Source organism: Bos mutus, chromosome 9 (genome assembly GCF_027580195.1).
Source record: "Bos mutus isolate GX-2022 chromosome 9, NWIPB_WYAK_1.1, whole genome shotgun sequence".
NCBI classification, from domain to species: Eukaryota; Metazoa; Chordata; class Mammalia; order Artiodactyla; family Bovidae; genus Bos; species Bos mutus.
In genome coordinates, this window is record NC_091625.1 from 73,765,407 (window position 1) to 74,304,782 (window position 539,376).

Genomic DNA, 539,376 nt, shown 5'->3' on the forward strand with positions numbered 1-539,376 from the left:
TTTTCCATATAGTGCCTTTTAGTTTCCTTTATTATGAACTCTTTAATTTCATTTGTTCTGACCAAGACAGACCATGGTCCTGCTGCTGCTGCTAAGTCGCTCCTATGCCTTGGCAAAAAAAGCATTTCAGATGCCATGTCTTGAAATCCTCACATTCACTGAGCCATCAGTTTTTCACTTCCTACCTCATTAATGATTATGAACATTTTTTTTATGTTTATGCTTTGATATTTGTTAACACTCTCTTACAAGTGATTTTCAAATAAGCAAAAACACCTTCAAGGAAAAGTTTGGTTCATTTGCAAGGCAGAGTCTGTGGATTTCCTTTTGCTGGTCCTCTTTGCACTTTCAGTGGAACAAACAGTGCAATTTTTATCCTTTCCGTTTTTAGAGCTGCAGCTGTAAAAGTAATTAATGGCTAAAGAAACTCTAACACATCCTGCAGAAGGCCATTCTGCATTCAGCATAAGCTGTGGAACCAGGGCCTCTGCATGCTAGTAGCCCTCGAGAGCATATCCTGGTGAATGCTGAAGGACTCCTATCTTAACCTTGGAATCTGCAAAGCACCCCAATTTATTTTGGCCACTGATACCCAAGGAAAAACTTGTATTAACAGGTGTTTTCATTGCAGTTTCAGTTGATGATTTTGCTGCATGTAAAAATATTTTTTAATCTCTGAAAGTAGATAGTGATGACCTCAGACTTTCTTTGCATTATTAGCTAAGAAATGAGGATAGTCACACATTTTATAAAAGGATATGCATTTCCTTCCCCGTGATTATTTTTCTTCTCCTTTTTTGTCTCCACTTTTTTCTTTTTGTCTACCTTCCTTCCAAATGCACTTGTGCCAAACATGCCTGCGGTTAAGTAATTTCAGACATAATGAGGAAACGGATCATGTGTGCCACCTGCATAGTCAATGGACCTGAGGTGGGATTGCAACCAGATGAGCTGGCTTCCTGGCCTGGCAAGGCTCTTATACCTGTGACTTTGAGTAAATTGCTTCACCCTCTAGATTCTCAATTTTCTGATTCCTAAAAAAAGATTAACAATACCTGCCTGGTTTTCTTCTCAGTGTCCTTGACAAATAATGAATGTGAAAGTGCTTTATAAACTGTGTCTTTACAAACACAGGGAATAATGGTGTTGTTTTGGGGGGCTGTGTCATGAGGCATGTGCATGTGGGATCTTAGTTCCCTGAAATGAAAGTGAAAGTTGCTCATTTGTGTCTGACTCTTTGCCACCCCATGGACTATACGGTCCATGGAATTCTCTAGGCCAGAATACTGGAGTGGGTAGCCTTTCCCTTCTCCAGAGGACTTACCCAACCCAGGGATCAAACCCAGGTCTCCCGCATTGCAGGCAAATTCTTCACCAGCTGACCCACCAGGGAAGCCCTTAGTTCCCTGACTAGGAATCAAAACACGTGTCCCTTGCAGTAGAAACGGGGAGTCTTAACAACTGTATTTTGACAGAACAAGACTCTCCACAAACTGGTGAGAGAGAGGTGTCAGTCTGGGATTCCTTTCTTCCATCTTATTGACTCATCTAATAACACTGAGGCAAGAATCGCCTGCTAAGCAGGAGACACAGGTTTGATCCCTGTGTCGAGAAGAACCCCTGGAGAAGGAAATGGCAACCCACTCCAGTATTCTTGCCAGGAAATTCCCATGGATAGAAGAGCCTGATCAGCTATAGTCCATGGGGTCGCAAAGAGTCAGTCAGGACTTAGCAACTAACAAAAGATTTTATGCCCCATTTTCCCTGGTGATGGGAGAGCTCACATTTACCAAGTACAGAGGAGGAAGATGAGCTTCTGAACTCCTTATTTCTACCCCTGAGCTAAGACAAGCTGCATCTCCAGAAGAGGGGGTTACTGATCTAAGAACCTTCTGCCTCAGCTTTGCTGCTACTCCTCTGAATTGCTCAGTGAAGCGATGTGAATTTGTTAGGACTGTCGCTCCACCCTTGGGAGAACGCCCAGGGGATGTGGACTGCCCCCAGGCAGCCCACAGGAAGCTGGACCAGAAACTGCAGAGTCACTGTGCACCCAAACGCCAGCACGCAGACCTCTTCTCCACTAGGCACATCTGCAGTGGGCTCTCTTGCAAATGTCCAACTGCTCGACATTTGAGAAAGATGGGGATATGTTTTGTTCGTCTTTAATTCACCATTGTAAGAAGATAAGCTAACATTTACCCAATGAGAATTAGATAAAATTGGAAGAATTATGACTAAACTATAGACCCAGGGCCTAAAATTATTCTGACCGTGGCCAAATAAAAACATTAAAAACTGAAAATAGCATTGAAGCTATTTGCAAAGATCCATTTGAAAGGCTTATTTTCCCCCTCTCTTACTCAGATTTGACTGTGAAGTATTGAAGAACCCTTTTAAAATGCATCTGCTAAACTGTAAGTAACAATATTCTCTTCACAGAAGTGTCTTTATCGATATCTACTATATTGATAGTAGCTCAGCTGGTAAAGAATACACCTACAATGCAGGAGACCCTGATTCAATTCCTGGGTCAGGAAGTTCCTCTGGAGAAGGGATAGGTTACCCATTCCAGTATTCATGGGCTTCCCTGGTGGCTCAGTCAGTAAAGAATCTGCCTGCAATGCAGGGGACCTGGGTTCAGTCCTTGGATTGGGAAGATTCCCTGGAGGAGGGCAAGGCAACTCACTCCAATATTCTTGCCTGGAGAATCCCCAGGGACAGAAGAGCCTGGCAGGCTACAGTCCATGAGGTCACAAAGAGTCAGACACGACTGAGCAACTGAGCACATATTAAAAGTTAAACTTGAGAAGTTTCAAAAATATTTATTTACTCAAAATTAACAAAAATAAGTGCACTACTCATTACCATCAGAGCACTGATACTATCATATGTCACATAGCTACTGAAAATCTCAATTGTACATTCATGAGGAAATGAAAGTGAGAAAGGAAAATGATTTCTTTGTATTTGCTTTCTGATAACTGCTTTGAGTACTTACATGTTGGTTTTCCTAAAAAAAAATCAAAAACAAATAAGGAACTACAATGTATTCTTTTGTTTTTAAAGAAACAAAATAATTTTTACAAATTCTATTGAAGTATAGTTGATTTGTAATATTATATTAGTTTTAAGTGTACAACATAGTGATACAATGTTTTTATAGATTACACTCCACTTAAAGTTACTACAAAATAATGGCTATATTTCCCTGTGGTATACAATATATCCTTGTTATTCATATATTTTATAAATTGTTACTGTTGTTCAGTAACTCTTTGAGACTCTATGAACTGCAACATGCCAAACTTCCCTATGCTTCATTGTCTCCCAGAGTTTGCTCAGACTCATGTCCATTGTGTGATGATGCCATCCAACCATCTCATCCTCTGTCACCAGTACTGTGTATTTCTTAATCTCATACCCCTTTCTTGTCCCTCCTTCCCTCTCTCCACTGGTAACCACTAGTTTGTTCTCAATATCTGTCTGTTTCTGTTTTGATACATAGATTCGTTCTACTTTTATATTCCACACATAGGGTATTTTTTTATCTAACTTATTTTACTAAGTGTAGTATACTCTAGGTTCATCCACATTGTTGCAAATGGCAGAAGTTCACTCTTTTTTATGACTGAGTAATCATTATATATATATTGTATATCACATCTTCTTTATCCATTTATCTGTCAATGAACATCTAGGTTGCTTCCAACTCTCGGCTATTGTAAATATTACTGCAGTGAACACTGGGGTGCGTGTATCTCTTTGAACTGTTTTCATTTTCTTTGGAAATATACTCAGTGGTGGAATTGCTGGTATGGTAGTTTGATTCTTAGTGTTTTGAGGGACCTCCACACTGTTTTCCATAGTGGCTGCACAAATTTACATTTGTGCCAGTAGAGTACCGAGTTTCCCTTTTATCCATCCTCACCAGCATTTCTTATTTGTAGACTTTTTGATGATAGACAGCCATTTTAACAGGTGTGAGGTGATATCTCATTGTGGTTTTGATTTGCATTACTCTGATGATTAGCAACATTGAACATCTTTTCATGTGTTTGTTGGCCTTCTGTTTGTCTTCTCTAGAATAATGTCTATCCAGATATTCTGCCCATTTCTAAACTGGATTGTTTGGAGTGTTTTTATATTGACTATGTGAGATGTTTAAGGGCTTCCCAGGTGGCACTAGTGGTAAAGAACCCACTTGCCAATATAGGTAGATGTAAGATACGTGGGTTCAATCCCTAGGTTGGGAATATCCCCTGGAGTAGGAAATGGCAACCCACTCCAGTATTCTTGCCTGGAGAATCCCATGGATGGAGGAGCCTGGTGGGCTGCTGTCCCTAGGGTCACAAAGAGTCAGACATGACTGAAGTGCCTTAGCGTGCATGAGATGTTTATGTATTTTGTTCTTTCTTTTCTGTTTTTAAAATTATGTAAATATGATAACACATTTACAGGAGACTTGGACAATACAAAACAAAGTTGCATATAGTTCCACTATATATTGCAATCTTTTTTTTAAGTAGATAAATTAAGATTTTTATTTGAAGTTTCAAAAATTAATGGAATGAATGGACAGAAAAGTAGAAGGATGTGATAAACCTGAAAAGCACCATGAACCAATTCAGCATAACTAAGATTTATAAAATTTTCATACAACAGCAGGACGCAACTTCTTCTATTCAAGTTCCCATAGACTATAAACTAGGAGACACTGGAGCATATCCAGTGACATAAAATAAGGTGTAAAATTTTCATGGTCTACATATATTGAAAATCATACAGAGTCTATTCTCTTATCACTGTGGAATTATGTTAGAAATCAATATCAAAAGATATTTGAAAATAACCTACATATTTTCAAGTACAATGTGACATTTACTAAGAAAATCTTTGCCTTAGTCATTGAAAGCCTCAATAAAGTGAAAAGACTGAAAAAAACACAGAGGGTGATTGCAGAGAAGAAAGCATTTAAGTGAGAAATTAATATCAAAATGAGAAATTAATATGAAAGATACTTTCAAAATCCCATGTATTTGGAAATTAAATGTTCACTTTTAAATGATGGGTGTATCTAAGGAGCCATAGCAAGGAAATTTAGAAAATATTTGTAACAGAATAAAAATGAAAAGAGAATTTTTCAGAATTTGTTGCATGCAGCTGAAGCTGATCAGTGCAACTAAATACAGTATGGAATCTTGAATAAGGTATGAAAAGAGATGTTTATGTATTTTGAATACTGACCCCCTATTAGTCAATATCATTTGCAAATATTTTCTCCCATTCAGTATGTTGTCTTCTCATTTTGTTAATGATTTTTTTTTGCTGTGCAAAAGCTTTTAACTTTACTAGATCCTATTTATTTACTTTTGCTTTTTTTTGCCTTAGTAGACATATCCCCCAAAATAATGCTATGATGTATGTCAAAGAATGTTCCACTTTTGAAACAACTTTGGTTTCTTCTGGAAGATTTATGGTATCTGGTCTTACATTTAGGTTTTTAGTCCATTTTGAGTTTATTTTTGTATATGCTGTGAGAAAATGTTCTAATTTCATTCATTCACATGTTGCTGTCCAGTTTTCCCAGGAGAACCTACTGAAGAAAGTGTCTTTTCTCCATTGTATATATTTTTTCTTTTTTTGTCATAGATTAATTGACCGTAGGTTCATGGGTTTGTTTCTGGGCTTTCTCCTGTTCCATTGATCTATAGTTTGTTTTTGTGCCAATGTAATACTGTTTTGATTACTGTAGCTTTGTAGTATAGTCTGAGTCAGGAAGCATGATACCTCTACCTTTGTTCTTTTTTCTCAAGAAAGAAATAGAATAATTTTTAAACTTAGTTTCATTGACCTTAAAAAGTATTTTGCATTGTTAAGACTGTTGTCAATGAGTTTGAAGCTCTATTCTGCCACAAACTGACTGAGTGATGTTGGACAGGCTATTTAAGCTTCCCAGACACAGTGTTCTTATTTGTCAAATGAAAATGGTAAAAATATATCTACCTGTTGGGGTTTGTGGTAATGAAAAAATGACTTTTTCTTTCTCTTTCTCTCTCTCTCTCTCTCTCTATATATATATATATATATGTATGTATGTATATTCATTACAATTCTCCAGACAGACAGAAAGAGAGAGAGGGATAATATATATTTTACTTTAAAGAACTGGCTCCTGTGATTATAGAGGCTGTCAAGTCCCTGCAGGGTGGACCATACGGTTAGATATTCAGGGAAAAATCAATGTCACAAAACTGTCCAAAAATGATCAGACTGCATGCAGACCCAAGAAAGAATCAGTGTTACAGTTCAGGTCCAAAGGCCACCTGCTGACTGATTTCCCTTTTGCTCAGGGAGGTCAGTCTTTTGTTATAATTAGGACTTCAACTGGTTGGATGAGACCCACTCACACTGATGGAGGGAAATCTGCTCAAAGTCCACAAATTTAAGCACTAACCTCATTCTAACAACCCCTAGCAGAAATATCCAGAATGTCTGATGACATATGTAGGCACTGTGGCCCAGTCAAGTTGACACATAAAATTAACCATTAAAATATATAAGGAACTCAAACCATTTCTAGTATATGCAAGCTTTCAAGAAATGTTAATTATTATATATTGTTAGTATTGGATTGAATACTATATTGGATTGAACAAGGGTTGGGAAGAGTCCCTGGAGGAGTCCCTGGGTTGGGAAGAGTCCCTGGAGGAGGGCATGGCAATCCACTCCAGTATTCTTGCCTAGAGAATCCCATGGACAGAGGAGCCTGATGGGCTACAGTCCATAGGGTCACAAAGAGCCAGACACAACTGAAGTGACTTAGCACGCATGCAGTATAGGTCAACTTGGTTTTTCATACATAAAATAGTTCTTATTTTTGTGTCAGCTTACAAGAGCATTCAGACAAATCAATGTAAAAAAATAAATGTAGCTCGAAAGTAGATCTTAATATATATAGTGATATGATGTGGTTAAAAATCACAAATGATTGTGGAAGTTGAGTCAATTATTCAGTAGATGGCATTAATAAAAGTTGCTTAATTATTCGTCTAAAAATCACTTTATATCACCCAAATTCAAAATTAATTCCAATAGGATTTAAGAATGAAATGCTAAAAAAGTTACACAAAAATTCAAGAGATAATCTATAGATTTATTTATGAAGTGAAGTGAAAGTTGCTCAGTTTTGTCAGACTCTTTGCGACCCCATGGACTGTATAGTCCATGGAATTCTCCAGGCCAGAATACTGGAGTGGGTAGCCTTTCCCTTCTCCAGGGGATCTTCCCAACCCAGGGATAAAACCCGGTCTCCTGCATTGCAGGTGGATTCTTTAGCAACTGAGCCACAAGGGAAGCTCAGATTTATTTATAAAAGTCTTGGGCTGCCATCTGTGGGGTCGCACAGAGTCAGACACAACTGAAGCAACTTAGCAGCAGCAGCAGCATGGTTTTTCCTGTGGTCATGTATGGATGTGAGAGTTGGACTGTGAAGAAGGCTGAGTGCCGAAGAATTGATGCTTTTGAACTGTGGTGTTGGAGAAGACTCTTGAGAGTCCCTTGGACTGCAAGGAGATCCAACCAGTCCATTCTGAAGGAGATCAGCCCTGGGATTTCTTTGGAGGGAATGATGCTAAAGCTGAAACTCCAGTACTTTGGCCACCTCATGCGAAGGGTGACTCATTGGAAAAGACTCTGATGCTGGGAGGGATTGGGGGCAGGAGGAGAAGGGGACGACAGAGGATGAGATGGCTGGATGGCATCACTGACTCGATGGACGTGAGTCTAAGTGAACTCCGGGAGTTGGTGATGGACAGGGAGGCCTGGCGTGCTGTGATTCACGGGGTCGCAAAGAGTTGGACACGACTGAGCGACTGATCTGATCCGATCTGATCTGATAAATAAATGGGCTTCCCTAGTGGCTCAGTTGGTAAAGAATCTGTCTGCAACATAGGAGAACCAGGTTCGATTCCTGGGTTGGGAAGATCCTCTGGAGAAGGAAATAGCAACCCACTCCAGTACTCTTGACTGGAGAATTCCACGGACAGAGGAATCATGGAATCCCAAAAAGTAGGAAATAAATAAAAACTAAATAAATAAATATTTAGTTTATCTCTGGGTAGGAAGGAATTTCTTAGCTTAGAAATTATTAGAAAAGTTACAAAACATCAATATATTGATTACATTAAAATTACTATTGTTAAAATAGCGAATCCTCACAAATATGAATATAACAAACAACATATGTACAACACAGTGAGCTTTTACAAATTGCTAAGAGTGCTCTAAGACCCCAGTAGAAAACATGCCAAAAGTATCATACAGATCTCTCAGCTTCCTTTCATTCCAGAAGGATGAAAGCACTACATGTTATTTATTATACTGAAAATGTATGTAGTATTCACACGAATGTGAAGTTAAAGAAAAAAATTACAGTCAGCTTGGATCTCCCAATCACCTGAACTTCAATAGAGGGTTGATTTCACAGACAGTTATGAAAATTGTTCAGTTGGAGAAGAAAACCTCTTTGTTTACCCTGCATTTGTACCTTATAAAAATCAAACTTGATTAGATGGTTCAGTAACACTGGCTGGATGAAAGAAATTGATTTATAGGTGTGCATTTTGGAGAATATTTGTAACATTGATAAATAAAAAGGAGATGTTTTCCTAGACTTTGTATTGTTCTAACTCACAGGAAATAAGTGGTTTAATTTAATTCTCTTTCCCCCTGCTTTTGGTGAGATTTTATAGTCCCATCAGCTGTGGTTCTTTTGAGGACAGTGATCCCATGACTGATGATGACTTACTGTCTATGCCGTGCCTCTCACAAGTTCAACACACACCCCTATGTCTCAACACCACATATAAGAACAATTGTCTTGGAGGGATTCATTGGTAGTTTTTCAAAGGTATTTGAAGAGAAAGCCAAATTCTTGTTGCTCCCTTCCCCTACCATTTCCAGAAGTGTCATCACACAGGTTGACTCTTACCTCTGGTTGCCCCAGACCAGGATAAAAGGTCTGGCTTGACTCATGGAGACTGGCTTTGGCTACACGGCGAAAGAGCCAAGCTCTAATCCTGATGATTTCATAAGAGCCTTCTGGGTGGTCTCATGGAAGGAATACTCAGCCAGGAGTCGGGAAATCGGAGATCTGCTCCTGGTTCAGTTTTGAGGGCAAGTAGCTGGGCCAGCTTTGCTGGACTCTAGTGGGGCTTGTGGGCCTCCTGCCTTCCCATTTCAGTGCTCCTTAAAAAAGCAAAGCCTTTGAATTCACACATCACTTGGCTTCAATCTCTATCACTCATGAAATGCAATCATTAGATTTACCTCTCTGTATCTCACTCTTCTCATTTATAAAGTGGAGAAGCTAACTACATCATGTGACTTAAGTGAAAACCAAATGAATTAATATACATAGGATTGTACCATATAGATAGAGCATTATGCTTGGCATACAACAATCTCAATAAGTGAACTCCACTGCTTTTCCTCTTAGAGCTGATCTCACCATCTTGTTTCCTAACAAACCCACTTTTGATTAATTTTCAGAGAAGAAAAGATCATATGAGCTTCTATATTATCGACTAATATGGAAAGAAGTAACTGTTCCTTCTCAAATATATTGGCATTTTAACAAGAAAACATTAGAAATTATAGCTATAGGATCATATTGAAGCAGCAAGGAGAAGCCAATAGGGACTGTGTCTGAAGATATAGGAGAAATTACCTAGAAATTCTTTGCATTAGAGCATTTTTGATTCAGTCGTTTGAGTTAAACATTCTAAACATTAAGTGGTCAATATTTTGAAATAGGTAGGACATCAAGATCATTATCAGATACACCTCAGTGTGGCATAGCTTTTCAGATCCCTTTTCAGAAGGGAAATTTTAATCTATGTGTGTTGAGTAAGTAGGATGCAGTTCATACAACCTAGATATTTGATAGGTTAGGGACAACAGGAAGATGGAAAATATGAAAAATAACTTGCACATAACTACACTTGAACCCAGAATTGTAAGAACATAATAAAATTACTGGCATAAATGATTTTGCATGAAATGATTTAAAATATTAATGCATAGTATTTTTATTTATCTTTATAAATTATTAAAAATAATTATGAAATTTTCTTCTCAAAAACACATTTCAAAGAATCATAATAATCATTACACTTCCCCACTTAACCACAGATGCCCAAAGAAAGTCACACATTTCCTTCCTGTTGAACTATGGCTCTACAAATCATTGTATTTTCCTAGGGTTTTACTGTTTAAAGTTTCATTGCAGTATTTGTGGTAAACTCTATTGTGTATGGTATTACAGGACAACAACGATGCATAATGCCTAAAAGCTATAATGACCGGCTATTCTGTGGTCAGTAAAAGGAAATTATGTAACATTAGTTGCCAATGTGCTCTTAGGGGAAAAGTCTTCACATTGCTCCAGCCCACCCCCTGCCCCTGTCACTTGCCACTAATAGCAGGTTTTACAAATAGGTTGAGGGTAAGTGGACCCTGGAGTACTATTCTCTGTGCCCCAGAACCATGCCCAACCCTTCCGCTTGGTTATTTCAAATCAGTGGTGGGAAAGTTTTGGTGTATTTAACTCCCACACAACGTTACTCTGTCTTTTCTATCACTGTGTGAGTCTAGTTTCAATCTAGGCACTATCATTATTATTGTATTCACATAAGACATTTTTAAAAAGAATAATTTGACCCAAGATACAGGTCATCTTGAACTTTCCCATCATGTTCGTTCTGCTGGTGATGATTTTTGTTTGTTTTTCACTTTTTGAAGCATTTACTATTTAAATTTATAGCTTCCCAGGTGGCTCCAGTGGTAAAAAAAAAAAAAAAAAAAAAAAAATCTGCTTGCCAATGCAGGAAACGCAAGAGACATGGGTTTGATCTCTGGTTCGGAAAGATCCCCTGGAGTAGGAAATGGTAACCTGCTCTGGTATTCTTGCCTGGAAAATTCCACGGGCAGAGCCTGACGGGCTACAGTCCATGGGGCTCACAAACAGTCAGACTGAGTTTGAGCATGCACATACACACTAATTTAAATTAAGAGGAATGAGAGCAATGGTTACTATTTCCATGTCCCTTTGAGATTTGCCCTTCACATACACTTCTCTTTCATAAGGAATTGGCTTTTCAATAAAATCTCTGCCACTCTCCATTGTAGAAGGAACCACTTCTCCAGGAAGACAAGGCCCAGCCCTCATCAGCCAGCACTGGCCACGTGCTCACCCTGACCCCATGTCTGGCTTGTGATGCCCATGATTATGGTTCTTGCTGGCAGTTCAGTGGCTCAAGTCTCAGAAAGCAGAAAAGGAATTTTGAATTACAGGGAAAAATGATGCTTAAAAAGGCAACAGTTTACTGATGTCTATTTTTTTTCTCTCTCTAAGGTATTTTCATACAGTTTATCCTTCAATTCAATCAAGTATGATTGGTCACACTTCTTAAGGAAATTTATTTCATTCCATAGTAAGTCTTGGTGAAATAATCCAAGAAGACTATATGAAAAAAAATATTATATATCCACAACTCTCTTTAAAGAACATGTGACAGAATAGATACTGAGGATGTTAATTTTAAAACCTTTTTTTAAACATAGGGAAGAATATTTTTTGCTCAGTTAAAATGTACTGAGTATATTATGCTATACCTTTAGTTCATATTAATCAGTCATTTATGTCCATTTTTATGTCCTCCTCTATGCAGTGAATCTCTTTACACATTTGACTCAGTGCTTGAAAGGATATAGATATCTTTAAAAGAAAGTTAATATGATTAAATGATTACCTCCATTATTTTTATCATGACTTGATTTTTTGAAAACTGCTAATAATTTCTTGGATTATAGAATGCTAACTGTAATTATTGGACCAATATTTCCAGTGATAAAAACTTTAACACAGAAATTCATTTACATTCCTCAAAATTAATGCTTTATTATCTTCCTTCTCCTCAGATGTTGTTTTATCAGTAGTGATGCATTTCCTTGTATGTTTTTTACCCTACCAGGTTTGAACCAATCAGATTCACGTGCCTGAGATGAACCCCTGCTCCCTGGCAGCACAGAAATCATTCAGCAATGCAGACTTATAAGTAAAAAATTAAAGCAGGCTCTGAGCTCTGTAAGGCATGTAGCATTCATACCAGGCAACAGGTGATTTATTTTCCATCACTTCTTCCCTTTGTCCCAACTATCCTCTCTCAAAATAGATAATGTTTTATTCTATCATATATATATATATATATATATATATATATATATATATATACCTTATCCTTCCTAGACAGTTTAATGGAAATAGGCAGAGAATAAACACTAACTAAAAAAGAAGTCATGATTACTCATTATATTAATAATTCATCACTAATTGTGTGATTTTGTCATATAATTCCTATTGGGGCTCCTGATGACTTCGGATCTTGTGTTTTTCATGTCCTTTTTCCTTTTAGATTTCAAGTGGACTATTTTCTCTATTGTCTTTTTTCTGAGATTGTTGAACTATTTCTCAAAGGCACATCAAAGCTACTTGTGTGCTTGCCCAAAATGTTTCTAGTCCCTGCTTCTCACCAACTGCCAGCAGAAACAGATTCTCTGGAAGAGGAACCTGAGAATACACATTTCCAACAAATACCTATCTCCTCCCCAGGTGGTTCTTATGTAGGTGCAAGATACAAAACCACTGAGGAAAATAGACCTGCTAATATCACCTGCACCACAGTTATCCTTCCAGTTATATCCTTTTTCTGCATTTTCTCATTTGTGTATCAATTTCTCCATTTTCAAGGGGATTTGTGAGCCACTGCAAAACAGTGTTGCTTGGTCCTGCCCACCAAGTCTACATCCAAGCTTATAATTATCAATATCAGCAATCATCTAACAGAAGGATCCAGACCCAATCTTAGTCATTTAACACAATCCTAGAGACAGCCTCTGCTTTCAATACAGAAGATCTGGGTTTGATCCCTGGGTCAGGAAATCCCCTGGAGAAGGGAATGGAAACCCACTCCAGTATTCTTACCTGGAGAATTCCAAGGACAGAGGAGCCTGGTGGGCTACATTCCATACGGTCGCAAAGGTTGGACATGACTAAGTGACTAACACTTTCACTTTCACTTTAGAGACAGCCTCAGGATTCCATGGCTAGCATCACACCATTGAGTAGATCACCACTTAGTATCACAACAGTGAAATTGTGCTGTGAGACTGAGTTGAACACACCTGAACTAAGAAAAACAAATGAACAACGAAATTTCATACTTGCTGAGTCTTTTCATATCTATTTCCAAAACTCCAGATCCTGCAGGTTCTGTCCTATGCCACCTTCCCACTGAAGCTCTCTCACACCAGCTTTCTTCTCATATTATTTATATGTGGGAATCACTTAGAACTGGATTTCTCACATGTGACTGTCATCTATAAATTTTAGTTGTTACAATTATTAATATTTTTCAAAACTACACTGAAGTAACATGCTGGTTTGACTGATTTCTCAACAGGCTGGTCCCACTTCCTGAAGCATTCTGGATTAACAACAGCTATTCGCAGTCATCACAGTTTTAGGAGGATTCATTCCCCTGACCTTGGTCCAACCTCTTTACCCAAACCCAAAGAGCCCCTTAAGAGTGGACCAAACATCATTTGTCCTTGTGAGTGTTTTCAGTCTAGTGTTCTAACCTTCTTGAGATCATGAAAACACATTTTTCCCTTTGATTTATTTTATCTAAGTGTCTTGGGTAGCTCCATAAATGGGTTTGTTGATAATAACTATGAACATGTTTTCATTCAAACTATCTCTCTGATGAGTATTTGGTGGCTGTAGAAAGAGAAGCTTTTGCCTATTAGCATAGGGTATTAAAACCTGAAGGTTAAATGTATGAGAATGACTTTGAACGACCTCGCTGAAGCAACACTGTGTAGAAAAAGAGTCTTAAAGTTTAAATGTCTTATATTTGATAGGGCTACAGAAAGGCTTTTCCACCCAAGGCAAGCTTTTGGGATGATGCAAGCGTATGTTTTCATATTGTCAATCCGAAGTCAGTAAAGTCTCCAGATTTCCAAAGGGATAGATCTGTAGTTTAGGCTTGTTGGGTAGGGGAAGTAGAAGGGTCAGGTTTATCATTTGACTGGGTGATAAATCTGTTTTGCATCTGGCTGGACTAAAAATATTTTTTGAAGGGGCCTTCTCTTTGCCTTGTTGTTTCTCAAATTGTCTGTAAAGACTGTACTTTGTTGGCATCAAGGTGGGCTCCCAGTGAGGAGACCCTAGGCTTTAAGCATACTTTTTGACAGAAGACCCCACCAGAAGATCACAATGAGCCCTTGATCTGAAAGAATTGATGGAAGAATCTAAGGTGACAAGAAGAGCTACTTCCGTCCAGGAGGGCTGGCCAGAGTGCAGTAAGTAGGCCCTCCCAGAACTCATCCGTGAGCACAGGGTGAAGAACTTGGTATACATTCAGTGCTTTTTTTTTTTTTTTAATTAATTTTATTTTTAAACTTTACATAATTGTATTAGTTTTGCCAAATATCAAAATGAATCTACCACACGTTCAGTGCTTTTAAAAGACTAACTCAAAGACTGAACGAGCAATTTCGTTTATATTCTTCTCTGATCAGGATATAGGGCTCCATTCCTGGCCAGACCTGGATATGAAATTCTGAATCTAACAGTCAGCAATCTCACACTGTTCAGAGTCTTCAAATATCTCCTAGCTATGTGTGCTAAGAAACTTCAGTCTTGTCTGACTTTGTGCAACCCTATGGACTGTAGCCCACAAGGTTCCTCTGTCCATGGGATTCTCCAGGCAAGAACACTGGAGTGGGTTGCCATTTCCTTCTCCAGGGGAACTTACCGATTCAGGGATCAAACCCATGTCTGTTATGTCTCCTGCATTGGCAGGTGGGTTCTTTACCACTAGTGCCACCTGGGAAGCTCAAATGCCTCCTTGAGTTAGCCCAATAATTCCAGGAAGTGACAACAAAGTTCCCTTTACCTGGCACATTAACCACACCAAGGCCAGTTTTGTGAGTTCAAAAAGTTCAAAGTGAACTCTCTCAGTCATGTCTGACTATTTGTGACTCCATGGACTGTAGCCCACCAAGATCCTCTGTACATGGGATTTTCTAGGCAAGAATACTGGAGTGGGTATAACCCTTAATTGCAGGTAGGCAGTGAAGATGTCTTTCCTGCGTAGTTGCTATAGATTTGCAAGATTTGTTTGTGCTAATGAGGAACGACCTGCCTCAGCTGTGTGTAAACAGAGGCCTTGCATGATCTCAAAGCTTCTAAGACTCAATTTTACTGAAGATAGGCAAAGGAAATTAGGGAGCAAGACCTATAGGCCCCAACTCCATCCTTAAAGTGAATTTATTCCTCTTAGGCCAGGGACTAAAACATTTACATTGTGTAGTCCAGCGACTAAAACATTTACATTGTGTAGTCCAGCAGCTCAGAGTCAACCTTCTAAATAGTTTGGGACATTCAGCAGACTTTCGTTTTAATGTTCCTCTCCTTCTAGTCTATTCTTCCAGGCTTACATATCAATGAATGGATTTACTGTTTAAGATTTTAGTTGGAGGCAGGAAGGTAGGAATGTAAACTTGTGAGGGTGAGGGAAGAGCAGTTGGCAACTCTAAGATGTCCTGGGGGTTGGTGGGAGCTGGACCACAGAGTGGAATAAGAAACTGAATGAAGCTCTGTCCATATCAGTTACTCTGAAGAGGGAGCCAAGAAGTAGGCAGCTGACACATGGGTGTCAAGAGTATCTAGGCTGCTGGGAGACATGTTTAAGGAAGAGCTATTGCTTTACCAGAAGCACTGACCAGAAATGGCTCCTGAAATAGAACGAACCCAGGGAAGCATTTGTTTGTATGTGAAATCACTAGGGAACCTGTGGAGAGGTCAGAATGAAAGAGTTGATGTTGGGAAGTTCCTTTGAGAGCTGGGAGTGGGAAAGGTCGATTGCTATGGGGAGTCCACAAGACTGACAGTTTTTAAAACAGCTACAATCCTTTTTAAGAGTGACCAACAACTATTGTAGAGAGGCGATGTTTGTGAACCAGGCTATTTGGTGTTGTTTAGTCACTAAGTCATGTCTGACTCTTTGCAACCCCATGGACTATAGCCCGCCAAGTTCCTTTGTCATTGAGACTTCCCAGGCAAGAATACTGGATTGGTTTGCCATTTCCTCTTCCAGGAGATTTTCCTGACCCAGGGATCAAACCTTTGTCTCCTTCTCAGTAGACAGATTCTTCACCAGTGAGCCACCTGGGAATCAGGCCATAGCAAGAGCTGAAGAAAGGGCCTGCCCAAAAGTCAAATGTTTGAAATAAATATAATTTTATAAAGAAAGTGCATAGTATATGTGTATTTTTAAAGAAAGTATAAAGAATGTGGTGTGTGTTTCTTTGAAAACTTTTATTTTGCAGCTAACATTCATAGACTTTTCACCTTCAACTGACTCATTGTATTTGACTAGTTAAAAATAAAAAATAAATAGGTATATTGATATAACAGGCCAATACTTTGGCCACCTATGCGAAGAACTGACTCATTGGAAAAGACCCTGATGCTGGGAAAGATTGAAGGCAGAAAGAGAAGGGGATGACAGGTGGTTGGATGGCATTAGCAACTCGATGGATGTGAGTTTGAGCAAGCTCTGGGAGTTGGTGATGGACAGGGAAGTCTGGTGTGCTGCAGTCCATGGGATCGCAAAGAGTTGGACATGACTGAGTGAACTGAACTGACTGATATTGGTGTGTGTTCAACTTCCTAATGTTGCATATCTAAGTATTTCTGTATACCCTGACCCCAGTCCATACACACACACTCAACTGATAGCGGAATTGTTGTCTTGTATGAGTCTGATGGTTTTTACTTCTTGGAAGTTGCTCTTCTGGGAAATGCAGTCTACCTGTCATAAATGAAAAAACTGCCAAAGTGTTTCCTACCTTGCTAAAAAGTCAAAGAGGAGGAATTGTGTTTTATAATTGACAAAAGATTAGAACCAGTTCTTATATCCTTGCTTGGAGGTTCAAATCCAGACTTACAACATGTCCACTGACCATGCTATTCTAAATAGAATATATTAACATTAGTGCCAACTGTGACTATGGTAATCCATACAAATGAGGTTCATCAAAAGAAAGTGTGGATTCCACATAAATTTTTTTCTGTCTACACAGCATACGGGACCTTAGTTCCCTGACTAGGGATTGAACTCTTGCCCTTTGCATTGGAAATGTGGAAGCTTAACCACTGGACCACCAGGGAAAGCCACACATAAATGTTTGTCACTATTTGTTTTCTGTCACTATTTTGATTTTAAATGAGATATGAAGAATATGCATGAAAATAAAATCTATCCTACTTTCAATATTAATACTTATCAATATCAGTACTTTTTCTAAAGACCCTTTAAAGGGCTCTTGCGTTTATCTCTCCATCAGTCTCCCCACTAGTCCCAGCCCGCTCCTCCAGGGTTCCCTCTTTTTTCAAGCTGACCATTCATTTCTCTATGGCCACCTTGTAGTAACGGCAGGAGCTGCCATGTTACAGGATCCTGCCCCTCCTTTGGTTCTACCTAGGTTCTTCTTTGGTGTAAAGAACTTGGAATCAAATAGGGTATGAGGAAGACCCTCTCCCATGGCAGAAGCTATGGAATGTAAAATTTAAAAGGTGTAGATAGCCATTGTTCCTGCCATGTGTGGAAAACTGCTCTAAAGTGAGAAAGATTGACACTCCAAGAAGAATAAAGACAGGATCTAGAGGAGTAATCCTGTTGATATTCAAGCTCCTGGTTCCACTTATTTCCCTGGATCACTGCCTATCCTGGTATTTGGTTAGTTCAACACTTCCTTGGGTTGCCCGAGCCAATAAATGCCCACTTGTCCTAAGTGGGCATTGCTTGGGTTATTAGTCATTTAAATAAAGAGTTCCATTCAGAGGATTTGGCAAAGTCCTAGGTGTGAAAATGGAAAGAAATCCTGGGACAGATTATTTCAAGGAACCATAATCAGAAATATTAATCCATAGCCAGACCTATCCATGGCATGAAGTATAAATAGGATATGCGTCATTGGCCCCAACCCACATAGGATAATTTTAAAATATGTTGCAAATTCTTTAGTGTTCTATACCCCTTCAGATGGGATATAATTTTCCCTTCACTTGACTAGGGACCTAATTTAGTGACTAGCTTTTAACAATAACAAAAAATATGGCAGAAATGACTATGTGACTTCTGACATTAGGTCTTAAAATAGATACCTTCTACCTAGTTTTCTCTCTCACAAGCCACTTTATCTAGGAGAATCTAGCCTCTGTGTCTTGCAAGCACTTAAGCGGTCCTGGGAGAGGCCCCATGGAGAGCAACTGAGTTCTGACAACAGCCAGCACCAATTTAGCAGCCCTGTTAAGTGAGCTATCTTGAAAGCAGACTCTCCGGTTCCATAACTGAGCTCTGGTCAATATCTTGACTGCAACCTCATGAGACACCCAGAGCCAGAACCATTTAACCAAACCATTCCTGAATTTCTGACCAACAGAAAAAAAATAAAATGTTTGTATTATTTTAACTCACTACAATTACATTTATTATACAAAAGAGCTGATTCATTGGAAAAGACCCTGATGCTGACAAAGATTGAAGGCAAAAGGAGAAGAGGATGAGATGGTTAGATGGCATCACTGACTCAATGGACACAAATCTAAGCAAACGTGGGAGATAGTGAAGGACAGAGGAGAACTGGTGTGCTGCCATCCATGGGGTCACAAAGAGTCGGACAGGACTTAGCAACTAAATAACAACAATAACAACAAAGAAATAATACTATATCCAAGACTGAATGGGGGTCATTTTGAAGAGGTTAGTAAGTCAATTTCAGTAGTAAGTGATGGCAGGAATTCCTCCAAATAGGCCACCCAGTCATAGAAAGGACTGAAGCTCATGATTTAGAAGTTTGATCCTCCCTAGCTAAGGTTGAGGAGAATGCAATGGCACCCTACTCCAGTACTCTTGCCTGGAAAATCCCATGGACAGAGGAGCCTGGTGGGCTGCAGTCCATGAGGTCGCTAAGAGTTGGATATGACTGAGCGACTTCACTTTCACTTTTCACTTTCAGGCATTGGAGAAGGAAATGGCAACCCACTCCAGTGTTTTTGCCTGGAGAATCCCAGGGACAAGGGAGCCTTGTGGGAGGCCGTCTATGGGGTCGAATAAAGTCAGACACGACTGAAGCGACTTAGCAGCAGGAGCAGCAGCAGCTAAGGTTAAAGGTCCTAAACACAGTTACTGCAGAACATGTAAGAATAGAATCATCTAGTATAACAAAAGGAAAATAGAATAACAAGTGGTCAATATGCAGTGTTTTGTGGTCAAATATATTTAGATTCAAAGCTTTGCTGTGCTAATTTCTGTTTGAACTTGTTACTTATTCATATTTTTTAAAGTTTCATTTTAGGGTAATCATACATTAGGACTTCCCTGGTGGCTCAGATGGTAAAGTATCTGCCTACAATGTGGGAGGCCCAGGTTTGATCCCTGGATCAGGAAGATCCTCTGGAGAAGGAAATGGCAACCCACTCCAGTACTCTTGCTTGGAAAATCTCATGGACGGAGGAGTGTGGTAGGCTACAATCCATGGGGTCGCAAAGAGTCGGACACAAATGAGCGACTTCACTTCACTCACTAATCATACATTTATAAAAATGTTGTAAAAATTCAAATTGAAAGATTTTTGGAGCATCTTTAATACAGCTTCCTCAAATGTTAACATTTTAGCAGTAGAAAATACAGCATAATAAAACAAGGAAAAACAAACAAAAAGTGAGTTCTAATAGCATTTCTTTGAATAATTTTTCTCATGAATGACTGTAATCTCAATTTATATTCATAAAAAGTATATTATGTTAACTAACCCTGTCCCCTCTTTCTCTTTTCCTTGATCCTGTTTTTCCCAAGGCACTTGGGTTGTTATTTTCTCCCTGCTGTTTCAAATTGTTCTTTTCCAGTGAAAATTTATGGGTCCAAGCTTATTTCTCTCTTCAAAAGATGCAGCCATGAGCTAAGAAGCCATCCTAAAGTTTCTCAATCTTAGTTTCTCAATATGTTAGCAAACACAATTTCCATAATGAATGATCCTTCCCTACCATGCCCCACACAAAGAAAATTTGAGAAATTGATCATAAACTTCTCAGCAAAATAGTTCTAGAAATGTGCAAAATATAATAAATTTTCAATATGTGTATCTTTCAAAGAACATTCTTTTTTATCTCATGACATGAAGGAATTTGTTTTCAAAACTTGAACTTAAGAACTATGCAAGCAGAGAAATGAACAAATCAGAGTTAAATCATAGATGACACCAGGTACGTATATGTGTCATCTGTTCATCTGTCACCCCACCCTGAAAATCAGCTCCTTGAAGGCAAGAACCACACATTATTTTGGGTCCTTTGTATCTAACACAATACCTGGCACATAAAGTATGTTCTGACTGACCTCAATATGATAGAGAAGTTTTCTCTTAAATATTCCATTTTTCAACAATTGATTCAAAACTTGAATATGCATCCTCTAAAACATCTAGATCAAAAGGAGAAAAATTCCTTATAAAGGGTCATTTCAGATATTTATAAATAAAGCTCAGCTGTCAGATACAGGAATGGACCTTTCCACCAATGTGCCTGCAGGACCAATTCATGGTCCACACGAGCCCTGCAGAAGCTCCACTCATGGGTGTTCCAGGCCTCTTCTCAGAGCCCCCTCTACAGAGTCTATGCCTTGCTAGCTTGTCATCACATCTGGCTATAGAGTAGAACTTAGTCCAGAGGGCATGTCAATGGCTCTCTTTTTACTTTTTTTTTTTAAACTTTATTATTGAGGACAAATAAAAAACAACTGAAATACAAACATAGTGAAATGATAGTTTCAGTCCACAGGCAGTTTTCGTAATTTGTGGCCAAGAAGGAGCTCCCTGTGCTTGACCAGGCCTCTCTTCCTACGTGCACCATGCTCTGCCCATTTCTTAAGTCTATGAGACATCAAAGTGCCTTCCTGCAGGGCAGGGCCTTATTTTCAGTGGACATAGCATGAGGCAGTAGCCACAAGCAGTAATGGCCCAATAAATAGCTGTTACATGAGCAAAGGAATGAACCATGTGGCTAATTTTTCATCTATCTGACTGCATTAAAGGGATGGAAGTGCTGGGAGAAGAAATGTTGGGAGAAGGAGAGACACAAGGCCAATCACTGACATTATAAATGCAAAATATTCACTGCGGGAGCTTGACTTCCCCACATAGCAATTATGTGTCATATTGTGTACATACTCTATAGCTTACTTCTCAAAACATATTTGTGGGTACATTTTTGCCAATGCTACTTTCGTAACACATGTTCCACGCAAATAACACAGAGCAGCCAGAAGCAAAACCCACCGTGTCCTGTTTTGTTTTATTTCTCTCTGTTAATGTAGATAAGACTCAGGATAACTGAGCTAATATTTTTCCCACCTCAAATAGAATTCTTGTATAAATTAAATTGTAAGTTACCTTCATGTCTACGGAGTAAAAGTCCAGTAGAACAGTTCTATTTTGTACGTGTGTGGTTACCACTTTCTTGGCACCCAGTAAGGATATTTTTGACTCTCTGCTGACATGAGCTATCGAGCCCAGTTGAGAAAACCCTCTGAGTGAAAACAAAAACTCACCAGAACAAATTAGGGATAGGGTACTTGGACGCAGTGTAAGCGTTGTGAAACCATCAGAACATGAGGATTTAGGATGTTCCTTTAAAGCCCCTTAGAATTTCTGAGAACACTCCTTGGGAAGTGTTTTGTTTTCATGGAAAAAGTTGTTCCATGCCTGACAGCATGAAGAAGCACATGAAGACTGGAGGCTGTGAGAACATTTTTGGCAAAAGCCAAGCTGGTAGCAAAAGTCTAAAAATTGTGCTTTCACGGGTCTGTCATAGTGTGCAAACATTTCTAGTCTTTATTTTATGAAATTAAGAATGATATAAAGCAATTGACACCTCTGTTGCCTCCAAGGGAAAGCTAGATTTTGCAGAGTTCTGGCATGTATCAGTGTGTGATTTGTTCAGATCAGCTACTCAGCTGTAATACACTGCCACTGCAGAGTTCACCTGATATGCTTTGGTTCATCCATTTAGCATTCTTCGTTAAACTCTTATGAGAGAGGATAGCCATGGCCAATTTAATAAAGAGGTAGATTTTAATTTTTTTAATTGATTGATTTTAAATTGATTGACATTTATATATCAGAAAAACCAGCATTCCAAATCCTGAAAGATGATGCTGTAAAAGTGCTACACTCAATATGCCAGCAAATTTGGAAAACTCAGCAGTGGCCACAGGACTGGAAAAGGTCAGTTTTCATTCCAATCCCAAAGAAAGGCAATGCCAAAGAATGCTCAAACTACTGCACAATTGCACTCATCTCACACGCTAGTAAAGTAATGCTCAAAATTCTCCAAGCCAGGCTTCAGCAATACGTGAACCGTGAACTTCCTGACGTTCAAGCTGGTTTTAGAAAAGGCAGAGGAACCAGGGATCAAATTGCCAACATCCGCTGGATCATGGAAAAAGCAAGAGAGTTCCAGAAAAATATCTATTTCTGCTTTATTGACTATGCCAAATCCTTTGACTGTGTGGATCACAATAAACTATGGAAAATTCTGAAAGAGATGGGAATACCAGACCACCTGAGCTGCCTCTTGAGAAATTTGTATGCAGGTCTGGAAGCAACAGATAGAACTGTACATGGAACAACAGACTGGTTCCAAATAGGAAAAGAATATGTCAAGGCTGTATATTGTCACCCTGTTTATTTAACTTCATGCAGAGTACATCATGAGAAACGCTGGGCTGGAAGAAACACAAGCTGGAATCAAGATTGCTGGGAGAAATATCAATAACCTCAGATATGCAGATGACACCACCCTTATGGCAGAAAGTGAAGAGGAACTCAAAAGCCTCTTGATGAAGGTGAAAGTGGAGAGTGAAAAAGTTGGCTTAAAGCTCAACATTCAGAAAACGAAGATCATGGCATCTGGTCCCATCACTTCATGGCAAATAGATGGGGAAACAGTGGAAACAGTGTCAGACTTTATTTTTGGGGGCTCCAAAATCACTGCAGATGGTGACTGCAGCCATAAAATTAAAAGACGCTTGCTCCTTGGAAGGAAAGTTATGACCAACCTAGATAGCATATTCAAAAGCAGAGACATTACTTTGCCAGCAAAGGTTCGTCTAGTCAAGGCTATGGTTTTTCCTGTGGTCATGTATGGATGTGAGAGTTGGACTGTGAAGAAGGCTGAGCGCTGAAGAATTAATGCTTTTGAACTGTGGTGTTGGAGAAGACTCTTGAGAATCCCTTGGACTGCAAGGAGATCCAACCAGTCCATTCTGAAGGAGATCAGCCCTGGGATTTCTTTGGAAGGAATGATGCTAAAGCTGAAACTCCAGTACTTTGGCCACCTCATGCAAAGAGTTGACTCATTGGAAGAGACTCTGATGCTGGGAGGGATTGGGGGCAGGAGGAGAAGGGGACGACAGAGGATGAGATGGCTGGATGGCATCACTGACTCGATGGACGTGAGTCTAAGTGAACTCTAGGAGTTGGTGATGGACAGGGAGGCCTGGCGTGCTGTGATTCATGGGGTTGCAAAGAGTCGGACATGACTGAGCGACTGATCTGATCTAATCTGAAAACCAGCACATTGGCTTTATTGATACAACATAATAGGTTTCAGGTGTACAACATCATAATTGGATGTGTGTGTCTCCTTGGAAGTGGTTATAAGTGTAGTGAACATCCATCACCACACAGTTACAGTTTTTTTGTGTGTGATGAAAACTTTTTAAGATCTACTTTCTTAGCAACTTTCAAATACACAATACATACCATTAATTGTAGTCACCATATGAACATTACTTGCCCGGATTTAAATTGTTAGCAAGTCACCATAGTGTAGAAGCATAATGAAACCTGTGTGTGTTAGTTGCTCAGTCATGTCTGACTCTTAGCTACCCCACGGACTGTAGCTCGCCAAGCTGCTCTGTCTATGGAATAGACACATAGTGCAAGAATATTGGAGTGGGTAGCCATTCCCTTCTCCAGGGGATCTTCCCAACCCAAGAATTGAACCTGGGTCTCCTGCATTGCAGGCAGATCTTTGTTGTCTGAGCCACCAGAAAAGCCCACAATGAAGCCTATTCAATTCTAACTCTATCTTTAATTTGTATCTGAAAGAACAGGCAGGGCAGGGTACATTTTAGTATGTCAACTAGATAAGCTGGATATTAGCATTCAGGATATGAAACAGAACAGAGAAGATTACAAAGATTTTGAAATTTTGTAGTCGTTTAGTCGCTAAGTTGTGTCCAACTCTTTTGCAACCCCATGGACTTGTAGCCCTCCAGGCTCCTCTGCTCATGGAATTTTCCAAGCAAGAATACTAGAGTGGGTTGCCATTTCCTTATCCAGGGGATCTTTCTGACCCAGGGATTGAACGTGCGTTTCCTATATTGGCAGGCAGATTCTTTACCACTGAGCCACCAAGGAAGCCTTGAAATTACAGATGGAAATAATCAGATATGGGATTAGCAGCATTTTGATGCAGGTGAAGGGAAACTAACTTAGAGAAGAGGAAAAAATGAGAATTTCAGCAATCAGGTTACATGAAGAGCAGGTTACAGCAGAACTGAGCAGAGCCAGGGTGGGCCAAAATGTCCTTAGATAATCAAGTGTGGCCTTACTGGCACAGATATTATCCCAGAGGGGATCTGCTTGAAAAAGCCCATTTCTGCTGTTGTACAGTGTGACCTTTGGTCCTTTCATTTTCCCTTCCCTCCTTGAAGAGGCAAGAGCCACAGCATAATGGGAAAGGGCACCTGCTTTGCAGCCAGCCCTCCCTGGATTTGAGTCCTGCTCTGACACTTAACCAGCCAGCTGTGTGATTTGTGTGAGTTTCCTAGCCTTTATGCCTCCAACTTTGCTTCATAAAATGAGCCTGGTGATGCTCACTTCACAGACTGGAATATACTTGACTCCTACTAGGTAATATTTCTTACAGAGACATCAAGGCCATTTCTTATTAGCCAAAGTGAATCAACTGGCATCATAAGTCAGAAATCCCTCAGTAACTGTTTAGTACTAATTATAAGCAATCTTAAAATTAAGAATACCAACATTGTAAATCAACTATACCTTCATAAAAAATAAATTTAAAAAAGATAGTACTATCAGCATATAGTTAGGCAGTTACTAGCCACTAATTCTTTCACATTTAAACATTTTATAGTGGTGGTTTGCTTAGAGTTTGAAAAGCAAAAAGAACTTTAGATTTTGAAAAGAAATGATAGGTTGCTTTATTTCAGAAAACACAGCTATCTGAGTAGTGTTCTAAGAAAAACAGACAGTTTTTGAAAGTACTTTACATGGACTGAATAGTGAAAGGGCTAAAGCACAGGGGGAAAGTGGATTACTATTTTAAAGTATGTTCAAATAATATTAAAAACCTTACTGTAAGTATTGTGTTGGTTTTGCCACTGAGTGCCAGGGCTTGTCTTCCTTTTTAACCCGCAAAGATCCCAGCACCTGCAGTTTGGATAGTAACAGATCAAATCTTTTGTAATCTGAAGCAACTCAATGGAAGTTTGGGATGAACGTAAAACTCGAGGTCCCCATCTTCCCTGTTTCCCTCAGGCTATAAACAGACCAAACTGAGCCGAACCTAAAGTAACTTGATTACGACCTGGCAGCCCCCCTCAAGCTGTGGCTGCCCTCACTCTCTTTGGCAGCCAAGAGAATTTAGTCTTCCCTGACTGTATCCGTCTCCTCTGCTCCCATTCACAGCTCAGCCTTCCATGTTTTCTGCCAGCCTCTTGAAATTGCTTTCGGCATGGAGCTCACTGTAGACTTAAGAGGAAGCAGCTCCCCCGTGGTTCCTGTAGGGCTCCACATAGTCCTGGGCTGATATTCCAGCAACAGCCCTCTGCGAGCCCTGCCGGTGGACACAGCCTCATCCTGTCACTGACCTCTGCCCTCTGAGGTTGAAAGCAGTGTGCACTGGGCTGAGGGATGGGGCAGGAGCAGGCATCCTTGGAAAGACAAAGGACACACGCTTGGGAGTCACACACATAGGCGTGGAAGGAAACGGGGATCTTTTGTCATCAAAGCCTGTGTTCATTCTCTGAGAATTCATTTGTATTTTGAATAATCAGAATTTCAAATTATGTGAGTGCCTTAAAGTCACCACGATCCTATTCGTTTAATTTCAGTGAATAGATTAATGTGTTTGTTTTACAGTGGTGCCTGGGTTTTCATTTGAAAAAATTTACAGGAAGAGCCTCTCTGTCTTTAGTCGACTTCCTAATTACACTAATTTTATGGGATTGATATATTAGGCTCTGGGGAAAGGGAAAACAGGGGCAGGGAGGCCACAATACAATCCCTTATTCTCAGCTCCAGACAGCACAGGAAATCCTCAATTAAACTGTACCACTTCCCTCAGCACTCAATAAAACTCACGCATTATATTTAATATCTTTAAACTCATTTGTAATAATGATTTTATGTGAAGTGAGTGAAGTAAATTCATTCCTTCTAGACCTTCTTTTTTTTTTGGTCTTGTTACAAAGGAATGTGTGTTTCCGGTGAAACATCAAAATTCGAGAAGAATAAATCATGAAAAATTCAAGTTTCCTTCTGTTTCCCTTAGGTTTTCATTTAGAAAACTTTCTGAAATGTTTTCTCTCAGTTCAGGAAGGTAGACAAGAGGGCATCTCCCCACTCACAGCCAAAAAACTGTGCACTTAATATTGTGCTGGGACTTTTTTCTTGACAGGACCAAGAGGGATATGAGGGTCCCCAGACCCAGAGAGGACGCAAATGCCGCAGGGCAGCATCTCAGAGAGCGAGAGACTCTGGGCCTGGTTATGCTGTCGCCTTTTTTCCTGTGGTGCGAGGTCTGACTGAGAACAATGTTTGCCTTGTGCCTGCTCTGTCAGGAAGGATGGCTGGACCCTGACAATGAGCAACTTGGCATGCAACCTTCTGAGTCAGTGGCCCAGTTAGGGTCTGGAATGATTTTCCTCACACCTCTGCTCCCCAGCCTGACCTGTGCCACCACCCAGGTGAACGGTAGCTGAAGAAGAGCTGTTCGTTCCCGGAAGTGATCCTTTCACCTGTCATCCATGGCTGAGCAGCACAGGACCTGGGGGCCTGGGTGGATCACAGGTGTGAGAGCACATTCACTTTATGGTGAGCATCTGAGAAGGGCCAGCCCCACCCATAGGATCAGCTCATCCTACTGAGGAGGATGGACTAATCCCGTCCAGTTCCACTGTTCTCTACCCTGACCTGTCCCTGGGTGTTCCTTCCTCCAGAACTGTGTGTGTGTGACCCTCTGTGTGCTCCTTACCTCACTGAGGTGAGTATTCAGGACTCTGTCCTGACATCAACTGGCTTGCAGGCTTAGCATTAAGTGCTGTTCCCATCCTGGTAAAGAAAGGAGAACTTTAGGTTAGACTAAAGACAAGAAAAATAAAAGATTCAGAGCAAAGTTCTTTCCAAAAGTACTATTTATTTAGATGAGTATTTTTTATAATTTTTTAAATTAGAGGATAAATACTTTACAATAGTGTGATGGTTTTTGCTATACATCAACATGATGAGTATTTTCTGTCTCAGAGGAGCACTGAGTTTATTTAGGAAGGCTAGAACCCCTGACAAACATATCCCTTTCCTACGTCGTCAAAATGTTCTCGGAGACTCTAAGAAATCATCCTGATTCTGTAAGTCTCCAAATGTCCAGAGCTTCTCTGTGGTAGAAGAGGAACAAATGGCTAAGAGGATATGATTTCTCAAAATCCTGTAATCCTGACTGTCTCCTATGTGATTCTGAGGAAGGAGGAAGGAAAGGGCTTAACCATTCGGATCCGGGTACCTCTAGGGGTCCAGCAAGACTTCTGGACGTCCAGAATACTCATTAAAAATCTTCTCCAAAAAGCTCATCAATTTTAACAGCATTTTTAGCCTCAAAAGATTATTTGGTTACAAAATTAGCCTAATGATTATTGCACATATGAAGATAATATTTTAGTACTAAATTTAATTTATACTAATGAGAGAAAATTGCTGTTAGTCTCAAGATAGATTATTTTTGACTAAAACATGTTTTGAAGTTCCTTAATCATCTTGATAGCATCTCGTATACTCAGAATGTTGTATTACCCAAACCATTGACATCAGGCCTTAGCTGCCCATAGGACAAAAGGGGTAGATTTTTATCTTCTGGCACCCTTTGCATTGAAAACGCACTCTGCACAAAATGAGTGCTTAATAAATAATGAATTCATTGGCAGGGACCATTTAAGGTGCCAAGAGCTTTAACCTAATATATTAGTGATTTAATATTTAAGTTTTGCTTTTGTGTTTAGAAGGGAAATAGAGGGAAATGTGGGCTATTTGAAAGGAGCACTCAAGTTTTAAATCCTATCTCCCAGCCATAGATTTGGACAGGTTAGCAATCTCTCTAGGATCCTATCTGAAACTTAGCTATAAAAGGCAGATAATGATACTTTCTCACAGGGTCACTACAGGGATTGGCTATGATCACCTGTGAAATCACCAGTACAGGACACGTTCTGAGTATAGCAAATGACTTTCCTTTTCTTCCATCTCTACATGGTCCAGTTGATCCATCCTCTACAAGGTTAACAGAAGAGTTGTAATAAACATTCAGGCAACATGCTTTTTCCTTTAAGTTATAGTAGAAGGATAAAATAAATATATTTACCCACTCATGCATTGCTCAGCCCATTCATTCAACCTTTAACCAACACTCTGTGAGTACCTAAATCTGTCAGGCATGGTACGAAGCAATGGAGTTTACAAAGAAATTTAAGACACAGTCCCTCCTTTGAAGAACGTATCCATTTTTCTCTTCACTGTAGTTCATCTACCTTCCAACTGTGGAGATAAAGGAGAAATAGACCAAAGAGTTGAGGGAGGGGAAATGTAAAAACAAAAAAAATTTTAACAGAAGTTCTTAAAATTTTATTGATATAAAAATGAAGAAATTATTAAAAAAATAATAGAGCAAGTTATGCTGTATATAATACACCAGAGAAAATTGTGGCATATCTCATTTAGTTACGGCAAAATTAGCTTTTGGTTTCTGGCATGTACTCTGAAGTTTCCAATGAAGTAAATAATATTTTGTTGTTTACCCCACTCTATTTTCCTAATGTTTCTTTGAATTGATCTTGTCTGAGTTAACAGACATTTTCTGGAATATAATTAGTTGATATCATCCAATTCATCACTCTTTCTTTTCAAAAACTGTTCCCATCATTGTGATGAATAGCATTATGTTCCTTTAAACTCACCAGGTGTGTTGATATTGAAGTTAGGATGTGCCCAGAGTGACAGCTTCTGAAGTTCCCTTCACACATTTTTGCTGTCTTTTGAGACTATCTTTTCCCAGCTTTAAGTTTTAGATCAGGAACGAAGCCTGACTCTCTCCCAGGCATATCTGTTAGTGATCTGCTGCTGCTGCTGCTGAAAAAGAAATACCTGGACTTCAGTATTTGCCTGATTTAGGAAAAGAAGAGAAGAGATACTCATTAGATTTGCTTCAAAATGTTGAAAGAATGGCATAGGCGAAAGTGTTTTCGCAAACTCCTTTTTGCTGTCTTTGCCATCCCCGCAGTGTGGGAGGGACCTTGACTCTGACAGCTGTATGCAGTGAGGAATTTTTACCATTCTCACCTGTAGTTATCTGTCAGTGTTGGTAGCATGATTTTTTAATATGGAGATGGATTCTTTTTAATGGGGAAAAACTCTTTATACCTCAAACTTAGCATATATTTTTGTGTGGGGAAAATAAAACAATCTGATAATTAAAGCTATTGCTGGTATGGACCCTGTTCTTGACCCCTGCATAATCCAAACTGATCCCTAAAGAACATTTGTTCCCTGGCAGGTTGCCTTTCCTTCCTCCCATTAGCGTCTTGCCAGGAAGTCCCAACTGGCTGTACTTGAGAGCCATGAAGACTGAGGAATAGATGGCTCCATGCTCCAAGTCACAGCTGCCAGCAGTTCCAGTGGCCTCTGTGGGGCATTCATCTCCTTCTCTCTTCTGCTTTAGTCTCTTAGGTGCCTATGCTCAAGCCCTGCAGTGTCTTGCCACAGGGCCTTTGAGTGAGGCCCATCATATCTGATTCCTCACCTAACAGTCTGAGATTTTTGTCCTCTTCTTCCATTCAAAATAAACAAATAGCCCAGATAATAATATGTCAGACATTACCTTTAGTGTCTCTGCTGCTCTTAAGCAAGTTAGGCATTAAAATAGAACATACAGACCAACAAACAATAAGCAAGTAATTAGGTAAAAACAGTTACTTTAAAAAAATATTCTGATCACCACAGGCCATTTTCTTTTTTGTTAACAGGCACTGCAATTTTGAAAGATTGCATCGATAAAGAAAACTGCACACTATCTTAACTAAAATTGACATCCTCCTTAGTTTTCTCTTTATATCACACAAATATATCCACTTTCACTACAGTAATAGACATGTTTTCTATTTTTATTATTTAAGGACAGAAGTAATCATCAATCACAACTTTAAGAAATACAAGATTGTAAATGGGGATTTGCTAACTAAGTTAATACTGTTCCTACCAAATATGAAGAACTTTTGACAATTTGGGGGGGCTGTGAAGACTTATCATTTCAATTTAGCTTTTTAAAGATATAAAAACTGCAAGATTCCTCTCCCTCTCTGCAATTACTGTTTTTACTAAACTCCAGGTTTCCAAGCTCCTCAGATTGGGGATCCCTGGTTAGAGTTTGTCAAAAATAAACTTAGATTTTTTTACTGCCTCATTTCTTGCAGCAGCTTGTTTCCATGGGTTGATGCTCACAGAGCAGCCAAAAAGATACAAACATGATTTCCTGTGATCCTAGTACACGGGTTGTCTATTACATGAAGTGTGCCAGGAGATCCTTGCCCTACATAGCCTGGGATGGAAAATGTAGGAGGAAAAAAAGGGTCAGGATAACAAGGACCTGAATTGAAAGAATGAGCAAAATTCAGCTTCTCCTCTATAGATTTTTTTCACTCTAAGTGCCATTCACAGAAATTTGGTATCCATGGAGACGAATGCAGTACATGCTAAGGTTACGTATTCGCTGCAGATACAGCAGGCTGGCTATCCAATCTGACGCTACATTTAGGAATAGCAGAGGGAAAATGTTTGAGAGAAGTGTTGAATAATTAATTGAGTACCTATCACATGCAGGGAACCAGGATTTGCACAATGAAGGATACAAAATACACAACAAACGATCATAAATATGGAGCATTTGTGTCCAGGTAGGAGTCTCAACTACCTTTAGCATTCTAGCTTTTCTTAAAGCTGTAATACTATCTACGGAAATATGAGAAAATGTTCCTATCATAAATTTGCATTTTAACCCCTGCTTTGGGAGAAAACAAAATGTTGTCAAACATAAGATGGAATTTTCCTGAGACATATTTATAATTGAATGATAAACAAGAAAGCAAGAATTCCCAGAAATTGAATATCATAACAGCCTTGCAGGCTGGTAACCAGAAATGAGGCAAAACTGGGGAGAAATGGAAATAACTGAGAGAAGTAAGTGTTCTATAGCCTGATGCTTTAATCAGGGTGAGAGAGCTGTCATGGCAAGAAGAAAGGAGTGCGTTCAGAGGAAGAGAGGGGAAGGAAACAAGTAGTCTGGAAACAAGAACCCTGATGTAGGTTATGACCAGGAATGGGAAATCCACGGTGATTTTGGTGGGAGTCAGGGGAGAAGACCCCTTGGGGGTTAAGGAATTCCCTGGGCTGCAATTCAGTCTGAACTCAATGTTAAATGTAGAGATGCCAGCTAGAAAAATTCCATGAATTCTCAGTGGAACTGGGTGAGAGTTCTGGCATAGTCTCAGGGAATAATCCTGGGAAAGAATTAAAAGCTTTCCATTGTTCTAATTGTTTGCTCAGGTCCTGGCTCAGTAGGTAAAGAATCTGCCTGCCAATGTAGGAGATGTAAGAGACTTGGTGTTCGATCCCTGGGTGGGGATGATCCCCTGAAGTAGGAAATGCAACCCACTCTAGTATTCTTGCCTGGAAATTCCATGGACAGAGGAGCCTGGTGGGCTCCAGGCCACTGGGTTGTAAACAGTTGGACACGACTGAGCACACACTACTACTATTGTTCTATTAGACTCAGGGAATGATATATTTGGATCAATTTTATAGCTTCTTAAGAAAAAGTTAAAAGTTAAAATCACCCTGCTGCTGATTCATTGGTCAGCCAGGTGTATGATTTGGAGAAGGTGGGAAAGTCTGTATTGATTTAAGATCATGTCACATAGAATATGTGGTAATGAAATTGTGTCATGGCATAGGAGATAACAGGGGAAAACAATTGACCACTCTAGAGAAAAATGCATCCTTATTTTCAATCTCTTGTTAAAACATGTCCCAGGCTACTCTTTAACCTCAGAATCAAGAATATTTTCCTGTTGACAGATGTCTACCTCAATAAGTAAGCTGAGTCATCCTAGTCATATAAAATGTTGTATGTATGTGTCTTTATGTTCACATACTAAACACTGGAAATAGTTTTCATGCCGCTAATTAATTTTGAATGTGATTTATTTTACTTAAACATTTTTTTAAAATTTCACGTAACACATGAATTATGGCCAACATGGCAGATCCACACTGTACCTAAGCATCTCCACTTGCCCCTCTCTTCAGATAAATGTTCAAAGTCACCATAGTGTGATTGTAAATCTGAAGAAGAAAGTCATCATATGCCCCTGGGTTTTTTTTTTTAACAGAGAGATTCTGAAGTTTATGTGGTATGGACTTAGCCATAACTAGGTAGATCTGATAATATTAAAAGTTCCTCATCTCCTTGAGCATGAAGCTGCAAGATGCACACCCTTGTTCTATTTCTTAAGTGACTGGTTAAAGCCAGTTAGTGACACTGAGATAAGAGACCTGAGATGAATAAATTGGCCCCTCCCTTAATACAAGGATCTGTTTCTCAGGAAATATCTGGTTTGCTATCATTAGAAGTATCTACTTCTCCTTTTACTGCATACACCCACATTATGCCAGTTCTGCATGTATTCTCATTGTTCTTCTGAGGTCCCCCAAATAAATGTAAAGGTGGAGTTTCCGGCTGCTAGCAAGCCTCCCTGAGACGTAATTTCTTACAGCTTTATTTTAATGCTAGGTGGAATATTTGTTCCACTGCCCCTGCCCATCAAAACCTTTGTCTTCTTGCAAAATAAGAGACCCATGCATTGGTCACTCATTAAAGTATCCAATTTCTGTCCCCTGGGTTCACATAATCTGGATTCCCAGCACAATTTAACTGCTCCTGGGTTAGTGGCTATGCAGCTGTAAGGACCTCCTTTCAGTCTTTTTGAATTATATCCTTTGACTTACACGTAAATTCTCTACCCACTCTCGCTTGTTTGCAAATTCAGTCATTAAAGAGAGCCATGTATTGATGGCATCAGGTTCTGTATTAGGTGCTGGGAACATATATCTAGTTAGACTTGGTCCAACGACATCATAAAGCTTACTGCCTAATGGAGGTATATTGTTGTTTTTCAGTTGCTAAGTCGTGTCTGACTCTGCAACTCCATGGACTGCAGCACACTAGGCTCCTCTGTCCTTCACTATCTCCTGGGGTTTGCTCAAATTCATGTCCATTGAGTCGGTGATGCTATCTAACCATCTCATTCTCTGCCACCTCCTGCTCCTTTTGCCTTCAGTCTTTCCCAGCATCAAAAAGTCTTTTTCTAGTGAGTTGGTTCTTCACATCAGGTGGCCAAAGTATTAGAGTTTCAGCTTCAGCATCAGTCCTTCCGGTGAGTATTCAGGGTTGACTTTCCCTTAGGTTTGATCTCCTTGCAGTCTAAGGGACTCTCAAGAGTGTTCTCCAGGACCACAATTTAAAAGCATTAATTCCTTGGTGCTCAGCCATCTTTATGGTCAACTCTCACATCTGTTCATGACTACTAGAAAATCCATAATTTTGATTATATGGACCTTTGTAGTGGTTTCTGCTTTACTGAAAAGTCTCTGCAAAGTGTTCTCTGCTTTACTGAATACTTAAGAAAGCTGTGTATGTGCTTTCCTAAAATAAAATGCTTTCCTACTTACTAGAAGACTACCAAAAAATAATATGTGAGTTGAACTTTCCTTAAATGGAATTCAGGTTTTAAATGCCCTTATACAGCTTGCTATTTTAGGGATTCCTGTAAGGTTAATCAAATTTTAGTTTTAAAATTTTTATTATGAATCTGAACTTTTGCAATGAGAAATTTTGTTTAATGTTGGAAACTTTCATAAATAGCTCAAAAAAGTCCAGGATTTCAAAAAATGCATAAAAGTAAACCTTTATTAATATAAATGGAATCTCTATTTTAAATGCTGTCAGGGAAATTGTGATTCAAAGCAATCCTGATATAACAACACAAAGAACATAATTAACCATTAACTTATTTTTAATAAGTTAGGACTTTCAAGTTATAATTTCTGTGTTACAAATGCAAAAAATTTATCAATATAAAAATTTAAACAATAGGAAAAGCAAAATGAAAATTATGGGAAAATATATGTTGATTCAATGAAAAGAAACACACTAGCAGTTCATTACACAAGACCTTTTTACCTCTTGTGTTTGAGGAAGCAAATTCCCTCGAAGTCTTTGCCTTGGAATCTCTGTTTGTCCATGTATTATTTTGTTAGGGTTACCATAACAAAATACCATGAACTGATGGCTTGAACAACAGAAACACTCACAGTTCTACAGGCCAGAAATTCAAAACCAAGATGTCAGCAGGGCTGGTTTTATTCTGAGGCATCTCTTTTGGATGTTAAACAGATGTCTTCCCCTCTGCTAACTATAAGTGTTCTAATCTCTTCTAATAAAGACACCTGATTTGGGATTAAGATCCCATTCTTACAAGTTCATTTTAACTTATTGCCTCTTTAAAGGCTCTAGCTCCAAATGTAGTCACATTCTGAGGTTCTGGGGTTAGGGCTTCAGTCTATGGACTTGGGGGCACAACACAGCCCATAACACATCTCTAGATTAGAAAATTCCATTTTACAAATAAATAGCAATGCAAGCTTTTTTTCCTCCTATAAAAACTTCAGTGTAGAGTAGGTTATCAGATAACTGCTATATTCACAGTAGACTTTCTGAAAATCAGTTGAGATGGTAACAGTGCCTACGTTGGATAGCAGAGAGCAGAAGAATGAAAAATGGGCCCCCAAAATGAATGGAAAATGAGTGGAGAACTGGGTTAGAAAATGCTGCCAAGGAGCTACCTACAGGAAGGTATGCTCACAGATAGCTGGATGAAGGTGGGGAGGGCAGAGCTGCAGAAAGATCTCCTGATGCCTGCAGGCTGAGAAGGAGTCCAATTACACAGGAGGAAGTGTGTAACTGAAGCTAAATTGTGATTTACAAATTCGCCCTGGTGGGGAATGGTTAATGTTAAACATTAAATGCAAGAGTTTAGAAGTTCTTTACTTCTTGCTTTCCAGTTATTCTTTCTGTTTGATGTTTTTGCCATGGTTTCAAGCTGAATTAGCACTTTGGAGGAACGATCTCGAAAAGCTGATTTAGGAAATAGTTTTGCTGAAAGAACAGCAGTGGTACGAGGAAAAGAGAAAATGATCTTAAATGCATAGGAGGAAATCTGGTAGTGGGGCAATACTTCTCTTCTGCCAAATTTAAGTAATTCATTCTTAATGTATTTTTTGCTGATGATATAAGCCCTGGCTCATGGTAGGCACTCAGCAAATATTTGTAAATATTATTAATATTTACTTTATACTTACCAACAGCTTTCCTGCAAAGAAGTAAAAATTCCATTTTCAAAGGTATTAAGATGTGCTTTCATTGCCCTCACTATTCTCTCGCCCACAAGGAGAAGGATTCAGATGGGCAGAGAGGGTTACAATGAAGCAGAAAGGAGAAGCTGGTATAGAAAAGAGCATCAGTTGTCAGGAAGAGGGAGCTGTAATTTGGAAGAGTGGCGTGTGCCAGAAGGCTCAGATCAGATTGAGCATGAGGATTAGAACCCTAGGGGCTTTGAACCAGGACAGATAGGCTCAGAGGCTGATGAGCTGGTCAGCGCCCCCTGAGGATGTTAGAGGTTATACCTCTTTTTCTAAAGTCTTAAAACTTCTGAATTTTGAAACCGTGGGTGTTTTCCCTTTCTCAAAACACAATTTTGAGGGGTCCTATGATACAGGTTATTTTTTAGGTTCTTTTCTATCTAAATTGCTACTTTTTCCCCATATTTTTGCAGGCTTCTCTTCCTTTGCCTACCTCTTAAATATTGGTGCTCCTTTTTCCCCCCAGATCTTCTTTTTAAAAATATATCATATCATATATGTTTAATGCATATCATGTATGTTTTATATAGGTTGAAAATATCTTTAAAACTATCCCTTGGCCTTAAACTTTATTTCAGTGGCTTGTATCGTGCAGAGGACTTTAATTTTGGTGTAAGATACCTTATCAACTTTCTTTGTGGCCTTTGCTGTTTTGTCTTTTTGAAGAAGTTCTTCGCTACTTTGAGATCACATGTATCCATCCAATCATATATTTTCCAACAATTTTAACATTTTGATTGGTCACGTTTTAGTGATTAACTATAGTTTCTATTTGTAAATGTTTTTTAGAATGAGTCTAAGTTTAAATTGTTTGGATGTTGTATGTTGCAAATGAGTGGCCTTGTCTCAACATCATTTATTAAGTAAATTCTTTCTTCACTCATTTAAAATACCATCTTTATCATGTACTAAGTTCTTGTACAAGTCGATTCTCTTTTAGACTTCATTATGTTCCATTGGTTTATTTTTCTATTTATTTAGGCTTCCCTGGTGGCTCAGCGGTAAGGAATCCTCCTGCAATGCAGAAGATGCAAGTTTGATCCCTAGGTCAGGAAGATCCCCTGGAGAAGGAAATGACAACCACTCCAGTATTCTTGCCTGGGAAATCCCATGCTCCAAGAGGAGCATGGTGGGCTACAATCCTTGAGGTCCTGAAAGAGTCGGACACAACTGAGCAACTAAACAACAACAACAACATATCAATTCCACAATGTTATAATGTTTATAGCTAATTGTGCTTAGTTGCTCAGTCATGTCCAACTCTTTGGGACCCCTTGGACTATAGCTTGCCAGGGTCTTCTGTCCATGGGGATTCCCCAGGCAAGAATACTGGAGTGGGTTGCCATGCCCTCCTCCAGGGCATCTTCCCAACCCAGGTCCCTGGCATTACAGGTAGATTCTCTACTGTTTGGGCCACGAGGGAAGCTCCTTATAGCTAATTGTTAGGTATGAAAGGTGTTCTGTTTCCCTCTCAGCAGATTAACATGTTCCATCCCGAGACATATTTTTCCTTAGATTCCATAACACCAATAGTTCAGTTCAGTTCAATTGCTCAGTAGTGTCCGACTCTTTGCAACTCTGTGGACTGTAGCACACCAGGCTCCCTGTCCATCATCAACTCCTGAAGCTTGGTGAAACTCAAGTCCATTGAGTCGGTGATGCCATCCAACCATCTCATCCTCTGTCATCCCCTTCTCCTCCTGCCTTCAATCTTTCCCAGCATCAGGGTCTTTTCAAATGAGTCAGTTCTTCACATCAGGTGGCCAAAGTATTGGAGCTTCAGCTTCAGCATCAGTCCTTCAGTGAATATTCAGAACTGATTTCCTTTAGGATGGACTGGTTGTATCTCCTTGCAGTCCAAGGGACTCTCAAGAGTCTTCTCCAACACCACAGTTCAAAAGCATCAATTCTTCAGCACTCAGCTTTCTTTATAGTCCAACTCTCATATCCGTACGTGACTACTGGAAAAACCATAGCTAAAAACCGAAACACCATATTCTCTTTTTTTCTCATGTTGCCACTTTGCCCATATTTTTATAGGCTTCTCTTTGTCTACCCCTTAAATATTAGGGTTCCTTTTGGTTTTTCCCCAGATTCTCTCCTATCATCATGCAAGACACACTTTCTGGATGATCCCATTGGCTTATATGACTTTTTCACCAATATCATGGTATCAAAACCTCTAAACCTAGGTTTTCTGCCGAGTTTTATAAAAAGGTATCCATCTTCACTTTAATGTTGAGTTCGAAACTGAATGTACATCTTCCCTGCCAGACCTAACTCAACAAGTGGCACCATTTGTCATGCCTGAAACTTGAGTGCCTTCTTTGACAGTCTCATTCCTTAGCCTCATCCCACAGTAAATCTCTCATCTCTTACCTTCAATCCATCACCAAATTATATTGATGACATTTCCTAACCAACTGTTAAATCTGCTCATATCCCCTTTCCACATCACCACCACCCTATTCCAAACCACCATACTTTCTTTTCTGGTCAAGCCACCAGACTTCCTTTTTCTGGTCTCCATACAACTGTCAAACTAATATTTCAATAAACTAACATTTCAGTACAGATCTGGTCATGTTGTTTATTGTACGAAACGTTTCACTATGTCCCCATTTTTCTTGGATGAAAGTCCAAATTTCTGAATATGATTAAAAATCCGCATACTGTCTTCACTTTTTTCACCATAGCCACACTGAGCTCACTTTGGTCCCAAGAATGAACCATGCTCATCTTCACTTATCTTTGTGTTATCATCTCAGCATGCAGTATACATGCATCCCTGGTACCCCCTATTTCTATTGGCATTTCTCCTTACTCATCTCAAGTATTCTTCTTTTTACCAGAATATCTTTTACTTATCTTTAGACTTCAGATGTGGCTTTGTTCAGGGAGAAGCCTTTTGGGTTTGAAAATCTGGTGTTCATTTCTTCCCTAAATACTCTGAAACTATCCTGAACTTCCTCTCTCATATTATATATTTCACCATAGTATAATCACCAGTTTAGTTGTCTGTATCCAGCATGAGACCCTTCAGCTAATAGTAATTCAGTAGTGTTATTTTAATTCCCTAGTCACAAGCCTTTAATAATCCCTCATTCCTTAATCAGTAAAGGTCAGATTCCAGATTTAACTTTCTACAGTTTTTCACTAATCTACTATGTTGGGGTTGCAACATATTATTCCTGTCCCATATCTCATATTCCCATTATACTTAAACTAACAGGTCAATCCTTCACCCTAACATGTGTTTTCCTGGTCCAGGATAAATGAACGCTCCATCATTATGCATTCTTCCCAAATTCCCCCATGTAGAAGTAATCTCCCCTTTCTCTGAATTTCCATTGTGTCTTTTTACTTTCAGAGCCTTTGTTGCATCTTTCCTCTCATTACTATTATAAAACATAGTCTTATTTTTGAAGCCAAGTATATAACTTTTAAAGTTAGAGACCACATCCTCTTGATCTCTGTCATTCCCCAGTAGTATGTTGAACATTAACCACTGGTTTCTGCCTATGATATATACTCAGTATTTCTTGAACAAATTTAACATCTGTAAGGGCACTGAGAAATTTATCTTTCTAGAGATGCAGTAGGAGAAAAATCATATTTTCTATCTATTAGTAGAGAAAATAGAGAGTTGAATTATAAAGGAGAGAAAATGACAAAGAGTGGTCATTTTTATGAGTCATGGGCTATTTAAGAGGATTTGGGAAGAAAATGAAAGGACTAGAATAAGGTGACTCCTTTAAGATTATTTTTATAACTAATAAATTTCAGAAAATGTGGTCACTTCAAATATCATGTTTCAAAGAACATTCCAAAATATGTATTAAATAATTATGCCTCAGAATACCAGCTAGTATTTTAAACACGTAGTCTCAGATGGATATTACCATGCTTGGTAGAGATGATTAGACAGGTATATATATAATCCTTAAAGTTTTCTCAAGCTGCAAGTGGTGAAGTATTTATAGCAGGGAGAAAAGTGTCCCCTCTAGGAAACACTAACACTATAGTGAATTTGTTAGGACTCCCTGTTAAAAGTAACAAAAATCCAACCTAAATGGCTGCAGGCAAAAACAAGATTTCATTGGCTCACATAATTGACAGGATTACTCCACTCATGATATAACAAAATATCTGTAGTCTGGGTATTTAACAATAGAAATTTGTTCCCTCATACTTCTGAAAACTGGAAGTCCAAGATCACAGTGCCAGCAGAGTTGATATCTGATGAAGGCTCTCTTCCTGGCTTGTAGATGGTTGCCTTTTGATTATATCCTCACATGGTGGAACGAGAGGATGGTCTGGTGTCTCCTCCTTTTCTTACAAGGTACCACACCTACTGGCTTGAGGGTCTACCCTTAAGACCTCATATAACCTTAAGTACCTCCTTATGGGGAGAAGGCAATGGCACCCCACTTCAGTACTCTTGCCTGGCAAATCCCATGGACGGAGGAGCCTGGTAGGCTGCAGTCCATGGAGTTGCTAGGAGTTGGACACAACTGAGCGACTTCACTTTCACTTTTCACTTTCATGCATTGGAGAAGGAAATGGCAACCCACTCCAGTGTTCTTGCCTGGAGAATCCCAGGGACGGGGGAGCCTGGTGGACTGCCGTCTATCGGGTCGCACAGAGTCGGAGATGACTGAAGCGACTTAGCAGGAGCAGCAACCTCTTTATGGACCCCTAACTCCAAATACGGTCACATTGGAGATTAGGGCATACATATGTTTGGGGGGGAGTGGGTGCAGGGGAGATGCAATTCAATCCATAACACTCACTGTTGAAACTTGACTTCTGAGAGACCACAATATCTTTCTTATGCATCTACCTCTGTGGATACTCCTTTCTGGTCTCTTTTGCTGGATCATTTTCAATTTCCCAATATCTAAACATTGGGAGCTCCCAGTGTTTAGATCTTGAGTCTATTCTCATTCCCTAAGTGATTTTGTGCACACCCATGACATTCAATACCAATTCGCCTTTGGTTCTGGACATCTCATAGATATTGTAAAGGTAACATGCTGTGTGGTATCATTTTAAGTCATGACAACTAAACCCAAATATGCCCTCAGTGCTCCTGACCAAAGAACACTGCTCTTTACTCTCCAGATGACTAGTTCACATATTCTCTTTTCAAACCTCCACCTCTCTTAGTCAATACTCCTAATGCCTATTCCACTGAGAAATTAGAAGTTACAAAGAATTTTCATTCACAATCGTGCAACATGACCACAACCCACCTAGCCCTACTTCTATTATTCACTCTGCCTTCTCTCCTGCTTCTATGGATGAATCATCCATGCTACTTTCTAAAGCCAATCACCCTTATTTAGTGTTCCATCACTGCTATAATAAGTTAACCCAGACTTTCATGGATCTGGAGGTGGATCTTGCTAGGTACTCTGCTTAGAGTCTCACAAGACTAGAAACAAGGGGTCAGCTGGTCTGTGTTCCTTTCTCAAGGTTCTGCAGGAAAATCCATTTCCAAGTTCATTCAGGTTTTCAGAAGAATCCAATTCCTTGCAGCTGTAGGATTAAGGTGATTTTCCTTGCTGGCTGTCACCTGGGGGTAGCCCTTGGCTTCTAGAGGCCTCTCTCTGGTCCCTGCACATAGGTCCTACATCTCAGAAACAGTTGTGGTGTGCTGAATACTTGTGACATTTGGGATTTATCTAACTTCTTATTCTGCTTCATCTCTCCTCTCTTTCCAGTCAGAGAAAGTTCTCTGCTTTTAAGGATCCATGTGATTAGATTGAGCACACCCAGATAATCCAGGACAATCTCTCTCTTTTAAAATCCATAACCTTCATTGTATCTTCAAAGTCCCTTTCACCATGTCATAGAATATATTCAACTGATTCCAGGGACTAGAGTGTGGACATCTTTGGCAGGTTATTCCGCTTATCACATACTCCATTTTTACTCCAATAATTTCTCCCTCTGTCCTTGCAACACTAATTATTTCTTCCAACTGGATCTTTTTTGACAGCATACAAAATACTGATATTTCTCCCATGTTAAAAACGCTTCCTTGATTTCACTTTCTTTCCAATTACTGTCCCATTTCTCTGTTCTCTTTGGATGAAACCACCTTCAAAGGATTGCTGTCTACCCCCAATTGTCCTTCCATTCTCTCTTGATCTTTCACCCTTTCTACCATACTAAACCTGATTTTGTCAAGGGCACAAAGGATTACACATTTTAAATTCAAGGGTCAATTTTCAACCTTCATCTAAATTTCGTTTTACAAAGCTTACCATTGAAAATTTCATTTGGCTTCCAGGATATCCCAGTCTTAGCTTATTTCTTACCTCTCGGGAGCTCCTTCTGAGTCTCCTTTGCTGGGTCTTCCTCATTTCCTGACTACTTAATCTCGGGCTACCTGAGGCTTTTCCATCTGCACTCATTTCCCTGGTAATTATATCCAGCTTCATGGCTTCAAATACCATGAATGGTGTTTGAATACCATGTGGTGACTTCCGAAGTTATATCTATAGCCTGAGACTGTCCCCTGAACTCTAAGCTTATATATTCAGCTACCCTTTCCATATTTCCATGTAGACATCCTATAGGCAAAGGTAACACATTCACTGTCAAACTCCTTATCTTCCCTCCAAAGGCCGTTCCCACTCTTGGTCAATGCCAGAGCAATTCTTCCATTTAATGGAACCCAACATATTGGAAATGTTAGTGGCTCCTCTCACTAATCTACCTCCTTTATCCCTAGTGTCCAATCCATTTAAAAATCCTATTATTTCCAAAACCAAAATATAATCAGAAGCCAACCACTTCTAGCCATCAAAGCCATCCATTGACACCACTGTGATGTCGGGCTTGTTTTATTTCAATATTTAATACCCTCTATCAGTTCCCTTTCATCCAGTCTGACCTCCACACAACTACCACAGTGAGCCTGTTAAAAAAGGCTAGTCTGCTTAGAACCCTACTTCTTTCAGAGTAAAAGCCAAAGTCTTTCCAATGATCAAGAATGCCCTACCTGATCTGCATCCTGTAGGCCCACTGCCATCTCCTGCTGCTCACCATGCCTCTACCTCAGAGTCCTTGCACTTGCTCTGTGCCTCTTCTTTCCTCATCTTGTTCAAGTATCACCTTTGAAATGAGACCCTCCCTAGATATTCAGTTTAAAATTGCTAGCCTCCATCTGACCAATAATGCTTCCTGGTCATATTTTTTCCTCCATAGTATTATCACTATTCGGAGAAGGCAATGGCACCCCACTCCAGTACTCTTGCCTGGAAAATCCCATGGATGGAGGAGCCTGGTAGGCTGCAATCCATGGGGTCGCTAAGAGTCAGACACGACTGAGCGACTTCCCTTTCGCTTTTCACTTTCATGCATTGGAGAAGGAAATGCCAACCCATTCCAGTGTTCTTGCCTGGAGAATCCCAGGGATGGGGGAACCTGGTGGGCTTCTGTCTATGGGGTCGCACAGAGTCGGACATGACTGAAGTGACTTAGCAGCAGGAGCAGCAGCATTATCACTATTAAGTACCCTATTATAAACTGTCTCCCTTCAGAAGAATCTAAATTTTATGAGGGTAAGGGCTTCTGGGTTAATCTGTTTGTGCTTTTCACTGCTGCATCTCCAGCACTTACAACAGTGCCTGGTACAGAGTAGGCAATCGGTCACTATTTGTTGCTATTGAATGAAGGTCCGGAACCACTCTTCCGTTTATCTCAAAACCAGGTTCTTCTCTTGGTCTTCCCCAAGTCAGTGTGTGGCAACTCTATTTGTTTGCTCAAGCCAGGATCCTGGAAAGTATCCTTGGTTCCTCTCTCTTATACCCCTTATCTTGAAATCCTGCCAATTCCACACACACACACACACACACACCCTCCAAAATTTGGCCGTCTCATTCTGTCCACTGCTTACACACAAATTCAAGCTGTTATTGCAATGCCCTCATTATTGGTCTCCCTGCCTCAACTCTGGCTCCCCTAGAGCCTATTTTCTGCACAGAAGATAAAGGAAATCATAGGCTTTCTTTAGTTCAAAACAGTCTGTTAGGTTTTCTACCTGGGGATGAATTCTAATCTTCTACAGGGCCTGTGAGATGCTTCCAGATCTTGTCCCAGACATATCTCCCTGAACCCATTTCTTCCTGTTATCTGTTGTCTTCCAGCCACTCTATTTCCCTTTCTGTGTCAACATGCCAAGTATTCACCTGCCTCAGGCCTTCACACTGTTCCTCTGCCTGGCAGCAGAGCCACAGGTGACCGCTTTTTACTTCATTCAGAACTTTGCTCCCATTTGCTTTAAAAGCATGCATCCCTAATCATTTCTTAAACAACACACACCTGTGCATATGTGCACACACACAGATACACCTCTGTGCCCTTATTTTCCTTTATTTCAAAGCCCTTATTATCAACTGACATTATATATTAACCTATTTTTATTGCCTATCTTCCCTCTTCTCCAAAAGCTAAACTACATTAAAGCAGATACCACCTGTTTTGTTCCCACTTCTGTATCTTGAACATCAAACACGAACCCCAACAACTACAGTCTCACTTAACTCTAGTATGTAGAATCTCAGACAGCTATCAATATCTTCTTTCTCAAAGAATCTGTATTCATATTTGAAAAAGGACTCACCTTTCTTGAAAGTTGCGCTTACCCCTAAAACATTGTCTAAGGCAATGGAGAAATCAGATTGGTCAGTCTGGGTCACGTGCCCCTTATAGTTCTTTTGGAGGGGAGGGTCTTAAGGGAAAGGCTATGCAGTCTCTAGATAGAGGAAGGAAAGTCTCCAAAGGGGGAAAAAAAGAGAGGTTCTGTTAGAAGAATGGGGCGGGGGGGGGGAAGAAGGGAGAGGATATGGGGGAGGCAGGAACAACAGATGGCCACCACCGAGATTTTCCAGAGTGGGAAGAGAAATACAGGGATGAGCTGGGGGCCCTGGTAGAGGAAGTCTCCCTAAATAACTGTACCTTCACACAGTTTGGGCGAGAACGTGCTGAAGCCCCCGGCATGCTTGTGTGGCATCCCTGTGCCCTGCTTCTTGAATGAGTCCCCGTAGGGAGTTGCAGGAGGGATCTCCATGGCATGAATAATCCTGACGCTTCACCACAGAAGCTGGAGGAAAGAGAGAAAAGCAGGGACCAGCAGCATAAACATAATTTCTGTTCTTCACTACACAGAATATCATTCACCAGCACATACATTGGCGCAAGTCTGCCTCCACGGCGATCAAGATTAACAACTCTTTGAGGGAAGGGTAAAAACGAATGAGTTCAAAAACAAGCAACAGCTGGCTAGCGGGCAAAGGTACATACACACGCATTGGGGGAAAATAGAAATCTTTGCCGCTCTCATCAAGCTCAGTGTTTCTCGTCTTGTTTTGTTTTCAGATACACCTCGCTGCAAGGTATTTTAAATTGTTAAAATTTATTCCTGAAAATAGAAAATGTGTCTTGGGTGCTCCTGAGAGTGGGGTGCCCGGGCTCACCACAGGCACACACACACACACACACACACACACACGCATTCTTCCCATAGCACAGCACTTTAAAATTAATAGCACATGCAGAGGAAAAACTAAACCCTTTGACGTCACTCTTGAAATGAGGAAACATAAACAGAAAAGGCTCCACTCCAGTAAGCTGCCAGAGTTGAAGCCGATTGGTCTCTGCTTTTCCTTGCCTGTGGCAACTGACAGCACCTCCCAGCCCAGCAGGCCGGCTGCCTGCTCCCCCAGCCAGTCGGTGGGTCTGGGCGCTGCAGCAGCCTCAGCTCCATCCCAGCGCTTGCTGGGAGAAACGTGGTGTTCTCACCCACAGAGAATCTCTTTCTACCTTCCTTCCTTCCTTCCCGATCTCTCTGTGTGCTTTTGTTTTTCTTTCTTTCTTTCTTTCTTTTTTCCTTATTTTTTCTTAATTATATTTGTAATCCTGGATGAAGTTGCTGGATTCCGCAGCACAAGTCTTCATGAACAAGCGGCAGCGCTCAGAGATTTCACGGCATTCAGAGGTCACAGAACTGCCACTATGGTTAAATGTCTTGTTTAATGGTTGAGGTAGGTACGACAGATTTCAGCAGCAACTCATTTTTCTTGAGAGAATCCCAGGAGAGAGATGGCAGGAGTTTTATTTTAAATGAACCTGTATGTATATATTTTTTGGTCTGTGATTGTTACTACAGCAACCAGCTTTTGAATTTCCTTCCTTTTTCTAGGCGAACTGACTAAACATTATCACTTACCCTGAATTAACTGTTTCATTCCAAGCAGCCTAATGAGACACTCTGGCCTTTTCACTGCTCTTTGAGCCCCTCCTGAGAGGGTTGTTTTTTCCCCTTTGGTTTTTTTTTTTTTTTTTGAATGCAATATTTCTTCTCCAATGTAAATCTTAGAGTTGAGTCAGTTTTTCTTTTTGGTGGGACAGGACAGGAAAATACTGGTAAAGAGATTGGTGAGAGTTGTGGAACAGGGAAAAAGAAATTCCGTTTTTCTTTTGAGTTTGTTATGTTGGTTGATAGAAGATGAAGAAATTAGTAGGAAGGGAGAAAGAAGCTAATAATGAGACCGAAGGTAAAAAAAAAAACCTATGGAAGATGTGTCCGAAATATGAACTCTTGGGGAAAATGCAATTTATCAATTTGTTGCATTTTTAAAAATGTTCTGGATTTGGAAGTCAACAGAGGAGATCCAGGCACTGAGTTATATGATCAAATGACTTAGATCTCCTTATTTTTAAAGGAGAATAAAACTTCTTTCTTAGCACTGCAAATTTGCTAATTGTCTTCTCCTACAATAGTTGAAAGCAGAGTGAGATATTTAATTATGGACTTGAGTGAGTGATCCTGGGAACTAATTAACCATCTATAGGTTCTGTTCTTCATGTGTTTGGCTAGAATAACTATTAAAATGTTAGACTAAACCTCTTTGCCCCTGAAAGCAGGCATATGTATTTATATACATAAACCACTAAATGTTGCAGGAAGCAGGGCAATTAAACCCAGGGTAATGTTGTTTTCAATGGCAGAATATTATTGTAGGTTGAAGAGAACCTCTGCTAAAAATCATTCCTATCTAGAGTCAATTATTGTAAGAGCAATTCAAATAATATACGGTTAATATGGATTTCCTTATTACCCTTCTCAAAGTTATGCAATAACAAGTAAGACAGGATTGTTTGAAACCATTACTCTGTTTCCAAAATTTCTTGATATTTTTCAAAGGTTTCTATTCTCAACATTAAGAGAAATTTCTAAAACTGGGTCATGTTAGCAGTAAGATTAAGCAAGGTGTGAAACATTGTGCATTTCAAAGAATTATGAAATTAACTAAGAGTGTAATGTACCAAGTTAAGAACTGCAAAAATATTAGCCCTGAAATGCAGAGGATGTGATGTGAATGGACAATTGCTTTTCTGCAGTGCCTAGTGGGAAAACAAGGACTTTGTGTGTTGCAAATGCCTAACTGCCGCTCCTCCATTTCCTCTGCTTTATCTTTTATTACTGGCTGGTGAAACAAAGACGAGTGTCAGTAGTTACGTTTTGATTGACATTTTCTCTAATACAGTGAAGTCGCTTTATGTATGAAGTAGAAGCCCAAAGTTAACAAGTTGCAACTCCAGAGTCTGTATCCTCTTTATAAGGTTTTTCACCTGACACTGTAAGCTGTCTGGTTTCAGAGTGTACTCTGTTGAACATGAGACAAAATCAGTGGTGACTATATATATGTCAGCCAGTTAACTGGGAGAAACTCTTATGAATCAAGTGACTTAGGGCAAAGATGGAAAACTCCAAGATGTGTCAGGAGCAGACATCAACTTAGAAAAAATAACTGCCCCAGTACATTTTGTAATGCCTTACATGATGTTCAGCATAAAGTTCCCCATTGTCAGTTCTCAATTAATACCTATTTAAAATGTTTGCTGAGAATTTACTACCCTTCATATATTATAATTTAAATAAATTTCAAATATGGTATTTTCAACTGTTTTTGAAAAAAGTTTTTGATGTTAAAGTCCAACCTGACATATAATCTAGTTAGGAGGGCATTTTGAACATTGACTGCTGTTCTTTTCAGTCAAAGGAACCTGTTACCCCAAAACAGATGCAAAAGTAAGTTTCCTCAAAGTGAGATGGTACCGCCTGGGAAATGCCTCTGACTAGGAATTAATCTTCCAAAGTTGACTTTGTTAACAAGGTTCCAATCATAGGGGAAGCTGCATGTTGACTCACAGAACATGGTATTGGAAGGAATACTTTAAGCAGTAAACTAATCCCAAGCAAGACCAAAAGATCTTCATTATATTAAATAGAAGTATCAAAAGTGAGAATCAGAATAGACTTCAGAACATCTAAATGTAAAACCTATTAGGTGTTCTAAGTGGTCTAACTCGCATTGACTGGTAGCAGGTAATTTATCGAAGGAGGTAGGTAACTTACTGAAGAATCCTCAGTGTTCAAAAATTTTTACCCAAAGACTCCACCATCCCATGGATTCAAGTTATCTGTCCCAGAGAAGTTCACAGACAAGCAGGGAGCTCTCTTCTAGGAGGTGCATCTAGCTGGGGAGAAAGAGGTTTGGCATTTGGAAATGCAGTGAGAACCTCTGTATCAGTGCCTTCCCATGGTGGCATCTCCATTTCTCCTCAGAGCTTCCCCAGGGGCATCCTCTCGTTTCCTAAGAATGAGCCTTGGGGAGCATATCTATTGCTCATGTCAGAGCCATGGGTGTCAGGACCATTGACTTTACAGTCCCCAGGTGTCAGGACCATTGACTTTACAAGCATCCTAGATGACTTTGTGAACATGCTAACTTTGATTCCTGAGGTGATGCACACTTGGTGTATTGTGTGTGTGTTATGCCTGACTATTTGCAACTCCATGGACTGTAGCCCGCCAGGTTCTTCTGTCCATGCCAGTTTCCAGACAAGAATACTGGAATGTGTTGCCGTTTACTACTCCAGGGGATCTTCCCAACCCAGAGATCAAACCTGTGTCTTTTGCATCTCCTGCATTGGCAGGCAGATTCTTTACTATCGTGCCACCTGGTAAATAAACAATGAGTCACTTGGTATATTAACAATCTTTAAAGTGATGATACAGAAGTTTGGGGGAGAAATGGGGAAAAAAGGATGTAGAATGGACTTCTCCAGGTCAGAATACTAGAGTGGGTAGCCTTTCCCTTCTCCAGGGGATTTTCCTAACCCAGAGATCGAACCCAGGTCTCCTGCATTGCAGCCAGAGATTCTTTACCAGCTGAGCCACAAGGGAAGCCCAAGAATACCGGAGTGGGTAGCCTATCCCTTCTCTAGCAGATCTTCCTGACCCAGGAATCAAACCAGGGTCTCCTGCAGGCAGATTCTTTACCAAGTGAGCTATCAGGGAAGCCCAAGTATAACCCAAAGTGACAATATCTACTATATTCCAGGCATGTTAGAGATTTGAATGGAGTGCAATGAAATGTGTCAACATTCTAGTGTATAATCAAGGCAGTTATACATTCCCAAGAATCGCTTAGGTATCCAGATGATTTAATTTGTACCCAGAAAGAGATTGCATGGTGCACACTAGAAAGAGGAACAGATAGAGACGGGACCAGTGGGCACCCTTATTCAGGCTCTAACTAGTTGGGAAACACTTGCTTACTCTTGATCCCAGTTTCATCGCCTATAAATGAAACTGGTTGTATTGGATTATTTCTTACAGTCTTTTTTTGATCAAACTTTTTATAGCATTCTTATCTGGAAATTTAAAAAATTCTATTTGTGTATAAAAATGTGAGTGTCAGACTTTTATTTTAAAAATTACTATATGTTTTCCACATGTCAAGATGTGGATAATATATATGTAGTGATATCCATAAAAAATATAATGTTTAAGGGAGCCAAAGTTTTTCCATTGGTTGATTAAGCTATTGTACAGGTTTGAGATGGTGAATTAAATTAACGCATTGGTAGTTTCTCTATCATCACTTGAATTTGGAACCATAAGAGTTCCAAAAAGCAAGAGTCCTTCAAGAACTTTGACAGCAACCCCAGATGCCAGTAGCCAGTTGGTACAAGCAAGAATGTTTCCTAAACTGTGATGGGCTTGACCACTGATGCGGTGTCATATGGCAGGAATGTCCTTTGTGTCAAGAAACCAATATCCCAAAGTGGCTCAGAAGAACTGTGTGAGTTAAGGCAAATTTCTTCAACTTTGGAGGCCTCAATTTCCTCTGCTTTAAGATGAAGATCTTGGAATACTTCTAGGGTGACTTTTTCCTTTCCAGATTCTGTGCTTCACCATGATAGGTTAATAGTGACTCGTTAGCATTAAACTCTTCTTATTCTTCCACCTCTCCCATCCTTCATTTCTTCTACTTCCCTTGAAAGTTTGCCTGTATTCAATTATCCAAATTTATATAATTTCACCTCCAAAATACCCTCATTGTCAAGGGAAAACAGAAACAAGTCCCTGGGTTTTGGGCAATTTCTCTACAGGCTGACTATGGCTCCCCAGGGAAGACCGTGTGTCCTCCCCCCATTTCTGTCCTCTGAGGCTGACATGCACGTGCCCATGGCTGTAGCACCCCTTCAGACAGTAAAGGGACATGCTTTGAGTTCATTGTATCTGGAGACTTTAATGTGACAAGTGTCTTTTTCCTAAGTGCCAATCATTGTCTTAGGCTTTCTGTATTATTTCACTTTAATATCTCCTCTGCTCCAATTCTGGTTTCTTTAGAGAATAACTGAACGTGTGTTAATAACTAAGTTGGAGGAATCCTCAGAAGAATGTTTTTGGTGAATTGATTGTCCATTGAGAATCTGCTGGTAGGATCCTCCTTGGGTCAGAGCATTCTTGCTGGCATCTCCTTGGGTGTTGATTTACAGTTAGCATCTCAAGTGTGGAGAATAGGGAGCAAGGTTTGTAGCTTCAGATAAACCTAAAAATAACATGACACAAAACACACATAAGCCTATTAAGCAATATATAATTCTTAATATACTAGTGTGTAAATAAATACCCCAGTATTTTCAAAATTAAAATCCTTTCTTGGATGCTTTGTACATTTATTTACATACAGTAAAGAAGCATGAAAATAACAGCCTTAGTCAATATATTAGTAAATAAAGCTTGTTTTATTCATACCCCTCCATCCTTTCCTGTCCATCCACACTTCCTTTCTTCCCTCCTGCCTGTTTCCTTTTCTTCTCTTTCTTGCATTTGTAAGGAGAAGATGGAAAAATTAAGATTGATAATGAGACTTTGATGGCATTTCCTCTTATAAAATTTGAAGTTTTTTTGTTTTAGTTTTCCTTTCTAGTGGCTGGTGAATTTGCATAAAATTTTTCATTAAAATTCCTGCTCAGATTCTTTTCTTATTATTAGCTTTTATGTTTTAGATTCATAATTAACATATAAATAAATATAACAGACATCCTTTCTACATGATGAAAATCATCATTACCTACTTACTGCTTCAAACACACAGAAAAAGATTTTGTTCAAAACAGAAGTTTATACATGATTTAAATATACTAAAGGATCTTTGAGAGTTTTAAGAATATTCTTCTTTTCCTTTGAGATGGCAAGTGGAGTCCAGGGTCAGTTTGGTGTGAGGAGGTATTTCCGTGGTTTCAGATAAAGACATAGGAGGTTAGTATATACCTGTGCTTGTGTGCTAAGTCACTTCAATCCTGTCCAGCTCTTTGTGACCCTGTGGACTGTAGCCCACCAGGCTTCTCTGCCTGTGGAATTTTCCAGGCAGGAGTACTGGAGTGGGTTGCCATGCCCTTCTTCAGGGGATCTTCCCTAAACTGGTCAAAATTTGATATCTAAAATAGAGATACTTAACATTCAATATTTTACATATTTGACTCTAGTAAATCTTAGTCTAAGAACATATCAAATAATGTTTATTTTTGCCTTCTTTGTAATATAAAAACTCAGAACTATCTAATAATAAGTGAGTTGTTGAGTTCATTATTTTAAATCCATAGACTAGAATATCATATTGCTATTTAAAAGAATAAGCGAGATCTACCTGAACAATCTGGAATGATTTTCAAGATGTGACAAGTGGGAAAAAGCTACATTAGCATTTGTATAGCTACATATACATATTCACACACACTGATTGAAAATGTCTACAAATTCAAATAAAAACAACAATGGAAGCCTCTAGAATGTAAATACTGTAGAATTGCTCAACTTTTCTCACCGCAAGTTTATTATGTATGCAATGGAAAAATTATGGGTATCTATTTATTTTCACATGATATTTAAGTTAAAGGTGAGACAAAAACTAGGAAATAAAAGAGAACGAGTTCCGTTTTTTAATTGCTTCATTAGATTCTTCCTTCAATCCTATTGCGTTTCCCTCCCTTGCCTTTGACACAGCTGAGGAGACCAGCTTGTCCCTGAAGTCAAGAGAGAGATAGCCCAGCTTTCCTGCTTGAGTAACTGTGGACCAATCATTTCGCAGGGCACCCAGTGTCCTCACGTACAAAACGAGACTCTTAGTCGAGCTCAGAATTCCTTCCAGCTTTCATATGTGTTTCAGAGTTTTCATAAGAAAACTTGCTGGCCTGCTGCCTGACAACTATTTGAGACTTTTTTCTATAAACTAAATGTACATATTTTACTCAATATATTTTATTGGTTTGAGCGCTTTAAACTGTTTTAGAATTAGTTTGGTTTAATTTTTCAAATTAAATATGTGCATATTTAACACTATAGTAACACTATATTTACTCAAATAGTGTTTAAGGAAACCACCCATCATAGACTTTTTAAATTAAAATATGCTATAATATCATTTATGCATAAAACATTAGAAAACACTGTGTGTATTAAGATGTGTATTTTGCGCAGTAATACAAGCAACAAATGCTTCAGTTTCAATATGATTTATACATTTCTTGGTTTTTCAGGAGGGAAAAAAAAAAACTTTCATTTCCCTTTCCCATTATGCCACTTGCCAGCTGTGTCCAGCCAGATGAAAGAACTCAGTCATTTACAAAAGTGTAGATGCATTCTTGTAAAAGGAGATGCTGCAGTAATACAGAAGTCTAAAGAATGCCTCGATTTAGAAAAGATCATTAAATTTAAGGAAAAAGTGGTTTTCCCTGGGATAAAAATACAGTATATTTCCATGTCCTTCAGACTAGTGTTCTTGTTTTTCAATGAAATAAAAATAATTTCAATTTGGTTGTAGTTTGATTTGGAAAATGTATTGGTCATTTAAATTATTTAGTAATTTTTATTTTCTGTTTTTCTAGACCTTTTTTTATTGTGCTTGGAGTGAAGAACAATCTTTAAGTTAAAACAAAAGGGACAGACACAAAACAGAAATTTGTATGATAGGAGACTTGAATGACATTCTAGATTTTTCTGTATACATTTCTCTTAATTTTTTTTTAAGAAAAAAAAATTGTTGATCATTTAAAAATAACCCAATGGCTAATAATAAAGTAGCTGAGAATTACTATCTTCTATCTTCTTTTTCATTAATTTGTTGCCTCTAAGTGTCTGTGTGAGTGCATGAGAGAGAGAGAGGGCAAACCCTTCTTAAACGTGAAAACAAATGTACATAAAAACTTTTAAAATGGTATTCATGTCAGAAACAGTGAATTGGAGAACATAGCTATTTAAAATATGTCTCCTTTAATGTAAGTCTTTTAAAAAATAGGTCAAATATATTTATTGAATTAAATGGTAATAGTATATTATTTTTTAAAAATTTAGTTTTCATATATTATGTGGAGAGAGAAGGGAAAACAGGAAGAAAACAATAAGGATCAAACTTTTTTCAAGAAAAACTAGCCTTGTAACCTAAATTTCTGCATTCAAGTTCCAAATGCTGGCCTTAAGTTATTTAGCATTTTTGACTTTTAAGCCGCTTAAATGTGAGTTTAAAATGAGGTACATTTATGTTGTAAAATTTCTAACACACTCTCTACGCACACAGTTGGATTGGCTTTCATATTAGTCGCCTAGTTCAGAGCACAAATGTCAAATCAGTTCTTTCTCAGAATCTTCCTATTAGGAAAGGATTCATTTTGCCCATTTTAATGACCAGGTAATCGAGGTTCACAGAAGTTAAAACTAATAGAGTTGAAATTGAATCCCAGCTTTTTAAATGACAGGTTTTTTTTTTTTGGTTTTCAGTGTTTCAAAAGCATTATGTTAAAATCCATCTTTGATCATTCTAAGCATAGAAAAAGTTTTAAAATTTTTACAAAATATAAAAATATCTATGTCAAAATGTTAATCTACTTGAAATATTTTTAGGAGTTTCCAGTGTATCGAGGAAACATTATTTCATTTCAAATTCATTCACAGTGACTAAATCTGACACTTTCAACTTCGGAAGTTTTGTTCTGGAAGGCAGTGTCGTGTAGTGGTAAACAGTGCGGAATCTGGCACAGTTCACTGTGGCTTGCTGATTAGCTCTGTGATCCTGAGCCAGTTAGTCTCTGAGCAGCACTCTACTTATTTATAAGATGAAGGTGTTTATAATATCTGCCTCATATGGTTGTTGAGAAGATCAAATGCACTTTATTTGTAAAGTGCTGAAAGTAATGCATGAAAAGTAGTAAGCATCATGTGTGTATGGAGTGGTATTGTTTGCTTACATTTATAAAAACTATTTCATGGAGAGTTATAAGTATTTTGGACATAGAATTGTGGGGTGCTTTAAACACTTAAGAGAAATAGAGTTTTAATTTTATTTTTAAACTAAAGCACATATGCAGAGAAATACTCAAAAGATATAAATGCACAGAATAGTCCACTAGTTACAAGTGAAGCACTGTGTAACCACTACACTGCCCAAGCCAAGAAAGAGAACATTATTACATAATTGTCACTTCAAAAATCCATCAAGCCTCCTCCACTCTTCACTCATCATTATACAGTGAGATTTAGCAGATTGCTGAGTATAGCTGTATTTTATTTCATTATTGCATAGTATCTAGTTATCTGATACTATGCAACAATTTATTCATCCATTTTACTAGGGAAAAATGTTTCAATTGTATCTAGTTTTTAATATGAATAGTACTGGTCTGAGCATTCTTATGCCTGTCTTTTGATACACCAGTACATGTATTTCTGCTGACCATATGCCTAGGAATTAGTTGCTGGGCCACAGAGAATGTTTATGTTTTACTTCAGTAGAAAATTCAAAACTGCTCAAAATGGTTAAAACAATTTACACTCCCACCAACAATGTATGGTTGATACAAATGCTAATTTATAAGGTTCCTCACTAACCTTATAAATTAGCATTTAGGGGAGGTATGTAGTGATTAGTATATGGTGGTTTTAATTTGCATTTTCCTGGCTATTGATGAGTTTGAACACTTTTGCACATGTATATTAGCCATGTAAATATCTTCTTTGTGAATTGTCTAAATAAGTCATTTATATATTAATTTATAGGAATTTTAAAAATGTATTTTGATACTTTTGATTGCTATTTATTGTACAAATATTTTTCTCCCATTGGTAAAATCTCCTGTTTCTCTTCTTGGTTCTCTACATTTCCATATAAATTTTTAAATTAACTTAAGATTCTTCCCTATAAAAAAGAAAAAATAACACTTTTGGGATATTGATGGATTTAGGAAGATTTGACATCTTTCCTTGAGTCTTTCAATTCATGAAGGTAGTATATTTCTTCCTTTTATTTAGGTCTTTGGTAATTTTTCTTAATAATAGCTTGCTTTGTGGTCATTTTGCATATTCCATGCTAGATATATTACTAAGCAGCTAGTATTTCGATGTTATTCTAAATAGTATCTCTTCAATTTTAATTTTTAATTTTTGTTACCATTATATAGTTGTTTGTTGTTATTTAGTTGCTATGGAAAACCAATTAAATGTTGGTATATCAATTTGTTGTCAGCAGACTTGCTGAACTCACTTGGAAATTCTAGTAATTTATCTGTCAATTCTTTTGATTTTCTATGTAGTCAGTCATACTATCCAAGAATGTTGGTAGGCATGTATATATTCTTCTTAAATATTGACATTTTTTTCTTATTGTAATGGCTAGGATTTTCAGTAAATTGTTAAGATAACAGTGGGTAGTACATTGTTTTCAATATTAGAAGGAAATTTTTCAGCATTCTACCATTAAGTATGATATTGTCTATAATTTGGAAGTTTCCTTCTATTTCTAGTTTGTAAGTTACCATGAATAAATATTTGATTTATCAAATATTTTTTCTGATATCTACCATATGATTTTCTCTATTATTCTTTTGAGGTGGTGATTAATTTTACAATGTCAAATCCAACTTGAAATCCTGGAGTAACTCCAATTTCGTCATGATGTGTTCTGATATTTTTTAATCCATTTTTACCTTGTTTCTGGATTGCTAATAACTTTTAGGATTTTGCAGCTATGTTCATTAAGAAAAATAAGTCTAAGTTATCCTTTCTGGGATCAACCAGGTTCCATTGACCTCATAAAAATAGTTAGAAAATATTACCTTTTTAAAATTTGAAGGAGGGAGATTTATATAGATTCATGCCATTTATTCCTTAAATATTTGTTAGACATTGTAATCAAGTCCATCTAGTCCTGGAATATTTTGTGGCCAAGATTTTAGTTACAATTTTAATTTTACTAATTTTTATGGGTTATTCAGATTCTCTACTTTTATTTTCAGTTTTGGTACATTGTGTATTTCTAGGTCAGAATTTAGTAATTTCATCAAAATTTAGTAGTTGGCATAAGTTGCTCATAATTCTCTGCTTTTTAGGCTAACTTTTTATTCTTACTCTTAGTTTATTATGCCATTTCAGTTTTTCTTGTTTTTCTCCAATGGTTTTGCCAAGATCAATTTTAGATATTTCAAGTAAAAACTTTTCACTTTTTAAATTCTCTTTATTTATGTGTATTTATTGTCTGTTTATTCATTTTAGTCCTTTATTATTTCCTTTTTTCTTCTTTCTTTAGATTTATTTTCCTAAGTTTTTTTCTATTTTCTCAGGGGTTTTTTTTTCCCCTTGGCTCATAGCATTTCATTTTTTCTTCCTTTTCAATATATACATTTAAACCAATAAACTTTTCTCTAATTTGCATCCCCAAATTTAGTATTTCCATGATCAGATAGCTCAAAAAAAATTTCAATTGTAACTTCTTTTTGGACACTTAGATTATTTAGATGTGCATTTATTAATTTTCAAACATATTGGGATTTTATAGTTATATTTTTGTGACTGTTTCCTAGTATAATCTGCTGTGGTCATGATTCATAATTGATAATTCATGATTTAGATCATTGAGATTTGGTGTAGCTTATATGTATGATCCAACATATATCAACTTTTACACATGTTTCACATACATTTGAAATGAATTTGGACTCTGGCTATTAGGTACTGCACTCTATGCAAGTCAATTGGTGGTGGTTGTCTCTAAGCTGTGTCGGACTTTTGCCAACCCATGGACTTCCAGGCTCCTCTGTCCATGAGATTTTTCCAGGCAAGAAGACTGGAGTGATTGCCATTTCCTTCTCCAGGGGATCTTCCCGACCCAAGGATCACACCAGAGTCTCCTGCATTGCAGGTGGAACTTTACCACTGAGCCACCATACGGGTCAGTTCAGTTCAGCAGCTCAGTTGTGTCCAACTCTTTGCGACTCCATGGACTGCAGCACACCGGGCTTCCCTCTCCATCACCAACTCCTGGAGCTTGGTCAAACTCATGTCCATTGAGTCGGTGATGCCATCCAACCTTTCTCATCCTCTGTCATCCCATTCTCCTCCTTCCTTCAATCTTTCCCAGAATCAGGGAGTTTTGCAGTGAGTCAGTTCTTTGCATCAGGTGGCCAAAGTATTGGAGCTTCAGCTTCAGCTTCAGCATCAGTCTTTCCAATGAATATTCAGGACTGATTTCCTTTAGGATTGACTGGTTTGATCTTGCAGTCTAAGGAACTCTCAAGAGTCTTCTCCAGCACCACAGTTCAGAAGCATCGATTCTTCGGCAATCAACTTTCTTTATGGTCCAATTCTCACATCCATACATGACTACTGGAAAAACCATAGGTTTGACTAGACAGACGTTTGTCAGCAAAGTAATGTCTCTGCTTTTTAATATGTTGTCTAGGTTGTTCATAGCTTTGCTTTCAAGGAGCAAGAGTCTTTTAATTTCATGGCTGCAGTCACCATCTGCAGTGATTTCGGAGCCCAAGAAGATAAAGTCTATCACTGTTTCCATTTTTTCCCCATCTATTTGCCATGAAGTGATGGGACCAGATGCCATGAGCTTAAATTTTTTAAATGTTGAGCTTTAAGCCAGCTTTTTCACTTCTCTTTCACTTTCATCAAGAGGCTCTTTAGTACCTCTTCACTCTCTGCCATAAGGGTGGTGTCATCTGCATATCTGAGGTTATTGATATTTCTCCCTGCAAACTTGATTCCAGCTTGTGCTTCATCCAGCCTGGCATTTTAAATGATGTACTCTGCATATAAGTTAAATAAGCAGGGTGACAATATACAAGTCAATTAGGAAATTGTTAATCACATGAAAGTGAAATTTGCTCAGTCATGTCCAACTCTTTGCAACCCCATGGACTATACAGTTCATGGAATTCTCCAGGCCAGAATACTAGAGTGGGTAGCTGTTCCCTTCTCCAGAGGATCTTCCTCACCCAGGAATTGAACTGTGGTCTCCTGCATTGTAGGCAGTTTATTTACCAGCTGAGCTACCAGGGAAGCCCCTAATTCAGATCTAATAATTGGTTCTTAGGAAGCAAAAAAAAAATCAGTATGTATTACAGTGGTCTATGGCCCTCCAGAGAGACTCAGTGCATCAACAGATGTATAGTGTATATGGTATTAAACTCTTTTGGAAGGAAGTGATTAGAATAAACAAATCTAAAAAGTCTCCTTAAGGAAATAGGATGGTAATGGAAAAAAAGGATGACAGATGCTTAGTTAGAAACAAATTTAGAACTATTATATCATCATGGTGAATTGAAACCTGTCTCGTAATGAGACCCAGTTTTTTTTTTTTTTCTATTAACGATTTTGCCTTCAAGTCAACTTTAAAATCTATACAACTAGCTTTCTGTTAGCTAGTGTCTGTGTGACTTCTCTCTCATTCTCTAAATTTAAAATTTTCTATATGTTTGTGGTTTAGATATCTCTCTTTACAAGCATCGATAAGTAAATATTGTTTTATTATACAGTCTGGTATTTTTCTTTTCAGTGGAGTATTTAGTCATTTTATATTTAATGTCATAATAATATATTTGAATTTAAATATGCTGACTTACTATGCTATTTGCCTTTCCTGTTCTGTATTTCTTTTTGTCTCTTTGCTGTCTTTTGGATTGAATATATTTGTAATTTCATTGCCCTTTTCCTATTAGCTTGTAATTTTTAAATACTTTTACATTATCTTACTGGTTACCATGGACGTTACAAGAGGTGTCTTCGCCCTAATCAAAGTACAATGCAAATTAGGACTTTTATCACTTTGTGGGAAACTTGAAAACCTTAGAATGAATGCCTTAACTACTTATGCGCTTCTTCTGAATTATATGTTATTTTTAGGTATTTAATTTTATATAATTTAAATTCCACAATAATTATTGTTATTATGGTTTCATATAGTCTTATATACTTTTCATTTCTTCCTGCATCTTTGAGATTACATATAGGATTTTCTTTAGTATAGTAATAATTTGGTCCAGTTTTGTTTTGTTTTTTTGACTGAAATGTATTGACTCTTTTTCTAATATGTATTTTTCCTGGGAAGAAAATTCTAAACTGGTAATTCTCTTCCCCCACTTTATGATGTTATTGTCTTATAACTCACTGTTTCTGTTGATGCCAGAAAATAGTCTATTTTAAAATTTATTTTTAATTGATGGATAATTGCTTTACAAAGTTGTGTTGGCTTCTGCTGCATAACAATGTGAATCAGCTTTAAGTGTACATGTATTTCCTTCCTCTTGAGTCTCCCCACCACCTCCTCATTCCATCCATCTAGGATGTCACAGAGCACCGAGCTGAGCTCCCTGTTGCACAGCAGCTTCCCACTAGCTATCTGCTTTACACATGGTAGGGTATATGTGTCATTGCTACTCATCTTTTAAAAGTAAACTGTCCTTTTTTTAAAAAACTATCTGTAATTCTTTCTTTATAGCTTTGATTTCCAGTAGTTTTACTATGATTGCTTAGGTGAGGTTTTCTTTGTATTTATCATTATATTTTCATATAATATATGTTTTCATTATATGATGATGATGGTATTATTAGCTTCTAGATCTCTGACAAAATTCTCAGTTTTGTCTATCATATCCTTGTATATATTATATGTATTATTGAAGTCTTCATTTTATTTATATCATGTCTGTATCTATTGTCCTTTAGTGCCCCTGATGGGTTCACATTTCTTGCCTTTCATATGCTTGGTTATTTTTGATTAGGTACTGGACATTACATATAAAAACTATGGAGATAACTTGAGGCCTAATGTGATACTCTCTTTTACCATATAGTATTTACATTTGCTTCTAGTTACTGGTGGTATTGATAGTCCTGATTGTCTTAACCTGATTTTGTGTTGAATGAATATATATGATGTGCTTCGAACAGTAGCTGGCATATACTAAGTAAGTACTATGTAGCTATCTTTTTTTTCCTTTCATTGCTTTCTTAAAAAGATATAGAAAGATGCATTAAAAGACCCCAGTATGCACCAGAAGTAAATTCTTAATTTGTTACAATTTAATTGTCTTTTATATCTGATATAAATTTAAAAATGAGAAGTTGTAATCAAATCATAAGCTAAATAGATAAAGATAAGTATGTGTTTACCTCCCATATTTCACTATAAGCAGTACTATAACCCTTGCATAGATGTTTACAACAAAGAATTACAATTGCATCAGTGCAATTACCTTATTTTATAACTATTATTTGCCAGTAGTACTTTGACAAATATTATCATTTTGGAGGTTGCTAATATCCTAAAGAGAACTTGGGTTAAATAACTATTTTTAATAGACAATTTTTCATCTGTACTGCATATTTCCAATCAAGGATATCTACCAAAATGTATTATTTAAGTCTTGATTTATGGCTTTTATGCATGGAAACTGTTATCTTATATAGTTGTTGTTCAGTCGCTAAGTTGTATGCAACTGTTGGCGATCCCTTGGACTGTGGCACAGCAGACTTCCCAGTCCTTCACTGTCTCTAAGAGTTATCTTATTTAGTAGTTGATATGAATTAGCTATCATGAGCTATTAGCAACTTTCATTACCCAAATTGTTTCACAACTCCTAGTTCCACTCAAGGAAATCTAATATCTCTGAATGAGACATTGTGTGTTAGTCCATATGTGTTGTAAACACTTAAAATATTTTATTTTCAGTACAATAGCTATGTCCTGTGGAATGAGCAAAATATTACTCAAATCAGTTCAGTTCAGTAGCTCAGTTGTGTCCAACTCTTTGCGACTCCATGGACTGCAGCACACCAGGCTTCCCTCTCCATCACCAACTCCTAGAGCTTGCTCAAACTCATGTCCATTGAGTCAGAGATACCATCCAACCTTCTCATCCTCTGTCATCCCATTATCCTTTCTTCAATCTTCCCCAGCATCAGGGACTTTTGCAGTGAGTCAGTTCTTTGCATCAGGTGGCCAAAGTATTGGAGCTTCAGCTTCAGCATCAGTCTTTCCAAAGAATATTCAGGACTGATTTCCTTTAGGATTGACTGGTTTGATCTCCTTGCAGTCCAAGGGACCCTCTAGGGTCTTCTCCAGCACCATAGTTCAGAAGCATCGATTCTTCGGCAATCAGCTTTCTTTATGGTCCAACTCTCACATCTATATATGACTACTGGAAAAACCATAGCTTTGACTAGACAGACTTTTGTCAGTGAAGTAATGTCTCTGCTCTCTAATATGCTGTCTAAGTTGTAGCTTTTCTTCCAAGGAGCAAGAGTTTTTTAATTTCATGGCTGCAGTGATTTCGGAGCCCAAGAAAATAAAGTCTGCCATTGTTTCCATTTTTTCCCCATCTATTTGCCATGAAGTGATGGGACCAGATGCCATAATCTTAGTTTTCTGAATATTGAGTTTTAAGCCAACTTTTTCACTATTCTCTTTCACTTTTATCAGGAGGCTCTTTAGTTCTTCACTTTCTGCCATAAGGGTGGTGTCACCTGCATTTCTGAGATTACTGATATTTCTCCCTGCAATCTTGATTCCAGCTTGTTCTTCATCCAGCCTGGCATCTCTCTTCTCTGCATGTAAGTTAAATAAGCAGGGTGACAATATACAGCCTTGACGTACTCCTTTCCCGATTGGGAACCAGTCCGTTGTTCCATGTCTGGTTTTAACTGTTGCTTCTTGATTTGCACACAGATTTCTCAGGAGTTGGGTAAGGTGGTCTGGTATTCCCATCTCTTTAAGAATTTTCCACAGTTTTTTGCGATTTACGCAAAGACTAGCATAGTCAATAAAGTAAAAGTAGATGTTTTACTGGAATTCTCTTGCTTTTTCTATGATCTACTGGATGTTGGCAATTTGATCTCTTGTTTCTTTGCCTTTTCTAAATCCAGCTTGAGCATCTGGAAGTTCTTGGTTTGCATACTGCTGAAGCCTAGCTTGGAGAATTTTGAGCATTACTTTACTAGAGTGTGAGATGAGTGCAATTGTTCTAATTATTATTCAAATAGTTGCAAACAAAATACTATAACCAGGATTAAATTTAGCTAAGCTAGAGACAATGTCTGGTCTAGTTATGGAAAACCAGGTTTTTGGTGTTTTGTATTTATCTGTGGCTTCTGGCAGTTTGTTGGCTTTTCTTGGGCATTTGTGTTTTTCTAGGACTGCTTTATGCAGATTTTCCAGTGCTGGGTTATCTTTGGAGCCCAGGTGAGCTTGAAGATATAGCTAATAAATGCAAAGTGTGCCAAGTCCTTAACCTAGAGTCCAATCATTAAATTATTTACAAGCAATTTTAAAATAGCTTGAAAAAATATATTTTAGAGAAAGAAACCATAAAGAGTTAAGAAAAATATGCTTGAAATATCCTGCTTTGTTGATTTGCTTTTAAATGTATATTTCTAGTTTTCATAGTCATTTTTTTCAAAATAGAAATTTTAAAAATTGAAATTTAAAAAGAATCGATGTTTAATGATTTTCAAGTATATCATGAATGTGTGCTAAAACATATTAAACTAAAACATATTAATAAGTGGTATGTTTTCTAAAATGTGCTGTTTTGAATTGATACCATCATTCATTACAGGTAATAGAAAAGAAAGAAAATTGACTTAATATTTAGGCCAAAAGACTAAGCTTTATGTGTTACTCCATGAATTTTTAAACTGAGAAGACATTTTTAGCTTTAGCACATTATAGAGTAATAAGGACTTATTACAAACTTGTGTAACTAGCAGTTTTGCACAATTTTTAATTGCAAATTCTTGTTAAAAGGTACATGAGTAAGTTGTTCTGTTTCTAGCACAAATATTTAGTTTTTTCCTTAAAGAAATCAAAGAAGAATTTATAAATAAATTTTAATCTAATTTAATGCATTGAATTTAAATTTTTTAAAAATTTATAAACCTGTTAATTTTGACCTGCATTTAGGTTATTCATGCAATCTTGAGTAAGCAAGATGACTTCCATTATTTTCTAACTGTGAAACAGGCTGAAAATTTTGTCACCATTTCCAAACCAGAGTCTTATATCAGAGCTTTAAAATAAAAAAATTAGAATTCCAGGCTAGGAGAGGTTTTTTGTGTATGGCTGCATTTAGTGCAACATTCTCTGCATCCTTGCTCTTGTCCTGAGCCAGTGTTCTTCTGCTTGATGCCAAGATGGTCATACACATCTTTTGCCTCTGGTCAAGCTAGTGTTTAAATACGTTAACTATCAAGGGTTTCTGTAGTAGCTCAGATGGTAAAGAATCTCCCTGCAATGCATAAAACCTGAGTTTGATCCCTGGGTTGGGAAGGTCCCTTGGAGAAGCAGATGGCTACCCATTCTAGAATTTTTGCCTGGAGAATTCCATGAACAGAGAAGCCTCTTGGGCTACACAGTCCATGGGGTCGCAAAGATTTGGACAAGACTGAGTGATTAACATTACTACTATTATGTTGACTATCATCCCTATTAATGCCTATATTTTATCAAGAAGCAGGCCTGATGAATTGGTAGGTGGAGACAATTTAAAAGGAATATTGGTTAGGGGGCTTCCATGAACACCCAAAACTGTAATATGGTGAACCTTTGACTTCCGCATCATGCATAAGCAGCATGAGATCCGTGCCCAGTATTCAATCATAAATTAATTCTTACATGAACTTAACTGAGATTTAATTTTAGGCCAAATATTTTAAATTTTCTCTTGTTTAGTTTGGCCTAGATGCCTTAAGTGTGTTGGCTCAATTATTATTATTTTATTTTCAATAATGAATAATTATTATTTATTTTAAAAATAAAATAATTTATTATTATTATAAGAGCATCAGATAAAAAATCAGATATACAAGTTCATGTACATATGTGTGTGTCCATGTGACTATAGATAGATAGTTATAGATATATAAATACAGGTACAGATATAGCTAAAGTATTTGTGTGTGTATATACAAGTACACATATGCAAGTATATATCCAGGTGCTGACTGGCACATAATATTATTGCTTTAATTAAGATAATCTATGCTTACAAGGAATTGTATTGGATATTAGAACTGAGATTGGTCTAGACTTCGATTGATGGGAAATATAGGATGTGCATATGTAACAAACTGTTAATTGGTCCAAAACTTTAGTATCTTATATTCAGGAGCACTATGGTCTTGAGAAAAATTCTAATTTCTGCTTAAATCTCTAAATATCCTCAGAAGATCTCTAATACATGGGTGTAATTGTCCCCTTTTGACTGCACACTGTGACTCCCGTTAATTAAATAACTAACCTACGGTCACTGTTTCTAAATGACAGAACCAGGATTCATTGATTCAACCATCAGGTATTTGGAGCCTAATGTGGTATAGGGAGTGGGGATGTAAAAGTAGAAGAGAGGAAGTCTGCATTTTCATGAAGCTTGCATTCTAGTGAGAGAAGCCTGAGAGTTAACACATAAGCAAGGACATAAAACAGATCATTTTCAGATATTGCTAAATGCTATGAAGAAATAAAGCAGGGTATTGAGACGTCTTGTTGCTGGCAGTAGAGATGTAGGTGTGTAACTGGGAGGTCGATGGAGTCTTATCTGTAACTGAGATAATAAAATGGATGCAGCCATGCAAAGACCTGAAAGAAGAGTGATCCAGACGAAGGAAAGAGCAAGAGCAAAACTCCAAGAACAAAATAAAATTTCACTGTTTGAAAGACAGAAAGGTCAGGGCTGCTCGAGCAAGATGAGATTCTAGGATGAAAGGAGAAATGTGGGTTGAGCTAAGCAAGCCCCAGACCATGTGAACCTCCACAGGCATGGTCTGAATTGCACCCTTCTCACAGTGAATGGGAAGCCCACCAAAATGAAGGAGACAGGAAAGAGATCCAACTGATTAGTGCTTTAAAATGATGACGCTGGCTCCTGTACAGAGAATGGACTGTTCAGGCTGGGGTATAGAAGCCATCATGGGTGGCTGTCACTTACTTACTGCAGGTGATGAGAGGTAAAGGTAACTTGGCTTGAGTCAGAGAGTATGGTTGGTGTTGACATGTGAGTAATCTGACAGTGTAATGGATAGGAATGGATAGTAGATTGGCTCTGAAGTAGAGGTAGCGGGGCACAGTGCTTATGATACCAAATTCTGGAGCCAGGCTCCCTAGGTTTACATTCTGGCTCATTCTTATACCAGCTTTGTAACCTTGTACACGTAACCTTGGATAAATAACCTGTTCTCCAATTTGTAAAGTTGGAGGAAGAAGCTAACTGTGCCTTCCTTACAGGATTGCTGTACAGACTTACTGTGTGTTTGTATGTGTCTCTATGTGTGTGCACACTTAGAACCGGGTTCAGTAGTCAGTACTATGTATATTGGGTACATATCAATTAAATAAAGAACAATTGATAAAGTCTAGATTCTTGGCTTGCGTCACTGCAGTTACTATTGATGAGATGTGGAAGACTGGGGGCGGATGAAGATGGAGAAGGGAGGTGAAGGAGGAAGGTATGAATGCTGTTTAGGACATATTAAGTTTGAGATGCAGGGCTGAGGGAGAGCTCAGAACTGAACTTAGATCTGTCAGTACAGATGCTATTTAAAGCCTTAGCACCAGATGAGATCACCGAGGAGGACAATGTAAATAGGAAGAGGGTGGTGGACTAAGCCTTCCACCAGCATCCAGATGTCGGGAAGGGAGAGGAACTGGGAAAGGGTTCAAATGCATATACTTCTGGGTTTTACATGGTGCTGCCTATATTGCTGGAGCCTTGCCAGAGCTTGTGCTCCAGAAGACTCTGTAGGCATGAAAGCCTCTTTATACATTCCTAGTAGGAAGGGACTAAGGCTCCCACCTTGAACCCCCAACATACAAATTTTCCATACATACTTGAGTGGAACACAGAGAAACTGTGGTATAAATACACTGCTCCATGTTTACTCTTAGATGTTTTTAGCACAATCATAGTTATATACGGCCCCTAATGAGAGCTCAGTTGCTTTAAACTGTGCCATTATTGTATATTTTCCTTCATATGAAAGGGTATTGTTGTTGTTCAGTTGCTAAGTCGTGTCCAACTCTTTGAGACCCCATGGTCTGCAGCACTCCAGGCTTCCCTGTGCTTCACTGTTTTCCAGAGTTTTCTCAAACTCACGTCCATTGAGTCGGTGATGCCATCCAACCATCTCACCCTCTGTTGCCCTGTTCTCCTCCTTCCCACAATCTTTCCCAGGATCAGGGTCTTTTCCATTGAGTTGACTCTTTGCATCAGGAGGTCAAAGTATTGGAGCTTGAGCTTGAGCATCAGTCCTTCCACTGAATAGTCAGGGTTGATTTCCTTTAGGATTGATTGATTTGAAATCCTTGCAGTCGAAGGGACTCTCAAGAGTCTTCTCCAACACCACAATTTGAAAGCATCAGTTCTTCGACACTCAGCCTTCTTTATGAAAGGATGGCACCTCCAATTTACAAAGGCATGATTTACGAATGTTTTTGTTTTGTTTTTTTTAATTTTATTTTATTTTTAAACTTTACATAATTGTATTAGTTTTGCCAAATATCAAAATGAATCCACCACAGGTATATATGTGTTCCCCATCCTGAACCCTCCTCCCTCCTCCCTCCCCATGTTTTTGTTTTGATACAGAAGTCTAGAACTGGCAAAAATCATTCCCTAGGCACTATATTATATACTTATGACACTTTGATTTCCAATCAACCCGAAAAGCCTATGTAAGTCACAAGGTTGTGAAACCACTGTGCCAAGAACACGTAGGCACTGAACAACACAATGAACAGAGTTTATGAAAATACTTGTTTCAGTTTCTTAAGACACCAGGCACACATTTTCTTCTCCTTCAAGTAAGGATAGAGGGTTGCCTATTGGTAGAGATGGCAGTGGCAGGGAAAAGCACTCCCATGACCATGGTAACTTACATAAAAGATATATCAGTGGTTGTAGAAAACATAGGTGTATGAGTTAAGAATGCTGAGGAAAGGTAGGAAAATCAAAGTCTAGCCTTAGCTTTGACATTCACCGGTGCTGTGATCCCAAGGAAGTAACTAACTGTTGACTCAGTTTCCATTTGTTTTTGAACTCATAGTGTTATTGGAAGAATAGACTGATATATACATGTGTATATATATGTAAAATATGTATTCATGAGTGGCAATGTGGAGTAGAAAAATCCAAATAACTCAAGTATTTTGTATCATTGTTTTTGTCTTATAGTCTCATACCATCTCTTTGTTTATTTTTTCCAAGCTTATTTATTTTTAATTGAAGGAAAATTGCTTCATAATATTGTGTTGGCCTCTGTCATACATCAACATGAGTCAGCTATAGGCTCTTTGTTTATTTTGATTCATGATCTTTAGGGAAATATGAATGGCTGGATTTTAATATTGTGGAATAATAATACAAAAAATGAATTTGAAAGAAAACAACTAATTCCAACAATTCATAATAAGTTCTATTCATAATAACATTGTGATTAGGTCATCTCATTAGCTTTTCCAATTTTTCATAACAGATGCCTCAGTGAGCTGTCAAAAAATGACCTAATTCCAGCTTTCTTAAGGGCTTGAGTGCTTGCATAGAAGAGCAGTTGCCTTAGAAAGTTTTTTCTTATGTAAATATAATCAGTAACATCCTTATAATTTACCTCTGGAAAGCAATCTAGAATTTCATTACAAATAAATATTTAGCATTTCACTGCTGTTCCATATGCTAAGCCAGGAAGAATTCCTGTTTAAGATTTCATAATTTTATCAGTGACTTTCCAGTGACACTGCTTGAACTTTTCTCGTACAGTAACATCCACACCATAACCCTGCTGTTGTCTTTTAAAGGATACTTTCGATTTCATGTAAGATACCAGCAGACAAAAAGCATACAGATAAAAATATTTGTGCCATACAATATGTATAGCTTAATGATGAATACAGTCATCAAAGACAGGTGTGCATAGAATATTTTAAAAAGGTTAGAAATCAGAGGTTTCCTTTTTTTTTCTGTCTGATTAGTGCCCTTTGCTTCAAGACAACAGAAGGAAATCCAACTTTATGGATGCTCGTACTTAAAGAAGTCTCACAGGACAAATCCATTCCATCTTGAAGTGGGGCCTCTTAGATAAAGACTATCAAGAACTGTCCAAATGCATTAATTGAAGTCTACTCCACTAGTTTCACCTGGAATCTCACTTCTCCATCCACTTACTTGGCTTTTTGGTCAGTTCATACATAACACATTGCACTCTGTTTAATTGCACACTCAATAATAAGTGTGCATGTGAACTTTGGAAAACATAACCTGAGTTAATACTACTATTTACATATCACTATGGAATGAATGTGCTACATTTTTCATTTCATCACAGCCAGATATTTCACTTAAATTCTGTTTTTGAAAACCTCACAATCAGATTACAATTATCTTGGACTAAGGATTTTTCTCAGATAATTTTATTCTATGAATAAAAAAAGGGTTATGTGTAACAGCACCATTTTTGTGTTTGGGTGTATTGTCTCATGTACTAGTATTTTGACCATCTGATTTAAATTAATTTTCTGTAATTCTTCTTGCATTAATGAATATATTTTGCAAGCCCTGAAAAATTCACTCTGGTTCATGTACAAATTGCTCACTACAAAAAAGCTGTCAGATTATTGTACTTACCCTGAAGATAGAAGGACAGATCAGAGAGCAAAACAGATCCAGTGATCTAGCAGTAAATGGCAACAATTATTTCATCTCCTTTACCCTTCTCTACCACAAGCTTGTAAACTTCCTCCTCAGAACACATATCTGAATTTCTGAACCATCAACAAAAACAAAATGACATAATAGATGCAAATATTAAGAATGTGACCCTGAGTTTCTAGAAATTTTGGAGTCAACATTTGAGACCAAAGATAATCTCAGAATTTTTTTCACTGAAATAATATAGTGTCCTGTGACTATTTTGATTATGGACAGTTTTTTTTTTCCTAAATTGTTTTTGAAGGATTCTTCAATGTTCTTTTACTGAGATCTTTAATAAAGTATGATATAGTTCTGAGAATTTCACTAATTCTGGAGAACAGGTCCTTTAAAACAGTAGTGGAATTTATTGGATATATGAACTAGGCACATATGATTTATTTTGGTGGACATTATTTTGTTGTGATCATAGAAGCAATATAAACATGTAACTGGAAAAATATGAAAATGTAAATACTGATAATCATTTTAACACTTCATAGACCTAGATATTTTTCTTTACTAAAAAAGCTTCTTTTTTTTTAATTGCAAAGATTTTAAATGTATAGAAAAGTATAGAGGATGATGTGACAGACATCTGTATACCCACCACCTAACTCAGCTATAAGATCTTTATTTAACAAATATTTATTGAAAACTGCTTAGCTAGACATTGTTCTAGACACTTGTAGATTCAGCAGGGAGCTAACTAGATGGTGGGGGAACACAGACAATAAAAAAAAATGCATAAATAAATAAAATAAAACAAAATTTAAATAGGGTACTTGAAAGATCCCACTGAATTAGTGACTTTACAAAAGACATGAGACGAGCTGGGAGATATCTGGGGAAACAATGTTCTAGGCAGAGGGCACAGCAAGGCCAGTGCCCAGAGGTGGGGGCATACCTGAGATGTGGAGCTTCTATTATTTCTTTCTTTTCTTCCTGATTAATTTCTGTCTTTATTCCAATGGTTTTCTTTCTTCTTCTGACTTTTGGTTATTCTGTTGCAAGTTTTAACCTTTCTTCCTAATTTATACAATTCAAACTAGAAATTCCCCTCCAAGTACCTTTTTAGCTGGACTCCGTAATCTTTGAACTCTGATATGTTCATTGTGGTTTCTAAGTATTTTGTAAATTCTATGATTTGCATTCTATTCATTAATGATTTAGAAGTGGTTATTTTAAATTTCTAAGTGTGGAAGCTGAAAAAGAGATGGTTCTCTTTTATTGTTGTCTAAAATCAATGCACTGTGTTCAGGGAATGCTGCTTATGTAAAATGATTCTTAGATATTGTTTGATTTTTTGAGTTTTGAGACTTACTTTGCGGCTTAAGTTGCTAATTTTTGTGGGAAAAAAATCAACATGAGAAAGAAAAGAATATATTTTCTGTACTTGTTAGAACGGTGTTTATATAAAGTCATCAGCTGGAGCCTGTTAACTGTGTTGTCAAAATGGTCTATTCCCTTAACTAGTTTTCTGACTATGAATCAATGACAGCAGCAAGTATGTTACCATCTCCTGCTGTAATTATGGATTTGTGAATTTCTCCTTGTATTTCTGTCAATTTTTGCTTTGTATACTTAGAGGTTTGCCTGGTAAGTGGATGAATGTTCAAAATATTCCTGGTGATTGTTACTTTTCTGTCATGTCATCTATCCCATATAATATTATAATATTAATAATATTCTAATAATATTCTAATATTAAAACCTGCTATTCTGTTTCTCTTTGGGTTTCTATTTTCCTGAAATATCTTTTTTTTATCCTCTTACTTTCAGCATTTCTGTAAGTGCATATTTTTGGTGTTTCTCTTTAGATAACATAGCTGAATTTTTTTAACTACGTTTCAGATTCTTTGTCTTTTGTCAAGTTAAATCCATATATACATTACATTTTATTTATTCAGTTTTAACTTTGGTTTTCATTCATTATAGTTGTTTGTTATTTCTTACTCTTCTGCTTTCTACTGGATGGATTTGAGGTTTTTTTTAATTAAAATATAGTTGATTTACAATGTTGTATTAGTTTCAGGCATACAGCAAAATGATTTAATTTTTTTAAGATTATTTCCATTATAGGTTATTACAAGATGTTGAATATAGTTGCCTGTGCCATACAGTTAAATCCTTGTTGCTTATCTATTTTATATATAGTAATTTGTATCTGTAAATCCCATATTCCTAATTTATCCCAATGCTCCTCTCCCCCTTCCCCCCTCTTCCACCAGATTTTAGTGTTTTTAATTCATTTTCCCTCTACTAGTCTGGAGATTAGACTTTTAGTTTTTTATGATTTCAGTGATTACCCTTAATTTTTTTAACATTCACACTAAAGATAAAATCAAAGTGAATTAATATTTATTCAATATCCCCATCACATCCCAGAATAATGTAAGGAATTTACTTAAATCATCTTAACTCAAATTATGTCCATATACATTCCAATTGTGTTATTTTATCTATCATTTGAACTCTGCTGCTGCTGCTGCTAAGTCGCTTCAGTCGTGTCTGACTCTGTGTGAGCCTCCTAAGTCATTATTTTTTAAAAAAATTTTATAGTAAATGCTTATTTAAATTTACCTGTGGTTTTCAACATTTCGCAACACTGTTTCCTACAGCTCATTCCTTCTTTTCAAGTTCACATTCTTTCTTTGAGGATCAGTAAGTGGTAAATACTTTGAATGTTTAGACTGAAAATATTCTTTTTAATCCTCACTCTTGCGTGATGATTTAATAGGATATAGAATTCTCTCAGTATGAGTCATTTTCTCTCAACACTCTGAAGATAATATCCTGTTGCATTCTAGTTGATAGTGTTGCTGATAATTTTTTCTGTGAGTCTAATTGTAGTTTCTTTGTGGTACACTGTCTTTTTTGGTTGCTTTTAAGGTTTTCTCTCCTGTCTGTCCAGGTCCTGTGCAAAGCACATTCCAAGACAGAATTAGAAATACAAAGAATTTCTTGGGAAAAATTGATAAAGGGCCACAGTAGCAGGAGTAGATGGTGAAAGCTTTCAAACCATAATACAGATCTGATGCTGCAAAAGACATTTGGTGTAGGAACAGGTAGCCTGCAGGGCAACTCTGAGAGCCTTGGTCAAGCTTGTAGGGGTCTCTTAAATTGGAGGAGTTTGGCATTGGACCAGAAAGGTTCAAGTGTGGTACCCGCATCGTGCCCCACACTGGCTAAGAGCCAGCTGGGGAGAGCATGGCCTCCCAGTGACCACTGCTGTAGAGCCCGAAGGTGCAGCCACTGCTGGCTGTCAGCGTGTGCCCTGCTGGTGGCAGGTTCTCTCTCTCGGGACCAGAATTGAGGGCTGCCGCACTCCGTCTTTCGTATTCTGCAGGCTCACTAAAACATCTAGATTTACTTCTACCTTTCTTCAGACTCTTATTTCTCCTAGCCTACCTTTCACGTATGTCATCAAATCTGTTTCAATTTCAGCCACACTTTCTTTGAAAATTGTTGTCTACTACCCTGTCTCAGTTTCTTGAACATCTGTGACATATATATGTTCCACATTCCTGTTCCATTATCCATTTTTCTCAAACACTCTTTCATATTTACCATATCTTTGTGCACTAGACTTTATTGTAAACAGGGGCTTCCCTGATAGCTCAGTTGGTAAAGAATCCGCCTGCAATGCAGGAGATCCTGGTTTGATTCCTGAGTTGGGAAGATCCCTGGAGAAGGGAAAGGCTACCCACTCCGGTATTCTGGGCTAGAGAATTCCATGGATTGTATAGTCCATGGGGTCACAGAGTCGGACACGACTGAGCGACTTTCACTTCGGTTTATTGTGAACACCGTCCTTAAATTTCTCTTCCAGTTCCATAATCTTTTGCTGCTGCTGCTGCTAAGTCGCTTCAGTTGTGTCCGACTCTATGCGACCCCATAGACAGCAGCCCACCAGGCTCCACCCGTCCCTGGGATTCTCCAGGCAAGAACACTGGAGTGGGTTGCCATTTCCTTCTCCAATGCATAAAAGTGAAAAGTGAAAGTGAGGTCTCTCAGTCGTGTCCGACTCTTCACGACCCCGTGGACTGCAGCCTACCAGGCTCCTCCGTCCATGGGATTTTCCAGGCAAGAGTACTGGAGTGGGGTGCCATTGAGCCAGATTTAAAAGCCATATTTGAGCTTTCATCTTTAATTATCTTATTTCCCATCTTATTTTGAAAAATTTATCCATTCTTGTGTCAGTGTCCTGTTGCTTCTCTTATTATTTTGCTCCTTTCATTTATCTCTAGTAATGTTTAGTCTACTTGTTTTATGGATTCCTTCAAAATGTTCCAATTCTCCTGTCTGCTGACTTTCTTGATTAATTTGCTTTCATTTTTATTGTACTTTTAATTGCTTAGCTTATATTCACCAGAGATTTATTTTTTCATATTTTACATGTTATGTGTTTTCTTCCAAACAGTGTCCTAGTAATTTTACCATTCTAGAGCCAGTCTGCACATTCATGTTTTACATGTTACAATCCTATACCGTTCAATACTAGGCTCAGGTCTTGTTTTTCCGTTGCTCATGTGAGTGTTCCTATATTCCCTTTATAACAAAAAGAAAAATTGGCTTGTTATTTCCCTGAAATGATGAGCCAAGACCCTTATTTCTCTTTTCCCTGAGGGACAGCCCAGGGTCATGCTGGCATAAGATTCTCGGTTCTGGTTTTCTTCTGAATAGATACTAAAACCCCAGTCCTATGCTCTAGCTCTTACAAGTCAATAACTTCTTTCTTAGTTTTGGTTGCCCCCAAAGCAGGTCCTGAGACAAGGGCTCAAGGGCATATAGACCCTTTGGTGGGAGTATACAGAACCTCAGTAAGACAGAGACAAAGTGAGTGGAAGGAAGGTGAAGGAAACCAACAGAATGTGTTTTTAAGCCAGCTATGTCAGTGAGTGATTAAAGTGGCAAGCTCAAGGAAATGGTTCAAAACACATGCCCAGGGACATCCCTGGTGGTTCAGTGGTGAGGACTCTGTGCTCCCAGTGCAGGGGGCCCAGGTTCGACCCCTGGTTGGGAAACCAAATACCCACATACCACAACTAGGACCTGGCACAGCCAAAAAAATAAATATTTTTTAAAAACCCACATGCCTACAATTAACCCACCACAGAGGGTGAGGGAGGCAGTATATTTATATGTCATATCTGGGAAATCATTGAGTGAGGCTTACTAGGGCTGGGGGAGAAGGAGATACTATTCTCTGACATTTCCAACATGCCAAGGGCAATTAATCACAGCAGCTTCCAGACTTCTGGAGGAAGAAAGCTCAGAGTCAGAGATGTGGATCCTGGCCATCGAAGGCAGCAGGAGCACCCTAAGAGACCTGAGAGATATGGCCTGGGAGCTCACAGCATTTGCTGCAGCCTTCCGCTCCTTGCCACAGTTCTCCCGTGACTGGAACACCTGGGGTTGGCTTTCCTCTTCGCGCTGATGCTTAGGGACTTCCTTTTTTCTTTATTCTTATGTTTCATAAGATATTTGCAACTTTTGTTTATTTTATCAAACTTTTATTTTTCACATGTGTTTATGGTTGGAAAGAGGACCTAGGTCAGCTTTCCTGTTGTTGAAACAGTACTCTAATATATTTAAATATACTCTTTAATTTTATAAAATAGAATTATACTAAATATATCATGACTTGCTCTCTTACTTAAAATAACTTTGACACTTTTTCCATAACCAGTTATATAGGTAGGTTTGCCTCATTCTTTTACATTTATTTCTCCAAATTCTTTCAGTTAGATAATTTTTATAGGATGTCACTATTACAAAGTATGCAATAAACATTATTCTGCCTATATTCTTACATATTTATTGATAGTATGTCTCTGAATGAATTCATGGTACTTGAATTTATGAGTCAAACTTTTAGCACAGTTAAATTTTAAAAGATACTACTAAATCCACCTTGATTTTTTCTTTACCATTTTTTAAATTCTCACCCATAGCAAATGAGGCTTTTTCCCTTATCCTTACCAAAAATGTGTAATATCAATCATTTGACTCTTTGATGATCATATTAGTGAAAGTAATAGGTTACTTAATTTGTTTGATTTTCATTGTTAGTGAAGACAATTTTATATACTTCTGGTCATTGGTGTTCACTTGTATGACTTTTGCTCATATTTTTATAGGCCTTCTCATTTTTAAATTTGATTCATAGGAACTTTTTTATATTATGAACACTAGCTCTTTGTTCTATATCTTGAATATAGTTTTTGAAGTTTGTGTTTCATTTTTTGAATTTGTTTATTGTGTTTTATTACCCATGTAAAATTTTCAGTAACCAGTTTTATCCATTTTGATTTTGTGGTTTCTCATTTCATATCATGCTTAAAGAAAAAAAAAACCTTCTATAATTATTAATTATAAAAAAATCTAAGCAGTTATTGAACACTCACTATGAACTGTATACACCATGGCATGAAGGAAAAGGACAAAGATGAATGAGAAGCCTTTTATTGCTTCAAAAAGTATCATATTAAATATAAAATATTTTGTTCTGTAGAAGGAATGAAGTAAATAGACCTTTTCCCCCTCTGCAAACAAACAAGGGAACAGATAACAACTCTCCAAACTTGTGTATCTTTTTTTAAAGACAATCTTAAGCCAGTCAAAACATCAACACATATAGTAAATAATAATATTTAGAAGTGATCAGCAAGAAAACCCAGTCCTAGAACTCAAGGTCTGTTTATATGCTGATACTCTAAAACTGTCAAACAGTGCCACTTCTTTATTAGCTGAGGCAAATTTGGCAGGACTTAAAAAAAGAGTTTTTTAATGCCCCCTCCCCCTTTTTGTTTTTGGTTTGTTTAATCAAGACTCATCTCAGTAGCATTTTTACACATTTACTATAATGACCAGGACTTCCCTGGTGGCTCTGAGGTAAACAAATCCGCTTTGCAATGCAGGAGACGTAGGTTCAATCCCTGGGTCAAGAAGATCCCTGGAGAAGAAAATGGCTACCACTCCAGTATTCTGGCCTGGAAAATTCCCAAGGACAGAAGAGCCTGGCAGGCTGTAGTCCACTGGGTCTAAAGAATTGGACACAACTTAGCAACCTGACAACAGCAAACAACAGCTTTAATGACCAGATTGCGCTGTTGATGCCAAGGGATACTGTCTAAGACATAATCCCTCCCCTTAAGGAAAATATCTATATGGAGAGGCAAAATATTCATAAGTGACACAAAGAATAATTTGAAGAAAATAGTGTGGGACAGACCCTGTGTATATACACATACTGACGGCTTAGGAAAATGGTACTCAGTGGCCCTGTAGCAACGGACATATACTCAGATGACAAATAGTTTTGTCAACTAAATTGACAAAATAGTTCAATACAGAGATTCCTTTTGTTGTAATTTGTAGACCATATTGACATTTTCAGACATAAATAGCTTTTGGACAGTGGGAAAGATATTAATATACGTAAGTTTTATATGTATAAAGTTATGTAAAATATCTCCAAAAAAATGAAAGAAATAAGGATAACTCCAAAGTCTTGATTTTTTTATTAAAATGGGGAGCAGAACAGTGAGTAAGCTATGGAGGCAGATACCCTAGAAAAATCACTTATCTTTGTTTTTGTATGTGTACTAAAACTCCATCCCACAAATCACATTCAGACGTTGCTGACACTCACCCCTCTACTCTTGCCCAGACTGCCCCTCTTTGGCTTGAGTTGCCTGTCAACAAAACGGGATTCAGAGGGAAGATCTAAAGGAGAAAACAGTGGACTATAGATATTCCACCAAAGAGAAAATCTACTTGGAGAAGTCTCTGCTCTGGGCCACATACTTTGGAAGCAGAAATGCTGGTGTGCAGTTGAGGGGCTCATGGGTGTATTCATCTAATAAACACTTACCAAACACATACTATGAGCCAAGCACCATAGGTGTAGATGGGTGGAATCAAGAGTCACTTTGTAACCAGTTAGGAAGTGAAATGTCAGGCAAGAGTGGGCTAAACTGGAATGGTAAATTGGATGTGTGGAACTAAGAAAAACACCACAGACAGAATCTGATGGCGGGGAGAAGGTTTAAGATTGACAGTGGGAAAACTGAAAATAAAACAGGATTAAAAGTAATGCTTGGAAGCTCCATCCACGAAGGAGTGAATTTGTCTTTATTTTTCTGTCCTGGAACTTAAGAAAAAGAGAATTTGGAGCTGAGCTTCCACTGGGCCCTAAAGTTGAAGAAGACAGAGGAAGTTAATGCCAAGTTTCCGACATAAAAGAAATCCTTCAGCAAACGGGATTTCAAAGAACTTGGCTGAATAATTTCCATTTGGGGCTGGTAAGGAGAGGGAAATTGCATTCAGGGGGTAAAACAAGCAAGAAGAAGGCAGTCGTTGGGATATTTTCTTTGCAATTTAGGTAATACTAAAGCTCAGCAAATGAATAAACAAAATTGTAAGTTTGCTAATAGTTACAGTCCCAGAGATAATGAGGAGAAATTTTTTTCTTTTCCAAGCAAAAGTCATCTCAGGGTAAATCTTAGACCAGGTTTGGTTTTTGCACATTTTCCTCAATGTATTTAAGAGCTTGGGAGATACAGAGGTTCCACAGAGAAGGGTATCCATTGTTTCGTTTTATGACATTTCAATTTTGAAACTTGCAGGTGGCCTGTGCTGTTTTATCAGGCTACCTGGGGAGGAGGGCATATCTTTGAGAGAGTTTGTTTTAGAATCAGAATGTTGAATAAAAGAAATAAAAAGTCCAGTGCTAGCATCTACATGCTAATATCCAGGTCCTGCAATATGTTTTTAATAGCAAATACCTTTTGCAGTGTTCTAGCCTGGAGAATTCCATGAACATTGGAGCCTGGTAGGCTCCATGGGGTTACAAAGAGTTGGACAAGACTGAGCGACTATCATGCACACACACACACACACATATTGCAGTGACCTATAAATCTAGAGTGGCCATTGGCCTGAAGACCAGAGGGGTTATAGGCTAATAAAGTCAACTTTTAATATAAATAAAGCATCATGCAGACCCCAGGATTCAATCTGTTAGCAAACCATTAGCATCTCTGGACTTTTCCCTTCTTTTTCTTTGTGCAATATGGGATTTTAGTTTGAGGAACTCAAAATATTCTAGAAAAATGTAGTTGAAATAGCTGTGTAATTGAAATAATTGCACAATTCTTTGGTACACGATGTTTAAAAGCATTTGGAAATTTCTTTAAAATGAAGTTGAGGAAGACTTGCTTACTTTAACCTCCTTCATCCTCCTGCTGGCTTTAATTTGTAAAACAGGGTTAGAATAAGTGTACATTTGGCCTGCCATACCCACAGGTTCCACATTGCCGGATTCAGGCAACTGCAGATCAAAAATATTCCCCCCCAAAAATATCAGAAAGTTTCAAAAAAGCAAAACTTCAATTTGCCTCTGGCAACTATTTACATAACATCTACATTATATTTGCAACTATTTACATAGTATTTACATTGTATTAGACATTGTAAGTAATCTAGAGATGATTTAAATTGTATGGGAGGATGTTCACAGGTTATATGCAAATACTATGACATATTATATAAGGGACTTGGGAATTCATGAATTTTGGTATTCCCCAGGGGGGTGGGGTTGGTTAGGAGGATCTGGGGACAAATTCCCTGCAGATAGCAAGATATGGCTGTACTCTTTATTATGTTTAGCTAAAATTCTTTTACTGTATTTTGAACAATATGCTTTGGAACCATTCCTTAAACCAGATTGAAATTTGCAAGTGATTAGATTTGGAATGGAAAGTAAGGCCGGCAGGAGCAGCCGGCCTGATTCATCTAGGGGAATCTCTCAAAGCCTGTTAAGTGAAAGATTTGTGGCTAATTCTCATATTGGATAACCACAGCACACCAAGTTCTTGTTTATTAGCATGCAGTGTGACCACCTGGGAACAAAGACTTTTGTTAAATTGTCTCCTTCTTCCCTGAGTTCCTCACAGTGCTGACTAAAGTCTTCTTACTAATTCATGTTTAAAAAAAAAATAATAATAAGTCTCCTGGGTTTTGACACCAGAAAAAAAAAGTCTTCAACTGAGAAAACCTTGTTTTCAACTTTCTTTCCCTCTGTGTTTCTTCTGTTTCCTGCCCCTTTGTTTGTTTCCCTTCAATATCAAATCAGATTCCAGTTTCTTTCAGTATGAACATTCTCAATTTCCCCCTTGCCATTCATCAATTTTTCTGCCACTTTCCCTTAAGAATTTTCTCAATTTAAACCTTATTCGATAATAAATATACTTCATAAACTGAACAGATGGATTGCAGAACTTTTTCCCTTAAGAGTCCCATGTACAGCAATTTTCACTTCTCAAACAAAACAGTGGTGATGATGATAAAGTATTCAGTTCTTGCAGTGTCCAGGCAGGTTTTAAAGCAATTTCTGTACTTACATACCATGCAGCTTCAGAAAGTAAGCTCTTTACCACCCTTGATTCGTCATTTTTATTTTGTTATCTAGATCTTTTCTCTACTGAGAATGAAGATTGTCACCTTTCCCTATTGGAAACTTTCAATGACTGATGGAGACCTCGATATTTCACTAGGTGGTCAGTAGTTTGACATTTCCAGTTACTATTAAGTATCCATTAGACTGAGCTGAAATCCATGTCTGTCTTTCTCTTTATTGTTACAACAGAGAACAAATGTCCTCTCCCTTTCATAAGACAGACTGGAAGACAAATCTCCACTCTTCAGACTAAACATCCTCAATGACTCCAGGCATTTCCTCAAATGTCAAGGGATCCAGGTCCCTCTTGAGCATGGTTTCCTTTTACCGACACACTGAAATTTGTCAAGTTTCCTATTTAAATTTTGTCATTGATTTAGGAGAATAGATTGGTCATAAACAACTTATGACCACTATTAAAATATTATTTAATACATATTCTAAAAGTGGGACATTCTTCCCAAAGATCTGTTAAACACATGGCCTAAGTACATGGGTCACTATCAGCTAAAGAAGCTACTGCCTCAGCTGCATCAACATATACTAGGTGTTCTAACAGCTCTGCTGAAGCTTCAGTTCAGTTCATTTCAGTTTGGTCGCTCAGTCATGTCCGACTCTTTGCACCACCATGAACTGCAGCATGCCAGGGCTTCCTGTCCATCACCAACTCCCAGAGTTCACTCAAACCCGTGTCCATCGAGTTGGTACTGCCATCCAGCCATCTCATCCTCTGGCGTCCCCTTCTCCTCCTGCCCCCAATCCCTCCCAGCATCAGAGTCTTTTCCAATGAGTCAACTCTTCTCATGAGGTGGCCAAAGTATTGGAGTTTCAGCTTTAGCATCATTCCTTCCAAAGAAATCCCAGGGCCGATCTCCTTCAGAATGGACTGGTTGGATTTCCTTGCAGTCCAAGGGACTCTCAAGAGTCTTCTCCAACACCACAGTTCAAAAGCATCAATTCTTCGGCACTCAGCTTTCTTCACAGTCCAACTCTCACATCCATACATGACCACTGGAAAAACCATAGCCTTGACTAGACGAACCTTTGTTGGCTAAGTAATGTCTCTGCTTTTGAATATGCTATCTAGGTTGGTCATAACTTTCCTTCCAAGGAGTAAGCGTCTTTTAATTTCATGGCTGCAATCACCATCTGCAGTGATTTTGGAGCCCCCAAAAATTAAGTCTGACACTGTTTCCACTGTTTCCCCATCTATTTCCCATGAAGTGATGGGACCAGATGCCATGATCTTCGTTTTCTGAATGTTGAGCTTTAAGCCAACTTTTTCACTCTCCACTTTCACTTTCATCATGAGGCTTTTTAGTTCCTCTTCACTTTCTGCCATAAGGGTGGTGTCATCTGCATATCTGAGGTTATTGATATTTCTCCTGGCAATCTTAATTCCAGCTTGTGCTTTTTCCAGCCCAGCGTTTCTCATGATGTACTCTGCATAGGAGTTAAATAAGCAGGGTGACAATATACAGCCTTGACATACTCCTTTTCCTATTTGGAACCAGTCTGTTGTTCCAAGTCCAGTTCTAACTGTTGCTTCCTGACCTGCATATAGGTTTCTCAGGAGGCACGTCGGGTGGTCTGGTATTCCCATTTCTTTCAGAATTTTCCACAGTTTATTGTGATCCACACAGTCAAAGGCTTTGGCATAGTCAATAAATCAGAAATAGATGTTTTTCTGGAACTCTTGTTTTTTTGATGATCCAGGAGGGGATGTTAGCAATTTGATCTCTGGTTCCTCTGCCTTTTCTAAAACCAGCTTGAACATCTGGAAGTTCACAGTTCACATATTGCTGAAGCCTGGCGTGGAGAATTTTGATCATTACTCTACTAGAGTGTGAGATGAGTGCAATTCTGAATCTTAGCAGCCCATATTCCACACATTCATAGAGTTTGGGTGCCAAAATTCTCTCGTAGCTGAGTCAGTATAGAATCAGCCTTCAATGCAGGAGACCCAAGTTCAATGATTGGCTTGGGAAGAGCCCCTGGAGAAGGAAATGGCAACCCACTCTAGTTTCTTGCCTGGAGAATCCCATGGACAGAGGAGGCTGGCAGGCTACAGCCCATGGGGTCAGAAGAGTTGGACATGACTTAACAACTAAACCACTACCACCACTGTCCACGTGGAATAAGTCATAGGAATAGTTCTCAGTCACTCAATCATGTCCGACTCTTTGCAGCCCCATTAACTGTAGCCCACCAGGCTCCTCTGTCCATGGAATTTTCCAGGCAAGAATGGAGTGGGTTGCTATTTTCTACTCCAGGGGATCTTCCTGACCCAGGGATCCAACCCGTGTCTCTTGCATCTCCTGCATTGACAGGCAGATTCTTTACCACTAGCACCTCTGTTTTGTAGGGATTCACACTAGGCTTATATTTTCTCTAAACAATAGATGTGATTCACACTGGATAAGTTGGATCCACCTAGTAACCACTTAGTATGTACTGATTTTTAATAATTTTCAGAATTTTTCTGATTCTACGGCATAGAAATGCTCCCTGAGATGCTCAGGCCCTCCATACTCAAACTGGACCCTTCTTGTACCCTTCCTTAGCCATGGCTCTTGGATCTCATGTCAAGGCCTGTATGCTGGTCTCAATACTTTTTTAAGGTCACTGGCATGCTACACCTCAAATCCCAGAGCTCTCATTGGGTTTTATTTTCTTTTACTGGCTGTGGCATTTCACGTTGTTGGCAACTAGCAGTATTTCTGGAGCCCTCTCTTCCCTTGTTCCTGGGGACATTCTCTGTTTCTAAATCTTACGGATTAGTCAACAGGCACTTGCTGAACCCTAAGGTCCTACTCGTGTATGTCTTTCTTATTGTCTTCTCCACTATTCTTTTCATGATCTCTGAACTCAGATCCAGTGTTCCTCACATTCTTCCTCTGAGCTATCTTCCTAAGAATCAAGTTAGTAAAATTACAGAAGCTTTGAGTAGGAAGAAATTGTAGTCTCAGGTAATGTGAGTAGCATTCTACAGAAGAGGAGATTATACCCAGTAAATTAGGTGTCATCCCCGAGATCTTGGAGCTAGTCAGTGGCAGAGCTCACATCAACTCATGCAAAAGCCAGAGAGTTTACACCATCACCCCTACTTGTGTGCAGTCTCATTCAGGGTCTGCTGAAGTCTCAGACCCAGCTCACCTCTTGATTTTCTAGTTCTGTCATCATATTTCTATTCTGTATTTTCAAGTCTAGGTTTTAGTCACACTCAACATCTCCCAGTTTCTTTCATCCTCCACCCTGGAAGCCAAATATTTAGTGTCCAAGAGAGTCTTTCTTCATGATGCCTTGAGAATCTGTTTTTTTTTTTTTTTTTTTTCCTTCACTGCCACTCCCTTCATCTGGAGCTGCATCTTAATAAACCTGTGCATATAATGGTTAACATTTTTGCAATGATCGTCCAGGGTTTGGTTTCTCCATTACGTGTCCATTCTATGCTTTAGTATTTGAAATATCAGTTTCCTACATCAGCCTGTCAGAAAACCAGTGCTTATCTCCATTTGTAAACAGTTCTCTTTAAATGTTTGTAAATGTTCAAGAAAATAAAAGACAGCCCTTTGGGGAGGCAGCATCTGTGACAAATAGATCTCTAGGCAAGAGGAACAATATTTTAAGGGATATTTCCTGCCCTTTTTTTCTTCTTTCCTTCCTTTCTGTCATCTGTCCCTTGACAAATATTTGCATGTATTTGCTGAGTATTTGTACTAAACAAGGTTGTGTGCTGGGGGCTATTTATACAACAAAAGTCTTGCTTTTGAGTATTTTATAATTTCTCTGTAGATTGACTGCATAGACTAAAGAGAAAAGAATTATTCACTAAACTCTAATCCTACCAGGAAAAGTAAGAGATCTTGAAAAGATGTTTAGTGCATATTATACACTGACATGTTGGTATTTATTTAAATATTTGTACTATATTCTTCTTTCAGAATTTTTCAATGAAAGCTTCTACTCAGTAATTAACCAGTATTTATGAAGGACATTTTAATTAAGGGCTTTCTTTTCTTGAAAAAACTGAATTCGTTATGTTAATCTGTACCCTTTCATTATTTTCAGAAAAGTGTAGTTATTTACTCTAAATAAGAATAACTTATGGCAGTTTATTGTCTAAATCTATAAACTAAAATATCCCACATATTCCTCTCAATGGATTTTAATTTTTTAGCACTAAGTTCAGTCTTTCAGTCTTTTGATGCCTGTATAATCTGGTCCCATTCTACCTTCTGATAATTTATCTCCCACCACTCTCTAATTCTTTATTCCACTATGCTTATGATTTCCATGGATATATCATTTTGTTTACTTACATCAATTCTTCTTTTGGAATGTAATCTCTTATCTCTATCTATAGTACTATTAACCCTATTTAGTTCTTACTGTATGTCAACAACTGCATTGCATACTTTTACCTGTATTATCTCATGTGAATATTATGGTAGCCTATGATCCCAATGAACCTTACTATAAAGGTTAAAAATACTACGGCTTAGGGGAACTAAGTAATCTGCCCAAGGCCACACAATTAGTAAATGATGAAACTTAGATCCGTCTAACTGCAAAGTTTTGTGCCTAACCATTATATTCTGCTGCATCCAAGGTCTTAGAATTCTGGGTAAATTTGTGATCTGAGAAAAATTATCCAACATACCTAAGCCCCAGTAAACCTTTAAAATAGTTTCTTATTATTTCATTTATGGTTATTATACATATAAAATAAAAATCACTATCATGGGTTATTTAGAAACAAAGATCAAAGATGTTAGTAAAACTAGCATCCACAGTGAAGTATGGTAGCTTTGTTTTTGTTTTTAGTGTTTGTAAATCTGTTTCCATGTATGTAATTCTGGGTACCCAGAAGATAAAAGTGAGTAATATGATCTACCCCTAAGAATATATACTTTAAAGAAAGCAAACATGGATTCCATAAATATATCTAAAGTTGTATGATTACTGAAAGTTAGAAGTGAATTTTTAAAAATACCCAACCAGATGATTTTTCAAAAATTTCAAAAATTTTTTCAATTTTTCATCTTTCTTGGTTCAGTTCAGTTCAGTTCAGTTGCTCAGTCATGTCCGACTCTTAGAGAAAATATTTCTGAGAATACTGTTGGTATTCTTGAACAGAACTTAAAAGCTTTAATTCACTTATAACTTCATATAGCTGAAAAATATTGATTATCACCTATTTTGAGCTAATTTTTGGGCTAGGCTCAGGAGACAGTGATGAAAAGACAGAGTTCTTGTTTTCATGCAGTTGAGGATCTGAAGAATAAGTATTATATCAGTAATCATGCAAATAACTATGAGCTTACAACTGTGTTAAGTGTTTTAAAGAGATGTGTATGTTATAACTGGAGTGTGTAGGTAGAGGAATAAATAGTGGGTAAATCAAGAAGTTTTTCTTGATGAGGAGACTTTTACTTAAGGAAAGAGGCAAGAGATGTGTAGGGGATGATGAGTTGAAGCGAGCTGGGGAGACAGGGCTGACAGAGGGAATAGTATATACTCAATTTCAGAAAAGAAAGAGAAGGATTTCTGAAGAGAGAAGGGCGAGGGTTCTAAAGTGGCTCTAGAAAAGACAAGTGATAGCCTTCTAGGTTATATGTTTTATTTTCCAGATTTTAGTCTAAGAGAAATGGGAGGCAGTTAGAGGATTTTAAGAGTGTGTGTGTGTAAAAGGAGGCAAGGTGGTCGTATTTTAAAATACATGTATCTTTCTCTGTTGTGTAGAGAATGATTTTGAGGGAGATTCTTGCAGTCCCTCTTGGAAATGCTGGTGGTACTAGGATGAGGGGGAAGGAAATGGGAAATAACTGACAGATTGATACATACCTGGAAGATAGAGTTAGCAGGAATTGGTGAAGCTTGAATGTGGAATGTGACAAAGACCAGGTATCAAGTAGGACTCCCAGGTTTCTGGCTGGATCAGCTGAACATATGGTATCATTTACTTTAATGGAGATGACTAGTGGAGAATAAGGAGGTGGAGGCATGAAGAAAGGGAGGCAGGGAAGAGACAGAGGGTGGGAGGGAAGAGGGAAGGAAAGGAGAATGGGGAAGGAAAGGGAGCGAGAAGGTTTTCAGAGAAGATTAATGTTCATTTCATTTGGAGCATGTTTTGGAATTTAAGATTTCTATGAGCTATCCAAGTGAAGGTTTTCATGGAGGCAGTCACTATACTGAGTATAACTGAAGAGAAGACAAGGTTACAGATATGAATTTGGAAATTAACATCATGACTATGGCCCTTGAAGTAAAATAACATGAATGAGAAAACAATAAAGTCAGAAGTGAAGAGAATTTAAAAACTAAGTCCTGAGAAATGCTAACTTTTAAAAGTCACATGGAGGAAAAGGTGTGACCAAAGAATGACAAGTGGGCAGAGAGACAGGATGAAATATATAAGCACATGGTGCCCCACAGTGCAGAGAGGGAACATTTCAAGAAGCAGGAATTGAGTGAGACTTCTGGCTAAAGTGACATGATGAGCTTGGTAAATCTCTCTCTCCAAAATGTAAAATATTCAAATAGCTAAGAGGCATGTTGAAAAGGTGTTCAACATCATTAGTCATTAGAGAACTGAAAAGTAAAATCACAGTGAGATACCATTGGTGGTGGTTTAGTTGTTAAGTCATGTCCCACTCTTGTGACCCCATGGACTGTACCCTGCCAGGCTCCTTTGTCCATGGGATTTCCCAGGCAGGAATACAGGAGTGGGTTGCCATTTCTTTCTCCAGGGGATCTACCCAACCCAGGGATTGAAACTGTCTCTTGTATCTTCTGTATTGCAGGTGGGTTCTTTACTGACTGTGCCACCAGAGAAGCCCTAAAGTGTTAGTTACTCAGTCATGTCAGACTCTTTGTGACCCCTTGGATTGTAGCCAGGCTCTTCTGTCCATGGAATTCTCCAGGCAAGAATACTGGAGTGAGTAGCCATTGTTTGCTCCAGGGGACCTTCCTGACCCAGGGATCTAACCCGAGTGTCTGCCTTGCAGGCAGATTCTTTACCATCTGAGCCACAAGGGAATCCCAAGATACCATTACACACCCACTAGAAAGGGTTACATTCCTAAAAACCTAACAATACCAAATGTGGGTAAAGATATAGAGAAACCGGAAGTCTCATAGCTTTCTGATGGGAATGTAAAACGGTGCAACTGCTTTAGAAAACCAGTTTGACAGTTTCTTAAACGTATCGATTATGTTTGTTTACCATATGGTAAGCATGTTTGCCAGAAACTCCATTCTTTGTTAACCACACAAGGAAAATTCAAACAGATATCTATACAAAGACTTGTACGTGAATTTTCATACAGGCTTTATTGTAATCACCAATAACTAGAAAAAATACAAATGTTTATTAACTGATAAGTGTATAAAATGTGGAATATCAGTAAAACAGAATATTATTTATCATTTGTATAACTTCCAAAACATTGTGCTAAGTGAAATAAACCAGACAGAAGACAACATATTGACCACTTTTATATAAAATACCTTTTAAAAGGCAAGTGTATAAGACAGAGAGCAGATGAGTAATGAGTAACTGCTGAAGCTGGAGGTAGGGACTCATGGCAAACTGGACAATAGGAAATTTAGAGGATAATAGAAAGGTTCTAAAACTAGATTATGCAACTTCCCTGGTGGTCTAATGGTTAAGACATTGCCTTTCAATGTAGAGAGTGTGAGTTTGATCCCTGGTCAGAGAGTGAAGATCCCACTTGCTTTGCAGCCAAAAAAAAAAAAAAAAAAACATAAAACTGAAGCAATATTGTAACAAATTCAATAAAGGTTTTTAAAATGGTCCACATCAAAAAATAAAAAATCTTTAAAAGAATAAGTGTTAAAAAGCTGGATCATGGAGAAATTTGAACAACTGGATAAACTATGACAGAATTTTAGACTTACAGTGGATGAATTTTATGGTGAATAAATTATACCTCAATAAAGCTTTAAAAAAGAGAGATGATTAACCTATAGTGACTGAGCTACAGGAAGGAGTCCCTGTATCTCATGCCTTTCTCCCACCCCACTTAATCCTACTCTTTGTCTCTAATCTTCCTTTACTATGGTGGCAACACACTCTACTTGTTTTCAGCTTAACTTGTTTGGAGCAGAATGAACTTTCTAGTTTGCCTGAGAATGTAAATAGAATCTCTTCACTCAGCAGTCTGATCTTCCAGGGTCAAGCCAAATTGCATATTCTCAAGAACCTCTTTAAGTTCTCTTCAGGAAACTGGCTCATTCTAGAGAAGGCCTGAGATTTGAATAATATGATCCACCAACAGAGGCCCCAAGCCTACATCAGTGTAGGTCTAAACACATTCAGGCTCTTGCTGAACCATTGCCAACCTGACCTGGGAGGACCCTGGCTCAGCTCCTCCTGTCCAGCTTGCTCCAGCTGGGAAGTCTCATTTCTTTTTCGTACCAGCCTCCCAGTGTGGATAGATCAGGGACATGAGGGTACCAGTTATATTCCTTTTTTCACCTTGTATTGCACACTAGTCACAAGAATTTATAAACTTCTGATAATGACACTTTCAAAAAAGAAGTTCTATTATCTGAGATTTCTGAAGAAGCCTAATGTTGGGATGTAGTAGACAAGTCGAGAGTTCCCTGAAAAATTGTTTACTCTCTGATTTATTAACATAATAATCTTATTAGACAGATTCTAGGCATTCCTTGTGGTGTTTGGAGCTGTGGGTCTTTTGTGCATTCAGACAGGCCAAAGAAGCAGATCAGAGACTGCTATTGATTTGTTTCACTCTGGTGAATGTAAATGATTCATGTTCCACAGGCTATGTCCTACTAGAGATAAAACAGAAGGACGAAAATGTGCACAGCTTCAAAGGCGCAGCTTGATTCCACTGGTAACCTAGCACGGCAGTTAGTACACCTGGCGTTTTTAAGTATGCATCATAAACTCACCAAGGAATCAGCACCGTCTTCCCTGAAATTGCTATAGATTGACAAAAATGAGTAGAAGGAGGAGAACACAGAGAAGGATCAAACGAAGAAGCAGCAACTACAGCCTACCCCTTTTAGTTAGTGTTAGACAAGCTGCACCAAGTCCAAGAAAGCAAATATGCACCTCTTTATTGGTTTATTTCAACTTTAGGTTCACAGTAAAATTGAGAGGAAAGTACAGAGATGTCCCATACACTCCTGACCTCTACTTAATTTTGTGTTTTTTTTGTGTGTTTTTATTGGAGTATAATTGCTTCACCATATTGTGTTAGTTTCTGCTGAATAATGAAGTGAATCAGCTATATGTATACTTATATCCCCTCCCTCTTGAACATCACTCACATCCTCCATCCTGTCCTTCTAGGTCATCACAGAGCATTGAGCTAAGCTCCCAGTGCTATGCAGCAATCTACTTTGCACATAGTAGTGTATATATGATGATCCTACTCCCCCAATTTATCTCACCCTCTCCTCCCCCTGCCCCTGTGTCCACACATCCCTTCTCTACATCTGCATCTCTATTCTTGCCCTGCACTTTTTAAGGTCTGTGGAGGAACATGAAAATTGCTAACATGAACATGTCTCTGGTCAACTTAGTACTCTGAGAATTTGGGTGCCCTTACTATACTTGGACTTCCCTGGTGGCTCAGACGGTAAAGCATCTGTATATAATGTGGGAGACCTGGGTTCCATCCCTGGGTCGGGAAGATCTGCTGGAGAAGGAAGTGGCAACCCACTCCAGTACTTTTGCCTGGAAAATCCCATGGACAGAGGAGTCTGGTAGGCTACAGTCCATGGGGTCGCAAAGAGTCGGACATGACTGAGTGACTTCACTTACTTACTATACTTGTGCTTCTCTATGCATGAGCAACACATTGTCTCTCTTTTTTTTAAACACAGTCTTTAAGAAACTAAAATGTTGAAATGTTTATTCACATATTATTGTTAAAAGTCAATAGTATAAAAGAAAGGCATATTTTCTTTTTCTGCAACTGTAAGTCACATGCCAGAAAAGCTATCTTACCTGCTCCCAGGACTCAGGATTTCTATTGCAAATAGGCTTGGGATGTATATCCTCCCAGAGTACCATGTGCTTTGACTTTGCTGGGACACATTCACAGATAATGATTCATTTACAGGCACACTAGATCTCCCAGCCCAAGCCAAAGAGCAGAAACAATCTTAATATTTCTGATTAACTTAACTCTAATCTTGTGCCAAGTTAGGAAAACTAGATTTCAAAGTGGAAGCAATCATTATCAAGAATAATAAAAATGATGGATAAAGAGAGTCTGATAGAGTGACACTCATTAAAATGAAAATCTATGTGGAGATGAGTGAACAGAAAGTCATAGGTCATTAGAACCAAAGGAAGAATATATGTGCCAGATGTTGAAATAGCTGGTTTTATCTTTTCTTACTGTGGATTAAGAATTCCATCCACATGGCTCAATAATGGTGGGAAAACAGGGCAACCTTCTGAACATTATGAACGCTTTGTAATAAAGTCAGCAAAACCATGGCAAGCAATTCAAAGGACTTCTAGGCTAGGACTTCTTAACCAGAGGTCCATGCCAGAAACATCTGGAGATAGCCTTTAAAAATGTTCAGTCCAGGCTTCCACTGCCAGTCATTTTCATTCACCTAGATCTGGAATGAATCTCAGGCATATGAATTTTGAGAAATTTCCCCAAATTATTTTTATGGCAACCCTACTACAGGAAAGAAACCATTTTCTACTTCGTAGTTGCATATCTGCCATCTTCTCCACTGGATCACAAACTCCTCTGAAAGGAGCCTGCCATATTTGTGACTTTGCTATGATTAGCCCTGGAAGTCTTATGAGCTCCAGAAAGAAAGAGCATGTGCTAAATTTATTCATTATTCTAATTTTCCCTGCTCTCCCCCGTGGCTCCTAGACAGGAGGGCATGAAGTCTGTGGTTGGTGCCCAAAGAATTTTGGATTTTAAAAGTGAATACTAGAAATTTAATTATTTATGTATGGACTTGAATTGATTTTTTTCTTTTCTGTTGTTACTATAGGTTCTCAAATGTTTGTTGACTGAACATACTGAGTTTTGAAAATTAAACAGAATTTAAGGAGTTTTGAGTGGTATTTAGAGATATCAACCTTATTACTATGACCTTGCCCCTCCTTGAACTCACATATGTTGATTCTGTAGCTCACTTATGCACTTAGCTTGTTCCATCTCCTTTTAACTTTTTACCAAATGACAAACACCTGTAGAAAAAGGAATCATTCTTTTTCATCCTGTGTCTCCTGCTATGACAAGCACATAGCAGGTATGCAATTATAGAATCTTTGACTTGATAGTCTGTTATCCAGAAATTAATAATGACAATATGTACTTAATCCCAAGAATAATTATACCATTGTCATTGAAGTAAAAAGAGAACATTTAACTTCAAATTTTGAAGTCTTTTAAAAATAGATGTTATAAGCTGACTTAAAGTGGCTCTTTTAAGCTGTCACCAAAGGCATTTATTCTAGTTAAAAACCTGATCCATTTATATATTCATGCATAATTTATATCCCACCTACTTCTAAAAATTAATTGAAGGAGCCATTAAGATGATGCCAGTTATGAAAACTTGAATCACAGTAACAAAACCAATCACAAAAAGTTTTCTTCTCAAACTTACTTTGACATTTTAAAAATATTTTAGGTCAAAACATTGACCATACCTATGGGCATTATCTCTACATCAAATAGTTTGGGGCGATGTATTTGTTAACTGTTATAAGCTAGCTATTATAATTCTATTTCAAATATAGCATTTTATACTATTTTTAGTCTATACCATTAACTTACACTAATTTAAATGTTATAAGGGCTACCAGTGGCTCAGTGGTAAAGAATCCACCTGCCAATGCAGGAGATGTAAGAGATGCAGGTTCGATACCTGGATCAGGAAGATCCCCTGAATGAGGGCATGGTAACCCACTTCAGTATTCTTGCTTGGAGAATTCCATGGACAGAGGAAACTGGTGGGCTACAGTTCATTGCTTCACAACGAGTCAGACATGCCTGAAGTGACTTAGCACGCACACGTGTGAATGTTATGAACTAATGTAAGAGGTGAAAAATACCTTGACTCTTGGCTTCACATGAGTTTAAGTATGGAGAATTCCAATGAGCTGGGAAATCAAACAGTTCAAGGTCTCAGTAAAGCCACATAACAGGAATTATAAGTTGTTCCCATTTTTCTTGAAAGGTGATTTAAGGTGAGCACTCCAAAGAAACAAGGGAATTCTATTCTAAGAAAGAAACATGATGCAAATGGAAACACAGGGAGAGAGGAGGCCCCAACAAAAGCCACCTTCTCTCCATCCAAAGTGCACTTAAGTTGCATGATTCCAATGAGCTCCACACAATTAACCTATCCAAAGGGGTTGTATGCTGCTGCTGCTGCTGCTAAGTCGCTTCAGTCGTGTCTGACTCTGTGCGGCCCCATAGATGGCAGCCCACCAGGCTTCCCTGTCCCTGGGATTCTCCAGGCAAGAACACTGGAGTGGGTTGCCATTTCCTTCTCCAATGCATGAAAGTGAAGAGTGAAAGTGAAGTCGCTCAGTTGTGTCCGACTCTAGCGACCCCATGGACTGCAGCCTACCAGGCTCCTCCGTCCATGGGATTTTCTAGGCAAAAGTACTGGAGTGGGGTGCCATCGCCTTCTCCGAAGGGGTTGTATGGCAGATACTTAACTTTCCATGCAGCTGTGTTTAAGTGGACATTACACTTTGAACACGTATTTCAAATCAAAAATGAAACATTTGGACCCCTCAGTACAAAATGAATCCTGCTAAATACGGGAACATTTTTACCTAGGTGGGTTCAGTCTTAGTTTCTGCTGTCTGAAATATGATTCCAGTCTAGCCTGAAAAACTACAGATTTGAATTTAGATTTTTTAAGGAAAATTTTCTCAGAAAAATATATATAGTTTACCTTTAAATATTGGCTCGTTTAATGTAATGCCTTTTAATGTGAGATGGTATTATAATAAAATATTATTGATGAATTCTCATTAAAAATACAGTTAAGCAGTCAGATAAGGTAAAGCAGACAATCCTGTTTTTTCAATAAAGACAGTCCTGTAATTAAATAAAAATTAAGTAATTAGATGAATTGTTTTGAGATTTAGTCTCTGAATTGACAGTAACATGAAGGTTGCCCCTCAGCTTTAAGAAGGTCCACATACAATAAAAAAGCTTTGTATCATCCAGAAAGAAATCAATCAATGATTAGAAATCTACTCATAATGATAATGAACAGTAAAAGCTAAGGATTTGGGACTTCCCTGCTTGTCCAGTGGTTAAGACTCCACATTCCCAATACAGGGCACACGGATTCGATCCCTGGTTGGGGAATTAAGATCCCACTTGTTGCACAGCATGGCCAAAATAAGTAAATACATTTAAAAAGAGTTTGTGAAATGAATTAAAAAAAAAAAGCAAGACCCAAATATATGTTGTCTGCATGAGGTACATGAATTAAAAAAAATCCAGCTAAGGAGTTCATCTTCAAAATCAATGCTGTCTAATCAAATCCTGGAAAACAAACTCAGGTTTACGTTTAACACACAGGATGAAGTTGCTGCCAAATGTGAGTTGCCATGATAACTAGATTAGGGAGAGAAGGATCTGCCTTCGGACTAGAAAGAGACCCAGCATCCCAAGACCTCTCTTTGAGAGCTGCCATCATTGCCAGGCCGGTGTGGGATTCAGTTACACTAATATGCCCATTCCTGATCCAGAAAGAAGTCCTTTATCCAGTGTTCTTTAAGTTCAGTGCTAGCCTTGCTAATAAGTGTTCTAAGAAAGATCAGAATGAAATGTGGTTGTAAGTCTCTGCAGGGTTGCTCTGGGCAAGAACAGTTTGGGCATATTGGCTAAAAAGTACTCTCATTGTAGCCAGGCAGAGCTTTCTACCTGTAAACAAAGGCTTCTCTTGCTTACTGACAGGGCTTGCTAAGTCATCAGCTTTGGTGATCTTGGAGGGGCCAAGGGAAGAAGGTAGAAAGCGAAAAGAGCACAGGGGGATTTCAGCAGAAAAGGCATAGCTTTCTATTTCATGCTTCTCCTTCAGCTGCTCTCCTCTACTGGCCTGTGCTTCATCACCTTTCATGTCTCTGCCCCACGTGTTTCTTTCTGTTCAGCTGTACCAACCTTCTTATTTCCTGTGAAACAGACATCTTGAGAATGTCTCACCCTTTTCCACACATCTTTCTCTGCGTCTGATATATTTCTTTGAAACAAGATTTAAAACTTAGTGCCTCTTATCACTACAATATTGTAAAGTAATTAGCCTCCGAATTAAAACAAAAACAAAAACAACTTAGCACCTCTTATGAGAAGTTGAACTTTTGAGCAAATGAGGACAATTTCTAGAGAGGTTGGACCTAGAACGTGCCAAGGGACGGGTATGTGAGCGTGTGGGGAGAGGACAACTTTTCCTTGCATTGGTGATTTCATGATCATGGTGCATTAGAGCTGGAGGTAGAGCTAACATATGTAAGCCTTAGTTCACAGGAACTGATTCCTAAAAAATAGGTTGACTCAGTCCTCTGGGTCACTGCCAGAAACATCTCCCTTTGGTCCCAAGATAACTACTCTGAGCCACTGCCTCCTAGAATTGGCCCAACCAATGCCATGGTCTGCACTTTGTTAGTTCTTGTGACTTTAGCACTCACATTTACAGCCTAAATTCTTATTGTACCCTTGTTCCTATCTGACCAAGGCAATTTTCTACATTAAACCCTTCAGTTATAATCATCACTACCACTTATTGAGTATCTACTATGAGTCTGGTATTGTGTTAGATGTTTTACATATAGCTACTGTAATGCTTGCAACATATCTACTAAGACTGTTGCTACTATAAAGTCTGTATTACTATCATTATTTTATAGATGAAGAAAAGGAGACATGCATGGAGAGATGAAAGAATTTGCCTAAGAGTGCCAAAATTGTGATATAGCTGAGAATTAAGCCAAAATAAGTCTGGCTTCCTAGTCAAGGCTCTACCCTGAAGCTCATACCACTTAACAGTTCCTTAGCATGCTTCCCTAAGTCCCCCTCAACTCTGCTGCTGCCTGCATTCCAGCTCCATCTCTGGCCCTCCTTTAACTGTTTAACAGCAATAGTTAAACACTTATAATCTATCAACTCCCTCTTTTTCAGCATGTATCCATGCTCTTTCCTCTGCTTGAAATACTGTCTCCAATGTACTTAGCACCCCTCATCTTTCTAGATGGACTTCCCATCTAGAAAGTCCTAGAAAAGTCCTAGTCCTTTCAAGAAGGACTTCCCAGTACATCCCTTATACACAGCAGCCTACCCCCACTCCCACCAGAGCATTTACAACAGCATGGCATCAACAGTGCTCATAATTAGGTACATTTTCACCTACTCAGTGAGCCTCAGGAGGTAAGAAGGTCTTTCTCACCTTCACATTCCCAAAACCCAGCACAGGTCTTGGCACAGGCAGAGACTGAGAGTGCTTGTTGAATGCAACTTTTATTTCAAACTTCAGAAGTGTTTTTCCATTGAGAGGTGTGTGTGGTGTCTGTAACAGAGACAAAGAGACAGACACAGAGGCCGAAAGTCTGTGTTTGAATCCTCCCAACCTAATTTCGTGTCTTGTAAGAAAAGGAATAGTGTCTTCCACTTTTATATTGTTTTCTTTCAAAGCCCCTTGCCTGCTGAAAGCACCAGAATGAATGGCCCTGTTTTCAAGTCAGTGTGGAATACACCCATGAGCATGAACTCTCCAGAAGAGAAAGGTTATGAGAGGCCAGTTGACGACAGAGAAAGTACACATTTATTTAGTGTGTGGATCTCACCAATTTGCTAAAGGATTTGAGGTTCTAACACAAACAATATAAGCTAGGCAATTAAGAATAAATATTGGACTGAGACAACATAAAGGAGAAGTGACACTTGAACTACTTACTTCAATCTGGGCATTTGGTTTAGCAATCCTTCCTAGCAACTAAAACAAAATCAGAAACCACTCAGTACCATGGCTTATCAGTATTCATTTGCCTACAAACAATAGAAAACCTGGCTCACAGTGTCTTAAACATATAAGAGTTTATTCCTCTCACGGAGGTCTGAAGTGGCTGCCAACCTTGACTCAATAGCTGGATTGTGTCAGGGCCAGCATCTCTGCAAGACTCCTGGTCTTTTCCTCAGGCTTCTCACCTATAATGGTTGCAGGATTGCTGCTGGTGTTCCAGACATCACATCCGGATTAAAGGCATGAAGAACAGAGAGAAACTTTAAAAACCATTTTTGCTGATTATATGAGGATAAGCAAAAGCCTTTAATCAATAAAAGAGGAAACTCCTTCCCATGTCTTATGGATTAGAACTATGACAAATAGTCACTTCTAGCTGGAAGACAGTTTTAAAAGCATATGTCTTCTAAAAGTTTAGTTTGTTGTACACATGAAACTTATATAATGTTATAAACCAACGTTACCACAGTGAAAAAATAATATATTTTTTAAAAGCATTTCTGTCTGACTGTGGCAGGATACATGCTATCCAGGTCAAAGCTAGCATTCGTTTTACAAGGAAGAAAAAAGCGAAGTGTATTGGACAGGAAACTCACACTCTTAGTTTATAGTTGTCATTGTTGGCCAATAAATACTATAAACTCCAGCAGAGATTTGTCATGTGCATGCATGGTTGCTCAGTCATGTCTGACTCTTTGCAGCCCCATGGACTGTAGCCCACTGGGCTTCTCTGTCCATGGGATTTTTCCAGGCAAGAATACTGGAGTGGATTGCCATTTCCTACTTCAGGGGATCTTCCCAACCTAGGGATGGAACCCTGTGTGATCCCTGTGCATCTCCTGCATTCCAGGCAGATTCTTTATCCACTGAACCATTGGGGGAATTTGATGAATTAATACACACATATTTGGCCCCCTAATTAAACTCTTTGAAAAAAGACACAAACTTCATTTCTCTGCTTATAAAAGTACCTGTGAAATTTTTGGAAAATAAAGTTATAACATATATGACAATAGGTGACCAGTAGTCGTGCCCTCTAGTGATATAGTATTTTATTTAAAATGCTATATTCCTGATCTTAAAGAATGCAGTGACATAATTATAGAACACTTAGATTTTACTCAGCACATAGCACACAATTCACATATCTTACAATTCTACTATCCATAAAACATAGATGAATTTTATCCATTTTAATGAGAGAGAAAAACGTTTCTAAAAAATTGAGATCATACTTTAAAAAAAAAGAAAAAAAAAAGCTTAGGCATTTATTTTGACTAGAAATTCCTACAAACCATCATTTGTTATGGTCAAAAATTTATGTACAGAATTTATTTAACCTCCTATTATTGGACATTTAGTTTGTTTATGTTCCATTATAAAGAATCCAAGGACTAATATTATTATAGTTACATTTGGGAATAAATTATTATGATTTTGTAGGGAAAAAATCCTAGAAGTAAAATTGTGATGACAAATGTTATAAACATTTTCAAGATTTTTGACACATACTGCCAAATTTATGCTTCAGAAGAGTTATGCAATTCAGTAAATAAGAATCTCATTTTCCCTGAACCCTTGCCAGCATCTTATGTAAATCTACCATGCAATTAAGTTAAAACTAATAAATTTAATAGTTTTTCTTTTATTAGTTTTGCTTGTATGTTCTTGATATACTGGTATGACTTAACATATTCTAAAATGGCTTATTAAAATTGTATTTTGTCCATATTGCCTGTTTATATCCTTTACCTATTTTCTACTAACATATTTATATTTTTGTATTGATTTCTAAAAGCTCTTTCTGTGTTATGAACAGTGATTCTTATTTATGAAAGAAGAATATTCTCATGAAATAAGACCAAGGATATAACTATTTGTTTTGGGACTCAATTTTGCTTATAGCGGTCTTTGATTCCTCCCTTTTTCACTTGCAATAAAAGCCTTTTGCAAACTTTTAAAGAAATGTCTATGGACAGTAGATTCTCCAAACCATTGCGCATACCACCAAGTCCTTCCATCGTTTTCGTATTTGTCCATCGATGACAACTATCTGGGTCTGTGGTTCTTCATTAACAGTCATTTCATCTCAAAACTCTTGGTTATTTCCTTACATGATTTCTGGAATTTAATGTTCTCTACAACTCTTTGTTAAAACCCTTTTAAACTTCCAATTCTAGCTGTTTTCTATTTGACTTCAAGAATTTGATGTTGTCCGCAAGTAATCCAAAGCTAATCTGATCGTTTCTCTGTTACTAATTTTTCCCTCTTGTCTCCTGTTCTTTATACAAAACATTTTCTTTATCTTCTAATAAATGAAAAACCTCAGCCAGGTTGTTTGTTAGCATGAACCGTCTCTCTTTTATGTTTTTATTTTAACTTCTTAGGGCATAGTGAGTATGTTCAATCTGAGTATATAAATCTTTCTAGCACACACACAAAAATATTTCTTTAACTGGGTCTTCATTACTCCATTTTATTTCTTCTTTAGGAGCATCAGCTGTTCTCTTAAGAACAACTTTGGATTGATTTTTTATTATATTGTCCTCCATATCTATTATATTTACCATCATTACTTTCAACACTTTTTATTAACTACCTTCTCAGTTCCTGTTTATCCTATCTCTGATTCCATTTTCTACAGTATTAATTTGGATCTTTTTTCTTCCCAGTGAGAATTCAGACATTTCTATTGCACTTACAGTTTTCCTTCAGTTCTCCTCTATTTCACACAATTATCTTTAATTCAGTTTGCTGTCTTTGGTTTTGATCTTGATTTTTTTTTTTTTTTTTTGCTTTTCTGTATCCTCATGTCTTTCTGCTCTTATTTCATGGAAGGTATATCTACTTGCTGCCTGTTTTAGGAATTCAAATCTTAAATATTTTTTCTCAGCTATAACAGTAATTATTTTTTCTATGTATCTGTAGATAATTTCCTTAGTCTATGATTTTTTTAAAAAAATCTGCACTTATAAAATAGCTTTCCATACTCAAAATTTCCAATTGATAGAATATTTGATCGACCTTGGACTTTCTCAGAGTTATTTCAGTGTTGATGATCAGTGAGAGATCCTCTTAGCTCCATTTCTAGTGTCTAGGTAATATTCAATTGGATTACTTCTGTTAGGTTGATACAGTATCTTCTATTCTCAACATCTGGCTCTTTGGCACCATGACTCTGAATGCCCTAGGAACTTGTAAAGCCTTATCAAACCTTTTTTCCAAAGATTTTTGGGTATCACAGTGTATGCAGCACGAGTGGCTGGAGTGAGGAGAATAAGACATTGAACCACCCCTTTAGGACTGCTATGAACTTGACCATCACAGATATTTATCAAAGAAACTAAAGTGGCAATCCCCACTAGGGTCTTCAACCAGAGGGCCACAGAGGAGGTGACCTATGGCCAATGACAGATGCTTCTCTTTAGGAAGAAGCAGAATGAAACTAAGCAGCAGTGTGTTCTGCCTATGGATTTAAATTTACAAGGCTAGTTAAATAATACATAGTAATCTATACTCAGGAGAAAAATAAATTGATATATTCTCTTATTATGTATGTGAGATAAAGATTGTTGAAATTGACTGTGGTTAATAGGGGATCTTTGGTGGGAGAAATAGTAATTATACATTTTCATTACGTGATTCTCTAAACTTTGAATATGTTCACGGTTACTGGAAGTTCATAGCCTGGTTCATAGTGGATGTTTGATAAATATTTTTCAATGAATGCACAACTGATTAGTGATCATAACTTTGGGAGAATAATCCTAAAAGGGGGTGCGGAGCTGAGCTGAAGTTGGGTTTACTCCCTTCTTCTTGTCCCTTTGAGGTAGCCTTTCTGAGCTTTGGGAAGTAGGACACGTGGAACTGAGAAGGGCCTAGGTGAAAAGCTCAAGCACCATGCTGATCTCCAGCAACATCTCCAGGAAGCAGCTGTAACCAGCAGCCTCCAGTTGTCTCCACAATCTCTTCAGTTCATACTCACCATGTTCCATTATTTGTATGTCAGCAACTGATAACTTTTGTAGTACACAAAGCCCCTAGTTTCCAAGGACAGTCATTTCAGTGCCTAGGTTTATATAATGAGAGATAAGTATGGAGAAACAGATTACTGTATGCCCAGTAGTCCCAAACTATGCAAGGAACTAGAAAGCAGAATGTCTGGGTTCTTATTCTTCCTTGGACTCTGCCTGACATTCAAAATATTTCTGAATCTTTCTGAGTTTCGGTTTCCATATCTGAAAAATGGAGAAATTGAACAAAGTCATCTCTTAAGATGCTTCAGCTGTAACACCCTCAATTCTCTTTTCAGAAAACACACTGTGTCCTTTACTGGACACGGAGACGGTTTATTCTGTGAATGTGTCTCTCAGAGCTTTATAGGTGTTTGTTTAGATATAAACAGGAAAATTGCCTGCGATGCTCCTCTCCCCACTCTAGTTTGAGATTAAAAGAGCGCATTTTTTTTCAATATGTTCAGTTTTCAAAAGACACGCTGGAGGAAGTCAGCCAATTTCTGCCCACACAACCTCCAAGTGACGTCAATGGAAGCAGAGCACACAGATCTCTAGGCAAGTTTTGGCTCATTATGTGAGGGTTTTGTTTTGTTTTTTTTTTTTTCCTTTTTAAAGAACAACTGCAAAAATGATTTCTCTCAACTCAAATTACACAATTTGTTCTTCTTTGTGCCCTGACTCAGCAGTAGACATAATGTGGAAAATAAAGCAAGATCTCCTTTTTACACAAGTAAAACAGGACTTAGTTATGTGAAATACAGGGTTTTTGAGATTCTCAAACACTATTTAAGTAGTACTCCTTTTGCCATAGCCTCCTTCTAATTTCAATAAAGATGGCTGATAAACAATCATTAGATGGACAACTGGAAAAACATAGCTTATTATCCTAATTTTAATCTGAGATTTGATCTCCCATCCTGCTATTGATTTTATTACACATCTTGGGTTTATGTCTTAGCTTAGCTCTTAAAAATATTTTAAAGGATTTTCCTGGCAAGAAAATAGAATTTGTATTTTGTCCTCAGCTCTGCTTCACATAATAAAGTCAAATAGACCTGGTAATTGCATTCTATATAATACAGTATGACTGTATAAGAAGAAGAGTAGTTAACAATCATATAGCTTTTATATGTGATAGATATAGCATGGCTCAATTTTCACAGTAACCCTGCGAGGCTGTTGTTATTTTCCTGATTTTAGATTTCCTGATTAAGAAACTGAGGATCTGAGAAGTTAGGTAATTTGCCCAAAGTCACACAGCTGAACAAGTGGCATTCGGATTCCAAATCTGGCTTCAAAATCTAACCACTGTGCTATCCAGACAATAATCTGTTTACTCTTCCATTCAAAAAGCATTTAATGGTACCTGACCATTCTAGACTCTGAGAATAGTCAGTTTACTAGGTGATGTGGAACCCACTCCAGTGTTCTTGCCTGGAGAATCCCAGGGACTGGTGGGCTGCCGTCTATGGGGTCGCACAGAGTCGGACACGACTGACGCGACTTAGCAGCAAAAGCAGGTAATATGGAATAGAGACATAGAAACAAAATGAATAGATATGGAAGGGAATTCAGATTTTGTTTGTACCTGCACTGGCCCAGACCCTGTGCTAGACAACCCACATCTCTTGATTTATATAAAATCTGAATGAGCAAAGCTGTATCAGTGACATTTGATTGACAAAGAAACTGAGTTTTAGGGATATTGTCATGTGCCAAAGATCACACAGCTGATAAAGGTTTGGATTTTAATCCAAGCCAGTCTGTTTCCTCCACCTGCACTTTCTTCTCTATACACACTACCTTCATGCGTGGTTGCTTCAGTTGTGTCCGACTCTCTGCAACCCTGAGGACTGCAGCTCACCAGGCTCCTCTGTCCATGGGATTTCCCAAAGTACACTGGAGTGGATGGCCATTTCCTTCTCCAAGGGATTTCCCTGACACAGGGATTGAATCGTGTCTCCTGTATTGGCAGACAGGTTCTTTACCACTATCACCATCTGGGAAGCCCACCGCCTCAATGAGCATGAATAAACAAAATACAGTTTACTGTCTTGGCTAGAGCAGGAGGCATGCACAAGTGCCCCAATATTTGGAAAGGTCTTAGAAATTTTTTAGAGGTGATGGCACCAAAAGGAATTTCTGTACTTGAGAATGTCTATCATTATACTCCACTGTAGTCTGCATGGCCCAGTGTTGAGAAGATTGCAGACAAGTCTAGGTCCAAAGTGGTCCATGGATAAATTTTCACATAATTTTGATTAATAGTATACATTAGATCTAAGGGGCTTCCTTTGTGGCCCAGAAAGTAAAAAATCCACCTGTAGTGCGGGAGACCTGGGTTCTATCCCTGGGTTGGGAAGATCCCCTGGAGGAGGGCACGGCAACCCACTCCAGTATGCTTGCCTGGAGAATCACCATGGACAAAGGAGCCTGGTGGGCTACAGTCCATGGGGTTGCAGAGTCCGACATGACTGAGTGATTAAGCACAGCACATTTGATCTAAATAGCATCAAAACATCTAATTCCTTTTTTAAAGCAATTGTGAATGAATTTAATGTTTTATATATAAGCTCTGATATTTTTAGATGAATTAATAGAAATTTTGAGTGAAATTGCAGTTTTCCATGAGTCTGTGCAGAAATTAAAATCGGCATCCAGTATGTGATATCCTAGAAGAACCAATCTGTAAATATTAAAAGGTAAAATATATGAAAAATATGTAAGTACTTAAAGTTTTTCAAAATAATAAAAATATGGTATAAATTTAGTCTATTTTTCCCCTCTTTATTTGAATAGAACACTTTTCCTCAAAAATATTACCAACTGAATAAAAGGCAGTTTGGGTTTAAATTGTCCTCCTTTCAGAGTTGGTTCGCATCACACCAAATGTCTTATTTATATTTAAATACCACAGGGAATGGGCAAGAAATTGTATGTTTAAACTGGACTTTTTCAAGACATTTAAGGCCAGAACTTTTGCTTTGCCAAAGACCAAATTGTTGCAAAGTAGAGCTAGCACCTGATCTTGTGGTGAGTTAGTATAAGTAAATATCTCCACCTGGAAATGGAAACAAATGTTCCCGAGACCCTGGATACCATCTCTTAGCCTGGGGACAGCAGTTTGCTTGTTGCTGAGGCTGGAATACACATCTTGAGAGTGAGGATCTCCAAGAGAACCTTTCTCCCTAACACATAGCCCACACTGCTTGTGCACTTGCAGATTTCGTCACCTTCTGGGCCACCACAAGTTCTTAAAAACCCAGAAATGCTTATAGACGCCAAGTCACTTTTGTCGATATTTTCCCCATGTTTGAATGGACATTCCAATAAGAAATAACATTTCTAAACATGTTTCACCCAAAATAGTCTTAAAAACAGTCTTCCCAATCATGTCAGAGTCTTCCAACAGTATATTAGGTGTATTGTAATATTACATCAAATGTTATGATGTAAAATACTTTTGACCTGTGTAGAAACATAGTATTACTTTTAATCACAGCATCAATACCACTTGAATGCAGTTTTTAACTTCTCAGTCCCTCCTGGGATATACAGAGATCTCTGAACAGGTCTGTATCCACCCAATAGTGGAGATCAGCTGCCCATTCATCCGGCACGGGTAATGCTACATATCACACAACACCGTTCATTAACCTCACAGAGTTCATCTATCTTCTATGGATGCAAAGTTTATTTATCCTTTGTAAATCTGGGTTCTAGAGCTTTCAGCTTCCTGCAAGTCCCATTCAGGGCTGAATTATGGGCACTGGGCCTGTGTAGTTGCATATGCCCCATACATGGTTCAACACTCAGAAGGGTTTAGTGCTCAGAAGGGTCCTTACTTGGTTTAACAGTCTCTTGTAGGATCTTGAAATCCTTAATCCTTGAAGCCCCTTAATGAACAAGGGGCTTTGCATTTTCATTTTGCTGTGTGATCTGCAAATTATGTAGCCTGTCCTGATCACATTGTAATGTTAATGTAGCAAGTACAAAAATTGATTTAAAGTGGAAGAACTAAAATGGGACTTCCCTGGCTGTCCAGTGGTTAAGACTCTGTGCTTCCAATACAGGGTGTACAGGTTCAGTCCCTGGTCAGGGAACTAAGATCCTGCATGCCGAAAGGCATGGCCAAAAAAATAAATAGTATAAGAACTAAAATGAAAATCTGACCAAAGTGCCCCTAACAAATATGAGAGATTTTCCGAAGTAGAATGTCCCATTTAGTAATTATATTTGGATTTATTTTTCTGGTTAAAGAATTCTATTCTTTTAAACTGACTAATTCTATAACAAATAATGTGATACATGCACACATGTATGTATGTATGTATATATATACACATACATACATATAATACCCCTGATTCAGCTATGACCAATTAATGCATATATGTAAAAAAAAATAGTTGATAAGTATGAGCAGAAGGAATGTGAGAAAAGAGAAAGACCAACCAGATTCCAAAATCTTTAAACTTAGTGGCTCAGAAAGTAAAGAATCTGCCTGCAATGCAGGAGACCTGAGTTCGATCCTTGGGTCAAGAAGATCCCCTGGAGAAGGGAATGGCAACCCACTCCAGTATTCTTGCCTGGAGAATTCCATGGACAGAGGAGACTGGCAGGCTACAGTCCATAGTGTTGCAAAGAGTCGGATATGACTGAGTGACTGACACACACAAAAAAACTTAAAAACATTCAATACTTTCTTTTCAGGATAAGCATTACATGGACTTCTCTTTCAGAGAATTCATTATCCTCTCTTATTTATTTTTGGATTATCATTGTTTTATAAAAAATATTGCAAATATGCAAATATCACCAAAGTTGAAATTGCACGTGGTCAGACAAACGGGGGTCTGAAGGCTTTTGTAACCATCAGCGAGAGCAGTCTTACCATGTTTCTCCTTCTTTCCCTGTGTGGGTGCAAGGGCGTGGGGAGTGGGCCAACATGACGCGCAATGCACTGTGCAAAAGCCAGCATGAATCTCAGGCCTTTTTGTGCACAGAAAGGACTGATTGTGTGGCGAGCAGCTGGAATGCACGCTGGTCACTTTGTGGAGCAGTGTTAGCAGACATCATTTTGCTGGATTGTTGGAGGAGCGGCAGAACAAGGACAGAAAGCAAAGCTCCTTCTCTGTACTTCTGCAGCCCCGTAATTCTCCTCCTCCTCTTTGTTCACATTATAAACAGGAATCCTATACATTCAGAATTCTTCAGCTCTGTTTTCTCAATTGAGTGCTGCTATTTCAAGAGTGCAGTCCTCCCTTTCTGGCTGCTTGGAAATAGACGATTCAGTTCGTGTGCTCAGAATGACATGATAAGGGGCCCTGGTGGCGACTCAGAGGACATTTCAGTCTTGTCCTGTGATGGGGCACTAAAAGCTTTTAACAAAGAGCATTTTAGAGAACTTCTCACATATAATGCCAAGAGAAAAAAATCAGTATTTTTTTCAAGGTATCTTAAATTTTATTTTTAAGAAATCTCAATATAAAATTCTTTACAAAACAGTAATCAAAAATTGTACCCATGGGTCTGCTTATGGTTACAGTGTTACAGTGTTGGAGAAGTGCCAAGCTCTGCTCTTGTCATGTTGCTTGATATTTGGCCAACACTTGGTCAATCTGGGTCTCAGTCCTCTAAACATTCAGCATGCTACACTCCCCCACTCCCCACCAAAACTCACAGCTCCTGCCAACCCAGTCTCCTCTGCTGAGAATTGACCTTATATGTAAAACCTTCCATGAGGAAGAAGTTCCAAATGTCTTTCCTATTTTGCTAGTTTTTGTTGGATTTTAAATTTTGGAATATGTATCATTTTTTCTGTAAGCTATACTGGAAAAAACAGTATGAACATACTCACACAGTGTCCTCACAAAATGTAATCACACAAATATTTTCAATGATGTGAATATTTACATTTGTTATTTTGACTTGGATTTTAATGAGGCTTTCTTTTTAATCCTCTAGGCTTTTCTCAGGGCGTCATTTTGCCAATGTGGTTAATGAGATGTCTCTTGAGCCCACGTGCATTTTTAACTTCCTCATTACAGTTGATAGGGTAACCCAACTGAACCAGTTAAAATGATTCTTAATTGCCTATCCCACTTTCTCTTGCCAGCTCAGAAAAAGCTTGGTAAGAGAAGAATGACTTGGTAAGTCAAGAGGAAAATAACTGATGTAGCCCCATACTTGGTGAACTTCTCACACCAGGAAATCTCTGCGAGTTCTGATTTAACTCCTGCCTTTGGCTTTGTGCTGCTTCCCTAGAATTCTTGAAGACCCTTCCTGTTCACACACAATTTAAGAGTCAGCCAACAACTTAAGAAGAATTTGTACACAGATTTTAGGGTTTCTCCCATATGGTTTTTTCTCTTTTGGAGTTCTATTAGTATTTTTATTTCTTCTTGCAGCCCTGAACTCTGACCACTTGTTTCCTTAAGCCAGTAAAATTGTGCTGCTTTTCCACACTTCTTCCTTGGCACCCCAAAGAAATATGGAGCCCCCCTTCTTTCAAGGATAATTATCATTCCATTTTCCACTTGTTTTTATTGTTGTATAGTGCTTTCAGTCAACCAAGCTGATCTAGTTACTATCAGAAAAGGAAGTTTTGTCCAATAAAAGCTACTCTACCATGCTCAGTCTGGAATTCCTGAACTACTATAATTAATAAGAGAATATTCACAATATGCTACTAAAAATTGAATATACAAAATCAATTCCATTTCTATACACATGGAAAAAAGCAGACAATGTAATTTTAATTTAATTTACATTTATAATTTAATGGAAAAGTATAAAGCGCTTAACAATACTACAAAACATATACAAGATTTTAAAGAGAAAATGATGAAATTTATTGAATAAATAGTTTCGGAAGGTTTTAACTATAACCTTAATAAAAAGATACATATCATGTTCTTCAGTTCAGTTCAGTTCAGTTGCTCAGTCGTGTCCGACTCTTTGCGACCCCATGAATTGCAGCACACCAGGCCTGCCTATCCATCACCAACTTCCAGAGTTCACTCAAACTCAAGTCCATCGAGTTGGTGATGCCATCCAGCTATCTCATCCTCTGTCGTCCCCTTCTCCTCCTGCCCTCAATCCCTCCCAGCATCGAAGTCTTTTCCAATGAGTCAACTCTTCGCATGAGGTGGCCAAAGTACTGGAGTTTCAGCTTTAGTATCATTTCTTCCAAAGAACACCCAGGACTGATCTCCTTCAGAATGGACTGGTTGGATTTCCTTGCAGTCCAAGGGACTCTCAAGAGTCTTCTCTAACACCACAGTTCAAAAGCATCAATTCTTCGGCACTCAGCTTTCTTCACAGTCCAACTTTCACATCCATACGTGACTATTGGAAAAACCATAGCCTTGACTAGACGGACCTTTGTTGGCAAAGTAATGTCTCTGCTTTTGAATATGCTATCTAGGTTGGTCATAACTTTCTTAGAAAGACTCAATATGAAAAAGAACTAATTCCCCCATAGAGGAAACATGGGCAAAAGATCAAAAAGACATGTCACAGCAGAGAAAATAGAAAACGGCCCACAAACATTTGAAAAGATGCTCCACTGCACCAGAAATCAGGAAATGCAAAGTTAAGTTTGTAGGAGATATTATTTTACACTTACCAAATTGGCAAAAACTTAAAAATCTAACAATTTCAAGTATTACAGAGAAACAAAAAGGCTCATCTACTGCTCATTGGAACATGAATTAGTTCAATTTCCTTAGAAAATTATAAATCATATCTATTTTACAACCCAGCTATTTTACTCCTATGTATTTACCTGGAGAAACTATTACACATATGTGGGTAAATGTTCATAAGACTATCATTGCTAATAGTTTAAAAAAAAAATGGAAGCAACCCAAGTGTCTTATCAACAGCAGAAAAGATAAACCTATTGTAGTATGTTCACACATTAGAGTACCATACCACAGTAAAAATGAAAAGAATACAGCTACATCCATGGAGAAAGCTTAGAAATATATAAGTTTGGAAGAAGGAAGCAGAAGTATCCAAACTATTTCTATTAAAGTTCAAGACCAAACAACATGAAATAACAGGTTGTTTGAGGAATATCTATATGGATGGGTCTAGTGAAGAAGAAAAAGGAAGTTAATGATAATACTACTTTCATGATGGATGTTTCCTCTGGATAGATGGAGGGGGGATGTGAGTGTGGAGAAAAAACAGAAGGAATATCAAAGACGTGGTGCTGTAATGTTCTCTTCCTGTGCTTATGGAGGGTAACTGGGTCCTCTATTAACAGTCTTTAAATTGTACATAAGTATTTATACCGTCTTCTCTGTGTATGATATTTCACAATAATACATGTTATTTTTCCATCTTTGTATTTTTTGTAATGTCTGTATAATTTTTAACTGCTCTCTGCAGTTGCTATGGAAAATGAGATATCTGGGCAACAGGGACCAGTGGTCAGGCAAGATGCGGAGCCCAGGGCTGGTAGGGATAAGAATGGAAGAGTCAGCGTCTACAAGTCTGCAGCTGCACCACTGGGGTCCTCAACAAATAAGCAGATGTGATCACAGGAGTGGGTCTAGGATGAGTAGAGCGCATCTAGCCCTTCATCCTGCTTATATATAGCAGAAGCTACCAAGTATCCCTCTGAACACCCTTAACTGCTGACATAAGCCAGAGCATGTTTCTGTTGCTTGCAACCCAGATCCCTGATTGGTGTATTGCTTTTGAGGTGTCTATGGGAACAGGTGAGAAGGCTTAATATTGCCATTAGAAATACAGCTTGAAATTTAGGAAGGACGTCTGAGCCTGACACACAATATTCAGTCAAAAGTGTGACTACATATGAGTTCACACCAGGGAGGGTGTGAAGCATAAATCCCAAAGAAGACTCACTACAACACCTACCAGGCATCCAACTTCACATCTGCCAGTGTCTTGTGCTGAGATGATATCGGCACAGTCTTGATACCCATGAGTCCCACTTCTCTACAAACCAGGGTCACAGTCACTGCTTTAGGAACATAGGTACAGCCTATGGATACATCCGAATACTCACTGACTGTATTTTTAAACTTTATTTCATTACATGACTTCTACACCGCCAAGAATATTACTTCACGATCTAAAGAAAGTTTCTCTAAGAATGATCCCATACTTTTAAAACATATCAGAGTATTCCTCTGTATAATTAACCTACATTCTTGTATCAGAAGCATAAATAAGCAAGAGTTAAAAAATAAGTTATTAACTAATAAGTTAGCATATAGTTACATACTAGTAATTATATAGTTGATAGCACAAAGCTCTACCAGGCCAGTATATATAAATCTTTACACTGGACAAAAAATATTTAAAACATTAGAATAAAAGGAAAAAGCAAAAACATTTGATTGTGAAAAAGGATTCAGTAATTGCAGTGAACATCTCATTAAACACAGTTTTTATTTGCAAGAAGATTGGAGAGCTCTAATTAAGTCATAAGCTGTCCCTCTGAGTAATTAACTGTGGCAGGAAAATTCTAGGTGGCCTGTTAAATCTCCATACCCACAGCTGTTCAGGGGAAAAGTATAAGCAAGCCCAGCATGTGCTTGATTTTAGTGGTGAATTTTTCTCCAACTGGATGGTCTTGTCCACCATAGGTCATACATACCAAGAACTGGGATTTAAAAAAGGAAAACATTTCATGAATAATTTTATATGAGTTCTATGTTGGAGTGATCATCTTTTTAACTACTAGAAATACTTGGCTACTAGAAATTTTAAAATTTCATGCATCTCGTATTTGTGGTTTGCATGTATTTATATTTAATGACCCTTTGGATTTGTGGGCTGAAAGCATATGTGGAAATATTTTTAAAAAGAAGTCAGAGTATTTGCGCTATAGAATTTCAAACTAGAAGAAACTTTTAAAAGTGAATGATGTAAAAGTGCTTATATGTTCTCAACTGAGCCCCTACTTTCTACCACACACACTCACACAAGTTTCTGTGCATCTCAAACTAGGACCAGTCTAAGTAGAGAGCTGATAGAAAAGAGTTTGACATTATTGGGAAGAATCTCCTACCTAGTGTTTCTAAATATTCTATTAGACATAAATTGCAGAATTAGAAAAAGAGCAAAACTGAAAGAAAAAATTGAGAGAACAGACAAGAGAGGTCATCAGTGGAAAACAGAGGGAAAGTCAAAGGGCATTCTGGATAAGAAAAATAAATTGAGCAAAAGCTGAAAGAGAAAAATAATTTGGGGTCTTTAGAAGAAGATAACAACAATTAATATTTTAAAATATCTTTTAGATTACAAAGATATCTTCTCAGGTATATTTTCATCATTGTATAAATCTGTTTTTATCATTTCCGTTTTACAGATAAGATCCAAATTTAAGAAATATGGACAAGATCATAGTCAGTCAGTGGTGGATCTAGAACTTGAGATACCACTGGTCCAACTCGCCCAGAGCAGGGCCAGGACTGGGGTTTCCTGGGGCACCAGAGTTTTGGTGCTAGAAGAAGGAAATGTCTCAGGCAGACCAGGGGAGCCTATCAGCCTACACTTGAACCTATGTCTTCTGACTCTTGATCCCATTCTCTTTGCATTAATAATAATTACAACTATTTATTGAATACTTTTGATGTGCCAAGATAATTAGGACCTCACATAATTAAATTTTAAATTTGCAAAACAAGCTCATGTTTAGTTAATTCTTCTCTCCAAATAACCTGGACAAAGAAATTGAGTTGACTCAGCAGGTAAAGAATCTGCCCAATAGTGCAGGAGACGCAGGTGTGATCCCTGGGTCAGTAAGATCCCCTGGAGGAGGAAATGGCAACCCACTGCAGTATTCTTGCCTGAAAAAATCCCATGAACTGAGGAGCCTGATAGGCTACAGTCCATGGGGTCACAAAGAGTTGGGCACTACTGAGCAAGATTCACACCAGGTCGTTGGTAACTTACCCAAAGTCACACAGCTGGTAAGAACCTGGATTCAAACTGGATTCAAACTCAGGCCATCTTCGAGCAGAGCCAGCACTGCTAGTCACAGTGCCAACTGCCCATTGCCCAGCTGCCATCTCACACACTTGCTCAGGGCCACAGGCCCCACGGGGCCTTCTGCCTCATTCATTTATCGTTCTGTCATCAGTATGAAGGCACAGCTTAACCGGAATTCATAGGTTTCATCTTCAGCGCCCAGCTTCTACTGCAGCCACTCTACTGAATGAAACGTTCCTCCTTACTTTTATCCTGACAGTCTCCATTTGAAATAACCTCTCTTACTGAAATCCTGCTGTTGCCTGTCCTACCTTTGAATCAGGTGTTCTGATTCAAAAAGAGTTCTTTGAAGGTATCAAAAAATTGCCCTTTCTCATTTGATGTGTACCAGGAAGAGCTGCCATACAACTTGTTTTTCAAATTATAAGCAATAGGCTTGCTTTAGTAAAATCCTACTTTTTGTTATCCTTTCTGATACAGTTTGCATAAAAAAAAATGCTCCTTGGAAGAATATGCCTTATTTACACAGAACAGAGCTTCTAGGCTCCATTTAAGGCATGAAGAGAGACATGTAAGCTTATTCATGATCCTATTCTCATTATGTGAATGATAAGCTTGTCAGTTTCTTAAAATTATAAATTCCTGGGTGACAGTGATTGTGTCACTTTCTTTACTCTGTAACCCACTCATCACTGGCACAGTGATTGACAGAAAACTTTTCCGTAATGTAGACTTGAGTGGAATATGGTGTTAACCAGAGATTTTACTGGCCCAAAACTGAGGCCATGAGATTTATTTGATTCTCTTATGACCTACGGCTTTAAGCCCTGTCACTTTTTTCTCCTCCTACCTAAGTCTTCACAGTTGCTGACCCTAAGCAGTATACGGATATAGTCACCACTTCAGAAGTAAAAATCTTACATTGAATATTCAAATTACTTGCCTTTTTATTGAGATATAACCAAATCCACTAACATTTACTCTTTTAAGTTGAGTTTGAAAACTGTATACAACTGTATACTGGACACAATAAAAATATATATTTTCATCATGCCAAAAAATGTCCCCTGCTCCCTTGCTGTCAACTCCATCACTCTCGAGCCCCTGGTACCAGGAATCTGCTTTCTGTCTCTTTCAATCTGTCTTTCTGAGACATGGAATCAAGCAGCAGGTAGCCTTTTAGACTGGTTTCTTTCACTCTGTATGATGGTTTTAAGATTCATCCCAGTTGACCCTCTCAGCATTTACTTCTTTTTACTGCTAATTATTATTCCAATGTATGGCTATACAAAAATTTAATTATCCATTCCCCAGTGATGCACATTTGGGGTTTTGTCTGTTATAGTAAAGCTGCAGTGAACAGGTCATGGCATGGATGTGTTTTCACTACTCTTGAATAAATACCTAGGAATGGTCATAGGGTTAGTGTATGTTTACCTTTATAAGAAAACTGCCAAACCATTTGCCAAAGTCACTATAACACTTTGCATTCCCATCAGCAATATGTGCGAATTCCAGATGCTCTACTTTCTTGCCAGTACTTGGCATTATCTGTCTCCTTAATTTTAAACATTCTTGTAGGTGTGTCTAGTAGGTGTATTTCACTGTGGAAATATAGTGAATTTAATTTGCATTTCCTTGGAAATGTCACTAATAGATCTCTTTGGAGGGCATAATTTGTATATAGTACAATGTCATTACATGATAGATGAGTTGACAAATGTACTCTCTTTATGTAACCCACACTAGATCAAGGTATGGACAAAAGCCAATTAGCTAGGAATTCCCTTTGTACGCTTGTACCTTTGTACTATCAATCTCCTTCCACCACATAAACCACTGTTGAGTTTTTTTCACTGCAGATTACTTTTCCTGTAGTAGAACTTCATATGTATGGAATTATGCAAACTATACTTTATTTATGGTCAGCTTCTTTCACCTAGCCTGATATGTTTGGAAGGTCATCCAAGTTGCAATGGGCATTTCCTTTAATTTCTGAGTAACGTTCCTTTGTTCAGAAAATCCTCAATTTGTTTATCCATTCTCTTGTTGGTTAACATTTTAGTTGTTCCCAGGTTTTGTCTACTATGACTAAAACTCCTGCAGATATTTTTGTTCAAGCAGTTTTGTGAAAACATATTTTTATTTCTCTTGAATAAAGAGCTAGGAGTGGAATTGCTCAGTCAGATAGTAGGTATATGTTTACCTTTAGAAGAACTTGCCAAGCTGTTTTCCAAAGTGGCTTTCCCACTTTGCATTTCTACCCACAAAGTATGAGTTTCAGTTGTTCCACATCCTTGTCAGATTTTTTTCAGCTTTTTGCTGTGTTTTTTTTAAGTTTAGCCTTCTAATGGGTGTGTGGTGATACTTCACTGTGGTACTGAATTTCACTGATGAGTAATCATGTACTATTTGTTCATTTGTAGTTTTCCCTTGATGAAGTGTCTGCTCAAGTATTTTTTCTTTTTTACTGGATTATCTGTTTATTGCTGAACGCTAATGAATTGACTAATCTGTAGTGTTTTTTTTCACATATTTTTGCATACAATTCCTTGTTTCTCTCTGTGTGTGGCTTGGAAGAAGCATAATAAAACACAAGTAAATATATATTACTTGTATATCTTTATAATATATTAATATAATTTATAATACACATTAATGAATATATTTTATAAAATACAAATACATGTTTGGTGAGCAAATGTTTTCATTAGATGAAGTTAATTTATTAAAAATATTTTTATAGTCATTCTTTTCAATATCCTGTGTAAGAAATCTTTGCCTACCCCAAGGTTGCAAAGATATTCTATGTTTTCTTCTGAAAACTTTGTAGTCTTCACTTTTACACTAGGTCTGAGACATAAAATTATTTTGTGTGTGTTTTTGATATGGTAATAGTACATTATCGTGATTTTTGAAGGTTTATAACAAAACTTAAATAATCCCCCCAAATTGTTCTTTTTTAAGAGTTTTTTGGCTATTCTAGATCCTTCACATTTTCACTTATGTTTCAGAATTAACTTGTAAATTTTTACAGAAGTCTGCAGGGAATATTTAAATGTTTTTTCTTTGTGTGTGTCAATTTTGTATAGTTTTTATTTTCCAGTTTTCATTGTCACATAATTTTTTCTTTTGCCATGTCAAATCTATTGCCAAACTCCACCAAGTAAGTTTTTAATTTAGGATATTGGAAATTTCAGTTCTAAAAGCTTCATTTGGTTGTCTTTTTCAGTTCCAATTTTCTACTGAAATTTGTCATCTACTTAGTCATTATATTGATCTTTTTCCTTTGACTCCTTTGATAATAGATATTTTATTCTTTTTTTTTTTTTAACTTGGTAAGCTCTTCTACTGTATTCTTAATGACTTGCGCTAGAAACAGATTGGCTTCTCTGCTAGAGGCAATTATGGCTCCTGCCTTAAAAAACTTACTGTTCATTTAAGTAAATAAAACTATTGTTTCCAAGGCCAGAGCCTTCAAGGTTGAGTAGGACTTAAGTATACAAAAGAGGTGTTTTGGAGTATTAGCTTGTCTGCTATTCCAACACCTTTTGTTATTTCAGATCTGCCTCTATCAACCTTTTTTCTAGTTCAAGTTAAATTTTTCTAATTCTTTGCACATTTGATGTGTGTGTGTGTGTGTGTGTGTGTGTGTTTGGTGTGCTAGATTTTGTGAATTCTATCTTGCTGAGAATCTGAATTTTGTTGTCTTCCTTTAATAAATATTGAATTTTGTTCTGTAGGAAGTTAAAGGTACTTATAAAGCAATTGATTCTTTCAAGGCTTGTCATTAAGATTTGTAAGAGCAAGTTTTGTGTACCCGTTACTCTAGGATAAGAATGGCCTTAATCCTGAAGTGTGGTGATTTTCATATCTCAACGGCAAGCCCAGAGCTCAGTGTCTACTCTGGCTGGTCAGAACTCCTACAACTCCCAGCCCTGTTTCCCCCTGTTGTCTTCATTCCAGGCCCAGCTCCTACTAGCTCCACTCTGCTATACCTCACAGATCTTGCCCTAAGCATGAATGCATGCTCAGTTGCTTCAGTCATGTCCAACTCTTGGTGACCCTGTGGACCGTAGCCCAGTAGACTCCTCTGTGCATGGGATTCTCCAGCAAGAATACTGGAGTAGGTTGCCATGTTCTCCACCAGGGAATCTTCCCAGCCCAAGGATCGAACCCACATTTCCTACATCTCTTGCATTGCAGGAGGATTCTGTACTGCTGAGCCACTGCGGAAGTTCTAAGGCATGAATATGTTAGTATTTATCAGAAGTATTAAAGGGATCTTCCTGCAGATTTCTGTTGTTTCTTCTTTATGCAGGTTCCAGTTCTCTTCTGTTGAGGAGCATCCTTCAAAATTCTAGCCACTCCATCAGCCCCAAAGAGTATCTTCCTCCTTAGCTTGGCAAGACCACTGTGTGCTGCTTTGGCTTCACTTCCCTGTGTGTGTGCAGAGATGTGGGATAATCAGGGAGCTCTCATCAAGAGATTCCTCCCTCTCAGAGACCAGGATTCTGTGCTTAGTGTCTTGCAATATCTAAGAGCAATTGCTTCAAATATTTTGCCATCTTTCCATTGTTGCAGCCAGATGAGTTCATCACTACCAGTGTCTTCATTGTGGCTGGGAAGGGAAGCTACCTATCACAGTTTTTGTGAATATGAAAGAAAAGTATATTAAGCCTTAGGCTTCAGATGTTTTCTTCATCTTTCACATTTGGTGTCATCTCTGAAACCAGAATTCCAGTTTTGTTTCTTTCCTGCTACTTATATATGTGCAGCTATAAAGCAGAGTGAAAGTATTCGTAATGGTAACATATGTCTTGCGAAAGTTTATATTCCTGTAGGATGCTATTCTATGTTAGAATGTATTTTATAAAGGAAATTTGAAAAATATTTAAAATGTCAATTTTATTTGAAGCAAATTTACTTTTTTATCATAGACAGTTCTTGTGTGTGATGCTACAAAGATGTTTGTTTAAGATAGAAATACAATATCTGTGGCTTTTAAGGCATTCTGCTTCTGCTTGGGCAGAAAGTACAGAGTCCTATCTTGTTTGAAATATGGCATCTAACATTTTATAATGAATGAAACGTTCCCGGATTATCACTGTAAATCTGCTGCTATGTCTTAACATGGGGATTATTTGGTGCTCTGTTTATTTCCTCTATGGTCTTATGGTGACTTTTGCAAGATAACTGCATTGTGTACTAATTTAAAACACTCCCCAAATTATTATTCCTCATAGTGGGAAATATGAAAGCATCAAGATATCATATCACTTTCTCAGGTCAATGGCATGTGGGAGTCATTCTCCAGGATAAATCTGTGTTCAGCTTATGGAAAGAATCACAAATGTCTTCTCAAAATAAAAAGGAAAGGGAAAAAAAAAAAAAAAAACTCCTCTGGCTATAATATGAGAGGATAGCAATCCAAGCCAATCTTTCCACTTGTGCTACTGCAAGCCTCCTTGTTTTGAAAGTCTCGTAGGTTAATTTCAATTGAAAATGAAGGGCAGCAGATAATGAATATTTTGTTCCTTTTCTCCTAACAAGGAACCTTTTAGGAGGCTCAGCTAAGGATCCAGTCTTCCGGATGTTATATCTGTAACTTTGGCTATTTATGACTTCCTGAATCTTGCTAAGAGAAAAAAGGCTAAGACACAAACATGTAATAAAATGTTATTAAATATTATGTAAATTAGACACTTAAGTAATCTTGTCCATGCTGTGAACGGCTTTATCACTCCCTGCAGCCACTCATAGACTTATTCTTTTCTCAACATGACAATAGTACTTCCCCACTGTGATTGTTTAAGCCCCAGTAGGGTACTTATGTTTACCACATAGGTGGTCTTTAGGCAAAACACACTGTATTTTGTTTTTCCTAATATTTCAATATGCACTTTACAGTGGGAAGTAGCTCTGGAAACCAAAGTCCCAAGTTTAAATTTAAACTCTTCCACTTAATAGCTAAACAACCTTGAGCAAACTATTTAACCTTTCCTTGATTCAAAATTCTCCAAGCCAGGCTTCAGCAATACGTGAACCGTGAACTTCCCAATGTTCAAGCTGGTTTTAAAAAAGGCAGAGGAACCAGAGATCAAATTGCCAACATCCGCTGGATCATCGAAAAGCAAGAGTTCCAGAAAAACATCTATTTCTGCTTTATTGACTATGCCAAAGCCTTTGACTGTGTGGATCACAATAAACTGTGGGAAATTCTGAAAGAGATGGGAATACCAGACCACCTGACCTGCCTCTTGAGAAATCTGTATGCAGGTCAGGAAGCAACAATTAGAGCTGGACATGGAACAACAGATTGGTTCCAAATAGGAAAAGGAGTACATCAAGGAGTACGTATATTGTCACCCTGCTTATTTAACCTATATGCAGAGTACATCATGAGAAATGCTGGACTGGAAGAAACACAAGCTGGAATCAAGATTGCTAGGAGAAATATCAATAACCTCACATATGCAGATGACATCATCTTTATGACAGAAAGTGAAGAGGAACTAAAAAGCCTTTTGATGAAAGAGGAGAGTGAAAAAGTTGGCTTGAAGCTCAACATTCAGAAAACGAAGATCATGGCATCTGGTCCCATCACTTCATGGCAAATAGATGGGGAAACAGTGTCAGACTTTCTTTTTCTGGGCTCCAAAATCACTGCAGATGGTGACTGCAGCCAGGAAATTAAAAGACGCTTACTCCTTGGAAGGAAAGTTATGACCAACCTAGATAGCATATTCAAAAGCAGAGACATTACTTTGCCAACAAAGGTCCATCTAGTCAAGGCTATGGTTTTTCCTGTGGTCATGTATGGATGTGAGAGTTGGACTGTGAAGAAGGCTGAGCACCAAAGAATTGATGCTTTTGAACTGTGGTGTTGGAGAAGACTCTTGAGAGTCCCTTGGACTGCAAGGAGATCCAACCGGTCCATTCTGAAGGAGATCAGCCCTGGGATTTTTTTGGAAGGAATGATGCTAAAGCTGAAACTCCAGTACTTTGGCCACCTCATGCAAAGAGTTGACTCATTGGAAGAGACTCTGATGCTGGGAGGGATTGGGGGCAAGAGGAGAAGGGGATGACAGAGGATGAGATGGCTAGATGGCATCACTGACTCGATGGACGTGAGTCTGAGTGAACTCCGGGAGTTGGTGATGGACAGAGAGGCCTGGCGTGCTGTGATTCACGGGGTTGCAAAGAATCGGACACGACTGAGCAACTGAACTGAACTGACTCGCTTTATATGTTAAACGGTTATTAGGCTAGTACTTCTTTTACAAGAGAGTTGTAAAAATTAAAGGAACTAGTTCAGGTGACAGTAGTGCCTGGCATATTGCAAGCACTCAGTCATCATCATCATTATTATCATTTACGAAGATCTTTAAAGTTAGTTTGTCATTAAAATAGATTTTTCAAGTAAATAGTTATCCTTATTTTATAAGAAAACCAAACTTAGCTATAGGTCTTCTAACTCTTAAAGGCTGTATTTCTGTCTCAGTTTCCCTAAGTAGCATTAAAATATTCAAACATTTTTCATGTTGGTAATGAGTCTTCGCTAAATTTAGCTTGGTCATCTATTTAAATTAAATAATAATTTCAAAAGGATATGTTTAGTATCAACCAACAATTTCCTTGATAGAAGAGAGATCAAGATTATGATGTATTTTTTAATATGTAATTTTATGTATTTATTTAGGCTGTGTGGGTCTTCATTGCTACGCAGGCTCTTTGTTGGTGAGCCGCCGCCGCAGTCTAGCTGAGGTGCGTGGGCTTTTCATTGTGGTGGCTTCTCTTGTTGCAAAGCACAGGCTCGAAATTCTTGGACTTCAGTAGTTGTGGCACATGGGCTTAGTTGCCCGATGGCTGCAGGATCTTCCCAGACCAGGGACCAAACCTGTGTCCCTTGCATTGGTAGGCAGATTCTTTACCACTGAGTCACTCAGGAAGCCTTAATGTATTTCTGCTAATAGAAAAGTGGCTATATCTCTGTGTCTGGTTAGTCCCCTATAGCACTGTTTACAATTAGAATATAGCAGCCTTTACCATAATAGATTAAAAAAAAAAAACAAGTAAAAGTGTAGTACCTTGGGTGGCATAAACCATGTTACTTCCTCTCCAGGTAACTTTTTCCTTCTAAATAACTGTTTCTAAATGTTTAATCTTTTGAAAAGTTATTTCTTTGATCCTAGTTTTCAGCTCCCAGCTGCACATGATGCGCTCTATCAATATGGATGATTTCCTTCCAAACCATTTGTGGCTTGACCTCCAGCAAAACTAGTCTCTCTCCAGGACTATTTTTGTGTGTTATCCATGTATTAGTCTCCTTAAGCATTTTTATATTCCCATAGCATGACTGTCCTAGTTTAACAATTTTTCAAAAGGAGATTCACCTAAATATCAGTAATTATAGTTAACTAATCAACCCATAGAAAATTAATCCCAGCACATGAAGTTCTTTTGGAATCCTTTCAGTACCAATTTAGACTGAGTCTATGATTTAGGTTACTTTCCACTTCTTTTATGAGCTAAACACAACCTAGCAAAGGAAAGGCCTTTGATGTGAGAGCTGGTTGACCATTTCCTGCCAAAGAGTGCCCAATCCAGTTGAAAATGTCTTGGAAACATCTCCAGCTTCATCAGCAAGTGCTGGGGGATGACGTCACTGTGGGATTTCTACCGAACTTTATGTTCTGGTAAACAATGTGGTGCTGGTAGTTGCTGCTGGTGGATTCTTTTTCTCTTGGGAGGAACCAGCAGAGTTCCTAATTCATTTTAAAGCTTTGTATAAAGAGCAACAGAGAGTAAGACAGAAAGAGCTTGGGAGTGATCAGGCGCCTGGGAGGACCACCTATTAAAATCAGGGCATGCTGGGGACAATATTTTGGTCTGGTTTCACGTCTCTTCGAGTGCAACATAAGTAAGGAAATGGAGTTCCTTGGAAAATAAGCTATTTCTAACTCACCACCACTTGTCTCTTGTTTCAGTCTCCGTCCTAACACTCTGTGGTAGAATCCAGATGGCAAAGGTTATCTTGGAATTAACGCTTTTCTTAGATGAATGGGTGTATTCAGGGGGTTGATGGGGTGATACAGTGGTGGTGAAAGCTCATCCAGCGGCAACAATAGCAATGAAAGAAACCAACAGGCGGTTTTGCAAGCTTTACCCCTGAACAAAAGCCAAGAGAACATATTGCTTGTCACCAAACCAGGAATAAAAATAATACTAGAGTTTTTACGGAAATAAGCACAGGAAAATTCCTTGCTTATTAAGCTGTTTGCCTTATGATATATTCCCTTATAAATTTTTCACAAAAGAATGCATACGAAATACTCTGTTTGTTTGGTTTTTTTTTTTTTTTTTTTTTAGGAAAACTACATAAGGAATTGATTGCAGGAAAGGATTTTCATTTTCTTCGAGAAACAAGGCTGATATGCCAATAAAAGTGAATAGAATATAACTCACAATTTTATTCAGTGCCTTCAGAGAATGTTAACTAGGTTCCAAAAGCCATACTTATTTGTAGTTTGTGAGGGCTTCAGAATTTGGAAGAATATTTTCAAACCCCAAATAACAAAAGCTAGAGTCTCTTTATAACCTGTTCTCCATATCGCCTCCTACTATAAAAAAAAAAAAAAGCTTCAACTCCCCCCTATATTCTTATCCCAACCTCTAATTTTGATATTCATTCCCTCTCCTATCCTTCCCAAAAGCATCCCCAAAATAATGAAAAATAAAATATACTGAGTCAGACTCGGCAGAACAGCCAGTTGATTGACTTCTGCCTCCTACAGTTCAACATCCATGAAACAAACATTAGCATTAGAGCTCAGTTCATGAGGGTTATTGTCACCATACAAGGTCAGTTTTTTCACCGTATAGGATAAAGCTTGAATCCAAGTTCTTACTGGCTAACATTGTTCATTCTAATTCTTATTTTCATTTCCTCTTCTACAGACTGTCATTCTCAAGACCTCTTACATCAAAGTCTTTATTTCTTCATATACAACTCTGGATAACGTAAGAAAAAATACAAGTCCAGAGTGGTGTTTTCTGAGTTGGTGAGGTGCTCCTACATCCCAAATGGCATGGGAACCAGGGAAGCATTTTGAGCTGCAAGGTTTGATAGTGAAACTCTATAGCTTTCTTGGCCCTTACAAAAGCAGGTCACAGCTGCCTGGCTTCCTAATTTGGTTTGATGTGCTATGAATTCCCAAGGGGATAAGTCACTCTCTTCTTCATATGTAAGCATGGGAACTATTCCAAAAAAAAAAAAAATCAGTCAAGAGTTCATCTATGATTTTCTATTCTCTCTACCACCCCACTAAACAGACCATCTAGAATTGACTCTCAGTAATTATTTATCATATTGGAGAAGTATATGGCATATTCATCTTTTGAGATATACAACTTCATTACTGTGAATATTCACTAAGATGATATCCCCAGAAAACTTCTTATGCTTTAGGAAAGTTTTACTGAAAATGGGTTATCTATTATAAAATTCCAAATATGAAACTGATCATATAGATAGAGAAAATTAAAGTAGAAAAATTAATTACAAGACATCATAACAATCAGTCTTATGCCAAGTGTACAAAATAGCATTATTATATATTGCTTTTGTTACCTACTAGGCTCACAAGGACATCATAAATCACCTTGTTTTATAACATTTGATGAGACAGAAAGATCTTTCCTCTTGGTCATCAAATTAAGATGAAGTGTGATTTTACATGTTGTTCCATCTCAGAACTTGGCCGGGTTCTTTCGCTGTGATTTCCCAGAGCCAGCCACTTCAGGTTGTTTGGGTTTCTGCCAGTGGCTGTGACACAGATGCTTTTAATGAAGGGATGCAACCACCTTCTGGAAAATCTCCTTTGCTTTACTAGAACTTTCAAGAGATATCAATCCTGTTTTATTAGTGTTTATTTGAAAAAGAAAGAAGGAAAAGAAACTAATGTAGCCAACACAGGCTGTGTAACCCGCTTTGCAGTCCTTCTTTTGTTGCACAGAATAGAACATTTCTCATGAAAGAAGTTCATGCAATTCCACAACCATATGTTCAGTGCTTGCTGTGTGCCAAACTCTACACTAGGCACAACAGACACCAGGAAAATGTGTGACCTGTTTGGGAGGAGCTGCACAGATAAAATACTACTGTATAAAAAATGAAATCAAATAATCAAAATTAATCTATGAAATGTGTGGAGATACCTGTGTGTGTGTATGTGTGTGTGTGTGTGTGTGTGTGTGTATTAGGTCACTTCAGTCATGTCCAACTCTTTGTGACAATATGGACCGTAGCCCGCCAGGCTCCTCTGTCCATGGGATTCTCCAGGCAAGAATACTGGAGTGAGTTGCAATGCCCTCCTCCAGGGGATCTTCCCAATTCAGCAATCCAGGGATCGAACCCATTTGTTTTTTTTTTAATTTATTTAAATTTATGTATTTTAATTGAAAGCTAATTACTTTATAATATTGTATTGGTTTTGCTATACATCAACATGAATCCACGGGTGTAGAGGGTGGAATGATTTGGGAGAATGGCATTATAACATGTATAATATCATATAAGAAACAAACCCATTTCTTATGTCTCCTGCATTGGCAGGCAGGTTCTTTAGCACTAACACCACCTAGGAAGCCCAGAGATATTTGTATAATGTCATACATGGTATAAAATTTAAAGGTATGTAAAACTGAGGCTGACTCTATTATATGTGAAATAACATAATATGTGGTAAGCAAAGCTTCACAAGCAATGACAAAGTGGTGGATCATTCAATAAATGGTATAAGAAAAACTGACTATTTAGAAAAAAGTATAAATTATACTAACCTCAAGCAGAACACCAAGAAAAGTAGTAGCTGATGGTACATATTAAAAACCATATAAAGTAGAAGAAAGTATTTTTGTACATATGAAATGGTTTTAGAATAGGGAAGGAGTTTCTAGATATAAAAGTCATGAAAGAGAGACCAAATGTCAAATTTGACAATATAAAAATGTAGAAGTTATATGTAGAAATTCTATAAAATTAAAACACAAGTGGCAAACTTGATAAAATGCTTGTAAAATATGACAGCAAATTAATATCCTTAATAATTGAAGATTTGATATGAATCTAATCATGCAGTAGAAACACACAGTGAAAGAAATTCAAAGAAGTGATGGATAGGAGCATACATTAAACTTCATTAGTAACCAAAGAAATCCAATTAAGACAACAGTAATAAATTTTTGCTTTTCAAATTGACAGTTTTTTACTATACATAGCAGTTAATGCTCCAAACGTGCACAAGCATCCTCATTCAGTTCTGATTCAATTTCTAGAATACACTTTCTGGAAATTTCTTTGACAGTAAATATTAAATTTTTTAAAATTATAATATTATTTGATCCCATAATGCCAATTCTAGAAAAGTGTGTTGAACAAATCACAAGACATTTATGTGAAACTACATTCATCACAGAGCTCTTTATTATTTAAAAAACTGGAAACAACTTAATTGTTCATTTATAAAGAAATGACGATATTAAAGTCTATCCAAAGGGTGAAATTTCTTTAACAATGATAAGAGGGAAAGTTCTTGAAACATGTAAGTGCAAAAATCTTAGATACATCTAAATAATTTTTAAATGCATATATTCATTCAATAAGCAAAATTAATTAAACATTTACTAAATGCCAGACAAATTTTCTAAGTGCTGGACTTTATCTTTTTCTTCACTTTTTTTCTAAATAAATAAACAAATTATTATTTTTTTAAGGTATAGTTGATTTACAATATTATATTAGTTTCAGGTGTATAACACAGTAATTCAATATTTTATAAGTACACTCCATTTAAAGTTGTTAAAAAATATTAGCTAAGTCTCTGTGTTGTACAATATATTCTTGTGTCTTATTTATTTTACACATACTCATTTGTACCTCTTGGGGCTTCTTAGGTGGTTCAATGGAAAAGAATCCAGCTGCTAAACAGGAGACATGGGTTCGATCCCTGGGTTGAAAGATCTTCTGGAGAAGGATATGGCAACCCACTCCAGTATTCTTGCCTGGGAAACACTATGGACAGAAGAGCCTGGGGGCCCACAGTCCATGGGGGTCACAAAAGAGTCAGACACGACTTTGTGACTAAACACACACAGAGCTTGTGTCTCTTATTCCCTACCCCTATCTTGCCTCTCTTATTCCCTACCCCTATCTTGCCTCTCCTCCTTTTGCATGGTAGCTGCACCTATTTGCATTCCCACCAACACAACTTCAACACCTGTTATTTCTTGTCTTTAGATAATAGTTACATTATACTTTTTAAAAAATATATAAATATAAAGGTTGATTCAAGAGTATTTGAAACTTGTAATAAGATTTTAGAAAGTACTAATTAAGACCAAAAAGCATCTAGAAGTGAATGTGGCTGCTGAGCACTTGCAGTGTTGCTGGTCTGAATTGAGATTTGCTATAAGTCTAAAGGAGATCAGGCCTGGGTGTTCTTTGGAAGGACTGATGCTAAAGCTGAAACTCCAGTACTTAGGCCACCTCATGCGAAGAGTTGACTCATTGGAAAAGACTCTGATGCTGGGAGGGATTGGGGGCAGGAGGAAAAGGGGATGACAGAGGATGAGATGGCTGGATGGCATCACCAACTTGACGGACGTAAGTTTGAGTGAACTCTGGGAGTTGGTGATGGACAGGGAGGCCTGGCATGTTGCGATTCATGGGGTCGCAAAGAATCGGACACGACTGAGCGACTGAACTGAACTGAACTGATAAGTGTAAAATACACACTGAATTTTAAAGACTTGATACAAAAGTATAAAATATTTCATCATTAAATAAATGCTAAAACAATACTTTAGAAATCTTGGGTTAAAACATATTAATAGAAAAACGTCACAATTTCCTTTTTCTTTTTAGACCTTGTTTTTTTCCTATTTCCTGTTTTATAAAGTGGCTACTAGAAAATGCAAAATTGCACATGCGGCTTGAACTGTACTTCTAATGGACAACTCTGTATCTGATGTATCATTGAGCAAACATGCCTGAATTCACTTGGCATTTAACTGAATGATGGATACGGAATCTGTAGTAATGTACCTACTTGGTTCATTTCATATGAGCATATAAAATGCTCATATGAGATACAGGCTTGCAGAACTATACTTGTTCTACAGTTACAGACAGTGACATACTCTTGAAAAATCCAAATACAGGGCCAGAGATGGCAGAAGACACTCCATTCCTGACTTCACAAGTAACTCTACCATGATCCCTGTTTAATCAAAATTGTTTAGTTGATTAAGTACTATTTAGTTGTACATGTTATTTTGATTATATTTTAGGTACATAAAAATATTTTTAATAATGTTGTTGTCAAACGTTTGATACCCTTTCTGAAAATACATCTGAAAATGGCTCCACAAAGTCTGTTTGAAAATGACTGCTTCTAAAAGAATTATTACACATGGTTCAGTGTGATTAATCAAACATCAAATGTCAATCTGACTTTAGTTCTGTTCCCTCTCTTTGACTTAGATGAGTAGGTGTCAAATTCGCGTGCTTGACATTGATTTTAGAACTTCATTCCAACTCAGAGATTGACTCAGTAGGTCTATGGGAAGGTGGAGTGGGGATGATGTTGGGACTCGAAATGTTAATAAGTTCCCTCCGTGACCTATGAACCTGTACCTATTGAGGTCCAATGTTGCCAGCCATCACTGAAGTCAGGTGCTCGGGCTTCAGGAGTTGCAGCATCCAGGCTCAGTAATTGTGGCACATGGGCTTCGTTGCTCTATGACATGTGAGATTTTCCTGGACCAGGGAGATCAAACCCTTATCCTCTCTATTGGCAGGTGGATTCTTATCCCCTGAGCCACCAGGGAGGTCTTTGAGCTGGATTCTGAAATAAACTCCAGGTCTTTAAAATGATAGCCAATAATTCTTACAAAAATAACAACTGATATTCCATTTGTTGCTGTATGGAGTAAATTATTTAGATTTTTTAATTTGCTTGTGAATTTTGGAATTGAGCATACAAATCTTAAATCCTAGTGCATGTGTCAATTTTCAGTGATGGTGAGATAATGCACGAAAGGTACAGGACAGTGTCTGTCATGGAGGAAGTACTACCTTCTCTCTTTGTCCCTGTATCTGGGGGATATATGTGTATATGTGAGTGAGTGTGTGTGTGGCCCACAAGAGGGATTCTTTGTCATTAATGCTGTTCTACCAACTAAGAAGTTGTTTTATCATGCAAACAGGTTATGGTTATTTAAATATGACTATCAAAACAGCCTTTTCGTCCTTCTGGGGTTCCTAAATCCTGTTGCTATGTGCCATTTAACTTCTGTCAATGACTAAAGACCAAATTACCAAAAGAAGCAAATTTCTATTTGCAAGAAGCAAGCTATTAGTAAGATGTTTTTTGAAATAGTGAATTGAATGTCAACACTGGGTATTTCTTAATAGACTAACAGAAGAGTCCCCATAAGGCAGTGAAATATTACATAAAACACACAAAAAATATAAACCAAAACCAATATTTTGTTATCATTTCACTGGATTATATTATATCCAGATGGAAAAACTGGCCTTACTTAGATTTTTCTTGTCTTCAGCGGTTTGTGTGTGTCCATCAATTTTAAATGGAGTATATTTTTAATAGTTCCTATCTTGCTAAGGTAAAATGAAATTTTAGTTCTAGACTATTTCTCTAGGCTGCAACTTATAATACAGTGTGCTACAGAGTCTCATTATATTTTTAAACAATTCTTTTCAGTACATTTATAAAAGTACAGTAATTCCTGTGGTTCATAAGGTTGGTTAAGTTTGTTTATACTGATTTTGGGAGGAAAAAATTTAGTTGATAGTCTATTTTGAATATTTTTCTCAACTGTGAAAGTTGGCAAGATGAGTGGTGTTTTACAGAGTTACTGGGAATTTCCCTTTTTGTTAAAAAATATATGAACTCTGCCAATTATAAATCTTGTCATTGCAATATAATATTCAAATTCACTTTCCTAGATAATTTCAATCATTTTCCTTGAATTAAAAATTATTCTTTTGGGAAAACTGGGGAAAAAAATCAGAATATTGTAGTCACTAAAGGGCTAACTCCTTACAGAACAGTATCCTTCTATGCTTTTCTGTGTACTTGATTTACCTTGCTTGAGGCCAAGTTTATAAAATGAGGCACACAGGAAATACTGGAATAAAATCAGATACTTTTCAATATTGAAGTGGCAGCAATGGCCAAGCGGTTAAGGTGTTGGACTTGAAATCCAGCGTGGTTTCCTCGTGCAGATTCGTACCTGGCTCGCTGCCAGTCTGTCAATGCAGGAGATGTGGGTTCAATCCCTAGGTCAGGAAGATCCCCTGGAAAAGGGAGTGGCAACCCACTCCAGTATTCTTGCCGGGGAAATCCCATGAACAGAGGAGCTTGGCGGGCTACAGTCCATGGGGTCACAAGAAACAACAGCAAGTAGTGAGAAACCTGCCTAAGATCATAGAGCTGGACCTGGGACTCAGGATTTCTGTATTCCAGGGACTTGGGGCAGTTTGAAGATCTGCTCCTTGCTTATCATTAGACTATGTTTGGAAGAAAATCCAAAAGAAAAAAAAAACAACCATATGATCAAAGGGGATTGAGAAACATCTGGTCCAACTCTTCTGCTTCCCCAGTGAGGAAGCTAAGGTTCACAAAACCACAGAATTTGCATAGAATCAGAGCTGGCTCTAGAACCCAGATCTCCTCACTCTTAGAAATGTGCTCTGCTTTGCCAGGATTTCCCAAGGTAACAGCAAAGGACACCATCATCAGTATCACCAGGGGGTACTCTTAGATGTTTAGATTTCTGAGTCCTGTTCTTTTTCTCTCTCATGACAGAGCCCAGGACTACTCATTTTTGCAAACACATCAGATAACTTTTATGTCAATTAGAGTCTGAGAATCAATGAATCTTATATATCACATTTTTAAAGAAAAATGCAGAATATTTTCCTTACATACTAAAAGGATATAAAATATATTTTGAAATAAACTGTTAGTCACTCAGTCATGTCCAAGTCTTTGCAATGCCAATGACTGTAGCCTACCAGGCTCTGTTCATGGGATTTTCCAGGCAAGAATACTGGAGTAGGTTGCCATTCCCTTCTTGGGGATCTTCTTGACCCAGGGATTAAACCAAGGTCTCCTGCATTGCAGGCAGATTCTTTACCATCTGAGCCACCCTTTGAAAAACTGACCCAAATTAAGAGAGATTAATTATGAGAGCCTTCTTCGAGGAAAGTACATGAGCCAGTGAATTGTGCCATTATTGTTGCTGTTGGGAGAAGGCAATGGCACCCCACTCCAGTACTCTTGCCTGGAAAATCCCATGGACGGAGGAGCCTGGTAGGCTGCAGTCCATGGGGTCACTAAGAGTCGGACACGACTGAGTGACTTCACTTTCACTTTTCACTTTCATGCATGGGAGGAGGAAATGGCAACCCATTCCAGTGTTCTTGCCTGGAGAATCCCAGGGACGGCGGGGCCTGGTGGGCTGCCGTCTATGGGGTCGCACAGAGTCGGACACGACTGAAGCAACTTAGCAGCAGCAGCAGTTGCTAAAATGTATCTGACTCTTTTTTGACTCCATGGACTATATCCCACCAGGCTCCTCTGAACATGGGATTTCTCAGGCAAGAGTAGTGAAGTGGGTAGCCATTTCCTTCTCCAGGGGGTCTTCCCAACCCAGGGATTCAACTCACCAGGGATTCAACTCATGTGTCCTGCTCGGTAGGCAGGTTCTTTACTGCTGAGCCATCTGGGAAACCACCTGGATGATGGCACAGGAGTGGTTATGAATGAGTCATACATATACACATACGTATGAAGAATATTATACCAGTGGGATCTAGGAATCATTCTGGGAAATGAGAAAAAAATAAGTATATAGAAAGGGATCTTCAAGAGATTAATGTAACTGTATAACTGCTGAGTTTTCATGCTGCTGAAAGCCATGGAATTTTACTAGTGTCATTAGTAATGCAATGAAAAACACAATGGCAAAAACAAATACATTGTGTTATTTTTATTTGTCAGAGATTTAATTCAACAATTGATTGTGTTATCTAGGTCCTGTTGAGGATCCAAAGAGAAGAAATATTTCTACTCTTTAATGAGTTTAAGATCGAAATAGGAGTAATGAATCCTAACATAAAGATTAAAAGACACTTGCTCCTTGAAAGAAAAGCTATGACAAACCTAGAGAGAATATTAAAAAGCAGAGACATCACTTTGCCAACAAAGGTCCATATAGTCAAAGCTATGTTTTTTTCTAGTAGTTATGTATAGATGTGAGAGTTGGACCATAAAGAAGACTGAGCACCAAAAAATTGATGCTTTCGAACTGTGGGGCTGAAGACTGCTGAGAATCCCTTGGACAGCAAGGAGATCAAGCCAATGAATTCTAAAGGAAATTAACCCTGAATATTCATTGGAAAGACTGATGCTGAAGCTGAAGCTCCAATACTTTGGCCACCTGATGTGAAGAGCCAACTCTTTGGAAAAGACCCTCTTGCTGGGAAAGATTGAAGGCAGGAGGAGAAGGGGACGACAGAGGATGAGATGATTGGATAGCATCACCAACTCAATGGACATGAGTGTGAGCAAACCCTGGGAGATAGTGGACAGGGAAGCCTGGCATGCTACAGTCCATGGGGTCGCAAAGAGTCAGACACAACTTAGCGAATGAACAACAAACAATATAAAGATATTGCTTATAAGGCAAACAACGTTGAGTATTAAAAGATAAAAATTATCATGAAGATTTGGAGAAGCGGGAAATCACATATGACTAACACAGCAGTGTGACATGAGGAGGAGAGGAATAGATTGGGAAGGTGGTCTTTAAGTTGGATCCAGTAGGCAGGTAAAATTTATTCAGAGGCAATGATATACTGATTTTGGTCACCTAAAAAGGCCACTGTAACTGTTTAAAATTGAATTTGTTTTAAATTTCAGCCATTTTAAGTGAAGTTGCTTCAAATAGAAAGTGTCTTTCTCTTAATTGAATTTATTTTTTCCAAAACAGATAAAATTTTCTTATCTCTTTTGGATTGAGGATAAGGAAAAAAAAAAACAGTCTAGTTCAAAAATTAAGGATGGTAAAACCATAAAATTTACATGATAATTATAAGTGTTTTAAAACTTACAAATGATTAAATCCTTGCCTTTCATAGGAATTTTTCACTGCTTGTATAATTTTTTAGCTGTATGCTTAGTCATACATAACACAGGTCCCAAATATGTTAATGTGTGCTGATATGGAGAAAGAAATTAGTCTTAAAATTTCTGATCATGAGGATTTTTCTTTAATTAATCTAAACTTTAAAATGCCAACATTTTAAACATATGTCTATATTTATGCAATAAGCAGAGGTCCAAAACTAAAATCTATCCCACTACATTGTACTGCACTTTTGTAGTGATATTTTGGGTGCTATTAACAAATAATAAGGATGTGATGCATCTAGCCTACATTATTCTCAGCTCTGAATGTCTGTTTTTCAGCAAGACAGAAACTCTGGTGTCAAAGAAAGTATCAAGGGTTTTTATTGTTTATTTGACTGTTGCTTTGAATACAAATTTTCTCATAGTCTGGACATACTCTTGGATTACTAGTAGATTTTGTATTGTATTCCATTTTGTTCTAATAGTATCATTTATCCTTCTACCCCTGCTTCCTTCCTTCCTTCTTTCTTTCTTTTAACAAACATTTAAGTAGGAGGCACTGAATAAGGCACCAAGAAATAACTGGAAAAAAACCTAGGGGCCTTACTTGACTCACTCCAGGAAATGACATCAATGTGATTAATAGGTCCATAGATGTCTTTCCTGGGTACCACCAGGACCTAGGAAGAGGCACTCGGCATCACCTTGGGGTTAAAGAAGGCCTCCAGGAGGAGCAGGTGATGTCAAAACTGTGACCTGAAATATAGATAAGGAGGACCTTCTTGGTGAAGGTGCAGAGGTCTCCAGGTGAGGCCAGTGAGGTTTTGGAAAGGTGGCTCACTGAGCCTAGGGCAAGAGTGCAACTGGGGAACAAGAGCCTGTGGACAAAGCCTTGACGGCCAGCTGAGAATTCGAGATGATGATGATGGAAAAGTAGCCAGGGAGACTTTTAAGCGGAGAAGTGATGGACTCAGATTCATAGACCATTCTAGCTGCTATGTGACGATTAGAATGGAGGGAGGTAACACTGAAAAAAAGATTTACGAGGCAGCTTTGCAAATCTAAAGCACAGGATGAGAGCCCTTTGGGAACTGAGTACTGGCAGTGGGTTAGGGAAAGTAGATGAATTTGAGAAGGATAAGCAAATGGACTTAAAAATTCATTAAATTGTTTTGAGGCTGAGGGAGCTAAGGTGTGAGGCAGCGAGAAAAAGGGAGAAATCAAGTCAGACACCTAGGATTCTGGCTTATGCAACTGAGTTAGAAAATAAGGAAGAAATAAAAATAGTCATAAAATTATTTCCAAGATGTTCATATTCCAAATATTTTAGTGGTGCATACATGACAAAGGCTTTAATATACATTTATTATTCACCATAAGATTTCTGGGCTATTGGAATTACATGTGCAATTGAAAGTTTGTGTTATATTTCATTTTTTAAAAGTATCATGTGCCAGAGCTCTTTGGCTTTATTATTCTGACCATCAAAATAGTTTCCTTATGAGGAATCATCCTTGCCAACTCACCTAACCACTTATTTGAAACATCAGTTGTTAATATGTTGGCTGATATTTTATCTTCCTTAAAATTTGCCTTACATTAAAGGTTTTACACAAAAGGTCAGAAAAGATGCTAATTTTCCTTTTTAGAGAATAGAAACCACATAAAGGTGTAAAATTTGAAAATAAAGACTAGTAATTATTTCATGAAACTGATGAGTAGTTAACATAAAGGTACTTAAAATCAGATCTTGACTTTAGAACTTTATTTTTAACCAAATTTCATAATTTTATTCCTTTGTTCATCAATTTTAACTAATATTCTTTATATGATATGGATGATAGCATATGAAGTACTGGTGACCCATTTGTAGTGATAACATTGAGAGTGTTATCCAACATGAAGATTGTTCATTTTGAATATAAAAAAGAATTACTCTTGGGGTTGAGATGAAGAAATGTTTCGGGAACAAAGGGCTCTAAAAGAATGTTGGCAGTGGTAAAAGTGAAAGGTATGAATGGTGGCGGGCCAAGAAAGCAACTGAATATTACTTCCTTGATTCCAAAAGTTTAGTATTTTCATTTGTAATAAATGAGTAACAGTGATCAAAAATTTTTCCTGGAATAATAACAAAATATATTACAGGAAGTGTTACAAGAGACTGTGTCCTCTCTTAATCACTTCAAAATAAATAGGAGATTTCAACATGAAGAACAGAATTCCACAATGAGTTTAGCACTGTGTGCTACATATTATTTTTCAGAACAGTTTAAGATTCTAACTGCAGACTTTTGAAATATGTTTGTGTGTAGGTGTGGGGTGAGGGGTGATGATCTGTGTAAAAACATGCACACATATCCCGAAGAGAGACATACATGTACTTCAAAAGATTTATAGACTAATTTTGTAACAAGATTTTTAAAACAGATTCTTGTTAAATATTTTTCATTACCATATATGTAAGTGTGAGTACACACATACACGCACACACAGATAAATACATATACTATTCCAGAGGCTGAATGGGAAATAAATGGAATAAGTAAATAAAGTAGATCTGCATTTAGCACTTAATCCAGATGGTCTAATAGACAAAGTAATGAAAATGTCAAGCAAAAGTGGAAGGTGGCTACAGGAATTATAGAAAATTCAGGAAAGAAAAAGGTTAATTCAGACTCCAGAAAAATCAAGAAAGCTTTGTAAAGGATCACCATTTTATCTGGACCATGAAGAATAGGGATAATTTGAACATCTGGAGAAGGGAGGATAGATACTGAAGTTAAAACACTAGAGGAGAGTTAGATAATTACATAGATGTGTACATACCTATCATAATACAGCAGAGCCAAGAACTTTACTGATAAAACATCGAATGCTCATGACAACCCTGTGAGGTAGATTTTATCCCATTAATTTAGACAGGATAAAGCAAGTGTAAAGGGCATCTTGAGATCACCCACGAGCTGCTGGACTCCAAAGCCCCAGCTCTCTGTCACCACTTCTTTACGCTTCCTAAAAGATTTGCAAGACGAACAGAGGAAACAGCAAATATTCACTTTGATTGGAGGACAAGCTGAATTTCACAATATCCAGAGTGAAAAGGAAGGCTTTTCTTTCTTTGTTTATTTGACTTGATGGCCAGAGGGTAAGGGTTAGTCATAGATGGCATGTGTTGTCAGCTTCCTGTGCACTGAGCACCACTCTAAGAAACTTATGTATGTTACCTCACTTAATTTCTTAACAATTCTGTGTTGTCTTAGTTTTTTAGGTAAGGAAACAGGCTTAGAGAGAAAGAGTAAGACAATTTTCAAGGTCAATGTGCTAGGAAATGGTGGATCTGATATTCAAACTCACTGTCATGAGAGTACAGACAGAGCCTGGACTCTTTACCACTAAACTACAGTGCCCTAGAAAGCAGAGTGATGTTATGTACATTGTATGTGTATGGATATGATATATATGTGTGTATCAATATGTAAATATATTGTATATGCATGCATGCATGCTAAGTCACTTCAGTCATGTCCGACTCTTGTGACCCTGTGGACTGTAGCCCTTCAAGCTCCTCTGTCCATAGGATTCTACAGGCAAGAATACTATGGTGGGTTGCTGAGCCCTCCTCCAGGGGACCTTCCTGACCTACGGATTAAACCCATGTATCATGATGTCTCCTGAATTGCTGGCAGGTTCTTTATCACTAGCACCACCTGGGAAGCCCATATAGGCATATACATATGTACATGTGTGTGCAGATGTGTGCACACACACGTATTTCATACCTAACAGTGATATCCACAAATGCTTGGGTTGACATGACTGAGTTAAGTAGAATTTGTTTAACTGATGATCACTTACCTTGGTTTGTTTTATTTTCTTTCTATAATAAGAGCATTTACTGGACATTTACTTTAGGCCAAACATTCTGCTGGATGTGAGAATTCAAAGCTAAGGTCAACTTATATCCTTAATTATGATCAGTTCAGTTCAATTGCTCAGTCTTGCGTGACTCTTTGCAACCCCATGGACTGCGGTACACCAGGCTTCCATGTCCATCACCAACTCCCAGAGCTTACTCAAATTCATGTCCATTGAGTCTGTGATGCCATCCAACCATCTTATCCTCTGTTGTCCCCTTCTCCTCCCATCTTCAATCTTTCACAGCATCAGGGTCTTTTCAGATGAGTCAGTTCTTCACATCAGGTGGCCAAGTAACGGAGTTTCACCTTCAGCATCAATCCTTCCAATGAATATTCAGGACTGATTTCCTCTAGGATGGACCAGTTGGATCTCCTTGCATTCCAAGGGACTCTCTAGAGTCTCCTCCAACACCACAGTTCAAAAGCATCAATTTCTCGGCACTCAGCTTTCTTTATAGTCCAATTCTCGCATCCATACACGACTACTGGAAAAACCATAGTTTTGACTAGACTGACCTTTTTTGGCAAAGTAATGTCTTTGCTTTTTAATATGCTGTCTAGGTTGGTCATAAGTTTTCTTCCAAGGATCAAGCATCTTTTAATTTCATGGCTGTAATCACCATCTGCAGTGATTTTGGAGCCCAAAGAAAAAGTCTGTCACTGTTTCCAATGTTTCCCCATCTATTTGCCATTAAGTGATGGGACCAGATGCCATGATCTTAGTTTTCTGAATGTTGAGTTTTAAACCAACTTTTTCACACTCTTCTTTCACTTACATCAGGAGGCTCTTTAGTTCCTCTTCACTTTCTGCCATAAGGGTGGTGTCATCCACATATCTGAGGTTATTCATATTTCTCCTGGCAATCTTGATTCCAGTTTGTGCTTCATACAGTCCAGCATTTCTCATGATGTACTCTACATATAAGTTAAATAAGGAGAGTGACAATATGCAGCCTTGACAAGCTCCTTTCCCAATTTGGAACCAGCCTGTTGTTCCATGTCCAGTTCTAACTGTTGCTTCTTGACCTGCATACAGATTTCTCAGGAGGCAGGTCAGGTGGTCTGGTAGTCCCATCTCTTTCAGAATTTTCCACAGTTTGTTGTGATCCACAGTCAAAGGCTTTGGCATAGTCAATAAAGCAGAAGTAGATGTTTTTCTGGAACTCTCTTGCTTTTTTGATGATCCAATGGATGTTTGGCAATTTAATCTCTGGTTCCTCTGCCTTTTCTAAATCCAGTTTGAACATCTGGAAGTTCATGGTTTATGTACTGTTGAAGCCTGACTTGGAGAATTTTGAGCATTACTTTGCTAACATGTGAGATGAGGGCAATCGTGATGTAGTTTGAGCAATCTTTGACATTGTCTTTCTTTGGGATTGGAATGAAAACTGACCTTTTCCAGTCCTGTGGCCATGTTGAGTTTTCCAAATTTGCTGGCATATCGAGGGCAGACTTTCACAGCATCATCTTTTAGGATTTGAAATAGCTCAATTGGAATTCTATCACCTCCACTAGCTTTGTTTGTGGTGATGCTTCCAAGGCCAATTTGACTTCGCATTCCAGGATGTCTGGCTCTAGGTGAGTGATCACACCATCGTGGTTATCTGGGTCATGAAAATCTTTTTCATGTAGTTCTTTTGTGTTTTCTTGCCATCTCTTCTTAATATCTTCTGCTTCTGTTAGGTCCATACCATTTCTGTCCTTTATTGTGCTCATCTTGGCATGAAATGTTCCCATGGTATCTCTAATTTTCTTGAAGAGATTTCTAGTCTCTCCCTTTTGTAATTCAAGGCTGCTCAAGGAATACAGTGGGTCTATAAGCATTTCTTTATTTCTAAGATTATTTGCTATTATTGTTTCATGTTCTTTCTTGCTTTGCAAAAAATACATAGAGAAAACAGTTTTATGTCATTAGGTTAAAAAGATTCAATATAAGCAGGAGCCTGCTAGTTTGCCAAGCACTAATTACTTAGTGAGCATTGTTAGTTGATGAATATATGTCATACTGCGTGTCGGTTTCACAGGTGGATTTGCAGGGATGAAAACAAAGGGTGATCTTCAGGATTAGTTGAGTTTACTGACACCATTAAAAATTAAATGTTAAATCAATGATCATCTCTAACTTGTAAAAAGGCTGCTGAAGATCTTGAGGCAATAAAGTGACTAAAATGAGAATCATCAACTATCAACAATACTGCCCTTCTTACTCCACATAATCCCCAAGTGACTTTTATACAAGTTTTCTTCTCAAATATTGGAAGCACTTTGCTGGTTTAATCCTTCAGTTCAGTTCAGTTCATTTCAGTCGCTCAAGTCATGTCCGATTCTTTGCGACCCCATGAATTGCAGCACGCCAGACCTCCCTGTCCATCACCAACTCCCGGAGTTCACTCAAACTCATGTCCATCAAGTCGGTGATGCCATCCAGCCATCTCATCCTCCGTCGTCCCCTTCTCCTCCTGCCCCCAATCCCTCCCAGCATCAGAGTCTTTTCCAATGAGTCAACTCTTCGCATGAGGTGGCCAAAGTATTGGAGTCTCAGCTTCAGCATCAGTCCTTCCAATGAACACCCAGGACTGCTCTCCTTTAACCCTTAAGCATATACTAAGGCAATAGAATATAGATATTACCTCTGTTTTCCTGATCTGAACTCTGACAAGGATATTTAAGACAAATTTTGTTTCAATGTTTAATTCTAGTAGTATTTGTCAGTGGAAAGATCTGCTGGTTGAAAATAAAGAATGTTTATTATTCTTGCTTTCCCCAGGGAAAATTATCTTTCAAAAATATAGTACTTGGAGAAATCTTTGCCTTTGGGTTGGATCCACTTACAGGAATTCATAGTAGATCCACAGCACAACCCCAGTTACCAATTTCTTAACAGGGTAATGGCATCAAAACTTGCAGTTGAGCTTATTTTAAGTATAACTTGACTTCCTTTATTCTCCTCTTTCAATTTAAATTGACACCATCTCACAAATTTCTAACTTGACTGAGATATAGTAATGCAGGGATTGGATATATTTTTGTCTCAACTCATTTGTTCATTCTTTTTTCAAGCAATATTTGTAGAGAGCCTAGGATGTGACAGACATTGATCTAGGTGCTGGTGGACAGTGAACCAGACCACAAGTCTCAGCCCCTGAGAGAGACCCAAGAGGAGATAACTCTTTAAATATTGCTTTTTTCAAAGTAGGTTTTGGGATTGAATAAATGATACCAAGGCAGAATATAACTGTTAGCAAAATAAACACATTTTCACAGATTTTCATATTCCTTTGCAGCTTATAAAACCTGTCAGTTATTTCTCCAAGATAGCAGATTTTTCCAACTCTAGCCTGGGGTTGCCATTGATTGCTAGTAGAATTTACAGAAATCTCCTTTCTGAGGCCAGATCCATGTCTCAGAGCTGTTCATATGGAGATAGTCAATACAATTTGACCAGTAATAGTTTTTTGATTGTCTACGGGAACATCTGGATCTTTGACCTCACAAGTAGTTATACAACAGGCCCTTATCCCTGTGGAAAAGTGTTTGTTCCTTTGTGGCTCAGAGACCCTGTGTTTGCCTGTCAGGCTTGATGTTCTGGAAGTCATTTTCTCTAGCACTGGGGTTATTTAATTCCAAGGACTGGTTTGAATTTCTTTTAAAACTATAAGTGTATAGGATTACATTTAATTGTTGGTTTATGTACAGGAGCATTACTGCCCTGAGTTGCAGGGAGCACATTATAAGTACTCCTTTGTCCTGGGTAAATACTCATTCAGTTACGGGCTGGATGAGGTCCCATGAATCTCTGAATCGTGACGTCTGTGCAAGCATTTGGAGATACTGCTGATATTATCTATTAAGCTTGTGTTGTCTATAGGGTCATATAAAGTAGCTTGCAAATTGCAATGTAAATCAAGAAAAGCAATGTCTAAAGCTTGGACGCTTTGACCAGATGGCTGGAGCTGAGCCATTGTGAGTACATATTGTTGGCAGCACACCGGTCAGACAAAAAGGCGGTTGTTCCAAGCACTCAGCATCAGCCTTCCAGGGGCAGGGGGAGGACAGGGTGGGGCTGCTGCACGTTGTGTCGGCTTGAAGTGCAGGGACGTGGAGTCCTGTTCTGGTTCAAATTCACTCTGAAGGTGACAGTCAAATAAAGGAATAATTTTCTTGAAGTAGAGCATGCTTTCCCAGTTGTCTCTGAGAAGATGCCTTTTCAAGTGTTAGGGAAGGACTTTTGTTCCAGGAGCCTCATTCTTCTATCTCCTGGCATCAGGGATCTTGAGTGCTAATCGTCCCTTTCTGTGCATTCCCAACCCTCACTCTATGCATGATTTGAAAGGCCTGGTCTCCATAATATATTAATATTACATTCATGCCAGACTAGCAAGTCAGAGTCTCATTCCCTGATTCGCCCTCCATCAAGGCTATATGGATTTACACTAAATCAGAAGAAATCTGATTGTGAACACCCTGTGTGAGGTAATACTGGATAGCGAGAATGAGTGAGCAGTTCTGTGGAATTTCCTAATGTCGCTGGTTGCCAGAAGTCTTAGGGATAGTAAAGTAATGTCATTAATTATAAGATGATTATAAACTCACAATTATAAGATGATGCTTCACTCTCGTAGCAGAACCCTCTTCCCACCAAAGGCTACTGCCAAGAGTTGTGAAGAGCAACATCGGTCAGCAAATGTGGCTGCTGTACAGTATTCCTGTTACAAAAGCTTTCTAAACACTGTTGGGATTTCTCTACTGCCTTGAACAGATGGCTTGTGACCTACAGTGACTTTGTTCAGATCCAGGGTCTACAGAATCCAGGCTGCTGTCCAATCACTAAATGGAGTCCCACAGGGCCGTGCAAGGTCTGCTCCCTGCCAACTTCCTCAGCCTCCTGTCTCCTCACTCCCCAATTCTCCTGATTATCTGAACCTCATCTCCTTCTAGCCATTCTTAACTTCCTTCAAGTTTTCAACCGCCTTTAAGCTTTTGTACCTATGGTTTATGGCACCTAAAACAGACACCCTTCCAGCTTATCTCATGACTTTCAATGCCTCCCTTTATCCACTGAGGACTTAATAAAAAGTTTCTCTCTCCTCTATCCAATTAGAATATCCTATTCAGAAACTCTTCTACACCCATCAGGATGTGGTTAGTGTACCTGATCAACATGAGAAATCTCTACGTTCTCAAACCTCTTTGGATTCTTCCTTCTTCCTTGATGCCAGGGATAAGAGTGCATCAGGCAGAGCTAGATGGTCCTTGGGCATCAGTCCAGTAACCAAGTAATCTACAAGGACTTCCTACAGTCAGCATCTCTACTACACAGACACAGAAAGTCTGCTTAATCCTCCTTAATTAGGACTTCAGACATAAGAATTATTTGAAAATAATGTAATCAAAATAGAGATAGGTTCTACTGAATTTCCCAGGTGGTGCTAGTGGTAAAGAACCTGCCTGCCTACCAATGCAGGAGACCCAGAGATGCAGGTTTGATCCCCGGGTCAGGAAGATCCAGTGGAGGAGGGCATGGCAACCCACTCCAATATTCTTGCCTGGAGAACCCCATGGACAGAGGAGTCTGGTGGGCTACAGTCCACAAGGTCACAAAGACTCGGACACGACTGAAGCAACTGAACACACACACAGCATAAGCCCGCTGACGACAGATATGTGAATATCTTTACTGAATGGGAAAGCTGCCAATGAAGGTTTTCTGAATGAAATATTCTGTTTTAAAAAATGAGACTTGACGTTAGACCCTCAAGCTCCTCCCTTGCAGAAACTGGAGATAGTTGTCTAGGAAGGATTGGTCCAGTTTTCAATCTGCCCTTTGCCTTCAGATTGCCCATTCATTAAGTAAATATTTTGGGGCACTCTCATCTAACAGGTACTGCCAGCTTCTGTCTTTTTATGCATGCTTTGGAGGACTTGAGGCTCCCGGGGCAATAGCTCAATGTCAAAAACAAGAAGGTAACTTGGAGTAACACTGAATGACAGTCGAAAAAGACATGATTTTCTTGGCTTCTCTGATTCTGAATAATTGTATACCATTAAAAATAATAATTCATTGGATACTCACTTCTTCCAGACACTATTTTAGGTGCTTTATATTAATCCTCACTTGATCCCATGATGAACTCACGATGTAGGCAGTAGTGTTATCTCCATCTTATGTATGAGGAAATTGAGGCAGAGGATTACTGAGTCACTTGCCCAAGGCTATACAGCTCGTAAATACTGAAGTCTTGATGTGAACTCCAGAGCCCATACTCTGCTCATCATAAGACCTTAGAATGGAAAGTCACCTCACCCAACAGGGACTTGTCTATCTGCTAAATCTATAAAGTGACTTGGTTGGCCACAATGCTCTCCCCGATCCCTCCCAGATTAATGGTATTTGTTTCTGGTACTGGAGCTGCCCTGTCCAAACTGCAAATCCTCACACAGCCCTCTTCCTTTGCCTGCATTTTTTCGGCTCTGCACCTCACACTGGACTTTGCTTCCTCTGTTTTTCTCAAATACTTTGTCAAAGGCTGCTATTCCTACCCAACCCAAGCTTCCTGCCTCTTTTCTGCCCTGTGGACCTCTGTTCTCTCGATGTCTGGTTTTGCAAGTTACCCTTGGGGGACCAGTGCTCTCCATTAGGCAAAGAGCAAAAATTTTCCCCTCGTAAAATCCATGCCTTACACAGTAGAACTGTGTTCTCTATCTTGTCCACTGTACCACCAAGTGGCCCTCTCCTACTTCCACCTCTTTTCTTCCACGAGACAACATTCACACCAGGCCCCGTTATGGGCTTCAGGGTACACAGATGCTTTCACACATGTGACATTATTACAGTAGAATGCTGAGCATTGTTGCTCTCTCTGTTCTACGAGGAGGTTCAAAAAGGTAAGATATGCCCCAAATCACACAGCTAGTGAGGGCTAGGATTGGGATTTCAATCCAGATACTCTAAGTTCCTTCCTCTATATGTACCAATCTATCCTCTTTCTGTACTGCTCTCTCTTTTCTCTAACACAAAGTGTCTGTGGACTTTACCTTTCAGAAGTCCCTATGTGTAGGGAAATGGTTATGGCGTTAGCTGTTTGCTTTCATGGAAGTATCTATCTTTTTCATGGAAAACTAGCTGCAGCTTATTATCAACACTTGGAGCTTGGAAAGGATAGAAGATAAAATTCTGACATATTTTTCACTCTGGTTGTCAAGATTTATGGCATTGTTATTTGTATCTAATGGAGAATTCTCTGAGTTCATACCAGAATTATTCCCAAAGTGCCTTGGACCAAGATCCCCATTCAGTTGCTATCACTGGGTACATTTAGAGAGATACCTCAGTTATAGTCCACATGCCGTCAGCCCTCACAGGTACAGATTCTGCTAAAACTGGGCTTGGCCTGAGGCTATTGTCATGGCTTTACATGATGAAAAATGTGGTTTTCAATGTGCATTTTGATGTGTGCAGAGGAATTCAAGACTAAAAGTAGTACATGGAGAAAGTCTGCAGGAACAGAAGGGTATAAGATAACCTAAGACAGTAACTCTGAACCTGTGAGTTATCTAACCCCAGGATCTCCCTGAGGGGGTCCAAGTGGACCGTTAGCAAGTACAGCCTTGCTAGTGCCCTCTACTGTTCAGGGCCAAAATAACAGGAAACACAGTTCATTCTGGATGTTTGTTTAATAACTTAAAAAATTACCCTTGGGCTGAAACCAAGTTTTCCAAGTTTGGGTTCATAATAAGTAGTTTTTAAACATTTAAAAATAGGGATGTGTAATAAAATGCTGAGAGACTCTCTGGAGATCACTGCTCCTGGCACCTCTCTAATAGAAAGCATACGCATTGAGCGAACATTTGACTGAAGAAGAAAACAAAGCTGTTAAAAGCTGGTAGGCTCATTTTCCAATAGCAATAGCATTAATATGTTTCAAGTCACTGCTAACCATAGCTAATTAGAGGTTTATGAGGGATGGCCCTTCCCGACAGGTCACCTCAGGTTAGGCAGCCCACAGATTTGCTGTTGGCTGTTGGCAACAATGGATTTATGAAGAATTTCTGCTCAGCTCAAGGTGATTATCTTTCTTTTTCTTTTCTGCTGCTGGTGTGTCTCTTATTTTGACTGGCTGAGGTTGGGTTGGACGATGAGGCCCTGATTCCAAGACAGAGCCAGGTTGTTGCTGGAGATCTGCACTGACAGATTGTTGAAAACTTATTAGTCTGACGTTTTAACAGCCTGCAATGAGATGGAAATCTGCTCTTTCACTGGAAAAACTTAGAAAGGAAAACATGAGCTTGAGCCGAAATCAGCCCCAGGTCCAAATCTGCCATCCTCTGGCACAAAGGGCTGCACAGTGTTGAGAGATGAAGGCCTGGCTATGCCACCCACAGGGTAGGAGGGACTCGGCCACTGTGAGATTGGAGCCTCTGAAAAGGCACCTCTGGGCGCCAGGGAAATGATAATGGGCTCAATTCTAGGTGCTAATGGCTCCAGCAGTAGCAGAAGTCGGCCTCACAGGAGGTTTCAGCTGGGTGGTTAGGGGTTGTTCCTTTGGCCATCACCATCTTGTGTGATGATCCAAGAAAAAGGAATAAGAAACACCTCGGGCTTGGTTCCTTGTCTGAGGTAGAAATGGACAGAAAGATTGCAGCCAATACCATTAGAGAGAGATTTGGTACCACTGTATTGTAATTATTTGTCACACTGTTAAAAGAATTCACTGAGCATCCTAGACTTGCTATCCCAGTCCATTAAAAAAAAAAAAAAAATGGCCATGCAATGTGGCATGTAGGATTCAAGACTTTAGTTCCCCAACCAGGGATCAAACCCATGCCTCCTGCAGTAGAAACACAGAGTCTTAACCACTGGACTTCCAGGAAATTCTTGAAATGTGTTTGTGTGTGTGTGTGTGCATATAAACTCTGCCACTTTGATTAAACCCTCTACCCTGACGCACCACAACATTGCTCCCATCCTGGGCAGCTGCCAAAGAATTCTAACAGGATTTCTGGACTTTGCACAGGCAGCTGTCTCTACCAGGAGAGGTCCTCTCTTTTGCCAGCCAACTCTTTCCTGTGGTCATCTCGTTTTGGAAGCCTTCTGGTAGCCCCAAACAGTGTTGGGTGTCCACCTTTGAGGATGCTCATAGCATTTTATGTTCTAACTTCAAACCAGACTTTAAAATTCCTGGGGATAGGATCTAGCCTAAACCTCATTTGATTTTTTCAGCCACCTTCAATACAGTGCTTGCATAGAGCAGGCACTTGATAATGGTGTCTTTTTGAATATTCACTCATTCATTCACTCATTTGATAGACCGTATAAGGGAGTCTCAAGCTTCCAGGCCATGTTAGAGTTTAAGGAATGCAGTCCCTTAACAGAACCCATGTTTTTATGATCTGCAGATCTAAGCCATATTCTCTCCAGGCTGATTTTCTAGGAGTCTGGCTTTAATTAGTGTCATTCAGTTCTTTGTTAGGGGAAAATGTGAGATGGGAAATGACCCAGATGTTTCAAGATGTCTTTTCAGTGTCAAGTTGCCCCTTCATCACCCCCTTTGCAGCTCCACATCAGATGGCTGTGTCTAATCACAGCACTTACTGGTGAGTATATATAAGTATCCAGAAAAAAAATCCCCCACCCCATGCTACCCCCAGATAATCCCAAATCTCAAGTATATCCCGCAGAATTGCAGTAAAGAATTATTTCTTCATTTGATTACCATCAGGAGTGCCATGATGCATTAGTCATCGTGCAAGATGTGCAAGGGATGATCAAAGAGAGCAAATGCATCAGCATACAGGCATTTGCCTTATTTACTAGAAACCTCACTAGAGAAATTCTTGTATTGGATGGCCAACTTGCAGAATCCAAGAGCTTAAAGATGCGGCGAGGGTAGAATGAAGGCAGCGTGTGCTAAGGATGCGCCTCCTCCAGGTTGCCTCTGCTGCCTCTGGGAACGAATGAGATGGACTTCCCTTTCCACCATGCTTAGCTCTTCTTCAGATCAAGAAATTTAGCTTCTTTTTTATTATATTTTTTTCTTAAAATAGATCTAATCATATGTCAGAGGTTCTTTTCGCTTTGTTTTGTTGAGTGATTTATCAAGTACAGTCGTGGAGATGTTGGGTTTTTTTGCATCTGCAGTAGCATCCAATATCCAGTCACTAGCTCCATAGGTGTCAAGAGGCAGTTGTGCCCAGAGCTGTCTAATCCCTGGATCGCTGCCAAGGTGATGTGACCTTGGACCAGAAATTCCAGTGATGCCCTCTGTTTCTCCAGTTTCCCAGTTGTGGCCCACCATTAGTTCCTCTCATGAGTCAATTTCACATTTTTCTCTGAGTCATTCCCGGAGGACCAGCCTGTAGCCTGCTCCTCCAATGATTTTATATGCACCTAGAACTGAACTGAACTGAATTCCCTTTAATAATTTCTTTTCTGCTTAAGAAAAGTTATAATGGTGGAAGGAAATAATCAAATAATCACAACTATTAATTATTTGCTGATAACAGTTACCATTACCTGCTTGTGGAAAACAGCTACTGCCTCAGCTAATACAGGGGAAAACCAATAAGCAAAAAAATTTCTGTCTTGGGTTTTATTTGTTTGCTAATGTTTCCACCTATCCAAAAATATCAATATACCTGACCTGAAAAGACTAGTTGCTGCAAGCCTGCTGAGAGACTAAACACAGGCAGACCTCAGAGATATTGTAGGTTCGGTTCCAGACTACCGCAATAAACTGAATATTACCATAAAGCAAGTCAAATGATTTTTTTGGTTTCCCAGTGCAAATGAAAGTTATGTTTGCACTATAATATCACTTATTGTGTGCAATAACATTATGTCTTTAGAAGCAATGTACACGCCTTAATTTTAAAATGCTTTATTGTAAAAAATGCTAACCGTCATCTAAACCTTCAGTGAGTTGTAATCTTTATGCTGGTGGAGGGTTTGAAATATTTTGAGAATTACTGTCATGTGACTCAGAGACACAAAGGGAGCAAACACTGTTGGGAGATGGCATCAGTAGACTTGCTTGACACAGGGTTAACACAAATCTTCAATTTGTGAAAAACAAATGAAGCAGTACACAGTAAAATGAGTTATGCCTGCACGGTCAAGTGCTAGCAAATATTCAGAAAAAAACAGGATGAAATTTTATGTGAAGCAAAAAAAAAAGTATTTACTGGTTTAAGAAAGTTCGAAGTGCTGCCAATTGAACAATGTGTAAACTTTTCACTGTCTTTAATTTTCTTACTTCCTCTGAGTATAACATGCTACTATTCTGGAGAAAGAAATGGCAACTCACTCCAATATTCTTGTCTGGAAAACCCCGTGGACAGAGGAGCTTGGTGGGCTACAGTCCATGGGATCGCAAAGAGTTGGGCATGACTTAGCAACTGAACAACATGTTACTATTATAAATATTTGAATATTATTTTCACTTCAGATATAACATCCCCTTAAGAAAACAGGATTGCTGAGTATTTAAATGTGATTTTTAAAAATTGTACTTAATATTCATTTTTTTCACAACTAACTTTATGATAAAAGTAATGAAAAAATACAGTCCACTTAAGAGAAATATACTTTATTGTACATTTTACTAGAACACATAATTAAGCTAATGAAAATTAAATATTTTTAATATAAATTTTTACTGTAATAGAATAGATGCCATACTTTATAACATCCATCTTGCTCTTCCTAAGCAAAAGGTAAATTTTAGATTTAATGTGGAAGATTCTTAGTAAATAAAATTAGCAACTAACTTGTAAACTATTCTGACTTTTGAAATTAGAAGTATTTCTTTGTTTTTAATCTTAAATAATAACAGGGGCATTATACTAGAATTTAATGGGTGAGTTCAATTTATTAAGTCCTATTTTCATATTATAATCTCATATACAGTAATTTAAATTGGTACATTCTGGTTCATAATAAATTAAAAGCTAAACTTGTAATGATATGATGTAGATAATACCACCCTATTTTACAGATGAGAGAGCAAGTTTAGCTTTCTTTAGCAAGTTTAGAACGAAATAATCCATTATGGTATAGTAAGTACGTGCATGCAACAACAGGATTTGAACTCGGGTCTGTCTAATCCAAGGCCTATATAGGTGGCAACTGTTGCAAACATCAGTGGCTAACGAATGAGAGAAGGACGCGTAAACAGACCTGGCATCTTGGCCAAGACAATAAGGAAGCCTGTAGCAGCCTGTATTTGGGAATCTGGTCAAGCATTAGGGAAGCCATCAGCTTTCATTCTCTCACTCATGGAGGGGGGAATATTCTGTAGTGAGTGGTACTCTCTGTGCCTCTATTTTCTCCACTCTTGAAAGAGTATAATCAGAGTACAAGATGGTAGATGTATAGATAGCACTTAGAACAATGCTTAGCCCACAGTATGGGCTAAAGAAATTTTAGCTAGTTTACAAATATTTGTTAAGGGTCTGGTATGTATAAGGCATCAGGATTATAATAATGAGGCATGTTAAAAACCCTGACAATGAAACTGGTTTGATTCTTTGCAGTCTATGAAGACAACAGGCATTACACACCTGAGTTCATGTGTAGCATAGACTTTGTGCTGTGGAGGAGAGCATGTGACAAGAGACTCTCTCTGTTGCTAGAAGGGCTCCAGATGGGGACTTAGTAACTATGCCCTGTTATTTAGCAGGGCTTGCTGGGAGTGATGGACACAAGCAAGGCAAGCTGGTCTCATTATTTTAGGCACAGGAGACAAAACAAAGATGGAGATCTTTTGGAGAGATGAGATTCTGAGAATAAGGTAGAAGCTTGGGGATCAGAAGTGGATTAAAGTCAGGGTCATTCAGCAGCAAGGAGCTGAGCTGGGGAGTCCCCGAATGCATGACCAGGTAGAGCAGCAAGAGGGGAGGGCTGCAGCCCAGAGACTCCAAGAAGGCACGGAACCTTCCCTCAGAGCAGATCCTGTGCCTTAGCCCAATTAATCTCTTAAACTAGGCCTCACCCTGGTTGCACAGCAAGCAGGAACTTGGCAGCAAAGGCCCTGCAAACAGTGGCATCAATAAGAAAAATTGCTGGAAAAAATCTGGTTTCTTTCAAATCCTGAGAACTGAGAGCAGTCAGATTCCCTTTGGTGCATTGCTTTAAAATCGGGTGCCAACACTGGGTAACTTTACAAAGCAGGGCAATTAAAACACTAGTTAGAGGTGCCTCAGCCATCTCCCAGATAGCCAGGGAGATAATGACAATGAAGAGGACTGCCTTGGGGTCACTGGACTGGCTGCCATGCCAATTCTTGCTGCTTGGTCATTAGCTTATGTGGTCAGTGAACCCAGGCAGGCCATGGCTTTTAAGGAATGCAGGTTTCATGGGAGTTTCAGAAACTTCTCTTGGATTTGTTCATGTCCAAGAAAGGAAGCAAGTCCTCCACCCACACGCACACCAACCTGCAACTTGAGGGGTAGACCTATGGCTGCCCTTGGACTTGGGTACCCACCATCTTCTGCAAACCCCTGCAGTTAAGGAAGGAAAACTCTTCCATCCTAGCACATGTGTGGGCTTCGTTCTTAACAAAATGTAAGGGATCACTCCAGTGTTACTTCCCTGTAAGATCTAGAATATGGATTGATAGAACTTCCTAGCACTTTGTTTCACCAAGGAGCTGAAAACAGTTTAGAAACCTCTGATCTTTCAATTAAAAATAATCATTAACTCTTTCAGGGCATAAAAAATACCCGTTTGAAAAGCAAGTAACGCAAGAAGTGGATCCTAGCAGTTTGAAAGGATATAACCTCTGCCAAAACACAAACCAAACAGCAACAGACAGTTGGGTCAGACTCCACGGATCGTTAACCCTCACATTTGCTCTTTGATCAGACTTTGTGGCATGTATTAGCATCCCCATGTTATTTACAGAGAAATGAAGCCTGAAGAGATTGCATAGTATGATAAATATTACATGACATTTAGTTCAGCAGAGTAAAGCAGGGGAAAAGCCACATACTTTCCGTTCAGTATTCAGTGCCCTCTGCGAACCTTCACATGTGCCGGGTCTTCCTCTTTCCGCAGTCCACCCAAACTAGCCAGCAGCTTGCTTCCTTTTCACGGTCTTGAGCCAACTGTCCATCTCTGTGCACGATGTAGGTCATCTCAGAAAATGGGTTGATTTGAATGTAACTGGGTCATGCTATTCCTCTCAACCTGTGCCTCTGTGTACCAGGAGGTTTTGTCATTAGATGTAAAGGTAAATTCTCAGATCTGGGAGTTGTTTTCTTCAGAAATTACTTTGCCTTATGATGTTTTAAGTGTAGGTACAATAAATATTGACGGGAGTGGAATTAACCAAATTGTGAACAGTGAAAGAGAGAGGAAAATAGACTAAAGTAAATGTTCTCAGTCTTCCTAAGGACAATGAAATAAATGGTGAAAACAAGTATAGTCTGGTACTAAATGACCTCCATAAGCCCATGGGAGACAGCAGAGAAGCAGTACGTGAAGGGCCATTTTTATAATCAGAGTGTTGCAAATGGGGGAAATTCTTACTTATTTTGAAATATTTCAAGCGTAGGAAACAGAATAATTTCAGAAACAAATCATTATAGAAAAAGTTGATAACCCCTGTATGCCCTCCAATATTTCATAACTCTGTGTATTTATCCCCTACCCTAAATCTGATATTTTTTTTCTTTGCCTGTTTTTATGCTTCTTCTGTAAATTAATATATTCATAAACAATGTGTTATTTTTAGATATTTTCAACTTCATAAAAAATGGAGATAGTGTTTTACCTAACATACTTTTACATGGTTTAAACATTATATATATTTATATGATTTAAAACTTACATATATTCTATATGATTTGAACATTATATATTATATAATTTAAATATATTATACAATTTGTATATTATGTATTCATAGGTATATATTATATATTTAATATGTTTTTACAGTAATGTAACCCTAATTCATTTTCATTTTTAACTGCCATGTAGCATTCCAATATATGAATAACATTTATCTGTTTTGTAGCTGAATATTAAAGTTTCACTAGTTATCAATTTAGAAGATGACTTGCTGTATCATAGTCTATACACATTTTAAGTCAGTAAGAATGAAATCCAGTCATTAATAAGTAGAAATTTAGTAAAGATTTTGCCAATTTTTCTCCAAAATGATTCCATCATTTTATACTAAAACTCACAGTATATGAGAATATCCATTTTTCTACATTTTTTTACAATTGTTTCTGCCAAATTTCTAAGTCTTCCCATATCTTTGCATTCAAAATAGGCATCTTTATTTTTATCTTTAATTTGCTGGTTCCTGATTATTATTGTGGTGGAATATATTTTCTCTATTTAATGACCATTCAGATTTCCTCTTCCATGAATTGGCTATTTCCTCTACTACACAGGCTAACAGGCTCTTTTATCCTTTTTCCATTTTCCTTTGGATTATTTGTTATTTTCTTATTGATTTGGAGGATTTATTTACATGTTTGGGTGCCAACTATTAGCCAACCACATTCATAAATGTGGTCTAAAGTAACTGACTGCATCTCTGGAGTTTGTCTTGCACAAAAATTTTAACAAGCATGTTGGAACTGAGATGTAGATAAGAAAGTTGATATTTCTATGGGTTGATGCTTCTAGAAAAGCATTATGAATGCCACTTTTTCATCATTTCTTTATTTGAACAGAGAGTTCAGAGTCTGCAAGTTCAGAGAGCTAAGTGTATACCACTGAGGTTTGTGTTTGAAAATATCTGCTTGATTGCAGAGTAGGTAGCTTAGAATAATTTCAGTGCTGAAGAAGGACCAATTTTGAGAGTGAATGATTAACCTCAGATTATTAGATTGAATAAACTGTGTATCTTCTATTGAAATAGAAACTGTTGGACACTGAGTGCTCTGGCTGTGACCCCTCAGAGGAGCACACAGAGTCAGCTCCAGGCAGGGGCATGAGGCACGCAGGAAAAGACTATTCCCAATTTACCTCTGAAGCATTTTACTACCAGGAAAGTCTCTGCTCATGACAAGTGCCTGGATTCAGGTATCTAAAGAAAACATGAAGAATAGAATAATGTTATGTGTTTGTTAGCCATCTGTATGTCTTCTTTGGAGAAATGTCTATTTAGTTCTTTGGCCCATTTTTGATTGGGTCATTTATTTTTCTGGAGTTGAGCTGTAGGAGTTGCTTGTATATTTTTGAGATTAGTTGTTTGTCAGTTGCTTCATTTGCAATTATTTTCTCCCATTCTGAAGGCTGTCTTTTCACCTTGCTAATAGTTTCCTTTGATGTGCAGAAGCTTTTAAGGTTAATTAGGTCCCATTTGTTTATTTTTGCTTTTATTTCCAATATACTGGGAGGTGGGTCATAGAGGATCCTGCTGTGATGTATGTCAGAGAGTGTTTTGCCTATGTTCTCCTCTAGGAGTTTTATAGTTTCTGGTCTTACGTTTAGATCTTTAATCCATTTTGAGTTTATTTTTGTGTATGGTGTTAGAAAGTGGTCTAGTTTCATTCTTTTTACAAGTGGTTGACCAGATTTCCCAGCACCACTTGTTAAAGAGATTGTCTTTAATCCATTGTATATTCTTGCCTCCTTTGTCAAAGATAAGGTGTCCATATGTGCATGGATTTATCTCTGGGCTTTCTATTTTGTTCCATTGATCTATATTTCTGTCTTTGTGCCAGTACCATACTGTCTTGATAACTGTGGCTTTGTAGTAGAGCCTGAAGTCAGGTAGGTTGATTCCTCCAGTTCCATTCTTCTTTCTCAAGATCGCTTTGGCTATTCGAGGTTTTTTGTTTTTCCATACAAATTGTGAAATTATTTGTTCTAGCTCTGTGAAGAATATTGTTGGTAGCTTGATAGGGATTGCGTTGAATCTATAAATTGCTTTGGGTTGTATACTCATTTTCACTATATTGATTCTTCCAATCCATGAACATGGTATATTTCTCCATCTATTAGTGTCCTCTTTGATTTCTTTCACCAGTGTTTTATAGTTTTCTATATATAGGTCTTTAGTTTCTTTAGGTAGATATATTCCTAAGTATTTTATTCTTTCCGTTGCAATGGTGAATGGAATTGTTTCCTTAATTTCTCTCTCTGTTTTCTCATTATTAGTGTATAGGAACATAAGGGATTTCTGTGTGTTGATTTTATATCCTGCAACTTTACTATAGTCATTGATTATTTCTAGTAATTTTCTGGTGGAATCTTTAGGGTTTTCTATGTAGAGGATCATGTCATCTGCAAATAGTGAGAGTTTTACTTCTTCTTTTCCAATTTGGATTCCTTTTATTTCTTTTTCTGCTCTGATTGCTGTGGCCAAAACTTCCAAAACTATGTTGAATAGTAATGGCGAAAGTGGGCACCCTTGTCTTGTTCCTGACTTTAGAAGAAATGCTTCCAATTTTTCACCATTGAGGATAATGTTTGAAAAGATGCTCAACATCGCTCATTATCAGAGAAATGCAAATCAAAACCACTCTGAGGTACCATTTCACACCAGTCAGAATGGCTGCGATCCAAAAGTCTACAAATAATAAATGCTGGAGAGGGTGTGGAGAAAAGGGAACCCTCTTACACTGTTGGTGGGAATGCAAACTAGTACAGCCACTATGGAGAACAGTGTGGAGATTCCTTAAAAAACTGGAAATAGAACTGCCTTATGATCCAGCAATCCCACTGCTGGGCATACACACCAAGGAAACCAGAAGGAAAAGAGACACGTGTACCCCAATGTTCATCGCAGCACTGTTTATAATAGCCAGGACATGGAAGCAACCTAGATGCCCATCAGCAGATGAATGGATAAGAAAGCAGTAGTACATATACACAATGGAGTATTACTCAGCCATTAAAAAGAATACATTTGAATCAGTTCTAATGAGGTGGATGAAACTGGAGCCTATTATACAGAGTGAAGTAAGCCAGAAGGAAAAACATAAATAAAGTATACTAACGCATATATATGGAATTTAGAAAGATGGTAACAATAACCTGGTGTACGAGATAGCAAAAGAGACACTGATGTATAGAACAGTCTTGTGGACTCTGTGGGAGAGGGAGAGGGTGGGAAGATTTGGGAGAGTGACATTGAAACATGTAGAATATCATGTAAGAAACGAGTTGCCAGTCCAGGTTCTATGCGCGATACTGGATGCTTGGGGCTGGTCCACTGGGACGACCCAGAGGGATGGTGTGGGGAGGGAGGAGGGAGGAGGGTTCAGGATGGGGAACACATGTATGCCTGTGGCGGATTCATTTTGATATTTGGCAAAACTAATACAATTATGTAAAGTTTAAAAATAAAATTTAAAAGAAAAAAAAAATAATGTTATGGTGATGTCAGGTGACATGGACACGTTGCCTTGGGAATCCTAAAAGGAAATCTTAAAATAATGATGGCTTTCTTTCTATTTCAGAGGTGTGGTGAAATCTTGTTTGAAAACCCTGATCAGAATGTCAAATGTGTTTGCATGCTAGGTAAGAAGCTTTCTCATTTTAAATCTGTTAAGCATGTTGATGTCATGTGGGTTTACTGTTGTTCTGTTGCCTTACTGATTGTCTCTTGTTCATATTGCAGAGGGTAATTGGCTCTTTTATAGGTTTATAGACTACTATAACACATTTATATGTGGAACACTTGATGATAAAGAAAGAGTTTGATTGTAATAACTCAGTAATTCAGGAACCATGCTTTTGAGCCTTTCAAAATTTTTCTTGGATCATCAGCATAATATCGGGTGCCTTGTATTCAGGCAACTGGAATGTAAATGTAAGAAGAATCACATTGTAAATCCTAGACTAGAGATGGTATACTAGATAAGTAAACTGTTTACACCACAGCACAAAGTCCTTACTTACAATGCCTGAGAGAAATATACATTTGAACTAAAATGAAGTCAGCACAACAGTTAGTCATATTGCATTAGTAATAAAAATCACAGCCTCATAATGAATAATTTGTTTTTGTGGGATGATATATCATCAATACCTTTCACAAACTCTTTAATATACTATATTCTGTTAAAAATGAAGTTGATATTATTTTCCTCATTTTATAGATTAGAAAACTAGGTCAGAGAATATAAGTGATGCACTTAATCTCAAAGTGAGAAATCTAAATCATGATATAAAAATTTTTTAATTGTAAAATTTTAGGTCTAGTATTTAGATCTTATTTGAGCCTCTAAACTATGTCACTGGGGTAGAAAATGGCAACTCACTCCAGTATTCCTGCCTGGGAAATTCCATGGACAGAGGAGTCTGGTGGGCTACAGTCCGTGGGGTCACGAAAGAGTCAGACACAACAACAAAACAAGAACAACATGGCCATAGAGTAACATATCCACTGGAAAATGAACATTTTACTGGAAGTAGCACAGCTCCATAAATCCATGTCAAATATCCAGTAGTCCTTTTTCTTAACCACAAAAATGCTTCACAATGCTAATAATGGGTACAAATGAGAGAGAGATGGAAGTAGAAAAAATTCCTTTGTCCAGCTATATGTCCCAACTTTGGATTTTGAGGAAATCATTTTATCACCATATCATATTTATTTATCAACTAACTCACTTAATTTTCACAATAACAGGATGAATTATTCCTGTTATAATCCTCATTTTACTGAAAGAAAATTGAAGCAGATCATAACTAAAATGTTGATTATAGCTTCTACATGACCTACTAACTTGAATCAGTTTGAACTCATGATAACTTTAAATGCATGAGTCCACCACTTATTTTGATTGAATTTCTCCTTGTACTTCCTCCCCTGTGCGTTGTTTGACTAGTTTATAGCTATGAAAAGGACAAAATAGACTATCCACTACTGCCTATAGATTAATTTCAATTAAAGCCAATCATCTTTCCATCTCTTCTAGATAATATGGTATGATTTATATCCCTAACAAGAAGATATTCTTGGCCACCAAATGCATTCCCCCAAGGAATGTGCCAAATTCCACAAAATCCCAAGATCAGAAGAATATTTACATAAATCAGCTCTATATTGCTGCCACTGTCATAAGAATTTTAATTGAGTACTTAAATATGTGACAGGTAAAGTCCATCCTAAGCATCTTATTTAATTACATCATTTATTTAAGTAAATTAGGCCATGGCTTCTCTTTCAAAACATAGATATCTTTGACAATGGCAGTGTATTATTAAGCTTTTAGGTTTCATTAGTTAATTATATTTCTATTAACTAAATAATATAAAGGAACTATGATATTGGAAGTTTTTATTAGTTTAAGGACATGGAATAATTAAAGATGGAATAGGAAGAACAATTATACATTTTGCCTTTAAAGTAGATGGTAAATATTTATTGAATTTTGAAGATATTACTATGTCTTACTCTGATAATTAAAATTATGCCCTCCAAAAGATTACCTCTCAAAAGACTTAGACTTTTTTCCTGCTTATCTTTTTAAGAGGATAGCTGCAAAATTTAATTAAAACATTTAAAAAATCCTTTGAAATCTTAGATGAAAGAGAATATCAAAATTAAATTATTATGGATATCAATACAGGTGGATCAACCCTCCAATGGTGTGTTCACCTGAAGCAGAAGGGCTATCATTTCACAGCAATACCATGCAAGATAATGAAAAAAGAAGTTGAATAATTTATTCCTTTAAAAGAAACAAGAGAAACTCACAGTGTGAACATGTAACTCACCAAAACTGAGGCCACATCTTGTATATTATCGAGAAAGGGCATCTATATAACTCAACAATAACAAGAAAGCTCCACTTTTCCACCGTCTGAGGTCTTAATTCATTTGTTGCTTCCTTTGAGAGGAATCTGTGACCAGCCCTTATGGTTTCTTGAAGCATTTCTTGAGAAAACTTTTTATCCTCAACAATAAAGGATAGAAGTTTCTGCTATTTAAAGGGACTATTAAGTTTTGTGTTTCTAAGTCATGAATGCGGTTTCTGTTTTTGCAAGTCATGTTATAACCTTTTTATGAACAAATTAAAATTTTGAAACAAGAAAATCAAATCAGTAAAGCTTGTATTTTCAAAACTTCACCCCTGATCATCATACCTCCCTAGTATTGAGATTCCTAATGGAGGCCAACCTGAGACATTCACAGCTTTAAATTGTCAGGTTCTTGGCTCACCCACTCTAAGGTCCCTGCTATGCCCACTCACACAGCAGGTTTGGAGCTCCTGCCTGGACCCCAGCTGTGCTCTGGTTTCAGCACGTTTGAGATGGAATAGGGAAGGATGTCACTAGTCAGGCACACCGTTTGCAGTTTTCTTCTGTCCCACTGCTACGTCCCCAGATCATTTAGAAAATACCATTTTTATGCTTTCTGTTGTTTACCTCACAAGCCAACCTCATCAAGCTCACACTTTGGGGTCATTAAGTTCAATGAGGTATAAGTGTAAAATTCACTTGAAGTTACTGAAATTCTGAGTTCAAAACAATTTTAAATGAAAGCAAATCCATATTGTCATGTATGGGTCTTAGGTTTCTATGTTCAGGGGAATAGTTTGTGCTGGATATGAAGGTAAATAGTAAAGATGTACTGCAGAGGTGGCTATAGAGTACTTACTATATACTCCTTTTTACCAGTATTTGCACTTTTATTACAAATAGTAGCAAATTATTACTGCAAATAATTTGGTTTTCCCAAAAGATTGTATCAATTAACCCTTTTCCAGTTTTATATAGGTTCTCTTTAACTTTTTTGTTCTGAAAATCTTGGCTTTTATTTTCAAGTACATAATAGCCAATTTTATTTTTTAATTAATTTTTATTGGAGTATAGTTGTGTTAGTATATCTTGTGTTATTTTCTACTGTATAGTAAAATGATTCTGTCACGGGGACAAGTGTGGACCCTGTTAAGCACCAAATGGTTATAAATGTTGCTTTCTTCTTTCCTTCACCCTTAAGGAGTTTGAAATTTCAAACTCCCATCCCCCTCCTTCTTAAAAAATTTAGTCATAAGATTTCTCTCAAGTTCAGATAGACCTCAAAGTTTATACAACTATATCAAAGAATATACACTATATCAGTCGTGTCCGACTCTTTGCAACCCCATGGACTGTAGCCTATCAGGCTCCTCCATCCATGGGATTTTCCAGGCAAGAGTGCTGGAGTAGATTACCATTTCCTTCTCCGGTGGATCTTCACGACCCAGGAATCGAACCTGGGTCTCCCGCATTGCAGGCAGATGCTTTACCGTTTGAGCCACCAGTGAAGCTATGTATTACACTAAGCTATACTTACAGTATATAGTAAGTACTTTAAATATGGGTAATGAACTGATGTTAAAGGCAGAAGGAAGTGGGAGAGAAATGATCTCTCATTGCACAATTAATGCATGAAGTATGGCCAGTTCCGCAAAAGATTTTATTTTTCAAAGTATAATGAAAACATTAGTTACAAAGAACCAAGAAGAAACTACATAAAATGATCAATGTTGATTCACTTCTTAGTTCATTTGCTAACTTCTTTCTGGGAAATGCTAAATGCTGGAGGGGGAAAGTTTCTCAAAAGAGTTCCCAATCAGACTTGGTGCCTCTTCTTTCCCTTATAATTTTACAATTTGAATTTTCAGTGGCTCTGCTTTTGTTTCATGTGTGATTCCTTTCATGTTAATTGGTGTCATATCATTTTCATAGAAGTATGTATTTTCTTACCTGCCATGGCTTAGAAAGGGATGTTCATATTGTCATGTTTCTGGTTGAAATCTTTTATTAAATTGTTTCAAGTGATCATCAGTTTTCAAAGCAACAGAATACCATAAAATCAATATTTTGCTAACATTCAACATGAGCACAGGGAGACTTGCTTTCTGGTCCTACTTCTGAAAAATTACCTGGGTACTCTCAGAACTTGCTTCATCTTTTAGACTATAATTTATAGTTTTTCTGCCAAGTAGCAATAAAAATATCTGTTCCTTCCAGCCCAGAGGTTGTCCTGGTGATGCAGAATGTGATGTTCTGTGAGGAGACATTGCCTGCTATAATGCTCTAGTTATGGCATATGCATTAATAAATTAACAAATAAATAATAAACAACTGAAAATAAGCAAGTTGATGATGAACAATAATATAGTAATAAATAGTAAATTATTTATTGATGACATGAACAGTGTTTAGAAAAGCAATTGAAAAGATAAACCATTATGTGAGGGCAATTTTTTAAAATATTAAATACAGTCTTCAAAATTGTGTTGTGCCTCAAAGGCATCATCTACTATTTATTCAGCAGATATTTACTGAGCATCTGCTATATGCGAGGACTGTGCTAGGCACTGGGGATGCAAAGGCCAGTGAAGCACAGAGGGTTTCCAGTCCAGGCAGAGACTCAAGTCCCAAACCACAAAATATGCAATGCTAGCTTGAGAGTGACAAGTGATACAAAAGGAATTTCAGAAGATGAAGAGAGTGCATGCAACTGGCATATGATGACACATAGACTGAGCTATGCAAAGGCCAAGAAAGAGGCAGCGTTCTAGGTGGATACATGACCATATTTAAAAGCCTAGATACAGGAAAGTTGAGGAGTGAAGAAGGAAGGACGTGTTTCAGGCCACAAGGAGTGTGAAAGGATAAATTAGGAAGGAATTTGAGGCTTTACTGTAGACAGTTTGACTGTTAGCATCCACTCTAAAAAGGACAGAAATACCAAATGATAGAGCATCATGGTCTCTTTTGTTTAGTTGGTTAGAGAGTATTTTTTAACTTTGATAGAGAGTATTATAGAATATTCTATATCTAGCTTCTATTGGGCAGTATTGATAGAGCTTTTCACCAAATACTTGTGAAATTAAATCATTTTAACCTTATGTGATGAAAGTGAAAGAGGAGAGTGAAAAAGTTGGCTTAAAATCAACATTCAGAAAACTTAAGATCATGGCATCCGGTTCCATCACTTCATGGCAAATAGATGGGGAAACAACAGAAACAGTGCAGAATTTACTTTGGGGGCCTCCAAAATCACTGCAAATGGTGACTGCACGAAATTAAAAGACGCTTGCTCCTTGGAAGAAAAGCTATGACCAACTTAGACAACATACTAAAAAACAGAGACATTACTTTACCAACAGGCTTCCCTTGTGGCTCAGCTGGTAAAGAGTCCATGGGGTTGCAAAGAGTCGGATGCAACTGAGTGACTTCACTTTCACTTTAGCAACAAAGGTCTATCTAGTCAAAGCTATGATTTTTCCAGTAGTCAAGTATGGAACGGTAAGTAATAATAACAACATTATAATGTACCATATTAGGTTTGTTAAGGATCAAATAGCATAATAAATATTAAAGCATTCAGTAAACTGTTAGAGGTTCTAGAAATATAAATGTTATTTATTAGTACCAATAGCTAAAATGTTCTAAGTGCTTTCATTTCATTTAATATTAGTAGTGTTCTTTATGCAGACCGACAGCTTTGGCATGTTTTCTGTTTCAGTTTGCTTCAAGTAAATAGATATTTTCAAGAACATGTTTGTAATCTAGAAATAAGTGCATCATCTTCATAGGTTATTAAAGAAAGATTAGTGTAAAGACTATTTTATTTGTACTTAACTTTGTAAAACTGAAGATCTATATTCAAAGACAGAAGTTTTCAAGTTATTTAACTGTGATTTACCAAGATTAAAAACTTTGGGAATTTGAATTAATTTTTACTTATACTTATGAAGCAGTTCATTCTTATTGTGGGAGCACATCATCTCACTCCTCTTATATGCATATGCTTCCCTGGTGGCTCAGTTGGTAAAAATCTGCCTGTAGTACAGGAGACGCAGGTTCGATCCCTGGGTAGGGAAACACCCCTGGAAAAGAAAATGGCAACCCACTCTAGTAGTTTTGCCTAGGAAATCTCATGGACAGAAGAGCCTGGTGGGTTACAGTCATGGGGTCACAAAAATTGGGCACAACTTAGCAGCTAAACCACTACCATGTCCAAGGATGATAGTTTCTAACTCTTAGAAGATAAAAAATTGAAACTTGGACATTCCCAAGGAATGGTAAAGAAGGCATTCTCCTCATCACTCACCCAGGGCCCTGGTTTGCTTTATTTTTCAATGTGCCTGTCATCAAATGACATGTTTTATGTTTCTTTGTTTATCATTCTCTCCCAGCCTCATGGTACCACCCATCCTTATAAACAGAATGTAAATGCAAATATCATGAAAGCAAGGAATTAGTTTATCTACTGCTAAGTGTCCAGCATCTGGAACAGTGTCCAGCCACCTAGCCCCTCATTAGAGCTTAATATTTGCTGAATGGATACCTGCCGATGCATTTGTCGAAATAACATAATCATCTATAAAGTGTAGGCCAGATGTGTCAAATGCTGATGGGTATGGCATTTAAAACCATGTGCTAACTCAGCCAAAGAATGGGTCAGCTCTTAAGCAAACTAAGTGGCAGTTCCCCAAGCATATTGCTCTGGGTTAGAGGATGTAAAGTGCATAGTTCTCCACAAATAGGCAATTAGAACCTACCTATAAGAATAGGTAATTATCAGATATTTCTTGAGCATTACGCTATGCCCAGTCCTCTGCTAGGATTCCTGTGAAAGCTGATGTAATAATGCATCTCTAGGTAGAATCCCTGTCACCACCATTTGTCCAGAGACAATGTCATTTCTGTCTTGACCCAAAAATAATGTTGGGCTTTTTATTGGAAGAAATACAGCTTTTAATAGTATTCCACTCTAAATATTTTTTTATAGATTATATACTTTTTTAGAGATTTTTTTTTTTGGCTGTACTGGGTCTTCATTGCTATGCAGGCTTTTCTCTAGTTGTGATGAATAGGAGCTTCTCTTCCTTGTGGTGGTAAGTATATGTCTACTAATGTGTATCAATTATAAACATTCACAAATATGGAAGTTATCAAAGAATGAGACAAACTAATTTATATTATAAAAAAATAATTTTAGATAAAATAAATATTTGCTCCAATTATATCTTTGAGCTATAACATTTTGTCATATCTAAATGCCAAAAGATATTTTTATCAACTTCCCAAAAGATTAGTCCCGATGAGATAGCTAACTGCAGGTAAAAAAAGCACAGTTTCCATAAGCCCAAAGCTTGCACACTGACAGATCAATGCAAGTTTTCAACTTTTGTGAGGCTAACTTGGACACTATCAAAAAGTAATTACGGATTTTTTTGCTCCAAAAATCTTAAAGGCATCTAAACGTAGGTTATATACAGTAATAAGCAAATGCAAAGAATTTGTTTTTGCCGACTTTTGGGTAGTCAATCATGTATGAGTTTAATACTTTTGGTTTGCAGCCAAAATTTAAAACTTTTTATGACTTGCAACTTAATGAGATAGTTAACATTACGATATCTTATATATCATCATTTTTATCTTTAACTAAATTCTGGACTCTGAAGTTTCTAATTCTATGTAACACAGTAGAAAATTTATTTCTGAAAGAGGTTGTCACATTTCTAAGTATAAGAAAATAATACCAGAAACGCTAACAGAGTGTAGAACTTGATAAGATTGGGGAACATCAGTATTTTCATATTTCAGTGATCAGATCAGATCAGATCAGATCAGTCGCTCAGTCATGTCCGACTCTTTGCAACCCCATGAATCGCAGCACGCCAGGCCTCCCTGTCCATCACCAACTCCCAGAGTTCACTCAGACTCACGTCCATCGAGTCAGTGATGCCATCCTCATAAACTAAAAATCTGAAGGTTTTTGCATTATGTGTAGTAAGAGTATGAAAAATTTCCCATACCAAGCTTCCTCCTAAAATTATATTGCAGAAATTCAAGAAGTACTTGAATTGTATTCTGCCGGACTACAAAATGCAGAGTGGGTTATAAAGACAAAACCGATGAAACTACGTAAGTCATTTGCCAAATATTAGGATTGAAGCTGGCAAGAAGTAAGGGTGCTTACTGGGGCTTCCTAGGAGGTGCAGTGGTGAAGAATCCACCTGCCAATGCAAGAGATGCAAGAGACATAGGTTTAATCTCTGGGTCAGGATAGGAAATGGCAACCCACTCCAGTATTCTTACCTGGAGAATCCTATGGACAGATGAACCTGGAAGGCTATATATAGTCCATGGAGTCACAGAGAGTTGGACACAACTGAGCACATGTTCAGGCAGTAAAGTGCATATTAAGCAAAATTTGTTGGGGTCTGAAAAGGTAGCACAGTTTCAAGGGTAGACCTTGAGACCATAAGGCTGCAGCTGGCATTTGCTAGCAAATATAGTTTTGAGAACAGCTAGTAAGGCAATGGCACCCCACTCCAGTACTCTTGCCTGGAAAATCCCATGGACGGAGGAGCCTGGTAGGCTGCAGTCCATGGGGTCGCTAAGAGTCAGACACGACTGAGCGACTTCGCTTTCCCTTTTCACTTTCATGCATTGGAGGAGGAAATGGCAACCCACTCCAGTGTTCTTGCCTGGAGAATCCCAGGGACGGGGGAGCCTGGTGGGCTGCCGTCTATGGGGTCGCACAGAGTCGGACACGACTGAAGTGACTTAGCATAGCATAGTAATGTCCTTGAGTGTGATACAGTTCAGAATATTCAGCTCTCAGTGATACAAGAATGTGTCTGAAACCACACCCACCGTGGCCACCTACTTCCATTTTGGATGCCTGAATCACAGTTACTCCATTTCGATTTTTAAATGCTTTCTTTTCTTTAATGGTTCAAACAAATAGGCCACAAACAAGCTGTTTTGGTTAGCTCAAAGTTCAAGGTGAATTATGTATAAGCCAGAATGACTTCCTCATACCTCAATATGTGAAAATTTCTTCCATCAATACAAACTTCCAGTTATGAGATTAATAAGTCACAGTGTTCTATCGTTTAGCATAGTGAGTATGGTTAATAAAGCTACTATATATACTTGAAATTTCCTAAGACAGGAGATCTTGTATTCTTACCACAAAACAAAAACGGTAACTTTGTCAGGTGATGGATGTGCTAATTAATGTCACTGTAGTAACCATTTCACACAGACTCAGACAAAACTGAACACACACACATATATTAAAACATCAGGTTGCAAACCTTTTAAAGATTATATTGTGCAACCTAAATGCATACATTTTAAAGCCTTACCTCAGTAGAGCTGGAAAATGTTTTAAAAACCATAAAATTATATTGCAGTGTCAAGAAAATGCATTTGAATATTTTGTCTTCTTTTAGAAAATCTAATACTTGGAAAACAGAGTTGAACATTTTGGAAGTACATATTGAATTCAAAAGTACATTTTCCACATTTCTCAGGAAAAGTTTAACATCTTATTTCCAAATTACTACTTTCTTTATAGAACAGGTTTGTTAATAATTAGTTCCACCAGGCAGTCATCAGGAAAAGTACCTTACTTTATCTGTTATTTTACTTTTTGTATGAGACTTCTTTCATGGATCATGTTTACAAGATGATCGATAATGAAATGCGAGGATGGTTTTGGGCAACAGTATATGAATGAATATGATCATGTTGTGGGTAGTCTAGGAGACATTCCTAGACATTTGGAACTTGGTCATCCCAGAGCCTAAAGCAAATCTGTATTTGAAGATTACTTTTTTTGTATATTGCTTTCATAGTAATTTAAGGCTGAAAGTAGCTTTGAGAGTCAAGTAGGAGAAGGAGCCAGTAATTTCTCTCAACCTAGTCCTCCGTCTGGACTCCTGAAGTTCAGGGTCAGGTCTCAAACTTGTAACTACACAGAGTTGTATGAAATTTTAAGCCATTACAATAAGTAAAGGATTTTTCCCTGTAGCAATTATACTGTTAGAAATGGAGCAGTATCTGATTTACTTTTTTTTGAAAAGAAACAGTTTGAGTGTCAATTTTCTTTGCATTCTTATAGGAAAAACTTATTGGAAGATTCATTTCAAATGTGAGCGTCTTTAAAAAAGCAACTTTTCAATTAATTTAGCATTGGTAAATGGAAACTAATCTGTGTACATGTGTCCAAGCTTATATATATCAATAGCTTGCTATTCCTCAACAGTTGAAATATGTAGTTAGTATATTGACTAGCACTTCTAGTTCCTCTGCTATTAGTTTATTTAGCTATTGATTTATTTAGGTAGAAAGTTCTTTTCTTACATTTTTATTGAAGGTTAGCTTAAATTCTGATAAATATCCAGTTCTTAGATGTACACTTCATTCTTACAAAGTTAACACATCCATGTAAAACCACACAGATCAATGTAGACAGCTTCCCTGGTACCACCTCCCGGATATTACCTCCCAGAGATCCAGACTCACTGACTTCCATCACCATCCCCTAACTTTGAAATTTTTAAAAATAGAATCAGATAGTGTATTCTTTTTTTCATCAGCTTCTTTAATTCAGCACTGTCTGTAAGATTCATCCATTCTGCTGCATAGCTGTAGTTCATTCCTTTTCTGTTTCTTTTGCTATAGAGTAGAGGTCAGCAAATAACAACCTATGGGCTAAGATTGGCCCGTCACTTGTTTGTATATAAAGTTTTAGTAGAATACGGCCATGCCCTTTCATTTATATATTGTCTAAGGCCATTTCTACACTGCCTTGGTAGAGTTGAATAGTTGTGTTAGCCAGCATATGATTTCCAAAGCCTAACATATTACAGAAAAAGATTTCTGAGCACTGCTATAGAATGTTCCAGAGCATGTGTATGTGCATGTGAATATTAATTCTAGAGGTAATGAACACTTGGCTATCCCTAGTTTTAGACTATTATAAATATTAATAATACAGCTGTGAATATTCTTGTGCACAAAATTACACATTTTCTGTTGAGTACTTACCCTGGAATTGCAACTGGTGGGTCATAAGGTGTGTATATGTTCAACTTTAACTGATTTTGTCAAATAGTTTTCCATAGTGACTGTACCAATTTACTTCCCACCAGCTGTGTATGAAAGTCCCAGAAATAATTTAACACGTGATAATTATCATTAAGTACAAGTTGGAATGCATAATTCATCATTCAACTCAATACAAACAACATTTCATGTAACAGACTTTAATGACGATCACAATACATTTATGTAAATAAATCATCCAATTCATAATAGTAGTAATAAAGCAGGTATATTTTATTTTTTCATTTTCAATAAACATACATGAGTTGATGGAGTTTGTTGCATAAAACAAATTTATAGTTATTCTTTGTTGAACACTTAGAATTAAATGTCCCACAAGTGATCCTAGGAAATGCCTCCCCACCCACAGTGGAACCATAAACAAAACCCCAGTTCATAAATTCTCTTTTCTGTTGAGATAATTAATTTCCATTTCTTATTTTACTAAAATAATACACATCTATCTTTTTTATAGATCTGAAGTTATATTAAGTTATAAAATAAAAGTTATGATATGAAAATTATAGTTAAGGCTTCTAATTGTGAAAAATCAACAGGCTAGCCCCTCACTATGAAATCATACAGCATAGTGATTCTAAACTTAACCCTCATATGTTGTTTCTGTGGGTTTGCTCACACTTGCTTTAGGAATGAAGCAAAAAGCATTTTCATTTTGCTCTTTTTAGCAGTTTCCTTCAGTATGAAGCATGTCCAGGTGATGATAGGAAGGTCACCATTGCTCAATATCAGAACTGAGTCAAATGAAAGAATTATAATTTCCCTATACTCAAGAAACACTTTTGGCTGCCTGGATAATGGGATCATAGATGATTTTTATTTCCTTCCTTTTGTCTCTTTATGTTTTCCAAGTGTTCAACAAAGACTACACACTCATTTTGCAATCAAAGAGACTTTAGGTAGTTTTCTGGTTTCTGAGGATACAAAGATTTTTGTAGTTGTTTGCTCTACTAAACCCTACACCTGACAAGTGTCAAAATTTGAACACTTACTCTGGTGGTAAACTAGTTGTAAATGGAGGGGTATTTTCAACAGAAGCTGTGCCTTGGGATAACCAACTGCTACACTACTCTGATTGCTACTTCTTGGAGATAAGTTGGGTTTTTGTTGAACTCTCTCACAGAGTCACCTTCCCTCAAATGAATGGACTTTCTGAGATCGGCCATTCCCTTTGCAGAATACATGTTACATCTGTGCCTTGTGTCATAGGTAAAAAGTGCCACCCATTGACACACAGCCCATGAAACAGCACTGACGTTGCAAAACGATAGGAAAGTCAAGTAACTGAGGCTTGTGGTTCCATGGCAAATGAAGCTTTCCAGAACAAGCGCTAAGAGCCTGTCGCACCAGGGATGGGAGAGGGCTTGTTAACAATGTAGAACAAAACGCTGTGGAACTTCCTTGGGTTCTCAGAATTGTTAGATGTAGTACACACACAGACACGCATGCGTGCATGAACACACATACACACTCAACCTGCCTCCTCCCCAGAGACCCCATCAAGGTGGTACAAGAGGTTTTTCAATTATTTCAAGAGACTGCAGCTTTCATTAGACTAAAAGACAACTGCTCATTTCCAAGTTCAAGATCTCTATTTTGTTCCTTTCTTCTCAACTGGGACCCAAAAAGCACAAGGTTTTAATCTAAGAGAATAAAGGTATATAAGCAGTTGTTTTGCACAACCAGTTAGTTTACTTTCAGTATTTGGAGAAAAGAAAAGGATAAATGTTTAATAGCTCTAAGTGTCCTAAAGTGTCTCAAATAAAGGAAGATTCTGCTAATGTAAAACCATATAAAGAGCTACACATATACTGTGTTTTGCCAAATATAAAAGATTGCATATGTGTGTGTAGGGGAAAATTTAGCAGTAGGAAAAAAATTTAACTTTACTTGATTCATCATATTTTCCTGCATTTTACAGCTCTCCTACCATCTACATACATTACTTTTATTAATATTTTTAATCTTTTGCAAACTTCCCTGGTGTTTCAGGGGTTAAGATTCCATGCTTCCGCTGCATGGGGTGCAAGTCCAATCCCTGGTTGGAAGTGTATGTATGTCTGTGTGTCTGTGATGCATGTATTACTCTTATAATAGAAAAACCATAAACATGAAAAAGGACCTTAGGCAGTGAAGCTACGTTGTGTGATCCTATAATGGTAGATACATGTCATTACAAATTTGTCCAAACCCAGAATGTGCATCACCAAGAGTGAATGTAATGTAAAATTGGAACTTTGGGTGATAATGATGTGTCAGTGTAGGTTCATTGATTGTAACAAATGTACCCCTCCAGTAGGGGATATCGATTATGGTGGGAGCTATGTATATCTGGGTCAGGGGGTGATTCTGGTAACTATAAACAGCTAAAAAAGGATAAAAAGGTGTGGGGGGAAGGCTGAAAGCAGTGTGTTATTGTGCTTTGGTGAGCTCTGCAGAGGTTCTGAGAGGCTGTCCAGGGGGACTTTGGTATCAAACTTCCCTGAGAACTTAGAGACAAGTGAGCATTTGTTCAGGCTCTATCATTTAGTTTATTGTTTTATCACAGGAAAATTAAAAATGTGTTGTGACCCCTTTAGCAATGTCTTTGTTTTTTAAATAACAAGATTATTTTCTGGGTTCATTTTTAAAGTAAACCATCCACTGGAAGGAAATTCAGTGACTTCCCTAAAAATCCACAGCTTCTGAATCTTATCCATACCCATTGTCCTTACATAGAGCAGAGTTAAATAGTACTACTATACTAAGATTTCTAATGTCTGCTTATACACTAATGATTAGAGAAAGAGAAATTGTGTGGCATTTTGCTTGTAATATGAGCCTGGTTAATCCAGAATTTATAACGCATAATATTCTATAACTACATGATTTGCTAATGTGATTTGCCCAATAAAAATGGATATTGAGTCTTATAAGTCTGTATACGCTTCTACACATTAGAAAAACAGCAGAGAATAAAACAAACAAAATTCCTACCCTAACAGAACTTAGATTCTAGTGGGATATGACGGTGGGGGGAAGGAGTGGTAATTAATACAAATCTTATACTTTTAATTTTATATTTTAATTTTGTACATCTTCATTGTAAAGATCTTGTACATCTTCATTTTAAAGAGGACAATGGAAGAAATTCTACTGAGGAAGAAATCAGGCAGGGTGCCTACAAGGATGGGGCAAAGATGGAGGAGGTAGAGGCAGTGGTACAGATTTTAACCAGAACTGCCAAAGCTTTCCCTGAGAAGTGGGCATTGCCAGGCCCTGCAGAAGAGTACCCTGAAGCAGCCCAAGGAGCAGAGGGAGAAGAGTGTGCAGAGGCCCAGGGATGTGGAGGAGGAGCTGAGAGGTCCTGGAGACAGATCCTATGTGTCATTGTGAGGCCTCTGGATTTGCTGAAGATGAGGAACCAACAGAAATGTTTGTGCACTGGTGTCACATGAGTGGACTTCCATTTTAAAATACTGGATTTTTTTTTTTTATAACATGTTAAAAAAGATAACAAAGTAAGGAAAGAGTGCTTGCATCATAGTTTTAGAGAAGTATATTCTCACTGGACTGAAATAGGTACTTGTAAGAATGTATTTAGGAAAATAACAGTGAACAGATTTAACACTACATGTTCCAAATAATTGAAAGGATTCATGTTTATCTAACTTATCAGTAGAAAACTCAACTAGAGGAAGTATCACTTTAAAGTGGTTAGGATTTAGAAAGAAAAGGTGATTGGCAATCTCATCTCTAGAAAATTTTCCCTTCTTAGGGGAATTCTTTATTTGAGTTGTCTTTAGAGTGGCTTTTTTAATGGAAGGGGCTATCTCTGTGTTTCCTTCTTAGACTCTTTACTTTCCAAAATAGTAGGTTGGAATCACAGCTAATGGTCTGCTCAGGAAACCAGTTTTACTAAAAACTAAAGGAAACGGAAACCTCTCCTTTTTCAATTATCTTTAAAAGTAAGTGCTTGCAAGTATGAACAGAGTTAAGCATGACCTGAGAGTCATGGCAAAGAACGGACACACTGGATTCTTGGAAAGTGATGCACCCACCAGCCGCATCGTGCCATTGACCTAGACTAGTATGTGAACGGCGCCCCCTGGAGTTGCAACGTGGGCCCTGAGAAGGATGAAATAAGTTGTTAAAGTCTTGTTGGCTCCTCTGAAGCCCACTTTGTCTGAAAGCCATGGACTGACGCCAGTGTTTTCTTTGACTTATTCAGTTAGAAATGAATATACCAGTATTTCTCTGCTCCCATTCACTTTAATTTTACCTCAAAAGAAAAAATGTGTGAGAATTTCTTTAGAAAAAACAGTATAGAATTTATAACATAACTCAGAGAAAGAGTCCCAAAACATATACAATTTCCCATGCCATTTACAGTGATAACTGAGCATCTACTGTAATCCTAGAACTAAGCTTGGTAGTAGAGATAGGAAGAAATAGTAGGTCCCCATCCCCTAACCTTCTTATTTTCTAACATTATACCATCCTACTCTTCAGCTTTATAAGCGAAAGGCTATAGTAGCAGAGAATGGGACATGATTGGTCCCTTCTCTGTAGTGGTATTTTTCTTTAAAATGTGTGTACACATACACACATTAGTCCAAGATCTCATCCCCTTAGAGTTGTTTCATTCTAATCCTGGTGAAGCACTGATGGGCCCAGAAAACTCTAATAAATACGTTTGATTGAGAGTCCAGAGACTTAATTCCATGTCCTTCCTCTTCCTCTAATACTATGTCACAATCTCTTTCGATCTCAAATTCTTTGTCCTTCAAATGTTCCCAACAAAGTCCCCTAACTAATGCCTACTTTACATTGTTTATGAGTTTGCAGATAAAGTGGTAGGCAGTAAAGCACATGGGAAAAACACTGTCTAGACCAACGTAAGGTCACTTTTTAAAAACTATTCTTTGGGAGTTCAGAGGCTAAGACTCCATGCTCCCTGTGCAGGGAGCCCAAATTCCATCCCTGGTCAGAGAACTAGATCCCACATTCTGCAACTAAGAGTTTGCAAGTAAAAGATCCCACATGCCACAACTAAGACCCAGTTGCAGCCAAATAAATAATAAAGTAAATAAATATTTTTAAAAAAAAACTGTGGTAGTCAAGCAAACCAGCCTTTGCTTTAACTTGCCTTCAGTGAAAGATAACTAATTGAACAGACTTGCCATCACCAATATTTCAACTGTTGAAAAAGCTGAGACAATGATCTGAAGGAAACAGTATTGAAACCTGTGACCTGGGATCAGAAGTAACAACTTTTCTACTATCAGGCACCACTAGCAGACTTGGCCAGCGAATATCCCTGGAGTAAATTTCCTGATGAGCTTTATAGGGTTTATGTCCACATTTGTCCGTTTTAAAAACCACCAATACTGAATGTGTATTAAATTAGATGGTTTGGCTTATCTTTATTTCCAAAAATACATACTGACCATGTAGGAAAGTTTTTGGCAGAATGAACAGTGGGATAAAGAGGTGGCAATAAGACGTCAGGGGAGGAAGGCCATAAATGATAGCAAAAGGAAGCCGAGGCACGGAGGTTGGACCTGAAGACCCACTGAGACTGCAAATCTCCAAGCTAAAGTAGCTGCGAAAAAAAGAAAGTCAGTGACTCTTGAGGAAATACTCTGTTCAGAAGACTTGGCAAGAATACTGTGGCTTTTGAAGAAAGGCCTGCTTTCGACCACACTGAAGCAGATTTAAATTCATTTTGAGACAAATGACTCAAGAACTTCAATTTAAAATGGACTTTTCATACACATCATATACACATATTAAAATATATATTTTTTCTAGGGACAGCTATAAAGAGAAGCTTCTAACCAGAAGCTAGGAAGTTCTAGGAAGAACTAACCAGAGCTCACTGGTACTTAACTGTATTTCAGGATCTTCCTTGGCTCATTAAGAGCAAAGAGGTCTCATAGATAAAAAGATAAGGTCACTAGTTTATAAGCAAAGCTTGAAATGTTGCTCCATCTGTACTGAGTATACTGCCAATATTTTATAGTAAGATCAGAGTTTTAAAAGTTTCTTAGATTTCAAAAACTTCAAGTTCAGAAGTTCTAGCCAGTAACAGCTATACAATAAAATAACTATAAAGCCTATATTATTTCATGTTTTGGAAAGTTTAGTGAAGCTGCCAGTTGTATCACTCTCAGCCATTCTTAATGTACTATATAATGGAAAATAACCCATGGCTATTCCAGTGAGAAAGGAGGGGAGATGGGATGAAAGGGAAGAAAAATAACCCAAGTGGGAAAATTATGAAAAGTGAATTTATAAAATACTATGCTATAGTCAACAGTAGCCTGAGTGTTTACTAGAGAAAATAATTAACTCAGTAACAAAAAATGACCTATCTTGTACCAAAAGTCCAGATATTTATTGTTTTAGCAAATGTTTATTTACTACCTACTATGCACCAACTGTTCTCTGCACAGGAGGAAATAGCCATGAGTAAAGTAAACCTAAACAGCACATTAAAAAGCAGAGACATCACTTTGCCAACAAAGTTCCATATAGTCAAAGCTATGGTTTTCCCAGTAGACATGTATGGATCTAAGAGCTGGACCATAAAGAAGGCTGAGTGCCGAAGAATTGATGCTTTCTAATTGTGGTGCTGGGGAAGACTCTTGAGAGTCCCTTGGACTACAAGGAGATCAAACCAGTCAATCCTAAAGGCACCGTTGTCTTTAGATGGGGTTGTCTCTAAGAAGGCATTCCAGGTAGAGAGGGGGAGCCAGAAAAGCCTGGGGATAGCAAGGCCAGGTCTGGAACGGGATGAACAAGAGTAAGAGTGGCGGGAAGGAGAAGAGTTGGAAGACACACATGGGAGATCCTGAAGGCTTCTCCAGGCCTGTGCTTGTCAAACTTCAAAATGCACATAAATTGCCTGGGGAATATTGCAAAAATGCTGATTTTGTGTCAGTAAAGGGTCCGAGATTCCATATATCTAACAAACTCCCAAGTGATGCTGAGAGTGCTGATCACAGGAACACACTTTAAATATCAAGTCTTTCATCCAGGATAAAAAGTTCAGATTTTGTTCTAAATGCAGTGTTTTGAACAGGGAGTGGCATGACAGAACCTATGTTTTAAAGAGCTCACACTTGCTTCTGTCTGGAAAACAGACTCCTGGTGGCCATTAGAAACTACGGTGATGTTAGTTTGAGCAGATTAGTAGTTTGGGCCAGGAAAGCTGTAGTAGAATAATGAGAAGATTGGACTCAGGCAATAACCTGAAGGTTGGGCTGATGAAACATAGCTGATGAATACGATGTCATGAACAGAGGAAATGAGAGAACCATGAAGAGTTGTCTGAAACAACTGCATAAACAGTCATGCCATTGACCAAGATGGGGAGCAGGAGGATGGTAGAAAGAGACACGCATTGAGGCAAGTGTTCAGGACTGAATTGTGCCCCTCCAGTTTTTTTTTGGAGAGGGGTATAGTTGCTTTTGGGAGCTTCCCTGGTGACTTAACAATAAAGAATCTACCTGTCAATGCAGGAAACATCGGTTTAATCCCTGGATTGGAAAGATCCCCTGGAGAAGGAAATGGCAACCCACTCTAGTATTATTGTCTATGAAATCCCATGGACAGAGAAGCCTGGTGGGCTATAGTTCATGTGGTTGCAAAGAGTCAGACATGATTTAGCAACTAAACAACAATAAATTACAATAGTGTGTTAGTTTCTGCTGTACAACAAGGTGAATCAGATATAGGTGTGCGTGTGTGTACATATAAATATATATATGATCATATATATATATATATCTCCCCTCCCTCTTGAACCTCCCTCCCATCCACCCCCATCCCACCCATCTAAGTTAGCACAGAGAATGGACCTGAGTTCCCTGTAATATACTCAGATTCCCACTAGGTTCTCACTGTTTTACTCATGGTAATGTATATATGTCAATCCCAATCTCCCAGTTTATCCCACCTTCTTCTCCTCTCCTCCCCAATATCCACACATCCATTCTCTGTATCTGCATTTTTATCCTACCTTGAAAATAGGTATATCTGTACCACTTTTGGAAGAAAAGTTATGACCAACCTAGATAGCATATTGAAAAGCAGAGACATTACTTTTCCAACAAAGGTCCATCTAGTCAAGGCTATGGTTTTTCCAGTGGTCATGTATGGATCTGAGAGTTGGACTGTGAAGAAAGCTGAGCACTGAAGAATTGATGCTTTTGAACTGTGGTGTTGGAGAAGACTCTTGAGAGTCCCTTGGACTGCAAGGAGATCCAACCAGTCCATTCTGAAGGAGATCAGCCCTGGGATTTCTTTGGAAGGAATGATGCCAAAGCTGAAACTCCAGTACTTTGGCCACCTCATGTGAAGAGTTGACTCATTGGAAAAGACTCTGATGCTGGGAGGGATTGAGGGCAGGAGGAGAAGGGGACGACAGAGGATGAGATGGCTGGATGGCATCACTGACTCGATGGACGTGAGTCTGAGTGAACTCCAGGAGTTGGTGATGGACAGGGAGGCCTGGTGTGCTGCAATTCATGGGGTCACGAAGAGTTGGACACGACTGAGTGACTGAACTGAACTGTACCACTTTTCTACATTCCCCTTATATGCATTAATACATGATATTTGTTTTTCTCGGGCTGACTTACTTCACTCTGTATAACAGTTTTTTAAAGGGATAATTAAGGTAAAATGAAATTATTAGGGTGGACCCAAATCCAATATCACTGGTGTCTTTATACAAAAAAGAAATTTGGACACAGAGATATGTGTCTACAGGGAGAATGTCATGAGAACGTCATGAAGATGGCCATCTACAAATCAAAGAGAGAGGCCTAAAACAGGTCCTTCCCTATAGCCTGCAAGGGAATCAACCATACCAACGCTTTGACTTTGGATTTTCAGCCTCCAGAACTGTGAGACAACAAATCTCTGTTTAAGTCACCTAGTTAGTGGCATATTGTCATCAGTTCAGTTCAGTCGCTCAGTCATGTCTGACTCTTTGCAACCCCATGAACCACAACATGCCAGGCCTCCCTGTCCATCACCAGCTCCCAGAGTCCACCCAAATCCATGTCCATTGAGTCGATGATGCTATCCAACCATCTCATACTCTGTCGTCCCCTTCTCCTCCTGCCGTCAGTCTTTCCCAGCATCAGGGTCTTTTCAAATGAGTCAGCTCTTTGCATGAGGTGGCCAAAGTATTGGAGTTTCAGCTTCAACACCAGTCCTTCCAATGAACATCCAGGACTGATCTTTAGAATGGACTGGTTGGATCTCCTTGCAGTCCAAGGGACTCTCAAGAGTCTTCTTCAACACCACAGTTGTCATAGCAGCAAACTAAAACAGTAGAGGAGGGGCTGTTTGAGGTCGACCATTTCTCAGGAGGAGTTGATTAGGGAAGGAGACACACGTTTGAGCATGTGTGAAAGCCCTGATATGGGAATGGGTGGTGTTGAAAGGAAATTTTATTTTAAACCCCACAAAAGTAGTGATATGGCTAAGTTGGATTGTTGGAGTAAAAAGATCCTTGGATCAGAATTCAAAGGATATGGTAAGCTCTAACTGTGCCACTTATTTTTTGCACGAGTCCCTTGAGTTGAGCAAATCCCTTCAGCTTTCTGAGCTTTAGTTTTCTCATCAGAAATGCAGATAACAGTACCCATGGCACCTACCCCATCAGACTGCTTAGAGGTCCAAATAAAATAAAAATACAAGTGAAAGTAGTTCTCAAAGTACAAAAACTTATATGAGTTGTGCTGATTGGTTGTTACTGCTGCTGTGGTTATGGTTTCCACCCTAATAGAGGCTGTGCTCTAGTGCCGTAGTAAATGGACAATACGCACACACCAGGCGTGCAATTCAAGGGCCATGTGCCTTGATGTTACGAGGATACTCCAGAGTCTCTCTTGGCAATCATCAAGTCATCCATCTTATTTTTTAGAAGCTAAAAATTTCATGTTCATGTGATTTTAATTATAACCATATTTTTATTTAAAGTGGGGAGCAACGGAAGATTGTGGTAGCATAAATCACTAGTCATCTAATCTCATTTAGGTTATATGAAAACAAGATGGAAATCTTTGAAGTTAGTGTGTTTATTTGCTAAATCACTCCCATCAAAAAAAAAAAAAAAAGACAAAAAAATCACATTATGTTTCTCAGAACTATGTGGACAGGAAGTATTATTTTTTGCAGGAACTTTTATTTAAAAAATAAGTTTGGTGTCTATGCTGCAAATCAGCACTCTGTTGGTTGAAAGGGAACCATTTTAGCTACCACTGTTGCATTAAATTATGCAGCTCATTGAAACAAACCATGAGGTTTTCCTGAACTTAGGTGATGGACTGACTAGATGACAGCTGTGGTGTTTTTGGCGCAGTTAAGGTGGAGTGGGGGAGGGTATGGGGAGAGGAAGGCACAGAAACTGTCATTAAAACAAGTATCCTCTCCCTGGCCCCAGGACTTGGGGCTTATTTATATCCCTTTAATATTGTTTTTCATTTTCTGTAATAAATCATGTTTTGTTGGAAATGCCCATTAGAACTGTGACAGTTTAGCCGCCTCGTGGAGAACAATGACCAAACCAAGGCACCACAGCTACTTCAGCTGCCGGGCTCTTTGAGCCCCACTCATAGGACAAGGAAGACAATTCAGTCTCCATGTCCAAGGGGTCCTCAGCCCCTGTGCTGAGACTTTGACATCACAAACTGAAGGGTGACACTAATCAATGACCATGACTAAATCACCCCCACCATCTTAACAATATGGTGCTCAAAATAGGTTCTTTTCAGATACTCAGAGCCAGGCTAATTACTTGCTATAAACTAATAATAGCTAACAATTCTGGATACTTTTAGTTGCCAGACTGTGCGATGTGCTTTCCATGCATTATTTCATCAATCCTCAAAATAAACCTGCAACATTTTAAATGCTACCCATTTCTTCTCATTCAAATTGAACCAAATGGATATGTATTTTATCTCATCCTCTTTATCTTCCAAATACTAGATTTTCTTATTTTCATTCTACGGATGTTCACTTTGTCTCCTAAGACACTAACCCTGAGTATCAGACAATTATAGCTGAAGATTTTTAGTGATTTATATTCAAAGATGTAGCAGGTTAAGGTGCAAGAAGTGAAAGTAGACTATTTCTCCCCAGTGACTTAGACGGAACAAACCAGGAAATAGTCAGCATTGTATATACAGTGGTCTGGCTCTCTTTTATAGGCTGGGTAATTGTGAAATGTGTATCATTTCTTAACAAGATGCCTGATAAAATAACCAGGCACTTAAATGCCAGAAAGTGTATTCTCAATATGTCAGGAGTATGTGACAGGCATTTCTTGTACTTGAACAAAATCAAGGTCTACAGTTCTTTAACTACAGCTATACAATCATTGTTATCATTCAAGTTTAGAGTCCTCCTAAATGTCACCTTTTCTGGCCCAAAGATTCAAAATCCCATCAATTCAATAAGCATGTGTCAAGTTCTTTTTGTTTCTAAAATATGGTGCTGCTGATTCTGTGAATGGATCTGCAAACCTCCAAATGTCCCTCTCCGGGGTTTCTCCCAGAGATCATATACTTACATGCCTCTGGGAGCCAGGGAGGTGATGTATAAGAGTGAAACTGACTGAGTTCAACACAAGACACAGTGGTGGCACTGAGGCCACCTACAACTGCTGCCCAGCTCCTGACACATGACGTCTTGAGGGAATGCCAGCTTCACATGGCCAAGTTCACTATTTTTCCAAGACAGTCTGGAAATTCAGATATCTGTGCAAATATCCTGTTTTGAAAATGTTGGCAGCTTATGTCATTTTCCTTTCTTTTAAATACAATGCAGCCAAGTTCACTAGGCCACCATTTTGTAATGTCCACTTTAGGGATTCTCAGGGAGGAAGTGAGATGTGCCACCATATGTTTCTACCCCTCTCCCCTCAGGAACGTCACCTCTCTGCTCTCTCACACTCAGGGGGTTGTCTCAAGAAACACCACCCTTCCACTGGGAAGGGCATGAGTTTGGGGAAAGTGAAAAGCAGGTCCTTTAAAGACCCAGATCCAGCCCCCTCCCTCGTGCCTTTGGACAGAGCCATAAATAATGTAACACCATCACAGACAAGAATGAGTGCAGGTTTGGATTTATCCAAGGAAGGAGAGACTTGCAGTATTCACATGCCCTTACAGATCACTGTAGGGCTTTTGACAGATTCAAGAAAGCTGGGAGAATTGAGACAAGATCTCTATTTTCAATGCATTGGGCTCAAGGGAAAAGTAAACCTTCCAAATTAAGTTTGAGAATTTTAGGGTAGATTTTAAATGAAACACAAGTCTAAAAATTTTAGATTTAGGGGCTAGGAAAATACAGAAAATAATTAAATCAAGAGAACTGATATAATTCCCATAAAAATATGGCATCATGGCCAGGACTAGGAGGGTAAAGAAATGGACTTGAACTAGACTCACCTACAATGGTGAGATATTACAGTAACCTACAAAGGATGTCTTCAACCAAGCAAAGGAGTGAATGGCAACAGAAGGCAGAATTTGGTAATATTCCAGTTCCAGTTCAGTCGCTCAGTTGTGTCCAACTCTTTGCAACCCCATTAATCGCGGCACGCCAGGCCGCCCTGTCCGTCACTAACTCCCGGAGTTTACTCAAACTCACGTCCATCAAGTCTGTGGTGCCATCCAGCCATCTCATCCTCTGTAGTCCCCTTCTCCTCCTGCCCCCAATCCCTCCCAGCATCAGGGTTTCCAATGAGTCAACTCTTCACATGAGGTGCCCAAAGTACTGGAGTTTCAGCTTTAGCATCAGTCTTTCCAATGAACACCCAGGACTGATCTCCTTCAGAATGGACTGGTTGGATCTCCTTGCAGTCCAAGGGACTCTCAAGAGTCTTCCCCAACACCACAGTTCAAAAGCATCAATTCTTCAGTGCTCAGCTTTCTTCACAGTCCAACTCTGTGAAGTTGGACAGTCCAACATCCATACATGACCACTGGAAAAACCATAGCCTTGACTAGGTGGACTTTTGTTAGCAAAGTAACATCTCTGCTTTTGAATATGCTATCTAGGTTGGTCATAACTTTTCTTCCAAGAAGTAAGCATCTTTTAATTTCATGGCTGTAACCACCATCTGCAGTGATTTTGGAGCCCCCCAAAATAAAGTCTGACACTGTTTCCACTGTTTCCCCTATCTATTTCCCGTGAAGTGATGGGACCAGATGCCATGATCCTAGTTTTTTGAATGTTGAGCTTTAAGCCAACTTTTTCACTCTCCACTTTCACTTTCATCAAGAGGGTCTTTAGTTCCTCTTCATTTTCTGCCATAAGGGTGGTGTCATCTGCATACCTGAGGTTATTGATATTTCTACCGGCAATCTTGATTCCGGCTTGTGCTTCTTCCAGCCCAGCGTTTCTCATGATGTACTCTGCATAGACGTTAAATAAGCAGGGTGACAATATATAGCCTTGACGTACTCCTTTTCCTATTTTTGGAACCAGTCTGTTGTTCCATGTCCAGTTCTAACTGTTGCTTCCTGACCTGCATACAGATTGTCAAGAGGCAGGTCAGGTGGTCTGGTATTCCCATCTCTTTCAGAATTTTCCACAGTTTATTGTGATCCACACAGTCAAAGGCTTTGGCATAGTCAATAAAGCAGAAATAGATGTTTTTCTGGAACTCTCTTGCTTTTCCAGTGATCCAGTGGATGTTGGCAATTTGATCTCTGGTTCCTCTGCATTTCCTAAAACCAGCTTGAACATCTGGAAGTTCACGATTCACATACTGCTGAAGCCTAGCTTGGAGAATTTTGAGCATTACTTTACTAGCATGTGAGATGAGTGCAATTGTGTGGTAGTTTGAGCATTCTTTGGCGTTGCCTTTCTTTGGGATTGGAATGAAAACTGACCTTTTCCAGTCCTATGGCCACTGCTGAGTTTTTCAAATTTGCTGGCATATTGAGTGCAGCACTTTCACAGCATCATCTTTCAGGATTTGAAAGAGCTCAACTGGAATTCCAACACCTCCACTAGCTTTGTTCATAGTGATGGTTTCTAAGGCCCACTTGATTTCACATTCCAGGATGTCTGGGTTTAGATGAGTGATCACACCATTGTGATCAACTGGGTCATGAAGCTCTTTTTTGTACAGTTCTTCTGTGTATTCTTGCCACTTCTTCTTAATATCTTCCGCTTCTGTTAGGTCCATACCATTTCTGTCCTTTATCAAGCCCGTCTTTGCATGAAATGTTCCCTTGGTATCTCTAATTTTCTTGAAGAGATCTCTAGTCTTTCCCATTCTGTTGTTTTCCTCTATTTCTTTGCATTGATCCCTGAGGAAGGCTTTCTTATCTCTCCTTGCTATTCTTTGGAACTCTGCATTCAGATACTTATATCTTTCCTTTTCTCCTTTGCTTTTCACTTCTCTTCTTTTCACAGCTATTTGTAAGGCCTCCTTAGACAGCCATTTTGCTTTTTTGCATTTCTTTTTCTTGCAGATGGTCTTGATCCCTGTCTCCTGTTGGTAATGTTGGGAATTTCAATATGAAGATTTGTATTCAAAAGCAAGGCTGAGGGAAGTCAGAAATTATCGGGTTCTAACATCCTGACCGCAGTAGGCATCAGAGGAATCTATTTATAGGGAGCTCTGAAAACAGTCCATTTATTAAATCACAGATAATCAAATCACAGATTTTCTTCAACTTTCAATGGAGTTATGTCCCAGTAAATGTACCCTAAGTTGGAAATGTTCTAAATCAGGTGCATTTTACTTTTATTTTATTGAAGGATAATTGCTTTACAGAATTTTGTTGTTTTCTGTCAAACTTCAACATGCATCAGACATAGACATAGACATATATATATATATATCCCTTCCCTTTTGAAACTCTCTCCCATTTCCCTCCTCATCCCACCCCTCTAGGTTGATACAGAGCCCCTGTTTGAGTTTCCTGAGCCATACAGCAGATTCCTGTTGGCTATCTATTTTACATATGGTAGTGTAAGTTTCCATGTTACTCTTTCCATACATCTCACCCTCTTTCCCCTCTCCCCATGTCTGTAAGTCTATTCTCTATGTCCTTTTCTCCATTGCTGCCCTGTAAATAAATTCTTCAGTACCATTTTTCTAGATTCCATATATGTGCATTAGAATATGATATTTATCTTTCTTTCTGACTCACTTCACTCTGTATAATAGGTTCTAGGTTCATCCACCTCATCAGAACTGACTCAGATGTGTTGCTTTTTATGGCTGAGTAATATTCCATTGTGTATATGTACCACAACTTCTTTGTCCATTCATCTGTTGACAGACATCTAGGTTGCTTCCATGTTCTAGCTATTGTAAGTAGTGCTGCAATGAACAACAGGATACATGTGTCTGTTTCAATTTTGGTTTCCTGAGGGTATATACCTAGGAGTGGGATTGCTGGGTCATATGGTGGTTTTATTCCTAGTTTTTTAAGGAATCTCCATACCACCTTCCATAGTGGCTGTATCAATTTACATTCCCACCAACAATGAAAGAACATTCCCTTTTCTCCACACCCTCTGCAGCATTTATTGTTTGTAGACTTTTTGATGATGCTCATTTTGACCAGTGATATCTCATTGTGGTTTTGATTTGTATTTCTCTAATAATAAGCAATGTTGAGCATCTTTTCATGTGTTTGTTAACCATCTGTATGTCTTCTTTGGATAAATGTCTGTTTAGGTCTTTTTCCCACTTTTTGATTGGATTGTTTGCCTTTCTAGCACTGAGTTGTGTGAACTGCTTGTATATTTTGGAAATGAATCCTTTGTCAGTTGTTTCATTTGCTATTATTTTCTCTCATTCTGAGGGTTGTCATTTCATGTTGCTTATAGTTTCCTTTGCTGTGCAAAAGCTCTTGAGTTTAATCAGGTCCCACTTGTTTACTTTTGTTTTTATCTCCATTACTCTAGGAGGTGGGTCATAGAGAATCTTGCTTTATGTCATCAAGTATTCTGCCTATGTTTTCCTCTAAGAGTTTTATAGTTTCTGGTCTTACATTTAGGTCTTTAATCAATTTTGAGTTTATCTTTGTGTATGGTATTAGGAAGTGTTCTAATTTCATTCTTTTATATGTAGTTGTCCACTTTTCCCAGCACCATTTATTTGAAGAGCCTTCTTTGCCCCATTGTATATTCTTGCCTCCTTTTTAAAAAATAAGGTACCCGTAGGTGCATGGGTTTATTTCTGGGCTTTCTATCTTGTTCCATTGGTCTATATTTCTGTTTTTGTGCCAGTACCATACTGTCTTGATGACTGTAGCTTTGTAGTATAATCTGAAGTCAGGAAGGTTGATTCCTTGAGCTCCATTCTTCTTTCTCAATACTGCTTTGTCTATTTGGTATCTTTTGTGTTTCCATATGAATTGTTAAATTTTTTGTTCTAGTTCTGTGAAAAATGCCATTGGTATTTTGATAGGGATTGTATTGAATCTGTAGATTGTGTTTGGTAGTATAGTCATTTTCACAATATTGATTCTTCCTACCCAGGAACATGGAATATATCTCTATCTGTTTATGTCATCTTTGATTTCTTTCATTAGTGTTTTATAATTTTCTGTGTACAGTTCTTTTATCTCCTTGGGTAAGTTTATTCCTAGGTTTTTGATCATCTTTACTATCATTATTCTGAATTCCTTTTCGGGTAATTTTCCTATTTCCTCTTCATTTATTTGGACTTCTGTGTTTCTAGTTTGTTCCTTCATTTGTATAGTATTTCTCTGCCTTTTCATTATTTTTGTTTAACGTATTGTGTTTGAGGTCTCCTTTTCTCAGACTTCAAGGTTGAATTCTTTCTTCCTTTTGGTTGCTGCCCTCTGCCCTCCTAAGATTTGTCCATTGGTTTGTGTAAGCTTCCTATAGGATGAGATTTGTACTGAGTTTTTATTTGCTTGTTTGCTTCTTTTTCCTTTGATGGACAAGGCTGATGAGGTGGTACTCCTGTCTGCTGATGATTGGATTTGTATTTTTGTTTTGTTTGTTGTTTAGATGAGGTGTCCTGCACAGGGTGCTACTGGTGGTTGGGTGATGCCAGGTCTTATATTCCAGTGGTTTCCTTTGTGTGACTTCTCACTATTTGATACTCCCTAAGGTTACTTCTTTGGAAGGAATGATGCTAAAGTTGAAACTCCAGTACTTTGGCCACCTCATGCGAAGAGTTGACTCATTGGAAAAGACTCTGATGCTGGGAGGGATTGGGGGCAGGAGGAGAAGGGGACGACAGAGGATGAGATGGCTGGATGGCATCACTGACTCGATGGACGTGAGTCTCAGTGAAGTCCGGGAGTTGGTGATGGACAGGGAGGCCTGGCGTGCTGTGATTCATGGGGTCGCAAAGAGTCAGACACGACTGAGTGACTGAACTGAACTGAACTTCAGGTGAAACCAGGTGTCATTATGGCACACAGTATTTTAAGAGAAATCTCCTTTTAAATTTGTATAGAGAAGAAAAAAATATCGCTAGTTTGTTTCCCCCTGCCACTTAAGAGAGGTAAAAATGTCTGACACTTGCAAGCTATTTCCTCTGTTTGGAGACCCCTGGCCTTCCTGCCTGTTACCCTCTCAGCTTCTACTAAATACATAATGCTTTTACACCATCAAAAAGTCAAAAAAATGGCTAGCCAAATCATCCTCTTTCAGGGACCATCGGTAGTTTACAGTGAGTTTGGCATAGTCATAGAAGGCAGGGAACTATGTTATCCCTTAGAACAATTTTTATCAAGAATGATTAAACTTAAAACAAATTATTCCTGAACTTTGACTCTATTCCTTAACTAGTGTTCTCCACAGTTCAGCTTTTGCTTTCCTAGATCACTTGGGGGAGAAGAGCGAGCAGAGGGAGCTTTGAGAGTCCTCTGGTCGTCACTGAGGGTTCTTAGCTCTCATAATGGTCATTAGGGGCCAATTTCACTGTTTCCCAGATGACTGCTTCTAGAAGCTCTGTTCTGCACCCACTTAGAGGGGAGACTGTGCAGTGATAAGACACCTGTTAGCAGGGCAAGGAGAAAGCAGGTACAATGGAGCTCCAGGAAGGTGCAGGATTCTTTTTCTTTTCTAAGGTATCTGGAATTTATTTGTTATACATTTCTCTGGAACTGCAAAAAAAAAAAAAAAAATCCAGAATCATAATTAGTGAAATGGGGAAGGTTTCTTCACTTTTCTTTAAAACAGCAGCAAATGTCAAGAAATGTTTCAGAGATCCCGTGTGATTTCCTCACCTAGAGTGTTTCTTGGGCTATTTTCCCCTAATTTGTTTTGGTTTGGTTTTGCTTTGGCAATCAAATTCCTTCTGATTCTCAAATAGTCTATGATATCCAAGTAATACAGTAGCAGCTTTGGAGACAGCAGCATTAATAACCCCTTGATTTGGGCTTCTTGATGGTTAACCCAGGCTGTATTAGGTCCTGAAATCACATACTTTCTACCCATTCATTATCTAGAATTCCTTACATATAAGTATTGCATAATGGGCATTGGTGGATTCCCCTAGCATTAGACTCCTATACAAAAAAAGATCTTAATGACCCAGATAATCACAATGGTGTGATCACTTACCTAAGGCCAGACATCTTGGAGTTCGAAGTCAAGTGGGCCTTAGGAAGCATCGCTATGAACAAAACTAGTGGAGGTGATGGACTTCCAGCTGAGCTATTTCAAATCTTAAAAGATGATGCTGTGAAAATGCTGCACTCAATATGCTAGCAAACTTGGAAGACTCAACAGTGGCCACAGGACTGAAAAAAGTCAATTTTCATTCCAATCCCAAAGAAAGACAATGCCAAAGATTGCTCAGACTACACCATGATTGCACTCATCTCACATGCTAGCAAAGTAATGCTCAGAATTCTACAAGCTAGGCTTCAACAGTATGTGAACCATGAAATTCCAGATGTTCAAGCTGGTTTTAGAAAAGGCAGAGGAACCAGAGATCAAATTGCCAACATCCGCTGGATCACTGAAAAAGCAAGAAAATTCCAGAAAAACATCTACTTTTGCTTTATTGACTATGCCAAAGCCTTTGACTGTGTGGATCACAATAAACTGTGGAAAATTCTGAAAGAGATGGGAATACCAGACACCTGACCTTCCTCCTGAGAAACCTGTATGCAGGTCAAGAAGCGACAGTTAGAACCAGACATGGAACAACCGACTGGTTCAAAACTGGGGAAGGGGTACATCAAGGCTATATATTGTCACCCTGCTTATTTAACTTATATTCAGAGTGTATCATGTGAAGTGCCAGGCTGGATGAAGCACAAGCTGGAATCAAGATTGCTGGGAGTAATATCAGTAACCTCAGCTATGCAGATGACACCACCCTTATGGCAGAAGGTGAAGAGGAACTAATGAGCCTCTTGATGAAGGTGAAAGAGGAGAGTGAGAAAGCTGGCTTAAAACTCAACATTCAAAAAACGAAGATCGTGGCATCTGGTCCCATCACTTCATGGCAAATAGGTGGGGAGACAATGGAAACAGTGACAAACTTTATCTTTTTGGGCTCCAAAATCACTGCAGATGGTGACTGCAGCCATGAAATTAAAAGACATTTGCTCCTTGGAAGAAAAGCTATGACAAACCCGAAGGTGAAAGTCACTCAGTCGTGTCTGACTCTTTGCGACCCCATGGACTATACAGTCTATGGAATTTTCCAGGCCAGAGTACTTGAGTGGGTAGCCTTTCCCTTCTCCAGTGGATCTTCCCAACCCAGGGATCAAACCCAGGCACATTGTAGGCAGATTCTTTACCAGCCAAGCTACCAGGGAAGCCCTAGACAGCCGATTAAAAAGCAGAGATGTTACTCTGCCAACAAAGGTCCATCTAGTCAAAGCTATGGTTTTTCCAGTAGTCATGTATGAAGGTGAGAGTTGGACCATAAAGAAGGCTGAGCGATGAAGGATTGATGCTTTTGAACTGTGGTGTTGGAGAAGACTCTTGGGAGGCCCTTGGACTGCAAGGAGATGAAACCAGTCAACCCTAAAGGAAATAAATCCTGAATATTCATTGGAAGGACTAATGCTGAAGCTGGAGTTCCAATACTTTGGCCACCTCTTTAAAAAAGACCCTGATGCTGGGAAAGATTGAAGGCAGGAGAAGGGGATGACAGAGAACAAGATGGTTGGATGTGTTAGGTAGGTAGAATAGGGAAAAAGAGTCCAAAATGGCGGTGGCTAAAAGACAAAGAAGCCCGCAAAAATAAAACAAAAGAAGGTCCGAGGACCAGAGTGGGGACCTCAGGTAAAACAAACAACACTCCCAACTGGCCCAATTTACATAGGACAGGCCCAGGGAGAGATAAACATATAAAAAGAGGAGCCAAAGCTAGCTCTCTCTCTCTCCCCTGTGCTGGGGTGCTCTTCTCCTCATGTCTTTGGATCGACGCGCCCTCGTGCCTCAAAGATAGATTTTCCTACTCTCTTCTAAATAAAATAGAGCTGTAACACTGATTTGTCTAAGAGCTATAACATGGTCCATTTGAGACCTGAGAGCTAAAACACGGTCTATTCAAGACCTGAGAGCTGTGACACGCTGAGGGGGCTTTAATGTCCGTCACTCCAAATCTTTGTTGTGATGAGACAAAGAACCGAGGAACATACACTCGCGTGACAGATGGCTTCACCAACCCAGTGGACATGAGTTTGAGCAAGCTACCAGAGATGGTGAAGGAAGGGAAGCCTGGTATGCTGCAGTCCATGGGGTTGCAGAGTCCAACATGACTGAGCAACTGAACAACAAAAAAAAATCATGCCAGCGTTATTGATTAGGACTCTTGTTCCCAAGTATCAAATGTAATGCCAAGCTAGCTTAAGCATAAAGTGAGGAAGGGTTATTGTAAGGTGGTGGCAGGGGAGGCTTCGTGGAACTCAGGTTTAGTAAATCTTTTGGCCAGACTTGGGAAGGAACTGGAAGTAGAAATTAGAGAACTTATGTCTCCTTCTCTGAACATCTCTTTCACTTTTTTTCTCTTTCTGCACTGGCTTTCTCTGACTCTGAAGTCCACAGGGAGGCCTCTCTCTTTCTCGCTCTTATCTTCTCAATTTATTTTGTCTTAATATATAAATACAGAGTGAGAATCTGATTGTCTCAACTTGGATTCGGCCTACACCTCTTGTCCAATCAGAAACCCCTAGGAGGCAGTTTGTGCATGACGCCATAACTCAGTGGAATTCAGTCTTATAGACCAGTGCTTCTCAAACTACAGTGTGCATACAAATCATATGGTTATCTTGTTTAAGTGTAAATTCTGATTAAGTCTTGCATAAGGTAGGAGATTCTGCATTTTTAAAAAGCCTCTAGGTAATACTGCTGCTATGATTCACGTATAGCAAGTATAGAAGACAGTTTGGACCTATTCCCAATACAATGACTCCATCTTTTCCCCCCCGCAAAGTGCAACACATTCCTTCACGGCCGCCTTCTGTCCCCTAGGGTCTCATCTCCCCTCGTCATAGAGTGGAGTTTATTCAGGTGTGCTTGTCCTCTCTGAGAAAATCCGTATGTTCTCTAAATATATTTTTCTCACAATCCTCTAACAATTAACCTCATCAAAACTCCTGATCCTTAAGTGTTTGTTCTCATCTGGTTTTCATGGAGAAAAGAAATGAGAGCAAATCTACATGATTAATGGGAACCTAATTGGTGAGCATTGATTATATCAAAATATGTAAGAAATATTTGGATATTTGTTTTTTCCTTTGAGAAAATATGCTATATGCCCAAGGACTGAATGTCTAATGGAGCCATTTCAGTCACTGTGACAAGTAGATAAAGAAAAATCTGAAGACAACATATGCATAAGGCTACACATTGTCTCAAATATGGCAAAACCAATACAATATTGTAAAGTTAAAAAAAGAAAAATATTCCAGGTAGAAGTGCACAAGTCTAGAGAAGTTCAGCTGGAGTCTAGAGAAGCCGTGGATTCTGGCTGGCTCAGCAGTACTTAGGCGGTTCTGAACTGGCTTCAGAACCATGGATGGTATTCAAAGAGAGTTGGCTATGTCCCAGCTAAAATTATCCAGGTAATTTGTGCAGAATCTGTCCCCTGTGTTCAAAATTACGTTGTGTTGTGCATAATATCAATTAAGCATTTTCATGAGGAAAACTAGCCCACAGTATATAAACACTCAACCAGTGGAAGAGAAAGAAGGGGCAAGGCTGCACATCTGAATTCTCAGTCAATGAAAGGTTTAGGGAATGTCCTAAATAACTGAATTTGTGTTAAACCCTCTTAAAAAAAAATGTAAGCCAATTTAAGTACTTTGGTTATGGCATTAAACTTTTCTAAATAAGAACTGTTTTCTTTTTCCTGTCTCTTATTGGGCCATTTTAATGAAAATTAAACTTTTCTAAATAAGAACTGCTCTCTCATATTGGAACACTTTAATGAAAATAGTTTCAAATATCCTATAGGCATTTCTCTAAGGCTTCCCAAGCAACAGATCCTCTGCAGACTCTATAAGATTTCATCGATTCTTAAAGATAAAAAGATATCGATCTTCATTGTAAAATCCATTGTAAAATGCTCCAGGAGTTTGTTGCCTCTTGCACCGCAGGGGACCTGGAAATCTTGGAAGATATTAGTTGCTGCCAGCAAGACTTAGTATTTGCTTGAGTTTCTTCATTTCCCATACGTATGTGCTTGCACGCCAAGCCAGGAGCATTTACTCCCATTGTTAGTAACCTCTTGCAAAACAGACTTCCTCAATATAGTACAAATTCTGAAGGAACAGAATCAAGGAAAATAAGCTTGGTGTGTTTTTCTTGAGAACCAGATGCTTCTGCGGTGTGTTTTTGGCAATTCTTTTATCCACCTATTAGACCAGCTGGAATGGGGGAAAGAGGCATGCTTTGAATAAGAATAAAACAATTGCAGGAAAATTTTTCATCAGCCAGTGTTGTTGATAAAACAGTCAGCTTGAGGTAAGGAGTGACGCATATTGGAGTCCCTGCCTAAGACATCAAGGTCATTTATCAGGAGACCTGGAAGTAGATTGCAGTCTCCCAGTTTTTTTAAAAAAGGTTAATGTCATTGAGATGCTAGCACACATTCAGAAATGACAGCTCCTGCCTACTGCTAACTTAGGACTACCCAGACCATGTTTCAATTCTCTTTCAAAATATCTTCATCTAATCTGAGAGATGTAGACATTTTCAGTTTAAACAGTTAATTTCCCCTAATTACAGAAATTGGTTGACAAATGCTTATTTTAATTTGCATTTAAAGAGGCCCATTGGATGACTGACCAGTGGTGTGTCACATGGCACTTGGTGGCATTTGTATGAAAGATCCAATCCAGGGTTATTCTGGGTCAAAGTATATATATATTGAATTTTCATATAGAAAGTAAGATTTAGACTGGGGTTTAATGTAAGAAAAATGAAAAGAGCAAAGATTTCTATTGCAATAGTTACAAACCTGAGCTCTGGAGTCAATTGGATTCTGATAAGAAAAGTTCCTTGCTTGTAACATGCTGGCTTCTTCACCTGTAATTATGGAAACAGTTGCTGCGAGAATTGGCTGAGATCATACGGGTGATGTATACAGAGTGGGCACGTGGGGAGAGCTCAAAGCACTAAGACTGGTACTACACAGCTCTGAGCCCACTTGCCCAGCTCCACCCAATGCTAATCCTAAGAAAAGAGATTTCTGTTACATGGAAGGGAGGATAGGAGGAGCTTTGGAGAACTTTCTAGAACCACTGTCATCCCTTTAGAAGTCATGGAATGAAATGAAAGTCTTCCATTTGCAAACTGGACATGACCACCCCCTTTCACCTGCCCTTTTGCTACCAGGCTCACCTTGTTTAAACACCAGATTTTACTTTGGATTATTTGCATTCCTCTCTCCACAACTGTTCTTGAAAGGAAAGAGAGTGTTGTGTTACTGTATTTGTCACAAATTCAAAGGGAAACCCACTGGGAAATTAACAAAACCCTCCAAATAGTTTGGTTTCCCCTATTCAGCCACAACTGCCTTGCGGTGCCATCTGCCCTCCTGGTTGAGCTGAGCCGAACTATTGGAAGCCCCCACAGCCCCCAGGCTGTAGCTTTCTGCAGTTGGAAATGAGAAAACTACAGAAGTCTTCAGACTATTCCAGAAATGTCACTACTCTGGGGATACAGAGTATTCTACCATTTTTTTCTAGATTGGTAGAGAAATGAAGATGGATGTGGAAGGAACAGAAAGATTAGTAAAGATTATCTTGCACATCTCAAAAGGGAATGATTTTTTTGGACATAGACTCCACTTTGGCAAAGATGCTGCATCAAAACCAAACTTGCTGTGGACAATTTTAGTTCATCTAACTATATTTCTTGCATCACACAAAAGATAAGACAGATAAACATAGCTTGGAGTACCCAAAAGTATTTCTATCCCCTGGAATGATTTAGAAAGTAGGAAAATAGAACCAATGATCTTTCAGCTAGCTCAAGTCAAGCCAGCCTAATTCCAAACATTTCAAATTCAGAGCAACAGGAACCTTCCTTGAAGCACTGGCAAGTTTATAGGTTAGAGAAGTGCCAGCACTGATAGTCCTGACCAGGGTGGCAGCACAGGGACCACTGCGCCCTGGAGAACAGCTTTTCTGTCTCCAGATCCCGTAGAGTGCGGTGTTTGCAAGACTTGTTGCTCAGGCACCCAGGTGATGCTCTCAACTGCCTTCCCCTCTCATGGCTACTAAAACCCCTGGGATCTAATTACAGTGCAGTTAACTTACTCTAACAGAGATTTCAGCCTTGCATGTTGTAGAAGGTACCCATACTGCTCACCAGAGACCTTGGAATCAGTGTTCTGTTCAGTGTCTGCTCCTTGCATTCACTTTACTGAACCTGTAGAGAACACAAACCTAGCCTGTTGTGAATACGTGTGGGGAAGTCTGGCTGATGGCGGTGTGAGCTGCCTCGACTTGTTTACCAAAGTGTCTCTAAAATGAGAGTAATTTCAGAAACTAAGGTGATATCTTCCTTTTAGCTGTCTCCTCTGAGTACATGGTGTGAAAATGTCTAAACAGACCAAAATTTTCTTTCTGAATATTGCAAAATGGTGGCCTTTAGATCTATTTATTAATATTGTTTATTTCAGGGAGAACATTTAGTAAAGTGTGAAAGCCATATAGTTTAGCAAGCATTTTATAAGCTGGATACTAAAGAAATTTAATTAAGCTTTTCTTATAGAACAAGACCAAACTAATAGTTAGGAAGTTAAAACACACAGGTTTGGTGTCAACGTTCTCATTGATGACTCCAAGAAAGATGACACAGGTACTTAATTCATATTTTGATGCTAAATATGTCCTGGACAGCTCCATCTGTCAGGTCTGAAGAACACAGAAGTGAGAAAAGAGAACAATACAGTTACAGTTCTTTACCTGCTTATTTTTCCCTGATCTCCTTTATGTGATGAACCTGTATTCATGTCTGTTTCTTCAGAAAGGGATATTAGGGAAGAAATTCTGAATGTTGATATATTTCCAATAAAATACATTTTATGTTATTCATCCAACTTCTAATCATTAGGATAGTCCTTTTTTCCTCTCCCAAAGGAATCCAGTCTACCCCAGACCAAGAATTTGATGAGGTTGGTCACACTGTTTGGGGGAGGGGAGGAGGAAATATCCCATTTTATGATCTGCCTCATCTTAGGGACAAGAAGGAGCCAGAAGAGGAGGTAAGTTTGTTGTGGGTACATTTACCTCCAAATACTGTAGAAACTTCTAGAAGGGAGCTATGATAATGCTATAAACTTGCAACTCTACCTTATTAAGGGAGGGTGTGTGTAGGCCTCATATCTTTGAAGTAATATTTTGTACAGAGTAGATTACCTTTAGAAGTAACTGAAACTTTCCCCAAATAACAAAAGTGATCCTTAACCTTGTAATGGATCTATAATGGATGACACATCTAGAGGAATAGGCAATCATGGATAGAATTTAGCCCTTTTTTAAAGACTCCGGATCAGTTCAGATGAATGTTGATCAGAATCGCAGGAAGTGCCTCTCGGTTGATGGCAAGGATAGGAGATGCCAGTTCATAGGAATTTGGGGCATGATCCCTCTAGAGTCTGTATTGAGTACAAGTCCCAGGCCTCAGACCTGTTGGGTGAATGGTGTGGCTCCTGAATTAGATAATTGCGGAATTCTCTGTATGGTTACTATTAGACTCAAATACTACATATACAGGCATGGTGTCTGTGACTGTGGTGTGTAGAATAGAGGCTATCAGACCTGAGCTTTCTTTTTTGGTTGCTCTGCATAGAGTGGTAGTTAAATTAACTTGCATATGACAGAGCCCACTTGTTCCTGGAGATACACATCTGCTCCAAAGATAGAGCATGTTGGTGATCACACTGATGAGAACTAGTAATCTGGTTGCAAAAACTCCCAATTCTTTCCTCCAGAGGAGAAAGAATAAGACCACTTTATCTTAACAAGGTGCATTTCTCCACAAAGTTTGGTTTATCTTTTTGCCTTGATTTGCTAATATTGGCATAAGAAGGTGAATATTTGTTATGCAAGAAACGAACTATAAAGACGTGTATGCACATATATGTATGTATAAATACACATTTATTATACAAGTAATAAAAGGGAAGGAAACACTATATACCAAAACTGCCTATTTTCACAGTCTTAGAACTTCAAAGTGAAAATCATAAAGCAAGATTTTGAGAGTATTTGTGTATTTTTAAAATTCAAATAATCTGTTGAATAAATCATAGTAATTTCACCAAGCATTCAAAATTATTTTTCTTTAACTGCCTTAGTCTGCGTGGGCTGCCATAACATGGACTGGGTAGCTTAAACCACAGAAATTTATTTTCCTGCAGTTCTGGAGGCTAGAAGTCTGAGATCATGGTGCCAGCATGGTCAGCTCCTGGTGAGAGTCTGTCTGCAGAAGAGCCCCTCTTGCTATGGCAGAAGCGGAGAAAGAGCAAGCTCTGTGGGCTCTTTTCATACTATGAGGGTCTCACCCCCATGACCTCATCTAATCCAATTACCTCCCAAAGCCCCTATCTTCACAGACCATCACACTTGGGGTTAGGGTTTCAATATACGAATTTGGAGATCAGTGGAAAAGGAGGGCATCAAATGAATCAATCAGTAACATATGGTATCACATTTGCAAATTACACAGTCTTGAGAGGTACTATTCTCTGTAATATTATGCCTGGCCTAAGCACTGTAGTTGGGCTTCTCTGGTAGCTCAGATGGTAAAGAATCTGCCTGCAGTGCAGGAGACCGGGGTTGGATCCCTGGGTTGGGAAGATCCCTTGGAGAAGGGAATGACTACCCACTCCAGTATTCTTGCCTGGAGAATTCTATGGATGGAGGAGCCTGGAGGGCTACAGTCCATTGGATCCCAAAGACTCAGACACTACTGAGCGACTAACACTTCCAAGTACAATGGATCATGTGGATTAATGATAAGGAGAACTGTACCGAGAGAAAAGAAATTAACCAAAGTAATAGAAATCATAAGAAGTATTGATGTTGAAGGAACCACAGCTCTTTGAAGCTAAAATGGAGAAATCTAAGAGAGGACACAGCTCACAAATATTTTTTGAAGATATTTGAAGACTTGAATATTAAAGAAGGATTTGGCTTCTTTATAGTTTCAGAGTAGAATAAGTGGAAATTAGAAGGAGGTAGACTTTGGAAATGTGTAAGACAGAACCTCCTAATAAAAGTTATTATTAAACCCCTAAATTATAAAGTAAGGTCTTCAGCATGGAACTCCTTCAGACTGACAATCCTCTTCCAGAGAAATTCTAGCAGCAGTGTTTGTGTTAGGCAGAATTTGAGACTGGATCGCTCTATAGTCTATTCTGATTCTAAGATGCTATGTTTTAAGAGCTCAGTTTCTAATGGTAGTTAGTCTTTAAATGATTCAAATGTGAGTGGGAGAAAGAATTTAAGGGCCAAATATACAGTATTATTTTGGGTTATATGAAGGGGGATCCAAAATGTGTTCTTTCTTTTAGGGATATTCAAAGAAAATGTAATTTCAGACCAAATGGGCAAAAAAAAATTATAAAATAAAGAATTGGTTGATAATTAGGAAAAATCTCATCTCGAATGATGAGATAAGAGTTTTTTCTCATTGTTGTTTTATTTTGTTTTAAGGGCATACATTCTTGTTTATTTTGTGAACTGTATATTTTCTATGAAAAGGACAGACTGATGGATATTCATGACCTAAAAAAATAGTACTAAACATGTTGTAAGAAAAATCATTCTCGGCGTTTCTTTAGGGAGGACGCCCAGAGCAAGGGGCTTGGCTTCTGGGAAGGAAGCCAGCAGGATATCAGTAAAAAAAAAAGAAAAATCATTCTCAGTCTAAACTAAGGTTGATTGATCTTGTCGGTTATCTGCCAGTACTAAGGAAATGTATCCATTACCTAATCTTGCCTACTCTTAAATAATCAAAGTTCTAGAATAAAGTACTCTGTCTCTTTTTTTTATGTCAGAAATGTGTAAGAATTCAGTTTCTTCTAATAAAGATACATGCTTCAAATTAATTTGCTCCCTCATCTGAAAAATTCAGTCCTGTTTAATTAAACTAACTGGAAATCCAACCAACCTAATGAGTATCAACTAGAAGAACTTGATAAAATGTGTGTAATTCCAATGACTGACTAAACCTTCTAGAATCTGAGATCGGAAGATGGACAGTGTCTGTTTTGTCCATCGCTGTATTCCTTCTTGGCTTTCATGGTGCCTGCCAGGAGGAGGTCCTCAATAAAAATGTATCAAGTTAATGGAAAATTATTTTCAGAAAGCTAATGATTCAACTGATGAGATATACAAAAACATATCAATCAAATTCCACTAGAGAGTTGCTTCAATTACTGTTGTCTATGTTGGTTTCTCAAGAACTACCCACCAAATGCGTCATCCAGGGCCTTTGGTTTCTTTCTGTTTTCCTTCTCCTGTTGCAGTATTGTTATTGCATGAGCAACAAATGTATACGAAGATGTGAAATTCAACTTAGATTTGAATACTGGTTATGTCTCTTTGAAAAAGTACATTTAGTAAGGTTTTAGATTTGGAGGAAAATTTACTAACAAATTCTGTTATCCTTCACTGAAACCCTTGTGGGTCAGAAACAAAGATTATATAAAGGAAAAGCATGGGTAATATAGATTTATAGGGAGTACATTTTTGCAGACTATGGTTGCAATATGAAAAAAGTTGAAACCAAAATTTATGCATTTGAGTGCCTTCAGGCAAGAAAATAGAACACATATTCTTATTATATGAAGGTAGAGAACTCAGTGAGAAAAGACCACTGGCCTGTGAATAGGAAGCCTAGATTTTTATCATAGTATTGGGTATCATTTAGCGTCCTAGACTCAAAGCAGCTCATCCATAAAACAGAAGATAAAGCTTGGTCACAGAAGGTCTGTCTAAATCAATGGTTCTCAAAGTGTTTTCATTCAAGCATCACTTGAGATTTTGCTAGACATGCAAATTTTCTGTCTCAGCACAGGCTCCATTAAGTCAGAAACTCTGGAATTCGGGCTCAGTAACCTGTTTAGGCTTTGCTTCTTGTGACTCTGGAGCACATCCACTTTTGAAAACCATGAATTTTGGATTCTCTTGGAAACCTATGGTGAGGACTTTAGAGGCTCCGTTCTCCTACAGCTCTGAGAAAAGGTCTCTACAGTGTGGGTGGAAGCATCCAACCTGCCAGGAATTGAGGTCAGACAGAAAGAAATTGGGGGTCATTCTTTTGCTCTTCTCTGCTCCCCTCCTCTACTCCCCTGCTCCATAAACTCACACCCACCAATATAAACAAATTGTCCTCAAATGACTACTCACTTCCAGCCTGCTGATACCTGAAATCCCTTAAAGGGAGAAAGGCCTTCCAATCAACAATTAGATTAATACTGTTAGTATTAATATATGAACATATTTACATAATGACAATAAACCCAATAATATTATGTATTGTAATAATAGATTAAAATAACTCGTGGTGGAGGTAGTGTTTTCTATGAACACTTTTCAGTCATGCATAAGAAATCATTTTCTAAGTGTGATAACAAACAAGAGAATATTAGCTAAAGGCAGAAAGAGAGAGGTTCCAGTAATAGGGATGAACAGGGAGCTATTAAGAAAAAAAGATTGTGAACTTTCCATACTTTGCAGCCATTCCTTGAATTACCTTCAACAAGCATATTCAGTTGAAGACCTTCATGAAAATAGATTTTCCCCCTAAAGCTACAAAGTCAAACTGTTCCATTTCATGTGATTCTTGAGGATTTTGACTTTGTTTTGATTATTGTTGTTGTTGTTTAATCCACAAAAGAACTTCCTTGTTAAAGAATTTGTCAATTTAAATTGTCATTATAATTCATAGTGACATAGTTCATTCATAGTTTATAAGCCATAGTTTATTCATCTTCATCATTACGATGATAAATCAAAGCAAAGATTGAAGGTGGCTGCCCCTTCATTTCATTCCACATATGTTAGTCTGGACATTTTCACCAAAGAAATCTCTTTGAAAAATTCCACTTCATAAGCAGTCTGTTTTAGGTGACAACTCTCATTTACTTGCCTGCAATGTGGGAGACTCAGGTTCTATCCCTGGGTTGGGAAGAATTCCCTGGAGAAGGAAATGGCAATGCTTTCCAATATTCCTGTCTGGAGAATTCCATAGAAAGGGAAGCCTGGCAGGCTACATTCAATGGGGTCACAAAGAATTGGACACAACTGAGCAACTAACACTTTCACTAGTTTGTTTTAGTTTTCAAACATGTATTATTTATTTGTGCTTCATATTATTTTTAGTTCATAATATCTTTAAGTTCAAATTAAGTCTGCATTGTACAGTGCCTAACAGATAATCATGGGCAGTAAATATTCAGTAGCATTTGTGATAACATAATATTTTAGGTTTTCTCTGTTCTTGCTTTGAAATACCAGAATAAACAGAGAAACTTTCCTTTTTACTTGTTTCCTGTAGCTAGACTTGGGATATGGTTTAACATCAGGATAAAGGATAACAAATGAAGGAAAATATGATGCAACATATGAACTATATACCTGTTCATGTTTCATTTACAGATCTTAAAATATTATTTTTCAGTGTTTGGTCCTTGGAAAGAACACACAAGACACTTCAAAATAACTCCCTTACACAAGTGGGAATAACAACCTTGATGAAGTATGAGACTTTAGAGTTTATAAAATAGTTTCAAGAACACAATTTCATGTGATTCTCCTAACAACCTGTGAAGTAGGCATGGGGTTGTTACCTCTTATTTACTCTGCTGGAAAAAAGTGCCTAGGAAGATTTAGTGATTTACCCAACATCACAAAATGAGTTCTAAAACCAGTTATTTGTCCAGATGCTTGTGTCATCCATGTTCAGCTACCTCTTCTATTGTGACCATGAGCTCCTCCCAGCCCCACTGTCCCGAGTCTGGTCAACCTCCACTACTCTTGGCCAGGTCACATTTCAGTAGGTGACAAAAGGAAAGGAGAGAGTTCTTTGATTGGTGGACTTTTGACTGGAAGGAGATAGACACCATCCAGTATCTAAATCTAAAAGCAGACATGGAAATTCTAGTCTTCGCCAACATCTCAGCCCGCCACAATAACACTGAAAATATCACCTGTGTCCTCTTTCAGAGAAGTGTATCTTCTTGGTCCTAAACTCCATGATTTTTCAATCCTGGCCAACCCTTAGAATGACCTGAGAAAATTCTTCTTTAATTCAGATGCTCTGGCCTCACTCCCTGTGCATCTAAGATGGGGCGCAAACACTGATATTTTTGAAAGCTCCCCAGGTGACAAATGTGCAGCCAGGATTGAGATCCACTGATACAGCTGAAATGGAAGCAAAGACTGTTATATACTGGCACAGAAGCCGCCTTTTTTCTCCACAAACTAGGTAAAAAGAGCATGTCTGTTGACAGTCCCAACCATTTCTATGTGGAGGCCTTGTATAATTTCCAAACAAGTCAGAAAGTTGTGTCTACCAGGGAATTCCTGTGGGCTATTATTAAAGGGCTTATGGTTAACTGATGGGCTGAATTAATGGTGAGCATTAAGGCAGATGGAACCTCAAAATTCGGGCAGATTAACAAAGTGACCAATGTGAAGGTACAGATTTCAAGTTTAACTTTGAATTTCCTATCTCTCACAAGACAAGCACTGGTGGTAATAAAAAGGATGCTTTCTTTCCTTTACCAGTCAAGTGTGCATGGACCAGCCCTTATAAAAACTTGGGTCTATCCAGATAGACATAGGAGGAGAGCTATAATTAACTTGAGTAAGCAAAGTAATAAACAGCAGCCTGAAAAACAACTTCTAGAAATCTAAGAGGGACCAAGGGTCTGTCCTTAAACTACCCTCCTGCACAAGGAAACCCCTAGAAATTACATCAAGAGTTGTTTGCTCTCCTTATATTGGACTCGATTACATGTACATGGGTATGAGAGAGTCCCATTGAGGAAGCACCTAAGGACAAATAAGCTTATTAAAGTGGATGAGTAGTAAGAAATAATTCATTTCATATAAAAATGAGGAAATGAATGTATCATACGAAGTTACAGTACTAGAGGAAAAATATTATATTGTACTCCTTAACAAGGTTAAATATACAAATTGCATCTGAAGTTTCTCTTTCACCAAAGGTATATTTGACCCTACACTACCTGGAGTAAGGAGATATCTAATTATTAATTAACGTTTGCTAAGCAATTATAAATAAATAGATTCATAATCAGAAAACCATTGAATCACTCAAAATCATCTAAAATGTCTCCATGATTTATGGAAGACAAACCCACAATACACCAAAAGCAGGCAGATGGAGTAGATTTTTATTTATTTTTTACTTGGAGGATAGTTGTTTTACAATGTTGTGTTGGTTTCTGCTGTACAACTCAAATGAATCATAACTATATATATAGATACATACATATATATATATATATATATAAATATCCTGTCTTTGGGGCCTGCCTCCCACTCACCCCCTGTGGAGTATACTTTCTAAAGTCAAGAATTTGCTTTTATCACATTAGAAGGGGAAAGAAGTTTATGTATGTAATTTTGTTCAACAAATACTTCTTGAGGATCAATCACGGGTTTGACATTTTTGAGAGTAAAAAATAACATGGGACCTCCTCAGAATAACTATAAAACAAGTATTAAATCAGCAGAGAATGCTAGTCAATATCATAGATGTATTAAATTTAAGACAGCAGATATTGAAGTTCTCATTTAAATATACACGACTACTGAGAAAGAAGCGTGGATTAGAAACATGAGTACTGTCAGCAGTCGGAAGGACATAATACAAGTTGGTGAAGAGCCCTAGGGCCCAGTTTCACTCTTTCCTCATTTTAGCAAACTTTTATAAAACAGCACTTTCATTGGTAGTAAATATTGGCCATCTGCTGCCAACAACAGACAATCAGGTCCAGCTCCCTCAGACCAGAGTCAAAGCTCATTCAGAACTAAAGCCATTCATTGTGCGTTGTCGGGTGTTCCCTTGCCCCTACCCTGTAGTCCGAAGTCAATCAGACTACAGCCCCTCACAGCCCCCTCAGCCCTGGCCTTTACCATGCTGATCCTTCAGGCCCCAAGATCCTCTGGACCCCCCACCCCTCCCAAACGTTAACCCCCACCCACCCACACACTTACACCTACTCAGTTCCTGCTTGTCCATCAAAATCCAACCCCAGACCTGAAACTTACTCTGTCAGGTGCAAGTTAAGGAGGCAGTTTGTGTCCATAGTAATTTGCCTGAATCCCGGTATCTTGAAAACATTATAATAACACATATATATGGAATTTAGAAGGATGGTAATGATGGCCCTGTATGCGAGACAGCAAAAGAGACACAGAGGTATAGAACAGTCTTTTGGACTGTGGGAGAGGGCGAGGGTGGGATGATTCGGGAGAATGGCACTGAAACATGTATAATATCATATGTGAAACAAATCGTCAGTCCAGGTTCAATGCATGATACAGGATGCTCAGGGCTGGTGCACTGGGATGACCCAGACGGATGGGATAGGGAGGGAGGTGGGAGGGGGGTTCAGGATGGGGAACACGTGTGCACCCGTGGCGGATTCATGTCAATGTATGGCGAGACCGATATAATATTGTGAAGTAATTAGCCTCCAATTAAAAGAAATAAATTTATATTTAAAAAATAAAAGCAACTCTACAAGCAGTTTCCATGAAAAAAAAAAAAAAACATTAAAGGTTCTAAAAGAGATATTTTGTTAAAGGTCTGCTTCTGAAAGAGACGCAAATATTGGTTTTTGTTGGCACTGTAGCCAGTAGGAATCATGGTTGTGAGCTAGTTCGGGGTGACAGGAGGAAAGGAAAGCCATGTGTACAAGTGGAAATTTGGTCTTTTCTGAGGAGAATAGGAAAGTATTCCCTGCTGTTAGAAAATGATAGCATGATAAAATTCTTAAAGCTAACATATCAACAATCTTTGCCAATCTTGCCAGAATAAGTTACCTTCTGTACTGAATGGCTGATTGGCCTGAAAGACAATCTTTCTGGCTGAGAGACACCAATTGAAGGCCTTTGCCATTATCTAATAAATGTAAGGCTTCTTGCTATAACATAATTTTAATGAGTTAAAAAGACACATTCTATTTAACACATTTGTCAGGGGAATAATTGGATCTACATAAAGATAAAAATGAGTGGAAAATGAATTAAAATAGACTTCAAAGTTTATTTTCTTCATAAGTCTGTTATATAGTAATTATTTTTAATTTTATTGCTGCTGCTGCTAAGTTGCTTCAGTCATGTCTGACTCTGTGCAACCCCGTAAACTGCAGCCCACTAGGCTCCTCTGTCCCTGGGATTCTCCAGGCAAGAATACTGAAGTGGGTTGCCATTAACACAATTTCCTAGCTTTCTTTAAATAAAGAGATATACTCACACAGAGAAAGTGAGAGATTGATTTCAAAAATTATTCTTCCAACTTAATTAAATCTCCTTTAAAGTTCACCCTGAACTGAGGAAAATATCTTTATGGGTCGTTGATACACATTTAGATTTAGGAAGCTTTCCCAGAAAACATAGATTCCTTAGTGGCAAATATGCAAATCTTAATAAATACATTGAGAATAATAGCAGAGCATTTTCTAATTTTCAAAATCATAACTACATTTTGACACTATCATTGGCTCATTTATAAACAAGCTTGTCTTTCAAGTTTCTTTTTCTACAGTTCCAGATTTATTTATTTTTTCAAATAAATCAAGCAGTGATGCTCACTCTTATTTAGGTCATAAATATTTTTGAGCAAAGAATTAACCTCACTCAGAAACCCATTGATTTCCCAAGTGATCCAGCAACCAACTATATTATTTGATATATTTAGATTTCCTTTAAATTATATATTATATAGACTCCCGAATGCTAAGACAGAAAGTAATATTTTCATTTTCTACCATTACAAAGGACAGGAAAATGACAGAAACAAAAGTGCAGATTTTTATCAATGTAGGACAAGAAGGAGTGTTTTGTGACTTTGTTCTCTGTCAATTTAAACCATTTAAACAATCTAGCTCTGCTGCAGAGAAGAGAAGTGTCCTCTCCTCTTTTAAACTCATTCTCTCTCCCATTGTGGAATGTTAAACAGCAGAAATACGCCCATTTGACCCCAAATGTGGTCTTTTATCTTGGCCTGGTTGTTTTTGATCCAAGACAGAGAAACATGCAGCTAGTTACCCTGATTCCTTTCCAGTGTGCACTGCACTTGTGTGAGTGCCTCTGAAAGGCCCAGGGCAGAGTACAGTGGACATATTGTTTGGTGTTCTTCCCTCCCTGAGAAATAACAACCCCACTTAGAGCACAGAGGTGCTGTGAGGCTTAGACACAATAAATTCCAATTACAGTTCTTTGGAAATACAGCACTGTGGCCAAATATTAGGGCTGATAAGAAACACTCAGGGCCCATCATCCCTGAACTGGCACTTTTAACAGCCCCGTTCAGAAGGAAGCTGGAAACAGTTGTTCCCTTAAAGCCCGTGCCTGTATTTCTGAACTAGTGCGTTATTGTTATTATTGTTTACCGACTGTGTGATAATTTCAAGAATCAGAGGAAGTAGCTCATTTGGGAAAGATAACATGCATATTTTTTCTTTTACTGTAATTCCATTACTAAGAATCTATCCTCAGAAAATCTAAATTACATAAATGGTTTTTATATAGAGATGTTCCGGCAGTGTTATAAGAACCAAAAATTTAATGACAGTCCACATGTTTAAGAATAGGAAAGAGATGAATTTCATTATCATCAAGGCATATGTTGAAACATTATATAGCCATTAAACACTACATTTGTGAAAAGTTTTAATGACAAAGAGAACTGTTTTTCTTATAGTTTTAAGTGAAAAAGAACCCAAAATGGTATGAGTGACATAGTGCCAGCTATTATATATGCATAATATAAAATATGTGTTATATATGTATCTAGATAAGACTGCAAAGAAAATAGGAAATGTTAGCAATAGCTGGTGGGTGGGGGATCATACCCAACACTTCCCTTCTTTATATTGTCCTTTTCATTCCCCACTTATTACAAGAAGAATTTCTCACGTTTTACAAAACAAACAAATACACATATACAGGCATCCAACCACTGGAAAAGAACTCAGAACACTTACTTTCCAATCTGTCTTACCATTGTAAATTGCATGATGTTGGGAAAAATCTCTAAATCAATGCTTCTTTCATAGACTGTGGTAATTTTATCTCCTAAGAGTATGCTAGAATTAACTGATATATTGTATTTGAAATAATGTTTTGATAAGAAAAATCCCTGTTATGATACATACTGTTGTGACTACATAACAGTATTTCTTGGAGGTAGAGAAAGTGGGCCTCTCATAGTTCTTCCAGGTCACCCTGTATAATGAAGATGGTTTGACCACCATTCTTTTCGCCGCTGCTTGGAATTCTGACCACCATGAAGGAAACAGAAGACGGTGGTGAAGCCTGGTTCCTGTAGACTAAGTAAAAAACTAATGCAAATTTGTTATATGTTTCCTTCTTTTATATAATGTGATATGCATTTTGCATTATTTTCAACCTTTCTTTAAAATTGACAGCCATAATTTGAAAACTCCAAAAAGTGATACTAGAACATTACAATTCTCATTCCTTTTCTATCAGTGATTCAAATAGTGGCAAGAAAGTAGGAAGAAGGGAAAGAAGGAAGAAAGGAAAAGAGGAAGGGAGAGAAGGAGAGAGGGAAGAGAGAAAAAAGAAAGAAAGAAATAGAAGGAACTCAGAAATATGGATCCAAAGTTTACTACAAGGAAGGTTGGGAAATTTAATTCTCCTATATGTTGAGAAAGAGGAAACAGAATGACAAGCAGACACCTTTTCTTTCCCACAGATTAGAAAAAAAATCAAAGGATTTTGGCAACTAAGATCCCTGGGGTTCAGTCTAGTTTGGGAAGGTTGTAGATTGTATGTATCTTGAGAGATATTTCTGGAAACTTTCACCAACCACTAGGTGACATTAAAAAAAAATCAGAGTTCATAAACAAATCTTTGTTTGCCTTTTGAGGTCAACACTTCAACAGTCTATACCAGGATTTAGGAATTTCTAACCCACAGGGGCATGGGTAGTCATTGGACCTAATTTTGTTCTTAGACCCTGCCCTTCTTTCAATTCACATTCTAGATTTTTTTTTTTTAATCACCTAGAAGAATTTTAGCCTTAGCCAATACTTTGACAAAGTTAATAAGATTTGACATCAGCTTCTGGTTCGTAGAGCAGGAAGGTGTAAGTGGAAAGTAAGATCAGAAATACGGCAATGAGAAGTGCATTCCCTAACTGGGATCATAGTAACACAGGCGATCAGGGTCAAGAGGTGAGGGGGAAACCATTCATAGTCCAAGTTCTAGGGCTAGAATGAGGTCAAGTCTGAGAGGCTTGTCCCTGAAGTGAATTTGCACATGGCACGTCCAGATTTCATTCACCCAGAATTCTAGTCCATGTCATGAGCTAAACAGACCACTTTCTGGTTGAATTTATGTTTTACTCACATCTCAGAACTAATTGCAAACTGAGATTTGTTTTGATACTTTTGCAGATGGTTGATGGAGAAATACATCCTAAAAGTGATTTTTCACTTCTAATAGAAAAAAAAAAAAAGTTTTTACTTTCCCTTTTCTTCTTTACAGCAGAAGTATGTGTAGAATTTGTCCTGAATTTCCAGGCTGCTCTGTTACAGGGATGGCTATACTCAGTGGCTCTCAATATTCAGTCATCTGCCTTCTTGAGTGAATCTTAAATATGGAGCATCTTTCTTCTCAGAGTAAGACTCACTTTAGGTCACCAAAGGCCCATTTATCACTACTTATTTAAACTATTACAGGATCTGAATCATATACCCAAAATCATGGAAAATATAATAATCATTTCATAATACATCCTTTATTATTAATAGTGGCTGCACTGCCTGACCTTGGAATCACTCCTCTACATGACTGCACTATCCCTGTGTCCAAATGTGGATCTTGGCCTTTTGAATAATATTCTCCTTTTTTACCCAAACTTGTCTATCTTGGCTAACCAGAGGCTTACTGTGGATGGATCAGAGTAGGCAAGCATTAGGGTGTGTGTATATTTCTAAGTGCCTGAACTAACATGGGACAAGCTGTATGGATAGTGGGTAACTTGATGAAACAACCTCAATTAGGTCTTCATCTCTCACATTATCCAGGGTGGCTGGGCTTGGATTCATAGGCTGTGTAGGCATTTGTTGTTAGATTCTTGTCTTAAAAAGAAGAAGAAGAAGAGGAAGAAGTGTGAGAGTGTAGCTTTTTTTCGATTGGAGAAATAAATTTCTAGGAAATGATAATGGTTTAGAATACGGTTTATGTGTATCCCTCAGATAAGAGTTTGTGGTCTTTGTTTTGCGTGTGCCTCTCTCATGGGGTGGCAAACCTAATTCCAAGACAATAACATATTTGTGACAATTGAATAAAAGAAAAATTAACCAAGAAAAGCATTTGAGTAACCCCTTTAATTCCCAGATTTACCAACCTCTCCCTCAACTCGGTACACCCACAGGGGGCCCATCACTTCCAGTCCTCTGCTCAGAATCACCCTCTCAACTTCTCTTTTCTCAGGAAGAGTCACTGTCAGCAAAAGGAGTCATTTTTCCTGGAACTGTCTTTTCAATCTTCTGATCTGGTTTTGGCCCCCACCCCAGTTCCAACTCATTATTAGCAATGTACAGAGAATGGGAAAAAATCAAGATTCCTTTAGAGATAGACACACAGACTGATAGAGATGGAAACAGACTGGCTTAAGTAACCGCTTACTTTGTCCTAATGTACTCATTTTATGAATATGTCTGTTCACAAGTGGTTTCAGAGTTGTGATATGGAAAAGTTAGGGAGTGAGGAATGTGTATTTAATGTCTTTTTCCTCTTCTTGTGGGTGGTTAAGGAGCCACCTTTCAATCATATGGTTTTTCAGCAGTTCTCTCATTTTAGCTAGGAACAGAAGAAGGAAAGTGTGAAAGTCTATATGTAGAAAGAGCTAGTTGAACATATAAGAAAAAGAAGGCTATAATTCCTTTGTTAAAAAGAGTACTCTGACAAAAGACTCTAATGTGAATGTAATTTTCTCCATTTTAATTAATAGCCAACTAACGTCTGTATTCCAGTATGAATTTTTTTTTCTAATATTATCTTCACTATGGAGAGTAAATTTAGGCCCATTCTACAGTTAGAAAAATGGAGACACAGCACATTCAAGGATTTCATCCAATATAACAAGAGAGCCAGACAAAAGCTAATGACTTACAGATGTAGGATATTTTTCAAAGAAGACACACAAATCATGTTATCTTTGATATTACATGTGTAGAATGAACAAAATGCCTGCTTTTGAGACTTAACAATAATAAGAGGGGGAAAAAAACTTTTCTTTTTTTTTTATTTTAAAATTCCTCTGTGTATGTAGTCATTTCTCTAAGACCAAGCCAGGGTATTTTTTTTATGAATAACAAATCCAACTAAATAAATATTGCAACAAGTTAAATTAAAATTTCCATATAATAAAGCTTAAAATTTCTACCCCTCTTTACCAGTTCTTTTATGGGAGAAAAACACAGGCATGATGACAACGACAAAAAAGAAGTCTTTCTCTCTCTTCCCAAATCCAGTAGACAGGAATAGCTGTGGAACTTACTGTGTAAGCCAGGTACAGAGGTCCCTGCCTTCAAGTGGCTTTCATACCAGAGACCATAGGTGAGACAAGAGTGCTCTTTGGAGTGAACATGGAGAGCCATCCATGTTGGGGAGCAGATGAGAAGCCATCAAACTTGGTCTAAAGATCAGGATACAATTTGTGGAAGAGGTGAGAACCAAACGAATACCTAACATATTTGTAGGAATGAGCCTGATGAAAGAGTGTGAGTGACATTCCAGAAAGGTGAGGCAGCATGTGAGAAGACCTGGAGATAAAAGAGCTGGCAGCATATTAGTGAGGGCTTCCCTGGTGGCTCACATGGTTAAAAGTCTGCCTTGAATGCAGGAGACCTGGGTTTGATCCATGGGCTGGGAAGATCCCCTGGAGAAGAGAATGGCTACCCACTCCAGTATTCTTTCCAGGAGGATTCCATAGACAGAGGAGCCTGGCGGGCTACAGTCCATGGAGTTGCAAAAAGTCAGACATGACTGAGTGACTAACATACACAAGCATATTAGTAGAATCCAAAGAAATCCTGTGTGACAGGCGTGATGGGGAGTAGGGATAACTTACCTATCAGAATCGCCCTTTTGCACTTTTTGAACATATTAAATTTATGAACATTCAATAGTGTGCTAGTTAAATAGATAAGACTAGGTTTAACTGCTGACACTCCATACAAACTTGTGGATAAAAAAAAAAACTGGATGTACACACGAACAAAGCCTTTGAATATTTTCCTTAAATGATAGGGTTTTTTCTGAGCTTCCCATTATAAGCTGGGTTAAAACCCAAATCCTATAGGACTAGCATTTATGTCATTAATGTCCAACCCAAACTCACTGTTTAAGAAGTTAAAGGAATATTTTTCTTAAAAGCTCTGGTATTTGCATTCTATCTTGTCCAGTTATTCTTAACAAAGATATTTGAGATTATTTTCTTGATTTTGGACAAACTATATATTCATTTTAGGGCTTCCCTGGTGGCTCAGATGGTGAAGACTCTGCCTGCAATGCAGTAGACCCAGCTTCAATCTCTGGGTTAGGAAGATGCTCTGGAGAAGGGAATGGCTACCCACTCCAGTATTCTTGCCTGGAGAATTCTATGAACAGAGGAGCCTGGCAGGCTAGAGCCTATAGGTCACAAAGAGTCAGACATGACTGCACAACTAACACTTTCACTCCATTTTTAGGAAACTTGGAATATAGAAGAAACCTATATAGAAGAAAATAAAATTGCCCACGATACCACAATGCTAATAGCCATCGTCAATATTAATTTGCATAGAATATTCATTATATTATTTTCTAAGCTTTTCTATAGAAATATATCATTATAAGTTTTTTAGCAATTTGGGTGTATTCCTTTTTGCGTACATGTATTCATGTGATATATATTATTGATTTTTAAACCAATTATATAATTTACAATTTTTTGTAGAACTATATCTAGTGTGTAACTTTCAGCCTAGTTGAAAATAATTTGTAAGCTATAAAGCTGTTGTATTTCAAAGAGTTTGGGCTCACGCAGACCTCTATTCATTAGTTTTAAGACACCACTGTGAAATGACGTAGGTGGCAAGTATTATTATCATTGTATTGCAGATGGGGCATCCAAAGCAGACAGCAGTTGCATAACCAAGGCAGAGCTAGAAATATACTGGGGTTATTTTGAAAGTAGGTGGAATGTAAATTACAGGTGAAATTAAACGTTGGCACTTAATACTTCTAATCAAAAGCCTCATCTCTTTGAAATGATAATGCATAAAATGTACCAGCCCTCTCTTACTTCTCCACGAATTAAGAACGAAATATGACCTTGGGGAGTCCACATGGGTATGAGTGGAAAGTTAAACCAGTTGCATATGCCAAGTTGTTGCCAGATTCTTGCCTGAAGGTTTAAATGGTGTGTTAAAGCTACAAGGAAATCTAAAAGATTGCATTGAATTTGGATGATGAAGTCAAAATACCCATAGGTGTGTGCATGAGCAAACATACAGAGATACACAAGAATTTTAAGACCAAAAGTAACACTGGAGCCCAATTCCATGGTATTTTTATTATTAATCTTTACTTGGGCACAATTTCACTTGAAGGTAGTGGGATTCTTTTTCCTGAGTCAAGCCTGCGGACTCAAGTCTGTTGGGAGCCAGCAGACCACAGCAGACGTCATCAGATCCTGGTGCTTCAGGATATACATACTGATCACTGCAGGGGTCGGGAAAGACTTTATTTTTTAACTTGCTCAGGCCTGCACAATTGTCAGCGGATATAACCCTTGCCTTTCTTTGAAGTGTGAACTATCAAAAACTAAATAAACCAGATGGAGTTATTTTCTGACTCAAGGTGACAGCGCAGAGCAATGCCTGAATGTTATTTCTTTTTAAAGATGGAAAGAGAATTACAGATTTACTACATTAATTTGCATCTTCCTTTGAAAAGGTGTATCCCCCAAAAGAAATTTTTCTCAAGTGCCTTTTGTCCTGATTGTAAGTAATAAAATTGAAAATAAGAGAAAGGGCGGATGATTGACCACTTAGCAAGAGAATAAAGGGGAAATTGTCAGCTATGACAGTGACAAACACTGAGTTGGAGGCATTCAGATAACCTCTGTTCTCCTTGTGACCAGATAAATATACACTCTTGGTTCCCAGATTCCTTCCATACTTGGTGCAATGCTTGAAAAAAATATTTTTTGACCAGGTTTTTGGCATTTTCATCTTTTCTGGGAATACTTCTAAATGACCTAGGGGAAATTTTCTAAACCAGAGAACAGTTTTGGCAGCAAAAGCAAGCCTCAATATGTATTATGACTGAAACAAAGTAATTTAGCCTTTTACTCATGCAAGGACCTATGAGAACATCTATGTTAAGCAAAATAAAATGAATTTGATATCTCTATTTTAGATATGTGAACAAATGTTTTACATTCTTATTATTTTAACTCTGTAAAAGAAAGTTTGGTTGATCACTTGCTAATAAATGAGAAGAAATTAACTAGATTATTAATGTCAGATTTGTAATTTACTCTTATAGAATTAAGTTCTCAATTGTATTATATTTGTTCTACTTATATGGCTGCTTTCTCTGTTATCATGTAAAAAGTGTATAAAACAGCCTCTCTGGACCTTTATTTTTCTCATCTCTACAATGGATATAATAGGTCCTATTTCAAAGGGCTACTGAGATGATTAGATGATACAATATAAGTAAAATTTCTCACCCCATGACTGTACACAGTAGAGTCTTTCTGATACATTCCTTTCTACCTTCTTGTTATTTTCTATGGCATTTGAAAAAAGTAGTGTGAGGATTTCAGTGGATTAATTGTGTAAAGTCCAACTGGTAAGGGCACAAAGCCAGGTATGTGTGGAGGAGCTACCATTTATGAGTGCTAACTGCGTACCTGGCACATAATAAATGCTCTATAAATATTAGCTATTATCATACCACACACCTCGTTTTATCCTCACAATAACTCAGGAGAGTGTTTCTTTTCATTCTCATTTTCCAGTTGATGAAACTAAGGCTTGGGAGGTCAAGTAACTTGCCCAGTGTCACACAGCAGGATTATGACAGCCAGAATTTCAACTGAGATCCTCTCCAGAACCCCTGGCCTCACCCCTGCATATGCCACACCTACTGAAGTATATGAAGTATTGGGCAGGCAGGCCTGGGGCGAAGTCCATCATCTGGAACAGGACAGGGAAACCAGAAGTAAAATAAAATAAAAAACAAGGTAGCTGGCCCTCTCACCTGTGAGAGGAATTCCTAGTAGCAATCTCTAAGCCTACTTATTCACAAGCATAATGCAAGTACACAAGCATAATGCATAAGTACTACTTATTCAAGTATATTTAATCAGCCTTGTTATCTGGTCTCACATCCTCTAGAAGATCTGAAGCAATAGAATTGAAGGTAGGGACAAGTTTCTAAAGCCAATTGCCTTGAGAACAAGAAAAATGAATTCTGAAAACCTGCCAAATGCTGACCCAAAACTTTTTTAAAATGTAGTAGCCTGGAGCCCTTACCATACAAGTCCTTGAAGTAATAGATAGTCATAATAAAGTCATTTAAATTGTTAGATCAGAAATGTGTTACGCATTTTATATAAAAAATAAATTTCATCCAAATATTACTGTGTTTAGGTCAGGGACTTAAATAGGAAGTATCAGCAGGGAAAACAATCATTTAAATACATTTCCTCTGTTGACAGTTTTAGCTAACTATCAATATTATCAAAACTATTGGGTTTTGACAATATTAATTTTTCATTATTAATCCTGAAAATTTAACCACATTAACTTTTAGTTTTTTACTTGCTGGACTTTACTCCATTGTACATAATTTTTTGAATTGAGTGATCAAAATTGTGCCAAAGGCAAATTTTATATCAGGCAGTATTCAAACATCACTGAAATAGGAAACGGCTTCTTGCACTATTTTAAGAAGGAGTTGGCAACTTTTAATGTTACCACTAATATTTTAACATAAAGGATGATCAGGAAGAAAATGAACTCATTTTCTATAAACATGCAAACTTTTAAGAATTTCTACCCTAAGCATTTTTGACCGAACAGGTTATGTTTCAACATACATTGACAACATTGGTTGACAGCCCTGGGAAGTTAGGAACTATGACGGCAGTGGATGGGATAGCCAGGGAAATTTTCAAAAATATTAAATAGTGACTTAGGATTTTCAAAGGCATCGTTGTCTTCTGACTTTTATCTGTAGATTTTCTTGAATTTGGGGGCAAATCATTTGATCCCCAGAAGAATCCCAATCTCATTATGATTGACAGGACCCCAGAATGCAGATAACTGAATCCAGAATAAATCAGGAAGACATACCTCCACCAGAGTCCCTTCAACCCAAGTCCTGCAAACCAGAGTCCTTGAGAAGCTCATGAATAAGGACCAGACAAAACTTCACCTAAGAGATGGACTGATTTTTCTTTCATCCGTTTCTTTGTTTAGAGCATTACTCCAATGCATTCCCCATTTAGTATCAGACTCCTCTTATACATCCCAATTTCCTGGTAGCTCCATGCAGATTAGATCAATAGATGATCACTCTGGGACTATATTCTTCCCCTGAAGATTTTTGGTCTTTGTCCTCCATGGCCTCAGACAGACATGGAAAAATCATACAGTGGATATAGCACCTAAGCATTATGTCCAACCTGACTAAATGTGATCAACTCCTCAGCATTACGAACAACCCTGATCCCAACCCAGTCAAGAAAAAGGAGGCCAACCCGTGGCATGTAATCTGGATCATCATGCCATTTAGAGTCAAATGAAAACCTCTGAGGGCTTCCCAGGTGGCTCAGTGGTAAAGAATCCATCTGCCAATGCAGGAGACGGGTTCAATACATGGGTAGGGAAGATCCACTCCAGTATTTTTGCCTGGATAATTCCATAGGCAGAGGAGCCTGGTGGGCTACAGTCCAGGGGGTCACAAAGGATCAGACATGACTGAGCATACACATATGAAAAACTTTGAACACTCTAAGTAACAACTCTAAGTGCTTCCTCATCTAAGTAACTCAAAACAAAACAATAAAGGAATCTTCATCACTTAAAGAAGTCTAACAAAGTTCTAATGGTTCTTAAGATATTTATTTCCATACTTTAAAAATGTATGTATCAAAAAATCCAAGTATCTATTATAAGAAAATTTGGGTGTCCATGCTTTGTTAATCCCCTAAATATGGACTTAGTCTATGCATTAGCTATCTTTGTGCCCAAGTATCTCTCACCTTGAGTGATAGATGCATGGGTTCCCCCTCCCCACAAAAGGCCCAGAATTGTCTCATGGTCACCCATCTCTATTTTTACAAAAATGTAGTCTCTGCTTATATCCACTTGATGGAGTCAGTATCAGTTCAGTCGCTCAGTCGTGTCAGACTCTTTGCGACCCCATGAATCACAGCACGCCAGGCCTCCCTGTCCATCACCAACTCCCGGAGTTCACTCAGACTCACATCCATTGAGTCAGTGATGCCATCCGGCCATCTCTTCCTATGTTGTCCCCTTCTCCTCCTGCCCCCAATCCCTCCCAGCATCAGAGTCTTTTCCAATGAGTCAACTCTTCGCATGAGGTGGCCAAAGTACTGGAGTTTCAGCTTTAGCATCATTCCTTCCAAAGAAATCCCAAGGCTGATCTTCTTCAGAATGGCCTGGTTGGATCTCCTTGCAGTCCAAGGGACTCTCAAGAGTCTTCTCCAACACCACAGTTCAAAAGTATCAATTATTCGGCTCTCAGCTTTCTTCACAGTCCAGCTCTCACATCCATACATGACCACTGGAAAAACCATAGCCTTGACTAGATGGGCCTTTGTTGACAAAGTAACATCTCTGCTTTTCAATATGCTACCTAGGTTGGTCATAACTTTCCTTCCAAGAAGTAAGCGTCTTTTAATTTCATGGCTGCAGTCACCATCTGCAGTGATTTTGGAGCCCCCCCAAAAAAAGTCTGACACTGTTTTCACTGTTTCCCCATCTATTTCCCATGAAGTGATGGGACCAGATGCCATGATCTTTGTTTTCTGAATGTTGAGCTTTAAGCAAACTTTTTCACTCTCCACTTTCACCTTCATCAAGAGGCTTTTGAGTTCCTCTTCACTTTCTGCCATAAGGGTGGTGTCATATGCATATCTGAGGTGATTGATATTTCTCCCGGCAAACTTGATTCCAGCTTGTGCTTCTTCCAGCCCAGCGTTTCTCAGGATGTACTCTGCATAGAAGTTAAATAAACAGGGTGACAATATACAGCCTTGACGTACTCCTTTTCCTATTTGGAACCAGTCTGTTGTTCCATGTCCAGTTCTAACTGTTGCTTCCTGACCTGCATACAAGTTTCTCAAGAGGCAGGTCAGGTGATCTGGTATTCCCATCTCTTGAAGAATTTTCCACACTTTATTGTGATCCACATAGTCAAAGGCTTTGGCATAGTCAATAAAGCAGAAATAGATGTTTTTCTGGAACTCTCTTTTTTCGATGAGTATGCATACTACTAAATAGATTTTTGAAAATACAATCCTGGAAATAAATACTATCAGAAATGCAAAGTATTGTTCTTAAAATTGATCTGCTTCTGAGGTTAATAAATGACTGGAATAAATTGTTCAATCCTGTAAGATGAATAAAATGAAGGACATTCCAGGACTCTTAGCCAAAGTTATTCTGGTAAATTACAGGGTGCCTTGAGAGAAGTTGCATTGTTTCATACGATGAAGAAATTAATTCCCAGAAAACAAATTTTTTTTTAATTTCACAAAGACTCAAACAAGTGACAGAGACGTCAAATATCTAGTATAGCTTTAAAGGAAGAAGAAAAGGAAAATCTCTCAAATTGTAAAACTACACCTATCAAATATGCTTTTTTCTCATTGTCCCCCCAGTGTACTCATGGTTTAAAATATTTTGTCTATGAAACTGTATTAATTTGGCAATAATTATTTTGTTTTTCTTTTTCCCTCTTTTTTAACAATTAGACCTTGTGCTTATTAAGGTGTTAACATTTTTATGTCAACTAAGAACTTGAAATTTTTGACAATTGGCATAAGGCAATTTACTTATAAATATATCAATTTATCAAAGCTAAATATTTTGTTTTTACTAAAAACATACATATAGTATTTTTATGTGTGTATATATATATATTAAGCCATTTACTGTATTGAAATATGTATGGTAATATAATATAACTTTTAAATATATAGCAAAAAATAACTTGCTGACCATAATTCCCTATCTTATCATCTCCCCAAGGCATAAAACTTCACTGAGCTCAATCTTCTCTTTTTACAGAGGAAAATAAGTCCTAGAGTGATTAATGCCTTCTCCAAGATCAAACAACCATTAAAAATGGAATTTTCTTTTGTCCATAACACTTCTGGAACAAATCCCATCTACTTTCTATGTTCTCTGAAAAAGCTCTTATTTTAAAAGAAGAGACTCACAAGAAAATTGTTTCTATCAAATGACTGTCCCTCAAATCACCTCTTCTCTCCACTGTCCATGACCATTCCAGGAATAACTATTGGCTCCATAATATAGCTTCCCTTGTATCTGTACCTTCCTCCATTTTACCATTGCATTATAACAATCATGCCTACTTTGGTCTGCCACCCCCTCTGGGGTTACAGGCTTTTTGATCTCTTTATCTTCAGCACTTACTGTACTTAGTTCCATGTTGATTTGGGATGGAAGCAGTTGGACTGAACAGGACACAATGTTTTGTTTTGTTTCCTTTAAAACAAAACAAATATGCCAATACTTCCCAAATTAACATGTAAGGACTGATTTTTTTCCCCTAGACTCTATACTCAAACTATCTACTTGCCATCTACTAGGGTATCTGAAAGGCATCCCAAACTCCCAATATCCAACTAAGTGCTTGATCAGCATCACATCTAAATATGTTTCTTCCCATCCCAGCCGTTTACTAGGATACTAGAACTCAGCTGCCCTCTTTCCCTCACATGCCAATCCAGAGGTATATTCTAGAGACGTACTTCCAAAATCTTTCCTAAAACTGTTTATTTTTCCTTTGGTCTCACCCTAGTCAAGCCACTGTTCTTTCTTTCTTGAATTTTATTAGCCTGCTTGCTAATTTCTGCTTCTACTCTTGCTCCTATAAAATCCCTTCTCAGCAGAACTACCACTGTGATCTTATTAAAACTACATTAGATCACATCACTCTTCTGAAAAACTTCTGCTAGTTTATCATCACACTTGGAATGACATCCGAGATCATCTCTAGTCAGTTACACAGCCTAACATGGTCTGCTCAGAATCTCATCACACACAACCCTCTCCTTCGCTCACTGAATCCCTGCCATCTGCTCTTCGTTTCTCAGACACAGCCAGCTAGTTCTTGCTTCAGGGTTTTTCTCTCAGTTGTTCCTCTACCTTAAATCTTCTTCCCTAGATCTTTGACTGGCGGGCTTTTCCTTGCCATTAGAGGCCTCTCCCAATCATACAATGAAAATCCCTTTTCAGCCACTATTAATCAATTAATTTTGTTTATAATATCTCTGATAATGACCGAGGACTGTCTTGGTAATGTATTTGTGTGTGTGTTTCTGGCTTTCACTGGAATGTAAAGTCTGACTTGTTCGAAGCTTTGCTTCCTGCCTGGCTCGTAAAAGGTGCTTGATGAATGTTTGTTGCTCAGTGCTGTTCATTTCATCTTCCTGCCTTGGCTATTGACAAGGTGAATAAAGTCCTGTGCTTCAGAGTCTCCCTGAAAAAGATTTGTCATCTAGGGTCAAGAGATCTCTTCTCTTTTCCATCCTTGAGCGCCTACTCAATGTTTCTGTAATGACTGGTTGTTAATGTGTAGAAAACTTTTGTCCCCAGGAGTTGCATCCTTTGGGCCCTGATGTTGATTTTCCTCATCTTGGCGCCTGAGGAGCCAGAGTGATCTCTTTTGTCCCATTGCCCTGGCCATGTGCAGTGATACCCGCAGTGCAGGAGGTGGAAGGCACCACTCTTCAGGTATCAGAGGGGTGACCTCCCTGCCTGGCCCCAGCAGCGTGGTGGGGGCTGAGTGCCAAGCCTGTGTGTGTGGCACACGCAACATCCTGACCCTTCCCCAGCGTTGGCCTGGGGCTTTGGATGGGTAGTGACTGAGCTCCTGGGATCAGATTTACTTGTCCCACTAGGGAGCACTGGTAGAGAGGGTGGGAGAGACTGCAAAGTACTATGTCTGTTAAGTCTCAGAGATCACAAATGGAAATCAAAAAGAGAAAGAAAGGGACAGAGAGAAACAGGATGGTTTCAGGGAAAAAAAAAAAAAAAAATCAGCTCACTCACCCATTTTACCCCACTGCCCCATGAAACTGGCTATTCGCTAATACGGTCCTACACTGGCTGAGTTTCCATGAGGCCACTATGACACTCCAGCTTTTTTCTCAAATTATAGAGCTGCTTTTAAATATCTATGAGGCCATTCAGGGGTGCATGGTCACTCATTCATTGAACAGATATCTGCTGCACCCGATGAACAGTCTGCTCGGATCCGTGGTATGGTAGTGACATCAGTCTTGGTCCAGGTTAATCTCTCAGTGCAGAAGATCCCAGAACGGCAGAGTGTTGCCGGGTCTGACAAACTCAGAGGTGGTCTAAAAGCCCCAACAAGAGTTGAGCAAGCAGAACCCTAAAGAAAGGTTTATGCTTAGAACTTGTCTAAACCTTTGATGTAAGACTGAAGCCCAAATCTTCTGTTCCCTGGTCCCATACCACACTACTCTCGCCAACAGTCCTTCTCCGGTCTTCAATGGAGGGGCTGAGGAATGGACAGTTAAGAGTGGTTCTATAATTACAGCTCCCCAAAGTTCCTTGAACAGAGCACCTTTCCTTCACCATCCTAATCCCCTGATGGTGAAGAAAGCCATTCTCTTACTTTCTTTTGACACGGTCAATTTCTGCAATCTTCTCCAAGAACTGCAAAAGTCATTTCACACTCTCATAAGAAACCTTTGATTTCTCTAATTATAGGAACCATCTCATGGCAAAAGTAAATAAACAAGTCTTTTTGCAGGAGACCGGGGTTCAATTACTGAATCCAGATGATCCCCCGGAGAAGGAAATGGCAACCCACTCCAGTATTCTTGCCTGGAGAATCACAGGAACAGAGGAGCCTGGAGGCTACAGTCCATGGGGTTGTAAGAGTCAGACACGACTTAGCAACTAAACCACCAATGTGCTCCTTGCAAGATCCTGAGGGACTGATTTGTAGATGACAGTGCCTTACCAAGAAAGATTTGATACTTCAGCAACTTATATCCTTTGATGAAAAGTGAGGAAATAAAGACTTTTAAGACAATTATTCTCTAGGAATAATTATGTTGCAATGGGTTTCTAGAGAGTTAAAGAGAAACTAGTTCAGTACTCAGTGTCTATGCCTGTTTATTTAGATCACACTAGTACTCAGTGTCAATGGCTATCTATTTAGAACACACTGCTGCTGCTGCTAAGTCGCTTCAATCGTGTCTGACTCTGTGTGACCCCATAGACGGCAGCCCACAAGGCTCCCCTGTCCCTGGGATTCTCCAGGCAAGAACAATGGAGTGGGTTGCCATTTCCTTCTCCAATGCATGAAAGTGAAAAAATAAAGTGAAGTTGCTCAGTCGTGTCCGACTCCTAGTGACCCCATAGACTGCAGCCCACCAGGCCCCTCTGTCCATGGGATTTTCCAGACAAGAGTACTGGAATGGGTTGCCATTGCCTTCTGCATTAGAACACACTAGAAAAACTTAATTTTCTGTTTTGTACAACTGGATCTGGAGAATCTTTCAGATCATCTGAAACTCATGTTAGAAGTTAGAACAGGAAGAAGAGATGGGAACAGCCCAGTATTGAACAGAAGGGCCCAGCAACTGATGTTCTCCAGGTTCCTGGAGTAACCTTTATGATTATTGACAGTGAAAAGCCATATTTTTTCTTCTTTTCTCTGTAGTTTCTTTTTTATCTTTGTCTTCTTTTCCACCACTTCCTTGACCACTCCATACCCTTTGTTTTTGCTTACTTTTACCTCTTTTTTGAAAACATTTTTATGAAGTATATAATTTACAATTTGTGTTAGTTTCAGATGTGCAGCAAAATTATTCAGTTTTATATATATATATATATATATATTCTTCTTTAAATTCCTTTCCATTATAGGTTATTACAAGATATTGAATATAGTACCCTGTGCTATACAATAGGTCCTGTCGTCTGTTTGACATGTAGCAGTGTGTGTCTGTTAATCCCAAACTCCTAATTTATCCCCCCTACACTTTTACCTCTCCTATCTTTTACCTTCTGTATATTACTTTCTGGCTCTACTGATGGCACACAGGGCTAAGTGGGCTATTGATGCCAGCTCCATGCAAAAGAGAGCAGGTGATTTGGAAAAGATGGTCATCACTGGCTTTTACTGAATGCCTGCTTTGCACCTGGACTTGTTCTACAGACTTTGGACAAATGCTCTCATTTAATCCTCAGTTGTCCCAAGAGTTCAGTCTAATTTTTCCAACACTTTGGTTCTACTGGAGGATAAAAGCTCTTTCAGTTTTTGTTTTGTTTCTGAAAACTCTCTTTCCAAAGATCCTAAAAGAAAAGCTCCCAAGACATGCCAACTTGAAGAAAATAGATGTCAGAGGTACATTTGACCCATAGGTTAGAGCTAAGAAACAACTGTGTAGGTCCTCTCAGGAATTTCAAGTAGATTTCTATAACCAGTCTTTTGTTTGCACATTTGTGCTCTTATGGGGAAATGTGACTTTACCCAGCATGTTAGCGGGGGAAAGTTCTAACCCTGCAATAATTTCAAGAAAGCCAGCATATGGTTTAGGTCAAAAAGAGTACTTGGATTTTGCAACACCAAGTATCCCTTCTGAGGTTTCCCAAAATTCTGTGGCTATCCCCCTCCGAACTTTCTTCTTATTTTTACCACAGAAATAATAGTGCTATTTCATCATTCATTGTGATCTTGACCACTTGAGAGGTTCTCTAAGGAAGCTATCAAAGAAATGAGTACCTGCACTCTTAATGTAATATTGCAAAAATGAAATACAGAATTTACATGCATGATGGACATAAAGAAAATCTTTAAATAAAACAAGGCATCAATTATAATTGATGTAAGGACAAATGTATAGAGGGACAAATGGAATGGTTGGGATTAATTGGGTTTGGTCAGGCAAAGATTTAGAGTATTTAATGTTATTTCAAATAAGTGAATTAATTTATTAATAAATTATTACTGGGGACAGGACTTGGGGAATATCCACAGAAGTTGAGCATCTGAAAGTCAGAATGATTTGCCCCAGGCTTTGAACTTTTCTCTCCTTAGGGACATTTCTGAAGAGCCAAGCCCTTCTGTCACTTTGTAACACCTTATAAAGAAGGTGTTATATAAAGGTGTTGTGAAATTTATAGGTTTACATTTCCCTAGTAGAAGGACTGTGAATATAAATGACGAGGTAACCAAATTTACCATGTGGAAGTAAAGCCAAGAAAAGGAGGTAAGGCAGAAAACAGAAAATGCCTGGCCCACTGGAAACGTAGCTATCATCAACTTCATCTCCAATCTATTACCCCAGGTCAGAAATCAGCTGAAGACCAGATTTGGATTCCCCTACATGTATTGTACATACAAAAACTGACTCAAGTCATTTCCTTAACACTCGGAAACACTTAAGAATCTCTTTTTCCCATTTCTGGCCAAGCTGTTTAGAAAACCCAGATGCAGCTGACACTGTGATACTGTAAGCAGCCTTGCTAAATGGCTCCAAAAGGAAAATATCCCTCTAATGTCTTGGGGAAATCGACTCATCTCCACTCACCAATTCTACGTCATTGTTCCCTGGTTTTTCAGATCCAAGATTTAGGTCAGAGACAGTAGAGTTGCTGCTGCAATTATGATTAAATCACACAGAAACTACTCTGATCATCTTTCATCACTACCCTGAAGGGTTCCAGTGCATGGCAATGACCGTGACACAGACGTACAGGTCACTCAAGCCAGTTTTCATAAGGAATGAAGTTATTTTTGGAGTGTAGTGTCTGGCTTGAGGAAACCATCCATTAATGAAGGGAGATCAGATGTTCACCTAATTTTTTAAAAAATGTCTATGTGTGCCATTTTCTTTCTCTGCAATCATACTGAGAAAGGAAGACCTTCAGCACTTTCTGGATGAAGGTTGTGGCAAAAATCTCAAGTCCAACCTGGTGGCTACAGTCATGACCACAGTGGGATAGAATATGCCTTAAAGGACACAGGATATAATCCTACCATGAAGAAAAAATATAGAAACAGGTGCTGGAAGTATCATAATTATTCTTTCCTTCTGAGTTGCCTCACGTAAATGTTCATGATACAGCCATGGATACAGCCATGTATGGTTGCAATGTGTTGATCAAACCAAGTTCTTATTGCTTTATAATATACCCAACCGCACAGGAAGTGTAGCACAGTGTTAAGACAGCCTGCTCTAGAGCCAACCTGCCTTGGTTCAAATCACTCTTCTAAAGCTTGGTAGTATCTGAATCTTGGGCAAATAATTTCATAGGGAATCATGATTGTACCTACCTTATCTGGGTTCTTGTAAGGATAATATAAGGCATTTCGTATAAAATGTGTAGTGCTGTACTGAGTACATAAGCAGTGAAAAGAACAGGCTTCAGCTCAGGTCTGTGAGAATCCAGGGCTTATGCTGTCATTATCGGTATAATTAGAAAATTACCTGCTGTGGATTGAATGTTTGTGTCCTTCCAAAAATCTTATGTTGAAACCCTAATCCCAGTGTGATGAGTAACTGGGTCACGAGAGTGGGGTCCTCATAAATGAGATTATAAGAAAGACTTGAGAGACATGATCTCTCCACCACCTGAAGAAGTAGTAAGAAGGCAGTGTTGGGATAAGGAGCCTCACCTGACCCTAACTATGCTGACACCCTGGTGATTTCAGGCTTCCACACTTCAGAACTGTGAGAAATAAATTTCTGTTGTTTCAGCTATCCAGTCTGTCTTCAGCTTAAGCTAAGATGGGATCTAATTGAAATGATTAATTTACCTCTAAAGTCCCTTAAAACTCTGGCATTGCATCATTTGCCTTTCTTGGCTATCTAGGAATAAGAACTTTTCCTAAGCTGCCAAGTCACTAGCAACATGATATCAAGTCACCTGAGAAAAGTGGTGAGAAGATTCTTAAAGTTTTAAAATCATTACAGCTAAACTTAAAAAAAAAATCCTATCAGCAAATAAAAAATAATCAACAAAATACAATTAATCATCCACATTATTTTGACAACATACAAACTCTAATATAGTTCATAAATTTTTGTTTTAAATAGATTTCTAGACATTGTCTAAATTGTCAAGGTACAAGAAAAATTTAAGAAAAAAAGTTGGTTTTCATCATTATTAACCACAGACACTAACTGAGACCTGTTCGGTCTACAGTTATATTTTAATCCTACAATGCATCATGCTTTATGACTAGTTGTATATGTGTCTGTTTCTCCACTAAATTTGTAAATAACTTTAAGGACAGGGACTATGGTTTTGTATATAAAGCACTTAGCGTGAGACACTCAATAAATTATTAGCCACTCAGTAAATGCAGAAGGAAGGGAGAAAGGAAGAAAGAAAGGAAGGAAGGGTACATCCCAAGATTTTATGTTATTATACAAACTATGAAACAATGCTCCCTGCATTCTAAATTGAAAGACAAGCTGGAGCATTAAAGGCAAATAGTGACACAAGTTATCTTAAAAACAAATAAAATGGATAAGAAGTTCTGCTTTATTTAAATCAAAGAGGCAGTTGAAGTGGGACACAAAGACTTCATGAAGAAAATGGGAGTTTTTTGGATGAGATAAGTGGAAAAATCTTTCCCAATAAAGAGAAGAAAAATGTGAGCAATAAATATTAGCTTTCTGATGCTGCTGTAACAAATTACCACAAACTTAACGCTTAAAACAAACACAAATGTTTTATCTTACAGTTTTGGAGTTTAGAAGTCTAAAACGAGTCCCATTAGGCCAAAATCAAAGTGTCTGCATTCTTTTCTGATGGCTCTAAAGAGAATGCAGTTTTTCCCTTTTCTTTGAAAGGTTGCCCTCATTCTTTGGCTTGAGGGTTCTTTCTGTCTTCAAAGCTAACATTGGCTAGTTGAATCTTTATCACATCTTATTAGTCTGACACTGACTCTCCTGCCTCCCTTGTCCATAGGTAAGAACCCCTTGTGATTACACTGCATCCATGTAGACAATCCGGAAGAGTCTCCCTATCTTAACATCAGATGATTAGCAATTTTAATTCCTTCTGCTACAGTAATTCCTCTTTGCCATGTAAACTAACTTATTCACAGGTTCTAGGGATTAGGGTGTAGACATCTTTGGGAGGTCATTATTCTGCCTACCACACAGATCATTGTGCATCTAGCACATATGGGAAACAATATGATTCCACAGGAATTTTGAGTGCTAAATGTACGCTTGAGTGAGTTTACAAGGCTCGGTTAGTGCGAGCATGGTTTTGAAATGTTGAATGCCCAACAAAGGGATTTAGACTATTTCTTTAGGTAATAATTCTGTGTTGTGTTACTACTAATATCTCCCATCACTTTTTTTTTTTTTTTTGATGTTCAAGCTGGGTTTTTTTTTTTTCTTTTTAAACTTTACAATATTGTATTAGTTTTGCCAAATATCGAAATGAATCCGCCACAGGTATACATGTGTTCCCCATCCTGAACCCTCCTCCTTCCTCCCTCCCCATACCATCCCTCTGGGTCGTCCCAGTGCACCAGCCCCAAGCATCCAGTATCGTGCATTGAACCTGGACTGGCGACTCGTTTCATACATGATATTATACATGTTTCAATGCCGTTCTCCCAAATCTTCCCATCCTTTCCCTCTCCCACAGAGTCCATAAGACTGATTATTTGTTGCACATTAAAAAATGATATGCACATTAGGAAATATCCTAACTTTTAAAGATAATTAAGACTGCACTGAATTTTTTTGAATGAGTCTGAGTGAACTCCAGGAGTTGGTGAGGGACAGGGAGGCCTGGCGTGCTGCGATTCATGGGGTTGCAAAGAGTCGGACATGACTGAGTGACTGATCTGATCTGATCTGATCTGAATGAGAAACTAAAAAATACATTTTAGAAGTAGCTCAATCAATTTACTCCTCAAACTTTGAAAGCTAAGAAGTAATAAACATAAAAAAGTATTTTTAAAAGTCTAGTTGCAGATGGTTCTGGAGTTGACTCCTTATATTCTAATCCAGACACACAATACAAAAGCAGCAAGATATGTGAACACATGCAAGTCAAAGGTAGGTATTTTTGCCTTGCACTCAAAATAGGCAACAGAACATGAATGTCCCAAGCAAAAATGTGTAAGAGGACAAAGAATGCAAGAAGTCTCATGATCAGATTGTTGAATGGATTCAGGGAGAAGATCATGGAGGACAGAAAGTAGCAGGTCCCAGTGGCCCAGAGAAGAAAATAGAGCAGAACCCATGGTAACCACCTCTTAGAGACAGAGACATGTGCAATCATTTTAGATACTTTATGAAATAGAGCAAATTTTAGTTAGAATTTAAATGTGGGATGGATAAGAAGGTTACAAAGAAACTCTTAGAGAGTCTTTGGAGATTCCATAGGTGCATCAGTGTTGCCAACTTGTGTTAGGCTTTCTTTCCTTGATGATACTGCTGTTATCTTCTAGCAACACTACATACCACAAAAGGGGGTGAGGGGTTCAGGTGGATTTCCCGTACCATACTACACAGAGAGTGTGTTGTATATTGTTTATATACATTAAATAGTCTCACCTTTACTTATTTTTTTATGACTACTTCCTGTCAAGCCATTTCCCTGAGTACTTTTCTAATTCCTTTTTATTTTTTCTTATTAAAAAAAATGGTTTTGTTTGTTTGTTTTGGTTGCACTGCACGGCAACCCTTGCCCCATTCAGTGGAAGTGTGGAGTCTTCACCACCAGGCCTCCAGGGAAGCCGCACCTCACCTTTCCTTTTTCCCCTTGATTCTCCATAGGAGAAGAGGTTCTAAAATTACCTTTAAAATGACCATGATATATATTCACTTTTAATCCATTATCTGCCAGCTTTCCCTTTCTTGTTTCTTAGTTACTTCTGTATATGATAGGAAATATAGGCGTTCATCAAGGTAGAAAGCACTTAGCATTAGAAAGAATCAGGAAAGACAAAGGGAAGAAAATACAACCACCTGTGTTTCCAGTTACCAGCAGATGCTTCCATTTATTCTAAGCATTTCCTTTTCAGTTAACTGTACAAATTCTTAATCATATAAATGTGATAGTGTTCCAACCTCATGCTCTTGATTACCCTTGTCTTCCAGTTGATTTCACATGCCTCTTGCTTCTGGTATCACTTTCCCATGAATGCTATGTCTGGAGCTGCCTGAACTCCAGGTGATACCTGATAAAGAATACAGCCTGTTGCAGAGCTTATCTTTTTTGTTTTGTTTTATATTTCACTGTGACATTGTAGTACATTTCTCTGAGTCAGCAGCACCGTGGGCTACTCGCTGGTTATAGCTCCATGAATGCTTACTTTCTTTCCATCTTTGCTTTGTGGAGTCATCTGGTCACCATTCATTCATGCCCGGAGTATTACAGTGAGAAAGATTACCAGGCTTCATCTGAAGTCTGCTTTACATAGACCTTTAATAAATCAAATGAAGGAGTACATCTTGGTGAGAATATCCATAATGATGGAGATCAAAGACTCAGAGCCTTGCCTGTATTTCAATCGTTCTGAAAATAACAATAGTCCTTAGTAAAGAATCTGCCTGCCAATGCAGGTAACTCAGGAGACACAAGTTCAGTCCCTGGGTCAGGAAGATCCCCAGGAGAAGAAAACAGCAACCTATTTCAGTATTCTTGCCTGGGAAATTCCATGGCCAGAGGAAGCTGGTAGTCTACAGTCCACGGGGTCACAAAGAATCAGATACAACTGAGACCAAGCACACACACACAGAACAACAAAATGCTGGAAAGCGGGAAGGGTGGCAAAATTAGGCTTAAGTAAATTTTGCTTGAAATTTCAAAATCAGCGATTTGTCTTTGAAGTTGACTCCATTGTATATATATTCTTTCTCACAGTGGCCCATACTGTTTAGTCAACCTTATTTTTTAAAGTTAATTCATAAGGGAAAAGAAATGAATGAAACAAAATTTAAAAGCCAAGTAGGGATTCAATATCATGAATGCCCCTGGACATAGCCCTTGCTCTTATACTGCAGCTCTGGTTGCTTATTTCTAGTTGAGAGTAGTTATCCTGAGCCACTACTGATTGTTTCCAAAAGTCTTAATACATGTTCCTGTAAAGAAGGGTACTTTTGCTTCATTTTCTTTCATAACTAACATAGAAGAGGCAGAAAATATCTGCCACTTAGTAGGCCTCTCACCTTGCATCCCAGTGTGGACTGCAGACCAGCAGCCTTGTCATTCCCATGGAACTTCCTAGAAATGCAGGGTCTCAGGCCCCGCCCAGACCTGCCCAAACCAAATCTTCATTTTAATAGAATCTCCAAGTGATCTGTGTGCACACTAACATCTGAGAAGAATTGCTGTAGAACAGCATCTGAGAGACAACTTTTGGCATAGATATTTAATGTAATTCATAATCACCAGGAGGTAATATGTGAAAGAGGGAAAAATAAACAATAATTTGAGGAGGCAGTAGGATTACACTTCATACACAGATAGTCGAAACTTCCTTCTTCCAAATTGACTTTGAACTCCATAAACAAAAACATAACTGAATGCCAAAGGGAAAAAAAATAAATGCTCTTAGAAGGTTTTATTCCTTACCATTTTCTCACTTTCCTTTTATGTTGTTTATACTAATAATACTTCTATATCTTATTAGTGATCTAGTTTATTTCGATTATATTAAGAGGGAAAAAAATCTCACTCAGGCATTTCCCAGCAGGTCTTTGAGGATGTCTGGACAATCTCCCCTCCAGCCTTCTTGAGGTCTTCTTAGTTCTTGAGCGTTCTTAGTCTTAGTTGAGAGTTCTTAGTTCTTAGTCTTCCCCGTTCTTGAGAGCTTCCAGAATCCATGTATCTCACTTGCAAAAAAGAAGTAAAGCATATTTCAGACTTTGTTTAAACCACTTTTGAAACCTTCTACTTGGTTTTATGTACTATACTACCTTGAAAAACATTTGTGAATTCAATGGAGATGAGCTAGGAGCTATCAAAATTATTAAAATATTTGAGGATTATAGACTCCCAAGAAAAAGATTGGAAGCCCATGTGGTTTGTTTAGAGAAACAAAGCCAGGGGGAGGCCTGAGACACGTGTTCATCACCACAGCCTACAGCACAAAGCTTTACAGCTCATGAACATCAAACACAACCATTAGTCACTGTGGCCGGAAATTGAAATTCTAATCACAGAAACGGATACAGTATTAACCAGAACACTAAATAACCCTTGGTAAAGATGGCACAGGCTTACACTCTAGACATGATTCATAACTGTTATCACACCTCTCAAATGCAGTTACAATGAATATTTATCCTACTGAGTTTCTTTTAATACATATTTTGTCATTCATCTATGCTCTTTCACATATCAATCATTTTTCCCACCTCTCCCCACCTTTGTATCATTAAATCCCTGGATGGCATCACTGACTCAATGAACATGAGTTTGAATGAACTCCAGGAGTTGGTGATGGACAGGGAGGCCTGGTGTGCTGTGATTCATGGGGTCGCAAAGAGTAGGACACGACTGAGCAACTGAACTGAATTGATCTCTCCCCTGGGGCCAGTCTCCAATACTCTCTCCAATACCCTGTCTCTGACTTCCTCTATTCCTGCATCCTCATAAAAAGCATGAATTTCCAGAGTGGGACCTAATTTAAGGATGGGGAGTTTGACTTTTCAGTTTTTCTTATAGATCTCAGGAAACTAGAACCAAAATTTCAGTTTAGATAAATTATCAATTATGATTTCTTATAGCTTAAAAATATTTAAAAATTTTCAGCACATTATTGCTTATTTAATCTTTATTTTATCCTTACAAATAAGATAAAAAGCATGTGGATAAGGTTGTTATTGGTACCATACCCTTTTGTAAATGGGCTTGCCTGGTGGCTCAGATGGTAAAGAATATGCCTGCAATGCGGAAGACCTGGGTTCTGTTCCTGGGTTGGGAAGATCCCCTGGAGGAGGACATGGCAACCCACTCCAGTATTCTTGCCTGGAGAATCCACATGGACAGAGGAGCCTAGCAAGCTACAGTCCATAGGGTCACAAAGAGTTGGACATGATTGAGTGACTAAGCACTCACCATTTGTAGATAAATCTCTAAGTTTGAGGCAAAGCTCAGTAGTGAGACTTAAATACAGTTTTTGTAACCCTAAGGCATTAATAGCAGTCTTGAAGAACTTCTTGATTATTTCATCATTATAGTTATTTTTGAAGAAGATAACACACCTGCGAACATGAAATTATGAAAAGTGTACCACCACTTATAATCTTTGAAATCAGAAAAGAGTGTCCCTGGTAGTCCAGTGGTTAAGACTCTGCACTCCAAATGCAGGAGGCATGGATTTGAGCCCTGTTTGGGGAGCTAAGATCCTGCACGTGGCATTCAGTTCAGTTCAGTTCAGTCACTCAGTCGTGTCCGACTCTTTGTGACCCCATGAACCGCAGCACACCAGGCCTCCCTGTCCATCACCAACTCCTGGAGTTCACTCAGACTCACGTCCATAGAGTCAGTGATGCCATCCAGCCATCTCATCCTCTTTCCTCCCCTTCTCCTCCCGCCCCCAATCCCTCCCAGCATCAGAGTCTTTTCCAATGAGTCAACTCTTCGCATGAGGTGGTCAAAGTACTGGAGTTTCAGCTTCAGCATCATTCCGTCCAAAGAAATCCCAGGGCTGATCTCCTTCAGAATGGACTGGTTGGATCTCCTTGCAGTCCAAGGGACTCTCAAGAGTCTTCTCCAACACCACAGTTCAAAAGCATCAATTCTTCGGCACTCAGCCTTCTTCACAGTCCAACTCTCACATCCATACATGACCACAGGAAAAACCATAGCCTTGACTAGATGGACCCGTGTTGGCAAAATAATGTCTCTGCTTTTGAATATGCTATCTAGATTGGACATAACTTTCCTTCCAAGGAGTAAGCGTCTTTTAATTTCCTGGCTGCAGTCACCATCTGCAGTGATTTTGGAGCCCCGAAAAATAAAGTCTGACTCTGTTTCCACTGTCTCCCCATCTATTTGCCATGAAGTGATGGGACCAGGTGCCATGATCTTCGTTTTCTGAATGTTGAGCTTTAAGCCAACTTTTTCACTCTCCACTTTCACTTTCATCAAGAGGCTTTTTAGTTCCTCTTCACTTTCTGCCATAAGAGTGGTGTCATCTGCATATCTGAGGCTATTGATATTTCTCCCGGCAATCTTGATTCCAGCTTGTGTTTCTTCCAGTCCAGCGTTTCTCATGATGTACTCTGCATATAAGTTAAATAAGCAGGGTGACAATATACAACCTTGACGTATTCCTTTTCCTATTTGGGACCAGTCTGTTGTTCCATGTCCAGTTCTAACTGTTGCTTCCTGACCTGCATACAGATTGTCAAGAGGCAGATCAGGTGGTCTGGTATTCCCATCTCTTTCAGAATTTTCCACAGTTTATTGTGATCCACACAGTCAAAGGCTTTGGCATAGTCAATAAAGCACAAATAGATGTTTTTCTGGAACTCTCTTGCTTTTTCCATGATCCAGCGGATATTGGCAATTTGATCTCTGGTTCCTCTGCCTTTTCTAAAACCAGCTTGAACATCAGGAAGTTCACGGTTCACGTATTGCTGAAGCCTGGCTTTGAGAATTTTGAGCATTACTTTACTAGCATGTGAGATGAGTGCAATTATGTAGTAGTTTGAGCATTCTTTGGCATTGCCTTTCTTTGGGATTGGAATGAAAACTGACCTTTTCCAGTCCTGTGGCCACTGCTGAGTTTTCCAAATTTGCTGGCATATTGAGTGCAGCACTTTCACAGCATCATCTTTCAGGATTTGGAATAGCTCAACTGGAATTCCATCACCTCCACTAGCTTTGTTCGTAGTGATGCTTTCTAAGGCCCACTTCACTTCACATTCCAGGATGTCTGGCTCTAGGTGAGTGATCACACCATCGTGATTATCTGGGTCGTGAAGATCTTTTTTGTACAGTTCTTCTGTGTATTCTTGCCACCTCTTCTTAATGTCTTCTGCTTCTGTTAGGTCCATACCATTTCTGTCCTTTATCGAGCCCATCTTTGCATGAAACGTTCCCTTGGTATCTCTAATTTTCTTGAAGAGATTGCTAGTCTTTCCCATTCTGTTGTTTTCCTCTATTTCTTTGCATTGATCGCTGAGGAAGGCTTTCTTATCTCTTCTTGCTAGTCTTTGGAACTCTGCATTCAGATGCTTGTATCTTTCCTTTTCTCCTTTGCTTTTTGCTTCTCTTCTTTTCACAGCTATTTGTAAGGCCTCCCCAGACAGCCATTTTGCTTTTTTGTATTTCTTTTCCATGGGGATGGTCTTGATCCCTGTCTCCTGTACAATGCCACGAACCTCATTCCATAGTTCATCAGGCACTCTATCTATCAGATCTAGGCCCTTAAATCTATTTCTCATTTCCACTGTATAATCATAAGGGATTTGATTTAGGTCATACCTGAATGGTCTAGTGGTTTTCCCTACTTTCTTCAATTTCAGTCTGAATTTGGCAATAAGGAGTTGATTATCTGAGCCACAGTCAGCTCCTGGTCTTGTTTTTGTTGACTGTATAGAGCTTCTCCATCTTTGGCTGCAAAGAATATAATCAATCTGATTTCGGTGTTGACCATCTGGTGATGTCCATGTGTAGAGTCTTCTCTTGTGTTGTTGGAAGAGGGTGTTTGCTATGATCAGTGCATTTTCTTGGCAAAACTCTATTAGTCTTTGCCCTGCTTCATTGTGGCATAGAGTGACCAAAAAAAAAAAAAAAAGAAAGAAGGAAGTTCTGAAATCCCAGAAGGTTTCAGCCAGAGGATGCCATGGTCACATAGCAAAACATCAGGTCATGGAGAGAGCAGGGAGGGGAAGCCAGGTGGAGAAAATCAAATCTTCCAGTCATTTTGTTCTCAACTCCTGTGTTATTGGACTCTTTTTATTTTATTTCATTTTATTTTTTTGCAGGTTAACTGTCAGCGACAAGAAACTTAGCATTAGCTAGATATCTGAGAACCAGGATAGCGGTCTGATGATGCCAGCTAAAATCCTGGTTTCTCTCTTTAAATGTCCAAACAAAAGTAAAAGAAGATATTGTAATGCACAGTGAAAACTCGAAACGAGGTGGGGAAGGCCAGACAGGTTCCAGTGCCTGAGAAAGGACCCAGGGGCTGGTAAAGAGATTCTCTCCTCTGCTCTTGCTCTGGCTGCTAATACATATTTGCAGAGTGAATAAGGGAATGATTGGTTGTAGTTTAGAAACCTGTTGTGAAATCACACTATGAATCTGTCAGCTCAGCCTCCTTCTACCTCCCCCCACCTCGCCTCTCCTCATCTTGCCCCGCCCCTCTCCTCCCTTCCCACGTGATGGTGGAAATATGTGCTGCCTTCTATGGTAGGTCTGTAGACCAAGTCCTTTTCCCTACTTGCTGGCATGATTCCTCAAGATTAGTTAAGGCCAAAGTTATTACATTTCTATGTCTCCTGAAGGACACTGTAAATTGTTAGAGCTTCTTCTACTTAGACTACCTTAAACAAAGTTGAAAGACCTGTTTTGCCTCCTTTGCTCACTGTGAATCGCATTTGAATTGCATTTGTGAAACCCTGGGTGGTTGTGTGTGTGTGTGTGTGTGTGTGTGTTTATACATCCTATATCCGTATTTGAACTGATGGAGAGAAAAGCCCAGGACAAAATGAATAAATTCCCTCAACAGTCTCAAATTTTTCTTCAAATATAGAAACAGAGTTAATAAGTATTTAAAGTACTTGCAAAATACCTTAGTGAGAAGACTTTGATTAATTAAAATGAAGTTTTATGAGAATCTAATCTAAAATCGAAATGAATGTGTATTTCTGTTTCTATTTTTTAATGTACGTTCTCTAGAATGACTAGAAATATTTAATATTGTTAATATTTTTTAAGTCATGTATAATAAAGGCTTAGAAGCCTATCAACTAGAACAGCCATAAATCCACAAGATTTTTACAGAGCCCCCAGAACACTAGAAATTCTTCAAGATGATCCAGGTTCTAAGACATTATGTTTCCAAATCTTTTTTCTTGGTCATATACTTCAGCATTGTGGTTATCAGTTCTTTTCTTTATAGCTGCAAACACACAACAAAGTTTGATATTTTAGGAATCCATTGGAACAAGCTGTTTTGATTTTGTTAATTCTCATGACATTTCTTTTGTATAAGAAGAGAACTGTGCTACTTTCCTCTTCATGGGAAGTTAGGTTGACTCACATGCTTGAAAAAAAAAAAGAGCTTATTTTGTAAGTCTATCTTATAATTTCCTGTTTGTAGCATATTAAGTACTGATATTAAGACTTAGAAGAATCTTTACAAGTCACATAGGTGAGACCTCTTTGCTCTATGAGTCCTCTGGGCAGAGATCCTCCCCTTCTCCCCTTCCCCGGTATAGTAATCGGTGAATGATGTAAGGGGAAAATCATAGGTTTAAAGACATGCTCTTCTAAAGTAACTATCTGAAAGATAAAAGAGATGCTAGCCTACAAAATGGAACATAGCCACATTTTAGAAGATTTGTGAGGGATAGTAGTTTTAGTCCAAGTGCTAGCATCTCATCAGTTTGTCCCAATCTCTTGAACCTGTAGTTGAGCCAAAACTCTCCTGAGCCAAGCTTTCTCGCAAGATTTCCTGTACTTCCTGTTTCTATGTGAGCCAGAAATACCATGAGAATGACCTTCCTTGTGGTATTTCTGCACTTCTACCGTGGAATGAAGATAATCCCATATTGGGGAGAATTTTTGTTTTTACAGTACAGTATTTTTAATTTCCAAATATTCTAATGAAGAAGATTCCTCTTCGAAAATGAAAACTTGAGATGACATTTTCCTGGCCTTAATTTATTTTGACTATGAAGCATTCATGTTCAATGATTCAACATTTTGTAACTTCTCTAAGGTATTTTTACATGGAAATATGTAAAATTATATAAAGAATAGAGTGGAAACTTACATCCTAGGATTTTTTTTAAAAAGTCATTCTGAAAGGAACATGCAATAAAGAGTTATATTCTTAATACATTAGTGTATGTAACATATTATATCATATATTTGTTTTCTTTGTTCTTAACCCCTTTGTTCCAAGGGTCAGGATATCCTGATGCTAAGTACTATTACAAAATAACTGAACAAAAATAAAAATAGTCAAACACTTAGGAAACTCTTCGGTTGTTATGTCAAGGAAGTTTGTGACTGAGGAGTGAGTATAAGACACTATTCAGGAAATATGCTAATAGAGGACAGCAGCCTACATGTGCTTATTAAATAAAATTGTCTCAATTCTAGAGAGCTTGAATGCCCCCAACCTGATGGAAGGGTAAGATAAGAACTGGGAGGGCTGTCAAAAATGGTAGAACTGTCAAACTGAGGCTTAAATCCCTTCATCTCTTAACAAAGAGAGAAGTTAAAAAAGGCACATCTTTCTCATAAGTAGGTCATTGATTCCTAATTGGGTTGTATGAATATCTGGTTGAAACAGGAAGAGCTGCTTGATCAATATTTTAATCATGAAACTCACAAGCAGCAGTGTCCTAAATGTGTTTTATTGTTGTTTCTTCTTTAGATGTTGACCCTTCTTTACCCATTACGAAAGGTTTGCCAGCGTACTTTTCCATCCAGAAGAAAGAAAAGCCACTTAATTCAGTGTAGAAAACTAAGCTTCTCACCCATGGGTTTAGAGGAATAATCATTATAACAATAACAACATGACAGTAGCTTTTGCTAGTTTCAACTTTTAAAACACGAGGTGAGGGAGATGAAAATAATACACACCCTACAATGATCCTTATCCTCTCCCCTAAAGAAACAGCAAATGATCGTGGGATAAAACAGCCCCAAAAGGAAAGCAGAACAGGAGCAACAGATTGTACATCAACAAAATAAAGTGCCAAGCAAAATAAAGCCCTTTGCAATGCTGAGACATGAAAAGGAAAGATGGGATTGTTACAATGACCTCCCCAAGAAAATAGGAGTTAGCCACGTGAATGTCCAAGTTCAAATTGCTCCTACCAACCCCATTTGCTGGCAAAATACCACCTCACTTTCATTTGTGTCAGGGCTTTTCACACTAGCTCCAGGGGACAACCCCTCTGCTGTGCGAGTTCTCACTTCTAGGCTGAACGCCTCAATCTCTGAACCTCGGGATCCAAGACAGGCGGCCCCAGATTGTCCTCAACTCAACCACTGTCAGGTGGGGGGTGCCGTTTGTGGCCCAAATGTCATGTCCCCAGCGTTCTATCTCTGGAAAGTGAATCTTCAACACCTTCTTTTTGCTGTCATGTATGTCCCCAGTGGATCTGCTTTAAAATTATTATTCCATCCCAAGCGATGTGTCCAGGCTTTGCAACCTCACCGCACGTTTGCATGAGGATCTGGATACTTCCCCAAGTCACTTCTTTCAAAGTTAGCTCTGGAATGTGATTCACTGTTATTTCCCTTCCAGCCAAAGGGCAGCTGAGGTTACAAAGGGATTGGACTAATAGTCCAAAATTCAGTTAAGTTTGCTGAGAACCAAGTGACAGCGGAGAGGGAGAGTTATGGGGGAGGGGAGTGTGTGAACTGTGGTCCTGGGGAGCAACCCAAGACCTTTCGAATAACCCCAACTCAGTGCAGACTGTGGTGGACCGGCAAGGTGGCCCCCGGCCAGACCTTCCAGAAAGGAGCAGCTGCAAACCGGTCCTGCCAGTGCTCAGCCTCCCCTGTTTTCTCCTTGAGGGCTGGAGCTGGGGAAACTTCTAGGTTTCCTGCACCACGAGGGTGACTCCTTACCTGACACCTTCAGGTAACTGGCCTCTGGAGTACCCCTCTGAGAGGCTGGCAAAGGGGAGTCCCCCACCTCTTGGCCTGAAGTCCTTAAGGGCTAAACAAGCCACTTGACAAACTTTGACAAGCACCAAAAGAGAACTGAGAACAAATAAATCGGAAGAAGATAAAAAGCAAAGGCTAAAACCTCAATGGCTTTTTTTTTCCCCCTCTGCTGTCGTTCCAGCTGTAGCCTGGGATTAATTAAGTGCTGCGAAGTCAGTGCCTGAGAGAGAAGGGGGGAAAATGCTTTCTCTCTCTAAGGAAGGAGGACAGGAACCATTCTCACCAGTGAGAAACCTTGGGAAGTGAGTCGCTCTCGTCGTCAGTGTTTGTGGAGGGACTGGAAGGACAGGGGGGCTGTGCCAGGCTGGAGGAGGCTTGCCTTTCCGAAGCTGGAGAGGATTTTCCGGGGCTTCGCCTTCCCCTGCCTGGGAAGAATTTCCCCTCTGGTAGCAGCAGCCGCCGCCGCGGCGGCAGCAGCAGCAGCAGCAGCCCGACCTCCTCTTCTGGGGACCAGGGCAGAATGCCTGTGCTCGAGCGCTATTTCCACTCGGCAGAGCTGGGCAGAAGGTGGACGGCCCCAGAAGGTGAGCTGCCCGCCCCCCTGGGCAGCCGGCCGGGGTGCCAGCAGGGGCCGCTGCCCTGGGACTTGCCAGAGATGATCAGGATGGTAAAGCTGGTCTGGAAATCCAAAAGTGAGCTGCAGGCGACCAAACAGAGAGGCATTCTGGAGAATGAAGATGCTCTCCACAGCATTCCAGGTAAATGGACTGGGAGGTGTGAGAGGTACCAGGGCCAAGTCTGAGGACTTTCAAGTCCTTCCTTGGAGAGCCCAAGATATAAAAATGGGAAAAGGAAGGAAGGCAAACTGTACAGCGTAGGGCCCGAGGGCTGTGATTAATGAATGTTTGTTCTTTTATTGAAATGCATCTTAAAATTAAGAGTGATGTGGCAGGAGGAGCACGAATAGTGGAAAATCAAGAAATCTGGGATCTGGGCTTAAGCTGTCATTTGATTGTCCCGTGGCTTAAGTGAAATTTCCTAAGCTGCAGTCCTGATAAGGAAGGGAAGAAATTGGGCACTTTTTAATGTCTATCGTGTCTCTGCAATTGCTTGTTGATAAGCCAGTTGTCTCTGAGAGAATATTCTTCTTAGGTTGCTTTTTTGTAATGCTTTATGCAAAGTAAAATATATTTTCTCATTTTCTCATGGTTTACATGCTGTAAACCATGTATTCATGTTTCCAGGAATGAGTTTGAGCTGAAAATTTTTTATGTCGTGAGAAACTTGATAAACTGCCTTGCCTCAATTTCCCCTTTTGACAAATGACGATAATACAAATTTCCCCATTGATATTAGGAAAATTCAGCTCACAAATGTGGAAATGATGATTCATAGGAGCTTTGTCATGTTATAAGAATGTGCTGTGTTTGGGACAGTTGAGAAGAACTTTGCTATATTTTTAACAGTGGGGACCACACCACAAACACATCTAGGATCCCTTTGGAGGATCCCAAGGGACTCTGATAAACCGTCAACTAAAAATGCCGGGTGTGCTTTTCCTTAGGGAATATGTTGGTAGATATTTGGAAAGTGGTGGTTCACTTTAGAAGAACGAATATGAGCATGTGTTTATGCATTTGAAGTCTTGGCTAGCCTGATGAGTGGAATCCTGACATGCCATTGGTGGTGAGAGATGGGGAACTAGATGGAAAAGCTATACCAAAAATTACCTCTTCTTCTCATGGAAAGAGACTAGAAAATCAAAGCTCAGCTAATTTTGTTTTTAATCACTTATGCAGAAACTTTTTAAAGTTGCCTAATAATCTAAAGAGAACATTATTAAAAAATAATGCTCTGGGCAAGAGGAAAACAGATTTGAAAGGAATTAAAAACAAAAAGTGTTGGTCTCTAGTAAACAATGAATACTTAGGAAAGAGAAGGAAACCCATGAGACTGAGGTTTATGTGGCATTTGGGAGATGGATGCCCAAGGAAATGGGTCTTGGTCAGAAAAAATGAGGTAATGCTAAAGCCATCCCATATTTCATGTGAATTCAAGAAAAATGGAAAAACCCACCTGGGCAGAAAACTTAACTATGACACTTCAACTTTAACCACTCTTGGTTTGTTTCAGTCTAGTGAATGATTAAAATGCATATTTCAGATTACAACTTTGGTAAACTACTTAATCTAACAGATGTTAGTTTGTCTGTAGAGATATGTGTATATTATTATTTATATTATGTGCTAGTGGGCATCTAATTCCTGAAAAAGCAATACTATAGAGAGAAAACAAAAGCCCTACAACGTTTTATCACTTAAAGTTACATTTTTCTGGATGTTGTGAAGTTGAGCTAAATGAGTCTCAGTGTGCCCGCGGGCCCCTAACCTCTCACTCAGTGCAATATAGATCAGTGCCCATGCCGGTTCCCAGGGAGGCTGCTCCCTCCTCTGCTGGTACCCTCGTCCTGCCTGCCAGGAAGCAAGATATATTTCAGCACCTCCCCAAAAGCTGCCTGTTTGCCTTCTCTTCTTCCTTCCCTGCCTCCCCAGCCTCATAGAGACGATGGACTCACAGTTTCTGACATGGACAGAAAGCCATTTTTCATCCGTATACGCAGCATGAGTCCATATGATGAAGCCCTAAAGGCGAGTTGCTTCACTTTCCAAATTGTCTTAGTCGTTCTCTCATCTTGTTTCTGAGGCTGTGTTTCCTTCTCTCATCAAGTGCTCTGTACCATTCTCACCCTACCAGCATGGTGGTGAGGGACTCAGGAGCATGTGTAGATTATTTCCAAAAGCCTGGCATCTTTCTCTTTTTACAAGGACTTGGTTTAAACTGGCTTCAGGTTGTGTACGGCGTTCAAGTAGAAGGTTCTTCAAAAAACACCAAGCCAACCTCATGCTCTCTTGCTGTCCCTCTCTGTCTTTCTCAGATCTGACCCTAGCCTCAGAATCTTCAGACAATTTAGAAATACTTTGACAAAATGGAATAATCTCTGTTCCTCCACAGAAATTGCCCCTGAGACTTACCTTATGCTTGGAATGTCTTTTTGACATAGGCAATTGAAAATTTTCATTAAACCTACAAAATCCAGCTCACACATCCCTTTCTTTGCAATGGCTTTTCTGCTCTCCACCCCCACCCCTAAATAGTCCCCCACAGGCATCTATTCCCTCTCTTTCACTCTCTTTACCTGTAAGAACTTCACATATTGCATTTCTAGTACACAATGTTGGCCATGCTAGTAACAAAAAACAGGAAAATTAAATACCATAACATTCTATGTGTATTTCAACTGTGTGATAACAGATAAATAAGTTTACATTTCTAAAAACCATGAAACTGCAGGAATTCTGAAGAGAATCAACAGTCTAGAGAACTTTAGAGACTGAAGTCACCGTTTCTTAGTAAACTGAATTTAACAGTAAAAGTTCTGGCTTTTCTTTTCCTTAATGAAGGACATTATTATTTGTACTCGTACTTCTTAGTCCAGACTGGAACTTTGTTTCATAAGTGAAATAGAAAAGTGCTCGGAGATTTTGCTTAGGTAATAAAGGGAGAAAACAAAAGGATTTGTGGAAAGATAAATGCATACATAAGTTTTCATGAGAAATATTTAAGATGAAGTACACTGAACTGTGAGTGATGGAAGACAGAGAGGAACAAGGTCTCCTGAAGACAGCAAGCAAGTTCTACAGAGGAGGTCATACATGGGAATATCTTTGCTAGAGACTAATGCAACTTTTACAGCAATGGGTTGGATTTTGTTTGTTTTTTAAGTCTTTATTTAACAGGAAAGGACCAAAGGGTAAATAGCACAGAAGTACTAATTTTTACTCTTTGGAGTATAATTGCTTTGCTAATGTTTCTGCTATACATCAGCCTGAGTCAACTACACGTGTACATTTATCCCCTCCCTCTTAAGCCTCCCTCCCACCTCCCTCTATGTCATCACAGAGCACTAAGCTGAGCTCTTTGTGCTATACAGCAGCTTCCACTAGCTATCTGTTCTACACATGGTCATGTGTATGAATCAATGCTACTCTCTCATTTGGTCCCACCCTCTCCTTCCCACCCACTCCCCTCCACCCTCCAACCCTCATCCCCGTGTCCAGAAGACTGGTCTTAAAAAAAAAAAAGGTTGGGGGAGGGAATGGGGGTTGATAGGAGAAAGAGAGAGTCTGAGCTTCACACATCTCAGGGTGTGCTTCTAGGCATGGCCCCAGGAGCTGGACGATTGGCAGAGGCGCTGCTTGCCCCAGAGAGGGACTCCGGAATGTATCGGCATGCTCAGATTTGGAGTTTTATCTCAGTTCCTTAACTTGTACCCAAGTATTTAATCTTATTAACACTCATCATTTCCCCTTTATGAAGCAAATGAAGGATGCCCTAATTGTCTAGTTAACACAAATGGGACAAATAGTAATTTAGAGACTAAACAACTTGTCCAGATTTTCACATTGTGTCAGAATCAGACCATCTCAATCTTCCTAACGCTAGTCCATAAAACTAAGGTGATCAGGACACAAGCTGGGTAATTTAAATTTAAGCCAAGACGTTGTTTTATGGATTATATATTGATGAGCAAACATGGGGATTCGGGAGGCAAGATGAACCTTGGTCCAAGCAGAAAAAATAAAATTACCATGCAAAATAAGTCAAAGAATTGTGCTTCCTTTACATTTTTAAACTCATTTGTGGGCTTCAGGTTTAAGTCAAGTTTCCATTGCTGGGAAGATTCCCAGGGGGAGATGCCCCATCTATTATCAGTAGAAAATAAGCTTTCAAGCATGGTGGTGAGAGCATGCCCAGAAGAGGGGAGAGGCGAGTGGAGAGAAGTAAGGACAGAGAATAAATAAACGGTTTCTTAAATGCTGTTGAGTGCAAATATTATTCTAATTGTGATTCTAGTCAGCAGCTTAAGACTAGACATCCCGTAGCAGGACTTGGTCTTAGTTGAATAAATAATTTGATTTCAGAATTCAACCAAATAACTGCAAGCTCTGCAGCTTGTAACTTACCTTTCATTTTGATATCTATGGTCTAAATTTTACATTATGTTTTACTTATTCATTAAGCTTGTTTCCATTTCAATAACCTTTGGTTACAGAAATATATAAAACATACACCTCCCTCAAGAAGAAAAAAGCATTAATTTTCCCCATAGCCATTATAACTTGTCCTGTCTTCAAGGAGAATAAAAATATCAGAAATTTGCTTTATACTGAGCCCTGAAAATCGAATGACTTCAGAAGAGAAAATATCTAAAAACAATTCACTGATTCCAGAAAGTAAAATTCAAATTGACAAAGGGGCTAGTTTTGAATATCTCAAGTATCAATCATGATATACATTAAATATGTTGAAGATTGAAATTTTTATTATTATACAACAAGGAGCATTTATTAGACTGTAATATATACCAGGGGCTGTGGTAAGTGCCAGAGATTCACAGAACAATCAAACTTAATAGAAGAACAATTATGAATTTATGAATCAGAATTCCATCTAGAGCTTCTCTTTGAAAACAAGCATTTGTTAACTTAAACCTCTATGTCAACTCAAAGTATTGGCTATAAAAACTGGCCAGTAAAATTCAAAAACTCTAGTAAAAAATTCAAGCATACTTTCAAATACTCCTCATTATTAATGATTTCATTCAAAGCAGGACAAATTGCTTTGATCGAAGAATCAATTAGTCTTAATGGTAGATAACTTGACATTAATCCATAGCATTTTTCTGTGTTCTTGTAGACATTAGCCTCCTCTCAATCTGCTGTTGTTGTTTAGTCGCTAAGTCATGTCCGACTCCTTTGTGACCCCAGGGATGGTAGCCCACCAGGCTCCTCTGTCCATGGGATTTACCAGGCAAGAATACTGGAGAGGGCTGCCATTTTCTTCTCCAGGGAATCTTCGCAACCCAGAGATCAAATCCACATCTCCTGAATTGGCAGGCAGATTCTTTACCACTGAGCCACTAGGGAAGGCCACTCAATCTGTAGCTACTGGATAATAATCATTGACAAGTCAATCCAGTCTTTAAATGTGAATGCAAAATTGAATGAAAACTGAGACACATCATCTCACTTTGAACTAAACCTGTTCTTCATCTGACTTCCTAGTTTTCATAAGTGGCATCATGCCCGCAGAAACCCAGATTCAAAACTTCTCCCTTCAGCTCTCCACATCCAGTTGTCTCCAAGTCCATAAAATAAGTTAAGAGTACTTAAACTTTTTAAAAGTTTAAGACCTGCCTCTCTGTTGTGAACTGTGTAAACTGTACAAATTACTTCACTTTTCTGCACCCCCATTTCCCCTCCTTTACAAAAGAGAGTTAAAACAGCAACCTCTGCAAAAGGTGAGGATTAAATGAGACGGTATAAAAAAGTACCTAAAAAAGAGCCTGTATCCTACCCCATGCTCAATATGTGTTCACTGTCATAATTGTTGATATTGCTGCTGTTTCCTCAACAACTTACATCCATTGCTTTCTTTCTATTCCATTACATGACCCTGAGCTAAACCTCAGGTTGTTTGGTCTCTTATCTTCCAATAGCCTCCAACGCCAGTACTCTCTTTGCGCCCCTTCTTTGTCCTCCGTCATTTAGATAAATAACATCAAAAGAAAAATCAGAATACACCCCCCTTTCAAAATCATTCAGTGATTTTCCATTGCCTATGAAGATAATCCAAATTCTATTATTCTGCATCCAAAGCTCTCCATACTCTGAAACTAGCTCACTTTCCCCACCTTATTTGTCATTATTGCCCTCTAAGCCCTTGTATCGGAGAAGGCAATGGCACCCCACTCCAGTACTTTTGCCTAGAAAATCCCATGGGTGGAGGAGCCTGGTAGGCTGCAGTCCATGGGGTCGCTAGAGTCAGACACAACTGAGCGACTTCCCTTTCACTTTTCACTTTCATGCATTGGAGAAGGAAATGGCAACCCACTCCAGTGTTCTTGCCTGGAGAATCCCAGGGACAGGAAGCCTGGTGGGCTGCCGTCTCTGGGGTCGCACAGAGTCGGACACGACTGAAGCGACCTAGCAGCAGCAGCAGCAGCAGCAGCAAGCCCTTGTATTCCACTGTGACAAGACAAGCATCCCACAGCCTCCAACTTGCTTTCTGCTTTCACTGCAAATGCCTAAGATTACTTTACTTGCCTCCATATCCCCAATTCCTGTTATCAATGAAGACCACACTCATGTGCCATACCCCCCACACAGCCTCTCTTGAGGTCACCAAGGAAGTATGCCTTTCTCTTCTGAAGTCTTACTGAACTTTCTTGGTATTTATTTCACAGGCAAATCACTTTTTTATTTTATTATAATTAATGTGTATTTTCTTCCTCCCCTCCTAGATTTTCAGGTTTTTGAGAAGCTAGAGAACATTCTATTTTCTTTGTGTTCTCCCTAGCATCTTTCACATGTCAGCTGCTCAATACACTTTGATAAGTGAAAAAAAGGAAAATTATCAGAAGGAATAAAATAGCTTACAAGTTGCCATTAAATGCATGAATGAACTTTTTTTCTAGGCACAGATTACTTAAGAAATATGAATTCTAGCTCTTCCTTTTAATGGAATTATTTTTAAACTTATGTTCTGGCAGAAGATCAGGATTAGTCTTTACAGCTTTTAAAGGAAAAGAAAAGAATACACAAGAGTGAATTTCAAAACCATTAAAAAGGTATAAAGTATGTGCAGAACTCATATGAGACAGTTCTCTTTCATATAGAGGAGTTGTCATGTACTGATAATTATCAAATTTTAGAGTAAATGCATGTAAATTATGCCTGCTTTTATATACTTTTAGAATAATTACTCTGTTCATGAATCTTGGAACATTTTACATCAACTAAAGTTTCAAAAGTTGCTTCTTTTACAGATAACACTCTGTATATTCCTCAACGTAATTTCAAAAATAGAATGCAGAACGTGTGTGTTTACCTGGTTCTACAAATGAGCTTTTGAGGGGATGAAGCTGAATGAAGGATGTTATTCCCACGTCCTCTGCTCTTTGCCTAGAAACAGCTTCTTTTTTCTTTTTTTCTCTCTCTTTTTTAAAACAAGGCTGGTTTCACTGGACAGCAAAACTTTGACTTTTGTATCTAATTTCTAGAAGGAAAACATTAGAAACTTTATTGTTAAAAGACCGAAAGCTCCAGGTTATTTATTAACTCACAGAAGTAGCTGAAAGTGTGTGCTCTCTTCTATTACGGGATTATTTTCTCTCTTTGATTATCAGTACACTTCAAAGTACATGGTAGGTACATATCACCATATCAAAAATATGATACAGAGCAAAGCTCAAAGTACTTGTGACTTAACACAGTGCACTGGCCTGGATGTACTCACAATGGAGACCTTGTTCTTTGTTTTTCTGTTTATGACTCTCTGCCTTTCCATGTATTTGTATTTAGAATTGACTTTCATCTGTGTGTGTGTGCTCAGTTGCACTGGATTCTTTGCATTGTGACCCCATGGACTGTAGCCTACCAGGCTCCTCTGATGGGATTTCCCAGGTGAGACTACTGGAGAGGGTTGCCATTTCCTCATCCATGGGATCGTCCTGACTCAGGGATCAAACCTGTGTCTCCTGCATTTCAGGCAGATTTTTTTACTGCTGAGCCACTGGGGAAGCCCTAAAATATTAAGAGGTCACTTCAAGAGTTTGGATTTGTATCTGTATACTTGTCTCAAATTTCCTCAAACTACAAACTTATCAGAGACCCTTGCTTCAGAGTACTTCTCACCTAAAACAATACACATGGCATGGTATTTTATAAATTATAAAGTGAGCCCCTGTCCTGAGCATTTTGTTATTACTATGTGTGCTTAGTCACTCAGTCATGTCTGACTCTTGCAACCCCATGGCCTGTACCCTGCCAGGCTCCTCTGTCCATGGTATTCTCCAGGCAAGAATACTGGAATGGGTTGCCATTTCCTTCTCCAGGGACCTACGTCTCCTGCATTGGAGTCAGACTCTACTGACTGAACTATGAGAGAAGCCTTCTATTACTATAGAAGAAACTATAGGTTACCATCTTCATCAGTAGTAATAAGATAAAACCTAAAAGTCAGCCTTGTGTGCAACTGAAAAGCATAATTGACAAGGCAAAGCAGGGTTTAGTTGTATATGGTCTTAAAAGTGAGTCCAAGGGGCCACGCCTACTCCAGAAAACAAAATCCCTGGAGATAAAATGATAAATTTTGAAAGATATTGAGTAGCATGCTATTGCATGTACCTGGTAGTAGAAATTGGAAGGTGGAAAAGCCAAAAAATTGTAAAATAAAATCAGATGAGAGATATAATAGGAATGAATACAGATCTTTGTTTAACGTATTGAAAAAGAAAATTAAATAGTCAAGGGTAATAAGACATATAATGTAATCATTAGAAGTTTCCCATTGAATCCCCAAATGTTCCTCAACCTCTGGAATTAAAGCCAAAGCACAAGATTCTCTTTCTTGCTTCCTTCTCCATCTTTTTTTTTTTGGCATGGCACACAAATATTAATATCTCACAGAAATCTATAGACTTGATGAACACTTCATAAAATCCCAAAACATACTCATTTAGAGGATCTCTGACAAAAATTTCATTCAAAAATTAGGATTTTCTGAAGAAAATGACTGAGAAAGAAAAGACAAGGGAACAGGTAAAGCCAATCATAGGGCACCAAGGAGAAGGTAGAAAAATGAGGTCACTGCAGAAAAATTGGATCCAACTATAAGAAAGTGTTAGTCGCTCAGTTGTGTCCAACTCTTCATGACTCCATGGACTGTAGCCTGCCAGGTTCCTCTGCCCTTGGAATTCTCCAAGCAAGAATACTGGAGTGGGTTGCATTCCCTCCTCCAGGGGATATTCCCAACCCAGGGATCGAACATGGGTCTCCTGCATTGCAAGCAGATTCTTTACCATCTGAGCCACCAGGGAAGTAGCTAAACATAAGAAGTATAATCAAAAACACATACAGAAATAAAGAGGAAACCAGTCACTGTTAAAAACATTTGTCACAGGGATCTTACATTTCTACATTCAAAGGTAAAATAAATGTACCCTGTTTCTTTTCTTCCCCTAAAAAATCTTCCTCTTGAACCCACCCTAATGAGGGGTAAGAAAATTTGAACTCGTTAACAAGGTGGTGGCCAGTATCTTTTGGATGAAGGGACTTCTTTTGGATAAATACTTCCCTCCCCTGCTCCTCTCCAGGGTGCTCTCTCGTGGCTGTGTCTCAGGTTCCCACACATTCATCTGAATGTTTCAACCACACGCAAGGCAAAGTGCCAATCTGAGACAGGGAACCATGTCCATCTCACCACTGGGCCCTGTCTGGTTCTCCTCCCTACAGTTCTCCAGCGTGTCAGGAGTAGATGGCCTTACTCTGTGCCATAGCACCTTTCCCAAGAGGAGGAAGCTTCAGTGTTAAAGAGACAAGGAACCATATCCACAGCCTACCTCTCAGTGTTAGTGAGATCTGATAAATGAGAGTGCCAGAGGTTAAAGCATCTGCCTGCAATGCGGGAGACCCAGGTTTGATCCCTGGTTCAGGAAGGTACCCTGGAGAAGGAAATGACAACCCATTCCAGTATTCTTACCTGGAGAATCTCATGGACAGAGGAGCCTGGTAGGCTAGAGTCCACGGGGTCGCACAGAGTCGGACACGACTAAGGGGACTTCAATTCACTTTATCTTTTCACAAGAGCCAATTCTTAAGATCATTGTTCTGCCACAAACTCACACACACACACACACACACACACACAGCTTTACTCTGATGAAATGATGAATAGTGACTCCTTCTTTTTCTTTTCCCTCTTACTACAGTATTCCTAACCATACCCAGTGGATGCCTCTGGTGAGGTGGATGGGGAAGATACACACAAGAGGGTGCAAAAGAAAACTCACATTGATCTATTTCCAAAAATGTGATCTCCTTTATGCACTGTTTGTGCTACCATGTGCTGAGCCCTATACTTGAGAACTGCCTACTCAATATTATTTATTTTAGTTACATTCCCACGCATGTGCTGAGTCCAATCATTCTCCCCTTTCTACTCCCTCTCTCTCTTAAAATATGCTCGTGCATTTCAGCAACCATCTCAGGACTCTGACACAGAAAGGTTCAACTGAATGATCATAATGCATGAAACAGGATGCCTACAAGTCACACTTTTCTGATCAGGTTCCCTGTTGAAAGCTGAAGTTTTATATCTGATGCAAATTGAAATTGTTGTCATAATCATACAGGCATTGTACTCAGCTCAGGTCTGATACATTATCACTGCTTGAATATGCTAATTGGAAATTTCAGAGAGTTGTTTTTCTCCTTTCTCTGCACCTTGCCCCTAGGGAGAAGATTAGGTTGGAGGGCACTGGGAGAAGTGTATTGATATGAAGAGCAGGAAGGTTACATATTATAAGAGGGGTCCTTATTTTTTCCAGTGTTGTAATGGGAACCATTATTGCCTCCTCCTTGGTAGCTGATACTGTTTCTCTTTCTCTGTCCTATCTACACCTCACTTGAGGTTGAGATACATCTTTTGTGCCCTCGTTATCTCTTTTGAATAGTAGTTGAGTTCTGTGATGTTTTTCTTGGAGTAGTACTTAATTCTACAATAGAACAAAAGAAAATATTTCCTTGTCAATTAAATCAGTATAAAAATCAAGAACTGTGAATTCACAGGACTTATAAACTCTAAAGCAGGTGATTTCTACCCTCTTTAATCCTAAATGCCCTATTCTTTGATTTGGTGATCATGCACCTAAAATGTGAACAGATAGAATTAGACTAAAACAAATTTGGCATTGAAAACATTTTTGAAAATATTTTGAACACTCCAAAAATAATAAGAACCATTCTAGGAGGTCACAGAATGGAAAATGATGTTTTAATATTATGAACAAATATCTAGCTTATTCTACAATGCAATAAGCATCAGTTGAGTGGGAATGGATTCCCCATTTAGAAATAGAAGAAATTGAGACCTATATTTACTGGTTGTTTATTCAAGATACTCAGAAAGCGAAGTAAGTGATTCAAATTTCTAGGTTTATTCAATTATTTAATTGAACAACTATCTTCTGAGTGTCTACTCAGTGCACAGCATTGTAACTGTACCTGGGAGGAACGCAGAATGAAATGAGATTACAACCTGTTAGAAAATACAGGTCTATAAACAAGTTACTGATATTGAGGTAGAATGGCATATGTTTTAAGATATAGTAGAGATAATACTCTGTAGAAACACTGAAGAAGGACCAAGTCTATTGATTCAATAAGTTTTGTTTTGTTTTTTAAGTGATTATCATGTGCCAGTCTTGGTTCCTTAAAAAATAAAAATTCATGAACCAAGAAAGTTGAGATAAATGAATGAATAGATGGATAGATGGAGACAGACATAGACAGACAGAGCAAGCTAAGTAGGTGACGTATGTTACACTGGAGGTGCCTACACTGGGCTTACCCAATGGCTCAGTGGTAAAGAATCCACCTGTAATACAGGAGACACAGGAGATATGGGCTTGATTCCTGGGTTGGAAAGATACCCTGGAAGAGGGCATGACAACCCACCCCAGTATTCTTGCCAGAAAGATCCCATGGAAGAGAGCTTGGCAGGGTGTGGCCCATGGGGTCACAATGAGTCAGACACCACTGAAGTGACTGAGCACACACAAATACCTACACAAAGGCAGTTCCAACACACAAGAGAGTGATTAACTCTGTCTGAATTATGGGTGGTAAATGAGTTTTCAGAGGGGAGGTTATTTTGAGGTACCATTCAAAGTAAATTACATTTCTCCAAATGAAGAAGAAATGGAGGACATTTCAGAAAAAGGAAATAGTAGAATAAAATGCAGGGAATTCTGGCAATGCCAAGTCGTGAGAAATTAGTATTTTAGGAAGATGAGAAATACTTCTAAGAATGAGACTAGAAAGGCAAACTTGGGGGCAGGTTACCAAGGGTTTAATCTGCCTTTCTAAGGAATGTTTCCTCCAGGCAATGAGAAGATTTCAAATAATTTTAGTGGGAAGTGATAAATTTTACATTTTAGAAAGGTCACTCTAGCAACAGTGGCTGGTGGAAAGCTGGACTTGGGTAAGGATACCAATGAATTTCTAACCATCAGTTTGGTGTTCACTGAAAATTTTGAGATGGTAAATATTTTTCTTTGACTTACAAACCAACTTTCCCAAGTGCTATAGCATCTTACAAGAAATAATACACAAATCATCAAGTCAACGCCCTATACCACCTGACACCACCCTATTCTGAAGAATTTACATCCTTGAAGTTCTTTTATCCAGACCTCCCATTCAAAGCATGCTCATCTTCTCCACAAATTCAGAACCTGACACAATTTATCTTCCCAGTCTCAGAACACTCTATCCCTCTTACTTTGCCAAGTTATGTTTCTTCCTGTCTTCAGGTTGCCATGATTTTCTTAAGCAAACAACTTTTTCAAGGCTATGTGTCACAGGATGGATGAGAAAATGTATAAGAAAAACTCAGTTCTTATGTAGCTTATAATGTATTGAGTTAGACAGAATTACTTACTCAAATACAAGAGTGTGACAGATACTCCACGGGGAATGGACATTAACTCACCCATCTCTGTAGTGAGAAAGGCTCTGTGTGGACTGGTCATGATAGCTATGTCTTTAAAATAGTTAAGATATCAACAAGATGTGACAAGGTGACTTTCTTGGTGAAGGAATTAATATGAATGTAGGTATAGAAGCAGAAAAGCACAAGAAATTGTTAAGAAATGAAGATTAATCAAGTTAACTTGCTCTGATGTTTGGCGTAAAGAGTAGTGGGGAAAAAAATGAAGACGTGATATCAAAAGGACCAGAGTGGACATGAACAAGGGGTCTTAACTTTTGTAGAACCACTGAAAAATGCTAAGGGGAAAGTAGAGAAGTCTTTGCTCTGTATAATAGAAACTGCCTTTAAGATCATCTAGTTAAACCTCTGCGTTTTCTTAGGTAAGAAAGTTTGACGTACTTAGAGGTTACACAATATACTTGGAAACAATTCGAGCTTCCTTGGTGTGCAGCCATGCCGTTGACTCAGCCGTGCTTTCTGCCATGATCCAAACTTCTCTACATGATATTCTCTCTAAATCTAATTTTCTATCCTTTTTACTCCCAAGTGCCAGCATCTCTGTGCTTGCATTCTGTAAGTGTGTGTTGTCTATCTTAAACAGAAGCAAGAATTATAAATGCACCAATAAATGCATACTTAGTTGTGTATGTATACAGGTATCTTTCTTGTTTTCAACTATAAATTGTTGTGGGCAAGTTCCAAGCCCTCTCTTGGTAAATTTCCCCATCTAGAGTGTCTGCAGTTCACTAAAAGGGCAGTTGTTCACCAGAAAAGAATACTAGAGGTGAGAATTTAAACAGGATGGTGAGGTTAAAGGAAGTTACATATAAGATAAATAGAGATGGTAGTTACTGGTTGCTAAAACCATCATAAATGAAATATGTCTGTGACTCTGTTCTGCTTCTTTCTGCGTGTCACTTGGAGACAGAATTTCATGGTGGGGGAAGGGTGGGCCAGACACAGCCAGTGCGTGTGGCTGTTGGCAGCTTAGGTCTGTAGTGCATTCGCCCATAAACCATTGAGGATTAACATCTTGATCCCTTAGGCTCTATTTGCAAACATCAATGTGGAGTTCCGAAAGCAAGTTGTGTTTGCAAAGGAAGAGTATAGCCTTTCGTGGCCATTTTTCCTCCTTTTTCCTCTGAAATACTCTCCTTTCTCTCTGAAGCCTTCTCGGCTGCTTGAATTGTACCATTCACAGCCTGCTTGCTGGTTACCACCCAAATAAGGTAATAGAAACATAATTGAAGTGGCTTCTTCTTTTTAATGAACAATAGACCTTGTTCCGTTAAAAATAAGACCCTACTCTGAATCATTACAGAAACTTTTTTGATGTTTAAAAAGAACTGTCAGAGACGATGAGGGAGGTGGCGGTGGACAGAGTTTTCTGATGTTGTTCTTAATTATTTGTATTTCATGCTCCCTGTACCTCGGGCTCTCGCTGAGGCAGAAACGGTGAGATGCCACAAAATAACCCTCTCTCGAAGTATATTTGGCCTGACAGGAAACAGGAAATACCAGAAAAGATCACAAGAAAAGCTGTAATCATAAGATTTCTAGCCTAATTCTTTTGACGTCAGCAGTTTAGATAAGTCAGATAAGCAATCACAAGCATCCGCGACTGCTGCAGTGCCAATCCAAATACCCCGAGTGCATCTTCCACCCTTTTGAACTCTCTCGTTGTTTTGCCCCAGCCCTCCTCTCTTCCCCGCAAGAAGCATATCCTGAAATTGTGAATTATGGATTAATGTCAACATTAAGGTATTCAAAGACATTACACAGAGCTTCTAAATTGGTCCTATAGCCAATTCAGCTTGCTCAGTGCATTATAAATCTTGGATGAAGCTGACTATTAATAAGATGTAGAAACTAACTCTGGTTTGTCTCAGAAGGAGTTTGCTTCCTAAAGTTTAACTTTCCCAATCTTGACAACTAAGCTACAGCTACAACATATCTTTGATAATAGGCTAAAAGATTTATTAGCCTACCCAAAATATACCAAAGTATTCAGTGACTTCAATCATCATTATTATCACTTTTCTTTCGGCATCACCACCTCCATTCCACAACAACAAATTATTTATGGGTTGGTTAGATATACACAACACACAGAATATACTCCCCCATGAAAAGTTTTCAAAACTTCAGAACCAGAACTATGGAATTCAACCCTTAGATCATAAGCCAATGCACGTGTATGAGCTGTTCAGAGGATGAGGTAAGAGATTAAATCTAAGATTTAGATCAATATTGCAATTATGTGTAAATTTAAAATAAAAAATGTTGAGAGGAACTTATTTATACAACATCTAATTCTAAAAAGATTTGTAAGCTTCTAAGAAGGTCATGGACAGAGAAGCCTGGTAGGCTGAAGTCCATGGGGTCGCTAAAAGTCGGATATGACTGAGTGTCTTCACCTTCACTTTTCACTTTCATGCATTGGAGAAGGAAATGGCAACTGACTCCAGTATTCTTGCCTGGAGAATTCCAGGGACAAGGGAGCCTGGTGGGCTGCCGTCTATGGGGTCGCACAGAGTCAGACACAACTGAAGTGACTCAGCAGCAGCAAGAAGGTCATGATAAGCCATAAGTATACAAAGACATCCTGTCTGGATAAAAGATAAAAACCATATAGTAAAGTAGGAGGGAAGGAGAATAAATATACAAAGTGATTGAGCAAAACTGAAATTTGAACTTCCTAGCAGGCAGGGTGAAAGGGAAAACAGTATGATTACAACATTCATTGAAAAAAACTTTTTTCCTGGCTTTAAGTACGTGGAGCAAGTTTTGATGAGGACTCCCTGTATGATAATGGAGGATGTCCTTCTTAGGAGTTTGATATGCAGCTATACAGAAATTCATCACAATGAGGAAGTTTTACAGACTTTCTCAGCGAAAGATGGTTCCATGGAGACTATTCATTGGGGAGACAAAAGTGAGGTGGCCCAATTGTGACTTTGGGGTGGTCTGACCTAAGCAGTCAGACATAAAAAAGAGTCAAGAACATGTGCATAACTGTGGGGGTGAGAATGAAAGTGTGTAACCTCAGGAAGGAAATGCAAGCTTTAGCTAAGGGTTCAGTTCTTGCGAATATATTAAGTTAGGTTATAGCTACTGGGACATCCAACAGTTCTACTAATCTCATAATGGGTGTACCTGCTTTTATAATCATTAACATGAAAAGAGAAAAATTAAGAAGCAAATGTTTCCTCTTAGATGGTAGAAGTGATTTTATATTTGCCTTTGGTTGTGCCAGACATTTGGATGTAATTAAATACATACTGGTAAGGAGTCCTAATTAATACATGAGTGATTCTTGAGGCTTTACTGGATTTTTTACTTGCTACTCTTTACTTTGAGTACCAAAACTAAGCCCAGTATATGAACCCACGTAGATACTCAAAACATACATGTTGTATTAAAAGTTCAGAGTAACTAATATCTGAATGCATTTTTCATTTTATTTGAACCCACTTCCCATACTTCACCTAACATTCTGCTCAGTGAAAGCCCTTTTAATATTTCCCATGGATTCAGAAAATTGAAAAAAGTGTATATGTTCAGATTAAGAGAGAAATACTGTATTCAAGGAAGCACAGTAAGTATTGAAAAGAAGTGGATTTATTCCTACTCAGTGTAAAAGTGATAAGCAGCTGGGTGTCACTGTATCAAGAGCTGCAGTCCAGAGATCTTTTCTGAGACCACTGCCAAATAAAACTCACTGAGAAGGGTTACCAATGTGTGTTGGGACAAATTAATGCCAGAAAGAAAACAGGATTTTGCTTGCCCAATTATTATATACTGGACAATGATCTTGCAAAATAAGTAAGGAAAAGAGTAGAAGATGAGAGAAAGCATAATTGGGCTTTCTAAAAAGAACAGTAGAGTTTAGAAAGGAAGAAGGAGGCCTGAGCAAGATAATGCCAAAGGTACGAGAATAGAAAGGGGTGGATTGAATGCACTGGAAAGACTTGTTACTGTATCTTCTAACTTCTTAGAGCTGAGCTGCTCTTCCTCACAGGTTGCTTTGGTCAAGGTGAGCCCTTTATTATAAACAGTTGCAATACATTTATATTATCAGTTTTTGTCAAGCTAAGCAAGTTGAATAACTTTGCACTTTAATTGAAAACCAAGCTTGAACTAAGGGACAACCAAGATACATGCAGACAGGCATGCAGTACACTAACTGCTGTAAGATGACTTGGAATCAAGATCATGTTCTCTAGAGGCCTCTGGGCCCACCTTTGAGGTTGTTGAATTCTTTCTATAGTCACTGTTGATGTTTGCTCTTGCCCCATGAAGTTGAAATTTAAAGATCATAAAGGCTCGTTTCTCAGGGAAACTTCAGTTCTCAACTCCTTGGAGAACAGACTCCATTTTTATAGGGTTTATATTCTTTCCTTTTAATCTTATGAAAAATTAATAATTGCCTACTACCCAATGCTGCTGTCCATGGGGTCACTAAGAGTCAGATATGACTAAGCGACTTCACTTTCATTTTTCACTTTCATGCATTGGAGAAGGAAATGGCAACCCACTCCAGTGTTCTTGCCTGGAGAATCCCAGGGACGGGGGAGCCTGGTGGGCTGCTGTCGATGGGGTCGCACAGAGTCGGACACGACTGAAGTGACTTAGCAGCAATACCCCCTTTGGCCCTATCACTGGGGATACTTCCTTTTACTTCATTATCATGGTTAAAAGATGGGCTCTGGAGTCAGACTGCTTTGTATTTTTACTAAACTCCTTGGACCTCAGTTTTTGCTTCTGTAAAATGAAAATAACAATAGAAACTGCATTATGTGTAAGATCAAATCAGATGGTCCCTGTAAAGAAACTAGCAAATTGTTAGGATGTAGAAAATACTTTGTAAGTGTTAATGGTTATTATCCCACACTATTCTTATTTCTAATAATTACTCAGAAGTAGTAAGGTAAGCCTTTTAGTTTATCGTTGAAAAAACAGGGAGCACTTAATTTGCATTCCTTCATCCAAGGTGCATTATTCTGAGTCATAAATAAAGTAGGAAGAAAAGTCATAGAATAGGATTTTGGCCTAGTTATATTTGCAATTCCAGTGATACAATCTTAAAAGTACCCTTTACTTACCATTTTTAATCAAATTTTCATCTGTTATACATTAGCATATAAAATGAAAACTAATTATTCTAATCATGCAATTGTCAAAATGTTCTGATTTATTTGGGGTGAAGAAATGGGATTTAAGTTTTGGTTGGGTCAAAGTACATGCAAAAGTAATTTCTAAAAGCACATTGAATTTGCAGGGTATTCAGTCATCAACTAAGTCCTTAGCTAAAATAAGTTAAAACGTGAGAGGCTTGTGTTCTCATTTTTGAGTAGTCAGCTATTTGTGGTATGAATGGTGACTCAACATCAAAAACCTGTTTAATCACAAAGAGTATTTTACTTGAATTTAGTGAGATGATATCTGCAGACAAAAAAAAAAAGTCAGTTCATAACATGTTTCCATTAGAATTCCAGCCACAACTTTTTAGGAATCAAGATTGATCACTTTTGACAAGCAGCAGACCTAGCCAAAGCACCACAGAGCTGAGAAACTTCTCAGAAACAGGGTTTTGTGAGGAGATCAACATAATGGCTCATTTCCTAATGTAACTGGCAGGATTTGATGTCTTCTAGTTATGTTGAAGAAAAACCGTTAGATTTCTCATGAGATTTTAGAGTTTCTAGTATCTTCAATTGGCAACAAAGGCACCATGAAATCACATACCATTTGCTTCCCCAAAATGTCCAAAGACACCTGAAACTACCCGTGTGTTTGTTGAACAAAGACTGTGTCTCCATTCCACCTCCAAGGTCTATTTCTTGGGAACTCAGCAGCAAGGAAGAAATAACAATCAAAGGGAATTAAGAAAAAGAATATCTGGTTAATTGCTTTTAGAGGAATGGGTTAGTAAAATAATTATCCCAGTTCAGATTGGACAACTCACTGTAGCCCTAGTAGATGATATTCCAACTTTTTGAGCAATGTTAGTTTCAGGAAGCTTATATTCCTCCCATCTTATCGCTCAAGTATCAGTTGGTGTTCTCCCAAGCTATAAAAACCTCCCAGGTAGCGCTAGTGGTAAAGAACCTGCTTGCCAGTGCAGGAGACATAAGAGAGGCGGGTTTGAGCTCTGGGTTGAGAAAATCCCCTGCAGGAGGGGATGGCAACTCACTTCAGTATTCTTGCCCGGAGAATTCCATGGACAGAGGAGCCTGTAGGGCTACAGTCCATGGGACTGCAAAGAGCTGGACACCACTGAGGCGACTTAGCATGCATGCATGCTACAAAATATGTGATTTGGGAAAGATGGAATGAGGGGAAGAGGGAAGAGGGCTTTTTCATAGATGATATTTTATAGGATGCATAGAAAAACATACTGCATCTTGTCTATATACTTTAAAGGTCTATAAACCAAAATGAATTCCACTGAGAGCACTAGTTTGAAAGAAAAGAGTGATTTACTTAAGAAATAATTTAATAGAATGTAAGGCTTTTAGGTTCTGCTATGAAAGTATCAGAAATACGATTGGGAAGTCAGCAACCTAAATACACATAATCCGCTTTTCAGATACATGAATTATGAATGAGCCACCCTGAGCCCTTGTTCAGCCTGAGCAGTGCTGACATGTCAAGTTGACCTGTGCTTTGGACCAGAGGTGGTCTAATAGCAACTTTACAGCATAGAAGTGACTCATTGTTGAGGCAGAGAGAAGATGGAAGAATGAATGCAGATGCCATCCCAGGCTCTGATCTCTCTGGAGTTTCTCAATGCAATTATACCGAATTAATCAAATCCCTGGATGTGGAATCAAAAGACACCTTCCTACTTGCTATGCAGATGTAAACGTTCCTCTCTCTGCACCAGAGCCGGCCAAAGTGTGAGCCGTGGAGACCTGAGCTTTGATGGAACCTTGCCAGGAGGGCACAGTCTCTTGAAAGCAAGCCCATGTTTGGTTTAAGCTCAGAACGACAACTTTGGCAAGGCTGGGGGCAGGAGGAGGGTGGTGTTTTGCTGCATTTGAGCAGGAAAAACCAAGGCGCTAGGCATAAATTTCTCAGTTTTAATTATGCAAACTCCAAGAACATAGTGGCTGTTTGAATAATATCCTAAAGTCCACTTGATTAATCTCCCCAAACCATGCCTTTCAGTTTTCATAACTATTTCACATTCAAGATTTTAGCTCTCACCTCCTCACAGTTGAAATAAATGAACTGCTTTCATAAATAAAAGGCTAAAATCTTACTTTTCAATTAAGAAAATAGTGATGATGATGATGTTAGGGACATTAGATATTACTTTACTGAAAGTATTTGCTATAAATTCATCATTGCCCATCTACCAAAACTGAGAACTCTGCCATACCTGGAGAGGGACACACAAAAAATTACAAATTACAACCCCTTCCTCCTGAGAATTTACAATGCAGTTTGGAATCAAGAAATTGAGCATGAAACATTAAATAACAATTCAAACCCTTATATTCTGATGTAAAATATTAGCCTGAAGAATTAGAATACATCAGAACCAAAATGAATAATTATTTAAAATTAATTGATAAAAATGAATATCTAATTAATCCCTCCTTCCTTAGCTGATAACCTTTTGGCAGAGTTTTTTTCCTGAACAAGTGTAATTTCTAAATCTAGAGACCTAATGCACAGCATGGTGCTGACAGTATACTATATTGTATACTCGCAGTTTCCTGAGAAGATAGATCTTTAGTTAAATCTTCTTACACACACACACAATGGCAACTAGATGGAGGTACTGGATATAATAATTAGTTTGATTATGGTGATCATTTCACAGTGTATATGTATAACCAAACATCAAGTTGGGTACATTAAATATATACAATTTTTTGTGTCAGTGAATCTCAATAAAGCTGTTTTTAATATTTAATAATAATAATAATAAATAAGAAGGCTTTGAATAATACCTGTCACTAAATATGTGCTCAGTAAAGTCCAGGTTTTAACCACTATGTAACACAGCTGGGGTTGTAATTCTCTGCTTCTGATTCCAAATCTAGGGTTCTTTTCACTTTATACATACAGATCCTTTTATACATTCTACTTCTTTAAAAAAAAAAGAGAAAGTAAAGTCCTCTGAGTTGTTTTGGTTGCTCTTTCAGGGCAAACCCCAGCGGGAAGATTGTCATACTATTTCCAAGAACATTATGCTGTGCATGGTGGTTGCCTTTAATATTGTAGATGCTCGGCAATGATTTCTGGAATGCATGAATGTAAATGAATGAGACAAATGCTATGAGCTTGACTGCCACCCTCTGTTTTTATTTTCCTCTTGAGTAAACTCAGTTCTTAGCTAGTAGCATAACAAATAGCTTTACTTCTGAATGAATCAATGCTAGTGTTAATAACATTGTTTATGGGGGAGTCTCATCAAGAGAATAAGAAATTCTTCACTAATTCAAGGATAGTTGTTTTAGGTAGAGAGGCCTGAGAACTAGTCTAAAATCAGGAATCCTTAGGCCAATAACTTAACCTTTAATGACTCCTCTCCCTCTCTTCCTCCCCCATCTAAGGAAGAAGGATACCCTTACCTGTCAAATCTGAAAGTTAAAAAGGTTGTGAAAACAAGGACAAGAGTACCTCTCAACATTTTCAGCTACTTAGAAATAGCCCACAGAGGTCACATGAGATGTAATCAAACTGAACCACCTGCTGGGTAAAATCCAACAACCTATTCATCAACCAGTAATCATTAAGTGAGCATCTAATCCATGCTGGGCATTTCACCAGGCCCCAGGGGGTACAAAGATGACTAAGACTAGCATACGACAGACCAGCGATTGAGAATGCAACTCAACATACCCAGCTTTGAATCCCGGTCTGTTGCTTACTACATGTGATTCTTGGCAAAGTGTCTAACCTCTTGATCCTCAGTCTTCTCCTATATAAGTTAGTACAGTTCCTGGTACATTGCCAGACCTCAAGCATGGGATATTAGCATTACTGAACCAGCCCTCAAGGAGCTCATGGTCTAGTGAAAAGACAGAAATGGAAATAATCAAATACTCTGTGATACTTGCTGTGATAGAGGGCAAGAGTCTTTGAGAGTGTAGAGGAGTGAAGCCTTATGGCCTCAGAGGTTACAGTGCGGTCATAAACTAAACTGTGTTCTCACGCTTCCACCACCTTCACAAGGTAAATTCTATTACTGTATTACGTGGATGGGAAAACGAAGGCACCAAGCAGTTAGGACAGTCATCTTAAAGCCACACAGCTAGTGAGACAGAATTTGAACTCACATTTGAGTTCTCTAGAGCCAACACTATTAACCAAGATGGCACATAGCCTCTTTCCCAGAAGGATTTTCAAAGGATCGGAAAGTTGCCATGTAAAGAAAAGAAAACCATTTAGGCCTGAGAACAGTAGCTCTGGGCTCCTGAAAGACTCTCTTCCCTCCTGCCACCTCATCCTCTCCACCTCCAATGCCCAGCTAGGCTCCAGACCAACTTCGGAGCCCAAACTCCCTCTCTAGAGTGGATCTGTAGTCATTTTCAAGACCCTAGATTGAACTGTAGGCTGAGATGGTCCTAGGAATGCACTAGAATCTATCAGCTGATTCTAGACCATCCTGAAGTCCTGTAGGGCAAGGGGGATAGAGAGGAGAAGCAAAGTGAGCAGGATTAGACCTGAGTTTGGATTAGATTTCCTATTGCCATTCCAGAGTCTCAAGATCATTTTGAACCCTCAAAATTGAAGTAGATGGAGAGAAAAGAAGAAACAATGGAAACGAACCTTTAATCGAATATTTGTTATCAATGTACCCTTGGGCAGGTTTTCAGTAAAATGAGACTAATACTAATTACCCTGCCTACATAAACAAGATTCTGTAAGGGACAATATATGTGGAAATGAATCTCGAGTAAATATAGTGAAAAAATAATGCAAGGGCTTGCAAAATTGTAGCCAGTGGCCTGGAAGAATGAGCAGAGTTTACTTGAGTTAACAGCATCTGATTAACCTAGGAACCTAGGGAATCTGGCTCCATAGCTGATAAAGACCACAGATAGCACTTAAAACCACAAGTGGATATTTTGAGATTAAAAAATAAACCTGAAATATCTCACAAAATCAAAGAAACTCCATACACCTATTAATATCTGCCCCACCCACACCCTCCAGCCCATTTCTGCCACCACCCTGGAAGTCAGGTCCTCCTTATTTCTTAGATTAGATTGCTGCTTAGATTGCTGCTATAGTCCTCTATCTGCATTTGCTGCTTTCAGCATGTTGTAAAGACAAATTCATCCTGAACACAGTTTACTCCATCTGAGGCAGAGCTCTGCTTATACAACTCTACCTCAAAATTTTCCAGGGGCTTCCCATTCATCTGGCATCTAAGATGAACCATGAGTTGGCCCCACTCCTTTGGGCCTCACTTTCTGCCTCACTTTCCCTTTGCACCAACAAAACAAGGTGGTTTATGTTTCACAAATGCACTGTTATTTTCTCACTCCGAATGTACTCAGTTATCTCCCCTGGACATTCATGCCTCATCCCCAAACCTCTAATTTCCAAATGCCCTTAACCCTCAATGATCAGCTTAATAACCATCTTTGTGTAGCCTTCCCTACTATCTCAGTAATAAACACCTCCACACCTGTGACCCATCACATCTCTTTTTTTTTTACCTTCTGGTTTGTGCTATAGCTATTACTGTATATTTTATATCTCCCTGGCCACATAATAAATTTCCCTCCAACATCCATTTGCCCCAGGCGAGGCAGGTACCCATTAAATTTTATTTAAGTAATTAATTATAAAGTTGAATGCAGAACATAATCTTTTTTTAATACAATGTGTGGAATAGCATCTGGCTTAGGCTTCTATTAACATGCAATGACACTATAAAAATATTCACAACTTCTTAATTTTACATATTTTTACCCTGGGGTTTGTTTTATTGTACAATAGACTATTAATAGCTAAAATGTTTCTGAAAGTACAGCTGTATTAACATTACAGCTATGCAGGTAAAGCACAAACAGGTCAAACAAATGCTGTAAAAGAAAAAAAAAAAAACAAATTACTTATAATGATTTTCTGTCTGTGCATAAGAAGCCAAAAATCACCCAACAGTAGGCAAAAAAAAAAAAAAAGCTTTCTATCTCATAAATGCAAAAGCTACCCACCTGCTTGCTTCTCTATTAGTGATAAGTTCATTGAATTCTGGGCTGACGGGCCATTTATTTCCTCACACATGGGATCTGAATGGAGACTATCTTTCTCTCAAAGTTCTAAGGGTCTCAGATTGGGTCCTATTTGGTTCCCTGGCCCAGTCTGACCCCTTCTCAGCTGTCTCCACCTTCATATCTGGAGCCTTGACCAAGAACTTGACAATGGAGATAAGAATCAATTCCATTCACTTCCTTTCCTTTTAAAAGGGAGTCCATCTCATGGCCCATAAAGCATTGCTTTCAATGTCTTCAGCTTAATTGTCACTCTTTCCAGAAGACCTTCCCTGATACCCAGTAGGACATGCTCCTACTGCATCCTTCGTTCTCCTTCATGATGCTTGTAACTATGGATTTAATTTCTACCTTTCCTCAAAACGTCATAAGCCCCTGAGGAGCAAAAATAGTATTTGTCATTACTTTACACCTGGCACATGATAGAGGCTCAGTAAATATTTGTTGTCAATAAAAGAATAAACAATAAACAAGTAACAGAGTCCAAAAGTAGGTTTACAAGGGTGGCATGTGTGTGTGTGTGCCCAATTACATTTATACCTAGCCCTTACAGGCAACCCATTGCCCAAGTACCACAAAGCACAATTTCATGTGTGCCTTTAAGTCAATGGGGGAGACATCTACTTGGGTTCAGCTTCTTGGGACAAAAGAACTTAGCAGCAGCTCCCTAGGAATGCTGGTGAAACTTGGGCTTGCAGGGTCTTTTCGGTTTACCTTGAAGATGTCATGGAATTGTGTTAATAATCCATTTCTCCTGTATAATTATTTTAAAATAAGTTTATCAAATTAAATATTTGCATCACAAAACTACTTTTGAGGCAAAGTCCCAGGAGTGGAATGACATGAAAAAGCTGAAACTGACATCCTTTTTCTCTCATACTAGAAGCCATGCAAATGCTTATGCGTGTCAGGCCAATTTACAAAGACCTTGGACTTGATTTGACTATTTGCTAAGTCCAATGTTTCTCAGGTAATTAGTGATAGTCTGATGACTTTTGACAAGCATGTAATTTAATCCCAGGGTCCTCAGAGCATTGCTCCTTTACCTCCAGCTGAGAAAGCATTGCAGGACCCTGTTCAGAATCTTCCCACCGCTTCCAAATACCCTGAAGCTGTAGGACCTTTGTTTCTGAAGAGACCCAACCAACCCAAACAGCAACCAAGGAATCCAGGGTGCATGACTGTGTATGCAACAATGTTATTAAATTATGCAATTCAGCATATTTGTTTAGGTGGAATGGTGGTTCTGTGATGTGTTCATCTAAATATTTTGTTCTGGATTAAAAAAAAAGTCTGAGTAGGCATAAATTTCAGAAAGATCCACTTTCGAGAGTAATAGCTGTCATTGAACAGTTAATATGCAAACTTTAAGCACTAAGGTATGCTCTTTATTTTTTTATCAGTTCTTAGTAATAACACAAAAATAGTATTTCCCCCGTGATTGTCAGAGTTCTAAGCAGTGGTTTACAATAGGGTCATCAATTCACACACCACTGCCACACGGCTTCCTCAAAGCTTCTCACATTCCAATGGTTTCCATAAAAATTTTTCCTTCTTTCCTCTTTTTTTTTTTTTTAAGTTTTATCCAGGCATGTCCGCATGTGGCCTTTCCTTATTTTAAGTCAGTCTGACTCCGTCGCAGTCCAGAAGGAAGTACTAGCCTAATATGGCACCCAGTCTCATCCCCCTTCCACAGCAGCTCTGAGTGCTGTGCCCAAGTTCTTGTCTTCAAACAATGGAAATCTCCCCTCACCCCTGGAGGATGACGCAGTGAACCCTAAGAGCAAAGGTGTACCCTGGATTCCTAGTTTGCTGTTTAAGTCCTTTTAGAAGGCAATGGTATGATAAGAGAATCTGGGATGATTCTGAACTAAATCCTGAACAGAATGAAACCTCGTTGATTCTCATTTATAAAGCCATCATTTTCTCAATGGAGAATCCTTAAATTCTGAGAAATGCAAAGCCCTTTGAGAATGTGACACTTTGGACAAATTAATGGAACAGTCGTGGCCTAGGCAATGGAAAAAATAACTGATCAGCTCTCACTATGCAGATGAAAACTAATTATGGTAAAAAAACATCTAAAATAAAAGGGTGTTTTTTAAAAATTGTCAGGTACACAGTATATTCTGTTACATAAATTACAATGATAAATATTATTTAAAAAGAATAAAAAGTTGTACAATATCACGTAGCAACTGAAGCAGGAGAGATGGGGGACAGAGCACAAATCTGAAGATAGAGAAATAGGAGTTGTATTTGCATCCTTGTCAATGACTCCCAGAGTATTCCTCTGGACACCCACTTCTTATCTCTGTGGGAGAATTCCTTCACACATTAGAAATAATTTCTCATTCTCAGAAACGTTCTAGATAAAAAGATAAAGTATGCATAAGATGTTGCAGCTCAAGGCATCTTTGTAGTAACATTTTGCCCATTTTTCTCCAGACTAAGCAATTGCAGTTCTAAATGAGATGGTATTAAGTTTCTATTTCTCAACTCTAACCATCTGCATTTGTGGTTTTCTACTGTTCACTTTCACCCTCATCTCACTAGACTCCATGGTCTGTGAAGAGCTGTCCACCCAAAACTGAGCATAAATAATTTTAATGGAAATGAGTGAATGAAAAGTGAACAGTATTTAAATTCTAAAACTGAGGATAAATTAGGAGTATGGAATTAACATATGCATAGTACTATATATAAAATAGATAACAAGGTCCTACTGCATAGCACAGGAAGCTACACTCAATATTTTCCATTATCTATACAGAAAAAGGATCTGAGAAAGAATATACATATATTTGGTATAACTGAATCACTGTGCTGTATACCTGGAACTAACATGATACTGTAAATCAACTGTACTTCAATTTAAAAAATTTCATTTAAAAAATAAACTATAAAACCAAAAACTATATAGGACATTGTTAATTAACACCTGAAAACCATGTATAAGGACTTCTGTGCACCAAACATAAGTAGAATTAAGGTGTTTTACTTTTTTTTTTTTTTTTTTTGGTTTGGCTTGGTTTTCCATTTCAACTATGGTAGATGTGACTTTGACCAGCATTTCGTGTTGATATAGATGTGGCTTCACATCTAAGCAAGGAAGGTGTTTTCAAGTTGCTGGAAGTGAGCTGCCCTGTGTTTCCCACACAGTGGACCCTGTTTTTTCAACTCCTTGTGGATCACTAACTGGAGTTTGCATAATCTACCGCCAAATTGCAAGCATTCCTTTGAAATGAGTGCTGCACACACTTCCCTTTCAGACAGAGTCAATGAAAAGAGAAGGTCAGGAAGAGGAAAAGCAGCAAACAATGATCTTCTAATTAATGTAGAAGGAATTTCTGGTTCTTGATTTTCTTCAGGAGAAGAAGAAATTCAATCTGAAAGGAAAGTTTGTGATTTATGTTTTCATCCTAAAAACAGTTCAGTGCTTAACTGCCCACATCACATTAATCCGCATAGCACAGGAAAAACAATCTTGAAATAATTGGAAAATGTGCTGTCTATGAAACTTTAAAGGCAGAGGAGCTGGAAGCAGTGAGCAAGCAGAGACGAATCGTAAGAGACAAAATGCTCTCTGCATGCACTGAATCAGTCTTTAAAGCGTGTGCAAGACTGTATGTGACTGCACACGTGTGTGTAGATATGGATGTGTGAGGTCATGTCAGATCACACTCGAGGAGGAATTTGAAAATACTTGTCAGTGAACCTGTCCTCAGAGAGAAAGTCATGATTTTCCCCTTCAACTTCAGTTCTTGAAATGAACGAGTTTAAAGTCATCTCAAAAAACACATGACTGGTAGTTTAAGAAGCATTTGATTATATAAATGTGCAGAGTTTTGAGGGCATTCAAGAGTACAGTCAGTAATATACTGTCTACCTTAAACATTTTAAAGTGATACCTAGCCAATTAAATTAAACTGAGTCTTTTTCAATGAATGGTTTCTAGCATTTTTGAGAACTTTGTTCTATAATACACAGTTATAAAATATGGGAAAACAATCTTAAATTGTAGTCTATTTCTTTGCTTTTAATGGTGTGTTAAAAATCACAGTATCTTCGTCAGGAAATAACTCAGAGATAAATTGTTTTGGTAAAAATATCACAAAAGTGAATGTTAAAAAAATTAATTCAGAATAATAAGTGTAAGGCTTAAAGAGGTGGTATGTCCTTTCTCTATCTCCAATCTGATTCACCATTAAAGGAAAAATATTGTTCAAACAGCAAATCTAAGCTAAATTGAGCACAAGAGATACCAAAATTCAAAGAATATTAAATTGATCATTATCAAAAATTGGAAATCCCCTACCACTACCACTGGTCATCTCTTCCTGAACATACATGTTAGGCTACAGATAATTTAAAATGTCATGCACTGTATTTTAAAGAATCAAAGCCTAAAAAAGCAGAAGCAAGATTTAAAACCAATTTTAAGAAACAGCTACTTATCCTCAAAAACAGATGGTAACACATGTTGATGTGACACCCAGAACAGTTTAATTAGAAATGGATTGAGTCCTCAAATTCCAATTGAACAGGAGAAAAAAAAATCAATCATATTTTAATCCCTTTGAATTAGATGCAATAGGTTAAAGCAAATTATGTATAATTTCACAATGATGTCTAGGTAGAATATTTATTAAGCTCTATGCATACCCACTCAGTTTGCTTTCAGACCTATATTTTTCACATTTTACATGTTTATATTAATACATGGTTCTCAAATATTAACATTGGCATAATCAAATCTCATGAATGACAATATTTTTCAAAGAAAAAATATTACGTGTACTCTAATCCCCTTAACTGAAAAAGGCCAGTAATTGATTTGGCTGGAATAGCATTCAGACATTCATTTATGCCATATTTTTGTGTACTTCAGAATATAAAAGAAAAACATTCTGATCATTTAGAAAGGCAGTCTGACTTTTTTTTTTTTAACTTGCAACATGCTGACTTTTTATTATCATCAAACTAAAATACTATAATGTTACTTGAACACTTACAACTCAAATCAAAAACACTATAGTCGGTAGAAAACAAGTTTTGGGGGCTTACATAGAAACCAAACCCAAACTCCTACCCAAATGAACAATTGAAATTCCTGTTGAGGTTTCAAACAGTCTCCACAACCCCCTCAAGTGTCCTACTTTTCATGCAGCTCAGCACTTCCCAACCAAGCCAGAATGAGGAGCCCTGAGATCCCTGTGGTTGACTGTTTCCCAAGTATTCCAAACCCACGCCTGGACCAAGAAGCTCCAGGAATCTCATCAGAAACCTGGACCCCAGGAGGTTTCTAGTTAGATTTCCAAACCAGAGAGGTTTGGAAAAGATTGCATTGAACCTTCGACCCACTCACGGCTTACCCATCTGTATTTCAGATTCAAGCGCTCACCTAGGAGTACTAACCCCTTTCACTATAGCTGCAGAGTTACTGTGCCATTTGCACTGTAAGGAACTTGGCTGGGGACAGTCAACATGGTTCAGTTTAACAACCAATAAATATATTGAAAATAACCAATGAAAACAAAATTACAGAGGCTGTTTTGTAGCTGAGTGGCCATGGTCTCTGCAGCCAACCTCCACCTTCACCTCAGCATTTCTCTAACTTTAGAATCACTACAGCGTCAGAAAGCTTGGACAAGAGAAAAAGTAAGCTGGGGGAGGGTGGAAGGCACACATCCACATATAGAATAAAGCTGAATTCCAAAGTGTTGGGAATTTTATTTTCAAAGTGCTACAGAGGGGACCAGAGAGCTAGTTTGTTCCACTTTAATTACAGAAACACGAGAAAATGATACCTCTCTGGACCTCAGTTTTCTCATCAGGAAAATGGTGTTCAGAATACATTGTTTTAACATTTTAAGATTAAATGAGATAAATTTATGACAGTGCCTTATAAGATGTACAACTCAGTAAGAACTAAATAGATATCAGCTTCTTTCCTTGGTTTCCACTGACATTTTTCATTAATTTTCAGTCACCCAACAAATATTTCTTGAACATCGGTTATGCAGCAAGTTCTGAATGGACATTGGCGAGCACAGTAAATACAGTTCCTGTCCTTGTGGAAGCCACATCTGTTGAGGAAAACAAAATAAGTAAGGAAGCAGGAGGGTGGGAGAGACAGAGAGGGAGACAGACTGATCAAAGCTGTCATCAGTGCTATGAAGGGATTGAAGAAGGTTCAGAGATAGGAAACAGCAGGGGAGGAGGGGACCTGATTAGATAGCTCGAAGCATAAACTGATGCTTGAATTTCATTTCTCTATTTTTCTATTGATCTTAAGAAAGAAAAATTGTCTTCCAATAACTGTGTTGTACCTTACCCAGTTTTAGCATAAGTTTCACAGTGTCACATTACTCTTTGGAAAGACTGTGATCAACTGGCAGGGCAGAATCGTTCAGAGAGAGGCTTGACCACGGAAGACTCTTCTGGACATGGATAGTCCAGTTAGCTTTCATTTTGTCATCACATTTCCTTTTCTGAGAAAGGTCACAGGAGAGGTTTTGACAGAGCGATGCAGTTGATATTTGGAATCTTGACTTTCTTGATCCTTTTCAGTTGAGCTGTAGAGCAGCGTGTGCAGTGGAAACTGGCCTGGTTGCCATGGTGGATAATGTCTTGACAACAGACATGGGTCAGGTGTCCGTCTTGGATCTTCGGGCTTGTCAGCAGCTCTTGACAAAGCTGGTCATGTGGTTTTTATTGGCTCACCTGTGCATTCTGATGGGAACAGCTAAGAGCCACTCTGCTCACCCTCCTTTTTTTTGAGAAGCCCCAGGGAGAAGTGTTGCTTATGGCTGGGCTGCTCTGAGAACAATGTTGACCCTTACGTCACTTTGGCTATTCTCCTGGGTAAAATGTGTGGATGGAATATCTGAGGTAGCAGTGTCAATAGGGGCAGCTCCACTTTAACCTGCCTTCCATGTCACAATCCAGGTCACTGTTGCCCCATTCCTGACCCATAACATCACGCAACTAGGGCCACAACCAAAGACCTCTGTCAGAATGACGCTGAGGAGGGTGTACATAACACTAGTACTGAGTGCCTCTGTATACCAGGCCCTGTATAGGTCTTGCGATAGGTCTTGAGGCTACATAAAGACATCCCCCCTTTTCTGTACAGAATGTGACTGGAGGGACATCCTTTGTAGTCCAATGGTTAAGACTCTCCACTTCCAATGCAAGGGGCATGGGTTAGATTCCTGGTCAGGGAATTAAGATGCCACATGCCATGCAGTGTGACCAAAAAAAAAGGTTGTTTTTTTTTTTTTCATTTTTAATTAAAAAAATAAATAATGTGATTTGATTAAATAAAAGTGAAAAATTTCTTTCCTGAGTCACAAAATCATGGGCATCTTTATATTCATTTGCTGGGGCTTCCATAACAAAGTACCACAGAATGGGTAGTTTAAACCATAAGAATTTAAGTGTCCATGGGCGATGCTAATTTATATCTTTCTTGCTAAGAATCTCAACCTATTTTCTAAAAAACTTGCTATGAAAGTAAAATGCATATTTTACTGGATCAAAGAAAAAAATTTGCTCCTCACGTGCTACCCAATAGACCTAATTCCTTGGTGGAGAATCCATTCCCACCCCATTCTGATGACAAAAAGAAATTTGGGGAAACTAGATTTCTTTCCTCTTCATGAGATCATTCAGTGGTTAGCTTTAATGAGGGAAAGGTTCTGAAACAAATTCACAAAATCAAAGACTTTGATGGACATTTTTGTTCATGAAAAAAAATGTTTTCAAGCCAAGGTCTCCCTCTGCCTGTCTCTTATTCTCCTTTCCTGAGTGCTTATCTTTAGTCATAGCAAAAGCATATTTTAGACTCTTTTAAACTTGAATTGTTGAAAACATTAAAGGACTGCAGGAATCAGAAAATTATCTTGATGTTCTCTGACAGCTTCAATATCAGGTAAATGATTACGAATGTACTAGGATTACAACCGTCCATGTTGGTCAACATGGAAGACCCACCCTCTTCAGAGTCTCACAAAAAAGAAAGCGTGTTGAACTATATTGCTTAGAGCTGTTGACCTATTCTCCTTTTTTACATAATAAAGGAGATATCTTAAAGTGGCACAACAGCTGAGATACACTCATGACTACATGCGTCTCACTCTTCCTCATTATAACAAGGGTGAGAGTTGCACCATCTCTCCACCAGCTATATGGGGTTTTGTGTATTTTTTTTTAATTTTATTTTATTTTTAAACTTTACATAATTGTATTAGTTTTGCCAAATATCAAAATGAATCCGCCACAGGTATACATGTGTTCCCCATCCTGAACCCTCCTCCCTCCTCCCTCCCCATACCATCCCTCTGGGTCGTCCCAGTGCACTAGCCCCAAGCATCCAGTATCGTGCATCGAACCTGGACTGGCATCTCGTTTCATACATGATATTTTATATGTTTCAATGCCATTCTCCCAAATCTTCCCACCCTCTCCCTCTCCCACAGAGTCTCAGCGACACCATTTTATCATTTGAAGACCTAATTCTGGATGAAGTGTGGCTGCAGATTATCAAAGTGCCTACAATACGTACGGCTTGATGGCTCTCTTTACTCCCTAACTGCCCCCTTCCATTTCATCCTTTCCCTCTTCTAAGAGCTCCTCTTATTAGAATGATCCCTGGGAATGGTACTCACTGTTGAGAAGAGTTATCTGGATTATATAACAAACTCTCAAGGACAGACAATGCCTCAAGAAGAGGCAAGACTGCTCAGAGGCAGAGAAAGCAAACTTTGGCTCTAATTACTTCACTCATTTATCTAGGATGTTGATTATGTATCAAATGTTCTGTGTCTCAGTTTCTGCACCTATGCAGTGACAACATGTTTTCTCTTTAATTTTTAATAGAGAAGATAAATGTGATAGATTTGAATATAACTGTTTATCCGAAAAACTCATGATAGGGCAACAGTGGGAGGAAAAAAAAAAGACTAACCACCCCCACGAAGAAAAGAGTGTAAAGGGAGACACCAGTAAGCAAGAGATGCATTTGGAGGATGGAAAGTAGATGGGAGGGTGATGCCTGGGTTGTTTACTTCTTTGTACCACTAAGTACAGAAGGGAAAAATCTGGATAAATTAAGCAGATTTGTGTCTCACACCTTAAAACTCTCAGGAATTGAACCCACCAACAAGGGGCAAAGGAGATGGTAAAATGCTAAAAGTAAAAGAATTGGTTCAAAGTCTGTATGGGTTGCAGTCAGACATCGTTCCCTCCGCACCCCCCCACCCCCACCCAGATCTCTGCTCTCACTACATACACACCCAAGAAAATCCTCTCCTTCTACTCTGGCATAATACTGGGGTTTTTTCTCTGGGGAAGTTGAGCAGCAATGTTCTGGACCATGGAACATGTGAACACCTGGGAAAAGAGTAGAGTCACCGTTCTAAAGTCACAGCAATGAAGTCAAAGTATGTCCACTAACTGGAAGCACCCAAATCAGTTCACTGTGGAAAGTGGTCCAGCCATAAAAAAGACCTCAAGTTATTTCTTTTTGGGAGTGCCTGGGGAAATGGCTAAGTCCCTCTCAATCCCTGACAATGAAGGAGGCTATAATAAAACATATGCAGATATGTAAGTTGTCAATTTTTTCTCATGTACTCTTTGTCAGGAAGTTTGAGGAGAATGTGTTATACCAAATCAGAATATAAACAGGGATAGAGATAGATGATGAAAACAGAGATCGAGGTGTGTGTGAGAGCAAGAGAGAGAGCACAAAAATCAGAGAATGCAACACAGGAGAGGAGAGAGTGATCAGGAGGACAGTGACCAAAGCTATAGAAAGGAGGTCTAAAGCAGAATGAGCAAGAAAAATATCACACTCGTTGTGCTGGACAGCATTAAGATGTTTTATCATTATTTAGGATACACAAAAAACTAAGCAAACTAAAAAAAGTATACAATAAGTAAAATGTCAACATAATACCCAATGTGACTCAGCTGTAAAATATTAAGACTATGATAATGAATATGATCTAACTCAAATTGGAATGATTAGAGAACAGAAAGTGTGATGGAGAAGGAGGCTGTGTTAGAATGCTAATACCTAATTGTCTAAAACTGAAAATCAAGATTATAGCAATATAAAAATATTTACAAATATGGAAGTAGGACATCTGTGGTGGTCCAGTGGTTGAGACTCCACACGTCTAATGCAGGGGGTTGTGGGTTTGATCCCTGGTCAGGGAACTAAGATCCCTCATGCCACGTGCACAGCCAAAAAAAAATTTTTTTAAGAAATATGGAGGTAAATATTTAAAAATTTGAAACTCTTAGAAGTAACTGTCAGTGGAGTACATGACTGGCAACTGGAATGGGATGGTGAGAAAGAGGATAACTTTTTGATTGTTGTTAGCTTCTTAGTCTTATTTGATTTTTTTAAAACTGTGTGCCATATTATTTACATAAAAGTTTAAATTAAATTTAAAATATTAGGTTATTAGCCCATATGAAATACCTGTTTCAACATGTATTTTTAAATGAAAGAGTATTTTTAATAAATATTAATCTTAAAGATTCTAAAAATCAGAATTATATAAATGTAGATCTTTAAAATTATGATTGCATTTTATAATATTTCTGCATTTATGCCTATGAAAGAGGTTTCATCAATTCTGGATTTTTTTTTTATTATAAGGTATATTTTCTTTTGTCGTTTATTGAAAAGCTGAGTCCCTCAATAATGAACATGAACAGTTTGAGGGTCCACTCTGGCTCACACACATGCACACTGGTTTCCATGATTATTTGAAATCCTATGGAGTCATCCATTGCTAATTCAAACCTGGCCAGGCTGCCTGATTCTAATCTCATCCCAGGGTGAACTGAGGTTAGCCACTGGATGGAATGTTCAGTTCAGTTGCCTGTGAGCTGAGTGCCAAGCTCCATGTGAGTTGAATGCTCTAGGACGCCAGGTGATAAATCGAGGAAAGAGTGATCACATGAGGCTGATGTTTTAGCAAAGGCACATGGTCCTTTCCTGTAAGAATACCGAGCAGAGTTGTTGGTCAGATACAAAGAAGATAAGATTTGCAGGACTTCGGAGGACGAACTCACACATATATCTGTGGCTGATGCATGTTAATACATGACAGGAACCAACACAATATCGTAAAGCAATTATCCTCCAATTAAAAATAAATCAATAAAATTTAAGAAATAAATCTCTATGCCAGTGAGGGCTGAATGTGAGCCATACTCATCTGTGCATAGGTGTCTAATGAAGACTATATTCTTGGAATGCCTTTCCAATGTTTAGTTAAGACCACTAATACGTTACAACACCTTCAACTTAGGGAAAATGGACAAGAGTGCCCACCTGAGGACTCTTATGAACAGCCATTAACCCCTTCTCTATCTGCCCCTGAAAGATCCTATCTGGTCCACACCTAACTGATTCCCTGAAAAACCTCAATGTTAAATTAGACTTGGGTATCTGAGCATCCCAGCTCCAGATGAGTGATGATATCGCAAGGCTATCTCAGAATTCCAATGATGATGAAAAACATTAAATGCCTGAGAAAAAAAGAACTAGTATCTGAAGGACACAAAAGCAAAAAGAATCTCTTTGGGTTTTTTGGGTTTTTTCTTTTTTTGATTAGCAAGCAGTACACACAACTTTGTGTGTAAGAATCTACCCCAACTCCTAAATATCTTTCTTTTGGGCACTGTAAATTATAAGAGGTAGCTGAATTCATGCTTGAAAAATACACATACATTTTAGACTAAATAATGTTGAAAACTCCACTATATATTCTTATAAAACAGGCTTTTTAAAAATTATACCTGCTTATTGCAGATATTTTTTAAAAAACAGGAAAGAAACAAAGTAAAAAATAGCCTAAATGCTATCAACCACAGAAACCTATTTGTTAATACCTTTCCAGACAAATCTATACAAACACATGTGAATTTTGTATAAATGGGGCTAAGCCCTTCATGGAAGTGAAAGTGTTAGCCACTCAGTCATATCCAACTCTTTGGGACTCCATGGACTGTAGCCTGCCAGGCTCCTCTGTCCATGGGATTCTCCAGGCAAGAATACAGGAGTGATTTGCATTTCCTTCTCCAGTGGATCTTCCTGATCTCGGGATCAAACCCAGGTCTCCTGCATTGCATGCAGATTCTTTACTGTCTAAGCAATCAGGGAAGCCCTTTGTACTACGTCTAATCAGGAGACTATACTCTTGCTGCTGCTAAGTTACTAAGTCGCTTCAGTCGTGTCTGACTCTGTGCGACCCCAGAGACGGCAGCCCACCTGGCTCCCCCATCCCTGGGGTTCTCCAGGCAAGAACACTGGAGTGGGTTGCCATTTCCTTCTCCAGTGCAGGAAAGTGGAAAGTGAAAGTGAAGTCGCTCAGTCGTGTCCGACTCTTCACGACCCCATGGACTTCAGCCTACCAGGCTCCTCCATCCATGGGATTTTCCAGGCAAGAGTACTGGAGTGGGGTGCCATTGCCTTCTCCGAGTACATAAACTTCCATCAGGCATGCCAATACCCTGGCTTCGTTCTTTTAAAAAGCCATCCTTTTGCATGCTCAGTGTATCTGTTTACACATTAATACCATATCTTGAAACTGCATTGTCCAATACAGTAGTTGGCAGCCATGTGTTACTACTTAAATTTAAATTAATGAAGCTTGAATAAAGTTTAAAATTCAGTTTCTGAGTTACACTAAGCACACTTCAAGGACACACAAGCCACATATGGCTACACTATTGGGCAAGACAGAATAGTTTCATCACTGCAAAACATTCTATTGAACAGTACTGTACCATGGATGGAGGCGCCTGGTGGGGTACAGTCTATGGGGTCGCTAAGAGTCGGACACGGCTGAGCAACTTCACTTTCACTTTTCACTTTCATGCATTGGAGAAGGAAATGGCAACCCACTCCACTGTTCTTGCCTGGAGAATCCCAGGGACAGGGGAGCCTGGTGGGCTGCGGTCTCTGGGGTCGCACAGAGTCGGACACGACTGAAGCGACTTAGCAGCAGCAGCAGTATTGGATACAGATGTTTTTCAGACACAGACCACTTAAGGCCTGAGGTTTTATGGAAACACCTGATTTTTTCAAAAGCTTCGACTTTTACCAATGTAATGTAGGGTTAAATCCCTCTGTAGAAGTCAGAAGTCACAACTCTCTGACCAGCCATTTGGATAAAGGAGGCGAAGAGTAAGACGGTCCCATTGTTTCCGATGATTTCTCAAAGCTCCTGGTTTGCAGATGTTCTGGTGACCAAAATAACACTCTTTGTAACACTCTGCTCCATTGATTAAGATATCATGGCTCTTGTTCACTCAGAGTGAGTGTGAGAGCTTGATGGTAGGTGCTCTCTTGTAGATTGTGTCCCATCCTATTTCAGCGTGGGAAAATCACTCTAAATATCAGCATATAAATAAAACAAGGACAATTAATGAGCAGCAGGGTCTGGGAACTGGATACAAACCAAACCACCCACCTGCAGTTCCTCTAGATCTTATGCTATAATGATGAGGGAAAGAATAGAAGGGAAAAAACACATGTGTTCAGGATCATGTTCTCAGGCTGAGCAAAGAGCCCCTCCCCCTTCTTGGTCCCTGTGTCTCAAGGGAATGAAATATACAGGCTTGTTCCAACCATTTGAGAAGATAAACTTTCAGATTTTCAAAATTTACGTTGTTTGAATAAGCACCTAAAGTTACATGCTCTTCGGTCTCACACAAGCTGTCTTCTTAAATCTCTGGAGACTGCAAGTTTGGCAGTGAGGACAAACATTCTCACAGAAGATTTCTTATCCTTCCTCCTTCCACTAAAATCTTAACTTCCTCAAAATGGCCTTTGGGATTTCATTTCAGCACGTTTTCCCCTAGACCTAAGAGGAGTATGGAAATATGAGAAGAAAATAGTAGCATGAAAAGAGATTTTCCATTTCTCTAGGTTCCCCAAATGGTCCAGTTTGTGGTCTGTAGGAAGACTTGGAGTTATTTCTCATCAATATGAATTGTCTTACCTCTGCTTCTGAGCCATTTGTATTCAGTGGACGCTCCTGTGACATGGAGGTTTTTTCCCAACTTTCTATCCTAAGGAGAAGCCTTTGGAAGAGCTATTATCGTTACTTATTAATTTGTTCATTCCTATGTTTAATGAATATTTATGGAGCAGTTGCTGTGCACCATGAAAAGAACCAAGTGTCAATTTTACAAATGTCAGTAAGAAGCTCTAAAGGAAAAAGAGAGGCAAGAGGTGATGGATGCTGAGATGGAATACTGCACAGAGAAGAGGCATCTGCTAAAAAAGGGTGATGGGGGCTAGGGTCCAAGACAGCTTCCTCTAAGAGGCGACACTTGAACTGAGTCTTTAAGGATAGCTATGAATTAGCCAAACTATGAAGATGGGAAGGAATATCGCAGCATAGTGAAAAGGGAGAAAGACACAGTGTTTGCAGATGCGTAGGTGAATGGGTGAGGTTGGTACAGTACGTCGGGCAGACAGTAAGGCTGGAGATTGGGTGGGGTCAGATGATGAAAAGTCTGCATTTCATCCTGAAGGTGATATAAAGTCCGTGAAGGTTTCTAAACATGGCAATGACAAGAGAGACTCACAGCTTCAGAGAGATTCATGTGGTGTGTTTGTAGGGGATGAACTGAAGGAGGGCACATATGAGAAGAGAGAGGCACATGCCAAATAAATGATGGCTGCAGCGCCTCAAATGGGAAATTAATGCTTCAACCAAGGGGATGGTGATGGGCTACAGAGTGCCCAATGATATGATTTCAGTGAATATCAATAGATAAAATGTTCAGGATCTGATAACCAGCTGGACAAAGGGAAGGGAGCCAGAATGGTTTCAAGGATAATTGAGTGACCAGAAAACAGTCTTTTAAGGTTTGCTTTGAGAGTGGGGTGGTTATTATCAGACCATCTACCTTAAAATGTGAAATATATGAAACATTCTTAAGGCATGAAACAGAGGGACGAGCACATTTGGGATGTTCTGTGCACATCACAACTGATTCTCATTATCCTCAAAAACCTTGCCTTTCAGATTAGTGTTCTGTTTTCTAGACTTCAGTGACTTTCAGAACAAACAAGCAAAGAAATCTAAGACATTGTTTGCTGTATGGAATATTTTAAATTTTGGTATCTACCTATATAAGATCTTTTAAGTCATTTAGTCAACAATGTTTACTGAGATTTATTCTGTACTAAGCATTGTAAATACAAGAGAAAATAGACCTATTCAAATAGTTCTTTATCTCATTTTTATTTGCATACTTATTTGATTGTTTGCCAATAAGTAGTTATTATCATCATGTATGGAAGGCATAGTGTTTCTCAAACTATAGCATGAATAAGAATCAGGTGAAGAATGTGTTAAAACAATTTCCTGAGCCTTAATCCCAGGCATTATGATTCAGAAGGTCAGTCTGTGTAAGGTCCATGAATTTGCATTCCTAGCAATTTTATACTTACTGCCAATATTACTGGTCTAAGGATTATACTCTGAGCTTTGACTAACTTTTAATTCGTGAAGCAATGTAAGGTTCTTTCTTGTGGTCCTAAAGTATCCATAACATGGAATTGACGTCAATGGGAATTACACAGACCACAAAGGTGTCACACTGAGGCCTTAAGTGTTTATGGCCAACCCCTCACCACCTAGCTCTTGCCTTCTGTTTATCAGCTGTATTTCCCCTTGGGCATTGCTGTTGCTATTGGTCTGTAAGTTACTGCAGTTACAGCTCTTGATGAGGTCAAACAGTCCCAACTGGAGAGGCTTGAGAAATGAGAGCAAACGTTCCTTTGTCTGAACTTCTATTCTATCTGAGTTTAAAAGTCAAAGATCAATAAACCTGGAGAAAGTGGTGAGATTTGCCAAATATTACCAGACAATGGAAGGGCTGTAATGATCAGCTCAGGGCCAGTGATGCAGTCAGCCTGGACCACAAAAAAGATAAATGGGTAAGAACCTGTCTCATGGGAGCATTGTGAATGTAATGGTTGGCCAAATACCTCGCTATGAATTTGTTTTCTTGTGAATGGTTTCAAATTGTGGATTGCTTCTAGTCAGAGTTAAGCTCCTTCTGTTTATTCATGATATTCAGAAGTTTTTCTGGTTTTTGCCTTCAGGTATATATTTTTCAGTCTCACATATAGGAAAATCAAGCAGCAAATCATTGAATAGTTTGGGTATCAAGCGAAGAGAGAGCAATGGGAGTGGAAAGAAGGGACAAATTTTAAAAATATTATAAAGAAAAGGATAAAAGGGCTTAGCTTCTCTGACGAGGGGGCTACGTGTGGTGAGACACGGTAGCTGAAATTAGCTCCCAGGTTTCCAGCTCGTTGACCAGGAGAGGATGGCATCAATTACATAGATATAAAATTGAAGAAGGGTTGGTGTAGGTACAACGCTGAGTTCTGTTTGGACATCCAGGTGATAGTGGGGCCCCCAAGCAGAAGTGTTTTGAAATGATTAGAAATTTGGGACTAGAGTCTGGGTGAGGGACAGTGGTTTGGAGGATCCTGTTGGGCCATCCTACTTGCAAGGGAAAAAAACAAAAGCCCTGTCAACAATGAGAGAAGTTCTGTGAAGAAACCGAGGATCAAGGACTGAACCTTAACAGTCTTTCCAGAGGGTTCCAAATAAGATCTTCTTGGATTTTAATACCTTTGTGCATTTTCAGCTTGTGTTTTAATTAAAATGTAAATAGTATTTCTGGAATAGGGTAGCCAATGGAGAGATACCCAATATGCCTGGAGCATGCACTCACCCACTAGCGTATGTGCCCACCTATATAGAGAACATGGGCTCATTTGCATGGTAGAGAGGCTGACTTGAGGACATTTTCAGTCCTCTCAGAAAATCCTAGTAAAATAGTCTGAAATGGCATGCTGACTACTCTTAGAATGTCCGTAACTTTTTCTTTCCATATCATTCATGCCATGTGATATTGATGTGGGAATCCTTTCCAGCCACATTTGAAAAGCCTCCCCTGAAGCTGCAAACCCAATGGTTTGGAAGAGAGAGTTTAAATAACTCAAAATATACAGTGTAAACAAGCTGGCCTTTTAGTATGAAGTGTACTAAATTAAAGAAACCAGATGCTTTGGTTGGCTTGGAACAGCTGGATTAGGACTGGCTCTCCTTCACGAACCATTTTCTTTGGAGCCTCATCACCTCCTTCCCCTCCTCCTCCTGTGTCTCCCTTCTTGCCCTCTTCCTCTCTCTTTCTCTCTCTTCCTCGTCTCCCTTGCTCTATCTGATTTTTGTTTTCAGACAGCCATAAACTCATCAGATGCAGGAGACATATCAAATGGTTTCTGAAAATAGAGTTTGTGAGTTTAAATTATTTGCCTATGGTCATAAAAACTTGCTTACTGGAAACCTGGTGTGAGAATCTGAATCACACCTTCAATCATAGTTCTTAAGGTGAAGGACTTTTCTATGTACAATTTTATTTGACTTAAAAATTAAACATTAAAATATTCCTGCTTCAATATTACTAACTGGGACATTTTATAGAGTCTCTAGGAAATCACCCTGATCCATAAATCTTCAAGTTATTTATTTATATAAAGTCATGAAGCCTCACAACCCTCTGAGGAAGAGGGTCAAACCTAAATATCCCAGTTCGTTTAAAAGTTAGATGAACCTCAATGAAGTGGTCCCTGGTGGCTGAGATGGTAAAGAATCCATCTGCCAGTGCAGGAGACACAGGAGACTCGAGTTCCATCCCTGGGTCAAGAAGAGCCCCTGGAGAAGGGAATGGCTACCCACTTCAGTATTCTTGCCTAGAGAAATCCATGGACAGAGGAGTCTAGTGGGCTACAGTCCATGGGGTCACAAAGAGTCAGACACGACTGAGCGACTAACACTTCCACTTTCAATGAAGTGGAGTGACGTTTCCTGACACAGAGGCTTTTACTGGCCAAATCTATGCTATCTCAAATCAATTGCTACCTTTGGAAAGTATGTAATGTGGATTGAAATCCACCTTTATACGAAATATCTAGAGAACTGTACCAGAAATATGTTTTCAAGCTGAACTTTAGAGATATCTCCAAGAAGGGAAGGAAAGAACAAGAAAGAAATTTCACAACCTGAAAGAACGCTATTGGCTCAATGATTAGTATGCTTTATAGCTGGGGGTAGTTTCATGCTCCTGAGATCTAAGATAAACACCAGTAGTCTCTACCAGAAGGGTTAATCATGGCTTAGCTAATAAAGGTGGTTTGGGAACATTTTGTAAATACAAAGTGTCCTGTAAGTATTAGGTGTAAAAGCCAATTGCCAGACACTGCCTCATAAGTATGAAATCTATTGTACTTCAACTGGATTAGGGAATCTTTTTGTAGACCAGGGCATCCAAAATGTGCAAGTATCTATGTTCTCTCTTTAGGGAGAATTTTTTGTTGTCCTTTAGTCAGTCAAAACCTAGGAATAACACTGGTTCCACATAATTTGGGGGAAGGGGACACCAATTTCATTTCATTTCAAGAAGTGGAAAAAACACTCCATAAATTCTCCATAGCCTCTTTTTCTCTCCAAAACACCCATCACCACCACGCTGTCTCTCCACTGTCCCTTCCCTTCTGGGTCTCAGCTCCGGGCCAGCTGATGGCTGGTCACTGTGGCTTAGTTCTGGCACTTGCAGGACAGCCAGGTGCAGTGGGCAGGGCACATCCTGGAGATGACCATTCCAGCCTTTTCCCACCCTAGTTAAGCCTGACAATAAATCCTTTCAAAAATGCATTATTGTATTAGAGACATTTCAGAGGGTCTTAGAGCAGTAACCGATGCACCAGTGATACAGACCCTTTTTGTTGGTGAGCCTTTGATGTCACAGTCTGACTTCGCTTCCCAGCTCTGAAACAGGAAAAGAAAAATAGATCTACCACTTTTTCCTGACGCATTATTCACTTCTCAGAAGCAGGAGAATAAAAAGAATTATTCTTTTCGTAGAAACTACACATAGAGAATGCGTCAGGAAATTCTTTTTTGTATCTTGACTTTGCATACTGATGCCAAAAGTGCTCTCCTGGTATTAGTCTGTTCTGAAATGTATGGGGATTTGTGAAAAGCAAAGACAAAAACTTCTGAGCTGGTAGCCCCATTGGTCTTGTTTTTGTAATGTACGGGAAGGCTGGGAGTTCAGAGAAAGGGCTCCTGCCTGGCTGACCCTTGGCTGCTGGGCTCAGTTAACCTCCCCAGGCAGATACGGGAATCATGACTTTCATCAGTGGGATGCTGGTTATCCAGGGGATGCAAGGCTAAAGGCAATGAGTTGAGGCAAAATAATGGAAAGAAGGGAATTCTTAACTTTCAATATTAAAAGTAAAAGGAATTTATGAAGCTCTCACCCACTTTCCAGGATAGCTCCTCATGTAACTGAGAAGTGAATGTTAGGTGTCATATTTACCGCATGTCTTTGCCCACTTTAATCCCTGATTTCACTGTACTCTACCTCACTGGGTGACACGGAGATGACAGAGTGTGACTAAGCTGCAGAGGCCACACTGTGGACTCAGCAGTATTTTAGAATTTGTGTCACCTGCAGGTGATTATTAAACTCTGAACTTTGTGGAGGTTTTTTGGATTATTATCCATAGAACGTTTGCCCCAAATACCCTCATGGTATTGCTTTATCGGCCAAGTTTTCCAATCCCCTGCTAGGCTGTGATTGCTTCTTTTTTACAGAGGTAGTTTTAATATTTGACCTACAGATAGTTCTCCTGCAGCACTTTCTAATAGGCCCCACCATGATATGTCTTTGACAGAAGAGACTTTTTCCCATTATTCTGTTTTCTGTGTTTGGATTGTATATCTGGGTTACTGAAGTTATAACTCCTGGGCTTGGAGAATATTCGAGTACTCTGCACCACTCTGAATAGTCTGGACTTGTCTTGCATCTCTTCTTATGCTCATATTCCCTTCCCTGTCCAGATGCAACTTATCCTTTCAGTATTCTAATTCATTTCTTAATGACTTCTAAATATTCCCATATACTTTTGCTTTTTCTCCTTCACTCTTCTTTTTTTATTTAATTTTACATTTTTATTAATTTTTTGGAGTATAGTTGCTTTACAATGCTGTATTAGTTTCTGCAGTACAGCAAAGTGAATCAGCTTTACATAGACTTATGTCACCTCTCTTTTAGATTTCCTTCCCATTGAGGTACAGAATATTGAGTTCCCTGTGCTATACAGTAGGTTCTCATTGGTTATCTATTTTATACATGATAATATACAAAACACGCTCGCACACACACACACACAGCTTCCCTGGTGGCTCAGACAATAAAGTATCCACTTGCAATGCAGGAGACCCAGGATTCCTGGGTTGGGAAGAATCCCCTGGAGAAGGAAGTGGCTACCCACTCCAGTAATCTTGCCTGAAGAATCCCATGGATAGAAGACCCCGGTGGGCAACAGTCCATGGGGTCGAAAAGAGTTAGACACAACTGAGCAACTAAGCATGAACACACATACATACACAATATATTTATATATATACATAAAATCCATCCAATTCATCCCATCCCCCTACCCTTCTTCTTTTATGCTACTTTGACCTCAAATTGAAATGTTTCCAAAAAGCACACGTCACAACATTAGTATATATAAAAAGCCATTTTCTTTTTTCCTGACCACAATAATTTACAGAAACCTTAACACCACCCTGACTATGAGCATGCCTTTTATCCTAGGGTGATTTTTCACTGCATCTTCTTTGACTAAGGATTGAAGACATTTTACTCAGAAGAAAAAGTGTAAAATGTAAAGTATTGTTATTAGAGATGTTCAGCAACAGTCTGAATGTCAGCAACTAAAGCTGTATGCAAACAGCACCAAGGTGTATGGGGCAGCTGCTTTGGAAGACTATTGAGAAGCCAGCTGTTATTCCCATTGGCACAGGGAATCACCACCCAAACTGCAGGAAGCCTGGGCCAGATTCTGGGGGAAAAAGTACCTTCCCATGCCAACTAGAAAGGTGCCCTGTCATTTTTTTTTTAAAGAAGGCAATGACCTTTTTTCTCAGTTGAGTTATTTTATTTATTTATGCTGCACTGGGTCTTTATTGCTGTGCACAGGCTTAGTTGCCCCAAGCGATGTGGCATCTTCCCAGACCAGGAATCGAACCCGTGTCCCCTGCATTGACAGGCAGATTCTTAACCACTGTACCACCAGGGAAATACAGCCCTGTCATTTCTATGTATCAGAATTATATCTGCAATTCCTTAGGTCCTTTCTTTACCAACCATTCTCTGTTCATAGGTCAGAATGAGAAAGAGGGGATATTGAAGAGGGCAACATCTTTCTCTTTCATTTTATCTTGTTATAACAAATAATTGCAGGGTTTATTTCCCTAAGAATTTTTTTGAAAAAAAAAAAAAGAATTTTTTTGATGTGGACAATTTTTAAAGTCTTAATGGAATTTGTTATAACACTACTTCTGTTTTATGATTTGGTTTTTTGACCGCAAGGCGTGTGGGATCTTAACTTCTGACCAGGGATCGAACCCACACCCATACATTGAAAAGCAAAGTCTTAACCACTGGACTGCCAGGGGAGTCCCAATTGTATGATGTAATGTCGATTATAATCTGGCTGGTCATCTTTGGTTGAGGAATGGTGCAGACATAAACAAATACAAGTGAACTTCGGTGGATGACTAAAGCATGGGCCCACGTGGATCAATCTGTTTCTTCAAGCTGTCTCGCTGGGAACCAGAGGTTTTGCTAACCAAAAGAAAAAAAAGTATTTCAAAATTTCCTTAAGAAAGAACTTTTTTACCTCTAAGCAGAGAGGGAAAAATACATTTTCTTTTAAATTTATTTATTGGGAGATAATTCCCCTCCAATTTTCTTGACTTGAGATTTAAGTCAAGTCTGTAAAAATGAGGCCTAATTAACTTTCACTCTGGCTATACATGAGCAGTTCTTTGAGATCCAAAAGTTTTAACTGAATTGAGATTAACAATTAGAAAGTAAAAACTTCATGTCCCTCCTTTTCAATATGTCTAAGGCATGCAAAGTTTCTTAACTAAATAGCTTATTCTTCTTCAAAAGGGCGGTAAAATGGAATCTTCATTTATACGTATGTCCCTTTGAGAAATATATACATATGCATATTCCTAGGTTGAGGGCAATTTGTTCTCAGGTTCTTGTTTAGATTGTAATGCAGTGAAGATGTGCATCAAGTGAAGTTATATTCAACAACTGAAATTGGTAAATGTTTTGCTCTTAGAACTATCTCAGAAATGTAAATAAATAAGCAAAGTGATTATACTTTCCCTGGTTTTGACAAATCAGTCCTGGTGGGAGACAGTCTTTTCTCTGAACCATATAGGGAAGAGTGGACAATCAGTAGCAATTCTGTGGAGTGATCCATTCCATTGCCAACACACCAGTGCCCACAAGACTTGAAGTTCAATGTTATTGGTTTTTTTTTACCAGGAGAGCTTCAAACCAAACAACAGGCTGCTGAGAGCATACCCTGAAAATCAGACGGAATAGAGGTAGGAGCAGAGAGAGATAGGTGTAGAGGAAGCTCAATGCCGGAGATGCAGACCTGGGTTTTTAGCATGTCATCACATGTACTGTATATGTACTATCATGTAGGCAAGAAGAGACTGCTTCATAATGTGGGAGTGAAGCAGAGCGACTTTCTTTAGAGAGATATTGCAGTGAACTTCCCCTTGTATTACAAAAGAAAACAAGAGAAGTTGGTTCAAAAATTCACAAACACTAATTGTTGTGCTGTCTTGGCTGAGTGTCTCTGACTCAGAGAGACCATAAATGTTGTGAGGAGAAAAGTTGGGGACACGAGAAAAGTTTTCAAAGCATAACAGTGCAAAACAACATGACTACAAATGTCATAAGACAAAATGAGATTACAAGCCAAGTGAACAAAAGGCCACATCTTATATGATTCCGTTTCTATGAAATGTCCAGAACAGGGAATTCTATGGAGTCAGAAAGTAGATAAGTGGCTGCTCAAGACCAAGGAGGGAGGGATTGTGGACAAACAGGATGATAACTGAGAGGTACAGAGTTTCTTTCCGAGGTGATGAAAATGCTCCAAAGTTGCCTGTCACGATGGTTGCACACATCTGTGAATGTACTAAAAACTACTGAATGTATACTTTAAATGGGTGGATTCTGGGATATGTAAATTATATTTTAATAAAGCCATTATTTTAAAATCTAAGGTAATTTGAAAAGTGGAAAAAGAAAAGCCAAGTGAATGGAAATCCTCAGGGATGGAATTTTTTCCCCTCAGGACCCTGACCTCACAGCCTGCCCTCTTTTCCCACCTACCCACAGGAAACAAAACAGAGGGAGCTATGAAATATTCTTGCTCACTTAGAAACAGTGAAATACTCTTCAGAGAACACGGGTGCCTCATTTTCTAACCACATTTGAAACCCACTTAAGTGTGAGGTTTGATGGGGTCCTAATTCAGTCCTAGGAGAGTGGTGAGCTTGTGAATTATCGTCCAGCATCTTTTCCAGACAAAAGCGCTTTAGCTGACAACAACACAAACTCTTGGATGAAAAGAGTAGACATTCAAGTTCTCTGAGGCCCTCTCATAAATAACAAAAAAGATTGGCACCAGGTAGGTCTTACCAGAGACTGCAGCCTTTACAAAGTTCTTCTATTTGAATTTATTTCAAGCAGTCAATAAATAAATGGTTCCATGCTATTAAAAATGGAGAAAAGAGAAGACTACAAACATGTGATTCTACCTCCTGCAATTTGGTCCATTTCCCCGGCTCCCTTCTCAGAGAAAGATGCAATTGTTCACTTGATGACCCTGGTACCCAGCGTATTTTCTTTGGGGCCATCTTTTGAATATTATTTTTGTATAAAGCCAAGTCAATGAATGGGGAAGTTGAAAAACATAATCAGAATGTTATATTGACACCGTTGTAGATTTTCCGAATACAGAAAAACAAGAAATGAATGGAAGTAGATTTGCCAAAGTGAATATTTTATGCATCTTTATATAGGGCATATTCCCAAATGGGAGAAAATGCACTTGAATAAAATAAACTAACAGAATAGTTTTGGGACATTTTTAATTTATGCCATATATTTGTCACATTTAGGCAGAACTCACACCCTTGGAGAATAACATTCCAAACATTTACTTCTTTGTGTGTACCTTTTCTCTCTTCCTTATTTTCTATCTCTAGCACTCAGAAGGCACTTTGAAGGCTATTTGGTAGAAGTTACGAATATCCTGCCCAATCATAGGCTTATAATCCCCCTGGAACCGTCCGTCTTGCCAAACTGTCTATCTTAGTGATGCACACAGTGATTACCAGTGATTGTGTAGGCCCTCTGAGACACCAGATGAGATTTTTAAACTAACCCAAAGAGTGCTATATCAACATTAACCTTGAAAACCCAGAAATGGTTGTTCATTTTGTACCCTCAGGAATAGTATCTTTCCATTGGCAGGTTAGCGTGGGGTCATTCACTAGCTATGAGAAAGGCTGAACATGTGTGGAGCATCAAGGTTTAAAAAAAAGAAGCTACCTGAAAATTCTAGAAAAGATTCAGAAATAAATCCTCCTTAAAGCTGATAATAAAGTGTTGCTAAAGGTTTGGAATTTGGAGAATTTGTGCTTCTAGTTGAAGGAATTGTAGATATAAGATGGCTTCACAGATGCTATATTATAAAATTACGCTTTGGATTGCTACCTGTATTTTATTTCCAGTTGAATTGTGGCTTCCTTATGCCATATCAGGGCTTCCCCAGTGGTTCAGTGATACAGAACCCACCTGCAATGCAGGAGCTGCAGGAGACATGGGTTTGAGACCCGGTCAGGAAGATCCCTTGGAGGAAGGCATGGTAACCCACACCAGTATTTTTGTCTGGAGAATCCCATGGACAGAAGAGCTTGGCAGGCTATGGTCCATAGGGTCACAAAGAGTCGAACATAACTGAAGCAACTTAGCTCTCATGCACACATGTATACTATATAATATGAAATATACCTGTACCTTATTGTGTTCCTAATCTTGTCAGTAAATATTTTCCATGGTAGTATGCTTTATTATTTTGTTGTAGTTTTTCTTTGAGTTTGAGTACAGATTATTGTTGATGAAGTCCTTTCTCAGTTCTGATTGCCCAGTCCAAGAAAAAATGTGCCAGTTACCATTCTAATCTGATCCAGGCCACCTGCAGATCACCTTGATTGTTGCTCAGTTACCGAGATTCTCGTCTGAAGGCCAAGAGTCTTCCCCATTTCTCTGGTACCCACTGCATGAAAATTTTCTTTCACCAAGCGAACCATTTCTCTGTCTATTTCTCCATTTGCTGCTCTGGCAATTTTTTCCCTAGTCTTTTAATTCATACTCCATATTTTTACTACCTTTTTCTTTGAAAATGTTCCTTAAGTTGATTTCTTCCACAAAACCTCTCCCAGTTCACCAGAGCAGTAATAATCCATTTCCCTAATTGAAGTGCCCAAATCCCATGAGACACAACTCAGAAACTTCCAGAGATGATACTTATTATTCAGTGTAAATATTTGCTTGCTTCCTGTACTATTTGCTTTTGCCTCAAACATATCCTTTAGGAGGTGTGTCCTTTCACATATGTGCTCAGTTACAAACTGGGCTACTCATCAGTAGTTCATATCCATGTCTTCCCATTGGAGTCCCTGGGGAAACTTTGTAAAAAAAACAAAACCCTATGCACTTCAGACCAATTAAATCAGAAAATGTGATTAAAAACAACTGATCTTAGATGGTTGTGAAGCAGAGTAGAATGTTAGTCTAATTTCTTTTTCCCTCCCATCCTGGGAAGAAGAGGGAAAATTCTGACCATATATTCTGAAAATATAATGGGAAAAGAAATTTTTATTTTATTTTATTTTATTTTATTTTAGGGAAAAGAAATTTTAAGTATCCTGCTGAATCATATAACTAGAAAGTTAAAGGAAGGTAAGAGCTTGTCTTATTCCAGGTCATGACCATGTCAGTCCAGAGAAATAAAACATTTGCTTTAAATGACAGTCCATTCTTTCTACTCCAGTTTTCCATGACCCACATCTCACCATCCCCAACCCCTGCTGATGAATAGTAAGGCTCTCTAAAGATTGATCCCATGATTCTGTGAAGTCTGTTGACCTCAAGAAGCATATATTCTAATAAATCAAACATAAAAGCTACTCTGAGGATTGTATCCGGGTAACGTTATCTTAATTGTACAGATCAGAGTTCCCCAACTAATGTGCTATTAATGGGTTTCCAGTGTGATGAGATGTTGATCACCCTCAGTCAGTGGGGTAGCCAAGGAAGCCTGGGTCATCCAAAATTCAAGTACTAAAGGCTCTCAACTTGAGCAGCCAGATACATTTAACCCAGTGGGAATCAAATGTTATTTTCTGTGTGTTATGAATGGAAAAAGTTGGGAAGTCCTGGAGAAATACAAACAGACACTCAACATCGAATCTTGAATGTCTAAAATGAGAAATAACACAGAGCACCAAGCTTTACTCAGTGCAGAAGAAACTCTATACTGCATAAAATACCATCAGTTATAATTATACAAGATAAAAGCCATAGGCAGCAGCACATCAAATACGGAAAACTAAGAAGTTAATACTAAAGGAATTGTCCCCTGGTATCACTTGAGTGGAACATTATATTATATTGCTCACAAAGTAATTCCTAATATGATCATACATGAGTACAATAAACTTACAATTCGCAGGCAGTGAACATTGATTGAAAACAAATATTATTGTTTATTTATTTATCATCTCCAAAAGAATGATTTCATATATTTGGATCAGTTTTTTAGTTCCAGTTCTCAAATCCAAACAGATTAAAATCACATAATTGTGTTTGGACATGAAGAACTGTTTCTCTGGGTTTAATTATCGCAAGAGGAAAATGATGTAATGAAAGAAATTCTGGGCATTGTTAAACTTTAATTTCATAAAGTAAGATGTATATTGCCATCAAAATAGATTCTAAAAGGCTGTATGACTTGATAAGGACAAAAAAAACTAAAATACAAACTTATTAGAATGTATATTTATTCATTTAATTCAGGTATCATTTTCCCAGTGACAGCTAAGATATATTCTTGGACTTCTGGGTTTGTGGGTAAGAAACATAGAAATCAGGGAGTTTCCCAATGACCTAGTGGTTAGGATTCCAGGCTTTCACTGCTTGGGGCCTGGGATTCAATCCCTGGTCAGGGAACTGAGACCCCTCAAGATGTGTGTTGTGGCCAAAAAAAAAAAAAAAGAAACAGAACATAGAAGTCACTTTATGTTGAGATCACAAATTATCTCAGTAAGCAAGAACAGAGAGATTTATCTAGAGAAGTCAATAAAGGTATGTGAAAAGTTCTCTGATGGGTTCAGATATTTTAAAAAATATTTATAACATGCACAAAAGACAGCAAATTTCATCTAATGAAAGGCAAACAGAAATGTGTGATGCAAACCAAAGAGAAAGGACTTTTTAAAGGATTTACTAACATGCTCTTTAAAGTACAAGGATGGAGAAGGATCAGCCTATGGCCCACAAAAGCAGAAAAATGTGAAAAACAGGAGCAGACTGAGAGAGAGCAGTAAAATATCAACACCCTTTCTTTCTTTCTTTCTTTCTTTCTCTTTGTCAAAAAGAATGAACTCAAAGTAGAAAAGGTATAGTTTTGTTTTAAACAAGGTCAGTATAGAGGGTTGGAATGGAAGTCCAAGAAAGTAAAAAACAAATAACAAACAAAAACAAAGGCCATTTTGCAAAAAATTCAAGTTTCTGGGTATAGTGAATTATAATCCCAACTATTTGCAAATAGATTTGTTAAATCCCTGTCAAAATTCCTGGTGGAGATATGGAGAATGGGAAAGTGTCAGAAAACTAGAAAAAGGCAAAAGTTGTCTGAATATTATTTGGTTCAAAAAATCGAATGGTCTCTGTTTATGAAGTTAACTCCACTTCAGCTTAGTCACCAAGGGTAGTTGTGATGGCTCTGTAAACAAGCCAGGGAGCAGAGTTCTGAATGGGTAAATTAACGTATGTTTCAATCGACCCTGACATGAGTATTGTCCAGGCACAGAAGTTCAGGTTTCAAGGACTGTCTCTTTAGGAGCTTATGTTTCTTGAGTTTTATATTTTATATGCTTCTTAAACAGTTCTTATTTCAAGTCAATATACTGCAAGGTCTTTCTTTTTTAATTTTTATCTATTTATTTGTTTGTTTATTTTTTGGCTACACTAGGTCTTTGTTGCTGTTCTCACACTTTCTTTATTTGTGGTGAGTGGGGGCTGCTCTCTTGTTGCAGCATGTGGGCTTCTCATCGCAGCGGCTTCTCTTGTTTCAGAGCACGGAGGCTTCAGTAGTTGCAGCATATGGGCTCAGTAGTTGTGGCACATGGGCTTTGTTGCCCCTCATGTGGAATCTTCCTAGACCAGGGAGTAATCCCGTGTCCCCTGCATTGGCAGGCAGATTCTTAACCATTGGGCCACCAGGGGAGTCCCACAAGGTCTTTCTGTGTAGCCTTCTGCTGCTGCTGCTAAGTCACTTCAGTCGTGTCCGACTCTGTGCGACCCCACAGATGGCAGCCCACCAGGTTCTGCCGTCCCTGGGATTCTCCAGGCAAGAACACTGGAGTGGGTTGTCATTTCCTTCTCCAGTGCATGAAAGTGAAAAGTGAAAGTGAAGTCGCTCAGTCGTGTCCGACTCTTCACGACCCCATGGACTGCAGCCTACCAGGCTCCTCCGTCCATGGGATTTTCCAGGCAAGAGTACTGGAGTGGGTTGCCATTGCCTTCTCTGCTGTATCCTTCTAGGACCAGTTTAATTAAATTCACAGATGATAAAATACTGGTATCTTCAGTTCAGTTCAGTTCAGTCACTCAATCGTGTCCGACTCTTTGTGACCCCATGAATCGCAGCACGCCAGGCCTCCCTGTCCATCACCAACTCCTGGAGTTCATTCATGTCCATCGAGTCAGTGATGCCATCCAGCCATCTCATCCTCTGTCGTCCCCTTCTCCTCCTGCCCCCAATCCCTCCCAGCATCAGAGGCTTTTCCAATGAGTTAACTCTTCGCATGAGGTGGCCAAAGTACTGGAGTTTCAGCTTTAGCATCATTCCCTCCAAAGAACTCCCAGGGCTGATCTCCTTCAGAATGGACTGGTTGGATCTCCTTGCAGTCCAAGGGACTCTCAAGAGTCTTCTCCAACACGACAGTTCAAAAGCATCAATTCTTTGGTGCTCAGCTCTCTTCACAGTCCAACTCTCGCATCCATACATGACCACTGGAAAAACCACAGCCTTGACTAGACGGACCTTTGTTGGCAAAATAATGTCTCTGCTTTTCAACATGCTATCTAGGTTGGTCATAACTTTTCTTCCAAGGAGTAAGCATCTTTTAATTTCACTTGTATCTTACATACTTGTAAAATTGATGGCAATTTGTACAAATTAAGTAGCCACAGAACCACGTGACTTGACCAATTCTTCTGCCTTCTCCATGAAGCCAGGAGAAGGTATATTTTGCCTTAGCCTCCTTTTCTAGAGAGGGCCCTGCATACACTGGCTTTAATAGAGCTTCTACCCTGCCAAGTGATAAGACCACCTCCGGGGAGTGGGGGACAGCACACAGTAACAAGACTTGGTGGCTGACTGGACTTGTCATAACTAGGACACAAGACAGGACCTAGGTTATAGAAACAGACAGAATATTAGTCTGGGGATCTATCGAATGTATTAAGCTCCCCAACAATCTATTGTCAGCAGAGCAGCCAGCACCATCCTCTGAAAAACATCGGTCAAATCATGTCACTCTCTCTTCAAAACCTTATTGTGTCTCTGTTCTGAGTCTCTAAACTCCTGGTCCCTTCCTTGCCCACCCCTGCCCACTTGTCACTTCTCTCCCCTTACCTCCTCCCACACTCTCTCTGTTCCAGTGTCCTGGCCTCCTTGCTAGTTCTAGAATATATCGAGCATGTTCCTTGTGTCCTGTGCTTGCTGTCCCCTGAGCCTGAACTGCTTCTCCTGGATGATCCCATGGCTCCTCCCTCATTTCATTCAAGTCTTTCAAGTTACCCCAGATGGGCCTTCCCAGACTCTCCTCTATTTAATCTGCAGCCCCACCCCCACCAGGCTACCCAGAAGTCCTTCACGCCTTTCCTGCTTTATTTCACCCCGTAGCACTTCCATGAGGTTCCTATCTGCAATTACTTGTTGATTTTGTCTGTTGTCTGTCTTGCCCCTCTCAAATCTGAGCAGGCATGTTCTATTTTGTTCACTGCCATATGCTTAGAGTCTAGAACAAGGCCTGGCACATAGTAGGCATTCAAAACATATTTGAAGAATAAATGAATAAATATTCAGTTGGTCTAAACCCCAAAAAGCAATTAGTACCAGACATGTAGACTTAATCATATAGGACAAGAATACAAAGAGTGGTGGTACCAGAGAAGGGTGCAAGGGGACCTCTAAGCTCCTTCCAGTGCTGAGATTTTGACCTAAGTATTAGATACATATACGTGAAAACCATGTTTTATGGACAAAGGTGTTTGAGAAATGCTATGTGAACCCACCTTCTTGGATATTCACAATGAAGATCAATACTTTGAAGGATCCGAAAAATCTCACATGTGATAGTCAGGGTTCTTCAGAGAAACAAAACCCTGACTAGTGTAGATTTTGGTACCCAGAGTGGTTCAAGAGGAATAGAATCTTATGGATGGGTTTTCTGTATTGGTCTAGACTGTCTGGGATTGGCTGTCTAGTTTGATTAGATTTAAAGATACTAATTATTTTCATTAATAAAGGGAGCACTGATGAGTCCAAGTGGTGTGATATGGCAATGAAAGTGAAAGTGAAGTTGCTCAGTCGTGTCCGACTCTTTGCGACCCGTGGACTGTAGCCCACCAGGCTCCTCTGTCCATGGAATTCTCCAGGCAAGAATACTGGAGTGGGTTGCCATTTCCTTCTCCAATAGTTCTATGATACGGCAATAGTTCTATGCAAAATATCAATATCGGATGCTCCTAACCAAATACCTTTAAGAGACAAGTTTCTGGGTGCCCACATATATAATCCCTTCAGTTTTTTTTTTTTTTTTTAACTAACAAGTATAATGAGACCCCACTCCAGTACTCTTGCTTGGAAAATCCCATGGACAGAGGAGCCTGTTAGGCTGCAATCCATGGGGTCGCTAAGAGTCGGACACGACTGAGCGACTTCACTTTGACTTTTCACTTTCATGCATTGGAGAAGGAACGCATGAATCCAGTGTTCTTGCCTGGAGAATCCCAGGGACGGGGGAGCCTGGCGGGCTGCCGTCTATGGGGTCGCACAGAGTCGGACACGACTGAAGTGACTTAGCATAGCATAGTATAATGAGATTGGCTGTTTACTCCTAATGTTGCTGGACAAAGTGGGAAAAGAAAAGAATGACCTAAAGGATTCGAATTTCCAGCTCAAGTTCTGTATAAATGACCTGAAAGCTTCTATGTCTGCCCTGAAACAGACTCATTTCCTGTAGCTGCAAAGCTGAGATTCCTGAAAACCAAGCCCAGAATCTCATCCTGCTAGTGGCTGAATTACAAAACAATTGAATTCCCAACACTGGAGAATATCTTCTTCTAAAGTGAGGGCATTGATTGGGAAGGAATGGGATCCTGAAAATTGGAATGGAGACATTTGGGAAGCCTCTGATAAGCTGGGGCCATTGAACTCATTCTGATGCATCTTCTTTGCCACTAGACGCAGTTTCTCTCCCTAGCAAAATACCATAGACTGAGTGTCTTAAATATCATAAATCTATTTCCTCACAGTTCTAGAGGTTAGTCCAGGGTCAAGATATCAACATGATTTATTCTGAGTCCTCTCCCCTTAGCCTTCAGATGGCCACCTTCTTGCTGTGTCCTCACACGGCCTTTTCTCTGTGCTCACGTAAAGCTCATGTCTCCTTGTGTGTCCAAACATCCTTTTTTCTTTTTTTTAGTAGAATATTTTTTATTCAGAAAAAAAAAAAACAAACAAATTTTCCAACCACACACAGGAGGGTTTTGGGTTGGGGGCAGGGGGTGTCTGTCCATCCAGCCCGGGCCCCCAGCCCATGTGGTTTTGGCGGCAATAAGGGGTGTGGGGTAATGGCCCAAAAAATAAAAATGGTGTATGTATGTGTCCTCTTTTTATAAAAACACAAGTCAGATTGGATTAAAGCCCACCATAACGGCTTCATTTTAACCTAATCACTTCTTTAAAAGTCCTATCTGGCAATACAGTCATACTCAGAGGTACTAGGGAATTACAAATTCAATATATGAATGTGAAAGTGAAAAGTGTTAGTCTCTCAGTCTTTGCGACCACATGGACTGTAGCCTGCTAGGCTCCTCTGTCCATGGAATTCTCCAGGCAAGTATACTGGAGTTGTTAGCCATTCCCTTCTCCAGGGGATCTTCCTGACCCGGGGAATGAACTCAGGTCTCCTGCATTGCTGGCAGATTCTTTACTGTCTGAGCCACCAGGGAAGCCCAATATATAAATGGGGGGCACGATTTAGCCCATAACATTGCACTTTTAAAAGTTTAATTTCACTAAAACTCTGTGTTTCACAAGCACATTTGATTATAGCACCTTTAATTCACACTTAATTACATACAAGAATAATGCTCCTTTGTAGATTTTTATAGCAATATCAATAATTTTATACAATATATAAAACATAAGACAAAAAATAGAGAATTTATATTATATGTAATATATTTAATATTTATATAGCAATATAAAAATAAGAATATTCTTAATAATAAAACTTTATTGACAAACCACTTTTATCCATGTGATTTGATTCCTACCTTCTATGAGGTATACAGGGCAGATATTGTTATCCCTACTTAATGAAACAGATTAAATGAAACTCAGAATGGCTAATACTCACCTAGGTCATAGAGGTAGTAAATGGCTTCTCATATTATTGACTTCTTCCTTGTGATACAACTTTCCAATACTACATAACACCCACCCTCTTTTAACAATATAACATGGTTCTCACTTCAGATCAAGACATATTTGAACAGGGATTTTAGCACTGGAATCAGTCACCCTGGTTGCAAATCTGCCTTCGTGCTTACTGACTATGTCTTCTTGGAAAAGTAATTTAACACCTCTGTGTCTCAGGTATGACATAGACAACAGTATTTATCTAAGGGGGAGGGTCTTAAGAGGATGAAATGAGTTAATTCATGAAAAGTACTTTGAACATTACCTAGCACATACTAAATGCTCAATAAATATTACCTATTACTATAGACACTGAAAAAGACCCTGTTGCTAGGAGAAATTGAAGGCAAAAGGAAAAGGGGGCTACAGACGATGAGATGGTTAGATTGCATCACTGACTCAATGGACATGAATTTGAGCAAACTCGAGACAGTGAAGGACAGGGAAGCCTGAGTGCTGCAGACCATGGGGTCACAAAGAGTCAGCCATGGCTTAATGACTGAACACAACACATTACTGTGGAAATGTAAGTGATTGGTTTTAATAGAAAAATACCATCCCATAACATGGATATAATATAATGGATTCAGCCATTTCCCAACTGAGTCCAGTTTTTGCCATCTGTTTCCCTTCTCAAAATCAAACAAAGAATGAACAACACTTGGAGCTTAAAAGAATCCCAAGTGCCATGATGGCACAGATGCCTGGAATGAAGAATTCCTAAACACCTCCTGGGCCTGAGCAAGCTCCAGCAGTGAGCGTGGTGGCCTGATGGTCCTTCTGAGGTCAGCAGACTTGGTGTGGAAGTCTCCTAAGAACAGGCCATCTCGTGGGACTTTGAGTATTTCCTGCCTGTGATCAGCAACATCTCCTCTTGCAGTATTTTGGCAGGTTTGTCCTTGTTCCCGGCCAGAATCAGGAAGTTCAGAAGCACATGAAAACAAACAATACATTGAAACGCTTCTCTCAAATTATTCAAAGTTCAAGAAAACAAGAAATTATTCAGCAATATTGGGACATGGTATTTTATCTTATTAATTACATTTCTTCTCATTAACATGCCCATCCTTTTCTTTCCAATGAATACTTTTCTTGGCATTTATTTCCATGAGACTTTTTTTTTCTCAAAGTGTATTTAGGTATGAGAAGTGATAGGGTATCACTATATTTTGCAAAAATTTGCAGCTATTTTGTCCTCTGTGCAATTTTCAAATTATATTTTGATATTAATATCAATCTTAAGAATTACCACTGTTCTTAAGTTCAGCATGATTTTTTCTTTAAAATCTCTTCCCTTCATTTCAATGATCATAACTGTATCAACTGCAAGCCAACTCTATAAAGTGCAAGTTTTCAAAATTTTACTTATCATTTAAGATCATCTAAATATTGGCTTCTTAATAAAACCGTCTCAGTTTCCCAACTCCAGGTGATGTCCAAAGGACTCTGCTGCTATTTCACACTACTGTCACTCAGTCACCAATGGACTTTTTTCAACTATCATTTCACTTACGCTTTCAGCAAGATCTCTCTGAAAACCATTGCCTCTCTCTTGAATTGCTCTCTTCCAAGACAAAATGAACTTCTGGATTTCTTCCCACCTTTATGGCTATCTCTTCTCCTTTATAGACTCCTCCTCCAGCAAGATATTAAATGTTAGCGTTGCTTAAACCTGCATGCCAAGCCTTATTCACTTATCACTTCATTTCCTAGACATGTGTATACATGCCCATAGTTTTATTTGATTTATAAATTTATATCTCCATCCCAGACATTCCCTATGGGTCTAGACCCATACTGCCTACTTGATATTTTTCCTTTGAAATCCCAGTAATACTTAGAGTAGCCAAAGTTGATCACATGAACTTCTCCCAAATCTGGTCCTTTTAAAATTCCCTTTTTCTATGGCTAGCACAATCAATCATCCAGTTAGGAAAGCCAGAAATCTATGAACTATCTATAATACTTCCCTCTCCTTCAGACCTGCCAGGCAATTCCCCAGGCAACTCTCCCTACTACCCATCTCTAAAGTCTATTCACATCTCTTCTAGGACCACTACTGTACTCCAAGTCACCATTTTTCTCACCTGAACTACTACAATGATCTCCTAACTAGTTGTTCGTGCCCCTTTCAATCCTTCTCTGTTATTCACCCAAAATTGTTTTTTTCAACATGAAAATCTGATTATATCATCTTCCCCTTAAAATCATCCCATCGCTTTCTAATTCTCTTGGAATAAGGTTAAATTCCTCAACCTGCCCTGCAAAGCCCTGACACCTCTCCAACCTCATTTTGCCTATGACCCGCCATATCCACTTGGTTATTTCTGGAATATGCTAGGCCTTGTTACAGGAGCTCAGATATGCCATCCTCCTGCAATAAACTTATAGACTCGCAGGCCTGTCTGCCTGGATTGCTGCAGTCAGGGCAATCATGTAATGTGTCAGCTAATCAGGATACTTTTGAATGTGAAAGGGGCAATATTATTAAATACAGCAGGCAAGACCAGAGGCCTAAATCAAGATTCTCCAGGGCAAATCAGGACATGTGTTCACCTTAAATTAACTACTGTTAATTCTTCAGATCTCCAATCAAATGTCACCTCCTCAAGGAGACTCACAGCAACCTCCCTAACAAAGGGAAGTTCATTACTCTTAACATCAGTATATCTCTTCTTTGTTCCACTACCCAAAGTTGCAACTTTATATCTATGTGTAATTGTTCTGTAGTGTTCCCTCTAATAGATTACAAACTTCATGAGGCCAAGATTCTTCCCAAGGTTCTTCACCATTGTATTTCCTGCCAAAAATATCATGTCTTATAAATATCATTTATCAAATGAAGGACATGAATGACTCCTCTTTGAGAATTTCCTTTTTCTGTGATAGAACCAACCATCCAGTCACGCAAGACAGAAATCCACAAATCATCTCTGATACCTTCCTGTCCCTCAGCCCCAGGATTCAGTCCCTCCCTGTGTCCATTTTCTTTGTGGCCTCCTCTCTCTCCTCCTCCTCTTCTTCCTTTTCCCCAGCCTCTCCTGCTGTAATTTTTTTTTCCAGAAAGCTAACACACATTAGATATGAAGGACATCGCCTGCTATTGATAGGAGGTTTCTGAAAATAACTCTGCTAATTTAAATTATTTGCCTGTACCCACAGAAATTTGCTTAGTGAAGACCTGGTATGAAAGTCTAAATCACAGCTTCAATCACTGTTCTAAAATATGAAGTTCTTTTAAATGTAAAATTATATTAAATTTTCAAATTGGACATCAAATAATTCTCTTTCAATTCTACTAACTGACACATTTTTACAGGATTACTATGAAGTCATTTTAGACCCAGAAATATCCAAGTTATTTGTCCATATAAAATCATAAAACCTCATGACACTTCTGAGAGTGGGATCCAAACCCAAATAGCCCAGTCTCGCTAAAAGTTAGAGTCCTTCTGGCTTATATATTTACTCATTTCTATTGATCTCTTCTAATAGACTATTAATTATCTGAAAGCCAACATAACATTTTCTCTACCTTTATTTTTCCTTTTCCCTATCTATTCTCCAACACTCTGTATAATGTTTTGCATACATATCTATTGAAATGAACTGAATTAATCTAAGGTCTTCTCAGAGCCTACCCTAGAATTGGCCCCTTTGTTGAAACACTTACCCAAAAGTTCTACCACCCTACAAGATACCTGGCTCTCCAGCGGAATCTAGACTCCATGTGGTCTAACCTGCATCACTGGGGACTTGTGGCATCTCATGTTAAAATCTGAGGCTCCACTGTTTGTCCTGGGCTTGCAGTACTGGCACGAAGCACCAGGATTCAGCTTTCCCCAGGACATAGCCTTGGTATTGACTTCCATTAACCCTGACCTGCCCAGCAGAAGAGGAGAAACACACCTGGAAAGATCAAGGAAGCCATGAATAACGTCATCAATGAACAGACTGGTCATTGTTGTGGAGGTTGGAGACACTGCCACTGCGCAGTGGTGGGTTAAAGAGCAAGGACTTCCAAGACCAAGTGGCCTCTGATCCCAATTCAGTTGACTTACAAACTCTATATTCCTTGGCACAATGGGGATGTTACACACACCTGCCTCAGGTGGATGGTTATGAGGACTAAACTAGTTCATATATGTACAGTCCTTAAAAGAGTTCCTGACTTTAAAATTCTCCTAAATAATACCTACTAATATGGGGGATGGAGAAGGCAATGGCACCCCACTCCAGTACTCTTGCCTGGAAAATCCCGTGGATGGAGGAGCCTGGTAGGCTGCAGTCCATGGGGTCTCGAAGAGTCGGACACGATTGAGCGACTTCACTTTGACTTTTCACTTTCCTGCATTGGAGAAGGAAATGGCAACCCACTCCAGTGTTCTTGCCTGGAGAATCCCAGGGATGGGGAAGCCTGGTGGCTGCGGTCTATGGGGTCACACAGAGTTGGACACGACTGAAGTGACTTAGCAGCAGCAGCAGCAACATTATGGGGGAGGACACAGGAATCTCAGAACAGTAACAAAATGATGATAATAGTTACTGGGGTTCTTTGAGGGCCTATAATGTATCAGGCATTGTGAGTGTATGTTATACATTTATTGAAAAACAAAATTTACTTTGGTGACATTCTGAAGATAAAGAGCATTATCCCAGAAATAAGTGAATAATGTGCAAGCTTACACTGGTGTTTTCATTACTTAAGGCAGATCCAGATCATGTATTCCCTAAAATGACTCCTCAGATTATTCCCCTTCTTCTCAATCTTTGAGAGAATATATGTTTTTTGTGTTCTTTTCAGGCTTTTTTTTAGCAGCTTCTTGGAATTCTCTTAAGGCATTCCTGCTGCTTCTTGTTCAATATCCCTTTTTATTAGTCTCCTGTATTCCTAGAAATTGTAATTTTTCCCCTTGTTTTCCCTCTGTAAAACCATGAATCTGAAAAATATCTAGTCTGAGTTAAAACATACCATACCCATGCTAGAACGTAAAAGCACTGCTATTTATATATTCATTTTCACACCATTTAAGTCCCAAAATATTCATTTGTTACAACATATTTAATAATTCTAAACTAAAGTTGCAGGGTAATACAGTTAGGCAATAGAATATTGACTCTAACTTGGTGAAATTCCCCTTTGTCTGATTTTGACGTGAAGTTCAAGGTTTTTTAGAAGAGAAGAGAGAAAGAACTTTTTTTCACATGCAAAGAAAACTTTATATTGTTCCTTGTGCCAAAAGCGTGGTTTCAGGACAACTAACTCCTGGTCCCTCTCTTTCCTACACACAAAGCTCCCTCAGCAGTAGCCCAGAAGTGCACAATCACTGGACAGGTTCTGAGTAACAAACAGCCTCACTCAAGAAAGTAAAGCAGAAGATAAAACCTCTGGGAGGGAAGCTTGGGTCTCATCAGCCATCTTGGGTCTCCTGTGAGCTCACAGTCCTCAGAACAGTTCTCTCTGCCTGACTTATCTAAACTGGCTGTCTGTCGTATCCCATAAATCTGTGGAGTGATTAAATTGCACAACCTTTCTCCTCTGTTTGGCTAGATCAATGTCTTAGGAGAAATAATTCACTTTGCTAATTGAGAATAGTCATTTGAAATATTTGAAGCCACCAGGGCTGAGGCAGGGCAGCCTACTGAACCGCTTGTGTGAGATTTGTGGATCTGGGTTCTCTCTGCCTTTGTTTTGCAAGTGTGTGGCAGTGACATGAGTTAGAAATATCTAAGAAAGTTCAGAGGAATACCTTTCATGAGCGCATCTTCTCTCCTGCTGTGTTTGGGCTGCTCGAGAGCATCTTTCTGGCTCTACCGCCATCTCATCTTCCTCGTTCATTGTGATGCCCTATCAACATCTATCCTGGGTTCCTGCAGCTGGTCTCATAGTCTTTTTCATTCATCTTAGATGCACTAAGCACAGTAGCTCCTGCTCTGTCGCTCTCCTACCTGTTTTCCCCACCCTGAGGTGACCTTGACACCGAGACTGGGGCCGGAGTCTGGTTCTTGTCACGTGGCCCATGTTTCAGCCACTGTAAGTTGTCATCGCTGTCAGAGTCTCCGCCCTCTTTCCCAGTTACATAAGAGGCCACATAATGTCTGCTCCCTCCCAAGCTTTTATTAAACAGAGACAGCCTGAGAAGCCAAGTGGGCAAGAGGTCCATCCCGGAACCACGTCCCCTGGGAGGGTGAGTGGCTGTCTCAGCTCCCTGCCCATGTTGGCAGCTTTAAATACCCGAGGACGACATGTTATGTTTTCAGCCTGAAGGGGCAAAAGAGAAGCAGCCCTTTCAAAATAAGAATTCCCCTGCTGTTTGTTTCATTTTGGAACACAATAAGAACAGACCGAGGACACGACTCCGAGCTGTCAACGCTTCCTCCCCTGCTTCCACAGCACCTTTCATTTGCCAGAAGGAAAAAAAAAGTTGCTTCAGTTAAACAAGAGTCTCATGAATAGTTCAAATAATTGTTTAGCTTGGATATAAGGCCTTAGGTAAATAGATAATTGCTTGAGACTATGGGCCAGTAAAAGCAGCGTGGCAGGACACCATTCGACCTGTTCCTCAGACCAGTGGCCTCTGCTCCTCCAGGAACCATTGTTACTGAATCATTTCTCTCTTTGCAAGAACATATTGAAGCAATTTAATATCAGAAGGTGTTCCTGAAAGCAGGGAGAAGGAGCAAGACCTTTCTATATAAGAACTTATACTGAAAACATTCATTTTACCCCATTCAAGCTTTGCTTCAATAAAACTCTCAAGATACAGAATCTTTGGTTTGTATTTAACTTTTCATGTTGAAAAATTCCTGAAATGCATTGTTAGCCAACTTACAGTCATCCTGACTCTTGCCTCATTAATATTTTTAACAGGATTTTAGCCTTATTTTAAAGCAATGATCTACTATACCTAAAGGCCATTGTTAGGTTGATGAGTATCTGCTTCCCAAGCTGTAATTGTAGTTACAGCCAGAATAACCATTTAACAGAATCTTTCAAGTATGGGTTCTGTAGCTTGTTGCTGTTGCTGTTGATTTGTTTATTTGGGTATCTTTGCTATCAACATGTTTCACTGTTATTTGTCTCTTTTTCTCAAAAGTGGGATTGCATCATTAAAAAAATTATCTTAATTCAGGAAGAAAGAAAGAATGTGAAAGTGGCTCAGTTGTGTCTGACTCTTTGCGACCCCATGGACTATACAGTCCATGGAATTCTCCAGGCCAAAGAGCTTGAGTAAATTAGTTGCCAGGTCGTTTGAGTTCTGCTGAATAATATTTTTAATAATTGCCTTCCATTTCTTACTTAAAAATAATAGATGTCTTGTTGATCCAGAGCAGGATTTGGTTGTCTTAGTCATACAGTCCATTTCCACTGAAGTGCTATTTGAATAAACATCTATCTGATTGAATCTCGAATTCATCAAGGGGCTGGATTTCACTGGTATTTAGTTTCCAAGAAAAATGATGAATATATACTTGGTTTATGGGCAAAAACAATCAGAGCATACATTATGCAATAAAAAGTTAATGTTTAACTCTTTATCCAAGTTTTTTATCCTGATACTATAGAAGGATGGTTGGTGAAGAACATGGGGTTTGGAACCAGTTCTGAGTTTAACTCTCCACTCTCTAGCTCTGAGCACAGACAAAATATCAAATTTACATTGGCCTCAGTTTCCTCATTGGTGAATGGTATGCTGTTGCTGCTGCTGCTAAGTCGCGTCAGTCATATCCGACTCTGTGCGACCCCATAGACGGCAGCCCACCAAGTTCCCCCGTCCCTGGGATTCTCCAGGCAAGAACACTGGAGTGGGTTGCCATTTCCTTCTCCAGTGCATGAAAGTGAAAAGTGAAAGTGAAGTTGCTCAGTCATGTCCGACTCCTAGCGACCCCATGGACTGCAGCCTAACAGGCTCCTCCATCCATGGGATTTTCCAGGCAAGAGTACTGGAGTGGGTTGCCATAATGGTATAATAATAATATTACCTTCTTCGATGAGTTGTTGGGTAGGTGATATATGAGACAATGCATGTAAAATGCTCAGCAGAAGAATTCAATAGCGTTAACTGTTATCGTTATTCATTATTTTCAATAACGTTAACATGTTATTTTTCAGGCACTTGATAATTTCCTCACAACAATCCTGTGAGGTGTGGAAAAATGCTACATGATACAAATTTAAATATTAAAAAATTGGACCTCGAAGTGGTTATTGATTATCCCAAGGTCACCCAAGATGGTGAAATGCTAATCCTCTCAGTAACAGGAGTTTCCTGATCCTAGTTTGCTGCTGCTGCTAAGTCGTTCAGTCGTGTCCGACTCTGTGCGACCCCATAGACGGCAGCCCACCAGGCTACCCCATCCCTGGGATTCTCCAGGCAAGAACACTGGAGTGGGTTGCCATTTCCTTCTCCAATGCATGAAAGTGAAAAGTGAAAGTGAAGTCGCTCAGTTGTGTCCGACTCTTAGCGACCCCATGGACTGCAGCCCACCAGGCTCCTCCATCCATGGGATCCTAGTTTATCATCCCCTTTTTACACACTCTGCCACCTGGTGCCATCTCCTCACAGTTTCTCTAAACCTAAAGTCTTACAGAATAACGGGTCATCTGTGCCTTAGACTTTCAGATGGACAAATGGAATAAACTCTGGCAGAGGCTTTAAAACCCACATTGATATTAGAAATTTTCTGGGAAAATAATACCATCAGAACTACAAAAGCAGGAGGAACTCTTTGGTAAAACTGAGAAGAAAATACTAGTGAAGAAGTGAATTCCAATTGATGAGCCTGAAACCCATAGGAAAAGCCCAAAAGGATGACATAGTAGGTAAACAAATCCACAAGCCCAACCAGCTTTGCACCAAATGAAGACAGTCTCATCTCTGCATAGGTTTTCAAGTGTGTGTCTCTTACTATCACTTATAAAATATAAATTCATTTAAATGCAGTGCTGAATTTGTTGTATCATTTTAAAATGGGGGCTATGACTTTTTTAACTTTAGAAACCAGGTGTGTACACTTCATAGGGCTAAAAATCAACGGTATTGAGGAGAGATCTTTGCCTATGAAGCTGAACAACCTAGATTTAAGGACTAACCCTGCTAATTGTAAGCTTCAGTTCAGTTCAGTTCAGTCGCTCAGTCATGTCTGACTCTTTGCGACCCCATGAATCACAGCACGCCAGGCCTCCCTGTCCATCACCAACTCCCGGAGTTCACTCAGACTCACGTCCATCAAGTCAGTGACGCCATCCAGCCATCTCATCCTCTGTCGTCCCCTTCTCCTCCTGCCCCCAATCCCTCCCAGCATCAGAGTCTTTTCCAATGAGTCAACTCTTCGCATGAGGTGGCCAAAGTACTGGAGTTTCAGCTTTAGCATCATTCCCTCCAAAGAAATCCCAGGCCTGATCTCCTTCAGAATGGACTGGTTGGATCTCCTTGCAGTCCAAGGGACTCTCAAGAGTCTTCTCCAACACCACAGTTCAAAAGCATCAATTCTTTGGTGCTCAGCCTTCTTCACAGTACAACTCTCACATCCATACCTGATCACTGGAAAAACTAGACTAGGCTTGACTAGACGGACCTTTGTTGGCAAAGTAATGTCTCTGCTTTTCAATATGCTATCTAGGTTGGTCATAACTTTCCTTCCAAGGAGTAAGCGTCTTTTAATTTCATGGCTGCAATCACCATCTGCAGTGATTTTGGAGCCCCAAAAAATAAAGTTTGACACTATTTCCACTGTTTCCCTATCTATTTCTCATGAAGTGATGGGACCGGATGCCATGATCTTAGTTTTCTGAATGTTGAGCTTTAAGCCAACTTTTTTTTTTTTAATTTTATTTTATTTTTAAACTTTACATAATTGTATTAGTTTTGCCAAATATCAAAATGAATCCGCCACAGGTATACATGTGTTCCCCATCCTGAACCCTCCTCCCTCCTCCCTCCCCATACCATCCCTCTGGGTCGTCCCAGTGCACTAGCCCCAAGCATCCAGTATCGTGCATCGAACCTGGACTGGCATCTTGTTTCATACATGATATTTTACATGTTTCAATGCCATTCTCCCAAATCTTCCCACCCTCTCCCTCTCCCACAGAGTCCATAAGATTGTTCTATACATCAGTGTCTCTTTTGCTGTCTCGTACACAGGGTTATTGTTACCATCTTTCTAAATTCCATATATATGCATTATTATACTGTATTGGTGTTTTTCCTTCTGGCTTACTTCACTCTGTATAATAGGCTGCAGTTTCATCCACCTCATTAGAACTGATTCAAATGTTTTCTTTTTAATGGCTGAGTAATACTTCATTGTGTATATGTACCACAGCTTTCTTATCCATTCATCTGCTGATGGACATCTAGGTTGCTTCCATGTCCTGGCTATTATAAACAGTGCTGCGATGAACATTGGGGTACACGTGTCTCTTTTTCCTTCTGGTTTCCTCAGTGTGTATGCCCAGCAGTGGGATTGCTGGATCATAAGGCAGTTCTATTTCCAGTTTTTAAGGAATCTCCACACTGTTCTCCATAGTGGCTGTACTAGTTTGCATTCCCACCAACAGTGTAAGAGGGTTCCCTTTTCTCCACACCCTCTCCAGCATTTATTATTTGTAGACTTTTGGATCGCAGCCATTCTGACTGGTGTGAAATGGTACCTCATAGTGGTTTTGATTTGCATTTCTCTGATAATGAGTGATGTTGAGCATCTTTTCATGTGTTTGTTAGCCCTCTGTATGTCTTCTTTGGAGAAATGTCTATTTAGTTCTTTGGCCCATTTTTTGATTGGGTCATTTATTTTTCTGGAGTTGAGCTGTAGGAGTTGCTTGTATATTTTTTGAGATTAGTTGTTTGTCAGTTGCTTCATTTGCTATTATTTTCTCCCATTCTGAAGGCTGTCTTTTCACCTTGCTAATAGTTTCCTTTGATGTGCAGAAGCTTTTAAGGTTAATTAGGTCTCATTTGTTTATTTTTGCTTTTATTTCCAATATTCTGGGAGGTGGGTCATAGAGGATCCTGCTGTGATGTATGTCAGAGAGTGTTTTGCCTATGTTCTCCTCTAGGAGTTTTATAGTTTCTGGTCTTACGTTGAGATCTTTAATCCATTTTGAGTTTATTTTTGTGTATGGTGTTAGAAAGTGTTCTAGTTTCATTCTTTTACAAGTGGTTGACCAGCTTTCCCAGCACCACTTGTTAAAGAGATTGTCTTTAATCCATTGTATATTCTTGCCTCCTTTGTCAAAGATAAGGTGTCCATATGTGCATGGATTTATCTCTGGGCTTTCTATTTTGTTCCATTGATCTGTATTTCTGTCTTTGTGCCAGTACCATACTGTCTTGATAACTGTTTTAAGCCAACTTTTTCACTCTCCACTTTCGCTTTCATCAAGAGGCTTTTTAGTTCCTCTTCACTTTCTGCCATAAGGGTGGTGTCATCTGCATATCTGAGGTTATTGGTATTTCTCCTGGCAATCTTGATTCCAGTTTGTGTTTCTTCCAGTCCAGCGTTTCTCATGATGTACTCTGCATAGAAGTTAAATAAGCAGGGTGACAATATACAGCCTTGACATATTCCTTTTCCTATTTGGAACCAGTCTGTTGTTCCATGTCCAGTTCTAACAGTTGCTTCCTGACCTGCATACACATTTCTCAAGAGGCAGGTCAGGTGGTCTGGTATTCCTATCTCTTGAAGAATTTTCCACAGTTTTTTGTGATCCACACAGTCAAAGGCTTTGGCATAGTCAATAAAGCACAAATAGATGTTTTTCTGGAACTCTCTTGCTTTTTCCATGATCCAGAGGATGTTGGCAATTTGATCTCTGGTTCCTCTGCCTTTTCTAAAACCAGCTTGAACATCAGGAAGTTCACGGTTCAAGTATTGCTTAAGCCTGGCTTGGAGAATTTTGAGCATTACTTTACTAGCATGTGAGATGAGTGCAATTGCGCGGTAGTTTGAGCATTCTTTGGCATTGCCTTTCTTTGGGATTGGAATGAAAACTGACCTTTTCCAGTCCTGTGGCAGCTGCTGAGTTTTCCAAATTTGCTGGCATATTGTAAGCTTCAAGCACCCATAAATTCAGGCACTCAAAGTCAATAGACAAATGGATAAAGAAGATACAGTATATATACACAGTGAAACATTACTTAGTCAATAAAAAGAATAAATTCTGCCACTGCAACAACAGGGATGGACCTAGAGAATATTGTGCTCAGTGAAATTAGTCAAACAGAAAACCACAAAAACACTTGATATTATTTATATGTGGAATCTAAAAATTAACAAATGAATATATATAGCAAAACAGAAAGACTCACAGATACAGAAAACAAATTAGTGGTTACCAGAGGGGAATAAGAAGAGGAGGGGGCAAGATATGGGTATGTGATTAAGAGAAACAAACTGCTATGTATAAAATAGAGAAGCAACAAGGATATATTTTATAGCACTGGGAATTATTGTCATCATCCTATAACAACATTTAAAAGAGTATAATCTATTAAAAACACTGAATCACTATACTATATACCTGAAACTAGTATGATATTGTAAAACAACTATACTTCAATAAAGAATAATGAAGTTTAAAAATAAATAAAGTCAGTCTACTGAATGCCTTTAAGGGGCCTGAGACCTGAGCTGGGACCAGTAGGGTGAAATAGCAGTCCCTTCACCCTCTTTTCTGAGCCTCTGTTTTCTCACCTATAAAGTAAGAGGAATAACAGTGGTTCTCCTTACAAGGCTATTGTGAAGATCCAAAGAGAGAAACAAGAAAATAAATGTACTATAATGTCTGTGAAAGTGTTTTGTAAACTCTTTAGAGAGTAATAAACATAAGATGTTAAAGACAACCCAAGAAGAGAAAAACTCTTCATGTTTTGCCAGTGGCTTTCCTATAACTAATGACCATCCACCCCAATGAACTTATGAAATGCCAGCATTCTCTTGTTTAATGCAAGATTATATTCATTATATTCATATTTTGAAATGTACTTTTCCATCCTTTCCCTCCTCCTCCCACTTTTCTGTATTCTGTAAATTGTAACATTCTTTAATATCAATATGGCATTACATCAGATTGTACAAACCATTAAGTAAAGCATCAATATAAAATTCATAAATCATAAGCCCATGTATATACAAGGCCCATCTGTGGGGAATATTTTAAACAGTCAGTCACATGAGTTATAACTGATGGAGATCTCACCCAGGCCCTGGTAAACTCCAGGAGTTAATGAGAGAAGACTGTTCCTCCTCTTCACTCATAGGTGGAGGCCCTAGTGCCACCTCATGTCTGGGAAAGAGTGGTTTATGGAAGTGGACCCATTACTCCTGGAACTGAAACCTTCCCCAGTTCAAGTCTTTCAGAAGTACATTGGGTCTCACGTATTTTTACCTCTCCTCTGATTTCATGTTATATGCACTAATTGGTGGATTTGGTCTTTATATCTAATCTAGTCAATAGAAGACATTCACTTAGAGTCTGCTAAATACTAGACAAGAGGAACTAAAAAGCCTCTTGATGAAGGTGAAAGAGGAGAGTGAAAAAGTTGGCTTATAACTTTATAAAATGAAGATCATGGCATCTGGTCTCATCACTTCATGGGAAATAGATGGGGAAACAGTGGAAACAGTATCAGACTTTATTTTGGGGGGCTCCAAAATCACTGCAGATGGTGACTGCAGCCATGAAATTAAAAGACGCTTACTCCTTGGAAGGAAAGTTATGACCAACCTAGATAGCATATTCAAAAGCAGAGACATTACTTTGCCAACAAAAGTCCGTCTAGTCAAGGCTATGGTTTTTCCAGTGATCAGGTATGGATGTGAGAGCTGGACTGTGAAGAAAGCTGAGTGCCAAAGAATTGATGCCTTTGAATTGTGGTGTTGGAAAAGACTCTTGAGAGTCCCTTGGACTGCAAGGAGATCCAACCAGTCCATTCTGAAGGAGATCAGCCCTGGGAGTTCTTTGGAGGGAATGATGCTAAAGCTGAAACTCCAGTACTTTGGCCACCTCACGTGAAGAGTTGACTCATTGGAAAAGACTCTGATGCTGGGAGGGATTGGGGGCAGGAGGAGAAGGGGACGACAGAGGATGAAATGGCTGGATGGCGTCACTGACTTGATGGACGTGAGTCTGAGTGAACTCCGGAAGTTGGTGATGGACAGAGAGGCCTGGCGTGGAGAAAGCGATGGCACCCCACTCCAGTACTCTTGCCTGGAAAATCCCATGGACGGAGGAGCCTGGTAGGCTGCAGTCCATGGGGTCGCGAAGAGTCGGACACGACTGAGCGACTTCACTTTGACTTTTCACTTTCCTGCATTGGAGAAGGAAATGGCAACCCACTCCAGTGTTCTTGCCTGGAGAATCCCAGGGATGGGGGAGCCTGGTGGGCTGCCGTCTATGGGGTTGCATAGAGTCGGACACGACTGAAGCAACTTAGCGGTAGCAGCAGTAGCAGGGAGGCCTGGCGTGCTGTGATTCATGGGGTCGAAAAGAGTTGGACACGACTGAGCGACTGAACTGAACTGAACTGAAATACCAGACAACACACAAAGCACTATGGAGAAATGCAGAACACAAAATATGATCCCAGCTTTGCAGGTGTGTAGAAGGAAGTAAAACCAGCATTTATTTGCAGGCAGCAAGTGTTATTTTAGATTCTCCAACCAATGGACTTTGAAGTGAGGCAACTGAGGCTCAGAGAAATAAATTTTCCAATATCACACAGGTAGCAAGTATCTGAGCTAAGTTTATCCAAGGTCTACCTTGTTCTAATGTTGCTGAAGCTGAAGCTCCAATACTTTGGCCACATGATATGAAGAGCTGACTCATTGGAAAAGACCCTGATTCTGGGAAAGATTGAAGGCAGGAAGAGAAGGGGACAGCAAAGGATGAGATGGTTAGATAGCAGCACTGACTCAATGGACATGAATTTGAGAAAGTCTGAGAGATAGTGAAGGACAGAGGAGCCTGGTGGGCTACAGTCCATGGAGTCACAAAGAGTCAGACATGACTTAGCAACTGAACAACAACAAATGAATAAGTACTGGAAACATTTAGCACCTGTAAAGGTGGCGCTAATGGTAAAGGACCTGTCTGCCAATGCAGGAGACATAAGAGACATGGGTTCGATCCCTGGGTCGAGAAGATCCCCTGGAGGAGGGCAGGGAAGCCCATTCCAGTATTCCTGCATGGAGAATCGCATGGACAAAGAAGCTTGGCGAGTCGGACACTACTAAAGCGATTTAACACACACTAGCAACTTTACATATTGAGTGTCTAAAGTACTAGGACCTCGATGGGCCCTGGCAGATTCTAAGGCAGGTCAAATGATACAACCTGAGAAGCAAAGAAGGTGGATGCCAGTCAGAGAAAAAAAAATAAATAAATAAAAACCTCTGCTGGACCAAGAGAATCAGAACTGTGGGTAATTAAAACTTCTAATTAGAATAAAAGCTCTAATCCCAGCATACGATTTGTCCTCCAGATTAAGATGCTTCATCTTTATGGCAATAGGAAGAATAAAAAAACTATGGGAACTTTGTAAATTACCAAAATGTTCAGAGACCTATCTTCCAGACGATATAACGGCACGCTGCTTCACTGGTTAGAATATTGCCAAGTCCATTACGCTCAGCATTCGTTAAATATCCCTTTCCACATAGCGCTCTCTTAAACAAGGTGAATGGAATCATTTTTCTCCTGATATTTGGTGTTGGTTCCAGTGACATAAGTGGGTAAGAGGATTTACAGAGGAAAAGTGAATACACTTGGCAACGTTTTCAAACATTTGTTTGGATTTTGTTTTCTAGGAGATGTACGACTGAGGGGTCAGACGGGGGTTCCTGCTGAACGCCGCGGCTCCTACCCATTCATCGACTTCCGCCTCCTTAACAGTGAGTAATCAAGTGTACCTGGAAAGGAACAAACGTTTCCTTTAAAAAAAAAAAAAAATGCTCACTTCCCTCTGAACTTCAAAACCCTCGGAGGTCTGCCTTCCTTCCTCTGTGTCTCCCCTCCCAATTGCAAATTAACCCTTGGTCTTTAGATTTCCTTCATAGTGAAGTCATTCCGCCCAGCCCTACCTCTCAGAGCTTGGGCGGCAGTGGGGTGTCCAATGAAGTCGTGTCAGCTTGAAAAACGTAAATCTTCAAAACAATGAAGCCCTATACAAGGAAACGATTCCGTTCACTATCCAGGACATTCTCTCCACCTTCAGCCAGGATGAGACCAGATGAGATTCTATTTTATTTTAAAAACTCCACAGGGAAACCTATTCTACCACTGCCCTTAGTAACCATCCATTATCTAATTTCCCTTCTTTATCTAATCTAAGTCTCTGAGGTCCCTTCTTGCAGTTCTACCAGTTCTTCTGGTAGAACTCTTCATCATGGCAAAGTCGTTTCAGTCTATACTTGCTGTTGCTTCCTCCATTATGACTACTTAAGAAGTTCATTTATTGCTACCTTTCCACTTTCTATTTTATTCCTCTTTTGTAGATTTGCTCAACCTCTGGCTCATAATTCTCTTAATCTCAGGTTCCTCTGGAAACCCAAACCAGTAACAGTCACCACTCCAGGTTTCATGTCTTTTATTACAATCATCCTTCACTTTGGACTTGGGGGGTAGGGAATGAAGAGAAATGAATATATTTCACAACTTACTTCAAGGTTTTCAGTATTTGGTTCTCATATCTCTTCCCATCCATAAATTTCAAAGTGCTGGGTTGTACCCACAAAGTATTACTTTTCTTTGGCATAAACAAGCTTAACTCAAGATGTAATTTGATTTATCTTGACCCCTGAAAATTACTAGAAGAAACTGGAACTTGCTATTTCTGATCCTTAGATCCTCCCAAGATCAATGAAGGATGGACAGGAGTGTATTTCTCCTGGCTTGTTCACTTCCCATATCAGTGTGCAATATCTGTTTTTGCAGTTCTTTCAGAGACACAGAGATTTGGAGTAACTCTTTCCATACTACAGACAACCTCCCTCACCCATTCCCCCCAAATTGCATTTTAGAGGATAGAATCCAAGTCACTAGACTAATGCAATTTTGGTCACAGCCTCTGAAGAGCTCCAACAGTGTCTCTTGTTGTTGCTGTTGTTGTTTAGTCACTGTTGTGTTTGACTCTTTGAAACCCCATGGACTGTAGTCTCCAGGTTCCTCTGTTCATGGGATTTCCCAGCCAAGAATACTGGAGTGGGTTGCCATTTCCTCCTCCAAGGGATCTTCCTGACCCAGGGTTCAAACCCACATCTTCTGCTTTGGCAGGCAGATTCTTTACTGCTGAGCCACCAGGGAAGCCAACAGTGTCTCTTAACCCCTCCTTATAACCCTGAATGGGTTGTTCCAGCTACCCATGGAAGTTACCCCTTGAGACAGCCTCTAACCTGTATGGATTTCCAGGTCCCAGGCATATGGCTTCACCAAGGAGTATAGGGATGAGCAAGGGCCTAATTTACTGTCCCATGTAGACCAGGACCCTCAACAGCACCACATACTGAGGGTTAGAGGCAGAAAATAACCAAAAAACCTCTTTTCAATAGTAAATGAGATGTTATGTCATGGGTTCTAATATACAGGATGAACAAAATAGGAAAATAGGAGACATTTCCCCCTATAATTCCAAGGTTCCAAATGATAAACTCTTTTTTAAAATTTATTTATTCTAGTATTAATGAGCAACATCAACTGCTAATAATGGTTATCTTTGCAGGTGGAACTATGGAATATTTAACTGTCTACATCTTAGGCTTCTGTAACACTTAGATTTTTCAACACATTGTTTTACTTTTTTAAGCTGAAAAAATTGGAATGTAGAAAAAATTTCAACAGAAAGTCAATGTAGATAATATTTCATTGTTATATTATTCACAATATAATAGATCATCTGTAACCAGGTGCTTTCCTGTCTTCCCTCTGCTGTGGATCTACCAGGATCTTCCTGGCACCTAGACCCAACCTTAGCCTCCTTCCCCTGACCCAGGCTGCTCTCTGTCCTCCATCCCTATTTCACCTCGCCTGTTGTGCGTGACCTCCCACCCATTGAGTGGCAGTGTTGGCCATCCATCTTATAATTCCCTTTCTCGTCTGTTTGCACTTCACTCTGACAACTGTTTCACTCATTTCTTTTTATCAGTAACATATGCTAAGGCAATATTAATTTGCCTTTGCTGTACTTTGTTTTATAAGTTATCTCAATTTTTCTCCTAGATACAAAAAACCTCATCCCTACATAGACTCCAAGTTCCTAAATGATATTCTCTTGATAGTTGTTGACCTTTTAGTAGCTTCTGTTAACTTACTGAATAAAGGGTCTCCTCAAAAAGATAATATTAAATAATTATAAATGTCAGTCATCCTCTTCATTTAACTGAGCAGCTCAGACAGAACTGAAGCCCTCTGAGACTTTTCCTTATTTGTGATACTACCCATTCCATTATCTAGAAGCAGTGACATTATTGTGGTCACTCTCCACAGTTTCCTTGGTCTACAACTAAAGCAGCTTGTCACTAAGTAGCAGCAGATGTGTGGCTATCTGTGTTATACAGAGTCACATAGGATATATATGTCATATCTCCTACTGTCTTATAGTATACAATCTACTTAATTCTCTTTGATCTCATCCTTGTCCATGTTGTGGTATGCCTGAGTTGTTAGTGTCTGCTTTCCACCTAAAGGGAAGCATTTTAAATATAACTTTATAAAAAATGTAAAATAAACCCCTAAGAATATTTTGGGACTTCCTCCAAAAACTTTTAGTTTTACCAGCTGATTCCAATTCTACACCATAAGTACCAAATTCAAGTGATTTTTTTTTTAATGTAATTTACCTTAATTTTGAGTCAAATTATCCAAGAATAGGCACAGACCCATTTTCCTCAAGTGCCTTCAGTTCTGTAAACTCTCCCAAGAATCTCATCTAGGACTTACCAAAAAAAAAAAATACAGGTAAAACTATCACCATAACCTCTCTTCCCTGTGTCTGCATCCCTGCAACCTTCCTCCTATAAGACTTCTTGAGAACCACATGGCTGCCATTCCCTGTCCAGTGTGTCCTTGACAGCTTACCCTCTACCACCCACCTCAGCTATGCCTTGAATGGCTGAGACATGCACAAGCAAAAACATGCACTAAGTAGTAAGATCCATGTACTTCTCCCATTAGCCACAACCCCAACCTGTCACAATAGGACAGGAGACATCAGAACTCATATCTAAAATAACTGCCCTTCCATCAGAACACAGCTTCTAGGTATTAAAACAGAACTCAAACAGAGATGGGCAAACAATAGCTAATGCACCAAATCTGTGTCACTACCCTGCCTGTTTTGTCAACAAGATATTACTGGAATACAACCATGCCCATCCATTTATATGTTGTCTACAGCTGTTTTCACCCTACATGGCAGAGCAGTTGTAACAAAGACCATGACCCCTTACAGAAAAAAAAAGTTACCAACCTTTAAGTTAGATTTTTTAATTGAGGTAAAGGAGTTTATGATATCTCTATAGATAAATTCAATCCAGCCTATTTTCCTTTGTTAACAACATTTTTTTCTTTTCATTCCTTGGTGCCATGACTTTAAGAATGGACTCACATTAACCAAATTTACATGCAGTAGGAGGATAAGCCAAAGTGAAACTCTCTTGCTGATCCAGATTTTAAACTCCACAATTATAATTTCTAAATGCACAAATATTCTTCTTCAAGAGGTGCTCCTTTCCCCATATTCTTTGAGGGCAGAGTACTATGGTAATCATTTACCTGTCATCTATGTATAAGGTGACAATATATACCTGCTTTGCCTGCGATAACCCTAATTTGTACCTGTTGTCTAGGCATACTTATTAATAATGCTACCTTTCAAATACCATAATATCCATGCTTGGACAATAAATTACAATGCCCATGGATTATATGGTTTTTCCTAGAAAAAGAGAACTCCAAGCCAACACCCCTCCTATGTTGCCTGCAATCTGAGAGTAAAGATCAGAAAATCCTCCTCATAAGAAATTCACCCAGATCAATAGACATGTGAGATAAAATTACTTGTTAAAAGCCAATTTCATTTCCTGTTTATATTTTATACCATTTAGAAAAGAGGCATCTATATGAATTTCTCAAAGCTACTCTGGATCAGTAGCAGGAAACTGGTTTCAGCACCATTGTGTGGGAATCGGGAATCACAGACTTTAAAAGACTCCTCTTTACATCTAAGTATGGAGGGACAGAACGGAATGAGAAAAAAGGTGACAATAATTTTTATTCCACTTGAGGTTCTAAAACAGAGGACTGAAAGGAAGCAGAAGGGTAAGGAATGTAATTTCTCACATTATCCCCAGGCTGATTTCCGACATACTAATTTCATTTACTGACTTTGTTTGGGGGAAAACAAGAGAGGAGAAAATGTAGAGAAGAGTGTTCAGAGAGACAGGTGGCCACAGAGGTGAACGTCGCAGAAGCAATTACAGTTTTATGCAGAGCAGGTGGCTTCTGCGACCCCTGTTGCATCTCTGTCTCCTGGCTTAATATAATCAGGAGCCTGAATAGATAATAACTAGGTGGATATGTTCCCGTGGCAACCATTTCAGAGCAACACGATGTGATTTCCATGTGGGCTCAGCAAAGGAAGTGACATACCAAGCAAACATGCCCAGTGACTGTGGAGCTGGAGGGGAAGAAGGGGCATCAGCTGGAGGTTTTAGGACACTAGCTAACAGTTGCCACAGAGAACCTGGAGCTCCAGACCAGCCCTGGGGCTGTGCAGTAATAGGTTAATTGGCTAATTGGCTTTCCCTATTAGTTAGTTTGTTAATCTTGATATTTAAAGTTATATTCCTCTAGACCTGCCTCTCTACGCGGGGCAATTTTAGCTGTACAAGCATGAGGTAATTTTAGTAGAGCTACCAAGATATTTTCCTTTGATTATGATTTCCAAAATAGAATATTTGCAAACATATTTATATTAACCTTTATAAGTGACCCAGAGACCCAAATGCTTTATCAAAATCTTCCATCTAAACATATTACACCCTGCAGAAATATAAAATACATTTACATAAGGACTGTCAACCAAAAGCCACCTTGCATGTTACAAATCTGGTGCTAAATGATATCCCCATCTAAAAGATGGGGACAATTTGATTATAAATTCCATTTTCTAAGAGAGATTTCCTAGCAGATGGTGACAGCCTGTCAGTAAACTTCTGAAAGATAACTTTTTTCCCATGTTTGTTTTTTATTTTTTTTTAACTTGAATCTGCCTGCAATGCAGGAAAACTGGGTTCGATCCCTGGTTTGGGAAGATCCCCTGGAGGAGGACAGGGCAACCCACTCCAGTATTTCTCCCTGGAGAATCCCACGGACAGAGGAGCCTGGCTAGCCACAGACCATGGGGTCGCAAAGAGTGAGACACAACTTAGCGACTAAGCACAGCACAGCACACAGTTGATTTACAATGTGTTAGTTTCAGGTGTACAACACAGCAACTCAGCTATATATATTTTTTCCTTCAGCTTCTCTACCCTCAGAGCTTATTACAAAATACTGAGTATAGTTCCCTGTGCTATACAGAAGGTTCTTGTTGGAGATCTCTATATATGCATACCTGCTCAGTCGCGTCCAACTCTTTGTGACCCTATGCACTATAGCCTGCCAGTCTCCTCTGTCCATGGAATTTTCCAGGCAAGAATACTGGAGCGAGTTGCCATTTCCTCCCCCAGGGGATCTTCCAGACCCAAGGATGGAACCCGCGTCTCTTATGTCTCCTGCATTGGTGTGCAGATTCTTTACCCATGAATCCCATGAACAGAGGAGCCTGGTAGGGTACAGTCCATGGGGTCACAAAGAGTCAGACACGACTAAGGGAATAAGCACGCTCGCACATAGTGATTTTAACCAACAATACTGTATTATATACTTCAAAATTGCCAAGAGACTAGGTCTGAACTCTTATCATCGCAAAAAAAGAAATGATGACTAGGGGAAGGAATAGAGGTGTTAGCTATCACTATGGTAGTAATCATACTGTAATATATAAAGGTATCAAATCAGCATGTTGTACACCTTAAACTCACACAATGCTCTATGCTGTTATGTCTCAATTTTCTAAAAATAAAAGAAAAATTTAAAAAACAAAAAATAGGAACTTCCCTGGCAGTCCAGTGGTTAAAACTCCATGCTTCCACTGCAAGGGGCACAGGTTCGATCCCTGGGCAGGGAACAGTCATTCCAAATGCCACATGGTAGCCAAAAAAATTAAAAACAGAAAATAAAATAGAAACATTCGTTTAAAAAGTGTTACTGTGATTTGAAAGAAGTCATGCTCAGAGCATGATACCCCACCAGTCCTGAACCCCAGCCCCGAGCTCTCCAAACAGAGTAGGAAGGCGCTAGTTGGGACCAGTTCAGACTTTTCCAATGCCAAGGTAACGCCCCACAATTTCAGAGTTCAATATTTGCCTTCCTCTGGAAGAAAGGCAAGGCACTGTTTGTGGTTGTGGTGCCTGCTGACTCACCTGGAACATACTCCATGAGGGACACTCAGGGTTTCTGGCTGCAGACTCCCAGCACTTCAGATGCGGAAGGGCCAGACCCATAAGATGGTTAGCCACCGAAATGCCACTGCATCGCAGAAGACAGAGTTGATGGTATCTGCCTTGTTTCCCTCGTTCCCTGTCACTATTCATCACTGGCCATTGGTAGATTGCCTCCTAGGGTAAACAGTGTGCCAGGCACCAAAAGTACGAAGATACAGGAGACATAGCCACTGGCTTCAAAGAATTTACAGAGATGTGAAAGTGAAAGTGAAAGTCGCTCAGTCGTGTCTGACCCTTTGCGACCCCATGGACTGCGTGGAATTCTCCAGGCCAGAATACTGGAGTGGGTAGCCTTTCCCTTCTCCAGGGGATCTTCCTGATCCAGGCAGTCGGATTCTTTACCAACTGAGCTACCAAGGAAGTCCTTTTACAGAGACATAAGCAAGGATACATTTTGATGTGATGTAATACATCTAATAATAATACATGAGTATAGAACAAAAGTGAGCTTCCCAGGTGGCTTAGTGGTAAAGAATCTGCCTGCCAATGCAGGAGACTCAAGGGACAGGATTCGATCCTTGGGTCGGGAAGGTCCCCTAGAGAAGGAAATGGCAACTCACTCCAATATTCTTGCCTGGAAAATCCCATGGACAATGGAGCCTGGAGGGCTACAGTACACGGGGTTGCAAAGAGTTGGACACGACTGACGTGTAAACAAGATTCTGAGGAGAGAGGAATAAACTTTGGGGAAGTGAGAGAAAGGAAGAATCAACTGTGTCTGGGGAAATGAGAGAAGGCTTTCTGGAGGATCTAAAACCTGAGCAACTCTGAAGCAATAATGATGTGAAGGAAGGCTGCACACGGAGGCCAGGGTTTAGGGCTTCAGGACCTAAGGAAGCAGGAAAAGGTCATCACCCAATCTACTCAGCTGGATATACATGTTATTGGAGGATGAGGTATTCAAGTAGGATCCATGCATTATCTCTGACTGTCTGGGGAAAGCTATATTCAAAAAGAAACAGTTTTCACCATCTAAAGCCAGAACAGAAAATAGCCCTTGCCTTCTATTAACATGGCCAACATCATTTAACAAATTTATTTTTTATCTGAGTGATAAAAAACAGAAAATTGAATCCATAAGCCCAGTATTTCCTCTGGGCTATTATCCATTCATTCAGCAAACACTCACTCTATGCCAAACAGGCCATGGGGCCAGGGTGCCCTGAACCACACCAGTAACCACAGGGCTGAAACCACCTTTTACATGATGGCTAGCTCCTGTCTCAGACGACAATGGACCAAAGTCTGCCAGATTCACTGAACACAGATATCTTAATAATCCCTTTCTAGCCCACAAGGACTGTGGGGTGGCAGGGTGGCACCTACAGTATCTATCCCAGGGCTAAAGATTCTGAGTGTTTAAAAGAAACCTTTAGATATTCCTTTAGCCTCAAAGACCCAACAACATTACTAGATGGCTAAGACAAATACCCATTAAGCCAAAGACCATACAAGGCCATAAATGAATTAGTTCTCAAATAATTGACATGGACAGTAAATCAAAGACAAGAGAAGGCAAAGATTACTGATGTGCCCTGAGCAGGAGAAGAGGGGTTTATGATCTTGTGCTGAAATCTAAAAGATAAGGCGGAGTGTTGGCTGGTTCAGAAATTGCCTAGAGGTGAAACTGGACTGACATGGGAGATGTTAAGTCACTGAGTAGGAAGAAGGGCCCAAAAGTAGTAGTGTGTTGACTAGAGAGAAAATGAAAAGGCTTGGAATGCCAAGATAAAGAATTTGAACTTGATTACTAAGGAAAGAGAATTGCTGGAGAATTGTAAGAAAAATGTGGATAAAATAGTGTTTCAGGAAATTAACTCACATCCATATGTTAGGAGGAACAGTCCCAATGTTCCCAAAAAGAAATATAGTCAGGCGGCATATGATGATGGCAGTAGAAATGAAGATGTAAATCTAGAGATGACATGGAGAAGAGGAGATAAAGCATGCTGGTACTGAAGACCAGAGGTGAAGTCATTGGTGAGGAAAGTGGACAGGGATGGGGGAAAGATGGTGAGCTCAGTTGGGACACGTTGTTTGCAGAATAGTCCAGGTGGAAATACCCAGTGCAAAGCTGGAAATAAGGGCCTGGAGTGCAGGGGAAAGAAGCCTGTCTTGGACGCTCCACTTGGGAATCACATCCATCCACGAGCCATATGGCCAGGACAGGTATCACAAGATCAACTACTTTCTTCAGATGTTCCTAGAGTGTCAATTTACAATATTCTTGATTTAGCAAAGCATAAGACGGTGGATGATAAAGCCCACGAGGAAGGAAGTTTCACCAGCAATTTTGTTTCCTCTGTGAGAAACAATTTAGACACCTCAGTTCAGATACCTGCCCCCTCTTCCTCCCTCCCCTCAAGGATTCTATTTGGTACAAACATGGCTCCTTGTGTCAGAGCCCAGAGGGTTTGCTAACTCACCTGAAAACAGCACAGAAATGGTAATTTTCTACTGCAGCATTTCCTTGAGAAAAACCCTAACCCACCAGGAGTATTTCTGGCGTTAAGTGGCGTCTTTGGATTTCTGGAGACAGTAAAATATAGAGGGAAGTAGGAGCAAGTCAAGTTTCTTTTGACTGAAGTTTCCCTCTGAGTCACTGAGCTAGAATGACTTGTTTGTTAAATAACATTAAATTCAACCTCCTACCCAGAAGTAGGCACAGGCAATCTCTTGTGACTTCATTAGTAAACAAAATGAGGGGTTATGTCCTCTGATTACCAGTCTACCCTCAGAGTTTCAAAAGTTCTGAAAGACTCACCATGATCCCCATTGAACTACATATATGGAAAATAGAGTGTTTCCATCCTTAAAATCTTTTGTGTGTTTCCAAACTGAGATCTCAGGGTTAACACACAAGATCAAAATCTTGTTTTCTTTCTAGCTAGCAAACTAAATTGCCTTGGGGCACCTGGGTGGTTTATTACTGATAAGTAACCTTAGGAGAGAGGGCAGTGAAACCCATGCCTGAGAAAAGTGGCAGCAATTACAAAGGAAAGTCCCAAGGGAAGGTGGCCAGTGTCACTGCGCCTAACAACGGCCACCACAACATTAACCTGGGAGGCGCTTAATCCCTGGCCCAGAAAGCAGGCGGCTGGCGCTGGAGCCATCTCATGCAAGGCTCCCCAAGGCTGCAGTCTCCCCAAGCTCGAGAAGCACAGGAGGGCTGCTTTGAGCATAGAAATGAGAGGTCTTCACACCCTTGCAGGCTGCTTCTTTGTAGGGTCTACTGTGGCTGCCCGCCAGAGCCCCATGCACACTGAACCATGGTCAACAGAAGAGACTGATGGAAAGACAATGAACTTTCAAGTCAGACCCGAGTTTAAATCTTACATCTTTTGTGAGCCTGGGAGAGGTACCCAAACTACTTAATGTCCACACAGGTGGAAGGACATTGTAACACCAGCTTCACTGGGACGAGTTGAGAGGTACATGAAATCAATGTGTCCTGCAGCCCATCTGGCTCCTAGTAGGTCCACTGTAAACGTGGTCAGACTTTGGATCTATCTACTGCCTCTGCTGAGTGCACCCCTATACTGGGCACCTCCTCTCCTAGTAGACGTCTACATTTGTCCCTGGGGACCACAGAGGATTGGTTTCAGGAGCCCCACGCACATGGATACCAAAATCAGTGAATGCTCAAATCCCTGACAATATCCACCCTCCTTATCCACGAATGCAGAACCCATGGATGTGGAACCCAAGGATATGGAACCCACAGATAGGGAGAGGGGGTCTGTATTCACTGCTCAAGCCCTCATGCAGTATTATGACCTTTATGAAGACTATTTTGGCCCTCCTAAGAAGCTAATTATTCCTACTTCTGTGCTCCCACCATATATTCAAGAAAGTATCCATCACACTGTAACTGCAAACACCTTGAACCTGAATCTCCAGATAGTATATCCTCAAAACAAGCTGAAGTGATCTGGTGCAGCAAACCTGGCCCTTCCATGGGTATCTGGAAACCACTGACGTAAGTCAGTTATGCCATACACATATCAAATGATAATATCATCAACAATAATAATAGCTAAGATGTGTGGAACCTTTAGGTTCTAGATACTGCTTTACATGCTTTGCACAGGTTGACTCATTAATCCCCACAAGATCCCTATGAAGTAGGTTGACTCATTTAATCCCCACAAGATCCCTATGAAGTAGGCACTACTATTTAAAATGAGGAAAAAGTGAAAATGAAAGTGTTAGACACTCAGTTGTGTCCGACTCTTTGCAATCCCATGGACTGTAGCCCACCAGGCTCCTCTGTCCACGGAATTCTTCAGGCAAGCATAGTGAAGTGGGTAGCCATTCCCTTCTCCAGAGGATTTTCCCAACCTGGGTCTCCTGCATTGCAGGCAGATTCTTTACCATCTGAGCTACCAGGAAACTGAAGCTCAAAGAGGAGAAACAACTCTCCCAGGAAATAACTTGTTAGCCAAAATTCAAACCTCAAAAATACAGTGCCAGAGTACAAGTTCTTTATCGTACTGGGCTATAATTCTTCTTTATATATATATGAATTTTAATATTCAAAGGCAGTCGTGTATGCCATATAGTACCTTTAAGTGCCAATTACAATAGTAAATATTTTTCTTGCATTATAATCGTTATTTTCTTTTTTATAGTACATTTAAACAATTCCCTTTTTGTTATGAAACTGCTTCAGTATCATTGAACAAATGTTTCTGTAACTTAACTGGAAATTCGTATTTATACACCTAAATACTAGGCTTTGCAACTATTCAACTGTTTTTCAATATTCCTACATTCTGTCAGATGGTGCTGAGTGACAAATTGCTCAGTTCATCACCTGACCTTGTGTGCTTCGATAAGAAAGAGAAGGGTGTGGTGGTGACAGCTGAGGACACTTGTCAACTGTCCCCAAGAAGGAAATGGAATCACTATTGTGACAAATTTAAGTCAGATTTGAGGCTGCCACCAGTTGCTTTAATTTTTCTCAAGGGGGAATTGGTTATTTCCTGTCATGCAAACTGCATCATTGAAAGACAGTTTCTGAAAATGTTTATAATACCCTAAGTAAAAAGAAGCAGGATGCAAATTGCATATCTTATAAGAAGGTCTCAGTTGTGTTTTTAAAAACACACCAGAATTTTAACAGGGATTATTTCTAGGTGCTTATTATTTTCCTTTTTCTGTTGTTATGTCACAAGCATGTATTCCTTTCATATTCAGGGCAAAAAAAATTATTAAAAAGAAAAAAAACTCAATGTTGACCAGAAATAGAGCATGTACCTTTTTTTCTAAATAAAGTACTATCAGGATGCAGAAAATGAAGTGGCTCCCATGGTCTAGAAAACATTATTTGCTAGGCTTCCTTGGAAATCTGATTGGAAGTTATGAGACTGGGAGATTATGGAAGCCATGTGTGGTACTTCGCAATGATGGCTTGTCCTTTAAAAATGAAGTTTATTCCAAAGAACATGAAACCAAACTTCTAATTCACATTTAAACAGCACTTTGCATATATAAGCTTTTAAATGAAGGCACTCAAGAGATCTTTCAGCCCCATTTCTCAGTTTTACAAGCAAAAAAACCAGCAGACAAAAAAGAGAGGCCCAGTGACTCACTCCATGATAATCAAAGAGTTAAGATCCAGGATTCAGGCCTTTTGACATTGTTTTTCCACGCAGTCACACAGCCGTTCCTTATTTAAACATTCTCTTAAAGATATAGAGCAAATTTAACCACTTGCAATGAGACAAAAAATTAAAGCTTCCCCCTGAATGTGGTGGGACCCAGGTGCCTTGGTTTGGATTCTAGCAGTAGCAACTGCCCAGACCTCTCTGTTCTCCAACTTCCTGGGCTGGAAAAGGATTGAAGAGTGCAGACCTCATAGGGTTATTGTGAAAGGTAATGAGTAAATGTGTATAAAGCACTCACACAGTACCCACCACAGTACAGACCCTCAATAAAAGTAGGCTTTTATTATTGCTGTTATTCATATTCCTATTTCTCTGTGACCACATGTAGAAATGCTTGAGAAGAATCTGTAATACATAAACACATTTGACTTATATTGAAGAGAGTGATTTATTAACCGTTTACAGTTTTTCATTCTTTTACATATTTGTTCTTTTTTTCTAAATGCAATTTCTTTAATTTCTAATAATTTTTTAAAAATTTTGGAGACCATTTTAGGGGGTGGCTGTGCTAGGCAGCATTCACTTTTTCATTCTTGCAGCAAATATTTATTGATATTTGCAATATCTGACCCATCTGTTTCCCAAGTATTGTTGTAAATAAAGTGGTAGAGAGAAATTGGTAGCTGGAAACATGGGGTTGGACGTTTCTTTTGTTTTGTTTTTGCAAGACATTTAAGCATGATGAAATTATGGTGAGAATGATCTGGTTGAGAAAGAACAATGGAATATATGAGAGAAAGTTCCTAACTGGGAGTTGTTGGAGAGGGGGAGTTTTCCCCTCTATCCCTCTTGACTTCTTGTGGCTGGACTAATAATAACATGGACATAAGACAGATGAACAGGAGAAAAAGAAACAAATTTTAATTCATGGGCTTGCCAGACAATTAGAAATGGAACCAACGAAGTGGCCAAAGAAGGCTTACTTTTATACTTTTTATACAAAATATGTCTGTGAGGAATTGACAGGGTGAAGAAAGCTAGGTTTGAGGTGCCCAGTTAGGTGAAGAATCTGAACAGAGTTTGGGCTTGTAAACTAAGAAAGGACCAAAGTTTACTCATGCAGGTTTCTCGGCCCAAATTCCCTGTTTCCAGTGAGAAGTGTGCCTTTCTACCTCCAGATACAGGGAGCACCGCTTTCCCATGAAAGATTGGTTTCCTGCTTTCATGGACACAGAGAGGAGAATCAGAGTATCTCTCTTACATTGGCCATTTCCTAAGTAACTTTAATTCGAAATAAGCAATATGCCACTGAGGCACATTTGGGGATGACCTGCCCAGGGCCCCAACAGAGCAAAATGTCCAAAATGAAAGGTAATAAAGGGATTTAGAAAAAAAGGCAGCTTGTCTAATAGAACAAAGAGAAAAGGAAACAAAGAATGGCTGCAGAGTCAGAAGTTTTATAGGTTTTATAGCAAAATAGAAAGGAATTTCCCACCAAGTGACTTTCAGTCTTTCCATGAAGTAGGAAGCAAGGTGGAGGGTGGTGGAGACAGGTCACTAGAAGACCCTTAACAGCCATGAGTTTATGGCCCAGAGAGATAATTCTGTGTGCCACCTGGCCACCTGCCCTCAGCAACTGTGGTCCCAAAGCTGTGGTGCCACCAAAAGGGAAATTAATCCCAGTGACCACATGTTCGCCAGGCCCTACCTTGGACAGCTTAGTCTGTGTCATTGCTTCTCTTTTTCTCATGGTGTGGATCCTTATGGATAAGCTTGCCCCCATTCCTGCCCCACCCCCGACTCTCCCATATCTCTACACAGTACAAAACTGAAAACAAAGAAAATTATAATCTCCTGTCAAAGACTCCTCTCCCTTTCTTGGGTTTATTTGTGCTCTGTGAGTAATACAATCTGGAAGGAAAATCCAGCCGTGAAAACAAGTTTTACTTCTGTTTTGTACACCCAGCCCACAACCACCCACAGGAACCAATTCGTCACATGAGGACAGCAGTGGCTGCGGCTAGTTTGCTTCTAGGCAGGGGCTGGAAGATGCTCCCTCCTGGCTCTTATTCCCCCAGTGGCTGTGGATCCTAAGACAACGTGAAGATTTCTAGCACCTTCTCTCTCAAGAGTCACCAAGAAGTCGTCAAGTAAACGAACTTAACCTTAGCTTAGATTGCAACCCCTAGTACCCCCTTTCCCTCTCTTGCCTACCATTTTTTGACAATCTTTGCCAAGTGAAAAAATAAAGTCCCCCATCTCCTGTCTTCTTCTTTTCTCATTCTTTCATTTTGTGTCTTACTCGATTTGCTTTATTTTCTATTTTGGAGATAATTCTTGGTAAACACCAGGAAGCAAAAAGTCCATCCAAAAAACCTTCTCCTTGGAAGACCTGGAGTAAGTCTCTTCAAAAAAAAAAGAAAAGAAAAGATAAACTAGATTAAGCATGTATTGAGAATGTAAAGAGTGCCAGGACATGAGCTATAGGAGATAAAAGATAAACAAAACATTTGTGGAAAGGCTGGCACACAATTCAGACAAACACCAGATAAATTAACACCAGATAAACTGACAGGTGCCAAGGAGGCTCTCAGAGAGAAAGCACTGGACTTTCTGGTGAAGGACCTCATGGGGAAGTTGGCATTGGTACTTGGACAGTGGTTGGATTTTTATAAATGGACATTTTTTTTTAAGTACATTCAAAATAAAGACCAGGAGTGGGGAAAGGCTAGGTTCATTTTAAAGGTGAATGTCTTCAACTCCTAGAGTGAATGTATAGTGTTGAAGGGAGGGAATTGCACAGTTGAAGAACATGTAATTAGAATTAATGTAAAATTAGGCTGAACTTTTACTGAACCATGGGGATTGGTTAGAACTAGACCAAAGGCTATCTTGAATACTAGTTTGTCGTTAACTCTGTAAAAAAACTAATAATAATAAAATGGAGAGTCACTGAAAGTCCGTGTGCAAAGAAAAACACATTTTCTCCTTCCTTGTACCTTGGACAGCAAGTGGTTTCTTCTTCTTAATATTAAAACTGAATTACAATGAAATGGCCAGTGATTCCTGGCTGTACAGTGAAAATGCATTCTCTACCACTTTAGAACCTTTAGTCCAATCTTCTATAACTAACAGCAAGACTTCTTTAAAGATAGCCTTACAAAAACAGCATATATTGCTTTTGATGTCCAATTCTATTTTAAACTGTTACAGAGAAAGTGCAGGATCTCAATCCAATATCAATATAAAATGTATCATTGTAACTCTAAAATTAGCTGATGTTTATTGAAAGCATTCTATGTGCTGAGCACTTTTTATGTACAGCTCTATTTATCCCTCTTGACACAGTGGTAGGTTCTGTTAATTATTTTTATCTTCAGTTGGCATAAGAGGCGGTGGAAGCACTGAGAAGAGTCAGAAGTCCACAAAGCTGTGTGGGACACAGTCAGGTTGCAAAGCCACACAGTAGATTCAAAGGATGATCCCCCTGTAACTCTCTGGTGGAAGGCTTCCCACCACCCTCCTTGATAAGGGTGGCATCCTCCTTAGGCAGGTCTCCAGACACACTCAGCCTGCTGGGATCCTCTTTTTCATCGACTTATTCACTCAACTGGCTTCCCAGGTGGCAGAGTGGTAAAGAATCCATATGCCAAATCAGGAGACACAGGAGATGCAGGTTTGATCCCCGAGTCAGGAAGATCCCCTGAAGTAGGAAATGGCAACCCACTCCAGTCTTCTTGCCTGGGAAATCCCATGGACAGAGGAGCGTAGCAGGCTGCAGTCCATGGGGTAGCGAAAGAGTCAGACAGGACTGAGCACGCACATTCACTCAATAGTTATTTATTGAGCACCTACTATGTGTCAGGCACTGTTCTGATGGCTTAGCTCCAACAGTGGAAAGGAAACAAACAACAAACTTTCTTCTCTTAAAGAACGTCTTAGAGCATTTTCTCTATCACATTAATTTTTCCTAGGTCTCATTAGGTTTCCAAAATGTCAACACTACTCTTGATACCACTGCCAAAGCATCTTTATCTTCATATAAAAAATTATTTTCAGAGACAAATAAGTTATAATACCTCTGAGGAAATTACTTAAAAGATAAGAATTGATTAATATATCAAAAGACAAGCATACTCTAGCCAGTTGAATATTCTCTTAATTGGGACTTGCCAAACACAGATAACCTGTTTTGAAAGAATTATAACAACCAAAATCTCCTAACATATAAGCTGTTTGGGCATAACTTGGTTTTTCTTCAGTGACTTATGATCTCTCAGAATCTTAGAAGGCGTCAGAGTCAATTATTTTTAACAGCAATTATTAACTTGAACTTCAAAACAATCTTTGTGAGTTTAGCTTTTTTATTTTTAAAATTTCCTTTCCTCAACTTGAACAGACCAATGGTACCACCTGAGACTTGAAAATAATCTAAAAACTGTGGGTTTTTATTTCAGTTGGTTGGAAATGACTAACAGAATAATATAATGAATAAATTTCACCTAATATTAATAGTTGAATAAGTGAGAAACACCCACTGTATGGAAATTAATGTCACTGTATTCATATGATAGGAATGTTCTCCTAGAGTATTTTTTAACTACCTATTTAACAGCTTTTACCACCTTAAATCACCCATTGGTATTATATTTTAAGGTCTTAAATAGAGAAGATTAAGAGAAGGAACATTATACTTCTTTAAATGACAATTAAGAGGCTCTGATAATCATTTACCAATGATATTAATGGCATGAATAATAAGAAAGTGTGACTCAAGGTGATTTAAGGACAATTTAAATTACATGTGAAAAATGAAAACTTGAGCTGAAGCATTAAGGAATTCTTAAATTCCATTTCTTACATTGTGGAGTGGAATTTTAAAAGAAGAGACATATATGCAAAGCATCAATAAAATAGTGTGTATATGTACCTTTAACTGAAGTATGGCTGACTTACAATGTTGTGTTAGTTTCAGGTATACAGCAATGTGATTCAGTTATGTATATAGGTTTTTTTTTTTTCTTTTTCAGATTCTTTTTCCTTATGCTATAGGTTAGTACAAAATATCAAGTATAGTTCCCTTGGCTATACAGTAGGTCCTTGTTGGTTACCTCTTTTATATATAGTAGTGTGTATATGTTAATTCCAAACTCCTAATTTATCCCTCCCCCCTTTCCCCTTTAGTAACCATAAGTTTTTCTATATCTGTGAATCTATTTCTGTTTTGTAAATAAGTTCATTTGTATCTTTTTTTCAAGGTTCTACATATCAGCAATATCATATGATATTTGTCTTTGTCTGGTTTACTTCACTTACTATGATAATTTCTAGATCCATCCATACTTTCTAGGTCCATCCATATATATATATATTATCCATCCATATATATAGGCTTTCCCTGGTAGCTCAGTGGTAAGGACTCTGCCTGCCAATGCAGGAGACACAGATTTGACCCCTGAGTTGGGAAGATCTCCTGGAGAAGGAAATGGCAACCCTAAGTATTCTTGCCTAGGAAATCCCATGGAAGAGGAGCCTGACGGGCTACAGCCTATGGGGTCACAAAAGAGTCAGACACTACTTAGCAACTAAACAACAACATATGTATACCACATCTTTATCCATTCATCGGTTGATGGATACAGATGAACCCATCAATAACCCATCAATAAGGTTGCTTCAGTGTCTTGGCTACTGTTCATTAGTGCTGCAATGAACATTGGGGTGTATGTATTTTTTCAAATTATAGTTTTTTCCAGATATATGACAAGGGATGGGATCACAGCATTATATGGTAACTGGCTGCACCAATTTATATTCCTACCAACAGTGTAAGAGTGCTCCTTTTTCTCCACACCCTTTCCAGCATCTAATGTTTGTAGACTTTTGATGATGGCCATTTTGACAGAGTGAAGTGATACTTCATTGTGGTTTGAATTTGCATTGGTCTGATAATTACTGATACTAAACATTTTTAAAATCTGCCTATTGGTTATCTCTATATGTCTTCTTTTGGAGAAGGCAATGGCACCCCACTCCAGTACTCTTGCCTGGAAAATTTCATGGATGGAGGAGCCTGGTAGGCTGTAGTCCATGGGGTCGCTAAGAGTTGGACACGACTGAGTGACTTCCCTTTCACTTTTCGCTTTCATGCATTGGAGAAGAAAATGGCAACCCACTCCAGTGTTCTTGCCTGGAGAATCCCAGGGACGGGGGAGCCTGGTGGGCTGCCGTCTATGGGGTCACACAGAGTCGGACACGACTGAAGCGACTTAGCAGCAGCAGCAGCAATGTCTTCTTTGGAGAAATGTCTTTTAGATCTTTTGCCCATTTTTTGATTAGGTTGTTTGTTTCTGTGCCTCTGAGCTATGTGAGCTCAACAAAACAGTATATTGTTAAAAGACATTAAACAAAAGAACATTAAAATCACTTAACTGTATAGAATTAAATGTCAAATGGCAGTATCATGTATGCACATCCCCTGATGCCAAACTTAGGCTTCCTTCTCAGAATTAATGAAAATTAATTTTGCTTATTCTCATTTCATATCGATAAAATAAAAGTCACATAAAGAAAGAAGATTTATTTTTTTCACTGCTGTATCCTAATGTCCTGAACAGTGCTTTACACTTGGTAAAGGCTTGACAAATATTTGTTGAATGAATAAACAAATTATTTATGGTGTTTATTCAAAAAGACTTGTTGCTATGGATGGTGTATTCTATTTTTACTATAGTTAATTTGTACGTAATATGCTGACAACAGTGGCTGACGATTTGCCTTGTTACAAGAAGTCTTTCAAATAAGAGTTCAGTAAAGAATATTTTTATAAAGACTAGCAACATTATGTGGTACAGGTATCATATAACATATATTCCATTCTAAAGTATTCATATTTGTGACAAAGCGCTAACACTTGAAATACAATATTTAGGATATATTTTAGCAAAAAGAACATACGTTTTTTCCTAAGAAATAAAGAAAATTAACATATACAACTAAATCATCCTTTACCCTTAAATTGTGTTTTCCAAGCCTATAGCCTTTGTTAGTATATATCACTTATAACACAATTTCCCAAAGTACAATGTACATATCAAAGGATACGTAAGATCTTACTGTTATAGGAATAAGCTTTTTTCTTTTCCTTTAATAGTAACATTTATTTTAATGTACTAAGGAAAATGTAACTAGTGCATGAAATCTATTTTTTATTGATACCAAATTGATTTAAGTACATTTAAGTAAAAATGAATTCATTTGATTTAAAGAAAGATACTAAGTAAATAGTTGTGTAAGAGGATATAGTAAAGACCATAATAATGCCCCTTGGATGAGTGAAAATGGGGGGCTCTGACCTTCATTCTTGCTTGGAACGAGACACATCCTGCATCCTTACGAGGACCTTCTTACAGGACTGGAGTCTGTTGCTTTACCACCTTCACCAGTTAGGCTTTCACATGGTAGAATGGCTTCTAACCTTCTCAGACTCAAGGCTTCTATTTTATAGCACATAATTTATAATGTCCTCCTGTACTATTTTGATAGGAAGTCCATAGCCTACTTGTTCACATAAATTAAAAAAAAAAAATCAATCCAAGGTCCTGGCAGTATTATAAAGCAAAAAGACAAGACAAGCCACATTGAATGAAAACATTACATAATGTTTTCATATGTAAATGCCCAGGGATAACCTCCTTAGAAGGCACCACGATGTAGTCAGATACTGCACCCACATGCCAAATCGCTGTGAATGATTCTGTGAATGTAGCTACTACTAGAGACTGCAACAAGTGTGTTATATCAGTAACACAACCCATTACTGTAAGCAGTCTTGCCACTGGTGATTTCCTGAGAACAACTGCTGATAAAGTCCTGTCCACCTCTCCCTGCCAAAATTACATTCCTCCCTTAATTTGCATGGTAGTTGCATTCCTGACAAGGGAATATTAAGCTATATTGTAAAGCACAAACTATTAATTTGTACTTTACATATAAGCACAAAAGAATACTTTGTGCTTATATGGAAAACAAGGAAACAGGGTTAAGTTCTAGGTTCAGATAATTAGTTATAAGCAGAATTTTCACCTCCATGGGTACCTCAGTAGGCATTGAAAATTTGGAACAAGATACCGGACAACTCTTTGATGTGTGGAACTGTCCTGCACACTTCAGGACTCCCAGCATTCCTGGCTCCCGTCCTCTAAATTCCATTCAGCCTCTTTCTGGCGTTGTGACATTCAAAAATGCCCCCCAACGTTTCCCAAGTGCCTTCCATTTTGATCTCATAAATCCAGTAGCACTCGAGTTTAGTTGTTTCTTAAGCTCTTCACTGCTGACTAACAGGTAGTTATTAATCCAATTTGAGTTTTGTATTTATCAGTGATAGCATTTGGTTCTAAAGTATCTTAAATATGAAACATTTAGCTCTATGGCTTCTAAAATGATTATAAAAGTATTCTATTTTATTATAATTATAGTTTTATTGATTGTGGCTTGTTAACGACAAAGTTTGTTGGCTTAAAGTTGGTAAAGTATTTTTACAGTAACTTTCAGAAAGTTTGGTTGCTTTTAAGAAAAATATTTCAGAATTGGAGCTCCTGAAAGAATCTGAAATTCAATATAGCTAGAAATCCGTTTACTGAAAATCAGATACTTTCTGAATTATCTAAGCCTCCTAGGGCTGCAGATTTTGACAGCATAGCTTTAAAAAGCAGATTCTTGGCATAATTTTGAGTGGATTTTGATCAAGTCATGCTGAGAAATTTGCAACTGCAGCATTCATTGGGTTGTACAAGAAAGAGAAAAAATAAAGTTAATGAAAACTTTCCAGGGTGAATGACCTTAAACTTAACTGAACTTCTGAACTTCACGCCCTATTGTGATCTTTCTGACACTATGAGGAATTGCTCCGCAGGGTCTCCAGAGCGCACAACCCTCACTTTTCATTCTTAAACAGTGTGAAATCTGTCAGCCCAACCAGGTCATCAAGAGGGCAGACTGTGGCTTGTCATTACCAGAGGGATGTTCTCTAGGACTCTGAAGAAGCTGGGCAGATTTTGGTTTTTACTGAGAGTTTGAGCCCGGCATTTTAAGAAAGAGGCTGATTTCCATACATTGGGAAAGCTGGCTTAGCACATATGCTTGAAAAAGAAGAACATATCCTACACAAGCTACCAGGCTTCCCTGGTGGCTCAGACGGTAAAGAAAGTTTCTGCAATGCAGAAGACCCAGGTTCGATCCCTGGGTCGGGAAGATCCCCTGGAGAAGGAAATGGCAACCCATTCCAGTATTCTTGCCTGGATAATCCCGAGGACAGAGAAGCCTGGTGGGCTACAGTCCATGGGGTTGCAAAGAGTTGTACATGACTAAGTGACTAACACACAAGCTGTCAAAGTAATGATTTGACATTCATTTCATTAATTCTTTAGAAAGCGTATCATTGAAAACAACTAACAGAGGTTTATTTGCAGTAAATGGAGAATTTAAAACACTTTCCTCAGTAAAGATAGAACCTGATTTTTTTTTTTAATTAATTCTATTATGGGAGTCAAAGAAACAATATCAGTTACTGAGATGGGTGGGAACTCTTAGATGTCTCCTGTTCTTCTTGTTCTAGCTCTTTGTTGTGTTGGTTTTTTTTTTAAACCTAAGTTCCTAAGTTCCTTAAAATTTTGGTATGCTGCTTCTCTGCTTATAAACTTGAAATAGGGATAACTATTATTAGTTCATTTTTTTTTTTTAATTGGAGAACTGGATCCTCTGGGTCAAAATTACCAAATCAATGATGTTTTCTTTGACTTTCATACCTTCTTTAATTCACTCCATTGCGTTAAATGCTCGGGATTAAAAGATCAATCAGATCAGATCAGATCAGTCGCTCAGTCGTGTCCGACTCTTTGCGACCCCATGAATCGCAGCAAGCCAGGCCATAAGGCATCCTAAAGGAAATCAGTCCTGGGTGTTCATTGGAAGGACTGATGTTGAAGCTGAAACGCCTATATTTTGGCCACCTGATGCAAAGAGCTGACTCATTTGAAAAGACCCTGATGTTGGGAAAGATTGAAGGCAGGAAGAGAAGGGGACGATAGGGGATGAGATGGTTAGATGGCATCACCAACTCAATGGACGTGAGTTTGGGTAAACTCCAGGAGTTGGTGATGGACAGAGAGGCCTGGTATGCTGCGGTTCATGGGATCGCAAAGAGTCGGACACGAGCGAGTGACTGAACTGAACTGAAGGCATAGCTCCTACCCTCAAGGAACTAACAGTTCAGCGGTGAGAACAAGTAAATATGGCAATTCTGATACAAATGAATAATTGCTTTGCTAAATATAGTTGGAGGTGGGGTTGGCTGTGGGAACCCAGCACAGAACACCAGCAACCGCCGAGAAGGATGGAAAAGACTTTTCACCATCCTCCATCTCTTCTCTCAGCCTCTCCACCCCAACTTCCAGCTCTCCCCAAAGTAGAGAGTGCTCCTCTGAGATAGAACCCCAAGCTTTAAACTGTTTCTTCTGCCCCTTCCATCAGAATCTGTATGTTTGATATTGCCTATCTAATTGCAAACTAAGTCAAGCTAAGATATTCATTGATTGGTTAAGTAACTTTTTCCAGATGATGTTTGCATTCTGACTGCAATTGCCTTACACATTCCACTAATCTCTTTGTTGAATATGCTCCATGTGGATTAATTTTGGTTTATCAGAACTGGAGAACCAAGGCTTGAGCCTGGTGATCTCACTCTAGACCAAAGGCTTTTCCCTTGGAATTACACTTTTTTGGGAAACTTTTAATTTTATATTGGAATATAGTTTAATATAGATTAGCAATGTTGTATTAGTTGCAGGTGTACAGCAGTGATTCACATATATATACATATATATGTATGTACATGTATATATTCTTTTTCAAATTCTTTTCCGAAGAATTGGTTGTTATTAATACATAACATTAAGCAGTGTTCCCTGTGCCATACAGTAGGTCCTTGTTGATTACCCATTTTAAATATAGCAGTGTGTGCATGTCAATCCTAAACTCCCTAACTGTCCCTTCCCGCCAAACTACCCCCCAGGTAAGTTCGTTCTCTAAGTCTGTGAGTCTGTTTCTGTTTTGTAATTAACTTCATTTGTATCATTTTTAAGATTCTGCGTATAAGTGATATCACATGGTATTACACTTTTTTTTTATCACGGTCTGTAGGTTCTGCCTAGCTTGACCACCCCTCTGGCTGAGTCTCCAAGTAGAGTAGTGTTAACATGGCTCACCTGCATAAGATGGAACAAGAACCTGACAAGCTAACATGTCTCTAGCTGCTCCTAGAGACCCCAGGCACACTAGCTGCCTGTTAGAAGGGCAGTTGGGGGTCCCAAGAGAGTGCAGTATCACCCTCCCAAGCCAGGCTAACGGTTTTAGACTATTATTGCTGTGGAGGAACAGGAGTGAGCTTCCTTCTTGACAGGGAAGTCTTTAAAAGAAGAGGCCATGTCTTCATAATTTCTGCACCTCCAGTACCACCCAGTGTCTAGACCAAAGTAAACCCTTATTTGGGGATTCCCTGTAGCTCAAATGGTAAAGAATCTGCCTGCAATGCAGGAGACCTGGGTTCAGTCCCCGGGTTGGGAAGATCCCCTGGAGAAGCAAATGACAACACACTCCAGTAATCTTGCCTGGAGAATCCTCCTGGACAGAGAAGCCTGACGGGCTCAGTCCATGGAGTCACAAAGAGTCAGACATGACTGAGTGACTAACACTGCTGCTACTAAACCCTTATTTAATGTTTAGAGAAAGAAAGGAAGGAAGGAAGAAGGAAAGGGAAGAGATGGAGACAGAAGGAAAGATGAGCTATTGAGATGATTGAGGACAGATTTTCTCTGGATCTCTCCAGCTGAATTTCTCTTAACTGAATTGATTCCATAGCCATCACCCCTTCCTTCAGGCACAGCAGTTAAACTCTTCACTCTGAGCTGTCTAGGGCTAATGAGCAAAGAAGACAGAAGGAAGATAAACCTCAGCCCAGACACTTCATATACTACTTATTTGTGCATTTCTATGTCATTCTACTTTGACTCCTTGCCTAGTGCATCTCCACAACTTCTTGAGCAGGTCTTTCTACAGCTCTAGCAAGTTAAATGTATATTCACTTTTTTTTTTAAGGTACAGGCCTCTATAAGCTTGTTTTTAGAGCTCTGTGGTTCTATAGTCCTGAAAATAGAAACATATTTCTGACCGACCACTCTACCCCTGAGGTGAATCATCTGGAAGGACATGCAAGACCCAGTCCATTACCAGGAAGAACACAACCTCACTGTAGGAAATCCCAAACCCATGTGGCATTCAGAGGGTGAGGCAACACGGTCCTTACATTTCTTCTCAGATTGGCCTTAACAGTAGAGACACCTCCATTGAGTGCTTGTATGTCTCTCTTCTTCTGATCTCCTTCATTCCTTTTCTCCTGCTCTGTCCACTGGTCCTCGCCACTCTTCCCCTTCCCTTCCCTACCTCTCAGGTGCCATCTTGCCTTCTGACTCCATCCAGGGCAAGGGGCAAGTGAATCATCCCAGGATTTCCCTGGAGGACCAGTGGCTAAGACTTTGCTTTCCACTGCAGCGAGTGTAGGCTCAAACCCTGGTCAGGGAGTGAAGATTCCACATGCCTTGAGGTCAAAAAACCAAGCATAAAACAGGAGCAGTATGGTAACAAATTCAATAAAACTTTAAAAATGGCCCACATCCATAAAAAAAAAAATGAATCATCACATAATCTTTTTCTTGCTCATATTTTCTACTTTATGTGATAATTTCTAGGCATTTTTATGTTGAAATATGCCTTTCCCATCATAGCTAAAGTAGAAACAAAAGTAGTGAAGATGGTAAAGAGAGCATTCTACCACCTTCCTGTGGGTAGATGAGGGCAGAAACACTGTCTTGAAAATTTTGTGTATTCAGGTACACAGTACCTTGTGTACCTACACAGAGAAGGTGCTCAGTGAATAGTTGTAAATGGAGCCTTCCCAGTATTTATGACACTGCTTAGATCTAAGCACTAAGAGAGACTCAGGGAAAAAAAAAAAAAACCAACCAACTCATGCTTAAAATACTTTATTTTCATTCACTGACAGCTACCAAAGAATATTATATATTTATTAAATAACCATTGCCTATTAGAATATTATTTAACATTTTAGAGAAAATTAGAAATATTTAGAAAACACATACAAGATAGATGAGTTTTCTAGAGGAAAGAAAGCTGGAGAAAAGGAGAGAAATCCCACAGGCCATGTGAAACAAATAGGATTACACTCTCAGATCACATCTTGATCAGCAGACACCGTTCAGGTAAAAATCTTAGGAGACTTTAAGGCCCGGCTTGGAAATGGTTAAACACGAGGCCAGTGTGCATCCTGTCACAGTTTTATTTTGAGCAGCCTGTTTGCCCAAGTACCTCCCACTCTTTCCCTTCCCCAGAAACGGCCGCTCTGTTCTATGTACACAACAAAAATGTTAGTCTTTTCCAAAGCTTGAGGTACTAACCAATGTCTGCGAATTTCTTTGTGTAATAACATAATAATCAAATCACATTAAGTCAGTGTCAGTAATACATGTGTTTTCAATTTTAAAACCCACAAGTGATTTATTATTCACCTCCCAATATTCCATTTGTACATTTAGTGAGAGAAACAGGAAAGTTACATACATAGAATCACTTCCAAGTTTTGCTATGAAGTTATTTCTCTGGTTGTTCTCTAGTTATTTTACTGACTCTCTTTCAATATTAGCACTATTTCTCACTCTGACATTCCTGTTCAATGATACTGATTTTAATCTTCAACCTTTACATTTTTACTGTTTTTAAAACACTTGTATTTATGAATTGCACTGAAATGTCCTTTTCTTGCTTTTGTTTTGCTATACTTTTTTAAAAGGAAGGAAATCTGAGATTCCATGAGTATTCATACATCACTGTACCTCAGGGAAAATAAGGTCCCATGCTAGACTGTCACATGCCCCCTATTCTTTGTCCTTTTCTATTCTATAAAGAACAGAATATAATGAACAAAGCATCGTGAAAAATCAGATAGACCTAGGTTCCAGTCCCTGCTCTGCTACTTATGAGTTATGCAGTTCCTGTTCTTCTGCACAGGAGATTACCCTGTTATCTGTTGTGAAACATTTAGTAAACTTTTCTAAAAATCTGTTGCTTCATCTGTAGAAAGTACCTAGTAATACTGACTTCACAGTACCCACTTTTTTGAAAAAATCAAATAAAATGACAAATGTAAACTGTCTTGTAGGTGCTCAATATTTCTTAGTCCCATCAGCCCCTGGCCCCAAGCCCTGTTTTTGCTATAGATAGAATAAATGGAATAGAAGGCCAGGGGTGCTTGTTCTAGATTAAATCCATCAGTTATATCTTTGAGGACAGTTCAGGTACTCATGCAAGTTGACACCAGAATAATCACCTAAAAATTACTTCTCTCTTCTCTAACTCAGTGTGCAAATCTATACTTTCCTTGACCCATGAATGGTATGAGTCTCAGTGGGAATTTGTTCCTTAATGGCGTTACACGTATGATTACACCTAAGATGCCACTATAACCCATAGAGAGCCTTGGGCCATAAGAGACAAATCTCAAAGTGCAGGTAAAATCTCAAGCTCTACTGAACTAGGTGGGTGTTTGCATTTAAAGAGCTATATTCCAACTACATATAATACCCACTTGATTTAATCCATTAAATCAGAGGATTCACTCAGGTGGACTGTAACTCAAGCATCCATTATAACCCATAAAAAGAAAGGAATTCACTCACAATGAACTTCCTTTCCAAAGATAAAACATAAAGGATCCTTTTCTGAAGATTTTTGGAGGTCCACATTCCTACCCAGGTCTCTGCTGATGGACACACTTAGTACTAATATACAACCATTCTAAAGATATATTTACAATGTTTTCAAAAATCCTACAAATTCCAAAAGAAAAAGAAGTTCAAGTTCTTCTACACAGGAGATTACCCTGTAATCTGTTGTATAAAATGAATGAATCTTGTCTGCTCCAGACAATTCATTCTTACTATCAGTTCTGTGGAGGTATGTATGCATCATGAGGAAAATAATGTGCTACAGAAGGTAGGAAAAATAAAAAGTTTCTACCTCAACCAATAATCACCTTACTCCAGAAAGAATGTTCTGTGACAACCTAGAGGGGTGGGATGGGGTGGGAGGTGGGAAGGGGTTCAAGAGGGAGGGGACATATCTATACCTATGGCTGATTCATGTTGATGAATCAGAAACCAACACACTATTGTAAAGCAATTATCCATCAATTAAAAATAAATATTTTTAAAAGAATATGTATATATGTATACATACACAATAGATTATTACTCAGCCATCAAAAAGAATGAAATAATGCCATTTACAGCAACATGAATAGACCTAGAGTTAATCATATCAAATGAAATAAGTCAGAAAGAGAAAGACAAATACCATATGATAGCACTTACATGTGGAATCTTAAAAACTGATATAAATGAACTTATTTACAAAATAGAAATAAATTCACAGACATAGAAAGCAAATTTATGGTTACCAAAGGAGGTAGGGTGAGAGGGGACCAGGAGAGAGAAAGTATGAATTTGGGATTAATATATATACACTACTAGGTATAAAAGAGATAGCCAACAAGGACCTGTGTGTATAGCACAGGGAGCTATAGCACAGATCTTCAGTGTCCTATAATAATCTAAGTAGAAAACAATCTGAAAGAAGGGTAGAGATATGTAATATGTGTCTAACTGAATCACTTTGCTGAACACCTGAAACTAACACAACCTTGTAAATCAACTATACTTTGATTTTTTTAATGGTTAAAAATAATAATAAATAATCACCTATCCCTTCATTCCCTTGTTCAGTGAGCACCTTTTAAGCCAGCCACCACACTATACAGATGTGTGTGTGTGCTCAATCATATCCGACTCTTTGAGACCCCATGGACAGCAGCCCGCCAGGCTCCTCTGTCCATGGGATTTTCCAGGGAAGAATACTGAAGTGAGTTGCCACCTCCCACTCCACGGGACCTTCCTGACCCAGGGATCAAACCCATGTCTCTTGCATCTCCTGCACTGGCAAGCGGATTCTTTACCACTATCGGCACCCACATGGTCCTACTCTAATAGGGCTTATAGTAGTGTGTGCAGCAACGGGCAGGAGAGCTAAGAACACTGGTTATTCCAATCCCAACTGCAAAGCATTAGAGGGACTCACAGAAGATCTGAATGCATCTGACTGGGAAGTGAGGAGGAATTATCTGAGGTGGGCTATTGAAGGGTTAATGGCATTTTGATAGATGGAGATAGTAATCAATTGAGTAATCAGCTGAGAAGTATGGGAATCATACAGAAGCTTGAGGGACTTGGGAGGGGGAAAAAAGCAGCCAGAACAGAGACCTATTTATTTGCAAGGGGACTGGTGGGAGATAAAAATGGGAAAATAAGTTGGCATCAACATTGTAAAGGACCATAAATACCATAAAAATAGTATAAATATAACTATGTAGACATTGGGGAGCCACTGAAGAATTTGAAGCAGGGGGGCTAACATGGTAGGCGTCGTGCTTGAGAAATAAATCTGTCAGTGGTAGGTGAGAGACATTGGAGGGGACAACTGGAGACATTCAGAGGATTACTCCACTCTCCCGGGGTGGGGGTGTAGAATGAGCAGACAGAGTGAACGGCAAGGAGCAGATGTATATTACAACACACGTCTGGAATTTTTATAGTGAAATACAACAATTCAAACACTTAACTCCGATAAAAGACCACACTTATTTTAAATATATGCTGGGAACTAGAGAGTTAACGCAACAGTTTTTAAACCTCTGGAGACTTAGAATCAACTGAAAGTTTGGTCACCTCAATTTGCTCACCACAAACCATTGCCCTCAAAACTTGGGATTTGCTAAACATTTCAAACACTGAGAAGCCGGAGAGTTCAATAAAACCACATTGTGCCTGGCACATATTTCTCCTTTTAAACTAAAGAAACTTGATGCTTACTAATTCATTTAAATTTCATTCAAACTGAGATTTTGAAAAACCTCTCTGTTGCCCAGAGAAATCTTAAGAGCTTATTTTTAAAGGCTTTTCCTTCCTTACAAAAAGGAAATAGTTTTTCAACTATCCCTGAACCCCGGAAGTTAGAGATTCATAATCCATGTGTTGAAGTGGATTTTGGGGTAGGCAAAATAATAGACTAGAAACAGCACATTTTACCGTAAACCAGTTCATTGGATGGTTGAGGAGGACAAGGATTTTGACCCTCTTAAACACTTCCTGAGCACGTTTTCTAAAGGCGAGGCAGCAGGTGTGGATACGGTGAACTGAGGAAAGAGTTCATTCTGTTCTATGACTCATAGCAGCCATATTGGTTTTCTCTTCACTGTCAAGAGCATAAAAGAGAAATGGCAATTTAAAAAAGTAAATGTTAAAAAGTAGAACTAGAGAAACAATTCTCTTTGCCTTAAAAACTCCTCTTCCTCCACTTCCTCCCACTCAATGGCAGTGTTGAAGCATAGCTCTTCTTCAAGTGACAGCCATCAAGAAGTCGTGAGTATTTGTTGTACATAGAAGAACTAATGACATGGGGCTTTACTACATCTCTGTTCAGAACCTGCATTTAGGAAACTTAAAATAACTTAGTTCCTTTTAACTCAAATTGATTTTCCAACTTCAAGTTAAATTTTAAGGCAATGATGAGTCTTCTTTTGGTTTAGGCTTGTTTTCTTTTTGTTCCTTTCCTCATTTTTTGGTGATTTTGTTATTGTTAATGTTATGTTGTATGCATTTTTGTTTGTTTTCGGATATCACAACTGATTTTCTTATTATCCTGTTAAAGACCTTAGAAAATTCCCCAGATGCTAAGGAATTTCATTTCTATTTTAACTCAATCAAATTGCTCTAGGATTTCAGAGCTCATTTGTACTGACTTTGTCTTAAATATCAACCCATGTGAGGACAGTCTCCACACTTGATATTATAGGACAAGTAATGTCTTTGTTTGTCCTTAGTTTCTAAGTGCCATTTTCTGACTGCTGGTAATATGAACAGGAAAAATAAACGAATATGGTCATTTATGACCACTGATGACTTTTGAAAGACCAGAATAGACATAGTATTCTCTTTTCTGTTCCTCTCCTTTTTAAAATATTTAATACCCTCTTCATCCATTTTGGTCACCCCTACCCCCATCTCTGGCAACCACCAATCTGTTCTCTGTATTTATGACCCAGATTAGATTCCACATATAAGAGAGATTATATGGCGTTTGTCATTCTCTGACTGATCTTTTTTCACTTAGATAATGCCCTCAAAGTCCATTCATGTTGTTACAAATGGTGAAACCATTTATTGAAGAGACTCTTTTCCCTATTATATACCTTTAGCTCCTTTGTCATAAATTTATTGACCATGTATACGAAGGGTTTATTTCTGAGCTCTCTATTCTATTCCACTGATCTATTTGTCTGTTTTCATGCCAATATCATACTATGCAATTACTATAGCTTTGTAAAATAGTTTAAAATCAGCCAGTGTGATGCCTCCAGATTGGTTCTTCTTTGTCAAGGATGTTTTGGTTATCTAGGTTCTTTTGTGGTACCATGAAAATGTTTGGATTATTTGTTCTATTTCCATGGAGGATGTCACTGGAATTTTGATAGGAATTGCATTGAACCTGTAGGATATTTTGGGTAGAATTTTTTACAATATTAATTCTTCTAATTGATGAGCACAGAATATTCTTCCATTTATTTGTCTTCAATTTTTTTTATTAATGTCTTATAGTTTTTAGTATACAGATCTTTCACCTCCTTGGTTAAATCTATTCCTCAGCATTTTATTCTTTTTAATGTAATTGTATCTGGGGTCATTTTCTTAATTTCTCATTCTGATAGTTTGTTATTAGTGTATAGAAAGGCAACAGATCTTCGTGTATTCATTTTTTATCTGACAACTTCACTAATATAAATTATTCAAAGAGTTTTTTGATGGAGTCTTTAGGGCTTTCTATATATATCATGTATCAATATCATAATATTGTTGTTATATTTTAAAGATTTCTTGGCATCTGGTTCTTTTATGAAGAAATGGAGACTTTAAAGTCTAGAGATACTAATCTGTGAAAGCTGGGATTTGACTAAAGCCATTACAGCCCAGCCTGAATTATAAATTATGAGATTTGCTGTGTATTGTGTTCAGTCGCTCAGTCATGTCTGTCTCTTTGTGACCACGTGGACAGTAACCCACCGGGCTTCTCTGCCCATGAAATTTTCCAGGCAAGAATACTGGAGCAGGTTGCCATTTCCTACTCCAGGGGATCTTCCAAACCCAGGGACTCAACCCGCATCTCTAACATCTCCTGCATTGACAGGTGGGCTCTTTACCACTAGTGCCACCTGGGAAGCCCATGAAATTTCCTAAAAGCACATGAAAATAGATTGAAGTCTTTAATACTTCAATTGTAGGTTGAAGTGAGCACTAGTCTCATTTAGCACTTTGTCAAGAAAACTAGAAGTCCATATTATACATTTTTTAAATACATTGATATTATTTTCTACATATTATCTCTTTACTGGTTTTTTTTCACTAGTCTACTTAAAAATTTTATCTATAGGGCAACTGCACCATAGCATAGGTTGTTTCAATCTTAAAACCCTCATGAATGCTTTCAAGAAAATTGCCATCCTGGATAACTCTACTAACCTTCCAACTTTGCAGGAATCCTAAATCCTAAAATGGTGAGAATTGGCTATACAAAAGAAGTGTTATACTGTAAACCTGCTATTTGTGTTTCAGGACTCCTAAAATCACACTAATTAGCTTTTTTCATCTTTTTTAAAACCACATATTTAAAACTAGAATTTCAACCTGATTTCTCCAAGGCTTATCATTCTTGAACTCAGAACTAGAGCACAGATACAGCAAAATTATTTAATTCCATCATCATATATTTAACACCTATATGCTGCAGGATAATGTGAAATTTCAAAGAAAACTACAGGAATCTGGCCTCTGAGACCTTATCGTCTAGTAAGAAAGTCAAATGTGTAAATGAGAGTAAATTTGCTATCACACAGGGCACAGTGTTCAGGTGGAGGTCAGTCACAGGAATGGCAGCGGCAGGAGCACCTGGTCTCTGGAACTGCATGTGGGGGGTTGAGAAGATGATTTCAAAAGCTAGTGTATAAATGTAAGTTTTAGGATCGTACACTTTACAAATCAGCTGGTTATTTTAAATGGTACTTGATAATGATGTTTCTATAAACTAATTGAAAGAATGGATTCAAATTACAACAACAAACTTTGTATGGGGCTTCCATTATTAGCAAGATTATACACTAGATACAAGGAGTTACAACATTTGATAAGATGCTTTCTAACCTTGAGGAGTAATAAGTTTATACCAATATCTCTTTAGTACAAGACATATTAAAATTCTGTAAGAAAAAAATATGAAAAGTATTTGAATAGCCACTAACTCAGCAAGGAATTTCATTATAATTATTAAAACATAGTGATTATATAATTATATAATAATTATCAGATCAGATCAGTCGCTCAGTCGTGTCTGACTCTTTGTGACCCCATGAATCGCAGCATGCCAGGCCTCCCTGTCCATCACCAACTCCCGGAGTTCACTCAGACTCACGTCCATCGAGTCAGTGATGCCATACAGCCATCTCATCCTCTGTCGTCCCCTTCTCCTCTTGCCCCCAATCCCTCCCAGCATCAGAGTCTTTTCCAATGAGTCAACTCTTCGCATGAGGTGGCCAAAGTACTGGAGTTTCAGCTTTAGCATCTTCCTTCCAAAGAAATCCCAGGGCTGATCTCCTTCAGAATGGACTGGTTGGATTTCCTTGCAGTCCAAGGGACTCTCAAGAGTCTTCTCCAACACCACAGTTCAAAAGCATCAATTCTCCAGCGCTCAGCCTTCTTCACAGTCCAACTCTCACATCCATACATGACCACAGGAAAAACCATAGCCTTGACTAGATGGGCCTTTGTTGGCAAAGTAATGTCTCTGCTTTTGAATATGCTATCTAGGTTGGACATAACTTTCCTTCCAAGGAGTAAGCATCTTTTAATTTCATGGCTGCAGTCACCATCTGTAGTGATTTTGGAGCCCAGAAAAATAAAGTCTGACACTGTTTCCACTGTTTCCCCATCTATTTCCCATGAACTGATGGGACCAGATGCCATGATCTTCGTTTTCTGAATGTTGAGCTTTAAGCCAACTTTTTCACTCTCCACTTTCACTTTCATCAAGAGGCTTTTTAGTTCCTCTTCACTCTCTGCCATAAGGGTGGTGTCATCTGCATATCTGAGGTTATTGGTATTTCTCCCGGCAATCTTGATTCCAGCTTGTGTTTCTTCCAGTCCAGCGTTTCTCATGATGTACTCTGCATATAAGTTATATAAACAGGGTGACAATATACAGCCTTGACGAATTCCTTTTCCTATTTGGAACCAGTCTGTTGTTCCATGTCCAGTTCTAACTGTTGCTTCCTGACCTGCATACAAATTTCTCAAGAGGCAGACCAGGTGTTCTGGTATTCACATCTCTTTCAGAATTTTCCACAGTTTATTGTGATCCACACAGTCAAAGGCTTTGGCATAGTCAATAAAGCACAAATAGATGTTTTTCTGGAACTCTCTTGCTTTTTCCATGATCCAGCCGATGTTGGCAATTTGATCTCTGGTTCCTCTGCCTTTTCTAAAACCAGTTTGAACATCAGGAAGTTCATCGTTCACATATTGCTGAAGCCTGGCTTGGAGAATTTTGAGCATTACTTTACTAGCATGTGGGATGAGTGCAATTATGTGGTAGTTTGAGCATTCTTTGGCATTGCCTTTCTTTGGGATTGGAATGAAAACTGACGTTTTCCAATTCTGTGGCCACTGCTGAGTTTTCCAAATTTGCTGGCATATTGAGTGCAGCACTTTCACAGCATCATCTTTCAGGATTTGGAATAGCTCAACTGGAATTCCATCACCTCCACTAGCTTTGTTCGTAATGATGCTTTCTAAGGCCCACTTGACTTCACATTCTAGGATGTCTGGCTCTAGGTCAGTGATCGCACCATCGTGATTATCTGGGTCAGGAAGATCTTTTTTGTACAGTTCTTCTGTGTATTCTTGCCACCTCTTCTTAATATCTTCTGCTTCTGTTAGGTCCATACCATTTCTGTCCTTTATCGAGCTCATCTTTGCATTAAATGTTCCTTTGGTATCTCTGATTTTCTTGAAGAGATCCCTAGTCTTTCCCATTCTGTTGTTTTCCTCTATTTCTTTGCATTGATCGCTGAAGAAGGCTTTCTTATCTCTTCTTGCTATTCTTTGGAACTCTGCATTCAGATGTTTATATCTTTCCTTTTCTCCTTTGCTTTTCACTTCTCTTCTTTTCACAGCTATTTGTAAGGCCTCCCCAGACAGCCATTTTGCTTTTTTGCATTTCTTTTCCATGGGGATGGTCTTGATCCCTGTCTCCTGTACAATGTCACAAACCTCATTCCATAGTTCATCAGGCACTCTGTCTATCAGATCTAGGCCCTTAAATCTATTTCTCACTTATTAGTACAATAATTATCAGATTATGTGATTTATTAATAATGTTATTTTAAATATTCAGTAGAATTAGTGCTCTGAAAGTATTGATGTTAAATTTATGAAGTCAAATCTCCATGTTTGCTAGAAGCAAGTTCCCACTTAAACATAAAGCATTCTTTGTTCTCAGAACCACCTGAGCTACCTCTGTACCAATTACTAATTATTCAAATTCTGGAAATATTGGGTTGGCCAAAAAGGCCGTTCAAGTTTTTCTGTAAGATGGTGTGGAAAACCCAAATGGGCTTTTTAAACCTAATAGTGGATACAGACATTGTTGGAGGAACTATGTATACAGTTGACAGAAACACCCTCATCATATAGGTGAACTTATAGCTTTTCTTTAACCCCAGATATTATTTCTAGGTTTAAGATTTCTCCTAGTACCAAAATGTATCAGCCCCTGTAAAGAGAAGATGCCATAGAGAAGGTACTCAAAATGAAAATAATTTTTATTAACATTTTTTGCACTTAAGCCAATCCCAGCTTGTGAAATTTGAAAATTACCATATGAGCAGTGCCAATATAAACTTCATAACCCTAAAATTAGTGTCTAAATAGTGCAGAAATGTGTTAATATGTACAATTTGTGAAATTTGTAAGAGAACAAGCAAGCAGAAAACGACTTTCACAGTCAGAGTCAATGCGTACATAGATTAGGCAGTGAGGCCTTCTGGAGCAATGTTTTGTAACTTCCAAATGAGAATATGGGGACCCATAGCCCATTAAACTACAAAATCCAAACAGAAAGCACCATTAGGATAGCTGTGAATGCCTTTAAATCAAGTTTTTTAATTCTATAAAAGTATTGAATAAACCCAGTATTTTCTTATTACACATTTTGTTAAGATTCTTTAAAATTTTGCAAGTTGATTTTAACTGAAAGTGTCGTGTCCAACTCCTTGCGACCCCATGGACTGTAGCCCACCAGGCTCCTCTGTCCATGGGGATTCTTCAGGCAAGAATCCTGGAGTGGGTTTCTGTTCCCTTCTCCAAGGTATCTTCTCGACCTAGGGATCGAACTCAGGTGTCCTGCACTGCAGGCAGAGTCTCTACCTACCATCTGAGCCACCAGGGAAGCCTGATTTTAATGAAGCTATCTTCCAAATTTAGCCTAGCCAATCATTTAAATTTCTGTCCAGAAATGCCTATCACTGTACTCCTAATAATCAAAACAAAAATATGCTACTCACTGAAAGTCCTTTTGGAAATAAATGTTTCAGGTCTTATTTAATAACAGTATAACACATATCAACGCTTCCAAAGCCAATGCCTAGGATTATTATACAGCATGGTGATTTATTCACAGGTTGTTCTTTATATGAATTTTTTCTCCCAACTATACTTTCAGTTTATATCCTAGTTTTCTATTCTATTATCTCACAGCACAAAGTGCTCCCTAAATGACAGTTGATAACTGTTGATAAGTTATTAACATAAGTTGATAACAGTTGATAAGTTATTAACATTATTTTAAAATAAATTTATTTTCTTTCATTATTGAATCTCTTCAAGAGAGCTACCTTAAAGATTTTTTTCATTTAGCTTTATGAATGTCTTCATGTAAGAAAATGAAACTTTATCATTTTCATAAATGTTCACCCAGTATCACTTCTGAATTATTCTCTCATATATTAAAGAACAACTCAGAGAGCAGTGCTATATGGATACTTATGACATGCCTTTGTATTTTAGAAAATATGGGCCACCAACAAATACTGTATCTTGGCAGATACCTACCTGCCCATCTCAGACAGTAAGTAAGAATTTGCACAAATAAAGAATACACATTAAACCAAATGATTCCAAAACGTTGACATCAACATTCAAAACATTCAACATCATGATGAATGATGTTATATGCTATTAATGTATTTTTTAACCTACACACTACCATAAAAAATTAACTATGAGAAGGTTTTATGTATAGATTTATTTTAATATTTAACATTTTTCACATTATTTGAGCTTCTGCTGCAAAGATGCAAGACAGGGCCAAAACTAGGCTGGGGCAAGTCAGGCCCTTACCTCAGCTGCAAAATTTTAGAAGGTACCAAATAATTCAGTAATTAAGATATTTTATTTTTAACATAATATTTTCAAAATAAAAATTAAGAACAAAAAATATCAAAAATGAAAATAAAAATTGAAAGAGATCCACATTGTCATGTTAATAGACTATCACCATTTTGACTACAAGGGTAAAAAAATGAGAGAGTCTTGCTGTTTTCCTCTTTTCTTTAAGGCAAAAATGGCTTCTCAGCTCATAGCAACAGGAGATTAGCAATATTTTAGTCAAAATGATAATTTTGGTGACCAGAAATTATCTCTTATCACCTGTATTTACTGTATGTAACAAGTGTCATTATCTATGTAACAAGCTACGAATCCACTTAAAATATCTCACATGGAAAGGTGAATGAAAGTTTACCAAGAAACAATCCATAATTTCAATTTGCTACGTTTGTGTCATATTTCCATAATCCAAGCTTAAATTGTTTGCTTCTGATTCTATTATATAAACACAGGCATGCTATCAGCCACAAGGGAGATTTTCTTCTAGTATTTTAGAATGGGAGGATTTTCATAGACTACCAAAAAAAGGAATAGACCACTGTACGGATATTTCCTTTCAGGTTTATACGTAACACAGAAATAATTAATTTCATTTATTTACCAACACACTTTATTTCATTCTATATAGTTCAATATAGAAATATCACCACATTTCTTTTTTTTTTTTTTAGAAATATCACCACATTTCTTTGCTCCCAAACGTGGCAAAACTCCTTGAAAGCTGAATATACTCCATGTCATTATGTCAGATTTGTCCCTTCCCATTCTTTCTCTTCTTAGACTCTTTATTATATAATAATGTCAGAATTATAGGGAATTTGTGCAAATGAAACAAAGAACATTCGTAGTCCCTTTACCCGGATGCACGAGTTGTATTTTGCTTTATTTGCCTCGCTGCTACTTTCTTCATAATCACTTGAGAAGTTGTTGTACACATCATGCCCCTTTATCCCTAAATATTTCAACATGTATTTTCTAAGAACAAGGGATTCTTCCATGTAACCACAGTTCAATTGTCAAAGTCAAGGCATTTATAGATAGGATATTATTATCTCATATAGAAGTCCATATCCCAGTTTTACAAATTGTCCTACTAATGTCATTTATGGAATTGGGTTTTTTTTTTGATCCAGGATCCAGTTCAGAGCCGTGCATTGCATTAAGCACACTGTTATCTGTGTATCCATTATTATGAAACAATACCTGGGTTCTCTTTGTCTTTTATGAAGTTGATATTTTTTAAGAGTTTAAGCAGAGGCATATATATACCTGTGGCTGATTTGTGTTGCTGTATGGCAAAAGCCAACACAATATTGTAAAGCAGTTATTCTCCAATTAATTAATTTTTTAAAAGAGTTCGGACAGATTGTTTACTTGAAGAATATGCTTCAGTTTGGGTTTTCCTGATGTTACCTCTTTTGAGGGGTGGGATGTACCTCGGGGCAGGACCACTGCACAGGTGATGTTGTGTCCTCAGTGAATTACGTCAGGCAGAGTAAGATATCAGCTCCTCCTATGACAAGTGATGCTGAAGTTGAATAGTTAGTGAAGATGGTACCTCCTATACATTTGTCCACTAGAAAACTATCCATGTTTTCCTTTCGGATTAATGTCACCTGTGAAAAGATACTCTGATACTATGTAATTATCCTGTTGCTTTTTAAACTTGTACTTAATTTTATTATCTGTTAATGATTTTGGCCTGAATCAGTTATTACTATAAAGGTTGCTATTACTAATAACTCATTGTTTCTTCCACCTTATTGGTCAGAGCTTTCTCTTCCCTTATTTACTTATTTACACACGTCCTTACTATGGGCTGGTGGAGTCTTTCTTTTTTTAGTCAGTGATTTATAATCCACTCTCCTGTTATTCATGCTGAGTTTCAAATTTTTGCATATTTGCTCAGAAAGACCCCCTTCACATTGTCTCCTCTGTCATTTTTCTACGAGCCCGTCATTTTTTGAACTCTCCCTTATTTTCTGGCATTACAAGAAGTCACAGTTCATCTTGTACTCTGCCTGCCCCAGTCTTAGGTTCACACATTGCACCAAGGTTATCGGGCTCCTTTTAGCGATAAATTCTATTTAAATAATAAAATGTGCATGCTAAATGTGCTTGTAGCTACTGGATATTGTTGCTTATAAGCACACAACAAAATGTGCTTGTTTAAGGGCACAGTTCAATGAACTTTGACTGTGAGTGCTGCACTCACAGTCCCTAGGTTAATCTCATCTGACCACTCCCAAATGTATTTCTCAAACCCAGTCTTCTCCCCCAAGCTCTGGATTTTATATCCACTTATTTCTACTAGATATCTTCACCTGAATTTCCAATAGACATCCAAATTCAACATGTATCAAGCTGAAATCCACCCCACACCTGTTCCATCTGCAGCCTTCCCCATCTCAGATGATGGCAGCTCCATTCCCCCAGTTATTCAGGCCAAAAACTTGAAAATATATTCAAAATGTATTCAGAATCCCCCCATGTCAACTCTCTCCATGGCTATCCCTATGGTCTAACCAAACCATCATTTCTTGCCAAGATTATTCCAGTAGGGCCGTAACAGATCTCACTGCATCAAAAGTTTGCTGCTACAATCTTTTCTTAATACAGAGGCCACAGTGACCCTTTTTAAATGCTGTGTTTCCATATTACTCTTCCTCTCAAAACTTTGCAGTGGTTCCATGTTTTACTGAGAGTAGAGCCCAAGTTGTTACAATGGCTTTCAGAGTAAAATTCTCACACACACCTCCACTTTGCTCTATGAACACATCTCTTTCTCCTCTTTTTCTCTCTCTCTACATGCCAGCATCCCAGCCTCACTCCCACTTTGGAATTAGTTGAGCTGGTACCTCTGTAAGAAAGGCTTTTCCCCAGATACCTGCTTGGTCAGCTCCTTCATGTACTCCAAGTTTTGATCAAATCGTAGCCTCTAATGAGGGCAACCTTGGCTATCCCAACACAGAACTCCTGATCCTTTGTCCCTTGCTTTCCTTTCTTCCCCCATTGCACATACCAGCTTCTAACCCATTTTTATAAATTACTTCTTTTTTGTTTATTGCTTATTTTATATCTCCCTTGGCTAGAATGCAAGCTTCTTGAAGATGGGGGTCTTTGTTTTGCTCACTAGAGGACCTAGAACTGAAAGATCTCACCAAGCATCTGGAACAGTGCCTGTCCCTTAGTAACATTTAGTAACACTCAAAACATTTTTTTTTTTTTTGTGGTCTCATTCTACTCATTGCAGGATCTTATTTCCCCAACCAGGGATCAAACCCAGACCTTGCCAGTGAAAATGCCAAATCCCAACCACTGGACCATCAGAGAATTACCTCAAAACATTTTTTAACGAATGAACCTCTTTAACCTGTACTTTGATTGATAAACAGAAATGAGTGAGAACCTATCAGTAGAACTGAGCCCACATTCAATATTGATGTGCGCCTAAGCTCCCAACTTCAGTTTACTGCTCTTATCTCCTTATGGTCTTGTTTACATCTCCCCACACATGAAATCTAAAACCAATTGAAAATAAAAAGAATTTTAAATCAGGTGGCATTTCCAAAAAGCAGTGGGTGTTGTGTGCCCTGAGTTAAGTCTTTGCATGCATAATAAACCCAAGTAACTTTCTGATTTTGGTCATTCCCTGGCCTTGGGGAGCGCCACATTGTAAAAGGGTCATTTTCCATCTATTCCTCTCTTCCAATATCCACTGTGATTTTGAGTTCTATAGAGGAAAAGGGGACATGGGAAGAGGCATGAGGGGAACCAAAATTTCTTTATGTATGAACGGTATGTTTTCCTACTAGGACCATTCAGTTGACTCCAGACCTAAATTTGGCAGCAGACATCACTCATGTGGCTGAGTGATTCATTGAATTTCATCTGAGATGAGACCTACCTTGACAGACATTCAAATAATGTGCTTGGAGTATTTCTGGACAGTCAACAGTCAAGTTTTAAAAGGCACATGTGACAGAAGTATTAAAAGATCTCTACTGACAGGATCAGATTTTTATGGCCACCAGTGAAAGAGAATATACTCTATCAGAAAATAAACACCCTTTTTGCTTCATGTCATGAGAATCTAGGTCACTCTTGTGCTGAGAGTTTTAATTCCTTTGCTGACGATGTTCCTGGGACATTAGGAAACCTTTCCTCGTGTCCAAGCTAGTGTATTCTCAACTCTTCTAATTCAGGTGAAGGATTTCATCAGACTACAGAGCTTGTAGGATGAGAACCTGTTCTAAATTCTGGAACCTCCATTCCAATATAGAAGAATAAAAAAGCATGACTGTTCTTTAACTGTTCTGCATACAGAAGTGTGTAAATTTACTAAGTTTACTAACGTTGTTAAGAAAATGAGGTTTTTAATTCACATTCATGTCTTCCAAAATTAGTCAGAAATATCTCCTTTTAATGAATGTAACATATCAGAAATATCCTTCTTGTTCTAAAAGAATTTCAAATGCAGAGTTACATGGTCTCTATTTAAGAAAGCGTTGAGAGCATCTCTTGGGATTCTCTCCTTTATAATGCACTCTATTTTTACAGAGTGGAGAAAATAGGGCTTTTTAAATGTATAACTTCGGAATTTGATTGCTTTCCACAGATACAACACACTCAGGGGAAATTGGCACCAAGAAAAAGGTGAAAAGACTGTTAAGCTTTCAGAGATACTTCCATGCATCAAGGCTGCTTCGTGGAATTATACCACAAGCCCCTCTCCACCTGTTGGATGAAGACTACCTTGGACAAGCAAGGGTGAGCTAGTTACCCCTCGGTCACTTCATACCAGCCCAGTGGCTAAGAGGATGTGCCTCCCCCAACCCTCCCACCTCCCCTACCTCCACTGGTAGCACCTCACTTTAAGTCCTACTTCGGGGCCCTGAGGAGCTCTGTGCCTCTCAATAGTTACTCAACACATCTGGGCTTTTCCCTTATATATTAATATAAAGTGAGGTTAATAGAAGCACTCTCCTCATAGGGGTGGCACAAAGACCAAATAAAGTAAAGCATGTTTACATGCTTAATAGACTCATATCTAGCACATGCTAGCTATTTTTATTTTTATAAATGTGCAAAACATTTTTGCACAACACTTAGAAAAACAAGGGTTTCCCTTGTAGCTCAGTTGGTAAAGAATCTGCCTGCAGTGCAGAAGACCCGGTTTCGATCCCTGGGTTGGGAAAATTTCCTGGAGAAGGAAATGGCAACCCACTCCAGTATCCTTGTCTGGAAAAATCTCATAAACAGAGAAGCCTGGTGGGCTGCAGTCCATGGGGTCTTTGCAATCCACTCTGGTGGCTCAGAGTGTAAAGAATCTTCCTGCAAGGCAGGAGCCAGGAAAGAATAGTGAAGTGGGTAGCCATTCCCTTCTCCAGGAGATCTTTCTTACCCAAGGATCAAACCCAAGGCTCCTGCCTTGCAGGCAGCTTCTTTACTCTCTGAGCCACCAGAGAAGCTCCAGAAGGAGAGCAAAGCTAAGCTCCCAGCACTGGAGCATCTGACAGCGTTCTCATGGATGCCACGCCTCTCAGCAGCCATCTCCCAAGAAAGACGACACTGAGATATAGGAAGAACCAACAGGCTGGAAATCGGGATATCAGAGATCAAATTTAGCTCTGCCTTTAGAACTGGGTGACCTGGATTAAAAGAGCACTTAAACTGGACTTCACCCAAAACCTACTGTCCCTTTATTTCCTGATGCTGTTGTGAAGTCTTTGTGTGCCATGATGAGGCCTTTGGATTTTATCATAAAACACGGGGAGACCACTCAACAGGAGGTGGGGAAAGAGCTGGTCCTTAGCAGAAGCAGAGCCCATGAGAAGAGAGGAAGGCAGCCACTGGAGCTACAGTGAGGGTAGAGTCAGCGACTACAACTCTGACACCATCTAACTCTAAGCAGGAGGTATTGTTCAAAAGAAAGGTGGGTCAGTGGCTAAGACTCTGTGCTCCCAAAGCAAGGGGCACGGGTTTGATCCCTGATCAGGGAACTATTAATAAGATCCCAAATGCTGCACAGCACAAAGAAAAAAAAGACATAACCAAAGGCTTGAAAACAGGGACTGAATCAGATATTTGTACACCTACACTCATAGCAACATTATTCACAAGACCCAAAAGGAGGAAACAACCCGTATGTGTGCCAGGAAATGAATGGATAAGCGAAGCGTGGTATAATTCATGCAATGGAAGATTATTCAGTAGTCTACATTGGACGATAGGTCTTTAAATTACCCAATATTTTCAATTGCCTACGCTTCAGTTTCCTGTCTGTAACAGTGGTTAATTTCACATTTAGTCCACACTGAGCAGAGTAATTTGCTCATCAATCATCTAGATTTCTTTTTTTTTTTTTAACTTTACTGTAAACCTCCTCCCCTAGGTAGAGACTATAAAACTACAATTTTAACAATTTAAAAATTTTAACTACAATTTTAGCTGTTAAAATTGTATCTATCATGTGTGCTGTACTGTGTACATGCACTGCTCTAAGCTCTTTACGTATATTGCCTTATTTAATCTTCACAACAGCCCTCCAAAGCAATAGTATTATCAGCTATAGTTTCTTTTTTTATTTTTCTTTTAGATAATTGCTTTACAGCATTGTGTTGGTTTCTGCCAAACATCAACACGAATCAGCCATAGGTATAATGGGTGATGGTCCCTCCCACTTACACCTCCCTCCCACCTCCCTTCCCATCCCACCACTCTAGGGGTTTGAGTTCCCTGAATCATACAGCAAATTACCATTGGCTATCTATTTTGCATATGGTAATGTATTAGAAAATTGAAATACAGAGAGGCTAAGCAATTTACCCAAGGTACCACAGCCAGTAAGACATGCGGCTGTCATGGGATGTGGCAGTCTGATTCCAGAACCTATCCCTTCAACACTGTGATTATTAGGGAGTGGAGTAAGATTTGTTTTACTACAAACCAGTTGTACATAGATAGTAGTAGGCTACTATTTTCAACTGTTTAATTCTTTAATTCACTGTGTCTCAAAGTAAATGTTTGGGTCTCCAATATGATTCATCTGAGTGGTGTTTTTGTTTGCCTTTTCAGCACATGCTCTCCAAAGTGGGAATGTGGGACTTTGACATTTTCTTGTTTGATCGCTTGACAAACGGTAAGTCACCCAAAAGAATTTTCACTAAAATACACACCATAAAATGGGATTAATTTTGTGAAAAACAAAATTTATTTTTAAACACTGTTATTCTTTACTTCTTTCTTTTCCCACGTTCATAAATCTACAGCCATCCTAGAAGGGCCAGGGCAAAGGGAAATTCGTTCAGATGAAGAATAAGGGTTGAATTTGGACTTCAAATCTTAATACAATTTCCTTCTGGTCTTGATGACTCCAAAAGCATTTAAAAAGCACAGATTAGATCTTTCCTTGCTTAATACTTCAGCCACATGCAAAAGGAGGTCATTCGTTCTTAGTTGATGAAAACTAGAAACATAAAGGCATATCTGATCCGTCCTGACTCTTACTGGAGCCAATGGTTTTGCACTTTTATTAAGTGAGTGAGTCTGCTCCATTGCAGGTATTGTTCAGATATGCTTGGCATCATGAGAAGAAAATAATTGCTGAGGATAGAGTACAGAAGCTTAGATTGCAGCTGAAGGGAAAAGTAAAATTCTTATTGGCTCCACTTTTTAAATTCTTGTGCCTATAGAGGTTTCTCTTAAGCAAATAATAAGATCCTATTGTATTTTTAACTGCCCATCGAACAAATCTGATAATAGGGAATCAGTAAAAGACATCACATTTAATGCTAACCATCATCTACCATGGCCTTCCCAGGTGGTGCCAGAGGAGCCTGGTGTGTTACAGTCCGTAGTGTTGCACAGAGTCGGACACGACTGAAGTGACTTAGCATGCACACACTCATCATATACCAGGCTTGTGTTTTAAGTCATTACAGAAGATTTTCCTCACCATTCTATTCCTGACGAACAACATGTAGTGGAGAGAGATACAGCCTCAGACCCTGAAACTGAGCTTTGTGTGCATGCGTGCTAAGTCTCTTCAGCCGTGTCTGACTCTTTGTGACCCTATGGACTGTAACCCTCCAGGCTCCTCTGTCTGTGAGATTCTCCAGGCAAGAATACTGGAGTGGGTTGCCATGTCCTCCTCTAGGGGGTCTTCCCCACCCAGGGATGGAGCCCACGTCTCCTGCATTAGCAGGCGGATTATTTACCACTAGCGCCACCTGGGGAGCCTGAAAATGAGCTTTACACTGTCAAAGCTAGACCATATAGGGATGTATCTCATAATCTTGCGTCTCACTTTGCTCAAGTCAATTGAGAAATGGGGACCAGCACATGAAATTAACCGAGAACAAAAGAATTAGTCAATGCCCTTTATTAAAAAGAGAGTATAATCACAACTCATAAAAATATGAAATTAATATGTCAATGATTTTATTTAATTAAATTAGTTACAGATTCAGTAAAATGCTACAGCTAGTTCAAAGGAAAATTCAAAGAGTCATATATATGTAAGCAGTAAGAAAGGCTGAAATGAATTTGTCAATACCTGGGAAACTGGGAGGGGAAAATCAATTGTATTTCCCTCTAATTTCATTTTCATTTACACAGACAAGAATTGTCTGCGATGATATTGGTTATCTAAAATTTTGATTCTTGTGAAATAGCTCAAAGATAATGAAAGCTATAAAAACACAGAGAATGAGATACCCTAAATGAGTGTGCTTAAGCAACGCATAGTTTTCCATTTAAGATACCAGTCCTTTTCTTAGTCCATTTCAGTCTGTCATAAAACCTGCTGCTGCTAAGTCACTTCAGTCGTGTCCGACTCTGTGTGACCCCATAGACGGCAGCCCACCAGGTTCCCCTGTCCCTGGGATTCTCCAGGCAAGAACACTGGAGTGGGTTGCCATTTCCTTCTCCAGTGCATGAAAGTGAAAAGTGAAAGTGAAGTCGCTTAGTCGTGTCTGACTCTTAGCGACCCCATGGACTGCAGCCCACCAGGCTCCTCCATCCATGGGATTTTCCAGGCAAGAGTACTGGAGTGGGATGCCATTGCCTTCTCCGTCATAAACCCTACAATGCTTTTAAAACTCAAAGTCCTTATTCTCTAGTGAACAATATTTCTTGAATGCTTAGTTATTGTAGGTTCAGTTTTGCACCTCTGCTGACTTGAGTTACAAAGTATCTCATGGTCAAATCTCATCTTGAGTGATTTTCCAAAGGAAGAATAGGCAATATGGTGGCTTAGATACCCCTATATGTAAAAATCATTTGAAACCAACCTAAGACACATTTTCAGTGGCCATTAAACTGCGCATTTTTTTAAATACCCATACAAACACATACACACACACACACACACATGCACACGTGTGTATGTACCCCTGGTACTGCTATAGGCAGATTCCTTTTAACTCTTAATGTTTTCATTGCCTGTGGTATTGGGGAAATGTCTGAGTTAATTTTTCTTGTGCAATAAGAGAAAACCTGGGACCAGATCATCATAATAATATCCTTTGTACTTGGATAATTTCATATCTAAAGAGGAAAAGAAATGATCCTATCAGAGAACTTTCATTACAGAAATTTTGGATCCTATTGTCTGTCTTGATATTTTAATAGTAATGAAAATGAATTAAAGCAGCTGACTGTTTTCCTATAGGAAACAGCCTGGTAACATTGCTGTGCCACCTTTTCAACACCCATGGACTCATTCACCACTTCAAGTTAGATATGGTGACCTTACACAGATTTTTAGGTAAGTCCTTTTTTCCACATTTCTACTCCATTTCTCATGAATAATGGCAGTCTACAATACTGTTTAATGTAAAGTGGTAAGAGCCACAGCATGGTAGATGAAGACCTCATATTAGTCTTAAATTATCCATCTTCATTTTAAAATACAGTTTATCTATTTAAATTGTTGAAAAAATATTAGTTATGCTTAGGCTTAAAATATAAAGGCTATGTGAAGACAGGGACTTTGCTGATGGTTCAACAGTAAAGAATCTGCCTGCAATGCCAGAGACACAGATTCAATCCCTGTGTCAGGAAGATTCCCTGGAGAAGGAGATGGCAATCCACTCCAGTATCCTTGCCTGGGAAATCCCATGAACAGAGGAGCCTGGCGGGCTTACAGTCCATGGGGTCACAAAAGAGTCGGACATGACCTAGTAACTAAACAACCACAATGTAAAGACAACCATCAAGAGCAGATAACTGTCAGAGAAGTTACTGATCTGCTCATATATTAACAAAACCCAAGCAAAGTACTCCTCAAATAATGCCACTCTGGACATGAGTTGTTGAAATATTCAATAGGCATTTTTTTTTAATGAGAAGAGAACTACTGTGTATATGGACTTCCCTGGTGGCTCAGATGGTAAAGCGTCTGTCTACAATGTGGGATACCTGGGTTCGATCCCTTGGAGAAGAAAATGGCAATCCACTCCAGTACTATTGCCTGGAAAATCCCATGGACAGAGGAGCCTGGTAGGCTACAGTCCATGGGGTCGCAAAGAGTCAGACACGACTGAGCAACTTCACTTTCACTTTCACTGTGTATATAACACATTGAAGGCAGTGTTTTGGGTATGTTATTTCTAACAGTTTCAGTAACTCTGCAAGTTGGGTGCTGTCAATATTTGACCCATGGATAAGGAGAAGTACAAAGAAGTTTTGTTACTTGCTCAAGGTCAACAAATTGTAATTGGCAGAGCCTCCATCCAGGGCCAGGTCTGTTGGATTTGAAAGCCCACCATCTTTCCACCCAACTGCACCATCACTCTTCATCAAAAAGCAGTCCCAGCTCTCATCTGACTTTATGTATATGCTTATGTATCTTCCAGTGAATTATCCAGGGCACATTGTTTATATTTTTATTTATTTATTTATTTTGGCTGTGAGGGTCTTTGTTGCTGCTCAGGCTTTGCTCTAATTAGAGTGCCAGGCCTTCTCTTGTTGCAGAGCATGGGCTCCAGGGCCCATAGGCTTCAGCAGTTGCTGCACGTGGGTTCAGTAGTTGTGGCCCGCAGCCTCCAGAGCACCGGCTCAGTGGTTGTGGCTCACTGGCCTCGCTGCTCTGCTGCATGTGGAATCTTCACAGACCAGAGGTCAAACCCACATCTCCTGCATTGACAGCTGACTCTTTATCACTGAGCCATCCTTGGCACATTTTTAATCACCAAATAACTGCCCTCTGCCTCTTAGTGTGTTCCTGACTTCTTTGACTTGCCACGTGGCAGTGTTTTGAATTTGAAAGCTGACTTGATACATCAAGAAGAAAATAATGGTGATGATGATAACAACAGCAGCAGCAGCCACCAGGCTTCTATGGTGTTTACACATGCTGGGAACTCTTCTAAGAACTTGCATATATTAACCCGTTTAATCCTTACAGTATGCCTTTGAGATCAAAGCTATTATTATCCCTACTTTATAGAGGAGGAAATAAAGGAAACTTGGTTAAGTAACTTTCCCAATATACATAAGTAATAGAGCCAGGATTTACATATAATAGTAAGATAAACCTGCTGAATAAAAGGTACATGTGGCACAACAGGATTATTGGAAACCAGCCAGAGCAAGGCTCATTCCAGAAACACAAATAACCTCAAGCTAATTGTGTTCCGAGAGATTGAGTGAAGTAATCCCCATGAATGGAGCCAAATAATTTCAATTTGCCTAAAGAGGGAGAATGCAGATACTTTGAGCATGTGTGCACACCAGAGTATGTGTGAAAAAGCTAGAGTCAGTGACAGAAATAACACCAGAATCTACAGCCAAAGTCATAGGCTGGGCTGAGAGAATATGGCCACACTCGAAAATCAGGACGTTCTATACACACTGAATATATTGCATCTTAGGCATTGCCTTGGTTAACAGCTGAAACCGGCAAGTGGCTTCTGTAAATTGCAAACAAAATTGCATTATGTCTGTGGTATCAAGAGCACTCTGGTCCTTAGATTGGAAGGGCATGAAAGATAATCATTTGATCTGAATAAGATAGAAATAAATCTAAGGATTCCTCAGTTGGATCAGTGAATTTCCACCTGAAGAATCCCAAGGTTTGCTCTGGTCTGTATTTGTTATTTAAGTGATAAAGCTATCTTTGGATGAGAGCAGGGCTTTTCAAAAGGAAGCTTCTTTTATGGCATATTATTCATAAATGGCAGCAAACTTAATTAAACTATAATGTGAAATAAAGTTGTCCTTTTCCCACATGTTTATTTTGCCTATGAATGAGAGCCTTCATGAATGCCAAAAAGAGGTGATTTATGAAGGTGGTGAGGAATCCCAAGGGCCTCACAAATCCTTCTAGCCTTTCTTCCCTCCTCCCTCTCCCTCTTCTCTGCTAACAACCTAGTAGAACTGCCAAGCTGGCAAACTACCTTCCTTTCTAAGGCATCCCCATGTTGCGCATTTGGGAGTCGCCGCTATTTTTAAGCTAAGGAGACTTCAACAAGTCTGAGCTCGTGTGTCCTTTGTGTTTTGTTTTTAGCTGATTGAGTTATCTGTTTACCTCCTAGTCATGGTTCAAGAAGATTACCACAGCCAAAACCCGTATCACAATGCTGTTCATGCAGCCGATGTCACCCAGGCCATGCACTGCTACCTAAAGGAGCCAAAGGTAAGGCAAGCCCACTGTCCCCCCGGCCATCTGGAAACGCCAGGTTAACTGCCTGCGGGGCCCCAGATCGCCCGACATAACAGAGCAACTGGGTTATGAGTCCTTTATAGCATGAATACAAATTGCTTATATAAAGGGTTCATGGACTTCTCTGGCTATCCAGTGGTTAGGATTTTGCCTTCCAAAGCAGAGTTCAGGTTTGATCCCTGGTCGGGGAACTAAGCTTCCACATGCCTCGAAGCCAAAAAAAAAAATCAAAACACAAAACAGAAGCAATATTGTAATAAATTCAACAAAGACTTTTTAAAAAAATGGTTGACATCAAAAAAATCTTTTAAAGAAAAATTTTTAAAAGTTTCAGTATCAGCTCTGAAATCATGAAAGTAAGAAAGAAAGAAAGTATAATAGTCACGAAAGAAAGTAAATTTTCTTTATAATTTATATATTTGCAAGGCTGCATTAGGACAAAAACAACCCTCTCTATGACAATCTGCATCTTAGATATCTTCAACAATTCAAAAAGTTAGGTGCTTTTGCCTTGATACTATGCCACACATAGTACCACACTGAATTTTTCTAGGAAAAGTCTCCCAGCTCATGTTTTTTGATCAGCAAGTAGAATTACAACTCCTCAAGACCCAAGTTCCACTTCCTACTGAGGCAACTAGACATCCCAATTCCAGCCCAAGAGAACCTGTGTACATCAAAGACATCTGAAAAGTATACCCAGATGCAATGTATTAATCAAAAATTTTAAACATGATGATAATGCTGGTTACTCCAAACCTAAACATTTCTTAGCCATATAAAACCTAGCTGGTATAACATATCGGATGAGTTTTGTTAGGGTTTTTGGAAAATGATACCTCAGTCCAAGACACTGTTTAGTTCAATCAGTTTTAACATCAACCACTAAATATACAGACATTCCCAAGACAAAACTGGGTATGCCTCATCCTTATAAAATATCCCAAAGAACTTAAAGCTTTTTTTATTTAATTCTTAAGTAATTTGAAAATTGTAATATATCACAGTTGTATATTTAAAGTTAATGCTAGATTCCCATTTTCCTGCTTGTTTCCTTAGCTAATCAAAAAAAAAAAAAATGACAGCTTCTCACACATTGCCTCACTCTATTACACATTGGAGAAATATGCAAATTTTGCAATTCAATCCACTGTTGATTTCATATTCAAAGAAGTGGCAATGATATATTGGCTGAATGATATACAAAAGTGATTTTTTTAATGTGCCCATCACTTTGGCTTCAACTGTTTCCTTCACTTACAGCTTTCCTGGGAGCAAGGCTGACTTAGACTCTGCCTGTCCCCTCCCACCATAGAGAGCAGTGTTGCCAGCAGTCAGTGCTATTACGACAGCAACACACGACAAGGGTTGCAGCAGGAAGAGGAGGCCACCTGGAAGAGCTACATAATTTGAGTTGCTGAGTTATTTTCCTCCCAGTTCTTTCTTCTTTCCTGAAATTTCATGGGGCTGTTACCTTACCGACAGCTTAAGAAGGTTAAGGTCTGAATGACAGGCCCAAACGATACTAATACGATGATTCATTCCATGTGATTTAGCGAAAACAAAGGCTAGCCTATTTTGGGAAACACACCAATCAGTCTCCCAACTCCATTTTTTAACAGCTCGCCAGCTTCCTCACGCCTCTGGATATCATGCTTGGACTGCTGGCCGCAGCAGCCCACGATGTTGACCACCCAGGGGTGAACCAGCCATTTCTGATCAAAACGAACCACCACCTCGCCAACCTATATCAGGTAAGGGAGGCAACAAGATACATTATGGTGAACTGGTTTAGGCCCAGTACTGGAGCCTGAATCTCACTCTTGGAAATAGCCTTCATTCAGGGTCAGCCTTAGTGATGACCACAGCCAAACAGCATGGATTTGAAATAGGTTCAGAATATCCCCCAGGGAAGATAAAATTAGTTTGCAAGGATATCCAAGGAATTCAGTTTGCTCCAAAGCAGGTTTGAAATTGTCCTAGGTCGAACAGGATTCCTGAGTCTGCCTTCTCATGGTCTGAGACTATCTGTCTCCATGGGAATCTTCTAATATATAACGGCCAGTTGAAGCCAGTCCTTGTAGAACTTCTATAAATTATACTTCCCAGGTGCAATTCTTATTCAGACTTATGTTACATCTCTAGGACCATTTGTTAATCACATTTTAATTTTTTTGTTGGAGTATGGTTGACTTACAATATTATATTAGTTTTAGGTATACAATATAGTGATTCAAAAATTTTATAGACTATACTTCATTTATAGTTATTATAAAATATTGACTATATTCTGAACCTTTTTGGCTTCTGAGACAAAGGTATATTATCAAAGACAATAAGCATACTTTGTTGTTATAAAATATTTCAGCAACACTAGTAGTTTGACCTGAAGAACTCTTATCTCTGATATTCCTTCAGACATTATAACCCTCTATCATAAATGAGTTATTCCCAGAATTTTCAACACAGTTTTTGGAAGACCTTTGGTTGTCATTAAGAAAATCATTGCCTACAAGGGAGTCATTGATCTCAACTGTAGTATATCTTTTGGTTAAAAAAAAAAAATCAGTGCAGGAAGAATTTCTGCACTGAAGGATTCCCAGAAAACAGATGCATTATATAAGATGGTAGAGCTTGAGGATGCATTAATTCAATAAAGCACAGCTGGAACATGAAACAAAGCCTTTTCCCATTCATCTGATTAGCTTTTGGTCCTTATAGGAAGTGACATACCAAGGTTTATGAATCCCCCTGGTACATACTTCAGCACTGGGCTCTTTTGGGCTGTCAGCCAGTACCTGAAGCTAGGGTAGTAATGACCATAAAGAGAGGACAGGGTGACAGAATTTAGAAAAACTTTTGATGATGTTCAGTTCAGTCATTCAGTTGTGTCCAACTCTTTGCAACCCCATAAACCGCAGCACGCCAGGCCTTCCTGTCCGTCACCAACTCCCAGAGTCTACCCAAACCCATGTCCATTGAGTCGGTGATGCCATCCAACCATCTCATCCTCTGTTGTCCCCTTCTCCTCCTGCCCTCAATATTTCCCAGCATCAGGATCTTTTCAAATGAGTCAGCTCTTCTTATCAGTTGGCCAAAGTATTAAGTTTCAGCTTCAACATTAGTCCTTCCAGTGAACACCGGGACTGATCTCCTTTAGGATGGAGTGGTTGGATCTCCTTCAGTCCAAGGGACTCTCAAGAGTCCCTTGGTGTTGGTCTTCTCCAACACCACAGTTCAAAGGCATCAGTTCTTTGGCACTCAGCTTTTTTTATAGTCCAACTCTCACATCCATACATGACTACTGGAAAAACCATAGCCTTGACTAGACAAACCTTTGTTGGCAAAGTAATGTCTCCGCTTTTGAATATGCTGTGTAGGTTGGTCATAACTTTCCTTCCAAGGAGTAAGCGTCCTTTAATTTCATGGCTGCAATTACCATCTGCAGTGATTTTGGAGCCCAGAAAAATAAAATCAGCCACTGTTTCCACTGTTTCCCCATCTATTTCCCATGAAGTGATGGGACCAGATGCCATAATCCTAGTTTTCTGAATGTTGAGCTTTAAGTCAACTTTTTCACTCTCCTCTTTCACTTTCATCAAGAGGCTCTTTAGTTCTTCTTCACTTTCTGCCGTAAGGGTGGTGTTATCTGCATATCTGAGGTTATTGATAATTCTCCCAGCAATCTTGATTCCAGCTTGTGCTTCCTCCAGCCCAACATTTCTCATGATGTACTCTGCATATAAGTTAAATAAGCAGGGTGACAATATACATCCTTGACATACTCCTTTTCCTATTTGGAACCAGTCTGTTGTTCCATGTCCAGTTCTAAAAACTAAACAAAGAAAATAAAAATTAGAACTAAACTTACTAAACTATCTCAGAAGCTAAATGTATTGCTTGGGAAAAGCATAAACATGTGACTAGGGAAAAAATGAATGACTGAAATGAAAGCTCCCAAATAGATTTTCTGTTCTGGGTGTGTTTTAAATCTGACTTTTCAAATGTCTTTAAACAAAGAATATAAAGTAACAGAACTGGCTGCTTGAACTACTTCCATATAATGTAAAGTGAAAGTCGCTCAGTCATGTCCAGTTCTTTGCAACCCCATGGACTGTAGTCCATGGAATTCTCCAGGTGAATACTGGAGTGGGTAACCCGTTGCTTCTCCACGGGATCTTCCCAGCCCAGGGATCGAACCCAGGTCTTCTGCATTTCAGGCAGATTTCATATAATATAAACGCTTGCCTAATTTTAATTTCTGAATGTCAAATAAATCACATCAATGGAGTTTAAGAGAGTATCTACTCTACTGCCTGATTTGTACATAAAAATGAGGGTCATAAAACTGTGCTTTGACATGTATAATAGTATATATAAAACATGTAGTGAATGAATGTTTGGACACAAAGTCAGAACGAAATATGCCAGATGTTAAACATGCAAAAAAATAGGAAAGTAAAAGTAGAATTTCATCAATTAACTACTCACTGCTAATGAACAAAAATTGATTCTCAAAAGAAAGATATTGCAATCTATCTTATTCAGATACTAAAAATGGTCTCAAAAAATGGATTCCTTACTCAAACTTTTAAAGTGTAATTTTTAATAATAGTTCATCTCTCTGTTAAATATAAACATTCCAATATAACCAAATTCTGCAGCCTTTTCAGCAGAGCATACATGTATATTTTGAACTAGCAACTATTTATTACATGCATCAGATCCTATATTAGTATCTAGGGGTACAAAGATAAATAAAATTTAATCCCTGCCCTTGGACATTGGTGCAAACTCAGATGCTCAAAATGTACAAAATCCAAGAAAACTTAATCCCAGTTTGAAAAACATTAGAGGAGTTTGCCAAAGATATACATATATTCTTCTGTATACTTACATAGAAACAACTTTTTTAAAGCCTCTGAAGAATAAATTCCCATGCTGTTCTTTGTATACAAATATGTTACAACAATAAAATGAGCTATTTTTTTTTATAGCAGTTAATTTATGGATCTCAACTGTCTGGCCTGATCCTCAATAGTAAAGAGAAAGATCTTTTGGCTAACCACTAGACAGAAATTGGCATAGAAGACTAAAAACCAACATTCAAGATATTAGCTTCATCAGTCCCCTGCTCAAACCGTCTTGGACTCTCTTGAAGGCCAGAGATCAATGTATTTAATTTAGGAATAGTGTTGAAAACAAAACAGTATCACTTAATGGCATAAAGATACTTCCAATATCCTAGAGCTGTCTAGTATAAAAGTATAAAACTTTTATCAGCCAAATTGGGACTTTATATATTAAAAGTAAAAATTATTAAGAGGACCTGAAAATAATATGAAATCTTAATTATGTCCAAAAAAATATGATGGCTTTTACATTTGGCTAAATACCATTGCTTATCAAACACCCATTTCTTATTGACTATATGAAGAAACTCCTAAAAGAGAAAGAAAACTCCTTTTAAAATTCAGTTCAGGGACTCCTTTGGTGGTACAGTGGTTAAGACTCCATCCTGCCAAAGCAGGGAATGGTCAGGGAACTAAGATCCCACATGCTATGCAGCGCAGCCAAAAAGATTTTTTTAATTCAATTCAATGAATTGTATAACTAATCTTTATTCAACACTTACTATGACTCAGAAAGTGAAGTCCTTCAGTCATGTCTGACCCTTTGTGACCCATTGGACTGTACCTACCAGGCTCCTCTGTTCATGGGATTTCCCAGGCAAGAATACTGGAGTGGGTTGCCATTTCCTTCTCCAGGGGATCTTCCTGACCCAAGGATCAAACCCAGGTCTCTAACATTGCAGGCAGACGCTTTACCCTTTGAACCACCAGGGAAGCCCTGCAAGAGTCAGACCATGATTCAAACACTGGCTAAATGATTTTTATCTATTATATTATTTAATCTTCACAGTATCCCAGTTATGTAGGTACTATTGTCATAGCTATTTTCCAGAAAAAAGAAAATTGCTATTAAATTTAAGTGAGCTCCCCTGGTGGCTCAGATGGTAAAGAATTTGCCTGCAAAGCAGGAGACCCGGGTTCGATCTATGGGTAGGGAAGATCCCCTGGTGAAGGGAATGGCTACCCACTCCAGTATTCTTGCACAGAGAATCCCATGGATAGAGGAGCCTGGCAGGCTACAGTTCATAGGGTTGCAAAGAGTCAGACACGACTAACACTTCCTTATAATAAGCAGCTAATTAATGGCAGAGCTGGAATTAGGACTCAAGACTTCTACCTCCAGAGCCAAAGTGCCTAAGCACTATACATACCACCTCTAAAATTCATGTTAATCACCGACAATGTGCAGGAAGCTAAGAACTCTCCTCCAGGGCCTCCAGCAGGAGACAAGTAGCTTAAAGTGGGAGAGCCTTTGCTAAGTACTCTATAGCAGCTAGCTACAAACAAAATGTGATGGGAAGACAGAGGCAAAAGAGAAATTGATTATGTATATGGTTTCTGAAAATAAAAAATTAAAAAAAAAACCTTCATGGCAAAAGAGTGATATAAATGTTGTCTTGGAGTGTGAGTAACATTTTGAGTAGCAGGGCAGAGAGTGTGGCACTAACGGCAGCACAAGCCAGTGTACTTTGGGGATGCCAACCCGCAATCCAGAGGAACTGCAAATGGACTGTTTCCATGGCCTTGAGCTGAGCACAGTCCTGTCATGAATGGCCCTTCCCCTCAGCTCAATGACTTCGGCATATATGATGAAATGTATATTCTCTCTTTGATAGACACTGTAGATTAGTTGTACGGAACATGACCTGGGCCAGAAAGTCTTCCCTCTGCATTAAGTTGTCAATGAGGAACTGGCATAACTTTTTCGGTTTTCAATTTCAAGAAAAAAAAAAATCATGTTATGTAAAATATCAACTCAACAAGACCATTAAAAACACAGGATATTTAAAAATCTCTGGCAATCTAGCCTTTTAGCCTACCATGGCCTGTTGGTACGAACAAAGCTAGTGGAGGTGAGGGAATTCCAGTTGAGCTATTTCAAATCCTGAAAGATGATGCTGTGAAAGTGCTGCACTCAATATGCCAGCAAATTTGGAAAACTCAGCAGTGGCCACAGGACTGGAAAAGGTCAGTTTTCATTCCAATCCCAAAGAAAGGCAATGCCAAAGAATGCTCAAACTACCACACAATTGCACTCATCTCACACGCTAGTAAAGTAATGCTCAAAATTCTTCAAGCCAGGCTTCAGCAATACGTGAACCGTGAACTTCCTGATGTTCAAGCTGGTTTTAGAAAAGACAGAGGAACCAGAGATCAAATTGCCAACATCTGCTGGATCATGGAAAAAGCAAGAGAGTTCCAGAAAAGCATCTATTTCTGCTTTATTGACTATGCCAAAGCCTTTGACTGTGTGGATCACAATAAACTGTGGAAAATTCTGAAAGAGATGGGAATACCAGATCACCTGATCTGCCTCTTGAAAAATTTGTATGCAGGTCAGGAAGCAACAGTTAGAACTGGACATGGAACAACAGACTTGTTCCAAATAGGAAAAGGAGTACGTCAAGGCTGTATATTGTCACCCTGTTTATTTAACTTCTATGCAGAGTACATCATGAGAAATGCTAGACTGGAAGAAACACAAGCTGGAATCAAGATTGCCGGGAGAAATATCAATAACCTCAGATATGCAGATGACACCACCCTTATGGCAGAGAGTGAAGAGGAACTAAAAAGCCTCTTGATGAAAGTGAAAGTGGGGAGTGAAAAAGTTGGCTTAAAGCTCAACATTCAGAAAATGAAGATCATGGCATCCGGTCCCGTCACTTCATGGGAAATAGATGGGGAAACAGTGGAAACAGTGTCAGACTTTATTTTTCTGGGCTCCAAAATCACTGCAGATGGTGACTGCAGCCATGAAATTAAAAGACACTTACTCCTTGGAAGGAAAGTTATGACCAACCTAGATAGCATAATCAAAAGCAGAGACATTACTTTGCCAACAAAGGTTTGTCTAGTCAAGGCTATGGTTTTTCCTGTGGTCATGTGTGGATGTGAGAGTTGGACTGTGAAGAAGGCTGAGCACCGAAGAATTGATGCTTTTGAACTGTGGTGTTGGAAAAGACTCTTGAGAGTCCCTTGGACTGCAAGGAGATCCAACCAGTCCATTCTGAAGGAGATCAGCCCTGGGATTTCTTTGGAAGGAATGATGCTAAAGCTGAAACTCCAATACTTTGGCCACCTCATGAGAAGAGTTGACTCATTGGAAAAGACTCTGATGCTGGGAGGGATTGGGGGCAAGAGGAGAAGGGGACAACAGAGGATGAGATGGCTGGATGGCATCACTGACTCGATGGATGTGAGTCTGAGTGAACTCCGGGAGTTGGTGATGGACAGGGAGGCCTGGCATGCTGCGATTCATGGGGTCGCAAAGAGTCGGACACGACTGAGCGACTGATCTGATCTGGCCTGTTGGTTGAGACAGAAATGAGATTTAAGGAAACTATATGCAGATTTTCAGGTGATGTACCTATATACATGTTTCTAGGGAGGAGATCCATAACTTATATTCATGTTTTAAAATGAGTTATAGATTCAGAAAATAATAAGAACTGTGATAATGAGTGAAAAATATACACACACAGACACACACACACACACACTATATATATATATATACACACACAAATATACACATATATATATTACATAATGGGTGCATGCATGCAATAATATCATGTGTGAGTGTCTGACTCTTTGAGACCCAACAGACTGTAGCCTGCCAAGCTCCTTTGTCCATGGGATTTTCCAGGCAAGAATATTGGAGTGGGTTGCCATGCCATCCTCCAGGCATCTTCCCAACCCAGGGATCAAACCCGAATCTCTTACATCTCCTGCGTTGGCAGGCAGGTTCTTTACCACTAGCACCACCTGGGAAGCCCAGTATATATACATTTACATACATATATATATATATATATATATATAAACTGTGCATGCAGACACACTTAGTCAAAAAGAATAACCAAGAAGTTATGCCAGGAATTATGTGGCTTTGAGAACGCCCTGTGCGTGACTGTGTACAATCCAGAATTACTATAAATGAGATAAAATGGAAGAGGGCTTCCTCTCCCTCCTTTTGTTGGCTGTACTCTTTTAGTTCTAATAAATAAGAAGATCATTGCATAAGGCCCAGCCTGTGCTTCTGCCCTGAGATAAAGAGAGTCAGGGCAGCTGGAGTAAAGGCCAGGCCAGAGGACTCTCTCCCATTGTCCTCTGTCTGGGTCAGACTCACTGGCTGAACTGCCAACCCAAGTTCAACTTGAAGACCGTAAAGGCGTTTCCACCTGGCATCTCTGTCATCAGACTGGAAGCAGTCCAGCTGTCTGTGGTGAACTAAGAGGTGCCTAAGAGCATGTGAGAGATACAGTTGAGAATTATTTTCTCTGTCCCTCCACCCTCCAATCTTCTAACATATGGGTTCAGCAGTTTTTCAAAATAAACATTAAATCAGATATGATATTGCTTATTACAGTTATAAAAGGGATTGCTTTCAGTTCAATTCAAAATCTAGAATATGATACCAATGAACTTATTTACAAAGCACAAACAGACTCACAGACATAGAAAACCAACTTATGGTTAAAAAAGGGGAAGGCGAGGATAAATTAGGAGTTTGGGATCATCTGATACAAACCACTATGTATAATATAGATAAGCAACAAGGATGCATTGTATAGCACAGGGGACTATATTCAGTATCTTGTAATAAAACATATAAAAAATTTAATTGCTTTTGATAGAGTCCAACTTCATATTAACTATTGACAGAGCAACCCAATGAATAAAATAATTGTTCCATGAAGCATCATATTTATTGCATTCCCTACTTGTCTTGAAGAGGTTTATAATCATTTTTCTTAGTCATTTATCATAAGCACTTATAAGAGGCCAGCATTTTTAACCACTTTTTATTCTTAACGACTCTGAACTGTAAATACAAAGTTGACAGAGCCAGGAGACGTGTTCCTCCCACAGGGTCCTATGACCACTACTCTGACAAGCAACTGCAAGGATTATATGTAACCCCATAATTTTTGCAGCATGAAAGGTGTTTCGGGTAAGCAGAGTGAAAATTGTAAAAAGGAGGTTCAAATTTGATTTTCTGTTTCCTAAACTTTCTGCTGTTCATCATGAGGTTGCCATTGTGGGCACCTCCATGGCCCTGATCTGAATGAACCCAGGCCTGCCCCATGGACAAGCAGTTCAATGTCCATCCAGGCTCCTTGCCCTCAGAGCAGTATCTTTGGCAGATGCAGATCAAACAAGAGAAAGACATCTTCCAGCGGGCAGTAAACAGAGCAGACCTGTAGTTTCTTCAAGGGCCAAGGTCTTGTTCAGGACTCAAGGAGTTTCTGTTCCCCTGAGACCTCCTGAGCTGGGGCTCTGGCAGCATCACCAAGGAGACCACTGGGCTTGTTAGGGAGGAACTCAGTGACTTCATTATCTTCTGGAGTCTTGCTTCCCGGTTTCGTGAGCAATTAAAAATGAAAATACAGACTATGTTCCTGTTGTTGTTTTTCTTCCTGCCTCCACTGGTTGAAAAGGTATAATTAAGTCTGAGTCTTGTTTTACACCAGACTCAGTTTATCAACATCAGTCTAAGTATTTTAATCAAAGAAAGTGTCCAGTAAATAGGAGAAAAAAACAGCAGCAGTTTAAAGCCGCTTTGTATGATAGCAAATCTGCTCTGCCAGATTCTCTTTGACAAATAGACTCTTGATTTAATTTGAAAACCTGTGTTGGTGGTTTATTAAATGCCAGATGTGTTGTTATTCCGGAACAAAGGGATTGTTTGGTTCTTAGGGTGGATAATACTTGATTATTCAGATAAAAGGGGAAATAAAGGTTTTGTAGTTGGGGTTTGAAGGGTTTTATTTTGTTCAAAATAAATTCTGATAGGTTTTGTTGCCACAAAGGTGGATGTTCACTCTTTCAACATTAAGATAAAGATTATTCTTGAGACTACAAGTATGAAGAGTTTGTGATACCAGAACACATTGTCATTGGGATGATGTGAAATTGTTGAGCTGATGCTACTGGAGATAGACAGATGACGTACCTACTGTGGGATCCCAAAACGGGGCTGGGACTTCAATGGGTATTAAAGTGGTATCATCTCAGCCTATGTTCAGGTCTCCATGAGCATTTCCAATGATTTTCTTCTTTTTTGAATCCATCTTTTGCTGATACTGGTCTTTGAGCTGCTGTGAAAGTCAGTGAGTCTATAAGAGCAGAACCACCGCCCATTTGTCAAGAAAGACAAAAATACCTTCCTATGAAACACCAGTACCTCCCAGCCTGCTCACCCCTGATCCTCCCCAACTGCAAGGCACCAAAATCTTCCATCCTCTCGTCTACACTCAGCCTTGCCTGGCTCCAACCCTTCCTCCACTGTGGAGCCAGAATGAGTTCCTGAAACTCAACTGTGGCACTTAGACGCCTGCTTAAAATCCCACTGCCCTCAGGATTAAGTCCAAATGTCTTAGCCCAGTTTACAAGCCTCATTACGATCTGACCCTCACCACACTTTCCAGCTCCACTTCCCACCGTGCCTCTCCCAGGTTCTATGCATCATCCAGTCTGAACTACTCTCAGAATCTCAGAGCCAACATGTATGCCAGGCAATGGCAATACAGAAGATGAACAAAACAAATAAACATGCCTGCTTTCTACTAAGGGAATCAGAAAAATAAGTAAAATACATGGTACGTTAGAATGTGATCATTTCTAATGATTGAAAAATAGAAGGACTTCCCTGGCAGTCCAGTGGTTAAGACTCCAGGCTCCCAATGCAGCAGGAGCGGATTCAGTCCCTGGTTGGGTTCAGTTCACATGCTGCATGGTCAAAAAAAATTTTTTTAATTAAAAAAATAAAACAGGGAAGGAAGATCTAAAGTGTCGCCCTTGCTCCAGGTCTTCACACACAGGCTCCTCCCTCCTGTTTTAATGAAATGCACTCCCTCTGTGTTATTGCCTGCATTCCCCAACTCCTCTCTAACTCACTCACCTTTTTCATCTCAACTTGGACATATCTTCCTCCTGAAAGCCGTCTCTTTCTTTAAACATCCATCTTCCGTACCCCCTCCTATATGATTTCACAGTCCTCTCTCACTTCCTCTGTCATGATGTTTATCTCTAGAAACAGCCATCTCCTGATTCGACGTCCATAGCCCCCACAATCTGAAAGTTTCTAGGCACCTACCTTTCCCACTGCTGTGTGCTCAGCACTTGGCACAGTCCTCATGCTCAGTGAATATTTGTTGGGTGGTGGGAGGTTTGCTGAAAGAGTAAGTGGATGGATACACAGACTGGACCCATGGAGCAAGAAAGGCAGAACCTGAGTAGCCTTGAGAAATCAGGAATACTGCCAGTAGTGAGTACACACAGGGACCCAGAGTGAAAATCTGACAGAGTCAGCAGCACACAGATCAGAAGGCATCTACCCACACTGTCCGCTTGGTAGTCGCTTGTTACTGTACTGTGGGATTACCTCTTGTGGGATTACCTCCTGCATTCTTACTTCCTTACATCGAGTGTACCATGAAGACTGAGAAGCATTATGAAAAATTCTTTATGATGATACATTCATATTTGTTTATCTTGCAATTGACAAATGCTCCCTTTATAGATGCTTCCTAGGTGGTGCTAGTGGTAAAGAACCTGCCTGCCAGTGCAGGTAGAAGGGGGTTTGATCCCTGGGTTGGGAAGATCTCCTGGAGGAGGGCATGGCAACCCACTCCAGCATCCTTGCCTGGAGGATCCCATGGACAGAGGAGCCTGGCAGGCTGCAATCCATAGGGTCACACAGAGTCAGACACAACTAAAGCAACTGAGCATGCACTCACCCACTCTATGTTCTTCCTGGAGTCACTTACCCGATCCTGGTCATCTGTGAGTAAACAGTGGGAGAGCCATTGCTATCGTAACTTTTAAATCTCTTTGGCTTTTACCTAAGTCTAAGGATTTCACAACAGAAGATTCCAAGTCTGGCTTTTATCAGGCCAAAAAATTAACAGGACTCTGTCACTTTTACAGTTACTTAAACTTTTGCAGCTAGGGAACTTTGGGGTTTTGGAAGTTAATTACTCCGTATCCATTCAACAAATATTTACTTATTTAAATGGCACTGTGCCACATACTGGGGCACAAAGATGAATAAGATACACTCCTCGTTCTCAATGGCAATCATGTATGGCAGCAGCTTCAAACCAGGCTTGTGTGCCCCTGGGGATACACGAAGACTTTCCAAACAGCGCACAGGCATGAATAGTGCTCACAGAACTCATTTTCAGCTCCTTAAACTGGCCTGCCTGGAATATGCTCACAGGACTGTCCAGCCAGTTCTGCTTTCCACTACTCTTTCATAATTACCCTGTTTCCACTGTTCAAAACAAAGACATTTCTCTTATCCATTCTGCATATTGCATCTTGCTCCAGTTGTGCTGATATTGTATATTTCCCTCGTGTGAAAAAATACCAAAGAAACAACCAAAAATATTAAAGGAAATCTCCCATAACTAAGGGAATATAATGTTCCCAGCTATCTCATGAATAGAGGCATTGTCAAAAATTTTTATTCTCAAGCATAATTTTTCCACATTTGAAATATGTGTATTTTGATCAGTTAGTTACTAATAATAATTGCATTGTAAACTCCAGCTGGTAAAACTACTTAGAGCCTGAGGTTAAGAAAATTTGTTAAATTAAAACTTCAGTTTATAAACTTATTTTTGTTGCAGAGAGAGATGATAGGGTGATGATCAAAGAATTTCACACATGAAAATATATTACATTAAAATAAAATTCTATGGGGAAATAGTATAATAATTAAGTTCTAGAGGGAAAAGAATTAATTTCTCATTTTTGACTTAATAAATTATTCATGTGTTTTCTTAAATAGGTGATAAATGGGCACTAAATGCCATTGGTATTTAGATTCCCTTACATACATTTGGGACTTCCCTGGTGGCTCAGATGGTAAAGAATCTGCCTGCAATACGGGAGACCCTGGTTTGATCCCTGGGTCAGGAAGATCCCCTAGAGAAGGAAATGGCAACCCACTCCAGGACAGAGGAATCTGACAGGCTACAGTCCATGAGGTTGCAAAGAGTTGGACATGACTGAGTGATACATTTAATACATAAAAGAATGATATAAAAAATAAAATAAAAAGAATGATATAATGGTTTCATATTAAAATATCAATATCCACAAATAGGCAGGCATTACATCTTCTGTTACCATAGAAATTTGTGATTTTAAATATCAATTTTTAAAAATATAGGGGGAGTATGTTTTTCAAAACTCAAATTTTAAGTGTAAACAAACAAGAAGACGTGAAAATTACTCACGTAGAAGCAAGACTGGGCTTCCCCAGTGGTTCAAAGGTAAAGGATCCGCCTGCAATACAGGAGCCACAGGAGCAACAGATTCAATCCCTGGTTGGGGAAGATCCCCTGGAGGAAGGCATGGCAACGCATTCCAGTATTCTTGCCTGGAGAATCCCATGGACAGAGTAGCCTGGCGGGCTACAGTCCATAGAGTTGCAAAGACTCAGACATGATAAAGCAACTTACCACAAACACACACAGGAGCAAGGCCCATGAGCAAAGTTGGTATAAGGTGTTTTGGATATTCTAATACAAGCTTGGGCTGGGAATGAGCAGCTAGAAGAGGGACCTGTCAGTTCTGTTTGGAGAACCAGGGGAGTCTTTCCTAGTAGATGGCAACAACTGATCTCAGAAAGAAGAAGTCTGTGTGTGTCTGTATGTTCTGGTGTGTGTCTGTGTATGTGGACATGTGCACACACACACACATTTCTGACTTTACTAAGGTCATTTTGCTCATTCCTTTTTAGAATTATAAAATGCTTTATTAAAATTTTTATGTAAATACCCAGCATTATTCTATCAACTCTTTGGGGATGATGTGGATGATAATAAAGTAATTTAAATAATGAGATATGTTAGTGACTTATTAGCGGAGAAGGCAACGGCACCCCACTCCAGTACTCTTGCCTGGAAAATCCCATGGACGGAGGAGCCTGGTAGGCTGCAGTCCATGGGGTCACTAAGAGTCGGACATGACTGAACAACTTCACTTTCACTTTTCACTTTCATGCATTGGAGAAGGAAATGGCAACCCACTCCAGTGTTCTTGCCTGGAGAATCCCAGGGACGGGGGAGTCTGGTGGGCTGCCGTCTATGGGGTCGCACAGAGTCGGACACGACTGAAGCGACTTAGCAGCAGCAGCAGCAGCAGCAGTGACTTATTAAGTAAGGGTAGATGTTTATTTCTATCCTTCATAAAAGAGGTTGAGGTTGACAGTCCAGGGAAGTCATGGTGGCATCATAAAATTAAGAATGAGGGACCCAACATCCTTTTAGTCTTCAGTCTTCTATCACTAGGGTGTGACATTTGTCCTCATTGCCCAAGATAGCTGCTGGAGCTCTAGCCTTTCTTGCCACATTCCAAACAGTGAGAAAAAAGAAAGGGATAAAGCAAAAGAAGCCTCTCCCAGTTGAAACTGTTCCTTTAAAACAACTTACTTGAATATCCCACACAGTATTTCTGTTTACATTTAATGGGTCAGAATTTAGCCAAATGATCCCACCTAATTGTAAAGAATTTGAAAAATGTGTTTTTATTCTGGACAACCGTGAGACTCCTCTTAACCTGCTCCACTTGCAGCTTTCCCATCTCAGGTAATAGCAACACCATCCTTCCAGTTGTTCAGGCCAGAAACACTGAGTCCTCCTAGCAGGTACAGAAATCAACCACTCTCCCCATTTCCACCTTCCTTGTTCAAGCCTCTATCAACTTTTGCCTGGATAACTGCTCTCTGCCTCCCACACACACCTCTTTCTATTCTTATCCCTTACCAGACTCTATTCTCAACATAGCAACCAAAGTGATCTTATTTAAAGTAAGTCATATAATTTCATTCCTCCCAAACCCCTGCACTGGATCCATGTTTCTCTCAGAGTGAAAATCAGAATCCTTACAATGGCCGAAAGGCCGCATGTGATCTGGTCTCTCATTACCTAACTCCTAGGCCTGGTATGTCCCCTCCCTCGCTGCACATGGCCCTCACGGCTGTGTGCTCCCTCTTTGGGGCCTTTCCTTTCATTGTTTTCTCCAGAACAGCTTCTTCTTCAGCATGGCTAGCTCTCTCCTGCCTTCAAGTCTTTGCTCTAATCTCATCTCTCACCACTTTCCCTTCCCTTCCCCACCCCCAAGACTCAAATTCCCACTATTCTGCTCTACTTTTCCCTCTTTCCATACATCTGCTATCTTCTGGATGCTATACTTTTTCCCAAACATTTATTATGTTTATTGTTTATTATCTATCTCTCCCCATCCCTGCTACCTCTAGTTCTTTGTTTCTTCTCTTCACTGGTATATTCTAAGCACATATTACAGTGCTAGGAACATAATGAGTGTTCAGTATACTTGTGCAATGAAATCAAGTAATCTGTTCAGCTATTTAGCAAATTAATAGAAAGTCCTTTCTTGGTTGAGTGGATATGGCAAGAATGAGACAGGCTTCCTGCTGACATGTAGTTTGTAATCTAGTAAGAACAAGAAGTGCATACACAGCTGTCACACACGTCAGTGGGACATAGCCTAGCTGGCCTCTGGACTTGAGGAATGCTGAGAGAAAGAGCTATAAGACTCAGAGGAGAGCCAAGTTCTTCTCTGGCTGGATGATTCCAGGTGGCTTTGTGGATCGAGTATTTGAGTTGAACTTTGGAAGACAGGTTTTAGTTTGACCAGGAAACAGAGGAAAAGGAGTTTGAGGAAAACAAACCACCTTGAAAGGCATGCAAGTGGAAAGGACATTTTCATATATTAATAATTTTGTCAATAATAAGTTATCATTTTATTACTATGATATAATTTATTTGAATGATAAGTCCTCTGTAGGAAAGAAGAGGTAATGGTATTCAATTATCTCAACATATAGAAACAAAGTAGTTGGGACAATTTTTAGAAAGCATTGAATGCCGAGCTAAGGAGTTAAGCCTAACTTATCCAATAGGAAACCACTGTAGGGTTTGGAGCAGGGCATGGGAGAAGGCACAGTTGCACTGTGCTAGCTCTCTCCTGCTAGAGTGAGCAGCAGAGAAATTAGGTGAGCTCTTTGAAGGTAGCAATATTGTCTTATTCATTCTTGGACCCCCAGTGCCCACCATAGCACCTGGCATATGAGTAGCTGCTCAAAAAATATTAGTCTATATTTCAACCAATGATTAGGGAGATGGTAGAAACTTTTGTCAAATAACTCACATTGTGGAAATTGTGAAGAGGGTGGATAGAAGAAATGAGAATTAAGGAAAATAAAGCACTAAAATAGGGTCACTTGGTGAAAGGAAGGATGAGTATAAATGACGCCATGATGGAAGAATCAACAGGACCCAGAGACTGTTCAGATGTGAGGGCTGAGAGTGGCTGAATGATAAATTCTCCCCCAAGACTGTCTAAATCTACTCAACTTATAACATATTCAAACTATAGGATTTTTTGAAATGACACCAATTTTGGGGTATGTTGCAAGAATTCCAGTGTGGATTTAGAAACTAACATCTAAGTAAAACAATCATCCATAGATCAAAAAGGTCCTTTTTCAGGAGAGGACCATGCCACACCACATGTGGGATCTTAATTCCCTAACCACTGGAAGCACAGAGTCTCAGCCACTGGACTGCCAGGGAAGTCCCCAACCATACTCTTTGAAAACAGCAACTATAGATGATTGGGGGGGAAATTAAGTACAACAGCAGGCACTCCTCAGTTTATAAATGTCAAGCCTCTGAATACTTGGATGTGGCCAAGCACAGGTAACTCCGGCGAGGCAGCAAGTGTGGGTATGCAAAGTTTAGGTCTTGATGCCTGGCACACCTGGGTTTAAGGTCTTTCTCAGCTACTGACTAATTGTGTAACCTCTCAGAGACCTGGGGTTTTATTCCGTTCAGTTCAGTTCAGTCGCTCAGTCGTGTCCAACTCTTTGCGACCCCATGAACCACAGCACACCAGGCCTCCCTGTCCATCACCAACTCCCAGAGTCTACCCAAACCCATGTCCATCGAGGGCCATCCAACCATCTCATCTTCTGTCATCCCCTTCTCCTCCTGCCCTCAATCTTTCCCAGCATCATTGTCTTTTCAAATGAGTCAGCTCTTCTTATCAGGTGGCCAAAGTATTGGAGTTTCAGCTTCAACATCAGTCCTTCCAATGAACAACCAGGACTGATCTCATTTAGGATGGACTGGTTGGAGCTCCTTGCAGTCCAAGGGACTCTCAAGAGTCTTCTCCAACACCACAGTTCAAAAGCATCAATTCTTCAGCACTCAGCTTTCTTTATAGTCCAACTCTCACATCCATACATGACTACTGGAAAAACCATAGCCTTGACTAGACGGACCTTTGTTGGCAAAGTAATGTCTCTGCTTTTTAATATGCTGTCTAGGCTCGGTTTTATTATCTGTGCGTTAATGATTAAAACGGTAGACAGTTATATGAGAATTCAGTGAGATCATGTAAAGTGCCATGCACACTGTAGGTGTGATTCAGAAATGTTAATCCCCCCTCCCTATACAGCCCTTCTTGTCTTCTTCTCTGGAATCCACTGGAGTACCCTCACCTCCAACACAGTTCTGGCCAGAACATACTTTTATTGATAATGACAGCTCCCTGAAAGAATTTGTAACGCATGCACTATTTTCTTTTATTCTGTGCCAGCTTCCAAGCCCCTTGCATTTCCTCCCATTTTCCTGGTGCTCATCTCCAAATATGGTTTCACCAAAAGAGCTCCCAAGCATCCTTTTATTCTGTCTTCAGGAAGATTATTAATGAAGATGTTAAGTCAGGCTGGCATAAATAACAATGCCTAAGGCAATTCCCCAGATGCTTTTGTTCCACTCAACAAGGATATGGCGTCATTTATCATTAGGTCTTGTTACAGTTTTCTGGGCCTCTTGAAAAACTCATGTGAGGGCACTCATGTCACATCTACTTGAATTAGTCTTGAAGGAAGCACTCACAAGTGATGAATTAAATGTCACGTCAGGGATAGGACATCTGTTACATCACACTAACCTATCACTCTCTGCTCTCATAAACCTTACAATCAAAACAAATTAGTCTAGCATGATATTTCTCATAAACATTGGCTTTTGTTGTGTCTGGCTCATGCCCAAAAGGAGATAATAGACGAGTTGATAAAAGTAACAAAATCTCATCACAGGTTCAGAGCTGGTCAAGTAAGGAATAATGACTCCCTGGCAAGGAGAGAAATGAATAGCAATAGAGCCGCCTGTACAAAGGGTCAGAATAAGACCCTACCTCATCAATTCAGTCTGCAAAGTCCTAAAGAGAAATCATGATCTGGATTTAGAACAAAGAATGGTTGCAGTTTTCTTGAACTTGTTTTTGCCTAGTGGACCTTGGATTGTGTCAATCATGGGAGGTTCTTTTTTCTCATTTGCTGAAAAAGTTGAGCATTGCATGGATGATACAGATATAGTGGCAAGAAGGATAGGGGTATGAAATGATGAAATGCTTTTCAGTCTCTGACCAGCCTCCTTTACTCTCCACTACTATTTTCGTTGCTCCTTTTCCCTCATTTTTTATTAATTGTGGCAAAATACACATAATATAAAATTTACCATCTTGACCATTTTTTAGTGTACAGCAGTATTAAGTTCAGGGCTTCCCTGAGGCTCAGAGAATACAGTCTGCCTGCAATGCGGGAGACCTGGGTTTAATCCCTGGGTCAGGAAGATCCCCTGGAGAAGGAAATGGCAACCCATTCCAGTGTTCTTGCCTGAAAAATCCCATGGACAGAGGAGCCTTGCAGGCTACAGTCCATGGGATTGGAAAGAGTCAGACACAACTGAGTGACTTCACTTTCACTACTACCTTCAGTAGTATGAAGACATTTGCATTATGCAGTCATCACCATAATCACTCTCTAGAATTCTTTTCATGTTGCAAAACTAAAACTCTGCTCCCACTAAATAATAATTCCCTAGTCCCTCAGGCCCCCGGAACTGCCATTCTTTCTGTCCCCATGCATTTGATGACTCGTATCTAATGTAAGTAGAGTCACACAATTGCCCCCAACTTTTTAAGATTTTTTTTTTGATGTGGTTCATTTTTAAAGTCTTTATTGAATGTGTTACAATTATGCTTCTGTTTTATGTTTTGGTTTTTTGGTCACAAGTCACGTGGGGCCTTAGCTCCCCAACCAGAGATGGAATCTGCACCCCCCACTTTGGAAGGCAAAGTCTTAACCACTGGACCAAGAGGGAAGTCCCTTTACTCCCCCCACTTTTTTAGATGAAGTATAATTAATGAGCAATATTGTATCTCACAGGTATATAACATACTGGTTCATAATTTAAGGTTACATTCCATTTATAGTTATTATAAAATATTCGCTCTATTCCCTGTGTTGTATAAGCTATCTTTGTGGCTTATTTTATACATAATAGTTTGTAACTTTTAATTCCTTTCCCCTACGTTGCCCCCTCCCCTTTCCTCTCCTCACTGGTAGTTCAGTTCAGTTCAGTCACTCACTCATGTCTGACTTTTTGCAACCTCATGGACTGCAGCAGGCCAGGCCTCCCTGTCCATCACCAACTCCCGGAGTTTACTCAAACTTATGTCCACTGAGTCAGTGATACTATCCAAACATCTCATCCTCTGTCAGCCCCTTCTCCTCCTACCTTCAATCTTTCCCAGCATCAGAGTCTTTTCCAATGAGTCAGTTCTTTGCATCAGGTGGCCAAAGTATTAGAGTTTCAGCTTCAACATCAGTCCTTCCAATGAATCTTCAGGACTGATTTTCTTTAGGATGGATTGGTTGGATCTCCTTGCAGTCCAAGGGACTCTCAAGAGTCTTCTCCAACACCACAGTTCAAAAGCATCAATTCTTCGGTGCTCAGCCTTCTTCACAGTCTAACTCTCACATCCATACATGACCACTGGAAAAACCATACCTTTGACGAGATGGGCCTTTGTTGGCAAAGTAATGTCTCTGCATTTTAATATGCTGTCTGGGTTGGTCATAACTTTCCTTCCAAGGAACAAGTGTCTTTTAATTTCATGGCTGCGGTCACCATCTGGAGTGATTTTGGAGCCCCCAAAAATAAAGTCTGCCACTGTTTCCTCATGAAGTAATGGGACCATATGCCATGATCTTAGTTTTCTGAATGTTAAGTTTTAAGCCAACTTTTTCACTCTCCACTTTCACTTTCATCAAGAGGCTCTTTAGTTCTTCTTCACTTTCTGCCATAAAGGTGGTGTCATCTGCATATCTGAGTTTACTGATATTTCTCCCGGAAATCTTGATTCCAGCTTGTGCTTCCTCCAGCCCAGCGTTTCTCATGATGTACTCTGCATATAAGTTAAATAAGCAGGGTGACAATATACAGCCTTGACGTACTCCTTTTCCTATTTGGAACCAGTCTGTTGTTCCATGTCCAGTTCTAACAGTTGCTTCCTGACCTGCATACAGATTTCTCAAGAGGCAGGTCAGGTGGTCTGGTATTCCCATCTCTTTCAGAATTTTCCACAGTTTATTGTGATCCATACAGTCAAAGGCTTTGGCATAGTCAATAAAGCAGAAATAGAGGTTTTTCTGGAACTCTCTTGCTTTTTCGATGATGTTGGCATTATGTTTTGATGATGTTTTTTTTCCAGCAGTGTTGGCAACTTCATCTCTGGTTCCTCTGCCTTTTCTAAAACCAGCTTGAACATCTGGAAGTTCATGGTTCACGTATTGCTGAAGCCTGGCTTGGAGAATTTTAAGTATTACTTTATTAGCGTGTGAGATGAGTGCAATTGTGTGGTAGTTTGAACATTGTAATGGAGAAGGCAGTGGCACCCCACTCCAGTACTCTTGCCTGGAAGATCCCATGGATGGAGGAGCCTGGTAGGCTGCAGTCCATGGGGTCGCTAAGAGTCGAACATGACTGAGCAACTTCACTTTCATTTGAACATTCTTTGGCATTGCCTTTCTTTGGGATTGGAATGAAAACTGACCTTTTCCAGTCCTGTGGCCGCTGCTGAGTTTTCCAAATTTGCTGGCATATTGAGTGCAGCACTTTCACAGCATCATCTTTTATGATTTGAAATAGCTCAATTGGAATTCCCTCACCTCCACTAGCTTTGTTCATAGTGATGCTTCCCAAAGCCCACTTGACTTCACATTCTAGGATGTCTGGCTCTAGGTGAGTGATCACACCAGCATGATTATCTGGGTCGTGAAGATCTTTTTTGTACAGTTCTTCTGTGTATTCTTGCCACCTCTTCTTAATATCTTCTGCTTCTGTTAGGTCCATACCATTTCTGTCCTTTATTGAGCCCATCTTTGCATGAAATGTTCCCTTGGTATCTCTAATTTTCTTAAAGAGATCTCTAGTCTTTCCCATTCTGTTGTTTTCCTCTATTTCTTAGCACTGATCACTGAGGAAGGCTTTTTTATCTCTCCTTGCTATTCTTAGGAATTCTGCATTCAGATGGGTTTATCTTTCCTTTTCTCCTTTGCTTTTCACTTCTCTTCTTTTCACAGCTATTTGTAAGGCCTCCTCAGACAGCCATTTGGCTTTTTTGCATTTCTTTTCCTTGGGGATGGTCTTGATCCCTGCCTCCTGTATAATGTCACGAACCTCTGTCTTTAGTTCATCAGGCACTCTGTCTATCAGATCTAGTCCCTTAAATCTATTTCTCACTTCTACTGTATAATCATAAGGGATTTGATTTAGGTCATACCTGAATGGTCTAGTGGTTTTCCCTACTTTCTTCAATTTAAGTCTGAATTTGGCAATAAGGAGTTCATGATCTGGGCCACAGTCAGCTCCTGGTATTGTTTTTGCTGACTGTATAGAGCTTCTCCATCTTTGGCTGCAAAGAATATAATCAGTCTGATTTTGGTGTTGACCATTTGGTGATGGTAACCACTAGGTTATTCTCATTGGTAACCACTAGGTTATCCCTATGAGTCTGTTTCTTTTTTTTTTTTTTTATTAGTTTGTTGTTATTTTTTTTAGATTCCACATATAAGTGATATTTTACAGTGTCCGTCTTTGTCTCATTTGACTTAGGGTGGTGGTGATGGTGGTTTAGTTGCTAAATCGTGTCTGACTCTTGTTCCTCCATGGACTGTAGTCCATCAGACTTCTCTGTCCAGGCAAGAATATTGGAGTGGGTTGCCATTTCCTTTTCCAGGGGCTCTTCCACCAGGGATCAAACCCCAAGTCCCCTGCATTGCAGGCAGATTTTTTACTTCTGAGCCACCACAGGAGTCCTTCACTTAGGATCAGATCAGATCAGATCAGTCGCTCAGTCGTGTCCGACTCTTTGCAACCCCACGAACTGCAGCACGCCAGGCCTCCCTGTCCATCACCAACTCCCGGACTTCACTGAAACTCACGTCCATCGAGTCAATGATGCCATCCAGCCATCTCATCCTCTGTCATCCCTTTCTCCTCCTGCCCCCAATCCCTCCCAGCATCAGAGTCTTTTCCAATGAGTCAACTCTTCTCATGAGGTGGCGAAAGTACTGGAGTTTCAGCTTCAGCATCATTCCTTCCAAAGAAATCCCAGGGCTGATCTCCTTCAGAATGGACTGGTTGGATCTCCTTGCAGTCCAAGAGACTCTCAAGAGTCTTCTCCAACACCACAGTTCAAAAGCATCAATTCTTCGGCACTCAGCCTTCTTCATAGTCCAACTCTCACATCCATACATGACCACAGGAAAAACCATAGCCTTGACTAGACGAACCTTTGTTGGCAAGGTAATGTCTCTGCTTTTGAATATGCTATCTAGGTTGGACATAACTTTCCTTCCAAGGAGTAAGCATCTTTTAATTTCATGGCACAGTCACCATCTGCAGTGATTTTGGAGCCCAGAAAAATAAAGTCTGACACTGTTTCCACTGTTTCTCCATCTATTTCCCATGAAGTGGTGGGACTGGATGCCATGATCTTCGTTTTCTGAATGTTGAGCTTTAAGCCAACTTTTTCACTCTCCACTTTCACTTTCATCAAGAGGATTTTGAGTTCCTCCTCACTTTCTGCCATAAGGATGGTGTCATCTGCATATCTGAGGTTATTGATATTTTTCCCGGCAATCTTGATTCCAGTTTGTGTTTCTTCCAGTCCAGCGTTTCTCATGATGTACTCTGCAAAGAAGTTAAATAAACAGGGTGACAATATACAGCCTTGACGAACTCCTTTTCCTATTTGGAACCAGTCTGTTGTTCCATGTCCAGTTCTAACTGTTGCTTCCTGACCTGCATACACATTTCTCAAGAGGCAGATCAGGTGTTCTTGTATTCCCATCTCTTTCAGAATTTTCCACAGTTTATTGTGATCCATACAGTCAAAGGCTTTGGCATAGTCAATAAAGCAGAAATGGATGTTTTTCTGGAACTCTCTTGCTTTTTCTATGATCCAGCGGATATTGGCAATTTGATCTCTGGTTCCTCTGCCTTTTCTAAAACCAGATTGAACATCAGGAAGTTCACGGTTCACATATTGCTGAATGCCTTCCAAATCCAACCATCTTGTTGCAAATGGTACAACGTCATTCTTTTTTATGGCTAAGTAATATTCCATTATACCACATCTTCTTAATCCATTTATTTGTTGATGAACATTTAGGTTGTTTCTGTACTTTGGCAACTTAACTTCACTTTTAATAAATGTTATCTTCCTGTATATTTTTGTAAGTTTACAAATGTAAACTTGAAAGAAAATGGAGAATGAATAGACTCTTAATCTTAGTCAAAAGGCCAAGAAGTGATGAATAAACAAACAGATAAGAAAATAAAGGAAAAAGATTTCCTGGAGACTGCTGCTGCTGCTGCTAAGTTGCTTCAGTCATGTCCGACTCTGTGCAACCCCAGAGACGGCAGCCCACCAGGCTCCCCCATCCCTGAGATTCTCCAGGCAAGAACACTGGAGTGGGTTGCCATTTCCTTCTCTAATGCATAAAAGTGAAAAGTGAAAGTGAAGTCGCTCAGACATGTCTGACTCTTAGCGACCGCATGGACTGCAGCCTACCAGGCTCCTCCATCCATGGGATTTTCCAGGCAAGAGTACTAGAGTGGGGTGTCATTGCCTTCTCCCTCCTGGAGACTAGAAGAGTTTTATTCTCTGTGGATGAAATCAGTGGTGAGGCCATTCTTTTGCTAATTTAGAATAGAACACAATAGGTTGTTATAAATAGTCATTATTTAAATGGTTAGCAAATGTTCAGACAAGCAGCATATTTAAGGTCAACAGAGAGACTGAACATAATAGAGGTTCTCACAAAGAAAGAAATATCAAGATCGTTGAAGAAGAAAACAACTGTAGATTCAAACCCAGACTTAATGGGCTAAGTGCCATTATACTGGTCACAAAGATTATTGACAGCGGTTCTTAGACTTTAGTATCCACAATAATTAATCACCACAAATCTATTGACTGGGATTCAGGAGTTTGCATATGTCACCAGCTTCCCAACAGGTTCTTCCCAGTTTTGATAATGGGCAGGGCACAGATCATAGCAGCAGCAGACAGGCCAGCCTCTGTTTGGTTGAGTAGTATGATTTTGGATTATATTATGCATATAGCCCTAGGGTATCCATTACTACCTATTTTTACTGCCTCTCTTTCTTTCTTCTACAATGAGTGTTACCTGAAGGAGTTTTCAAAAATAGGGGCAGAGGCAGGACTGCGGCCGCTAGAAATAGACCCTCATTCAGCCCTCCCCTGGAGGGGCAGCAGGGTCTTGCCACTCCCCCATGATTATTACAGCCTTGAGAATAGACTGCAGTTGTTTTATTTTGCCTTTCATTTCTGCTCTGCCTCTGTGTCCTCCGGTATGAACTGGCCGGAGGGAAAATATTGGCCTCCACAGAGCTGTGTTCAGCGAGAGAGATCAGTATCTGGCTTCTCCCCCGTTTATAGTTTTAATTTTCTTTCTTTCTAGAATATGTCTGTGCTGGAGAATCACCACTGGCGATCTACAATCGGCATGCTTCGAGAATCAAGGCTTCTGGCTCACTTGCCAAAGGAAATGACGTAAGTGACCTAGAGATGAAACATACCGATGTCCACACATTAGAGATAAGCCGTGTGCTCTCTGGCTTGAGACCCCCGGGGTGAATGGCAGGGAGCCAGCCAGCAGTGCTTCCGGCCCACACTCCCTTAGTCGCCTATCGTAGGAGATGTGGTGTCAGTTACAGCAACCCAGAAACCAGAGTCCCTGTGAGCTCTGAAAGGGCCTGGAGAGTGTAGGACCTAATGTCAGGAAAAGAGATAATAAACAGTTCTCAGCTTTCACACTCTTCGGCCTCAGTGCTGTGCTTTGCCAAACTCCTGTCTTTTATGTTAGCAAAATTGTCCTCCTGTGTAGATCCAAATAATAAATATTTATCAAGAAGGAACACAGGAGTTCCCAAGCGAGACTGAAGCCTTGTTCAATAAAGGGTGTTTTGTCATTGCCAATCTTAGTAAAAGGAGAAGTCAGAAATTCTGTTCTAAAACATCTTTTGTTAAGAGACTGAATGGGCCCCAGCCATTTTTTTTCCACCAGGAATTTACCTATGTTTCTTGCATTTTAAACAGAAGTGGAAATACTAGTTTCCTGGTCCACTGTTTGTTAGGCTGGATATTTAGGCCGAGGTCTATTAAATCCAAGACCACGGCCTCATTTCCATCTGGCCTCAGTTTAGCTGCTGCACCATATTGGCCTTAATTTAGCCTCTGCACTGTCTTCCCAGGCCACCACCAATTCCTGTCTGTTTCATTCAAATGCACAGAACCCGAGGTAGCTAGGCGGGAACAAGTAAATAGATTCCTGTACCATCTTCCAGAGGGGCACCAAGGTCAAGGGCCCTGTGGTGTTTCTTGGTCAAGCAGCAGGATACTCTGGGCACACTGATTTACCCCTGGCCCTCTGCTCCTATCTTATCCTGTTTCCTAGCACCCAGAGGAGTGTGAAATTTGTGGAAGGAACTTCAATTCTGATAACACTTTACCCACTGGAACCAAATAAAATCAATCCTTATACAAAGAATAAAAATTCATGCCTTTTATGAAAACAATATATTGCAAAGATTGAAAGAATTAAGTGCAAAAAGAACTAAAGTCTAGAGTAACAAATCAAGTTTGGAGGAGAAATGAGGAGGTGAAGGACAAGGAAGCCAAAGAAAGAGAAAAGGAGAAGGGAAGGAAAGAGAAGGAGACAGGAAAAAACAAAATGATCTGTTCTTTTGTCAAACCACATTTGTCCCAGTAATGCCCTAGTAGGTAAAGACTAAAAGAAATTTCACAAAGAAAGAAATAGAAATGACCAATAAACATATGAATATATGTCCAACCTCATTAGTAATCAAGGCAATTCATATTAAAATTATAATGAGTTGCATGATATTGGCAAATTGGCAAAAAAAATGTAAAGGGTAAGACTGTAAAGTGATGAGAAGCTCATCTATTACTGCTTGGAATGTAAATTTATACAACTGTTTTAAAAATAATCAGCAATATCTAAGAAATTGAAGATGAACATACTCTGTGATCCAATAATTTTATTCCTGGACATAGTCCCTAGAGAAACTTTACAAATATATAATTGGAGGTGTGTAATGGTATTTATTGTGTCATTTTTTTCATAGTAGTCAAAAACTAGAAACTACTCAAGTGATCATCAAAAGTAGAACAGATAATACATTGAAGTACAGTCCTACATTGGCATATAATCTAATCATGAAAATGGATGAACAACAGCTCACACATCAACTTAACTGACCTTCAAAAATATATTAAGCTAAAAAAAGCAAGTCACAAACTGATACTTACCACATAACTTAAAGTGAACAAGCAGTTAAAGTTAAACCATAGTATTTAGGCATGCATGCACAGGTGGTAAAATTATTATCAACAGCAATGAAATTATTAAAACAAAAGTCAAGATAGTAGTTGCTTCAGGGGTTGAGGGGAAGTGGGGTTGGATAAGAGACACAATGAGGGCTTTCTGGGGTACTGGCAGGCAATGATCTTGACCTAGGCGGTGATTGTAAGATGTTTATTTTATAATTTATCCCTTAAACTGTTTGTGTATGTTCTGTGCACTCTATCCAAACATACTTCACTTTCAAAGGTGAATTTTAAAAATAGATGTGGATTTTCCTCCCATTGGTTACTTTCCATATATGCTATGCTATGCTATGCTATGCTAAGTCACTTCAGTTGTGTCCGACTCTGTGTGACCCCATAGACGGCAGCCCACCAGGCTCCCCCGTCCCTGGGATTCTCCAGGCAAGAACACTGGAGTGGGTTGCCATTTCCTTCTCCGATGCATGAAAGCCCTAATTTGGTTTACTGTTCCAAAACATCCCATTGTCTGTATACCATTTGTTGACCAATATATTGTGTGAACACTGCTTTTTAATGGTACCTTAATCTACTGTGACTCTTTTGTAAGTTCCAGTATCTCTTTCCAGCCTATCCATTTTGCTTCCTTGATGGATCTTTTCATTCCATAGAATCAGTCACTATTATTGGCTTCATTACTATTATTATACCCTTTCCCTCCCCATGCAAGTCTTAAGGTTTGAGTTGGTGTGAGCTCTATTAAAAAGCACAATCCAAATGCTGTGATTCTGTGAGTCTTTGTGACCTCCTTCAAGCATACATTTCTAGTTGGCTTCCGATCTTGCCACCCATAGGAACTGTGGGAATGTATAAACTGCCACAACTTTGTTCACCCAAGGTTTCAGTCACTCTGTTCAGTCCTTGGCATACCTCCCATCTAAGGACAGAATGATGGTGGGTGAGAGAATCACGCTTAGCCTGCAAGGGACCAGGACTCTGAGTAATAAACAGTATCAGAGGCAGAAATGAGAAAACAAGCCACCTGATGATGACAGAATCAATCACTCTGCTCAAAGGGATTTGCTTTGTGTGTGTGTTTTCTCTTTCATTCTCTTTCATTCTGTGGATGCAGACAGGATATTGAACAGCAGCTGGGCTCCTTGATCTTGGCAACAGACATCAACAGACAGAATGAATTTTTGACCAGATTGAAAGCTCACCTCCACAATAAAGACCTAAGACTGGAGGATGTACACGACAGGCACTTTATGCTTCAGGTAAACAACAACAACAAACAGACGTCATTATCCTTGCTCTAAAACACTAAGGATACAATCAATCATTTTAGCACATCTAAGAAGGAGTATCCCCCATGGTATAAGCTAGAGCAGTGACCTAGTTTATTAAAAACCTTGAGACACATGAAATTTTTAAGTGGTTTCCAAGCAAGTAAAAAAAATCTGGGTTTCATGTCAGTACGTTGATAATATCTCGTTTCTCCTTGTTTGGTATCTGTTTCACCACAAAGTAGCCCCCCTGGGTAGCTGCATGCAGTAAGAATTTACCACATTTTGTGGCTTGATGTAATGTTGATCACTATCATACTTTTGCAATGTCTAAAACTATTCCTTTAATACAAAAGTGTATTATGTTAACTATAGCACTAACAAAAATTGAGAAATAAGTATCTTTACTTTACCTCAAGCTTATTAAATCTTGCTTGACTTCTTTTTACAACCTAAACTCATATATTCATCTGAAGCTCAATGATATTTACCTAGTCTTACCATTATCAGGTACCAGTAAATAAATGATTTTGTTTAATTGAATGAACAGAATCATATCAAGCACAACACTTTCTGCTTCCTTCCATGGCAAGAAGCCATTTGTGAAGTGCAGGGGAGAAATGGATCTTGGAAGCGGAAGTCTGACCTGGTATCCAAACCAGAGCCTTTTGCTTGATCTTCCATTTTCTCTCATCTTCCTTCTTTCCTTTTGGCACAAAAGACTAACTGAGTGGATCCTGGCTGCATCTAGATAGACCAGCTTTAACCAGGGAAATGGTTAAACCAGGGAAATGGCATGTGGGAGACTAAACTATACAGTCTTTTCCCTTGCATGCCTTCAGGCTGCCTTCTGAAGTTATCCAACTGCTCTATCCTTTTCAAGAAATGCCTTCCTCCCAGCTGTAAAACTGAATCTCCCTCCTCCTTTCTTCCCAACGTAGACTTCTAGCCCCTGGGTACCACCGGCATCTGATTTTAGAGATTCAAGTCTTTGAGTAGCTGAAAGATTTGGCCTGGACACTTGCATTCCAAAAGGAAAGCTCGCTAACACACATTAATCCCTAAAGGGCAGGAACTGGAGGGGGCTTCTGCCCCTGATCTCCTCTCACAAGTACTGGTGCCCCCATTCACCTGGAAATAAAGAACCAACCAAGTTTGCAGCTTAATATGACCCAGGCTCTCCCAGACCTCAACATGCTAGCAGTTCTATGATCCCATAGAACTAGGTCAAAACCAGCAGACCTTGCTGATGGAGGGCACACCACAGGAAGCCCCTCTAGGCGGTGGTTTCTTGGCAGTTGTTTGTTAAGAGGGAGAACCTGCTTCTTTGGAAATTCAAGGGACCCCTCCTAGGGTCAGCATCCCTGACAAAAGCTGGCATTCCAGGTGCAGAACTGTGTGAGGCAAGCCAAGAAGGCCCAGACTCATCTCTGCCAAGCAAACACTCCTGGGCTTGATATGGCTTAGCTCCCTGGCTGGCAGTCTGAGATTGCTGACACACACAGATACGGCCATATAAATGCAAACACACATAGTTTAAGTGATGTATAGAGTCGGCCAATGTGGTCACTGTGAGGTGAGGTCCCAGTGATCTCACTTGAGCCTGGTTGGGGGCCCTGTGGCCTCCCTGCCCATGAGGGTGGAGCAACAGAAGGAGCCAGGCCACAGCTTTCCTTGGCCTGCCCACTCCAGGTCCCCTCCAGGAAGCCCCATGTCCTTGGATGGTGACTCTTCTCTCCTTCTCACTGATGTAAAGTGGGAGTTCTGAATGAGGGTTTTGTGCGGTGGTGAATAAGTGCTGTTTCCTGAAGAGGCACGTCAGGGAGGCCTCTGTAAATATGGGCTTGGTACCGTGAGGTTGAAGGGCAGGTCTGACTGCCCTTGGGCTTGGGGTACATTTGCTGCTTAAGGATCATCCTTTGACCATCTCTCCCTGCCCTGTCATTTCTCAGATTGCCTTGAAGTGTGCTGACATTTGCAATCCTTGTAGAATCTGGGAGATGAGCAAGCAATGGAGTGAAAGGGTCTGCGAAGAATTCTACAGGCAAGGTTAGTAGGGATCCAATTGCTGAGTGTTCATCACCCCCTCTCCTTTTGGGCGTTTATCCTAATAAAACAAGAAATGGATCGTCTATTGTGACATTTGTTATTTCATCAACTCTTATTATCCCCACTTTTCTCTTTAAACCTTTTGCACACTGTCTGGCCCTTTTTTGGAAATAATTTAAAAATAAATAAGTTGACTTACTATGGAAACAGGTAGTAACGAGGTACAGTAACATGAGCAATAGAGGGATATAGATAATTTTTTCATGGTTTTTCTCTGTGGATATAAGAGGTGCAGGACAGTTTGTCTTTTACTCTGACCTTCGTGTTAATGAGCTGAGCACGGCTTAAAAACTAAATGCCATTTGGGGTCAATGTTTTCCACTCTGACAGAAGGACTTGGACTTTTTTTGTATTTCTTTCCCTTGCTTTCTTAAAGTGAATAAAGAAATAGAGCATATTTAGTCAGAGTTCATCCTCTCATATATACATTGTGAAAAGACAAATGGTCCCAAGTTAGGGTATAATTTTTAAGAGGTTAACCTCATTCAGAAGTAAGGCAATGAATTAGCAGCAGAATCTGGACACTGGGTGGGATCTTGGCCTGTAAATACAGCTTGTTTCTTCAGGCCTGGTTTCAGTGCTCAGGATGTTTTTTCAGGCACAACAGTGCCCTGATGTTAGCGACAGTCTCAGGTCTGAGAGGCTGAGAACAAATAAAGCCTGAAGTGTCCCACATACCCGTTCTGTGGGGGGGTCAAGTAGCAACAGTGAGCCTTTTGGAGACGCCTCAGTAGAAAGATGAGTCAAAGATATTGAGATGGTCCCAAAGACAGAAGACAGAACAGAGCAGATTGGGTTCACATGGGGCCAGAAGGCTCTGCTCCCCATCTCTTTCCCTTGGGTAAAAGCACTCATGTAGTGTCCATTCTGTAAAATTTCACTTCAAATGAGTGTGAGTGGTTAGTAATCCAAAGGTCACTTCTAGTTGCCCATGTTACAAGATCACCACTGAGGGAAAAACAAAAGGAAATATGATGAACTTAGAGACGGGAGGTTAGATTAGATAAGATAAATACTTTACTATAAAATATAGAAAATATTGAAATAGCCCAATGAGAGAAGGGCTAGGATCTTCATCCTTAGATATCAAACAATGGGACAGAGAAAAGATGCCACCCTGTCCCTCTTGGTTTTGACTCAATCATGTGTTCTTGTTGACACTGATTGAAGTTTAACCCTTTCATTTACTTATCTTACACTCTCCGAATTATGAGCTGCTTGGGGCAGGGATCGTGTCTCTTGGGCAGATGGCAAGGCATACAGAGCTGGCGAATCAAAGTTGTCAGCTAAGTGGAATAGATGGAATCAACCAATAAAGGTAATCTGTAAGATGCCTTTGCAAAAATTTGTCCTCATAATAATACTCATGTGCAACATTATAGGGGTTCCCTGGTGGCTCAGTAGTAAAGAACCAGCCTGCCAATGCAGGGGACGTAGGTTCCATCCCTGGGTCGGGAAGATTCCCTGGAGAAGGAAATGGCAACCCACTCCAGTATTCTTGCCTGGAAAATTCCAAGGACACAGAAGCCTGGCAGGCTACAGTCCATGGGGTTGCAAAGGGTTGGACACAACTTGGTGACTAAAAAACAAGTAGTATTATAAGAGAACAACCTAGAACATTTGTGAGTCTGATCGCTAAGGGTGAGCTTTCATATACTTTGCTCCATATCATGTCTCCTGGCAGAGAAAGGAAAGTACAGACGATGTGTCAGGTCCTTTTTAATTAATAGCCATATGATCTAGCAGAAGTTCAGCTTACTTAAGAGAAGACTAGACTCTCTGGTTATCCAAACTGCTTGTCCTCCATACTGAATAATTTTTTTAGAAATTCTATAAAGCACTATTTGTATCATTTTGATTAATCTTCTTCCAGCTTTCCATTTAGGATTTGGGTTTCCACTGACTGCTAACAATTCCTGCCAAAATATCTCTGATGATTCATGATGTTGAGCAAAGGAAAAGCCCCAAAATCAAGGATGAGGACAGAGAGAGAAAGAAAGATGAGATTCCATGAATTAGGAAGACAGTGTTAAATTCTCAGAACAGATATTAGAACTCAAACATCATTCATCCTCTTCCTTTCAATGACTCAAAAAAAGTAGAATCTCTGTCCTATGGTAACAACATATTGATATCTTCTCAGTCAACCAAGATTCCCAGAAGTTTTCATTGAACATCTGCTTCCAGCCTTGTCTAATCCTCAGCAAAGCTGTGATTTTCCTATGTGCAAAGCTCCACTGGGGGTGTCCTGAAGGAGACAAAGTATTAAAGTTAATGTCTCACAAGCTCAAAATACTAATTAGTAAAGTTCCTGGAGGAGAGAAACTGCAATTTTCCTCACTGTATTTTCTACATTGATTAACAAAGTGTCTGAAATATATAGTGCTTTATAAATCCGTTGAAATAGTTGAAAGGATAAATGATCCAACTGGAAGAAAATCCTCTCATGGTGGAGGTCACAGGAGAAGATCTAGTGCTAAGGATGGTAGAATCTGAGCTGGGTATTAAAGGATGTGTAGTGACGGCACTGTCCAGTAGGATAGACACAAGGCACGTGTGGCCATTAAATTTAAAATAATTTGATTAAATGTAAAATTTAGTTCCTCAGTTTTATTAGTCTTATTTCAAGGGGCTACTATAGTGGGCAATGGAGAGAATATAACCATCATTGCAGAAAAGTCCCACTGATCTGGATAGAGAGGAGTGGAAATGGAAAGAGGTATGGGGAAGGGACCATCCCTGTGCCTTATAGACCAGATTGGTTCCAGAGAAGGTAAGAATAAGAGGATCTGTTGAGGCCCCTGTATACCAGGCTGAAGTGGAGACTATGACAATGGGAGTCATCTTAGAAAGTGCAAGTAGGGCAACATGTGTAGTTGAAGCGGAAGAAATACTAAAGAAACTAGCTAAGAAGCAGAAAATAAGAATGAGTTTTTAAGAAACCAGACGAAGATGTGAGATATGTATATGTATGTGCAACTCTTTGCAACCCTATGGACTGTAGCCCACCAGGCTCCTCTGTCCATGGGATTCTCCAGGCAAGACTACTAGAGCGGGTTGCTATGCCCTCCTCCAGGGGATCTTCTTGACCCAGGGATCAAACCCAAGTCTCCTGCATTGCAGGCAGATTCTTTACCACTGAGCTACCAGGGAAGCCCATATATATATATATATATATATATATATATATATATATACACACACACACACACACATATATATATATAATGGAATACTTTAGTTGTTGTTGTTTAGTCCCTAAGTCATGTCTGACTCTTTGCAACACAATAGGCTGTAGCCTGCCAGGAATTTCCCAGGCAAGAATACTGGAGTGGGTTGCCACTTCCTTCTCCAGAGGATCTTCCTGACCCAGGGATCAAACCCACATCTCCTGCCTTGGCAGGCAGATTCTTTACCTCTGAACCACCAGGGAAGTCCACAGTGGACTACCACTCAGTCATAAAAAAGAATGAAATTTTTGCATTTGTGAAAACATGGATAAACCTGGAGGGTGCCATGCTTAGTGAAATAAGTCAAACAGGAAGAGATAAATACTGTATGTTTTCACTTATATATAAATCTAAAAAATAAAACAAATGAATGAAAAAAAAAAAAAAAACGGAAACAGATTCACAGATACAGAGAACTAGAGGCTACCAGCTGGGAGAAGGAAGAGGAAGGGGCAAGACAGTAGTAGGAGATTAAGAGGTTAAAAACTACTAAGTATAAAGTAAATAAGACACAACGATGTAATGTACAACATAGGAAATAGCCAATATTTTATAATAACTTTAAATGGGCTATAATCTATCAAATTATTGAATCACTATGTTGTACACCTGGAACTAATTTAATATTGTAAATCAACTATTCTTCAATTTGAAAAAAGAAAGAAGCCAGACTAGAATGAAACCAGGGAAAAGAGATATTTCAACAGAGAAATAAAGGAGATTTGCTGCCTCAATACAGAAGGTAGAAGGAAGAGAAACTTCCCTCCAAGTGTCATGCTTGACTGAAAAATCCCTATTAATGGAGCTTAGGAGGTGAGGAGTGAAATAAACTTGAGGAGAATTCATTTTGATACTAAATGGTGTCATACCTGTCCTCTCAAGGCCGTTATCACCTGGCTTCCCTGAACCCCTCAGGTTAAGCCAGAGTGATTTCCTCACATCGGTTTTGAGAATCACCATGGCCCTAGAGACCATGGGAGGCATGGCTACAGTCAGAGAAAATGACAGAAATGTGGCATCTCAAAAGACGGTAGCTCCGTGGTTAAGTGCAGACCTTCTGAAGCCAGCATTAAATTTAGGCTCCCCTCCTCATTGCATAAGGACTTAAGTCAACAAACTTCTCTATGCTTCATCTCAATGTCCACATCTTGTAAAATGGGGGTTTTATTGAGCTTGTTGTGAGGATTAAATTAATTAAATAGGCAAAATGCTTAGAACTGTGCCTGACACACAGTAAACATGGTATAAATATATGTGTTTTTCTCCTCTGGTTTAGAGGGGTGCATTCACAGCGGTGAATTCAGCTAGTGGTTCTGAGAACCAGCTTCTCTACTGATCAACCAGATTGTTTTTCCCAATGAGAAAATTACCCACCATTTTTCACCTTCAGGAAGAATCGATAAAGCATTTTGATAAAGCTTTGCATGATGTATTTCTCCTTTGGTCTTCTAGCTGACAGAGGCATTATAAAGAAAGATCATCCTTACATGTATATGTATGACTGAGCCCCTTCACTGTTCATCTGAAACTATCACAACATTGCTAATTGGCTATATCCCAGTAAAAAATATAAAGTTTTTAATTTTTTTTTTAAAAAAGATCATCCTGACCTTTATACTTTATTTAACTTTTAGTTATACTAAGTAAAATTCTAAGGAGTCAGAATGAAAGAATCAGACCCTTATTTTGATTAATTTTGTAGCTAGAGATACTCTCATATGAGATCTTTCTATAAATAGTTCCTCTTCCTTGTTTCCTGCCTACTTATTATTCCTGGTTGTTCAGGTGAAACCAGATGAGGGTCAGGCAGAGTGGAAGGAGGGAAAAACGTAAAACCTGTTTTCTTAATCTGTAACTTCAAACCAGAACTTCCATCTCATATTAGGAAACTGGCCATTCATTTTCCTGTTTTTATGAAGTTTTGTTCAAAAGTTTATTCTAATCCTAGAGCGTACCTATTAACAATGGGCCTATTGCAAATGATCATTGATACTCTGATATTTTAAATTTTCACAGAAATTACCAGAGCAGGGCAGAGTCAGTCATTGCTAGAGCATTCCTAGCAACAAGGCAAGAAACAGTAATTCCCAGGTAACTCCTTCCAACTAGACCATTAACAATTGCAAGTTCTCCATTACCAATGTGTTTCTTCTTCTTTCTTCTTAGGTGATCTTGAACAGAAATTTGAACTGGAAATCAGTCCTCTTTGCAATCAACAGAAAGATTCAATCCCTAGTATACAAATTGGTGAGTTGAGCTCAATTGTAATTTTAAATGAATAATTTTGGCACCTCGGCCAAGAGTCACAAAGAAGATCTACACGCAGCTTTTGAAAGATCCGAACTAATCAAAGCCCTTTGAATAATCGAATCCAAATAAACACTCTAGTCATGACCTATCTACTAAATAATTATCAATTCAGATGAAAACTAGAGTAAAGTCTTTGTTATGGACCCTTAATAAACAACTTGTATTAACTTTGTTGTTTAGACTTGAATCAAAACCAAATGAAGGAAAATAACAAGAATCAATTGTTGGCTGCTGAAGGTCAGATTAGCTCACACTCTCTTTAGGACTTGAAACATGGAAAATCTATAGTTTCGGATCCTTCCATTTTGGTCACTACCCTTCATCCTCAATGCATAATTTCAAAGGCTGGGTCCCCAGACTCAGGCCCAGAAACACATGTGATGTGGGGTCCCATGCTTCTTCACTTCAAAATGTATTTTCAGTCTTGTTCTCTTAGGGCCACACTCTCAAGTGTCAATTTCAATAAAGTGTTAAACTGTAATGCTAATTCCTTTAAAATAACTATTCGTTTCTCTCACTTCTTTAAACACTCTACCAATTCCATCTACATTTAAAGCAAGTCTTTCTTTTCCTTGCAGTTTCCTCCAGTTAAAACCAAACTCAGAACTTGAACTCTTTTACTTATCAACCATGGCCCTGACATGTACCAGTTTTTAAGTTTTTCTTAACTGCCTTAAGACAGTTTAGACAGAACTGCCTTAAGACAACTTAAGGCAGTCACAGTGCAGTAAGCCTCAAGGCTCAATGTCTGGAGATTGGGAGGGCACGGGGCACCCAAAAATATCAGCTGAAAATTGAGAAAACCAGGCAGTTAGAATGATATGCTTCCAATTACGGAGGGTGAAATTGAATCCATAGTCTCACAAAAGAGTCTCAAAGTCAACCTAAGGAAATAGGAACAAAATTAATCTACTTTTTAAAAATCTGAAGGGAATATGCAAATATTAAAGTAGATATATTGGAACACTGAAATTATTGATAATTTTTTTCCCAATTGCCCTTAATATTGTTATGTTTTGTTTACAATTAAACTGATTCCTTCACCTGAAAAAGGGAGAGGGGTGTTGTTATAAAAAGCAAAACCCAGGAAGCATCCAGAGCAGAGAAAGCTACAGAATTGCTGGGGAGGGCGAAGGGCAGCAGTATCAACAGAATTCAATCTCAGCCTCCTTGGATCCAATGCTGTATCTGATTGGAAATTCTGCAGATGCGATTCAAAGGAAATAGACCCTAACCCAAATCCTAATCCCGGGGCCCAGTTTGTTAAACTCTGGTTAGAAAGGAATTTGCCAGGCACCTGTTAAAGACATTTTCACCCCCCAGAGAAAAGCACTCACATTGTTAAGCACACAACCTGGATTTGAAAGACAGACTTGATTTCGAGATTCTATTCTCTTGTTGTCATGAGAACACACTTATTTTGTCAGATCATATGTCCTGATTTTCAGCTCAGGAAAATGTGGTTACCATAGATACCTGTTTTTAAAATGGGATGAGGATTGAGTGCATAGGAAAATCCCATGGATGCTACGCCAGCACACCAGTAATAAAGAGAAAGAGTGATTATAAAACAACCCTCAGCAAATAAATCTTTCTGTCTCCATTCCACATCTCCCACCTCTGTAGGTTCAAAGCTGGGAGGTGTGGTGTGCAGGGGCATATCAGGCTAAACTGCAAAAACCCAGATAGATAAACAGAGTGTAATGGGAGCTGTGCGCTCCAGCCTCCCAAACAAGTATTTTTCCAGTGGGTGTGAATAATGCAGGTAGTTCCTCTGTCCTGATTCCCTTGGGACTGAAAATGTCCTCTCTTTTTCCTTTCCCAATTCACAATGAGGTTTTCCTGAGTGCCATCTCAGGCTTTGATCTGATTCTCTTCTTAAGTAATTCACATTTACCCAAGTGAAACAAGGATTTAATATCCACCCCTCACCCACCTTCCTCCCCAAACTCTGCCTTTCAAAAAGAAGGTGCTAAATTAAATGAATCTCCAAGTGGTGAAACCTGTAGAAAGATGGGCTTCCCTGGTGTTTCTCAGTGTAAAGAATCTGCCTGCAATGAGGGAGGCCTGGGTCAATCCCTGGGTCAAAAAGATCCCCTGGAGAAGGAAATGGCAACCCACTCCAGCATTCTTGCCTCAGAAATCCCATGGACAGAGATGCCTGGAGGGCTGTAGTCCATGGGGTCACAAAGAGTCAGACCCGACTGAGTGACTAACACTTTGACTTTCATAGAAAGATAAGGAGATAGGAATTCCCTGGCAGTTGAGTAGTTAGGATTCGGCAGTCTCACTGCCTGGGGCCCAGGTTCAATCCCTGGTTGGGGAATTAACATCTTGCAAGCCATTAAAAAAAACAAAAGCTATAAAGATAAAGAAAAAGAGGCTTTCTTTAATCCTTGTTAACTCTGAGACCATCATTTCTCCCCTCCCCAACATGTACCCCTTCAGGAGGACAATGTCCCCACAAAGTCAAGGTGAATGTGAATGTGTTAGTTGCTCAGTCGTGTCCAACTCTTTGCAATCCTGTAGCCCACCAAGCTCCTCTGTCCATGGGATTCTCCAGGCAAGAATACTGGAGTGGGTTGTCATTTCCTTCTCCAGGGGCTCTTCCCAACCCAGGGATCAAACCTGGGTTTCCCGCATTGCAGGCAGGATTCTTTACCATCTGAGTCAGTTTGCACAAATACAGTGGGGACCTCTGCGACAGCCTCGAATCTAATCATGCAGAAGCTTTGCTTCATGAGAAAAACTGCCTCACGGTGTCTATTCAGACTTCAAAACCACTCTCCTATCTCCTATAAGAGGTCTTTATATCTAATGAGTAGAAATATAGAGATGCAACTCCAGAGTAATTTCAGGAAAAAAATGAGCTCAAGTTTTTAAGTACTGGATTTTTAAGTGTGGGATTTGTAACTTTTTAATACTTAGGGTAAACCTGGTAAATATTCACACCTTAAACTTCAAAATAGTATAACAATATTGCAGACTATCTTTTTAGATATATAATATCTCTTAAGATGCAAGATATTCAAAATTAGATATGGAGGTAGTCTAGAATAGCAAGCAAGAACATTACAGAATGAAATCTTAATTGTCTGGCTCCCTACATAACCTTATCAAAATGTACACAGTAAGTCGCTGGCTTAACTTTTTGCTCCTTAGAGTCAGGTTATCTAACATCATCTTATAATATTTAAATCGTATTTCACATCTAATGAGAGAATGCAGACACATATACTAACATTTAGAATCAACGTATCCTTTTCTCATCTCCAGAGCATCCTCAAAGGAGGATGTTTGTCCAATAAAAAAATAATCCAGTCAAGCCTAATAATTCACATGCCTATAAACACACAGGGATAGTTGTCAGAAGATTTCACTATGCTGAAAAAACTTGACTCTCCCCATACCACAGAAGTCCCCTTCTCCCAATACCAACATTTCAAGGGAAATACAATAAAACCTAAATATATCCAAGTTTGTGATGAATCCAATAATTCCAACCTAGACTGGAAATTATCTTTGCTTTAATAAATCATGCTTAATATGGAAAGCACATTAACAGTGAGACGTGATCAGAAAGTTTAACAAGGCTAAAATAATTAAGAGAACAGACATGCTAACAAAGAAGTCTCATATCAACCCATCATATCTCATCATTCAAGCAGAACTTTTATGCAGGAAAAAATCTGTTTTGAAGACTAATGAACTTTTATTATCTACACCTGGTTGCTTAACGTAATTGAAAGTAAGACAAAAATGTGAAATGATAATCCGGAAGAAATATCTTCAGGGTAAATGTATGAATGAACTCTTCAGATGGTCTAAATCAACCACGTGTGGCTTCCTGGTGTCACTTTCCCTTTCTTCCCCTCCCTCAGCCACCTTCCTTAGTTCTAGCTCATTTTTTTATTTTTTAACTTTTTTCCTTATATGTCTTTATCCTTCTTCAAATGAAAGTGAGAGTGGCTCAGTCATGTCGACTCTTTGCGACCCCATGGACTATATAGTCCATGGAGTTCTCTAGGCCAGAATACTGGAGTGGGTAGCCTTTCCCTTCTCCAGGGGATCTTCCCAACCCAAGGGTCGAATCCAGGTCTCCTGCATTAAAGGCGGATTCTTTACCAGCTGAGCCACAAGGGAAGCCCAAGAATACTGGAGTGGGTAGCCTATCCCTTCTCCAGTGGATCTTCTTCAAATAGTAATAGCCAACATTTATTGAGTGTTTGCTATGTGCCAGGAACTTTCTAAGCATTTCACATGTGTTATTTCATTGTCCTAACAACTCTATGGGTTTGGTACCCTTCTTAACACTTTACAAATGCAAAAACAGAGGCATAGAGAGATTAAATGCCAAGCCTAAGGTGACTTACCTTATGCTCCTAGGCTGAGGGCAGGGACTACATCTTGGAGGCCTCCATACCCCTGGGGCCGAGTACATCATGGGCCCAATGGTGTGAGAAGTGGTCTTACTGCCCTGCTGGTGATGACGTTGGCCTTGCCTGTTTCAGGTTTCATGACCTACATCGTGGAGCCCCTCTTTCGGGAATGGGCCCACTTCACAGGACACAGCGCCCTGTCTGAGAGCATGCTAAGCCATCTCGCGCACAACAAAGCCCAGTGGAAGAGCCTGTTGCCCAAACAGCACAGAACCAGTGGCGATGGCAGCCCGGACCACAAAGGCCCAGGGACTGAGGACGAGGAGCAGACTGTGACCGAAGGCGATGCCCCGTAGGGCCCGCCAGGCCTGCGCCCTGCTCTGCACACTGAGATTGACAGCCTCCTTGCGCAGAGGCCTCTGGGAGGGCGGATGCTTCGAGGGGCTCTTGCTGATCAATCCGGCCCCTCTCTGGACATCATCCAGGAGCTTTTCGGAATCCACCCTCCTCCCACTCACCTGCCTCCCTCCTTTTCCCAAGTGTACAGAAGCCATCCGTCACCTCAGCATTAGCTGCCGAAATGAGCAACTCCATTCCACGATGAGGGAGCTGATTCCAGGGACCGGCTTGGCCCTGGAGGAGAAGACTAGGGAGTAAGAAAGAGGTGCTCTTGCCGTGGCCCTTCGGGCCCTGGGTCACACTGTGACGGGTGGCACTTCCTGAGTCCAGAGCATTTTAGCCTCGGCCATCAGACTGCTGATCTGCATGACAAAAACACCAGCATATTTGGAACTCCAAGGATATTGGTCTTAAGTGCAAGAGCACAAACGAGAGAGAGTGTTAGAGAAAGTACCTTCTATTTTAATAATAATTATTATTATAAAATAATAATAAATCTTTTTAACTTTTCTATTTTGTGCACTAGACAATGGATCTAAAACTCTGGACAAAGATTATTCAACGTGATAATCATGTACCCAAACGTGAACAGGGGGTTCATTGTTTTGTTATGGAGTCCATGCCACTTTGGGTCAGAGATTTGGCATCTTCTCAATTTAAGAAACCACGTTTCCTATCCTATGCGAGGGGAAGGTGCTGTACAGTTCATTCCTTTGCACCATTAGTCAATCTGTCTTTTATCAATAACTCAGATTCAGTGACATGTTTATTTTCACACCTGTACATCTTCTGTAAATATCAAGCGCTACTGATTCCCATGCCAAAATACATGAGTATTATGGGATTGCTACCTGTATAAACAATGGCACTGTGAACAGAATACTGTTAGTTTTAATACAAGAGAATGCATTTGTAAATATGGTATAGAGTTTATTAATATACTATTGTTTGCAGATAAAGGCCTTAACTTTAAACACCTTTTCATCTTCTGAAAGCTGCCCAACTTAAATCCTCACAGATGTCCTTCTGAACTGCCTCCCCATGTCCATCTTGATGCTTTCCAGCTAAGGTCACAAACCAAAACTGAATAAAGTCTTTGAGGAAATATTTTGGAAACTTCACATGCATTCCGCTTGAGACCATAGTGTCTAATCTATGGCACCAAGCATGGTTTCCTCAGATGAACAAGACCCTTCAACAAGCCTGAAGTCACTTTCAGCACAGCGATGTTGCACTCTGTTTTAGCAAGCCAGCTGATTAGCGTGTGTTTCTACAGCTCCTGTCAAGGACATGGTGGTGTGTCGGCCTCATGGGCCGCATGGCAGGTCTCACCAGCCTTCCATAAGCCTGTCAGCTTCCATAACCTTCCATAACCCATCAGGGACTTCCCTGCTCCCCTGTAACACCATCGTCTGCTCCGGCTGTAGTACCAAAGCACCTTTGGTTTACGGTTGGCGTGAATTTCTTTGGTGTTAATAGTAACTGGATTTTTCTTTCTCTTTCATTTCATATGAACTACCCAACTGTTTAGCAGACATTAACATCATTTAAGGAAAGAAAATATTTCCATCGTCTGGTAGAGTTTACCTTCCTCGCAGGTTACTGTGGTTAATTATGACTCTAGCTAGCAGAGTCACCTTGGAATTTTGTTGCCATTTTTTCTGCAGATACTTGGCTGGAAAGTCAGTTTGTTACAGCATTCTTCTCTAGTCAGCTAAACTCCGTGCATTGAACCTTTTCTTTAGAAGTTCCTGCATAACTAATGTTAGATGAAAATTGGCAATGCCCCCTTTCTTTTTATCTTCAACAGTGTGGTAGTGGGGAGAATGATAATATGATTGTTTCTGCTACTATCAAGCTGTTTCGCAAGCTGATAGAACCTCAGCTAACTCTCATTTCCTAAGTGCAGCTCTTTTTTTTCCCTCCTAACATACAAATGAAATGTGAGAAACTTGACTGGATTGTATTAAGTTCCTGCAGAAAGACCGAGGCTTGCAGAATTAAGGTTTAGGGTGAATTGGAAGGTTGGTTGTAGTTTCATTAAAGTAGGAGGGATGGTCAGAAGGTCCTAAAGAAAGTGTGAAAACCTCATGAAATGGGTGGATAATAAGTTGAAATTATTGATATGGGTAAGAAGGGAAGTTGTGAAAAATTAACACTAACTTTGGGTTTGTTTTTTGGGGTTTTTTTTTTTCTTGTAATAACTATAAACTGACAGGATTCTTTATGGCTTTAATACTCTGAAGCTCTTAGCTTGGTGAGTCCTCAAAAGAGAACGCATTGAATGTATTTCTGCTTCCAAACTCGCTTATTTTGGTTTGGTGATGCAGAGGACTTTTGAGTACTCTAATTTTCATGAGATCAAATCAAAGAAAGCAATTACTGGGGAAGATACAGGAAAGATAAGGAAGAAGACACTGTTTTGGCTAATGGAACCTCTCCTTTGAGTTTAGAAAACGAACCTTGTTTAAACAATATTTATATCATAATTTAAATAAGACTGGAGGCATTTTTCGTAGTTTCAAATTTATAGGACACAAGTATTTTAGGTCTTAAAGAAGAACTCACAGAGAAAACTACCAAATATCTAACAGTTAAGCCTATGAAGCAGCTACTAGTACAATAAAAATCTGAAGCAAAATGAGATGTGAGGCATAAACTAGTTACATTTGTCTCCTTCCTTCAACCATATAGGTTCCTAGATCCATTTTTTTTTTTTAATTGTGAAAACATTTGTTTTCTTTTTTCCTGCCTACTGGTGGCTGTCTTGCAATCTTTCAATAGAAGGAGTCCGATTACTAATTAAGACACAGCTGTTGGATCATCTGGGGACTTTATCTTCACATTTTTTTTTTCCTCTGAGTCCCTGGATCGTCACTTGCTGACTTCCCAAGTTTAATTCCTTCAATGCTTGAGAAGAAGGGAATCAAAGGGTTCAGGTAAAGTTAAAATCAAAAGAGAGAATAGATATCACTGCCAGCCCTGATGGACAAAGCCTGCTTTTCCTTTTGACAGCACCCGCAGTCAGTCAGAACCTTTTTCCTGAAACACTGACCTGCCCGTCACTCCCTGAGAGGCCGAGTGAACATCCCGCTCTACCTGCCTAAGGCTTCCCGCGATGGGATGAGGATCGTGTCCCGCAACACGTCACCAGATAGTGCTTCCTACAAACCACAGACTTGTTTTGTAAACTTTTCTCATGTTGAATCAGATCTGCTCACTGATTGGAACATTGGTTATGAGCTTGTATCTCACTATATTTCTTATGCTTTGTTCTTTTATGCAAACCCTTAAAATTGTGTTGTTTGTGTACACACGTGAAGTTTGGAAAACAAACAAACAAACACCTTGTGAGTTTTTGCTCAAAATGTGGCCTAAATATTCATTGGCATGTCTAGGTAAACAATGAAAAATAAAGATAATTTCTTAAAAATATCACACTATGAAAAATACTGATTTTCACCAGGTAGCATGTTATCAGCCAACCAGTCACATTCAAGGTCAAGGTCAAGAACGCTGCTACAGACATGACTCATGTGATTGATTCCACTGGATGCTGCAGAAACAGCCATGTCCATAAAGCTATCACTTGCCAATTAGGGGGAAAGGGCCATCATTGAATTCTGCCTTTCCTCTGAGTCCTGATAGTTTTCTGATCCACATTTCTCAAATTCATATATGAATGAGAATAATGTACAATGCTTTAGGTTGTGGAACCATAGCAGACTTACTGGTGAAAAATATAGTCTTGTATTTCAGGATTGGAAGCCACCAAGAACAACAGAACAGTTCAGGCAGGACAACTGAGTGTCTAAATCTATCTGGAAATAGAGGAGAAATGAAAAAAAAAAAAAACACACAAAAACTATCCATGTTTCCCAGAAACAGTGTTGTATCTTTATGGTCCAGGAAGATTCCACGTGCGGCTGGGCAGCTAAGCCCGTGCATTACAACTACTGAGGCCACACGCCTAAAGCCTGTGCTCCACAATAATAGAAGCCACTGCAGTGAGAAGCCTGTGCACAGCAACGAAGAGCAACACCCACTTATCTCAGCTAGGGAAAGCTCATGTGCAGCAACAAAGACTCAGTGCAGCCAAAAATAAGCTAATTAATTTTTAAAACCTTTAAAAAAATAAAAGAGATTGCATACAAAAAGCACCCAGCACTCTGTCTGGTACGTGGTAGGCTTTTAATACATGCAAGTTCTCTCCTCTTAAATTATCAGACACTTCACAAATAGCCATTCATACATGGGTAAGAATGTGGATAATGTATGGGGAATAATGTAGTAAAGAATGCTAGGGATCTTACACTGGGAAGTTAGACTCACTCCTGTATTTTTTTTGCCTGTTTATTGGCAAAATTGTTTAAAAAAAAAAAAAAAGACTATCTGATGAAACCTCCTGCCTTAGCTACAGCCTACTTTTCTGTTCAATCCTCTATATTCTAGAATAGAAGTTAACGTATCTTTTGTTAGCAGTTTTGTCAGAAATTTCTGAGAAGGAAACAGCTCCAAAGAACAAAAATGAGAGTCATTTATGTACATTGCATCTGTGCCACTAAAGTCCCACATCAAGCTGGTGATGGCTCTGGTCCTCTGTGTCAGTCCCCAAAAGTTTGCTGGGCTTTCATGGGCTTTGCAGGAGCAGGCATGGACTGGTACCTCCAGGCACACTTGGTTGACTCCCTCACACACCTCCAAACGTGTTCTAAGCTAAAGCTTATTGTCTGTCCCAGAGCAGGCCAGAAAACAGAGGCATTTCCTAATAACATGTCGAAGAAGGGAGAAGGCTCCATCCTGCCTCCCTAGGAATGTAATGGACAAACATTAGAAGAATGACTAAACGAGGAGCTTTTAGCTATGAAACAGTATATGATGGTCTTTTTTTTTTTTTTCAAGTAAGTCAGAGAGATTATTAGAAAAAAACTTTTAAGTTTTAGCTGATATGGTTTGACAATGCAATGATTGCCTTGCTTAGTCATCTAAGGAATGGTGTATCTTTGATTCAATTCCCTGAAATACTTTAAATTCTAGTATTGCAAGTGCTGATTTAATCTCCAGTAATTTTTTCCTTTTAGGGAAGTGATCCAATGGAGTTTCAAGTGTGGGCTTTGAAGGCAAACCAGAATTCAAACTCCTTGATCATTTACTATTTAACCCCAGGCAGAAGACTTCATGTCTCTGTGCCTCCATTCCCTCATGTGTAAAATGGGAATACCACCTACCTCCTAGGGCAGTGTGAGGTCAAAATGAGAAGACATACACAAACATATAGCACAGTTTCTAGCAGAAAGAGGATACTTAACAGATAGGAATTCTTACATCGTTTAAAGAACAAAAATTTACAAAGTGGGAGTTGGAGTATGACTTTCGGTTTCTCTGGTTGTACTTTTTTGTGCCAAAGAAAACACAAGGTCCATTAATAGACATTGAGCATGATTATATTTACAGGTGACCAGTTTGACTATAAAACAATCCTTATAATATGGACAAAATGTTGTAAAAAATGACTATAGAAGAAGACATTGTCCCTAGGGTACTAATGATAGTACCCTATCAATGATAGGGACATTTAAATAAGTGTTGGTTGCTAAGTCGTGTCCAACTCTTTGCGACCCCCGTGGACTATATAGCCTGTCAGGCTCCTCTGTCCATGGGATTCTCCGGGCAAGAATACTGGAGTGGGTTGCCACTTCCTTCTCCAGGGGAATCTTCCTGACCCAGGGATGGAATTAGGGTCTCCTGCATTGTAGGTAGATTCTTTACTGTCTGAGCCACTGGAAAGCAGAACTGTCTTTTCTGTATGTAAAGTAAAATGCTCCTCAGCCTAGCCAGAGAAAACCAATCTATCAAGGCTTTCCTAGAGGTAGTGATAATAATACAACCCCAGTTATTTGGTTAACAAACAAAACTTGATATCCTGTCAAGTTTTCATGAATTCCATTCATACCCTATAAATTCTATCCACAGACATTTCCAGTGGCCCTTCCCCCTGTAATATTAGATCCTTTCTGGCCACTGACAGCAAATGTGGAGAATCCAGGGGAGCCTTTGTAAATAAATGATTCTAAAGTAGATTCTTTTCTCCCAAATTATGCTTGACAATGCATACGCTAAAAAGATGTTTATTAAGTATTCCTTGGGGCAGGCGTTGGGAATGGCTTCTGGGGCTTCCCTGGCAGTCCAGTGGTTAAGATTCCATGCTTCCACTGCAGGGGGCTTTGGTTCAATCCCTGCTCAGGAAATAAGAGCTGATAAGGGCTTTCCCAGTGGCTCAGATGGTAAAGAATCTGCTCCAATGCAGAAGACTCCGGGTTTGATCCCTGAATAGGGAAGATCCTTTGGAGAAGGGAATGGCTACCCATTCTTGCCTGGAGAACACGACTGAGTAACTAACATACAAGCTGCGCCAGGTGGTCAAAATTAAAAAAATTTTAAATGGCTTCATAGCCAAAGAAGTTTGAGACGCAGTGAATTAAACACCCAAGTTCCTCTCCTGCGTGCTTCTCAGAACCTCCCATATACTAAGGCACAGCTCCACGACAACAATATAAATGATATTGTTCAGATCTAATTTTGGTTTCATATCATCAAGGATTCCTTGACCATATCAACCCAGAATGATCTCCCCATTTATCATTTCATTTTTTTAGTGATTATTAGTTATTTATTATTATTGATATGTGTATGTCTTTTCTGTCCAACTTGAGGTATAATATAACATTGTGGTTAACCTGTTTGAGCTTGTGGCTTGAATGTACCACTTCCTCGGTGTCTGACAACAAAGGTCAACACAGTGTCGTCTATTCAAAGCTGTGGTTTTTCCAGTGGTCATGTGCGGCCGTGAGAGTGGGATCATAAAGAAAGCTGAGCACCGAAGAACTGATGCTTTTGAACTGTGGTGTTGGAGAAGACTCTTGAGAGTCCCTTGGACTGCAAGGAGATCATACCAGTCCATCCTAAAGGAGATCAGTCCTGAATACTCATTGCAAGGACAGATGCTGAAGCTGAAACTCTAATACTTTGGCCACCTGATGCGAAGAACTGACTCATCTGAAAAGACCCTGATGCTGGGAAAGATTGAAGGCAGGAGGAGACAGAGGATGAGATGTTTGGATGGCATCACTGACACGATGGACACGAGTTTGAGCAGACTCCGGAGTTGGTGATGGACAGGGGAGCCTGGTGTGCTGCAGTCCATGGAGTTGCAAAGAGTCGGACACGACTGAGCGACTGAACTGACTGAGATGTCTGACCTCAGGCAAGTTTCTAAACTTTTTGTGCCTCGGTTTCTTCATTGGTAAAATAATGATTAAAAAATATTACCTATTTCATACAGCTTTTGAAGATGGAAAGAGTTCATACATATAAAGCACTTGAAAGACTGGCACACAGAAAGCACTCGCTAAATATTAGCAAGAACCAACATGTCCCTCACCCTTTGACCCATAAGCTCCTTGATAACAGGAGTAGCTATCCTTTCTAGTGTATTCTCCAAAGTATAGTACAGAAAACACAAAACAAATATTTCTTAAATGAAAGAACATAATTTTGATTGATAAATTGAAAATCATACCAGAACAATAACGTTACTATTTAAATCCGAACAAACATGTTCCAACTGGAACAATAAATGTCCTATAATTTGAATACCGATGTAGCTTTTCAATTTTGCTGAATTTCTATCCGGTAGACTTACATTGTCTCTAAGATAAAGATTTAGGAGGACAACATGTTTTCGCCTCCCAGTTTATGAGCCTACTCTTTTGAGTGGTGACAGCAAAGATAATTCCCCTAAAAAAGTTGATGCCCAAAGATTTCTAGTTTTTTTTCTTTCATCCAAATAGAAGAGAAACCTACAGGACCACTAAATTGCTTCCTTTGCAGAGCTAATAAAAGTCCCCTATTGTAACAGACAATCCAAGAAAAGGCAGACATAAATCCCAACACTCATCTTTAAAAAGGAACACGGGAGCAGCAGATGAATCTCCTATTTTATCTTTGTTTCAAGCACTTGCAATCCCATTTTACCAACTCCTGCTTTCTCTTCCCAGGAAGCAATTACATGTGCATTTTTTAAGTTGTCAGCAAAGTAAAGCCTTAAGGGATCAAAATGAAGGGTCATTTCTTAGGGTTATTTATCCCTTTCCACTTCCCACTGTTATATTTTTGTTTGGATCTTTCTAAGCAAAGAGTCAGACTTGACATATCAATGGACTTTTATCCACACTTGAAGAAAAATAACTTACAAATGAAAATAAAATGCCAAGTGTCATGTATTAGCATAAGTGAGAAATGTGTTCTAGAATTACAGATGAGTTTTCAAGTGTTAACCTGACTGACTTGGGGAAAAACAAAAAGTTCAGATGTATCTTTCAATCCTTGGGTTATGTAACATGCTGTGAAATAGTTCTTAGGTGCTCCTACTAACTTTCTTTTTTCCTTTTCTTTTCTTAAATTGGAGTATAATTGCTTTGGGCTTCCCAGGTGGCTCATTGGTAAAGAATCCGCCTGCCAGTGCAGGAGACGCAGGAGACGTGGGTTCAATCCTTGGGTCAGAGAGACCCAAGGAGAAGAAAATGGAAATTCACTCCAGTATTCTTGTCTGGGAAATCCCATGGACAGAGGAGCCTGGCACACAGATGACTGAGCACGCACACGCACACAATTGCTTCACAGTGTTGTGTTAGTTTCTGCTGCACTACAAAGTGAGACAGCTAGTGTCCGACTCTTGGCCACCTGTCCAAGGGATTTTCCGGGCAAGAATACTGGAGTGCTTCGCCATTTCCTTCTCCAGGCAATCTTCCCAACCCAGGGGTTGAACTTGGGTCTCCTGCATCACAGACGGATTCTTTACCACTGAGCCACCAGGAAAGCCCACTTTTTAATTCTTCTTCTAACTCAGATGAGGCTGGTGATGGAGACAGGAGGCCAGGAGGAGAAATGGTGAGGGAAGTTTGGTTTTCCTTTAACATTTGAAGTGAAATAAGCTTTTAAGGAAGAATAACCAGGCTGAAACCAAGGTACTCCTCCCCTGCTGTATCAGTGTCCTGAGGCTGCTCTAACAGGTCACCACAAACTGAGTGGCTTCACACCACAAAACTCCATTCTCTTCCAGATATAGAGGCTGAAGTCTGAAACCAAGGTGCCATCAGAGCCATGCTCCCTCCAAAGGCTCCAGGGAAGAAGGCTTTCTTGCCTCTTCTAGTATCTGGGAGTTTCCAGGTGTTCCTTGGGAAACCAGTCATGAGGTCAGGATCCACCCTAATCTAGTCTGACCCCATGTTAACTAGTTACATCTACAAGAATAATTTCCAAGGAAAGTCACTTTCTGAGATTCTAGGTGGACAAGAATATTGCGAGGATGGGAGTTCTATTCAGTTCAGTACAGCTTGACACTGTGCACCAACCCACTCTGTGCGTTACCTCCCATGGCGTCAACCCCATCACTTATACACACACACACACACACACACACACAGTATATACACATCTTCCGGATTCCCCCTGAGTGAGGCTACTGGCACAGAATGCTTTAGGTTTGAGATAGGGTTGTTTTGCATATTTGGAGGGAAAATCTGGAGAAAAATTTTACAGGAAGGAAGATCGAAAGCACATCTTTGTGCCTTTCTTCTATCTTCTTCACTTACTAATTCATATCTGTCTCAGAAAAAAAAAAATTCTTGAAAATCTCTCTGGCATCTGCCATCTGGAGATGACAATGTGTGTCTTATTCCACATTTCAGCTTCTTCACTCTCTCATCATCACTAATGTTCCAGACACTCCAATCTATTTATTCACTCGTATTTTGGAAGCAAAACAACAGATCCAGGAGGGTTGGCCACAGGCGTGAGTAGCTTTAGGACGTGGAGGAGAAGGTTGAACGCGGGTATACCTGTGGCGGATTCATTTCGATATTTGGCAAAACTAATACAATATTGTAAAGTTTTAAAAATAAAATAAAATTAAAAAAACAAAACAAAACAAAACAAAAAAAACAAAAAGGACCTGGTGGCAGATGAGGTCTCAACTTCATGCTGCAGTCATGACCTGCAGAATGAAGGCAGGACTTGGGGTGAGAGGCCCAGGGCCTCTCCAGTAACTGAAACAGAGAATATGGAACATCAAATGATGGCCGAGGACTCATGGTCTAGAAGTGGCAGTAAGATGTAAGAGGACACCAATCCTATTTCCCAATCCTGACATGAAGGACAGTTGATGATAAATGGCCTCCATTTGAGAGGCATCTTGAAAGCAGGGTCTTGCCGGGGGCAGGGCGGGGGCAGTTTTCTATTGAAGCATGAAGGATAGAGGAATGTCAGTTGTGGAGCTAGGGGGTGTGGTTGTGTGTCTATCCTGTTCCGGGAGCTCCAGAGAATGTAATACAAGGATCAGAAAGGAGGACTCTAGTGAAAGGTTAGATCAGAATAACATGGAGTATGAGACTATAGAAGAAGACAATGAATGGAGGAAGCATTATTCTTAGATGGTAAACCACGTGGGGGATGATAGGTTACGCTGGGCATTTGATTACCCAGAAAACTAGTCTCAACATTCCCTCTGTGGCTGGAAGGAGATGTCCAGGGACTTATAAAGTTCTCCTACATGCACTTTCAAGCCACAGGGAAAAGAGGAACTCTGAGCTCCTGAAAGAAGTGATTTATGGTTTGGATTGACTGTGATGGGCCCAAGGAGGTTCTGGGCATCAGTAACTTGCACTTGCCCCCAGAGAGTGGTTAGGGGCTCCCAACCCAGACAGCCTTGGCTGGGAGGGGTGGTGGGAGCAGGCTCTTTGAGAAGCAGCAATATCCAGAAGATCTCAGCATACAACCAGCTCAGCTTCTCCTTTGGGGACTCCAAGCCCAGCAATACTACTGTTCTAGATTCTGTGTGCGGTCTAGAGGCAGAGATAGGGTCTGTAGCTAACACATTTTAAGTGTCCATTGTACTGTGTCTGCAGAGGTCAACTGTGAGCCCAGGCAGCTAGCTGTAACAGGAAGGCTCATCAAATATGCCAGTTTTCTGGATGAAATGGAGATATAATAAGTCTGAAAAATGGAAAGGAATTTACCCCTGACCAACCAAATGGGCTACTCTTTAATAATGGAGAACATTATGTAGCAGCAAAGACTAAAAATGGATAATTAAAGGTAAATGATTTTTGATCAGTCAGTTCAGTTCAGTTCAGTCGCTCAGTTGTGTCAGACTCTTTGCGACGCCATGAATCGCAGCACGCCAGGCCTCCCTGGCCATCACCAACTCCCGGAGTTCACTCAGACTCACGTCCATCAAGTCGGTGATGACATCCAGCCATCTCATCCTCTGTCGTCCCCTTCTCCTCACATCCTCTGTGCCCCCAATCCCTCCCAGCATCAGAGTCTTTTCCAATGAGTCAACTCTTCACATGAGGTGGCCAAAGTACTGGAGTTTCAGCTTTAGCATCATTCCTTCCAAAGAAATCCCAGGGCTGATCTCCTTCAGAATGGACTGGTTGGATCTCCTTGCAGTCCAAGGGACTCTCAAGAGTCTTCTCCAACACCACAGTTCAAAAGCATCAATTCTTCGGCCCTCAGCTTTCTTCACAGTCCAACTCTCACATCCATACATGACCACTGGAAAAACCATAGCCTTGACTAGACGGACCTTTGTTGGCAAAGTAATGTCTCTGCTTTTCAATATGCTATCTAGGTTGGTCATAACTTTTCTTCCAAGGAGTAAGCGTCTTTTAATTTCATGGCTGCAGTCACCATCTGCAGTGATTTTGAAGCCCAAAAAATTACACATTGGAAATGCAAGCAATCTCTTTGTAAAGTATAAATCAAACAACATCCAGAATGTAATCTCAATTCTGACTCAGTTCATGGAGAAAAAGAGGCCCAGAAATCAGCAAGAAAAAAAGACTTCACTCAAGCCCTCTTTTATCTAATCAGAGTTGGCTCTCAAAAAGCAATGGAGAACACGGACAGAAAGAGATCACTTAGACACTGTTGTGTAGTGATTTCTTATTAACATTTAAGTTAAGAAAGAGACGATTCTTAGAATTTGAGAACTTGCTAGAAAATAAAATATCTCTTTTTCCCTGAAACTGAACCTTGATGCCCAGAAGCCTTCCTGGAATTTTTATTTAGAATTCTAGAGAGTTCAGTAAAGATTTTTAAAGGCAACCCCATCTTCTGCTAACATGATGTGCAGAGGCCTTCTTCCTCCTAGAATTACAGGATCTATAATTCAATATTCTTTAGAAATGAAGAGGTTATATGGCGATTCTACTATCAACAAGCACCAATTTCAACTGGAACGTAATTTTGAAATCAAGACCCAAGTCAGTAAACATTAAACTGAATGTATTGAAGTTATACTAGGACATTGGTTAGTCCAAGAAACCATTGGTAGAAAAATAGAGGATGGCTTGGTTTAAGTGGTCACTACAACTTCTCAGAGACTCACCCAAAGAATGCAATATTTGGGCTGTTACTCTTCTCTTCCCCTCAAACTTCCACCTCTACTATGATTAACCAGCAGTTGTCTACTAAGCCACTGATTTCTAGTGGTGATCAGTGGAGAAACAGCATAGAAGAGTGGTTACAGGAAGATGGCCTGAACTGGAATTCTGGCTCAGCCACTTAGTAGCTGTTTATTGCCGGGGTCCAGCCCCGGTGGATCCAGGGAATTCAAAGCGGGGACGGCATCGGCGAGGATCAGGAAACAACTGCTTAATTAAACTTTAATTAAGGATATAAAGAGTAATAGAATAAGGATAGCTCAGTGAGGAAATTCAGTGGAGAAAAGAGGCTGAATAATTCAGCCAGAAGGTAAGGGAAAGAACGACATGGGGAGACCAAGTTTCGGTGAACAAGGCCCGCACTTTATTTTCCAAAGTAGTTTTTATACCTTAAGTTATGCATAGAGGATAATGGGGGAAGGGTAGAGTCATGCAGCAAGCCAGGCTTTCTTCCTGCAAACTTATCATATGCAAAAGCTTAGGTGATTTGCATCATCTTCTGGCCCGGAGGCCTGTTAACATTTTAAGACCCTTTCTTCAGAAAACTTATTTTTTTCTAAAGGTGATTGGTCAGGAGCCACCCTCCAAAAGCATTAGATAAAGTTGCATTCCTACAGAGCAAAGGTGTGGTGGGCTATAACAAGAAAAAGAATTAACTCAAGGGTCCCAGGTTACAAACATTAAAGCTACTATTTACACCAATTATATCAATCAATACACTGCCAGGGACACAGCAGGTAAGGGATATGGAAACTTAGCAGCAAACATTGGCCCAACAAGTGAAAATCCCTTCACCAATACAATTTCTAATCAATCTTTTAACTGCTCAAAGGAATCTGTGTTTAGACAGTTTAGAACATCTCCTGCCTCTCACAGTTGGGAGGCTCTGAGCAATCACATGTGGCCAGAAAAACCTATTCAGGCAGGCTAGAGGATTTCCAAAGGAGTTTGTAGGTTGAAACACTATCACACCCAGGAACTTTATTAACTGGAGCTGTAAGTTAACTCTTTTTTTCAGAGAGAGGTAGTGGGGGACAGCCCCCCGTAAAGTCAGAGGTGTAGGTGAAAGCACAAAGCAGAAAGTAGGCAGACTCTGAGAATTTCCAGGGGGACTCCTGAGGCTCGATCCCGCCTTTGCATATGCCGAGCCTCCTTCCTCATGACCTTTGCCACGGGCGGAGTGCCTCACGCTGGCTCCCGGCAGTGATAGAATTCCAGTTGAACTATTCCAGATCCTGAAAGATGATGCTGTGGAAAGTGCTGCACTCAATATGCAATATGCAATATGCCGGCTCCCGGCAGTTTATCCCTTGGAGGGTTTCTCAGTCTCTTTGTGTCCCTGTTACATCAATGAGTTAATAATAGCACCGCTCATGGGGTTCTTAAAAAGATCATATGAGTTGGAACAGTATGGCCACATAGTAGCAGCTTAATAAGTTTTTAAATTGCTAAATGTTCATTTGAACGGGAAACATGAAAACATACTCTCCTGACTTTTCTCACCTTGCTCAGAGTGCAAGGAGGGTTACTCTAGGCAATATTGTCAGTATATATTTCAGTTTTTGCTTCCATGGTAGCTGTTGCAAGATTGCTGTCATAACTTTGGAGGCCATGTTCCCAGACACAGTGTTCCCTGAAACTGTCTCATTCACCAGTTAAAGCCCAGAATATATCCACACTTCTGGCAGATAATAGGTACTCCAAGAATGATTGTTCAACAAAATGAACCTTAGATGAAATAGTTATAGAAGACTTAAGGCTATCAAAAGGAGAGAGAATGCAAAAAAATGGAAATATCCAGGAGCAGCCAATCAAAGAGTGGGCAGGATGGCCTGTAAACCAACACCTGGGAAGTGGAACTCCAGTTCATCTTTCCAATATCTTCTACCCAGTCATGGTCCCTCCACCATCATTTGTCCATGCTGGTAAAGAATAATAACTAAGCTGCTTAAAATAGAGGCATGGAAGTTACCAGGGGGACTTCTCTGGCAGTCTACTGATTAAGACTCCATGCTTGGCGATAGGGGTGAAGAACTTGCCTGCCAGTGCAAAAGACGTAAGGATATGGGTTCAATCCCTAGGTCGGGAAGATTCCCTGGAAGACGTGGCATGGCATGGCAACCCACTCCAATATTCTTGCCTGGAGATTCCCATAGACTGAGGAGCCTGGCAGGCTACAGTCTACAGGGTCACAAAGAGTCATACACAACTGAAGCAACTTAGCATGCACACACTTTTCCACAGCAAGGGGTGCAGTTTGGTCCCTTGTTGGGGATCTAAGATCTCACATGCTGAGCAGCATGGCCAAAAGATTTTTTTCCTTACGTTACTAGGAATAAATGAGACAGACTTCCAACATCTTCATGAGATGGGAGCAAAAGCACATTTGGAAGAGCCCCAAACAAGGCAGACAGCAACTGCCAAGGAGAATGATGCTCTCTCTGTCTTAATGAGGACTCTCTGCTTTCACTGGCAGAGATACTCTTCACAAAGCTCCAGGAAGAATTCCTTCATCTATCCTCTAGTTCTTGCCTCATGCTCTTCCCTGATTTCTTCTCCACTTCCTAAAATTTTTTTGTGTGTGGTCATATTTCAGATTTTTTAAATTGAAATATAGTTGATTTACAATGTTTTCTTAGTTTCAGGTGTGTCCTAATTTGTTTAAATGCCTTTTTTTTTTATCTTAAGAACTTTTGCATCTCAATACTGCAAGTATTCTCCCAATCATGTAGAAAATACATAAAGGAAGAATAACCATCAGAGGCTTGCACAACTTATGGAAAGGAAAATGACAAAGAATTACTTCCTAAACCAGATTCAATGGGACTCCAGGGGTTGTTCACCGTCTTGGGTTAAATAAACTATGTTGACTAAGGGAATCATAAGAGCTTATCAAAACACAATCAGAAATAACAATTTAGGCATAGTAACAGTAAAAAAACTTACCTTTTCTTCATCAAGGAAACTGAGACCTTTTTCTCTTCTTATATCTATTTTATGATAGCTGGCACAGATCAATTAAGGTTGCAATAAAACTAGAATCTCATTATTTAAAAACTGCTTCAGGGGGACTTCCCTCGCAGTCCAGTGGTTAAGACTTTGCCTTCAAATACAGGGGTGAGGGTTCGATCTCTGGTTGGAGAGCTAAGACCCCACGTGCCTCATGGCCAAAAAAAAAAAAAAAAATGAAACAATATTATAACAAATTCAATAAATACTTTAATAATGGTCCACATCAAAAGAAATACAACTTTAAAAACAAAACAAAAACCTCCTCAGGGACTTCCCTGGTGGTCCAGTGGTTAAGACTGGACTCCATGCTCCCAGTGCAGGGGGCCTGGGCTCAATCCTGGTCAGGGAACTAGATCCTGCAGGCTACAACCAAGCATGCACATGCCGCACTAAGATCCAAGGCAGCCAGGGGAAAGAAAAAAACCTCCCCAAAGATCCTAAAGCTCTGTCTGCACTTTTCACGAACTCTTAAAAATCACTGAGGTCTGACTTCTATCTTAAAAGCGCTCGTGAAACTTCTCATCTTTCCAAATTCAGATGGCATAATTATTTTTATCTCACATGTCATTATTATTTGCAACTCACTATTTCTTCCTTTGAATACTCTTTTTTGCATCATATTCTCTTGATTTCGCTCCTTGCATCTACTAGCCATTCCTTTGTAGAGTGACCATCCCTATTTGTTTAGGAGCCTCCTAATTTTAAGGGGCTTCCCTGATAGCTTAGTTGGTAAAGAATGTGGGAGACCCTGGTTTGATTCCTGGGTCAGGAAGATCCGCTGGAGAAGGGAAAGGCTACCCACTCCAGTATTCTGGGCTGGAGAATTCCATGGACTATATAGTCCATGGGATCACAAAGAGTCGGACACTTTCACTTTCTCCTAGTTTTAGCACTGAAAATGCCACATATCAAAAAACCCCTCACACCAGAGCAAACTGGGATGGCTGATCACCCCAGTCTTAAGTCTCCTTTGAAGTCTCCAAGTCTTTCACTCACTACTAAAATGCCGGTGTCCCAAGGGTGCCATCCTTGGCCTTCTGACCCTTTCACCTACAAAGCCTCATTGGTGACCTCATTCAACTCAAGGCTTTAAAAACTATTGATACATTTGGATGGTGGTTACCAAATCCATACCTCCTCCAAACCCAAACTGCCAATATAGCCTAATGTATCAAAACAGAACACATCTTCTCCATAAAACTGGCTTCTTATTTGCCATCTTGGTAAATGACCAAGGTGTCCATCTACCTAGTCATCCAAAGCAAAACAAATCTGGAAGCCTCTGATAATTCCTCTTTCTCTCTCACCCCTACTGATTTTACCTTCTAGGTATTTATCCCCTGTCCTTCTCCTTTTCCCATACAAAGCTTTTGTTCAGGCTTCCCAATTCCCCATCTGAAATATCACAATCCAGTCTGTCAGTACAATAGTCTTTCTAAAATACTAAGCTAACTAACCTTTTTGCAGTCACTGAATGGTCTCCCTTGTGACTTTTCAAAGAAAAATCCAACTCTTTTTTTTTTTTTTTTTTTTTATTTATGTATTTGGCTGTGCCAGGTCTTAGCTGCAGCATGTGGGATCTAGTTCCTTGACCAGGGATCAAACCCAGGCCCTCTCCATTGGGAGAATGGAGTTTAGCCACTGGGCCACCAGGGAAGTCCCAAAATTTCAACTTTTTAGAACACTAAGGTCTTCATACTGTGAACTCTGCCAATCTCTACAGTCTTCTCACAATTACTGTCCCATTCTCCCTCTTGCCTCCCCTCACGCAGTCTTGAGTGACGCTTGCTGGTTTCTGAAGACCGCGTGTCATTTCTCACCTATGAGCCCTCGCACCTACAGTTCCCTCCAGTGGGAATGCTCATTCTCCACCTCACCCTTTTTGGACCAATTGAAACAATTCTGTTTGATTGGCTGCCCTCCATCGGACAACTATCACACCCTCTACCATGGCACTTACAATTCAGTATTCTCACCATTGGCAATGTGTATGTTTCACTGACTGGACTTTGAGCAATTTAGGAATATAGTCTGCATGTTATCTGCTGTTATAAAACCCAACACCTAAAACAACTGTGCTCAATAAAAGTTTATCAATGAATAGGCAAATGATTTAATACCCAGAAACAAGATAAGCTGGCTTTAATGGCTTCATGAGCTTTATTCATTTAATTCGGTGCTTCCATATTTGCCCACATTTCAGAAGTCAAAGAACTTTCTGGAGTTGTAAGAAGGAGACCAAGTTTCCCACCAATGAGAAAAGGTAAGTGCCAGAACTTAGTTGAAAATACCTATGAATTTATAAATGCATTGTAAGGATTTTTACAAGAGCTTAGTCAGTAAATAGTAAAACAATAAAGCAATCATTGTATGACTGTGTGTGCTTAGTCACTCAGTTGTCTTACTCTTTGCAACCCCATGGACTGTAGCCCACCAGTCTTCTTTGTCCATGTGATTCTCCAGGCAAGAATACTGGAGTGGGTAGCCATTCCCTTCTCCAGGGGATCTTCCTGACCCAGGATCGAATCCGGGTATCCTGCATTGCAGGTAGATTCTTTACCGTCTGAGCCACAAGGGAAGCCCTATATGACAGTTCAGTTCAGTTCAGTTCAGTCGCTCAGTTGTGTCCGACTCTTTGCGACCCCATGAATCACAGCACGCCAGGCCTCCCTGTCCATCACCAACTCCCAGAGTTCACTCAGACTCACATCCATCAAGTCAGTGATGCCATCCAGCCATCTCATCCTTTGTCGTCCCCTTCTCCTCCTGCCCCCAATCCCTCCCAGCATCAGAGTCTTTTCCAATGAGTCAACTCTTCGCATGAGGTGGCCAAAGTACTGGAGTTTCAGCTTTAGCATCATTCCTTCCAAAGAAATCCCAGGGCTGATCTCCTTCAGAATGGACTGGTTGGATCTCCTTGCAGTCCAAGGGACTCTCAAGAGTCTTCTCCAACACCACAGTTCAAAAGCATCAATTCTTCGGCCCTCAGCTTTCTTCACAGTCCAACTCTCACATCCATACATGACCACAGGAAAAACCATAGCCTTGACTAGACGGACCTTTGTTGGCAAAGTAATGCCTCTGCTTTTCAATATGCTATCAGTAGGGCCTGCCCAAAAGCCACAACAAGCCCAACTTGAAAGTCTAACCATGTTCAAAGGGCAGTGGTCCCACTGGAGTGCTCAGGACATTGGATGATTATACTTAGGGCACCCGGCTATGCTTTCTAGTTTTATCTCTCTGTCTTTTCACCTCTCAGGCCTCTCCCATTTGTCAGATACCCTGAAAACTAGTTTTGCCCACTGACTAGTTGTCTGTTAATTCTGGTCATGGCTGTGATGCGGTCATTAGTTCTATTTGGGAAGCTCAGCTCTACAAACTCTCCCTTTACCTTTACCTGGAAACTTCTGTAGTTTCTATATGTGTGTGTGCATGCTAAATCGCTTGAGTCGTGTCCGACTCTGTGCAACACTATGAACTATAGCTCGCGAGGCTCCTCTGTCCATGGGATTCTCCAGGCAAGAATACTGGCATGGGTTGCCATGTCTTCCTCCAGGGGATCTTCCCAACCCAGGGATCAAACCTACATCTCCTGCGTTGGCAGACGGATTCTTTAACACTAGCACTACCTGGGAAATCTTATTATCAACCGGGTCTAGTTTTCATGATTATATGATAGTGCATTATCTCTTTTACAAAATGTGTTTCATAAATACAGATTTCCCTCACAGAGAATTTCTTGTATATTTTCTCTGCTTTGCTGCCCTTTGGTCTGTTTTGGATTCTCAGATTGGTAGCTTGGCTAAACCTCATCCCATGGCCACCCTCCTTCCATCAACTGCTGAGAGCTCCAAGTAATGAGGTCTTATAGCAGATGAAGCATTCCAATTTCCCTTTGTCAGTTCTTACGTTCCTATGGTAACAAAAATATCTTGATTCCTTTCTCTTTGCTTTATCTTTTAGGAGGTTTGGGGGTGAATCACAATCAACATGAGTTCACTCTTTTTCCTTTAACAGGGCACCTTTTTGAATTAAGCTTTGCTCCAGAAAAATAGAGAATAAGAGCTGGTAGGGATTGGGAGGCAGGCCTGGCAAGGACCCCCGTATAAGAAGATGGGATCAGGAAGGGCAGTGTGATGGATGGAGAGCCCTGGAGAAGACTGGCCTTCTTGGTCACAGTTGTCTATTGAGGTATGCAGAGAGTGGCAGGGTGACCAACACCTCCTGCTTCACCCAGATCTGTCTTCATTTCAAAATGGAAAGTCCCACGTTCTGGGAATCCCCTCGGTGTCAAGAAGACCCAGATGATTCATAGTTACCTTTTCTGTTTACTTGAGCCTTTTGAAATTGCCTTCTTGGAAGGAGTGTAGTCAAAAAGGCGGTAGGATGACATATAATTATTATGGTTCTACCTCATACTTCGGGGTTTCCCTGGTGGCTCAGGGATAAAGAATCCGCCTAAAATGCCAGAGACGCCGGTTCCATCCCCTGTGTTGCGAAGATCCCCTGGAGAAGGAAGTGGCAGCCCACTCCAGTGTTCTCACCTAGGAAATCCCATGGACAGAGGAGCCTGGCAGACTACAGTCCGTGGGCTCTCAAGAGTTGGACACGACTTAGCAACTAAACAACAGCATCACCTCGTGCTTCATATTGCAATTTGGAGGACAAATACAGCTGTGACCATGAGAATACTTGGTAAACAGTAGAGAGCTTATAAATAGAATCACCATCATTATTATTAGAAGTGACCCTTTATTGTCAATAGCTTCCCTTGTGGCTCAGCTGGTAAAGAATCTGCCTGCAATGCAGGAGACCTGGGTTTGATCCCTGGGTTGGGAAGATTTCATGGAAAAGGGAAAGGCTACCCACTCCAGTATTCTGGCTGAGAGAATTCCATGGACTGTATAGTCCATGGGGTCGCTAAGAGTTGGACATGACTGAGTGACTTTCACACACTTCACATGGTCAATAGCAAAGCAGACACAAGGTTAGAGTGACCGAAGTCCTCACTCAGCGTGGAACTCTGGTTTTGTAATATTTTTTAAACTTCCAAGGAAAGGACCACTCTTTTAAATTCTCTTATGTAAAATCCTGCCCGGGATTAACAATCCTTACAACATCTACCAGAGAGTCAGATAGCAAACCAACAAAACCAAATAGCTTTGACATCTGGTTTGCTCTTAAGACAAGAACACATTTCTAAAATCTCAACTTAGATACGTATCACAATGGAAATAAATAAACACATTCAGCAAAAGACTAGTGAAACCAGAAACAAACCACAGAAATGACCCTACTGAGGTCACTGGGAAATATTTGGGGGACACAGAAAGAAATGAGGCCATATTAATTTGGTGCCCACTCAGAAATACTTGTGTAATTAATTAGGTGGGAAATGCAATGATATGCTTCAGTCCCATACACACCTCAGAAACAGGCAGAAATATAGGGGACAGGGCTCCATTCCTTAAAAGAACACAGAAGGAGTAAGAAATGAAGGCACTACAGAAAGGACACAATCTGTCTTCGGGACCAGACATGAGCTCAGACGGCGAGAGCAATTTAGAGCTATTGAAACAGGCCCCTTTGGCCAAAAGCAGCTCTGTGAACCTTCTCTGACTTTACGGAACGCTCACAGGCACTCTATAACAAGTACACAGCCTCTAGGAAACCTGAGTGCTTCAAACACCCGCACTGATTTTACAAAAATGACATAAACAAAAGCTACCAACAAAAGCCCAGGGCCCCAGGGGGTTATTGCCAGCCACACCGTAATGAGGAGGTAACCTACACACCTACCGTCTCTATGTGGAGAAAAGGACTGACCCTGCTCCTGGGCCTTGTTTTAGCTATTTGAATTACATTTATGTGGACTGATGTGTTAATTTGCAAATAATGCCTTTGTTCCCTTTGCAACACTGAAAATTGTCATCACCTTTAGGAAGAACAACTTTTCTCAACCTCTGACAGAGCAGCAAACTGTTTCATACACACGCAGCCTTCGGCTAACTTTGGGAGTTGGTACTGCTGCCAAAACCCTTTCAGAACATGGAAAATGAGGTCAAGAGCCAGGCCAATGAGTCAGTGAGTGGGGACACCTGCTCCTCCCTCTCCACCACTTGTCTGCCTGTGGCAGTACCCTGGCAAGGCCCCTGCAACTGGATCTGGGCTAAGGACTGTCCAGAGAGTGAGGCAGACAATTGCAATCACCCTATGCCCCAACCTCACAAGGGCACATGCACGCAAACACACACCACCAGAACTGTCCACACTGCTGGGGTCTACCTAAGAGGCAGAGGAGGACTTCACCTGGGAGCTAGGACCCAGCATCAGCCCGACGGATGGGCAGCTAATCCAGTGGCAAGTTATACAGGGAAGCAGAGTGAGAATTCATCACAAAATTGACCCTCACTGAAATCCAGTGACCTGCGTGTGTGTGTGTGATCAGTCACTTTAGTAATATCTGATGGAAGTCCAGTTGAGCTCTTTCAAATCCTGAAAGATGATGCTGTGAAAGTGCTGCACTCAATATGCCAGCAAATTTGGAAAACTCAGCAGTAGCCACAGGACTGGAAAAGGTCAGTTTTCATTCCAATTCCAAAGAAAGGCAATGCCAAAGAATGCTCAAACTACCACACAATTGCACTCATCTCACACACTAGAAAAGTAAAGCTCAAAATTCTCTAGGCCAGGCTTCAACAATACGTGAACCATGAACTTCCAGATGGTCAAGCTGGTTTTACAAAAGGCAGAGGAACCAGAGATCAAATCACCAACATCCGTTGGATCATCGAAAAAGCAAGAGAGTTCCAGAAAAAAACATCTATTTCTGCTTTATTGATTATGCCAAAGCCTTTGACTGTGTGGATCACAACAAACTGTGGAAAATTCTGAAAGAGATGGGAATACCAGACCACCTGACCTGCCTCTTGAGAAATATGTATGCAGGTCAGGAAGCAACAGTTAGAACTGGACATGGAACAACAGACTGGTTCCAAATAGGAAAAGGAGTACGTCAAGGCTGTATATTGTCACCCTGCTTATTTAATTTATATGCAGAGTACATCACAAGAAATACTGGGCTGGAAGAAGCACAAGCTGGAATCAAGATTGCCAGAAGAAATATCAATAACCTCAGCTACACACCAGGCCTGGGATTTCTTTGGAAGGAATGATGCTAAAGCTGAAACTCCAGTACTTTGGCCACCTCATGTGAAGAGTTGACTCATTGGAAAAGAGTCTGATGCTGGGAGGGATTGGGGGCAGGAGGAGAAGGGGACAACAGAGGATGAGATGGCTGGATGGCATCACTGACTCGATGGACGTGAGTCTGAGTGAACTCCGGGAGTTGGTGATGGACAGGGAGGCCTGGCGTGCTGCGATTCATGGGGTCGCGAGGAGTCGGACATAACTGAGCGACTGAACTGAACTGACTGAACTGATGCACCACCCTTATGGCAGAAAGTGAAGAAGAACTAAAGAGCCTCTTGATGAAAGTGAAAGAGGAGAGTGAAAAAGTTGGCTTAAAGCTCAACATTCAGAAAACTAAGATCATGGCATCTGGTCCCATGACTTCATGGCAAATAGATGGGGAAAGAGTGGAAACAGTGGCAGACTTTATTTTGGGGGGCTCCAAAATCACTGCAGATGGTGACTGCAGCCATGAAATTAAAAGACATTTACTCCTTGGAAGGAAAGTTATGACCAACCTAGACAGCATATTAAAAAGCAGAAACATTGCTAACAAAGGTCCGTCTAGTCAAGGCTATGGTTTTTCCAGTAGTCATGAATGGATGTGAGAGTTGAACTATAAAGAAAGCTGAGTGAAGAAAAATTGATGCTTTTGAACTGTAGTGTTGTAAAAGATTCTTGAGAGTCCCTTGGACTGCAAGGAGATCCAATCAGTCCATCCTAAAGGAAATCAGCCCTGTATGTTCTTTGGAAGGACTGATGTTGAAGCTGAAACTCCAATACTTTGGCCACCTGATGCAAAGAACTGACTCATTTGAAAAGACCCTGATGCTGGGAAAGATTGAGGGCAGGAGGAGAAGGAGCCGACAGAGGATGAGATGGTTGGATGGCATCACCAACTCAATGGACATGAATTTGGGTAAACCATGGGAGTTGGTGATGGACAGGGAGGCCTGGCGTGCTGCAATCCATGGGGTTGCAAACAGTCAGACACTCCTGAGCGACTGAACTGAACTGAACTGACTCTTTGCCACCCTATGGACTGTAGCCTGCCAGGCTCCTAGCTACTTAAATCGAAAGGACCTAAAGTATGAAAGTGTCTCAGGCCTTACTGAGGTTCTCAGATAGCCTGCCCAGAATTGCAAGAACAGCATGATGATGGCAATGATGATAGCAGCTAACATTTGTTAAGCCCTTTTCAACATACTGTTTTAAGAACTCTGTATGAATTCATTCACAACAGCCCTGTGAATTGAGTGCTATGGTTTCTTCTAGTGTGAGAAAACCAAAGATGAACCAAAGGGTTAAATCCTTGTCAGAGGCAGTGAAATAATGCCAGCTGGCTCCAGAGTCTGACAGTGTTGGACGGCCCTTTAGAAGCTCCCTGAAGAGTCCCCTTGCTTGAAGTCTCCAAAGCAGGCAAGTCTTTACATAGCCAGCCACCTCTGGTCATGAACTTCCTCGGTGTGAATGGGGGTACTGTTACATATGCTTTTCGTGTCAGCAATTGCATTTCCAAAAATTAAATCCACAGATGTGCATATAGACATTTTTTGGTGCAAGGTTGTAGTCTGTACAGGAAATAACTCAAATTACCATCAAGAGATAACTAGCTAAATACAGGATTAACCACCCAGGTCTCTAGTCTATAAAACTGGCTCCTCCGCTCTGCCCCTCTGCCCCCTGCAGGCTTAGACAGTGGGTAGTACCTTGGTAGGAGTAAACTGTACCCTTTTCTCTAAGTGAAAGCAGCCTCAGGGTAGGGTCCTTGCACAAACCACACACTGTATTAAGCAGCCCTATGGCCAGGACGCAGTAAAATAGAAAGAGGTGCATATACATCCATGCATAGAGTATGCATAGAGTACTTCTGGAAGGACCTGATCACCATTGCTTCTGAATAGAGGGCCTGGATAGCTGGGGCTTGGGGAATGTGCTTTTCACTTGTAAATCTTTTGATCATGTTTACATTTTTACATATGCATGTGAACCAAGCATGCTTTTAAAAAGCTGAAATCTAAAATTTTAAAAATTTAAACAACCTAGTGGGAATTAAATATTCATTATTGGTTAATCACAATCTAAGTGTCCAACAATTAGAGGAATGAATAAGTGCATGAGAGGATACATCTTCCTGGATATATTGTACAATCATTAAAAGCCGGAGACATATAAGGCAGGTAGAGAAAGGGGAAATATTTAGATGATAATGCTAATGAAAGAACAAAATACTATAAGTGCAGTATGACTGCAAATCACAATAATGTGAAAAAAAAATTGTCTTCTCTAAGCAGCTAGCATGAGGATATCTTCTGAAGGTGGGATGAGGAACTTACCTTTGTTGGGAAAATGGTTCAACAAGCCCTTTGGTGCAGAAGCTAAACTCATAGAGCTTCTCTTCCAAATCCCCAGGGAAGGTGTCAGTAATTTCTACTTTGCTCCCAACAGCACTAAATTGAAAGGATTCTTTTCACAAAGACCACATAGAAAGACAGGAGACAGCCAACCCTAGGTTATCGCACAACATACAAAAAAGGAAAGAAGGGCAAACTAAATTATGGTAAATTGCTAAGTAGTCATATCAGCAAGGGCTTCCCCAATTTGTTTTATTTCCTGATTATAATATGATTTTGTTACCTCTATACTTTTTTAAAAAGTCAGTGTTTAACTTTCCATGTAAAGAAGCGATGAGAAGCAACTCCGCTCCAGGTGTGGAAGTCAGTTGGAAATCTTGCAGAAGAGATTCAGAGGAAGGCTTAGTAATGAACCCTCTGTCTTTCTCAGATCCTCAGGTTTTTGGTTCTTGCTGCCTTCGTGTTCAAAAGGCAGTCTGAGCCGTGGAGAGAGGAAGAAAGTTTGAGAAGTAGGAGAGGAAACAAGGACCTTAGAAGCAGAAACAACTGATGTTTTTCTCTAAGTTTTTGAAAACATCTAAACAGAGAACTGCATCTCAGATGGATAACCAATGCTCATAGAGAAACTGAAGATCAGTCCAGGGACAACAAGAGGATTCCCTGATTATATCTGTTTAGTAACATTTATAACCAGATAGTCTTGAGGCTGATGTCTATACTAAGCACAAGGTATGGTCATAGTTGACATTTAAGTAGATGGGTATTATTTTAGAAACTGCATTTTCCATCCTTTTACCTCTGGTATTCTGTTCAGCCCACAGAACATGGAATTTGCAGTCAATAATCCAGCCCCTAAACTGGATAGTTAAGGATTTTGAGATTGCCATGTACATGCTGTTGTAGTTTAAATGGATAATCAACAAGGTTATCCATAGCAGGGAACTCTGCTCAGTGTTATGTGGCAGCCTGGATGGGAGGGGCGTTTGGGGGAGAATGGATACATGTGTATCTATGGCTGAGTCTCTTTGCTGTGCACTTGAAACTATCACAACATTGTTAATCTATTGTTGGTTATCCTCCAATATAAAATAAAAAGTTTTTTAAGAATCCAGCTCCCAGCCTCCTACTGGAACATATGACTTCCCACATTACTTAAGCCTTCAAGCCTCAGAATCATCATCAATAAAATGGGAATAATAACAGTAACTACCTTTTCAAAAGGTAATTCGAACTACCTAATTCAAAGTCATTTCGAACTTTAAAAAAGATAATAGATATGAAAAGCACTCCATGACATTACATTATCCCACATGAGCAAGGCTTATGCTGTTTCTGAAAATACAGAGAACTTCCCCCAAGTAATATAAATGACTAAAAGACTCAATTTTGAGATATCACATAATTTAAAGCATTAGCAATTTACATGTTGTTAATAAACTTAAAGGAGAAGGAAATGGCAACCCACTCCAGTGTTCTTGCCTGGAAAATCCCAGGGACGGGGGAGCCTCATGGGCTGCCGTCTATGGGGTCGCACAGAGTCGGACATGACTAAAGCGACTTAGCAGCAGTAGCAGCAGCAATAAACTTGAAACTATATATTGCCATCTCGTTTTTATTTCGATATGTATTTATAAATAGAACTTAGTTTAAAGGAAAATGGGCTTCTTCTACCATAAATTTACTTGCGTGCTAAGTTGCTTCAGTCATGTCTGACTCTTTGTGACCTCTTGGACTTTGCCTGCCAGGCTCCTCTGCCCATGGGGTTCTCCAGGCAAGAATACTGGAGTGGGTTGCCATTCCCTTTTCCAGCAGGTCTTCCCATCCCAGGGATGGAACCCAGGTCCCCTGCATTGCAGGCAGATTCTTTACCATCTGAACCTCCAGGAAAGTCCCTCAAGTTTCCTTAAAGAGTGAAAAATAAAATTAATAGACCTTTGAAAGGAAGATTGTCTAAAGAAGAGGATAATGTTACTTTCTTGAAGTCACTTTTCAAAGTGCACAGTGCTATAGGCTGCAGACTGCCTTTAATGAAAAAATCAGTGATATGTCCCTGAAAATTCCACATAGCTTAATCAGAATATTTCATCCAGTTTTTAAACTGAATTTTCTAAGTAAAAATTTTTTCACCTTTCTTTTTCATTATACTGAATGTAAATTCATTCATTATATTAAATGAGAAACTGCTGTCATTATCAAGACTGTTATTACTATAAATAAACTCACGAATCAATTGGAAATGGATACTCTAAATGAAATATAACTCAGTGTTCAAATCACGTCACAGAGCCATCAGGCTGCAGCCTATTAAGGGAGGCTCTGACCCAGATCCCACAGCCTCACAGTTTTTGACTCCAGGTAAAACAGCTCTCAGGGTTAGAAGCCTCTTCATAACTCAGAGCCTCCATTGGCTTTCCTGTAACTTCTGCTTGTGAGCTTGGTGCTTCCGTCTGGAACAACACATAAGATGGGCCCCTCTCCATAAGGGGCTTCCCTGGTGGCTCAGATGGTAAAGAATCTATCTACCTGCAATGCAAAAGACCCAAGTTCGATCCCTGGATCAGGAAGATCTCCTAGAGAAAAGAATGGCTACCCACTCCAGTATTCTTGCCTGGAGAATCCTATGGACAGAGGAGCCTGGCAGGCTACAGTCCATGGGGTTGCAAAGAATCCCAACACGACTGAGCAACTAACACTTTCACTTTCACTCTCCACATGAAGAGATCTCTCATGCTCTCTTTCAATCTCCTCTTCCAAATTAAGTGCATCAGATTGGATAAACTCCTGCTTATAAAATAGGACATCTGTTCACTAACCACCCTGGTCTAACTTCTCTGGATGGACTAATGGCAGCAACAATCTCTAATGGATATGTTATTCCAAGTATCCCCTAAAATATTCAATATACAGTAGAATCAGTAGATACTACTTCTACTACTGTAACTTAAATGTACATGCAGTTTATTTATTTATTTGGGAGGAAATATTTGTTTAGGGATATTCATTTCATTCCAGGTATATTTTGAGTTTGTTCCCCTTATAGTTGGAAATGTTATGATTATGTGAATAAATTTCGCTTTAATTTTCTTCAGAAAACATCTTAGCATTTTATTAAAATTCACCATCCCTAACATCCCTTTGTGTCAAAGAGAAAAGAATTACATGCAGCTAACTTCTAAGTGATTTCAAAAACTAAATTATGAATGTCTACAAAGAGTAGTATATTTCTGGAAAATGCTATGCAGTCAAAGCTAGAATGTTTTTTGATCTTCAAAACATATTAGCTAAGTGCCTTGAAAATAGATTAACTGGGTCCTGTACCAGTCAGATAGATCTAGTAACTGTTTTAGGTAAACTTTCAATAAGTATAAGCTAGGTTAAATAAGAGTTGCAGTTAGGATGATCTTTAAAGTGTTTTATTACATCTCAAGGACCTAGCATGGTACCTGGAAAATCAGACCTTGTTCTATTTGCCAAGGATACACCTATGAATAAAGCAATTCCTTACTGACATGCCACTTACATCTGCACACACACTTGTAAGTATGTGTATGGTGGTAGTATACATTCATGAATTATTAAAACCAAAAATACAGAAATCAATGCCCCTCCCCCCCCCCACTTACCACCACAAGAATAAACCAGTATGATACAGGTATAACTAGGAAATAGAAATGTTTTATGGTTCACTGTCCTTAAGGGACCATTGATGTTCTATGAATTAATTGGGCAAGAGAAAATATTTCAGGCTTTTGAATAGAATAAAAGTGAAAGTGAAAGTCAAGTCGCTCAGTCGTGTCCGACTCTTTGCGACCCCATGGACTGCAGCCTCCCAGGCTCCTCGGTCCATAGAATTTCCCAGGCAAGAGTACTGGAGTTGGCTGCAGTTTCCTTCTCCAGGGGATCTTCCCAACTCAGGGATTGAACCCCGGGTCTCCCGCATTGCAGGCGGACGCTTTACCCTCTAAGCCACCAGGGAAGCTGGTACAAACAAATAAGTGTCATCTTGGGCTTGTCTAGCAACCAAAGACTGTCAACATACTTAGACATTTGTTCTTCTATGATAAGGGATAACATATTAGTGATATAACCTTTAAAATAAAAAAACATTTTTGTTTTAGAGTTTTTCCAAAGTCTTCATTCATGGAGAAGGAATTTGAGACTGAAAAATGTTAAAAGACTTGGCTAATATTTTTTAACTTGTTTTATAGAAGTATAGTTGATGTACAAAGTTGTGTTAGTTTCTGCTGTACAGCAAAGTGATTCAGATTATACATTCATATACATTCTTTCTCATACTCTTTTCTATTATGATTTATCATAATAGATATATTATGATATATATATTAGATATATATCAGGGTTTCCCTGATAGCTCAGCTGATAAAGAATCCACCTGCAATGCGGGAGACCTGGGTTCGATCCCTGGGTTGGGAAGATCCCCTGGAGAAGGGAAAGGCTACCTACTCCAGTATTCTGGGCTGGAGAACTCTATGGACTGTATAGTCCATGGGGTTGAAAACAGTCGGACACGACTGAGCGACTTTCTAAACTTTCACAGGATATAGAATATAGTTCCCTGTGCTATATGCAGGAGGACCATCTTGTTTATCCAGCCTACGTGTAATAGTTTGCATCTGCTAGTACCAAACTCCCAGTCCACCCTTCCCTTATCTCCCTTCCCCCCCAGCAAACACAAGTCTGTTCTCTATGTCTGCAAGTCTGTTTCTGCTTCATAGACAAGTTTCTTTGTTTAGATTCCATGTATAAGTGATATGACATGGTATTTGAGATTTGGCTAATACAAACTGATACACTGGAGTCACTGCAGTGACTAGCTCTCCAGCCTCTCAGTGTCCAGTCTGCGCTGTTTCTATTCCTCACAACTGCCCCTGTCGTATCAGGACAGAGGAAAGGGAGAAGGAAAGAGGACCACTGTAACAGAATGCACAGTCCATTTTAATATGCTTTCCTCAAACTCGAGTTCTGAAATTAAGTTGAAAAAGGCTAACGTTGGAATTCTTACAAAATAAAGCTTGTAGTAAAAACTATGAAACTGGGAATTCCCTGGTGGTCCAGTGGTTAGGATCCAAGCTTCCACTGCAGGGCGCCTAGGTTCTATCCCTCATAGCACAGCTGAGATCCCGCAATCTGAGTGGCCAAAATAAATTTAAAAATAAAAACTATGAAACTAATACTCAACACAGCATATAGTTCGTGAAATGCTCAAAGACTGGTTGACTTGGACAAAATAATGGTTTTTTTTTTCACGTCCAGCTGACTATCATCGATGTCAGCAATTTATGAGATGAGGGATTCCTGGTCACAGACAGATTTCATTAAAGGAAAAGAAATCAATTTTTGTGATATCTTACCCTCCATCTATTTTTTTAACGACTCAATTTGGTCAGAATATGCAGTTTGAGTTGAAAATAACAGATAAGTATAAAATTCCCTTGTATATCTTAAAGAAATAAAGGTAAATAGATGTATTTATGATGTAACACTCCAGTTATTGTTAATTAGTCATTCAGTCATGTCTGATGCTTTGTGACCCCACAGCCAACAGGCTCCTCTATCCATGGGATTCTCCAGGTAAGAATACTGGAATGGGTTGCCATTTCCTTCTTCATGATATCTTCCTGACCCACAGATTGAACCAGTGTCTCCCGCGTTGGCAGGCAATTCTTTACCACTGAGCTGCGGGGGAAGCCCATAACACTCCAGCAGCTTTTGTCAAATCTAACCTGCTTTTGACATAAGGAGACAAGAGTACATTATCTTCATCCAAAATTTTACTCTATCATTTGTTAAAACTAACATTTTAAATCTTAGATCCAAATTGCTATTCAGGCAATACCAATCACAAAACACATGGATGATTGGAAAGCCCTATGATGGATATACTGACACTTCTATCAGAAATTCTGTACTGAAAACATATTAAGTGAGTTTTTTGCTTCCAAAATTCATCCCCGACAATGCAGCCGACGTAGCCACTGCTCAAAAATATTTTTGGAACCAGTCTTCAGGAAATGCCTTCAGAAGCAGATTACAACAATCCTTACAAGAAAATCACTTGAATTACCTGCAAGTTGGACGTCATTTGTGACCCGTTGTGATATCATTCAGCTTGATCAACCATTCATTCATCAGACTTGGCAGTTGTCTATTCCAGAAATCAGATTCATCCTCAGAGGAGAAATAGATACTCTTGCTGGAAGTGGTTTTCCAAAGACTCTGAAGCAATTCTTAGGCAGGCTCTTCTGTGGTACATCATGGGACACAGAGCTAGCAGAAAGTGGGAGGGAATCTGGGTGAGGCAGGGACCTGCTCACCGAGGTCCACACATGGTCAGAGGTGTCAACCAAATGCCCAAGACTGGTGGTTCTGTGAGGGCCAAAGACCTTGCCATCCCGTGGTTGGTTCGGGCAGTCAGCAGTTTCAGCCTGATCTATCAGTCAAGAAAGCCTCTCCTGAGAAAGATCTTGCCCTTCTAACATGGGCCACAAAGACTGAGGGCAGCTGCCCCTGGCCTCAGCAGCCCTAGTTTAAACCCCAGCTCGTAATTCTAACTACTTGAATTCAAGCAATTAACTTGCATTATTTTTTATACTTTTGGATAAAGTCTGTTATTGAATAACGGATGCTGTTTTAACTAAATAAATTTATAGCAAGTCATTTTCTATCACATTTGTCGAAGAAAAGCATGGAGTCTAATAATTACACGCATAGGCTTGGAGATCAGACAAGCTTGGGTTCGAGTCCAGCTTTTTCAGTTGGTAGCAGTTCTTTGAGCTCCATTTTTGTCTGTAAAATGAGGATAAAAATATCTCTCTCGAAGGGCTGTCATTAAATGAGATAACCTCTATCCTAAACATCCTTCTTAATACATTGAAGTGCTCACTAATTGCTGCTGTGACTGCAGTTTGGATGTAGGAGGAAATGAAACAAACAAGACCCAGCTTCTACCTTCAGTTTGTTCAAAAGTGCCCAATGGGACTTCCCTGTGGTCCAGAAGTTAGGAATCCACCTGCCGATGCAGGGAACACAGGTTCAATCCCTCGTCTAGGGAGATTCCACATGCCACAGGGCAACTGAGCCTGTACACCCAGAGCCTGTGCTCTGCAACAAGAGGAGCCATCACATTGAGAAGCATGTGTGTACTGCAACGAAGAGTAGCCCTCACTCATAGCAACTAGAGAGAGTCTGGGCACAGCAGCAAAGACCCAGTGAAGTCAAATACACAAATAATTTTTCAAAAGTGCCCAGTGGAGTTGGGGTGAAATAGACCCGGAAGCAATTAGAAATGCAACAAATACGACAGCAAAGAGGAAAACCTAGTTGGTGGGAAGTGGTCATGTCTGCTGGAGGGTTTAGGGGAGAGGGAAAATCAGATAAGGCTTCCGAGAAAAATGTTCCCTAAACTGGGTCTTAAAGGATGAGTGGGAATCCCCACGTGGCAGAAACAGCAAATGCCATAGCACAGAGTTATGCTAACTTGGCACTTTGGGGACCAGAGGTTACCTGTTGTCTTTGGAGGTCAGATGAGACAGCAGTGGTATCCACTGGGAGGGGCTGGTTGGTCAGGAAAGAACTCAGACTCTGGAACCCAGAGTTTGAACTCGAGCAGTTTACTAGTAGCATGAATGTGGGTAAAGTACCTAACTTCTCTGCTCCTTAGTTTCCTCATCTGTAAAAAAGGAATATGACTTAACAGGTTAATACTTGTAAAATGTCTAGTTCAGAGACCAGAACAAACTAAGTTTTTGAGTTTAGCTATCGTGATTGATTATCATCATCTCTGACCACAGGCAGCAGGACCTTGGAGGACAGAAGCTATGGTCTAGTTCTCAGGGAAGAAGGGTTAGTGTAAGCAGACCCAGCACAGGCTCCCTGGCTACCAGCTGCTTAGGGCAAGGCTGAAAGCCTGACCGTGAAGCAGGGAACTCAAGGTCCTTCGTGGGGAGGACCAAACAGAGACCTAGTCAAAGGCTGAAACCACATGGGACAGAGTGCCGTCCTACTCAGGGGACCCTCGGGTGCCACATCATACTTCCATGCCCCAGCAGATGGACCTGAAATCGCTGATACTCCTCTCCAGATTAGCCTCTGACAAGGCTTCTCTCAACTGCAGGATGACACCGGGCCAATACAAAAGCAGGGGGTGGGGGGGTGGGGGTAGAAGGGAGGGCAATCATTTGAACAATTACAATGTCTTTGGAAACATTTTCAAGTGTAAATTATGGTATGAAGTGAAAATGTTAGTCACTCGGTTGGAGTGTAGCCCTCTAGGCACCTCTGTGCATGGAATTCTTCAGGCAAGAATTCTGGAGTGGGTTGTCATGCCCTTCTCCAGGGTATCTTCCCAACCCAGGGGAAAAAAAAATTCCACCACTTTTTTTTTGGTGCCATCATGTGGGATTTAAGTTCCCTAACAAGGTATGGAACCCATGCCTCCTGCACTGGAACCTCAGAGTCTTAACCACTGGACAGCCAGGGAAGTCCAAAATTCCACCACTTTAATGTACCAATCTTTACTGGAATAAAAACAAAAACTATAATCCTATCATTCATAATTAGCCTTATGCTTCTCTCTAGTAGTCAAATAATTGCTGAACTTACACTGAAGAACTTATAAGAATCTTACTGAAATCTTAAAGTTTAGCAATACTGGCTTCTGCTCTTATCCTTGAATTATATAGAAAATTTATTTTGTTGGGAAAAGAGCTGAATTACAAAAAGATACAAGCATCCAATGTTCATAGCAGCATTATTTATAAGTGTTTAAGTGTTAGTTACTCCATTGTGTCTGACTCTTTACGACTCCATGGACTGTAGCCCACCAGGCTCCTCTGTCCATGGAATTCTCCAGGCAAGACTACTGGAGTGAGTTGTCATTCCGTTCTCCAAAAGATATTCCCAACTCATGGATCAAACCCTGGGTCTCTAGCATTGCAAGCAGATTCTTTACCATCTGAGCCACCAGGGAAGCACGCAGTCTAGACATGGAAGCAACCTAAATATATATCAATAGATGAATGGATAAAGAAAATGTGGTACATATATACAATGAAATATTACTCAGCCATTAAAAAGAATGAAATAATGCCACTTGCAGCAACATGGATGGGCCTAAAGATTATATTGAGTGAAGTCAAAGAAAGACAAATATCATATGATGTCACTTATATGTGGAATCCTGAAAGAAAATACAAATGAAATTATTTACAAAATAGAAATAGACTCGCAGACATAGAAAACAAATGTATGGTTACCAAAGGGGAAAAGGAGAGGGGGAGGGATAAATGGGGTATTAGGGATTAACAGATACACACTACTGTATATTATATAGATAAACAAGAAGGATCTACTGTATAGCACAGGGAACTATATTCAACAGATTCTAATAACCTATAATGGAAAAGAAACTGAAAAAGAATCTGATTCAGTTAACTGAATCAGTTGCTGTACACCTGAAACTTTGTAAATCAACTACAATTAAGAAAAAAAGTTGAATTAGTTTGATGATAAATCTCAGGTTGATAAAAGCTATGGTCATTTGTAATTCATGATTATGCTTTAAAGTAAGCTGTTTTTGCAAGTTATGAAAATCTGAGTCTACTTTGTGACTAAATATCTGACATTCAAGTGGTATAACTAGTTAGTAGCTTCCCAGATGGCTCTAGTGGTAAAGAACCCCCCCTGCCAATGCAAGAGACACAAGAGACGTGGGTTCGATCCCCGGGTCGGGAAAATCCCCTGGAGAAGGGCATGGCAACCCACTCCAGTATTCTTGCCCGGAGAAACCCATGGACAGAGGAACTTGGTGGGCTACAGTCCATAGGGTCGCAAAGAGTTGGACACAACTGAAGCGACGTAGCTCACACGCGGGTGCTCTCTAATGCTATACTTCCCTCTTGTGGCAAATATAGAAAACTGCAGTCTGAACTTTGCCTTTCAAGTTTTTCTGCCAAGTTTTATACATCCTTGTAAACTGCCTTAAATACTTTCAGGAAAAAGGCAAAGTGTAAACAAATAAGTAAACAAATTTACAAGATGGACAATGTTTCCCAGGGGTTAAAAATATGTATTTTATAAAAGCATGTATATATGTGTGTGTGTTTGTGTGTGTGTGTGTGTGCAAACCCATCTGCCTGTGTTCAAATCCCGTTTGGCCACTTACCAGCAATGGAAATCTGAGGGAGTTCATTCTGCTCCCCACGTCTAGGTCCCCATCTGTGAAATGAGGAAAACAATAGTTCCTTGTCTTATTTTAAGGATTAGAGTCAATATTTGTTAAGCACTAACAACAGGAGCTGATATATCAATGCCATTCAAAATGAGAGCTATTTGCTCTCACCTGAATGGTAAATTACAGCCCACTCCCAAGTGCAGTGTAACAGAAATTCTTAGGGACCCACAGACCATTTCCCCCCAGTGTCCAGTCCAAAACCACATCTCCTTGATAAGAATATTTGGCACAGAGTACAGAACAGAGTACAGAAAACCTGATGCGAAGAAGTGACCCATTTGAAAAGACCCTGGTGCTGGGAAAGATTGAAGGTGGGAGGAGAAGGGGTCGACAGAGGATGAGATGGTTGGATGATGGCATCACCGACTCAATGGACATGAGTTTGAGTAAACTCCGGGAGTTGGTGATGGAGAGGGAGGCCTGGTGTGCTGCAGTCCATGGGGTCATAAAGAGTTGGACACTTCTGTGTGACTGAACTGAACAGAAACTGAAATGGCAACCAAATTGAGCTGTGAAAGTAAAAGTCACTCAGTCGTGTCCAACTCTTTGCAACCCCATGGACTATACAGTCCATGGAATTCACCAGGCATGAATACTGGAGTGGGTGGCTGTTCCCTTCTTCAGGGGATCTTCCCAACCAAGGGATTGAACCCAGGTCTCCCACATTGCAGGCGTATTCTTTACCAGCTGAGCCACAAGGGAAATCCAAGAATACTAGAGTGGATAGCCTAGTCCCTCTCCAGGGGATCCTCCCAAACCAGGAATTGAACTGGGGTCTTCTGCACTGCAGGTGGATTCTTTACCAACTGAGCTATCAGGGAAGTCCAATTGAGTTAGGATTAACCAAACTGATCTATGATTATGTCTCTTTTTACCTGAGCCAAGTAAGTCAGAGGATGTTAATATTGTACATCAGACCCCAGGGCATGTCCCGCTTCATTTTACAGTCAGGGAGCTTGGGGCCCAAGAGGTAATAACTCAGTTCTCCCAGCACATTTCCAGCACTTCTTCCATTAGTTCCCAAAGCCACACGATGAGATGACTGTTTAATGTTTCTGAGTCCTTGAAAACTATTTATTTCCATGAAAAGAAAAGGGCAAAGCTGTGAAAGACCAACCAAAGGTTACCCACACAGAAACCAAGGGGAGCAGCATAGGTTCGAGGGGGATATTTGGAGACAGAAAAGCATTCTCAACACCAATTTTTAAAATGCAAACATTTTCAAGAAAATAAGTAGAAGGAAGAAAGGGTAATGGGTACTGGGAATTCTGGACAGTCAATACTACTCAAGGCTAATGGCAGTGGAAGGCAGGCTGGACCCTGCAACATTTTTGGAGCCCATGTCTTCTGTGGATGACTAGTCTGCTAATGGACTGTGATGCACCACTATGACAAACCTCTGTGGAAATGCCCTTGGTTGAAGCAGGAAGCTTTGCTCAAGATCATGCCGCACTCATCAATGTAGGGTCAGTGTGAAGACACAAAGACCTGGCACCCTCAGAGCAGTGGCAGACTGCATGCATATGTGCTAAGTCGCTTCAGTCGTGTCTGATTCTTTGTGACCCTATGGACTGTAGCCCACCAGGCTGCTCTGTCCATGGGATTCTCCAGGCAAGAATACTGGAATGGGTAGCCATGCCCTCCTCCAGGGGATCTTCCCAACACAATCTGGGGATTGAACCCACGTCTCTTGTGTCTCCTGCACTGGCAGACAGGTTCTTTACCGCTAGCACCACCAAGGGAGGCTACTCCATAGGGCTACTCCAGCTTCAGAGCTCCTTCTAGAGGGCTCTGAGGCCCTTGCTGAGGCTACATTTCAGCCCAGCTTCTCCCTCACCCACTCCTGTTTCCTTCCCTAGTGGGAGTATGATCCTGAGAACACAGTCAGATAGATTTCCTCACATTAATCCCTATCTCACAGTCTGCCTCCCAAATGACCCAACCTGCAATAGCCCTTTTTTGGTTTTGTTTTAGATTTATTATTATTATGAATTTACTTTTTGTATATTTCAGCTTCACCATGCAGCCTGTGTTATCTTAGTCCCCTGACCAGGCCTTGAACTGGAGCCTCCTGCAATGAAAGAGCGAATTCTTAACCACTGGACCACCAGGGAAGTCCCAATAGCCCTTTTTTGTTTAATATTTATTTGACTGCATTAGGTCTTAGCTGTGGCACAAGAGATGGATCTTTGTTGCAATGCAGGAGCTTTTGTTGCAGTGCAGGGACTCTCTAGTTGTATCACATGAGCTCTAGAGCTCTCAAGCCCAGTAGCTGCAGTGTGTGGGCTTAGTTGCCCCTCAGCATGTGGGATCTTAGTTCCCTGACCAGGGATCAAACCCACGTCTCCTGCACTGCAAAGCAGATTCTTAACCACTGGACCACCAGCAAAGTCCCCCAATAGCCCTCTTTTGATATAAAAATCTCATACTTGCATGATTGGCTTGTCTCCCAACCAAATTTTTATATAAATTTCATAATTAAAGCACAAATGCATTCTCATTGTAAAAGCAAGGGTTTTGGTAACCCCTACCCATAACAGTCCCAAACCACCATTTGCAACTCCAGTAGTGCCTCCTCCAGTTACTGATGTATCCTCCTAGGAAGTCCCATCTCCTCTCCCTGCCTTGACAATCTCTGCTATCATCTGCATGTCTCAACCAGTCAAAATTTTGAACAGCATTAACTTTCTGCAATCTGTATTATAAAACCAATATATTTTCCCCAAATATAAAATGGTATTAGAATGCCTTGTCAAATGATTTGTCAAATACCTTAATTCTTCTATAGGGATTAACTTCCAGCCAATCAAGAGAGAGAATACAACTTAGTTTAAAGGCATATGAGGAAAAGGGGAGAGGAGGGACTCTTCAAGACCAAGTGGGAGGATTCATGTCTTAGTCAGGAAAATAAGCTGTTGTTTATATAACTTGCAAGAAGATAAAGTTTCCACATTCACAATATGTTTAGACAAGTTTAAAATGTTATAAACAACACTTAGGTATTAATTTACGTATAGATTCATGATGAAAGCCTAAACCCTCACAAACTCTACAGTCAACATTAAGTCACAAGGAGCGCAAGTGTAGGCCACTCAAAAGGCCTCCCAAAGAGGAATTTCACGGCATGGTCTTGTGTTCTACAGGACATTGGAAGTCCTTCTAAATAGAGGTGTTAGTCACTTGGTCCAACTCTTTCCAACCCCACGGTGTAACCCACCAGGCTCCTCTGTCCATGGAATTTTCCAGGCAAGAACACTGGAGTGGGTTGCCATTCCCTTCTCCAAGGGATCTTCCAGACACAGGGATCAAATCTGGATCTCCTGTATTGCAGGCAAGTCTGAGCCACCAGGGAAGCTAATAGAGGTGAGCCCAAGGTCAATTCAATTCTGATGCATCCTAGTGCTGACATGTGCTTTGGGCAAGCAGAAAATTCATTCTGAAGTAGAAAAGAAAAGCCTCCCTCCCCCAAAAAACCAACTTGAGATTTCTTAGGAAATAGATCTCACTTGGCAGAAAATAGTATCTTCAAAATGTTCCCACAATGCAAAACTGCCCTACGGGATAAAAACTAGTTATTTCAGAGGAAGAGGGACTCTAATTCCAAGTACAAGATGAGAAGAGGCAGAATGGGGACAATGTCTAGGAGGGGCGGGGACAACAGCATGAACAAACTCCTGAGAAGTGTCAGACTACAGAGAGGGAATAACAGGCAGGTATGAAAGCACACTGGTGTACTTGCTGTATCACTACGAATGCTTTTGGCTGCAAATAACAGAAAACCCACTCAGCATATTTTTTAATCTTTCTCATGTAATAAGAAGTCTGGAGATGGCTTTTGCTGGTGTTAGTTCAACAGCTCGGTGATGTCAGGGTTCACATTTCTGTGACTCAAAGCCTATTCCTTGTGGTCATAAGATGAATGTGGCATAGCCAGGCCTAACTGGAAGGTGTCGGGTGAAAGGGGTCGGAAATGGAGATAACCAGGCAGCCAACTCTTGATCACCATAACATGAAAACGGTAAGCAAACTGGGCTTTTTCAAAAGGAGAGAGCTTCCAAAATGGGTGGGTGCTGAGTCCATCCAAATGGAACCTAAGCTCCATTTCTAGGGAAACATGGAAATTCCTACACACATTACTGTAATGGCAGAGGAAAAAAACACCTATTCCAAACTTGTGTTTCTTCATACTGACCAAGAAACTAAGTACACAACTCTCTTTCCCCCCAAAAGTTTAGAGTTTCTAAATGTAGTGAGAAGAAAACATGAATTTAAAGTGCTATAAAACACAAACAAGTTCAAAAAGGTGTGTTTATTTACAAAGGAACAGAGCATAATAAAGAACAAAGGAAATAAAATGACAGGTGTACATATTTACATAGCAAGTGAGGGCAAAACTTATCAAGAAGATTCTTTAAATACTTCTACAATCAAGCATTTAACAGTCAAAATCAGCTTCTAAGAATAATTCTTTATCACCTCAAGTTTTTTAGGGGGTTCAATCTATGATTCAAAGTATGACTCTCTTGGTGAAAAAATTATAATTTTATATTTTTTGAAAATCTCCAAGTTGCTGGAGGCCAGGTAAACCATATCACTACCAATCTTTAAAAGAGCCAAAGACGCTTAAATAAGCAAGTCATAACTGATTTAAGAAATCTTTTTTAAAAACTCAAATGTACTATCATTGGCTGTGCAGTACAATACAGACTTAGTTTACACTGCTTTCTTAATCCACTAAATGGTTTCTGTTACCTTATAATGAGATCTTACCATTCTCAAATGAGAAACGTTAAATCCTTTACTATTTAGCTCTTAGGAAAATCATTCAAAGTATTTATTCAGCTTTAATAAACTTAACATATGTGGGGAAAAAATGAAAAAGATCCATACACCTGACTATCATCAGTAGCCCGTTAACTCTTGGATCTTATAAAACCAGACATAGGTCAAGATCCTTCAGACGTCTGCACTAACATACCCCAGCATATGGACTACATTTAAATTCATTAACAGGAGACGCGATCCTTTCACATGCAGGGGAGGCATGTAGGTACACTTCTGCAGTCCTGCCTTCTAGGTGTAGACACAGCCCCTATTGCTCATGGCTTGGTCTACACCTGCTGGGTTTGTTGGTTCTTCTTTTAGTTCAACATACTTCTGACTTAAGATACGGTGTCCAAACTGAAATAAAGCAAATGTTTAATACATTATTCTGATGTAAAAAAACAGAATAGCATACCAAATGACGCGATGAGGCTTAATTCATTCAATAGTAAGTAGTTGTTTGAGAGCGGGCTATGTGTCAGGCAGGGTGCTCAGGGCTGGGGTCACAGAAAGTGAGACCTCAGTTCTGCCGGAACTGACAGAGTAGAACAATTCTCCTCTGCTCTGCTTTGCTCTGCGAGTTGTCATCTGCTTTTTAGCCTCCACCCCTCCTCCTTAGCCACTCCAGTGCCACCCACCGGACTTTAGACTCTGTCCCTCTTTCTCTCTCCCCTTGTTCCCATGGCTTAATCTTCTTTAATTCTCAACTAAACTATGAGATGGGAAACCAGCCCCCAAATTAGGATTATATCTGAAGTAATGCAAAGAGGCTTCAAATAAGGAGCAATCTTCAGAGTTAAGAGTTGAAATATACTGTGAATTTTTTTAAGTGTCCAGGGAGCAAGGTCATCAAAGATAATTATAAGCTCATTTGCTTTGTTAAGCACAATTATAAATATTCTATTTATCTAAATAATCCAGTCTTTACATGTGACGAGGAAAAATACTGGGAGTATTCCCATTTAAATATGGTTAGGTTGAATCTATTACATCACTCCTCTCTGCTCCTCTCAAAGTTACAGATGCCCGGTTCATACTGGGCGGCGACAGTGACAGACAGCAATGTCAAGTTAGCATGTGTTCAGGAGAAACCATTAGAAACTTATGTACAAGTATTTTTCAAATCAAATGTTTTATCTCAAAAAATGCCATAGTATGCTAAAAGCTAAAATGAGCATGTAAGTGAAAGTCAGTACAAAAACCAGAACATTAGCAGCACACAGTATCAACAAACAATTTTATGGCCCAGTCCACATAATTACTTCAAGAGAATTTGAAGGTAAAGATACATCATGAACAATATGCATGAGAAAAACTGAAAATTTAACCTTACATTATAAGCGCACCCTTGAAGTTTCTGGACTAGAAAATGGAGAAGACTCCCAACAATTATCTTCTTTCTCAAAGGAATCTTCTTCTTGGAATGCAAATTTCTGCTTAAGTGCATGGGATATTAGAGACACTGGATCCCAAGGTGAGTCTTCTCTTTTCCTTTTATGAATGGGTCTGCCTCCAGGGGACCTTTAAAAAAATGGAATAACTTAAAACTTTGTGTATTAAGTTCCTTATTGAAGAGCTTCCCAGGTGGCACTAGTGGTAAAGAACCCGCTTGCCTGTGCAGGAGATGTAAGAGACACAGGTTCGATCCCTGGGTCAGGAAGATTCCCTGGGGAGGGCCTGGCAACCTACTCCGATTGAATTCTGGAGAATCTTGTGGACAGAGGAGGCCAGCAGGTCCCAGTCCATGGGGTCACAAACAGTTGGACACAACTGAAGCAACTAAGCACATAAGCCTTGACAAGCACAGCAAAAATCTAAGCATTATATAGCAGAAATAGAAGCATAATATAATCTACTTCGTCTTCAAAAGATTGGAATGTTTTGCCTTTGGATAACAAATATAAGGGTGCAATGGATTAGGAATCAGACAGCTGAGAAACCATATGGGGCTCTACCACAATCCATTATAACCTGGGATTTATCAAATATCATCTTCGTTTTTTTATTTTCTAATTCTCCAGTGGGTAGAAAAGTTTAAATATTTAATAACTTTTAAAAGGACTATGGAGTTCATGAAAAGAAAAACATCAGGCTCTTTGTTCACTCACTCAGTCTGAATGCTGACTCTTTCGCCAGGCTCCATTTTTACACTTTGGGGGTAGAGAGGTAATCCTGCTCCCGTGGAACACTCTAGGGGCAGGAGTTCATCAGTGAACAAGTAAGCAAGAACATCTGGGGCAGCAATTAGTGCTGTGAATAAAATAAAAGAGGGAGGGACTTCCCTGGTGGTCCAGTAGCTGAGACTCCCCGCTCCCAATGCAGGGGCCCCAGGTTTGAGCCCCAGTCAGGGAACTAGATCCCACTGCCACAACTAAGAGTTCGCATGCTGCAACTAAGACTCAGCACAGCCAAATAAGTATTTTTTTAAATACAAAATAAATAAATAAAAGAGGGAAATGTGATAGTAGCTAGGATAAAGCGCTTTTGATGAGATGATGAGGATAAGTCTCTTAAAGGATTTGCCATTCTTCTTAAGGAAATGACAAGCAGTCAGTTTTATTGTAAACATCCAACGGATGCATCAGAAAGGAGGCTGGCATCTGTCAGAAAGGGAAAACAGGTACAACTGGAGTGCAGTGAAGTAAGATGGGAAGTGGGATGGGACGTCAGAGACACGAGGGCTGAATCCAGGCCACAGCAAGGTGTCAAGATTTCATTCTAAGCACAGTGAAAACCACCAAAGGATTTTCAGCAGGCGAATGGCATGATCTGACTTCAATTGTTAAAGATCACTCTGGTTATTATTCACATATGGAGAACAGACAAGGAGGCAAGAATGAAAAGAGAGTGACCAGTTAAGAGGTCACTGCCAAAGTCGAAATTATATAAAATGGTGGCTTACAATGAAAGGTGGCAGTGGGGACCATTGAGGGTACATAGATTTGAGTGTGGCCTCCCCCCTCAAAAAATGATAACAGGAAAAACACATAGAAGAATTGAAAAGGACTTTCTTTAAAAGTACAATAAAAAATAGAAAGAAATCAGTAGAGGAAAGATATGAAGATAAGACAAATAATTCTGGCATTCGAACTTCTAATAGGAGCTTCAAGAACGGAGGGAAAAAATAGGAGACGTATCAGAAAAATATTACAAGAAATTTTCAAAAATAAAGGACAACTGATTGAGTCCGTAAGTGATCAGCATGAGAAATTTTAAAAGAACACTCCAGGGCTCATCATCATGAATTTTGAGAAGATTAGGATCAAAAAGAAGATCTCAAATGTTTCAAGAATAAGGGAAACAAGTTTCATACACAGTATCAGGAATTAAAATGACATTAACCAGGAACACTGAAAGCTAGAAACCAATGAAATAATGTCTTCAAAATTCTGAGGAAAAATGATTTTCTGCTAATTATATATCCAGCCAAACTAGCAAGTAAGTATAGGAATTAAAAAAAAAAAGTTTCAGATATGTAAGGTCTTAAAATAATTTAGCTTTTATGCATTCCTCAGGAAGCTACAGAAGAGGGAACACCCAGGAAGTGGGCGATGCAACACTGGGCAAACAGAATGCCTATGATGACAAAGGAAATCCTTAGGATAACAATGTAGCAGGTTTAGAGCAACAAGTAAGATTAGCGAAGGGTAGAAGGCTCCAAGAGGGGATTTCCAGGGGTTGAGGGGAATTCAAAGAGGCAATAGTTAACTGCAATAAAAAATAAAATTAGTTAACAAATAAAATGTAATTGTAGCATATGAAATAGCTTTCCTGTGAATGTTTATTATTATAATAAGGATATAAATTCTGAACATGTATTTAAGACTGTGACTTAACCATATTGGAAGATGTAATAAGAAGTGTATGTGTGCATGTGTGTTAGGAGGTAGAATGTCTAAGAGAATGTATTTCAGATTTTTAACAATTCCAGTAAATATAACTAAAATATCAAAAAATAGCAAAAGTACAATGTTTCAAAAATATGAAGATAAGACACTAGAAGAGTCACAAAAATTTGAAAATGATTCTCTCTAGGAGCCATGTTTGGGGTGAAGAAGAATCAAAGAGAAGACTTATATATGTTTACTTTGATAAAATAATTTCTTTAAACACCACTGATAAAATTTTGGTTCATTTTGCAAATTATGACAACATACCTTTCAATAGCACGTAGTTTAACCTTATTCATATCCTTTAGAACATCCAACATGTTTGGAACAGCTTCATTTTTCTGGTTTTTTGAGTGATGACTATAATTGGTCTTCCCAGCATCTGGGTGCTGTTGTTTCACTTCAGTTGTTGAATTATCTGATGCACAAATACTATTAGATGCTATTTTCATGAGAGGAGAACATGGAGGCTGTACAGAAGAAATCTGAGGAGGCGGTGGTGGAGGAGGAGAAGAGGGACGCACTGAACTTGAAAACGAATCTTGTTTGACATTGAGTTGAGTAGCCCCTGATGATGGCTTTTGTCCAAAACCACTAGGCCTGCCATTCAAGTCCAGGAAACCTAGAGAAAATTTAGTCTGTTGAAAAATCACACAAAACTGTCTCCGACATGACATGTAACACTAATTAGAATCAAAATAGGAACAATTTCTGTAATGCTATCATAACAATGACACAGTGGCCAAGAAGGAGAATCAACCTTATCTGCTTAGCAATTTTTGGAAGAGTCAAGCAAATAGTAAATTTCTTTTTAATCCAATTAGGATTCTCTGTGTAGGGGGAAGGGAGAGAATGCATTTCAAAGAGAAAATAAAAAATGTTTTCAGTTACAATCTAAATTTCATTTTCAGTTTACAAAAGCTAAAACACAATCAACAGCTTGTGGCTAGAAACACACGAACTGATATATTCACTCTATAAGGACACTGTAGAAACACCCAGACACATATTTTCTAGGCAAGAGCCTAAGATGGGTACCAAATACTTAAATTTTTCACAACAGATTTGCTCCTAAAATCATACGTAACATGACTACTTTTTAAAAAGTGTATATATAATCTCATTTTTTATTCTATAGTAACATATTCTATATAATATTTCATATAAATTATAAATATATAATACTATAAAAAAGTATGGGTTATAAACAAACATATATGTGTTTATATAGGTGTTTCTACATACATATAGATACAGTGTGTGTATGTATATTTTATTTAAAGCAACTCACATCTCTAAAAATTTTAGAGAGAATTATCTAGAAAACAGTATTCACCTAGATTTGATGGAAGTATAGCAGCCATAACTTCAAACGACAAATATATGAACCCCAAACCTATAAATTTCCAATGCTTTTCTAAAGACTTAGAAAGACTGTATCCATATCCTCACCCATATCCTCTACATCTGCAGATTCAAAAAACTGCTGATTGAAAATATTTTTTTTTAAAATTCCAGGATAGTTTCAAAAAGCCAAATTTGATCTTCCACACCCTAACAACAGTTTACATAGCAATTCTATTGTATTTACAATAATTTGCATTTTATTAGATATTATAAGTAATGAGAAATGATTTAAAGTATACAGAAAGATGGAGGATGTGACAGATTATATACAAATATGCCATCTTATTTAAGGGACATAAGTATCCTTGGATTTTGGTGGCCACAGGGGTCCTAGAACCAAAATGCTGAGGGACAACTGTACTTAGAAAATAGGCTTTTGAATATAAAACTACAACCTTTGGCAGCATAGCTAGCTCTTCTTTAAACCAAAGCCATTCTGGTCACTACAAATGCATCTTAATTTATTCTTAACAAACATCAGCAGTTATACACACACACACGCAACATCCTTTCACATTCCATGTCATTCAGAAGATACATTAGCAGCAAACATTCTTTTCTTACTTAGAACTGCACTGACTTAAAATACTAGAGAAGTATCATCCAACCAAAACAAAAACCCAGTGTTACTTACCAGCTTTTGTACTGTTTCCCAGTTCTTGCCGTCCCACAATTGCAGCAATCTGAGAGCGAAGAAAAGCTAGCTCATCTTCAAGGGCAGTTATCTTTTTAATTGCAGTTTCACTTTCAGGCCAATCATTTTTTCTTGGTTTGTTATGCCTTACAGCAGGTGTCAATGGACCTTCAAATAGTTGCAAAGGATGAAAAGATGCAATTTTCTCCTCTTCTTCATTTTTCCATGTACTATGGGTGGAATGAAGGAAAAAACGGATAGAGAGATGGGGGAGGGAAAATTTTCTAAGAGAAATAATTTCTTTCAGTCAAAGAACAAAAACACCAAAACAAAATCAGAATAGCTCTCTTTACTCTACAACTGTCTGTAGACTCACTGAGGACAAGCAGTATCTTACACAACTTTGTATCCTCAATCCCCAGAACAGAACGCTGCCTTTAGCAGGTGACCAGAAGTGATCAGTGAAGAAAGGGATGCATCTGGCTTTCAAACTATAAACCAAAAATAATTATCCTATAACTGTTCTATTAATGTCAAACCGTACAAATGGATTTATTTAGAAATAAAGTTAATCTACTTAGAAATTCTACATATTTGGAATATAAGGCTTGAAAGGATTCCATGTTATACTGGGGTAAGTACTCTAATTTTTTGAAAATTTATAAACCAGCTTTACATAGAATAAATTTAAGCAGAAATTTTGAATAATTGACCTTTATTGTACTTACAGCCTGTATCTGAATACACTAACTCCTAAGTTAGTATTCCCAAGCAGTAAAACATCCAAATGATGAAATATATTTAACATCATTGCCTGGTACACAGTAAACACTGTATAAATTTTGGTTAAATATATAAAACAAAATAGATCTAGTATTGGATGTCCTGGTGGTCCAGTGGTTAAGAATTCGCCTGCCAATGCAGGGAACACAAGTGTGATCCCTGTCAGGAAGACTCCCCTTGCCGAGGGGCAAATAAGACTGCGCACCACAACTACGGAGCCTGCGCTCTAGAGCCCACAAGACGCAATTTACAGAGCCCACGCTCTGCAGCAAGAGGCTACCACAGTTAGAAGCCCCTGCACTACAACTTGAGTAGGCCCCACTCTCCACAACTAGAGAAACCCACATATAGCAACAAAGGCCTGGAGCAGCCAGAAATAAATAATTAAAAACAAGAAAAACAGATTCAGTATTTAGTATACAGGAAAGAGCTTTCTCCTAAAAATGAACGTGGTAATCTTCAAATCCTTTTAATATCATTCCTTTGCAGGCCTGGGTTGGGTTTAAATGTGCGTTAAGAAAAACAAGCCAAAAATGAGAAAAAACACCAGTCATCCTTATCATGAAGACATTAGTAGGACTCAGTGTACTATAGAGCTAGACAAAATAAATGAAAAGGCTCACTTAGTCTGAACACACTTCAACACAGGCAAGAATTCAGATTGTAGCCCACACCCCACTTTTCCAAGATATGTAGAAAAATTACCGAAATCTGAGATAACTGGCTTCTTCATCATTTGCCACACACCAAACGTCAGCAAAAGACGGAACTACAGAGCCACAGTTAGCCGGGTCCACAGAGTTCAAGAGCGGAACCAGCTAAAGGGAAAAGGGGAAAGAAAGTCAGAGCTCTGCGGGCAGTCAGGGGGAGACACATGCCTGTAGAAACTGCTTACACAAGTTAAAAATCCACAAGTGTGAAAGGAGAAAGCATATGCAAGAGAAAAACATACACCTGTTAGCAAGAAAAAGGACTCAGGAAAACATAGTTCTCAAGTCTATGCATATGGCACTATTCTCTCCCCTAGGAATGCCATCCAACATAAAACACTGACTAAAAGAATCAAAGAAACGACTCAGGGGTTTCTTCACATCTGGCAATCTTTGGATATAATTAAAGTAATAAAGTAATAAAGACAAAAACACAAATGAAATTACTTGTTTCCAGGATAAGCTACAGGTGTTTGGTTTGCAGGAAACATTTCTTCTTCTATTCCAGTCTATGTCCCTATTTCCCTATAGAAATTTTTATACATGGTACTTAAATAATACATGTTGACTGACTTACCTCAAAATTAGGCCTGGGACAAGGTTCTAAAGGAAGAAGTTTCCCAACGATACGAACAATACTCCGAGCTGATCCATAGTCTTTATTTTCCCAAATGTGTAAAACCTATTTAAACATAAATCATTATTTAAAAAGTAGTACTGTGTTGAGCATGTTTATATTGTTTATGAAAAGAACAAATGTTAAAGATAGAATAGCATTTTTTTTAAAATATAGAATAGCATGCTTTTATTTTCTTCAAAGAATCAAACTATTCACATGTATTTTTTAAAAACGAGGGGTACAGGGGAGTGCAGCTGAGGGAGGCAGTTAACATAAGCATATTGCAGGAAGATCTTTTGAGAAAGCACCACAAATTCATTTCTTTTTATTTCTGATAATGACCAAATACCCTGGGGAACTTTATTAAAAATTGACAATGTCAATTTCTCAAGCAATGAAGTAATACAAAGTATACTCATGTAATTTCCTTTAAAGAGGTGAATAAATGAATCATGCCCTAAACAATTTAAGAATGCTTTACTTATTGTGGTATTGGCACAAAAACAGACATGTAGATCAAAATAACAGAACAGAGAGACCAGAAATAAACCCACCCATGCACGATCAATTAATCTATGATATGGGAAGCAAGAATATACAATGGAGAAAAGACAGTCTCTTCAGCAAGTGATGTTGGAAAGATGCACAGCTACATGCAAATCAGTGAAATTAGAACACTCCCTTACAACATGCATAACAATAAACTCAAAATGATTTAAAGACCTAAACATAAGATATGATACCATAAAACTCTTAGAACAGAACATAGGCAAAACACTCTCAGACATAAATTTTAGCAATATTTTCTCAGATTGGTCTCCTAAGGCAAAAGAAATAAAAGCAAAAACAAACAAACGGGATCTAATCAAACTCAGAAGCTTTTGCACCACATGAAAATCATAAACAAAACAAAAAGACAACCTACAGAGTGGAGGAAAACATTTGCAACCAACAACTGGATAATATCCAAAACATGGAAAAGAAATGCAAAAAAGCAAAATGGCTATCTGTGGAGGGCTTACAAATAGCTGTGAAAAGAAGAGAAGTGAAAAGCAAAGGAGAAAAGGAAAGATATAAACATCTGAATGCAGAGTTCCAAAAATAGCAAGAAGAGATAAGAAAGCCTTCTTCAGCAATCAATGCAAAGAAATAGAGGAAAACAACAGAATGGGAAAGACTAGAGATCTCTTCAAGAAAATCAGAGATACCAATGGAACATTTCATGCAAAGACGGGCTTCATAAGGACAGAAATGGTATGGACCTAACAGAAGCAGAAGATATTAAGAAGAGGTGGCAAGAATACACAGAAGAACTGTACAAAAAAGATCTTCACGACCCAGATAATCACAATGGTGTGATCACTGACCTAGAGCCAGACATCCTGGAATGTGAAGTCAAGTGGGCCTTAGAAAGCATCACTACGAACAAAGCTAGTGGAGGTGATGGAATTCCAGTTGAGCTATTCCAAATCCTGAAAGATGATGCTGTGAAAGTGCTGCACTCAATATGCCAGCAAATTTGGAAAACTCAGCAGTGGCCAAGGACTGGAAAAGGTCAGTTTTCATTCCAATCCCAAAGAAAGGCAATGCCAAGGAATGCTCAAACTACCACACAATTGCACTCATCTCACACACCAGTCAAGTAATGCTCAAAATTCTCCAAGCCAGGCTTCAGCAATATGTGAACCGTGAACTTCCTGATGTTCAAGCTGGTTTTAGAAAAGGCTGAGGAACCAGAGATCAAATTGCCAACATCCGCTGGATCATGGAAAAAGCAAGAGAGTTCCAGAAAAACATCTATTTCTGCTTTATTGACTATGCCAAAGCCTTTGACTGTGTGGATCACAATAAACTGTGGAAAACCCTGAAAGAGATGGGAATACCAGAACACCTGATCTGCCTCTTGAGAAATGTGTATGCAGGTCAGGAAGCAACAGTTAGAACTGGACATGGAACAACAGACTGGTTCCAAATAGGAAAAGAAGTACGTAAAGGCTATATACTGTCACCCTGCTTATTTAACTTCTATGCAGAGTACATCATGAGAAACGCTGGGCTGGAAGAAGCACAAGCTGGAATCAAGATTGCCGGGAGAAATATCAATCACCTCAGATATGCAGATGACACCACCCTTATGGCAGAAAGTGCAGAGGAACTAAAAAGCCTCTTGATGAAAGTGAAAGTGGAGAGTGAAAAAGTTGGCTTAAAGCTCAACATTCAGAAAATGAAGATCATGGCATCCGGTCCCATCACTTCATGGGAAATAGATGGGGAAACAGTGGAAACAGTGTCAGACTTTATTTTTCTGGGCTCCAAAATCACTGCAGATGGTCACTGCAGCCATGAAGTTAAAAGACGCTTACTCCTTGGAAGGAAAGTTATGACCAACCTAGATAGCATATTCAAAAGCAGAGACATTACTTTGTCAACAAAGGTTCGTCTAGTCAAGGCTATGGTTTTTCCTGTGGTCATGTATGGATGTGAGAGTTGGACTGTGAAGAAGGCTGAGCACCAAAGAATTGATGGTTTTGAACTGTGGTGTTGGAGAAGACTCTTGAGAGTCCCTTGGACTGCAAGGAGATCCAACCAGTCCATTCTGAAGGAGATCAGCCCTGGGATTTCTTTGGAAGGAATGATGCTAAAGCTGAAACTCCAGTACTTTGGCCACCTCATGCGAAATGTTGACTCATTGGAAAAGACTCTGATGCTGGGAGGGATTGGGGGCAGGAGGAGAAGGGGACGACAGAGGATGAGATGGCTGGATGGCATCACTGACTCGATGGACGTGAGTCTGAGTGAACTCCAGGAGTTGGTGATGGACAGGGAGGCCTGGCGTGCTGTGATTCATGGGTTGCAAAGAGTCGGACACGACTGAGCGACTGATCTGATCTGATACAACTTTCTAGTAGCTACATTTGAAGAGTAGAAAGAGACAAGTGAAATTAATTTGCTTAATGTATTTAATTTGTATATGCATATTATGTCAAAGTGAAATCAATATTTTTTAAAAATAATATCTTTATAATATTTTTTTCAGACTAAATCTTCAAAATCCATTGTATATTTTATACCTATAACAGATCTCAACTTAGACATTTCAAGTATTTAAAAGTGACATTCACACTGATCAGCACAGCCTATGCTAAAGATGCCCGACTTAATTAACATAATTATCTCTGTGGTTCTGCAGATCACTCACAGGTGCACCCTTGCTAAGAACCACAGGCCTAGAGGCTCCACTACAGTGATGGCCACTACTGTCACACACAGTCACGTAACTCTTGGTTAATGTGAATGTCTTGCTCTGCAATTCCCATTCTGCCAAACTTCTGTCCTTCTCTCTCATTCCGTCATTGCCACTAACTATCTTGACCACTCTTATGATTTCACCTCCTCTTCTATTTCTGCTCTGGCACCCTCCTACTGACTTCACTAACTTTCCTAAGTAGGGATTTTCAAGTTGTTTCAAAGATATGTTCAGTTCAGTTCGTCTCTCAGTCGTGTCCGACTCTTTGCGATCCCATGAATTGCAGCACGCCAGGCCTCCCTGTCCATCACCAACTCCTGGAGTCCACCCAAACCCATGTCCATTGTGTTGGTGACGCCATCCAACTATCTCATCCTCCGTCGTCCCCTTCTCCTCCTGCCCTCGATCTTTCCCAGCATCAGGGTCTTTTCAAATGAGTCAGCTCTTCGCATCAAGTGGCCAAAGTATTGGGAGTTTCAGCTTCAACATCAGTACTTCCAATGAACACTCACTGATTTCCTTTAGGATGGACTGGTTGGATCTCCTTGCAGTCCAAGGGACTCTCAAGAGTCTTCTCCAACACCACAGTTCAAAAGCATCAATTCTTCGGCACTCAGCTTTCTTTATAGTCCAACTCTCACATCCACACATGACCACTGGAAAACCCATAGCCTTGACTAGATGGACCTTTGAGACAAAGTAATGTCTCTGCTTTTTAATATGCTATCTAGGTTAGTCATAACTTTCCTTCCAAGGAGTAAGCGTCTTTTAATTTCATGGCTGCAATCACCATCTGCAGTGATTTTGGAGCCCAGAAAAATAAAGTCTGACACTGTTTCCACTGTTTCCCCATCTATTTCCCATGAAGTGGTGGGACTGGATGCCATGATCTTCGTTTTCTGAATGCTGAGCTTTAAGCCAACCTTTTTCACTCTCCACTTTCACTTTCATCAAGAGGCTTTTGAGTTCCTCTTCACTCTCTGCCATAAGGGTGGTGTCATCTGCATATCTGAGGTTATTGATATTTCTCCCAGCAATCTTGATTCCAGCTTCTGCTTCCTCCAGCCCAGCATTTCTCATGATGTACTCTGCATAGAAGTTAAATAAGCAGGGTGACAATATACAGCCTTAACGTACTCCTTTTCCTATTTGGAACCAGTCTGTTGTTCCATGTCCAGTTCTAACTGTTGCTTCCTGACCTGCATACAGGTTTCTCAATAGGCAGGTCAGGTGGTCTGGTATTCCCATCTCTTTCAGAATTGTCCACAGTTTATTGTGATCCACACAGTCAAAGGCTTTGGCATAGTCAATAAAGCAGAAATAGATGTTTTTCTGGAACTCTCTTGCTTTTTCAGTGATGCAGCAGATGTTGGCAATTTGATCTCTGGTTCCTCTGCCTTTTCTAAAACCAGCTTGAACATCTGGAAGTTCACCGTTCATGTACTGCTGAAGCCTGGCTTCGAGAATTTTGAGCATTACTTGACTGGTGTGTGAGATGAGTGCAATTGTGTGGTAGTTTGAGCATTCTTTGGCATTGTCTTTCTTTGGGATTGGAATGAAAACTGACCTTTTCCAGTCCTGTGGCCACTGCTGAGTTTCCAAAGTTGCTGGCATATTGAGTGCAGCACTTTCACAGCATCATCTTTCAGGATTTGAAATAGCTCAATTGGAATTCCATCACCTCCACCAGCTTTGTTTATAGTGTTGCTTTCTAAGGCCCACTTGACTTCACATTCCAGGATGTCTGGCTCTAGGTGAGTGATCACACCATCGTGATTATCTTGCTCGTGAAGATCTTTTTTGTACAGTTCTGTGTATTCTTGCCACCTCTTCTTAATATCTTCTGCTTCTGTTAGGTCCATACCATTTCTGTCCTTATGAAGCCCGTCTTTGCATGAAATGTTCCATTGGTATCTCTGATTTTCTTGAAGAGATCTCTAGTCTTTCCCATTCTGTGGTTTTCCTCTATTCCTTTGCACTGATTGCTGAGGAAGGCTTTCTTATCTCTCCTTGCTATTCTTTGGAACTCTGCATTCAGATGCTTTATCTTTCCTTTTCTCCTTTGCTTTTTGCTTCTCTTCTTTTCACAGCTATTTGTAAGGCCTCCTCAGACAGCCATTTTGCTTTTTTGCATTCTTTTCCATGGGGACGGTCTTGATCCCTGTCTCCTGTACACTGTCCATCGTTCAGGGATGAACCGCTGTCCATAGTTCATCAGGCACTCTATCTATCAGATCTAGGCCCTTAAATCTATTTCTCACTTCCACTGTATAATCATAAGGGATTTGATTTAGGTCATACCTGAATGGTCTAGTGGTTTTCCCTACTTGCTTCAATTTAAGTCTGAATTTGGCAATAAGGGTTCATGATCTGAGCCACAGTCAGCTCCCAGTCTTGTTTTTGCTGACTGTATAGAGCTTCTCCATCTTTGGCTGCAAAGAATATAATCAATCTGATTTCGGTGTTGACCATCTGGTGATGTCCATGTGTAGAGTCTTCTGTTGTGTTATTGGAAGAGAGTGTTTGCTCTGACCAGTGCGTTCTCTTGGCAAAACTCTATTAGCCTTTGCCCTACTTCATTCCGTATTCCAAGGCCAAATTTGCCTGTTACCCCAGGTGTTTCTTGACTTCCTACTTTTGCATTCCAGTCCCCTATAATGAAAAGGACATCTTTTTTGGGTGTTAGTTCTAAAAGGTCTTGTAGGTCTTCACAGAACCATTCAACTTCAGCTTCTTCAGCGTTACTGGTTGGGGCATAGGCTTGGATTACTGTAATATTGAATGGTTTGCCTTGGAAATGAACAGAGATCATTCTGTTGTTTTTGAGATTGCATCCAAGTACTGCATTTCAGACTCTTGTTGACCATGATGGCTACTCCATTTCTTCTAAGGGATTCCTTCCTGCAGTAGTAGATATAATGGTCATCTGAGTTAAATTCACCCATTCCAGTCCATTTTAGTTCGCTGATTCCTAGAATGTCGACGTTCACTCTTGCCATCTCCTGTTTGACCACTTCCAATTTGCTTTGATTCATGGACCTAACATTCCAGGTTCCTATGCAATACTGCTCTTTATAGCATCAGACCTTGCTTCTAGCACCAGTCACATCCACAACTGGGTATTGTTTTTGCTTTGGCTCCATCCCTTCATTCTTTCTGGAGTTATTTCTCCACTGATCTCCAGTAGCATATTGGGCACCTATCGACCTGGGGAGTTCCTCTTTTAGTATCCTATCATTTTGCCTTTTCATACTGTTCATGGGGTTCTCAAGGCAAGAATACTGAAGCAAATCTTCAACTATCCCTCGGTCTTTGTTATTTTTAACCTCAATTCTGAAATTCAAAATGCTTCATTATGGACATCCTCTATCATCAAAGTCAAATAAAAAATGAATATAGAAAACGCCAAATCTGAATCTCTTTTCTTTCCTACACCCAGAACCATGTATCTAATTATCAGCAAGATATTTGTATTTATATATTCCAACACATTTAACTTATCTCCCTAGGAGAAAGTAGTTCCTCATACTGAGTTGTCCATTTTTTATTAATGGCTCCATCATTCTTCAACTTACTTTTGTTCAAAATCCTTTATTTATCCTTGACTATTCTAATTCACCATACCAAATAGCAATAACTTGCCCATTTTCTGTATGCCCCTCTATTATTTTTGTGTCTGTCTTATATGTACTTTTATAGCTGTATGTATATATTTCTCATGTCTCACACTGTATTTTAAGAATCATGAATACAAGAAAGATGTGTTGCCACCGTGCATCACCTACAGAACAGTGCATATTGTCTGAGATCTTAGATGTCATAGCTACTCAGTAAGTAGACAAAATCTGATTTGTTTATGATTCTGACACCAACTCAACCTCTCTCCTGAATTTGCTGAACTATGAAACTCATCATTCTATAACAAATGTCAAGCATTTTTTTTTTCAACTTTTTATTTTATACTGGAGTATAACTGATTGACAATGTTGTGTTAGTTTCAGGTTCAAATAAATTACCTTAAATAAAACCACTAGAATTTTAAAAATATTTTATCTATGAGGGTCATGTCTATCTTTTGCTTGGTTTCGATCTTTCATCAGCTTTTGACCCTTCAAGTAAATAGGTTCCTAATAATCATATCCTTTTTTTTAACTCAAATTATCAAAGCTACACTACTGCAAACTTGCCTTTGTTATACCTTATACAGAAGTAACAATTTTGCCTTGAATGTTGACATATAAATCATTTCCAAAATAAGACCCCAAATACAACAGGTCCATTCAAATCCATTAAAAACAATTTACCTGGTTTATGGGAACACCAAAATATTCCAGCATTTCTCTTAAGATACTCAATATGAATGACATTGATGAGGCAAATACAGAAGCAAATTCAAAGAAACATTGTTTCTTCATACCTTAAGGGGAAAAAAATAGGAAAACATTACTCTTGATAAATAACTGCTGCACACACAAACAAAAAAGCCTTCGTTACACATTACACCATCAACTAAACTAATCTCTCTGGCCAGCATTATTTTGAGGTGAGGAGAGACAAAGAGCAATGGGAGAATGGGGAAGGGCTGGTTAAAAAAACAAAACAAAACAAACCAAAAAAAACCTTCAGTTTATCAGTTAAGTTGCATTAAAAATTCATAGGATTTTTTTTGACCCTCCCATGGACGGAGGAGCCTGGTAGGCTTCAGTCCATGGGGTCGCAAAGAGTCAGACATGACTGAGCGACTTCACTTTTACTTTTCACTTTCATGCACTGGAGAAGGAAATGGCAACCCACTCCAGTGTTCTTGCCTGGAGAATCCCAGGGACGCCAGAACCTGGTGGGCTGCCATCTATGGGGTCGCACAGACTCAGACACGACTGAAGTGACTTAGCAGCAGCAAGGGACCCAGTGCTAGTGTGCTCAGCTGTTCAGTCCTGTCCAACTCTTTGAGATCCCGTGGATTGTAGCCCACCAGGCTCCTCTGTCCATGGAATTTCCCAGGTAAGAATACTGGAGTGGGTTGCCATAGAGTCCTTCAGGGGATCTTCCCAACCCAGGGATCGAACTCACATCTCCTGCATCAGCAGGCGGATTCTTTACCAACGCACCACTTAGTTAATAAATATCAGTCAAGGATAGACTGGAAACTTAGCAGGAAGCCTTCAAGTTAGTTGCAATAGCGAAAGCCGAAAGCTTCGCCTCCCTCCGAAAGCTTCGGCTGAGACTAAGCAAGGATGAGTTCAGCCCTTCCTTGAGAGCAGGCAGATGGCCGACTAGAGACTTTGACCAAACAAAAGGAATGATAACACTTCCTTACTGATATATTGGAGTACCACCCATCCCTCCTCGCTCATTCTAAAGATAAGGATTATGAAGCCCGGATAGGTGACGTGACTTAGTCACCCAACTACTAAATAACAGACCGAGACTAGCTCCGGCTTACGTCACTCCCTTTGGCCCCAAGCCGCCTCGGGGTCTCGCCCGCTCGGTGATCACCGTCGCCTGGTTCACCTTCCTCCGAAGCCCAGCCTCCCGGCAAACACGGGAACTTCAAGCTGCAGTCATTAAGGAACCTCGCGGCGGAATCCGCAGAGGACGAGGCCAGGCGTGCTCTCGTCCTGATCCAGGAGCGCTTAGAGGTCCACACGTGCCCGCCCTCGCGTCCCGGCTTGCCTGCCACGGGCGGAAACGACACTTCCACTGGCCCCGGAATTGGCCCTGAAGCCCCTCACCCAGCCGGGGTATCCGGGATGAAGACTCGGCCCTCCTTCCGTGCGACACTCAACCTGCGGCTTAGACCTAATCGCTACTTCCGCGTCCTCGGACGAAAATTAAACTCCGCGGGCCTTGACCAAAGCCCGATGTCATTGGACAAACCTTTAGGTCGCTGCTTGTGATTGGTTACGGAAGGTTATTTAGACCCACTGAATGTCCTTTTCCTTCAAGAGGGCGGGTCTTCAGCGGGGCAGCCAATGGAAGCTTAGAGCCAACGAGTGGGCGTGGCAGATCACACAAATATGGCGACGCATGCTCAGATCGTGTCTCTAGGTTTCCCCAGCGCTGTCACATACCTGCGTAGGAAGCCTGGCGTTGTGGAGTCTTTATGGCCTTTGGCTCAGGCTCACGATCCCGAGTTCGTGCCCCGTACAGATCATCGCAGAGCAAGTGTATCGTCTTCTACATACAGACCCGAAGTGGGACCCCTCTCCCAAGTACGCCTGTCGTGGAGTGTCGCGTTTTATTGTTTAATCATTCGTCCATTCAGCGAACATCTGTTGTTTATGGGACTAGTGAACCAGTGAAGTTGCTTAGTCATGTCCGACTCTTTGCGATCCCATGGACTGTGTCCTACCAGGCTCCTCCATCCGTGGAATTTTCCAGACAATTCCAGTACTGGTGTGGGTTGCCATTTCCTTCTCCAGGGGATCTTGCCGACCCAGGGATCGAACCCAGGTCTCCCGCATTGAAGGCAGACGCTTTACCGTCTGAGCCAACCAGGGAAGCCCTGTTTAAGGGACTGCTGCTAAGCTGCTGCTAAGTCACTTCAGTCGTGTCCGACTCTGTGCGACCCCATGGACGGCTGCCCACCAGGCTCCCCCATCCCTGGGATTCTCCAGGCAAGAACACTGGAGTTGGTTGCCATTTCCTTCTCCAATGCATGAACGTGAAAAGTGAAAGTGAAGTCGCTCAGTCGTGTCCGACTCTTAGCGACCCCATGGACTGCAGCCCACCAGGCTCCTCTGTCCATGGGATTTTCCAGGCAAGAGTACTGGAGTGAGGTGCCATCGCCTTCTCCGGTTTAAGGGACTAGCAGGTGCTAAACACTGTCATCGAGGAATCTGCGGCATTCATGAAATTCTCCAGGTTATCTAGGCTATCAAATATGAGCCGGATGCTGACCTGGCCTAGCTGACGACGGTTAAGCGATGACCAAGTCCTGGCAGTTGATATCTCAATTTTCAGTTCTAATCTGAAGTTCCTGGGCTTCATAAGAAACTACAGCTCCTGCTTTTCATATTTCAGCAAGAAATGCACTGGAGTGACATAATTTAAGATCAATTGTCTCTCCTGCTGACCAACACAATTTTTAAGTGGGAGAATTTTTCAACAAATTTCTCTGTGTCCACAGCATGTATTCATTCAGCTAACACTGGATGTCTACTATGTGCAAGGCATCATTCTGACAACGAGAATGCAATTAGCAAGGCAGCTAAGATCCTTACCCTCCTGGAACTTACATTCTAGTGGAGACCTGAGGAGGTTTCTCTGAACACCATATAAATAGCATGTCTCCACTGTCTCTCCATGACTTATTGTTCTTTACAGTACTCAGATCATGTAGTATTTATGCTCCACTTACTGCCAAACAGGAACTGTCCAGAACAGGAACTCTGTCTTGACCCATGCTATATCTCCATCATTTTAGAGGAATACCTGGTATATTTAATGAACATTAAGAGTTTGTTGAATAAAATAATTCTATATATGTAAGAGAAAACAGACACCAAGAATGATGTGACACTAAGAAACTGGCAGAACAACAGTGCTTATAGTCACAGTAGTATAAGCTAGATAAGGATGAAAAGAGCAGGAAAGGGCTGCTGGACAAATGTAAAAGAAAACAAATGGATCAGTGACCCTACGTTAAATTTTCTCAGCTTCCTTATCCTTCCCTTTGCCTTTGCAAATACATCATGATCTTATAACTTCCTCTTTCCAATCTGCTATCAAACAGCAGACAATAGGGTCAAAAGGCAGAATATCCCTTGAAAGCATGAGAAGGAAAACCAGTAGTACTAACACACCTCCTTCAGCATGCACTATTAATATAACTCAACTGATCCAAGTGCAAGATGGGCCCAGGTCAAATGCTACATCTTCCATGAATGCCTTGCTGACAACTTTCCTCTAACTTTTCAGAGATCCTTCCTCCATGTTATGTGTACTAAAACAGTCATACATACATCTTGATAATCTTCTATGCGATATGACATTATTTTTCCTGAACTTTGAGAATGATGCAGGATTCAGTAAGTCTTTTCTACCTTTTCTGTCATTTTTTAGTGGTGTTTGAAAATATGGTGGCACACTTTCTAAGATCTTCCTGGCTGTGTTCCCCTCTCCCAGTTGAATCTAGGCCCTTTTCATCTCCTGTCTCTACTCTGCTCATTAAGATTCCTTTCAGTCCTTTCCTCACTGTGGGGTCCTGTCCTTAAAAGGGAGTCTTGTCTTGACAGGTCTACTTGAAGAGTTCACTGAGGTCAAGTGCTCCAGTCTTTCCGTACTTACTGTGGGTACCTTGTGCTCACTACTGGAGAGGACAAGGCCCCAGTTTTAGTAGGCTCATTTGAGAATCTCCTTTTCCAGCCTGTCAGATGCTACCCAACTCTTACTTTTACTCACACAGGTATCAGTACCAGGCAGGTTGGTGATGTGTCCCTATCCCACTATTTGCAGGTTAATGGGATAAGCTTATCACCTTTGGTTTTATTATCTAGATATATTTTTTCAGAATCATTAATAATACATTATTGTTAATCATCACACTAGGTACTATCTTCTCAAGAGCAAGGAATTTTGATTCAACTTTAAACCCAATGTTAAGAATACTTTCCCAGTGAATAAATGGAGGTTGAGGGCTGGTTTGAACAAAGGCTAGAAAGCTAGGTACTTAATCTTGTGACAGCCCAGTTAGAAACCCCATTAGTCTTCTGACACAAACCTCAATTTTAGGTGATTAGGAGAACTCCAATTATTGTAATTACCTTAAATAATGTGGCAGGGTACAATGTTAACATTCTACCAAGTAGGTAATGGCCTGTCCACAGTATGTATGTCCTACACAACACATAATGCTAATTGCTAAACATTTATTCTAGCAAAGCATGACACATAAGCAGAATGACTTGCCAGCCTGAAAGAATGAGGACAAGAGCAATTTTTTGACTTTTTGCTAAGATGCAAGATTTTAAGATAGGTAAATGAACAAGGAGTAGGATAAGGCAAAGGATTAAAAAAAAAAAAAAAAACACACCTCAGAGCAAATTCCTGTAGTTCATCCTAAGATTTAGGCAACAAGAAATCAAAGAAATTTAAAAAATTTTTTCAATTGAAAAACATTTCACTGATGGCAATTAAAAGGTGAAATTTAAAGGTCAAGATTTCCAAATTAGAAGACTGCTACAGTAACTGAGGTAAATGTTATGAGCATCTTTACCAGTTATCACAGGGGTGAAAAGAGCCACACGTTGACTTTTAAAGTTGAGTATCATCACCAAATGTAAACATAAAATCACTGTATACTGACATCAACCAGTGAAATATTATGTTTGGTTGCCTCAGGTATTAGTTGCATCATACAAGATCTTTCACTGTGGTGAGGGGACACTCTAGTTGTGGGCCCTAGATTCAGCAGTTTAGGCACGTGGGCTCAGTTGCTCTGTGGCATGTGGATGGAATCTTGGTTCCCCAACTGGCTATCAAATCTGTGTCCTGCATTGCAAGACGGATTCTTAACCACTGGACCACTAAAGAAGTCTCTAAATTATGTATTTCAAGTATTGTTATTTGGTGGTGATATTCAACTGCTTTCAAAAAAATTCCCAAGTGCATTTAACATTTCCCTCATAGCAGTCTCAGAAGTACCCTAGAAATTAAGTTTCTAGGGAATTCCCCGAGTGTCCAGTGGTTAGGATTTGACGCTTTCATTGTCAGGGCCCAGGCTCAATCCCTGCTTTGGGAACTAAGACTCTGCAAGCTGTGTGGCACAGCCAAAAAAGTTTCCTTTTCTAGTACAAATAAGCCAGAAAAATTATGACCTCCCACAATCAAGGACTAAGTAAGACTGCAAGTAAACCACCATTCTGGAGGGTGAAAGTGGTAATTTTACGTGGCTTTTCACAAGCCATGGAATTTGCAATTACTATGACAGTACCAAGAAGTTATCATTGTCAAATACAGACTTCATACTGTGAATGCACATCATTTCTTCACCTAAGTGTTTGGTGTACTTACTATCATTTTTTTGCTTGTCCCAATTTATTTTATTGGGGTGGCATTTGTGGGAAGGGTTTTTTATACTGGACTACAGTTGATTTACAATGTTGTGTTAGTTTCAGGTATACAGCCAAGTGGCTCAGTTATACATGTATCTTTTACAAATCTTTTCCCATTTAAGCCATTACAGAATATTGAGCACAGTTCTTCCCTATGCTATACAGAAGGTTTTTGTTGGTTACATATTTTAAAAATATATCATCTACTTTTGGGGCTCGATATTATTCAATCAAGAAGCTGGGCAACCCTAAGAGATTACTAAGAAAAATCTGATTCCAATTCTTAGGAGAATAGTATTAAAACCACTTATCGTTTTCTACTTTCAAGAATCATCTTTTCTGCACTTTAAAAGCACTGCAAATCAGTTCACTGCTGTCAAACACCTAAAACGTCCTTGAGAAAAATATCTTACATACAGATCATTATAATTAAGACACATTATTTAGAAATTTTTCTCCTAGTAGCCACAGGAAAGTGCTACCCTAACGCCTGTTCTTTTTAACCACTGGGATCCATTTTTGAAAAAACTAACATGTGAGGAGGTAACACAACAATAAAGAGAACTAGCACACGATGTACAACTTACTGAATGATTCTGAAACTTGATCCAGTTCATAAATTTACACAATCTCTACTAAAGCTCTCAAGTCAAACAATGGAATACAGTTATTTCTATATATTCCTGGATTCTAAAATAAAATTTTCACTTTAAACTTCATTAACATAAACTTCAAATTTTTAACATCCACCTCAATAAACTGAACAATTAAACCCTTGACACTCACATTTATAAATAATGATTTCAACCATATTTTGAGAATCCAAGATATTATGTAACAGATAATATTCTAAAATTTTGTCAAAGATCAATCACAATCTACTACTTATATAGATTGAAACCAATCAAATACAATCCAAGGGTGAAGTTAATTTCTCCACGTTCCTTCCCTATTTAAGCAAGTTACAAATTCAGACAGGTCTCTGTATTTCTTGTTCTGAATGTGAAAGGAATATCATTCCACATGGAACAAAGTATATCCCAGAGATTCCAGCTGAAAAGTCAAAGAGAGGAATTTCCTGGCCGTCCAGTGGTTAGGGCTCCTCTCCCCCACCGCAGGGAGCACAGGTTCAATCCCTGGTCAGGGAACTAAGATTCCCTCATGCTGCGGTCAAGAACGAAAAAAAGCAACTATCTTATGAAAATAAGTCCTTAATAAATAAGATGGCATACTTTTACGTAGGTAGCTGATACATGTTAAAATTATCCAGTGTAGTTAAACATACAGAGAAAGGAGTAACATTTGTTATTAATCAAAACGTTACCTTAGCACACAAATTTCTGTGAAAATTCTTGTTTAAAGTTACAGAATGGTCACTTTATATTTCAAGTAACTTACAAAAGGGTTAAGTAAAGTTAAGAATTACCAGTTCTAACTCAAAGTGAAGAAAGACTAAGTTACAAAAAAACCCCAAAAACACTTTTTAGTTGATAACTACCACATTTTTAGAAACAGAAGTAATGCTGCTGTCTCCATCATAATTTATAGCTGACAGCTCTTATATGAACACATGAACTGGAAGGCTAGACTAGAATCTGGAATTGCTGTGTTAACAAATGGCTTACAATCACCACTGTAACATTTCCCATGTTTTCAGAGGAAAAAAGAAAAAAATAGATGTGAATTTGAACAGTTTTATAGAATATTTACTCATCTCCCCAAAAGCCCCATCATACTAGTAACTCTACTAACAGATGAGCTGGTATCCTAAAATTAGACATAAACCACTAACATTAGCTGTACAGCACAGACACAGACATAGTCTCAAAATCAGGTAAACAAACAACAGCTATTACCACTTATGACATTTTATTGGCATATGACAATTTACAAGGGTCCCTGTTGCATTATACATCACACTGAGTAAGAATCGTTTAGCCATCTACATTCATTCTTATTGGGTATATTTTTACTCAAATTGTAATTGAATTCCCAACACTTGATTTTAACTGTGACAAAAGGGAAAAATAGTACTTCCCAAAAGTAGGCTGCAATAGGAAAAACAAATTATGCTTTTTATATTAAAATTTCTAAGATGTTGAAAAGTGTACACAGCTAAGGACTGAGTCATGGCCTTCTTAAACAGCTTTCTTAATCCTTTCTAGAAATATCCTTTGGTTATTTTTATTTTCCTTCTGTAGGCAAAAGGAAATCTATTAATGCAGGTTATCAAACAGCTACTATTTTCTGGCACTTGTAAACAAATATCCTTACCAAGAGCAACCATTCAGCTTTTATAACATGTCGTGAAGTGTAGAGTTGAATTGTGGTTTAAAGACAGGCTTCTTTATATGCTTGGCTCTAAAACAAAGATAACAGCCACAATGGCATTCTATTGAAGTGTTTTCACAATCCCCCTTCCCACTATTTTCTAATAGGATACTCTTCCCCTCAATTTTAATACAAGTAACCAAATATGAGTACATGTGGGTTAAAGCAATGCACTTGAACTTGTAACCTGCTGATAGGCCTTAGGTAGCTTTATTCCCACTCCCTATTAAATAATTTTTCAGTAAATTCCCCTTTCCACTTCTCTTATGTGGAAAAGCAAAACTCCGCATTTACAGTCATGTACAGAGATTCAGTATCTAACCAAATAATAATTGTTAAAAGCTAAATTTATTTGTATAAAATAAAATGGAGGTGAAAATTTTCCTGTGTTGGAGATCAGATCCATGTTGCTTTAGCAGGTAATTACGTGCTATGCTGACTAGGAGAATATTAGTTATGTCCTGATTAATGCAACATATATTTGTTTTTACAGTGTTTCCTTTCTGCTCAATTTCGGAAAAACAAAGTAAGAGAAATCATGCAATGCTTAAGGATCTTAGGGCCATGAACATCACATTTGTTGAGTTTTGTTTTTCTATTTTTCCCCTCATATAGCTGTTAGGTAAATGCCTCTGACTGCAATCAAGGTGCCAGAAGCATCCTAAATCATCAGTGAGCATGAACGAGCCATACACTTAAAATGCTTGTTTACACTAACACAATAATCATTATCTTTTAATGCAAACAAATACAACTAATTCAGTTGCTGAATTAACAAAATGAATTTGACTACTTTTATATTATGCTCACAGAGCAGACTTAGCACTGAAATTTTACTATTTCCGATATTCATTCCTTCTAAGAGATATCATCATAAACATTAATTAAAGGCAATTCACATTTGAAAGATTATCTTCCTGAAGAACAGAACCCTTGGAAAGAAAAAGAAAAACCCATTTTACAAACTGAAACAGAAATAGTGGAAAAAAAAAACAAGGTAGATCAATGCTGTGACAAACTTCCTGTCAAATCTTTTTATTGGTGACATTTGGAAAACAAGTTTCTTAAAATACTACTAATGAGCAGTATATTCTGTTTGCCTATTATTCCTTATAGTTAGACTATGAACTAGTGATTCAGCTGTCTAAAAGCTCAAATAAGTATGTGAGATATGACGTCAGGTACACATCTTTTTAACATTATCAAGTTATTCTGCAGAATAACCATACCAATATCAGAATTACAGGCTTTGTTCTGTTTTTCTTTTTTAAGTAAGACGTTCAGTAGGAATGGGGGTTTTGTTTGTATTATTACAAACCAGATTCCTCTCTCAAAGAACTGATATCTAAGACCATGACTCAAACTTTCAAAGAAAACAGAGAACACTGAATTTTGAATGCAAATGGTAAAGGCTCCTAAAAATGTTTTTTATAGCCCACTGCTTGCTTTCAGTTTAAGAAAAAATTTTTTTCATACTTTTCAATTTAACTTTTAACAGCTAGTACTTTTGAGCTATTGGCAAAGCTTCTTTTACCATCTTAAACATTTGATGAGATGTTAAATTAGCTTAGTTTACCAAAATAACAACTTTTTCCATGGTATACTTCAAAAATTAGTCACCCTACAATGTAGTGTGTTTGAATTAAGGAGAATGTTAAACAGATGTATACAGTTAAAATAATTAGTGTGGTCTCTATAGACAATTCCTCTTCAGGGATCTGTATGTAGAGCTAACGTTTACTTCAGAATAAACATTAACACAAACAGGGAGGGGAGAGAATCAGAACTTTCACAGAGCTGTACTTGACCATATCTTATAGACAAAGCAGAATTACAATGCATGTAACAAAAACAGTAAAAGTATATATTTTTTTAAAAGTTGATAGTTACAAATATGGTACGTAACAATTTTCTACTTTATTTCAGTACAATTTTCAACATACAGTCTACTATTTTTCAAGATATTTGAAGATTCAAAACAAAATTTCTCTAGACTACTTGCAAACAGTAAAATTTTAAGTAAAATGCTTACATTCTTATTTGAAAACAAAAATCATGTAAAAAAAAATGGTGGGTGCAAGTTCTGTTCTCTGTTGCAATCTTACTTCAGATTTCCTATTCCTAAAAAAAAAAAAAGAGAGAAAGAAAATAAAGATTAGCAAAGATATGAAGAGTGAAATAATTCAAAATAATCACTGTATCTAAAAACCAAATAACTAACTGGCCCAAGAAACTCACACAAAAGAACGTATCAGAACCACTAACAAGTTGAAAATTTCTACCTTTTCTTCTTTGCGTCTGTCCTTCTTTTCTTCATTATTTTCCATGGTCTCTTCTTCATCTTCAACAATCCCGTCCCCTTGGTATTTGTCATGAGTCCACTTTGGACTGCTACCTGACTTTTTGAAGTTAAAGCGCCCTCTGCCACGTTGGAAAGTACCACGACCTCTTCCTCTTTTGGCCCAATAATCCACACCATCATCTCTGTCATCATGCTACAGAAAGGTTAAACAAAGAAAGAAATGTCTTTCTTGTAAGGAATATAATTACATCCCCAATAGTGTTATTGTATAAATCTTCTGAAAATTGGGTATATGAGGTGGGTACTGTTCTAAAATACACAAAACCAATAAAACTGAACTTTTCAACAAAAACATGCTGCATCATGAAAGTAAATAATTACATGCTTAGTAACCCAAGCATTTGAGAGCTGCCCAGACAGTTTAGTGAAGAATCTCAACTGCTAAATTACTGCCAATTATCAAAATTTTTATTGTTCTGCTTTCCATTATTTCAATCTACTATGCATAAATGAAATAATGTAACTGATATTTTCCCAAAAAAATTACCCGTCACAAATACGTAACAAAGTATAAAAATGTCATTACAACATTATCAATAACATTTAGTAAATAAAATAGGTGGTAAGAAGTATCTTTTACATACAGATACAGACTTTTAAAAATCCTACTGAGATAAATCTAAATTAATGTGCATTACATATTAATCTTCTTGGCAAGGGCACAAGCCAAATCAGGATGGCATGATCCCTAGGGTAATACCGCAACTTATTTCTTGTTCACTAACCTAAAATTCTGCAGCTATTACATCCCAACTTTAATTTTTTATTAACTGCATCCAAATAGATTGTTCCCCAAATTACAAATTATCCCATTAACCAAAACAATCTGAAAAAGTGAAAAGTACTTGGCTTTGTGTACAAGTAGATGAGTATTACATCCCAAAGAACAAAACAAAAAATGAGAAGTTCTCCTGTAATGTAACTGCTGCCCATCTCAAACAAACTTTTTAAGTCTGTACCTACAAAAAATGGGAATGATGCCCCTTTATGAGACAACAGGTATAATACAAACATAGCTGCCTAACTTATGGAGTACTGATACTGACCAACTGTCCCAAAGTCACTAAACTTTTAAAAAATAATACATAACTAAGCACCTTTTCAAAACAAAGAATGTGCCTTTGTGCATATTCACATAATACAGCTCACCCTCCTACCTGACTTAAAAAAGTTCACACATGTAATTAACAGACAGTGTGAAAAGAGCCCTCACCAATTTCTTTTCTAATAATATAGCTTTATCAAACCAGTGAGATGACCAAAGAATGAACTTAGGAACTATCAAAAATGTACCATTCCAGTACATCAAAGTTTAACTGTAAATCCCAAATAAATTATTTTAAAATAGTCTGCCACTCAAAATAATACGTACATACAATGATGTAATTTCAAGCTCCTTTTTGTTATCATCACAACTCTATAGTTTATGCTTTTCATTTGTGATGTTTACACAGTATTCCATGAATTTGTAGGAAGAAGCAAATGGGTTTTGAAGCAAGAGGTATGGATTTAAATCTTAACAGAAACTGAGTGAACTTTACTTCCTCATTTAAAAAAAAACGAAGATAGTCTTAAAGGAACACAAATGATTTGTAAAAAGTGCCCAGCCCAGTGCCTGACAGACAGGCACTCAATCAAAGGTGGTGGTAATAATGCTTACATGGTGCTTATTTCTAAGGATGAGGCACTGGTCTCAGCATTTTCTATATACTAACTCATCTAATCCTCACAACAACTGTAAAATACTAACTCCATTTTAGGAATAAAGAAATCGAGGGACAGAGAAACTGAGTAACTTGCCCAAAGCCACAGAGCCAATCTTTTCCAATGCCCCTTATGCTCATCATCCTCAGAGTAAGCTTCCCAGGAATCATGGTAACAGTAAATGACTACTAAATGAGGTAGCCAAGAGCTAAAACAGGAAAAGCAGTAACAAAGCTAGACACTAGAGTTAGACTAGCAATTACTATACAATCATCTTATACAATAATCTGAAACTAAACAGCTACATCATCACAACATATCCTTTGTTTCTCAAAGGATATCCCAGCAGCTACCGAAGTGACACTTTAATGCTAAGCATACTAGTTCTTTTCCTTTTTTGGACAAGTGGCATGCAGAATATTGGTTCCCCGATTAGGGATGGAACCCATGCCCTCTACAGTGGAGGCACAGTCTTAACAATGGACCACCAGGGAAGTCCCTAAAGCATACTGAGTCTTAACCCTCAAATTCTTATATCTAAGATTTCAGTCTTACTGTAGACTAATTAACATTAACTACTTTATAGAAGATAAAGGGGATATGAGATATTTATAATATATAATCAAAAATATGTTAACAGAGGCCTTCCCTGGTGGCTCAATGGTAAAGAATCCACCTGCCAATGCAGGAGACACAGGTTTGATCCCCAACTCAGGATGATCCCAAGTGTCATGGCCAACTAAGCTCGTGCGTCACAACTAGTAAGCCTGTGTAGTAGAGCCCAGAAACCACATCTACTGAGCTCACCGGCCCTAGAAACCATGGTCTGCAACAAGAGAAGCCACTGCAATGAAAAGTCTGAACATCACAACTAGAGAAAAAGCATGAGCAGCAATGAAGACACAGAATAGTCAAAAATAAGTAAAATTATTAAAGGAAAATTCCAGTTTGAAAAAAATGTTAACAAAGGAGGCCATATTAGAACCAAAATCTTCTGAATTGTCTTCTCTTCTCTACAGAATGATCGAGTTTCAAGAGAGTTAATTTACTAAAGCTCCAATCCAAATCTCTGTCTCCACAAGGAATTTTCTCTTCCTCAGATGACAGTAACATGGGGAACTTACCCATTTCAGTACTTTCCTATTTGGTCAAACTCTTTACAAATACTCTCAATCCCTCCAGAGAATCTCAGGTTCTAAAGACTACTATCTTTCCTGAAATATTTATTACTGAAAACATTATCTTATCTTTGCATAACTCAAAGTTTAGAGAAGGGAAATTTCAGATAAGAATGCAATAACTGTTACCAAGTACTGGAGGAAAAATGATACATGCTGTTAAGAACCTTTGGACCCCAAGACATGGGTTCAAATCCTAACCCCACTCTCTCTGGCTAAGTACCTTTGGTCAAGCTGCTCAATCTCTGTACCTCTGTGTTTTTCATCTATAGAAACTGAATAATGGTCCTACCTCAAAATGACTTTACAAGCATGAAAATAAACTGAGCGACTTTCACTTTCAGTTCAAAACACTAAGAATGGTGCTGAACAAAATGCTCAGTAAATGTTATCCATTATTATTACTAAGTATTAAATGTTTCATTACTATGGACAGAATGTCCATGCTTATTAATTATTCTGAAAAAAAACCTAGAGCAATCTATAGCTTTCAACTTCATTCATTCTGAATTAAAAAAAATTTTTGTATTTATAGTCTCATCACTGAAAAATACCTTTACAGACTATCCATAAATACACATGGAGAAACCAAAGCTATCATTCCAATGGCTCATTAATTAACAACCAAAATAATTAATTTGGGGAACTGAGTTATATATAAGATAAGAAGAAACGTGACATTAATTATACTTCTAGTGAGCACTAGCCTGTGACAAATGCACACGTATGTCTTATACAGAAATGAAGATTTTAAAATATAGTCCAGAACAGCAACATGTAGAATGTTAAATAACACTCATCTTGATTAGTGTAACTAAAGCCTAATTATATGCTAATCAAAAATAATTATGTCCCAATTTAAGACAAAAACTATGATACTAGAAAGAATATCATAGAAAAGTGAAAATGTTAGTCACTCAGTCGTGTCTTTGCAACCCCATGGACTGTAGCCCACCAGGTTTCTTCGTCCATGGGACTCTTCAGGCAAGAATACTGAGTGGGTAGTCATTCCCTTCTCCAGGGAATCTTCCCAACCCAGGGATCAAACCGGGGTCTCATGAACTGTAGACAGATTCTTTATCCTCTGAGCCACCAAATTAAATATTTGCAAAATGTTTAAAGTGTTAAACAATTATTTAACTTGTTCACCTCTCATTTCCTTAACTTTTTGTGCTTTTACACTTGTTTTATTGTCTGGCATTTTTACAAGCACTTGCTCCTCATTCACACCTTTGAAAGGTTGGCCTTTTAATCTCTTCTCTTCTGACTGGGTGATATTACTGTGGTTCTGTGACTGTACGATGGCACCTAGGTTTTTTTCTCTCTAGATCTGCATTAGCAACTACCTACTGCACATTTCCACTTATTATGTCTTGGGCACTTCCATAACAGAACTTAACCTTCACCTCAAATGAGCTGCTTTCCTCTGTATTCCCTGTGCTTGCAATATCCTTTCTTCTCACTACCAACACCAAACTAGAGGGTCCCTGAATAAGCCTTCATAAATGTGGCTTTAACATTTTTCAAAACTAGTCCCTTAGACACTCAATTATTTCTCAGATCTGTTTGTCACAGCCGCGTTTTTCAAACTCTGCTTAACATCCAAATTTACTCAAGTATTACTGTCTTCCACAATTTGGCTCCTGCTTCTTAATTTTCCCAAACTTATACCAATCATCTAGCCATGTGAGTACTGGAGTTCTCTATATTAGGATGTTTCACTCCTGCTTTTTTACAGCACACCTGCTCATCTTTTAAGCTTAAGATTCAATCCAAACTCCTCTACAAAGTCTCTCTTAATCAGTATCTCCTTTGCAATAATCCACTCTTCCTCGGGAGGACATCCACAGTATGTATTTAGAATGTTCCCCTTTACCAGTCTCTTAAACCAAGAATTGAAATCCTATGTATCTTTCCATCCATAGCATAAACAGCAGTGTATTAATTCATAAATTCCTATATTAAAAATGAAATGTATCTTTTAAACTTTCTGTAACTCAATAAAACACCTTTCACTTTCCAGAAATTGTCAAGTCAAGCATTAATTTCTCCTCAAAGAAGCACAGATTGTGGAAACATTACGCATAATGCACTCTGTAAAAATTTAACTTTTCCAGACTCTTGGTCATTAAAGTACTCCAAAAAAGAGGCAAATGGAAATTAATTTTTGAAACAACTACAATGCCCATTCTTCAACCAAAATATATATCTAGTTCAGAATACAGCTATATAGTCTACCATGGCAGATGGCTGGGACATTCAGCTTTATTCAAATATACTCATAAAAAGTCATATAAAAGACACTTTTCTAAAACTCAGCACTATTTTCCTCCTTGCTTCAACAAAACAACTAGTCTTCAGAAATAATCTCTAAAACGTGACTTCCCTGAAAAGCTATGACAAAAATGAATATTCTGTTAATAGTTTTGGTATTTCCTTAAGTTTCTATAATGGAAGATAAACCCTCTTCTCCCATGCCAAGTGCAAAAAATTTCCATCATTACTTAGAGAATCTTTCAGGACCCACCTCCTCTAGCTTCATCCCTTACAAACTACTTCAGAGAGAAGAGCATCACAAGGAAGCATCAAACTAATGTGTACCTAGCAATTTTTCCATAATGTAATTTTTCATCTTCCTTTTACTCCAATAAAAGTTAACAACCTCCTGAAAACCTTAAATACATGTGCTGTGGAAGAATTCTTCTCCTTGTCTTTCAATTAAACAAACAGCTGTAGTGATGAAAGGGAAATCTTAATGATTTACCTTCTTAACTTAACCGTCTTATAGACAGATATGAAGTAGTTTAATGTTCTTCTCTGCATGTGACTATCAAATCAGGTATATTTTTACTTTACCCTGACCAGTCCATAGGTAATATCAATAAGGTATAAACAGGACTAAAGGGACCCACATGTTCAAAACTTCAAATCATCTGGGTAATGATTTATTTTAAAAGTTTCCTATATTATAGTAAAAACTTCTCATAGTAGTGGATGCCTGTACTCAAATGTATTCACCCAGTATGCTTTGAAAATTAATGCAAACCAAATAAACAGAGATTTCTAACACCCACCAAGAAGTACTTCTTGCTCTTTGGGGTATATTCTGGATCCCATTCCTCTTCCTTCGGTCTCTTTTGAAAAGTAGTATTTGAGTTGTTTGGACCAGTATTTGTCCCAGCAAAAACTCCTCTGGCTCTTCCTCTGCCTCTAATTCGAAACTGATTAACAAAGTTGTTTAGTAATGAAATCAAAAGGTATTAAGTTACATGCAAACTCTAATTTTACTGCAGTAACAAAAAACATTCCCTAATTTCTTCCCTAAATCTCAACTTCACAGCCACTGAGGATGGAAAAGGTGGCCATTTTATACTAGTAAGGAGGGAAAAAATTCTGCCTATTGAAAGCTGAATAGGTTAAGAAGAAATGCACAGTCAACCTAAGTTGTCAGAACACTACACTTTCTTTCATGGCCTGAACTAAAATTTTTAAATAGTTTAAACTTTAAGAAGTTGGTTTTTTCCCTTTTACTAGCCAAAAGATTTGTCTAATTTCTTTGAATTACACAGGAGTCCTAAGTGTTAACTACACCTATCACCATATGGGCAAAGCTCTTCTCTTTCCCAAATAATCTAATAAACCCTACTAACAACTAACTGGATACTAGCTCAAGTTAGAAATCTGAACCTAGAAATTAAAGAGTCAAGAAGATGCACTACTATGAAGTCATTAAATTTACAATTATAAGAATTTATGGAAACATGGGAATAATAATATATATACTAGGTAGGATAAAAAGTCATGTAATTTCTATGACTGACACACATATAAAAAAGAACTTGAATAGGCAAAAATGAAAAGTTAATACAAACGGATTTTTTTGTTTCAAGACATGTTCTTATTAATAAAAAAGTGATTAAAGAAATGGATCTAAATCATTAACTTTCCTTGACTCTTGGGTCTCTAAGCACTATGTACAGTTACTGATTTCAAAGTTAATAAGTTATACAGATGCTTCTAAATCTCAAAATGGCATATTTTCAAAATCAGGCAAAAACATGGATTTTTTACTTTCTATACAAAGGAGGTTATCATCCCAGCTCCAGCTCCTCCTCACTCTCCCAAATGGCATTTCTTAATAAAGATATATCAAATACCATTTTAAAGACTACAGGAGTAATGGCTCACACAACAATGACTAAATCAGGTATCTTACTTTCCTTATGTACAGTGCTCTAAAGTAAAGTTCTATCAAAGACAGAAAATAATTTTATTACTTACAAAGGTTCCTCGTGGTCGGCTAACTCCTGCAAAGCCTGAGTATTCTTTCAGTTCATGGTGAGTTTTAAATTCTTCTTCTCTTTCCTTCTTACTCTCCTTTTCTTCTCGAGAACTAGGAGAAGAAGGTGATGCTGAAGAGGATGAAGATCGAGAATGATCTTGCTCTCTACTTTTATGTTTACTGAAAAATAAAAGAAACAAGAAAAATGTGCTATTTTAAAAAAAGATTAAGAAAGACCCTGCTGTATCTTACAATAAGAGGGATATTTTTCAAGTCAAAGAAACTATCCCCTATTAAAATTATCATGAAACTAAAATGATTGGGTGTTCAACTTTGACATAGTCTGTTTCCATTCTCCTCCAATATTTGTTTTATATCACTACTGGAAAACATGCTATGACCTGCCAGTTAGAAACTAGCAGTCTGGAAACTTCAAGAATATAAAGTTCAGTTCAACACTTTTAACATTTTTTTTTTTTTTTAAAGGAAAGGAAGGGAAGAGTAGGAAAAAGTATGAATGTCCTTAAGGCCATGTTTCAAAATGACTGCAGTTTGTACAACCCTAGGTGAAAACAGTTGATACAGATTGGGCCATAACTCCATTATTGAAATAAAAGGCATATGACATTATAAATACCAGTAAATTAAAATTAATTATAAATTAAAAAACACGAGTAAAATTACCACCATTCACCTAATGAACAGCAAGAAAAACGATTATCTATGATACTTAGTATTCCTAATATTTACTTGACTCTATCATGATCAATACATGATTCTACTGCAATACCCGAAAAGGTCATACCTGCGATAACTCTTACCACTTCTAACAGTATCCATGGAAACATTACTTTGAAAGCCTAATACACATTGCTATTTCAAAAAAACTAGTCCTTCCTCCCCCCATCTCTCCCATGTTAAACCACTAGACATCAGTTTAAAATTCTTGTACTCTGGGTGTTATGAGTTGAAAAAGTGCGGAATCAAGCATAACGAACCAAAGTTCTTACACAAACTGTTTCTAGAAATGCACTGCATTGAAGTCCAACCTCCTGATGTAGCCTGGATAATAGGACACATTAATTTGTCATTTTTTTTTCAGTGTTAGCTTGCTATTCCAAAGTTTTTGTCCTCATCCACCATAAGCCGTGTAAAAGACAAATACATTTTTGCTGTAAAACAAATAATTTTAATTGTTTAAATTTAAACATTCGATTACACAGTCAAAATTGAAAGCAATTAAGCTGACAATTATTAAAGGCTAATTAGAAGCTAAAACCTAACTCCGACAGTTTTAACAATTACCTGTCATCTTTGTAAGATTTGTATTCCTTGTAATCTTTTGGAGTTTTTTCCTGCTTTCTTGATCCACTGGATTCCCTGGAGCCCTTGGAATCCCCCCGTTCTTTACTTCTTTCTTTTCTCCGACGATCTATGTCATGCCGAAGATCAGCAGAATCACATCTTAATTTTTTATCTCCCTATAAAAGACAGATGTAAAATACAGATTTCAGGGAAACTATACGGAAAAAAAAAGAAATATATATATAAAATACCAATTTTTTTTGCCAGTTTCTAAGCTGGCATTTTTAGTAGCAGAAAAGAATGAATATAACATACTACTTCCATACTTAAGTTTTTGTTTAAAAACGTACTTGCTGTTTTCACTAAACACTTGTGAACACAAGTACAACAGGACTGGAGAAGTAATTAAAAGCTAATTGTCTTCAAAATGTCATAGGTTTCTGTTCAAAGCAATCCATAATAAACTTTCATATAGTAAAATGATATAATTATTTTTCCACTCGGTACATCCTCGTTAATTATCCCTCATCTTTTGAAACAGCTTTTTATATACTTTAACAATGATGGAGATTATACTCAGTTGTGGGTATAGCCATCTGACAGTAAAGTTAAGGGATCCTAAAGTAAATGGTTCTCATTATTTAAGCCTCATTATCATCAAGTTCTTCCCAAATTAGTTGACCAACCCAATAAAAATCACTTTAAAAGTTAAATATTCTGTATTTTCCATAACATGCAAACATAATATGATTAATGAAACCAACTGAGGTTGAACAAGGGTAGAAACAAAGCCAGAAAGATTCATTCCCAATCCTGTACTCAGTATCTGGGCCATATACTGCCCTTTCTCAATTCAGGTATTGCAACGGACATTAGTTTAACTGGGTCACAATTCACCTCCTTCTTGTTCCATTGCTTTTTCAAATACTATATAATTTAGGAAGATGGAAAGAGGCATCTAGGAATGAAGAAAAATTATACATCAGTAAGATGCTAAGCAATGTGGACATCCTTGCTAGTATTCAACAATACGAAGTACTTACTCTGGGAAGTCTAGCTACAATGTTCATAAACATTCCTAAAACTGGAAGTATATGTCCAAATGGTATCAACTACTCACCTATTTGCTCCCACAGTTATGAGAAAATCTAATCAAGAGCAAAAACTTTCCTATTCACCTAGTAATATGCTATTGCCAAGCCCATGGGTAACAGTATAGGTGGAAGTACTTTGTAAACACCAAACTATATATGTAAACTACACACTACTACATGTATGTTAATTGTTCATTCAGATAGGAAGATAAAAGATAAAAAGCAATGTCTTTTCCTCTTATCCTTCCATTAGTTATCACTATTTTCTCTCCTCTAGATCAAAATCTGGTCTGAATAATGAAGAGAGAAGAAAGACACTCACTCTGTCAAGAGTACAAGAATAGACTAAATTGTGGGCAAAACAAAATTAATCAACATTGAACCTAAGACATTGAAAATAAAAGCCAAAATTAGCATTCACTTCTCAGAATCTGCTTTACCAAAATCAATGTGCCCCACGCAAAGAAAGCACTTTCTAAGCTCTAAATTTCTTATTTAATAAATTAATAGCATGCCTAATTAAAAAGCTTATAAATGAAAGCCTTAGTAATAGTTTCTAGTAATAAAGTGCCAATGTTATCATAACAGCCCAGTTATTCAACTCTGCAAAACAGATGTATTCTCATTTTTCTTATCAGAAAACCAACATCCAAAAAGCTAATCACGTTCCTATTATCAAGACAGTATCAGTAATGGCCACGATTGGAACCAAGTAATACCCGTTCCAAGTCCCTAACCTTCTCATTACAAGACAGTTGCTCCCTTTTAACCCTGCTCCACATTTCAACTAGAATTTTATGGCCTGTCATATAGACTAATCTACCTAGGAAATATCAAATTGTCAATTAAACAGAGTCCCCTTAATGACTGAATTCCATTCTTAAAAGTCCCCCGACCCCAATGCCAGTCATTCAGACTCCTTTCTCAAGTTTAAAAGCATTCTTCCCCCAAATCTATAAATATTCCAATGGTAACACAGTTTTTATTCCAAGTGTTCATTTGTAAACCAGTTCTTAGAATGTTTATTTCTTAGTCCAGATCAAAAACCCAGTAGCATGGCGATTACTTCTCGTTCTCTCTTTGAAGAACCTAAAGATATTAATTTAGGCACACATAAATCAAGGAATATTTATTCTGGATCACCCATTTCACCTCTAACAGAAAACTTTATATAATGTGTATCTTTCCTATTATAATTTTCCTGTCTACTCACTGATTCTTTGCCTTTTACTTAGAAATACTTTTCATTAGCATTTAAATTAATTATTCTTAGTTTAACATATAGTAAAGGGTGAGCTTAATTTTTTCTAGGATGAAACACTACATACACACTAACACAGATATATATATATAAAAATATATCTATTTACAAGTTATAAATAGATGATGTCTATAAACATTTTGCCTAAATAAACTGCTTATTAGAACAATAGCATTAATGAACCAGAAGTTAACTTGGAAAAGAAAAAGTGCATTCAAAACATACCTTTTGATTTTCTTCTTTAAAAACTCTCTCTTCCCCTGCTAAACGGGTATGCTTCCTCAGGGCACTTGGAGAGATGTCAATTCTCCTTAATGTAAAATAAAGTCTATTTGTAGTCACATTAATTTTATGATTCTACAAATTCCTAAAATTTTTCCATTTTTGTAAAGGGAATACCAGTTTTTCTCTCCCAGTTGACTAAATTTAGTATAGTAAGATTATTAATCTAATTCTTAATAGATAATTAAGAAATAAAAACTATTTATTAAAAATAAATTAAAATGCCTCAATTATTTATAAACAAATGAAGCCTGATCTTTTAAGATATCAAGCTTACTTTAATCATCAAAAAAGAAAAAACTTTTTTGATTAAAATTATCATTTAAGTATCAGCATATAATTATAATACATCAGTATCAATAAATACACAAATAGGATTATTTGTTCTTAAGTTATCTCCAATATTTTTACATATTCAGTATCTTTAGTTTTATTCTGTGCCTCTCCTTGAGTTCTTAAGCTACTGTCAGTTGAATCTTCTCAGTGCCTCTTCAGCAGTGACCACCAAAACCATACCTACTACGTATTAAGCACTGAATTAGGTACTTTACAATTAATACTAACTGTCAACATCATCCTGCAAAACAGGATATTTTATTTGTTATTCTTATTTGTAGATGGAAAAAAAACATTCAGAGATTAAATAACTTTTTTATCACAATGCAATTAAGTGAGAGCAAGGAACTGAAAATAACTATCTGACTTCAAATTCACGATCTTTTCACAAGGAACAATTCTATCTCACGAAGCATTTTTATTTTACAAACTTACTCAAAGTGAATAAAATTCAAGGGTTACTTACTCTAGGCATCCAACCCCTCCCAAAAGACAAACTGGTAGCTATTTAATTCCAAACTGGAAAGTGATAAGAGTGAGTATTTTAAGTTCTAACAACCAGTTTTAACCAAATAAACTGAAAATTAAAAAGAAATGGTAAACTGAAAACTTTCATTTGAGTCATGATACCCATACAGTTTCATGTATCTTATCTATAGCTTCAACATGAACTTGTTTAACAGTGTCTTCCTATCAAAACAACATTTTTACATGCCCGGTATACATACCTGTGTATCTCAGGGCTCTTTTGCCTGGCACTATGTTCTTCAGTGGCTTTCTGATACGAAGTGAACCTCTCGTTTAGGGTCATTGAAGATGATTTGAAGTATTGCTCTGTTGATTTAGGAGAAACACTGCCCAATTAGTTACCTTTACCTTAAGAGGAATTTTCAATTGTGACAGAAGGGCATGTAGCAGGTGAATAGAAAATAAAAATACTCAAGAAACCTAGTAGAAGAGAATCAAGTGTTACAAAGAACTCCTACCCTGTCCCACGTAACTTCTTGTACCTCAACAGGTAACTGATGCAAAGTTCCTCACAGGTCTCTGTCAATATTACATATAATCCAAGAACAATAAATATACTAAATCAAGAGTCTCTCTCTAATTCCATTTCAATAACGCACTACACTTCCTCAAATAAAACAAAAAGCAACAATAATATGTCAATGTCCTTAAGCCTTGCCAATATGAACCAATGAAGTTAACTTCAAGTAATCATTTGCAGAAAATGAAAATACTAAAATAACTTGCAAAGCTTGTTTTAATAAACTAATAAAATTATTTTGGCAAGAACTATGTTGTTAACAAAAACTGGATTTAAGAAACTGAATACTGGCACTTCAATTGGAAAAATATTTTTTACATCAATTAATACTAATTACTCCAAAAATCTGGCATCTTGGCAAACCTGACAGTACATATGATATTACTGTCTTGTCTTTTAACAATTTTAAAATTAGTAATATCAACACCAATTCTTTTTTAAACCATTTCAAGATATGCTGTTGATGTAATATAGAAAGACGTATAAAGTCATGAAATGTTACATTACGAAGCAAGCTATCTGCTTAACAGGTCAACATACATCTGTGTCAACTTACCGCCCAATATCCAGCACATGTCTCATAACCAATCATTAAAACTTGAAATGGCCACTACCAGGGTAGTGCCTCAATCATAATTCCATGAAACCCAGGAATTTGAGCTAGCAACTCAGTTTTTATGCCATTTTTGCCAGGAAGACAGAAGATTCAACTTTGCCTGTATCTTTCAACAGCTATTTTACTTTGAAACATGGATTTGCCATTTCAAAACATATTCCAGGACCTAGTTACAATGAAAAAGAAAACATCACTGGGCATTTTCAGCTCTATATGAAGTAAGAGCTGTTCAGATCGGTTGCACAATACCAATAATGAAACACAACTACAGTTCTTTTCTTTTAAAAAAAAAAAAAAAAGGAAAAAGGAAAAATTTATCAAAACCTGATCTCAAAATTCAGCAATAAATTGTAAAATGTAGAGACAGGTAAAAAAAAAAAAAGTGAAAAAAGAAAAAATGTTAATGTTTCATATTCTATGCACCACAGTAATATGGTCATAAATTGGTTCACAAACCTAGTTATAGCCAAATAGCTAAACTCTTTTGTTACTACATTTAAATAATTACAGTAAAAAAGAAATTCATTAACTCTTCACTATTTTGAAATATCAAGTGCATTAAGAATTCCTGAGTGACAAGTTTCACCTATGAGTTGTTCTCAGGTCCAAAGACAAACTTTTCAAAAACGGCTTTTCAGAGCAACAGCCACGGAGATTCCTAGGTAAGAAACCTACTTCAGGGTAAACTCCCTTTCAAACACAAAAATAAAATAATAACATCTATTTGCCCAAAAAGTCTCAAGCTAAAATCTTTGAAAATTATTAGTAACTCTGGAACTAAAATTAGACACTAGCGAAAAGAGAATATCACTACTTCAGTTGAAAAGAACATCCTTCATCATCCCCAGGACCTCAAGGAATGTCATCATTATTATCCTTAGTCACTCACTACTCACAGTATCACTACTTACCTAACACACTTTTAAATTTCTTGAACTTTTTCCCCCCTTTAAAAATCCTAATAAAGTTTTCTGATTTATCATATAAAAAAGTAAAATATTATAACAAATTAAGTAATACAAAATTAACACAGAAACAGTTTTCCCCTCCCACTGGTTTCAAGTTTCTTTAAAGGTTAAAAAGAAATTCTTTATAATAGTAACAACATTGCACCACTTTGTTATAAATCTATGCCACAAGTACATTAATACAGGTCTTATGAATGCAATCAAAGATAATCTGCAAGCACTCTGAACTTCAAGGACAGTATTATGGCACATTTCAAAAAGACTTTCAGCACTGTATAAATCTGTATCATTTTTTATCATGATACAGATTTTCAGGGTATGTTTTAATTTTACTTACATTTCACTTATTAAAAATCACTTTATTAAATAGGTGTTAATGTTACCAAGACTGGTATCTCATTTATGAAGTGTTATTTATACAAAATTTTAATAGAGACTACATAGAGCCCTAGGGTGCATTATTATTATGCATAGCTGTTAATTTTTTTTTACTTGCAAGAAAAATATAATTCACAATACTAAACATACCTTTAACATGATGAACCAAGGACACAATGTGTTGAATAAATGACTCAGATGTGCTTTTGCTGGCCTGTGGCAACTTAATGTGGTCAAAGATGGATCGGAATTCTTGCTCTTTCTTGACAGAATGGACAAGTGTACTAGCAAGCAGTCTGTCTTTAGTCAAGGAAGCAGGTCTGGAGCATATCGGTAACAGACAGACACATACAAACAAAATATACCATTGGTTTGAATATGAAAATGGGAAGTATGGTCAGAAAATAAGATAATTAACTGGATTATTAACTAACCACCCACAGATTATTTACTGGGGAGCAATGTGGATTACCTGTTAGAATCATCAAGAGGAACAGGTGCCATTTTGAGTTTGACTTCAGGACGATGAGAATCACTGGCTATCATTTTGATCCTAAGTGGGCTCTCTTCTCTGAAGGTAGACTTTTCTCGTGCATCCAGATTCTTGTGTAGAGGGGGACTGTAATCAAAGAGGTCTTTGAGCTTTTCAGACTTTACCTGCTCAGGTGACTGAGTTTCTTTCTTTACTGTTATTCTCTCAGAATTTTTGTCGTCTTCCTTGTGCTTATCTTTTGCAGTGCTAGGCCTTTCTACTACATATCCAGTCTCTTTAAGTTTGTAATTTTTTTCTTCTCTAAATCCATCACTTTCTCTATTGCCTTTCAATGAAACTTTGGACTTGTACTTGGGTCCTTCCTCCTCAGTATTCCGATGAGACGTAGTAGCAAAATTTTTACCCTGATCTGCAAGAACTGACTTCCTGAACTGTCTATAATCCTCTGTCTCCTCTGTGTCATCCCCTTCTGAATCATTAAACTTTTGTTTTCCAGATTCCTTATCACTGAAGTAATCTAGAACTTCCTGATCTTCCCATTCTCCCTCTGCCCTCCCTTTCTCTGATCCTTTCTCCTTTGGAGCCTCTTTATCCCTGGTATTACCCCTATCAAGCAGGAATACTCTAGACTCTTCATCTGTGAACCTGTGAATAAGCAAAGAAGAGGATGGTAACTCTGGATTGCATTCATTCTGGACCACTTACATACTTAACTGTGCTTCCCAATATCACAGGGCCAGTAATAGGAGGAAAAAATCCTACTGAAAATTGCTTTTTTCAGATTCCACTTATAGAAAGCCTTAAAAGCATCCATAAAGCTTATGTGCTGAGTTTTTAAATAAATGCACACATTAAGACTTCTGAAGTTTAAAAAAAGTAAAGCCATTCTCAAAAACTTGTTTACTCATAGTTCACAATTCTGCACTAACAAATCCAAATTTCCACAGAGCTTAAGTTTAATTTTTGAGACTAAGAACTACTAAAAACTTATCTGTAATACACTTATCTGATACTTAAAATATACTTATCTATTTAATATATTTATCTATTTGAATCCTACTTATTACACTCAAAATTTCACTAACATATCTACTAAGTAAGAGTTCAAAAAGGTGGACTTCAGTGTAGTTAATATTAGATGTTACTATTCTATCTAAATCACAAAATAATTCATGTATATACTTTTCAGTAGAAAATGATTTCTGGCAATATTAAGTAGAAACTACATATCAATTCAATAAAAAATTAATTTTAGGTTGGGAAGCACTAAAAAAATAAATAGCAAGCTTGCTGTATTTCCTTACTTAAAACCAACCATATTACCTTAGCAATCCATTTTCATTAAGGAACCTTTAGTAATGCTTAAAATTAGCATTTAGACCAAGCATCTCTCTGAAATGTTACTGGAGTCAATAAGAAATACCATTTATTATCTTTTCTACAGTCAGGAAAATTTATTAAAAATTGGCAGCTGGACTATTTATACTACCACACAAGAATATATAACTGCATTATTTTATGTAGGTCACATTATAATGATGAAGACAAAATAAGCTTTCAATGCTTTAACACTTTCAACTTCTCATTTACATTCTTAATTCTGGACTTAAAAAATGGATGAAATGAAAAGGAAGAGCATGAATTATCTTCATAAACATTAAAACACTTTACAATCAACTTGGAATTATTTTATAAAAAGAAAGAAGTCACAAGTAAAAATACTTAAATACACATCACAATGCAATTTTAAAACATAAATCCAAACAGAATTCAGAGAAATATTACTATTATGATCTAAATTCTCTTAACTCTTACCTTTTTAAGAATTTTCCTGTCTTTGCAGTTTCCTGATCTCCACCATCAGGATAAAATGAGGAACGTCCCCTAGCCTCATCTCTTGGAGCGTTCTGTGGTGTGATTGTCTTTGCAGGGCTTCTTCGTGAAGGGATATGATGAATTGGACTATTCTGAGAAGGGCTGTATCTACTTGATCCATTTCCAACAGAACCAGACCCAGATCTTTCAGGACTATGCTGAATGGAATGTGAATGCTGAGAGGGTGTGTTTTTTGCAGAGTGTACTGTACTGAGCATGGGGGCATCAGAGCAAGATGAACTCTGACTAGGTGGTGTAGCAATTGGTGAAGGACTATGGGGCGATCTGGGGCTATTATCATAAGCTGAAAGGCCAGGCCAAATATCACCAGATGTGGCCGATGATTTATTAAACTCATCAATAGATTCAGACGGGTCGTGTTCAAACGTATCTTTCGGTTCCTCCTGTGATTTATTTTTCAAAGGACTCTCTTCTTGAGGTTCCCCTTCAGCTTTTTTGGTTTGTTTTTCCTGAGACCCTCGTCTTTTAGAGACAGGAGACTTGCTATAAGGGGACGAAGAACGAGAAGAGGATGATCTTGGAGACCTAGAGGATCTATATGATCGGCGAGATCTGCTTCGGGATCTTTGAGAAGAAACGGATCTTCTTTTTGGACTCCTAGAACGTGAACGACCTCGTCGAGGACTCCTAGAGTGTCTTCTATTCCAAACAGGTCTATAACCACCTCGATGGTATCTACCTCCTCCTCCTTGATAATACCCTCTACCCCTTCCTCTGTATCCATAAGGTCGTCTCATTCCTCTATTATTTCTGTAATCTCGACGATAATCTCTAGAATAAATTCGATCTCTACTACGAGATCTTGAATACGTCCTGGAACGAGACCTAGAACTAAAAATGAAATAAATATCAATGAAAGAAAAATAAACTATTCCATTGTACCATTCTGATTGAATATATTATGCAAATAAGACGTCAAAGCTAAAAATGTATTTTTTTTAAAAAACCCCTCATTTATATAAAAGTTAAAGGTTATTATTTTCAATGAAAAACATCTCAATTCTAAGGTATATATCGAGAAAACGGGGGAAAAAAGTGACATCCAACAATGGGACACACTAACACATCACATTCATGCAGGCACTTAAAGTGGTAATGTCAAAAGAATACGTAATGCCACGGAAGAATATTCATTAGTGGCTAAATGTATATGTAATAAAAAGCTAGGTCAAGAAAAATACTAAAGAAAAATCAGAAACTAACATTAATTCATAATAAGATCATGGTCATTTATTTAACTTGTTTCTATTTTCCATGCTAAGTATGTATTACCATTTAAAGAAAAACCACCAGAGTCAATCATTTTTATATAAAAGAATAAACCTATTGAGACCTCAGAGTCAGAAACAAGAAACTATGAAATAGCAAAGATTATTTACTGCCAAATAATTCTTACATTATCCAATTCATCTCTTAACATTACAACAGTTCCCCTTTATCTGCAGGAAATTCATCCAAAGTTTCCCCAGTGAACTAATTCTAAACAACAGATCCACTCTCAGCGTTCTTGGAGACTAAAACATGTTAATGAATTTAGCACTCTGCCTGTGTAAGCAATCTATAACTGTTAGCTGGTATGATTATTATAATTTAAAGAGGTAAAAGCACAGTAATTCACCTGTATCTCTTCTTCCTTGAGTGTGATCTTGATCTTGATCGAGAACTAGACTGTGATCTAGACTTTGATCTTGAAGAATGTGATCTAGAATTGGAGCGACCCATTTCTTTTCTCCTAGGCAAATGAGAGGGCAAAAAAGGTTAAAATCACAATGCAAGAGAAGTAGTTTCTATTATTTAACTTATCTTCAGATACAAATTAAATTTATAAAACATTAAGTTTCCCAAAGGATATTACCCATCATTATTCAAGTAAGTACTAAGTCAATTATCCCTAACTAAAACTGTATTTGCACCTGCATGGCAGGTATTGTAAAGAAACAACAGAAGATTTCTATGGACTTTTCCACTTATGTGCCTCAATCCAAAAAAAGGCAGCAGCTGCAGAAGTCAGAAAGAGCAATGACATCAGACTGCAGCAGTACGTTAGATGTTATTCCATGCCCAATACAAATGCCTACCTCTCCTGTAAAAAAGATAAATAATATCAGAGTATTACAGATAACAAACCTGAAAAGAAAATACAAATGACATAATATTAAAAAACAGAGTAAACCTACCCAGCTGTCATCATAAGTGCTTTATGGCTTTGAAATGGGACTAAACTGACCACTCCATGTATGCAATACTGCTTGGAATGGTGATGGATAAGTCTCCCAGTAGAATAAAGGTCATTAAGTCTCTTAACAGCTGGAGCTCAAAGCTCTGCTTTCAACAGTCATGACTGTAGAAATAAAAATGGACTTATGTGACAATGCCTAGTTCACCCTATAGCTTTCTGGTGAAAAGATGAAAAAGGATAAAAGAAACTAAAGAGATTGCTGCAAGAAGAGATTGGGACGGCAAGAAAAAGAGAACCTGTACACCAATATTCTAACTTTTCTAAATACTAGCTAGTATCTAATGCAATAATCAGACCTCATGAAATTAGTAACAGGACTAATTTATAAGATCTACTCTTTACAAAATTAAACCTACACATCTCCCAAGTTTATTCCTGCTACAACTATTTTAAATTTTCACTAATTTACACAAAATTAAGTATTTTTTCCCAAAAAAATCAACTCACTAAACTTTCCTAATAGCCTGCAGTTGCCATGTATTTAAACCATTTTGACCTAATTAGACTTTGCTCAGTAGTATGAAAGTTTTTGAAAAGTATTGAGATAAACTAGAGGAGGCAATGATGTCTGCATACTTCCTCACCAAAAAAGCCACATAAATGACAAATTCAATGGGTTTCAAACAAATATTTATTCTAAAATAAAACACAACTGTCTTCAAAGAGACAAACACCAGCTTCATCTTCTCTCACTCTTAATTCCAAGTGAGTTAAGATATAAAGACAGTACCTTCCTCAGACATGTAGAGAGGATTAAATGAGTTGATACATGTAATATTCTTAAAACAATTTTCAGCACATAATAAGCAATCAAACCTAACTTTAACACCCATGTAAAGGGGAAAAAGTTAAGTTATGGAACTCCTCTTGTACGCATAAAAGATAAGTTAAATAAGCAGAGCTATTTTGTCCTGATTATTTTTGAATAACTGTGTGTTTTGAGTCTTTAAGTAGATGTGTTTATAGAAGTAGAAGCAGATATACAACCTAGAAATAAAAGAGAATCTTTTCCCTAAAACTTTAAAAATCTGGCTTACTTCATACAAGTCACCGTAACAAAAGTTTCAGACCATATCACTTTTAATCGGTCTAAATCATTAGGTTCAGAAGTCACATTTTCTTTAAAAAGTCCAAACTTCAGACTAGAAAAACTAATCATCTACCTTGGGTTTTATGCAGGATCAAGCAGTCAACTGAAGTCTTTGAGATACTGTAAGATTCTTCCTGGAGAGAATGTTCTGAGAAATTAAATTCCTAGCAAAGATAAAAAAAAAAAAATTGAATTATGATAAAAAATCCACTATTTACAACATATTATCACTCAGCACTGCTAAAGGCACTAAATATTTCAGGAACAGAATATTGAATCAGGAAATAAGTTTTTAACCATAAAAGCTTAAAGAAATTTAACTTTTGTTTTAATCAGAATGCAGCAGTGCATTATGAAACTGCAGGACCTTTAATGCAAGCACTTGAGTTCTAATTTTAGCGATCTAGGCTTTAGAAAACAGAAGCTATACTGTCATCCTATCAGAAAATTCCAAAGTGGTTAGCGTAAGTGGCCATCTTGGTATAACATGTTATGTATCTATAGTAAGGGTTTCCCTCACAGCTCAGTCGGTAAAGAACCTGCCTGCAATGCAGGAGACCTGGGTTCGATCCCTGGGTCAGGAAGATCCCCTGGAGAAGGAAACTGCAAACCATTCCAGTATTCTTGCCTGGAGAATCCCATGGACAGAAGAATCTGGCAGGCTACAGTCCATGGGGTCGCAAGAGTCGGACACAACTTAGGATTCAACTACTACCATCTACAGTTAGTATTCATAATGCTACAGTTTATAACAACTATAGTTTGAGTTTACTTTAATGCTATTTATCTTATTTTCTCCTGACCACTTCCTTTCATATAGTTCAGTTTCATTTGAAGCCGATTTTTAAAGTTAATGTAACAACTATCATGCTGCTGCTGCTTATATACCAGATGTTTCAAAAAAAAAAAAAAAACAACCAGCCAGTAGATGAAACAAGTATCAACTGGAAGCCAGAGCTCTTCCGAAACTAATTTACATTACTATGCAAATAAATTTAAGTTATACACAAAGTATTGAGCAGTTTCAGTATTTACTGAAATGCTTAGCCTTATGAATAAAATTCAGTTATTATCAATTATGGGGCTTCCCAGGTGGCGCTAGTAGTAAAGAACCTGCCTGCAACGCAGGAGACACACGTTTGTTCCCTGGGTCAGAAAGATCCCCTGGAGGACAGCATAGCAACCTACTCTAGTATTCTTGCCTGGAGAATCCCATGGACAGAGGGGCCTGGAGGGCTACAGTCCATAGGGTCACAAAGAGTCAGACATGACTGAAATGACTTAGCACACATTTTCAGCTATGTACAAAGCACAGTCAAAACTACGAGGGGATCAGAAACTAAACAATACAAAATTGTATGTGACTACACTCAAGGAATTAATAAATCAGTTTAAGTGGGAAAAAAACCCACATTAATATCTGTCCTATCAAATTATTGATCCAATGAAAAAAATGTAATAAAAATGAAAACACAAAGTAGAAGAAATAAGATTAAACTGGTAAAACAAGAACATGTTCCCTAAATATTTATACAGGGCCTTACAGCTAAGGGAATTATTTTATTTTTAAGATAGGAAGAAAGAATAGGAACCTATCAAGTATGGGAAATATAGCAAAATAAAAATTAGCAAAAACAAAAGAACACGGATACATTAAACAGAAAGATTTCTAAAGTATTCCTATGTTTAGTTTTAAAAATATTAGATCCCCCAAGTGGGCAGAGAAAAACTCTCATCTTTTAAACTGATAGGCTGTTATGAAACTTTATTCTGACCGAGAAGTCCAATACTACTGATTCACTGCTGGAAGTGATACAAGGCTCATTTTAACCAACACTTACCCCCAAACAATTCTAAAAGGCTTATTTTAGTTTCTGTATATCCAAAGAAGAACCAATTGCCAAGTCTCTCTTTACTCCAAGTCATGATTTTCTGAGGTACCAAGAAAATATATGCTAGAAACAGCAAAGTGAGGGAAAAGGGGCTGTAGGCTGTTAGCCTAGCAGACGTACCTTCTTATTCACAATCAATGAATATATTCAAGCATCCATACAAAAAACTCAATGATCATATACAAAATATGACACATAATATGTTAATAATATACATTACAAATTAACATTTAATACTGTTAATATTTAAGACAGTACAAAAATTGTAATCAGCTTGCCTTTTTTCTACTTTAAATGGAAGTCTATATACAAAGCACTGTGTTATATATTATGGGAGACACGACAGGTCCCTGCCAAGTCACTGTCCGACTCTGTGCGACCCCACAGACAGCAGCCCACCAGGCTTCCCCGTCCCTGGGATTCTCCAGGCAAGAACACTGGAGTGGGTTGCCATTTCCTTCTCCAATGCATGAACGTGAAAAGTGAAAGTGAAGTTGCTCAGTCATATCTGACCCTCAGCGACCCCGTGAACTGCAGCCTACCAGGCTCCTCCATCCACGGGATTTTCCAGGCAAGAGTACTGGAGTGGGGTGCCATTGCCTTCTCTGAAGAACTGTGCTAGGTGACTTTAAATAAAATTACCTTATTTAATCCTCATAATCCCATAAGCTACATATTTAACCCCACCTTTCAGATGAATTTAAGCTTTCATAATTCATATGAATTTAAACAAAGGAGACTATCAGAAGCCAGACACTACTACTGTAGGAAATACAGGACTTTAAGTGAGACATTAAGTTCCCTTCTCTGTTGGAGCTTACGTTCAAGCCAGGGGAAGAGAGAAACCAAAGAACACAAAGTGATGTCAAGAGATGGAGAGGAGGACTACTACAGTGGATCCTTGAACCATCTTTAAAAAGGTAACAAGTTAAAGAGAAGGAACACTGCAAAGATCCAAGAAAAGCATTCTAGGTAAAGGACACAAACTTAACCAATTCAAGACAAACTTGTAAGAAGGCTGAGGTACTGTGATCAATGAGAGGGTACAAGATAAGGCAGGAGACAGGAAAGGACTAAATCAAATGGCATCTAATAAGGAGGCCAGAGTAGAGTCGAGATTTTACTCTAACTGTAATGGGAAGGTCCTAGAAGGTCTGATTTGGGAAGTGTCACCATCTTATTTATTTGCATTTTAAGATGGCTGCTGTATAGAGCATGAACCACATGGAGCAAAGAAAAGGGAGACAAATTAGAAGGTTGAAGTAACAGTAAGTACTTGAGCCCAGTCTTAATTTTAGCATATTCAGGATGTGGGCTCCAAATTTTTGGAAACTACTGCTATTCATATCTTTAATAATCCTAAAAATACCTCCCATGACTATTACTCCAATTGACTAGGTTCAAAATTCTGGTTTGACAATTAACCAGCTACCCAACTTTGGACAAATTACTTTAATCTCTTTCAGCTTCACTTTCCACAGATATAAAATAAAGCTAGTAACAGTACTTACTCATAGGCTTAAGATTAAATGTACTAAACTAATAAATAGAAATGACTTATCTGGCACATGGTCTATATTCAAAGTTTATTAATTTCACTTCAAATGATTAATATTTAATATTTTTGGCATAGCATTAGTCAGCATTATTTAAAAAGTCAAGAAATGCTTAACAGGGTGTGAGGATGGCCAAGTGGTCTAAGGCTCCAAACTCAAGAAATGCTTAATAAAATGAGTGGAATTTTGCTTTAAAATACTCCAGAAAAATGGAATTTGAAAAAGAACAGATTTCACATGTATAACTGAATCACTTTACACCTGAAACTAACACAACGTTAATCACCTATACTCCAATATAAAATAATTTTTAAGCACTCTCAAAAAAAAGCAAATAATGTTAAAGTTGGTAAATGCTGATAATTATTAAGCCTAAATAACAGCTCAATATTCCACTTTTGTGCTTGAATATTTCCTTAAGAAAAAGCTTAAAAAAAAATGGTTTAGTCACAAATTTTTGATTCTGTGTCCAGCTCCTTGGCAGCCTGCTTTAGAAAAAAGCATGCAGAACTGAGAAAAAGAATACCTGCATTCCAGACCAGATTGTGCCACTCCCTGGTTCATGTGGCCCTAAAAAGTTTTCTACCTTTTTTGGCCTCCTCCTAGTATACGCTTGCTCCTTGGAAGAAAAGCTATGATTAACCTAGACGGCATATTAAAAAGCAGAGATATTACTTTGCCAACAAAGGTCCGTCTAGTCAAAGCTATTGTTTTTCCAGCAGTCATGTACGGATCTGAGTGCTGAACTGCAAAGAAAGCTGAGCGCCAAAGAACTGATGCTTTGGCATCAATGAAGACTCTTGGAATTCAAGAAGATCCAATCAGTCTATCCTAAAAGAAATCAGCCCTGAATATTCATTGGAAGAACTGATGCTGAAGCTGAAACTCCAATACTTTGGCCACCTGACGCGAAGAATGGACTCATTGGAAAAGACCCTGATGCTGGGAAAGACTGAAGGCAGGAGAAGAGGGTGACAGAGGATGAGATGGTTGGATGGCATCACCGACTTGATGGACATGAGTATGAGTAAGCTCCAGGAGTTGGTGGTGGACTGGGAAGCCTGGCGTGCTGCAGTCCATAGGGTTGCAAAGAGTCGGACACAACTGAGTGCCTGAGCTAAACTAGTATATGGAGAAATACTAGATCAAGTTGAAGGTTTGAAAATTCCGAAATAACACACAAATGTCAACCTGTATTATTATTACATTAATGTTTGTAGATTTTTTTTTCCAGCTGGGGGCAAAGAAAATATTAAATACTTAGTATCAAACACTGGACTGGTTCCAAATTGAGAAAGGAGTACTACATCAAGGCTGTATATTGTCACCCTGCTTATTTAACTTCTATGCAGAGTACATCATGCAAAATGCCAGGATGGATGAAACACAAGCTGGAATCAAGATTGCACGGAGAAATATCAATAACCTCAGATATGCAGATGAGACCACCATTATGGCAGAAAGCAAAGAAGAACTAAAGACCGTCTTGATGAAAGAGAGAAGAGTGAAAAAGTTGGATTAAAACTCAACACTGAAAAACCAAAGATCATGGCATCCAATCCCATCATTTCATGGCAAATAGATGAGGAAACCACGGAAACAGACTTTATTTTCTCGGGCTCCAAAACCACTGCAGATGGTGACTGCATCCATGAAATTAAAAGATGCTTGCTCCTTAGAAGAAAAGCTATGACCAACCTGGACAGCATTATTAAAAAGCAGAGGACATTATTTTGCCAACAAAGGTCCATCTATTCAAAGCTATGGTTTTTCCGGTAGTCATGAATGGATGTGAGAACTGGACCATAAAGAAGGCTGAGCATGGAAGAACTGATGCTTTTGAACTGTGGTATTGGAGAAGACTCGAGGGACCCTGGACTGCAAGGAGATCCAACCAGTCAATCCTAAAGGAAATTAGTCCTGAATATTCATGGGAAGGACTGAAGGAAGCTCCAACACTTAGGCCACCTGATGCGAAAGAGCTGATTTCATTAGAAAAGACTCTGAAACTGGGAAAGAGTGAAGAAGGCAAGAGGAGAAGGGTATGACACAAAACGAGATGGTTCGATGGCATCACCCATTCAATATACATGGATTTGAGCAAGCTCTGGGAGATGGTGAGGACAGGGAAGCCTGGTGTGCTGCAGTCCATGGGGGTCGCAAATAGTTGGACACGACTTAACAACTGAACAACGTTTGTTGACTTTTTTCCAGCTGGGGGCAAAGAAAATATTAACTACTTAACATTCTGGGGCTAACACTGACAACCACTGTTTAAGAAACTTGAACTGAAAAATGAACAAATTCATAACCTACAGCTATAACCTAAACATTTACACTTACCAGTCAGAGACAATTGGACTTCCCAATTCCCTTATCCACTTTTTTGTCACTTAATAAATCACTGTAAATTACATAGCTGTGGTTGTTGTTCAGTTGCTAAGTCGTGTCTGACTCTGCCACCCCATGAACTGAAGCATGCCAGGCTTCCCTGTCCTTCCCCAATGATTCTGAATGCAGCTTCTGAAAAACCCTAATACGAAGTTCTATATATAATAGAAGCGAAAAGACTTTCCATTTCTATTAACACAAGTTGTCACTCACATAGCTAATCTAGTATAGGTAGCCGCCCATATTCAATACACTGAACTAAACCTGAGCCTACCCAAGTCACAAGTTTTCAGAGATCTATCTCCAAGTCCTGAAACACTACTGCTCTTCCAACTCAAGAATCAGCTCTAGCCAAAAAATTTCCTTTGCCACAATTATCTGAATCAAGGAGGATTCCCATGACTACCACAATGTGACAATGAAAGTGTGGTATTCTTAAAACAAGATGCTAACTGCCATCAGTAGACAGGCTTTAGTTTACTCACCTAAAGTAAGTTATTTCGGACACATAATCCTTCCATTCAATTAGTTATCCAAAATTGTCTAGGATCACATAAAACTGCAAATAAACTGGTAGCGTTTCCTCCTATGTAAAGGTTCTTTGTCTAAACTGTAGCCCAACCATTCCAGCTATAGTCCAATCTGAATGAGAATTCACAGTGAGAAATAAACTGTTTTGCCTTTTAATATCCCCCAAATTTAAGAGGCGCTGCTGCACAAAAAAATACAAGACTGAAGGAGCTCATCTCTGTATGTCATTTTTGGTCATATCTACCTCCAAATTTAATTTCAAGTTTTTTCACTTCTAAAATTATACATATATATAAAATAAATAAAGTTTGACTTAGAAAAGTAATTGCCAGTACTGCTGGATTCTGACGAGATACACCTTAAAATTTAAATAAAGCCAACCAAGGATTTATGATGGCAAAGTCCCTAACCTCAACTCACCACTCCCAACCATCCATTTATACCACCAATCGCGGATGCAACTTTTCTCACAAGGTACAGTGGCTAAATCTGCATGAAGGACGTGGCTTAGCGGATACTCCAGAACTGCCCTTTAGCCCCGGAGGTGGCAGGGCCGTCCTTACACCCATCGGCTGAGACCGCTGCCCAAGCTAGTAACTAGGCACCAAATCCTAGAGTCAAGAGTGCACTCTCGCTTCAAATCAGTTACCAGGGGAACCCGAAGAAAAATTTTCCCGCAACCCAGAAAGCCGGAGGCGGATGCCGGGGTCAGAGAGCGCGGAACGAGATCCTAGGACAAACCAGAGTAACAAAATCAAGGCGTAAACCGACCGGGAGCGTGAAGCCTGGGAAAAGGAGTTAAAAGAGGGCGCGAAAAGGGGTTAACCTACCCAAAGCACTTTGTTGCAGGTTAGTTATTTTGTCCAAGCCTCTCAGGCCGGAAAGAAAGGTGGCGATTCCAGCCAATGAGAAACGAACACAAGTTGCACCTCGGACCGCCAGAGGAGCCGTAGGCGGAGAAGGGAGAGAAGAGGAAGCGCGCGTGCGCCGGGGAGAGCTTTCAGTCGGCCACGCGCAGAGGTCCGGACTGAGGAAAATGGGGGAAGGGTTGAAAACGCAGATCTGCGCAGGCGCACGGAAGGCCGCGCGGTCTGTGGGTCTCGAGCCAGGCTCGCAGGCACGCGCGCGCGCACGGTTCTCGCTGCTCACCCCACCCCCCACCTTTTCGGCCCGTAGTGCCTCGAAAGCCTGAGGGAAACTGGCTGGGAAACGCATAAATAACGGCGCAACGTTTCCTGGGCTCTCCTGTCACCGCCAACCCGCCACTACCAACAAAAGATTCAGTAATATTCATTCCTCCTCGATATTCACTGCCTTTTGAGTTATATGGACGCAACGCAAGGCCTACCTGACACGCCGAAGGATGGTTCCCGGGACTTATCTCACCGGTAACTACACAGCGGCCATTTCCCCACTCAAGAACGGGAGGAAAACCATAGAGGTATCTTCGACGCGCTAGCTCCTCTCCGTCACTTCCGATTTGGGGCGTGGCCTCCGGTGCCGCTAAATATCTGACCAAGTCCCACCCACTCCACCGCCCTAAACCCGCTCTCCGGCCGCGGTAAAGATGTTGCCTGAGGCTTTCTGGGAAGTCGCGTGGCTGGTCTCGCGCGATGATCTGGCGGCTCCGCCTTCCGGTCTTCATCAGCCGCCTCCGCCAGGGTGGCGGTAGAAAGTGGGCGGGGTGTTTTGGTGATGTGAGGTCGTGGTTCCCCACCGGGGTATTCGCTGGTCTCTCTGGTTTGCATTGAGCGAACCCTCCTGACCTCTTTTGCCCCTACTTTTGCTCGTCTGGTCTATTTTTTCTGTGGGACCAACTCTGACCAGGCCGGAAACAAAAGGATAATTTCACACTGAGGAAGAGACACGGACTCTATTAGCACATTGCGTCTCTCTGCCCGGAAGCGCCGAGTTTTTTCTCAGACGCCAACTGTAAGCTAGGAAGTGTAGCTTTTTGTTTGATAGAAAATATGCCAGACGCACTTAGAAAGTAGAAAAATGGCCACGATCTGCGTCCGTTTCTTGAGTGGCGTCACACCAACTCTCCCACCCTTAGCGGAGTTCACGCTGCAGTACTCCGAAGTGGCTTAGGCTATCCTGGCGGTTTGCGTCAGAGGTTGCTTCTTGTCCTCGGACGTGGTTAAAGCATTACCACTTAGACGCCTCGAGACGTTGGTTTGAGCATAAAAATAAAGCAAAACACGAAGCTTAACGATCAGTTGTGCTGGTCCAGAAACAACCTAATCTGCCAAAAATATAAACCAGATTATGAATAAGGGAAGCCACATTTTTTCATTTGGATAAAATTTCAAGTAAGAGTCATAGCACATTTTCTATTAAGACTTAGCTGCGCGTAATTCCTTAGGGCCTAAAATCGTTATTACTTTGTTGTTAAGGGACCTGAACTGCCTGAAAGGATTTAAAAGTTCTAATTAGTAACCAGTCTTCTGTCAGTAAATGCAGTCCAGTATTGGGCCCTAGCCGTGGATTTAATACTGTGCTTAGGGCATTCTCTCATCACATCCAATTTACGAGCTCAACTAGAAAAAATACCTCATTTTTATGGGATGTATTCTCGGTTATTTCTTGTACAGCCTGCCCCTCAACCCCTCACCACTGTCAGAATGTGGAAGCAGGAATCTCTGGCCTATGTCGTGCACTGATAAGTCCCAAGCATTCAGCAGGTGCTCAATAAATATTTGTGGAATGGATAAACTATATTAAAAAAAGGAAAAGCCGTTGATGGCTCAATACAACTACTATTCTGCAAGTAAGGGAGGGGGTTGATTTAAAGCTAAAAGCCCTTACCCATTATATCAGGATAAACCACAATCTGACAAGAGTGTTTTATAAGCTAGGATATTATCTTAAGCGTTTCTCTGCAATTCTGTTGCGAATGCATTGAAAACGAAGTCATGTTGCTATCTGAGGCAGTATAACTGCCTTTAAATAACCTGAGGTAATAACTAAGTAGAAGAGACATTGGAACAAATCCTTTAATAAAAAGCAATCCAGGCTTCTTTTGAATTAGGTTCATTTGATATATGACACTTTTATCAATCTCCAAAATTAGAGGATATTGAATTTAGATCATGGTTTATGTACTTCACTGTATTGTTTTCTTTTACTTTCAAAACCTGACATTCCACCAATACAGTTCCATTCTTTGTAATGGAACTTTTTACCCTGTTGAAAATACAAAGAAAGTGGAGAGGAACATGAGAAAATCAAGAGCCCATTTAACAAAAGGACATTGTATAAAAAGAAATTTTCCCAAGAAGAAATAGTAATTGTAAACAAATGACCAACCTTAATAAGATAAATGCCTACAAAAAGAATAATCAATCAGTAAGCTAAATTTAACTTATAGGTCATTGATAGTTTACTCTATGTTTATAAAACTCTTTCCTTAGGGTTTTGGTTTGTTTCATTTAAGGTAACTTGAAAGAGAGAACAAGAAAGGACTTGCTATCTGAAAATGGTGTTGGAAGGTTAGACTTGGAAGGCAGACTCCCTCCTTCTACTGGTTTTGTCTTTTTAGGCTGAACAACATTGGAACTGTTTTCTCATTTGGGGAAATTAAAGTTGAAGGGGAATTTGGAGGGCGTGTTCCCACTCCCTGAGAATAGTAACTGTTGCTAACCCATTAGTAGTGGGAAGCAGGCAAAACAAAGTTGGGCCAAAAGAGTTTAGGTTATGTAGGCTGGGGGGCTGTGAGTGGTTGGCTATTGTTTCTGCTACCTCCTCAGTTCCTATCCTTCCCAAGGCTTTGTATTGATTTCTTTTTGTGTGTGTGTGTGATAAAATGTATCCTGATACTTGGAGCTAGCTGATATTTCAGTAAATTTCTGAATGAGCTAACCAGAGTTGGTTTCTGTTCCTCACAAACAAGAACCCTCAACTGCATGCTGTGTTTTGGGTAGAGACATTTTCTATTTATGAGGATATTTTCCCAAATGGTCTGGCATTTTTCCGTATCTGTACAATTGAAATGGTCCCCTTGCCAAATCTATTTCACTTCCTACTGGTGAGCACAAGTTGACTGGGTTCCACCCTCCTCCACCCCCCCCCCCACTCTTTCTATCCTCGATTTGCCTGCTGCGAACATGGAAGTTGTTTTTTCCCCAAGATTTAAAATTACCAAAATTATATATTCAAGAATTATTTATTACACTATTGTTCTTTAATATTCATTAAAAAAAATTGAAATATCAAAATATGACTGTTAAGCATTGTTCTTAAGTCCCACCAAGATTAATGTGCATCTTTCTCACAAAGATTATTGCAATAAATGTAATACTTTCAAAGTTTTCATAAGAAATACTTGCCCACAGATTATGCCAGCTGGCTATTTAATCTAGCTATTAAAGAGCAGAGAGGAAAGGCCACCAAAAGTGAGGTAATGGAATTATTATTAGCTTTATCACCAAAAACCATTTCTTCCTTGAGAGAGGTTATAGGAGGAGCAGAACATTCTTTGTTGAAATTCTTTAGGGTTCAGTCCTGAGTCATCTCTTGTCTTTCTATATCTGTCATCCTGTGATTTTAAGTATCATCTTTGTACTTTATCTCAAAACTGGAATTCTTTGAACCACAGACCCACACATACTTGACTTCATACCTTGTCTTTCTTCTTGGAGGTTTCACACACATCTCAAACCTAATATTAAGAATGGAATTCCTGGGACTTCCCTGGTGATCCAGTGGCTAAAACTAAATTGGTTTAGTTTTAAATGCTCCCAATGCAGGAGGTCTGAATTTGTCCCTGGTGGGGGAACTAGATCCTGCATGCCGAAACTAAGACCCAGTGCATCTAAATAAATAAATGAAAATGTTAGAAAAAAATGAAATTTCTAATTTCCTTTCTTTCTCCCAACCTGTTTATTGTTTCCTTCCCTATTATTCTCTCCAATCTTCCCAACTATTATAACACTATCAAAATCCAGTGAATTAAGGTCAAAATCTAGGGAGCAACACTATTTCCTCTTTCCCTGAATTTTTAATCCAATAAATAAGCTGAGACCTGTCAATCCATTTCCAAAATACATTTACAATTATTTGCATTTTCCTTTTCTCACAATTATCATTGTTATCTCACTTAAACTAAAACAGCCTCCTAGCTGGTCTCCCTGCCCACTGTCAGTCCATTTCTCAGAGAGAACTTGAATGATCCCTTTCAAATAAATCATGCCATATCTCTGATTACAATCGTAACCTTCCACTGCAGCTGGATTGAAATCCAAACTACTTATGTAGCTTATCCACTATATATACATAACCACTTATGTACCACGACCTGCACTTATCTATTTATTCTCACCTGGAACCACCTTCCTCTTGATTAATTATGTTCACTACCATTCTTTCCATTCCAGAAACAGAAGGTGATCTTTTCTGCTCCAGGGAATTTCAACATTTATACATTTATTTAAAGAGGAGAGGAACCAGTAAGGAGATTGAGAAAAAACAGCCAGGGAGGTAGAAGACAAAATCAAATGTAGTAGTTTCTCTGTTACTGTATAACAAAACGTAGCAACTTTAAACAATAATTTCACAGTGTCTGTGGGTCAGGAATCTGGAGGGGTTATCTGCCTGATTCTGGCTCAGGGTCTCTCATGAAGTTGCAGTGAAGTTGTCAGCTGAGACTGCAAACATCTGAAGTCTGGAGATGCACTCCACAATCACTCATGTGAACGTTGGCAGGAGACCTCAGTTCCCAATCACATGGACCTCTGCACGGGTTGCCTCAGTGTCCTCATGCTATAGCTGGCTTCCCCCAGTTAATGATGGGAGAAAGGGGAGTCCAAGACAGAAGTTGTTACCTTTATAAGCTAATCTCAGAAGTGACACCATCACTCTACTATATTTTATTGGCTGTTCAGACCTAACCCTGGTGCAGTGTGAAAGCAGACTAAAGAAAGGTGTGGATACCAGAAAGTGGAGATCATTGGAGACCATCTCGGAGGTTGTCTTTGAAGCCAAAAGAAGCATGTGCTTAAGTGTGTGAAGTCAAAAAGACAAGGACAGTGGGCTTCTGTGCCACTTAGTCTGCAAGAAACACTACATGAGTGCAATAATTAACACCCAGCTGAACTGAACTGAATGAGAATTCTGAAACATAAGCAACTCCAGCACCTACCAGCTATTTCAACTCACATTCATCCTCTGTTCATGTTACAGCTTTCCTTCTGATTTCAGATTTCTCTCCTGCCTCTTCACAACAGCTCACAGCTTTCTTGATACTCATTTCTACAAGTAAACCAGGTGTTTTTAAAATAAAATAGTATTTTAGTATTTATGTGTTTCTTAACCACTTAACATGTATGAAACTCTGCTACCATACTTGCTAGGTTCCTATTTTTTTTCACATGTAACTGATGAAGTTTTTGAGTATTATATCCTAAGTCTATTTTTGCCAAAAGCCCTGTGATTTTTATTGTTATTTTGCCTAGCACATTACCTTTTTAAAAAAAAATTTTTATTGAGGTGTAGTTGACTTACAAGGTTGTGTTAGTTTCAGATGTACAGCAAAGTAATTCAATCATATATACATATGTGTATATATATGTAGCTACATATATGTATACATTCTTTTTCAGATTCTTTTCTATTATAGGTTGTTGTTGATCGATCTCTAAGTCGTATCCAACTCTTTGCAACCCCATGAACTGCAGCACACCAGGCCTCCCTGTCCTTCACTGTCTCCAAGAGTTTGCTCAAACTCATGTCAATTCAGTCAGTGATGCCATCCATCTCATCTTCTGTTACTCTTTTCTCTTGCTTTCACTTCTTTTTGCCTTGGGAGAGTGACCTAAGAAAACAATGCTATGATTTATGTCAGAGTATGTTTTGCCTATATTCTCTTCTAGGAGTTTTATAGTATGTCTTTTTTTGTTTTTAATATGTATTTATTTGGCTGTACTGAGTCTTAGTTGCAGCATGTAGAATCTTAGTTGTGATGCGTCAAATCTTATTTCCCCGACCAGGGATCCACCCTGGGCCCCCTGCATTGAGAGCATGGAGTCTTAGCCATTCTACCACCAGGCAAGTGTCATATGGTGTCATTAGTGGCTTATATTTAAGTCTTTAAGCCATTTTGAGTTTATTTTTGTGTATGATGTGAGGGAGTGTTCTAACCTCATTGATTTACCTGCAGCCATCCAACTTTCCCAGCAGCCATCCAACTTTCCTAGCATTGCTTGCTAAAGAGATCGTCTTTTCTCAGTTGTATGTTCTTACCTCTTTTGTCACAGATTAACTGACTGTACATGTGTATGTTTATTTCTGGGCCCTAGCACATGAATTTTTATGAACACACATGTTTCACTATGGCAGAACTGACTATATAACATTCAATAAATAGTCCCAGTTTTAACAATAAGGAAATTGAACCTTGCAGAAGTAGAGTATCTTGCCAAAGTCACATGTCAACTAAATTTATCAAATGTCCATCCGGCTCTAAAGACTACCATCTTTTCACAGCAGTTTTAACCATGTAAATACTATTAGTAGAGGTAATATTAGATCAACCTGACCTTGTACTGTTCCTCTTATATGCAAGTTGGTTAATAGTTCCCATATATCTGATTCTAAGTAATAAGATACATAGTCTAGCATATGTACACATGCATATATATTTATCTGAACATTCTCTTATTACCCCAAAGTAAACAAATTTAGAAATTTAAGGGACTTTTCTGGTGGTCCAGTGGCTAAGACTCTGCATTCCCAATGCAGGAAGCCAAGATCTGATCCTTAGTCAAAGAACTAGACCCCACATGCCACAAACAAGAATTCGTATGCCACAACTAAAGATCCTGCATGCTGCAATGAAGACCTGATGCAGCCAAATAAATAAAATAAATTTTTAAAAAAATTTCAGTGTCCAAGTAATGATTAAATGGTCTTGATAGAGAAATGATGCATAATATAGTTCTATCTTAAGTAGAACTGTAATTTTAAGTATTAGTGTTTTATGTCTTTTCAAATTTCCTTTTGTATTTATGCATTTAAAGCACAAGATAAGTAATAACATTACCCTGACCTGCTGTACTTTCTCAGCAATGACATTGTTGGAATTATCCAGCTCTAACTCTAACATGCACCACGCATCACATGTACCACAAAACTATTCGCATTAGGGGAGGCTAAGTAGTTCCCAGATCTGGGCCACAGTTATATGCTGCACCAGGCTGTTCAAAAGGATAAATGTGAAATGAAAATCTATTTGAGGGTTTCAGGCTGGTATATTTATTAGTGCCTTAAGAAAAGCCAAGAGGGGGCGGGTAACAAAATGCACAGAAATTGTGAATTCATTGTGTCAAGGGGACTATAGGGTAATGATATCTGCATTCAAGCCTAGACAGCTCAAGGATGAATTTAAGGTGCATATTAACTGGAAATTAAATGTTTAAAGCATTAGAAAAATGAGACACTAAGGGTGTATACAATGGGATGACAGGTGTGGAAGAGGAAGCAGAATTAAATAATCTCTCTGAGAAGATGGCTCAGTTATAAATATATAAATTGCCTGCAGGGAAGGCATATGCCCTCCAACTTTTCAGAGATAAATGATTGTGTCAATGTCAAAAAATGATTGAAATTTGAAAAGTAGATAAAGTCAACTAGATGAATTTTGATGCCATGTTTTATTCTGTTATTCAGCACAATTTTTCATCAAGACAGAAAATAAATTATCAGTGCCACACCTGAATCTTCTCTTCCTCCAAACCTTAGGCTATGCTTTGTTTATGAAAATACCTGATTTTTGCCCCATGAAACTGAAAGGAAGTAAAAAGTAAATGTAAGGGAAATAAATATTCATCTAGGTTTTAAAGTTACTGGGAGTTGTCAGATAAATCCAAGTCATAAGAAAAGTTCTGGCCATCTTTGTAGATGGTTTGCTCTTTCCAATATAAGTTATATAATCTTATACAGGGTCATAATAATTTTATACTTTAGATGGTCTACAAACATTATCAGAGACCCAACAGTTTAACTCCATTCTATAGCTTTTCATAAAGAAAACTGCATTAGAATTTTATAATAAAGTAATAAAATTATATGAGTATATATATATATATTATCATTCTGTAACTAATTTCAATGTAGCACAACACTTTTTCTTTTTTTAATTTATTTTATTTATGTATTTTTGGCTGCACTGGGTCTTTGTTGCTGTGCATGGGCTTTCTCTAGTTGCGGCAAGCTTTTCTGTATATTCTAAAACTTTTACAATAAGCACTGCTATTATAATACAAATTTGTCTTCACTTTAGACCATTTAGTTTTACTTAAGTTGCATAAGATAATGAGGAGCTAAGAACTAAGTAAGAAAAGATTTTTTTTTTGTATGTGGTTCTTATAAATCATGGTCAAAATTATACTTTAATAGAGGAAAATGAAATATTCATTAGTAAATCACCATTTTGATCAATCTAGTTCTAAATTACTGCTGGGGGATATTTGCTTCCAGAGAGAATTGTTGTTTCTTTTTTTTTTTTTCTGGAGTGCCCTATAGTGCTGTTTTTGCTTAATGAATCTTCTCTTGAACAGTGAAAGGGAGTACTATATAGTTCAGTAAGAAAACTATAAGTGTTACATGGTTCGCTTCCATTTAAAAGGAATCTTTATGCTGAATTCCAACCAGCCATTATATATATGCCTAAAAATGACTTGATCTTTTGCAAGACAATTATTTTCAAAATTCATTTTGTCATACTAGGATCTGGCTAGTTAGGTTGAAATTAACACCACTGGCTCATCTTTAAAATTCAATTTAGAAAGAATTGTAAAATCACAGACCCGACTTTGTTTTCTTAGTGGTTGTACCATTTTTTTTTAATGTCCATGACAACAAAACCCCTTCAACCTTGTACTGCTGCTGCTGCTGCTGCTAAGTCGCTTCAGTCATGTCCGACCCTGTGGGACCCCATAGACGGCAACCTACCAGGCTCCCCCGTCCCTGGGATTCTCCAGACAAGAACACTGGAGTGGGTCACCGTTTCCTTCTCCAGTGCAAGAAAGTGAAAAGTGAAAGTGAAGACGCTCAGTCGTGTCCGACTCTTAGCGACCCCATGGACTGCAGCCTACCAGGCTTCTCAGTCCATGGGATTTTCCAGGCAAGAGTACTGGACTGGGTTGCCATTGCCTTCTCCCAACCTTGTACTATAACTAGGTTAATTTCTTTTAACACAAACCCATCCAGAAGCTTTACCTAGATACCTTCAGTCTTTCAGACTCCATTACTTGTCCCAGGGAGATATTTCTGCCAATGGGATGTGGGATGATCTGTTGTCCCTGTGATGAGATGCTCATTGTTTGAACACAAGTTCATTAACGTGCTTAAATATCTTTTAGGAGCATGAGCCATAAAAATATTGATTATTATTGATTATTTACAATTTATTCATAAGGATCCAGCTGGCAACCATCTGGTGTATAAAACTGAAACCTGAAGAAAAAAATAAAAGTCACTGGAATAATATAATTTAGTCTCTACATGTCTTTATTACATGTACATATTAAGTTAGTGAATTAGATGATAGTGGAATGAGATGAATGCTCTAAAATAGCAGATAAATTTATGGAATTTAACACAAAGGTAAGTTAAAATTTTACTCAAAAGTGTATGTTGAAGGACAAAATAAAGTAGAAATAATATTGTAATTAATTGGCAAATGTATTAGGGAGTATAGGATAGGCTGTAGTACCAAATGGACTTCCCTAATGGCTCATTGGGGCTTCCTTCATAGCTTAGTTGGTAAAGAATCTACCTGCAATGCAGGAGACCCAGGTTTGATTCCTGGGTCGGAAAGATCCCCTGGAGAAGGAAGTGGCAACCCACTCCAGTATTCTTGCCTAGAGGATCCCATGGACAGAGGAGCCTGGCAGGCTGTAGTCCACGGCAAAGAGTCAGACTTGACTTATCGACTAAAGAGAGAGAGAGAGAATGGCTCATTGGTAAAGAATCTGCCTGTCAATGCAGGAGACATAGGTTTGATCCCTGGGTTGGGAAGATCCCCTGGAGAAGGAAATGGCAACCCACTCCAGATTCTTGCCTGGGAAACCCTGTGACAGGCCCCTGGTGGGCTATAGTCCACAGGGTCACAAAAGAGTTGGACAAAACTTAGGGACTAGACAACAAATAGTTTTAATAACAAATAGACTCTATATAATGGCTCACACATGATAGAGGCTTTCTCTCTCTCAACAGATCAAGGCAATTGTAATGGTTTGATAACTATTTCCTCAAGTAGTGATTTGGGGTACTAAGCTATCTGGGGCTCTCCAATCTCATAGGGTCATTGGCTAGAATTCAAGAGTCTGCTAACCTCCAAAGGATTCATGGATAGAATTCAGGGCTGCCCATATATTTGCAAGGGAAAAGTTACATCACTGTTAATTTCAAACCAAAATTTGTCCTTTCCTTTAATTATAAATATAGGCAAGAACCACAGAAACTATTAGCAGTACTTGCATCTTTGTAACAAACAAATCATAGATTTTTTAAATCATCACTGTTGTTGCCAAACTTTCAAAGAATCACTTATACTCAGCACACTTTCAAAATTGCAGTGGTTATTAGACTTTCCTCTAGATCTTGTATTTTAATACAAAACAAAAACAAAAAAATCATTGTGGTATGCAGGCTTTTGCATGGCCCCCAGTTTCCTGGCATTCGCACCTTTGTGTAATACTCTTCTAGTGAATAGATTCTGGTAAAAGTGATTCTATGTCATTTCTGAGATTAGGCTATAACATTTCAATGGATTCTGTGCCCTTTCTTTGAGTGCTTGCTCTTGGGGAGGTCATGCTGCCATGACATGAGAACTCTGTGGAGGAATGGATGTGACAAAGGACTGAAACCTGCCAACAGCTGTTTGAGCAAGCTTAGCAGTGGGTCTTTCCCCGACTCGAGCTTCCAGATGATTGCATTCCTAATTGTCACCTTGAATGTAGCCTTTTGAAAGACTCTGGACCAGAACTGCCCAGTTAAGCTGCTCCTGACCCACAGAAACCATGAAAAAAATTTGTTTTATGGTAATTTGTTACATAGTGATAGATAATGAATATACTCAGATATATTATGTATTACTGATTTTCTAAATAGTCTAATAATTTTATTTAATATAGTTTGTTTCCTTTATAATTCTAGATTTGTATACATTTAACAAACATTCTGCAAAGGGATTCAGAGGCTTTTAATGTGTGCCAAAGGAATCCATAGTACAGTAAAGATTACAAGGCTCATTATTGCTCTATGACAACCAGCAAAAGAAAAAAGGGGTACAGAGGAAGTATACTTTTTTATATTGGCCTAGAAGAAGACATCATTTCTGATCACATTTTATTGGTGTGGACTAGTCACATGACCACAACTTGACCCAATGAGGGCTGGGAAATGTAGTTCCTGGTGAACGGCCATTTGCTAGCCATTGCTCCATGTAAGAGGAGGATATGGTCTAATGGATAGTGCCAGAACAAATGCCCAAAATATGAAGAAAAGCAATGAAAATAATATGTACTAGAGTAGAATGTTAAAGCTCATTTGAAAATTGAACAGAGTCAAATGAAAGAAGCAGATGGTAATGACAAACCATTTTCTGTGAAGTGATTTTTATTCCAAATGATAAGACATCTGTAAATCTAAAGATGCGAAGAACTAATTTGGGTTTACCATCTAGATCAGAAAATAAGAAATCAAAATCTTTAGCGTACCTTAAAAATAAAATTTTGAGGTTATGAACATAGAATCTTAATTTTTCTGAATAAACTAAACAAGGATGTGATAGGATTGTTGGTGATTCATTTAGTCAATAAACATCTGCTGAGGGCCTACTATGTAACAGAGATTGTAGGAAGTACTGGGGAAAATGAGAGGACTAAAACTGAGACAAGACCCAGAGAGCCTAGGATAAGGGAAATGGCTCAGCCAAGTAAATCCATAATGTCTTCTGCTCAGTACTGTGACATACATAACCACAGAGTGCTAAAAGCAGTACACTGACAGCAGAATAATTCTTAATTACTTGTTTCATTTCAACATGCCTTGAGCTAAGATGATCAAATTAAATTGGAATGTCAAGCTCTAGTTGTTAAATAGGGTAAGATTCCTCTGGGGATCATTTATCAGGCCTTCCCAGAATCCCTAAATCCACAAAGTAAAGCTGTCCATCAGTATTCATAGAAAAGAGTCCAATCCTCTGCTGATGGGGGCATGGCAACAAAGAATTCTTGGAGGTCCACCATGGGGTTCCATGCATGAAGTGTTCAGGTGAAACAATATGTACCCGCCAACATTTTCAAGATGGCCAATGACCAATTAATGGAGAAAAATCCAGACACAGGGAAACTAGGCTGCCAAGAGTTAATCGGTATTGGGGGCTTCCCTGATGGCTCAATGGGTAAAGAATCTGCCTACAATGCTGAAGACACAGGCGACTCAGATTCAATCCCTGGGTCGGGAAGATCTCCTAGAAGAGGAAATGGCAATCCACTCCAGTATTCTTGCCTGGAAAATCCCATGGACAGAGGAGCCTGATGGGCTATCATCCAAAGTGTCACAGCAATTCAGACATGGCTGAGCAACTGAGCATGCATCTTTGAGATTAATTAGGCAAACCTATTCTTTCCTTGGATGGTGGCAGCCCCATGCTCAGGTACGTGGCTTGATGAGTAGATGAACAGAATGCAGGCTGGGTCCCAGTCCCATGTCACCCCCAGCTGCACATTCTGGTGCAGACAGTAATCTACATAATCTACTGTCGTGGCAGAGGCTCTTGCATGAAAGTTCCTCGGTAAAACAACATGTCTCCCCACTACATCTTTTTTCTGAAGATTTCTCCCTTTGTTTCCCTCACCTTAACAACTTGAGTTTTTAGCACCATGTCTATTATCCTTATGCAGCCAACAGGACAACACAAGAATTATACTCAGTTTTATGATGTTGAATATTCATTCAACAAATATTTATTGATCAGTTGTTCCTTGGGTGAAGAAATTGAGTATTATGCATATGACAAGGATAAGAAATGAATTATCTCATCAAACACAAGTAACTTGATGCCAAATAACTTATAAAATCATATCTCATTAAAACAGGCTTTGCCATTGCATCGATCAGAAAAAAATACAGGAATGAGGGAGTGCTTGTCATAGTTCTATTTAAAGAAACATTTAATTTTCAAGAAGTCCTCTTCAAAAGGATCTAGCTGACTCTTAGAAAGATACTAATCCTGACATTCTGCCCAACTGACAGCATTTTGCCTCTGTAAGTAATCCAGACCCTTCCTTTGGTCAATAGTTTAAAGTTGTTCTCAAGCCTGGTGTCAGCACCCTGGTGAGTTGCAATCAGTTGTACAACATTTTGAATGTAACTTTTTTTTTATCAATGTGAACTGAGATGCTCTTTCCTTTTCCTTTTATCAAAGAGAAGCATGATGATGGGGGAACAGCTGGAATCATCATTCATCCCAGGTGACTATAACAGAGCAAATGATTCTGGAAACAGCAGCAGCCTCACCCAGGGGACTTATTAGACATGCAAATTCTGTTCTTTCCACAGAACCACTGGATTAGAAATTCTGGGATGAGGTCCAGCAAACTGTGGTTTAACAAACCTTCCAGGTGACTGTAATATACACTCGAGTTTGAGAACTACTGTAATAGACCCATTCCTGGTTGATTAAATTATCCTTATATTGTAAATAAGATCAAGAAAGAATCAAATGCTGCTTTACATGATAGGCTATTATTTCACAGATCGCCTGGAGTAGGAAATGGCAACCCACACCAGGATTCTTGCCTGGGAAATTCTCATGGACTGAGGAGCCAAGTGGGTTACAGTCCACGGGGTTGCAAAGAGTCAGACATGACTGAGTGAGCACAATTTCACAGGATAAAAGTCATGCTAATAGAAATATGAAATAGAAATCTGGATAATGGAGAAAGATTAGTATTTGCAGAGGCAGTTGTATGTGCACCTAGGTAATTTGAGGCAGAGAGGGAAGATTGGCTGTAGCCGTCTCTGGTGGAAAGATTGAACTACCTGCCATCTCCTCTCTACTCTAACTCTTGAGTCTTAGAAGTCATCAAAACCCTCCACTCTCGGGGCTTCTCTGTCAGTGCAAGGACAGCCTGCAGTGCAGGGACCTTAGTTATGTACTGTATAATCAGTTATGTACTGTATAGTCAGACCACTCTAGATGGCTGTTCTCTTGGTCTTTGAGCCCTTGCTTTACCTATACCCTACTCACATGAATGTGCTTGCCCCCTGCCTCTTAGGCCAGAATGGCTCCACCTGCTAGTTTATTAAAGGAAAACACCTTCTGATGCTCAAGGAGCAATGAGGGAAGTGCCTCAGTTGCTGGTTTCCCTGGTTGCTGATGAGCCAATAGCTGACATCAGTTCCCCCTGTAAATGGCAGGCTCCTCCCCCACATCTGCTGTGGCAAAGATGGCTGCTGTGTCCTGCTTACTGTCTGCCGCACATGGCAGTGTGTCACTCCAGGACCTTGCTTCAGATGGGTAAGATTCCCGACCTATGGAGCCATTTATATCTGGGTCACTGTCTCTGAGCTCTTTCTTCAGTCTTGAGGTTGGGCAACTACAAGGCTTGCAGGCCAAGGGGTGTAGCCCAACAATTGCTGAGCCAGCCAAGAGGCTGAGGAAACTCCTGGGGAACGCCAAGGCACCAGGAAATAAGGACATAAGGACGGGGAACAGAAAGCTGTGGGGGTGATGCCAAGGTGGCCGTCCACTAGCATCTGGGGACCTGTGACAGGTGTCTACTGGGAGAGATAGCTTTCTCTTCCATTATATTGGTGATATTCTGTTAACCTCAGTCTTTTCCCAGCTTAAAAGTAGCAGCTCCATCCTCATGGTTCATCTCATTGTACGGGGTAGGCTTCACATAGACAAAATACAAGGACCTGGGTTAGCTACAAAAGACAACCATACACTGAACCCATCACCCCTAAACAATTACAGACACAGGCTTTAGGGACATGGACTTAGGAGCAGGTTTGTAGGGCTTGGTTGGGACCTGTGGCAATGGTAAAATAGTAAGAGTACCTTGGGTTTCTGACTTTAGCTACAGAAGGGGGCAAAGCAGTGATACAGCGTGATAACAGCTATTGTTCCCTGTGTCGTCTGCAATGCGTTACAACAGGTGGAAGATATTACAAAAGGCCTGCCTGAGTCCTCAGGCAATGCAAAAAAAACAGTGAATGGAGTCTAGAACAGCTGTGTGTGTCATCAGAACCCCCATACGACCCCTGTGACTATAAGGGTCATTCAGGATAGGTAGGGAAGGAGTATATGATCGGGCCATGCAAGATGGCTATTCTCTTGCTCTTTGAGCCCCCTGCTTAACCAGTCCCTGCTTCACCTGTGCCCTGTTCTCATAAGCATGCTTGCCCCTTAGGCCAGAAGAGCTCCATCTGCTAATTTATTAAAGGGCAATATCTACTCTTGTGATGGTCATTAACCCAAGGGGCAATGAGGGACGTGCCTCAGCTGCTGGTTTCCCTGGTAGCTGATGAGCCAACCTGATGTCAATTATTTGTATAAATAGTAGCCTTTTCCCTCCAGGTAGCGAAGACTGCTCCCATGTCTTGTCCACAGTCTGTTACATGTGGATTCTCCAGGACCTGCTTGAGGTATGTAAGACCTCCCATCTATTAAGCCTTTGATGTCTCTGTCGCTATCTCTGGGTTCTTTTTCAGTCTCAAGGCTGGGCAACTACAAAACTTGCAGAGCTGTGGGGTGTAGCCCAACATACATACTGCTATATCCATTAGTTGATATCTATGTTTTTACCAAAATTTAGTATCTATCTCTCCTCACCATTTTTAACTCTTAGTGTCTCTTTGCTTACTTTCCAAAAAAGCTTTTTCTGCTCCTTTGCTTTCTTGCAACAATGGCTCCTCCTCCTTTGCCACCTTTTCCTTCAGCTGATCATCTCCCACTACTCATGCTAGGGGCGCATCTTTGTGTCCATCTCCAGTGTCTCACCCACCTTCCTCATCCCAAGCCACTAGCGAGCAAAACATTGTAAAAAGCAGTGGCCTATGTGAGACTTCCCTGGCGGTCCAGTGGCTGAGATTCCACATTCCCAATGCAGGGGCCCCGGGTTTGCTTCCTGGTCAGGGAACTAGATCCCACACGTCACAGCTAAGAAAGTTCACATGCTGCAACTAAGACCTGGTGCAGCCAAAAAATAAATAAAAATATTTTAAAAAGCAGTGTCCTGCAGCACCAACTAGCTATAATATAGATGCATAAGTCCTCCCCACATGTGTGCATGCTAAGTTGCTCATTCGTGTCTCTTTGTGACCCTATGGACTTCAGCCTACCAGGCTCCTCTGTCCATGGGATTTTCCAGGCAGGAATACTGGGTTGCCATGCCCTCCTCCAGGGGATCTTCCCAACCCAGGGATCGAATCCATGTCTCTTATGTCTCCTGCATTGGCAGGTGGGTTCTTTACCACTAGTGCCTCCTGGGAAGCCCAGTCTTCCCCACCCCCACCTTTAAATCAAGTCTTGTGGGCCAGCCTACCTGAGGTACTCAGTAAGCATGATTCCATAAACATGTGTGCAGACACGATTGGAATAGTCTGCTTTCTTGTTCTCTGAGACCAACCTTTTTCAGTCAGTATGATGTCTGTTTTATTACCTTGCATTTGTTTAGGACTTGAATTCTTCCTAGCTGGAAAATGCTAGAAGTTCTAAAAAAAAGAAACTTGATGTTCTTTAAAATACTGTATTATAGGGCCCAGTGGAGCACCAACCTGAGCAGGGCCGCCCCTCTGCCCACGCTCGGGCCTCTTGGCCGCTGCCTCGCAGCTGCGCCTGGGCTGGTCGGGTACCCCCGGGTACTGGAATATTTCACCATCTGTGAAAATTTCCCTGTAATTCAGTTTTCCTCACTCCAGTATTACGAATTACACCAAATTAAAAAGATACGAATGAATATCCTAAAAAAAGAAAAAGGAAAACTTTACATCCTTCTCATTATTCAGATTCTTCTGGAATAAGCAGAATTGCAGATGGATTGAATGGAAGTTCTTCTGATCATTGTTACAGTGTATGTTCTGTGAGATAACCAGACTTAAATTGACAGCAAAATCTTTGATTCTGATACAGAGATGTCAAATGAATTGCCAAAATTTACAGATGGAATATAGGCCAGAAACAGAAATTAAAACTACCTGGTTTCCAGTCCTGTACTTAGACTTCTAGACCACACTGCCTTTCCTACAGAAAAATCTGCTGATATTGAAATTTGTGATGAAAGACTGTGCTCCCCTGAATCACTCCACCAGCAAACCCAAGAGGAGAGCCCCCTAGAAGTTCAGACTGCTGAAGGTGTTCCAGTTGCCGCAGAAGTGCATGCAATTTCTGAAGACTATGATATAGAGACAGGAAACAATTCCTCTGACAGATTCCAAGCCCAAACTGATGAAAAGCCACCAGCTGAACTTTGCAAAATTGTTGACAAGAGCTGAGCTTTGAATGTGACTGCACAGCAGAAATGGCCTTTACTGGGAGCTGGCAATGGTGGCCTCTATAAATGTGAACTCTTTGAGTTCAACAGCAAATATTTTTCCGATTTAAAGCAGGTGTATGATCTTGAAGCACAAGCGTACTGATTCAAACGTGTGTCGAGTATGCAAAGAGAGTTTCTCTACCAACATGCTTCTGATCGAACATGCCAACCTGCATGAAGAGGATCCCTACATTTATAAATAGTGTGATTATAAGACAGTAATTTTTGAGAACTTCAGACAGCACGTTGCAGACACCCATTTTAGTGATCACCTTTATTGGTGTAAGTAATGTGACATACAGTTCTCTTCAAGCAGTGAACTCTACCTACATTTCCAGGAGCAGCTGTGATGAACAGTACTTGTGTCTGTTCTGTGAACATGAAACGAATGATCCAGAAGACTTGCATGGCCTTGTGGTAAACAAGCATGCGTGTACATTAATAGAGTTAAGTGATAAGTATAACAATGGAGAACATGGACAGTATAGCTTCTTAAGCAAAATCACATTTGACAAATGTAAAAACTTCTTTGTTTGTCAAGTGTGTGGGTTTCGGAGTAGACTTCATACAAATGTTAACAGACATGTTGCTACTAAACACAGTAAAATTTTTCCTCATGTTTATGATGACTGTGGGAAAGGCTTCTCACGTATGCTGCTGCTAAGTCACATCAGTCGTGTCCGACTCTGTGTGACCCCACAGACGGCAGCCCACCAGGCTCCTCTGTCCCTGGGATTCTCCAGGCAAGAATACTGGAGTGGGTTGCCATTTTCTTCTCCATCTCAAGTATGCTGCTGCTGCTGCTGCTGTGTCGCTTCAGTCGTGTCCGACTCTGTGTGACCCCATAGATGGCAGCCCACCAGGCTCCCCTGTCCCTGGGATTCTCCAGGCAAGAACACTGGAGTGGGTTGCCATTTCCTTCTCCAATGCATGAAAGTGAAAAGTGAAAGTGAAGTCTCTCAGTCGTGTCCGACTCTTAGCGACCCCATGGACTGCAGCCTACCAGGCTCCTCCGTCCATGGGATTTTCCAAGCAAGAGTACTGGAGTGGGGTGCCATTGCCTTCTCCATCAAGTATGCTAGAATATTGCAAACATTTAAATTCATTTATCTGAAGGGATTTATTTATTCAATACTGTGAATATTCAACAGGACAGATTGAAGATCTTAAAATTCATCTGGATTTCAAGTATTTGGCTGATTTACCTCACAAATGTAGTGACTGATGAGGTTTGGACATAAAAGGGAGTTAATAAGTCACCTTCCAGTCTATGAAACAACTTGATTATTCTCTTTAACTTCTATAAAGTTGATGTGAAATAATAAATTTGACTTTTTTGGAGGAAAAAAAATATTATAGCCTTTTGGATTTCCTCTGTTAACATGTGAGCCAGCAGGGCAAGTGGACTGCATACCTACTGTGTGCTTTTCACATACCTTTTTGATGTGCAAACTATGTGTTACTCAAAACACTTGATATATAACTTATGAATGCATGCCTTTTTAGAATGACAGGTAGGATGACTATTTTATAGGCAATAGGAAAGATGTTGATAAAGAAAATTCCAGATCACTGACTTCTTAAAGTATTTGAGATCTGGTAGATCTATTTCTATACTTGTGTTCTTGGAATAAGCCTACAGCTTTCCTCTGAAAATGTGAAAATACTGCTAAAATTTAGCATAATAGATTCTGCAGAGGCCATTTTTTGCCTTTAGCCAAATTGCTGCTTAAATGAGAGTCATTAAGAAATGGCAGATTCTCTCATCTTTTCTACATCAAGTTCTGTAGTACCAAAAAACCTAAATGGGTTATATAAGAAAATGTCCTTTTGCATAAGAAATGCATTCTAAAGGAGTAGGCCATCTGCAGCTCACTCATATGAATAGAGTGTTGTTTTAGTTGCTCAGTCATGTCGTACTCTTTGCAACCCCATGGACTGTAGCCCACCAGGCTCCTCTGTCTATGGGATTTCCCAGGCAAGAATACTGGACTGGGTTGCCATTTCCTTCCCCCAAGGATCTTCCCGACCCAGGGGTTGAACCGTGTCTCCTGCATTGCAGGCGGATTCTTTACCACTGAGCCACCAGGGAAGCTCATAAATAGAATAGCTCTGGCAAATAGAAATACAATGAATGGCATATGTGTAATTTAAAATACACCAGTAGGCATATTAAAAAGAACAAAAAACTATTAATAAAAACACACTGCTCCCGTCCTACCAATGAGAAGCTGCATAAACTACAAAATATTTAGAGCCTGCCAGAGCTAAGGTTCAGAGAAGGTGATGGCACCCCACTCCAGTACTCTTGCCTGGAAAATCCCATGGACAGAGGAGCCTGGTAGGCTGCAGTCCATGGGGTCACTAGGAGTTGGACATGACTGAGCGACTTCATTTTCACTTTTCACTTTCATGCATTGGAGAAGGAAATGGCAACCCACTCCAGTGTTCTTGCCTGGAGAATCCCAGGGACGGGGGAGCCTGGTGGGAGGCCGTCTATGGGGTCCCACAGAATCGGACACGACTGAAGCAGCTTAGCAGCAGCAGCAGCAGCAGAGCTAAGGTTGAAAACCTATTGAATCCAAAAAGTAAAAGCACTTCCTAGAAGAGAGGTTGTAACAGTTGCTTTCATCTTTGACATGGCTGTGAACAGGACAGTGCAGAGAGGAGGAAGCTTCCACAGATGCAGGTAAGGAGACAACTGAACAACTGAGCTTGTAATGAAATTTAGCTGACGTGCCCCCTTTAAAAAAATTTTCTGCTTATTTTTGGCTGTGCTGGGTCTTCATTGTTGCGTGGGCTTTTCTCTAGTTGCAGCAAGCAGAAGCTACTCTCATTGTTGTGTGCCAGCTTCTCCTGGCAGTGGCTTCCCTTGAGCATAGGGTTTAGGGTGTGTGGGCTCAGGAGTTGCAGCTCCCAGGCTCTAGAGCACAGGCTGAATAGTTGTGGCACACAGGTGTAGTTACTCCATGGCATGTGGGATCTTCCTGGACCAGGAATCAAACCCTTGTCTCCTATATTGGTAGGTAGATTCTGTACCACTGAGCCACCAGGGAAGCCCCTGACACAGGCCCTTAAAATCCCTGGGAGACACAGTTCTCTTCCATAGACTTTCATGGAGTGTTTGTGGGGCAAAGCAGAAGAGCCGAAGGATACACCAGCTGAGGCACACCTCTGTGGGGCCTGCTGAAATCTGAGGGCCAAACCAGAGGATAACAAATCCACAGGCGTTTTTGGCCTTGTGCTGCTTTTCATAGTTTTCAGCTGGGGGAGAAGCAACTGTACGAGAGGCCCCCAACCCCGAGGTAAAACATGGGGCCTGCTTCAGAGGGAGATTGGAGAGCTAAAATAAGCTCTTCAGGCATACAGTTTCCAAGTATATCAAAGACAGTGTTTTGATGCAACCCTTGAATAACTCGGTAAAGAATCTGCCTGCAATGCAGGAGACAAGGGTTTCAATCCCTGGATCGGGAAGATCCCCTGGAGGAGGGCCTGGCAGCCCACTCCCAGTATTCTTGCCTAGAGAATTCCATGGACAGAAGAGCCTGGTGGCCTATAGTCCATGGGGTCACAAAGAGTTGCACACAACTGAGCAGCTAACACTTTCATTTTCCAATAACTTAATCTGTGGTGAGCTGAATCTAACCATAGAGCCCAGGCCCAGCTCAACTACAGATTAGATTCACTCAAATTTCAAGGCTAACATCCTGATGGAAAGAAAGATATGCCCCTTGCTGGACATAAAATTTATTTCAGCCCCTTCAATTTTTAAACATGCTATATACTGCATTCCACCAAAATTACGAGGCATGCAAGGAAGCATGGCCTTGTCAAAAAACAAAATGTTAATAAAATCAAATGCAGGTATGACAGAGCTGTCGAAATTACCAATTAGGGACTCTTCAAAAAAAAATCGATAAATATGTTAATGAGTCTAGTTGGGTAGGTGGACAATATGAGTAAATGGTGGATTTTAGCAGAGACATGGAAACTATGACAAAGAGCCAAAGGAAAAGGTTAGAAATAAAAAATGGTCTCAGAGATGAAGAATACTTCAATAGGCTTATCAGTAGACTGAATACACCTAAGGAACGAATCAGTAAACTTGACAAGTCAATAGAGATTACAGTAAACAAACAGAAAAAGAAGGGAGGAAAATAAGTATTTGCATTCTTTAGAATTGATAAAATAATCAGCCCACAGATCAAAGAAACTCAGATATACAAAAAAATTCAGTAACTATAAACAAAACCCACACAGACACATCATAATCCAAACTGTTAAAAAACAAAAATAAAGGGAAAGCTTGAAAGCAACCAGAGAAACATACATTACCTAAAGGTGAACAATTACACAAATAACAGCTGACTTCTCATCAAAAACCACTGAAGCGAGAGGAAAAAAGGTAAATGCTGGGTCAAAAAGTAAATGCAATTGTAGTTTTATTAAATATTACCAAAATGCCCTCTAAGAGAACTGTACAAATTTGAAAAGCCACAGGCAATGTAAGAGTGCCCATTTCCCCAAAGCTTTGCCCAAAGAGTATGTTATACTTTTTCCAATTTGATAAGCAAGAAATAGTATCTCAATGTAGTTTCTTACAAGCAAGGTCAAACACTGTTTGACATGGGTAAGAGTCATTGCCTTATTTTTAGATGAGTTGTCTCTTCACATACTTTATTCATGCCTTTTCCCCTTCACTCAAGTTTCTAAGATAGATAAACATATTGACCTTTATGATATATTTTGCAACTTGTGTCAGCCTGACTTTGACTTGGTTTATGGTATTTTTGCCCTGAAAATATACAATCAAGTTCAGTTGAGTCGCTCAGTCGTGTCTGACTCTTTGCGACCCCATGAATCGCAGCACGCCAGGCCTCCCTGTCCATCACCAACTCCCAGAGTTCACTCAGACTCATGTCCATCGAGTCAGTGATGCCATCCAGCCATCTCATCCTCTGTCGTCCCCTTCTCCTGCCCCCAATCCCTCCCAGCATCAGAGTCTTTTCCAATGAGTCAACTCTTCTCATGAGGTGGCCAAAGTACTGGAGTTTCAGCTTTAGCATCATTTCTTCCAAAGAAATCCCAGGGCTGATCTCCTTCAGAATGGACTGCTTGGATCTCCTTGCAGTCCAAGGGACTGTCAAGAGTCTTCCCCAACACCACAGTTCAAAAGCATCAATTCTTCGGTGCTCAGCCTTCTTCACAGTCCAACTCTCACATCCATACATGACCACAGGAAAAACCATAGCCTTGACTAGATGAACCTTTGTTGGCAAAGTAATGTCTCTGCTTTTGAATATGCTATCTAGGTTGGTCATAACTTTCCTTCCAAGGAGTAAGCGTCTTTTAATTTCCTGGCTGCAGTCACCATCTGCAGTGATTTTGGAGCCCCCAAAAATAAAGTCTGACATTATTTCCACTGTTTCCCCATCTATTTCCCATGAAGTGATGGGACCGGATGCCATGATCTTCATTTTCTGAATGTTGAGCTTTAAGCCAACTTTTTTCACTCTCCTCTTTCACTTTCATCAAGAGGCTTTTGAGTTCCTCTTCACTCTCTGCCATAAGGGTGGTGTCATCTGCATATCTGAGGTTATTGATATTTCTCCCAGCAATCTTGATTCCAGCTTGTGTTTCTTCCAGTCCAGCGTTTCTCATGATGTACTCTGCATACAATCATATGTGTCCATTTTCATTTTGCTACTTCTGGACTTTCAGTCATAGTTGAAGTCTTTCTTCTCACTCAAGATAAAAACAAATTCACTCAGGTTTTCCTCCAGTCCTTGTGGAATTTCATCTTTTATTAGATTCAAATCACTGGTCCATTGGGAATTCAGTCTTAGATTTTATGCTTCACACCATATGTAACTTTTCCCAAACAACCAGCCAGTTGTAGCATCATTTATTGAAATACCTTCTTGCTCTCAGTGACTTGAAATACCACTTTAAAGAGTTCATATGAGCTTGGATCAAATTGTAGATTTTTTGTTTTGTGTTCCATGGGCTTGTATATTCATGGGCTAATACCACGGTTTTAATTACAGACTTTACAGTTTATTTTTTGTATGTAAGGGCTGCTGCTACTGCTAAGTCGCTTCAGTCATGTCCAACTCTGCTCGACCCCATAGTCTGCAGCCCACCAGTCTCTACCATCCCCAGGATTCTCCAGGCAAGAACACTGGAGTGGGTTGCCATTTCCTTCTCCAATGCATGAAAGTGAAAAGTGAAAGTGAAGTCTCTCAGTCGTGTCCGACTCTTAGCGACCTCATGGACTGCAGCCTACCAGGCTCCTCCATCCATGGGATTTTCCAGGCAAGAGTACTGGAGTGGGGTGCCATTGCCTTCTCCAATGTAAGGGCTAGTCCTCATAAATTTTCTTGCTGCTAAGTCTGCTAAGTCACTTCAGTCATGTCCAACTTTGTGTGACCCCAAAGACGGCAGCTCACCAGGCTCCCCGCCCCTGGGATTCTCCAGGCAAGAACACTGGAGTGGGTTGCCATTTCCTTCTCCACTGCAGGAAAGTGAAAACTAAAAGTGAAGTCTCTCAGTCGTGTCCGACTCTAGTGACCCCATGGACTGCAGCCTACCAGGCTCCTCCGTCCATGGGATTTTCCAGGCAAGAGTACTGGAGTGGGGTGCCATTGCCTTCTCCATAAATTTTCTTAGTATTTCTATTAATTTAATATGGAGCAACATGTATCAACTTGTCTAGCTTCACAAAAAAGCTAGAATTGGAGGGGAGGAACTGAGTTAAGTCTATCAATAAACTAGGGAGAACTGACATTTTTATGATGTGGCAATATCTGATCCAAATATGAGAGATAACATTTTACCAAACTTAGTTTTATTTAGAGTTTAAAGTTTTCCTCATATGAATTTGTACATTTCTGATTAAATGTTATTTCTAATATTTTATCTTGTTACTAAATGGTCTGTCATGTCGTTAGATACTGTTTGTTTATAAGAAGGCTAATGACTTCCACATGTTCACTTAATATCCTGCTACTGAGTGAGTTTGATCAATGATTGTCTAGGGGGTCCAGGTGTATCATATTGTCTACAAATAGCTAATTTTTTGTGGAATAGTAATTGTGGAAAGTCAAGTTGATTGAAATATTTGTATGAAAATGCAGTGAACCTGGAAAACTCAAGACAAAAACAAATGTGGACTTATATTACCTGATTTCAGGTCTCATGGCAAACCACAGTAACCACAGTAATTATAGTGTGACATTGTTGTGAGGATATTTAAATAAATGGAATAGAACAGATAGTCCAGAAATGGACCTATACATATATGGTCAATTGATCAACAGTCACCAAGATTAAATGAGAGAAATGTTTAAATAAATAGTGCTAAGTAACTCGATACAGATGTGGGAGGGAAAAAAAATCCTTGATTAGTAATGATCTGGAAGTACTAATATTTTGTAGTCAAAATTAAAAGACGCTTATTCCTTGGAAGGGAAGTTATGACCAACCTAGATAGCATATTGAAAGCAGAGATATTACCTCGCCAACAAAGGTCTGTATAGTCAAGGCTATGGTTTTTCCAGTGGTCATGTATGGATATGAGAGTTGGACTGTGAAGAAGGCTGAGTGCCAAAGAATTGATGCATTTGAACTGTGATGTTGGAGAAGACTCTTGAGAGTCCCTTGGACTGCAAGGAGATCCAACCAGTCCATTCTGAAGGAGATCAGCCCTGGGATTTCTTTGGAAGGAATGATGCTAAAGCTGAAACTCCAGTACTTTGGCCACCTCATGCGAAGAGTTGACTCATTGGAAAAGACTCTGATGCTGGGAGGGATTGGGGGCAGGAGGAGAAGGGGACGACAGAGGATGAGATGGCTGGATGGCATCACTGACTCGATGGACATGAGTCTGAGTGAACTCCGGGAGTTGGTGATGGACAGGGAGGCCTGGTGTGCTGCGATTCATGGGGTTGCAAAGAGTTGGACACGACTGAGCGACTGAACTGAAGATCCGTTGGAGGAGGAAATGGCAACCCACTCCAGTATTCTTACCTGGAGAGTCCCACAGAGAGAGGAGCCTGGCAGGCTGCAGTCTATGGTGTCACACAATGTCCAACATAACTTAGAGACTGGGCACACAAGTTCTGAAATATTTATAAGGTTCACAGTTTCTTATCTGTAGTTCCAAAATTCTCTCTAAATCTTTTGGTACCAAAACTCTACCTAATCTGAATTTATTGGCAAACAAACCTAATCTGGAATGTTTTGGGGCAACTTGTGTAGCGTTTGTGTAGTTTACCATATTCATACATTTCACTGAGGGTATATGCATGCATTTGATTACAAGTTAACAAACCCTACTAATTGTGTTCCATTGCCGGGGTCCAGCCCCAGCAGGATCCAGGGGTACCCTCAGGATGATGGCATCGGTGATAAGGAAAGTAGAAAAAGGGGAGAGAAAGAGGCTTGATCTTCCTTGGTTTACACAGAAAGCCAGTAAAGCTCCTGGCACGGAACTTGCTCTGTTCACGGAGGCCGCAGGCACCCTCTCGGTAGGGTGAGGACGCAGGACGCCCACTCCCTGGTGAAGACGCAGGGCGCCTTCCCGATCGGGCCTAAGAAGCCTAGGCAAAAAAGTGAACTCAGAGAGCCCCTGTGCCCCAAGGAGTCATCCTGAAAGAAGAACAGAGAGAGAAAGAAAGAAAAGGAAAGAAAGAATGACACGGGGAGACCAAGCTTTGGTGAGCAAGGCCCATAACTTTATTTTCAAAAGGAACTTTTAAAGCTTGACTTGTACATAGAGGGAAATGAAATATGCAGAGTCATGCAGAGTCAGCCCAAACATTATATCTGTTTTGTCTTTATCAAAACCAGGGTTTTTTCTGTATACCTTTCCTATAAACAATGTTGTGTACATTATCTTCTGGCCTTGGAGGCCTGTGGACATTTTATGACCCTTTTTTGATAAAGGCTGCTCAACCAGAAAACTTATTTTCCCTTATTTTTTTCTTTATTTCTCCCAGCTTCAGAAAATACTAAATAAAGTTACAGTCTCACGGAGCAAAGGTGCAGTGGGTCACAATAGAGAAAGAACCAATTAGCTCAAAGGTCTGGTGTGGTTAATTCCAAGGCTGCTCCTTGTTTTTCTTACATTCCAACTATGTTAACCAGTGCACCCCTAGGTGCACAATGGGTAAGGGATATGGGAACTTGGCAGCAAGCATTGGCTCAACAATGAAATCTTACACCAGCACTACTCTAATAGTTTTTAACTCTTTGAAAGGCTCTATATTTTTAGAATGTTTTAGGCTTCCCATGTCTCTCACGGTTGGGAGGCTGTGAACAATCATGTGCATAGCTGCAAGAGTCTGGATAAACCTGTCAGGCAAGCTAGAAAGCCATCAGAGAGGTTTGAATTAAAATACTCCTTTCATGCCCAAGAGACTTATTAATTAGAGCCCTGAGTTGACTTTTTCCAGAGAAAGGTGGTCGGGCATAGCCCCCTGCTAATGTCAGAAGAGTTGGTGAAAGGCACAAAATAGTAAGACAGATTCTGGTTTTGGGGTAGATGCTCGAGCAGATCCAGGGGGTCCCTCAAGTTCTGATCCGCCTTGCTCATCAGATCTCTTCCACATGACCTTGTCATGGGTGGGATCTCCTGTGGTGGCTCCTGGCATTCCATACTATATATATGCAATTTATTACCTTGCTAAACCCCTAAAGTTCTGAATTCAAACATATATACAAATGAGATAATACATGTGAAACAGTATCTTGTGTGGCACAGAAAAACTCAGTATGTTTACCACACCACTGTCACCACCGTTACCATTATTATAAATTGTGGAAGTAGCTGAAAAAGTGACTACTTCTAAGTGTTTGGTCAAAATGACAACAAAGGTTTAAAGAACTGGCTCGGGGTCTGTAGGTGAATCAAGTCTCTGGCATCCGCAGGGAAGTGCTTGGATGATTCCACAGAGACCCCACCATTAGGAGGAGGTGAAACAAAGCCAAGTGCCTTCCAGGAAACCTGCCTTTCCTTCCCAGGTGGAAATTCTCCCTGCCTGGCTGATTTTTTAAGTTTTATTTTTATTAACACCAAAAGCATTTTGTATTGGGGTACAGCCAATTAACAATGGTGTGACAGTTTCAGGTGAACAGCGAAGGGACTCATCCATACATATACATGTATCCATTCTCCCACAAACCCGCCTCCCATCCAGGCTGGCACATAACATTGAGCAGAGTTTTATGTGCTATACAATAGAACTTTGTTTATCCATTTTAAATAGAGCAGTGTGTACATGACCTTTCCCAAGTCCTTAACTATCCCTTCCCAATGACAGCTTGTGGTTCCTTTTCTAAGTCTGTGAGTCTTTCTGTTTTGTGAGGGAATTCGTATCCTTTCCTTTTAGATTCAAGATATAAGGGATGTTCTGTTTCTCCTTCTCTGTCTGACTGCGCTCAATCTGACAGTCTCTAGGTCCATCTATGTTGCTTCAAATGGCCTTATTTCATTCTTTTTAATGGCTGAGTAGTAGTCCATTGTATATATGTACCACATCTTCTTTATCCACTCCTCTGTCAGTGGCTATTTAGGTTGTTTCCATGTTTTGGCTATTGTAAACAGTGTTGCAATGAACACTGGGGTGCACGTATCTTTCTGGGCCATGTTATTCTCTGGATATATGCCCAGGAGTGAGATTGCAGGGTCATATTTAGTTTTCTATTTATATTTAGGATCTATTTCATATTGAAATAGAATATATTTCATATTTAGGGTCTATTTTTAGATTTTTAAGGAACTTCCATGCTATTGCAATTTACATTCACACCACCAGTGCAGGAGGGTTCCCTTATCTCCACACCCTGTCCAGCATTTGTTGTTTGTGGATGTTTTTTATGATAACCATTCTGACCTGTGTGAGGTAACATCTCATTGTAGTTTTTATTTGCATTTCTCTAATAACTAGTGATGTTCAACATCTTTCATATGCCTATCGGGTATCTATATGGCCTCTTTAGAGAAATGTCTATTCAGGTCTTCTGACCATTTCCTGAGTGTGTTGTTTATTTTGATGCTATTAAACTTCCCTGGCAAAGTTTACTTTGCCAACAAAGATCCGTCTGGTCAAAGCTATGGTTTTTCCAGTAGTCATGTATGGATGTGAGAGTTGGACTAAAGAAAGTTGATTACCGAAGAATTGATGCTTTTGAACTGTGGTGTTGGAGAAGACTCTTGAGAGTCCCTTGGACTGCAAGGAGATCAAACCAGTCAATCCTAAAGAAATCAATCCTGAATATTCATTGGAAGGACTGAAGCTGAAGCTCCAATACTTTGGCCACCTGATGCAAAGAACTGACTCATTGGAAAAGACCCTGATGCTGGGAAATATTGAAGGTGGGAAGAGAAGGGGATAACAGAGGATGAGATGGTTGGATGGCATCACTGACTCGATGGACATGAGTTTGAGTAAGCTTCGGGAGTTGGTGATGGACAGGGAAACTTAGCGTGCTGCAGTCCATGGGGTCACAAAGAGTTGGACACGACTGAGTGACTGAACTGAACTGAAGCTTCCATATGGCTCAGATGGTAAAGAATCACCTGCAGTGCAGGAGATTTGGGTTCAATCCCTGGGTTTGGCGATCCCCTGGAGGAGGACATGGCAACCCACTCCAGTATTCTTGCCTGGAGAATCCCCGTGGATGGAGGAGCCTGGTGGGCTACAGTCCGTGGAGTCACAAAGAGGTGGACATGACTGAGTGACTAAGCACAGCACACAAAGTATAAGCTATAAATTTTGGAGACTAATCCTTTATGAGTCACATCATTGTTTCGTTTGCTGTGCAAGAGCTTTTGAGCTTAAGTAGGTCCCATTTGTTTATTTTTGCTTTTATTTCCATTATTCTGGGAGATGGATTAAAAAAGATGTTGCTATGATTTATATTACTGTTCTGCCTATGTCTTCCTCTAAGAGTTTTATAGTGTCTCGTCTAACATTTAGGTCTTTAATCCATTTTGAGCATATATTTGTGTATGGAGTTAAGGAATGATCTAATTTCATTTCTTTACAAGTCCTGCCTGGCTAATTTTAGAGAATCTGTAGGGATTAAAAGAGGTAGCAGATTTCCCAGTAGAGCACAATCAGGAAAAGATTGTTACCATCCAGAAAGCATTTACTTTTCAGAGGGGGAGAGGAGAATGATTGAAATACACAGAAAGAATAGGATAAGGACTGAGAAAAGAGGCAGGGCCAGAGAGAACAGCTTCTTTCCAGAAACGACTCCTTTTCGTGGGTCAATGATATGAGTGAGTCATGACCAATGAGTATAGTTGTATGGACTTTAAGGTCCAATGAAACACTTAAATTAGCCTTAGCAAAAGCTATAAATATTTTCTCCCACTTCATAGGTTGTCTCTTGATTCATGATTTCCTTTGCTGTGCAATAGCTTTTAAGTTTGATTAAGTCCCTTTTTTTTTTTTTTTTTTTTTTTTTTTTTTTTCTTTTGCTTTCGGAGACTGATCTAAGAAAACATTGCTGTGGTTTATGTCAGGATGTTTTGTTTATGTTCTAGAAGTCTTGTGGCATCATGTCTTATATTTAGGTCTTTAAACCATCTTTTGTCTGTGGTATTAGGGAGTGTTCTAACTTCATTCACTTACATGAATCTGTCCAGCTTTTCCCAATGCCAAAGAGACTTGTCTTTATTGTATATTCTGCCTCATTTGTTGAAGATTAATTGACTAGGGGATGAAGGTTTCTTTCTGGGCTCTCTTCTGTGTCTTTGTAGTATTGTTTGATGTCTGGGAGAGTTATGCCTCCAGCTCTGTTTTTCTTCAGGATTGCTTTGGCAATTTGGGGTCCTTGATGGTTCCATATACATTTTAGGATTCTAGTTCTATGAAAAAATATGTCATGGATAATTTGATAGGGATTGCATTAAATCCGTAGATTGTTTTGGGTAACATGGCCTTTTTAGCAATATACTTCCAATCCAAGGCTTCCCTGATGGCTCAGCTTGTAAAGAATCTGCCTGCAATGTGGGAGACCTAGGTTCAATCCCTGGGTTGGGAAGATCCCCTGCAGAAGGGAATGGCTACCCACTCCAGTATTCTGACCTGGAGAATTCCATGGGCTATATTGTCCATAGGGTCACAAAGAGTCAGACACAACTGAGCAACTTTCACTTTCACGCTTTCCAATCCAAGAGCATGGGATATGTTTTCATTTTATTGAATTGTCTTCCATTTCCTTTATCAATGTTTTATAGTTCTTAGCATATGGGTCTTTTATCTCCTTGGTTAGGTTTATTCTGAGGTGTTATTTCTAATGCCATTTTAAATGTTTTTTTTTTTTCTTTTTCTTTTTTTTCTTACTTTTTCTGATACTTCACTCTTAGTGGAAGAAATGCAACAGATCGCTGTATATTTTGTATCCTGCCACCTTGCTGAATTCATTAGTTCTAAAGTTTTGTGTAGAGTCTTTAAGGTTTTCTACATAGAATATTATTTCATCTGTACATGATGAAATTATGTTATCTGTATATAATGACATTGACCTCTTCCATTCCAATTTGGATACCTTTTAACTTCTCTTTGTTTGATTGCTGTGGCTAAGACTTTGAATTCTATGTTGAAAAGAAGTGGTGAAAGTGGGCATTGTTGAGTGAAAAGACAGTCTGGAATGGGAGAAAATATTTGCAAATGATGTAAATGATAAGGGATTAACTCCAGTATATACAAACAGCTCAGACAACTCAATAATGAAGACAAGTCAGCCAAAAAATGGGCGAAAGATCTAAACAGATATTTCTCCAAAGACATACAAATGGCCAACAGGCCCATGTAAAAGATGCTCAACATCCCTAGTTATTAGGGAAGTACAAATCAAAACTACAACAAGGTGTCACCTCATGCGGGTCAGAATGGCTATCATCAAGCTGTCTACAAATAATAAATGCTGGAGAGGGTGTGGAGAGAAGGGAACCATCCTATTACTGCTGGTGGGAATGTAAATTGGTATAGTCACTTTGGAGAACAATATGGAGGGTCCTTAAAAATAGAACTACCATATGATCCAGCAATCCCACTCCTGGGCATATAGCCAGAAAAGACAAACTCAAAAAGAAACACACACCCCAGTGGTAATAGCAGCACTGTTTTCAAATAGCTGAGACACGGAGGCAACCAAGCTGTCCATCAACAGTGAATAAATAGGGGCTTCCCTGTGGTCCAGTGGCTAAGACTCCGTGTTCCCAATATAGGAGACCTGGGTTCAATCCCTGGTGGGATCTAGATCCCACATGCCGCAACTAAGACCCAGCACAATCAAATAAACAATTTTTTTTAAGTGAATAGGTAAAGGAGATGAGTGTGTATATGCTCAGTCATGTCCAACTCTTTGCAGTCCCATGGACTGTCAGCCAGGTTCCTCTGTCCATGGAATTTCCGGGTGAGAATACTAGAGTAGGTTGCCATTTCCTACTCCAGGCGATCTTTCCAACCCAGGGATTGAACCCATGTCTCTTGCATCTTTTGTCCTGTTCCATCATTCCCCAAACTGAAGGACTCCTTTATGAAGGCCCTTATTATCAAAATCTATCTTCCTTCTGCCTACTCGCAAACATTCCTTTTAAAACAATTTTAATCACACAATGACTAAGTGGGTTTGTTTAGTCCATGAAACTCTGCCAAATCCAAGCCATCCACTTTTCTTAGTGTTCTGGGACAATACATTTTTACAGATTTTCAATGGAATATTAGTCAGCTATAAAAAAGAAAAAAGTAATGTCATTTGCAGAAATAAGGATCTAAAGAATATCATACTAAGTGAAGTATGTCAGACAGACAAATGTATCACTTGTATATGGAATCAAAAATATACAAATTAACTTAAAAATAGACATTGGTAACCATAAGTTTGTTTTCCAATGGGTAGTGGAGGTAGGAAGGGAAAAACTAAGTATGGAATTAGATACCACTATACATAAAATAAATGAACAACAAGGGTTTACTGTATAGCACAGGAAACTTTATTATCTTGTAATAGCCTATAGTGGAAAATATCTGGAAAAGTACATATAACTGAACTGCTTTGCTGTATGCCTGAAACTAACACAACATTATAAATCACTATGCTGTTATTCAGTTGGTACATCATGTCCAACTCTCTGTGACCCCATGGACTGTAGCCTGCCCATCTCTTCTGGCCATGAGATTATCCTGACAGGAATACTGGAGTGGGTTGCCATTTTCTTCTCCAGTTAATCACTATACTTCAACTAAAAAAGATAAGACAAAACAAAAAACTGAAAATTTATTGTCCCAGAACACTAAGAAAAGTAGGTGGCTTGGATTTTTCAGAGTTTAGTGGACCAAATAAATCCATTTAGTCTTCATGTGATTAAAATTCTGTTTTAAAAAGGATTTCAAGAGTAGGCAGCAAGAAGATAGATTTTGATAATAAGGGCCTTCATATAGGAGTCCTCCAGTTTTGGGACAGATGGAACAGGACAAAAATAGGCTCAGATTCACAGGAGAGGATCAGTGAAGAAGAGAATCCAGACTTGACCAGAAATGTGTCAATTCTATTCATTTAGGCTGAGAACTTTTACCAGCTCCTTTCTGAGACCTACATACATCTTTTACAGTTAGTTGTCATGGATTAAGGGGCTTTTCAGATGGTGTTAGTGGTAAATAACCCACCTGCCAGTGCAGAAAATGTAAAAGATTCTGGTTCGATCCTTCCAGGGCAGATCCCCTGGAGAAGGGTATGGCAACCCACTCCAGTATTCTTGCCTGGAGAACCCCATGGACAGAGGATCCTGGCAGGCTATGGCCCATAGGGCTGGCGAAGAGTTGGACACGACTAAAGCAACTTAGCACATCATGTCGGTGGGCTAAATGTTTTGTCCCCTTCAAATTCCCATGTTGAAGCTCTAACCCTCAATGTGATTGTACTTGAGGATGAGGTTAGATGAGGTGATGAGAATGAGGCTTGTGGTGGGATTAATGTTCTTATGAGAACACTCTTCTTTGCTGTGGGAGAACACAGGAACAGGTATCTGTCTGCAAGTGACAAAGAGAGCTCTCCCAGGAACCGAATACCAGACACATTGATCTTAAACTTTCCAGCTTCCAGAACTGTAAAAAAATAAATCTTCTGTTGATTAAGCCATCTAGCCAATGCCATGTTGTTACGGCAGGCTGAGCAGACCAAGTGTGTAGCAACACACTTTCATACTAGAATGAGTCAACAGATGTGAGTTCAGTCAGTTTATATGAATCCTAGTCTCATTATTCCAAAGCAAAAGAGCCCCCTTAAGGTACTCTTATAATGACATGGATTGAGTGTACCGAATATTGAAACCCAGTGAGATCCAACCAGGAAAACAGCAGCCATCATGCAACGCTGCCTTAGTGAAAATTATTTCTGCCTGGTAATGCTAGAAGTTAAACAAGTGAATCGGAGAAGGCAATGGCACCCCACTCCAGTACTCTTGCCTGGAAAATTCCATGGACAGAGGAGCCTGGTGGGCTGCAGTCCATGGGGTCGCTGAGGGTTGGACACGACTGAGTAACTTCACTTTCACGCATTGGAGAAGGCAATGGCAACCCACTCCAGTGTTCTTGCCTGGAGAATCCCAGGGATGGGGGAGCCTGGTGGGCTGCCATCTATGGGGTTGCACAAAGTCGGACACAACTGAAGTGACAGCAGCAGCAGCAAACAAGTGAATAGGGATAAAATAGCTAAATAGGCCAACTTCTCTGCTCAGTTCAAACTGGTAATAGGTTTTGGAAGGCAGCAGGAAATTGTAGGCTAAAAGCTTTTTGGTGGCTCACTGCCTCCACCTGCTGGAAATTTTGAGCTATAACAGGGCTGTTGGTTAGCCTTGGTAGGCATTTTTTGCTTTATAATTCTTTCTTTAGAGTTATTTTTAGGTATTTGATATTTCTTGGTATTGCAACTTGTTTCTTCTTAAAATTTTATTTTCAAATCATTAGTTGCTTGTAAATGGCTTTATAAATGATTTTTTAAAAATTTACCTTGTATCAGCAATCTCACTAACCTCTTACTAGTTTACTAAATTAACTTGAATTTTTTCCTATTCAAATAATCTGAAGAATGAGTTTTATTCTTTTAAGTATTATAGATTCTTGTTCTTTTTCTTACCACGTGCACTGGCTAGGATCTCCGATACAAAGTCAAATAGAAGCAGAGGTAGGAGGCATCCTCTGCTGGTTCCTGGCCTCAGAGCCTATGCTTTCAACATTTCACACTTAGGCTTGCTACATATGTTTCTGTAAATAGGCCATCATATAAAGTCAAGTCTCTCATACTAAGTTTACTGAAGTTTTTATCATGAATTAATGGTACTTAATAAGGGTGGTGATAAAGAATGATGTATAATTCTGCTTCTATTTGACATTGTAGATTTAGTAAACTAGTAAGACTTAGATTGCTGATACAAGGTAGATTTTTAAAAAATCATTTGTAAAGCTATTTACAAGCAACTAATGATTAGAAAATTAAGAAGAAACCAGTTATAATACCAAGAAAATAAAATACCTAAAAATACCTCGAAAGAAAATGTACAAGACCTCTAGTTAGAAAAATCTAAAATATTATTGGGAGAAATTATTAAAGAAGACTTCAATGAGGGAAGTATATATCTCATTTTTGTGGATCAGAGATCTTGATATTATACATCAGTTCTCCCAAAATACATCTCCAGATTCAATGCAAACCCAAACAAAATTCCCACAGATTTTAAAAATGAAATTGGTTCTGCAGTTGCTTCAGAAATGCAAAAGTCTTCCTACTTGATGAAGACAAAAGAGGACTTGCTCTCCCTGAATATCATAACCATGCGGATTGGGCTCAAGGATAGACAAATTGACTGTGGGACACCATAGAGAACTGAAAAACCAAGCCAAGAGACAAAATGGACATTTGATTTATTGCTGAAGTTGATATTGCAGTTGTTCTTTGTTCAGTCCCTAAGTCGTGTCCAACTCTTCGTGACCCCATGAACTGAGCACACCAGGCTTCCCTATCCCTTACTATCTCTCTGAGTTTGCTCAAACTTATGTCCATTGAATCAGAATGCCATCCAAACGTCCCATCCGCTGTAGCCCCCCTCCCCGCCTGCCCTCAATCTTTCCCAGCATCAGAATCTTTTCCAATGAGTCAGTTCTTTGTAACAGGTGGCCAAAGTATTGAAGCTTCATCATCAGTCCTTCCAATGAATATCCATGGTTGATTTCCTTTAGGATTGACTGGTTTGATCTCTTGCTGTCCAAGGGACTCCATCAGTCTTCTTCGGCACCACAGTTCAAAAGCATCAGTTCTTTGGTGCTCAGCCTTCTTTCTGGTCCAACTCTCACATCCATACATGACTACTGAAAAAACCATATATTTGACTATATGGACCTTTGTTGGCAAAGTGATGTCTCTGCTTTTCAATACACTGTTTAGGTTTGTCACAGCTCTTCTTCCAAGGAGAAGGTGTCTTTTAATTTCGTGGCTGCAGTCACCATCCGTAATGGTTTTGGAGCCCAAGAAAATGAAATCTGTCACTGTTTCCATTGTTTTCCCATCTATTTGCCATGAAGTGATGGGACTGGATGCCGTGATCTTAGTTTTTTGAATGTTTAGTTTTAAACCAGTTTTTTCACTGTCCTCTTTCACCTTCATCAAGAGGCTCTCTTCACGTTCTATAGTTAAAGTGGTATCATCTGCATATCGGGGGTTGGTGATATTTCTCCCAGCATTCTTGATTCCAGTTTGTGAGTCATCCAGCCCAGCGTTTCATATGATGTACATATAATTTAAATAAGCAGGATAACAATATATAGCCTTGATGTCCTCCTTTCCCAATTTTGAACCAGTCGATTGTTCCATGTCCAGTACTAACTGTTGCTTCTTGTCCTGCATACAGGTTTCTCAGGAGTCAGGTAAGGTGGTCTGGCAGTCCCACGTCTTTAAGAATATTCCACAGTTTGTTGTGGTCCACACTGTCAAAGGTTTTAGCATAGTTAGTGAAGCAGAAGTAGATATTTTTTGGAATTCCCTTGCCTTTTCTGTGATCCAACAGATGTTGGCAATTTGATAGTTGGTTCCTCTGCCTTTCCTAAATCCAGATTTTACACCTGGAAGTTGTCAGTTCACGTACTGCTGAGGCCTAGCGTGGAGGATTTTGAGCATAATCTTGCTAGCCTGTGAAATTAGTGCAACTGTATAGTAATCTGAACATTCTTTGACATTGCCTTTCTTTGGAATTGGAATGAAAACTGACCATTTCCAGTCCTGTGGCCTCTGCTGAGTTTTCCAAATTTCCTGGCATGTTGAGTGCAGCACTTTCGTAGCATCATCTTTTAGGATTTGAAATAGCTCAGCTGGAATTCCATCACCTCCACTAACTTTGTTTGCAGCAATGCTTCCTAAGGCCCACTTGACTGCACACTTCAGGATATCTGGTTCTAGGAGAGTAACCACACCATTGTGGTTATCTGGGTCACTAAGAGCTTTTTTTGTACAGTTCTTCTATGTATTCTTGCCACCTCTTCTTAATCTCTTCTGTTTCTTTTAGGTCCTTACCATTTTTATCCTTTATTGTGCCTATCTTTGCATGAAATTTTCCCTTTGTATCTCCAATTCTGGGGCACTGGAACATGGGATAACACCACGGTGGCAGCCTAAAGAGGCACTGGTGGCCTGTGAAGCGACTTTGCAGAGATCACAGTAATATTCCAGAGGAGTTGCTAAAGGACAGTTTTTCAGAAATAGTGCTGGGCAATTTGTTATCCAGAAGAAATATTAGATGGCTAACAAAAATGGATTTCCATAGTAAGACTGTTACGGACTGAATGTTTGTGTCCCTCTCAGAGCATTGTATGTTGAAGCCCAAAGAGACAAAGCGATGGCATTTGGAGGTAATTAGGTGTCGATGAGTTCATGAGTGTGGGGCCCCTGTGATGGAATTAGTGTGCAGAGCCCATGCTTGCTCTGTCCTGTGAGGACTCTAAGTAGATGGCCATTTGCAAGCAACTTGGTCTTGGTCTTTCATCCTCTACAATATACTCTTATCTTCATGAACTCAGAATTGGGAACATTTTTAAAATAGGACACACACGAACAAACATAAAGGGCTAGATTGAGAACTTGAACAACAGTAAAATTAAGAACTTTCGTTCATCAAAAACACCATTAAGAGGATGAAAATGCAAGCTGAAAATTAGAAGACAACAGTAGTACTCATAAGCAAGAATAATCATATACAGGCTATAGTAAGAACTCCTACCAATCAATAGGGAAAAGATAAAACCCAAAAGAAAAATGGGCAAGAGATATGCATATCCAAATAGCCACTAAAAATTCAAAAAGTGCTCATTCTTATTAGTAATCCAGGAATGACTAGAAATTAAAAAGTCTAACAAGACCAATTTGGGGTGGGAATGTGGAGCGACTGGAGCTCTTATCACTGTTGGTTAGAGTGTAGACGGTGCGTGTGCTTAGTTGCTCAGCTGTGTCTGAGGGTTGGCCAAAAAATTCATTCAGGTTTGCCTGTTAAGACATATGGAAAAACCTGAACGAACTTTTTGGCAACCTAATGCATTGATCTTAGAAAACACTATGACATTGTCAACTAAATATGAATGTCTGCATTCCTGTTATCAAGCAGTTCCACTTCAAGTATATAAAGTGTGTGTGAGTACACCACGAGACATGCGTTCAAGAGTGTGGATAACAGCAGTATTTTTACTATCCAAATGTCCAAAGTGGACACAACACAAATGCCTATCAACAGCAGAAACAGTATGTGTGTGTGTGTATCAGATCAGTCTCTCAGTCGTGTCCGACTCTTTGCGACCCCATGAATCGCAGCACGCCAGGCCTCCCTGTCCATCACCAACTCCCGGAGTTCACTCAGACTCATGTCCATCGAGTCAGTGATACCATCCAGCCATCTCATCCTCTGTCGTCCCCTTCTCCTCCTGCCCCCAATCCCTCCCAGCATCAGAGTCTTTTCCAATGAGTCAATATTTCGCATGAGGTGGCCGAAGTACTGGAGTTTCAGCTTTAGCATCATTCCTTCCAAAGAAATCCCAGGGCTGATCTCCTTTAGAATGGACTGGTTGGATCTCCTTGCAGTCCAAGGGACTCTCAAGAGTCTTCTCCAACACCACAGTTCAAAAGCATCAATTCTTCGGCCCTCAGCCTTCTTCACAGTCCAACTCTCACGTCCATGCATGACCACAGGAAAAACCATAGCCTTGACTAGATGGACCTTTGTTGACAAAGTAATGTCTCTGCTTTTGAATATGCTATCTAGGTTGGTCATAACTTTCCTTCCAAGGAGTAAGCGTCTTTTAATTTCATGGCTGCAGTCACCATCTGCAATGATTTTGGAGCCCCCAAAAATAAAGTCTGACACTGTTTCTACTGTTTCCCCATCTATTTCCCATGAACTGATGGGACCAGATGCCATGATCTTCGTTTTCTGAATGTTGAGCTTTAAGCCAACCTTTTTCACTCTCCACTTTCACTTTCATCCAGAGGCTTTTGAGTTCCTCTTCACTTGCTGCCATAAGGGTGGTATCATATGCATATCTGAGGTTATTGATACTTCTCCCGGCAATCCTGATTCCAGCTTGTGTTTCTTCCAGTCCAGCGTTTCTCATGATGTACTCTGCATAGAAGTTAAATAAGCAGGGTGACAATATACAGCCTTGACGTACTCCTTTTCCTATTTGGAACCAGTCTGTTGTTCCATGTCCAGTTCTAACTGTTGCTTCCTGACCCGCATACAGATTTCTCAAGAGGCAGGTCAGGTGGTCTGGTATTCCCATCTTTTTCAGAATTTTCCACAGTTTATTGTGATCCACACACTCAAAGGCTTTGGCAGAGTCAATAAAGCAGAAATAGATGTTTTTCTGGAACTCTTGCTTTTTCGATGATCCAGCGGATGTTGGCAATTTGATCTCTGGTTCCTCTGCCTTTTCTAAAACCAGCTTGAACATCTGGAAGTTCACGGTTCATGTATTGCTGAAGCCTGGCTTGGAGAATTTTGAGCATTACTTTACTAGTGTGTGAGATGAGTGCAATTGTGTGGTAGTTTGAGCATTCTTTGGCATTGCCTTTCTTTGGGATTGGAATGAAAACTGACCTTTTCCAGTCCTGTGGCCACTGCTGAGTTGTCCAAATTTGCTGGCATATTGAGTGCAGCACTTTCACAGCATCATCTTTCAGGATTTGGAATAGCTCAACTGGAATTCCATCACCTCCACTAGCTTTGTTGGTAGTGATGCTTTCTAAGGCCCACTTGACTTCACATTCCAAGATGTCTGGCTCTAGGTGAGTGATCACACCATCGTGATTATCTGGGTCATGAAGATCTTTTTTGTACAGTTCTTCTGTGTATTCTTGCCATCTCTTCTTAATATCTTCTGCTTCTGTTAGGTCCATTCCATTTCTGTCCTTTATCGAGCCCATCTTTGCATGAAATGTTCCTTTGGTATCTCTGATTTTCTTGAAGAGATCTCTAGTCTTTCCCATTCTGTTATTTTCCTCTATTTCTTTGCATTGATCGCTGAGGAAGGCTTTCTTATCTCTTCTTGCTATTCTTTGGAACTCTGCATTCAGATGTTTATATCTTTCCTTTTCTCCTTTGCTTTTCACTTCTCTTCTTTTCACAGCTATTTGTAAGGCCTCCCCAGACAGCCATTTTACTTTTTTTGCATTTCTTTTCTATGGGAATGGTCTTGATCCCTGTCTCCTGTACAATGTCACAAACCTCATTCCATAGTTCATCAGGCACTCTATCAGATCTAGGCCCTTAAATCTACTTCTCACTTCTACTGTATAATCATAAGGGATTTGATTTAGGTCATACCTGAATAGTCTAGTGGTTTTCCCTACTTTCTTCAATTTCAGTCTGAATTTGGCAATAAGGAGTTCATGGTCTGAGCCACAGTCAGCTCCTGGTCTTGTTTTTGCTGACTGTATAGAGCTTCTCCATTTTTGGCTGCAAAGAATATAATCAATCTGATTTCGGTGTTGACCATCTGGTGATGTCCATGTGTAGAGTCTTCTCTTGTGTTGTTGGAAGAGGGTGTTTGCTATGACCAGTCCGTTCTCTTGGCAAAACTCCATTAGTCTTTGCCCTGCTTCATTCCGTATTCCAAGGCATTTAGCCTGTTACCCCAAGTGTTTCTTGACTTCCTACTTTTGCATTCCAGTCCTCTATAATGAAAAGGACATCTTTTTTGGGTGTTAGTTCTAAAAGGTCTTGTAGGTCTTCATAGAACCATTCAACTTCAGCTTCTTCAGCATTACTGGTTGGAGCATAGACTTGTGTGTGTGTATATATGTAAATATATGGCATATTCATCCAGTGGAATACAAAAATAAATGTGGAATCTTACAAAGGCAATGTTGATCAAAAGAAACCAGAAACAAACATACTGTACCATTTCATTTTATATTTGCTATAAAAAGGTAGCTAGACCACAGTCTAGTGTTTAGGTATGCTTAGGTTTAAAGCCTAAAAAGAGTCAAAAAAGCGATTATATTCAAGTAAGAATAGTGGCTACTTTTGGGGAAGGAGGGATTTGTGTTTTGGAAAGGGCATGCAGAGGTTTTCTGGGGTTTTGGTAATAATCCTCTCTGACCTGGGAGATTTACATGGGTGTTAAATTTAACATAATTCCTTAAACTATTATTTATATTTTACCTCTGTTTCTACATGTGTATTATATGTCACAATACAAAAAAGGTTAAAAGATAATATTTTCTTTTAAAACCTAAGGCAAAACAACCAAATATGTGCTCTTTGCCCAAGCTAATGAATCTTGAAAAATACTCCCCCAAATTCAGATAATATATAATATATCTCTAGGCCTGGCACAACAACTTTTTTTTTTTAAACTTTACAATATTGTATTGGTTTTGCCAATATTGAAATGAATCTGCCACAGGTATGCATGTGTTCCCCACCCTGAACCCTCCTCCCTCCTCCCTCCCCATGCCATCCCTCTGGGTCGTCCCAGTGCACCAGCCCCAAGCATCCAGTATCGTGTATCGAACCTGGACTGGCGACTCGTTTCATACATGATATTATACATGTTTCAATGTCATTCTCCCAAATCTTCCCACCCTCTCCCTCTCCCACAGAGTCCATAAGACTGTTCTATACATCAGTGTCTCTTTTGCTGTCTTGTATACAGGGTTATTGTTACCATCTTTCTAAATTCCATATGTATGCGTTAGTATACTGTATTGGTGTTTTTCTTTCTGGCTTACTTCACTCTGTATAATAGGCTCCAGTTTCATCCACCTCATTAGAACTGATTCATATGTATTCTTTTTAATGGCTGAGTAATACTCCATTGTGTATATGTACCACAGCTTTCTTATCCATTCATCTGATGGACATCTAGGTTGCTTCCATGTCCTGGCTATTGTAAACAGTGCTGCGATGAACATTGGGGTACACGTGTCTCTTTCCCTTCTGGTTTCCTCAGTGTGTATGCCCAGCAGTGGGATTGCTGGATCATAAGGCAGTTCTATTTCCAGTTTTTTAAGGAATCTCCACACTGTTCTCCATAGTGGCTGTACTAGTTTGCATTCCCACCAACAGTGTAAGAGGGTCCCTTTTCTCCACACCCTCTCCAGCATTTATTGCTTGTAGACTTTTGGATCGCAGCCATTCTGACTGGCGTGAAATGGTACCTCATAGTGGTTTTGATTTGCATTTCTCTGATAATGAGTGATGTTGAGCATCTTTTCATGTGTTTGTTAGCCATCTGTATGTCTTCTTTGGAGAACTGTCTATTTAGTTCTTTGGCCCATTTTTTGATTGGGTCATTTATTTTTTTGGAATTGAGCTGTAGGAGTTGCTTGTATATTTTTGAGATTAGTTGTTTGTCACTTGCTTCATTTGCTATTATTTTCTCCCATTCTGAAGGCTGTCTTTTCACCTTGGTAATAGTTTCCTTTGTTGTGCAGAAGCTTTTAAGTTTAATTAGGTCCCATTTGTTTATTTTTGCTTTTATTTCCAATATTCTGGGAGGTGGGTCATAGAGGATCCTGCTGTGATGTATGTCGGAGAGTGTTTTGCCTATGTTCTCCTCTAGGAGTTTTATAGTTTCTGGTCTTACGTTTAGATCTTTAATCCATTTTGAGTTTATTTTTGTGTATGGTGTTAGAAAGTGTTCTAGTTTCATTCTTTTACAAGTGGTTGACCAGTTTTCCCAGCACCACTTGTTAAAGAGATTGTCTTTAATCCATTGTATATTCTTGCCTCCTTTGTCAAAGATAAGGTGTCCATATGTGCGTGGATTTATCTCTGGGCTTTCTATTTTGTTCCATTGATCTGTATTTCTGTCTTTGTTGGCAAAACAACTTTAATCTTCCTTTTTTGTAATAATAGTAATTTAAAAAATAATTTCTTTTTGACTGTGCTGAGTCTTCACTGCTGCCAGGGCTTTTCTCTAGTTGTGGCAAGCAGTGGCTACTCTCTGTTGCAGTGTTCGGGCTTCTCATTGCGGTGGCTTCTCTCGTTGCAGAGCACAGGCTCTAGAGCGCACAGTCTTCTAATGAACAGCGTGTGGGCTCATTAGTTTCAGTTCCCGGGTTTTCTGGAGCACGTTCCAGAGTTGTGGCACACAGGCTTAGTTGCTCCATGGCATGTAGGATCTTTCCGGACCAAGGATCAAATTCACATCTCCTGCGTTGGCAGGCGGATTCTTCACCACTGAGCCACCAGAGAGGCCCTAATAGTCATATTAATAGAAAAAATAATAATAACCAATATTTATGTCAAGTGCTACTATAAATGCTTTCCACATCTCATTTCAGTTAGTCCTATTCACTCTAGGAAGTAGGTTTTTGGTTTTGTTACTACATCATGGGCCTTTTAACTCAAATGAATTGAAATGTATAGTCTGACCAGAATATCCAAGTTCAGATATGATTACCTTGTTTCCCATGAAGTGATTTTATTTTAATTTATTTGACTGTGCCGGGTCTTAGTTGCAGCACTCAGCATCTTCCATCGGCCCTGCGGCAAGTGGGATCTTTAGCTGTGGCATGCGAACTTAGTTGCAGCATGCGGGATCTAGTTCCCTGACCAGGGATCAAACCCAGGCCCCCTGTACTGGGAGAGCAGAGTCTTAGTCACTGGACCACCAGGGAAGTCCCAGTGGGTATAGTTTTTGCCCCATTTACAAATGAGAATACAGGAACAAAGGAGTTAGTTGACAGCTTGTAAGTGGTGCAGTTAGAATTCCAGGTTGTACACTCTTTCTTAATCATGACAGGATAGGGCAGCTTCAGCACTGCGATGGCCCCAGCATCCTACAGGGTGCTTTTCGCAGACAGTTTGATTCTAGGCTTGGAGATCTCTTAGACTTGCAGCATTAAGGACAGCAAAGGCTCTGAGGTCATTCTGCTGAGCTGATTTGGCCCCATTTGGATCTGAGTTACTGGTCCCAGATGGAGTGTTATCTGCTAGTGAGAATTAAACACAAAAGGCTTTTCATGTCCTAATAAGATCACTCCCTGGCCAGTTCAGAACAAACCACTTAAAATATGTGAGCCTTAGTTTTAAGTCCTGAGTGAGCAAAAGCTTGGATTTTCTTTTGAGGTGAAATAGATTATATCTTAATGACTCCATAATAAGGCTCACTTTCTTGGTGGATTTGTTAAAACTGCTTTTGCAGTGAACTCTGAAAATATTTAGAGTTGTGCTAGATGTCACAAAAATTTTCTCCCTGAAATAAGGTTTAACATTTATATTAGTTAGAAAGATTTTTTTTAGTGAGCCTGCCAAGTCTTAACAAGATATTCATTTATGAGAAGGTGTAAGAATGGAGGGATAAATAGTGTGTAAATAGAACAATGGTATAAATTACAATCAGTGAATATTAACTACATATTTGTTAGTGTTAGTTGCTCAGTAGTGCCCAACTCTTTGTGACCCCATGGACTGCAGCCCATCAGGCTTCTCTGTCCATGGGATTTTCCAGGCAAGGAAACTGGAGTGGATTGTCATTTCCTTCTTCAGGGGATCTTCCAGACCCAGGGATGGATCCCAGATCTCCTGCAGATTCTTTACTGACTGAGCTATGAGGGAACCCCACATGATATCAAGGAGTTTGATAAAATCTGAGGGAGAGGAGAAAAAGGAGGAAGAAGAGAAGGAGGAGAAGAAAAGTTAATGATATGGTTGTAGGAATAAAGGAAAGACACAGACTCTTCATCTGGAATGCCTCTCAGAAAGCAATACATATTTCAAGTGACAAGCTTCCTCATAGAATTGCTGAGAAATATTGATATCTCCCTCTAATATCATATTTGGTTCAACATAACCAAAGCCATGTTGAACAGGCTTTGGTTCCCTGGGGTCCTGTTAATGACTAGAATGAAATGATACTTATTTTAGAGTCTTATGGGTCCTCTGAATAGTACAGATCTGGTCTTTGAAAAATACACATATTTGCATACCACATGATTCGAAGCAGCCAGTATTACCTGATGTAATCGTGGAAGCTTGGTTGTTTTTCATTTAGGCTGAAAGCTGGAATAACACAGTCCATTTATATTCTTTCTTTCTCCTTCTGCCCTTCTGTTATCCATTTCCTGAGAGGATAAATCCCGGTGTAAAAGGAGCCATGACAAGGGCATCCAGTGCTTAATAAAGATTATATGCTGTGTTCAGAAAACACCTAGCATTAAAAAGAAGGTTAGAAAGGATTTCTTGCTGGCTGGCTGTGTTCCTTTAATCCCATTTTCTGTGGCCTTGAATAGGATTAGGGCACGGAGGGCGGGATCAGAGGAGGAATGGATAGAGGGGAAAGCAGGGCAGCGAATGGTGTGTGCCAGTATTTTCCACAGAACTGTCTGTCAACCTGCAGTGAGAAGACTTTCAAGCTGACGCAGGTGCATAAAACTTTCTAGTACAAGTTAAGCTGCTCTGTCTGAGGGAAGAGGAGCTAAGTTTAGTTTCACTCCTGTTTTGTCCCAGGCACTTTATTGTGTTGAAAGAAAATCTTCCGAATCTCTACCCTTAAAACACACCTGGTTTTAGGGTTTCAAGAAACACTTTCGCTCTTTATTTATCATAACATTGCTTATACTTTGGATAGCTAATGGATGACAGCATAGAGTAGATGAAAATAACATTTCAAATAAGACATACGTAGGTTTCAATCCTGCCTCTGGCTTTTACCAAATGTGATTTAGGTAGGTTCATTAGTTTTTCTAGGCACCCCACTCCAGTGCTCTTGCCTGGAAAATCCCATGGATGGAGGAGCCTGGTGGGCTGCAGTCCATGGGGTCGCTAAGAGTCGGACACGACTGAGCGACTTCACTTTCACTTTTCACTTTTGTGCATTGGAGAAGGAAATGGCAACCCACTCCAGTGTTCTTGCCTGGAGAATCCCAGGGATGGGGGAGCCTGGTGGGCTGCCATCTATGGGGTCGCACAGAGTCGGACACGACTGAAGTGATGCAGCAGCAGCAGCATTAGTTTTTCTGAGCCTCAACTTCTTCATTTGCAAAATGATAAATGGCTTTGGTATTGTCTGTCTAGCAGGAATGCTGTGAGAATTCAGTGAAAAATGCAGATTCATAGCTCAAAACCCTCACTTGTGGCAGACACAGCCAGCCTTCAACCTGTAGAAGTTATTATTACTTCTTAGTTTCTTATTCATGAGATATTTATATATGAGATGGAGACTAAACTTTGATTCCCACAAGTTTTCCAATTTTAAGGAAATTTATATGCAAGGAGGAGAAGGGGTCGGAACTTCAATTATACATTCATAAGTCGTCTTTGTAGGTTTAGGAAGACAAAAATGAGAAACCAAAAAGAAAAATGAAGACAGGAATGAGTTACACTTAGTTTTTTCTTATTTTTCCAAGATAATTTAATTTGGCTTTTATTTATCATTGTTACTAGGTTTTCCCTTTCAGTACTAATGTTCTTAGCTATTCATTCTTCTATCAAGAATTTTTTATATATTGAGTACTAACCCTTTGAGGCACAGCAGAATTTTTTTATCCCTCCCTCCCCACCCCCAATACTTAGCTTGAGAAACAAGAAAATACTGTCAGAATGGCCAAATTAGAAATCTCATTTGAGATAAAAACACAAGGCAGCATTTGATGGCACATTAGACCATCTGAAGGTGAGCTTTGTTTTTCAAGAATCCATACTGTTTCGAAGGTATGAAATATATCTCAATGTTAAAATGGCAGCATAAATGTTTTAATTAAGCCAGTGCCCAGGGTGGGTATGCAATGTCTAATTAGACCCCATAGGTATCGGTAATATCTACAGTTTTAGGGGTGGTTTCTACCCATGAAAGAATAGCTTTGCTGAAAATTGGCTGTGGACTTGCCTACAAATGGCCAGTCACCGCAGAGGTTTCTTTCTCTCCCTGATAATGTTTGGAAATGGAGAAGTATTTTATTGAGTCCATATCTCATTACAACATCCATCTCACTGTCAGTTGCTAATGAAAATGAGAAAGGGAGAAAGAATGAGGAGAGGGGTCAGTTGGGCTCAGGCAGGGGTTGAAGCTTTGCACAGGGTCTGCCTCTTACAGGGCCCCTCTCATAGCTCTCGCAGGCACATCTCTGGGCGATTTGAATTCCAGATAAATTGAGGATCTGTGTCTCCATGGGAACAGCATGGAGAGAACAAAATGGGGAATAAAGTTAATATTTATAGCCCATGACTGTTGATTTTAAGTGCCGGCTTTATCCATTATCTCAGGGCTGCCACGGGTAGAGGAAGGTAAGGCTCATAGGTGCCTTAGTCCCCAAATCTATTCTTTTCCATCCCTTTTCTAACCCATCCCTAAAATGTCAAGCCGAAATAGTGAGCATTAACTGTAATGTTTATTTGCATAACTTTCCCTGGGATGTGTTTGGTAGATGAAACACAGACTTTGGTGTCAAGATGACCTGAGTTCAAATCTCAGCTCTGCCACTAACCTATTTCTTCATCTTTAAAATAGGAATAAGGATACTTACCTTTGCCAGGTGGTGGGAGGATTCAAAATAATGCAATTTAAGTCCCTGACTCTGATGCAGGCAGTCAGCCCTTCACAAATAGTTATTATTCATATTATTGACTCTCTGCTCACTTAAATGGCTCTTGTCATATTTTGATTTATATTAAAAAAAATAGGGATAAGGAACAGAAGGGCAAATCATATTATTTAGCAGAGTTCAAAGTTACCCAGGAGAGGTTATATCTAGAATTAGAAGGGAACATTTTATAATTAAACATCTGGATTCTTTGGGCTTAAGAAGCTTAAATAATTACCTCTTTTCAAAGCCCTATTTTCTTGATGTATGTGTAAAAAATACTTGTCACATTACCTGTGACATCTGTATTTTACTGTTATTTCCAGGCTGTCGGAGGGGCCCATTTCATCAATGCTGAGAGTCAGACACAGAAGTTACACAAACTCACATACAAAAGCTTCTGCCAGCAAAACCTATTTGTTTTGTCATGGCAACCCTAGTCATTTCTAGCTGGAGAGTGAGTGAGGACGTCATTATCAAGAGAGGTCGGGCTGAGAACCCAGCCTGAGCTGCAAGGCTACAGAGAATTGTATTTCAGAGTCAAATGATCATGATACAAAGACAAGCCTTCTCTGTGAGGCACTTAGGTTTTATATAAACATAGACATACCGCCCCTGGCAAGGAAAGTATTGGGCTGGAAAATGTGACTTGATGAGCAATATCTGCATATGATTTTAAGAGCATGTATGAAGCCCTGAAGAATCTATACTGGTGTTTGGTGAAACTGTAAATGATTCCCATGATCTGCTGCTGCTGCTGCTAAGTCGCTTCAGTCGTGTCCAATTCTGTGCGACCCCACAAAGGGCAGCCCACCAGGCTCCCCCATCCCTGGGATTCTCCAGGCAAGAACACTGGAGTGGGTTGCCATTTCCTTCTCCAATGCATGAAAGTGAAAAATGAAAGTGAAGTCGCTCAGTCGTGTCCGACTCCTCACGACCCCATGGACTGCAGCCCACCAGGCTCCTCCATCCATGGGATTTTCCAGGCAAGAGTACTGGAGTGGGGTGCCATTGCCTTCTCCCTCCCATGATCTAGTGGTCCCTTAAAGCCTTGGGGACAAAAGTGCGACCTGGTCTGGTCAGAGGTCCACTGGCTAGATATGGGGACTGACTGGGTGTACAGGAGACAGACTGTGTATGGGAGGTTCTGACACCCAGACCTAGAAGGAGGGCTCTAACCATAAGACCTGTGCCCACAGACCCATGGAAGAGGAAAAAGGGGAGCTATCAGTATCCCAGGACATCAGGCTAAATGGGGCCCATT

The 539,376-nt window shown here is 39.2% G+C and overlaps 3 protein-coding genes, 1 long non-coding RNA gene and 1 pseudogene across 16 annotated transcripts; 2 read left to right on the forward strand and 3 right to left on the reverse strand.

Moving 5' to 3' along the window:
- Nucleotides 1-45,642: 45,642 nt before the first annotated feature.
- PDE7B (phosphodiesterase 7B) lies at nt 45,643-397,280 on the forward strand. Of its 3 annotated transcripts, XM_070376732.1 has the most exons (13): nt 45,643-46,067; nt 152,429-152,489; nt 305,347-305,430; nt 347,103-347,254; nt 349,562-349,625; nt 352,158-352,253; nt 355,024-355,124; nt 356,774-356,905; nt 381,171-381,262; nt 384,189-384,333; nt 386,295-386,391; nt 391,848-391,928; nt 396,503-397,280. In XM_070376732.1, exons 1-13 carry the CDS (start codon nt 46,047-46,049, stop codon nt 396,724-396,726), a joined length of 1,350 nt encoding a protein of 449 aa, XP_070232833.1. In that variant the 5' UTR covers nt 45,643-46,046; the 3' UTR covers nt 396,727-397,280. The 3 variants fall into 3 exon arrangements, with proteins under 3 accessions (XP_070232833.1, XP_005899167.2, XP_070232832.1); XM_005899105.3 differs by lacking the exon at nt 45,643-46,067 and having other exon boundaries at nt 152,408-152,489; XM_070376731.1 differs by lacking the exons at nt 45,643-46,067; nt 152,429-152,489 and adding an exon at nt 232,052-232,424.
- On the reverse strand, nt 221,842-232,088 carry LOC138989176 (uncharacterized). The gene is made up of 3 exons (XR_011465391.1): nt 231,950-232,088; nt 223,535-223,691; nt 221,842-222,279 (listed from the first exon to the last, which is right to left on the reverse strand). It is a non-coding gene; the product is annotated as an uncharacterized lncRNA (long non-coding RNA).
- A 39,107-nt stretch (nt 397,281-436,387) lies between the features above and the next one.
- On the reverse strand, nt 436,388-454,056 carry MTFR2 (mitochondrial fission regulator 2). 3 transcript variants are annotated; one of them, XM_070376735.1, is made up of 8 exons: nt 453,710-454,056; nt 452,503-452,615; nt 444,910-445,014; nt 444,328-444,440; nt 442,840-443,069; nt 441,066-441,420; nt 438,242-438,429; nt 436,388-437,265 (listed from the first exon to the last, which is right to left on the reverse strand). In XM_070376735.1, exons 2-7 carry the CDS (start codon nt 452,611-452,613, stop codon nt 438,243-438,245), a joined length of 1,101 nt encoding a protein of 366 aa, XP_070232836.1. In that variant the 5' UTR covers nt 452,614-452,615; nt 453,710-454,056; the 3' UTR covers nt 436,388-437,265; nt 438,242. The 3 variants fall into 3 exon arrangements, with proteins under 3 accessions (XP_070232836.1, XP_070232835.1, XP_005899166.1); XM_070376734.1 differs by having other exon boundaries at nt 453,622-454,056; XM_005899104.2 differs by having other exon boundaries at nt 453,642-454,055.
- A 6,049-nt stretch (nt 454,057-460,105) lies between these two features.
- BCLAF1 (BCL2 associated transcription factor 1) lies at nt 460,106-490,990 on the reverse strand. 9 transcript variants are annotated; one of them, XM_070376740.1, is made up of 13 exons: nt 490,835-490,990; nt 483,190-483,280; nt 481,406-481,519; nt 479,707-480,612; nt 477,871-478,017; nt 477,549-477,718; nt 475,117-475,222; nt 473,996-474,080; nt 471,416-471,591; nt 470,110-470,290; nt 468,903-469,049; nt 462,867-463,079; nt 460,106-462,705 (listed from the first exon to the last, which is right to left on the reverse strand). In XM_070376740.1, exons 3-13 carry the CDS (start codon nt 481,507-481,509, stop codon nt 462,700-462,702), a joined length of 2,241 nt encoding a protein of 746 aa, XP_070232841.1. In that variant the 5' UTR covers nt 481,510-481,519; nt 483,190-483,280; nt 490,835-490,990; the 3' UTR covers nt 460,106-462,699. The 9 variants fall into 9 exon arrangements, 8 of the variants coding, with proteins under 8 accessions (XP_070232841.1, XP_070232837.1, XP_070232840.1 ...); XM_070376736.1 differs by having other exon boundaries at nt 477,871-478,536; XM_070376739.1 differs by having other exon boundaries at nt 479,707-480,618.
- An 11,804-nt stretch (nt 490,991-502,794) lies between these two features.
- Nucleotides 502,795-509,318, forward strand: LOC106700987 (zinc finger protein 639-like; annotated as a pseudogene).
- The last annotated feature ends 30,058 nt before the right edge of the window (nt 509,319-539,376 follow it).

What these genes read in the sequence shown, in the direction of transcription:
- PDE7B (XM_070376731.1), top strand. Translation starts at nt 232,187, where the DNA reads ATGCCTGTGCTCGAGCGCTATTTCCACTCGGCAGAGCTGGGCAGAAGG. An exon ending in CGACTTCCGCCTCCTTAACA is followed by an intron (nt 305,431 to 347,102) that starts GTGAGTAATCAA and finishes TGCTTTCCACAG; the next exon opens with ATACAACACACTCAGGGGAA. An exon ending in CGAAGAATTCTACAGGCAAG is followed by an intron (nt 386,392 to 391,847) that starts GTTAGTAGGGAT and finishes CTTTCTTCTTAG; the next exon opens with GTGATCTTGAACAGAAATTT.
- MTFR2 (XM_070376735.1), bottom strand. Translation starts at nt 452,613, where the DNA reads ATGAAGAAACAATGTTTCTTTGAATTTGCTTCTGTATTTGCCTCATCA. An exon ending in TTGGTGTTCCCATAAACCAG is followed by an intron (nt 445,015 to 452,502) that starts GTAAATTGTTTT and finishes ATGTTTAAATAG; the next exon opens with GTTTTACACATTTGGGAAAA. An exon ending in GGGAAACAGTACAAAAGCTG is followed by an intron (nt 441,421 to 442,839) that starts GTAAGTAACACT and finishes AATTTTCTCTAG; the next exon opens with GTTTCCTGGACTTGAATGGC.
- BCLAF1 (XM_005899103.3), bottom strand. Translation starts at nt 481,509, where the DNA reads ATGGGTCGCTCCAATTCTAGATCACATTCTTCAAGATCAAAGTCTAGA. An exon ending in CCTCTTGATGATTCTAACAG is followed by an intron (nt 477,719 to 477,870) that starts GTAATCCACATT and finishes GATATGCTCCAG; the next exon opens with ACCTGCTTCCTTGACTAAAG. An exon ending in TTAAAGAAGAAAATCAAAAG is followed by an intron (nt 471,592 to 473,995) that starts GTATGTTTTGAA and finishes TGTCTTTTATAG; the next exon opens with GGAGATAAAAAATTAAGATG.